A 576716-nucleotide genomic window follows, 5' to 3' on the forward strand; every position below is an offset into this window, starting at 1 on the left:
AAATGGACTTTTAGAAAAGTGCTGGTATCAAAATCAGAGGATTTGGCTTTGACCTCCAAGATTATAGAGAAGTCACTTTCTCCAAGCCTCAGTTTCTTCATCTATAAAATGGCGATAACACTTATATACATATACTTCAAGGGCATAAGATGTTATTGTTAGGAAAATGTGCTGCAAACTATAAATCACAATATAAATACTAATTGTTATCTTTAGTGGTACTTAATTAGAAAACTTCAAGTGAATCCATCACTAATTTTCATTAGCATCTCTGGCATGCAGCTAGATGCCAAAAAAAAAAAAAAAAAAAAAAAAAAAAAGAATCTTTGGCAAGAACCAAATTATATGTCCTGGGTCCTACAGTGTATTAAATGTTAGGAAAGGAATGAAGAAGGAAGTAGATTTCATGTGTCTTGATAGGATGTGGGTGGAGTTGCTAAGGACTATAGCAATCCTTAGATTTAAAGATACCTAACAAATACTTAATAATCTATTTTTATTTTATTTTATTTTGGTGAGATAATTGGGGTTAAGTGACCTGCACAGAGTCACACAGCCAGTAAGTATTAAATGTCTGAGATCAGGTTTAACTTGAGTCCTCCTACCTCTAGAGCCAATGCTCTATCCACTGCAACATCTAGCTGCCCCTTACCAATCTGGTTTTATACAGAATGAAGATGAATTCCACTGCATGGGTCCCATGTGTAAATGGCTTTGTCAGTGTGCGTTTTAGCCTGTTTTTAGCCAAAAGGATGTTCAGACTCTGCACTTTCAGAAGTTATAATGCAAGAGTAGAAAAAAAATCTCTGAATGTCATTGAGAGATTCATGGGTTCTAGACCAATGAGTCTGTAATCAGCTTGTATGTCAATAGAACTGACTTGTATAAGAAAAATCTCATGATATTAGTAATCCTAGGAATCCCAGGTTTTAAGAGGAACTTAAATCTTCGAGCTAAAATTGCATGAAATTCTCAAGCAAGCTAGTTTTAAGGAATATTAAAGATGTGACTTACTAACTGTATCCACTTTCTTTTTAGCTTGAGGTTCAGATAATTTTTCCTCAAAATGAATCAGAATGTGTTTGGGAATTCAATCATATCAAATGAATACAAAGAATAACTGACATCTATCTCATGCAATGTTTACAAAGAGTTTAGCTGGATAATCTCTTTTAATTCTCACAAAAACTATGTGAAGTAGGTGCAATAGACATTATGATCTTTATTTTACAGATGAAGAAACTGAGTCAAGTTGGGACTTATCTACAGTCACATAGCCAATAAATGTCTAAAGTAGAATTTCAACCTAGGCCTTTCTAATTCCAATGAATCAAGATAGCTAAGTGTCTCAGTGAATAGAGAATTGAGCCTGAAGCCAGTCATTTAATCTCAGTTTCCTCAATTATAAAACAGGGATAATAACATATAATAAAATGGGGATAATAACAGAACCCACCTTGCAGGATTATTTTGAAGAGTAGATGAAATAATGTTTGTAAAGAATTTAGTACAATACCTAGCACGTAATAGGCACTATATAAAAAGCTTATTCTCTTCTTTCCTCAATGTCTCTCAAGACTAGATAATAATTATCTAGCTCATAATAAATAATTTTTTATATTTTTCCAATTGAATGTAAAAACAATTTAAACATTTTTTAAAATTTCCAAATTATCTTTTTTCCTCCCATCCCCCTTCCTTCAGAAAGTAAGCAATTTAATATAAATTATACATGTGCAGTCATGCAAAACACATTTCCATATTAGCGATGCTACAAAAGAAAACAAACAAAAAAAGAAAAAGGTTTTTTAAAAGTATGTATCAAACTGCATTCAGAATCTGTCAATTCTTTTTCTGAAGGTGGATAGCATTTTTCCTTATAAGTCCTTTGGAATAGTCTTAGATTGTTGTATTGCTGAGAATAGCTGTCATTCATGGTTAACCATTGTACATATGGCCATTACTGTGTACAGTATTTTCCTGGTTCTGCTCATTTAATTTTCCATCAGTTCACATAAGCCTTTCTAGTTTTTTCTGAAACCATACTGCTTATCATTTTGCATAGGACAGTAATATTTCATCACAATCATATGAAACTCTGCAGTCATTCCCCAATTGATTGGCATCTCCTCACTTTCCAATTCTTTGCCACCACAAAAAAAGCTGCTGTTTTTGCACACGTAGGTTTCTCCTTTTTTTTTTAATTCTTTGGCATACAAACTTATTGGGTCAAAGGTATACACTATTTTATACCTTTATATATATTATATATATATATATATATATATATACTGGCATAGTTCCAAAAAGCTCTTCAAAATGGTTGAATCAATCATAGTTCCACCAACAGTGCATTAGTGTCTCAGTTTTCCTATATGCCTTAAAACTTTTGTCATTTTCCTTTTCTGACATATTAGCCAATCTGATGTATGGGATGTAAAACAAAGTTGTTTTAATTTGCTTTTCTCTAATTGATAGTGATTTAGAACATTACTTTTTTCATATGAATATAAATGACTTTGATGTCTTCTGAAAATTGCCTATTCATATCTTTTGATCTTTCACAGAAATTGAGGAATTACTTATATTCTTATAACTTTGATTCAATTCTTTATATATTTGAGAAATAAGGCCTTTATCAGAGATAGTCAATAATAAATAAAAGTGGGTATTTATATAGCTCTTTAAGGTCTGCAAAATGCCTTACAGTCATTATGAAATTCTCACAAAATAGCTCCTATTTTATAGATGAAAAAATGGAGAGTTAGAGCATTTAAGAGACTTGCCTATGCTCCCACAGAGGGTTTTCAGGCAAGATTGACCTTCACAACCTTCCTAAGTTCAATGCCTTATCCACTAGACTATACTATAAATCATTATATAAGATGCTACAAGAATCTCAGATACGGAGTACTGAAGTTTTATTTTTATTTTTTTTTAATAGCCTTTTATTTACAGGTTATATGCATGGGTAACTTTACAGCATTAACAGTTGCCAAATCTCTTGTTCCAATTTTTCACCTCTTACCCCCCACCCCCTCCCCCAGATGGCAGGATAACCAGTAGATGTTAAGTACATTAAAATATAAATTAGATACACAATAAGTATACATGACCAAAACATTATTTTGCTGTACAAAAAGAATCAGACTCTGAAATATTGCACAATTAGCTTGTGAAGGAAATAAAAAATGCAGGTGGGCATAAATATAGGGATTGGGAATTCAATGTAATGGTTTTTAGTCATCTCCCAGAGTTCTTTCTCTGGGCATAGCTGGTTCAGTTCATTACTGCTCCATTGGAAATGATTTGGTTGATCTCGTTGCTGAGGATGGCCAGGTCCATCAGAACTGGTCATCATATAGTATTGTTGTTGAAGTATATAATGATCTCCTGGTCCTGCTCATTTCACTCAGCATCAGTTCGTGTAAGTCTCTCCAGGACTTTCTGAAATCATCCTGTTGGTCATTTCTTACAGAACAGTAATATTCCATAATATTCATATACCACAATTTATTCAGCCATTCTCCAACTGATGGACATCATTCAGTTTCCAGTTTCTAGCTACTACAAAAAGGGCTGCCACAAACATTCGTGCACATACAGGTCCCTTTCCCTTCTTTATAATCTCTTTGGGATATAATCCCAGTACTGAAGTTTTATACAACTCAGCCCAAAAATCTGTTAACAGAAGCAAGCTGAAAGTATAAAGTCATTAATAATAATATAGCATTTGCCTTCTGGCCCTGACTAAAGCTGTTAGTTTTTCACTTTCATAAGCCTTCACTTCCTATGATTTTTTTAAGAATAGGTTATAATTATGAGAAACCTAGAAAAACTCACTCAAAGTTCAATGACCTCATTTTTTGTAGTTCCAAAATTTTAATGAACGTTTGTTTCTAATTGCTAAAGCTGTTTTTGATAAAATTTACTGTCTTGTGTAGTAGAATTGCAAGGATGGCAGATTCCTACCTATTAGTGTCAAATTATTTGAGGATCTATTTCAATGATAAAAACATGCATGCAATCTAAATCCTATAAGCAACCAGCAGAATCCCTGTAACAGAACCAATTTTTAACAAAAAAAAAAAAAAAAAAAAAAAAAAAAAAAAAAAAAAAAAAAAAAAAAAAAAAAAAAAAAGAAAGAAAGAAAGAAGAAAGAGACAGAGACAGAGTAACAGAGACAGAGAGAGACAGAGAATGGGATTAAGAAAAAAGAAAGGAAAGAAGGAAGTAAGAAAAACAAAAATATGTCATTACGGATCTTTTCAAAAATATAGAGCTGCTTTCTACCTGTCTCTAAAGTAAAAAAGCAGGTCATATGGAGGTGATAATCCTCTTCAGAAAGAAGGAAAAAAGATTTATTGACAACTTAATTTCTATGTCAAAGCACCTACTAAAATTACAAGTCAAAGGGTGTCTGATGATACTAACCTTGTCGCTAACAGAGAATCAGCCCAATCCATTCACATGTTTTTGCAGTCACAGCTCTTATGGGAATTGTATACCAACTGGGGTCTGGAGATCAACATTTAGTATATGAACAGTCTCCTGAAACTAGCTATCCATTCTGTAACCAGAAAAGGAGAAAAAAAGCAACTAGAAAAATTACCATCAGAAACATGCAAGCTTAAAGGGACAATTTCCACACTTCTTTCATCCAGACATTAAAAAATTAAAGTTTGAAAATGAGTTAAAACCTTTATAAATGTATGCTTTTTTGCTTTTAAGGAATTTAATGAAATAAAGCCTAAAAATCTCTCCCTCAACAAAGTATCTACCATGCACATGTTAAAATGATGTAAGATTCCCTGAAAGATGTTAACTACATAGATAATGTATTCTATGATCTTCTGGTTCTTAACACTAAGAGTAGCATAAAAAAGGAGATATAAGCCTGTCAAAGGTGTTTTCCACTGTTGTAAAGGAGGATGTACAGGACAGAGTCCAAATGGAAAAGATAAAGAAGTCTCTGGCTTGTGGATGACCTTTGTCTGATGCCAGTTAGTCTCAGATCATTGTGGAGTCTCTAAAATCTAAATTCACTCAAAAGAATTTGGTCTGATACATAGGAAAAACCAAGCAGATAAAGTAGGCCTATGGCTCAGATGATGATCTGCAGATGGATGGGCAGCCCATAAAGGTTAATACAATTCAATTTATTTCAAAATGCAATTATTAAGGACATTGCAAATAAATAATGAAGGGATTCCAGAAGTGCAGAGGAGAACATGCTGGTATTCCTTTAGGAAATTGCTCAGTACCTTTAAAGACCTTAAGCTTTTTCCTGAAACACTAGCTCATTTTTAACAACAATATTTTTGCTGCGAGCATTATGTTGTGTGGCTGGGAATCAGGGAATAATTCAGTCTCTGAAGAATTAAAGTCATGGGTCACACAAAGGGCAAATTTAGAGGCTGATGGCAATCATAAGTAGATAACAGCTTTTGCCAATGGATAATGATGTAAAAGAAGCCACACACATGATATCATTAGAGACACAAAGAATTGGAAGAGAAGATGAGCTGGTCATATAGCCATAATAAAATGTAATACCTTCTATCTTTTGTTGGTGTTTCTCATATGTTCAAAGCTCTAGAGGGAGACCTGCAGCATGGAGGGTGGGATCTCCTATAGAGGGTAAATGGGAGAACATGGACTACAGCCACTCATGGTGAAAAGATGTTAATGGGTTACCCAGTGGTTCCCAAATTTTGTTCTCAGTATCTTCATGTTGTTAAAAAAAACTATTGAAGATGTGTTCAAAAAGTTTTTGTTCACATGGGTTATATTTGTAGCTATTTACTATCTTAGAAATAAAAAATAATTTTGAATTTGTAGACCCTCTGAAAGGGTTTCAGAGACCCCAACAATTCTTTGGACTACACTTTGAGGACCACTGGGTTACACACTGCATCATTAGGGGGAATGCTCACATAAGTGAGATCATAGATAAAATAATAAGAGAAATAACTACAATTTGTAAAAGTATTACATTACATATATATATATATATACATATACATGCCTATGTGTGTAAGAAAGAAAGAAAAACAAGATTAGTTAGGTTTAGCAATTGATTTAAGGTATGTGCAATAGCCAGTGGAAAAGTTTTAAGATTGTAGAATGTTTCCCTGTGGTTGTTTATCCCCCAAAAGACTGAGCCAAAGTGAAATGTGAAACAAAACCTGGAGATTATGAAGTAGACAGGCATTAATACTCACAATATCAGCATTCTCTCCTTCACTGGACCCACAGAAATGCTTTGTGGAATGTTGGGGTTCAGGGTTGAGAATCATTCCCAGAGGATGACCTCAGCTATCAATGTGGAAGAAGATCCTAGGGATAGATCCATTCTAATTTGAACCTCCTGTTTTCAGTAATTATATCATAATAAACAAAGATCATGCTCAGATTAAATACTCCTTAAAGATTAACCTGGACCAGTTGGAACATGGGACATCTTAAGAGAACAGTATAAATATGGAGAAGAGATGAGTAGAATCCTTCATATACTAATCTCCCAATTATTCACTGTAATGACAAAATCAAGAACTGCAATTATTAGATGGAATAATTGCTATTTGTATAGTACTTTCTCTTTTGCAAAGCTATTTATAATCAGCATTTTATTCAATCTTTATTAACAACCTTGGGACATAGCTTCTATAGTTATGTATAATCTTCATATAGGTAGGAAAACTGAAACCCAGAAAGATTAAATGAACATCCTGCATCCTGCATCCCTTAAAAAAAATCTTGCATCTGAACAAGAATCTCCTTAGCTGAACAATATAATATACTCAAAAAGTGAGCATCTAGTATAGAGGGCTGAAACTCTGGAGAAGTATACCTGAAACAAAGATACTTACAAGAAGGTGTTAACTCAGTGGAATTGATGAGATAATGGTTCTCTAGTTCACACATACTTAGGGTGCTGTAATGATGTAATCATTCTGAGGCATTTAAGGGCTGAGAGGACTAGAAATGAGATATTCCATCTTTGGTGGCTCTCTTGCCTCCTGCATTCCTCCACTAAGATCAAGATTCCACTAAGATTCTCCAGAGAGATTCTCAATAAAGCTAGCCTGGACATTATAATCTAGCCTTCTTTTGAAGTAAGAAATTCAGTACCTCCCAAGGTTTCAAGACCAAAGACTTTATGACATAAAAGATTTCAACTTAAGTTAGACTTATCTTTTAAAGCGCTAAGTGAAGTTCTACCCTCAAATTTTCTATTCTTTCTCTAATTTTCCCTCCCCATATCTTTCAGGTAATAGATAATACAATGTTTTCTAGTCATTTTTTTTACCTAAATGTTTTTCATATCCTGATTTTGCTTCAAACATAAAGAGGGGAGTCAATAATTAGTGAGAGATAAGCAAACCTCTAAATTAGAACAGAAAGACAAGCTTTCTCTAAATGTAAGGAATTTTCCTAACTGAAGACTCAGCTCTTCTGCTTGGAATAAATATTAGCTTTTCAGTCTCTATAAACTACATAAAACAACATAAAAAGGATCCACATAAACCTGAATGTCACTCCTAGGTCAAAAGTGAGTTAGTTATTGTAATAGGATATGGTTAATTAAGTGTTATCTTCAATGAGAAAAGAGAACTGAAGAATAGTATTAACAGGTGACATCATAAATACCATAATTGGTAGTTGATTAGATTTGCATTATACCACTTTGAAATATAGGGTGTTCCAAGATTCTTAGTGAAGTTTTAAGCTTTAATAACTTAAACTATTATCTAAATTTCAATAACAATTTGCAAAATTTTTCTGTCATGTATTTGCATGCATTTAAGATTGTGTATGTGTGTGTATTTGTGTGTAAGTGTGTAGAGCAAGAGCAGAGAGAAGAAAGAGAGCTAGAAGACTTAGGGATTTATGTAGTATATGAAATGTATATAGAATGAGCATTTCAGACCCGGTTCTCAAAGTATTTTTATTTCTTTCATCTTTCTAATAAAGCAATGCCAATTTTATTAGTCTAATATAATTTTAGAGGCTTATGGTGATACAAAGGACACCGAGTCTGAAATTATTGGAGACCTGAAGTTATTGGAGTCACTAGCTATGTGACTCACTTTATCTTTCTGGACCTCAATTTTCCCATCTCTAAAATGAAGATAAAAAGATAAAAATATCTATAGAACTATAAGTTGCTAATAAGGATCATATGAGTTGTTGATTATAAATTGCTTTGTAAAAGAAAAAGTACCATACAAATTTTTAATAAATTACATCCAAAAAATGGGCAAGGAACACAGCTGTCCAAAAGGATGGAATATGTTGATATAGACATGATATTATTGGGCATCATATATTTACAGTTACTGGAAATTTGAATTCAAAATTTTAAAAAGAAGCTGAGGCAGAAGTTAATCACATCTTTAGTCTTGAGTGCTATCAGGTAGGGTTCCTTTGCTCATAGTTATTATCTGCATACATAAAAAGAGGAAAAAGAAGAGGCACATATTCAGGTAGGTTGGGAAAGGGGAAGTCAGTGAAGCTACAAGAGACCAAGAAATTTTTTAAAAAATTAAAGAATGAAAAACATAGAACAGAATGTGAAACATCTTTTTTTTTTAGATAATAAATTTTTATTTATCAAAATACATGTAAAACCTCGTGTTACAAATTTTTCTCCTTCCTCTTCCCTTTCCCCCAGAAAGCAAGCAATCCCAATATAGTAAACCTGTGCAATTCCTCTAAACATATTTCCAAATGTGAAACATCTTATATGAAAAACAATAGATCTGGAGAGTAAATCAAGAAGAGAAAATATATGAATAATTGGACAATGTGAAAGATATGCTCTTACTATAACAATACAAGAAAAGGAGAAATAAAAAAAAAAATCCACTGGGCACTACTTCAAAGTGATCCTATGTGGAAAACACATAGGAATATTATTGCTAAATTTTGAAAATCCCCAGACCAAAGAGAAAATTCTATAAGAAACAAACAAAAAAATCAAATATTCTGGAGCTGCAATTAGAATTATGTAGGATTTATCAGCAGCTACAAAAAAAAAAAAAAAACCATAGCTCCTGTAATAATATATCTTGACAATCAAAAGAATCAGGCCTGTAGCCAGAAAAATCATATCCAGCAAAACTAACCATAATATTTAGCCCTAAAAATGACAAACTTGAAGATTTTCAGGACTTTGTTTCGAATCTGAATGCAATAGAAAATTTAACATGTAAGAATCAATATCAAAGATTAATTTCAAGGGGCTCTACAAGGACAAATTGTTTATGTTTTTTAATTAAAATGTAAACCATATGTTTAAGGTCAACATCAGTAATTGGGTAGTTCAAAAGACAGACTGGGGCAGAACTGAATATGATCTGACTGTAAAAAGCAAAATTGTCTAGGAAAAGGTAAAAATAATAATTATGCTTTATAAATGAAATGCAGAGGAAGAACCAACAGAGGCAGTAAAGAGTGGAGGAGAGCTCATAATTCTGAAAAAAGTTCTTTAAACATTGTCTTAACATGTCAGCAGGTATCTATTATTTGTCAGTTTCACTCCTCAATTGAGTACGCAAAGTATTTTGTTTAGATGGTTCTGGTTACCTGTCCAACCTCATTCTCACTATTCCTCCAAAGAAAATCTTTGTAAACTTTCTTGACATCTTCCTTATTTCATCTTTGTCATCTTTATTTCCACATCTTTATTTGTGATGACCTGAAATATTCTCCTACCTCATTTTAACAAACTTAAAATTACAATCCTTTCAAATATAATCTTATGTTCAAATTCTGTTATGAAGCCTTATGTGACTCATATTTTCTCACTCCACAATAATAATTTCCCCTTATTCTAGATATTCTTTCCTATCTGGATTTTTGTGACACCATTCTCTTTTGCTTCTCCTTCCTATCTGACTATATCTTTTTCATCTCCTAAACTAGATTGCCATCCATGCCATATTCTTTAACTTTAGTTGTACCCTAAAGCTTAGCCCAAACTGTTTCCTCAATCTCTTTATACTCTGTCTTGGTGACCTGATCAGTTCCCATAGATTTAACTATCAGCTATAAGCGTTATTATACTTGTCATCTAGCTATAAGTATAATTCCCAAATCTACACATCCTTGTTTCTCTCCTTTGCTCCAGGAACGCATCATTAACTGGGCATTTCAAAGTCCCATGAACATCTCAAACTCAATGTGTCCAAAACAGAACTTGTCATCTTTCCCCTAAATCCACCTATCTTCTGAACTTCCTTGTTTCTGTCGAGGGCAGCTCAATACTTCTAGTCATTCAGATTCACTGCTTTGGTATTATCCTTAATTTCTCACTCTCCTTTACCCCACATTCACTTAGATGTTGACGTCCTCATTTCTCTCTACATGACATCTTTCTAATCTGTGTCCTTCTTGTCTTCATGAAGATATGATCTTTTAGGTTCAGACTTTTATCACTACTTCCTGACAAGAGCTTTCTAATTTATCTCCCCATAATAAATTTCAATATATCCTCCACTCTATTGCCAAAGTAATTTTTAAAATATGAGTTTTACTATGTTACTATAATGCTCAATAAACTCCAGTAGCTCCCTATTATTTAAGAATCAAATATAAAGTCCTTTGTTTGACATTTAAAACTTTGTGCAACCAGCTCAAAATCTACTTTTCCAGCCTTATTATATAGTAATCCCTTTTACAGTTATATTACACAGTAATATAAATATAAGGGAAAGTAATTACATTAAATTAACCAAACGGTCCTTTCTATTCATTATACATTCCATTCCATTTCCCATCCCTGTGTGTTTTTGTATTAGCTATTTCCCATTCCTGGAATGTACTCTCTCCACCTCTGCTTGTTGGAGAGCTTATTTTCTCGTAACACTTGACTCAAAGATCGCCTTCTATGTGAGACCTTTCTTGCTCTTATCAGCAGCTAATTCCCACAAAAACTACATGTAACCTATTTGGGGAACAAAAATACATTTCTCTGTGTGTATAAATATAGGATATATTTATGTATATACATACATATATATGCATATATATTATATATATACATATATGTGTGTATGTATGTTGTCCTAAAAGACTGTTTACTCCTTGAGGGCAGAGACTGTTTTGTTTTTGTCTGTGTCCCCAGGATCTAGTCCAATGTCTGATATATAGAATATGTTTAATATGTACCTATTAATTAGTCCCTTTCCCTGAATTCCTATTGTAGTATTTGGTTGTATGTTATTTTATTGCATGTTAATTACTTCATAGATTTTTGTTTTGTCTCCTTATCAAGCCTGTTATGTCTCCAAAAGAGGGATATCATACCTCCAAATGCTTTTGATTTTTTTTTCTGTTTTTTAGCATTGTTCTTCCTGTCTGGCATCCTGTTTCAAAGAGTCAAACAGAAGGAAATTGCTAAATTTTTTTGTTGATTAGTTGAGCCTTATATGATGACATGAAAAGTGGAATGTCATAGTGGATAAACAGCTGGTCTTGAAGGCAGGAAAACTTGGGTTCAAATGTGACCTCTGATACATACCAGCTGTGTGATTGTGGACTAGTTACTTAATCTTACAATATTCTGTGTCATTCTCTAAGACTACAAGTTGCACCAAAAAATGTTGATCTTAATATAGTGCATCTAGATGGTATAGTTAGATGGAGCACTGCTCTAAAATCAAGAAGAATTGAGATTCTGAGTTCAAAGCTGGTCTCAAACGTTTACTGTCTTATCCTGAGCAATTCCTAACCATGTTTACCTCAGTTTTTTCTTCTATAAAATGAGCTGGGAAAGAAAATGGCAAACCACTCCATTTTCTTTGCCAAGAAAACTCCAAATGGGTCATGAAGAATCAGACACAACTGGTGGGTATTTAGCCAATCAGAAAAGATAGGGAAACAAGACTTTGTCAAAAAGGTTGGGGGAAGATTATGATACCAGTAAAATTGGGTGAGTATGTATGTTAGGAAGGGGATTCTCACTGAGGCCTGATCTATTAGGTCCTTGAGTACTACCATTGTCATCTTTTGGATATCTTCCAGCTTATCAATGATTTTTCTAAATCGTGGTCCCCAGGACTGAAAACAATATTGCAGATGTGGTCTGACCAGGTCACACTACTAAGTAGGGCTATTAATTACTTCTATGCCTTTCAATATGTTGCCTGAGTCCCTCTGTCAAGAAAATCTAAGATCACATTAGCTTCTTTTGTCCACCAGACTTCACTATTTACTCAAATTGAGCTTTCAACTCACTAAAGCAGAGGTCCTCAAACTTTTAAAATAGGGGGCCAGTTCACTGTCCCTCAAACTATTAGAGGGCCGGACTATAGTAAAAACAAAACCTTTGTTTTGTGGACCTTTATTTATTTTTTTATTTTTATTTAATAGCCTTTTATTTACAGGATATATACATGGGTAACTTTACAACATTAACAATTGCCAAACCTCTTGTTCCAATTTTTCACCTCTTACCCCCCCCACCCCCTCCCCTAGATGGCAGGATGACCAGTAGATGTTAAATATATTAAAATATAAATTAGATACACAATAAGTATACCTGACCAAAACGTTATTTTGCTGTACAAAAAGAATCAGACTCTGAAATATTGTACAATTAGCTTGTGAAGGAAATCAAAAATGCAGGTGTGCATAAATATAGGGATTGGGAATTCAATGTAATGGTTTTTAGTCATCTCCCAGAGTTCTTTTTCTGGGCATAGCTGGTTCAGTTCATTACTGCTCCATTGGAAATGATTTGGTTGATCTCGTTGCTGAGGATGGCCAGGTCCATCAGAACTGGTCATCATATAGTATTGTTGTTGAAGTATATAATGATCTTCTGGTCCTGCTCATTTCACTCAGCATCAGTTCGTGTAAGTCTCTCCAGGCCTTTCTGAAATTATCCTGTTGGTCATTTCTTACAGAACAGTAATATTCCATAATATTCATATACCACAGTTTATTCAGCCATTCTCCAACTGATGGACATCCATTCAGTTTCCAGTTTTTAGCCACTACGAAAAGGGCTGTTGTGGACCTTTAAATAAAGAAACTTCATAGTCCTGGATGAGGGGGATAATCGTCCTCAGTTGCTGCATCTGACCCGCGGCGGTAGTTTGAGGATCCCTGCACTAAAATCTCAAGATCTTTTTCACACAAACCACTGTACAGCTAAGCCCACTCCATCCTATATATAAGAAGTTATTTTTTTAAACATAGGACTTTATATTGAACTGTATTAAATTTCATCCCATTAGTTTCTTGAAAGACAGTTTATCGTAGCAGATAGAGTACTAGATTTACAGCCAGAAGGACTTGGGTACAGATTACCCTAGAAACTTACTAGCTGAATGACACTGAGTAGGTCACTTAACATTTCTAAACCTGTTTTCTTGTCAGTAAAATGAAGGAGTTGCCCTGGATGATTTCTAAAATCCCTTTCAGCTCTAAGTCTGATTTAGCCCAATGTTCTAGCCTATAGAGAGTTTTTGATCTTGATTTCATTATCTAATGTGGTAGCTGTTCCCTTCTCTTGCCTTTGTATTACATTAAGATTTGATTATCTACTTTCTATGCCTCCATCTAAGTCAGTGACAAAAAATTTGAACATCACAGAACAGATTGCTGGAGCACCATCTCCACCAGTGATCTCCCTGAAACTTGCCAGGTTCATTAATTATTATTTGTGAGCCAGTGAAAACCAGTTTGACTGGTACATTCTCAACTCCCATGGTGCAAGTATACTAAGACTTAACTGGCCCAGAAGCTGGGCATTTTTGTCCTCTCCAGCTGCTTGCTTGCTGTGGTACAATTAGAGTTGTTTCCTTGGTTCCTGCATTCATCCCTCATTCCTTGCTAGGTAACTCAGAAATAATCCTGATTTCAATGGTTTTAGATTACTCCATTGCCTTGTCCTATGGGTCACGGGGAAGCCTTCTATTAGTGCTACATGAGTTCTTTCTCTAAAATTCTACCTAAGTCTGAACCCAGAAAGGCTTGCTTAGTATCTGAGTCATTAGCCTGACTATGCATCTAAGGGACTGTATGTGTTTACAGGGGTGTGGGGTGAAGAGGGTGGAAGGCATGGCAGAATTCCCCTTCGATGATCTCCAATGACATCTATCCCTTTAGCATGGCTGCCATCAACAGTCCCCTGTTTATACTACATCATTCTTTGGATACAATTATTGAACTGGCATCTAACCATTTGATTGTGTAACCCCTATCTTTCCATCTTGTGTTCAAAGGTATCATGGGAGATTTTGCCAGATGCTCAGCTAAAATGCCAGATTTTTATGCACATGGTATTTCCCTGATCTATTAGTCCAATAATACTTTCAAAGAATGAAATGAGGTTTGCCTGGAATAATCTGAAGTTATGCTGGGTTTTATTGCTTTCCCTTTCTAAATGATCACAAGCCATCCCTTTAATAATAAATTCGACTTTTGTTAGGAATAGTTGTCAAGCTCCACCCCACCACCACCACCCCTGTCTATAATTTATTTAATACCCTCTTTCTCTTTTTTGAAAATCTGAGTCTTTACCATCATTTAGTTCTGTGGCATCTCTCTTGTTCCATGTGGTTTTCCAAAGATTTCTGAAAATGGTTCAGTGAGCATTCTTAGCAATTCTTTGAGAATCCTAGGATGTCATTAAAATGGCCCTTGTGATTTAAATGTATGGAGAATAGCTAGGTGCTTTCTCTCTTACCATCTTATTTATTTCAGATTTCAATTTCCCATTAACTACTTTCATGCAATCCCTTCTTTCCACTTTAAAAAGTGTTCTTCTCAGTAGAGGAAACACAAGCAAAATAAGAGTTCATTTGTTCTTTTTTTTCCCACACTACCTTTTATTATTATTCAACTCACACATCCTGAAACTATGAGGGTTCTTTACTCTGGCCCTCAAAGTAGTTTTTAAGGTTTTGTGTTTTGTTGTTGTTTTTTGTCTTTATCCTTCCCAACCTCAACTGGACTGAGCTCTTAGCACTTCTGACACTTCTTACTGCATTGTCATCATCATCATCAATAACGATTGATTATTAAATGCCTATTATGTGCTAGGAATTATGCTAAGTGCTGTATTGCCCATCCATGTTAATCCTACATTATCTATCCTTGTTTTCCCTTTCTCAATACCTTTTTTGTATATTATTATTTTTTTTAATTTTCAAAACATATGCATAGATAATTTTTAACATTCGCCTTTGCAAAATCTTGTGTTCCAAATTTTTTCCCTCCTTCCCTTTCTCTCCACCCCCTCCTCTAAACAGCAAGTAATCCAATATATGTTAAACATGTATAATTCTTCTATACATATTTCCACAATTATCATGCTGCACAAGAAAAATCAGATCAGGTCCATATCCTTTGACCATTTATCAACTGGACAATGGCTTGAATTCTTAAAATTTTGAGTCAATTCTCTACATATTTTAGAAATGAGGTTTCCAAAATATATAAGAATTGAATCAAATTTATAAGAAATGAAACCATTCTCCAATTGAGGATGATGTTCATATCAAAGGATATGAACAGACAATTTTCAGAAGAAGAAATTGAAACTATTTCTAGCCACATGAAAAGATGCTCCAAGTCATTAGTAATCAGAGAAATGCAAATTAAGACAACTCTGAGATACCACTACACACCTGTCAGACTGGCTAGAATGACAGGGATAATGTGGAATATTGGAGGGGATGTGGGAAAACAGGGACACTAATACATTGTTGGTGGAATTGTGAATACATCCAACCATTCTGGAGAGCAATTTGGAACTATGCTAAAAAAGTTATCAAACTGTGCATACCCTTTGATCCAGCAGTGTTACTACTGGGCTTATATCCCAAAGAGATCATAAAGAAGGTAAAGGGACCTGTATGTGCACCAATGTTTGTGGCAGCCCTCTTTGCAGTGTTCAGAAACTGGAAACTGAATGGATGCCCATCAATTGGAGAATGGCTGAATAAATTGTGGTATATGAATGTTATGGAATATTATTGTTCTGTAAGAAATGACAAGCAGAATGATTTCAGAAAGGCCTGGAGAGACTTACATGAACTGATGCTGAGTGAAATGAGCAGAACCAGATCATTATATACTTCAACAATAATACTATATGATGATCAGTTCTGATGGATGTGTCTTTCTTAAACAATGAGATGAACCAAATCAGTTCCATTTGTTCAATAATGAATAGAACCAGCTATAACCAGTGAAAGAAGTCTGGGAAATGAGTGTGAACCGCTACATTACATTTCCAATCCCACTGTTTTTGTCCACTTGCATTTTTGACTTCCTTCATAGGTTAATTGTAAATTATTTCCAAGTCTGATTCTTCTTGTGCAGCAAAATAACTGTATGGACATGCATACTTATATTGTATTTAACATATACTTTAACATATTTAACATGTATTGGTCTACCTGCCATCTGGGGAGGGGGTTCAGGGAAGGAGGGGAAAAATTGGAACAAAAGGTTTTGCAATTGTCAATGCTGAAAAATTACCCATGCATATATATCTTGTAAATAAAAAGCTATACAAAAAAAAAAAAGAAAGAAAGAAATGAGGTTTTTATCAGACCCCTTGAATGTAAAATTTTTTCCCAGTTTATTGCTTCCCTTCTAATCTTGTCTTCATTGGTTTTGTTTGTACAAAACTTTTTAAATTAACATAATCAAAATTATCCATTTTGCTTTCAGTAATGTACTTCTTTGGCCACAAATTCCTTCCTTCTCCACAGACCTGAGAGGTAAACTATCCTTTGTTCTAATTTGCATATCACTCTTTATGTCTAAATCATGAATACATTTCTACCTTATCTTGGCATAGGGTGTTAGATGTGAGTGAATGTCTAGTTTCTGCCATAGTAACTTTCAATTTTCCCAACAATTTTTGTAAAATAGTGAGTTCTTATTCCAGAATCTGGGGTCTTTGGGTTTATCAAACACTAGATTACTATAGTCATTGGCGATTGTGTCTTGTCCTTAATACCTTTTTTAAAAAATTAGTTGATTGACATGTTTCTACATCATTTTCTTTAGACCTTCCATTTTTCTTCCTCACCTGAATCTTTGGGGATTTATTCAGTGCAGCTCAGCAAGAGAAGTCTCTCTTCCTGGTTATTATAGGAAAAACCTCCCTAGACTGGGAGATAGGAGGATTATGATCTTGCTCTAGCTCTGCCATGAATTGACAAAACTTACACATTCTAATTTCTCTTTCTGTAAGATCCCTTTCAGCTTCAAAACTCTATGATCTGATGAATAATGATTGACGATACAATGACTGAAAAATGATGAATAATGATTTTTACTATATAGGAGTTATTCTTAACCCCATCCTGTCTGGGAAGTAGGCTATTTCTGGAAGTAGATTCTCTGACATGGACATTATAGGTAAATTAGATTATAGGTTGATTTAAGGCTGGAAAGGACCATAGAGATCACCTAATACAACCTCTTCATTTTACATGTGAAGAAACTGAGGACCTGTAAGATAAAGTAATCTGTTCAAAGTTACATGGCTAGTAAATAGCAAAGTCAAGATTTGAACTTGTTCTTGTGATTCCATCATTGCATTTAAAGCTGGGAGGGACTAGAGAAATCTTTTATTGCCTTTTCTGCTCCTTTTAATTGTTTTCTTTCTTTCCATTTTAAATTCTATTTTATATGTGTTTTTCCTTTGTAAGTTGCTTCAGATCCTTTATGAAAATAGGGCAAAAAGAAAAAAAAAAAGAAAGAAATTTGCAATACAATATCACAGAAAGCATTTAGAACTGAAAGGGCCCTTACAGTTAATGTAGTCCAACCCCCATGTCAGAATTAATAGCACCTACTTGGTTCTCCCAGTTTTGCAAACTGAATGGCTTAAAGCTGTGGAGTAAAAACAGCTGTTTGCTACATTCATATGTAAATGACGACTTTTTAGTTTCTTACAGCTTTCTCATAAATTGTTAAAATCAACCAAAAGCTTTAAAGGGTTAATAATTACAATGAAATTCAAGGAAAAACGTGCTAACATCATCATTCTCCTCTTACCCTTCCCATAGCCTAAGTTTGGGTTTTAAATAAGTTGCTGGGGTTCATTTCCATTAAATAATATTTAGGACTCAAAGCACTGACTGACTTCCTTAACTGCTGCTTTTGAAACCCTACATTATAAATAATTGGGGATAATTATGAAAGCAGCTGAATAAACTGGAAAAAAAGGCTGGGCATAAAGAGAGAAGCATCAGAGCCCACACATAGATCTTTATGGAGTCACAGAAATGATCCTTGCCTTCTCTTTAAGCCAGAGACTTTGCTTAAAGTTAAATTAAAACAAAATTAAACATTCTCTACCAAATGACTTTTAGTTATGTGTTTTTTAGTTCTTAGGAAAACTCAGGGCCTTGTTACATCCCTAATCTGCAATTCAACTTGACTCCAGCCTGAGAACTACTTTATCAACAAGTTAAGGGCTTCTGGTAAGGTCAGGGTGGTCTCCTGATCATAAGGTTTTTGTGATTACCCTTTCTTCCCTTCACTTTTCCCCTGCTCCCCACCTCTCCTAGACCACTGGAAATATAATTGCCTTGGAAATTTAATTTGGTCCCTCAAGTGGACTTCAAGTAAACCTATTGCTGGAGAGGTCATTATGGAGAAAAGTAAGGCTTTTAGAAATTAAATAAATTGTTCAATTGCCAAATGGTGCATCTGGTATATTTTAATGAAAGGTCGCAGAACCCTTGGGGCTAGGAGGCTGGATAACTGGGAAGCCTTGCTGAGCTACTGTTATAGATGTCCAAATATACATTTCCTTTTTTTTTTTTTTTTTTTTTTTTTTTTTTTTTTTTTTTTTTTAATTTAATAGCCTTTAATTTACAGGATATATATACATGGGTAACTTTACAGCATTAACAATTGCCAAACCTCTTGTTCCAATTTTTCACCTCTTACCCCACCCCCCCACCCCCTCCCCTAAATGGCAGGATGACCAGTAGATGTTAAATATATTAAAATATAACTTAGATACACAATAAGTATACATGACCACAACATTCAAATATACATTTCCAATGACATCTGTCTTGACTAGTGCTGTGGAGTGTATGTTTCCGGCTCTTTTTGATCTGTCAATGGTTTTTGCAGAATCAGTTTTCTCCATTACTTCTGCTGACCATAAAAAGATCTTAAAAGATCTCCCTCACCACCACCACCCCTGCCAAGGAGACCCAGATCTGTGATATCCTTTGTGCAGGGAATTCTGAGAACAGAAACTCCTTCTATCAACAGAGATCTGCAACTTATCACTAATTTACAGTTTTAGAGAATTGCCTGGGAACCCTGAGGGTTTAAATGATTTGCTCATAAATCCTGGAAATAGAACATGAACCTTGGTCTTCCTGGTTCTATTTGGACCTCTATGTACCACACAATGCTGGCTTTCAAAAAAAAAATCATATTAGATAAATTTAGAAACATGGCATTTTTCACTAGGCAAAGACAAGAATCCATCTCTGCAAACAATGGAAGATGATAGTAAAATAGTCTAGGAAGATAGCCTAAGCTCAGTATAGAAGTAATGCAATAGCTAATTTGCTGAGGAAATTGGGAAGAGAAGTTTCAATACCTAAGTTGAAGAGAGAAATAAGCCTACTTGTTCTGTTTGTTTTTACCAGTTTTTAAAAGTGTTAGAAAGGAGATGCTTTTTAGGACAATGCTATGATTAAATGTCCTACACATAAGGGCATCAATATAAAGGTACCTGTGATTGATGATTAGGTATGTTACATTTTATCCCTTCTCCAGCGTTCTCTAGTATCCTTAATAGGGGTTGGTCACTTCTTGGTATAAAGAAGGGGATAGAAAAGTTGTCTAAAAATTGTCTGTTTACAGGAGCTTGCCTGTTTACTCTGGCATGTGGGGATTCCACCCTGTGATTGAAACATTAAAAATGTACAAAATCATCTGTAAAGATAATTCCACTTGTTATTGGTATACAGACTGTGCACATGTTTATAGACAAACAAAATCCAGTAGACCTGAAAGATGAACAGATCTTGCTAGAAGAGAATTTAACAGTTATCTCATACAAATAGCAGGCCTGATTGAAACAAGGCTGGCAAATGAAGGCCAGCTTACTGAAGTCAGAGCTGGATACATATTTTTCTTTTTTTTTTAATTAAAGCTTTTTATTTTCAAAACACATCCATGAATAATTTTCAACATTCATCCTTGCAAATCTTTGTGTTCCAAAATCTTCCTTCCCTTCCCCCCACTTCCTCTCTTATATGGCAAGTAAGCCAACATCTATTAAACATGTGCAATTCTGTACATATTTCCACAATTATCATGCTGCAGGAGAAAAATCAGATCAAAAAGGAAAAAAATGAGAAAGAAAACAAAATGCAAGCAAATAACAACAAAAAGAGTGAAAATGCTATGTTGTGATCTACACTCTGTCCCCACAGGCCTCTCTCTGGATAGAGATGGCTCTCTTCCTCACAAGACCATTGGAACTGGCTTGAATCACCTTGCTATTGAAGAGAGCTGTGGCCATCAGAATTCATCATCATATAATCCTGTTGTTGCTGTGGATAAATATTTTTCTGGAGTGGCCACAGTGAAGGTTTAAGCTAATGTTGGCTTTGAAATCAAGATTAATCTAGTCAACAAGTTTGTATACCTACCAAAAGGAATGAATCACAGGAGCATGACAATACAATTTCTTGCAGGAAAAAGTCATGCTACCATCATCAGTGCTTATGCTTCCACTATGATAAACTCTGATAAAGTTGAAGAAAAAGATCATGAGATGTTTATCATCAATGTGATGAAAGATGGTAGCTTTGTAATTCTGGATGACTTTACTGCCAGAGTAGACTCAGACTATCAGACGTCCTTGGGACGAATGGAGTTGGAAACAGCAACAGCAATAGTCACTTACTGCTGAAGACTTGTGCATCTCATGACCACATCAACCCACACTGTCTTCCATTTATCTAATGCAATAAAGCATCTTGGGATGCACCCTCATAGCAAACATTGACATTTAGTAGACAATGTTATTGTAAGCAGAAGAAGTCACTGGATGTGAGAGTGACAAAGCAATGTGTGGCACAGACTACTGCATGGATCCTAGATTTAGCCCTGCCAGCTAAATATTTGCATTCAACAAAAGCTACAATCCCGAGGCAAAATGACTACCAGAAGAATTAATGTCAATTGATTAGAGTGTTTCTTTTAGTGGGAACAGTTTGTTGCTAACTTGGAAGGAAAGTCAAGTCAACGTACACTTGGCAACAGTGGAGCAGAAAACGAATGGACAACTTTCAGAGATTTGGTATACAGCACTGCATTTGCTCATCTGAGTCAGAACACTAACAAACATCAAGATTGGAGAATGGGGACATTCAAAAGGTGACAAATGAAAAATGAGAATAGGGTGTATCAGCAGGATAGTTCATTTATCTCTAAGAAAGAGACTATTAATTCCATCAAGAGTAAAGTATAAGGGAAACTTAGGGAGATATAGGATTCTTGGTTCAGTAAGAAGGTCATTGAAATTCAGTTTTATGCTAAAAGCACTCATGATGCCAGGAAAGCTATTTATGGGCCAAAGACCTATGTAGTGAATCTCAACTCGCTGATGATGGAGTCACACTGATTAGTGTCAAGGACATGATCCTACAGAGATGGGCTAAACAATTCTATAATATTCTCAACAATTCATCATCAATCAATGTTGAAGCCATTGGCCATTTACCTCAGGTTGAAGTCAATTTCTTCTACCTGTAGTTCCAACAAAAGAAAAAGTTTTGAATGCCATTAGGCTCTTTTGTGTGGTTAAACACCTGAGATTTACAAGGTAGGGAGGTCCATTGCTCACAGAAAAGTTGACCGAAATTTCTCAGGTTATATGACAAGAGGAGGTTATCTCCCAGGAGTTCAAGCACACCTCCTTTGCTTCTATTAAAGTAAAGGAAATAGATTGAGCTGTGATGATTGGGGGGGTGGAGGAGGAGTTGTCTCTATCTTCTCTATTTTAAGTTATTACTGGCAAGATTCTTTTCAAAATCTTCTGTCATAGACTGATCCTTCACCTGGAATATGATCATCTACCTGACAACCAGTGTGACTTCAGAAAGGGCTAAGGAATGGTCAATATCATGTTTGCTGCCTGACAACTCCAGGAGAAACACCAAGAGAACTGAGAGTTGTACACGTTTGCAGATCTTACCAAAGCTTTTTGTACTGTTAGTCATGAGGGATTATGGAAAATTTTATCAAAATTTGGTTGCCTAGAAAAATTTATCAGTATTATAGGTCACTTTGATGATGTTATGCTTGCCCAGGTTCTAGATAATAGTTGATGCTCTTGAGCAGTGGTTCTCAAACTTTTGTTTTCAGTATCTTTATCCTATTAAAAATTATTGAGGTCTCTCCAAAGCGTTTTTGTTTATCTGGATTATATTTATAGACATTTACCATATTGGAAATAAAAACTATTTCTGAATTTGTAGACCCTTTAAAAGGGTTTCAGAGATCCCCAGGATTCTCTAGACCATACTTTGAGAACCACTGCATCTTGAGCTTTCCTAGTCACTAATGGAGTAAAACAAGGCAATGTGCTTGTTCCCATGATTTTTTGCATGCTATTTTCAACCATGTTGTCAAATGCCTTCAATGAGGATGAACACAGCCTCAACTCCATACTAATCTACCATACTAATGGTAAACTCTTCAACTGAAAAAGGTTACAAGCCAAAACTCAAGTGTGAGTGTATGTGAGCAATGTGTGTGTGTGTGCATATGTGTGTGTGTGTGTGTGTGTGTGTGTGTGTGTGTGATGTAAATGGGGACCTTTCCTGGGAATTTAGGCCATGAGGTGGGACAAATAAGAATGTGTTTTTTACTAGGACACATGCATGCCCCAGCTATGTAGTCTCATCTGGGCTGGGAAGAAGAGGAAGGTCTTCCCATTGTGTCTTAACACACATGCATGTGTTGTTCATTGGCTCTGTATCTTTACTTTTGGGTGTCTTGGTCTTGGCCAGTGGCTTTCTATGTCTGTATATGTGCCCCCATGTTCCCTCTCCCCCTCTCCCTACTTTTCCCCGTGGTGGGGCCAGTTATGGAGCTAATGTACCAGAGGCTCTAAGAATTGTTATTCTAGCTGCCACCAGGTGCCTTTTAACCCCTGCTCTGTTTCCATACTCTATCTTACGATTATCTGAGGCTTCAGCCTCTATTTGCCTTTAAGAGGAATTGTAAGGTCCTATTGGGGATGGTAGGAGACACTACTCATGTTCTAGTCCTGATTTTCCTTCCATCCCTGCAAGCCCAGGGCCCTCCCAGAAAGGAGAAAGCAGAAAGAAGAAATTCCTGGGGAACCTTCACCAGAGAAGTAGCTGGTGATGTAAACCAGACTTGGATTGGTGAGTCTGTCCCTTTGTTCCTTCCCTGCCCTAACCTTACCATCAGCTTCCATTTTTCCTCTTCCATTAGTAGCAAGTATAATGAAGTGACCCTAAGCCAGGAGGATTTTAAAAATTCTATCTTAGATCTCCCTAAAGTATAGCGGGTTGGAAGCATGTGTATGTGTGTGTGTGTGTGCTCACTCAAGAATTGAGAGAAGTGAGGAAAGGGAAGGCTTATGGAGAGAAAGCTTGGCCCTTTGGCCATGAGATGATCCAATAAACTAAAATTCAGTAAAAAGAGAACCCCCCCCTCAACATGCATGACTTTTTTATTTGCAGATGATTTGCACTCAATGCAGTCTCAAGCTGAGATGCAACAAAGTATGGATCTGTTTTTTGCTGCTTGTGCTATTTCTGGCCTAAAAATTAGCACCAAGAAAACACAGGTGCTCCATCAGCCAACATTACACCATCCATATGTGGAACTATCAATTGCAACAAATGGAGAAATTTTTGATGCTGTAGATAAGTTCATTTATCTTGGCAGCATATTTTCCAGGAGTGTACACATTGATGAGGTTGATATTCAATTGCCAGAACTACCTCAGTGTTTGGGAGTATGGAAGAGAAGAAGTATTAGATTGATTACCAAACTGACAGTCTACAGAGCTGTTGTGCTGACCTCATTGAATGCCTATGAAATCTGGACGATATACCAGCACCATGCCAGGAAACTGAATTGTTACCATTTGAATTACCTTAGGAAGATGCTGAAAAATCACCTGGCAAGATAAAATAGAAAGTTACTAAATTGCCAAGCATTCAAACTCTACTGCAGAGAACACAACTTCATTGGACTGCTCACATGCTTGAAAGTCAAATGTATACTTGCCAAAAAGATTATTTTATGGAGAACTTACATATAAACACTCATATGGTAGCCATAAAAAATGATACAAGAACACTCTCAAAGTCTCTCTTAAGAAATTTAGAACTGATTGTGTGACATGGGATAAGCTGGCACAGGATCACCCAGCATAGTGTGTCCTCATCAGAAAAGATGTTGTGCTCTATGAGCACAGTATTAAATGAAGAAATGCGAGATGCATTTGGAATCCTGCTTTTCAAGAAAAAAATTGGCTCCAAACTGTAGTATCTATTTCATTTGTACCTCTTAAGTCACTCAGATGCATTCTAAGACTTTAGCCTAACTAATTAATTTATTTTTGGAACATGGATTTAGAGCTAAAAGAGACTACAGGTCATCTAATCTAACTTCTTTGTTTTATAAAGGAAGGTTATAAGACAAAACAGGTTAAAAAAAACTTGCCTAAAGTTACAAAGACACTAAATAGCTAAGTCCAAATTTAAACCCAATTCTAAACTAACGTTCTAATATGCTATGCTACCTCTCATTCTGGGGTATTTGGTATGTGCCCAATACTTGATTAAGTGCTATGGGATTGATATAGAAACAATATAGAAATTGATATAGAAAGCCTTACTCTCATCAAATATGTAATCTAATCATATATATTTAGTGTAGATTTTGAAAAATTTTGACAGCATCAGATTACTGATGTTTGTATCTGTAAAATGGGCATAATAATAGCACCTACCTCTTCACCCCCTGTCCTACCATATGAGTGAAAATAAGCCTCCTTTGTTTGACTGTCTAAAGAGCTATTGTGCTGATCTCATTGTTGTCTGTCAGTGAAATCTGGAGAGAATATTAGCACCAACCATAAAACTGAATTGCTTCCATTTGAATTGTCTTAGGAGGATTCTGAAGATTCCCTGGCAAGATAAGGTACCAGAAACTGAGGTCCTTTCTCTAGCTGAACTGCCAAGTATTCAAACTCTGTTGTAGAAAGTGAAACTCCTAAAATTTGGAGTGCCTAAAATTCTATCTTAAGGAGAACTCACACAGGGCAATGCTCGAAGAGAGGTCAGAAGTAGGAATACAAGTACAATCTCACAGTCTCTTAGAAGAATTTTGAAATCGATTTTAAGACTTAGGAGATGTTAATACAGTGTGATGTGACTGCATCCAAAAAGGACACTCTGTTCTATAAGCAAAGCCAACTTGTAGTAGCTCAAAAAAAAAATGAGTTATGTAAATTTAAAGACATTTTAACTCTAAATGTTCACATAAACTATTTGTGCTTAGTCTTTGGTAAAGCCTTCTAAGCTCATATTGGTCTAATTAGCCATAGTCAGATACACTATATCTTGACCCCAAACATGTGCTGTCATTTTGGTCCTCTTTGAATAGAAAGGAAAATAACCAACCAATCACCTTGGTTCAGAGATTTGTGCTGAATAGTGTTTATGTTCTGTTTCATAAGTCTTTTTAAGTTCTAGGTGCTGGAGGTATCCTTACTAGATCAGAGAGTTATAGCCTTGGCAATGTTGGAGCCAGGATTGCCACTCTGTCTGACAGGAAAATCTTGGAAAGCCAGCATACTCAGGATCGAATCTTGAGGAGGAGTTTGGATTTGGAATGAGGATTGTGCTCTATAGCAACTGATCTCAGTTGTGAATCTTCCCTTTTCCAGAGGCTAGAATGGTACAAATTGGGAGGAGGACTAAAGCTCACATATTGGGGACATAAGCTGTTTAGTATTTAATATACCTGTGTGATAATTTTTTTCCCCCAAAATGCTGACTTATTAATGGTAAAATGGAACTGAGGTGGAGCAGATACCAAGGATACTGGCTGGAGGAATTTGCAGAAAACCTAGATATCCTCAAGGATATGAGAGGGAAGGGGTGAAATGTAACTAGTTGGCTTTTGAGCAGTGCAGATCAGGATAGTTAATACATAATACAGTTTATTGTTAGGCTCTTACTGTACAACTTTGTTGTTGAGTTGAGAAAAACCTTTCAGAGATTCTGTCCTGTAGGCATATTCCTAGAAGATCCCAAATATCTCCAAACTGCACTGAGGCTGTTTAGAGTAGAATTTTATTGAGCTATTTTGAATTAAAAAATACAAAGCACCCTCCCCTCTCTAAAAATCCATGAAAACAACTTTAAGAGTTATTTTAATGAGATATTAAATATGAATATATTTTAAGCTCTTTTCAATAGTTTTGTGAATACTATTTCAATACTTCAAGAATCTATGATTTTCTCTCTACCAACTTCAGTCTATTTATAATCTAGTAGCTAAGTCTTAGAGTGTTGCCCGAGGTTTGGAGAAGAGGCTACATGAATTGTTTTAGTCATGAAGCCAGAGATGGTACTCCTTTCACCAATAAAGATCAACACTCTTCTACAAATTTGTCTTTGATAGTCAAGGCCACGATTTTCATCACTCTTCAATCAGCTCCATGATGAATCTCTCTGAACTTTCTGAACTGACCAAGGCTGGTGGGAAGACTACTCAAAGCCATTCCACAGCTTGGTAGGATTTTCCAGAGCTTGTACTTTCCTGGCTTAGTCTTTGGAAATCCAGTATCATCTCTACCATGAATTGTGATGAATTACTAAAGCAATAAACTTTTAATTCAAACTCTAATGACTCAAACTTGTGAATATTAGGATAGTGTCTGTTCTAAAGTTTTCTTAAAGAAATTTTTACTCTCAAATACACTCAAGTGCATTGGCTAGTCAAGAAAGAAGGCAGAAAAGAAAGGGTCACATGTTTAATACATTAATGTGTCAAGAATCTGGGATGTAGGTATTCCCGTTATCAAATTCAATCTATGTATAATTTAGTAGAGTCTTAGAGAATTGTGTGAAGCTCAGAGAAGAGGTTAAATGACTTGCTATAGTCATATAGCTAGCTGAAGCAATACTTTACTTTTCTTCTCGATTTCAAATTTAATACAATATCCTATATTACATTATGAAACACAAATATTTTACATAACATTGTAAATGTATATATTGTTGCACCAATTATATTATATATGCACCAAATATATGTATATATTATAAAAATTGTACATAGTTGTTTGTATGTTTTTCTCCACCATTAAGATGGGTGCTCTGTGAGAGCAGGGATGGTCTTTATGTTTCTTTGTCTTGCCCATTCTTAGCACAATGCCTGGCATATAGTAGGTGCTTAATGTTTATGGACTAGCTGAAAATAATCATTGTTTTTGTTAGAATTATCCCATTTATCATCCACTATGATAAGGAGAGGCCATATAGTGATGGAATGTTATTTATGATAATAAACATGATAATAGTTTATATTATATATCATTTTCCAATTACAAACCATTTTACTTTCTCATATTGTGATGACGTCAGTAATAATAGCCAACATTAGTATAGTATTTTAAGGTCCACAAGACTTTTTACATTTATTATCTCATTTGATTCTCAGCAAGGTAGGTAGGATAAGTTTTGTACCTGTATTACAGATGAAGAAACTAAGGTTCTTGTCCAAGATTTCAGTGCTAATAAGAGACAAGAGTTGGAACTAGCACCTGCATCTTCTTATTTTCTAACATTTTTTCTATTGTAACAATACACATTTCAGATGTTTCTAAATCCCAACATTGTTTTAGGAATGGTCAGAATGACTTGACAGTTTGAGAAGAAAATCTATACCTAATTATTAGCCATTAGAATATTGGATTTGGAAGATATGGTAAAACCCAGATAGAACAAAGCCTAATTTGTGATACTGGCAGATAATGGATTATCCTCAAATTCTACAAATCCAAAAGATAGCAAGTGTGATCACTTTTTTCCCCCCAGATTTTCCATTGTAATTTAATTCAATAAACATGACTTTAGTGACTTCTTAATAAAGTTGATTTGGGCCCAGACTTGACTCCAAAAACACAATAAGACAAGACAATCTATGATATTGTCTGTATTTCCTTAATGATATAGATTTTAACCCATGTTGGCCTGTCCATTCTGTCTTTATTCTCTAATAAATTTCAGCATAGGAAGTCCATTAAATGTGCAGGGGACTTTCATTTGTACTATTGACATTGTATGGATATCAAGTAGATTGTGCATCAGTCAGTCAGTCAAGGAGCTTGATTGGCACATTTTTTTTTGGTTTTGTTTATAGCTTCTCTGATTATGAGTGTTTTGTTACTTTCCTTGCATCAATTTTTAAGTATATTGTTGCGGCCTCCTCATGCTCATTATACTTCATTGCCTAATTCTTTGGCTTTTGGAGCATTATATGACTTAAAGCCATACATCAAGAGGAATGTTGGTGTTAAAACATATAAGCCTCTGATTCAAGGAGGAATTTAGGTCAGTATAAGAATAGTGTGATTTCTGAAAGGCCATACAATTTATTCTTCTCTTCAGCTCTGAACCCAAAGCAATTGTTTATACAAGACACACACACACACACCTCTATCTTCTATTTATCTAGATATCTATCTAAATATATATCTATATTCTGTATTGTTATAACATATCAGTGTTATAGTATAAAATCTACATAATGTCATGACATAAGATATATATATATATATATAAATAAAAGTTCTATATGTTCTTGATTCAACTGCGTATCACAGTCTAATAACAGACACTCTTAATACACTTTTTTTTCTCATGGAGAGGTTATAAAACAGCAAAGCTCAGAAGTATTAATCTTATTGTACTCTGTGCTGGACAGACTACATCTAGAGTACCGTTTTGAATTCTGGATGACACTCTTTAAGAGGAACAAAGGAATCCAGAAAAAGGTAGCCTGGATGACAAGGACCTGGGAGACAAGCCAACAGAAAATAAATATTTGAAGCAACAAGACACAATTTTACTTGGATAATAATAATAATGATAATTTATATAGAGTTCAAAATTGTCTGATCTGGGGCAAATCTTTGCCTCAGTTTCTTTCTCTGTAATAATAAGCACCTCTCTTCCAGAGTTGTGAGGATGAAACTAATTATAAAGCGTTTAGTACTGGCACAAAGTGCCATACAAATGCTAGCTCTTGTTATTATTATTGCATATATTGCTATGTTTAATGTAAAGAGGAGAAAACGGAAGGAAATTAAGTCATTTTCAAGTTTTCCAAAGTTTTCTAAAGTGGAAGCTGCTTCATTTTGTGTTGCTTCAGACGCTTATGAAGGTTGCAATTGAAGTTCACAATTGAGCTACCCATCACTGGAAGCCGTTGCCTGACAAGTGAGCTTCTTCGTGCGGATGGAAGTGTTCCAGCTGAGACTGGATCTCCTTCAGCATCTGCCAAGGATGCTGGAGAAAGGAATCCTGGATGAGGCGGCCTCTCAGGCCCTTTTCAACTAACTTGAAACTTCCACAATTACAAAATTGCAAAAGACAATGAAAATGGGGTCGTGAACTTTAATCTCGCCAAAACAGCTGCAAACTTCACAGCCGAAAACCCAAGGTTTAAAAAAAAAAAAAAAAAAAGGAAAAAAGAAAAGCGGGATGGGGTATTTCCCAGAAGAAACCTTTACGCTTGGCCCCACCTCTCACGGGGTTAGTTCTCTCCCCAAAGTCTCATCCCTCAGTAACCTGAGAACACCTCTGAGGAGCTATCTCATTGGACCGCCCCGCGGTCATTGACAGCAGCAGCACCCAATCACAGACCGAGGAAGGAGGACTCCGCGCTAACCCCTAGGAGAGCTGGCGGAGTTCTTAGCCCGACTCCCCTCCCTCCTCTCCTCGTCCTCCTTCCCTCCCTCCCTCGTCTTCTCATGGCGCATGCGTTGGGGCGCTTTGCTTGTGTGCCAGAGCGCAGCAGCAGCGGCAGCAGCAGCGGGAGCCGGAGCCGGGGCCGGAGCCGGAGTAAGAGCAGGAGCAGAAGCTGCAGCCGCCGCCGCCGCCGCCGCTTGGGGTGAGCGCTTCGAGTTCCGGGGAGACGGACTTGTGGCCCAGCTCCTCGCCGCGGCAGCCGGGGAAGCAGCCGGACTATTGTCTTCCGCCGCCGGGAAAGTGGGGAGCAGCGCCGGCTCGGCCCGCGGGGTAGTCCCGGGCGCCGCACGGTGGGTGAGAGCGCAACTTCTTTGGAGAGTTCGGGAAGTTTGTGTGTGTGCGTGTGTATGTGTGTGTGTGTGTGTGTGTGAGAGAGAGAGAGAAGGCGAGAGGGAGGGAGGGAGAGAGCGAGAGCGCGGCGAGGGGCGCGCGACGGGGACTGGAGGAGGGGGAGCGCCCTGCCCCTCCCCCTCCCCCTCCCCCTCCGCCCCTCCTCTGGGTAGGGGGCGGGAGAGTTGGGGCTCCTGGGTGCGGAGAAGTCCCCGGGCTCCAGCCGCAGACTCTGGCTGGGCAGGGGAGGGGGTCGGAGGAGCTCCCTGGAGTAGCCGAGGGCGGCTGGCGCTCAGGGTTCACTGGCAAAGAGAGGGTTTGAACTGGAACGCGCGCGAGGGGAGCTCGAGAGAACGAGCCCTCCTCCCTGGTTCCCCCCAGCCCCAGGTTTCCCCCCCCGAAGCCGCGGTGCAGGCCATCCCCATCCCTTGCTTTGCAGGGTCTTGAGCACGGTTGCCACCCCCCTAAAGACGGAACCCAACTTTTGGTTTGGGCTTTGACCGGCCTCCGCCCCACTTCTCTTCCAGCTGGGACCTCTCTCTGGGACGGGGTGGGGAGCAATCCTGCCTCTTTGGCTCTGACCTGCAACCCCCAGCTCCCCGCTGCCCTTCGGTCCAAATTCCGAAGCCTGATCCCCCAGAACCTCTTTGGATTTTGAATCCTCTTTCCCCTTCTTTTGGCCCAGATCCCCTGATCCCCCAAGGGCTTTGGATCCTAATTCTCTCTCCCTTCCTTTGGTCCAGATCTCTGAGTGTGATTATCTCAGGACTCCCTTGGCTTCTGGATTTCATCTTCCCTTTATTCTTTTTTGGTCCAGGTCCTTGAGGCAGATCCCCCCAGGGCTTCTTCAAATCATGAATCCCATCTTCCTCTTTTCCTAATGTGGGGTGACCGCGGAGAGTTTGAACAACTTTTCTTTTTTTCTTTATCTTTTTTTTTTTTTTTTAAATAGGGAGTAGAAGAAGGATCAGACAAAATGACTTTTGTGGTTGCTTCTTGTATCAGAATTATTTTGCTTTAGATGCATTATGTGAATCTAGAGGATCAGATACAAATTTGATTGGAACAAGTGTTTTTACTCTATAAGGGTCAGGTCTTTCTGCTATTGATGCTAATTCCAAACATAATGCTTTCAGTCCTATCTCTCTCTCCCACCCCCACCCTCCATTACTCTCTTTTTCTTTTTCTCTCTTCTCTCTTATAGTAACCAGTAACATTTTAGATAACTAGGTGATTTTTCATTGTGGACTTTTTTAGACCTGAATTAAAATGGGGTGTGAGGAGTGGACTGGCCAAATGGAGAAAGCTCTCTCTTTACACCATGGATCTCTCCCACTTTATCTGGTATTCAAGTGCAGCCATATTTTAAAACAAAACAAGTTAGTTGTTTTTGTAAACCATGCATGACTTTATTGACAGATATTTTCCTTAAAGCTAAAAGACTAAGGGACTTTGAAAAATCAGTTTGGGGAGAACCATAAAAGATTATGAAAATGATGGTTAAGAATAACTTTTTTTTCAGCAAAGTTATCCTAGCATGTTAATGTTTTAGATTTTACATTGAATTGAGGGATCCAATAAAACAGTATTGTAATAACTTGGGTTTTTATACTTAACTTTTAAACTCCTTTTGTGACATTATTATATTAAGATTTTATTACTTTAGGCATAGATGACATATGTGCTAAATAAAAGCAGTGAAATGCTTTAAAAATTTCTGGGCAAATGCTATTATTTATATCTAGATAATAAAATGGTTAATTAAGCCACTTTCTGTGGTTGCACCATTCTGCAGATTATATAAGGAGTTAGGTAGTAGTAAGGAACTATTTCCTGTTCTCTTGTAATTAGTTTTTCTTTACTGTCAATGCATTGAGGCTCACAGTAGTTTCAGTGCTTCATGGGAAGTACACTACATTTGCGCTTTTAACTCTGTAATCATTTTCTCTAGCATAGTATCTCCTTTTAAGAATCCAGATGCAGATGGCCAAAAAAGCCTTTTGAATTTTATGCAGTACAGAGCTTCTTTAACCTGGGTCAATCAATTTAAATTTTTTCTGCATAACTATGTTTTGAGTATCATTGGTTAGTAGTTTGCAATTCTATGCATTTTATTTTATGCATTTAAAATATTATTTTGAGAAGAGATCCATAAGCTTCCCCAGACTGACAGTGGGGTCCACAACACAAAAAAGATTTAGAATCCCTGTTCTATGGATCAGAAATTCCAAGGTGCTGATTCACTTTGCTACCTTCAGAATTCAAAAAAAAACTTTAATTATGTCTGTATGTGTCATTGTGTTTTGATTTAGGAATTTCCTTGTGTAGAATCAGTAATGAGGGGACCTTTTTTTACCTTCAAAATTTAGCACTAATCTTGAAAAACTAACCTCAAGCTAAAATTATTGTAGCATTAGCGGCTCGGAATTTAGAATTTAGAGCCAAAAGGAACAATAGAGAACTAGTAAAATGACCCCTTCATTTTACAAGTAAATGTTCATTGAATGCTGCTTGAAAAAAAAGAATGACATTTTACTTTTTGGAAGCTGATGTTAAGAAGTTGAATTTGGCTTTTGTTTATCTATATTCTAAAAGTGGACATATTAGAAATTTTTTCGCTGTTGTTCTTGTGTGAACTTAGAGAAAATGGGCAAATTTAAAAATTTTTTCCAACTTTTCACTTTCTCTAGTTATAAATTGAGAACTTTTTGATTTGTTTAAATGTTTTAGGATTCTGACTGAAATATGCTAGGTTATTTTGAAGTACTCATTAGTGTGGTGTATATATCCTTACACAATTTAGACACTCAGAAGTAAAAGTTTGACAGTTCTGAATAGAGTAGATTAGTTGTTTCTTTGCTAAATTACATCCTTTTTCAGTGAGCAATGGAACAATTGTTATTGAGTGTCTTTGACCAAATAGAATGCAGCTTTATTTTAAACAAGTCCAGGCTAAATATCACAGTGAGCCTAGCCTCAGGAAGACTTGAATTCAAATATGTCTTCAGCCTCTTAATAGCTGTGTGGCCCTGGGCATTTCACTTAGTTCTGTTTTATCTCTGTGTCCTCATCAGTAAAGCATTCTGGAGAGGAGATGCCACATTATTCCACTATCTTTTTTCAAGAAAACCCCAAATGGGGGTCAGGGAGTGTCAGACACAACTGAACAACAATAAACAAGTCCAGCAGAAACTTAGTAAAAAAAAAAAACACACACACACACACACACAAAATAGAATTTTAAAAAAATGTAACATTTTTTATGAAGAAATCAAAGAAAGAATGAGTTATTGAACAGAGTACATAAAGATTTGTAATTCAATTTGTGTAAGTTATTTGGCATATATTATTTTTCCATTCCCCCTGTCCTCCATGTTACTTTGAATAATACTAGAGTATTTAGCCATTTTTGAGGAATAGTAAGAATGATTACTGTGATGATACATATTCAGAATAGCAAGGTACACAAACTCTGAAGGTTTTGAAGAGTATGGTTTTTTTAACCCCTCATTCTGACCCTCCACTTCTGAAAGAAGTAGGCACTTGCAATTGAATAAACACATGGTGTGTTCTTTGGGAATGTATTATTAAAGACAGTCATAGTCTTCCTTTATGCCCTCTAGGAAGTGGTTACAACTTAGTAAGTTGATTTCTTGTACCCCAAAGTGAGGAAGACCTTACTTCCTTAGGAGCTGTGAGAAAAAGACTACCTTGAATTATAAGTGGTCTGTAGTTAACAAGTAGGGAAGATTTATTTTAGTTTAGTGTTATCTAACATGAATAGGATGGTTTGTGAAGATGTGAATTCTCATTCTTTAGAAGAATTCAGGGAGAGTCTGCATGGATGCTTTAGAAAGGATTTTTAACTGGGTAATAAATGGGATCAGGAGCAGAATGATATACTCCAGAATTTTATGTCTAAAATCTGAGTTCAGGTTCTGGCTTCGATAATAGCTTTGTTGCTATGACTAATAGTTTTCTCCTGTCAAATAATACTTCACTCTCCTACCATGTGAAGTTCTTACGAGAAAAAGTATGGTTTTTTCTTTTACTTTAAGGTGCTACATTAATGAAATTATAATAATGGTAGTGGATTACTCAAGTCTCTTCCAAATCTAAGAGTAGAATGAGTCACAGAAGATCACAGGGGTGAATATTCACTCATATCTGTTCTGATCAAGAATAAAGCTTATATGTATAGAGTACTATGGAACTATTATATACTTACAATAGGCTTGTCTTTCTTTTTCCAATTCATTTTATAGAGAGGGAAACCGAGGGAAACAGGGTTAAGTGACTTGCCCAGAGTCACACAGCTTTTAAGTATCTGAAACTAGATTTGAACTCAGGAAGATGAGGCTTCCCTACTCCAGGCCCTGTAGTCTATCTACTTAGCCATCTAACTAGCCTCTACACTCCATGCTTTGATGCTTATATTATATTTGTCCCTATTGTTTTATCTTATTAGATTCAGTCCAATGTTTTAGCCCATTTCTTCTTTATTTATTTATTTATTTATTTTAGTTGCTATCATCTAGCCTAATGTTATCTATTTCCCCCCTGCAAATGTAGCTTTATATAAATTATTGCTGGCAATTTTAAATAGCCCAGGGTCAATCACCAATCTCTAGGATGGTCTTCTGGAGACTTCTAAGGTGACAATTTCTTTCAGTATGGCCATTCAGCCAGTTCTGAAATCCACTTAATTGTTATTATTTAGCCCACTTTTTTCCATCTTTTCCACAAGAATAGTATGAAAGACTGTTAAATGCTGCTATGCAGCATTACTACTATACACCTCTCTAGTAAACTGTTGGAAAACGAAATGAAGTTAGTCTGGCATGATTAATTTTTAATAAAGCCATTCTTTGTGATTATCACTTCCTTTTCTAGATGTTTGGTAATTATCCTTATTATTACGATGTTCTAGAATTTTGATAGGAATTGAACAAAAACTTAACCAGTTAGTTTGTAGACTTTGGTACTGCTCCTTGTTGTCTTTGCTTCCTTCCTTCCTTCCTTCCTTTCTTTTCTCCTCCTACTCCTTTCTTTCCTTTTTTCCCCTCCTCTCCTTCGTCCTCCTTTTCCTCCTCCTCTTCCTCCTCCTCCTCCTTCTTCCTTTCCCTTCATCTGCTTATGGGCCTAGTCACTTGAACATCACAGATTATTTAGGTGTTATTTTATTGTTTTCTTTTTTTCTTTTTTCTTTTCTTTTTTTTTGGGGGGGAGAGGAGGAGTATTAGTTCCATATTACCTACTTTTATTTTGGACTAGAAAGGCCAAAGATTATCCCTTTGACAGGAAAAGCTGAGACAACCTAAGAGTTGAATAGTCAAAAATACCCAATAACAGAAACCTGCAGTTTTTTTTTTTCTTTAATGTATGTTGTGAACCTTAAATCATTTTGAATTTCAGCATTTCTGACTCCCTATGGAAAATGAGACAAATTGTTAGACTTTGTTAGAATTTTTATACTTTCTGAAAGAGGAGGAGAAACTAACTTATATTTTCTCATCCAGAAGCCCTTCTTTTTATTAAGGAAAAAAAAAGCCAAAGCAATTAAGCAAAGCTAACCAACAAACTATTAGAATTTTGACAGCTGATTCAGTGTTTCAGATTCATATCTTCAGAGCAGTTTCTTCTTTTTTAGAAATAAGTTTGCAAGTTGGATCATTTTAATTATATAACATTCAGGTTAATCTTGCTTGTCGTTGAGTTTCATTCTTGTAGTCATTTTCTATATTGTTTTCCTAGTTCTTGCTTCTTTCTCCTGCAGTTCATATAAGTCATTCTGTGCTTTTGTAGATTTGCCATATATCTTGAGTCAGTAATATTCAGTATAATAATACTCCATTATATTTATATTTGTAGGTGATAATTTGTTTAGCCATTCTCCAATTTATAGAAACTGATTTATTTCTAGTTCTTTGCTAGCGCAAAAAAAAGTATTACTTTGAATATTTTGTTGAATATGGAACCTTCTTTTGTTTTGAATTCTTTAAATTTGTTCCTAGCTGTGTGATCTTTGGATCAAAAGAAATGGGCATTTTAATATTTTTCTTTAAATAATTTCAAATTACCTTTTGGCATTATTAGACTAATTCACAATCCCACCAACACTGTAATAGTTTGCCTTTCCATAGCCCCTCCAAATTGACTATTTCAAAATTTTTAATGGTATTTTAGAATGCCTTTCTATTTATCCTTTCCTTGCTTCCATTTTCTGTATGTTTCTTTTTAAAAAAAATAAGCCTTTTGAAGGGTAATTTCTTTTGCATCCAAATTGGTTTCTTTAGAGAAGTTCTTTTCTTTCTCGAAGTTGATCTTGGAATTTTATCCTTGAGAAATTCCTATTCCTGATGAGTGGATTTCAGTAGAATTTTAGCTATGGGATTATCCATATTCCTTTTCTGAATTAATCCAAGGTTCTGTGTTCTAGAAAAAAAAAAGGTTTGACAGTCAACTGTCTCACTTTTTTCTTTAAAAAAAAAATTCAGACCATCAAAAAAAGAGAAAGGAAATACTTACACGCAAAGTATTTTGTGATAATATGATAATATGAGAGTAATGATGATAATGTGCAAACCAGATAAATCACTTCCAATAATAAGAAATTAGCTTTTGTTTAATTGAGGGTCCCCCTTCAGCTCTAAATTTATGAACCTCCAAAATTCATTATTTATTGGCATATTTACTGAAGGACCCATGGTAGAAAATGACACATATTAGCTTGCAAGAAAATGACCATAACTTCAGAGAAACCTCTAAAGTCAGATTATTCATTTATTTGAAATTCATTTATTTTGATGAAATTTAAAATCTGAGACTATATAATGAAAACTTATAACTGGTCTCAGTGGTATTTTTTTCATACCAAATCAATATAAAATAATGTTTTTATATATGACATTTTATGTTTACTCTTTTCTTCTTTTTTTTTTTTTTGCAAAATTGATATCCTTTTTTTCATTTCTAGATATCATCATTAAAACTTTCTTGCAGGATAAGTTTTCTGAGGAATATTATTTATAAGTTCTGAAAACTTTTTTTAATACAATAACTCCTTAACCAGAGTTGCTGTGAAAGCAAACAAAGCAAAACAAAACAAAACACCACTAAACAAACAAAAAACTTCACTTCTTCAGGTCAGATAAAACAAAAATAAATATTGCACAAAAAAACCCTGACCACTCCAGGATATTTAAAAATATATATATGAAAGCATTCACATAATTAGCTTATGTTTTTCCAGTGATCCTCTTATTTTTATTGAGTTTTTCAAAACAAAAAAAGAATACATTTTGACAACTACTTTAGCTATAAAATTTCAATTCTGTTATTTACTTGGGGCACAAATACATTTCTAGTCAGCATGTACTATAGGGAATGAGGAGGAAGTAAATAAGATGGCTTAGTTGGTGGATAGGAGCATACAACAAAAAAGCAGCAATCACTGTGAAGTGTTTCATACAAAATTTTTTTTTATTTTTTTTTGGGGAAATTTATTGTTTCAAGCTATAAAACATTTTCTCAAATTGGGGGAAAAAAGATTGAAACAGATCCAAATAGCACCTTGAATTTTATATTTAAGTTAATGATGGTATGAAGTCATTGCAAACTGTGAGAACTTTGGAAATGATTTAGTAGATGTGGTTCTTCCCTCTCCCCATCCCCAAAGTGCTCAGATAATTTTTTTTATAAACAATTGCCATTGCACATGGCCAGTGTATAATGATATCTGTTCTAGTCAAGCATGAACAATATTTATTGAATGTCTACTTACCCTAGTTGATGAAAGAGGATTGTGAAGATGGAAGCATGGGTTTGCTCTTAATTGGCCAAGTACTGCCTTAGTCCTGGAGCTGTATCATATGTGTTGAAAATATGTGGTGTTGATCCCAAGGGACACTAAGAGAATATGAATATCCATATTGCTTCACATCCTTCACCATTTTAAAAAAAATTAATATTTATCTATCTCATTTCCTCATTCTGTAAAAAAAAGGAGGATAATAATAACTACTTTCAAGGTCACTGTGAGGATAAAATGATTTTATAAAATGTTTAAAAAGTACTTTATAAATGATAGCTATTATTATTATTATTACATAAGTGTTATAATAAATATAAAGCCTTAATCAAATATTAGCTATTATTATAAGAACTTCCCATCCTTAACTAGAGTTAATAAAGACATAAGCAAGCCAGATCCAATCAATTTACAATTAGCCTCATCAGATTTTAGTATTTAATATTTTAGTAATTTAGTACTTAGCTTAATAGCAACAAAGATGCTATCCCTTTAAAGAAGTTACTGTCAGATTTGTGGTCTACTCTACAGACCCCATCATCTAGAGAAATGGATATTATAGATAACAATTGTACATATGCACATATATTTAAATATCAACTATGATGGTACAAAATGAGAAATCATTTATGTTGTATTCTACATAATCTCATGTTATACACTTTTTACATGACCATGGCAAAACTCGGTCAATAAGGAATCGACCTAAAGAATTGTTTTTTTAAATGAGACAGATCAATATTAATTGACTTTTTAAAGTTTACATAGTTTATAAGTGTTTGAGACCGCATTTGCACCCAGGTCTTCGTGATTCTAAGTTTAGGTTGTCTTCACTATGCTAGCTAGCTACTTATTGGGATGTAGTAGAAAGAATCCTGGATATACAGACAAAGGACTTGATTTTGAACCCTTGTTCTGCAGCTTATCTTTGTGAATTCAGGCTAGTTACTTAATCTTTTTGTATTTCAGTTTCCTCACTGGTAAAACTTGGTCCTGAGCTCCAAGTATGATGATCTCTCCCTGAATCAAGTGCTTAGTGTAAACATTATAAGATGAAAGAAAATGGTCTTTAATCACATTTGCACCTATATGTAGAATAGTTGTATTCAATATATTGAAAAGCTTTTATGATATCTCAGCAGTTTGGCATTTAGAGGAGAGAGAGTTGGAAACTGATTGTAGATCTCCAGTTAGTTGAAAATCTGAAACCGAGGGATCTTGTTCACTGCCTGTTTTTAGTTTTCCTGAACCTAGTTGGTGAGATTATGTAAAGGAAGAATGAGAACTTTTGGAAGATTTGTACTTATCCCTGGCATAGGTATACCCTGCCAAGACTGGTGTGTTATACAGGTTGTTATGAATGCTTTTGTATAAAAAGAATTGTAATTTGTTAATGATTATAATGTAGTACTGAGGAAAATATTCTTTCCAGTAGAGAAATTCTTTGGAAGATGTTTTCTATTAAGATGGATACTGTTTTTGTCAGTGATTTACCTTGTGTTTTAAATTCATTTAACATTCTTAAAAGACAATTCTCTCCCTTCTTTACATCTTGGAAAGTTGTAGAAATGTGGCACTCTTGATTGGGTGTATTTAGGATTAGTATTCTCTTTTAGAATCAAGAGCTCTGTGTGTAGACATTGATGATTAACATTTTTTAACATCTTCAAAGTGTCTTTATAAATATCTAGTTAGTTCATATTTAACCTAAATTGGAAGTTGGAAAATCATTTTTTGAGATTGATTTCAAGATTACCAAGAATGTTTTTTGAGAGAAAGCAGTCTTCTTTATTAAGATGGAGGAATGTACCATCCAGTACTAAACATCTTTTCTTAATCTCTTGGATTTCTTCCCATCTTTTCTTGTCAGGTATGTGTTGGGTATGCATATTTTGCTTAATAGGAAAGGGAGTGGAATTATATGGACAAAATTAATGACTTAAAGTGGGTGAGTTGGGGAAAGACTTATGACGATTCAATGTATTGTAATATGACCTTCTCTTCTATCATCTTCTGTATATTAATTGCACCATAATAGCGACATTAGGAGAGAAATTAGGAGAGAGAATCTCTGCAGAGTAAACTCAGCAGTATCATGTGGTAGCTTTTGCATAATTTCATTAATATTGAGGGAAGATGCAACTTTTCTTTTTTTTAGCTTTAGCTTAAATTGTAAGAGTATTATACTTTGATGGAAAGTAACTGAATTTCCCAGTCAATTGTTATTAGATCTCACTTTAAAACAACAACCACAACAACTCCAAAGTGGCTTTTGAATAGTTTTCACTATTGTATTTAATTTCATAAAGTTTTATTAAACTGGAAAGAGACCTTATAGATCACCTATTTCAGTTTTCTGTTTTTCCAATTGAGACCAAGGCCCAGAAAGGTGAAAGTCAAAATCAAGACAATTAATAGCAAAGCAAGGACTTCTAGTAGTGTCCTTTCTTGTGAATTATTCTGCTCCTCCTTTTGAAGTTGAACAAAAAGGATGTTTTCTATTTCCTAGAATGTACTTCAAAGTAGCAATGACTTCTTCCTTCCTACTTTGGGTTCAGTGGTTAATTTATTTTAATAGAACTGTTGCCAACTACAGGTCTATATTTTAGTGCCTTTCTTGTTATATTATTAAGCAATAAATAAAATGATTAGTTAAATATTATGTCTGAGTGATTTCCTTATCACAATTCATCGATGTACCTTTTTGGGAAACCTATTTATAAATCTTTGCCTAAATGACCTTTGTCAGCGAATGAAACTTTAGTATTTGATAGTAGAAGAAAAGAGAATTCAAATATCTTGGCATATTGTTTAAATTCTAATCAGGACTGAGATCTCCTTTTAAAAAATAATACTAGATACTTTTGAAGTCTATTCTTCTAATTCTTTTGTAAGTATTTCCTTTCTCTTTTTTTGATGGTCTGAATTTTTTTTTTTTTAAAGAAAAAAGTGAGACAGTTGACTGTCAAACCTTTTTTTTTTTTCCAGAACACAGAACCTTGAATTAAGGTTCTGGTTTTTTTTTTTTCTTTCCAGTTTGTGAATTGAGGAAAAGATGTTGGATTTTAATTTACAATATATATGAATTTATCATAAATAATTTGCTCACTTAAAGTTTCAGACTGTCTTTTTATTTTTGAGGCACTCTTCAAGTAAACACCATATTCATTTGTGCGCTGCCTTTCATATGGAGATTCTGTACATGTATAGAATGAGTGAGAGAAAGGTTTGCTATAGAAAAACCTAGCCGTTTGTCTAGGTTACACGCTACAGAAATAAACAACTTTTCATAAGATTATAAGGGACATGTGCAATTAAACTTGTGCTTTGGATGATTAAGTTGATTTTTGAAAGGGAAAACAATTTATAAATGCAAAATTACATTTTTTTTTCCTTAGGGGGTCATAGGGCCTTTTTAGTTTGTGTCCTTAATATTTCTATACTATCTTTAATTGGTTTATTCATATTCCTATATCACAGGGATTCTTAACTTTTGTGTGTATTTGGCAATCTAGGGATGCCTAATATTCTGGTTCTTCCCTTCATTCATAATTGAAATGTAAATTTCATTTAGCTTCAATGAAAATAAAGATGTAATTTTTTTCCTGTTCAAGTACCTGGACCCCTACTCCCATTTTTGGCAATAGAGATTTATAATAAGTCTCAAATTATGCAGATTCAAATATATTAAAAATAAAGCTATATATATATATATGTGTATGTGTGTGTGTGTGTGTATGTGTGTATATATGCCATTAAACATGAATACACATAGGAAAAGTCTGCTATGATACTTATTTAATTTGACAAAAGATATAAAGTATTATTTCTTATCTAGAAAAAGTATTAAATTATTATAAAGGGATTTCACTCCAGGTTGATTCTGAAAGGAACTATCTCATGTAGAATGAAGAATGGAAATCTAATTAGAGGGTATGTTGTAGAGAACATTTGGCAGAATTTCTCAATCAGGATGAGACTTGCCCAGTGTTTAGTGTGCGTTGTCCCTAGATCAGTGTAATGACTAAAATCTGAGGACTTTGGTTCTTAATAGATAAGTATTTGATCTTTTCACTTGACTTTGAGAATTTGGATAGTCATGTCAAACATGCCTGGAGAATGGCCCTGACAGATTGAAATATAATTGATGATATTTAGCAAAATAAATAGAAATGTAATAGAGCAGAGATAATGTTAAAATGTGGTTTTCCAAGTTATTTAGGGTTTAATGGCTCCCATATCTATTTGAATTTGACACAGTTGAACTACACGATTTACTACTTCCCTGTCCCCATTTAGAGTAGTTCCTTTCCACTTGTCAATTTACAACAGCTAATAATAGTTGATCTATTTTATGGGGGTTCTCATTTCACCAAAAAGGAGACTGAACTTTATAGTATCTTTAAGACAGTACACCTATATAGGTGCAAATTATTGATTATGCAAATTTATTTTAGATTATGAAAATAATTTCCAGGTCTAACCCAAAGCAAAGGGGTGCTGAAAGGCTCAGTTTTTGATTTCTTCCTTTAGTAGATTAATTATAGAACTAGAAGTGTAAACCCATTAAAATACTTTTGTGTGAAACCTGAGGTTTTTGTTAAATTAGACATGGAAAATTAAAGCTGTACAATTATTCTTTTGTATGGTTCTGAGGTATAGTTCCTAAACTATGTATGTCTTTTATTTATTTATTTATTTATTTTTTTTGAGGTTGACTATTTTTCTTAAAAGACCAGCTCAAGTATATAAGATGATTTTTCTAGAGAAATTTCTGATTTGTAGACAGTTTCTTTTTCTTTTTTCAGTGAGATTTTGTGTGTGCATTTAATTTCTTCAAAGGTGTATTTATTGTTTGTTTTATTTATTTGGAGAAGTAATAGTTTCAATTCAGTTGGACGCCAGCATAAATTTTGTAATCTTTTAGAAATCAGTTTTATCCTGACTTTTTAAAAAAATGTTTTTTTTTCCTCCAACTCAGACTACCTGATTAATTTATTCTTCCAATTTGGTTAATTTTTATTTTGATTTCCACTGGAGCTTTTGATGTCATATCTTTTGTAAATATTATCCCCTTGTTTCTAGTCACTGTGTTGTGAGCTGGTGCATTTTCAGAAATGTTCTTTGTATTTGGAAGGTAAAGGTAAAGTAATTTCAGAGTTTTCATATTATTCTTGCCCAAAGTGGTCAAGATTACTTTAATAAGTAAATAATTGTCTCCTTCTGTATGTCACTAATTAAATATTATTTAATTTGGTATGCAATTTTTTGGTATACAAATAAAAGCAGTGTTTCCAGTCTGGAGTGAAGTTAGTCTGCTTCTGTTTTACCCAGCCTTAAAATCAGGTAATGAAAAATTTTAATGAAAAGTTGACTCTATAGTCACTCCTGCTTCACTTTAGTCTCCTCTGTCAATTTAAATCTTGTATGTACAAGGTCAGTGTTATGGGATATACTATCTTGACTAGTCAAAGCAAAAAAATCAATCATGAGGATTAAAGAGCATTTTATGTTAGAATTGAAAGAAATTAATTACATGAAGGGGATGGAAGAGAAGTTTAAGACCCATGCATGCTTCCATGGAATGATTAGCCATGATTTTGGATTTTGGCAGAACTTTATATAGCTTTGACTTTGCCAGTAGGGTTTTATGTTTTTTTTTTTTTTTTTTTTTTTTTTTTGGTGGCCAACATTAACTTACAAGTAAGAGATTATAATATTAGAAAGACCTATTAAAAGCTATATAAAAAGTAATGGCAGGAAGTTTCAAGTAAAAAAAATTTGTATTTATATACATATGTGTGTTTGTATGTCTATATACATACACATATTTATACATACATATGTATTATGTATTTGTGTGTGAGTGAATCTATGTAGAATATGTTGACAGGAGAAAGAAAAAGGCCACGTGAATAAGCATTTACTAACATTTGCTATGTTAAGCACTTTATAAATATTTCCGCATTTGATTTCTTACAACAATCTTGCAAGGTAGGTTCTAGTATTTCTGTTTCAGAATTGAGGAAATTGAGGCAAGCAGATTTTAAGTGATTTGCCAAGGGTCACACAGCTTCTAAGTGTCTGAGACCGTAGTTCAAATTAGGTGTTCCCGGCTTGCTCCAGGAACTCTATCTAATTTATTATTTAATATTTATTATTATTTATTTTATATTATTATAATATATAAATCATATTCATACATTTTATTTTATTATTATAATAATTATGACAATTATAATAATAAATTAATATATTAATTTATATAATATATAACAAAACATAAATATTACTAATTTATTGTTACTCTATTATTTAATATTTATTATTACTCTATCTAATGCATCACATAGTTGCCTATGAAGAAACTTAAAGAGGCAAAATCCCTATTCATCAATCTGGGACTAGATGGTGCTGAAGATTTATAAGGGCTCAAAAAATAATCTTCAATAACTTAAAAGAATTTTTTGATTAGAGAGGTGAAAATCATCTTTTGGATACTGAGAAGTGGTGTAGAAGTGGCTAGCTTGTGAATAGATAAAATGAATATTGTACTTGGCGTAAAGAAGACCTGACTTTTGAAGATTGTCTTAGACATTTAGTATTAAGCCAGCTATGTGATCCTGGTCAGGTCATTTCTCTCAGTTTGCTTATCTGTAAGATGAGTGTGTTGGACTTAATGACTTCTTAGGTTCCAGTTTTGAATCTGATCCTCATTCTTTTTTTTTAATTGAAAGTTATAGGTCTTCTTGAACAGTATAGGAATGAGACAGTAAAGTAGGGTAAGATTGGGGGGAAAATGGTACAGCAAGATGAAGATATCTGCATATCTAGCTTTCTTTCTAAGAGATGAAAAAAGTTGTAACATTTAACTAGAAATAAGTGTTTTGGCAAAATTAAAGCAATAATATTTTATTGTAATGAAATATATATATCAAAAACTTGTTTTCATTTCTGAGAATGTGGACATATTAGTGGAATTACCACTAAATTCACATTCACACTTAAATTGAATGTTGTATTCAAAAGTAGTTTGAATGACCAAAGCTTGCATTTTTAATTGAGGGGAGACCAAAATTAATATTTTAACTATATACTTAATATAACCTCAGAGAAAGGACAGACTAGTTCTCTTTTTATATGTTCTAAAGCTAGATATATGGCGTATAAAAGCAAAATAGGTGAATTAATATGATCACACTGGCATTATTCAGATTGCATCCCTGAAAATTTCCTGTATATTCTGCACAGTAAATAGTCTTGATAGCACTCAGGGAGTATGAAATAAGAATTTAGTTCTATCCTCCTACATTAATGTAGTTCAGTGGAGTTTCTAGATATTAAGTAGCCTTTATGAATGTTATCTTGTTGCAGAAGCTCTCAAGAAGTGTTTGAATCGATTGCCAGACAGTCTGTTTTAGTTGAAGGATAATTTTAAGTGACATGTACAGAGAGTTTTACATTCAGTATCTCTTTAAACTGCACAGAATTAGGTAAAGAATTGAATTAGAGTTGTAGCTCTCATTAGCTTCATTTCATAGAAGAGGAAGCTGAGATTCAGAGAGGTTAAGTGTTTTCTCCTTAGTCATAGTATAAGTCAGGTACAAGTTTTGAATCCGGACTTTGGCTTTGCAGCCTGTATGATGAAGGAACTTGGATCAGTCATATAACTATTGTTTGAAGGAGCTGGAAATGTTTAGCCTGAAGAAGAGAAGCCTGGGGCTAAAGAGGAGCTGTATGTCTTCAAGTATTTGAGGGCTCATCCTTGTTCTTTTTGGTTCCAAAGCATACAGCCAGGAGTGATGGGTGGAAATTTTAAGAAAGCACATAGAGACTTGCTGTTAGGAAAACCTTCCTAACCATTTACAACTCTCCAAAAGGGAAATGGGCTGCCTCTTCAATTGATGAGTTCCACATCATTGGAGGTCTTAAGGCAGAGGTTGGGTAAATACTCTAGATTTTATGGTACTTCTCTTTCTGGCATGAACTAGAATGAATGGTTTCTTTTGTATTTGTATTACCATTTGTAGGTATATAAATAAAATCAAAAGAAATCTAGGTATTGTCTTGTAGGTAATACTTTGATGTTAAAAAATAGTGTATATCCCCAATTATTTTGATGTGTTAATCTGGAGATTGTTGTATCACAGTTCTAAACTACACTAACCTTTTATTTTCATTAAGTGGCATCCTTTAGGCAAAAGTTGATTACAGTCTTTAAGTCATTTCTGTTCCTTGATATTTAATGGTTTTGGCATAGCCAAGATTAATTTGGAGTGCATAGCATGGCTCTTCCCACCAACCACCTCCTGTCTTAAAGGTTCAGAGGACGTTGGAATCAATCTAAACTTCTCAAATTCCTTTGATTAAAAATTGTATGAATTTTTGTTGTCAGATCTCTTGAGTTGTTACCTATAGGACTAGGTCATCTGAATTTACATTTCAAAAGTACTGCCAGAATTTTTTTGAACTTAAGACTTGTAGGATATAATATGGACCATAAAGTTTGGTCATTTTTATTCCAACATTAATTATGAGGAAAAAATTCACTCCTGGTGGGAAGAACATGGAAAACATAGCACAATACTTTTTAGAAATTTCAGGGAAGTAAATATAGACTTGATATTAGAAAAAACTTTCTAATCATTAGAACTCTCTAAAAGGTAATGCACTGCCTCTTAACACAGGATGCATCATTGGAGATCTTTAGGCAGAGGCTGGGTAGTTAGAAATAAACTAAATAGTTCTGGATTTGGAGGTGGAAGAAGAGAGTTTTTGATCTTAGTTCTTTAAACTATATGACCTTGAGTAAATCTCCTTGGGCCCCAGATTCCACATCTATTAAATGAAGAATTTTCACAACTCTGCCCTGTCTTCCCAACAAGATTGTTGTAAAGGTCAGATGAAATAATGTGAGTAAAAGGACTTTGAAAACTAGTATATAAATATAAGTTATTGTTTATCTAGCAAATCATTGTGGAGTTGGGAATTTACCTCCATAATTTTACAATTCAGGACACTGTCCCTTGTCCCTCACCCCCATTTTTCCCCTTTGTATTTGGAGTGTCTTCAGGTTTGAGCACAGACATAATAGGCTTGGTAAATCAATGCTAGAAGTTAAATGCTTCAGTGCAAATGTCTTGGAACCACATGACCAAATTAGTGGATAACGAAGTGGTTGAAGTAACCAGAAAGCAATAAAACTGGAGGATTGTGGCTTCTGCCTTTCCAATCTCTAACTCCCCTACCACCATCCAAGAAGGTGATTAGGGAAAATTCTCTTTCACAGAAAACATTTCTTATCTTGGGAGTATTGACTGTCTTGTTACAGTATGTGAAAAAATTACATTGGTTTAGATGGAAGGACTGTGAACCATATAAATAAATAAATAAAGTTAAAATGGGTACATGATTTGGGCATAAAGGATGATACCATAAACAAATTAGGAGAACAAGGATAATTTATTGCTCTCCTATCAGATCTTTGGAAAAGGAGAAATTTATGACCAAAGAAGAATTAAAGAACATTATGAAAGACAACACAGACAACTTTGATTACATGGAATTAAAAAGGTTTTGCACAAACAAAACCAGCAGAAACAAGATTAAAAGAGAAGTACAAAGCTGGGAAAAATCTTTTACAACCAGTGTTTTTGATAAAGGCCTCATTTCTAAAATTACAAATAAAGAACTGTGTCAAATTATAAGAATACAAGTCCTTCATTCCCTAACTGATGAATGGTCAAAGGATATGAATGAACAATTTTCAGATGACAAAATTAAAGCCATCTGTAATCATATGAAAAAGTGTTCTAAATCATTGTTGATTAGAGAAATGCAAATTAAAACAACTCTGAGATGCTACCTCGTACCTCTCAGATTGACTAAAATGACTAACAAGAAAAGAAAGATAATGATAAATGTTGGAGGGGATGTGGGAAAACTGGAACACTAATGCATCGTTGGTGGAGTTGTGAAATGATCCTACCATTCTGGAGAGCAATTTGGAATTATGCCCAAAGGCCTGTGCATACCCTTTGACCCAGCAGTGCCATTACTGGGTCTGCATCCCAAGGAAATCATACAGGAGGGAAAAACACCAATGTGTGCAAAAATTTTTGTAGTAGCAAAGAATTGGAAAATGAGTAGATTCCCATCAATTGGGGAATGACTGAACAAGTTGTGATATATGAAGGTAATGGAATATTATTGTTCTATAAAAAATGGTGGTGAACAAGCTGATTTTAGAAAGGCTTGGAAAGATTTGCATGAATTGATGCTGAATGAAACAAGCAGAACCAGAAATATATTGTACATAATAATAGCAAGAACTATGAAAGATTTGGTTTTTCTCAGTGGTTCAGTGATCCAAAGCAATCCCAATAGACAGAAAATCACATCCGCATCCAGAACAAAGACAATGGAGATTGAATGTAAATCAACACATGCTATGTTCACAATTTTCTGTTGTTTTTTTCCCTCTCCCATGGTTTTTCTTTTTTGTTCTGATTTTTCTTTCCCAATGTGATTCATAAAGAAGTATGTATTAAAATAAATAAATTTTAAAAAGAAGTGCTTCATGTACAATCTCAAAATAAATGTGTTTTTATTATTGGATAATACAGATAACAGTTACATAGTGCATTGATGTCCTTCCAGTTTTTGTTCTGAATTCTGTGGCATAATGTAAAGTTTTTGTAGGTACATGCTATCACATCAGCAGAAAAGATGTTTCGAAACCTCATCGTGTGCAAGAGCACAATGGTGTTAAATAGCAGGTTTTAAAGGAAATATGAGAAATATGATCAGTATCCTTGAAGTATTTATAGTCTAATTGAAGAGACATGAAACATTGCATAGAAAAAATAACAATATGGTACTATATTCCAGAGTGCTATACTGAGTACAGTATCCTGGGAGAAAGAATACATCACTGAGGTAAAAAGGTTTTATAGGATAGTTTTATTAAGAAAGTTGAATTTGAGTTGAGCTCTAAAGGAAAAAGGAGCACTTGGAGAAAAAAACAGAGAGATGATGGAAAGGGCATTTTAAGTGTATATAGGTGATAATGTTTACAGGGTAGTCAGAGAATAGTGAGTAGATCAATTTGGCCACAGAGTTCATCTAATTTTTTTTTGGACTTTATTTGGATTTTCTTGGCAAAGGTGTTAGGGTGGTTTACCATTTCCTTCTCCAGCTAATTTTAGATGAGGAAATAGAGGCATGCAAGATTAAATATTTAATATGGGCCCAGAGTCACATAGCAAGTCTTTCTGGGGCCAGAATTTGAACTCATAAGGATGAGTCTTCTTGTTTCCAAACCTTGCTTTTTGCTCTTTGCCTCTTAGCTGCTCTGTCTTCAAGCAATTTAGATTAGTGCAGGTTACACATTACATACCAAACCCTACCCTCCCACTATGATACAGAATAATTTATGAATGAGAATAAAGAAGAGGAGACAAATTTCTGTACGAAAATTTTTGGAGGTAGAGTATATTTTCAAATGAACAGGGAAGAGGAAATTTCTGAAATAGATGGCACCTGAACCAGACTTTGAAAGAAGAGAAAGATTTTGAAAGAAGGGAACCATGTTCCAGCTTTGGGGATAGCTTTGAGGGCATGCATATAGTATGTGATGTGATAATCAGTTACACTGTGCCCAGTGCTAGGGAATGTAATTCTTCTGTCTTTGATTTTGATCTGTAATTTTATTTGTGTGGGAAACTCTTAGTATGAAAAATCCTTCTTTTGATGCAGCATAGCTTGTAGGTAAAAAAAAATTAAGAGAACTGACTGAGATATAGAGATATTAATGGAATTGTATATGGTCACAGTGTTTGTATTTGATGCAGGGCTTGAACCCAAGTCTTCATTTCAAACTGGTATCCTCCATTTATTAAACACACTTCCTTTCAGTTGACCTATAAAAAGGCTTAATAATAGTAATTGACATTTGTTTAGTACTTTTAAGATAAAAACTTTGCATACATTATTTCTTTGGTTTACTCACACTGTATAGGTTCAACCTACCTCTGTTCTTAGAATATGGTGCAACAGAAAGAGTGGAGGATTCATTGTGTGTGACTTGGTCAATCTTTCTGGGTTTCTTTTCTCAAATGAACAGGGTTGAATTTATATGCCTTTGAGATCCCTTCCAGCTCTATGTCTATGATCTGATCCTTTCATTTTCTTGGGAGCCAGAACTTTAAGTTTCCTCAGATTATGAAAGAAAAGTCTTTCTCAAACAGAGACCCCCAAACCAATAACGATAGATTTTAGCCACATCTAACTTGGGAGAGATTTTGAAGTTATCTCTCATCTGTCTTGAACCACTTCTGTGCTTAGTCATTTATGATTTCTTTTGGAGGAATAAAGAACGGAGGATAGGGATAAGAACTAGACTTTTGATTTCATTAATAAGAGAAACTGTCAGCTGAAGAAACTCTCTACCAATGCAGGTTTTTACCTTTGCTTTTTCTTTGTTTTCCTCCCTCCATCTCTCCCTTTCTCCCTTCCTTCCTTCCTTCCCTCCCTCCCTTCCTTCTTCCCTTCCTTCCTTTCTTTCCTCCCTCCCTCCCTTCCTTTCTTTCCCTCCCTCCCTTCCTTCCTCCCTTCTTTCACTCCCTCCCTTCCCTCTCTCCTCTCCCTCTTTCTCTCCTTCCCTTCCTTCCTCCCTCCTTCCCTCTTTCCTTTTCTTCCCTCTTCCTTCCTTCCCCCATTCCCTCCCTCCCCCTTTTTCCCTTCCTTCCTTCCTCCATTCCCTCCCTCTCCCCTTCTTTCCTTCCTTCCTTCCTTTTCTTTTTTTCCTCTTTCTTTCTTTCTTTTTTTTTGTCTTAGTTAAAAATTAAATTGTTTACTCAGGATCACACAGGATGTGTCAGAAATAAGAATGAATCTCTGCTTCCTGATTGGCTCATGATCCACTGTGTTATGCTGCCTCTGTAGGATAAAGGGACTCCTCCAGTGTTTTAAAAATATTCTTTTGGATAAGAAAGAATTTTTTTTTCTTGGGACAAAAGGAAAAAGTGGGGAGAAAAGAGAAGAGTTTATGGCAACTTATATACCCAAGTCCTTTGGTTACTGAAGGTAGCGAGTAGAAAGAAAAGGATGTATGAAATCACTGATTTTAAAAAAGAGAGAGGAAGTGTCTAAGAATTAAATTCTAAAAGAAACAAAAATAAATCGATTTTTAGTTTACATATCATATTGAGAACAAAATCTCTACTTGTGCTTATTTTCAGAGCTTTGTTTTATACAGTCCTCTTATTTTGCAATCTGTATTGGTCACACACTTTGTTCTGGTCATCATTTGTACCCTCTTAGTACCTGAGAATGCATTTCTATTCATGTACCTACACGGTACTATGATAGACTAGATATGTTCTTTGGTTCTTTTTCGGGCTTCCACACTCACATCCTGAATATCTCCTGAAACACATACATGCCTACCACATGCATCCTTCCTCCCCCATTTCCTCAGTTCCTTTTAGTTGTTGGGCTTTTTCCAGTTGGCAGGGAGATTTTTACTTGCAAAAATTGATTTTTATTTGCATCCCCAGCACTTAGTATGGGTACCTGGCATGAGAAAGTACTTGATAACTTAATAAATGTTTTTATTCTTTCTACCTTTTTTTGTCATCATTCCTTCTTCCTTTCAGCCTTTTATCTATTCTCTTTTCCCAGTAGTTTTGTCCATATCCAAGTTTTTCTATTGCTAGGTGTCATAAAATAGGATTTTGATGTTTTTAGGAACCCTTGCAAGGTGGTTGCATATGGAGTCCCTCATGTTTAAATGACCCTAAAGTTTTCAAATAGAACAGCTAAGTGGCACAGTAGATGCAACATTGGTCATGGAGTCAGGCAGACCTTTTTTTATTGCACACACTTAATAGCTTTGTGACCCCAGTGGGCAAGTCATTTTACCCTGTTTGCCTCAGTTCCTCATCTATAGAGAGAAGGAAATGGCAAAGCAGTCCAGTGTCTGCTGAGAAAACCTCAGACGTGCTCATTAAGAGTCAAGACATGCATGCAATAATTGAACAACCAACAGCAAAATCTTTCTAGTTCTTGGAAAGTGAAAAAGTCTGAAAAAATGTGCAATTTGTAACACATTTCTGCACAACTGTTCTTATACTCTTCCTCTTCTCACTTATATAATCATAGTCTTAGTTATAGGTCTTTGATCCCTCTCACCTAGAATGGAACCACTTCTTTCTTTATTTAAAATTTTTTTATTATAGCTTTTTATTTACAAGATATATGCATATGTAATTTTTCAGCATTGACTCTTGGAAAACCTTCTGTTCCATCTTTCCCCCTCCTTCCATCCACCCCCTCCCCTATATGTCAGGTAGACCAGTATATGTTAAATATGCTAAAGTATATGTTAAACACAATATATGTGTACATATCCATACAGTTATTTTGCTGCACATGAAAAATCAGACTTAGAAATAAGATAAAAATAACCTGAGAAGGGAATCAAAAATGCTAGTGGATAAAAACAGAAGGAGTGGAAATGCTATGTTGTAATTCACACACATTTCCCATAGTTCTTTCACTGGGTATAGCTGTTTCTCTTCATTATTGAACAAATCGAACTGATTTGGTTCATCTCATTGTTGAAGAGAGCCATGTCCATCAGAATGAACCATTCTCCAGTTGATGAGCATCCATTCAACTTCCAGTTTCTAGATAGTACAAAAAGGGCTGCCACAAACATTTTTGCATATACAGGTCCCTTTCCCTTCTTTACGATCTCTTTGGGATATAAGCCCACTAGTAACACTGTTGGATCAAAGGGTATGTACTGTTTGATAACTTTTTGAGTATAGAGTGGAACCATCTTCTGACTGGATTCCCTGCTTTTAGCATTTCTCTTCAATTTGTTCTTGCAGCTGCCATGGTAATCTGCCTAAGGCACAAGTTTGATTATGTCAGTCCTATGCTCAAATCTTCAGGGATTCCCCTTGGCCTACATGATAAAATGCAAAACTCCTTTGGCAAGCTTTTCAGGTCCTCATTAGTCTGGTAGCCTCCTAATTTAATCACCTCTATTTTAAACATTTTATTCCCCTTCATAAGCATTGTGGTTCAGCCATATTGAACTGCTAGTTCTCTGAACTTTCATACTCCTTCTGACCTTTCACAGGCTTGGAATATGGTCTCTTTATTTATTTTCAATTCAAAGTGCTCAGGGACTATCATCTCAGTAAAGCCTTTCAGGATTCTTGTCCATTGTTGTCCTATCCTCTCTCTTCCAAGCCTCCCAACTTGCAGAATGTAGTCTTCTTTAGAACAAGTTTTATTTTTCTTCTTTATATCCCTGCCTCCTAGCATAGAACATGTATGGTATAGTTATTTAATAAGTGCTTGTTGGGTTAAATCTTTTCTAAAGTTGAATCTGGGTTTTTTATTGTGACTTTTTGGCATATTGGAAAGAACGGTTATTTTGAAGACAGAATGCTTATATTTGAATTACAGTCCTGCTTAACTGGCTAGCTGTGTAATGTCGAGCAAGTCAGAACTAATGTGAGCATGCATTCTTTCATCTGTAAAATGGGAGATAATATTTGTACCATCTACTTCCATGATTTTGTGAGTGTCATATGAGATAATATATATAAAGTGCTTTTTGGCAATTGTATGGTTTCAAAAAAAGTAGGCTACTGCTGTTGTTGCATATAATAGCTGATTTATCACTGGGGAGAAACATCAAGATTAACGACAGAGTGAGCAGGATGTTTGTTAACATTGGCAATGTTCTTCATTGGGTGTGTTCTCCAGTCTGGGGTTGGTTTGTTTCTTATTTTTCAGTTATAAATTTGGGGCAACAATAATAGTCAAGCTAAGCTCAGGGCAATTTAGTTGTTTTTAGTGAATTTGCTCCAGAATTGGAGCAAAGTAAATTAAATCTTTTAAGTGAGACTTAAAGGAAATATTGTTGAACATCCAGAACCTGAAAACTGCTTCAGAAACCAATGTATTGCTACTTTTCCTCTTCTATTTGGAATACTCCAGAGTTATTAACATAAATTATAATTCTTTCTCATTGTAACCTCACTCTTCTGTGAGTCCACAGAGAATGGACACCCACAGTCTCTTCAAATCTATTGATGTTATTATCCCATGGCCAGATAGAGGCAGGTACTTTAGAAGTGTGGTCCATCAGCAGGCATTGATAGAGTTCCTGTGAGATGTTAGATATGTGAAGAAATACAGAGAATGGTAAAATGTGCTTCTGAACCTGACCCTTACCGTGCTTTATCTTAGTAATTTATTTATGAGGGTGCTGACTAATCATTGTTTCAGTATCTAAGGTGTAGAGCAGGAAGGTGATTTATTGTTTTTAGGGATCCTACCACAGGTACCTCTTTTCTTCTTTTTCCCATCCCTTCATCTGTCCTCTCTTGAAAGATGGGAACACATAAATTTCTATTCACATAAGCCATGTAGGCAATCATTTTCTCTTATTACTTTATGAATACATCTTATACCTTTTCTTAATTACTTTATTTGTGCTTAAAAAGTCTTATCAATTTTACCTATGGGATTTATTTAATTCTACTGATGGGTAAGGGAGATGAGGAAATGAGCTGTTTTTACAGGCATTTATTTTATTTATTTAGAAAAGGAAGGAAATTCATAGTAGCTGGTAAGGCATCCTTTTATTAGACCTTTCATTGTGTTTTAGAGAGATGCTGTGTCAAGGATGGTTTGCTGAAAACGGATTCATCTGAAAGTAAATCCATCCTATTTTATAGGCTCTCTTTTTTTTTTTTTTAGGCCCTGTTTGGGTTATCATTATGGTTCATTTTAGCAAAATCCTTTTTAATTGAGAGAATGATTTCTAAACTTAATATGTGGGTATATGGCCTTGAAAATCATACAATGAGCATATTTTGGACAGATGCATTTTAAAGAATAGATGGCCACAAAGGGTTGTATACTTGGAAAATTCAGATTGTGATGGAACAATGAACTTTGATTTGATGCATATAAAAACAACCCCTATCTTTTGAATCCTCCCTCAACCCGATGGCAGGTTTGACTTGTAGCTTTAATGCTCGCTAATGTTTGACTTGTAGAAATCACTTGCCTTTCCTATGCCTCAGTTTCCTATAAAATAGAGTGGCTTGACTAGGTACTCCCCAGTCTTACTCTTTAGCTTCAGTATTCTAAGAATCTGTGACTATCCTGATATGGTTATTCCTTTTAGTCATATAGCTTTCAACTCTTCCATGTTTTCTCATCCTTTTCCTGCGTGTCTCCTGTCTATTTCTTCACAAAAGTTTATCACAGGGAGTTCACTTAACATGTGGTGAGTCCTCGATTTCTTCTGATATCAAGAGTATATAGGGGAGAAAATGGTCTGTCTGTGTCTTATTACTGGCTCTTACTGTGTGACCAGCTTGTCTTCTTTGATCATACATTTCTTTGATCATTTCCTTCCCTCTGGTTCTTCATAGTGCCTTATTTGTTACATGTTGCTGCCTGCTTACACACTCAGTGTGAACCTCTTCTTTGCCCTCTGAATGCAATTCATTTTTTACTCTTTAGAGACTGTAGTAATCTATATCTTGCAGATGTGCAACACTCGCTCGACATAAGCATAATAATAGGGATAAGAATAATGATAATAACTACTATTTATAAAGTGCTTGAAGGTTTTCAAAGCAGTTTAAAATAGATCTTTGTTTCTGGGAGAAGTTTGAGATTATTAAAAGAACTTTACAGTTACCCAAAGGCAAATACAGTTTATTCTTCTATGTTTGATTCTAGGTCCAGTTTGTTGTCCAATTGTACTGGCTGTCCATAAGTTGGTTTTTCATATTTAAATGTTTCTTTTGGTTCCCAAGAAATATGTATATACATGCATAGAGGTATATATATATATATATATTTCTATAGAAATATTTCTATTAAGTAGAAATGTTTAATGACTTTTTAAAAAACTAAGTTTCTCTAGTCTTAAAGTTCTAAACATACCTGGTTACAAAAACAAGTTGAGCAATGTAGAGCACATTAAAATTTATTTAGACTTGGATTACGATGCCTCTTGTCCAATTATGATATGTAGCTGTTAGCTGGACAACTTATAGAACCTGTCTATTTGTATGTTATACATATGTCTGTCTGTTCATGCATTTGTGTAAATCTATATGTAAATCTATATAAATCTACCCCCATATCTTTGTGGGAACTTTTGATGATAGATATTTTACTATGATATTAGATTTTACTACCTGGTTTAAATTTAAGATATTGTAGTGCACAATCCAGATGTTGATTTCCATTGATTCGTTAGTTTGAATGTGTGTATGTATGTGGGAGGTGGAGAGAGTGTGTGTAGAAGTGCAGCCTCAGGATTATCTGGAAATATTGTAGGATCTACAGAATTTCTGATGAATTGTCATTTTAGTCTTTCATCAGTCAGTGGATAGCAATAAAATAAGATAACTTGCCAGGATAGTTCATTGTTTGTGATTTTTAAAAAAATTCACAAGAACATTGATTTAGACCTAGAAATGACTTTAATTTGAGTTTGGAGCAGCCTAGTCTTTTGGAAATCATCTCTCATTTTCACTTAGAAAATTATTATCTATTAAGTAATTTTTGAAGGAAATAAAATGAATCCACCCTTATCAAGGGCAAGGGTTTTTAATTTAGAATCTTTAAGCTTTTAAAAAAATTTTCATAACTTTATTTTAGTATAATTGATTCCTTTGTAATCTTATGTATTTTATTTTTAGCATTTAAAAACATCATTTTGGGAAAGGGTCCATAAACTTCATCAGACTACCAGAGGGGTCTGTGACACACAAAAAAGGTTAATTTCTGATTTAGGGAAATTCTATTTACATGTAGAAATAAATATTGCAGTATTGCGGGTATATATATATATATATATATATATATATATACATATATATTTTTATGGGTGTATATATTATATGTGTATACTTTTATGTACGGACACACACACACACACAACTTCCAAAAATAAAATTTTAAGGCTTACACTAAATATAACTGGGACTTAATTCTAAGATGAAGTACTTACCACATGCCCAATTCAACAATACAATGACCCATTGAGAAGCTTGTAAAAGCCATTTAACATTATGTCTGGGAGTATCAGAACACATTAGCTAAGTGTTTAACCCTATGAATTTCTTTGAAATGTTCTCACAACTGAGACTTAACTATTAATTCAGGAAGCTTTAATATATTGTGTAGGGCTTTTGTTTCTCAGAGAACTTCGAATAAGGAACTAAGGGCAAGAAACAAGCTACCATCTGTTAAGATACATATTAACAAATGCAACTGAAATATACTAATGTGTCATTATTTAACATGCTCCTTTCTACCCCCATATCTTTGTGGGAACTTTTGATGATCGATATTTTACTATGAAATTAGATTTTACTACCTGGTTTAAATTTAAGATATTGTAGTGCACAATCCAGATGTTGATTTCCATTGATTCATTAGTTTGAATGTGTGTATGTATGTGGGAGGTGGAGAGAGTGTGTGTAGAAGTGCAGCCTCAAGATTATCTGGAAATATTGTAGGATCTACAGAATTTCTGATGAATTGTCATTTTAGTCTTTCATCAGTCAGTGGATAGTAATAAAATAAGATAACTTGCCAGGATAGTTCATTGTTTGTGATTTAAAAAAAAAAATTCACAAGAACATTGATTTAGACCTAGAAATGACTTTAATAAAGTCTTGTTTTACCATCGTCTTTTATCCTCATTTTATAGATGAAGAAACAGGCACAGAGATATAAAATATCTAAAGGGTGGACTGTGAACACAGGTTTTGAAAATTCTAAGACCATCATTTTAATCACTTTACAATGCTTAGTTTGAAGTTAGAGGCTCTTCGATATATTGAGTTATATTCTTTCAGACTACCATTGAATTATCTTCATGGTGAGATCTTCTCTTCTGTTTTGCTCCTGAATTATTTCCTTATATTGTATTCTGCATATCCATTTTCACCCGTTGTCTCTGTAATAGTAGGTAATGTTAACTATTTATTATCTAGTTATAGGAGGTATCTTTATTTTAGAAATAAAAAAACTTATCTGGGAGTGTTTTTCTGGTGTAACTTGATTGTCATTTGATAATTTCCCAAAAAAAGAAATGCTTAGCAAAAGTGATTTCAATCAAGAATTTTTTTTGAGTGGAATCAGAATAGGATTAGAATGTACTTATGATTAGAATGTTATTGCAAAAGTAAGGTAAGACTTGTTTAGGGTAAAATGCTCTTGACCTTATGCAGTAATTTTAAATTTTTGGTAATTAAGTGATATTGAACTTAAACATGATGAAGTTGAAAGTTCTTTTGCATTCAAATTCACTGCTGAAATCTGGGGGCCATGTGTAAAGTGACCTTGCTTTCCAAATTATCTTTCTGGAGCTATATTTGGAACTTGTGTGTTTGTGGTAACCAGAAATAATGTGAACTTTTAACAGCAATGAAAAAAAAATAAGATTAGAATATTTATATGTCAGTAGCAGAAAGTTTTAACTGAGGTATTAAATTAGCTGTTTCAAGCCGTGTTTAAATTTATGTAGTAATGTTGAATAGCATTCCACAGCTAATTACAGCTTTAGAGTAGATATTTTTTACTGGGGCCTAGCTATATTGCTATTAGTTCTTTTTGTTTGTTTGATTTTAATACGCTATTTCAAATACCAAATATTTGTATGTAGTTCTGTTTTATCTTTTTCTTTATCGAGTATTGATATGGATATCTTAGAACTTTTAATGAGTTATGGAGGCTGTAGTGATAATTTTTGCAGTAATAGGACCACTTGTGTGGATTTTGATGTGCGAAGTGTTTATGGACAAAGTAATTAATGTTTTCCTGCCTTCTCAAAACAGCAAGTGGTTAAAAAGGTACATAACCCCAAAACTTGGGAATAAAACCTATATTTACCAGTTGTGATAGTAGAGGCTGAAGAGATATTTCTAATCCAAAAAAAAGTATGAATGAAACATTTTTCTTTTTAGTGGATAACCCTTTATTGATTCAGAAATGTGAAAATGGTGATTATTTTTTCCTTTTAAATAGGAGTGATAAAAAAAATACTTCGTGGCATCTTCAAAGAGAATTTCAAGAGCGATTTTTTTTTCCAGAATGTATTTCCACATTCTCCTTTCTTACTTATGTGTGTTTTATATTGTGATAGCCCAGAACCAGTTTATAAAATGTTCTCACTTGTGAGGCTGTATCTTGATGTCATGTTGCAAAGTTTGTATTCATGACAACGGCCCATTAATGGTCAATTGGTGATGAACTTAACTCTATTGCTGTGACCAGATTGCTAATTAAGTAACATTATCTACTCATACCACTGTATATAGAATTGCTCTGTTGCTAGGCTACCAAGTTGATGGAGACTTATTTACTTAGTTAAGTGATGTGTGTTTTTTGTTATTGTTGGAATTCTAATTGGCCTGGCCTACCCTGGGTAGAACTTTCAAAGGTTTGGTGCCATTTTTTTCCCCTTGGCATTTTGAAATATAAAGGAGAAACATTCTTTATTTATGCATTTAAATAAGGAAATTAAAACTCTTTACAATGTTTTGTATGTTTTTAAATATTATAATACATGTGCATGGATATATTACATGTCATCTTTTAACATGTGTGGAATAGCTAGATGATATGATTAAGAACACCCATCCTGAAGTCAGGAAAAACCTGAATTCAAATTCAGCCTCAGACACTTCTATTTGTTTCAGTTTCCTCAACTCAAATGGGAATGATAACAACTCCTATCCCTCAGGGTTGTTGTGAGAATCATTTGAGGTTCTATGTGTGTACATATATAAAAACATCTATATCTACTTATAGATGTATGCAAAACTATATATGTATTCCGCCATACAATGTTAAAAATCTCTTTCTAAATATACCTTCCTTCTAAAGACAAGCAGGGTAGTGAGAAGTCAACAAGAATGTATTAAACTGTTTGTGCCAGGTACTGTGCTAAGTCAAGTAACATAGTAAAAGAAAAAGGAAATCTCTCTCGCCCTTGGGGAACTCACTAAGTCTTATGAGAAAGAGACAACATAGATAGCTGGGTGCCTTACAAGATGTCCTAAAAGTGTTGGTTCAGTTTTGAGTTGTTATTAAAGTTTTTATTGTTACTATTAAATTATTATTAAAAACAATACTAGATTGAGCTTTTTGGTACATCTTGTACATATAAAAGAAATTAAGGGAAATTTGGAGGGAAAATACTAACATTAATAGGGATCAAGAAAAGTCTTCTCCATAAAGTAGGATTTTAGTAAGGCTTAAAGGAAGTTGGAAAGTGGAGGAAAGGAAGAAGAGCATTCCAAGCATGGTGAAGTAGTCAGGGAAAAGTCATGGAGTCAGGAGATGGAGTGTACAAATTATATTTCAGTTTTGCTCTCAATGGGGTTTCAGAAGTGGAGAGGGTGAGGGAAAGTGTTTTCAACTTTTTATAGGATTTCTGGATGATTTTAGTTTCTTAAGACTATTAGAACAGTCAGTACCAGAAGAGTGGTAGCTTCAAAATGTATATAACATTATCATTTCATCTCCATGGAAATCTGCAAAGCAGCTGTTTAACATGATTATCCTGCATTCAGCCTGGGACTGAACATTAACTTCTTCCATTGTGCAGTTTTGGCCCAAGATAAGAACCTGCTTCCTCACAGTATTCATTTACCTGCACCAGGCTTGGAGCTTGACATTTGCAAAATACTACTTTTTAGCATCAGCAGAGGGTATTGGTGATGCTGCTGGCTTAGTCCCTTGGGCCACCCAGTCCATTGGCATGTGGGGAAGAATACATTCCCAGCTGGACTGTTGGGAGCATAGTGCCACCTTTCCAGAGAGTCTTCTGACTTCTTTCTTTGGAAACCTTCAAGGCCTGTGATTTCTTTAGTGCTAGCAGTCCAGAATGGGGAAAACTCTCTCCCAGTGTAGATTAACACTTTATCTGAAATTTACAACCTTATTGGGTAGTTTGGTGAACTGAGGAGTTGAGGGACTTGCCTAAGGTCACTCAGTATATGGCAGAGGTAGGATCCGAATCCAGGTCTTTCTAGCTTTGAAGCTGGCTCTTTGTAACTTCAAATATCATATCAGTACCATTAGATAAAACTATTTAAAGACAATATCAATGTAATAACATTTTGGGGTGTGTGTGTGTGTAGGTAGGAGAGAGAAAGACAGAGATAGAGACATACAGGGAAAGAGATAGAGAAGGAGAGAGAAAAGTAGTAAAATAGGAAGGAAATTTCTTTTCAACTTGCCAGTTGCCAAAAAATCCTTAGCACAGAAAATTGGGATGATTGAATGATGGTATTTGTCCTAAATGCATTGCTTTGGGCTGCACTTAAACTCTTTCCTACTGTACCACTAACCCTTTATGGGTGGGAATGAAGCTCCACATACAAATAGATCTGTTTTTTATCTGCATGGTTGAGTTTTTAGAGCAGCTGGTGTTGGTCTCTTAACTCCTCTGCTCCTCCGAACAGAATAATTTTCCTTTTCTGTTATCTGCTTTATCATGAAGTCTTTACTGACTCTAAGGGCATTTCTAAGAGAAGATATAAAAGGGGCTTTCACTAGAAAACAGGAAGTGGAATGAATAGCAGGGAACTTTTTGATAATTCTTGGCTCTGTTAGAATACCAGAGGGGTTGAGCTAGAGAGCTTGTACCAAAGAATCAAATGTGTTGAGGCTTCTTCAAGTTCATCTTTCTTTCCTGCTACCCTAATTCCCACTCCATAGATTTTGACAATTTAATTGCAACAATCAATGTCTCTTACTCATTTATTATATTATAACCTCCTTTCCAAACTGTTTTGGACCCATGAACCTTTAATTTGTATAATCCTTGGGAGGACAAATAAGGGATTCCTTCCCCCACCAATTTCACTGACCCCTTATTAGTCTGTTCATGACTAATACAGTTATAAACACTTTCTTTGTCTACCCACTCATTGTGCTTTTCCCGGCTTCAGATCTCTGTGACTCCATAATACATTGATGGGAGCATAGATTATAAGACTTCTTGCCCTAGAGATTGTTCTGCTACCTAGTGTTTGCAACCCAGGAGGATGCTACTCTTGGTAATGGGCATCAGTGAGACTTTACTTGTTGGTCAAGCAGTCCCTAAAGTTCGCTCCTTCCATTCTTAGCTTTTTTTCCTCTTTCTTAAGCATATCCTAATGATATACCTGTAATGGGTAGGTCAACAAACAAAATGCAGAATATAAATTATTGTTGGATGTTCAAGTTTTTTCAGTTCTGGTATCTTTATAATGAGATTCATTAAGAGAATAAAAATTCTCTAAGTTTTCTAATTTTATGTGGTAATATTCTAGTTATTTGGGTGCTTCCTTTGTGAAAAATGTCTGAAGTACCTGAAGAATTCCATTTCCTTAACTTTTTTGTTGTGTCTCTTAGCTTTTGGATTTACTGTCTGAAAATCCTTTCTTTTCCTTTTTGTTTTTCTTTAATAATGGAAGCACATTTCCCCTTTCCCCTCACCTTCAATTCTAGGACCTTTGGGATTTTCCTTTTGTATGATCAACTAGAATTTTAAACTGATAACTGATTTCTTATATTAACTTAATGAGAAGCATTTAATCTTAGAGGCAAAGACACAACCTGGCATGATCTCTTGTGCATTTTGGTGGTTAGTAAATGTATACAGTTTAGAGAGCAATGTATTAAAGGTTAGAAAGTCTGTGTCCTAGTCATAGATTTATCACTAAAGGAGCTTTGTGACCCTAGACAAATCATTCCATTTCTAGTTTCCTTATTTGTCTAAAAAAAATGATTAGAAGATTGGAGTAGTTGATTTCTGAGGTTTCCTCCAAATCTAAAAATTCTCTTCCATTTACTTACAATTCATATTCCAGGTCTTGCCTCTCCTTGAACCATTAACCTCTTTTAAACAAGTCAAAGAAAGTATGCTTTGCCATTTGGTGAATGGATTCTTTAATAGGGGTGATATGGAATGAGGGGAAATTGAAGGCCTCCAGACCTCATTCTTCTTTCCTCCTTGTAGCACTGTTTCATTAAAAACAATAATAACAACCACTACAACAATCAAAGATAGCAGTTGGACAAATTGCATTTCTCAGTTTGCCTCTTGTGTTTTCAAAAATGAAGAGCAATAGACTCTCTAATATCCAGAATTATTTTTATTAATTACATGGATTTTTGCTTTTTTCTCTGTAAGCCAAATATTGCTTTATTCATTCTCATCTTATGTTGAAGGCAAATTTGAAATTAGACTGTATTCATATGCATAAAGCATTTTGTGAACTTTAAAGCTTATGTAATGCCAGCTATTACCATATTTTTATTGAAGTTCATTTTTGTGGGGTATCCTCTTAGAGATGTTTCTGATGCAGTGGGAAGAATAATGCATTTGGAAGATCAAGAACTTTAAATCCAAGTTCTGCCATTTAACTACATGTTTAATTTGGGGCAAGTCATTGTAATGCTTCGGGCCAAAACATTCTTGTTTGTAAAATTAGGAGGTTGATCATCTTCAAGTTCTTTTCAGCTCTAGATCTATGATGCTGTCATTGTTATAAGACTTTTCCCTCTTGTTGCCCAAATTCAGTTTGTTGAATGATTTTGAAAATCAAAATAACTCATTCTGAACATGTGCTTTAGCCTTGCCTTTTTTTTTTTTTTTTTTTTTTTTTTTTTTTTTTAGTGACTTAATGTCCTCTCTTATTCATCAGTGAGCTGGTGAATAAATAGGACTAATGCCTTTTTGTCCTTCTACCTGCTCTTTAGTGCGGTTGCTTGGTAGAAATATCTTTTGCAATATTTGAGATCTTTATACATTTATACAAAGCACACTGAAGTTTACAAAACTTTCCCCTCACAATAGCTTTGTGAGATAGGAGGCATAGGCACAATTTCCACGCTCCTGGAAAAGGCATTGGATAAAAAAGTCAGGAAAAAATGGCTGGGTAAAGGTCACAATGATAATGGGGAATAGCCCAGATTTCCCGGGACTTCTCAAGACATTTGACAACAAGTGAAATCAGTGCACACAGGGACTTGGCCAATAAATAACTAAGACTATAGTAGTTAAAGAAAGAGAGAGAAAATAGAGAGACAGAGACATAATTAAGTCTGTTGTCTGCTGTGCTTTTAAGTGAGGCCCTGAGCAGTAATGCTTTACTGTATGAAGGTAAACACTGTCATTATTGAACAAAGAAATGCATACAAGGCTGACATTGTTTTCCCTTTTTGATTTAACCATTATTTGCAGCTAGCTTAATGGGCTATTAAATAGTCTGTTTTACACAATGAAGCACAGAGAAAGATCTTGGCTGTTCTAGGAGGTCTTTTCATTTAATTTACTTGAAGTATTTTATATGATTACTGCTATAATAAAATCAGACCTGACTAAATACTAAATTTTCTCTTCTTGTACATCTGATGCCATTTGGATTGGTGAGTTTAGTTGGTAGAACCCAGGTCTGTATTTACATTTTATGATTCTTTTGTCTTGAGAATTGTATTTACTCAGTTAATATATCTGTGTGGCTGAAGGGAATGAGGTCTGCAGGATCATATTGTCATACTTATAATGTATCCTATAGTTTGCTGCCAGGAATTGTCTTTGAGAATTTTAGCTTTCTTCAACTTTTGCCTACCCCCAGTTTCTGTAATACTCAGAAAGTCAACTGCTTCCCTGTTGTATGTTTACTGTGTTTACTAGTTTTCACAGGGCTGTTACAAAGTAACTGAAATTGATACTTGAATCTGTGATCTTAATAACTCAATTTACTTTGTACACCAAGATTTCCAAAGAGCTTTCCTCATTAATATTAAATATTAGCTTTAGTTTATCATCCATACAGCGGGGAAAAGAGGAGATAACATGATCACAGCTAGTTAAGTGTCAGAGCAAGGATTCAGACTCAGATTTTCTGTTGACTAAAAGGCTAGTACTGATCCACTGCATTGGACTACTTCTTCTTCTTTTTTTTTACCCCCAGCTGAGGCATTTGGGGTTAAATGACTTGCCTAGCATCACACAGCTAGAAAGTATTGTGTCTAAGGTCATATTTGAACTCAGGTCCTCCTGACTTCAGGGATGATGCTCTGTCCACTGCGCTACCTAGCTGCCCCAAGTCATGCTACTTCTTAAATAGTATCTTTAAATCTCTGATTAAACTTGTCCAATTGTAACTTAAAACATATATATTTTTTTAACATTGTATAAAGTTCTTTGCTTTTTACATGATTTCACATTTGGTAATATGTTACAGTCTATATATACTCATACATCTCTCCATTGTTGTTCGAGTGTCCAATAGTTTTAATGTCTTAGAGATTGTAATTTTTCTTAATTTACTGCATTATCCAGTATATATGTATATAGTTTGATATTTTAAAAAAGGGGTTTTTGTTTCAGGGAGGAAGCTTTAGTTAATAGAAAGCACTATATGAGTTTCCAAAGGATTTGACTTGTTTTCTTTCTCCTGTTTCAGACCCAGTTCATTTTTCATTGGACACACACACACACACACACACACACACAGAGTATATATTTACACACATGTAAAAACATACGTATATACACATGTATAAAACACATATATGTATAGGTGTATGCTATATTTATATGAGTATATATATATGTCTATTTAGATATATATCTCTTTATATTTCAGCTCCATAAATTGTCCATTCAGTTATTGATGATAGCTTGGATTATGTCTTTCTTTGTACGTTTTATTTACTCTATTATAGGGAAGCCAAATTCTTTTGTTATTTTAGACCTTATTTTGGAAACTTTGCAATATTTGGGGGATTGATACCATTACCATTAAATGCCAACTAGATTATCTGAAAAACTTTACCATCAGTTGGAATTCCTTTTTCCTTTGCACTAAATATATTCCATAGGAGTGTAAAACGTCTTTGACCTACATCTTTCTATGTTTTTTTGATTGATGAAATTAGATAGTCTCAAGTAGATATATAACTGCAAAAGGACAGGAGGCTGTCAAACAGCTTTTATGCTGCATTGGTACCTCTGTGGTAATATTAGATCCAGAGGAAGGCCTGAAGGATACTGGATGTATAGCTTGTGGAGTATTTATAGAAGGACTTGGAAGTTAGAAAGAAAAAGGTTGCTATTTGTATTATTGGAAGGAATACCCTTGTTGATGAACTCCATCTAATGCAGGTAAAGACCTCTATATCTGTTAAGATGTAAATGGTACCATGACAGAAAAGGAAAATGACAAATGCTGGAAAGGATGCAAAACAAAACAAAACAAAACAAAACTGGGACACTAATCCATTATTGATAGAGTTGTGAAGTAGTCTAGTTATTTTGGAGAAGAATAATTTGGAACTCTGGCCAAAGAGCTATAAAACTGTGCTTGCCCTTTGATCCAGCAGTATCACTCACTACTAGGTCCATATCCCAGAAAATGGAACAGGACCTTTTTGGATAATAATATTATCATAGCTCTTTTTATGGTGACAAAGAGGTGGAGATTGAGGGTATGCCCCTCCTTTGGAATGGCTGAACAAGCTGTGGTATATGATTGTGATGGAATATTTTTGTACTGTAAGATATGAGTGGAATGGTTTCAGAAAAATCTGAGAAGACTTAAATGAACTGATGCAGGGTGAAATGAACAGAATCAGAATGACATTGTATGAATGATCGACTGTGAAAGACTTAGCTACCCTGATCAAGATAATAATCTAAGATAATTCAAAAGAACCTATGATGGAAAAAAAAAAAAAACTGTCCAAATCCTCTAATAAATAAGATGTTATAATATTCTTCTTAAATCATCAGAAACAGCTAAAAATTGTTCAAAGTGGTGTTTGTCCTCATGTAAGTCTTACTACTTTCTCAAGGAATTTAGTACATACCTGATTATACCACAACTCTTGCCCTTACACTTGGGGAAATTCAACGTACAGGTGGATTTCCTTACACAAACATATTAAATTAAAATTTTTCTCAGCTTCAATGACTTGTACTTACATTCAGCCTCAGTTACACACATACTATTGAACTTATCATCAACCAATAGTGTCTTATCTCCATGATTTAAAGTCCTGAATTTCTTAAATCATTTCATCTCTCCTTGCGCTTCAACCTTTTTAAAGCTTCGTATTCTCTTCATTGCAACCTCTAATTATTCCATCCTTTGAAATCTGAGCATTTGATACCTTAACAACTTCAATTTTATATACTCCTCTACTTCATTATTTATTCCCATCATTCTTTTTTTGCCTGGTTTCTTATATTTTATGCTCTTTATTTGAACTTACATCTTATCTTTATCTTCACCCTTTCTCTTGTGACCCCCTTTCTCTTGTGATCTCAGCTTCAGTGGTTCATCTTCATGAGGACATCTCAGTTCTACACATTTAGCATTTATCTGTTTCCTAAGCTCCAATCTTGCACCATCAGCTTCCTGTTGCACATTTTTTATTTGCATGTCCTATAGACACTTCAAAATAACTATTTCTAAAACAGATTTCTGTATCTTTTCCCTGAAATTCAGTCTCCTCTCCCTTCTATTAACTTCCCTATTTCTGTTTTAGACATATCATCCTTTAAGTCACCCAGATTTGCAACTTCATTTCATCTTCTAGACTTCAATATTGCTCAACTTTCCTTTCCTACCAGTGTCCTATTATTTGTTAAGTCTCATCACTTCTGCTTTCACAATGTCTCTCACATATATTCTATTCTCTCCACTTAGCTATCAGCCTACATCTAACTCTCACTCTCTCGTGGACTTTTGCCGTGGCCTCCTAATCGGTCTTCCTATCTTAAGGCCATAGCCAATGAATCCTCCACACAGCTGCCGAATTGATATTACTAGGATGTATGGCTAATCATGTTACTCTCTTGCTCAAGAAACTTAAGTGGTTTGTTTGTTTGTTTCTTTTCTTTTCTTTTCTTTTTTTTTTTTTTTTTTTTTTTTTTAGCAGTAGGCTACTTTAGAAACTCCTGTATTTGGCATCTGAAACTCTTAAAAATCTGGCAGCTGTCCATTGATAGTGACTTCATCTTCCTTTCCTCACACATTTTAAGGGTCAGCTAGATCAGTGGTTCTCAAACTTTTGTTCTCAGTATCTTCATGTTGTTAAAAAAAACTATCGAGGATCTGTTCAAAGAGTTTTTATTCACATGGGTTATATTTATAGCTATTTACTATATTAGAAATAAAAAATGATTTTGAATTTGTAGCCCCTCTGAAAAGGTTTCAGAGACCCCAACAAATTTTTGGACTACACTTTGAGGACCACTGAGCTAGATTGTCTGACTTCGTGTTCTTCATCTTGTTCTTCATCTTGTTCTTGCCTTTACATAGGTATCATTCTGACCTGAAATGCTTGTTTTCTTTACCTCAGCTTCTTAGGATCTCCAGTTCACTTTTAAAATTCAAGTTGTATTTACTTATTTGTTTATATGTTGTTTTCCCCAGTAGAGTATTATTTCTTTAAAAGACAGAGGTTGCTTTGATTTTGTCTTTGTACCCACCATTGTATCATAATAGGTAATTTATTAATGCTTACCTGAATTAAATTGAATTAAAAAGGATAAAATTCAGTATTGATGGGGTTACAAGGAAATAGGCCCTGTGTAATACTTTGAAGGTGGTAGTTTGGTACCTTTTTTTTTTTTTTTTTTTTGAGAAGTCTGGTAATATGCAGTCAGTAACATACTATTAATTTTTGATCCATTGAAGCCTTTCCTAAGGATGCTATTAAAAGGAAAATGACCTGTTTGTATAAAAATATTCATATTGTTGCTTCTGATATTACAGAACTGTAAATAATCTTTATTCCTATAATGGAGAATGATCAAAGAAATTATATCAATGTAATATTATGCTATTTTGCCATGTAAAATAACAAGAAGAATATAGAGAAATATGAGTAAGACTGTCATGTTTGCTGGCCACAAATTTTTTTTTATTATAGTTTTTTATTTACAAGATATATGTATGGATAATTTTTCAGCATTGACCCTTGCAAAACCTTCTGTTCTAACTTTTCCCCTCCTTCCCTGAACCCCCTCCCCAGATGGCAGGTATACCAATATATGTTAAATATGTTAAAGTATATGTTAAATACAATATATATATATATATATATATATATGCATATCCATACAGTTATTTTGCTGCACAAGAAAAATTGGACTTAGAAATAAGGTAAAATTAACTTGAGGAAATAAAAAATGCAAGCCAACAAAAACAAAGGGAGTGGAAATACTATGTTGTGGTTCACACTCATTTCCCAGAGTTCTTTCGCTAGGTGTAGCTGGTTCTCTTCATTTGAACAAATGGAACTGATTTGGTTCATCTCATTGTTGACGAGAGCCATGTCCATCAGAATTGATCATCATGTAGTATTGTTGTTGAAGTATATAATGATCTGCTCATGCTCATTTCACTCAGCATCAGTTCATGTAAGTCTCTCCAGGCTTTTCTGAAATTATCCTGCTGGTCATTTCTTACAGAACAATAATATTCCATAACATTCATATATCACAATTTATTCAGCTATTCTCCAATTGATGGGCATCCATTCAATTTCCAGTTTCTAGCCACTACAAAAAGGGCTGCCACAAACATGTCCTTTCCTTTCTTTAAGATCTCTTTAGGATAAAAGCCCAGTAGTAACACTGCTGGATCAAAGGGTATGCAGTTTGATAACTTTTTCAGCATAGTTCCAAATCGCTTTCTAGAATGTCTGGATGCATTCACAATTTCACCAACAATGTATCAGTGTCCCAGTTTTCCCACATCCCCTCCAAAATTCGGCATTATCTTTTCCTGTCATCCTAGCCAATCTGAGAGGTGTATAGTGGTATCTCAGAGTTAATTGTCATTTCTCTGATTAATAATGACTTGGAGCATCTTTTCATATGGCTAGAAATAGTTTCCATTTCTTTATCTGAAAGTTGTTTGTTCATATCCTTTGACCAATTGGATCAATTTGATCAATTGGGAGAATGGCTTGATTTTTTATAAATTAGAGTCAATTCTAAAGATGTTTCAAAATTCAAAGAGATTTTAAAGAAAGGAAAGGGACTTATATATGCAAGAATGTTTGTGGCAGAAAAATGGAAACTGAGTGGATGCCCATCAATTAGAGAATGGCTGAATTAATTGGGGTATATGAATATTATGGAATATTACTGTTTTGTAAGAAATGATCAGCAGGATGATTTCAGAAAGGCCTGGAGAGACTTACATGAACTGATGCTGAGTGAAATGAGCAGGAGCAGGAGGTCATTATATACTCCAACAACAATACTACATGATGATCAATTCTGATGGACGTGGCTCTCGTCAACAATGAGATGAACCAAATCAGTTCCATTTGTTCAAATGAAGAGAACTAGCTACACCTAGCGAAAGAACTCTGGGAGATGACTATGAACCACTCTGTAGAATTTCCAATCCCTCTATTTTTGTCTGCCTGCATTTTTGATTTCCTTCACAGGCTAATTGTACACTATTTCAAAGTCTGACTCTTTTTGTACAGCAAAATAACTGTTTTGACATGTATACATATATTGTATTTAACATATACTTTAATATATTTAACATGTATTGGTCTACCTGCCATCTGGGTGGGGGGGAAGGAGGGGAAAAGTTGGTACAAAAGGTTTTGCAATTGTCAATGCTGAAAAATTACCCATGCATATATCTTGTAAATAAAAAGCTATAAAAAAAATTAGAGTCAATTCTTTATATATTTTGGAAATGAAGCCTTTATCAGAACCTTTGACTGTAAAAATGTTTTCCCAGTTTATTGCTTCCTTTCTAGTCTTGTCTGCATTAGTTTTGTTTGTACAAAAGTTTTTTAATTTGATATAATCAAAATTTTCTATTTTCATAAAAATATTTTTTATAAAACAAAGATAGCATTTTATTAAGTAAACAGCTAGAATCAGAAAAGGACATAGAACAAATTATTAATACTATGTGAAAACAGAAAAAGTTAAAATGTAGACAATATAGGTTTGTTAGTTCTATTTAGAGATTCGTGCTATTTTTGTTCTTTTTTTGTTAAAAGTGCAAATAGAATATTCTTTCAGGACACATTCTGACAATGAAAATTGTAAAAATATAGGTTCAAACTTGATAGCTTAGTTTTATATATATATATATATATATATATAGTTACATATAATTTAGTTTTGAAATTTTTGATAATTATAACAGATACCCCTTTACAAGATTATTTTGTGAATTACTTTGTAAAGATTTGCTAATCCAAGTCAGTAAACATAGAAAATACTATGTTAGTTATGAGAGATACAAAGACGTTTTAGAGAGATAAATTTAGGCTGGATATTAAGAAAACTTTTTTAAAAATTTAAGCTGTCCAAAAAGTAAAATGGCTTACTTGTGGATGAGTTTTTTGTTCTTCCTTCATTCAAGGTCAGATGAATAAATTTCTAGTTTAGGGAGAGCTTTTAGAAGGGATTCTTTTTAATTAGGAGTTTTGAATTCGTTGATCTTGGGTTTCTTTCAATTTTGAGTTCTAGCGATTTTCTTCTTATCCTCTTGCTCTTCTATATGATCCTGTACCCTAGGTATTTCAGACAACCTTTTGAGGGATTATATTTTAAAGTGGATGTGATTTAGTTGGGCTCACATGTAGGAGGATATTAATAATTTCTGTTTTATTGAGATTTTATAACAGTCTATAAATAGACATTAATTAATATATAAATCTTGGCCATTGCCATTTATAATGATGAATGTGCAAAGTAATCATTGGAATATGTTGGAAAAGACAGTGAACTTCGGTTTAGGAAATATTTCTGAAAAAGTAACTTTCTCTATTGACGTTTTCAGTTCCTTCCCTTTTTGCCTTGAGGCTTAATGTTGTCATTTTCTTTCTCAGTGTGTAGGTGTGTTTGTTTTTACAGTATTGCACAGATTAAGATTCTGGGATTCATGTTCCAAATCCTGTCCTATAGCTTTCCAGTAAAAATTTTTTTTCCAGTAAAATTTTTTTCCGGTAAATTTTTTCCAGTAAGTTTTTTTTCTTTCATATAACTTTTGTTGCAAAAACTTAATGCTGTATACTACAAACAAATTTGCTGAACAAATCCATGTATAGAGTATTCTGCAGGCTTGCCATAGCATTTAAATCAATTTATGAATGCTGTACTTCCTTAGCAAATTTTCTGGCTTAGGGGAGGAGTAGCTAAAATATTTTTTTCTATCCTACCTCTCCTTCCTTCTTTCCTTCCTTCCTTCCTTCCTTCCTTCCTTCCCTCCCTCCCTCCTTCCTTCCTTCCTTCTTTCCTTCCCTCCTTCCCTCTCTCCTTCCTTCCCTCCTTCCTTCCTTCCCTCTTTCCTTCCCTCCTTCCTTCCTTCCCTCTTTCCTTCCCTCCTTCCCTCCCTCCTTTCCCTTCCTTCTTTCCTTCCCTCCTTCCCTCTCCTTCCTTCCCTCCTTCCTTCCCTCCTTCCTTCCTTCCTTCTTTCCTTCCTTCCTTCCTTCCTTCCTTCCTTCCTTCCCTCCTTCCTTCCTTCCTTCCTTCTTTCCTTCCCTCCTTCCCTCTCTCCTTCCTCCCTCCTTCCTTCCTTCCTTCCTTCCCTCCTTCCTTCCTTCCCTCTTTCCTTCCCTCCTTCCCTCCCTCCTTCTCTACTCTTCTTCTCCCTCCTTTTTTTTGCACTGTTTTCTTTGGAGTAAGAAAGACTTCTTTCTCTGGTCTATTGTTTTGTGAAAGTTTTTTTTTTTTTCCTCCTCCTCCATGGATTTTAAGCAGATCACATTAGAAGTAAATAACATTTGACTATTTGATGGAATAATTTTTTATCTAGAATCTGAGAGCTATTTGAACATGATTTTTTATACAGAACTTTGTAGCCAGTTCTAGAAGTAGCATAGTTATGTAGGAATTAAATTAATTTGAAAATAAAACATAGTTTTTCAATAGAATTTGAACTAGGAGGGACAATAGTTGAAATTGACAAATAGCTGATCCTAACTCATTATCCATTGTTCTTTTACCAATTTGCTTCTCCATTAGAGTTTTCAATAAAAAAGAACACATTCTCAACACTTAAATAAGAGTTATGCCTCAGTTATTTATATTCCTTGATAAAGGAAATCAGTATCTTCTCTCTAGAACTATAGATGCTCAGAGAAGATAGGGTAGTGCAGGGGGTAGAGCACTCACCTCCTAGAGTCAGGAGGATTCATCTTCCTGAGTTCATACCCCAAATAGGGCCATAAAGAGTCAGACAAAATTGAAACAATTAAACAAGTACAAAGAATATTTTAGGTGGGCTGGAACCTTTAATGACAGTTTTAAATCTCAATATGCTAGAATATTATTCTGTACAGTTTGGAACATATTCCTCAATCTATTACATTTTTTTTTTCTTTTCTTGGTCTACTAGTTTTATACAATTTGGGATGATTAGAAAGGGAAAGTACTCTTTGTTCTTAATTAGGATTTTGTCCCAGACATTCTAGTGTGAGTTTAAAATTGTCTTGTTTTGATTGCTTTTCACTGTCTTCAGTGTGGGATCCTGATGGGGGGGACACTTCATTCCTATATGGAATAATGAATAATAATGAATATAAAATTCCATTTTAGAGGAGCCTTCATCACACAAAATTATGAAGTAGAATGTCTGTAGACACAGAATATTTCTTGTATTGTTGTTCATCGTTTCAGTCATGACCTTATCTAGGGGTTTCTGGGTTGAGATAACTGGAGCCGTTTGCCATTCCTTTTCCAGCTTATTTTACAGATGAGAAAGCTGAGGCAAATGGGATTAAGTGACTTGCTCAAGGTCACACAGCTATTAAGTGTCTGAGGCCAGATGTGACTTCAGGAAGAAGAGTCTTGATGGCTCCAGGCTTACACTCTGTTTGCTTTGTCATCTAGTTATTTCCCCAGCCCCTCATTTGTTTTAATGATATGCTTTACTTTGTAAGTCTTCAGATTTGTGTAATAAGTATAGCAGAAGGACAATCTTGGATTTTTATTATTAGACATAGCTAAAAACTAACCTATGAACACCTCATTTTTCAGTGTCCCATGCAGGTTAATGCTAGCTAGCTACTCAGTACTTGTCCTAAATTTGAGATGATGGCCAAGTTGTCTGGAACCATTGGTCTCAAATAATGCTAAAAATCATTTGATGTAGGATTTCTTTGTTTCCTTTTTTTCCTCTTCAAAAAACTTAAGACTATACCATGCTTCTAGTCATTTGTATTGCATAGTTTTGTTAATTACACCTCTGACAATCTCCCCACCCCCACCCCCCCTCCAGGTATCTATACTATTTTTTCATTTCCCTTCCAGTTATCTTAAGATACTTCTCTCATTCTTCTTCTCCTTTTCCCTTTACATTTGTTAGTTAAAAAAACAAAACAAAACAAAACATTAACCGTGGCAGATAAGTATAAGAATATTTGTTTCTAGGATATATGCAAGTTTGGAAAGCAAGTTTAACAGAAATATTCAGTATCTTTAACCTGAAGAAAGATTTCTTAAACCTTTTAGTATCAAGATTTAGCCAAATCAATTAGTAGGTATTAATTAAGCTGCCATGTGCTGGGCAATGTAAGACAATGCAATGTAGAAAAAGCAAGAAATAATTCTTGTTGATAATCATTTAGCATTTATGTGCCAAGTAGTATGCAGCTTGCTGGGGATACAAATCGCTGCTATGAGGGCATTTTGTAAAAATCCAGAGTGCAGTTGGGTAAAAAATGAAGAGAGAGCTGACCTGGGCACTTGCCTTAGAGGTTTTGGAAGAAGTTCATTATGCTCTGTTTTTAGGGGCAGTGAACTATTTTATGTTATTTACTGGTGATGTATGAGTTTCGAGGAAGTTTGGAGACTGATGAGGTTCCTAGGTAAGTTGAAAGAATATGGTTAAGAAATGAAGAGAATCTTACTTACTGACTAGAGAGACAACATGGAAAAGTAGTGATTTTTAAAATTAAATTTTATTTTTCTTAATCAGCAAAAATCTACCTCCTTTTCTCCCACCCCCACTTTCCTTAAAAGGAAAACAGAACTCCTGTTACCAATTCACATAATCACATAATACAGTTTTCTTCAGTGTCAATATCCAAGAAAAAATGTATCTCATTCTGTACTTTGAGTCTTTCACCTTTCTGTCAGGTGCTGGGAAGCATATTTTAGCATGGTCTTCCAGAATGTTGGATGCATTATCTTTACCTTTGTCACTGCAAAAATTTTTCTTCTAGTTTTGCTGACTACATTCTTTTTTCTTTAATAATAGCTTTTTATTTTTAAAATATATGCAAAGGTAGTTTTCAACATTCACCCTTGCAGAATCTTATGTTACAAATTTTTTCTCCCTCCCTTCTCCCCACCCTCTCCCTTAGACAGCAAGTAATTCAGTGTTAAACATGTACACTTCTTCTATACATATTTCCACATTTATCAGGCCGCACAAGAAAAATCAGATCAAAAAGGAACAAAATGAGAAAAAAAACAAAAAAGCAATGCTTACTACATTCTGCAGCAATTCATATAGATCTTCCCAAGTTTCTCCAGAAGTACTCCTGCTATAATTTTTTAAAGTATAATTGTATTCCATCACATTTGTATCCCATGACTTATTCAACTATTTCAAAAAATGATGGGCACTCTTATTTTTACATTTTTCTTTGCCACTGAAAAAGAGAAGCTATACATTTTTTGCTTAGAGTTTGTTTTGCTTAAACTTATCCCTCCTTCCCTTCCCTTTTATTCTCTTCTTTTCCTCCTGCTTTCCTTTTTTTGGTGAAATGTAATTTTTTTATAATTATAGCTTTTTCTTTACAAGATATATGCATAGGTAATTTTTCAGCATTGACAGTTGCAAATCCTTTTGTTCCAACTTTTCCCCTCCTTCCCCCCCCCCTACTCCTTCCCCCAAATGGCAGGTTGACCAATACATGTTAAATATGTTAAAGTATAAGTTAAATACATTATATGTATACATGTCCAAACAGTTATTTTGCTGTATAAAAAGAGTCGGACTTTGAAATAGTATACAATTAGCCTGTGAAGGAAATAAAAAATGCAGGCAGACAAAAATAGAGGGATTAGGAATTCTATGGAGTGGTTCATAGTCATCTCCCAGAGTTCTTTCCCTGAGTGAAGTTGGTACATTTGAACAAATGGAACTGATTTGGTTCATCTCATTGTTGAAGAGGGCCACGTCCATCAGAATTGATCATCATATAGTGAAATGTATTCTTTGTGTCCAATTTTACATGTGTGTACTCTCTTTCATTATGAGATTCATATGAAATTGAGATATAACTTGCCCACTTTCCCAAACTCATTCCTTTTTATTTGTATAAACTTCTGTGGTTTTGATTATATAATTATTCCTAACATTCCCTTTCCTTCTCTACCCTGCTCTCTGTCCCATATATTCTTTTCCTCTATTATGCTATTCTTCTTTCAAGATCATGAAGAAATAACAGAATTAGTCTCAGACTCCCCTTTTAATTACCTTTTGTGTGACCTATCTGATGGTGATAGAGTTTAGAGAGGAACCATTTCATCTCCCTATATTAGAATGTAAAAAGTTTATCCCTGTTTAGTATCTTATGATTGTTCACTTCAGTTTACATTTTTATGATTTTCTTGATTGCCATATTTGCATTTCTATACAGCTCTAGTCTTTTCATCAGGAATATTCATCAGGAATTTGATTTATTAAAGGTCTTTTGGATATTGGGGATTCATTGCTCTCAAAATGGTTTGGTCCAATTCAAAGGAGGATGGTTTGTCTAATGTCTGCAAATTCCTAATCTGGCTTTGGGTCAGTGTGTTAGTTTGTTTAGAGCTCAAGTAATCATCTGCTGAACTCAGATACTTATAGCCTTTTAGAAAGCTCTACTGGTTCAGTGGTAAAATGGAAAGCTTCCCTTTGGTCTAGGATTTCTGACTAGACTTCAGACTGTCTGAAAGTTGAAACTGAAGGTTCCTGGGGTGGTAATCCTAGGGCCCATTGACTACTATTTATTCTGCGTTTCTTTACTTATTTTCTAGTTGTGGGCTCGTCCTCATTCTGTCTTGGACCTGTTACCTAGAGCCTGGGTAGTGAGCAACAAAGGTTCCAGTTGGCACCTGTTCCTACATTCTCCTTATTTTTAGGTCCCTCTGGGCTAGATCTGGAATCTCTTCTTGCTTAGTGTAGTTCTGACCTTGCCTACAGATACCTCTTTCTATAATGTGTCTCTATGCTGACTTGGGCTGCTGTACCACCATCTTGAATTTCCATCATGATTTACATGGAAAAGCCTCACTGCTTTATGGTATCTTGTAATTTGATGGAATTTGGACATTTGTTTAAAGATACTATTATTGTCATTAATAATAGTGATGCAAGTCTTTTGGTGGTATGGGGGTGATCCTATATTCTCCAAAATTGCCATTGAAATGCAAGTTCTGGCAGGTTTTAGGTAACTGCAATTGGTTCATTTTGACCATGAGCAGTGGTCAAACCAAGTATGAGGGAGCTCATTACTAGTAAGTTGGCTACTACGTGATGAATTCTTTGGCTACAGAAATCACAAACCTTGTATGCTACAGTTTGGTATCAGCTTCTATTCTTCTAGGGAAGTTACTCTTGGATACTTGTATCACGATACACACATTTTTTTAGTTAATCATGGATTAGATATTCCAACTCATATGAAAGTGTTTATGATATCGTTGGAACATTCCAAGGCTTTTAAAGTTTACAAAAATTAAAATGAGATTTTTGACAGAGTGTTGAGCTGCTGTAGAAATCTGCTTTATACTCTGTCAAATAGAATGTCAGAAGAGTTGCCTTTTGAAGATTTTTTTTTCCAAGAGTGGGGTGCAGGATAAGGTCTATGAACATAATTTTCATAGCACTATTAAACTTTCCAAATTGAAACTTTTTAAAAATGAAATCACTTTCTTTTGGTGGCTATTATGTAACTCAATAGTTAGCCTTTTTAAATAAATATGTAGTTGTATGTTAATCTTTGGACTGTTATATATAACTAGTGTCTACCACATTGAAAACATTTAAAATGCTGATTGAATTGAATGATGTGGAAGGTACTTAGTGAAAAATGCACTGAGGAAATAACAGAATTCACCTGCTCTCTTATGCATGTAGAAAAGGGACACATTTGCTTCAAGCATATGTGCTTCTTAACCCTTGAGTATGCATATTTAAATAGTTTCATTATGCCTTGTTACTTGATTGAATCTTTTTTTTTTTTTTTTTTTGGTCAGTTTTTCTTTTATTATAGAATGACAAATTTATTTCTCCACCTTATTCCTTAGGCACAACCTAAATGATTGAGGGTGTCTCTAAAGTCTAATGGCCCCTAAAGTCGTAGTGCATTTTAAGGTTTAAGAACAAAGCTTAAAAATGCACTTAGACTTTAGGGACACCCTCTACTATAATAGGGTACTGGGTTAGGTAGTTGAGGGAGAATTTACTCCGGAACTAGGATACCTGAATTTCAAGTCTTGGTTGTGGGATCTATAATCCGTGGACCTTGGACAAACCATTTATAATCATTCTGGGTCTCTATATCCTCATGCATAAAATGGAAGTAATTCTTGTACTACCTGTGGCACAGGTAGCTATTTACATAGTTAGATGAAACTCTTATTAAGTGCTTTCCTTGCCCCATATACTGTGCTATATGCAATTGAAAAGCAATGAAAAATAAGTCTCTATCCTCAAGGAACTTATATTGTAATGTAAATAACTACCCTTAAAAGGAGGTCTGGAAAGTATTGATTGGTGGCAAGATATGAAAAGTCAGAAATAGAGTTGGTAAAGAAGTAAACAGGGATGTCTTGAGCATTTTCTTAAAAGGTGTCTCATACAGGAGTTCAAGCAGGAGGATGGGGAAGGGGGGGGGGGGTGCAGCCGTGCAGGGTTGTTGAGGATGAAATGAGATACAATACTTTGTAATCTTAGCATGCTATATAACTACAAGGAAAAGTGTTATATTATAGGAAAGTATTATAGCTTTATCCTATCTGACATTGCCCTGACTTGCATTATTTCACAATATTTCAGTTCTTTAATGGATCTATGTCTCACTGATGTTGATACTCTCTCCATAGTTATGGATTAACCCATCCACTCCTCATTTTCAGTGACTTGTTCTGCAGGTCCTTTTGAAACCTCGCTACCCCAAAGGAAACACCCAAAATGTTTGATAACCATTCTTTTAGATCTCTTAACCTTAATATAGATACCAGGGTGCAGCAGACAGTTGTTCATTTGTTATTCTTTACTCTTATTATATAACTATTTCACAATAGCAAACCTTATATGTTATAATCGTACCCCACCATGGTATAGCAAAATCCCACTATAATATTGTATGTTTAATGTTTAATGTAAGATGAGAATTTAAAGATTGATTATGGATATGCTGTTCCCTATAACACTCTTTCCACTATTGTCACAATTTTGTGGAATAAATTAATATCTTGAGTGAGGGTGTGTCTGTATATAATAATTATAATCATCATAATATCATTGTTTTCTTGGCACTCAAAAGAACCAGTGCTATGGCTTGTCATTGTTTGGTGACTTTCACAGCCAGGGCTTTGAGACTCAAGAAGCATCCTAAAATTCTTTCCTTTTGTTTCTTAGTGTGGCTGGTTTTAGATGATCATTTGTGGGTTTGTGTCTGTGCCATTTAGGTCTTGTAAAGAATGTTCTCTTTCCAAAAGGCCGTTTACAATCGTGGGTGTAACAAGGATTCTTGGCTTTTCTGTGATCTTTTGTGTGCAACATTGGAGCTGAGGGTAATGATGAGGGTTGGCATACACATAGGAAAACAAAACTTGGACAGGCACATTCGTTTCAAAGTCTGTTGCTCATGTATTAGAAGGCAGTCAGCCACTCACTAGAGAAAGAAATTACCTTCATCTTTTTTTTTCCTTAGCTTTTAACCTGAAGTTATCAATAGAGTGTAAACCAAAAGACGGAATCTTTGTTTTTTCTGTTTGAAGAGGCCTCAACTACTTTATTTGAATTTATTTCTTTTATGATCTAGACACATTCCTTATCAAAACCTCTTTGTTTGGCTCTAAAGAGATCAGGGTTGTACACTTAAATTTTGCATGGATAATAGTTTTGTGTGCCATTGTTATATGTGGCATGTAAAACTTGGACATACATTTTTGAAAAGCTATATTAACTAATTGGATAAAGGTTATATGATTAACCTAGCTTTGGCTTATTGGGAGGAAAGGACTCAAGTACATTTACCAAATGTGAGTCAAATGTAATTAATATATGAATGAGTATTATCTTAGACCCTTCTATCTCCTTCACTTTCAACAGTCAAGCAGTTTGCTGAAGCCTGCCTATTCTAATCTTACAAAATGTTTTTTGAACCTATTCTTTCTTTTCAATTCTTATTATTCTATATAGGCCCTCAATATCTGGGTAATTGAGGCTGCTGGGTAGATCAGGGGATAGAGTGCTGGGCCTGGAGCCAGAAAGGTTCATCTTCCTGAGTTCAAATCAGGCCTCAGGTGTTTAACTAGCTGTGTGCCTCTGAGCAGGTCCCTTAACTTTGTCTTAATTCTGTTTGCCTCAGTTTTCTCATCTGTAAAATGAGCTGGCGAAGGAAATGAAAAATTAATCCAGTATTTTTGCCAAGAAAATTATAAATGGGTTCATGAAAAATTGGACATATCTGAAAAACAACTGAAACAGCAGGAAATCCCTGGGTAATTGCAAGTTTTTTTTTAACTGGTTTCTTTTGTCTTTACACGCTCCTCTAATCTATGGTTATCTGGGAAATTGATCTTTTCTATTTACAAATATGATTACATTTTCCTTTTGTAAGAACCTTTGGATGGCTCTTTCTTCCCAAGCTAAATTCCATACTCTAGCTATACTTAACCCCCCCTCCTTTTTTTTTTTTTTTTAATCTTGATACCCTGTAACCTCTACATTGTATTAACATTGTCCCTTTCTCCACTCTAAGCAAGCTAAATGGGATAGTTAAACACTTTTTTCCCACATCTATTACTTTTCTACATTCACACTTTTGGTTCATATAATTGTTTACTTCTTTAATATGTATTTGCTTTCTTCCCCATCTCTCTCTTAAATTCCAGATTAGTGAAATTTTTTATTTGCAGTATTAACTATTAATTATATCTGCTGATACTGTTTGTATTCATGTGCCTACTTATGATCCAGTGTCTATTCTGTATGGCAACATGCATAAAATCTGTATGCTCTTTCAGCATAGCATTTTTGAATTGTCCAATATAGATACTCTCTACCTCAGTGTAAGGTGCATTATAAACCCAGTAGAAAGAAGTGAATTTATGAATCTTTTAATCTTATAATAAACATTTGTATTTCAAAACTTCCTTAAACATGTAAATCCTAGGACTTTGTAGCACCTAGTAGCTAAAAATTATTTTCATATGTACTGTTATATATATGTATATATATTTACAAGATGTTATTAAAAACAGCAGGCAGTCCTGAAATTTGCAGCTCTTTTTAGGATGGTAAGATTATAAGATTTAGCCCTCTGAGGGATGAACTTTAGATATCATCTAGTTCATCTTCACTTTACAAAACAGGAAACAGATTCTTAGTATTTGTTACTTTACTAAGTTCACATTCATGTCTAGGTCCATTGATTACAAATCATAGTTCTTTCTTTGTTATATGAGAAATAAAATGATTGAAAGTATTAACACCTTATTATATTTTGGGGATGGGAAAAGTTCTATAGAAGATATAGTAATCATTAATAATCTTTTAGTTCTTTAATCCTTTGACAGCTGTGGTACATGAAAGATATATGGCAAAGGTGTGTGTTTGAAGAGTTGAAGGGGGAAATATATACCACAGTGCTTACCCAAATGAGGTGTTGCTGGTATTACACAGAGTCCTGGGGAGGGGGGGCAGAGATTGGTGCATGGAAGAAATATCTGAACATTAAAATGTTCTTAAGAAATAATATTTATATAAACCAAACTTCATTTTGTTTAATCTTCCGCAATAATATTTAAACTCATGACTTTTCAGAGGTTATCGTTGAGTTTCTTTTAGAGAAGAAAAGATTTAAACAATTTTTTTTTCTTTTTTTTTAGGTTTAAACACCATACTTTCAATTGAGAAAATTTCGGGAACTCATTTTCTTTCAAGGACCTCTTACCTAAAGAGAGAGACATTTATTTTGAACTCATTTTAAGAGTTAAAAAATAATATATTCAAAAGAAAATTACAAAATAATACATTCTGCTTTAGAAATGAAAACAAGGAATATTAATTACATTCAAGAAATCATCATAATAATTTTATACACACACACAGTTTAGTCTTGTGGCCAGGTAAGGGAAATAAAATACTGAGAGCCAAAGAAAGACAAAGTGTAAGTGATAAACATATTGACACACCAGTGGAGGGAAAAAGAGTGAAGATATACACACATGGTAAGAGAGATAGGAAGTGATGCATATATGAAGAGACAGACTTCATAGAAGAATATACATACACCCAATCTTGTGAATTTTTGGAATGTTTTTTACAAAAGACTTATTTTTTTTTTTGCAACTATAAATATGAATGGATAAATCACTTGGCATTTGCTTTGTGGACTAGATGAAATTGAGATAAATTGTTTTCCTTACCCTGGGATAACAAAATGTGTGAATTTTTTTTTTTTTTTTTTTTTTTTTTTTTTTTTGCTATTTAATTAAAGATTCTCAATGAAATTTTTAGGTTAGAAATAATTTCCACTAAAATAAAGAGGAAAATGGCAGTCTTGCCTTCCTACTTCCTAGCATAAATATTTCCCTGGTACACACCAAGTTTTTGAGGTCAAGGGTTAGAGGAAGAGAAATGGAGGAAAACATTTAATCATAAGTTTTCATAGTGTAATAACTTAAAGTTATCTTGATATCACGTTTCTCTATACCTCCATACCTTATTTTATTTCATTATATCCTTTTTTATTTCTGAAAAGTCATTTTATTTCTAAAGTCATTTTCCTGATTTTTAAAATTTAACTAGTTCATTATACATATGATTGATTGCTTGCATGTGCCTCTGCTAAAGGATACTGGAGTTGTTTTTGTTTTTGTTATTTTGGTTTCTGTTCTTTATTTCCTCAACCAAGAGCCAAATCCAAGGGATTGCCTTGAAATAGAAGTTCATACTCCTTGGTTCCAGGCTAGACAACATTCTTTCCTTTTTTTTCTTTCAGATTCAATTTCATTTTTCCAAGCGTTTCACTCTGGTCTGTAGGCACCGGCAAATCATTTTGATGAGTCAGGAAAGTAAGAGCAGAAGCCTTTGGATAGGGGGATATTGTATAGAATTGTATAGAAATAGGGTGTTAGCACAGAGTAGGAGATCATTTCTTTCTTTCTGATCCTCATTTTCTGTATCTGTAATATCGTATAGTTAGATCATATAATTTCTAAGGTTTTGTCCAGCTCTGAAATTATTAAAGTGACTTCCTCTCCTCAGATAGTATGAAGTTTTGGAACTTCATACAAAAATAAGATCTGACATTTATATAGGTGTCTAGGGTTTGCAAAATGCTTTATATACATTGTTATGGGGATATTGTGTTCTGCAAGTTTGAAATTGAGATTGAGAAAGGTCACCTGAGTTGGCCTTGGTCCTGTATTCAGTAAGTATCCCAGGCTTTTCTGACTACAATTTGAACAGTGTTTTCACCATTCCAAGTTACTTCTGTGTATAAGAACATAAGAAAGAGAACTTTTACTCTCTTCTGCTGTCTCATCTCTTTCAAACCTCATACCTAATTTTCAGCATGTGTTCACACCATTGTTTGCTTTGGCGCTTAATACCGCCTAGATTTAGCCTTCACATGAAATATGTGATGTTAATAACTTATTTTTCCCTAGATGAGTTAAAAAAAAACCCTACAAGCTAGTACATGCTTAATTTTAATTATTTTTCCTAGTCTCCTGAGGTTTGGATGCATTATTTTTTGCTTTTCTAGATGGTTTGATGCCCTCCTCCCAGCAACAAAAAAGTTAGACTAAGAGAAATTGAGTTTGAATATGGCTAGGGCAATTTTTATTTAGGAGTGGTCTCTAAAATGTAGGAAAATTTAACTAAAGTTAAACTGAAAAATAGCTTACTATATAAAATTGCTATTTTGAGAAAGCTCTTAAGTTCAGAAGGCCATTAGTTTCCATTTCTTCATGACAGCTGAGGAAACATAACATTATATTTGTTGAAAAACAACGTGATAGATTAAATTAAAAGTAGTACCTTATAAGTAGTAATGATAGGTTCTGTTTTTTTAAGATTTACAAAGTGTTTTATTTATATTACTTGTTCTTTAGAAAAATCCTGAAAGATAAATTCTTTGGATATTATATTTTTCATTTTGTAAATGAGGAAACCATACATAATAGAGGCTAAATGGTCACACCTCAGAGAGAGGTTTGATTCAAACCCAATGTTTTCTTGAATTTAGGTTCATACTTCCCTAGACTGGGCTGCACTAGTTTGTTGTTTTCTTGTATTTTATCTTGCAAAACTGAGCTTCATTAATTGTAAATGAAAAATATGATCCTGGCAACATTGCTTAAACTTTACTGATATGCCCTACAGATTGGGAAGCAGTCTGGGGATTAGTGAAAAGAGTAATTTGAATTAGGTTAGTTAGTTCCTGTTCTGCTACTTGGTATGTGAATACAAACATTAGCTTTGGGATTAGAAGACCTGAGTTTATTCTTTATCATCTGGGGGAATTCCAGGGAAGAACTTTGACCTCCCAATTTCTTTACCTATAAAATAAGAACTAGTTGGATTTCTTGAGGGCCTTGCCAACTTTAATCATAAGAGTCTAAATTTTTTCCTTTCTGATGGTTTTAGTATAATTTACAAAATGAAGGTAATAATGTTTATTATAAGGAAGGCAATTTTTGAACTGCAAAAACATCTACAAATGGGATACTTTTATTACTCAACAAAATTAAATTTAGTTAAGTACTGAAAAAGATAAATTCCCAAGTATGTAGTTCCATATTCTAACATACTCTTCTACAGCCTGTTTTTGCAAAGATCATTTGTAAGTGGTGTGACCTACTAAAACATTGCCTGTGTTTCTCATTTTCACTAATTCCTCCTTCCCTTGTCTGTCTCTCCCACTACAGACTCCAAGCATTTTTAGTGGCTGCCCCTATTGCCTGCAATTCTTTTCTTTGTCATTTCACTGTCCTACCTTCCAGTAAGTTTCAGTTGAATTCTCACCTCCTTCCTACAAGAACTCTCTCCTTATCCCTTTTAATGCTGCTATTTTCCTTCTGGGATTACATTATAATTATTTTGTATAGATCTCTTTTGACCTTGTTTATGTGTTGTTTCCCCTGTTAGACTATGAGCTCCTTGAAAGCAGGGAGCTTTTGTTGTTGTTGCCTTTGTCACTATCCTCACAGTGCCTGATACATAGGAGACAACAATGCTGGTTGACTTGATTTGATTTGACTTGTAAAGACTCCAGCAATAGGACTAAGTCTCTGAACCATGTGAGTGATTGTATGCTAAGTCAGATGGCATATTAAGCCATGCAGAAGTGGTTAGAGTTTTCTTAAAACTACGTTTAGTTTGGAAATTCTTTCTGAAGATGGACTGACTTCTTAAAACTTTGCAGCCTTTAACCATTAAGTCCCATATCTATGTCTTAACATATTTAGCAGTTAACAGAATTATTTTGTCCATTTAGAAGAACCAACTTAAATGATCTTTCCTGTCATCAAACCATACTCAAAAGGATCCCTCTTTGGTCTTCTCTATCCCTTTACCTCTTTTTGACTAACTTGTGATTTCTTAGCTCTCATATTTTAGGTTTTTCATTAGCTCTAGGTTGTTCATAATTTTTATGCACATTTCTATTTAGAAAGAAAAAAGTTTCTGTTGCATTCCAACTTTTCTTTTCCTGGAAGTCATTATTATTATTATTATTATTATTTTGCTTACAACTTTTGGCAATTTCCTAATTTAAATGCTTAAGATCTTAACATAATTTAAACATGGAATTAGGTGACTTATTGATACTAAGAATTATGCTTTTTTCCATGCAAGTTTTATAGTAGTCACCATTCATTAGTGTGTCAATGTACAACTTTAAGCTTAATGAATTAGTACGTTATTATCTGCTTATATATATATATATATATTTTTGATCTAGGGCACAGACAAGAATCAGAAAGTAAATTTTTAAAAGTCTCTGAAAAACTGAAATAAATGTCTCAAAAAACCCATTTTACTTAATAGAGACCCTTATTCAGAATGTTTCTTTTTATTTTAGATATAACTAGGATATTTGGTAGTCTTGTTTCTGAGCTCAAAGCACTCAAGAGATATAGAATTAAAAGGAAGCAGTTCCTAGAGGCTATTATGCTGTCAGCAAGAAGTGACAACCTGATAGCTGTGGAGAAGACAGATAAATAATAAAAAGCAGACATAAGTCAAAAAACACAGCAGGCCAGAGCCATTTCATGTGGGGAAAACCCTAAGAATATCACGTCCTGCTTTTGTTCTTTCAGTGTTGTGGACAAACACTGTTCTTGGCTCTCAAGGTAGTTGACAAAGGCCCAGGAGAAAGAACAGTGGGTAAAGAGTATTTGGATACTTTCGTTCTGTTCTCAGCTCTCTTGATGTCCAGCTATAAATAACATAAAACTTTTGGGGTTCAATTCATAGGATCATATAGATTTAGAGCTGTAAGGAAACTTATAGATCATTTAGCACCATCCCCTTGTTTTACAGAAGTGGTACTTGAGGCTGACAGGTTAAATGAAGTACCCACGGGTAGGAAGTGGCAGAGCTGAGGTTTGAACTTGAATCCAATGATTTATAAATTCATTGCTCTCATGGTAAAAAGCAGCTTCTCATGTCTAATACAAAGAGGTAGAACTAAATGATTCTTAAGGTCCCTTCCTCCTTAATCTGCTTTATATATTTTGTTGTGCTTCATTAAGAAGAATGGAAAGAGCTGTATGTAGATTGGGAGTCAGAGAACCTGGTCATCTGTGTAACCGTGGGCAGGTCATTTCATTTCTGGACTACATTTTTCTCATCTGTACAATGAAGGAATTGGACCAATGATCACTAAGGTTTCTTACAAGTTTTAATTCTTCTATCCCAGGAGAATTTTCCTTTCCATGTGTCTAATCATTAGTTGCAGTTAAAAAGTTTGTGTTTGTATATGTATGTTATTTATATGTCTTAATCCCTCATTATTGTGTTTTTGGACTTTAGAGTGGTGATTTGTCATGGTCAAGAACAATTTCAACTTGTAGGTAATTGTAGCTTTACTATGTTTCCAGCTATATAAAAATTACATTTCATGGACTGCCTATAAATTATGAAGTAAAAACATGGTGGGATGATTTTAGAAGATCCCTTGCTGATAGATGGGGGAATGGCATTTTAGGAAATCAGATTTTAACACTAACTTATTTAACTATTTTTTTACATTGTTTAAAAATAATCATACCATATATTTCAGCTTTACTCATTTGCAGCCCTTCATGATTAACATCATGGAATCTTTAATCCAATGACACTGGTTTCTTTGGTATTCCATGAACAAGACCCTCCATCGCTTGGCTCTGGGTGTTTTCACTGGCTTCTCCCTCTTTTCCTCTCCATGTCTGCAATGTTCTTTTCCCTCTTTTCTCATTTTTGCCTCAGCACTTTCCTGGCTTCCTTCAAGTTTCATCATCTATAGGAAACCTTTCCCAAACCCTAGTGCCATTCTGCTGTTCATTGTTTTCTATTTATCCTGTGAACATAGTTGTTTGCATATTTTATCCCTTATTAGATTATAAATTTTTCAAGGACATGTACTGTCTTTTGCATCTTGTTTTATCCTGAGCACGTAGCACAGTGCCTGGAACATGATAGAAACATAATAATTGTTTATTGATTGAGATATCTGAGTAAGCACTCATTTCATTCTAGATGGTTGCAGTGTGAAGTCTGAAGAATAGAATGCTAAATATTGAAGGAGTCTAAGAGGGTTTTGAAAATGTCCATGGGAAAATCTTACACATTATTCTTTGGAATTGAGTTTTCAAATAAAAAGATTCTCTTTATGAGTTAAAATCTATTTCAAAATATTTGGGTTCTGTGACTTCATTTGATTCAGTTCAACAAATTTGTCATTTATTAAATATTTACTGCAATATTGGGAATGTAAAATAAAAAATGAAGTAGTCTTTCCCTTCAAGGAGATTGCATTCAGTTAGAGTAATACAACATAATATTGACAAAATAATTTCCAGTGGTTCAGACCACAATCCACTACCCTTTCTCTTCTTGTAGTTGCTTATTCATGCCTTCCTTAGGTACTTCCTAAAATGACCACTAATTGTGTTAGAGGTGTTCTTTTAGACCTGTTAATGTTACAATTGGGATACCATGGGGTGTGAGATGTGTTCATTGGTTATGTCTCAATCTTCATCATAATCTCTTTTTGTACTGTCCGTTCCATTCTGTTCAGTCTGAAGCTTTCCAGTTGTCAATCCACAAATTGTCTAAGGAAGCTAGCTTTGGGTAGAGTCAGTTTTGTGCCAGAATGAAACACTGGAATAGGGAAAAAAAGTAATGTGTTCATGATCTCCATCCTTTTCTTCTTCCTCTATTTCAGTACCTTTTCTTTATGCTCATGAAACAGATTTTCTGAATTTCTAGGTCTTTTTAGAACCTCTCTAAGTTCTACTTCTATTTTCTACAACCTACTTCTAATTCTGGAACTTGAATGAGGTTTTATAATTGAGGGGAAAGTTTAGAATGAAATCTAGTTTGCAAATTGGTTTTTGTTTAGTAATCATGAACAGATAGTGAATTATACTTATCAAGTACCTTATCTGATTGCATCTTAGTTTGCACCTTAGTTTCCTTTTCTATAAAAAGAAACAACTGAACAAACTGACTTTTATTTGATAAATCATGGTACCCTGTTTTAGGTGGTAGGAAGATAAAATATAAATTCCTTGAGGACAATTAGAAAGTAAGCTCTTTGAGGGCAGGAAATTTATAATTTTCTTTTTTTTCTTTTTATCCCCAGGGTTTAGCATAGTGCCTGATACAAAAAAAGAAAAAATTGTTAATGCATGTTCAATCTATGTGAGTTCTGTGTTGATTTCCAGTAAGTGGTGTGTCAGTGTGAAACTTTAAGGAAACTTAAAGCATTAATATATTATCTGACTATACATTTTTTGACCCAAAATATAGACAAAAATCACAAAGTAAAATTTTAAAAGCTTATGAGAAACTAAAATAGGTATTTCAAAAGCAATTTAATCAGATGGGAACAAATTTTACTATTCTGTTAGCTTTTGTTTGTTGATGTCCAATACTTTTCCTGACATTGGCAGATGTTCATATCTGAGTGTACTGAATTTCACAGGTAGAATCTATTCCTTATTTAAAACATGAGCTTAAAAGCTCATTTCCGACTTCAGTTTTGACTTCACCTTGATTTAGGAGTGTTTATGATGGCTAAGGTCTGTTTGAAGGTCAGAGTTAGAAATGGAGACCTCCTCATTTCAGAATGTTACTGTTGGTCCTAATCAGTTGCTTATTCTGTTGCCATAGGAGTCTCTGTGAAAACAAGAAATCGCTAGATATGGTTTCATAAGAATCGAGGCTTTCTAATAAACATTTTGCTGAGAAGTTTCTTTTTTCTGCTTAGTGATTCAGTTTAATGTTTGAGGGTATGTAAAGGGAAGTAGGATGTTTGGACTTTGGAAGATTGTAAAGCCAAATCCATTATATTAGCTCTTTTCTGTTAATCACTAAACTCTTCAGTTTAATCCTTTAGGGCTCTTCATTTTGACTAGCTTAAAATATATAAGAATATTTTATTGAACAGTTGAGTTGCACAGTGAATTGAATTCCTAACCTGGAGTCAGGCTCATCTTCCCAAGTTCAAATCTATCCTCAAGACACTTAGTAGATATGTCTTATCTACTGGGCAAGTCACTTAAATCCTGTTTGCCTCAGTTTCCTTATTTGTAGAATGACCTGGAGAAAGAATGGCAAACCATATCAGTATCTTTACCAAGGAAACTCCGAAAATGAGATCATAAACAATTGAACAACAACAGATATTTTATTCAGATGATCATTATGTTTATGTTAAGTATTATAATTTAAGCTGGGTAGCACATCTTGTTGTCCCAGATTTATAAAATCCCTGATTGAAGCTAGTGCAAAAAAAAAAAAAAAATTCTTTTACTGTTTTCATACTAATTAGTTTAGGTTGGGAGGTTGAGAAGAAACCTTAAACAAAATAAAAAAAATGAATCATTCATGTCTTAGGTCATTCAACTGGAGTAGCAGAATTCAGAAATGGATAGAAACCCATCACTTGTTTTTGCTCTCATGCTCCACAAAGATGCCAAGTTATCTTGTGGGCCATTGGTCATTCAGATTTTCCAAGTTTAATAAGAAACTAGCAGTATAAACAAAATAAATTTTTTTTTCAAAGTAAAAATTCAGTTAACTGGAACCTTCAGGAAGAGGAAAAAGTTGTCTTAAGTGTCTTTTTCTGATCTTTTGACTTAGTTGCTATTCACTAGCTGTCCAATACTTTCATTGCAGTACTTCCATCTGAATGAACTCTGTTCTCTTTGAAAATAATTAAACACTTCTCACCCTGCTTTTTCTTTTGCAAATAGAAAAATTCGCATAGCATGTTAGAGAGATATTAGAAGATTGTAAGACTAATGTAAGACTAAGTTTAAACCTTTTGGGACATATTTACATTTTTAAAATACTCATTTCTGGTGATATTACCAACATCCTTTCTGTCATCCATACTTGAAACTCATTACTTTCCTCTCATACATTTCAGTTCTTTAAAAAGTATATTTGAGACATCTATTTTTGATGGCTCTCTTCTTTCTACCATATCTTTAGTTATCCTAATTCAGTTTTTAGCTTCACCTCAAGTAGGATCTGATAGCTCCTTAATGACCTATCTCCAATCTGTTTACTCAGCAATCTATCTTTCACATTACTACCAAAACGGTTTCTTTCATTTATGGAACTGATAATGCACTCTAGAAGAATAAAGTGGATTAAGATCCTTAATTATATTATATGTTGTTTTGTGGTCAGCTCATTGAATTACTCATGGTGATGCAGGACTTAAAAAAAAATCTTTTCTCTAAAAGAATCCTTAAGATATTAATGCTAGTATCACTGTTCCCATTTACAGATAGGCTTGGGGAGAAAACTCAAGTTAAACAAGTTAGAAAGTCCTGGAGCTGAAGTGCTGCATTTGTATGCTGGAAAAAAACAAAAACAAAAACTGGCCTGTAGTGTTCTCTGCAACTTCCTGAGAATTTGTAGGAAGAAATGGAAAATAGTAAGTTAGGAAACAGTGAGACAAAGCATAGCAAAGTGCATTTACATCTAGATACATTGTAGAGAGAAGATTCTCACCACTGAAGTAGTTTGGGTCTACAGTCATTATGCCAATATTCTCATTATAGAAATAAGGAAACAGGCCTAGAAATGTGAAAGGATGTGGCCCAAAGTAGCCCAAGTGGTAGCAAATGGCCAAACTCTCTCACACAACGTGACTCCAAGTGCTGCTTTCTTCCTCCTGATATGGCTTACCCATCCATAACCCTGTAGACAACCTGGTGATATCATAGAAATAAGCCTGGTTCAAGGCAGCAGATTTAAAATGGTCCTTGATTAAGCCCATATTTGAAGTCTTTCTGACTTTGTAGAATAGTCCAGAACTTTCATTTGTCTAGCTTATTTTCCTTTGAGAATCCAGGGTTCTGAGGTAGAATATACATACTACAATATACATGCTTGGAATAAGGGCTGGGGACTGGGCCTTTGGTTTCATTGATATAAGGAATAGGAATAAAGAACTGACTTTTGAAAATGCAGTTTATCACCTTCTCTACAATTGAAGATTATTAGAGAATTGCCTGGAGCACTGAGTGTCTTGTCCAGGATCATATAGCCTTGATGTGTTAGAGACAGGTTTTGAATCCAGGTCGGTCTTGCTTCAAGTCCTCTGCCAGGCTGCCTCTACTTTTGTGATGTACACGGAGAATGAGACTATAGTAAGATGATAATTATTATTTATTTATTTTAAACTTACTTTTCTTTTTTAATTGAATTCCAGATTCTCTCCCTTCCCCCCATCCTTACTCCACCCATTGAGAAGACAATATGATATAAATTATACATGTGAAATCATGCAAGATGTTAAGGTTCCTATTATTGAATAACTATAGTAAAAAGAAAGGAAAGCTCGAGGTAGGTGAGTATCATCAGGAAAAAAAAAATTCTAGGTATCTTAAAAAGATAGTTCCATGGATAAACAGAAGAGGAAAAAGCTAATTTTTCTTTTCTAATTTCTCTTGAGAAGAGAGAGAGAGAGAAAGAGAGAGAGAGAGAGAGAGAGAGAGAGAGAGAGAGTGTGTGTGTGTGTGTGTGTGTGTGTGTGTGTGTGTGTGTTTCTGCCTGGAGATTGCCCAAATACCAGGAAATGCCAGGTAAATGTTCTCTCTTTGTTTTGGAGCAAAGCAAATGCCAAATAAAATAAGGTGTGGAAAGATTTGAGTCATAGCTTCCTTGATTTCATTGGGTTTGGGTGAGATACTTGACAGGTTTTAATATTCTTTATCCTACTTAATAAAACTGTAAAGGAGGACATAGTAAATGAATTTTTAAAATGTGTGTTCAGCATAGTCCAAAAAAGGAAAGAACTCTTGATTTGTTCTTTAGCGTAGGTAGGCCTGCCTGGGCAATGGATTATTTAAAGGTAATTTCCAAGGCATTGTCATAGCTATAGGAAGGTAGGGAATATGTCATTTTCCAGATTCTGTGTTCCATTTTGACTTTTATGTTGTAGATTACAGTTTTCCAGGGTGACCTTCCATTGTTGGCTGGACTCCCAGGCAAGTTGCTATTCCTCAGGGTGCTCTGATGTAGCCTGGTAGCAGCTGTGTTTGATTAGGATAGTTGAATAAAAAGTACATGATGAGGACCAAGCAAGAGCATAGGCAAGTTTTCTTAAAGAGTGTGTGTGTGTATGTGTGTGTGTGTGTGTGTGTGTGTGTGTCTAGGGGGGTGTTCTGGATGGATCTCTTTGGCTGTCTGATGAAGCCTATGTCAGAATATTGAAAAAACAAAACAAAAGAAAAAAAAACTCAAGTGAAGAACCCCTACAATAGAGACTTATCTTCTCACATTTCAGCTTCTGAAAGAGATGATAAATATGCTTGTTTTCTGTCATAAAATGAGGATCAAAGGCTCATGCATTTTGAGTTGGAATGTAACTTAGAGGCCAAACTAGTGCAACCCTGAGGCCTATGGAGAGTAGGTGAACTTCCCTGTAAAACAGAAGCAATATCTGAATGTAGTTCCTCTGCCTCTGGCTCAGGGGTGTGCTGGTAAAATGTTTTAACAAGTAAGGGGATGAAGTTTTTTTTTTTTTTTTTTTGGTTAAAGCTTTTTACTTTCAAAACATATGCATGGATAATTTTTCAACATTGACCCTTGTAAAACCTTGTGTTCCAAATTCTCCCCCTTCCTCCCACCCCCTTTTCCTAGAGGACAAATAATCCAGTATATGTTAAACATGTTAAAAATATATGTTAAATCCAATATATGCAAACATATTTATACAATGCACAAGAAAAATCAGATCAAATTTTCTTGTTGCACAAGAAAAATCAGATCAAAAAGGGAAAAAAAGCGAGAAAGAAAACAAAATACAAGCAAACAACAACAAAAAGTGAAAATGCTATGTTGTGATCCACACTCCTCTCTGGGTGTAGATGGCTCTCTTTATCACAGGATTATTGGAACTGGTCTTAATCATCTCACTGTTGAAAAAAACCACCTAAGGGGATGACTTTTAATTTAATCTGATTCATTAACATTTTCCTCCATCACTTTCTTAAGTCTAGATAGTTACTAAACAATAAATCAAGCCATAATACATAAATTTTTCCTATTTCTTTTTAAAAGTTTTTTATTCATTTTGAACTTTAATACAAAAAAAACAATAAAAAGGACATTGCCATGTATATAGCATTAACATAAAAGAGAATTCAATATAAAACTATGTTTTTCCATTTCACACTGTTTATTTTTATATGTAATAATTACTACACATAGTGTTCAAAGCTACTCTGCTTTTCTATGCTTTCTTCTAAGTTTTCTTTTGTTTTCTGCTGTGTACTTTTATTTTTTTCTCTCCTTCCCTCCCCACCCAGTTCAAGAGAAGACTAGACACTGTTAAGCCATATTATATATCTGTTTATCAATTCTTTCTCTAGATATGGATAGCATCTTCCTTCATAGGTTCTTCATAGTTGATTTTAGTATTTATAATTCTCAAAATGGTTTAGTCAAAGTTGTTGTTAGAACAATATTGCTGACCATGTACAATGTTCTTTTGGTTCTGTTTATTTCATTCTTCATTATTTTATGTAAATCTTTCCATATTGTTCTAATTGCCTACTTTGGAGATGTAAGCAGTCACACTAAAAATTTAACATTTGATTCACTGGCATAAAGTCACTCCAGTATACCACTGTATTTATTGTGATTCCTGGAGTACCCATCTGCTTTAAAGTTCAATAATTTGGCTTTTCTATTATTTTTTTTTACCCTTTCTGCTTCTTTAGATGCCCATCTCTAAAATAAAAGGGTTGTAGTAGATCTCTTAAGGTTCCTTGCACCTCTGAATCTCTTATCCTCTGTATTCTTTAAATGGTGGTGAAAAATTAGAGGACTAAGTCAAAGAGAAAGGACTAAGTTTTCCACAAATAAATTTTGTACATCTCTGTTGTTAGCCATCTCCTTAAATGTAACTAATGAATCTTTTCATTGTTATCCTTTTAGCTTTGGATTTTGAGATTTCTTTTCATAAAACTTACCGGGTACAGCCTAGTTATAACCATTCCTTTATAAGAAGTCAGGAAGGGTTTAAATGTTCTAACAGCTCTTCAGAAAGGAAGAATATTTCTCAGATCTGGTAAAATTGCCAGTTGTAAACATTGTGACTGAAATTTCCCTGGAGGTACCAAGAAGACTTGGTTCTGCCTCAAGTGTGCCTTGTTCCAGGTAACTTCCCTATGTTTTTGACTGTGCTGTCATGTTGTGGCTAATGAATGCAGAATTAGAACAACAGGTTGTGACTCTGATGAAGAAAATGCTTTGTAAACATTGGAGAGGTTTATAAATGTGACTAGTTGTTACAAAACAGGAACTTCAGGAAAAACAGGTTGAAGTCCTTTCCCTTAGAACTGTGGCAATTTTTAATTCTTTGAAATCATCTACTTGTGGCTTTTTGCTCACAGAGAACCTATTTCTCAGGTCTTGCCTACACAAACACCTGTTAGGTGGACCTCACAAGGTAATTGCCTTTATTTTAAGGGAGTGGTTCCTTCATATACCATGTTTCACGTACTGTAACCCTCCCCTTGGGTGTGGAGGTGATCCCGAGTTGTGACTTCATCCCTTAATTGTGATTGACATAGCACTTGACCTTCCTAGGTAAAGGTTCACAAAGGTAGGTTTGAAATTGTGCCAAACTAGTCTTGAGAAAGGACACATGTAAGGGCTGGGCCTGTTCCTTTTTGACAAAGGTCTAAAAGAAAATGGTGTGTGCATTGGAATCCTGAACTGTTAGACATGGATGGAGTTTTGAACACAATGATTTGTACTGCCTTTGAAAACTGACTGATGTAATTGAAATTCAAGTGAGTGAAGTAGTGCATATCTAATAGGAACATTATTTGAGCTTAAACTATGCAGTTGAATTAACTGATATTTTAATGGTACATTTTTATCTTTTCCCTCTTAAAGTAAAGAAAAAAAAACTGATCAATACAGAGAAAAAGTCTGTGCATAGTAGGTAGTACACTAGTGGAACATTCACCTCTGAAAAAGAGTTGAGGGTTGTTTTCTTATGTCTCTTTTTTTGTGGCAATACTTGTTCCTTGTGTGCTTGTTTTTTGATTTTTAAAGTAGCTTTTCTTTTCTTTTTAATTTAATTTTCTTTTAATTTTCAGTAGGTAGTTATTTACTTGTCCCTGCTTATTACTTTATTCTGCATCACTGATGTATAAATTTTAAGCAACATTTAATTGTAGAAAATGACAGAGTTAATTCTCTTTCATGCTTATTACTCTTGTATACAAATCTCTGGTATCCAAAGATCTGAAAATTTTTATTGCCTTTGGATTTTTTATTTGGGTGCTTCCAAAGGTATACTGACCCTTTATAACCAGTATCAGGTGATCAAGTTGCAAACAAGATTAAACATATACAACTCAGTGGATTCAGACGACTTTTCATAACCTGGCAAGATTGATTTCTCCTGGAGGTATGCAGTAAAAATTGTGCTTTTTTTTTGCCTCCTTTACTCAAATTATTCTTTTCCAATTTACAGGCTTTATATTTTCTGTGAAAGGGCAAAGAAGAAAATAATGGAGTTGGGCTAGACTTGCCATGTCAAAATCAATATGCCTACTGCTGGTGGAGTCTGTTTCAGGAGAGAAACCTCTGGGGAGGCTTTTGTTTGATAGTTGCTGTTCTCTCCTAGGTGATGCTTCTGTTGACAGTATTGCTAAGAATCCTGGGACGTTGGACAGTTTTGGCTTGCTTCATTGGAAGCATGAAAGCTGGATTGTCAGGATTTAAATGTATATAAATTCTAATGAGATTATTAAGGGAAAATGACAAGCCACACTTTTCTCTCTCCTTCCTCTCTTTCCCTCCACTGTAAAAGCCTTTTCTTACTTCTTTTATGGCAGGTAATTTACCCCATTCCACTTCTCCCTTTACCTTTCTCCCAGTACATTACATTCCTCTCTCACAAGTCATATTGTTAGAAAAATGAAATGTATCATTACTTCCTTCCCTCCTCCGAAAAAAATAAAACAACAAATTCCAAAGCAGAAACAAATAAAACCTCAACAAAATCCCTTGAAAACTTCTTAACATACTTTTACTTTGTTTTAGAAGATGTTTTAAGGTTAGGGTTATTGAGACACCGAACATGCAATAGAAAATCAATAGTTGCAGATTTATGTTGCATCATGGCCAGGCTCTAACTTATGGCCTGTTCTGGTTTTGAAAATACAAATTTATTGGTTTCTGTAATTATTTTAACTATGTGTAATAATGTCTTAACCTTCGTGTTTCTCTTTACTATTTTCAAAACACTTTTCTTACAGCAATTCTAAGAGGTAAATAACATTCTAAGTATTGCTATTACTATTATTATTATTTTGGACTAAACCTGTGATTTTATTGATTTGGGGAGCTCACAGGTATGCAAACTTTACCAATGCAGAGTAGCACCAATTTTGCAACTTAGTCTCTATAGAATTGACTAAGGTTCTGAGAGATTGTGATTTATGCAGGGACATAGACGTTATCATAGAGGTAAAGCAATCAATAGATAGCTGATCTCATAGCTACGAAGACCTGAGTTCAAGTCTTACTTTTGATGCATAGTACCTGTGTAATCCTGGGCAAGTTACTTATCCTTTTTATGCTGTAAAAATTGCAGAAAAATTGCTGTCATTCATTAGGGTCATTATTTTTAGAATTTTTATTTTTATTTTCCCATTACATATAAAAATTTTTTTTGTTATTTTGGTACATTAATTTTTTATATATTTTCATATGGATCAGGTTGGGAATGAAAAATAAGAACAAAAGGGAATAACCATGAGAAATTTAAAAAAATAAACAGAAGAAAAATAGGTGAAAATAATATATGTTGATCTATCTTCAGTCTCCATAGTTCTTTCTCTGGATTTGGATGGTGTTTTCCATCCAAAGTTTATTGAGATTGCCTTGAACCACTGAGAATTGCCAAGTCTATCCTAGTTGACTATTGCACAGTCCTGCTGTTATTGTTTTTGGGTCAGTATTGATGTTTGGTTTTGAATGTTGATTCAGTTCTCTGAAACTTTTCTTAAGTAAATCTATATTTGATATCAATTTGAGATGGAACCATTTACATTATAAACTCTTTAAAAACAGATGACTTCCAGTCCCTTCACAGTTGCATTGGAATATTATACCTTTTTTTTTTTGCTATTAGTAATTCTAGTAAATTTATTAAAAACTAATAGATAAGTTTTACAAATTATATTTTAATTGTTGAAAATTTTATTAGTGATATCATTAGTAGTGTCATTTGTAGAATTAAAGCTTACAATCAGAGCGGTCTATTCACTAAACTTTCAACTCTTAGCATGTAAAGAGAAAAAAAATTGTCTAAGGAATACAGTTTTTTGAACAAAATTTTGATCTGGATAGCCAACTATTCCTCCCTTTGTAAATGAATGCAAAGAATGTTCAGTATTTTTCCATTCTCAAAAGATTATATAGCTTAGGAAGTTACTGAAATCACATGTGCAATGCTTATTTCATTTTAAAGATGGCTAGTTTCCTCTCAGGAACAAACAGCATTAACAGCTTTTTTAAGACTGAGAAAGATAGTAAAAACAATAAAGGTTTAAAAAAAATTAGTTCACATTTAATAGTAGAAATGTTCAGTGGAAAGATTACCAGACTTGGGAGTTTTGTATTTATTTGACTTCTCTGGGAATCATCTGTAAAATAAAAGAAAGTTAGACTAGCTAATCTTTAAAGGTTCTTCTAGATGTGACACCACTGTATTTATAGGGGTCTGAGGTTGGGAATTTAGACCTCATACTTTCCTAGGTTTCTGGAACTTGGCAATAAAGATTTGTGAATCTGAAAATGTTCAGAGAATTGCCTATTGAAATGGCATTCTGAATTGTCTTATAAGAGTGCAGTCTATTTTAATTTAATATTGATTGAAGCCCCTGCCCGTTAGACCCATGAATCTTTATAAATAGTTCAGTGGCCCTTCTTTATCTTTGGGTTTGATGCCATTGATCTAGAAAACCTCTTTGATTTTACATTTGAAAAAATGGAGACCCAAACAACTAGTACAAGGTCCTTCCTAGGACATCTTTATTAACTTTTCACATTTCAGATGAACTTTTTTTACTCTTATAATTTTCAGTGCTAATAAAGCTAAGTGTGTCTCCTCTTTTTGATCTTGAGAGCAAGTGTAGATAGAGGAGCATGCAATTAGGCAAGATCCTGGGGCTTGTGCCTTGAAAATAAGGAAAGAAATTGAGAGGTTCTGGTCTCTGTGAACATGTGGGGAGCAACAGAGATGTGTTTTCCCAGGAGCATGTTTCTTTTGCTTCTTATGGAACTTTCACATCACTATTTTTGTCTTAAATTTCACTGTAACTCTACTCTTCTGTATTCTTTATTTGCTCTTTTTAAACTTGTTTAACAGAAGTATAACCAAATCTCAATTTTCCTCAGACATTATCCACTATGTATATTATGAATATCTCTCATTTTTACATCTCTTTTGGTGTTAGTATGATTGTTTATTTCATTAAAAACTGAAATGCTCCATTAATGGAAATGTTAGCACCTCTACATTATGGTGATATCATAATACTGGAGGTGTATTCACATCATAAATTATCTTTTGCTGCTTTTGAATCACAGGGAGAAGATACATTGTTTTAGTGTTTGTATTCTCTTGCATTAATTTGCCATTCTTTTCTCCAACCTTATATCTACAATCAGTGTAAACAAAGCTGTAACTAGGAACGTGTGATTGACTAGCCTTTTGTGTGCAGAAGTGATTTTCCTTTTCTAAATGTTTACTCCGATTTGCATGGAATCACTCTTATAAAGTTAACCAAAGCATATATAATTAACTCTAGATATTTATGGGATATTATATCAAAGTGCTGTTTGAATAAAATAGCTCATTGATGCCTCAAATCATTATGCCACATTAATTTGGCTGTAAATGATTATGCAGACAGATTACAAGTTGTAGTTTTTTAGTAATTCTTTTACCATGGATACATCAACCATATCTTCTTTCTTTCTTTTAGCAGATAACCCGAAGTTTTCTCTATTCATGGTGTTTAAACTGTTAAGTTAAAGACCAAGTTGTTACCAAGTCATAGAATTGAATGCTGTGTAGTATACTTAGCATTATAATTTAGATATATATAATAGTTCAAAAGAGAGAGTTCTCTCCATGAAAAACAGATATAGTTTTTAAAAAATCGTTTTATGTTTTATTGATATTTTTAGTGCTTAATAACCTTGGCCTTTCTAAATATTTCCTTTGTTCTCTTTCCTGTCCCCCTAGAACCCTTTCTTGTTATAAGAAAAACAGTTGAGTAAAATGAAATTGATATAAGTCTGCAACTTGACAGCGCGTCAGTAAGCCATACCGTATGTAGTGTAGCACTTCTCTCTCAAGAAGAGATGTGTTTCTTCATCAATTTGTGCAGACCCAGTTTAATAGGAAAAATAGGACTTTTTCTAGACTAGAGTTGGTCTGGATTGTACAAGATTCAATAGGTATATACAATGTCTTCTTTGGGTAATAAGACTTTTAAAACTTAATTATGTTATCCATACATTAATCCAACAGATATGTATTAATACCTACTGTGTGCTTGGGTGTTCTTTCCATAATCTACCCTCACATTCCCTAGGCTCCTCTTAAACAGAAAAATGTTCTTTCTTTTTACAATATATTTCTTCTCTAAGATTCTCTGAAACAAGTTTTTCCAAGATGATCTATCTGAGAGAAAGGCTTTTTAAGGTGGGAATCAATTCTAGAATTGAAAAGGGACATTAGATAAGATAAAGTTCATTCCCCCCTCTAACTCCCCTTCTTTCCATTTTATGGTTGAAGAACCTAAAGTCCCAGAAATTTAGGTTGAAAGAACATTGGCTATATTCTACTAGAACCTGGGTTCAAATCTTGAAATTTTGGTTCTGCCATTTGTAAGACTGGGGAGTTCATTTAACTTCTCTGGGCCTCAGTATTTTTATCTGTAAAACAGTGGTGTTGGAGTAGACCTTGAAGATTCCATTCACTTTAAATCTTTTGGACTGTGTGATATAAATAAAATGATTTATCCAATCCCAAGATCACACAGATCAAATAGTAAGTTTCAGAGTCAATATTTCAAAGTAAATCCTTTGGCTTCAAATTCTGGGCCCTTTCTCCTGTAACATTTGGTAAGTGGGAGCCAGATTTTATAGCACCCAGATAAAACAGTATTTCCTTCGTTAGGCAATGGGGAACCATGGAAGAATGTTAACAGAGAACTAAGGTGATTAGGGGTATGTTATTAGAGTAATACTCTGACCAGTCAGAGGCAGTTATGTGTAAAATGCTTTCCAAGTTTTAAAGCATGCTATCTGAATGTTAACTTGGTGTCATTATTGGCAGTGGCATGAAGGGAAATTGGAAATAAGTCATCTGGGAGAGTTCTAGGTTACAGCTTTTTAAATTGTAGTTGGTGACTCCATAAGGAGACTTCTAACTGAATGTGGAGGTTGTGAAATTATGAATTATTATCAGCAAATTTGATTTGTATACCTATTTTATATACCTATATATCCAGGATCCTATAAAAATTTCTTGGGTGAAAAGGGATGGTGAGTGGAAAAAGCTTAAGAAGCCTTGCTGTGAGATAATCAGGAAAATCAGGAGCTCTAGCTACTCCAGCTTTGTATCTTTCTGAAGAATTTCATTTTGGTTTGGTACTCCACCCTCCTATAATAAGTATAATAATCATAGAATGACAGGTCTAACACTAGGAAAGGACCCTAGAGATAGAGTCCCTTCTACCTAAGCATTTTTACAGCTATGCAAATTTGGCCTTTGCCAACCTTGTAAGGATGATAACTCTTGGATCACAGACTTAGCAGCACTTGGAAGCCTTTTAGGGATCATGTAGTCTTAATCTCATTTTTGCAATTGAAAAAATGAAAATCTAGAATAGTGAAGTCATTTGGTAGCAAGATAGTCAAGGTAGCAAGATCATACAATTAGTAAATTGTTTGGCAGAGATAGGATTTGAACCATAAGTTTTCTGATTACAAATTCAGCCTTTTAGTTGTGCAACAATGTGTTTTTTATGCTTATTGCCATTGTTTTTCCAATACATTTTGCTTGATGTTGTGTTCTAGGAAAAACAAATTACAAAAATCCTGGAAAAAGAAAATTCCTTTGGTTAATGTCACTAACTTAGTTATTTCCTATTCTTGATCATCTTATTTATGTCACCTTCAGAATGATTCAGTTGTAGTTATCATATCTGAGATTTCCTATCTTTTTTATTCTTCTGAATTAAGAGCAATTCTTGGGTTGATAATCCCTCAGTAACTTAGCAGTAGTTTAAATCTATTTGAGGATGCCAAGTATGTTTCATTCACAGTGAAGGTATAAGGTTTAATGAAACTTATTTTCAAGTGACTAATTTTCCTACTTAAATTTCTTGATCCTTTTAAAATTATCCTGTTTAACAAAATTAAAAAACAACACCCTGTTTTATTTGTTGAGTGGTAATGGTGTAGTTGCTTTTATGAAATATGAGATGCTAGAGTCTCTACTTTGAGAGCCTACAAACTATTAGACAAGCCTAAAAATATATTTTTCCTTTTTTTTGAGTCAATAAAAGCAAAACAAATGTTTTTAGGATAGAGGTAGAAAATATACTACATATTTCAAAGGCATTAAATGCAAAATAGCTGTCTTTCTCATCACTTAAATTCATAAATGGTTGGCAGATAGAAAAGTTTTTCATTTGTTTTGGCTATGTCTTTAACTGAGAAACTACTTTTTTAAAAATAAAAATTCCCCCATATGCATCAAATTTTCATCCAAATTTTCTGGCACTGTTGCATCCTAAAACAGCAGGATTGATTATGTGTGATATGCCTTAAGCTTATATATATATATATATATATATATATATATATATATATACACACACACACATATACACTAATTATTTTTATTTTATATATTTTGTCTATTTGAAATGCCAATGGTGGTGGGAGTATATAGTGGAAAAGAGAAAAAAATGAATAGGTGTTTGTAATGGAAAGTGAATCTTGAATGTAAGCCACTAGTGGTGCAGTTGCCTGAAGAATTATATCTAATTGTATATGGGGAATACACATATACTATTTGTCTATACCAGTTATTGAAAAAAAAAATCCCACTTTTTTCAAGTAAAGACTACTCAGAAAGCATAAACTCACAACTCCATTAAGCAATTACTAGGGCAACAAATAGACTGAAATTAGAATGAAACCCACTGTGTTGAGTGTGCCCCATTGCATAAGAATACTTGAGTATTTATTAAAAATCTGTTTCAGTTCAATAATAATAGTAGTGTGCATATAGAACTTTAAATTTTGCAATCTTCATTTGATTCTCACAGTGACCTTGAGAGTTAGCTACTACATTTTACATAAGAGAAAGTTGAGGCTGACTTAGTTTTAAGTTTAGCCACTCAGCTAGAAAGTGCCTGAGGACAGATTTGAATTCACTTTTTCCTGACTAGAGATCCAGTGTTCCATTTACTGGACTGTCTAGCTGCCTTTATGTTCTTAAACATATAAATTTAAGAGTGTAAATAGCTGATGAATGCATACTTTCCTTTATGATCCTATAAAATACTTTTCAGTGAATCTTAAGAGAAAAATACAACTTTTTCTTTTATCCACAAACTACTTTTCTTGCTCTCCTCTTACTTTTAAGTCCTAAAGTCAATAATATGGAGATGAAACTGTGAATGCATGCTATATGGCCTATATCAGGGATAGGGCAGAATAAGTTTTCTATTGCACAAAAATTTAACTGAGGACCAGATATAAGTAAAAGCATGTATACTTTGATAGAGTCTTGATCTGATCTGTCTGGGTCTTTCTTCCACTGGTACAGAGTTTTGTTTTGTTTTTTTTGAGATAAATATGTATTGATCTTATTTTTTAAAAATGCAGAATGAGCACTCTATGCTTAAAATATTCAAACAATGAAATATTAACTTTAGTTTTGTAGAGTGAGTTAAAATAGGGGAGAGAGATAATATCAAATAAGGAAAATGGGGGTGTGAGGATGAGGAGAGAAGGAAGAGGGTGTCCTCTTATGTGATAGCTCAAGAAAGGAGAGAGCATTTAGAGGGGGAGGGAAAAGAGATGCTAACAATGGCCATTTCTTATACAGCACTGCATCTTTCTGAGGACTGTCTTTGTTTACTTGGAATCTCACCTCACCTTAGTCACTTCAAGAAGCCAAAATAACTCTCTTATCTATGGCCTTTGTGTGTAATACGTGGTAGACTTAAAATCCCTTAAAGTCAGCCACAATCTCCCCAGGCCATGACTAGTCTCATGAGGTGAGATATTAAGAATGTATTTATGCAGGCTAGCTGACATTCCTCTTTATCCCCATTGCATTATACATCACATGATCCATTCTAGAATTCTCAATATGATATATACACACAGACCCAAACATACACCGCTTTTTCAAATACCTAATTATCTTCTTATTCACCATAATCATCCTTGTCTCTGCAAATAGCCTATTCCAGCTGTTCATTGGATGAGAAGGTGTAGGAATCATATCATTTATGCTCATCGGATGATGATTCGGAAGAACCCATGCAAACACTGCTGCCCTTCAAGCTTTCAGTCTCCAGTTCACTTGAATCCTAATTCTGCTACCTGTGTGACTTTAAGAAGGCACAATCTTAAAGGGGCTTACTTTTCTCATCTAAATGTAAAATGATTAGATTGGGTTAAATTATTTCTGAAGTACTTTTCAACTAATCCTTTGTTTCCAACTTCTGTGTAGTATGACTTCTCCATTTTTTCCACCACTTGTTACAAAAAACTATACTTAAAAAACATTGGTCAAGGCAGCTAGAAGCATCTTTATCAGATAGATATGATAAAATGTTTTGACAGTATTTCAGCTTTTTTCTGAAACAACCAACAATGAATAAAACTAAGAAAAATATTTACTTTTTATTTGGGATACAACTTTGACTCGAGAACTTTTTTGTCATAACTATAAGTCATTAAGTTTTGCTTATAGTTTTAATTTTCATAGCATTTCTTATAAAGATCTAGAAAAATTCAGTAAAGAACCATGGAAGCATAGACTAAAAATTAATAGTAAACTAAATAATATTAATGAATTAGTGGGTCAAAATCATAGAAACAATTATTTCATTTTGTTCCTTTTCTCATTTTTTTCCTTTTTGATCTGGTTTTTATTTTGCTACATGAAATTTTTGGAAATATGTATAGAAAAATTGAACATGTTTAACATATATTAGATTACTTGCCAACTGGGGGGGGGGGAGAGAGGGAGAAAAAAATTTGGAACACAAAAATTTGCAAGGGTGAATGTTGAAAATTATCTATGCATATGTTTTGAAAATAAAAAGCTTTTTAAAAAATGATGAGCAGAATGATTTCAGAAAAACTGGATAGATTTACATGAACTGATGCATAGTGGAAAGAACAAGAATGTTGTATATAGTAGCAGCAATATTGCTAATTTACTATGAAAGACTTGAGTTATTCTCTTTAAGACAGTGACCATTCTAAAGGACTCATAATTAAAAATGGTATTCATTCCCAGAAAGAGAGAGGAAGACAGAGAGAGAGAGAGATCTGATGAAGTATAAATACAGATTGAGGTTTTTTAAAAAAAAAAATTCTTGATTTTCATTGTTTAAATTTTTGTGTTTTCTTTTGTAACCTGGCTAATATGTAAATATGTTTTGAATGACTTCATCAGTCCTACTGAGATATTCTCCAAGTATCAGCTAAAGGGAGTGCCTGATCTGAGGCATCTCGGAACTAAGTTCTTTTGGACTTGATGATTGTGTGGTATTTCCCTCTTGGTTTGGGTGGGAAAACACAGGGTGGCAACATTCCAAGCCTGGTCCTTGTTCCAGCCCATCAGTGTGGTTGGAAGAATGATTGGGTGTGTCAGGTAAGATGGGAAGGGCCTGATTTTCTCTTATTTTGACATTTCAGTTTATGACTTTCGTTTATTATTTATTACTACATCTTAATTAAAATGATATATAAGTAAAAATTGGTATCATTTTTGGCATGTACTTGATAAATCAATAAGATCCTAGACACTCCTCTAGGGACTAGAGTTCATAGATTCTGACAGGAACATTAACAGTCATTCTTGATATGATTGATCCAGGAAAATGCCCTATTTTTTATGTTGGTGACATGTTATAAAACTAAATATTTTTTAAAAAAACCCTAAACTTTTTTTTATTTGAATGTCTCCAGGACAAATCAGCTTTTTAAGTCAATAGCAAAAATCTTTTAGTGAAGCAAATTTCAGTTGGTGAATATTGGCCTCTGAAAATGGAAGGCAGGCCATCTCAGCTGATTCTAAACCTTGTAAACATTTGAATGCGTGTATAGACCTGTTTGATTGCTTAACTTGTTAGGTAAACCTACCATGTGATTATCAAGTAGATTTTTTTTTTTCTTTAGGCCATTATTGTACTTCCTAGCATGTAGAAATAGGAAAGGGCTCTTCTGTAAACTGTCCTACATCATATTTGATGAGGGGGAAAAAAGTGAATTTGATAATGCTTAAAAGCACAAAGATTTGTTAATACACTATGCCTAGAAAGACTGACTCAGTCTCTCTTCTTCCTTTCCTCCCTCCCTTCTTCCTTCCCTACCTCCCTTCTTCCCTTCCTTCTTCCCTTCCACCCCCTTTCTTCCTTCCTTCATTTTTTTTCTACCATTCACAACTCAGGCAAGCTTCCCTCCTTCCCCCCTTGCTTGCTTTCTTCCCTCCCTTTCTAATTTCCTTTTCTTTCTCCCACCTCCATCCCCTTTTCTCCCTTCTTTTCTTCTCTTTTTTGATTTTTTTGGACTATTCAATTATCTAATAAAATTACCTTCTACACATACCTTTCCCATCTAAGTGGATGAGAAATGGTTTCCCTTCCCTCCCACTCAATTTTGTCTAAACATGCAATTTCCTTAATTCTCCTCACTCACCACCTCACAAAATCTTTTTTCTTTGTTTGCTTATTCACAAAGTAGGTAATGAATGTACTATATGTCTTGTGTATATGTGTGCTTCTGTGATCCTGTCGATCCACCTCAACATTGATTATTCCCAAAATTCCAGTTAGCGGACTGTCATCTTTGTCAGTTTCCTGTGGGAGGTGAAAACTCAGTTGTTTTCATTTGCATTTATCTGCCATTATAGATTTATAACAGTTTTGCATTTAGTTTTTCAATAGTTTCAATTCTTTTAAGAAGTCTTGGTATCACTGATGTTCTGGGAATTGTTTTTGGTTTTATCTCTCTGAGCAGAGCCTTTTTAAAGTATTGGTCAGCATAATTTTCGAAAGGTTTTTGTGAGAATAAAAAAAGAAAATCTTTCTAGAGAGAGATCACTAAGCCATATTCAAGAATTGCTTATGAGGCAAATAATTTTATAGAAAACATTTGATCTTTATAAATTCTTAAAGTGAATGAATACATTCACAACTTCCTGTAGGTGTGTGTGTGTGTGTGTGTGTGTGTGTGTGTGTGTGTGTATGTGTATTTAAAGAGAGAAAATAACTCATGAGTTACACAAATAGATTTCAGGCGCCAGGAAGAGGCTTATGACAAGAGAATGAGATCAGTTGGTATAATTGGAGCCAGTTGATAATCCCTTCATTCTGTCTTTTGAACATTTACCATGTGCCTATTTCCACCCAAACATGTAAGCTAGAAAATGAGTTCTACATCTAGACTTAGCACATGTACTTTTAATGAGGGAAAAGTGTGGGTGAGGAAACAAATGAAGAAAAAAAATTTAAAGCCAGTTTATTTTTATGATTTTTGGTTAGTTTCTGAGTTTTAGTTGGATATGCATGTACACTAAAATTATTTTTTTCATTTTAAAATCTGCTTTATTCCTTTCAGAGATTCTGGTAGAAAGTCAGTGCTGCTGCTTACTTTTTAAAGTATTTTAACAACTTTTTTTCTGGAAAAATCAATTCTTAATAAACATTGTTTTTTATTTATAGAGCAGAAAGCAGGAATATTGCATCATAGATTTAGAGTTAGAGGAGCTGAAATTTTGTGACTTTTGCAAAAGTATCTTAACTTGTCTTTATGTCCATTTTCACATTCATAAATTGAGGGTGTTGGTTGGGCTCAGTGACTTCTAAAGTTCTCCATAGCTTTAGACATGTGGTCTTATTCCATTTTTTTCCTTCTCCACTTGAAAATGAGCTATTCCTAGAATTTTCTATTTAATACTTGTTTACCTGGCTCTTTTCCTTTTATATATTAGGAGCTCTTTGTGACTTAACATTTGTGCTGCTCTTCATGTTTGGATCCTCAGCTACAACAGTGTTCCTGCAACTAATAGGTGCTTAGAGACTGTTTTCTAAATTCAGTTGTTCTAAGTGGTCCCAGTTGCTCTGTTTTGGTTTGTGGTTTTTACAGGTGCTACATACTGAAAATACACATCCTGTTCTTTTTAAAAATCTTATTTTAGTAACCAACAATATCTTTTACTTGATATTCTGACAAGAAAATGGTGAAAATAATTCAGAAGCATGTTAGACTTCATTAATTGCTACAGATTCCATTAATTGTTTCAGCCTCCATTATATTTGATGACAAAGGGATGTAACAATTTCCAAATTATTTTGGATATATGGCATCTGAAAAATTGTGTTTTAATGGAAATAAGAAGGAATTGGAATTCTTAAGACTTAGATTCTAGTTTTGACTGTGCTACTAACTTAATGTGGATTTTGATTGTCATTTGCCTTTCTCATCGGTAAAATGAGGGAGTTAGATTAAATGTCTTTAAGGGCCCTTCTTTTCATATTTTGTAGGTATTGTCCAAAGCTTGTGTAAATTGTCAAAATTATTGTAAACGTGGAAATACTGAGTTTATTTTATTTTATTTTATTGCTATTTATTTTACAAGGCAGAAGAAGTCTGTTATCTGTTTTTTTTTCTCTTTTGTGAGGTCTTTCCTGATTTCCTATTAGAGCCCCTCCTTCCTTAACTTACTTTATGGGTGGTTTGTTTCTTGTTTTTGTTTTTTTGCATGTATTTTGTATCTTTTGTATTGAATATTTTGGAATATATTTTGTCTGTTTTATAGAGTGTGATGAAATGGACAAAGATCTGCCTTGGAGTCAGGAAGGAGGTATGTGAGTTTAAGTACTGTCTCTGCTATCTCCTGGTTATGTGACCCTACAGGACCAGTTTATAGGACTGTAAGATCACAGCTTTGAAGCTGGACCATTTGAGGCAGAACCCATTACTGTTAAGAAACTAAAGCCAAGAGAAGTTATGTGACTTTTTCAAAGTTAAACAGGTAGAAATTGTAGGGTCAAGGTTTGAATTCAGTTTTTATTCTCACAAAAACCTTTTGAAAATTATGCTGACCAATACTTTAAAAAGGCTCTGCTCAGAGAGATAAAACCAAGGTTGAATGAAGAAGTCTCATGCTTTCAACGTAATGTGTTTTAAAAAGATGTGAATTTGAAAACAAATACTGACTTCTTTCTCTCTCTTTAAGAGACTTCTTTCTTCTCTCTTTATATCTTCAGAGCTCACCTGTAACATATTGTGTATATTTAATAAATGCTTGCTTGTTTGATTGAAATTATTGTATACCAGAGCCTCTGTAAAGTGAGAGAGCTCTCAAGAGTTCAGCAGGATTTGAACAGTCTTTAATTCAAAGAAACAAATACTTAAATAACATTTTCTATATATAAAGTTTTGCAAGAAATAGACAAAAATGAAACAGTCCCTACCCTTAGGGAACTTACATTTCATCAGGAAGTTATATTTATAATAAGATTGGGTTTCCTAATTGGAAAAGTGATGCAGTCATTCAATAAAGAATTTATTATATGCTCACCATGTTATTATCTCTTAAACATTGAGACAAAAAACAAGCAGTCTTGTGCCTTCAAGGAACTTACATTCTCTTGGAAATAGATGTATAAGATATCCCCATTACATAAATACAGACAAGTATAGTATAATGAATAAGAGATTTTTTGGGGGGAGGAGGAAGAAGGTACTTGCTGGGACTGAGGATGGTGAGGCACTGTCTCAGATTCTGAAGATAGAAGGCTTTTTATTTTATTTATTTTTATTTTTGAGAGCCACCTGTATTTGTTCAGCACTGGTACTGATTCTCACTAATCGATCAACTGTTTTTAATCAACAGCTGTCTCCTAGACAGTCTGACTCAAGACTGATTCTCATTAATGTAAGAGAAGTAGTAAGGGTCGTTGAGACCAAGGTAGTAAGGTTGTTTCAGTATCAGAATCCTTCTTTCACTTACTGCTGTGTTCTATGTTTTCTCCTGCCTGTACAGTTTTCCTACTATCTCATTTTATGCTGATCTCCTGGATACTGTTCTCTTGGCTTCTTGAAAACAAGCCTTAATGTCCTACATCAACTATTGCTGTTTTTGCTGCTATCATATCAACCATTGTGTTATTTGAATGTTGACTGGAGAGTAATGAAATTGATTCCACAAACCATATTATATATTCGTCTCATTTCGTAGCTGCTTTTTCTCATTTATGCTCTTGCACATTCTTGCAAACATCCAGTAAAACTCCTCCTTCCCCCTTCAGGTCCCATTCAGGTCCCATTCATTCTTTTTTCCTCCTTATTCCTACTCTATATGTACTCATTCATCTTTTCCCCTTTGTTAGAAAGCAATATGCTTAAAGGCAAGGATTGTTTTGCTTTTTATTTCCTTAGGGGTTAGGGTAACTTCTGGTGCATTTTATGCTTGTTAAATCATTTGTAGTATCATGAACAGTGGTGACTTTGAGATATCTCTAGAAAGGTTGGAAACAATTATGCTCAGTATTTGTATTTTTTGCATGAGAGGCTTCATTCTCTTGGTCATTATTTTTGCATGAAATAATTTTGTTTTCACTCTGTCAAATTTTTTATTCTTCTTTCATGCTTCCCTGATAATGGGAGTGTGATCTGTTCAAGATTCATAGTGTCTTGTTCCTTCTGGGAGCCACTTTATTTACTTTGAGGAGAATGACCATGGAATCCTCATAAGCATTCTTGAAGAACTTGGATTGGTGTCAGGAACTGGCTGAAGTACTAGATAAGAGAATATTCTCTTGTGTTGAGATCATGGGCATTCTGTACCCCTAAAACCGCTAGGTTCTCCAGTGTTTTTTAGGATGTTTTGAATTCTGGTTTCTCCAACCTTTTTCTTCCCTGTCCATAGCTTACCCAGCATTGAAATGACTTTCAGAGAAAGGATTGGGCTCACTAATTCACTTCTGCCTGCTTTTGCTATAGTGCATCACTGTATGCCAAGTCTATTTCAAGCCATGTGGTATGGTGAAGAATAGAAGATACTGCAGTGGGCAGTACAACCTCCAGGTAAAAGGATTGACTTTTGAATAAAACTTCTCATCCCCTCTGTATTAAGCTCTTATTTAGTTACTTTTCCATCTATATATTCTTCTCATCTTGTAATGGACTGTGGCTTGAGTTGATGCACTGAGGTCCCAAGCATGTGAGGCTAAATAGTAATTGGACTATACTCTATTAATATATATGCTTGGAGAAAGAATGGCCCCGCCCACTCTCTGTGCAAGTCCTGTTGTGTTGTATAGGAAATGACGATTTTTGGTGGTGGAGGCAGAGGGGCAGGAAGAGAGGCTGGGAGAGGTTCTGGTGGCTGCTGGTCTCATGGCTTCTGGTCTGGCTAGCTTCTTGACTCAGCTGCATACATTGCTATTGCCGATTCCCTTCTACCTCCAATCTTTCTTCATCTCTACTGAGAATAAAGATTGAAGATTTTCCCCTAACCTGAATTCCTGACTCCGGCTGATTTTAAAATATGTGGTCATCACATCATCTCTTTAATTTTTCTCCTCACTTACCACCATCCAAATTCAATGATTTCCCTTTCTTCTGGGACTTTTTGTATAATATGGCTTTAATTAGAGCATGGAAATAGTTACATTAATATAACTTCCTTAATCTGTTAAAAAAAAAAAAAACAAATTTAGCTTTTGTATGGGAGGCTGTCATAACTGCTCATTTAAATAACAATCAGACAATAAGCCTTCTTAATTTTACAATCATTGAGACTATATCTAATAGCCCATTAAGCCATATGCTGTTTTTAAAAAATGATGTCTTTGAACTGCCTTTAATTCCCGCAGTCCACAACATAGACACTTAGTGGTTTTTTTTTTTTTGTTTTGTTTTGTTTTTAATATTTTAAACCAACACCAGCCATATTTGTTTTGAGAAGTGGTCAATCTCAATTAAAAGCATGGGCTTTATTGTCAGTGCTATCAGCAGTCTTAGAAGCATATACTGTTATTAATTGTTAATAATTTTCAGAATGGATCAGGTGGGTGTTTGTTTCATTATATAACATTTAGTTATTAAAGTATATGTTATATACTTTAGTATTTTAATGTTTGTAAGACCTTTTCTTTATTTCATTTGATCATCACCATAACTGATAACCCCTGACAAGTAATTGATGTGTCCAAGTTTTCTGTTTCCCAAGTTTAGTAACCTAGCCAACATATCATGCTACCTATGTATATGATAAAATTGATAGACAGCTTCCCCCAAATAAGTACAAGTTTGAGAAATGCTCTTTAATTATTCAAATAAGCTGCTCATTGTTCTGTCTGTAATGATGGATTCCTAAAACTATAAACCTTGATTATATTAACCAATTCTAAAACCATATGGCATCCAGTTCATTGGAAGTAATGATTGCATTTTCAGGTTTTTTTGTATGGATGATTCTAGTAGTTTCAGCTTGAAGTAAATTTGTCTATGGTCTGAAAATTCATTACAATAAACCCCATATTTTCATCATACAGCAAGGATGTTCATTGAATCCAGATTTCCCATTAAAAGGGAAATCCTTGATTTCAGAAGAATATAATGGGTTATTTAGTAGTTAACATTAGAAAACTAAAAAATGAAAGTATTTTCATTTAATTAAAAAATGGATCTTTATCTTAAAATTTTGTTTTTCATTGTTTTGTTTTGAGATAATAAAATATTGACAGCTATATGCCACTTTAGAAAACCAATGTGATTTAGGAATGGTGGAGCAAAATAAGTATTTATTAAGGCCCTGCTATATGCCAAGCACTGTGCTGAGTACTGTACAGATATCTTTTTTGGTTCCTCCAAACAGCTTTGAGAAATAGGTGCTACTATTGTTCACACATTGTTATCTTGTTAATCTTTTAAAAATGTTACCTGTAAATCATGGCACAGAAAGCAGTACTTACAGATAAGCCCGTTTGAAATATAGCATTCAGTAAGAGCCAGAGGCATGGCAACAGGAGGACAAAAAGGATATGTTCAGAAGATAGCAGGACCACAGAATGAGCATCAGTAGGTAAATCATGGTAGACAAGGTCAGAAAGCAGGTTGGATCAAGAATATGAAGACTTAAATGGTGGATGGAGGAGTTGAAACTTTCTTCTTTAGACAGTGGAGAGTCAATGAATGTTTCCCAGTAGAATAGCATGGTTAGAACTTAGTAACTGTGGAGGAGCAGAGACAAATCAGTATGGGGGCAGTCTGAATGAGTAGAAAAAGACAGTGGAGAGGTAAAAATAACAGAACCGGTTTGATTCCTGCGCCTCTAAATTTGTTCATCTCCTTTTCTTCCTGCCTCTTCGTGAATATAGCTTTGTACTGTCCATGTCAGATGGAGCCCATTTTCCACTAACTAATCTACTTTTGGACTTCTTTGGATCTCTCCATCATTCCTTCCTTTCTGAAGGAACTTATTATTAAGGAAGATTGATTCTTACTAGTCCTAAGAGCTATTCAGTGTCTTTTGCTCCTCTCTGCACTCTGCCCAGAGGGCAGGGATATGGGCGCCAAGGTCTGTAGAGGCTCAGCACAGTCTTATCCCTTTTCCTCTCAGTCACTCTGCTTTTGGATTTCTCCACTATGCCTTTCCCCTAACCTTTCAGCTTCCTTTTGTGTCTTATTTTCATTCTATTAGATTGTAAGTTTCTTGAGGGCAGGACTGATCTCTTCCCCTCCCTCCAGTACTTTTATTCACAGTGGTTGGCACATAGTAGGTATTTTAAAAATATTTACTGTCTGACAAAATCTATTTGTTCTTTTCAAACCATGTTTTACCATTTCTGACCTCTTTATCTTTGTACAGTTTGTTTCCTATGCCAGGAATATGCTTCCTCTTCACTTTTTTTTTTAAAATCCTTATTTCCATATTTGCTAGTGTTCATTTTTTTTCTCTCAAATGATTTATCTATTTGAATCTATCATTATACTCTATTATCTATTTGCATGTTTTATCCCTTGGTTTAATGAAGCTCATACTGTTTATATGTTTGTAAGACTTTTAAATCTCTAATTATGTACCTAGTCTAATGGCAGGTATTCCATATACAATATGCAACTTAATCCAGTTTTTGTGCACTCCATTAAGGTTTTTTTTTTTCAAAGTTATTTATTACTATTTTACCTCATAAATTCCTTTTACTTTCCCCTTTCTCTTTTCTTCCCTCCCCTCTCCATCCCTTCTCGCCTTCTCTCTCTTTTTTTCCCCCTTCTCTCCCTCTCTTTTTTTCCCCTTTCTCTCTTCCTGTTCTCCCTCTCTTCCTCTTCTACCTTGCCTCGATCCTAATCTGGGCAGTCCATTTACCAGATGTCTATTTTAACCCCTTGCAAAAGTAATTTATGTGTAATGCAGCTGTGCAAAAAATTGTCTAAATTTAAAGTTTATTCTTACTATCACAGGGATTACAGTGTTTGCTCTTAATGAATTTATATTCTTCTCCTGTATCTGAGCTTCCACTGGCAGCATGTAGTTCCGTTTCCCTTGGAGAACAGGATACAGCTTGGCAGCAGGATCTTCACCTGTAGAATTGCTCTATATAGATCTAGCTCCCACAAAGATCTTTACAAAGCAGCAATATTTTCCCCCTTACCCCGACGTTTTACAGGAAACCATACGCATCTGTTGGTCACTGAAAAATAATTTAAATAACATATGCATATATCTTCCTTTTACTAAGTTATGAGAGCTGCCTGATTGCATACTTAACAGCATTGCTTAGAAGGGGAGTGACTTCAAAAAAGAAATTGCTCCCCTTCCTTTTTTGAGGGTGTCATGTTGGTTGGGTGTAATTTCCTACAGCAGTCCTCATTGCTTTGCTGCCAGATTAGGTGATTTGCTATATTTTCATCCCCTTAACATTTCTCAAGATTGCCTTATTGCCTTTAATGCGACTTTTAGAAGAATTCCTCAGTGAATAACTGGTCTTTGAAAAGATTTTTGTTGTTTTGGTTGTAGCACTTGCATTTTTTTACTGTGGATGTGAAGAATGCAATTCCCCTTCATTAGGTTTTGGACAAGAAAAATTACAGATTGATTTCTGACTCTCATGTTGCTTTATTAAGATGAGTCGGATATTACAAGAATATCCTATGTGGTTAGCCCTATGTTGGAAGACTTAATGGGGAAAATGTAAATAATACAATAAGGTCATAGATTCATGAAAGTGTAGATAGAGTTGGAGGGGAAATCTTCAAGTCTTTCTTAACAACTTCCTACTATGTGTTAGGTATTGGGAATACAAAAATAAAAATATAATATCAACCCCCATTATGTTATAACAGAAGAAGCAATGCAAATAAACATACATATGAATATACACTGATGCACAGACACACGACAGATTCTTGTGTTCTTCCACAATTCTTTCAATTCACATTTATTAATCATACATCATGTGTAAAGGTACTGAGGATATTAAGATAAATCTTAACTCTTTAGAATTAATATTTAGTTAGTGGGGTAATAGTAAATAGATTTATGATCTCATCAATTTGGATGTTGCCTAATATATAATAAATCATCATTGAAATACACATATCAAAAGCAGAATTTATTTTCTTCCCTTCCCTATTAACCTGTTTTCTGAAATTCCCATTTTCTATGATAGGAATTGCTTTTTCTAGTCTTCTAGAATCATAAATTCAGATAATCACAACTCTTTACTCTTATTTCACATATCCATTCAGTTGCCAAATCTTGCCTTTTCTATCCCACAATATCTCTCACATCCAGGCCCTTCTCTTTACTCATTCATCTGTCACCTTAAGACCCTTATTATTGAGCTATTGCAGTAGCTTTTTAATTGGTCTACCTCCTTTAAGTCTTCCATATTCTAATTCATTCTCTACTTAGCTGCTGAAATGATTTTCCTCAAGGATAGATTTGATCATGTTAATTCTCTAAGACTGATGGCTCTCTGTTGCCTTGAATATTAAAAAAAATCTTTCACAACCTGACTCTAACCTTTCTTTCTAATCTCATTGTATATTTCTTCCCTTTCCTCATCCTGTTATCTGCTCACTCTAGTGTTCATCTTTGTGCCTTTTTACAGGCTCCTCCCACCCTTCCCCCCAATACAGATTCTACTCACCCTTGCTTCTTAAAATCCCTTTATTTTTTCAAGCCAGCTTAAACACCACATTCTACTGAAGTCTTTCTTGATTCTCTGAACTGATCAGTGCCTTCTCCCTGACTACCTTTTATTTTGATGTATGTGTATGTAAAGTTGTCTTCTCTAGTCAAATATAAGCTACTTTCAAGAAGAGTTATTTTTACTGGTATATTGATGCATTGTTGGTGGAGTTGTGAACGAATCCAACCATTTTGGAGAGTAGTTTGGAACTATGCTCAAAAAGTTATCAAACTGTGCATACCCTTTGATCCAGCAGTGTTACTATTGGGCTTATATCCCAAAGAGATTAATAAAGAAGGGAAAGGGACTTGTATGTGCACGAATGTTTGTGGCAGCCCTTTTTGTAGTGGCTAGAAACTGGAAACTGAATGGATGTCCATCAATTGGAGAATGGCTGAATAAATTGTGGTATATGAATATTATGGAATATTACTGTTCTGTAAGAAATGACCAACAGGATGATTTCAAAAAGAGACTTACACGAACTGATGCTGAGTGAAATGAGCAGGACCAGGAGATCATTATATACTTCAACAACAATATTATATGATGACCAGTTCTGATGGACCTGGCCATCCTCAGCAACGAGATCAACCAAATCATTTCCAATGGAGCAGTAATGAACTGAACCAGCTACGCCCAGAGAAAGAACTCTGGGAGATGACTAAAAACCATTACATTGAATTGCCAATCCCTATATTTATGCCCAACTGCATTTTTGATTTCCTTCACAAGCTAATTGTACAATATTTCAAAGTCTGATTCTTTTTGTACAGCAAAATAACGTTTTGGTCATGTATACTTATTGTGTATCTAATTTATATTTTAATATATTTAACATCTACTGGTCATCCTGCCATCTAGGGGAGGGGGTGGGAGGGTAAGAGGTGAAAAATTGGAACAAGAGATTTGGCAATTGTTAATGCTGTACAGTTACCCATGCATATAACCTGTAAATAAAAGGCTATTAAAAAAAAAAAGAAGTTATTTTTTTCATTATTTATCTGTAGAGGGCTGGAACTCTGGAGAAGTATACTTGAAACAAGGTGTTAACACAGTGGAATTGATGAGAGACTTAAATGCTTGTTTTTGACTATAGTCTTCTCTGCTCGAAAGTTTGCCTCCATGACATTTCCCAAGATTCTACACCTGCTATAGTGCTATTTGCACTCTCTAGTATGTGGAAACTTACCGACCATGCTGTGGAGGAAAAATAATCGCACTTAAAACAAAAAACTGGGAATTGTTAAGGACCATGCCTGGGTGAAAGGGCAGGTCAGTTCTCTGAGAGCCTCTGCAACTGTGGATTGTGACAACTTTAGGGAGTTGCAAGGCAACCTTTGCTGATACAGGTGTTACTTGTGAACTGGGAATGAAATAAATTGGAGGCAGAGGGAAGAAGAAAGAGGTCAGAGAACACAATTGCTTCTCAGTCTCCTTGTATCATCATCATCCACTTACAAGAAGAGAGAACAATTCCAGGTACTGTATCTGGATTCTGGAAACCACAAGAGCAGCAAATATATGGTGCCCAATGTGGGCCAAGAACCAGGAGCGTTTGAGAGCTTTTTGTGCTTAGGATCCTCCCAGAGTTCCTTTGGTAACTCGTGGGGAAGAAAGGGAGAAGAGACCTGGTAAGAGTTGGGGTAATTAAATGGGCCAACACATCAAAGGGCTGAGCCAGGAGACTGATGATCTCTACTATTGCCTGTCCTTGAGGATTAAAAGGTATGCTAGTGGTGTGTAAAATCTGATACTGCACAAAAGTGTGCAAAATGTTTAGAAGTACATGCAGGTCCATTATCTATTTTTATTGCTTGTCCATTGCCCAAGTGAAGACTAGCCAGATGATGGAGAACAGCACCCTAGAGCCACCACTAGTGATCCCCACCACATTCACCTGTATACCCACCCAACTACCTCATTGGAGTACTCCTCAGGGTCCACAGCCGGAGATTCCATGGATCTCAGAGCCTCTCATCTCTGTTGACAATAGCTTCCCTCAGGAGCACATGCTTGCCCACATGACACATATTCCATTTGAAGAAATACCATTTGCCTATTCCTATCTTCTATGGACTACGGAGAACAACCTCAGCTGTCAGCCCCAGGACAGCCCTTCAAGTTGGGATGTTGACAAGAAAGGTGAAGGGACAGGTCAGAATGTCTCTGAGAATAGATCACAGGACATCTCTTTCATGGATTACCCTTTGATAAACTTGCAGCATGAAGATCCCTTTAAAAACTGTCTCCCAACGTCACAGACTGTGCAAGCCCTTAATTCATTGCCCAGTGAGAAGAACGTGAACATAGAGGATCATATTCCACAGGATCTCTCTGACACCTGAACATCTATTACCCAGAATCCATGGACTTGTGAATTCTGCCCCGCAAATCCAGGCTTTATGTGTCCATCCCCACTTCCCTTCCCATATGGATACTCACTATTCTTCTCCCCACCTATGTTTTTCCTCAGGAAATTCAGACAATGCCTTCCAATGATGGCTGTTCTCCAAGGCTTGGTCCTGGGCTTGCTTCTGTTTTCTTGTTACATTTTGACTCACTGGTCACTTAGATCTCATCAGCTTCTGTGGATTCTGTTACTTTCCTTGTTTGGTGATTCCTAGATAGAAATGCCAATTCTGTTCTTTTTGTTGTCAATTTTGCATCAGTTTTGATATTTACAGCTGTGTGTCCCAACAGAATTTTTAGCTCAACTTGTTCAAAAAAAAGCTTATCTTTTCCTTCTTTTTTCCCATGCCAAAAATTCCCTAATTTTGTCAGAGGCTCTGGTATCACAGAGTTATTACTGGTAGCTTTTTACTCACTTGCTGCACATAACCAAGTACTCGCCAATCTTTTTTTTTTTTTTTTTTTTTTTTTTTGACCTGTGCAACATGTCTCTTTATTTCTGTCTTTCATTCCCACCACCACCATCCTAGTTCAGGCTCTCATTATTTCTTATCACCTCTCATCTGAAATTTTATAATCTTTTCTTAATTGGTCTCTCAGTTTCACGTTTCTCCCAAAGTCAAATACATCTTCTACTCAGCCATTGAAGTATTTTCCAAAAGCTTAAGTCTGAACATTTCATGTTCCTGATGAATAAACTCTAATGGCTCTTATGTTACTATAAGGTCAGATGCTTTTTTGGCATTTAAAACTTCTTTCTACCTGTCCTAGCCTACCTTTTCAACTTTTGTTACACATTCCTCTGCTCTCTATATTCTAAGTTCAGAACTTATTGGCTACTTGTTATATTCACATGAAATAATAGCATTTATCTTCATTACTTGTTGTGGTAGGTGGAATGAGTCTCATACTCTTACTGTACTGCTTCATTTGTGAATTCCTTCTTTCCTTCAGATCTAAACTTGAGGCCACTTTCTTCATGATGCCTTTTCCTAGTCATCTATGATTCTAGAGAATCTTTCCATCAACCATGAATACTCTGAATCTGTTGTGTATGCACATCAGTATGAATGTTCACATGCATGTTTATATGTACTGTTTCTTCTGTTATAATTTTTAAGTTTTTGATGGTAGTGATATTATATTTTTGTTTTCGTATTTCTAACACCTAACACATAGTAGAAAGTTTGTTGAGTTTAAGTGACTTTTATAAGTATATCTATATTATAAGTATATATATATTAAGTATAAGGATGTAATTGCTAAATTGTATAGACTTTACAAATGCTATAGAGACTTAGAAAAGAAACATCAGTGGGGGATGGAAGAATAAGGGAAGTTTTTATGGAAAAAATAAGATTAATCTTCTGCTGAGTGTGAAGGATGATTTGGATACATAGGTGAATGTGTTGGAGTGAACATTATAATTTGATAGGGGCAGAGTGTAGTGAAGACATACTCCTGAGCAGAGTGGAATGATGGGGAATAGTCGGGTATAAGGTTGTATGGATAGGATAGACCAAATAGAAGAGTTTAGATTTGATTTGACGGGAAAAGAGGATTCATTGAAGGTTTTCGTGTAGGAGATTTACATGATGAAAGCCATATTTAAACATTGGATAGAGGGAAAAGATTAGAGTCAGTGAGGCTTCTAAAGGAGCCTCATGTGGCACTATATCTGTGAGGTTAGGAGAGGCTTAGACTCACTAATAGCATTTAGAATGCAGTGGAAGAAATTGTTGCAAGAAGCTCTTAGAAACATAAGATTTTGAATGGCTAGAAATTATTCCCTCTCCTGAATATCCTTATTCCCATGTCCAGATTTTCAGTCCGAGCAAGTGGGCCTTAATATTAATGATTTTTCACAGAAACTAGGTAAATGGGGCTAAGAAAGAAATATTGATAGGAGGAAGGCAAGGAGTTCGAAACACTTTGAAATACTGAGATTGGAGAGGGACACAAGGCGAATACACAGTATCAGGAAGGACATGGCACAGCTAAAGACAGATGGGATGGACTAGATAATCTCTATCTTGTCCAATTTTAAATCTGATGATTTTATAAAGAGATGACTTCATGAAGAATGAGAAATATACCATTAGACTGAAGAAGGTTAAAAGTATTGATTTTCAAAAAAAGAAGAATAGTATGTAAAGATCAGTGAATTTGACTTCATTTTTCTGGGAAAATCCCAAAAAGGATCATTACAGAGATTTAGACAACTGTCTAGGAACTGAAGTGGTGATTATAAAAAGACAACATGGCTTCATCAACAACTAGATTAATCTCATTTCCTATCTTGATATGACTGCTAAACTCCCAAGATTTTAGCAAAGCTTTTGTTAAAATATCTCATCATATTCTTGTTTAGAAGATGGAGACAGTTATTAAGCAATAAATCTTGTTTTGGAAGACATCTGATAGTAGATAGTTAGCAGACCATGAGTATTTAGGTTGAGAACAATATCAAATATCAATATTGATATTTCAGTATCGAATATGTCAAAATAATTAACTGTGGAGTTCAGACAGAGTATAATTAGGAGCACTTTTGGGTTTTAAGAAATCTTGCCAGAGAAATTAGGCATTGACCCACACTTAACACTGGACACCAAGATAAGGTCAAAATGGGTTCGTGACCTAGGCATAAAGAATGAGATTATAAATAAACTGGAAGAGTATAGGATAGTTTACCTCTCAGATCTGTGGAAGAGGAAGGAATTTATGACCAAAGAAGAACTAGAGATCATTATTGATCACAAAATAGAAAATTTTGATTATATCAAATTGAAAAGTTTGGTACAAACAAAACTAATGCAGACAAGATTAGAAGGGAAGTAATAAACTGGGAAAACATTTTTCCAGTCAAAGGTTCTGATAAAGGCCTCATTTCCAAAATATATAGAGAATTGACTCTAATCTATAAGAAATCAAATCATTTTCCAATTGATAAATGGTCAAAGGATGTGAACAGACAGTTCTCAGACGAAGAAATTGAAACAATTTTAGCCATATGAAAAGATGCTCCAAGTCATCATTAATCAGAGAAATGCAAATTAAGACAACTCTGAGATACCACTACACACCTGTCAGATTGGTTAGAATGACAGGGAAAGATAATGCAGAATGTTGGAGGGGATGTGGGAAAACTGGGACACTAATACATTGTTGGTGGAATTGTGAATACATCCAGCCATTCTGGAGAGCAATTTGGAACTATGCTCAAAAAGCTATCAAACTGTGCAAACCCTTTGACCTAGCAGTGTTACTACTGGACTTATATCCCAAAGAGATTTTTAAAAAAAGGGAAAGGGACCTGTATGTGCAATATCCCAAAGAGATTTTTAAAAAAAGGGAAAGGGACCTGTATGTGCAAGAATATTTGTGGCAGCCTTCTTTGTAATGGCCAGAAACTGGAAACTGAGTGGATGCCCATCAATTGGAGAATGGCGGAATAAATTGTGGTATATGAATATTATGGAATATTATTGCTCTGTAAGAAATGACCAGCAGGATGATTTCAGAAAGGCCTGGAGAGACTTACATGAACTGATGCTGAGTGAAATGAGCAGGACCAGAAGATAATTATATACTTCAAGAACAGTACTATATTATGATCAATTCTGATAGACGTGGTCCTCTTCAACAATGAGATGAACTAAATCAGTTCCAATAGAGCAGTAATGAACTGAACTATATATATATATATAGTATTTAACTTATGCTTTAACATATTTAACATGTATTGATCATCCTGCCATCTGAGGGCAGGGGTAGAGGGAAAAAGGGGAAAAAAGTTGGAACAAAAGGATTTGCAACTGTCAATGCTGAAAAATTACCTATGCATATATCTTGTAAATAAAAAGCTATAATTTAAAAGTGTTTAAAAAAATAAAAAATCTTGCCAGTTCCTGTTGAGTACCCTAGATAGGGTTGCTAATAGGGCAATATTTGGAAAGACTAATTTATATTTTATCATAGAAATGAGTATATTTTTATATTGCATCATGATATGTCCTTTAAAAAATTAATTTTTGTTAACCCTAGATCTGAAATGGTACCTCCTGTAAAGTACCATTTCAGTGTAAAAGTAAGTAGCTTGCATATAGCAGACTTAATAACTATTTCTTAATTAATAGAGGAAGAGAAATATGTTAGGTTAAATTTTCCTGAACCCTCTTTTCGCCAAAACATTTGAATGCAAGGTGTGGGAGCCTTATTTCTGATTAGAATTTAGAAAGTTAGGAATCTCAGAAAAGTTTAGAAAAGGTGTTTGATTGTAAAAAAATAAAAAAGGCAACAAAACTTTCATTCTCAGCAAGAAGGAAGGGAAATAGGAAAATTTTATTAGCTACTCCTTAAATTTAGTAAATTGCTTCTGTTTATTTGACACTATAAAAATTTGATTTAAATTTTGAACTTACCTTGACAAACAGTCTAAAGGTACCACCTTAAGAGCATTCACCATCAGTCTGTGTTGAATGCTCTGATTGACTTTTATAGTCAGTCAAGACTTTGAGAAGTCTTTCTCTATGGTAATTCAAATATGAAAGACAGACAATGGCAGTAATCATAATAGTTACATGTTTTAAGTCAAGGATCCTTATTCTAAGATGCTATCGTATGCATTATTCTCTTCTATAAAAGTGTTCATTTCTAGGTGACCAAGGATTAAATTGGGCTGGAGAGTTTATCTTTTTAAAATTTTCTGTATGGCACATTTGGAGAAAACAACTTTTAATTTGTCATAATACAATATTTTTTATGATTTCTTTTTTATTTTCAAAATATATGCATATAAAGTTTTCAACATTCATCCTTGCAAAACCTTTGTGTTCCAGTGTTTTTCTTCCTCTCATCTCCCTAGACAGCAAGTAATCCAATCAATATATATTTGACATGTGCAAGTCTTCTATAAATAATTTCATACTTATGCTGCACAAGAAAAATCAGATCAAAAAGAAAAAAAAACGAGAGAGAAAACAAAAAGCAAGCAAACAATAAAAAATGAAAATACTGTGTTGTAATCCACACTCAGTTCCCACAGTTCTCTATGTATAGATGGTATCTCTGGGTATAGATGACTCTCTCCATCACAAGACCATTGGAACTGATCTGAGTCATCTTGATGATGAAAAGAGCCACATCCATCAAAATTGATCATTGTATGATCTTCTTGTTGCTATGTATAATGTTCTCTTGGTTCTGCTTATTACACTAGCATCAGTTCATATAAGTCTCTCCGGGCCTCTCTGAAATCATCCTGCTGATCGTTTCTTATAGAACAATATTCCATAATATCCTTATACCATAACTTATTCAGCCATTCCCCAATTGATGGGCATCCACTCACTTTCTAGTTCCTTGCTACTACAAAAAGTGCTGCTACAAACTTTTTTGCACATGGGTCATTTCCCCTTTTTTTATGATCTTTTTTGGGATATAGACCCACTAGAGACACTTGCTAGATCAAAGGATATGTACAATTTAATAGTTTTTTGGACATAATTCCATATTACTTTCCACAGTGATTGGATCAGTTCATAATTTCAGCAACACAATAATGTATTAGTGTCCCAGTTTTCCCACATTCCCTCCAACCTTCACCATTATCTTGTCATCTTAGCAGCCAGAAGTCCTCACACTTTTTAAATAGGGGGCCAGTTCACTGTCCCTCAGACTGTTGGAGGGCCGGACTATAGTAGAAACAAAAACTTTGTTTTGTGGGCCTTTAAATAAAGAAACTTCATAGCCCTGGGTGAGGGGGATAATTGTTCTAAGCTGCCCCATCTGACCCGCAGGCCGTAGTTTGAGGACCCCTAACTTAACCTATCAGAAAGATGTGTAGTGGTACCTCAAAGTGATCTTAATTTGCATTTCCCTGATCAGTAGTGATTTGGAGTTTTTTTTTCATATGACTAGAAATGGTTTTAATTCCTTCATCTGAAAATTATCTGTTAATGTCCTTTGACCATTTATCAATTGGAGAATGGTTAGTCTTACAAATTTGAATCAGTTCTCTCTATATTTTATACATGAGGCCTTTATCAGAACCCTTGGATATATAAATATCCTCTGCCCCTCCCTAGTTTACTGCTTCCCTTCTAATGTTGTTATTTTGGTTTTGTTTGCACAAAAACTTTTTAACTTAATATAATCAAAATTATCCATTTTGCTTTCCACAATATACTCTAATTTCTTTGGCCACAAATTCCTTCCTTCTCCACAGATCTGAGAGATAGAAAGAAAAAAAAAAAGGAACTTTGTTCTTCTAATTTACTTATAATATTACTCTTTATACCTAAATCATGAACCCATTTCGACCTTATCTTGGTATAGGATTTTAGATCCTATGGGTTAATGCCTAGTTTTTGCCATACTAATTTCCATTTTTTTCAATTACAAACATATACCCTTAATATTCTATACAATGTTCCCCCTCTGAGGATCCTGACTTCTATAGGAGCAGCTGAAAGTGGGAACGAGGGAATGAGCAATTTGTCAGAATTCAGTTTCCATTGAGTTGTAGTTGTGGTTGTTAACATTTACATTGTTGTGATTGGTATGTATGATTTTTTTCCTGGCTCCCATTACTTCATTTTTCCATCATTTTATTTGTCTTTCTATTCTTATCTCTGTATTCATCTTACTCATTTTTTTCTTTTTTTCTTTTCCTTTTTTTTTTTTTAATAACTTAGTAATGTTTCATCACATCTTTGTTCCACAGACTGTTTGGCCATTTCCTAGTCACTGGACAACTATTTTTGTTTGAAGTTCTTTGTTATCACATATATGGTGCTACTATAAATATTTTCCAGTTTGCTGGGTGTGAGCTGAAACTCCATTAGTTGTTTTGTTTTATTTTTCTCTTATTATTAATGATTTGGAACATTTTTTCATATGGTTGTTTAATAATTTACAATTTTTCTTTTGTTTGACTACTCTTTAGGAATTTGACTTTTGGCCTCCTGCTTAATTTTTAAGCGTGTCAGATGGTCAGAATTTGGTCAAGATTTGGTACATAATTTGATTCAACATTATTAACCTTCTCCCATAATGCTAACAAGTAGTGTCATGTGTTTGAGGCATATTACAAGTCAACTATTCTTAAAACACTTTTATGTATCTGATAAACATGAGAGGTCATCATCTCTACTTAAAAGGCAGCTGTTTCTGGAATGTACAACATCTCTTTATTCTGTAGTAGCATTTGGAGTGGGGTGGGGGTAAGGCTCATATTACTTTTTGTAGAAACCAAAGGATTACTTAGGTGGCCCAGATTTGTCTCTTCTTTGTTTTGTATTTTTTTTTGTCTCTACATCTTGTTTTTAATCTTTTGTGTGTGTGTCATGGACCTAGACTTTTTTTGGCCGTCAATAGGATTATTACAAAGAAGATCCAATTATGTTGAAAAAATTATTCAAAAAAAAAAAAAAACACAACAAGATTATTGGACCACAAGTTAAGAAACCCTGTACCAAATAGTAGATTCTTTAGCCATACCTTCTTGTTCATCTCGTTATCTCATTTAATTCCATTCAGTTGGACAGACATTTATTAAATATCTCCACTATGTGCCAAGAACTCTTTGAGGGGCACTGAAGACAGAGAAAAATTAAATCGTCTGGGTTCTCTAAGAACTTAAATTCTACCTTGGGAAGAAAGGATACAACATAGACATAAAAAAGCATAGGGAATTGATGATGTCGGCTACCTCACTTTCGGGTCAACTGATGAGTTTACAGGGTGTGAGGCTTAGTTTAGGATGTGGACTGCATTTCCCTGAAAAGGGAACAGATAATCATTTAGTCCATTTGTGGTTTTGGGGGACAGATTGGCTGGGAATTCTATGTGATGAACTTCTAAGAAGGGAATTTTTTACAGAATTAGTTCTCATGTATTAGTTTCTGAGCATCCAGATAGTGCAAATAGTAAAATCTCCGTTTTATAGATAAAACGAATTCAGAGATAAATGATGTCTAAAGCTCCACAACTTCCAAGTAACAGCCATAATTAGAATCCTTACTTTTTAATTATATATGCAAGGGAAAGCAACAAGTATTTCTTAAACTCTTGTTCTGTGCCAGGCACTATGTTACTAAGTGATCTGGGGATAAAAACATACCTAAAGTAAAGAATAATACTTGCCTTCAAGGAACTTATATTCTCTTGGAGGAAAACAACATGCCGAAGAGAGCTGAAAAGGGGTGGGAGGCTTGGGGCATGGTGTTGCAATTAGAAAAGGCAGAAACACAGAATTGGAAGGGAGTGAACCCTTCCTGGTCCTGGTGGTTCCCCAAAGTGGAGACCGAGGGAGAAACTGACCTTGTGGCAGAGGGATGTTCATTCCAGAGTGAGATAGCTTTAGAGGAGAATTGGATGATCCAGGATGAGGAGGGCTCAGACACTGAAGGAGGTTCCAGGATGAGATTGCAGCTGAAACATGGAGGGAAATATGTACTTCTTTCCACTACTAAGGAAAAATTGAAAGAGGAAAATAACAATGATAACATTAATGAGGAAAAGAAGGTGGGAAAAGAAGCGGCAGCAGTGTTTTAGAATAAAGTGCTGAATTGTTCCTGTGAAGAAATCATGCAACTATCTTGAACCTTATTTTCTAAAATAGCAATTCATCTTAATTATATTGCTTAATTATGATTGTTACTGCTTAATTTTATTATTTGCATTGGTATTCAACTTAAATCAGTTAACAACTTAATTGAGAAATGTTGATTCCTACTATACTCCATTTAGACTCACCACTTTTCCTCCCAGCTCTCATTGCCTTTTATCTCTTAACCAACGCATTTTTAAAAAGTTGGGATGGCCGGAGTGAATAGTGACCATGGAGCACCATGAAGTGAGTTGGTCCATCTCAGAAGCCATTCTTTGGTTTGGATTCCTTGGCACTATTCACCATGTTGAATCATCAAAGCAATGAGCTGTCTAAACCCTGAGCTGGTTTAATTTTTTTTTTTTTAAACTTTACATTGCTTTACTAATAGTAGGTATTTAATAAATGTTTTATGGAATCGGATTTTTAAAGAGCCTTGAGGCAGTATAGCGGCAAGAAAAATAAAAGATAGCATAGTGGAAAGAATGCTGGGCCTAAAATTAGGAAGACTTCTCCTGGAGTTCAAATCCAGCTTCAGATACTTATTGGTGTGTGACCCTGGGCAAGATACTTCCCAATTTCCTAATATGTAAAAGAAGCTTGACCTGGAAGTGGCAAAGCACTCCAGTATCTTTGCCAAAAAAATTTCAAATGGGGTCCTGAAGTTGTATACAACTGAAAAATGACTAAATAACAACAAAATAGTAAAATCGGAACATTGTTTTCTGGATTCTTACTCTTTAGAGAAAAAAAAATTGAAGGGGAGTGATTTTTATGACTGGATCCTAGTGTGATTCTGGGACTTTGAAATGGATCTTTGGATCAGAGATTTAGTTAGCAGGGAGTTCAGAAACCATCTCCTTCAACTTCCTAACTTAATAAATGAGGAAACTGAAGTCCAGGGAGGTTCACTGACTACCAAAGTCACATAGATGAAGGATAAGGGAAGGGTAATAAGCATTTATTAAGTGCCTGCTATGTGTCAAACATTGTGCTAAGCACCTTAACAATTATGACTTTAATTGAGCCTTATAAGTATTCTTGTGAGAGAGATAACTATTATTCCTACTTCACAGTTGAGGAAATTTAAGGCAGACAGGTTAAGTCACACTGCTAGAAAGTTTCTGAGGCTGGGTTTGAACTCGACTCTTCCTAACTAACTCCAGGCCCATCTCCCTTTTTATTATGCTACCTGGCTGCTTATAATAAAACATAGATATGTGTCAGAAGTGAGATTTGAGTTCGGGTCCATAGACTCCTGAGATAGAACTTATTCTACTGTACCAAATGTAGAATCTACTGTATTCAACCAATTCAGTGTGAATGATTTTTAAGATGTGGGATTTACTGGGTACTTCTTGGGAGGAAACAGAAGTTGTATTTAGCTCTTTTTGTGGCTCACAAGATGACTAACGTTCTCTGGGTTTTCAGATCCTATTACATTCAGCTCTGTAGACCTTTTTCATTTTAATTTGGTGCTGCCACACTCCTGCAGAACTTGGATGACTGTTCCCAAACCTTTCGCAAGGGCTGTTTGATTTGGCAGTCGCACTGACTTTAATTAATGTTTCTCACATATGACACTTTCTGTTTCTGCATAGACTATTGGTCTTCCCCTCCTCTTAGAGCCTTAAATGTCTTTTAGAGGTTCAGGTCAAGCTTTGTTTTCTGTGTGAAACCTTTCCAGATGTCTTCCCTCCCTCCTACCAGTGTTTCCTTCCATACTTTGGATCTATTTTGTACTTGCACATAGACATACACGTGTGTCGATCTTTTCCCTCCCAATGAAATGAGCACTTCTTCGAAGTGTTTATTTTCTGTTTTTGAATTCTCAGCACCTAACATAAAACTCGACTCATAGTAGGCCCAAAATACTTAGACTTATTTTAAAAGAACTCAAATAATCAATAATCTTTTTGATATATTTTAATGTGATATATCTGCAGAATGTCTTTTCTGTAGATGGTTGCTTAAGAAACTTTTCTAACTCATATCATTTGTTTTTCTCCCTATGTACAGATAGTTGTAGACAAGAGGTAGTGTGGGGATAACAAACACCCAGGCTCTTCATGAGATGTAATTGCTTAGACTGTACATTTTCCTTAAGAGATCCTGACTCCTTAATGCTTGCATCAAACCCAACAATAGTTTGATCATTACAAATTTTTGCCCTATTCCTGGCAAATAAGATATTTGTTGTTTAAAAGCTTGGTTTAGACTGACTTCCTCTCTTCTTTGCTGTAAAAGTACCCCAAAGGCTGCTCCCTTAAATAGGGAATAAATTTCTTAATAGAAATGGGAACAGCTGTCCCTTTTTCTTAATACTTTGTTTTTCTCACCTGATCAGCATTCTGGATCTTCTTCTAACAGCTGGGTAGCTAACAATTTTTTCTCCAGGTCTGTTTAGTCATGGGTCTTCCTGCTGTGAATGACAAAAACATATCAATGGAGGTGGTAGTTTGTAATATGGAGACACCTGTTCCCTAGCAATTGGTCTCGAGTCATTAAGTTAATATTTTCAGGAAAGCTTATAGCACAGTCATTCAATATTGGATTGGACCATCTCAGCCTCTTCCCTTGAGAGATTTCATTCACAAAGGAGCACCTGTGAAAAAAAGACTTCTGTGGGTTATGGGCTCAAGTTGACTAAAGTAATGAGACTTTATTGCTACATCTCTCCCCTTACTTCCTATATCTAAAATTTGTGCAATAGCCTTTTTTATAATTATAAGCAGTTATTCCTGAATAATAGCCTCTGTATTCTCCAAAACCCGAGTACTAAAATGCTTAGATTACTTTCACAAATCTCTACCCAAATTACTAAAATTTTTCTATTCTCCTAGTCATGATGATTCTGATAGTAAATTCAGATTATATCAGATATCTATATCTTTTCAGATCCTTAAAATTATAATTTGCTCATTAAAAAAAAAATACTCTTAGCTCATTGTTAGCAAAGAGTGCCTTAGGAGTGATAGGTCCAGTCTGCTTGGTTTTTTTTTTTTTCCCCCCCAGATAAAAATTAAAACATGAGGGAGCTGAGTGATTTGCCACAATCACATAGAGAGTAACAGAGAGATTATAGAGGCCAGCTACTTTATTCACTCTTACTTGAATAATAATCTCCTCTGTCTCCTACCCAGCAAACCTTTTTTTCTTGAAGACCAGTAATGAGAGGGAAACCTATCTCTACCATGAAGGCAGCCAAGTTTACTTTGGATCACTCTAATTTTATAAGAAGATTGTCTTTACATTAAATCTAAATTTGCATAATTTTAGCTTTTATTTATTGTGCCTATCTAAATGCTGTGGTCTTTGGGCTCTGCAGGACATGTCTACTCATTGTTCTACTTGAGAGACTTTCAAATAACTTATATCTCTTCCCTCATATCTTCTTCTCAGTTTTAGGAATTTAAATGCTTCTGACTTTTAGACTGCTTGCACACACATTTGCTAGATAGTGAAGACTTTGTATTGTGGAAAGCTGTGGTGCAGTGCAAAGCTAAAAGCAAAACCAGGATGCTAGAGATACCTCGGCCTTCTGTGGTCATCTTTCCACTCCCCAACTTCTCAAGTTTCTTTCTTACTTTCTTTTAGGTGAAAAATTTAAAAAATTTTACTTAAAATTTAAATTTAAAAACAAATTAAATTTAAAAACAAATAAAAAAATTAAATTTAAAAACAAATTAAAATTACTTAATTAAAAAAAAAAACAGTCATACTTTTAAATCAATCATGAAGCTTGGTTTTCATTTGCCTGAAATAATTGCTGCAAAACTCTTTGCTTTTGAGCTTTGAAAAACAAATTTAAATGTACTATCATTATAAAAAAGTACATTCATTAATGTGGGTTTTCCTTATCAGAAGAGCAGATTAAATAAAATTGAACCCTTGGGCAAAATAATCGTATTTAATTTATTATAACTCATGTGATCACTCCTTAAGGTTTTTATATGAACTTTTAGAACTTAAGTACCATGTGAATGAGCAATAGATTTTAGTGATGTTTTAAAAATATCTTAGTTTTAATGGCTTTGTTTTTTTTTTTCTTCATAGATTCTAAAGTCTTTGCAGTGCCTTTGTATCATATGTTACTGTATCTTTATTTTATGAAGGGAAAAACACAGGAACTTTATTTGTGTATATGTGTGTGTGTGTGTGAATGTGAATATATATATACATATACACACACACACACACACACACACACATATATATATATATATATATATATATATATATATATATATATATATGCATGTATATAATTTATTATTTTATACCCAGCGGAAAAATAGTTCCAGAGTGATAATGACTTAATTAAAAATAATTCAGTAATAAGAAGTACTGCATATACTGTAGGACTTTGGCAGGGCTTAAGACACAATTCCTAAACTGAGGGTTTTAGCATCCTTAATGAGATTAGACAATAACTTGAAAATAAGTAAATTTCCTGGTGTTAAGCCTTATTTGTATCTGTCAGTAATTAGTAATTTCTGAATTATCTAGGCTTTATTGGTTCTGACTTCTATTGCTTATTAGCACAATACAGATATTGCCAGAGCACCTTGAATTCTGAAATGCCTAATGGCATTTGTAATCTTCCTATAGTGCTGAAGCAAATTTAGCACCTGGTTAGCAAAATGAATCAGTTAAAACCTGATGCAGTTTGTAACTCTTGATGGAGACTCTTTAGTTAATACTATTTAAATGATTGATACAATTGTTTATATGTGCAACAGGATTTCTAGTAGCATATCAGTGGTGTGTGATATTACCCTAGGCCTTCAATTCTTTTTAGGTTTAAGGGGCTATTTTAGGAAGACTTCTAAATACCTGTGATGTGGCATATTGTTTAGGTGGAGAACAGGCAGGTTTTTGGCCTTTTATTATAGAACCAGAATGAAGAAAAGGAAAAAAAAATTACAGATTTGGAAGTTTTGTGTGACCATTACTTTAGACCATTTTACTCATCTTCATTGTCAGAAAACTACTTTAAGATTGTCCTTCCCTTTTGACCAAAGTGAAAGAGTAAGTAGGTTGACACTTGAATCCAGGTCTTCCTGTCTTCTGTGTGAGTTCTCCATCAATTATTTGGAGCTGCTTCTCTTTTAATACCTTAAATTAGGCAAATGATACAAATTTGTTTTTATTACTAATATTCAGATCCTTTCTTTGAAAGATTTCATATTCAGGTGGGATTATGACTCTAATACTTAAGATATTTTTCAGGAATTTCTAGTGAAAAATCTGAACCCTACTCTTAGTAGGTAGTATGGAAAAGGGAACACAGTCTTTCCCTCTACTTTTGGAGTCCCTTTGGATTCCTTTAGAGAAAAACATTTAGAACCTCAAAAGAAATTACCATCTAAAATGCAAGCATTTTGAAAGTTGGAGACATAGCCCGATTAATATTGTTGAAAACTCAGGCATTTTGCAGTTATGTTCTTTTAACCTAATCACTCAAGTTCTGTTTCAATTTGTTTAATTTTTACTTCTCTTAATTGAGCATTAATCCCACTGACCTAAGTCTTTTCCAGCAAATAGAATCTTGACATCCTTGGATTTAAACCAGACAGGATCATCATTTATCCCAATTACTTTCTTTTTACAAATGTGTTTTCCTGTAGCATTTACTTAGTATTATACTTGGTTAACCTGTGTACTGGTTGTTTTATATTTTATCTTCCCAGTAGAATGTAGGCTTCTTGCAGACAAGAGTTTTGTTCTTTTGTCATTGTTTCTCCTTTTCCCCTCATTATACTCATCTTTCTTTAAATTTTATAAGAAAAAAGTGTTACCGTCGTCCCCTGAGATTTATTGTTTTAAAATTGACTTCATTCATTTGTATTTATTTTTAGAATTCTTTGTCAATAAACATTCCTTTTATTCTAATTTACCTTTTTTGTTATCTGTTTCAGTGTTCTAGGTCATGAAACTTAATCCACAACAAGCTCCGTTATATGTAAGTAAAACAACCATTTTCTTTTAATTTTGTATTATCTATAGAAGTATTATGAGTGCTTTTAATTTAATGCAGAGAAATGTTTCAACTAATGATTGATCTTTTAAAATAATTTTATACTGTATAAAATTCTTATTGATCATTATATGTTTAAATTTCTATTTTTTTACCATCTACACAAATATGATTCAAAATTAACTAAATTGAATTCAATAGGAACAAAAGGAGAACTCCATAAATAGGACTGTCTTAATATATCTAGAACCTACCCGAATTTTTATCTGCTCTGGTATTAATATATGTTAAACAGTTAAATAACATTGTGAAGTTAATGTGAGTCAGGTAGTCAGTTCCTGTTCTTTTGCTGCCATTTTTCTGAAAAAAAGTTGAATTCCTCCTACCTCTATTCCCCCACTTATCTATGTATGATTATTGCCAAAGTAAAATCTTTCAACACTAAATGATGTGACAGTATTGCTAAGACTATAATGCTAACTGAATATACTTGAAGAGTTGGGCAGAAACTAACAAAGTTAAGGCAGAGAATGATAAAATATATATTTGTCTTTTCTATTATATTAGTGAAATTCAGGTTGGTTAGAGTGAGTACTCTCACTGATGAAATATAAGATTGAGCCATATAAACACTCTCCATTAAAGGTGAGGCTAAAGCCAGGGTCCTCAAACTACGGCCTGTGGGCCAGATGTGGTAGCTGAGGACGATTATCCCCCTCACCCAGGGTTATGAAGTTTCTTTATTTAAAGGTCTACAAAATAAAGTTTTTGTTTTTACTATAGTCTGGCCCTCCAACAGTCTGAGGGACATGAACTGGCCCCCTATTTAAAAAGTTTGAGGACCCCTGGGTAATTTGAAGTGAGCCAGAAATGCTTTTGGGTAGGATTTAGATGAGAAGAGGAAGAAGAATATTCTAGACAAAAGGAGCAACATAGGAAAGTGAATAAACATTGTAGGAGTATGGAACACTGCAAGGATTTAATTTGGCTGGAATGAGGGATTTGTGGTAAGAAAGCATAGATGATAAGAATGGATAAAGATAAGCTGGATTGGAAAGCATTTTAAATTCAAGGAATGTGGGCTAATTATATAGGCAGTGGAAAGTTATTCAAAGTTTTCACTTGATGAAAATGGTGAAATGTAAAGAGTGTCATTTAGAGAGTAACTAGAACCAGGAACTAGTTAGGAAACTACTATGAAATTACCGGATTATATAAGGAGTGGCAGAGAAGGTCATGTCAAACATAATCATATCCCAGCCACCTCTGAACCTTCCCTGATCTCTCATAGGTCAGGCTCCATGATACTTCCTTATCATCTACACACTTTACTCTCTCCTCTGCTCTCTCTTTTCCTGTTTTTTTCTTATCTGTTGTCTTCCCTCTTAGAATGTAAGCTCCTCAGAGTTAGGGACTGTTTTGCTTGCTTATATTTATATCCTTCCTGCCTGGAGCATACTAAATGCCTAATAAATTATTTATCAGTCTATCTGTCAGTCTATCTATCCATCTCTCCAAGAGATGGGAAACATCTGAGGCTTGGAGCATGGAATAGAAAACAAAGGAAAATAAAAGAGGCCAATATTTGCTCTTCAAATAGAAGGGCAGCTAAGGCTTGGCTTGTGAAATATCAGAAGAGATGTGTGATGTCAGATCACCTTGAGCCCATGTCCAGAAGAGGATTTCCAGGATGGTCTTGCCAGGGGCTCCGATTGTACACATCAGTCAGGCTTCTGGGTTAGTGGTCACTTCATCACTGAAGTGAATCTGGGCCATTGGGGGTATTGAAGAGCTCTGAGTGTCTTAGCAGGGAGAGCCACAATCCCCCTTATCTGGCATTGGTTGGTTTTTGCAGTGCCACAAGAGAGTGGGTGCCAATCAAAGAGGCAGAATTGGAGATGAAGTTTCTAATCTGCTAGGTTTTAGGAATGAAGGAAGGGATGGTGCCAGGCAAGAGAAAGTTCAGCTCAGTGACACAATGAGAAGAATTAGGCAAGGAAAAGCTCTTTCCCCAGACTGTAACAGTAGCAGAAACAGAATAGTTAGGATGGGTAATTAAGAGGGATTTCAGGAAGTCCTTCCTGAATATGGTTTTGGAAAGGTTAACTAGATGATGTAATATTTTTTAAAAAATTATTTTTACTGTTGCATTTTATTTTCCTATCTCCTTCTTTCCAAGTATATCCCTCTATCCAGAGACCCATTTGTTATAATTGAATAAAAAAGAAGCAAAAAAAAAAAAAAATCATGTTAGTGAATGTGTGATAGTATTTGAAGTATTTTACTGATGATTTTAAATTCTTTTTTTTTTTTAACATTAACAAAGATTCTCATTAAATTTTATTTCAATTTCAAGCATTCAGACAAGAAGCAAGTTTCACAGTTATACATAGTAATAGGCATCAGTATAGTTATTGGTTGGATGGCTGTAGTTAGGTTGTGGACATGTTTTAGAGTGCCAAGAGCTAGCTAAATTGCTAATATTTTCTGCTCACCATTCAAATGTTCTTAGATGATTTTAAGTTCAAAGGAAAATGTTTGATATATATTTGGGTGAAGAGGCCTTGGACTTGGGGGAAAAGGTCTGAACTGTGGGCATAAAAAAACTTTGAGAATCATCTGCATTTGAAGCTGTTAGCATGGATGAGTTCTCTGAGAGGGAAGTTTAGAAAGAAAAGAACAAAGGAAAAACCACAAAAGATATTGGAAGAGAAATAGAGAAAGATCCTGGTATTTGCTATATGTTGTGTATGTGCTTTCCTGAGATACTTTTTTGTTTTTTGATTTTCTTTTCTTTGTGATGAACTCGTATTTTCTTTGAAATAAAAGTAGTAGTTATTTTTTTTAATAGTAATATAATTTGCCATGTTTGTTGGAAATGGCTACTAGAGAAAAAAAGGGTAGTTATCATCACTGAGACCTTTCTGCTCCTTAATTTGCTTAGAGAAGATCTGATTCCTTACTTCATTAATAAGTCTTCCCTATGATCCTTTGAAATCATCTGGATCCAGAGGGTGAGAACCAGAATTGGTTTTTTTATGATAGATACAGGTATGTTGGATTATCACATGGGAGAAAAAAGAATCCTTTTCAGTCATCATCTCTTCCTCACCCACATAACTTCCTTAATTTAGGACTTTGTCATAGGATTAAAAAAATAACCAAAAAAATTCATGGACCATAGTTACATGTATGCTTCCAGCTGGGTATGTAAATGTTACCAGTGACTTAAGAATGTTAAGTAGAATGATTATTATAACAATTATTATAATATTGTATTATTATTATTATATTATAAATAATAGTTATAATATATAACATAATATATTATCATATATATATTAATAATGGGAACTTTCACCACATTTTCCAAATATTATTTATTATATTAAATATTTATTATTATATATTAAATTTTTTTTATGAAGCTCAGTAATATCCTGTTGAATTAGGTGAAGTTATGAGTATAATTCTTCTTCTGGAGATATTTCCAGAGAGATAAATAACTTAGTCATTAAGCCAGTGTGAAGGTGAGCTAGAAATAGAGGCTTGCATCTCTTATGTTCAGTATTGTTAGCTCTTATCCCAGTGGCACACAGTCTGCACCATCAGTAAATCACATGACTCCCAATATTTTTATTTACATAGTAGTTACTTCCTTTGACTTTCAAGCTTCATACAATTCAAATGGCTACCTTAAAATAAAAGAGACCTGCCTGATAGGTTAAAGAGCTAGACCAGGAAAGAGAAAGGATATTTAAAAAACAAATTTCCACCCACAAGCCTAGCAACCTGACATTTAGCAACAGTAAATAGATCCTCCTACAGACTGACAGCTGAAAAGGAAATTAATTTTTCAGGCTTCCTCCTAGAAGGAAGATGGTGTAAAGGTACAAGCAACTTCTCCAGCTTTTGGAATTGTATCAGGCAACAGCTGTCAATCTAAACAGTGGGAATTGCTGTGGGAGGCCGGATGTTAATTGGAGAGATTGCTTGATTAAGCATCCAGAGACCCTATGAAATGTGTAAACTTAGATGAATCACTTCTACTTATCCTTGCATTTGTCTCTTCTTTTGTAAAACTGTAGCATTCATATCATTTCACATAAGTGCTGAAACAGATAAGGTAACAAAGATAAGAAACAGAATATTCATAGAAGTGTCTTGGAGAAAAGACTGGGTTACTATTTAAGGTTCCACATAAGTGAGAAATGAGGAAAAATAAAAAAAAAACTTGGCAGTGTTTTCTGTTGCAAATCTGATAATAGTTTTACTAACCAAATTCATCCCTTTTGTTGTATGTTCCTCATCTTTGCACTCATATTTTATTATGTATATGCCAATGGTCTAAAGACTATCAGACCATTTATTTGACCTAGATTAACAACACTTAGAGTGTATCTTCTTTTACTGACCTCACCTCTTGAACTCTGGGACTCCTTGATTCATTGAAATTATCCTCCCTGCTATTACTCAATAAGACACATATACACATATAAAATCTTATATATTGTTCACTTGTTGTCTCCTCCATTAGTCCTTGAAACCAAGGACTCTTTTGCCTCTCTTTGTATCCTTAATATCTGATACGTGATAGGTGATCAGTAAGTATTTATTTATAATTGTGAATCTAATAGGATCAAAGGAGTCTAGATTTTGAAGAGAACTTGATGTCTGATTTCTTAATTTTTATAGCAGAGAAATTAAGTTCCACAGAGGTTATAAGATGTTCAGAGTTATTATAGGTAGTAACAGATCTGGAAGTTGGTACTGAAGTCAGAGGACCTATGTTCATATCCCAATTTTGACATTTATTACCCATGTAACTGGGTCTGGTGGCCCATCACTTAATTTCCCTCGGCCTCAGTTTCCTTTATGAAATGAGAAAATTGTGTTAGAAGGCCTCTGAGATCACTTCTAACTCCAAGTATGTGACCTTAAGGTCATTTCTCTTTCTGTAGGTCATTTGATCATTAATAAACAGTATTCAAAGTGTTCTTATATAGCTCTTGGTTAACAATGAGTGTAAACTCTAGTCATATTTACTACAAATAATACAAACCTAGTTAATTTGGATTGGAGTGTCTCCAAAATAACGTGGAAGAATATTACTGTAATAGACAATAAGAAGGGAAAGGTATCTCTTAGATTATTTTTTGTAATAGCAAAACTGTATCAGATAATCTTCCCAAATTAAAATTTCTTCAAATCTAGTGATAGTCAGATATGAGCCAAAATTCTTCTCAACACCAAGGCAAGTGTTTTTTTTTTTTTTTTTTTTTCTAAATTTTTTTTAATGTTGTGTAGGTACAGATAAAGCATTTTAACTATCCATCTTTCCCCTCTTTTTTAGAACATGACTGACTCCATTTTTTGATCGTACATTTTCTTTTTTAAAAAAATTACTTTGAGGTAGCTAGGTGGAGAGCACCAGCCCTGAAGTCAGGAGGATCCAAGTTCAAATTTGGCCTCAGACACTTAACACTTCCTAGCTGTGTGACCCTGGGCATTTCACTTAACCCAATTGCCTCAGCACAAAACAAAACAAAACAAAACCAAAAAAACAAAAGAACTCATTTTCAACTTTTTTTTTTTTGAATTCCAAAGCCTTCCAGTATCCTTAATTAAGCTTTCCTACATTACCACCTACCCTTCAGTTATACCAGTGTTATGAACTGGTTTCTTCAGACTATTCTTCCTCTAAAAAGTTACTCCATTTCCTGACTCAGGGCATTTTCATTGGTGGTGCTCCATGGCTGGAATATTTTGCCTTTCTTAACTGCTTCCTGTCTTCCTTCAAGTCTCAGTTAAAATTCTACATTCTACAGAAAGTCTTTCCTGCTCCCTTTTAATTCTAGTAACCGTCTGTGAATTATTTCTAATTTATCCTGTATGCAACTTGTTTGTCTATAACTGTTTGCATGCTGTTTTCCTCATTAGTCTGATTCATTTTCTCACTACTACATTAGGCAATCAGTCAACAAGCATATATTAAGCATTTTATATGCGCTTCACAGAGTGCCAGCTTTTGAGAATGGAGGCACAAAAAAATGGATCACTTGTATTCCAATTGGTACAACAGTAGTTACAGAACAAATATACACATGTAGTAAATATAAAGTTAATCAATACAAGTTGCATCCTAAGTAGTTAAATACAAAGCAGTGTAGAAGGGAGGATAGTAAAATTAAGTGTACAGCAACTCTTAGTTCATTAATTCAGTATTGATTCAAAATTTTTAACCTTGATGAATATTTAAATAGTATAGGTAATGTCCTATGAATGTTCCCACTGGCCTTGAGCCAACTTTACAGAGTATTGAAAAGAAGTCAGTCTGGTCTTTAGATGTAATTCTGAACTTGTTGCAAGAGAAGGAGTAAGAAAGAAAAATGGTCAACAGTTATGGATATTTTATTTTTATCCACAAATGAGCATTTCATCTCAGTTCTAATTTCTGGGGGATCATTCATCTTGATGGAAGCTAAAAACCCAGAAATGTATGCCAAGATCAAAGTTTGGCACCCTCCCTCACTGCAGAAAAAGCATGCATTCAATACAAAAAGCATCAGTATATCCTTATTCTGTGCTTTAGTATGAGATTACACAGAGAAGCTGAAACTGATGGTTTTGTGCATGTATTTCAGTAGTTAGCTTGCTCCCCGGAGACAACTTTATCTTTTCTTTGATCTTTTAAGTGAATCACCTGTCCTCTTGTAAACAATAAACCCTAATGGATTCTTTTCTAATGTTTTCAAATTTGGTAGTTTCTTCCAGTCCCCTTGCACAGCTGCAGTCATGGGACTGGTTAACTTTTATGCCAGAGAAGATAAGGAAGTCAAGTGTTCCTCAATATAGCTTGATAGAACTTAAACATGGTGTGACATAATTAAAGCCAATATTTGAACAGCTTCTGGGTTAAGTAGCAATCAGATCAGAGTGACTGTCAGCACTTAGTTATGAAAGAAAGACAGGGTGTTCCATTTCAGAATATGTCAGTAGCATGCTGGAGAGATGAAGAAGTTTCAGATAACTGATCCTCAATCTCTTTCCGCTTCAATACAGTGGGAGAAATCTATCACTGCCTCTTGGAAGAAAATTGGTGAATTGAGCTGTGTTTCAAGAGAAATTGGAAATCTCAACCATTAGGTTTATTACATGCTGGTGTCTATCCTTTATCATGGAACTAAGGATTATTACTGCTGTAACTTAGTATACTCAGAAAGTCAGGGTAACTTTAGAATTTTAGAATGGAAAGGGACCTTACACAGCAAGCATTTAAGATAAAGGGACTGATTTGCTGAAGTTCAGAGTGAACCAGAATTAGAACCTGGTCTGATGGCTACTGAACCAAAGTTCTTCTCACTCCCCAGCCCTGCACATGCTGTAGGCAATTTACCCACTTTTTTCATTTGTTAGCCATTTAATTTTAAAATGCGCAATTTAAATCCATATTTTAAAAATATAGATATATATTGTTTTCTACTTCTATTTGATTTTAGATATATGTTTATTGTGTATCATAATCTATGATATACTTTTAAAACAACTGAAATGGCAAAATAGCAAAGGGTAGAGAAAGCAAAGCATCAGGGAGTATGGTATATTAGATTTGAAGTGCATGTTTAAATGGTCTAGTTTCAGTGGAAATCAAGTTTCTGTTCCTTTAAATTAAGGATTGAATTTCTACTCCTTGTTTTGGTAGTTTCTTAGAAAGGCTTTCTTTGTTCTGTGTGCCAGCATGCTGAAGATTTTTTTGGTTCTTGATTTCTTAATAAACTGACTCAAACTAAATATCAGCTCTTAATTTCATCTTTACTTGTAAAAAGACAACATAGTTATCCCTCAATTAATTATATACTTTTGTTTTCTATATGAAAGAAAAATTTTAGTAATTTCTTTTTAAACTGCTTGCAAAAATTTAAATATTTAGTAATTATTTTATGGTTACCCCCCCTTTCATCAAATAGGCATTTTTGGAGGGAAAAAATTAATTTAATGCGTCACTTTATCATTAAATAATATTGTTCATTTTTATATTGATCCCAGATCTAAATGAAAATAGTTTTTAATTCTTTTAAAATTTTAATTAGGAGTTTTTGTGATTATGGATTTGGGGAGGATGCCTCGCATTAGTTTGTAGATTTTGTATAATTTTGGATTGAAGTGAGTTTTAAAAAACCAGGTGATTTTTATAGCTAGTATTGCTCTTAATAGAGTATATTTGCATGAACTCTCACTCTTACCTATCCTTTGAAAAGTAGGTGCCACAATGGATAGATTTCCTGGAGTTCAAATCTAGCCTCAGAAACTTTCTAGCTGGCTGACTTTGGGCAAATCACTTAACCTTGTTTGCCTGAGTTTCTTTTGTATGTAAAATGAGATGGAGAAGGAAATAGCAAACAATTCTGATATCTTTCCCAAGAAAACCCCAAATAGGGGGCTACAAAGAATAAGACATGACAGTAGGCCACTGGACAGCACAACATCCTTTAGCTTCCTTTTCTCTTGGTAGCATGTTGAGAAGTTTCCTGTTATACATCTAGGATTTCATAGTTTTACAGACTAAAAATTAGTCTCCTGTTTTTCTTTTTTCATCATTGGCTTCCAGAAACTTGCTTTGAAGTTAATGTATTTTGCTTTGGCATTACATTGTTCATCCTAAGCATTTTCTGAACAACTAAGGATATAGGTCAGACTCTGCTTAATGCTTGTCTGCCGGATGTTTAACAAAAACACCACCCATGTTTTTTTGTACAATTGAGTAATTAAAGCTTCAGATTTAATCAGCATTTAGTTCATGTTGATAGAAGTAGATACACAAGCCTTAGAGTCTCAGGAAGAGTAACATTGACTCCTTTCTTCTTTCCTTCCTTTATTTAGTAAATTCTTACCATGATTTTGGCTATTTGTTTAAGTGTGCTGGGAAAGAAAAGGAAGTGAAATATGACTGTTCCTGCTCTAGAGAAGTTAATAGTACTGTAAAGTAGGACAATAAGTATACGTGTAAAAAGTTAATACAACACATTGTTTTGAGTTGTATAGTTATTCACAGGAGGGAAGGAACTATGTGTTCTCTGTTGGCTGCAAAATGGTAAAATCTTATCCAACACATTAAGAATTCCTTCTGAAACCAAGGTTCTTAATCTATAGTTTGTGAACTTAAAAAAAAAAAAAAAGTAATTATATGTCAATATAATTTGTTTCCTTTGTATGCATTTAAAAACATGATTTTGAGGAGAGGTCCATAGATTACCAGAGGGGGAGCTCTACATGAAAAAAGATTTAAGAAGCCTTTATCTAGGGCATCTCTTAAGAAGGGCTACCATATACTATAAGAGAATAAAAGATGGTATTGGGGAGCAGAAGACCTGCTTCATGGACTCAGTTTCTGGCTCTGCCAATTATAATCTGCATAACCTTGGATGAAGAATTAACTTTTATGGACCTCAATTTCTTTATCCATGAAGGAGGGATTTGATGTTAACTTTAGCAATAAAAGAAGAAAAAAAAATTGAAGGATTTAGAATAAGGAGGAAACAAACTTATCACTCTTTGCATTTGATATGATAGTATACTTGAAGAATCAACTAAAAAACTACTAAAAAATTAACAATTTTAGCAAAGTTGCAGGATACATAATAAATGCATGTAAATCATCGGCATTTCTATGTTACCAACAAAATGCAGTAGCAAGAGATAGAGAAATTCCATTTAAAGTAACTGTAGATAATATATCTGGGAATCTACCTGCTAAGACAAAGAGAGGAACTATATGAGCACAATTACAAAACACTTTCCAAACAAATAAAGTTAGATCCAAACAATTTGAAGAATATCAAGTGCTCATGGGTAGGTCAAGCTAATATAATAAAAATGACAATTTAAATTAGTGCTTAAATTAATCTACTTATTCACTGCCATACCAGTCAAACTACCAAGAAATTACAGAGCTGGAAAAAAATAACAAAGTTCATCTGGAAGAACGAAAGGACAAGAACTTCAAGGGAACTAATGAAAAAAAATTGCAAAGATGGACTAGCTGTACCAAATCTAAAACTATATTATAAAGCAGCGCTCATCAAAACCATTTAGTACTGGTTAAGAAATAGAGTAATTGATCAGTGGAATAGGTAAGGATCACAGGACAAAATAGGCAATAACTAGCAATCTAGTATTTGACAACCCCAAAGACCCCAGCTTTAGTAAGAACTCACTATTTGACAAAAATTGCTGGGAAAATTGGAAAATAATATGACAGAAACTAAGCATTGACCAACACCTAACATCCAATATCAAGATAAGATTGGAATGGATTCATGATTTAGACATAAAGTATGATACTATAAGCAAATTAAGAGAACAAGTGATAGCCTACCTCTCAGATCTGTGGAAAAGAAAGGAATTTATGGTCAAAGAAGAACTAGAGAACATTCTGAAATGCTAAATGGACAATTTTGAATATATTAAAATAAGAAATTTTTGTACAAACAAAACCAATGCAGCCAAGATTAGAAAGGAAGCAGAAAACAGGAAAATTTTTTATATCCAAGAGTTCTGATAAAGACTTCATTTCTAAAATACATAAGAATTGACTCATATTTATAGAAATACAAACCATTCTCTAATTGATTCAAAGGATATGAACAGACAATTTTTAGTTGAAGAAATTAAAATGATTTCTAGTCATAGGAAAAATTCTAAAGTGTCACTATTGATCAGAGAAATACAAATTAAGACAAATCTGAGATACCATTTCATACCTCTCAGATTAGCTAAGATGATAGGAAAAGATAATGATAAATGTTGGAAGGAATGTGGAAAAACTGGGACACTAATGAATTGTTGGTGGAGTTGTGAACTGATCCAACCATTCTGGAGAGCAATATGGAACTATACCCAAAGGGTTATCAAACTGAGTATACTATTTGATCCACTTGTATTTCTACTGGGCCTGTGTCCTAAAAAGGTCATTAAGGAGGGAAAAGGACCCAATGTGCAAAATTGTGTGTAGCAACTCGTTTTGTGGTGGCAAGAACTGGAAATTTAGGGAATGCCCATCAGTTGGGGAACAGCTGAGTAAGTTATGATATATGAATATTATGGAACATTATTGCTCCATAAGAAACAACCAGCAGGATGATTTCAGAGAGGTTTGGAGAGACTTGCATGAACTGACGCTAAGTGAAATGAGTAGAACTAAGAGAACATTGTACATAGCAATAAGATTATATGATGGTCACCTGTGGTGGATTTTATTCTTTTCAACAATGAGGTGTGATGCAAGGCATTTCTAATTATGATGGAGCCATCTCCATCCAGAAAGAGTACTATGGGGAATGAATGAGGATCACTTTTTACCCCCCTCATTTTCCCCCCCTTTTTGATCTGATTTTTCTTGTGCAGCATGATAAATGTGGAAATATGTATAGAAAAATTATACATGTTCAATATATATTGATACCACTTTGGATCATACCTTAGGACTTCCTTGGAGGACCTATTGAAATAGAAAGACTTCATAGTTCCCTTTCTTACTCCTCTCCTCCTCATGTTTGCTTAAATGAAATTTTAATCTGCATTTCAGTTTTATCCCTGATTTCCCTTCCTGGTTGGGCACTTCTGCAGCTTCTGCCACACCTTGACTGAGTCATTGAGTTCCTTTTTTATTCCTTAGGACTAATCTTCCTTATCTCACTTTGCATCCTCTTATAGTTGTTTCCTCTTGAGTACAATAGACTGGCCTGTGGTGGGTGTGAACTAGAAAAGATTACCAATTGGATCTGGTAATAGATAGTAAAAGATTGGACTCTGGCTCTCTACTGGTTCACATTTTTATGTTACTAGTTGGCAGGATCCTGCAGGAAAACTTACTACATCATAAGAGCAGTTATTGCAGAATATGGTTGGTAGAGGTAAACAAGGAAGAAATTTCATAAATTTAGGCCTATAGTTTCTCTGAGTTTAGATTAGTGAAGTGTGGAGCATTATTACTTGCTAAAGGCAAAATATAATTGAAGTCTAGGAGAGTCTGAGCCTTTGGCAGCCTATATCTGCAGCTGCAGGAGAGTGATTGTGGAACAAAGAGCCCTCCATAATCTTAATTTTTTTGTGCAAGTTAGAATGTTTTATAGATCTTTCTCATGTGATTTAGTGGAATGATTACACTAGATACCTTTGTAGTTAGAAGTAGAACTTGTCATGATTCTAGTGATTCATATAGATCGGGCTTGGGATATGATTGTGGACAAACTGCTGAAACTGCTGCTGGGATACTTGTATAATTAAATGCAGAACTTGACTGAGACGGAATTGGGCCTGTTAAAAAGCAAATATGGATACACTGGTTGCTCAATGTCAGGTGTACTTTGAGGAAACTAAGTTGCTTGGTTTAAAATTACAAAGTTCAACCCTGCTTGTGGAGTGAAGTGAGTTTCAAGTACCAATCTGTCTAGGAAGAAGTCTGAACTATTGTTCAGAAGTTTCTTTTTCCAACTATCCTAGGAAAGCAGAAAGGGATTTTCCAAATTGAAAACCTTTAGCAAAGACCCAAAAGGAAAGACCACTAAAGTTCACAGGTCAAAGGACAAAGAACTGGAGTGCTCTAGCTAGGGTACAGATCACTTTATGTCTCATGCTATTGTGTTTTGGTTTTATTTTTATTTTTTCCCCTGCCTGGAATTTGCAAGGCAAGATAGCATAGTGGAAAGATCAATAAATTTGATATAATATTTACATTTGAATCCTGGGTTGGCCACTGTACAATTCTCAATAAGTCATTTGAGCCTTTACTCCCTTATCTGTAAAATGAGGGGCTTGGATTAGGGCACAAATATCCAGCATTTCAAAGTGCCACCTCAACCAGATTATAATGTAAATGAGAAGCATTTAATAGAATAAAAGTACCATAAAACATCAGTAATGTTACATTTTAACACTTGTCATCACATGGTCTGTAGGGTACAGTTTAGTTCTGCTTGGTGGCCCATTCCCCCAATCTCCCAAGCTATTTGAGTTTGCTACCCCTGGATTGTGAGTTGTCTTCTATTTTTCTGATATTCTGTGATAAGGTCAACTACTGAATCTTCTCATGTCCATGTATAGTAAAGGGAATATTTAACTTTTGCTTTCTCTTCTACTCTACTAGAGTCAGTGACCCCTACAAGATGGGAAAGCATTAATTTGAAAATACTAATCCCTGGGTCTCCACTACTCTTCTTAATCAAGAAATGAAGGTTGACTTATAAGAGTCATAGAACTCTTTTTGAAAGCAGCATGTTTGGGTTAACTGCTGACCCTGACTGAGATATTGCATCTGGTGATTGGGATAGAATTCACAGCTCTGCTTCTCTTTTTGTTATATCCACAGAAGGAAATGTGAGTTCTATCTTGCCATTTAAAATTATTTAAATGGTGGGACATTCCTTTTTTAGTTCAAGCAGTCCATTAAATAATTTTTTTTTTCTTTTTGCCTTTGCTGTAGTCTTATTAAACTGCCTTAAGTTAAGGTTATCCCTGCTCTGACTTAGTTAATATTAATTTCTTCTGTACCTCCCCCTCTTTTCAGAATTTTTACTGGTAGTGTAGCTTACGTTGAGATGAATTTATAGATCCAACAGACATTATATTTAGTTTATCTTTCTTGTTGGCCCTGATGCTCATAGAGTACCTATATAAACAGATGATAAGTTCTCCTTTGGGGCCCCAGATAAGACCTGAAAATCCTGAGAAGCTGTGATATCAGTAGTTCTCAGTGTCACTTACTCCATTTCTAAAATTCCCATGAAAGTCATTATTTTATGTTCCCTCTATAGTCATGTTCCTCTCTTCTCTTCTTCCCTCTGCGCTTCCCCCCTCCCACCTCCCACACACACCAACACCTGAATGGTTGGTTGAGTAGGCTTCTCTCTCTTGACCAGGTATATGCCTTCTTTTACCCTTTCTTTTCTGGCATGTGAAAAATGATGTGGCCCAAAACACAGGGTGACCTCTCACTTTGGAACATGTATATCATATGAGGGGAGCATGTGGTTCTCCTTAGTAGGTTAGTGATGGAGGAAAGAGTGCTAAAATATTTTTGTGGCTCCTTTCCATGACAATGAATAAATCATACCTAATATAATGGGAGAAAAAAAATTGCCCCTAATATAAATTAGCATGTCATAATTTGTAGCTATAACTTCTTTGTCTTATGTAATAACATTATTTCAGGTGCTGTGAGGATAATAGGTGTCATAATGGCTAGAGTACTGGCCTTGGATTCAACATGATTTGAGTTCATATATGACCTCAGACACTAGCTGTGTGTGACTGACCCTTTAAAGCAAGTTATTTAACCTTTCTTAGCCTCAGTTTCTTCAGCTGCAGAAGAATAAACTTATCTCACAATAAAAATAATACCTATCAAGAATAAACTCAAACAAGATTACATAAAATTCTTTGCAAACCTTAAAACACTTTATAAAGCTATTATTAGTAGTAGTATTGAATTGTAATATATATATATATATATATAACATAACGGTAATTAGGTTGCATTCACACAGCAGTATGAGGTCAAACTTTTGGCACTTATCTAAATAGTTAAAACATAGTTCTAACTCTCCCAAAAGAATAAGGGTTCCATGGAAAATCATTGCCATTGTAGATTTTATTTTATTGGAGTACTCTGCTATTCTCATGACTTAAAATTATGTATAAAATTAAGACTAATTATATTTAAATTTGGTTATCTGTTTTTTCCTTGGTATACTAGGTGGTAAACTAGAAGTAGCTAGTAATTACTTTATTTAGAATTGGCAAAAACTTGGTTCAACATTCAGTCTAAAATGAGTATTTTTACAGATGGATAGAAAGATAAAACATTTTAAAAGCACTTATTCTGTTGTAGGCACTGTGCACTTAGAAACTGGGATTGTTTCTGAGGTGCTGAGAGGTAAAATAAGGTGCCAGGTAGTAAGCCCTTGATATTAGATAAAAATTCAGGTGTTCAGATTCCAAATTGATTGTACTTTTTACTCCACTCTCATATTGCAAAAGGTGTAATATAAGATCATAAATAAAAGAACCAGGATTAGAAACCTGACCTGTAGATTCCAAAATCTGGTGCATTGTTCAATACCTGTATTAAATGGAGTAAGGCTACCAAATGCTCAATAAGCCTCAGGACAGTTAATAGGGCACCTTATGTTTATTATAACACATTTAAATAATTTATGAAACCGATTATCCTGAGCTATCAAGAAAAGCTTATATTATGTCTGGTACCTGGTATTCTTATTTAGGAGGTAGGCAATATATATTACATTCTGGATATTAATCAGAAAAAGCATGAATAGTTTTAAAGTATTGATGTCTTATTAATAATAGTAACTTACATTCATATTATCTCTATTTTTAGAGAAAAAAGAAAACTAAGATTCAAAGTAGTGATAAAGCTAAGAAACTGAATGGGCTTATCCACTATTTTCATTATACCAGGCTGCTTTCAGTCGTCCGAAAAATTCATTTATATGGAATGTATCATCAGTAAAATGTTTCAATAATAAACTGTGATGTAATATTATTCATGTATATTAGATCTTTGTGTATTTATGTATCTGTTTTATAATTTTGTAGATATAAATTTTAACTTTGATACTTAAACAGCATGAAACAACCTATAACACTGATATGTTAATTTTATTTTTCCAATAAGTTTTTGGAACCGTCTTCTTTATATATTATAGTGTATTGGTAACCCTAAGTTCATGAAGCTTATGTAGGGAACCTCTGATGGTCTACTATATTGGACAGAACTTCTGAGTACAGTCCTAGTGATAGACCTTGTTCCTGAGGATGAGGGTAGCTTGAGTATAGACAACTTCATCAGAAGTGGGTAGGACAATAGGTGATGAATTTTTAGACAAGAGTCCATGATACAAAAGAATATATAAACTGGATCAAAGTTCTGTAGGGCACTTTTCTATTTCTGCTATGATGATTGCAAAGTTGTTTAAAAAAAGGAAGAAAGTCATTGAGTTTTCAGATCATCTATTAAGATGAACTATGCTAATCTAAATGTGAGAGATCCTTTTTTAGTGATTATTACTATTTTCCTCCTCCTCCTACAACCACTACTATTACTAATTGACTTACTACTAGAGTAGTACCAACTCTATACCAACTCTAACATTCTCTCCTGTATATATATATATATATATATATAGGACTGTCCTATATATAAGGACAAAAAGAAATTTAGTCGAAAAGGAATGCTTGTACACAGGTCCTTCTTAGGCAGGCAAATGCAAGAGTTAGCACAAACTAGAGGCATCTTTTGATGGTACATTTAGTTATCTCATAATACAGTGTTTATGGCGAGCATTTAGAAAAGGACCACTTTGAAGCTAATCAGAGCTAATGTGCCACATATATGGCAGAGGAGGATATAGAGAAATCATTTGAGGAACTTGATAAAACCTTCCAATTAAATAATATATAATTTAATGCTTTATGATTTCAATGCAAAGATGACTATTAGAGAAAAATATCTTAAAAGATATTACCCAGAATTGAAAATAACAGTACAAAAGTTTAAAGAATGCACTGAAACCATATCTCTATATGTTTTGAATATTGTCTTTTTAAAATATTTTTATTGATTTCTTTTTATATCAACTAAATTCCTCGTTTATCTTTTTTTGTTAGATTTGTTTGAGTCAGAAAATATTTGAGACCTCTACAATTATAAATTTTCTATTTCTTCCTGTAATTTGATTAAGCTTCTCCTTTTAAGTATTCTGGCCATTTAGTGCATTTTTGGTGTGTGTATATGTATATATATATATATATGTATATATCTTATTATCTATGGGGCTTTTAAGTGTATATTAGTTTCTTTAGGTATTTCATTTAAACTTTTTTTTTCTTTTATTGTTGATTTTTCTAATATGGATTACCTTTCCTGCTTATTTGAATTCTCTGAGGCATAATTTCTGTTTTGATTCTTCATTAACCCTGTAAGAATCTTTATTTTAAGTGTTTCCTATAAATATATTGTTGGATTTTGTTATCTTCTATTTTATGAAGCAGTTTATCCTTTTCTCATTTATGATTATGATAATTGTATTTTTTCTCCACATTCTTTTATATTTCCTCCTCGCCGCTCCCCCCCCCCCCACACTGTTTCTATTTACAAAGAAAAAAAAGGTACAGAAAGAAAAAGAATGAATGATTCAATGATCCATAATTGAAATCTGGTCCTAGTCTTTTGCTCTTCCTCTTTACACAGCTCAGCATTTGTTCTTATACTTTTTCTCCTTTTAATCCTTGCTTTCCAATTAAAGTTAAAAATGATGAAGTTAAAATTTTTATTGCTTGTGACTGTTTCCTTTAAAATGCTTTCTGAAACTCCCATCTTTCTCAGTTCCTCCCCCTTTACATTTGATGTGTTTTTACACTGACTTCTAGGTTTTCACCTCTTTTCTTAGATCAGCTAGATGAAATACATGGTATGTTTGTCCCTCACCCACTCTGTCATGGTACACCACCAATTATGGGAGACTAACTTCTTTCTTGTGCCTCATATCTTTCCTAGTTTATTCTTTTTGTGTCTTGTTTCCCTTTCTTTTTAAATTTTTATATTTTATTTTTTATTATTGCTTTTTATTTACAAGATATTGATAATTGCCAAACCTTTTGTTCCAACTTTTTCCCTCCTTCCCCCCTCCCCCCACTCCTTTCCCCAGATGGCAGGTTGATCAATACATGTTAAATACGTTAAAGTATAACTTAAATACAGTATATGTGTACATGTCCAAACAGTTATTTTGCTGTGCAAAAAGAGTCGGACTTTGAAATAGTGTATAATTAACCTGTGAAGGAAATCAAAAATGCAGGCAGACAAAAATAGAGGGATTGGGAATTCTATGTAGTGGTTCATAGTCATCTCCCAGAATTCTTTTCCTGGGTGTAGTTGGTTCAGTTCATTACTGCTCTATTGGAACTGATCTGGTTCATCTCATTGTTGAAGAGGGCCACGTCCATCAGAATTGATCATCATATAGTATTGCTATTGAAGTATATAATGATCTCCTGGTCCTGCTCATTTCACTCAGCATCAGTTCATGTAAGTCTCTCCAGGCCTTTCTGAAATCATCCTGCTGGTCATTTCTTACAGAGCAATAATATTCCATAATATTCATATACCACAATTTATTCTGCCATTCTCCAATTGATGGGCATCCACTCAGTTTCCAGTTTCTGGCCACTACAAAGAGGGCTGCCACAAACAATCTTGCACATACAGGTCCCTTTCCCTTCTTAAATATCTCTTTGGGATATAAGCCCAGTCGTAACGCTGCTGGGTAAAGGGCCTACACAGTTTGATAGCTTTTTGAGTATAGTTCCAAATCGCTCTCCAGAATGGTTGTGGATGTATTAACAATTCCACCAACAGTGTATCAGTGTCCCAGTTTTCCCACATCCCCTCCAACATTCCGCATTTACCTTTCCCTGTCATTCTAGCCAATCTGACAGGTGTGTAGTGCTATCTCAGAGTTGTCTTAATTTGTATTTCTCTGATTAATAATGACTTGGAGAATCTTTTCATGTGCTAGAAATAGTTTCAGTTTCTTCAAGTGAGAATTGTCTGTTCATATCTTTTGACTATTTATCAATTGGAGAATAGCTTTATGTCTTATAAATTAGAGACAATTCTCTATATATTTTGGAAATGAGGCCTTTATCAAAACCTTTGACTGTAAAAATATTTTCCCAGTTTATTGCTTCCCTTCTAATCTTGTCTGCATTAGTTTTGTTTGTACAAAAACTTTTCAATTTGATATAATCAAAATTTTCTATTTTGTGATCAATAATGATCTCTAGTTCTGCTTTGGTCATAAATTCCTTCCTCTTTCATAGGTCTGAGAGGTAAACTATCCTATGCTCTTCCAATATATTTATAATTTCATTCTTATGCCTAAGTCATGAACCCATTTTGACCTTGGTGTCCAGTGTGAAGTGTGGGTCAATGCCTAGTTTCTGCCATACTAATTTCCAATTTTCCCAGCAATTTTTGTCAATTAGTGAGTTCTTATCCCAAAAGCTGGTGTCTTCGGGTTTGTCAAACACTAGATTATTAAAGTTATTGGCTGTTTTGTCTTTTGAACCTAACCTATTCCACTGATCAACTAGTCTATTTCTTAACACAAATGGTTTTGGTAACCACTGCTTTATAATATAATTTTAGATCTTGTACAGCTAGGCCACCTTCATTTGACTTTTTTTTTTTTGTTAATTCCCTTGAGATTCTTGACTTTTTGTTTTTCCATATGAACTTTGTTGTTATTTTTTCTAGGTCATTAAAATAGTTTTTTTGGGAGTCTGATTGGTATAGCACTAAATAAATAGATTAGTTTAGGTAGTATTGGCATCTTTATTATATTTGCTCACTCAATCCAAGAGCATTTAATATTTTTCCAATTGGTTAGATATTACTTTATTTGTGTGGAAAGTGTTTTGTAGTTTTGCTCATATAGTTTCTGATTTTCCTTTGGCAAATAGATTCTTAAATATTTTATACTATCAGTAGTTACTTTAAATGGAATTTCTCTTTGTAACTCTAACTGTTGGATTTTGTTAGTGATATATAAGAATGCTGATGACTTATGTGGGTTTATTTTGTATCCTGCAACTTTGCTAAAGGTGTGGATTATTTCTAATAGCTTTTTAGTAGAATCTCTGGGGGTTTCTAAGTATACCATCATATCATCAGCACAGAGTGACAATTTGGTTTCCTCATTACTTACTCCAATTCCTTTAATTACTTTCTCAGCTCTTATTGCCAAAGTTAGCATTTCTAATACAATATTGAATAGTAATGGTGATAATGGGCAACCTTGTTTCACTCTTGATCTTATTGGGAACGCTTCTAGTTTATCCCCATTACATATGATGCTTACTGATGGTTTTAAATAGATGCTACTGATTATTTTAAGGAAAAGTCCATTTATTCTTATACTCAAGTATTTTTAATAGGAATGGATGCTCCTGCTTCTATTGAGATGATCATATGGTTTTTGTTAATTTGGTTATTAATATGCTCAATTATACTAATAGTTTTCCTAATATTGAACCAGTCCCGCATTCCTGGTATAAATCGTACTTGATCATGGTGTATTATCTGGGAATGATTTTCTGTAGTCTTTTTGCTAATATTTTATTTAAGATTTTAGCATCAGTATTCATTAAAGAGATTGGTTTATAATTTTCTTTCTCTGTTTTCAATTCCCTTTCTTTTAAAAATCATTAAAACTTCCTCTAGGTGCTAAATTTGTTGTATTTTTGTTTTTGTTTTTTTCCCAATTGGAGTTTTATTAACAAGTCCAGTTAGCCTTTTCAATTACCTTTCTAGGCATTTCTCTTTTCATTGTTTGCATTTCAAAGATTCCATCTCTGATCTTCTCTAGAAATGCTTGAAAGTCCTCTATTCTTTTAATTCCCTTCTCCTTTCTATAGAATTATACTCCTTTCCTCCCAACAAGTTATTTTGCTTTTTGAAATATTCCATTCTTAGATTTTCACTTTCTTATATTGAGTCACGTTCTAGTTTGTTATTCGAACTGTCTCTTTCCAGCTACTTTCAGTACTTTTTCTTTGATCTATAAGCTCTTGATTTTGGCAGTGACATTTCTGGATATTTTCAGTGTGAGACATCTTTCAGAAGGTGCCTGGTAGAATCTTTCTATTTTCACTTTGCCTTCAGCTCTTTGGCTGATGTTATTCAGGAATCCAGTGACTTACATTTTCATTCTTCAGCCTGTTACAGAAAATTGGAGATAAGCTAGTTCCAGACTTCTGGGAAGGGATCCCCAGGGTAGTCTCCTGGTTCCTACCCCAGGTAGAGCCATATTGATTTCCTTGTGTAGTGAGTACTTGGAAATTGACTTCCTACCTTGTTGTGGCTCTGATGCACTAATGCTGAGATTCCACTGGCTTCAAATCACATATATTACAGATTGGGCTAGCTTCAGTAAATCCTTCTCCTTCTTCTGTGTCCTCTATCCTTACTCAGAGGACCTACATACTTTTGGCCATCATCAGTTCTGGGCTAATTGGAAGAGATTTCTGGTATTTTTCATTTATCATTGCTTTATCTGATGCCATTTTAGGTCAATCTCTCCCTTCCTCCCTCTCCGTCTCTCTCTAAAAGTTAATAAGGCTGATAATAAAATTTACTCTTCTCTTGTACCACTCTATAGATGTATTTCTAACACTATGCTTTTCAACCATCACTGTGCTGTGTTTTGACTGAAAAATGGAATGTAGTTTTCATTTAAAAGGCAACAAAATTTCCATTTTCTAAACTTAAAAAATCAGTTCTTTTTTTGGATTTTTTTTTTTGTCTCCTATTATCTCAGTTGGGTTGTTTTATTTCATTCTTTTCTCTTTTCCCTAACTCATTCCCCTTCCTTCCTCCATCCCCTCCACATCTCCCACCATGTGTGAGCATGATGAAGTTAGGAATTAATTTACACATCTGCAAATATGATAGGAATTGGGTTTTAAGTTTGGTCCACATTCCTTCCTTTCTTCTCTATTCCTCCCAAACAAAACAGAACACCTGAAGAAAATACCTTCCTGACAAGGAAGACATCTGGGTCCTTACCTGATTGACTCAACCAACATTTTCTTTATTTTTTTTTCTTTATTTATTTATTTTTATTTTTATTTTTTTATTTAATAGCCTTTTATTTACAGGATATATACATGGGTAACTTTACAGCATTAACAATTGCCAAACCTCTTGTTCCAATTTTTCACCTCTTACCCTCCCACCCCCCCCCCCCGATGGCAGGATGACCCGTAGATGTTAAATATATTAAAATATAAATTAGATACACAATAAGTATACATGACCAAACCGTTATTTTGCTGTACAAAAAGAATCAGACTCTGAAATATTGTACAATTAGACTGTGAAGGAAATCAAAAATGCAGGTGGGCATAAATATAGGGATTGGGAGTTCAATGTAATAGTTTTTAGTCATCACCCAGAGTTCTTTCTCTGGGCGTAGCTGGTTCAATTCATTACTGCTCCATTGGAAATGATTTGTCAACCAACATTTTCAATGAACTCTAAATCTACATTGGGCTGGAAGGTGGGAAGTGGGAATAGGAATGTTATTTACCTTAACTCCAAAAGGAAATTACTTATTATCCTTGGCAGAGGAAGCTGATTAGGTCTTACTGATCTCTTGAGAACTGAGATTATGCTTTCCCCTCAGATAGAATGGGGAAGGCCATTATGCTTTTGAGTCTGGGGCTAAAGTAAGCTTTAGTAGGCACCCAGTCAGGTCACCTGCATTATAGCTAACCAGAGAGGTAAGAGTTGAGAGGGGAAAGTGAGGAGAAAAGACATCTCCATGGCTGGTGCTAATGTTCTGGGCCTTCTTCTTCTAGGTCAAAACTGATTCCTTATATGTGACACAAACATTAATGACACTCAACTATTTACATTAGAGCAGAGTCTGCTTTGCTTCTCTTTTTTTGTATTTTCTCTTGGATCTGGAACATACTTGGTCCTGAATAAATGCTCAATTGACTGGTGTATATTTTATGTGAGCCTGAGTACTCATTGATGACATTCTAGTAACTGGATGGCCATTCCTGTAGAAAGTCTTTGTAACTTCAGTAACTTTGTAACTTGTAAATTCAGCTTTCTGCTGAATATTTGCTATTCTAGATGGAAAAAAAAAAAGAATATTTCTTTAAATGGACTGAAGTTGTTACAGTATTTTGTGAAATTGTAAGTGGGAGAGGTTGTTTTGCAGTTAATAGTAAAGACAACACATGCTGACAAATTTAGCAGCCTTTTTCTTTTACAAGCAATACCTTGGGGCTGGGTTGTCCATTTAGATGGAAGAAAAGCTTTAAATTATGGATTTTGTTTATTTCTCTAGTATAGAAAGCACCTGTGTTTGAGGGGAAATGTACCCTTTAATGAGCCCATGCTTTGTATGGTTACCAGACTTTGGAAATTTGATCTCTTATCCCATTCTAAAATCACCTACAACAATTCCTTATTAGAGAGAAATGCTCTTTAAAAAGAAAAAAACAAAACACTGTTGACAAATTCTAACACAACGTTTTGAGCTCCCTCTGCTGGTAATAAGGCAGTAAGCCTGAAAGAATACTCAAATGATTTTCTTGCAAAACAGGAAAGCGTAAGACCGAAAAAATAGACACTGTATTTCTTTTGTGCGTAAAACAGATGTCTTAGGTATTAAAATTGGAGGGATTTTAGGGCTAGAATGCTTTAAATTTTTCAGTGCCCCGAATTATTGTGGACAAAAATAATTTTAAATTTAATTTAAAAATTTTAGTTAGAAAAATTTACTAAGTACAAACCATAAAATAGTCTTAATTTGAGATAAATTAAACCATTTATGATTGGTAAATCCTAATCATATACTGAAGCTATGTATTGAATGTATATATGTGTATATGTCTGTGTGTATGTAACTTTATAGGGAAAAAAAAAACCCATATCAAGAGGGTCTTAAAGCCAGTCTAAAGAGTGCGGACCTTTGCTGAAGGTAATGGGGGGGGAAGTCATTGGAGAATTTTGAGCCAGGAAGTAGCATGTTAGAAGTATTTTCAGAAAAAAAGAAATGTTATTAAAGTGACTTTAATTTCAAACTACTTTTAGACATTATTGCAATACAGTTTTATATGCAAAGAAACTGAAGATTTTACAATTGTAACTGGTCCAAGGACAAAGCTGCAAATGGCAAAGGTGGTAGGGTTTTTTGACTCATATAGATCAATGTTCTTGATTATTATGGTCTCCGGAGCAAAATGAATTGGAGACATGGGGATCTGAGGCTGAAAGACCAGATTGAGGCAGTTTAAGGCATTCTAGGTTTTAAACACCTAGACTAATCTGGGTATGGTATGATACCAATTAAGGACTGATCCTAGTGCCCAGCAATTAAAAAAAAACAAAAAACAAACAAACAAACAAAAAACTTGGTTCTTTTGAAAATATGATAATTAAGGAAGATCTAATACTTAGAAATCTGAACTTTTTGGTATAAGACATTAGTAGACTTGAAGAACTACATTAGTCCTTCTTGATTTCTACCAAAGTCTTAAATGATTGTCTAGTGAACATCATTGAAAAGAGTTCAGGAAGGAAAGGAAACTGTTGAAGTCTCACCTAGAGGAAAGCCCTAGATGCTGCTGGTAGTGAGGTAAGGTGTGGTCCCTGGGGCAGCTAATTTGTGGAATACTCAGGTGAGACTTTACTTTCTCCCAGCAGCTGTTGGAGAGCCCTGCTCCAAGGAAACAAGATTGTTTGCCTATCCATAAGGAAATAGCACTGATTATGTACCTGAAAGAATTAAAGGCCTTAGATTTTTTATTAAAACATGTTGGCTTTGGTTGTGTCCATATTTGCTTTCTTTATCTGCTTTCTTATCTTCACAGATGACTATCTGAAGTTTATGCTTTAAGCACCTTAAGCACTAGGGCTACAGTCCTTTGAGTATAATGTTAGATAAATATTAAATAATTGCTTTAATGAAGTTTCAGAATTCTGGAGCATTCATTGTGTACCCCTTCCTGCTTTGATTAGATTTGGGGTTCTTATTATGTTTTATGTTGTGTATCCCTTTTGTTAGTTTTCTGAAACTTATTGACCTCTTCTCAAAATAATAATAATATTATTTTTTGCATGCCCAACATTTATTACCTGACACATAGAGGATACTTAATAACATTTGTTAACTTACCAAGTTGCATAGTATAGAGAGCTGATCTTAGAATAAACCCATACTTGAAGTATGACTCTGGGCAAGTAGTTAATTTCTAATTATGTGCCTTGGTTAAATCCCTTACTAGGAAAAGTTTATACCAATGAAAGCATAATTCTAGGGGGGAAAAAGTGTATTTGGGATAATACTAATAACTGATTGTTTTGGTAACAAATTAAGCTTTTCAAAGCACATCTTATACATGAGAAGGACTCAGAAATATTAAATGACTTGTCCTTTGTGGCACAGCTAGCTAGTATGTGTCACAAAAAAGATTTTTTAATCTAGGTATTACTCAGGGCCAAAGCTAGTTCTCAATCTCCTTTGTTATGTTGCCTTCCACAAATAATATTAACAAGGATTTTTTTCAAGGTACAAAAAGTTATATAATCTAGATCCTATTTATAAGAATCTTTACAATCCACTTGGGGAATTAAGATATGAAAAGGGCTAAATTTAGAAGAAAGGGAGATCATTCTACATGGATAGTTTGGAGAAGACGTAATTTGATTCTCATCTTTGAAGGAGGAACAAGAGAGAGGTGAATTCCATGAGGAAAGGGTGTCATGTGTGGTAGATTTTTGAATAGAACATGAACACATTAGCAGGTTCCTTGGGGGATATGGAGTTGAGGAAAAGAATAGATTGGGACATGATTGTAGAGGACTTTACTAACAATCTAAGGAGTTGAGATGTTTGTGTGTGTGTATGTATTTTACTAGGAACACAGGAATGATGTGACTGTAGGATCATAGGCATCAGATCTATCCAATCCAGTCTCCTCATTGTACATATATGAAAATTGAGTCCCAGGGAAATTGTGATTTTTCTCAAGGTTACACTTTGAGTAGGCATGACTTCAAAGCCCAGTGCTGTTTCTGTTGTTCTGCCTTACCTCCATTTGATGATGAAACTGATTATTTTCAGAAAAATAATTGGTAGCAGTATGAACGATGGGCTAGAGCAAGAAGAGACAGACTGAAGACTGATGACACTGTTATCAATAATTTAAACATGATAAGGATTTAAATTAGAATATTAGAGTGGAAAGGAAAGGAACCATTTTAGTGTTATTTATCCAGAGTTTCAAAGTTTTGATGCTTTGTTAATGTACAATTGGTGAAAAATAATATAAAGAAACTAATATTGGTGAAAAAAATTAATAGAATCTTTTAAATTTTTAAAGATTTATTTACTTGTCATTTTTATTCATATATAAATTGGATTTAAGTGAAATAGTTGTCAGCTTTACTTTCTTTCAGAGTCATTGATATTTAGTGGCAAGAAAAAAGTCAAGATGACTTTCAGTGATTCAGGATGCAGGGGATGACCTTGGCGTCTCTCACCAAGTTTAAAGTGCTGCACTGGGCCTGCTGCAGCTGCCTTCATGGCTGTTGGATTAAATTGTTCTAATCAATTCATTCCGTTGGGAAAATCTTCAAATGCTTCAATAGATATTCTTTCTCCTCTCCCCTGATTCACTGATGGGTTTGATAGCTTTCTGTTAACCTTAGCCTGGTTTAATCCATTTGCCTGAATGGTTTACTGGGTGTGTGGCCCTGTGTATGTTGCAGCTACAGGTGAGATTTGTGTGAAGCAGTTGTATACTAAAAGTTGAAAGCATCTCTGAGAAAGGCTTAACAATTCTCATAGCTGAGGTAATTTCCCCTGAACCTTCTATATCCATTCATTTACTTATTAATTGGTAGATTTATTGCCATTTTTATATTTTCACTAAAAGGTCATCTTTAAGCACTATAAGTTAAAGTAAGAAACAGCAAATCTTTAAGAGAAATTTAGCTCAGAGTTTATGCTAATTGAGTCTGTTGTCTAGTTAATACAAATTGTGAAAAGTTAGTGATATTATTATTTTGGTCTTTTCTTTTTGAAAAGACAAATGAAAAATATAAATATTATTCATTCCTATTTGGCAGTACATGATATTTGTGGTATCTTTACTAGGGGTGGTAGTGCCTGAGGGAAGGAAGCTCTTATTCAGACATATGAGCACCTGCTTGTGTGCATGCCTAAAATAGAGAGACAATTCAGAATTGCCACTGGTTAAATCAAGCCAAGAAAGAGAAAGGGGGAGTATTTAACTCGTGCTGTTGTTTTTCTGTCCATCCTTTCCTTCCTTCCTTCCTTCCTTCCTTCCCTCCCTCCCTCCCTCCCTCCCTCCCTTCCTTCCTTCCTTCCTTCCTTCCTTCCTTCCTTCCTTCCTTCCTTCCTTCCTTCCCTCCCTCCCTCCCTCCCTCCCTCCTTCCTTCCCTCCCTCCTTCCTTCCCTCCACCCTTCCCTCCCTCCTTCCCTCCACCCTTCCCTCCCTCCTTCCTTCCCTCCTTCCCTCCACCCTTCCTTCCCTCCACCCTTCCCTTCCCTCCTTCCTTCCCTCCATTTTCGTGGCTTAATATACTTAAGGGTACTCTTAATATACTTAAGGGTAGGTTCACTAAAGGGTTATTTTATTTTTTCTTCCTGACCTTTCCATAGCATTTAACATTGCTGATCTGTTCTTAACTCACTGAATAGTTCTTATTCCTTGACTTCCACTTCCCTGGGAATCCTGATTCTCTTTTCTCTGACTCCTTTGTCTTTGTCTATTTGGAGAGTTTTGTTTGCTTCTAAATGTGGGCATTAGCCCTTGCCTTTAAACCTTTTCTCCCCTTGGAAATCTCATTTTTGTTCATAGTTTCACACTTTAGCTACATTTGGATATGACTGCACATTTCTGTATCCTATTCTTATTTTTTTCCTTAGCTTCATCACTGAACCTCACCTTCTGAATGGCTTGCCATCACTTGAAACTCAATATGGATGAAACAATTCTATTTTTACCCTAGAAACAGTCTCTTCCCATCCTTCCATGTTAACAATCCCTAAAACATAGCTTTTCACATACCATACCTCTTTCAAAAACTTCCAGTGACTTCTTTGGTAGCAGGATAAGATCACACATTTCTCTTTTATCTTCTCTGAATAATCTATTCTGCAATTTTCCCTGCCCCTCCATACAGCCAAATTGGTTTCTTTATAAAGTAGATTTATTTTATTCACACAATTCTTATCAAATTTTTATTTTTTTTTAAATTCATACTGTTTCTTTACAGTTCGTTTGGAGCTCCTGTACCTTCTAAAATCACTAACCATCAATGATCATTACTTCTGGTGAATTTTGGTTACACTTTTTGTCATGCCATGTATTCATTTTTAAAAAACATTGGATGACCCAAAAGTTAAGTATAACCTAAAACTTCCTAAGACTTTTGGGACATCCTGCATGCATGTCTTCCTTTCCAGCTAAGCTTTTTGAACCACTTAATGATAAGTGTTCTCTCTCCCCTTTCAAAGTAGGTTTGTATACATAATACATACATACACACATGTATATATACAGACACACATATATGTGTGTATTTACCCTTTCCCCTCTCAGGGTTTATAGGCACATGAAAACTTACTGGATTTGTTTGGCTTGTTTTAAGAATAAGGATCTTGACTTACATTGCTTTATATGCTCAGTCTCTTGAACAGTATAGGCAATATATACACACACACACACACACACACACACACATATAGTAAGTTCTCAAGTTGGTTCATTTATTTTAAAACAATCAATTATTAATTATCTTCTGTGTTCAAGGCATGGCATTAGTTTTTGAACATATAGAAAGCTGTTATCACAGAAATTACAATGGTCTAAAGAGTGGGAAGAAATATAGATAAACACATATATTAATATATATAATTATATAGTTGATTACCTTTTTGGAGAAAATAAGATAAATGCAAAGAGGATTAAGTGCCATGAAGTTTGAGGATAAAGAGGCTAATTTCACCTGAAGTTGGAGATACAGATTTAGGAAGTATCTGTACAGATGAAGTTGGAGATACAGATCTAGAAAGTATCTGTACAGATGAAGTTGGAGATACAGATCCAGGAAGTTATCTGTATAGAAGTGATAACTGGGAGATGGAGGTGAGGAGTGAGAGGGAAAAGAGCCTGGGAAATGAGACAGGGAATAAGCCAGCCAAAGAGGTAAGAGGAATCTGAAAGGTGTAAGGACCATAGGAGGGGAGTATTGAGGAATTCTAGAGAGAGAAGGACAGGTCTTAAATAATCTGGAATGAGGGGAGGAAGCCATTGAATTTAGTGATGAGGAGTTTATTATTAAAAGAGGTTTTTCAATGGAGTAGTGAGGAAGTCAGAATTGAATGAATTTTAAGAGTGAGTGAATAATGAGTTTGTTAGTTTAAATGACTTTTTAGAAATTTGGTCATGACATTAATAAAGCTTTAAAATAAAATACACCTAAGGGCAGCAGAATGTTTATACTACTTAGGGCATCAGAATGATATACTATAAAGAGCATTTTATTTAGAATTTATTTAGAATTCAAATTCAAATTAGAATTATTTAGAATTTAGAATTTATTTAGAATTAAAATTTTATTATTACTTAGTCTCTTTCTCTTTAGTTACCTTATGGATAATGTAAAGATGTTGGGCTAAAAGATTACTGAGTCCAGCTCTTAAATCTTTGATCTTATGATTCTTTTCTCTGGTCTATTTCTCTATCTGGGGCTGCACTTGGTGATTTCTAAAGCCCCTTCAGCTATAAAGTCTATGTTTGTCCCTGGGTACCTAATATTCAAATATGAGCCATTGCTGAGTGTGATAAAGCTCACCTTTCTTTTTAGGCTTGTGAAACCCAGCTATCTCCCTTTTCTTAGTTGTTTCAGGAAGGGACAGGTAGATTAGACAGTTCAGTGGCCTCTGCTTGTGTTTAGGATTAAAAAAAGAACATAAAGCAAATTAGCATAATGGAATAGTATCAGGATTTGAAATGAGATTGGTAAATCCATTTGAAGACCTAATAACTTAATTATTACTACTTATTTGAGTTCATGGAAAGGTACGTTGCTATCAAGAGTTTAATTGTGTGATGTTTGACAGCTGATTCTTTGTCCCTCTGTTTCCCCATTATATACATTGAAGATTAATTTGCTACCATTTTGATAGGGAAATTTTATTAGCTGAAAGGACTGGGAAAACTTCTGTGCTAATTTTATGAAAGGGGAGGAATGTAGTTATTTTATCTTAATCCTAGGAATTGTTTTCCAAATATATATGTTGAAGGACCGACTGTGGATGGTTATCCAAGAAATTTGCAATTTTTAATCAGTTGAATGTGTAATAACTATATAAACTGATTACAAAATTTTCAGATCAAGAATCCAGACGTAATTCACTAATGGGAGTTTAAATGTTGAACTCCAAGGTAGAAGGTCATATTTCTGAATGAAGAAAGTTTAAATAGGCTTTTGTAAATCTTTGGAAAACTTGAGCTTTAGCTACAGTTACTTTGAAGAGCAGATTTAGACTGAATTAGAGTATAAAATATGTTTTAAATTGATCTAGTTAACAAGCCATTCTGTTGTTGCAGTTAGAAACATGATAGATTTGTTAAGTTATCCAATGACTCATCCATTCCATGGGTCTGTTCTTTCATAAAACAGGAAACTTAAACCCAATATCTCTCAAGGATTTGTGATATAAAATAAGTAAGACAAAACAGTACAAAAAAGTAAAAACATCTGAGTTTATTTTTACACCCCATTTGCTAAATCTTTTTATGGCCATCTCCTAAAAGTTTCTGCGTTTGACACTATTGCAGGGAGGTAGGTGTCATATCATTAAAATGCAGAGTAAGATTTTTTTTGTTGTTGCTTAGTACCAGTGATTTTAAAATGTGGTCTGCTTCAAGAGAAACATATTTTAATTCTCATAGTTTTTGAATGTGGTTTCAGTGATACCCATTGTTTAATAATTCAGGCATAATATAATGTGTTTTGCATTTAAACCCCCCTACTCCCAATTCTATGAAAAGTATTTATGATTTGTTCTACTTTTCCTTGTGGGTAAGAGAGATGTTGAGGCTGGCCACTTTTAAGAATTTCCTTTGAAGGCCGTTCTGAAAATTGGCATGAGTTTTCGAACCTAACTAAAATTAAGAAATTGTGCAGAAAGGGACTTTAGAGATAGAGCATCTAATTTAATTCCTTCAGTCCATAGATGAGGAAACTAAGTCCTGGAAAAAGGAAGCGATTTGCTTAAGACCATAGACTATTAAGTGGTAATGGTGGGGTTTGAATCCATCTTTAAACTCCATCTTTAGGCCTTTGGGTGGATACTCAAAGCCCTCACAAGTTTAGTAGAATCTTGTCTACAGGCAGAAACTGACACTGCTTGTTTGACACTTTGAGGAGTAAATTTGTTCAGGGATACCTCAGTAGCATTGTGCATGTACGATACTTTCATAATTACTACTAGCATAGAATAGAATGGTGATTAAGTTAAATCCCAAGATCAGATTCAGATCCAAACAGAATTCAGTTCAGGAAGACATGGAACATACTTTTGAAAATTGTCACCTTTTACTGTGATTTTTATTTTGTGCTTGATTTGCGTCTTAACAGAAAACATAAATGTTGAAGAAGTAAGCAATTTCACAATAGCAGAATGTTACTTGTTTGTTTTGAGAATACTAAGTCCATGTTCATGTATATGTCACAGCCTAAGGTTAATTTATTGTTGCCAAACCCAAGTAGTGCTTTTTTCTTTGTTGTTCTACCAAATAGCCATTAGTTCTCTTCCAATTTTAAATGAAAGCTATGATTAAACCCATTCTATCAAATAAATGTCATTTATGAATTTTATTTTCAAAAATAAACAGTTCAATTTGTTTAAAATATTTTTTTACAACTTTTTTTTTTTCAATATGAATTAGGTTTCAGAAGTACCTCTTTTTCTCCTTTTCTCCTTGAAAAATTGAAAGATTTGGGGCGCTGTAGCATTTCCCCCCCATGTCTCCTATGAGAAAGGATCAGAAAGAAACAGAGCAAAGACAGAGAAGAAAAGAAAAGAAAAAAAGAAAGACACTCTGGAAATGGCAGGTGGAATAACCGGTTTTGCATTATCCTGAGCTATAGGAAAACTTTTTACTTTTACTGGATCTCAGCTGAGATCTGGGCTTCCTTTGTTAAGAAAAATAGATAAAATATAAAACTTCTGTGACCATCTAGTTAATCAATTGAGTTGTCAGTAGTTCTGTTAAAACTCTTAATTAAATGTCATTATTAAGGCAGAAGGAAGTCAATTCACTTATTTGCACTGACTCTTTTTATGTTAAGTTATGGGCAAATGGCACAGAATTAGAATTTTGGAGTTGTGAGATCTGGAAGGAGCCAAAGAATTCCTGTAGGTAGGATTCCCCCTATTTTATGTAAGAGAAAAATGAGTTCTAGAGAGATGTGAAGTGACTGATTCAAAGTAATTCAATCAACAAACTTTTTTTTTTAAAACTTAGTTAACAAATTCCTGAGCTGAGAGAGGAGCCAGTGTTCTTTCTGGTACACATAGGTATAAGGTATTGGGCTTTCATACCTCTTTTTGAAAGAGAATCCAGTTTAAATTAAATGGTAGTCTTTTTAAAAGTTTAAATAAAGGTCGTCTTAAAACAAAGCTGAACTTTGAAATCATGAATTTTTTGAAGAACAGATGGAAAATAAAAGAAACAGAATTATAGCAAAGAAGAAGAGGTAGGAAGATTAAAAATTAATTACTTCAAAATTTGACCTAGTTTGATGGAATAGAACATTTGGTTCCTAAATCAAGAAAGCATGCAGCCATACTTTAAATTCCAATCTAGCTCTTTCCCCGATTTAAAAAAAATTATACACATAAAATGTACTTAAGTTTTAAAAATTTCACCCTTTTGCATAATTCATATTGTTACTTCAGAATTATCTCAAAAATCTAGCAAAGTACTTTTTTGGTAATGAATCTGACATACAGTGAGTTAGAATAATTAGTCACAGATATCATATTAGTTAGATTTTCTTTGTGGTAAGAGTGAAAAGCATTTTAAACTAACAAAGTATAAATTTTAAAATAATGACTTTGTTCATATATTTTTATATTATCTTTATTTCTGAATATATCCCTCTCCCTTTCCCTACTCAAAAAAGCTATCCCTTGTAACAAATAAAAAAAGAAAAAAAAAGCCCTGCAAATCTAACCAACACATTAGCTGAGATTGACAGTAAATGCCCCTTTCCATAGAAATAATTACTCATCTTTGCAAAGGAAGGGAAATATATTTTCTCAACTGAAACCTCTCTTCACCAGGATTAAGTAGCATTGCATTTTATTTTTACTATTTAAAAATTTCTGTTATTGTAATTATTATACATTTTGTTTTCTTGATTCTACCTTGCATTAGTAAATTTAAATCTGAAAAGGCTTTTCAGAACTCATGCTAAAATCATTTCCTACTATGTTTAAGTAGTATTCTATTATATGCATTACCAGTTTGATTATCTCTTTATATTGATGAGCATCTCCTCTTTTCCCCCTTTGCTGGTATAAAAAGCAGCATCATGTAAATTAATGTATCTTTCTATATAGAACAAATCTCATTCTAACAGTGTCTTAAAGTGACACCTAGATTTATGTATTCAGTTTTTATTTTCTAAATTTTTCTTGGCTCCCTATGATTAGATTACCTTATTATACTTTTTCTTTCATTCCTTGTCTTATCCCATTCTAAATGCTTCTTTTTCTTTACTATAATGTTGTGCAGCAAATACTTGAAGTAAGTAACATTTAAAAATTGACCAGCCTACCTGGAGGGCAACTATGGGGATGGAGCACCAGGTCTGAAATCAGAAGAGCTGAATTCAAATGTGGCTGTACATATTTACTAGCTTTGTGACATTGGGCAAATCATTTAACTTCTGTTGGCCTAAGTTCCCCCTTATCTATAAAATGGTAATAATAACTTCTACCTTATAAGGCTTGTTGTGATGATTAAATGAGATAATAATTGTGAAACACTTAACCCAGTGCCTGCCACATAGTAAGCAATATATAAAATGTTTTTGACTTTTCAGTATAAATTATTCCCCACCTGCTGGAGTGGCTGTTTGCAAGACCAATTAAAATATAAAATTAAAGTGAATAGTTACTTAAGGCACCTGAAATTCTGTTTGAGAAAGGGTATTTCCCCTTTGCTCAAGGGCTTTTGAAACTGGCAGTTCAAAGTCCTAAATTAATCACCTAGTGTTTAAAGAAAATATGAGGAACTTTCTTGGGTTCTGTTTTGCTGTTATCTCTCTGACATTATATCAATAAACTCTGACTTCAGTATTGTAAAATATGCTGACTGGATCATTTCTGGATTCTAGGTCAGAATGTAGAATAGAGCTTTGGTATTCTGCACAGTACTATTTTTTTGTTATCTGATAAGTGGTCTTCTAATATAATGCCATGACTTGATGCTCAGAAAAATTAAGAAAATGAATTACATCCCCTTTCCCTATAGTCTAATCCTGAACATGTCTCCAGTAACTATATATCTTCCTTATTCCACTCCTGGACAATAACCAGTTCTCCCCCTTGCCCTCACACATACCCTTTAAAATATATATACATATATATACATATACATATATATATATACATATACATATACATATATATATATGGAAAGAGCTGCATAAGTTGAACCGGGGTGAATGATGATTTGGGAGTTAAATTTTTCCCTCCAAACTCAACCTTCATATGAATTTCTCCATTTCCACTAAAGGTACCACCATTCTTTCAGTTCTTCTTCTTCTCCTTCTACTTATCATTGACAACTCATTCAAAATGCTTGCTATATACAATATTACCTTTCATTTCTTAACTGTCAAATCTGATGGTCTCTTCTCATTTTGATCTCTTTCAACATTGTTGATCCCCAGTTTCCTCTTAGATACTTACTCTTTGTGTTCTTGTAGTTGTCTTACCACTTCTAAGTCTTATTTTCTGGATTATCTTTTATATTATACCTTCTAACCATGAGAATTTGCTCAGGATCTTCTCTTCTGTCTCTCTCCTCTTCCATTTGTGACTATATTACCTTAAATGGCTTTAATTATTGGTCCCCTTCCCTAATCTCTACATCCATTCCTGATCTCTTGCCTAAACTCCACTCTGACATCACAAGCAGTATATAGGACATTTTAAGCTGTATGATCTGTAGTTATCTCAAATCTAACACGTTCAAAACAAAATTCATTACCTTTCTCCCCAAACTCACTCCTCTTACTAACTTCCTCCCCCCCCCCCCCCAGGGCACCGTGCTTCCCCCTTACTCAGGTTCTCAGCATTTGCATTATAACTTTTCTTCACTCCACATATACAGTGAGGTGACAGATCTTGTTATTTTTACCTCTATAACTTGCCATATTTATCCATTAATCTTTATGCCTTACAGCTATTGCAGTTTAGGAATTTCATCCTTAGGCATCTGGAGAACTGCAATAGTGCACTAATTGGTATTCCTTCCTAAAACACTCCTCTATCTAGCACAACTTTCACAGAGCTGTCGAACTTACTGTCTTAAAGTGCAGGTCTGATTACAAAACTACAGCACCTTCTTATTTATTCTATGGTCAAATATGATTTCATCTTTATCTCATCCATTTTTGTGTAATGTTTATAATATACATATTATAAAGATAATGGTACACAGATAACATTTGTAATTGTTGTTCAATGGCTTATCTTATCCAACTCTTTGTTATCATGTAAACCATATTGTCCATGGTTTTTTTTCTGATCTTTACCATCATTCCTTGGGAAACATGAATTAATGGAGGAATAAGCATCCTCTTATATACTCCTTTCCCCACTATACAAACTTAAAAAATCCATGCCATGCCAACTGCATGGCCAACTATTAGTGGTATCCCTCTTAATTCTTTGCTTTTGAGAATATGATCAGTGCTTCAGCAGGATTTAACAAATCACAGAATAAGTTGAAATGAAAAAAAAAGGAGAAAAGCACATTATGTTTAAACCATAGCTCCTTGGGAACCTTTTATATATATGCTTTATTTTCAAATCTCCCCCTTCTTTTGTCTCTCATTCCCATTCACCAAGTACATACAAGAATCTTGAAGGAGCAAGCAAACAATGTGAAACAGGCAACTGGGTTCACATAATCTTTGGTCTCCTCAAACTCTGATTCTTTATAAAGCAAGGGACTAATGTTTAGAACCTTGTAAAGTGAATTTTTCATGCTGTTTGTCTTATTTTCCTGTAGGGTGACTGTGTTGTCACAGTGCTGCTTGCTGAAGAGGATAAAGTCGAAGATGATGTAGTTTTTTACTTGGTGTTCTCTGGCTCCACTCTCCACCACTATACAAGTACCAGGAAAGTGAATCCTGATACCTTGGAGACAATTGCTCCTGGTAAGTACTTTAAAAGGAACCTTTAAGAAATTCTTTTCAATAAAAAATATTTGAAAGCAAATGATGTGGATCACTTTTATTTTATTCTTTAGAATACAGAAGTGGAGAGAGTGAATTGAGGAGTCAATTAAGATTTTCCTTTCTTTCTTTCTTTCTTTTTTTTAATGAGTCAATTGGCATTAAATGACTTGCCCAGGGTCACACAGCTAGGAAGTGTTAAGTGTCTGAGGACAGATTTGAACTCAGGTCCACCTGATTTCAGGGCTGGTGCTCTATCCACTATGCCACCTAGGTGCCCCAGAAGTTTTGTTTTTAAAAAGCATAATTAATTTTAATAATTCATGGTAGAGTAAGAATTCAATGATAATACAGATATTTCACTTGTAACTTTTAGGCCTACCTAATGAGTGAATATTTACCATTTAAAAGAGTTTAGAAAATGACAGGTGAAATAGGGACCTTTCCCAAACATTTCTTAAATAATATTGCTATAGCAGGTTGGTTCAGAAAACAATATTGGCTATTATTGGAGTTTGGGGTTTATCTTTTTTGTGTGTGTGTGATTGCAATTTCAGCTTAGAATTGTCTGATTGCCATTATATTGCAAAAAATGTTTACTAATTGTTGAATTATTTTCTATTGAGGAAGAGAAGAAAGGTTTGATTTGATTTATTATTTCTTTTTTTATTATAGCTTTTTATTTACAAGATCTTTTATTTACAAGATGCTTGGGGGTAATTTTTCAGCATTGACAATTGCAAAACCTTTTGTTCCAATTTTTCCTCCTCCCTCCCACCCAGATGGCAGGTAGACCAATACATGTTAAATATGTTAAATACAATATATGTATACATGTCCATACAGTTATTTTGCTGCACAAAAAGAATCGGACTTTGAAATAGTGTACAATTAACTTGTGAAGGAAATAAAAAATGCAGGCAGACAAAAATAGAGGGATTGGGAATTCTATGGAGTGGTTCATAGTCATCTCCTAGAGTTCTCTGGGTGTAGCTGGTTCAATTTATTGCTGTTCTATTGGAGCTGATTTGTTTCATCTCATTGTTGAAGAAGGCCATGTCCATCTGAATTGATCATCTTAGAGTGTTGTTGTTGAAGTATATAATGATGTCCTGGTCCTACTCATTTCACTTAGCATCAGTTCATGTAAGTCTCTCCAGGCCTTTCTGAAATCCTCCTGCTGGTCATTTCTTACAGAAAAATAATGTTCCATAATATTCATATACCACAATTTATTCAGCCATTATCCAATTGAGGGGCATCCACTTAGTTTCCAGTTTCTGGCCACTACAAACGGGGCTGCCACAAACATTCATGCACATACAGGTCCCTTTCCCTTCTTTAAAATCTCTCTGGGATATAAGTCCAGTAGTAACACTGCTAGGTCAAAGGGTTTGCACACTTTGATAGCTTTTTGAGCATAGTTCCAAATTGCTCTCCAGAATGGCTGGATGTATTCACAATTCCACCAACAATGTATTAGTGTCCCAGTTTTCCCACATCCCCTCCAACATTCCGCATTATCTTTCCCTGTCATTCTAACCAATCTGACAGGTGTGTAGTGGTATCTCAGAGTTGTCTTAATTTGCATTTCTCTGATCAGTAATAACTTGGAGCATCTTTTCATATGGGTAGAAATAGTTTCAATTTCTTCGTCTGAGAATTGTCTGTTCATATCCTTTGACCATTTTTAATTGGAGAATGGCTTTATGTCTTATAAATAAGAGTCAATTCTCTATATATTTTGGAAATGAGGCCTTTATCAGAACCTTTGACTGTAAAAATGTTTTCCCAGTTTATTGCTTCTCTTCTCATCTTGTCTGCATTAGTTTTGTTTGTACAAAACTTTTCAATTTGATATAATCAAAATTTTCTATTTTGTAGTCAATAGTGTTCTCTAGTTTTTTGGTCATAAATTCCTTCCTCTTCCACAGGTCTGAGAGGTAAACTATCCTATGCTCTTCTAATTTATTTATAATCTCATTCTTTATGCCCAGATCATGAACCCATTTTGATCTTATCTTGGTGTATGGTGTTAAGTGTGGATCAATGCCTAGTTTCTGACATTGATTTATTATTTCTTACCATTTTCATATAGTTCCTTTTCTGTCATGGTAATATCTACTTAGCTGTGTGAATTGGGATAAATTCTTTATTTGTTTGAGTGTGAGCTAACAGCAGTATCAACTTTCATGCATATTGATGGGGAAAAGAGTTGGATTAAGTGGCCGGCATAAGATAATTCTAAATATCTGAAAAGTTGATTTAATATTTATTATCTGTGAGTGCAGCAAAGCCAAAATATGGAGTAATATCAGAGCAATGTTCTCATTCTGCTTGGCAAAAATGACTTCAGTGAATATAGGAAGTAAATAGAACCTAAAATTAGGGTGAATGTTTAGGAATTTTACCTAAACATGAAGTAAACAGTTTAGAATGGGTACTGATTACTTTTCAGAAGGTGATTGCCTAAATTCCTTTGTAATTTAAAGCTTTGGTTAAGCCACTTTTCCTTTGATATATACAATATCATGCATATCATGACTGAACTAAAACTGTGTTTTCTAAGAGGTGTTAAGAAGTATCAGTATTACTAAACATTTATTGTTAGTGATTGGGATAGTTTACTTTACCTTATCCAGAATTAGTTATTACCCTTTATAAAAAACATACAGGAGAAGAAATGAATCTTCATTTTGAGGTGATTGAATAGGAGTTGTATTTTGTGAGATGAAGACGAGAGAGAATGTGTTATAGGAAATGTCTAGTAGTGGTAATACTGCATGATGCCGACCTGTTAGAGACCAGACTTCTAACTTAAGCCTTCTTACATAGTTCATCAGGAGGAGCAAGAAGATGGAAGATGTAAATGCTTAGAATCAGTATCTAAGTATCTAAAATGTTCCCCTATTAACTGATCCTCCTTTCTTCCACTCACTGGACTTACAACTCACAATCCCTTAGGGCTTAGTCTTAGACACTATGAGCCACTTTATATTAAATTAATAATAAAGAATTGTTGTGTAAAGTTGTAGAAGGAACAGTAGATCTTGAGTAAAGGGCACTGGATTCTAATCCCTCACTGGTACTCTCTGGGATTTTGATCTGGTCTTTTCATCTCACTTTTTTCAATTGCAAAATAAAGAATTGGACTATATGCCTTTAAGGTCCCATTTATTTCTAAATCCTGTGAATCATTCAGAGGGTGGGTATTTGTTAATGCAATATCTAAATTTAGCCACAGGGTTGCTGTAAGTGGAGAGAAGGGGACCTGTGTGAGATATGTTGTAAAAGGCAGGAATAAATGAAAAGATTTGGCAAGGGATTGGGTAGGTGAGGTAAGAGTTATCAGCCTGAATTATTGAGAAGCGTGGCATATTCAATAGAAATAGGAAAGTTGGGAAGAGAAGATTAAAAAAATTTTTTTTTGAAATGTAACTATGTTTTGGATATGTTATGTTTGATATATCTAAGTGACATCTAATTCAAAATATGCCTAAAAAGCAGTTAGTGATGTGGAAAGATAATGTTAGGAGAAAGTATAGGAGGGCTGATGATACTTATTCTTGCCCCTATATGTTAAAAATGTGTGTATGTATATACATATACATATGTGTGTATAAATGTATGCATGCATGTATTTTCTTACCTAAATAGGTGTTTATATTGTTTTTATGTACAAAAATTAAAATCATTACTCCAACAATCACACAAACTTGTGAGCCATCCATCCCCAAATACTATATATAGTGTTTATGCTCAGAAATCAGTCTTGATTTTTAGCTTTTTCAAAAAAGACGTGTAGGTGAAAATGAGGTTTTTCAAAATATAGAGAAAGAACTGGACAGCAGGCATCTTTGAGAAACAGTTTATCATGTATGTGTGTGTGTCTGTGTACACATATTTTTACATACGTATGCATATGTGCATAAAAGTCTTATTACATATATATATATATATATATATATATATATATATATGCATTTGTGTATATATCTGGAAATCTTCTGGATAGAAATAATTGAAGGTATAAGACTTGATGAGATCACCAAGATAAAGGGGAGAGGGAGCCAGTCTAGAACCTGAACCCTGGGGGCACTTGGAGAGTATGGCATAGATGAAGATTTAGCAAAATAGACTGAGCAGAATCAGACAGATAGAGTATATCCGAAAGGAGTGGCTGAAGAAAGACAGACAGCATTACATGGTAGAATTGTGAATGTAGTTCAGTTCAGCCTTTTTAGAAAGCAATCTAGAATTGTGCAGAGAAAGTGACTTATACATCATTATGCACTCAGACCATTAATTCCCTCTATGGAGATGGATAGTATTTTTTCATCATGAGTCATTTGGAATTGACTTAGATCATTATATTGATTAAAGTAGCCAAATTTTTTGTAGTTGATCATCTTTACATCATTGTGATTACTGTACAGAATGATCTCCCAGTTTTTGTCATTTTACTTTGCATCAATTCATATGAAGTATTGCCGTGTTGTTTTTTTCTGAAACCACCCCCTCATCATTTCTTGCGGGAAAATAGTTCGCCATCATAATCGTACTCCATGATTTGTTCAATCATTCCCCAATTGATAAACATACTCTCAATTTCCACTTTTTTGCCTAGACAAATAGAGTTGCTATAAATAGTTTTGGACAAATAGGTCCTTTTGTTTTCTTTCATCTCTAAAGGATACAGACCTAGTAGTGGTTTTTCTGGGTATGGGTGGTTATATTCAGTTTTGCTGAGTAGGTGATTCTTGAATATAATCTAGTTCCTTTGCTTTTGGAATATCATATTCCAAGCCTTTTTGGTCTTCGAACATGGAAGCTGCTAAATCTTATATGATCCTGATTTTGGTTGCATGATATTTGAATGGTTTCTTTCTGGCTGCTGGCAATATTTTTCCTTGACATAAAAATCTGGAATTTGGCTATAATATTCCTGGGAGTTTTCATTTTGGGAAATTTTTCAAGAGGCGATTGAATTCTTTGAATTTCTGTTTTACTCTCTAGATCGAAGACATTGGGGCAGTTTTCCTTGATAATTTCTTGAAACAGGATGTTGTCTCTTTTTTTGGATCATCATTTTCAACTAGTCCAATAATTCTTGAGTTACCTCTCCTCAATTTTTTTTGCAGGCCAATTGTTTTTCTGATGAAGCATTTTGCATTTTCTTCTGCTTTTTCATTCTTTTGACTTTATTTTGTGGTTTTTTGATGTTTTATAGAGTCACTGGCTCTCACTTGACTAATTCTCATTTTTAAGGAATTATTTTCTTTTTTTTTTAATTGTCACAAAATTATTATTTTTATTGTTTATTGTCTCTGTAATTTATTATTTGTATTATATAAATCCTTTCTTTTTTTTTTATTTAATAGCCTTTTATTTACAGGATATATGCATGGGTAACTTTATAGCATTAACAATTGCCAAACCTCTTGTTCCAATTTTTCACCTCTTACCCCCCACCCCCTCCCCCAGATGGCAGGATGACCAGTAGATGTTAAGTACATTAAAATATAAATTAGATACACAATAAGTATACATGACCAAAGCGTTATTTTGCTGTACAAAAGAATCAGACTCTGAAATATTGTACAATTAGCTTGTGAAGGAAATCAAAAATGCAGGTGGGCATAAATATAGGGATTGGAATTCAATGTAATGGTTTTAGTCATCTCCCAGAGTTCTTTCTCTGGGCATAGCTAGTTCAGTTCATTACTGCTCCATTGGAAATGATTTGGTTGATCTCCTTGCTGAGGATGGCCAGGTCCATCAGAACTGGTCATCATATAGTATTTTGTTGAAGTATATAATGATCTCCTGGTCCTGCTCATTTCACTCAGCATCAGTTCGATGTAAGTCTCTCCAGGCCTTTCTGAAATCATCCTGTTGGTCATTTCTTACAGAACAGTAATATTCCATAATATTCATATACCACAATTTATTCAGCCATTCTCCAACTGATGGACATCATTCAGTTTCCAGTTTCTAGCTACTACAAAAAGGGCTGCCACAAACATTCGTGCACATACAGGTCCCTTTCCCTTCTTTATAATCTCTTTGGGATATAATCCCAGTAGTAACACTGGTGGATCAAAGGGTATGCACAGTTTGATAACTTTTTGAGCATAGTTCCGAACTACTCTCCAAAATGGTTGTTTAAGGAATTATTTTCAAGGAGCTTTTGTATTCCCTCCTCTTTCTTTTTTTTTTCCCCTCCCATTTGGCTCATTCTGCCTTTTAAGAATTTCTTTTCTTCAATGAATTTTTGTGCCTCTTTAATATTAGGGTTAGTATTTTGATTTATTATTGGTATTTGGGGTAACTTGGAGTTAATGAGTATGGAAATTACTCATTAAATCATAAATCTCCATCTATGAAGATTTAGCAAAATAGACTGAGCAGCATCAGACAAGATAGAGTATATCAGAAAGGAGTGGCTGAAGAAAGACAACATTACATGGTAGAATTGTGAATGTAGTTCAGCCTTTTTAGAAAGAAATCTAGAATTGTGCAGAGAAAGTGACTTATACATCATTTTGCACTCAGTCCATTAATTCCCTCTATGGAGATAGAGGGAAATACAACCAAGTTGGTTGTATTTTGAGGTATTATTTTCTAAGGTGTTTTTTTTTTTTGGGGGGGGGTGTCTCTTACCAAGCTTTTAATTCTTTTTTTTTTTTAAATACTTTTCTTGCAGCACTCTCATTTCTTATTTTTTCTTCTACCACTCTTAATCTAGTCCCTTAACTCTTCCAGGAATTTTTGTTAGGCTTGGGTTCACTCAGCATTTTCTTCTCTTTCTCTCTCTCTCTCTCTCTCTCTCTCTCTCTCTCTCTCTCTCTCTCTCTCTCGGAGTTAAGTGACTTGCTCAAGGTCACATAGCTAGGAAGTGTTAAGTGTCTGAGGCTAGATTTGAATTCAGGTCCTGCTGACTTCAGGGCTGGTGCTCTATCCACTGAGCCACCTAGCTGCCCCTAACTTAGCATTTTCTTTGAGATTTTTTGAGAGGTTCTCCCAACGCGCCCCCCTCCTTCTTCTCCTCCCCGCCTAACTTTGTCTTCTGACTTTAGATTTTAATCTTTTTTGCTACATGGTCAAGTTCTCTTTCTGTCTCTATCTCAATTTCTGTGGTGTTTGTGTGTGTGTGTGGGGGGTGTTTTTCTGTGTGTGTCTGTCTCTGTCTCAACCTCTCTCTGTATCTTTGTCTCTGTCCTTCCTTCCCTTCCCTTCCTTCCCTTCCTTCCCTTCCCTTCCCTTCCCTTCCCTTCCCCTTCCCTTCCCTTCCCCTTCCCCTTCCCTTCCCTTCCTTCCTTCCCTTCCTTCCTTCCCTTCCTTCCTTCCCTTCCCTTCCCTTCCCCTTCCTTCCTTCCCTTCCTCTCCCCTCGGATGTGTGTGTCTGTCTCTACCTCTCTCTGTATCTTTGTCTCTTTCTTCCTCTCTCTCTCTCTCTCTCTCTCTCTCTCTCTCTCTCTCTTCTCTCTCTCTCTCTCTCTCTCTTTCTTTTTCTCTCTCTCTCTCTCTTTCTTGATTTCTTGATTTCTTTCTTAATTGGAGTTAAGTGACTTGCCCAAGATCACACAGCTAGGAAGTGTTAAGTGTCTAAGGCTAGATTTGAATTCAGGTCCTGCTGACTTCAGGGCTGGTGCTCTATCCACTGAGCCACCTAGCTGCCCCTCACTTAGTATTTTCTTTGAGGTTTTTTAAGAGGTTCTCCCAACCCGTCCCCCTCCTTCTTCTCCTCCCCGCCTAAATTTGTCTTCTGAGTTTAGATCTTAATCTTTTCTGCTACATGGTCAAATTCTCTCTGTGTCTTTATCTCAATTTCTGTGGTGTTTTCTGTGTGTGTTTCTCTGTGTGTGTCTGCCTCTGTCTCTATCTCTTTGTCTGTCTGTCTGTCTCTGTCTCTGTCTTTCTCCCTTTTCCTTCCTCTCCCTCTCCCTGCCTCTTTCTCTTTGTTTCTCTGTATGTGTATATTTCTCTTTTCTGTCTGTCTGTCTCTCTCGCTCTCCCTCTCTCTTCCCCTTTTTTCCTCTCTCTCCTTTTCTCCCTTCCTCCTCTTTCCTTTCCTTCTCCCTCTCCCTTCTCTCTTTTCCCTCATGTATTATTTTTTACTTTGAACTTTGTTAAAGTTGGGCCCTGCTCCCATATTGTGTAGGAAGGCACTTTCCCAAGCTTCATGCTTCTTTGTCCTGCTGTTTTTGGAGGTGGTTCTAGGGGTCTTAATGTTTGGGGGCTTCCACGGTGTATGATCATAAAGGGAAAGAAAGGTTTGGTCATTGTTCTCCTGGTCTGTGCTCCAGTGTTACCCGGAAAAGGCCCCACTTTCCCTGCAGCCACAAACACTAGTGCTCTTCTTGCCTTTGGAACTGTGACCATCAGGTCCAGGTCCCCTGTCTCTTGTGACTGACCAGAAGCATTTGTCTCTTGAACTGTGACCCAGAATGTCTCTGGGTGGTGAACTTCCAAAGCTGTTACCACTACTGTTGTATTTACCTCCAAGGACTATTGCTGGTGCTACTCTGTGTACATTCTGGGCTTGCCCCAGCCCCAGCCCCAGTGTTACACAATCTCCTAAGTTGTCCTAGGCTGGAAAAATGCCTCACACTGACCTTTTGTTGTCTCTGCTACTTCAAAATTTGATTGAGGAATTATTTTAAATTTTTTGAAGGGGAATGTTGGGAGAGTTCAACTGAATTGTTGCTTTTATTTCAATGTGGCTTCACTTTCAGTAAACTCTATTGTATTATTGAAAAAGAATCTCTTCAATTTGGAATTAAGCCCAAAGGACTATAAAACTTGGTATAGCCTTGGATCCAACAGTGTCTTTATTAGGTCTGTATCTCAAAGAGATCTTAAAAGAGGAGGAAGGACCCACATGTGCAAAAATGTTTGTGACAGCCCTTTTTGTAGTGGCTAGAAACTGGCAACTGAATGGATGCCCATCAGTTGGAGGATAGCTGAATAAATTATGGTATATGAATGTTATAGAATACTATTGTTCTATAAGAAATGACCAGCAGGATGATTTTAGAGAAGCCTGGAGAGATTTTTTGTGAATTGATGTTAAGGGAAGTGAGCAGCACTAAGACAACATTGTACAGAGTAACGGCAAGATTATTCGATGGTCAACTGTGATGGTCTTGGCAGTTTTCAGCAATTTTTAATGATTCAACACAATTTGAATAGAATTGTGATAGAAAGAGCCATCCTCTTGCAGAGAGAGAACTATGAAGACTGAATGTGGATCAAAGCATAATATTTTACCTTTTTGTTGTTGTTGTCACTGTTTGATTCGTTTCTTTTTTTTTTCTTGCTTGTATTTTTTCCCTTTTGATCTGATTTCTTGTGCAGGATGGCAAATATTGGAAATATGTTTAGAAAAATTGCTTGTTTAATCTATATAATCTATATTAGATTGCTTGCTGTCTTGAAGAGGAAGGAAAGGGGAGAGGAGGGAGAAACATTTGGAACACAAGGTTTTGGAAAGGAGAATATTGAAAATGTCTGCATGTATTTGAAAAAATAAAATACTATTAGAATTTTTAAAAAAGAAACTCTTCTATCCTGTTCCCACCAAAAGATCAGCCTTACAGCTTTTTCTTTAAAACATTCTAGCTTTGAATAATTCTAAATATTAGGAAGTTTTTCCTTTCATCCATCCATCCTAAATTATTTATAGCTTCTCCCTTTTATTCTTAGTTCTGGCCTTTGTGGCCAAGAAGAACAAATACAATTTCTATATGGCAGGACTTAGAATACTTGAATATAACTATTATCCACTGTCCTGTATTTCTTTTTTCCACAGTAGATTTCCTTCATCCCACCTACTCTTAACCTCAGGTTCCTTCAATTGAACATCATATGGCATTATTTCAAAATCCTTCATCTTCCTGGTTCCCCTTTTTATGGATTTTTTTCCAGCTTTTTAGTGCTTTCCTTATAAAAAAGTTGCACCTAAAAAAGAACACATTGCAAGTATGATCTAACAAGGTGATAAGAGCAGAACTTTTGCCATTCTAGTCTTGAGCACTATTTATTTCTTTATGTAGTTTAATATTACATTAGCTTTCCTGGCCTATGAGATATATTTTTACCTTAACATTTTGAGCTTTCAGTTCATTAAAACACTTCCTAACTGTTTCAGGTGAATGGTCTAGCTGTATATTCTTTTCTATCTTATAAAGGTGATTATTTTTTAGTCTCAAGTAAAGACTTCAATTATTATTAAGTTCTATCTTAATAAATTCAGCCCGTTCTTCTAGCCTTTTTAGATTTGGATACTATTTTCCATCTTGTTATCTATCTTTCTAGCATTGTGTCATCTTCTGATTTGATAAGCTTGGCATTTATAATTTATAATCTTATCCAATGCTTATTTCTGGGCTATAGAATTAAGTTCCACTTAGGAGGAAAAAATGAAAGTCAGATTCCAGAATTTATTAGATACAATGAAATTCTATATAGAAAGAAGCACTTTAATAAATGCCATTGAAATGAAAGAGGGCAACATGTAATAGTGATATTACTTTTTAATCTTAACATTTTGAAGTGTACAAAATACAATAGTCTCCTCTACTCCCTACATCCCTTGAGTACTTTTACTTTGAGATTGCCTCCCTTTTACATTCCATTTGTCTTGTATGTAAATGCATGTCTGCTTGTTGTTTTCTCACTAAAATGTGATCTCCTTCGTGGAAGAGACCATGTTTGCATTTCTTTGTATCTCTAGAGCTTAGCAGTGTCAGGAACATTGTGGGCACTTAATAAATGCTTGTTAATTACTTACACTAGTCTTTAATAACTGCCTATTGTCGTCATTGTTATTTTTGGTGTAAAAGATTATATGTGTTTGCTTTGGAAAGGATCCTGAAAAAGCTGGGATATGACATGCTTTCAAAACCTCTTAGACATCAGCCTCTTGATGTTGTTAGAATTGAGACACCAAGACTTAACCTGGACTCAGCCAGTGCCAATGTATCCACAGTCTTGGGTATGGAACATAGGAGTTGGGGGGATGGGGAAGTTCCTTTGAATTGGAGATTGCAGATGTTCACACTGCTTAAGGAATAGACTTGGATCTCAGCTATATACTATACTATACTATTTCAGCAGTTCTGAATATTATCAGTAAAATATTAGCAAAACCATGAGGGCACAAAAGCGGGAGGACTCCTAATATGCACTTCCTGTATTCAGGAAGTGAATGTAGAGGAAAGGAGATAATGTGTCTTGATCACCTTGATTAAAGCAAGTAAGTATTCCACAATTGATCAGTCATCAGACTTGGGTATACTTACTTAATGTTAGACCCATTGCTAGATGTGATAGATATTGAAATGAATATTAAGAAATTGCAGAGGCAAGGAGTGAGTGTGTGAGTGTGTGTGTGTGTGTGTGTGTGTGTAAATAAATGGCAGAGAGATCCATGGACATTTGGGCAACTGAAGTCTGTTTTTATAAATATTTACATAAGTGGTATGTGTATACATTTGTGTGTGTGTGTGTGTGTGTGTGTGCATATGTTATAAATAGATCTCTGGTTTATTCCTTTTATTCCATTTAGAAGGCACTTTAGTAACTCTCCTTCATCTGAGTGTCATTTGCCATGTAGTAATCCTTGTCTTATTTTCCTCATAGGGCTTTTGTGAATTGTAAATCTTAAAGCTATGTGTAAATAGAAACTACTTTTATTATCCAGGCTACCATTTAAATCATAATATCTGTTCTTCCTAAGCTAGTATTTTGCTTTGAAATGCCACACTGGGATTTTAAATGGAAAGAGCACCTGTTCTCAGATGAGAACTTGGGTTCAAATCATATCTCTAATGGGCATATTACTTAACTTCCATGGGTCTTAATTTTCTTATGTATAAGTTTGGAATGGATGGCCCCTGGGGTCCTTCCCAGCACTACATTTGTCAATCAATCAATAAGTTTTTATTAAATTTTTGTTACATAATAGGCTCTATTTTAAGTGCTGGCTATAAAAATATACCTTGTCATCAAGGAGTTCATATTCCAATACAATCTGCAAATCACTGTATATACAAAACTGTATATATATACAACTTCACTATGAGTACGAGCCTCATTCAACATTTAATTATTAATATTAATAGAATAAATCATCATTATAAACGATACAAATTTAATATGGAAATGAGGCCATATTTAACAACCGTAATGTTTCTTTCATTGGGGAAATGGGGTCAGGTTAAGTTGTTCACAATTTAGTTTTGAGCTATGTAGTAGAATAGATATAGATGGTGCTATATGGATGCCTATAAGATTATTCATTCACTATTACATTTCTCAAATTTGTATGCTAAGAATGATAGAGGAAGTTTGAGAAGCACATCACAGTGAACATTCTTTCCTAGGTCAGTGATTTCCTTCATGTATTATTTCAGGGATCTCTTCAGCTTCAAAGTTATAAACTCCATATGGGTATGTATAATCTATTCCATTAGGTTAGAGAAATTCCATTTTATTTTTTGAGTTAAACATTTATGAAATACATAATTATTAATCAGAGTAAAGAATCTCCAACTTAAGTATGAACATCCCTCTATCAAAGCTAATGACTAAATTTTCTGAAACGAGAAACAAAATACAAAATTTTCTTTTTGAGAGATTAGGGAGTAGTTGGGTAAATCCAGCAAATACCACCTTTTCTACATGCCTTTGATCTTAATACAATCAACATCCCAAACAGCCCTTCTTAAGAAGGTCTTTTTTGAATTTTATATACTCTTGCTCATCTTCACATCTGTGGCCTGTAGATATGAAAATTGTATCTAAAATATAATTCATTATCTTCCCCTTCAAACTATACCTGACTTTTTGACTTCCATCTTTTTTGTTGAGGTTACATGCAATTCTTCCAGTCTCTTTGGTTTTCAACTTTCAATTTTCTTCATAAAGTCCTTCACCGATCAAAGTAATGGATCATTGATGATTCCATAAGGGCATTGATGAAGAATGCTATGCACTTTCTGGCAGAAAGATGATGGAGTACTATGTTGAATTAGATATATGTTATGGCCAATATGGGGATTTGTTATGTTTAGCCATTTGTTTCAGTTCCCCCACCCTACCCTTTCAGGCTCCCAGGAAAGAAAAGAGATAAATGCTTAATAAAGGAATGAAAAAATAAAAATAAAAACCTGACCTGTTAAATCAAAAATTTGGTATTCATATCTTTATTCTTACCTTTCCATTCTATTTTGTTTTTGATGAATGAAGTTGATGTTTAATTTATAAAGAAATAAAATTGGCTTTTATTTTTTTTAAATAAAACTATTGTTTTCATTACATTTAAGAGTTATAGTGGGAAAACTCAGCCATTTTTCCTTTATAAAATATATTTGGCTAACCTTAGGAACTGGACTGAGTGATTGAATTGTGAAATAAGTTATATAATAAATGATGACACTGGAAATAACGTTGTGTGTTTGATTAAATGCAAGTTGTAATGAGAACACATTTCTTCTACCCAAATGAATTCACTACTGTTACTGCTTCATTGACATTATAATTAGAGGTGAAATATCCTGATCATTTCCTTTTTCTTTTAGTAAATTTATTTATTGTTAATACACGTTATTTTATGAATCATGTTCATAAAAATCAGAGCAAAAGGAAAAAACCATGGGAGAGATGAAAAACAACAAAAAAAAGTGAATTTAGCATGTGTTGATTTACATTCAGTCTCCTTAGTTCTTTTTCTGGTTATAAATGGCATTTTCTATCCAAAATCTATTGGGATTACCTAAGATCACTGAACCCCTCTGAGAAGAATTAAGTCCTTCATAGTTGATCATCACCTATTCTTGCTGTTACTGTGTACTATGTATTCGTGATTCTGCTTGTTTCACTCAGCATTAGTTCATGTACATTTTTCCAGGCCTTTCTAAAATCAGCTTGTTCATCAGTTTTTATGGAACAATAATATTTCATTACTTCATATACCACAACTTGTTCAAGTGGTCTCCAGTTGGTGGGTATCCACTCCTTCTTTGCTACTGCAAAAAGAACTGCTACAAACATTTTTGCACATGTGGGTCCTTTCCCCTCCTTCAAGATTTCCTTGGAATATAGATTCAGTGATGGATGGCATTGCTAGGTCGAAGGGTATGCACAGTTTTATAGCCCTTTGGACATGATTCAACCTTTCTGGAGAGCAACTTGAACTATTTCACAACTCCACCAACAATGCGTTAGTGTACCAGTTTTCCCAAGTTTCCTCCAATATTTATCATTATCTTTTCCTGTCATTTTAGCCAGTCTCAGAGGGGTGAGGTGGTAAGTACCTCAGAATTATTTTAATTTGAATTTCTTTAATCAGTAGTAATTTAGAACATTTTTTCATATAACAGTAAAATGATTTTAATTACATCATCTGAAAATTCTATTATATATTTTAGAAATGAGGCCTTTATCAGACATGCTGTAAAGATTTTCCCCCAGCTTTGTACTTCTCTTTTAATCTTGTTTCTGTTGGTTTTGTTTGTGCAAAAGTTTTTTTTTTAATTTAATGTAATCAAAATTGCCCAGTCCCCCATTTCCTTTTATTTCAAATAAAAATCTTAAATCCTCGAATGTAAATCCCCAAACCCAGTTTCCTCCTTTCCTTTTTTATGTTGATAAACTTTTAGGTTTCTTAAAAATATGGATTTATTGCAAAAAAATCTCCATGAAAAAATAGTGTATAGAATGTGTTTAGGTAAGTAACCAAGGAACTTAGTATATTCAATGTTAAATATCTTTGGCTGAAAAATACAGTTCTGTGATAAATAATTTTTTGGTTTTAAATAATTAAAAAATATTGCTGGTTAGGTCTTGATAAGCCAATCTACAAAAAAAGACTAGGTGTATTAGTATCAGCTCCGTTTTTTTGAAACATATGCAAGGATGACATATGAATATTACATTTTGAAAGAAGCCTTAGGTATCTAACCAGGCTTAATCAGAAATAACTTTTATTTCCACTTATTATCTAGTTATCTATTCCTTCCACAGTAATACCTGTGCTTTTGTAATGGTTATTTTCTTCTTTCTTAACTATTTTTTTAAAAGTAATATTGAATTCGTAGAAAAGTAGTTTAATTGCCTTGGGAGTGGGTGTGGAAGGAAGCTGAATTATAACCTTGAAACTAGACAATAAGCCCATTTTATGGGGAAAAAAGCAAACTTTGAACTACAGTATTCCAAAAATATTTGGAGTCTTGGATTTCTAAATTTGCTTTTGCCATATAATCATTAATCTATTATTCATTGGGCTCTTTGCAGTATTTACATGGAAATGCCCATGAATTTTATCACTCTGGAAACCTGAATAGAACATGGAGTCCTTCATGCACTAATATGAAGGGCCATGCTGTGTCAATATTTTTAACTTTAGTTTGCCAACAAAAACTGGCTCTGGAGAACACCTCAAACATGCTTTTCAGCCACGATGTGCCAAAGAAATGTGAGTTATTGTAAGACTGTTATTGTTGCCTTTCTTTCATTTATTTTCTTACTCTCCCCTCTTTCACTCTCCCCTGCTATTACTTTACCTCTGGAAATGAGGATTTATGCATGTCTCATATATTGGGCAACTTCTCAAAATACATGACAAATTATGTATGTAGAATTTATGAGGAAATAATATTAAGGAAGAAGCATTACTATATACTTTGCCATTAGACCTTAAAGATCTTGAAATCTTATAGACTTAACTATTCAACTTTCAGTTGAATTCTTTCATGTGTTATCTCTCTAATTATAAGGTAAGCTCCTTGAACACAAGGACTATATTGTCTTTCTCTCCTCAGAGCTCAGTACAGGGAAGAATTCTTAGCACATTGTAAGCACTGTTAATAAGTGCTTTTTAAAAGATACATTCTATAATATATAGTTTGATTTTGTGGATCTGAAAATTTAGATTTTCCCATTCTCTCCTAAAGTCATTTCAGAACCAAGATTCATATCCAAATTTTCCTTTTTTTTGGGGGGGGGGGGGTTGTAGGGTAGGATGAGATGGGATAAGGATCCATTAGTAATTTTGAGGGAATAAAAGATATCATTTCTTTCACCTTGTTTGCATAGTCTACTGAATACAAATTTTCTGAAGATAATGTTAGTATAGGATTTTCCTTGGAATTAATCGAATATATGATCCAAGGATCCTTTCCTTTTTTTTTTTTTTTTTTTTTTCATTTTTTAAAAAGAGCTTTTTATTTTTCCAAATATATGCAAATATAGTTTTCAACATTCACCTTTGCAAAACCTCCAGGTTCTTTTTTAAAACTCCCTTCCTAGACAGAAGGCAATCCAATATAGATTAAACATGTGTACCTCTTACAAAAATATTTCCATATTCATCATGCTGCTCAAGGGAAATCAGATCAAATGGGAGGGAAAACAGGAGAGAAAAACAAACAACAGCAACAAAAGTGGTGAAAATATTAAGTTTTGCTCCTTATTCAGTCTCCCTCTCTCTCTTTGTGAATGGCTCTTTCTATCACAAGTCTATTCGAATTCCATAGCTGCTAAAACTGAATGCAGATTGGTTTTTCTGAATTGATTTTGAATTCTTATTGTAAGAAACTCAAATGGTATGTGTTCCACTTATAGTTCATTTATAGGAAATGAAGTAATTGATGTCTCATGTGTCCAGTGCCTTTGTTTATCTATCATAATATTTTGTCTCCATGGGTTCTTTGCTTAGTGATAAGAGGCCTGTAGGAAATTCCTACTGTTCTGCTGAATGTGTCCAGTGATAGACAGCCATTAGATTTGGATAAATGTGTTTATTCAACTAACTTAGGTCTTTGGGGGAAATCATACCCAGTAACTTTTTTAATTTACCCTTCATCTACCCCTTTTTTTTTTCCCATCTAAGAAACTCTCAAGTAAACAAATAAAAGCAGCATTAACTTAGTAATATAGTGAGCCATCTACAGAAACTTTAAGACCATTTTTCCAAAATATGAGAATTGCTATTCCCTTTTGCTAATAGAGGCAAGTTTGTCATGGATTTTAACATCCCATTTTAGTATTGACCAGGTTTGTTTTCATTCCTTTTCAAAAGGCTGACTATTTGTAGAGAAACTAGAACATATTCTTGCATAGGTTCAAAGGAGAGCAAAGGCATTAACTGTTGTTCCTTTAATATACCTTTTCAGTATTTCAGTTTTAATTTTTTTATCTCTAGTTTAAACATTCCTTTTAACAGAGAGGCAAATTAAGTATATATTTCCCATATTCTCTTTCTTTGATTTCCTTTTCTTATTCCCATTTGAGAGATTTCCCTTTGCTGTTAATACAAAATGGAGTTCATTTCCCAATCTCAAAATCCTCTTTATCCTGGAAGACCCTCTTTATCCTGGAAGATCTGGAATTTAAACCTCCTTCTTGGGGACACTTTTACTCTTCTCTTAATTTCTTACAATCTGGTTTCCAACTCTGTCATTCCACTGAAACTTCTCTCTCTAAAGTTACTTATTATTTTATCTGCCAAATCTAGTGGTGTTTTCTTTATTCTCCTTTTCCTTAACTTCCTTTCAGCTTTTGACACTGTTGACCATTCTTTCTCTATACTCTCTTTTTTCTAGGATTTCAAGATATCAATCTCCTAGTTTTCCTCCTACCTATACGACCACACACTCTTATTCTTCTTTGCTAAATCCTTCTCCAGATCATGCTCTCTTAAGTTTAGGTGTCCCTCAGTGCTCTGTCCTGGATCCTTGCTTTTTTCCTGCTTTACTACTTTATTTGGTTATCTCTTCTGCTCCTATAGATTTAATTATCAGTTTTATACCATATTCTCAAACCTATCTCTCCTGCCCCTGAGTCTCATTATCTTTTCATAATCTATAGAACTTTATCTTTAGATATATTTATAGAATTCATTATTTTCCTCCTTCCCTCATCCCTCCCCTTCCTATATCCCAACTTCCCTATTAGCATCGAGGACACCATTCTCCTAGTACCTCAGGCTCACAACTTGAGTCATCCTGTATTCTCAGCGTCTTTTACCCCTTCATCCAAACTGTTGTCAAGACCTGCTGATTTCACTTATCTCTTCCTCTGACACTACTCTTCTGTAGGCCCATAGTTCTAATCAATCAATCTCTCTCTCTCTCTCTCTCTCTCTCTCTCTCTCTCTCTCTCTCTTTCTCTCTCCCCACCCCCCATAAATTATAGAAAATTACTAAGGCACAATTGCTGAAGTGATTCTTTTCAAATTGCTTATATTATTATTTTTTGTGATGGTTCCTGCTGTCATTGTGTTCTGTTCCTCTGCATCTCTTTAAACCTGAATTATATACTGTTAAGGCATAACTATACTTGATAGTTCCTCCAGAGAGATTAATATTTTTAAAATAAATTGAAAAGTGTAAAAGTGCACAATCAAGATATTTTTACTCTTATTAGAGGACTGACTATAAAGTAATGATGCTGGTTTTCATGTGTTGTTTCTGGAAATTAATTCCCATCCTTCATAGGTGTAGTTATTACTCACAACAAGGAGTTTATTTCTTAACAAGCAAAAGCTCAGTAGCAATTCTTTGCTATTTTTATAGGTCTCACAATATATGATTATTGCTTAATAAACTCAGAATTATTCTAAATTATTCTGCTGTAGGAATGAAGGGGTCATGGAAACCATGGCAAAAAAAAAAATTCAGATGGAAAAAAAACCCAACTTTCTTTATTTGCTCCTTTGTTTGCACTGAAAGACATAGTATTTTAATTTGTTTCCTTGTTATATTTCTTTACAATGTAAAATTTATTTTGTATAACCAGAATTTCCTGGTCTGGACCAACTTTTCTATTATTTGGATAATCTTTTTTGTGATCCACAAAAAGGGATAGGCCTCACTTTCTGCAGATTGAGTAGTGATGATCAGGTGCATTAGAAACTTGAGTTGAACAGATTTAGTCCACAATGGGTTAGTTTTAATTTTTCTGAACTTTTATAGTCTAATCATTTTTAGAACGAATTTATTTTAGAGATAATAGTGAAAGAGCTTGGGGTAAATTGAAATCAATCACTGAAAATTTTAGAATTTTCTCTTGACAGGGAAGAAATCCTGAAATTGAGGAGCATTTTAACTTGATTCTGAGGTTGAAAGTCTAGAAGTATTCTCCTATTGCTTAAGGTACTTAAGACCTGATATGAGAGCTGTTATCAGCTTTTCTGGTTATCCTAAATGTTGATATCACAGAGTTTTTGAACTGTACTTTGGCATATGATTCCATTATTCATTGTGCTATAAAATTATTTCCTAGGGATCCAGATATTTACATTGGTAAGAAAAAAGAAATGCTATTTGAAACAAATAATTTATAAACAAAGCCATTTTCAAAGCTGATCCTGATAATTTATTCAGTGGCTTTAATGATGATAATGATAATGACAATACTTGACAGTATTATTAGAATGTTACTGTGCACTTTTCCATGTCTTTCTACAACCTTATCTAATGAAGGGCAGTATTGCATGATGGATAGAATTTTGGATTTGGAATCAAGAGAACTTCAAGGTCTCAAAGACTATAGATTAGCTGTGTGACCTGGGTGAATTGTTTAAACTATCTCAGCATCGATTTCATGATCTGTAAGATAGAGGTGAAAATGTCATCTACCTCACAGAAGTGCTATGAGGTTGACATCAAATGTGATAATGTATTCAAAATACTTTACAAATCTTAAATTTCTATACAAATGTTACATGCTGTTATTATTATGTATCTCTAACCCACAGTTGTATTTTCAATACAACTGCAAAAGAATTGGTCCTAGGACAATATACTCTTGTGCTATTTTTAATATTTAATGTAAATTGAACTGTTAGATCTTTATTTATGTAGAGGAATAACCTTATTAGAATGCAAAATTGTACGTTCATTGAAAACATTCATAAGCCTGGTAGCACATAGGATGATGGAGATGTGCCTCATCCTTTTTCCATGTGATTTTTTTTTTCAGGGAAAAGGCAGTTAAGGTTAAATGACTTGCCTGGGGTCACTCAGTACATGAAGTGTCTGAGGCCAGATTTGAACTCAGGCCCTCCTAACTCCAGGACTAGCAGGCATTGCATCCCCTGCACCATCTAACTACTTCTCCATGTGATTTCGATATTTTCTTACTTAGACTTTGAAAGACTTTCATTTTTTTTTTCCTGCTTGAAGATGGTATTTTTTTTGGCAAACATCTCTTAGAAATATTGTTCTTAAATGTTTATGGATTAATGTTGTTATCCATTTCATTCTCATTTTGAATATTTTAATGATTTATTTTTATTCCTATTGAAATTAGGTGCTATTGAGTAGTCTTGAAAACTCATTCTTAATAATGAATTATTTGTCTGTAGCTTTTGAAAACCTCACAGGTATTTAAATGCCTCTGTGTTCATGCTTTGTTTTCTCAGTTAGATTTTATAGGGGGGAAAAAAGAATATGATAGTATAACCTGTTTGTCATGTGGTAGGAATTTTGACCTTCTAATGCTGATTGATCTTCTAATGCTGATTTGGGGTGTGGTGTGTTTTTGGTAGGTCATGATTGCTGTGAGACTGTGAAGGTCCTGCTCTGTGCTTCCAAGGAGGGACTCCCTGTTTTTGTGGTGGCTGAGGAAGATTTTCGCTTCATTCAGGATGAAGTATATGATGCAGCCCAGTTCCTGGCAACCAGTGCTGGAAACCAACAGGCACTGAATTTCACCAGGTTTCTAGATCGATCGGGACCACCCTCCAGGGATGTAAACACTCTAGATGAGAAGGTAGCGCTTGCATTTCGACACCTCAAACTGCCAGAAGAATGGAACGTGCTGGGAACAGACCCATCTTTGAATGGTGAGGACTTAATAAGATCAAGCAGGGAATGTGGTTATGTCTGGAAGTCTACCTCAAAATTTATCTTTATGGTGGGTGTACTGCTTTTAAATTTGGGATAATTTGTCTAATAACCTATCTGTCTAAGGCATTACCTTAATATCTTGGTTTAATTTTTTTATTAACATTAATGTTTCTTATTAACAATCAATTAAACTTGTTTAATAACTGTTTGCATTTAAATTAATTAATTTCCATGGATATTGATTTTCTAGTCACTCTCAAGTTTTCATTAGAATCTTTTTTTATTTTTCCTTTTTTATTCACTTTTGCTTTTAGAATGAGCATTGTTTGCACTTTGTGATTTGACTTTAACGTTTTTTAAATTGTTTTTTCATTGTTTTATGATTCTTTTCACATTTAGTGATATACTGTATATCTGTTGGTCTTTATTGCAAGAAAATATTACATTACTTAGCACAATTTATTTAATTATTCCCTTTTTGTTGGACATTTAGAGTGTATGAAAGAGAAATGTTTAATCATCCTGGACAAATAGGCTGGGGCGAGATTGTGAAGGAGTTTAAACACCAAATGGAAGGCTTTAGATTTCATCCAGTGGTCATTAGGGAGCACTTCTTGGGTTAGAAAATGCTTTCCCTACAGCAACCCTGCAAGGTATATAGTATAAATATTATCACTGTCATTTTAGGGATGAACAAACTGAGACAGAGAGATATTAAGTAACTTGTCTACGAGCACAGTTCAACCTGTGAACTTTTATGGATGGATGGATGGAGAGATAGGGAGACAGATATAGACAGACTGAGTTTGAGATACCTAGTAGGGATATAGAGAAAAAGGATTTTTGATTAACAAATAATCTTTAGATATTGAACTGAAGTTCAAAACAGAAGTCAGGATTGAAGACAGGGAGATTTTCAAATCACCTACTTATAAGAGATACTTGAAGATATGAAAGATAAAATTTACAAGAGATATAATATATGGTGACAAAAACAAAGGGCCAAGCACTGTACACTCCTATTTAAAGAGTGGGAAGCTAAAATAGAGCTATCAACGAAGATAAAAGGACCTTGCAGATGGGTAGGAGAAAAGATAATGTCATAAAACTAAAAGTTAGGGAGTGTTTCCAGAAGAAAGGGATGGTCAGCAGTTTTAGACTCTACAAAAAGTTCAAGTAGCATAAGGATTAAAAGAAGGTTTTTAGGTTTGACATTGATAACTTCTTTTAAAGGTCATTATAACTTTTTGCATGAGTAAATCAACATATAATTTACCTATTAAAATTATTAATCATCGTTTAGTTTGTAAATGTTTCTGTGTTGAAATAAAACAATAGTAAATAGTAAATAAAAATAGTAAATTTATACATTAATACATATTCAGGGTTTCTATATGTTGCTATGACTTAAAGATTGCTCAGTCCAGTATAGTGCATACAGGTCTGGATTAGGAGGCAAATGCCTTGAGGTAGTCTTCACTCTGCTGCTAAATGGATATGGTTCTGTCATTCTAAGGAGGTCATTTCATCCTACTGAGCCTGTTTCTCATAAGTTGAATAAAGGGGTTGAACTAGATGAGATGAGCTGTGAAATTATTTCATAGTGTGTATATAATCATAACTTCTATTTCATTATAAAAGTGAAGAAAGCTGGGCAAGATCTGACATGCATTCGACGTTTTCAGAATTCAAAGAAAGGATAGGAAGAATCCTTTGGCCTAAGAATTGTACTGAGCAAGTCCAACCAGTTGGAGTGGGAATTTCTTAAGAATGAAATTCTGAAATTACAAATTGAAACAATAATGTTGAAAGAAAAAGGAGAACTCTCTAAAGGGATGGATGTGGATGCACAAGAAACTCATTGCCCAAGTTTGATTTTTCAAAGGACTTGCTGTGTAATAAAGCATAGAAACAAAGACATACAACTGGAAAGATGAAAAGAAAAAAAATTTTGGATAGCCTTGCAAAAATAGTGTCAAGAACACTAATGTTCAGAATATATTGAGGCTGTTTATGCATGTTCAAGACCACAAAATATACATTTAAAAACATCTATATTAAGGATAAATCAAGTTTAACAAAGAAGGGTTAAGTATGGATGAGATGATGAAAACATACTGCAAAAAGCAGAACTACTCAGTTCTTTAGAGACTTCTTTTTTTCCTAAGACAAGGACATTAATTTTTGGAGTGAGAAATAAATGGCAAAAATGATTAATAAGAATTTGAAACAACACAAAAGAGAAAATAGTACAAGAGCATTGAACTGTCTTAAATGAGTTTAAGCCATCAGGTCAAAAAGAACTTCCTCCCAGGTTACTGAAAAAATTAAAAGTGATTGCTAAGCCACTTTCAGTGATCCCTAAAAGAGTATAAAGAGAGAGGTGTCACAGGCTTGGAAATGGTCAACTGTCTTTTTTTTTTAATAGCTTTTTATTTACAAGATATATGCATGGGTAATTTTTTAGCATTGACTATTGCAAAACCTTTTGTTCCAATTTTCCCCCACCTTCCCAGGTAATGGTCAACTGTCTTAATTCCTTCTTTCTCCCAAATAGGGTAATAGAGTCTGCAAATTTAGAAGTTTTGAGATAAATAACTTTCTGGCTCAGTTCTATAATGCTATTTGTTAAAAGGATGACTTAATAAGTCTTAAAAAAGGGAAGCAGTGATCTTGATGCTATATTGGACCTCATTGACACCTTACCAATTATACTAACCTAGTCTTTATTTTTTGACAAGGTTATAGAATTAATTGTGTAGGGAAATACTACAAACACAGACTTTAGATTTTACCAAAGTATTCGATGAACTCATATGTGCTCTTGTGAATAAGAGGGAGAGATGTGGACTAGATGGGTGCATTTGTGACAGGTTGATTGACTGGATTCTGAATAATTATGGGGTTATTGTTGGATAGTAGAATGGCCCATGGATTTGTAGTTGGCCCTAAACTAGGATGGAGAGTCAGCATAAGTAGATCAAATAATAAAACTCCATCTTGACCTTCACATTGATACATTGGATTTTCCCTTACAAGATATTTTCAAGCAAAGTTCGATGACTACTTGTTAGGGACATTGTAGAAGGGATCAAATTCTTGTTCAGTTATGGATTAGACTAGATAGTGTAAGTCTCTCCTAAATTTGACATTCTGTGATTTTTCTTTTTCTCATTGCTGATGTACATCAAATCTATTTTTATATATGCACTCCAGGTCCAACATTGTATCCACTGTGTCATCTAGTTGTCTCTAGATAATTTTCAAAGTCAACTAGACCTTGCACTTTGTATTAGTTTTATGGTTAACTAGCTTTGTAATCATAGTCACTGAATGTGACCCCCAGAAAAACCTGTTTTTCTCCTCTATAAAAGATGCATAGTTTTATTATTCTACTATTCTAGTTAGATTCGTTAAGATTTTTGACTCAGCTTGTCTGAGTTATATGCAAGGACAGAAAAACAAATGATTTAGAAGTGTCTTTTGGAATGGAGTGTCTCAGAAGACTTGGGAATTGTCTTGCTTATGAAGTAACAGGATTGTTGTTTTAGAGTACCTTTCTTTAGATTGAGAACCAAGTGAAAAACCTTGAAAAACTTCAAAAGGATAGTTATATACATTTTTTAAAAATGTAAGTTCCCTGAAGCAGCTCCTATTTTATTTTTAAAATTGCGTACATTGCTGTGAGTAGGACTAGGTGATGAAATTGAATTCTTGCATGAATTCATGTACACTAGCCTTGTAGAGGTCAATTTAATGTAGCCCTTATGTGGAAATCACACATAGCTCTTAACATTAATTTGTGCTTAATTGATGTCAAATGTCACTTCAAACGTCCATATGGGTAACATATAACAAGGACATCCTTTCAGAGAAGGACCTTTACATTAATTATGTGTTAAAATAAGATGATCTATATTATTTATATCACCTGAAATTTGTCTCTAGCCTTAGGTTATGTAAATTCCACCCTTCCCCCCATCCTCCATCCATCATCTTGGAAAGAAATATTTATTGTAATCTATAAACTTGTTTCCTTTAGTCCTACAAAGAAATTTCCATTAATATCTATAAAACTAATAATGATGATAGCTAAAATTTACATGGTACTTTAAGATTTATAAAGTGCTTTACATTTAATACTTATAATATTCTCTGAGGAAGTGATAGTATAATCTGCATTTTGATAATAATAATAGTTAACAATAAATAGTGCCTATGTGCCATGCATTTTGCAAAATGCTTTACAAATATTATCTCATTTGATCCCCAAAACAATTCTGGAAGGTAGGTGCTGTTATCATTTGCATTTTACCAAGAAGAAATTGAGGAAAACTTGTTATTTGACTTGCCCAGGAAAATACTGCTGTTAAGTGCCTGAAACTGAATTTGAACTTGTCTTGACTCCATGTTTATTGTTCTAGATACTGCACAAGTGGAAACTGAAATTGAGAGAGTTTGTGACACATCCAGGGTCATCAGCTAGTAACGTTGGGGCAAGATTTGAATTCATTTTTTTGTGACTTCAAGTCATCATTTAACCTCTTTTGACTTCACTTTCCTCATTTGTAAATGAAGAATTTGGACTGTGTGACTTCTGAGACTTCTAGTTTTAAGTGGATGACTCCAGGATCCTAGCTTGTAACCTCTGAACTTTTCAGAACCTTATTTTCATAACTGGTGAAATTATTAGATGAAATAATACCTTCTCTGAGTAGTTCTATGAGGATTACTCAGGATACTTTTCAGGATTGGTATAAGGATTAAATATAAAATACATATAAAAATGCTTTTAAAATGATGAAACACAGTAATGGTAATACTGGTGCTTCATGTTTTTGCATTTTCTTAATCTGCTGTGAATTTTCTTTCGTGGTGAAAGGGGTTGAATTTCGGTTTGTCTAAAGTGACAGTTGATGGTCCCATCTATACTGTCAGCCCAAGAAATATCAGAGAAGTACAGCAGAGTGGTCACTAAAGATTGAAAATATCCTGTTTCACAAACATCACTATTCTCTCTGTAGCAAATCAGGAGCTATGTGAATAATGGAAATCGTGGCCTATCCAGGGATAGAATAACCTGGTATGCAAAGAAAAGAATAGCTGCTTATGTTGAAGTAGCAGAGATAGACAAATGAAATGGGATTTTTCCTCTTGTTCTTAAATATTTTTAAAAGCTGTTTCTTAAAATAATGCAATTAAAAGTTTTATTAAATATTTCTTAATCTCTAGATGTATTTTAAAAAAAAAAGAAAGTTCTATTGTAGCTTGCTCTGCATTTCTAGCAAGAACTACACTAATGACAAAGATTCAAACCAGAAATAAATGGTAGAGCAAGAAAACCTACACTGACAGGATCTGTTCATGATATATCTTTATTAGTTCACCAATGCCTTAGTGACAGTAGTGACAAATTGAATTGGGCCAGTACTTTCTCGGGAAAAGGAATATCTAAAGCAGTGGTCAGCTTTATATAATGCTATAGAATGCTCCCATTCAAGACTTATATAGGAAGATCAGAGACTGCTCAGTCCCAGAAACATGTTGTGGGAAATGTTTCATTTTCATTTGGCCCTGGTACTGTTTAATCCTAGAAGATGACCTGATTCTTCAGGAGGTAATGCTGACCATAAAGAGAAAAGGAAAAGAAAAGACAGTCTCCAAGATCAAACAGACCAAATAAAGTACAAAGAACAGCATGTGCATTCTCTATATCTTGGCTTTAAGAATTTATCTTTTGAGTCATTGCTGATTATTTGTTTCTGGTTAATAGCATCCCAAACTTTAATCCTTGTGAGGAGAGAGTAATTTTATGTGTGTGTGTGTGTGTGTGTGTGTGTGTGTGGAGGGGGGTAAGTGAGGATGGTAAATTTTAAGTGTTTGGCAGTTTTTTGTGAAAAGTCTGCTAGCTTCAGATACCTTGGTGGTCAGCTTATATCTTCATATGTCATACTTTTGCAAAATGGAGGGTGGTAAGAACAATAACCCAAAATGTTAAAACATTAAAAAAAAATGAACCCTGCCAGCTGGCTCATACACCATTAACAAATAACTATATATTTCTTCTTGACCTGAAATAAAGTATCTAAACTCCAAAACTAACTGAAAAATCATTCTAATGCTTGAGCTATAAAAGGCCCTTTTATATAAGAGCCTTTTATATTAGAGCTTTCATTTGAGTTATGCTTGGCTGATGTGCCACATCTCACGTTAAATGTAGGTATGGCTTTCTCACATTTGAAATGAGAATTTCTCTTTCAAGAAGTATAAGTTGCTGATAAAGTGTTCATTTTTAGCCTTATTTAATTAGATTATCTCCTTATCTGATTTCTCTTCCTTGCCAATCCTTGCTTAATTCATATTAACCTTTGCCTAACGTAGCTATTAAAATGTTTGCTTTTATATTTCATGGTTATTCAGCTTTATGATGACACCTCTGCTGAATCCTGTTCATTTAAATCACATTGGTTGCTTTAGTGTGTTCGCTGTGCCAACTGAACTAAAATAGTTATCACGATAGTTATTAATCACAGTATTTTTTGTGTTCTTTTGTAATCTCTGCAGTCTCTTCCAGATCTTAGTCCCACATTACTCTTTCTGTGTATGATGTCTGATTAAGTACTATAAACAATAATAAAAAGAAAATTATGATTTTTACTTTTACATAAAAGTAGTATTAATAATAACTGACTTAGAGCTATATCTTATGTACCTTCTTTTAATTGATCCTCATAACAGTACTATGAGATAATTACTAGATATTGTTATCTCCATTTTAAAAGTAAGGGGGAAAAACAGTTCTGGTTAAGTGACTTGCTTGCTTAGGGTCACTTAGTATCTAAATCAGGATTTGAACTGAAATCATCTTGATTCCAAATTCAGTATTCTGTCTGCTTTGTAACTGCCTTTGTAGCATATACTTTAAGGTAGCATGAATTTATAAAACATTTATATTGTTTACAGCTTTGTAGAGTGCTAAAAGAGTGGGTAGAAGATACTTGTGACGTAAGAAATTTAAAATTTAATAAACATGTATTAAGCAACTCTTGTATAGTAGGCACTATGCTAAGTTCTGGGAATACAGATCAGTCAAAGAAAAGCCAAGTCCCTGCACTCATAGGTATTGCAGTCTAATAAGAAAATCAAAAGGAAACTGAAGGGATGGAGGACAATTTTAAGGATATCCAGTGTGGGGGCATCATGTTCTGTGGAGTACAAATCAAACAAAACTGCAAACAGAAAGTAGAGAGTGAGCTGGGAAGTTCAGGTCCTTGCCCTCTCTAAAGGAAAACTTTAGAAGAGCACTGCAGTCCTCCAGAAAGAGGGAAGACTAAGAGAGATCAGAAGGAACCGACTTTGATGTCAAGTGGTCACCTTATCTGGGAGGAGCATCTTGTTCCCTGGATCTCAAATCAAACAGAGCTGCAGATGTAAAGTTCCATCCTGCCCATAAAATGGTGTTGGGGACACACCGTGGATAATTTTAAACAACTGGAGAACAAAAGCATGGCAGCATTTAAATAAATACACACACACACACACACACACACGGTAGTGTTGGACTGAATGTGGATGTATGGGGTAACAAAGAAGTGCCGAAACTCCACCATGGCATCAAAGAAAAAGCTTTGGGCTTGGCATCTGGACGCCAGGTTAAAATTCTGTCTCAGATACTTAGTCACTTGGTGAGCATTAGAAAAATCATTTAACATTTTGGAGCCTCAGTTTCCTCATTTCTAATATAGAGGTGGAAGTACTTGAACTACTTATTTTATGGCTTTGTTGTAAAGGAAAGGATTTTAATAACCTTAAAGGTTATGTGTCATTCAGTAAGAAAAAGGTTCAACCACATTGAATGGTATTTAATTAGCTGTTAAATTACCATTATACATTTTCCTCCCAATTTTAGGGAGTATTATTTAGGTAACATCTTAATAGTCAACTAATGATCCAGAATATTTATTGAGAACAATAGTCATAGACTAATTTATTTTTGTCACATTTGTGCTTTTTAGTATTAAAGCTGTTACTTCTTACATCCTGTTTTTTTCTTCTTCTTAAAGGCCCATGGTTTTAGAGGTTTTGTGTCTTTGAATTTACTGAGTACTTACTAGGTGCCCAGCAGCATGGTAAGCTGTGTAAAGAAACAGGGCTTCTGCTCTCAAGGATATAGTAATCATTTGTTTTTATATAGAAAGGCTTTATATGTTGTAAAAATGTGTGTGTGTGTGTGTGTGTGTGTGTGTGTGTGTGTGTACACATATACTATTTTTATTTCAGGTTTGCAAAGTGCTTTAAAATATTATTTTATCCTCCAACACTTATCACACCCCTGTATATAGTAGTATATGGTAGACTCATAATTATCGATAATTGACTAACCCATAACCACTCTGGAGATAGGTGCTGTTATTTCCCCTACTTAAGGACTGAGGAGACTCAGGCAGAAAGAGGTTAATTAACTTACCAAGGATTGAGTAAATAATTTGCTAGTAAGTGCCTGAGACATGATTTGGGTAAGATAAGATCTGGTAGATATCAAGCAATTTTAGGAATATATGTTTATCTAATTTCAAAGATTAGATGGTCTCCTTGGTCTCAGCTTTTTCATTTGTTAACTATATGCATATAAATTGTTATTAACATCATCATGTTAATGTATTAATACTTTGTTAAAATTGTTTAACAGGGATTTGACTAGAGCCCATCAGAGCATCAGTTCTGTCTTCAATGATAAGAATGTCATAATTCTGAACTCTTTGAAGAGCTTGTTTCCCCATTTTCTCAGTTCAGTTAGACTTTGGGGTGGCATGTATCTAGTCTTAGTAAACACAATAATGGGAACCACCCTCTGTCATTACTTTCATATGAAAGATAGGGTTGAAAGCAGGTGCTGTGTCATAATTTTTCCTTTATTTATTTTGATCAGAGTCCTAATTATCAGTTAAAAAAAAACTTGAAGAAGATTTTATAGTGGTATAGTAGACACATGAGTAAGAACCTAAATAAATGCTTTAAAATCCCATTTCATTTTAGATAAGATGTTTAAAAAGATTTTTTTAAAATTTCAATTCCAAATTCCTTCACTCCACCTACCATCCATTGAGAAAGCAAAAAATTTTGTACCAGTTTAAAAAAGTCTTCCCAGTTTTTTCTGAAACCATACTCTTCATTTCTTATAGCACAAGAATAGTTTATCACATTCATATATTCATATATTTCAACTTACTCAGCCATTCATCAGCTGATGTGCATTTCCTCAGTTTCTAATTCTCTGCTATTACAAAAGAAGCTGGAATAAACATTTTTATACATAGATAATCTTTTTTCCTTTTTCTTTGATCTCTTTGAATTAATAGTATTGCTTGATCTAAGGATATGCACAGTTTTGAATCCCTTTGGACATAATTCTAAATTATTCTCCAGAATGTCAGACCAGAATGTTACAACTCCACTAAAATGCATCAATGTCCCTGTTTTTCCTCCAGCCTTTGTCATTTTCCTTTTCTGTCATAATAAGTGATCTGAAAGGTACGTAGTAGTATCTCAAATTTTTTTTATTTTTACTTCTCTAATTATTGGTGATTTAAAGCATTTTTCATGTTATTTGGATTGTTTTGATTTCTTCTAAGAACTGCCTGTTTATGTTGGACACTAATTAGATGCCTACTATGTACCAGGTACTGTGAATTTACTTTATAATTTCATTTGATCCATTCAGCAACTCTAAGGTAGATATTGTTATTATCCCCATTCTACTGTTGAAATTGAATCAGAGGTTCAGTAACTTATCCAAGTGTTTACATTAAGTGTAGCACTAATATGTTACCTCTTGGGAGTGGAGGAATAGAAGGGGGAGAGGACCAGGATGCCTAAAGAAGGGCAAATAGGTCTAGGGTGAAAACAGAACAAAGTCAGTAGTAGGATTTAGTTTGTAAGTAGCTACTAGAAAAGAGGAAGAAAGAAAGAGAAGAAGGAAGGGAAGAAAAATGTTTCAGGAAAAGTCTATGACAGAAATTTCAGTGGTAATTTTCATTGTCTCCTCTTTGAATTTATTCTTTGGAGAAATTTCCTTCAATTCAATAAGGCTCAAAACATTGCCTTTTAAATCTATATGGATTTTTGTTGCTTACAGTATTAATAAAAACCATTTTAAAAATCATTATCATCAGAGGTACAAATAATTTTATTTCCTTTTGAATGATTTTTTTTTTCCTCCTTCAAATTATAAAGTGCTTCACACTCCAAAAGATCTTATGGAATATTTTGTTTAAACAAATTATTCCATTGCAATTCTGAAATTCTGTGATTTTTCTTTCTAATTTTAGCTAATCTTATTTAAGTCACCTGTAATTCGAATAGACACTCCATTTTCTATCAGGGTCTATTGCTAGAACTTTGCAAAACAATAAAATAAACCAGACAGTGCTGAAAGCATTAGGCCTTTTTGTTGGAGATGTTTATGGGGAACTCAAAAAGAGAATGCAAGAGCATGACTGGAGAAATTCAAAGAAATGGGTGACAGATACAGGAAAGGAAGCAGCCTACCCACTCTCTCACTGGGGAACAAGCAACTCTGAAACAGGAATGGGAAAGAGCAGGAAAGGGTTATAACCAAGCATATAGCCAGTGAGCCTCAGGCACACTGTTTTTCAGGTTATGACAGGAAAAGCAACTCTTTGATGGTCTTACAAGAGGTAGTTCCTAGCACTTGGTACACACTGGGACTCTTTGGTTCATACTTCACAGTAATTCCAGGAACTCCACAGACAGAACATCTCCAATATCAGGGCTACTCAGAGGTTTTATGGAGACTGGGCAGGGAAAGTTTTGCTTAAGCAGCCCTGATTTTAATAACTGTATCTCAGTATAATTAGGTTTACTTTGTAATCTTATACATTTAAACATGAATCTGAAAAGTGGCATCTAGGTTTCACTTGGTTGTCAGTGGAGATTCATGACAAAAAACAGTGCTTAGAGGCCCCTGATCTAGTAAGTCATTATTGTCCTTGTAGTAACTCGAAATTTTGAGTGTTTCTGTCAGACGCTTGAATAATGTCTTAATGCCTAAAACATAAAAAACAAAACAAACAAACAAAAAACCTCATTTCACATTGCCAATAAAAATTTTATCTGTTGGTTGAACTTACAAACCAGGTTAAAAGATGATATTCCATAAAAGCAGAGGGACTTAGGAGGACCTATAATGATGAAAAAGAGCAAGTTTTATTTCCTTTGTTCAGTTCTAAATTTGTTATGCCTTAAAGTTAGCCTGTCTTGTTAGGCTCAGAGAAGCATTTCTTCCTCTCATTAAACACAAAAGCTGGCAGTACCAGCAATTTGATTCACACTCAATGTGGGAAGAAAATATCTGTTTGTACTTTTAACAAGTAGAACCTGTTTTTAATATATAACTTGCCAACTCCTGACTGGGTGTTCTTTTTAAGTGTAATTACACCCCCAAGAATATACCTCTCTAAGCCTTAAATCCTTTTTTCTCTTGGCTTCTCATTTTGTTGGGTTGCAGCCACACTATTTAGTAATTTATCCTTTAAGTAAATTGGGGAGCAGGGGGTAGGAGGTGGGAGTCTTCCCTAAAACTGAGACCAGTTGCACCAAATGATTAAAGAATTGATTGGGAGTTAGGTCTGAATTGAAATGATATCCTTCTTGATGGGCAGCTAAATATTTCAGGAGAATTTTTCCTCCTTCTGGTCACTTCATATCCTAACTTTGCAAAGTTTTGTATAGGAACCCATTTCATGTCAACCATGAGAAAATTATGTGTGAGGAACCCAAGCTGAATATCAGGCTTTTTATTCATGAATTTGGGAAGGAGTATTTATTTAATCCACTGCTACCATAGATAATTCATTTCTTGTTCTCTTTCATTTCTTTGTAGATGGTGGCCCACGGGAAACATTAATGCATTTTGCAGTGAGACTGGGACTGCTGAGGTTAACTTGGTTTCTGTTACAGAAGCCAGGTGGAAGAGGAGCTCTCAGCATACACAACAATGAAGGAGAGACTCCAGCAAGCCTGGCTTTAGAGCGGGGCTATCAGAAGCTTCATCAACTTTTAACTGAGTAAGCTTTTTTCTCCCTATTCTCTTCCCCTCAAACATTACCTCATATCTTCACATTCCCATTCATACTAACATGCTGATTGGGATTCTTCCTGTTCTTTATACTTTCCCATTAATTGAGACCAAAACCTACATTTTCTGCTGGATTATCACAAATTTGTCCTTACTATCTTATCTATAAGAGTATCAAGACTTATGGGAAATGTAGATTTTTTTTTCCACCCTAATTCTCACCTTCTCTTTCTTTTTCTTTACTCTGAACTCTTGTTTTATTAGTTGGGAGGTGGGGTATGCTCTCTTGCATAGCTTTTTGTTCTTTGATTAGTTTACTGAAAATGTATAATGAGTCAGGGATTTTTGGTACCATTAGGCAATTTGTAAAGATTCTAAGACTTGAAACTTGTTTTTTCAAGATGTTATTTCTTTAAATTACAATACTTTAATACCATAATCATGTATGGAAAATATGCATTAACTAAAAGGGTTTGCTTTGAATTGTGACTTATATGGTTAACATAGAGAACATAGAGATTCATCTCCTATGAATACAGTAAAAGTCAACAGATTTGTCCTGGAAACTTCAGTAAGTAATGCTTTCTGTGTACATGTTTGTCTTCTGTTTTTCTCCAGTCTTTTTAAAGAGTACTTTTTTTTTTTGGGGGGGGGGGTCATTTTAACAGTTAATGGCTTTAGGAAGTTTTTTTTGAATTAAAAAAAATTTAACATAAGTTGAATTAGTAGTAAATTAGTTTTTCAGTGGAATATTAGTAAAAGCAGAAATTACAGGTACAATTTCTTAAGTAATGTATTCTTTTAGTTTTGTATCCTGCCATAGTAATCGGAAGATGATTTTCTTTACATAGAGCTAATTAAAACCAATTAGACTCATTCTTCTATGGTTGTCTCTTGACAGAAGTTCTTTAGATTAGTGTTCCCCAATTCTTAGGCCTTGGTGTCTTGTTGACTATAACTTGTTGATCTTTTACTTGGGAGTGTGGAGAGGGATGGGAATAGGAAAAGTAGAAAGACTATTCAAAATCAAATTGTCTAGGTACTTGTGCTAATGACTAACTATTTTATAAGTTTTCTAGTAGAACACCCCAAAATTGTTAATGTAAAAAAATGCCTGGTGTTGCATGGATGGTGGGAGGTTGCTATGTTAGTCTTGTAGATGTATGTATGTGTGTATGTGGATACCTTAGTTCTGTTGACACATTGTTCTAGTGTGATATGCCGGTAGCCATATAGTTTCCATCTGGCCAATGTTGTTAATACTATTCATTTAGAAGAATTGAAATTGGACTCATGGCTGCACTAAGGGAAAAAACCAAAATTCTAGAAATTTAAATAATTAGCATTGTGGGAAAAAGGGGAATGAATTTCAAATGGAATTCCTTTAAATTTGGTTGTGTGGTTTAGGAAATCTGTTATATAATATCAATACCAACAAAGACTGGCTGATACTTAATCCAAATGGGGAAATAAAGTTGTTACAACAGCTTCTTTTTGTGCTTCAAAAATATGTCACAAGACTGATATTGCAACACAACTTTTAAGGAAATGAAAGGTTGCATGGAGCTTTTCTTTAAAGTGTTGTTGCATTGGATTCCCTATTCATATATTTATGTTTTTGATAGGGGATGGGAATGGGTGCCAAAGGGTATAAAAGATCCCATGTTGTTCTCTGCCAACCACAGAGACTTCCCAGGGACTCTGCTCCTTTTCAAGCCTACTTTCTAGCAGTTTTGCCATTGACCTTATAGCTTTTATTCTGAATTTCATCGGATTGTAAGCTCCAACTCAAATCACTGATCTAATTAGAACCTGGGTACAGAGTATGCTCTGCCTGATCCTCCTTTCTCATACACACTTCTGCCATTGCTACCACTATTTGCTTCTTTGTTCTAGTATCTCTTTCTCTTCTCTTCTTACTCTATACCTTTCTTAGGTTGGTCTTCACAAGGAAAAAATGGTAATATTCAAAAATATTAAGAATAGAATTGGAGTTTATGGGAATCTCTCACCCACCCTCATCCATCCCTTCAAAAAGAGAGAGAAGCAAGCAGGGAATGCTGCTTAGTGCAGCTTGATCAATGTGTGATTTTTTTCAAGCTACTCTGCAACTGAAGTTTATGTTTAACTTAAATCCTGTGATAGTAATAGATCTCGACACTTGCCCCATGCTTTGTTATATTCCTCTTTGTTCTGATGAGTGACATCATTACAGTCAGTGCATATCCATGCTCATTTGAGATTCACTCCTCCCTAAGTTTTAAACAGAGCTAATTTGTCTATTCTATAATTAGACTCCCTCTTAACCAGTTAGGATACTTCATTATTATAGGTGGGAATTATGGTTCTAAATATTCTTTCTAATAACTGCTATCTCTTAATGCAGAATTTTAGTTGTGTCTCATAGCACAGAAGACAGAATAATTCAATCCAGTACTCAAGTAGTTTCTTCCCAAAGTTCATTAAAGATGTTCCATTTTTCCCTTGTAGTTAGTGGAAATAGCATTTGGATTTGGAATCTGATGACTTGGTTTAAATCCTAACTCTACTGTTCAAAATGTCCATGATTTTGTAAAGGTTCTAAGTAATTGCACAAAGTCAGATTATCTTGTTCATTTTTTAATCGTATCTAAGTCTTCACAGCCCCATTTAGGGTTTTCTTGGCAAAGATACTAGAATTGTTTGCTGTTTTCTTTTCTAGTGCATTTTACAGATGAGAAAACTGAGATTAACAGCATTAAAGTGACTTGTCTGGGATCACAGAACTAGTGTCTGAGGTTAAATTTGAACTCAAAATTTCATGACTCCAATTGGGTAGTACAGTGGACTGAGCTTGGGAGTCAGCTATGTGATCCTGGGCAAATCACTGTCAACTTCTGTTATGTACTAGTTGATTTAAAGAAAATATAAATTAAACTTAACATGGTAGTAACAAAATTACAGTTTGTATCCATTTTTAATTCTTTTTTTCTTTCTGTGTAGTTTTAAATTTCTTTTTTAATGCTTTCTCTTTTTTCTCATCTCTATTGTTTCTAAGTTCTATAAGATTCTCGAATATAGTTTAATTTTGGTTTTCTTTATTTTTAAAAATGTTTTATTTTTCTCGATTACATTGAAAAAAAATTAACATTCATTTTTTAAAATTTTGACTTCAAAGATCTTTCCCTTTCCCTGTACTCTCATTCCTCTCTCAGGTGCCAAGCAACTTGATATAGGTTGTACTTGTGTAAACATGCAAAAAACATGTTTCCATATTAATTATATTGTATAAGAAAACAGACTCCCCTCAAAAAAAGCCTCACAAACAATAAAGTGAAAAAATAATCTGCATTTTTTTCTCCAGTAATCAGTTTTTCTCTGATAGTGAGAATCATATCCAGTGTAGAATTTACCTTTGTTGACCCCTTCAGTTTGCATTCAGACTTCATCACTTGTTTCTCTGGAGGTGAATCACATTTTTTCATTGTGACTTCTTTGTATTATCTTAGATCATTATATTTCTGAGAATAGCTCAATCATTCACAGTTGATCATCATACTATATTACTGTTACTGTTTACAATGTTCTATTGGTTCTGCTCAGTTCACTTTTCATTATTTCATGTAACTCTAGGTTTTTCTGAGATCTGTCTGTTCATCATTTCCAAAATAGTATTCTCTTATAATTATATATCACAATTGGTTCAGCCATTCTCCAGTTGGTGAGCATCTCCTCAGTTTCCAGTGTTTGTTTCCCTTAGTTCATTCTGAGCTTTACCATTCTAGTTTTATAGGCACGCATAACACATGTTTTCTTCTATATAGTTTAAAAGGCTAATTTGGTGAGTTTCCTTTATATCCATATGGTCTTCAGAAAAATTTTAAAGGTTTTTAAAAAATTGTTTTCATTTTCTACCTTTAGAATTCTCATAAGCTTTTCATTTTTCCTGAGTAGACTTCCTCTACAGATGTTTTTAGTCCCTCCAGTTCTAATGTAGTCTTCCTTTAGAACCCTTTGAAATCTCCTCTTCAGAATTTAAGATACATATCCCTTTCTTATTCCAGAAGAACTCTAATCATATATGATCCCTTCCTGATGTTTTTTTTTCTTCAGTAATTAGTGTTTCTCTGATAGTGAGAATCATATCCAGTGTAGAATTTACTTTTGTTGATCCCTTCACTTTTTGAAGAATGAAGTCATCCTTAAGTCAGGATTAACACTTCTACTTTTGAGAGAGAGAGAGAGAGAGAGAGAGAGAGAGAGAGAGAGAGAGAGAGAGAGAGAGGAGGGGAGGGAGGAGGGAGGAGGAGGGAGGGAGGGAGGGAGGGAGGGAGGGAGGGAGGGAGGGAGGGAGGAGGGAGGGAGAGGAGGGAGGGAGGGAGGGAGAGAAAGAGAATCAATGAGAATTCGAATGCCTGCAGGTATTTGGTTAATTGATGCTTCCTGTCACTACTATTATTGTCTTTGTTTCAGGATTGATTGTGACCTTTTTTCAGACTTTATTTATATCTGTTGCTTCTTTTTGTCGAGGCTTCTTGCCTATGAAACAAATAAAAATTCTGAAATTACATTCCTGATAGATTTACCATAAGGAGAATATGTTATAAACTTGAATACTCCATATAAATGAGCTGCTGTTGTGATCATTATTGCTAAAAGAGATCTTGATCTTATGTGGTCCATTACTTTGTCATTATCTGATTCTCCAAGTATAATAAAAGCAGAATTGCAGAATTATATATTTTAGAGCAGAAAGGTTCAGGTGAAACCCAGGATTAAGTGGCTCTTTTATGTGTAGGAATGTGGAGGTGGAGTTAAAGGCCAGTTTTTTTGTTTTCTGGAACTGTGAATGTTCTTATCAATCCTCAAACCTTCCTCTCACCCCTCATCTTTTCAGATCTTCTCTATAATTCACTCCATCCTGGGAATAGTTACTTATAAAGTAACTGACTTTATCCTCTTCCTTGGAATAGAGGATGTGATTGAGTATTTAGATTTCAAAGGGATTCTCAATAGGCAAAGTAAATAGATGGTGAAGCAAAGTCAAAGAGTATTAACTGTGTCAATAAATTGAAAAAGCAAGATTTTCCTTATATTAAGTGTTATATAATCACATTTAATAGGAATTGGCTTTTATGTTATGTGTGTTGAATATTTACAAGGAGTGCTAGTTGATGATATATGTTTTTTGGATAACTTCCTTGGCTTTGGAGGAGACCCCCAGGATAAAGAAAGGGTGGAAAACTTGTAGCCAGCAGACATCTTGAGTTCCTTAGCCATTTGACTATAAGTTTGTGGGAGTTTTATTGTATCTTGCCAAAAGTTCACTTTATGATTCTTGGATTGCATTTCCATTAAGTTATTAAAACAGTATTTCAGAGGCACTGGTTTCTCTTTTTATCCATTTTACATTTCTTCTTTTGAAAACAATATCAGATTATGATGGAGGAATTTTTCCTTTTTCAAGCATATTGCTTCTAGAGAGCATGGAAAACGTATACTTGAAAAATTTTCTTTTTTATGAGATTATGTTTATAAGTATACATTTCAATCTGACCAAAACTATTAAGCACCTTATGAAAGTCATCGTTTAGACACTAGGAATTAGATGAAAAATAAATGATATGTCCCTGCTTTTAAGTGTTCTGAAGTCCCCTAGACAAGGGATATTAACATAAATGCAACTACTGACAAAATATAGAATGTAATATAAACAAAGGAGAGATGCTCACAAAGAACTCTAAGAAAAAATTGATGAAGAAAAATTCACTTTTAGGTAGCATTTTAATTGTTTTTTTTCAGGTGATTAGAAGGATTTTAAAAAGTGGAAATATGAAAGAACTATTTATGCAAGTATCCTCCCCTCAACTTTTTTTCTTTCTTTTATTCTTCCCTCTTATCTTTCTTTTCTCTTCTCTTCTTTTTCCCCACCCTCAGTATTTCAAAAAATTTGTCTCAGAGGAACTTTCCGGTTTCTCTAAGGCCTTGATCTCTAGGGCGACACATTTAATTGGACAATTTTTTCCTCCAGTGTCATTATATCTTTCTGCTTTTTGCATCTCTGGTTACTGTATTAATTCTCTTATTTTGTAAAGCTCTAGATAATTAAAATTAAATTTGAGGTAGCATCTTAGCATCTCCTTTTGATAATGGCAATTGCTTTGGGAAATGAAGTATGACTGACATATTATAGCATTTTCTATGTGTCAATGATGCATACTATGTGTAATATGGTGTGTATAATTTGTGACCAAAAAGTGATATTCACATTGTACTTTCAGTCATACAGCAGAAATTATTTTAAGAGTTTTAACTCTTTAATGTTGCTACAGCTGTTATTTAGCATTTCTCTACTCTAGGGGGCACTAGCATTGCACATCTGAACTCACAAATCTCATTTTATAAGTATGGAAAGCTGCCTAGAGTATAAGATTGATTGGAAAAGATAATGGTTTTAGAGTATGGCATTGTAGAAGACTATGTTTGGGATAGATTTTAAACTTATATAATTAGGTAGCCCTATCCCAGGAAAAATGTATCCTTTCCATAGAAGTAGCTATTAGAGTTTCTGTGGAATTTGATGTGAGAGGTCTTCCTTATAATAAAATGTTCTTATTGAAACTGTTAACCCTCTTGAAAATACTGAAGAACTCATAAGATTGTTGTACTCATAGCTTGTGATCTTCAGCTTCACTCATGTGTATCTAGATCAGTTTATTTATTGCACAAGTATAACAAATTTTTACACTAGGTGTTCTGGATAGAAAGATGTTTCTGGATAGAAAGCTTGCACTTCCTGAATTCTCTGAATTTCTTCTAGTCAGTTTGAGATTGCTACTTTTTATGATATTAAAAAAGAGCATTTAACACCTACAAAGCATGTGCTTGAATACATATACATATATATGAAGTATTGATTTCTGACATTGCAGTATTGTGTTTCGCAGCAACTTGACATAACTGTAATATCTGTGTGATGCAGTGCACACAAACATATACATGTTTGACTATCTAGAAATACATATATGTGAGTTTATATATATGTATGTATTTTCTACATGCTCACCCCTATCCTTCAAATAGAAGATATTTCAGGGTAGAAACAGGACTTTTTGTCTTTGGATCTCCCTAGCATTTAGTATAACTCTTGGTACATTTTTGCTACTTAATAAATGCTTGGTTGGTTGATTGATTTACTGTGTTGTAAATGGGATCATTATAGTATCTCCATCAGGTGATTGGAAATCTTTCAAGCTCATGGACATTCTATCACTTAGATCTCAGTTTTGCTTCAGAGAGTTGTGATGCTACATGGCTTAATTTGTTAGGTTGTTTCCTATGGCAACAGTATGTAATGTTAGAAATATACATTTGAGGGATTTTCCTTCAGTGCAGATTTAGGACAAAGTAAATGTGAGGAGTGAATATCTAGAAAGAACCTTTTTTCCCTTTTAAATTTGTTTTTAGATTGTTTCAGTCCTTGCTCATTTTTTTGTGACCTCATTTTGGGGTTTTCTTGACAAAAATATTGGAGTGGTTTGCCATTTCCTTTTGCAGCACATTTTTACAAATGAACATCTGAGGCAGTAAGAGTTAAATGACTTGACTTAGGGTCACACAGCTTATAAGCAGGATTTGAACTCATAAAGGTTAGTCTTCTTGATTCCAAGCCCAGTACTCTATCCACTGTGCCACCTAGCTGCCCCTTTGTTTTAGATTCATAAATAACTAATATGTGTGTGTGTGTGTGTGTGTGTGTAAAATTTGCACTAGAAAGTACTAATAGCTTTTTTTTTTTAACTGCAGCTTGGTCTGGTGAATAGAGTGTTGGATTTGGAGTCAGAAAGATCTGAATTTAAACCTTGCTCTTAGATACTTAGTAGCTGGAAGTTATTTAACCTGTGCCTTTCCTCCTTTATAAAATGGGAGTTATAATAGGACACATCTCTGAGGATTGTTGGAAAGACAATGAGATAATATGTTTAAAGCACTTTGCAAACCTTAAAGTACTATGTACATGTAGTAGTAGTTGTTATTATTAACCTTCTCTGTTACTTAAGTGTGAGAAAGGAATACATGGTATAGTATTGTCAAAGAGTGGAGGTGTTAAGCACTTGACGGGCAGGTTGTATGTAGCCCACAATTCTCTCAAATGCAATCTGAACCAGAATGAAATGGAATTGGGAAACATATAACAAAAATAAAAAGGCAATAAAACATAATATTAGATTTTTAAATTGTCAATATCTGAACCACAGTGAACCTTTTGTATAGTAACCTCTGTGTTTTTGTTTTATTTTGGCCATTAGTCAACATAGTTTATAGAGTTCTCATTGTGATGCCAAGAAGACTAGATTCAAGTACCCTCTCTGATATATACTAGCTCTCTTACTTTGATAAAGTCACTTAACTCATTGCTCAGTGATAGTTCTTTAGGATACTGGGTTATAGAAAAGGTACTAACCTGTATTGAAAAAGGACGTTTACTTACCAGGGAGTTCTCTTTACTAATAAAATTGGCTGATTGCTATCCTTCAATGCATTCCTACTGAGATAAGAAACTAAGATGTTTCAATCAAAATTATTATTAGAAGTTACAATTCAAAATCAAGTTGAAAAAAGAAATTGCAAAAAAAAGAAATTAAGGAGAATTTAGGCTTATTGTTTCAAAGAGTTAGTGCTTATGAGATTATTTATCTAACATGAGTCTACTGTATAAAAATATTGAATTTGTGTTACTATGGTGAAGTTTATCTTAAATAAATCATGTATTCCATAGAGTGGGTGTTGGGACTATAAAAGGATTAGAAGAGGGAAGCTTTCAGGAATGTGTTGGTGATATGCCTCTTACGTATGCCTTATAATCTCAATTTTATTTCAGTTCTCTATTAATAGCCAAATTCAGACACTATTGATTTGACTCCGTTTAATTTAGAAAAATAGATAAAATGATGCACTTTCAAGTGTTTATACCTTAGGAATCCTATTGCATTTGCTGTTCAATAAAGAGACAAGGGGGGAGGGATAAAGAAATAATGAGGTAAAATGTAGCATTATTTAAATGATTTTCTTTCCCACTATCCAGACACTAATTTTTTATGCTCAGGTTACCTAATTTCATACCCAGAGTTTAAGATACTGAATTTGATCAGAAGACTCTACCTAGTAGAGGGTCCAAACTCAATCAGACCTTCCCTTTTATTTTAGAATCATTTCTTCCCTTGGACATATAACTTTTCCACTCCTAAGGTTTCTATTGAGTATATTGCTCTGACTGACAAGTATTGATGCTTCCTAAAAGTCAAAATCCTTAATTTCCTGCTACTGAGCAGTGTATTTTTTTCTTATATTTTATTGTTAGATGCGTTTTCAGTTATTTATAAAAGCAACCCTAAATCAAAAACCCCAAAACATTTTTTTTGGCCAGCATTTCAACTTCCATTTCTTTTTGCTTATAACCACTTGCCTCCACATTCTAAACCCCTGTTATTAGATAAAGAGTAGCTCTTCCAGAAAAAATGCCACATTAAGGAGAGCAGAAAACAATGAATAAACCAGTGCCTAATGAATCTTTTTTTAATACAAATATGTCTGTGATTATTTTGAACTGGCAATATATTACCTCATAGTCAATAACTGAGAGGCAAATGTGTAATTGCTGGATTCTTTCTTTTATTTATTCCTTTCTACCTCTTGACATTCTTTCCCCTTCATCTTCATCAGAATTATGTCTGCTTTTTTAGCACTCATTGAAATATGGCCTGTTGGTGCAATTGTAGTTTCTTTGAAGATATTGCAAAATTCATGAAATAAGGAACTGGTTTTAGTAGGACCTTGTCAGAAATAGAATTGGGGCAAAGTGTTTACTCTTTGGACTGTGCTTCTTTTCTCTTGCTTTAATGTAACAGCTTGATGCAGAATGGGTGTCCGGTATTCTTGGTGCTTTGGAAGCCACGTGTGAGTATTTTTTCCTCCAGATTTCCATTAACTATCCATCATTTTATTCTTTATTCCATCTATACACAAGAAAGAGATTGAACTTCCTCTCTGCCATCTAGTGTTAGGAAGGCTAGAAAAATGTAGTTTTGTTCATTTAAAAAATTTTCCCTCTCTACTGTTAAGACACCCTCACAGATGTGAGCATTTCAAAAAATACTGAAAATTTACAGTTATAATTAAGGCCTTCTCCATACAGCAAGAAAATTCTTTTGGTTGTTCTGAATCTTCAGTGTTGTTGTTTTAAAGGTAGAATGTATTTCCTGCACATCAGCAACTAATTTGAATTTATTTTCTATGACTTAGTTACAGTGTTATAGAGATAATGTATGACTGAAAATTTCTGCATTACATTAGAGATCATTATTCACACAGAAGAGTGATAATGATAATTAAATGGCCACAATGTATGTAGTGCTAGGGGGTCCAAAACCCTTACTTCCTACCAACCTTGTGAAGAAAATAAAGCAAGTGATGTTATTTCCTATTTTAAAGCAGAAGAAGCAGAGTTAAGTTATTTGACAGTGGTTACACAGCTAAGAGCCCTAAGCTAGAATGTGAACTCAAGATTCTTGACCCCCAAGTTCAGCACTTTTGCAGTATGCAGTAGAATGGGCTGAGTCCTTGATTTATCTCCTAGCTCTGATCATTACTAGCTAGGTAACCAATGACAAAGCACTATACCTTTGTGAGCCTCAGTCTTATCTTTAGCATTAGGATAATTAGCATTTGTATTACTTTTCTTGTGAGATTAGTGAGAAGACAGGGGTTTTTGTAGGCCTAAAAAAGATAATATAACTTTGACTTGCTATTTCTGTGTATCTATCTCTAAATATGCTGAGAAATGTATATTTTTTGTGGTTTGCACAGTTGTAATAGAATCTCATTTAAGCTTATGATTGTGATCTTTATACAATGTGAGCCAAAGTTCCCTGTGTATCTTTGCCATAAAGGATTCTGTGGTCTTTAACATAGTGATGTAGTGACTAGTGGACTTGGTTATATGGAATGTTGTCACTGTGAAAGTGGTTTTGGTTTTTAATCTTTCAGTGCTTAATTGTAGGTGCCCTTAACTTTATATACTTTAGATGACTGGATTTTAGCTAATGACAAGTCATTAATCCACTCAAGTGACTGCAAGGTTCTTTGTGAATTATCAATAATTTCATAAATTATTATGCAGAATTATTTTTGTTTGGAAGGACCCAGAAGTTCTCATTTCTAATCCCAGAACTACTACTTACTTAGTTTGTGACCTTAGGTAAATCATGGAGTTTTTCTGAGCCCCATTTTCATGCTCTACAAAATAAATATTATCTGTCTCATCTATCACCCTAGCTATTGCAAGGATTAAAAATAATATAATGTAGGGAAAAGTGCTTTGTATATTATAACATGCTTAACAAAATGTAAAATGATTATATTATTGTTATAGCTTTTGTCCCAAGAGTTTCATTTGTGTGCTTGGGACTCACACTGTGCCTTTACTAATATTTTTGACATAAAGATAGATTAAAGGCATATGTCACAATTCTACTGTGAGTCATATTTTATAATTGTTTCTGAATATAGCTTGGGTTACTTATTTCATTTTAAAATGTTACATAGACGAAATCTTCAACAAAGATCCTCACTGAGCAGATAAATTTAGAGGCAGCTAGGTGGCACATTAAATAAAGTGGTAGTCTTAACTCCTTTTGGTCTCGGTTTTCTCAACTGTAAAATATGAATAATAATAGCAACTACTTTTCAGGATTGTTGTGAGGATCAAAAGGAGGTATTATTGTAGAGCACTTGGAACAGTTCCTGGCACATTGTAGGTGCTATGTGAATGCTTATTCCCTCTCCCTCTTCCCTGATCTACTTTGAACTTCTCAGATTATAGAATTGTGGAGTTAAAATGAATCTGAGAATTCAACTGGTCCGACTCTCAGTTTTTAAGATAACAAACTTCTGGGTGTCAAGATGTTAAGTTACTGGCTCTAAATCACACAGCTAACTAATATCAGAGTGGGGACTAGAACTGACTTGTGCCTGCTGTCCAGTTCTTCAGCTGTGCACTGGCTGATTATTTGTGACATTAGGCAAGCTATTTTATAATTCTGTTTTCCTATCTCACAACTGGGACTATCTCCAAAGTCTGAACTAGGCCATTTAATTATCATTATCATTCTTCTGTGTGAATATTGATCTCTAATGTAATGCAAAAATTTTCAGTCATACATTATCTCTATGATACTGTAACTAAGACATAGAAAATAAATTCATATTAGTTGTTGATGTGCAGGAAATACATTCTACCTTTAAAACAACAACACTGAAGATTCAGAACAACCAAAAGGATTTTCTTGCTGTATGGAGAAGGCCTTAAAAATCCTCTCCTGCTGCCAAATCCTATAGTTCTATGATTTCAAAGTCATACCTTTATTTTTTCAAGCCAGTTGCTGTTGCCAGCACTATTCCTTCCAATCCCTGGTTTGCCTGATTTTTAATAAGGAAGAAGAGTTAGGAACTTCATTCTCCATGGCAGTGAACACATCCCTCACTTCATTTAGGCCCTTGAGTATAAGTAGTTCATTATATACCTTCTTCAAGTGTGCTCATCACCTCTATTAGGAAATGTACTGTATTTCTTCATAGATCCTCCAGAAACATGATTGGTCATGTTACTGATCTTAAGTCTTTCAGAGTTGTTCTTTACATTGTTTCTGTCCTTGTAGAAATTCTTCTCCTAGTTCTCCTTACTTAAAATTAAATTGGTTAATACTATTCAGGATTCTCTGAAATTGTTTCTTTCATTTCAGGTGATATCATTTTATATGGTGCAATAATAATCCATTTCCCATTCCTATAGCACAATTTGCCTAGCTATTCCCCAGGTGGCTAAGAGGGGATCTAAAACACCTTCTTAAAGTCTAATATTGTTCTTGGTTCTTCTTTCCGCCTCTTAATCTTTCCTTCAGAATCAGGAAGTCCATGTGGTTTATTTAAGGTGGATCTTTAACTCCATCTCATTCCCTATCCCCACTTGTTTTCTTGTTGAAGTTGAAGTGTTTCTACACTACTCTGTGTGTATTTATTTGTATTGAAATCTCCTTAGGCTGCTCAAGTTTAAGAGTAGTATATTCATCTGATGCAAATCCTTGCCCCACCCCTTCTTCCATGTTTTGTATGCTCTTTTCAAGCACCTCTGTTATGAAAAACAGGAAGTTTCATCCTCTTCTTCCCATTCCCTTCTTTTAATTAATTCTTCCTTCTTTTACACTTTCTTCTTTTTTTCTTCTAAAGACCTCCAGAACAAAACCCTAGGACCTTTGTTTTTCTTAATTAACTACTTTACCCTGTATATTTTGAAAGAACATAAATTTCACCCTCTGTGAGACTATTAGCACTAAATCATCACATAGCTCCTTCTGTTTTTTTTTTTTTTGGATTTTGTTTGTTTGTTTGTTTGTTTTGCTTTTCTAGGTTCTTTGGACTCCTGACACTGTATTTCAAATTCCTACTCAACATTAATCTTTTCTTCAGAAAAGTTTCCAAGTTTGCTGCCATTCCATTAAAGTACCATTTCTTCTGTGCTTCTCCACCTGCTCAAACCCTCTCAACCCTCTATCTTCCCCTCTCCTGCTCCCCCTAGTTCCTTTAGGATTATATTCAGCTTTGCTTTTTGTCTTTTTGAAATTTTTGTTTTTGTTTTTATTTTTTACAATATTTTATTTTTTCAAATACATGCAAAGATATTTTTCAATATTTACCTTTGCAAAATCTTGTGTTCCAGCTTTTTTTTCCCTTTCTCCCTGCTCTCCCCTCTTTGGAAATTTTTTATTCGAGATCTGTCATTGAAAGTTGCAACTGTTTTTCTTGTACAGCATGATAATTATATAAATATGTATACATATATTGGACTTAACATACATTTTTTAACATGAACATATATTAGATTACTTGACATTTAGGGAAGGAGGGGAATTTAGAACACAAGATTGCAGGGGCCAATGTTGAAAAATTATCCATGCATATGTTTTGAAAGTAAAAGCCTTGAATTTTTTTTTTTTAAGTTGCAACTGGGATCCTGACTATTTCCATGGAACTCAAACTGCTTCTATCAGTTTGATGTATTTTTTTTTTCTCTTAGTAAGTGATCAGTGAATTCTTTTTATTTTTATTTGGATCTCTGCTTCTCATAATCTTTGACAAGAGTTTCTTTATAATTTCTTCAATATTATGATTTCTAGACTTTTATATCATGAATGTCAGGGAGTCTAAATTTTCTTAAACTATTTCTCCTTGACTTGTTTTCTAGTTCAGTTATTTCTGATATTACATGTGTTGTGTTTTCAGTTTTTTGATTTTATTATGTTTCTTGCTGTCTCCTGGAATTATTGATTTTTGTTTGGTCTATACAGGTTTTTAGGAAGGTCATTTTTTAAGGAAAAGTTTATCACTTTGTTTTCTGAGCTACTTATTCTCCTTCCATTTCTTTTCTCCAGACATTCTATTTTTTTTTTTTTTTTACCTCTTGAATTCATCTCTTCCATGTATTCATGTAATCCTTGTTTTATTTTTCCCTTTGAGTCTGCTTTTAGCTATTATGGAGTTACTTGTTCCTCCTTTTGGGGGAATCTCTAGAATTTAAGATTTTTTTTTCATACTGGATGGTGTTTTTGCTTTTGTTAAAAAAAAATTACTTTTTTATCTTTAGTACCCCAAGTGGGGTTTTGTGTCAAGGCTATGCTCCACCTCTGCCTTACTTTCAGATTTGGTGGTGCTGGGCTTTGCCTTGAGACACTTGGGCTCCTGAGTTGACTTACTCCCTCTTGGATTAGACTTCTTCCCCAATCTAGACTTTGAGATTCTGAGCACTGTCTCCTTGAGATTCTCAAATTCTTGGGCCTGGGTTCTCCTTGTCTGAGGACTCCTACACTCTGTTGGATATCTCTGGGGCTTTCTCAGGGATGCATTCTGCTCTTTCTGCATTTGTTCTCAGAGCCTTAAAGTTTAATTGTGTCCTATTTCTGTAATAATGTTTGCTTTGTTGAAGGGTCCACTTTTCCTATTGCCTTTAGGTTTCTGTGTGTGCTCGCGGGCAAGTGTGCATTCTTCTAAGCTGGTTGGTATACATCACTATATTTTTTTCATTAGATTTTTTGATCATAATTGGCTTGGTGTAAACTTTTTTTTTTGATGGGAGGGGGTAAGTATGTAGGAGCTGTCCAGTCTTTCTGAAACAACCATCTTGGGCAAGATTCTTTCCTCCTCATTTCAAAATCTCAAAGAGTTGAGAAATAGAAAGTAGCTTCTTTCTTTTCCTTTTATTTCATTTCTCTCATTTACCTATGTGTTTGTATGTATGAGAGTCCTCATCTACATGCTTAAAGTGAAAATAGATATTTTCATTGAGTAGTGTCTTATCAGAAAAACTGCTAAATGTCGATTATTTATTCCAAATGTCGATTTGGAGTCCTGATACTACAAAGGAAAGCATTTGTGTTATTTTTCCATATGACATTTAATATTTCTCCAATTGCAGCATGACGCTGTTTCACCAGAACATAATCAATTTAAGTTTATTTGTTGAATTGAACAGTGTTTGATGAGTATGCTTGAAGAGTAATCAACTAAAGTTTTTTCCTTATCACTAGATTCATTCCATGAATTACAGTAATTACTTTCCAAAATAATATCTTTATTGTGATTTGATTTTTCCTATTATGATAGCCAGTGAGTAAAACAGTTATGACATTGCTGTCTATAAATAGAACAACTTGTTTATCTTATTCATATTTTCCCTTTTAGCCAACTGATTTTAACTCTAGAAATTTAACTATAGTTTGTTTTGTGTTATTTTCCATAATTCTGATTAGTAGTAAGAATGTCATGAAATCATTCTAGTATCCTCCTTTTATTATCAGGTCTAAATCTAGTTGTGAGATGAAATTTTGGGGGGAGAATGACAGGAAGGGGTAAATTTGATTTCATTCAGGCTAAATCATTGCGATTTTTAGTTCAATGAAAAAGTCAAAGAAAGTGGCTAAAAGAAATGTGATATATAGAAATTAACATTAAAGGAAACATCCATTTTCCTTTGAATCAGTGTCCCATTATTATCCTTATAATACCTCCTCCTGCCTTTATGTTGCATTATTCTGCATTACTTTATTTTTTAATTTTGTTTCAGCTTCAACAAAATGAGGATTTGATTTTAGTTAAGTATTGATCACATTTTCTAATTAACAGAATTTCATTATGAGATGTGTGAACTCTAACTCTATAAAACATCATAGAGAGTTACTAAACCAATAAACCATAGTCCTTAGCTTTGACCTTAAAATCATATAGTTTCCCCCTATAAGGGGAAACCTTGGAAAACCTTAGAAACCAGTATCTTGTAGAGGGCTGAAACTATTGAATTCAATGCACTGAGGTCAGGACTGCTGAGCTCTTGAGGCTAACTTCTGATTGGATAATACTCTAAGGGCATATGCTTGGAAAATGGTCCTTTCCACTATCCATACTGGCTCAATGATTAGTGTATAGAGGATTGTAGGAGGAACTAGGGTGTGGAGTAAAGCTAGCCAGGGGCACACAAGTTGGGTGGTAGGGGGGGGGGCAGAGAATCTGTTTCCATCCTATTCAATCCTGAGTCTAAAACCAAGAATAAAGATTAAGGACTTTTGCTTATCCTGACTCCAGCTGATTCTGGGGTGTCCTGGGTGCTAGCGTGGTCGTTACAGTATCTTAATTATTTTTTGTTAAATATGTAATAATTTTTATAAGATTTTGAGTTGCAAAATTTTTCTCCTTGCCTCTCATGCTCCTAGCAAGCAATCTAATATAATCATACATGTTCAATAATGTTAGACATATTTCAACATTAATCATGTTATAAAAGAAGCAACAATGAAAAGAAAACGCCACAAGAAACAAAAAAGATATGAAGATATCATACTTCAATCTGCATTCAGACTCCACAATTCTTTCTCTGAATGAATTTTCCATCATGAATATTTTGAAATTGTCTTGGATCATTGTATTGCTGAGATAAGCTAAGTCAGTCATAGTTGCAGTATCCTCATTTTATAGATGAAGAAACTATAACTCAAGAGAAATTGTGATGTGTCCAAAGTTATAGAGGTAGTAAGTAAGCTTCAAGCCTAGTTCTTGAATTTAAATACATTCTTCTTTCCATTATATCCTGCATTCTATTATATCCTATCAACTATACAGATTTTCGGGTTTAAATATGCCATAATTAAGATGGATAAAACAGAGGAGAGTGATAATTAATGCCAGGTTTCAAAGATTGGTAATCTAACTAATACATTGTTGGTGGAGTTGTGAACTGATCCTTCCATTCTGGACAGCAATTTGGAACTATTCCCAAAGGATTATAAAACTGTGTGTTGTATCCTTTGATCCAGCAGTGTCTCTCCTGGGTTTGTATCCCAAAGAGATCATAAAAAAGGGAAAAGGACCCAAATGTGCAAAAAATGTTTGTGGCAGCCCTCTTTGTAGTGGTAGAAGTAGAAACTGAGTAGATGCCCATCAGTTGGAGAATGGCTGAATAAGTTATGGTACATGAATGTTATGGAATATTATTGTTCTATAAGAAAAAATCAGCAGTATGATTTCAGAGAGGCCTGGAGAGACTTACATGAACTGATGCTAAGTGAACAGAACCAAGAGAACATTGTACACGGCAATGAGATGATTATGTGATGACCACCTGTTATAGATTTATCTCTTTAACAGTGAGGCTATTCAGGGCAATTTCAATTGTAACGGAGCCACATACATACATAAGTATGTATGTTCCCATACATACTTAATCCTTATCTTCCAAGATTGAGTTTTGCCTTGTCAGCTGGTTAGTTTACTGTATACATTGTTCAGTTTTTATTTTGTGACTAAGTGAAGGAAGTGAAGGCTAAAGAGAGAGATGAGGGAACTCTCAGATTAGAATTGTTCTTTTATATAGTCTTTTTTTTTATCTCTAGCTTATCTAGTCTGGTTCATTATATTAACCAATATTCAGTTGTGTTTTATTGAGTTGGAGTAGTATATAATCATTTGCCCTAAACAAGAAATCTGTCCTCAAGTTGAAAACTGAATTTTGTACGCTGATTAAAAAACAAACAAACAAACCTGGTAGATAGAACATTAAAAAGAAATACAAAAGAACAAGACAAAAACCTCCTCCAAAACCTCCTCCCAATTAAGTGTGGGATAAACATTTCTTTAAATTATTTAGTGTTTCAGAAATTTTAATATGATTTTAAGCTGTTAAAGCTTTTTAAGTTTAAACTTTAACAGCTACAGACTGCACCAATTCTTTTGGGACACAATATAGAGAAGTGAGTTAAAGGAATAAGCATGCACATAGTGTCTATTCTTTTTTAAGAAGTATGCTAAGCACTTCTTAATGCTTATTATCTGATTTAGTTGTCACAATAACCTTGGGAGGTAGATGCTTTTTTTTTTTTTTTTTTTTTAAGTCGAGGCAGAGATTAAGTGACTTGCTCAAAGGCACACAACTAATTTGTGTCTTGAGAACAAATCTGAACTCTGTTTTTTTCCGATTCCAGATCCAGAGCTCTATGCTTTGTGGCCCTCTCAGCCACCTTTAATGTTCAGCATGCCCCTGGACATGTGGACATCATGCTTTTTTAAAATAGCTTTTTCTATTTTATCCAATTGGTAGCCTGAGTTATGGTATTCTTGTCCTGTAAAATCAATAGGCAGCGGGATGGTGAGCAGAGAAAAGGTTTTGTCCTTCATGGTCTGTGAGGTCATCTGATAATCACTGGGTGCTTCTCTGAACATTATTGTCTTGACTAATTCAGGCATGGAGTAGACTTTGGAACTTTTCATCAAAGGATGTTTGTTTTAGATTATTTCTCTTGGAGCATTCCATTCCTTCTATTGGTAGAAGAATGTTGGGCATCCTTCTTCCTTTTCCCCTAAGCCTTCCTGTTCTATACTGTCATCAAGGGACAGTAACCCCTTAATGCTTTGGGATGTCTATATCTGTGAAGATTGTGTATTTTTAAATCAGCTGGAGTCAGGAATTCAGGTTAGGGGAAAATCGTCAGTCTTTATTCTCAGTGAAGAAAGATCGGAGGTGGAAGAGAATGGGCAATAGCAATGTGTGCAGCTGAATCAAGAAGCTAGCTAGACCAGCAGCTAGGAGTATGGAACCCAGGCTCAATCTCTCCCAGCTTCTCTTCCTCTCTCTCTCTGTCTCCACCCACCCAAATCGTCATTTCCTATACAACACATCAGGACTTGCACGGAGAGTGGGCAGGGACCATTCTTTATCCAATCATGTATATTAATAGAGTATAGCCCAATTACTATTGAGCCTCACGTACTTGGGACCTCAGTGCATCAACTCAAACCTCAGCCCATAACATATGTCAAAGCTTGAGTCTCACTGAGACATCCTTTAAGTTAAAAGCCAAGAAGAATTATATTTTATTTTCTTTATCTTTGTTCTTTTGTTGTATGACACCTATGCATAAACTAAACTATCAAAATTGTCTGGGAGTTTATTTCTTAGGATCCTAAAAATACTTTAAACATACAAGCAAGGGGACTTATGGAAGAGATGCTTAATAGTTCTAAAGGGTCAAAATAGGATGTCAGGCTTTTATAACACAAGAGAATTCTTTAAATTATAGCTAAGTAAATGCCTCAAAGGGCCTCAGTACGACAAAAACAAAGCAACCCTGCTTAAATATATGTTTGTATACAGAATTGTTTATAAAGTGAATAAATGTATGTAAATACCTGTGTGTGTGAAAGTGTCTATATTGAATAAATTATCATTGCATATATGCATTGCAGTTTGTGCCTATTTTATTGGCCCCATTTTTGGAAGCAAGGTTGAAAAAGGCCACTGAAATTTGTCCTGTCCTATTCCTAAGATAGATCGACTTTAAATGCCCTTTTGCTTTAAGGTTGTTTAATTATGTGAAATTACACCCAAATTTATTGTTGGCTCCATAAATCCTCCAAAGGGTGTGATTATGCGTATTGATACTCTGTTTTGCCAGGATGTGTGATCTCTGTCTGTCTTGTATATAAACTTAGTTCAGCTGCAGTTTAATATATATGCATGTTAGGAAAAGGATAGGGTCTAGACTTGTGATTTCATTTGAATAAGGAACTGTCAGGTGAAACAGTTCTGCTAAAGTAGCTTGGGTTTTTTGCAGTTTAGGGAGTTGGAGAATTGCCTCAGGCACTGAAGAGTTAAGAAGCTTGTCTGGTTTCACTCAGCTTGTATGTGACAGCCAGAGGCAGGAATGAATATACTTATTCTGGAGTCAAAGCTGATTCTTTATCCAATACATTGAACTACTCTCTTTCCAGGAGTAAATTTAAAGAACTCATATTTGCACCATGCTTTAAATGCTCATATGACTTATCAGAGCTATAAGGCACATGGTTTTTCTTTCTTTTTTTTTTTTTTTTTAAAGTAAGAATACTGCTGAATAGGTGTTTCTGTGTCTGCCAGTGAGTTTAAACTTTAACAGGAATGACTGTGAATAGATGTCTTAGAAACAATTTCTTTTCTCTCGGGATAATAAAACATATAATAAACATTTTATTTTTAGAGACAGTGTAGTGTACAGGCTAGGCATCAGACTTCAAGCCAGGAAGATATGAGTACAGATCTCTCCTAAGACACTTAGAAAACGCTTCAACCTTCTGCCATTAGTTTTCTTCTCTGTAAAATCATGGAAGCTGGACTCTGACCTTTGATGATCCTTCTAGCTTGAAATCTACAATCCTATGATCCTGTATAGTACTTTCAGGTTTGTGACATGTCTTCCTTACAACTCTGTCAGTCATTCCACAAGCACTGATTAAACTCTTGCTGTGGTCAGCTTTGGCAATCTCTACTTTCAAGCAGTTTACATTCTTTTGGCAGAGAGTGTAAAAAACATGTAGGTAGAGCTTCATTGATAATAAATACAAAAGTAAAATAAAGTACTTAAACATGAGTTGATTAATAGAAGAGGGAGAGCAAGAAAACACTTTGTAGAAAGTAGTATTTGAATTTTTCTGTGACTATCCTGTGAAACAAAGAAAGCAGGTGATGTTCTAATTATTATCTTCTTTGGTAAGATAAGGAAATAGAGACTAAGGGAACTAGTTATTTCCCCATAAGTGTCAGAGGCAAAATTTCACAGGATTACTGAATTAGAGCTGCAAGGGACCTAAGAGACTTTCTTGTCCAAATTCTTCATTTTGAATATGAGGTTGCTATTTCTAGAGATGTTCAGAAAGTGAATAAGCAGTGCTTCCTGTTATTCTAGTCATCTCTGAATTTTCATGACCTCATTTGGGATTTTCTTGGCAGCCTTACTGAAGTGATTTGCCATTGCTTTCTCCAGCTCCTAAAATTGAGGTAAACAGGGTTAAGTGACTTGCCCAGATTCACACAGTTAATGTCTGAGACAGAATTTGAACTCAGGACTTCATGTCTCTAAGCTTGGTGCTCTGTTCATTGCACTACCAAGCTGTCTTTCTTAAGCAATCACCAGTCTTAAAATAGAGAGCCTAGTCACAAAAGTTCCAAAGCTCTCTTCTTTCCCATTTCTTTCCTAACTAGTTTTTCTCATATGCAAAGGTAATACAAAGAATTCTTCCTATTTGTTTAAGAATAGTATAATTATTTTTGGTTTATCCATATTACTGCCCCCTTTTATGAGTTCAGATAACAAGAGAATTTAACATTCTAGACAAAAACCATAATCAGCTTAATTTTTTCCCTATAAGTTGACTCCCTTGCATGCCTTTCTGATAGAGGGCAGGGACATCAGTGAACCAAAGAAATGGAAATCCCAAAATTACTTCACTCACAAGGAACTGGAAAGTTGTTTATGTTCCTCATCTTGCCCCTCTGCCCAGTATCCCTCCTCTTCCCCAGTTATTGGTTTACTTAGAAATATATATGTGTTCACTATAGGTCAAGATGCTGTATGGTAGGGAGTGGGAGGTACTGGCTCTTAAAGAGTTTGGACTCTGTAGTGAGTGTCTAGTTTCTAGGCTAGTAAGTGATAGCTTCTCAGCTTGTGATTGTGAAAAGGTTAGTTCTATGCCAGACGTTTTTAGGAAGAAATTGAAGGGGATAAGACTAGAACTGAGAGACCATTTAGGAAGTTTTTGCAATAGCCCAAACTCACATTAACAACCAAATGGCGTTGATGTCAATAAAATGGTAATGAAAGTGGTAATGAAATGAATTACCAATGAAGTGGTCCTAAAAAAGAGGAAAGAGATGCAAAGGGTCTGTAATTATGAAATTAATAACTGTTGAGTGTAGAGGCAGTTAGGAGGCACAATGAATAGAGTGTTAGACTGAGTTTTAATCTGATTTCAGACACTACCTGTGTAACCCTGAGCAAGTCACTTCATCCGGTTTGCCTCCATTTTCTGAACTGTAGAATGATCTGGAGAAGGAACTGACAACTCATTCTAGTGTCTTAGCTAAGAAAAGCCCAGATTGAGACATAAAGAAACATGATTGAAGCAACTCAAGAACAATTAGATGTAGAGGGGAAAGGAGGAATCACAGATTCAAAGTTTCAAACCTGGGCAACAGAGAAAATATAGTGATATTTGTCTGTCTGTCTATCTGGATATATCACTACATTTTCTATACATATATGTATAAAGTGAAGCTGGACTAAGGAGTTGGCTTGAATTGGAGGAGATAGAATGGCAAGAGAAGATGTCTTCCATGTTAACTTTTTAAAACTTTCAAGTCCTTTTTGGACACTTAGATTTTTAAGTAATCATTAGACAGCTAAAATAGGTTACAGAACCTTGAGAGACCAGCTTCACTTAGAGACTGAGTTAATTATTATTTGCACAAAAAGATGGGGATCCATGTATTGTCAGTGTTTTTCAGTTATATTGATCAGCTTGATCAATATTGATCAACTGGTCAGTATGGATCCCCATCTCATCTTTTTTATTTTTTTCTTTAAAATTTTATTGTTTTTGTTTTGAGAGAGAGCTGTATGGGAGAAGGATTCAGAGTTACATTTGGGTGATGTTAGAATAAAAGATCAATAAATTTATTTTTAAAACATTAAAAAAATCTTCACAGTCTTAATAATTGTAACAGTGGGATGGATTAATCAATTGGTGGTAAGGTTAGGATCTATACCAAAAAAGGATCCCGCTTTCCATAAGGATCTGGGTCAGTGAAAAAAGAGAAATCATTTTGGGGGTGAATTGGTGTGAACAAGCAGGCAGGCACTGGTCTCAAAGATTGGAGTTAAGTGAGGAGGTACTAGAAAATTAATCAAAACAAAACAAAAAGCCTGAAATGTAGGTTGTTTTAATACCTTAAACCTGACAAGCCAATTGATATGCTTATAACTTTCCTTATTTTTTCTTTTCTTTCTTTTTTTTTTTTTTGTTGATTCATTTGTTTATTTTTAATACACATTACTTTATGAATCATATTGGGAGAAAAAAATCAGAAAAAAAGGGGAAAACTATGGGAAAAGGGAAAAAAAAAACACAGGAAAGAGAAGTGAACATAGCATGTGGTTGATTTACATTCAATCTCTATAGTTCTTTTTCTGAATGCAGATAGCATTTTCTATCCATAGTGTATTGGAATCGCCTTGTATCACTGAACCACTGAGAAGAACCAAGTCTTTCATAATTGATCATCACACATTGTTGTTGTTATTGTGTATAAGGTACTCCTGGTGCTCAGCAGCAGTTCATGTAAATCTTTCCAGGCTTTTCTAAAATCAGCTTGTTCATCATTTTTTATACAGCAATAATATTTCATTACCTGCATATACCACAACTTATTCAGACATTTCCTAATTGATGGGCATCTACTCATTTTCGAATTCTTTACTACCACAAAAAGAGCTGCTACATTTTTGCACATGTGGGTTCCTTTCCTTTCTTTATGATTTCCTTGGGATACAGATCCATTGATGGCACTGCTGGGTCAAAGGGTATGCACAGTATGATAGCCCTTTGGACATAGTTCCTGATTGCTCTTCAGAATGGTTGGATTATCTCAAAACTCCACCAATATTTCAGTTTTCCCATATCCCCTCCAACATTTATCATTTTTTTCCTGTCATCTTGGCAAATCTGAGAAGTGTGAGGTAGTACTTTAAAGTTGTTTTAATTTGCATTTCTCTAATCAGTAGTGATTTAGAACATTTTTTCATTGGACTATAGATGGCTTTAAGTTCATCATCTGAAAATTGTTCATATCCTTTGACCATTTATAAAATTTGTTTTCTTGTAAATTTGGCACAGTTCTTTATGTATTTTAGAAATGAGACCTTTATCAGAAACACAGGCTGTAAAGATTTTTTCCCCACACCTTTGTACTTACCTTTTAATCTTGTTTCTGTTGGTTTTGTATGTGCAAATACTTTTTAATTTAATGTAATGTGATGAAAGTTGTCTGTATTACCTTTTATAATGTTATTTAGTTTTTTGTTGGTCATAAATTCCTCTTTTTTCTAAAGATCTGATAGGTAAATTATCCCTTGCTCTCCTAATTTGCTTATACTTTCATGTTTTATGCCCAAATTATGTACCCATTTTGACCTTATTTTGGTATGGGGTGTGCGATGTAGTCTATACTAAGTTTCTGACATGTTATTTTCAAGTTTTCCCAGCAATTTTTGTCAAATAGTGAATTTTTATCCCAGAAGCTGGAGTTTTGGGGTTTATCAAATACAAGATTACTATAGACATTGATTATTGTGTCATTTGTATCTATTTTTATTTATTTATTTATTTATGTTTATTATAGTAACTTTTTATTGACAGAACCCATGCCAGGGTAATTTTTTACAACATATTATCCCTTGCACTCACTTCTGTTCCGATTTTTCCCCTCCCTCCCTCCACCCTCTCCCCGAGATGGCAAGCAGTTCTATATATGTTGAATATGTCGTAGTATATCCTAGGTAGAATATATGTGTGCAGAACCAAACAGTTTTCTTGTTGCACAGGGAGAATTGAATTCAGAAGGTAAAAATAACCCGGGAAGAAAAACAAAAATGCAAACAGTTTACATTCATTTCCCAGTGTTCTTTCTTTGGGTGTAGCTGCTTCTGTCCATCATTGATCAATTGAAACTGAATTAGGTTTCTTTGTCAAAGAAATCCACTTCCATCAGAATACATCTTCACACAGTATCGTTGTTGATGTATATAATGATCTCCTGGTTCTGCTCATTTCACTTAGTATCAGTTCACGTAAGTCTCTCCAAGCTTCTCTGTATTCATCCTGCTGGTCATTTCTTACAGAACAATAATAGTCCATAACATTCATATACCACAGTTTACCCAACCATTCTCCAATTGATGACTGCTGCTAAGCCATTATCCTTTATATATTTTTTTCATTAATTCCCTTGATATTCTTGACCTTTTGTTCTTTCACATGAATTTTATTGTTATTTTTTTCTGGTTGGATAAAATAATATTTTGGCAGTTTGATTGGTATAATACTGAACATGTAAACCAATTTAGGCAGAATTGTCATTTTTATTATATTAGCTTGGCCAACCTATGAACAATTGACATTTTTCCAATTGTTTAGATGTGACTTTATTTGTATGAGAAGTGTTTTGTAATTGTGTTCATATAGTTCCTGGGTTTTTCTTGGCAGGTAGACAGTATTAATATATAGAAATTATTACTTGCTTGCTTCTTCTATTAAAAATAATATTTGCTGTTGGTTTTAGATAGGTACTGCTTATTATTTTAAGGAAAGCTCCTTCCATCTCTATCATCTCTAGTATTTTTAATAAGAATGGATGCTGTATTTTTTTCAAAAGCTTTTTCTGCATCAATTGAGATTATTATATGATTTCTATTGGTTATGTTGTTGTATCTGATCAATTATGGTAATAGTTTTTCTCATATCTTTCCTTATTTTTTTCAGTTTTATGTCTCATGTTTTTATTACTCTACCACATGCCCCATGCACTGTGTTAAGTACTGGCTATTCTAAGAAAAGCAAAATATAGTAATTTCTCTAGAATTCCTGATCTAATTCTGAAGACAGCCTGCAAACAACGGGGTACAAAGAAGAGGTATACAAGATAAAATGGAGATAATCTCAAAGGCCCTAGGATTAAGGGGAAATTGCAAAGGTATCTTGCAGAACATCAAATTTTGGCTGAGACTCGGAAGAAAGGAAAACTAGGGGGGTGAAGAGATGAGATTGGAGAGCGCTCCAGTCATAGGGAATAGCCACTGAGAATGCTCCAAATCTGGAGGATATTCTGGAATATGGAAGACTTGAGGCAGAGGACCAACTAATAGTATATTGATAATAATCTAAATATAAAGTTAAGAGAGTCCATACCAAGCTGGTTGTATTGTTAGAGAAATTACAAAAGAAGAAATTACAGGACTTGGTAATTTACTGCATATGAAGTGGTGATAATGGACTGATTGCACATAGGGAGTTTAAAGATGACACATAAGTTGAGAACCTAGTTGACTGAAAGGGTGGTTTCCCCCAGTTGGAATGTACTGTGAGCTTCTTGTTTTCAGAGACTGTTGTATTTTCACCTGTACATTCTTAGCACTTAGCTCAATGACTCTCACTAAATAAATGTTTGTTCATTGATTACGTGATTATTAATTTTGGGAAAAGCAGACTATTAACCCCAGAGAGCACTATGATATAAGGTTTTTCACTTTGTATGACCTTGTGGACTTTTATATACCATTTTGTCTTTGCTATATCACAAAGATGGTTCTCTATGATCTATTCATTTATAACTATGTTATAATATTAGAATATTTTAAGATATAATTGAAAGCATATTGAGTTGCTTAGAAACAGTTTCTATGTATTAAACAATTCATGTTGAAGAAAACAGAATAGTCGACAATATTTCTCTAGTTAGTTGACATTGGAATTTGTGTGTGAGAGGAGAGAAGAGGAAGAGAAGGAATTGCAGAGTGCTTCCTACTTCTCAAATATCCCCTACATGCACTGGGGCGGCCCCTGCCTCCTCTGTCAATTTGAAATCAGCCTAAGGTATCAAATAATACACAGAAGAGTCATTCTTGTAAGCCATGTTTCTATGGGTAACCACACTAAAAGTAACCTCCTTGTACTTCCTCATTACTCATTAGCAGAATATTAACCATTTCAAGAACCCCAAACTGCTTCTGTTTTTGTTCTTTCCTGGGAGTGGTTCATGATTTTCCCCTTAGCCCCAAGTAAACCTGTTTGTGGGTTCTTGCTACAGTCAGTGAAGGGTAGGATGGCGGTGGGGATGGATATATATGTTTTCGTGTAAGATCAGGTCCCTACGGAGCTGCTTCTGCAAAAAGTAATCTGTTAGATCAGTAATTTAAGCCAAGATCTGCAGATGTAGCTCTAAACCTACTGCCTGTCAGCTATAATTTATGTATAAACCTAAGATTGTTTGCTTTCAGGGAGAATGCCGGAGAACCTGACTCCTGGAGCAGTTTGTCCTATGAAATTCCTTATGGGGACTGCTCTGTGAGACATCACCGAGAGTTGGACATTTACACCCTGACATCTGAATCAGATGAAGAATCCCTTCACCACCGAGACAGTCGGACAGGACATATTTTTAAACTCATGAACATCCAGCAGCAGCTCATGGTGAGGAGAAACAACCCATATTTCAAGCCTTTGACCTGCATTCAGTCAGTTAGCAAGCATTTATTAAGTACTTAGTAAGTGCCAGTCACTGTATTAAATAGTAATGATACAAAGAAAGGCAAAAGCATTTCCTTACCTTCAAGGAATTTTGGTTCCACCTGGGGAAATAACATGTAAATAATGGCATATACCAGAGATAAAATAATAGCTAGCATTTATATAATGCTTTAAGGGTTTACAAAACACTTTATATATATTCTCTCATCACAGTCCTGTGAAATCAGTGTTATTATTATCCCATTTTACAGATGAGGAATAGAGACAGAAGTAGATCTAGGGATTTTTCCCGGATCATAGTAAGTGTCAGAGGCATGATTTCAATCCAAAGATGGAAATTACTCTTAAGAAAGAAAGGCATTATCAGGTGGAGGAACTAGGACTAGCCTCCTGAAAAAGGTGGGATTTGAGTTAAGTCTTGAAGGAAGCCAGGAAAACTAAGAGATGTAAGTGAAGGGGAAGAGAATCCCAGCTATTCAGAACAGCCAGTGCAAAGGCAAGTCTAGTTACAAAAATGGAGTGTCATGTTTGAAGAACTTTTGCTACTTGAGTATTGCTGGATTTTTAGAGTTTGTATAGGAGAATAAATTTTAAAAAGATAGGTAAGAAGAGGCCAGGTTGTTTAGAATTTTAAATGCCAAATATGGGGAGTTTAAATTAGATACTGAAGTTTTTGAAACTGGAAACATTGGCAAGTAATCAGTGCTTACAAATGACTCATGTTTATTTATGTGATAAGTTTCTGGACCTTGTCTTTTGTCCCAGATAAAATAAAGTTTGGTTCTGATTGACCCTTTGCCAGGCAACTTAAGTAATGACTAGATAGATTGTATTTACTTATAGTAGAGCTCACATGAAATATATTGGTTTGACTTTGAAATAAAATTATATACTATATTTTCCGAAATAGTTGATAAAAAAATTTTAAAATTACATTAAATTAGGCCATTTTGAATATTTTTTGTTATGGCTATATTATGTTTATAAAACTGAAAAATCACTTAAAACCAAATACTCTATCATATGAGTCTTCTCAATGAAAATTGCTGTTAGAAAACCAAATAAAACAAACTCATTATATATATATATATATATATATATATATATATTTTAATGTCCTGAAAAGCTAAATTTAGGTTCCTTTTCCATCCAGATTTTATTCAGCATTGATTTGATTTGATTGTGGAAAACATTTTTGTGATTATTTAATTTAGGTTTATTCAGGACCATTAAAATACCAAAGGACATTTGGAACATCATTGTTCAGCCCATTAGGCCTGATGACGTCATTCTCTGGATGTATGGTGTCTGTCTCTGCCCTTTCAGTATCAAGTTTATCCCAGAACAAGAACCACTTTTGTTTTAGCTTATATATGCTCCCCCAGAAACCAGACTTCTTTTTTTAGTCCACAAGATAATTGACAGTCCTGTTGAAGCTGTGCTCTTGAAAGTGCCAGAGGGATCTCTACAGTGGCTAAAAGAGACCAAAAGAGTGTTGAAAGGAGTGAACCAGATGTTGAGTCAAGAGCAAAACATAAAGATTCTGATTTTTAGTTCAGTCCATTGTGACACATTCATATTACTTTCATTTGAGAATGGGCAAGGCTCAAGAGTTAAACAGGAAATATGTTAATTTTTATATTTGGAACTTAACATATTGGCTAACAGAGAAATACTTTTCCCCTACCAAAAAGGTAAAAGAGATTTGGGATCTACTGCCAAGGCTAAAATTATTAGCCTACAGTTAAAAGTTATTTAATGAATAGGAATTTTTAAAGATTTCAAGCTTTTAAGAAAGACTCAGGTCAGTCCACTCCTGCTGGAAGGTGGATAGGGTGGAGTTTATTTTTAGGATTAAAGAATGATATATAATACTTCAGTAAATAATTGGGGCATCTGGGAATTTGGCTGCACCTTCGGACTAGGGGAATTTGGCAAACAGTTGTGAATTTGTTTGTGTTGGGAATGGATAAAGGAAGTTGGAAGTAATGTGTATTCCTTGGAAAGGAGGCCTACAGGAGCATTTTACCCAAGCTGCTCATCTGAACCAAAATTTAGATACACATTTATCTACAACTTTGGGGTTAAAATTTAATTGTCATTTTTAAAATGAAGTTATAGTTAATTCCTGGAAATAGTATCTTGATTATTATGAGTAACTTTTAAGATCCTGGCAACCATGCTGGTGTGGGAGAGAAAAATAAGAATAAGCCTGAGTTTTAGATAGACTTCAGTCACCTTACAAAGTAGTGGGTTGTGTCATTTGTGACTGTTACTTGCATTTCCCTATAATATCTATAGTTATGTGCTGAAGTTTATATTACTGACATTTTCTTTTGCCATTGCAGAAAACTAACCTCAGACAGACAGAAGATTGCATCCCCTTAATGATAACGTCACAGGACTCTTCAACCACTCACAGTGTTCTGGATGTGGATGGTCAACATCTTTCCTGCACTGAGGTTCCCTTAGGAGATCAGCACCAGTCTTCTCTACTTGGAGGCATGGACAACCCTAACCACAAAGGGGACTCAGTTAGATTGGATGAAAAGTCAAGTGATTTATCAAGCTTGATGAGCAAAGGGAACACAGATTGTTCCTGTAGGAGAAAAGATAAAGGCTTGGAGAGAAAAGGAGAAGAGGTGGAACCTGGACAATTTGCAGTCTCTGAGATTGTGTCAGAGAAAGACAGATGTCCACAGAGTATACCTGCTAGTATGAATAACACAGAAGACCTTCCATCCTGTGGATATATAAATGAGGAAAGTGGAATGACATCTCCTGGCACTGTTTTGGCCCATGAACATATGAACAGTGGAGATGTTACCATAGGAGAAGTACATATCAGTGAGCTTAGCCAAGACCAAAATGTCCCTGAGGTTGAAGGGGTAACCAATTCAGAAACAGAGAGTACAACTCCAAACGCAACAGAAAAAGTGAAATGTGATCTCCCAAGTCCTGAGGTCACTTTCCAGAGGTGTGTGCATGAAATGCAGGAAAGTAAAACTGATAGACTTAATAAGAGTCACAGTCTCAGCAAAACTGGAACTGTTGATGTAGAAGAAAGCAGTGATCCTGTAGAGGTACCCAGTGTTCCAAATGGCATTAATTCTCCAAGTTCCTTAGACAGCAGTGAACATCTTCAGACTTCATTTACATTTGGTAAAGGAGAAGCCATTACTAAAGACACTGTGACAGGAACTGAAACTTCAAGCAGAAGTAGCAAAGAAAATTTTGATCTTGTAGTAGAAAACCAGGGGGTTGGGGATCAACACCTCCTGATCATTTCATCTTTAGTAAAAGAAGTTACTGATCAAGAGGAGATGTTAGAAATGGATTCTTTTTTAATCAGTATGTGTGAGGATTCAACTTTGATCAGCCTAGAAGAAGAGCCAGTTTTGAGCCAGACATCAAAAGGCAGCTCAACTCAAGACCAAGATCAGGAAATTGAATCAACCATCTGCTGCACAGCGGAAGAGGACAAATTTAGTTTTGATTTTGTACGTCAACAGAATTCAGTGACTCCTTGTGAAGACATGGAAGCAGAAAGCAAATGTGGTGAAGCCATACTATCTAAGGACATGAAGCAGAATTTACCAAATACACCTGCTGAGGTTCTGATGAAAGAATCATGTTTGAATGAGGAAGACTCTGATCCTAGAGGAGATAACCAGAAGCCTGAAGTCCTGTGTTCTATAGCAATTTTAAATAAAGATAACCTAGCACAAGATTTAAAACTGGACACTCCTTCATCACCTCATTCAATCTTGATTGAAGCAAAAGACAGTTTTATATCGAATCAGGCCATGACATCTGAAAATAATTTTGCTCAGCCAGACAGGCCATCGGTTGAATCAGTAACCGAAGATAATGTGATCTCTTTTGTTCCCTCCCAGAAAGAAAAGGGAACAGCAACTCCTGAAAAAAAGGCAGAACATAGCTGTGGCTCAGCACTCGATCTCTGTGTGCCCATCAAACTGCCGACATCAGACAGCTTGGTGAACCTGCTGCCTTTTGTTCCTGCTCCTGCTCCTCAGCTAAGTATGGGCAATTCCAGTTCTGGAGAAGGGGAAAGCGGAGTTGAAGGATTTAATGACCAGACCGGGGATGTGTCAGAATCTGATTCTTCTGTCCTCAGTAAAAGGACAACCACTTTGTCTGCTGATGCAGTTTTGTCCGGGGCAGACGAGGAGCCAGGGAGGCCAGAAAGCACTCTAGCTCAGGAACGAGATAAGGGAAATGAAGCAGCCACTTGTTCTCCAGCTAAAGACGACAATGCACTTTGTTCAGTTTCTTTGCCTCAAGAGGAGACGCCACCTTCTGGAGAAGATACATTAGAGCTTGGTGATCAACCTGTCTCTTGTGCTGAAGGCAAAATACTTAAACACAATAATACTTCAGCGGGCACACCCTCTGCCATTCTCAGTACAGAACTTGAACAAAACAAGGAAGTGGCTGCAAAAGTTTCTCTGCGAGCGGAGCAAAGCCCAGCTGTACAGTGCCAGGTGCCATCAGAAGCTGATTTATCTGCAGGCAGGCAGGGAGAGTGCAGCTTGCCTTTGCTGGCAGTGACAAACAAAACCGAAGCTGGCCCAGAACAAGATGGTTCTGAGGCTTGTGGCAGAGAAAAGACAGTGGCCATAAAATCTGAAGCAAAGGAGACCGAGTCTACAAAGGACTCCTCTGGGGAAGAGAGTCAAAATGTAACTCTGGGCTCCAAAGAAGAGGCTACCCAGGATCCCTCAGGGTTGGGGACAAAGGAGATACTTAGTGGCCACCAGGATGTTCTGGTGCAGAAAAACATGGCAGGCCAAGGGAATGATGTACTTTTGGACCTACCAGGAGCTCCACCTGAAAATGAGATCCTGAAGGAGGAAACTGTAATCACTGAAATGCTGCCTGGTAGTAAAGAGAAAGGGGAGGCTGATGAATGCGTCCCCTTAGCAAGACATCTAAAGGAAACAGAGGCAGACAGTGTGATACCAAGGCTGTTACTGCAGCCCATTGCTGAAGAGTTGTTGCCCTGTGAGAGTGAGGTCATTGGGGACATAGGGCCTCTGACAAGTGAGAGCGGCACCATGCCTTGTGTGGACAAAACCAAGGAAACTTTGCCTGATGGGGATGGGGATAAACAAAAGAGAAGCTCCCAAGATGTTTCCTCTCAGAGTCCATCTATTCAAGCTGATGCTTTGAATTCACTGGACAGAGAAAACCTGATAGAGGAGGCTGCCAGCCACTTGGTGGATACTATTCTTGAGAAAGTGAGGGCTACAAGAGGGGTGGTTTCCTTGGGAGAGAGCAGTAGCCCTCCACAGTATGGTGTTCCTGAATCAAATCCTGTTGCTGAGGAGCTAGAGAAAGCTGATGTGAAAGGGCCTGAGATGGCTTCAGGAGATGGACCTACTAAAGAAGAAGTAATTATAAACTCAAAAGTGTGCACAATCAAAGGCGAAGAGCAGGAAAAGATACCTGGACAGTCCCAAGGACCTGAACCTGTGGCAGGTAAGCAAGCTGAAAATGGGCAGTCCAGGTAAAATTTGAGGAGCAATTCTCTCCAAATGTGTCTCAGGTGTGACAGTCAAGTACCATGTAATTTATGTGTCTATTTTTTTTTCTATTCATTATGTAAAATTAGTCCTTAGGATTTAATAATCAGCATCCATATAGGCATATTTGTTGTGTAAGAAATTTTGCTTTAGCTTAGTTCTTATCTGGATTCCTTTGAATATTGATTGGTTGGTTTGCTTTCTATCGCCTATTAGTCCATATGCCTAGTATGCATGTAAGCTCTGCAGTTTTTGAAAACTGGAAAAAGTGCTTGGATGACAAATGACTTGAGCCTATATTGGAGTACAGAAGTTTTATTCATATGATTTGATCTTGTCAAAGCAGATATTAGACTGGTTTGGAGGTGTTACAGTATTTCAAGCTGTGTGAAGAGTGTTGGGAAAAAGTGTTCTTAGATATGAAGTTGACTTGTTCCTTTCTCTCATTCTTTGTTAGATTAGGTTCAGAGAAAATAGCTGGTATTGTGGAACCAATTTCTTTGTAGTAGTAAGCCACAGCTGTTAAGTGTACTTCCAAGCTAGCAGTCCAGCTTTCTAAATGTTGGTATTAGGTCATTGTAGGAAAGCACAGAGAAAAACAAGGCTTTTCCTGCCTGTGAAGAAAGTCTCTAGTCACATTGTCTATTGACTTAATGCCACAGTCCTGGATTTTAAAGCCTTGTACAGTGTGTGGGGCTAGGGGCTGGGCCAAGGGGGGTTCCCCACACAGGATTTCCTCTAAGCCTCATCCTGAGTGTGCTGTCATAGGGCAAACCTTGTGTCCACTTATCTCGGCGAAACAGCTGCAGCGAGGAGATTGCTCACACAGCGACCTCTTCAATCGATGGGTAACCATGTTCAGAAATGGTAAATAGAAACCACCATTCAGTGGAAAGGGGCCATTCCAGCATAACCTCATGTATTTGCGAGTTGGGACGAAAGTGGAATCAGAGGACAATTTGGGGATCATAAGGCCACTTGGGTCCAGACTTTGCCTGATCACCTATTGCTGGGGCACAGAAGAGAAGAGCGACCATTGTCCTGGCTAGACATTATTTATTTTTGCACTTAAGAATTAGGTAAGAAATGTTCTATTTCTCCCTCGGGATCCTGGGAAATGGCACACACAAAAACGGAGTGGGTTAGAGGTAGAAGAGTTGAAAGAACCAGTGTCATGTCAGGCATTAACTGTGTTCATTACTATAGTAATATTTTACAGCTCCTTTTCCTCAAGGGAAGGTTTTCTCCTTTCTGGTTTTCAGTTTTGTAACTGAATATGTATGCTCCAGACGTTTTAGAAGTTTCAGGTTTTGAAAGTTTTGGGGAGTGTTTCAGATATTTAGAGATAGAAAGTTGTTGGCTGTTATTTCAGGACTTCTAATAGGAATCAGAATCTGTCTTTAAAAAAAATAGAGAAGTCTATTTTGGGGGCTTTAGCTGGTTGACATTTCATCAGAACAGGAGGGGCTGTAAGCTGATGCCTGAGTGTTCATTTCTTTTGAATGCTCCTTCTTGGGACACATGAGTTGGAATTACTGCTTTTTCTAGCTCAGTGGCTGAGATTTAAAATGAAGGGTGGGTAAGCTGCTTTGTTTTTTCACATGTTAAACTGTATGTAGAAATCATAGAGCAAAAATCTGGAAGGTTTAGGCAAGAATTAAGGACAAGCAGAAAATTTAAAGTCGTGTTGTTAACAACTCAGAAATAGAAAGAAGAGCCCAAGCAGCTATCTTGAGAGGAGCCTTTAAGTAGCAAAAGTAGATATATATGTATGTATATTGCTCAGCCAATAGAGAAAGTGTATGTAGCCTTAGTTCTGTCCCAGCCTCAGCTGTAGAAAGAAATATCCAATAATAAGGGAATTACCACTTCCTTCTTGGAATAAGGAACTGTCAACTGTCACATGTTAATTCTGAAGTCAGGCAGCTAAATGTGATCTAAGAGTAAAGGGGGTTGTTGGACATTTATTAAAAGGTCATCGAGTTTAGTTATCTTGTGGGGATTAAAAAGTTCATGTTCTTTTTAGCTGCTGTAATGTATTGGTTTGTGTTGTCATGTTATTCTTTAACAAACCAAATAGAAACTTACTCAAATGGGGAAAAAACAAGAAGGAAAAAACCCACAAAATTTCCAGCTTAAAAAAGAGGTATAAACATTCACCTAGATTGTGCTTTGGGAAATTAAGTAGTTTATGGCTGACCCAGATCTGTCATATAGTTTAGGTCTCAGTATATACTCATTATCTGTTTATAGTCATGGCTGGTGGCTATTTGCCAAGATATATATATATATATACATGTTTTTAGTTGATGGGTGTAGCTAAGTGAAGTTGTTTTAAATTAACCAAAAAAGTCCTTTATTCTCTAAACCCTGGTCCCCATAGACACCTCTATATACAACAAACCACCTATCATTTTATTAGGGTAGAACATGTTCAGTGGTTACTTATGATTGGGATATGTTCAAGGAGTGTATATATTTTCATTTTATTTGATCTGTGATATTTAAACTCCAAAACTTATCATCCCTAGATGAAGAGTATATTATATATATTATCTATCTATCTATATTGTATACATATACATACATATATATGTATTTATACATATATGTATCTATCTATATATATATATAATCTATACACATATGTATAATACTTTAATGGAATTTTGTCATGTATATATGAGTATATAATGTGTGTATTATGTTGCTTTATACACTAACATCATTTGCCTTCATTTCAATGTGGTACTTTTATAAATTGTTATAGTAGATTGACAGAATGAAATCTTAAAAATGTTCAGCTAAAAGTAGTCTATGCCCTTCGTATAAGGAGTCCTATTTTCTTTAGATAGTGACTTATGTAAGGTTTTAATGTTGAATTAAAAAACAAGAATTTTCCTCAAATAAGATTTTATGCCTCTACCATGTCATCTATTCATGTATGGAATATCAGGTTCAGTTCTGTTCATTTACCAGTTCCTCTAAGAAAATGTCAGGATCCTAAATTTTCCTATGGTATCATTTGATCATTTCCTTCCTGTATTTGTCTGACCCAAATAGCAATAAATGGTAATGGTAACCACCACTATTTGTGAACTATAACACTGTACACTGTTGAGCATGGTCTCTAGTCTCTGAAATGATACTGTTAGGTTTTTTTTTTTCAATAAATATAGCATTCTTATAACTTGACTGTGAACTTGAAGACAACTGATTGATTCTTTTAGTGATCAAGAGAAAATAATCAATTGGATCTATCTTTAAAAGAAAGCATGCTATATGTTCCCCTTCAGACTAACTATATTAAGCAATGAAATTATGAACATTTTGTCTTTTGTCTTTGTGAAATTAGGACATGAAACATGTTCACTTGCTATGACTTATATATTTCATATATATAAACAAATACTAGTAATGAACTGATCTGTGTTTATTGTGAGTTACAAAGCCGTTAGAGAGTAGAAAAGTTTTAGTCCATCCCAGCCAGTTCATCTTGAGAACATTATGATGGAGCCTTTGCTCTTGTGTAAAGGCTCGTTGCCATTCCAAATGGTGGTAGGCATAGTTACCCCACTTATGGAATTTATCAGTTTGCATCCCTAGCACTTAGCGCAGTGCCTGGCAGATAGCGTGAGGCTTAGTAAATACTTGATGATCAAATGATTGATTTATCTGTTTCTTTTTTTTAGCCAAATGAAAGGAACTTTATTTTCCATGAAAAGTCAATGGTAAAAATGGAAGTTTGACCATTATTCAGCAAATATTTTAAGTGCCTACTATATGTTCAGTGCTTGATTGGACATGTGTCTATACCTTCAGCTAATGCTGTCTGCATAATCTTAATTTCATAATTTCTCCATGAGCAGGCTGCATTACCAAGGTTTGTTTTGGTCAGGAACAACTCCATAACTGTTTGGAAAATGAGCAGCCTAGTAGTGTCAGAAACAAAACCAGTATTTGTTTATATATATGAAATATATAAATCATAGCAAGTGATGTTTCATGTCCTAGTTTCACAAAGACAAAAGACAAAAGTAAAAACAAATCAAACCAATGGAAGCAACAGCCTGTTGTGTAAACAGAAAGGCAAAGAAATCAGATTTTCAAATGCACTTTGCAAACCCCTTGTGTCTTTTCAGAAATGCCAGACATGAAAGCAGAAGATGAAGTGGATTTTCTGGATAATTCCAGAGAGGACTCAATTTCAGAAGAAATGGATGTAGCTAAGCACAAAACAAAGCACGGGATAAAGACCCAGATGGTAAGTGACTTTGATAAGACTCCATGGGAACAGAATATTAGTTTGGCTAATTATTAGCCTGGTTTGCTGATTCATAGCCTTGTTAGATCTATTTTTCCTGCGGACAGTGTTTTCTTTTTTGTGTTTCTCTTACTCCATTATTAATATGAACACAGTAATTAAAGAATTAAGATTTTTGACCCATATTCTCTACAATATAGTTTCATCTTGTAACAAGAATTCTTTAGAAATTTTATAAGAAAGAACTTTTACCCTGTATACATTTCTCAAATGTGTCATAGTTCTGGGATTGACCTGGGCAGGACATACAAAATCTAATTGGGTTAACTCATTTTAACTTCTAACTCCTCTGTGCCTAGGTAGAAAATTTTGGCAACAATAAAAATGATTTATTTAAGAGTTGAAAAATAATGTCAAGTCTGAAACAAAGAAGGGCCTATTTTCAGTGACAGCAAATTGAAAGACTTAGTATATGGTAGTAGTGGTGATTTGTTTATTTTTCAGCTCATTGATATTATTCTTATTCTTAAGGCTCTGGGATTTTGGAGAAAAAAAACTTTTATAAAGCTATTTCATTTTTGAAAGACAGGAAATTTTGAGTTAGGAACACAAGTTGTGTGCTCCAAGGCTGAGACGTTGCTGGTCAGACAGAAATCATTAGGAAGGTTGAAATCTTGATACTAATCTAAATAGAGCCACCCTAAAAGCATCATCATCTTTAGCTAGAGATGCTTCTCAATTATGTGTTTGAGGGGGTTTGAGTGAATTTCATTGCTCAAATTACAGAGAGAGAAACTATACTTTTTAAAATCTGTTTCCGGTATATGTACTCTGGTAGACAAGCTTTACTTTATTGTTATATTGTAGTATAAAGGGTACTGACTCTTCTAACCCACCCTTTATTATAAATAATACTCATGACTAATCCATGTGTGTCTACTTGTACAGAGGGAATTATTTCAGACAAAAATGGCTTTTATCCTAGAAAAGAAAGCATATATCCTGTGCATATGTTTATGTGTACATACATACACACATCTGTGTGTATTTTCACAAGTATCTTCAGGTTGAGGTTGGGAGGGAACCTTAACATTCTTGAATTCTGTGCCTCTCTTATACATCTCACCCAGACATTTTGCCCTGGGCACTTTGCTTTCTGACAAAGACAGTCATCTAATTGTTTCTTGGCTCACTAAAAAAAAAAAAAAAAAAAGCCCCAACTTTTTGCTACAAGTTTTTGGTGTTGGCAGAGGCAGCTTTTTTTTTCCATGGTGGTTCAAAAGAAAGAATGGGATATGGGAGGTCGCATGATTCTCAGGATCAAGCACATGAGATTGAAAACTTGGAAGGTTGACTGGCTTCCTAGGGATCATACAAACTGATCCACCTTTCCTTGAATTTTCATCTTGCCCCCTTGACATGTTGTCTACATGCTGAGCTTTGTACCATACTTTAGCTTATACTCTAAGCATCTGCTTTGTGTCTCTGTGCATATTATGTTGATTGAGACAGCAAATGTTAGGGAGACTTGAAGAAGGAAGATTCTAAATAGTTGAGGCTTTCTGCATTCACCAGGCTGCTGCAGTAAGATAAAATCTCACAGGCTTCTTTTCTTCCTTATTGCTCTGCCAGACCACAACCCACTAATCCTCATTTCTGTACATTGAAAGGGTACTGTGCTGCTTATGTGCATGCAGCCTTAACATTTTTCCCCCAGTGCAGATTTTTTTTTTTTTTTTTTTTAGCTTTTCATACTGCCATATTTTCAGGAAATTAGCAGAGTGGAATATAAAGATGTCTGTTTCGGATGTAGGTATTAAAGAGCATGAAAACTGTACAGAAGTTGTAAGATGGAGGGGTGGTCATAGAGGGGTATATTTTTAAATTTGGTTAGAGATATTTAGAAGAGAAAAGTAATGTTTATGGTATTAACTAGCTTTGTGATCTTGTTCTAGTAGGATATCTAGCGTCAACTTCCATATCCATAAAATGAAGGAACTGATAGATTAACTAAAAGATTTACTTCCACTTTAAGGAATTCTTTCCTTATACTGTGAAGAGTTAGCTGAACTTGTGGGTGGAGTAACCATTGGGTTAATAGAATATAATCCACTGTTTCTGACACATGCTTTCGTGATTTGCTGGCCTTAGAAATAAGAGACTGCTCATTACTTCACTGAATCACCCTTGTCCAAATGTGATGCAGAGAAAGAAGCAGAATTTCTTGGACTGTTGTAGTAAGAAACCATGGTAGTGGCTGATGTACAGTAGCTAGCTATAGGAAAAGAAGCAAAGGGCTTCCCACTTCATTTTGTTTCTTCAAGGCAGTCTCCTTGTTGTGTGTCGTCCTTTGGGGAAACAAGGATAAGTATCAAAGAGAGATATTTGTTTATTGTTGAAATTGACTTTTTAGAATTTAAAATGAACTTTAGAATTTAAAATTTTGGGGTTAAATGATTTGCTCAGGGTCACACAGCTAGGAAGCATCAAGTGTCTGAGGCTGAATTGAAATGCAGGTCCTTCTGATTCCAGAATTGGTGCTCTATCCATTTTGCCATCTTAGCTGCCCTAAAATGAACTAAATTTGTTATGTTGAAATTTATTTTTTTATCTGTTTTCTTAAACTATTTGATATATGAAACTGGAAATTAGTTCTTTAGAGGTTATTAGTGGTATAAATTAAAGTTCATGAGAAAATTACAAAGGTAATACCAAAGTTAATGTTTACGTGTCTACTTATGGAAAGGATGTGTAAATATTAAATCCTTTAGGTTTCTAACTAGAGATTCTTGAGCTAAATTTCTTTGCTTGAGTTAAATTTTGCAAATTTTGAGAGAAAAAAATGCATTAAGATGATAATAAATGAACTGTCACATTACTGTTGAAACTTTAGTCAGTTTTACCATGATGAGACTAATACTATTATTTGATATTATTCAGTGATTGATAATGTTGTAAATAATCAGCATACTTAAATCATCAACATTTCTTCCTCTTACCTAAGTCAAGTTTTGATATTAGGGTGCTTATCTTTCTGCTTGCTCTGGTGTCCCCCCCCCCCCCCCCCCCCAGGCAGTTGGGGTTAAGTGACTTGCCCAGGGTCACACAGCCAGGAAGTGTTAAGTGTCTGAGGCCAAATTTGAATTCAGGTCCTCCTGACTTAAGGGCTGGTACTCTATCTACTGCATCAACTAGCTGTTCCTGTTTGCTCTGTATTTTCTTCAACCAGTTATGTATGCCTAATTCTGTCACCATAATTAAGATCCTACATCATCATTTCTGTTGTTGCTACATATTTTTGGATCTGCTGTGTATATAGTATGTGTGCATAAAATATAATAATGATGCAGTTGTTGATCTTTGAACTAATGTTCTAAGAATATAAGACATATAACCAACCACACATGGTTCTTTTGGAGACAAATGTAGGTTGTATTACTTAAGTGGTGTTTCAGTATTATTAGAATGATAATATTTATTTAAAGCTGAGAGTGACCTTGGAGATTACCTTGTCCCTTAGTTGTACAGATGTGGAAACTTGAATACAGAGAGTGATTTGCACAATGTCACACAGCTAATTGAATGACTAAGCTAATAATCCAAGTTTTAGTATTCATATTCGCCAGCTCTTTTTAACTACCTGGGATCACAATTTGAGAGCTGTGAAATTTTGCAAATATATATTTTGGCAACTATATTTAGATATATTTGATTTCCTTACTAATCATTTGAATCTTATTTTTTTATATGAAAAACAATATTCTATGAAGGGCTACCATAGGTTTCATCAGGCTGCCAAAAGAATCCTTGTCAAAAAAAAAAAAGATGAAGCATCTCTATTAGACTGCATATCTTGCTTGCCAAATGTCAAGGATAACAGAGAAAAGAAAAAGATCCCTTTATAATTATTTAGATTAAATTAAAATTTATTTTAAAGTAATGCTCTTAAAGTTTTTAGAATATGCTAAACTATAATTCCATTTTGCTAAGTTGATATCTTTTCTGAGGATCTAGTTTTGCAAATTCCTTTGTTTCCCAAGGAATGATAATAAGAAGAAATTAGAAGATAAATGTTGCGTTTGGAATCAGGAGATAACATTAAAAGTGTGAATCCAGGGGAAAAAAATCATTTGGAATCTATTCTTACTTTGATCAGTTTTACTTGTTGAAGTAGCAGGGAGCCTTGTTACTATATACTTTATTAGAATAGGGCTGTAGAATCAGCTGATGAAAGCTAACATTGCTATATTTGATTTATAGAAATTCAAGTTTTCTTTTTAAATTGATTTTTAAATTTTGATTATATCAAATTAAAAAGGCTTTTGTACAAACAAAACTAATGCAAACAAGACTAGAAGGGAAGCAACAAACTGGGAAAACATTTTCACAGTTAAAGGATCTGATAAAGGCCTTGTTTCCAAAATCGATTGTATTTTCAAAAAATCAAGCCACTCTCCAATTGATAAATGGTCAAAGGATATGAACAGACAATTTTCAGATGAAGAAATTGAAACTATTTCCACTCATATGAAAGTGTTCCAAATCACTATTGATCAGAGAAATGCAAATTAAGACAGCTCTGAGATACCACTGCACACCTGTCAGATTGGCTAAGATGGCAGAAAAAAATAATGATGAATGTTTGAGGGGATGTGGGAAAACTGGGACTCTGATGCATTGTTGGTGGAGTTGTGAACGAATCCAACCATTCTGGAGAGCAGTCTGGAATTATGCCCAAAAAGTTATCAAACTGTGCATACCCTTTGACGCAGCAGTGGTACCACTGGGCTTATACCCCAAGGAGATACTAAAGAAGGGAAAGAGACCTGTATGTGCCAAAATGTTTGTGGTAGCCCTCTTTGTAGTGGCTAGAAACTGGAAAATGAATGGATGCCCATCAGTTGGAGAATGGTTGGATAAATTGTGATATATGAATGTTATGGAATATTATTGTTCTGTAAGAAATGACCAGCAGGATGAATACAGAGAGGCTTGGAGAGACTTACATGAACTGAGGCTGAGTGAAATGAGCAGAACCAGGAGATCATTATATACTTCAGCAATGATACTGTATGAGGATGTATTCTGATGGAAGTGGATTTCTTCGACAAACAGAAGATGTAACTCAGTTTCAATTGATCAATGATGGACAGAAGCAGCTACACCCAAGGAAAGAACACTGGGAAATGAACGTAAACTGCTTGGATTTTTGTTTTTCTTCCCAGGTTATTTCTACCTTTTGAATCCAATTCTTCCTGTGCAACAAGAGAACTGTTCAGTTCTGCACACATATATTGTATCTAGGATATACTGTGACATATTTAACATGTATAGGACTGCTTGCCATCTGGGGGAGGGGGTGGAGGGAGGGACGGGAAAAATCAGAACAGAAGTGACTGCAAGGGATAATGTTGTAAAGAAATTTATTTTTTCAAAATTAAAAAAAAAAAAAAAGAAAACTAAGGCATCCTAATAACAAAAAGCTAAGCCTTTAAATCCACTAGAGATACATTTATTCTTGAATAGGTAGCCCTTTTACAATTAAAACAAAAGATGATTAACTGTATGCTTTAAAGACGTATTCTCAGACTGTATCTCAAAAGACCTTGAAACAGTTCATATTTTTTCTTTTTTTAAAAAAATTCAAACGTATGATGCTTAATTGTAAAAATTAACATAAATTGGTTTATGTTATGTATGTTATATTAAGTACTACAAGGTACAGCCAAACTTCTGTTTAAAATAAAGGGTTCTACCATTATAAAGAAAAATTGAGAACCATTGCTTTAAAGTAAATATACATTATAAAACAATTTTAAGACTTTTCTTGCATACAATCCAAGACCTGCATTCAAAGAAAGACAGATATCAGAACAACATAATTAGTTGTTTTTTTTTTGGGGGGGGGATTTTGTTTTTGCATCTAATTATCACACTAGAAAATTGGCAACAACAATGTAAAACTGGCACATTTGTTTAAAATTCCCTTGGATGAAGAAAATAAAAATTTGGAACTATTTCCCCTTTGTACATTAAAGTTAGTTTTGCTTTTAATTTATTTCAGTTCTGTCATTTTATAAATTAACTCTAGCAGTAATCAAGCAAGGTGGGGGAGGCCAATGCCCTCATGTATTTTTTGTGTTTATTTTCCTCTCAAAGAATAAGACATTTACATGTCCTTCTTACTTAAAATTTCAGGATCTGTTTATGTATGTTTATGTATATACATATGGGTTCTCCCCCCCATCCATACAAACAATAGACCTTCTTTGCTTTAATAAATGATGTTCTTATAAAAAAAATTGATTTTTAAAAATTTAAGGTCAACTTTATAATAAAAGAATTTCTTCCTTTTCAAATCTTGCATTAGTTTGAGGCATCACTAATACATTTTTGCAAATATTTTGTTCATAAACTTATTTGCTACATGAAATAGATACTTGGATGATTCTTGGCATATTAACCATATTATCAATGCTAGCAAGCAACCACAAAGGAACAAATGTTAAAGAATTAAAAACATAAAATATTAAATATGTAAAAAAACGTAAAATTCTACATGTTGAGTATTAGGTTAGTGAGAAGGTCATCCTTTATTTTTCAAAAGCCCATTAGGAAAGCATCTCTAATCAGTTACATGCCTAATGATTGAAATTCCATAGCTAAATACAAAGTGATTGGGTTGCTTTAATCACTTTAATACCTTACTAATAAATGGTTCTTGAGAACTATAGTAAATATAATGTAGGCCTTGGAATATTTCTTATTAATACTTCCCTAAGTCTGTCCCTTCAGGTTTGTGAGTTAAAATTGTTTCCAAGTACTTGTTTATTTTTTTTTTTTTTATGCGAGTGAGAATATGTGAAGAAGTAGAATTTATTTCCTATCTACCCCAATAACCCTGTAAGATTTTTGTGTCATAGATATCTCCATAGAAAAGGAAATGTTGGGTTATTTTGTCACTATGTCTTTCCAAATATTTATTTGGCTCTCAAAAAAGGAAAGCCTCTAACCAACCCAGTCTGTTATTTTGTCCTTTGTTCTTTTAGAGGACCATTACATCAGGGAGGTGAGGCCATGACAAAATGAACTAGATTTAAGTGAGGGAAGCTGTGCAAGATCATCTGCCTCACTTTCCCTTCCAAAGCCATCTGCTCCAGGGGCAAGATATAGATCAAAAGATGACTGCAGATGGCTCTGGGTTGGGTTTATTTCTCCCCTAGTGCACACAGTGCGTTCCAAGTCACAAAGAAATTTAGTTTTTGTTTGTTTTTCCTAATGTATGTCTTCCTGCATTTCAAGTCCCCCAAGAAGTAGGAAAGCTCCCAGGAAATTACATGATAGCTTTCTTCTATAACTTTTGTTGCCAATTTCTTTTGGACTCTGTTAAGATTTTGCTGATACAGGAAACTCCTCCTACCAGTGCAGATTGGCACTTGCTCTTCAATATAAAACCTGAGTGTCTTCTGGAGAACTGAAACATCCTGTTTATACCAGATATGGAGCTTAAATTTGTATCTTCCTGACTCCAAATCCAACTGTCTCTCACCATACCATGTTGCTGCTGTTCTTAAATTCCTAGAATATAAAGATCCAGGAAAGAAGTTTCTCCAAGAACACCAGATAAATAGAACTACCATTTGTAAAACCACAACACTAGTATGAGGAAATCAGATTACAGTATATTTCCTTACATATTTTTAGATTTTATTATTTGAAGCCTATATTTCTACATGTAATGGAAGGAAACTGAGGATTTGTTAGAATGTTTAATACCACCTAGAAAATTTAGAATAATTAAGAAAAACACCGTTTTAAAGGATGATATTTTAATTTTTTAAAAAATTTGTCAACAAGTTATTTTGCTATACGTTCTCAATCTTTGCACATATATTTCATTTTTCTAGAGATATTTTTTATTTTATAGAACTACTGAAATACACTTAGAATCATAAATCTTTGGGTATATATCCATTCAAAGTTTCTTTTTCTTGGGGCTAAGAACCAAATTTTCATATGTGTGTCAAGTCCATTTTTTGTAATTTTCTGCCATTCTTTTCTCCCTTTTGTTCTTTGTTATCTCGGTATACAGAGTGAAATTCTTGCCTAAATTAGAAAAGATCAACATTTAATGCTTTAGATTAACGTAATCACTTTCAATAGATGTTTCATGGTTAAAATTTGAAAGAAACTGATAAACCAGTATACTGAGCCAGGTTTCTCTCCTTCCCTCTCAGGTCCCATTTGTCTTATTCTCCCCATCTTCCTTTTCTTACTGTCACTTACTCTTCCTCTATACCATATTGCAGGAGGTTGTGTTAACTCTCTATTCTGTAGCATGGGATTCCACTGTTCTTGAAATATCAGTACCAAATATTCTAGAAGAATAAATGCCAACTAAGTATGAAATTGTTGATGTAGTTACTCCTGTGTAGCCTACCCACGTGCTTCTCTAATGCATGCCTATTTTTTTTGCTTTTGGAAAGAGGAAGTCTCCTTCATGGAAGGGAAGCTCAAGTAAAGTACTTATTCCATTTCAAGGAAAAGCCTAGGCCATAGGGCCTAGAGGTCTTTGATAGTCAAGGATACATAATTTGTGGGGCCTCTTAGTACATCTCCCAAGAAGATCCTCCTTTATGTCTAGACTGATGTGTGAGAGTGTGGAATCATGGGCTACACTTTATTTGGAGAACTATATGCACTTTTGTCCATTTATCCATTTCAGGAAGCAGAGAAGGAAGAGGTGGTGGGTAGAGAACATGGGTTCCTAGGATAATAAATTTAGAACTGGAAGTGATCTCAGAAGCCTCAAATCCAATCCCTCATTTTATTGATGGGGGGAAAGGGAGGAAAACAAGCAAACTGAGACAAAGAATTTATATGATTTACCCAGGATTATGTTAGCATTTGGGACAGGATTTGAATCTGGGTTTTCCTGTCTTCTTCATTTTGTCTAAATGGCCCTTACTCTCTTTCTGTTCATCTCTTCTGGTAATTTTCTTAACTAGTAATTTTCATTTCATTTGATCATTCATGAATTTATTGATTTGTTGATTCAGTTACTCAGCATTTTAAGTACCTACTGTGTGCCCAATACTTTGCTAGATACTGTGAATATTTCCTGTCTTCTCTGCTAACATTCTAATAAGTGGGCTTTAAAAACTCAGCATAGCTGGAAAGAACTCTTGAAAAGAGGTTTTCTTGAAAAGATCTAAACCTTTAAAAAAGGAGGTAAGGGTTTCAAGAGATAAAGAAGATTGTATGAAGAGAGAATAGAAGAAGCATTTATTTAAGCACCTACAATGGCGTAGTTAAATAATAAATTATCAAAGCACTGTACTAAGTGTTTTATAAATATTACTAATTTGATACTCACAACAATTCTGTGAATAGGTGCTTTTGTTAAGAAAAGTAAATCAGAAAATGGGTTACATAGCTTATAAATGTCTGAAACTGTATTTGAACTCAGGTCTTCCTGACTCTTAAGCCCCAAATTCTTCTTTGTTTTTTTTTGATAGTAGCTAAAAGTGAGAGGGACATCATCCCAGGAATTAGACAAAGATATGAAAAATCATGTGTTACCTTTTTATTGACTATTTAGCAAATATTTTTGAATTTTAGTTATATGACTCTTACAGTGTAATCTTCTCAAGAACTTCACATAGTTTTACATCTCTCTGTTGCAATATACCATTGTGTTTCAAGCTTAGTAATTTGTTGGTGTTTCATCCCCTGCCAGACTTTACTTTTTTTTCTTAAAACTTTTTATTTTCAAAATATATACATAATTTTTCAACATTGACCCTTACAAAATCTTGTGCTTCAAATTCTCCTTTTCCCACCCTAGATGGCAAATAATCCAATATATGTTAAACATGGCATGTTAAATCCAATATATTTATACACATTTATACAATTATCTTGCCATACAAGAAAAAAATCAGAGCAGAAAGGAAAAATATGAGAAAGGAAACAAAATGCAACAAACAACAAAAAGTGAAAATGCTATGTTGTGATCCACATTCAGTTCCTCCAGTCCTCTCTGGGTGTAGATGGTTTTCTTCATCACAAGATCATTGGAATCATCAGAGTTTACTTTATTAAGTAGAGACCATATCTTATCCAAACTTTGTATTTTCCTTACTCTTTGGCACACAATTGTTGTTTAATTAATGTTTTTGAATAATGTGTGTGCATGTGTATGTATATATGTTTGTATAGGTATATTTATTTATGTGGGTATGGAGAAGAGGAGGAGAGTAGAAAGGGATAAACATATTTGTAAAATACAATTCCCTTCATTCAAGTAACTCACTGTTATATGAATAACCATAAGATAAAGCAGCATGATAGGGTTTATAAAGTGAGCCAACTTTTTCATTGTTCTTTCAAATATAACCCTTATAAGAATCCATATATAATGAATAAAGAGGGGGAACCATGTGACTACTAGATTCAGTGACCTTTCTGAGGACCTTTTAAACCCTGTGTGTCACATTAATAATTCAGTAGTTTAAGATGTTCAGAGACCTTCACATTTATAGAGGTGTTGAGATATTGTGGTGTTGTCTGAGGTCAGAAAAGTAGAATGCATCTTAGAGTTGGCTTTGAGGCCTACGTAGCTGCAGTAAAGGTGCCGTGTTTAGAATTATAGATACAGAGCTGAAAGGAACTTTAGAGCCATCTAGATCTCCTCTTTGAGGACATTGAGGTTCAGGGAGACTGAGGGACTTGTCCACTCACATAGGTCATCAGTACCAAAATAAAGGATTTAAACCTAGTTAAATCCAGCACTTACCCACTGTACCACAGCTGCTTTCAAATCTTCCTCTGTCACTGGAAGCAGAAGAGAAAGTAACATTATCAAGACAAATAAGTAGGGAATTATTTGAGAGTGAATGAAATGTGCTTCTTTATTTAAATCTGGAATTAAGGATAAAAAAGAGCAGTCCCTCTGTTTCGGTATTTCCATTCCCGTGGTACGAGTTGGTCCAAAATATATTTGGCTCTTTATCCAGTATCATTAAAACTCTCTTCATGGAAGTATGGAGTTCAAAACAAAACAAAGCTTTCCCCACCAGATTTCCCCAGAGAAATGTCTTTTTTTCTCCCATTCTTTTTTTCTCTGTCCTGAAACAGTACTTGTTTTTCTTCTTAACCTGTTTTTATTCAGAGATATATAAACTCTATTCTAGTCCCAAAGTTCTCTGAGTGTTTATAGAAAAAATTAATATGATAGTCTTAAAACTTAGCAGAATGCTGTCTACAAAGGATGTTTGTAATGGTAACTATTTAGTGATGATGCTGTCTTGAATATGAGAAAGAAAAGAAGTCAGAAAACATAGCAATTACTCAATTATTAGGAGTGTGTGTATGCTTCATAATTTCCTACTTGGTTAAACTTGAGTCAGGGGAAAATAAAGGGATAGGAAGGGCATCTCCAGAATAATCATGGCATTGAACCTGTATATCTGTATCTGGAATGATCCTCTGAATGAGTCAGAAGGATTGGTCTTTTGAAAGTTTAATCACTCTTATAGGATATTGATCAAGGAGGGGAGAATCTGTGAATTTATTTGGTTCAAAAGCAAACAGAGTATCACTGCAAAATAATGATTCAAATTTTCTTCCTCAGTTCCCTTCAACAAGCATTTACTGGATAGTTTTTTTTTTAAGCTTTTTGTTTTCTGGGTATTCTTGATATGCAAGATTGTGTTTTGAGCAATGATGATAGCATTAAAATCACTAGTAACCTCCAAACAAAAATGCTGTTAGGTATAAACTCATTTGATTGTAAAAGCATATTTTTTGTTATGAGTTTTGAGTTAAAAATTTTAATTTTTATAATATTTTATTTTTCCAAATACATTTATAGTTTTCAATGTTGATTTTTGTAAAACTTTGTTCAAAATTTTTCTTTCTTTCTCTTTCATCTCTCCCCTCCCCAAGATAGCAAACAATCTGAAATAAGTTAAATATGTCCAATTTTATAAACTTATTTTCATATTTGTCTTGTTATGCCAAAAAAATCACAACAAAAGGGGGAAAAAACAAGCAAACAAAAAATAACAAAGTGAATATATTATGCTTCAGTCCACATTCAGTCTTTGTATTTCTCTCTCTGCATATGGATGGTATTTTCCATCCCAAGTAAAGTCACAAAATTTAATAGATTGTAGAGTCCTTAGAGACAATTTAATATAATAACCTTTTCTTCATATCATGAAAGTAACAATAATAATACTTAGCATCTTTCAGGTTTGCAAAGCTCTTTTAATGTTATCACATTTGATCCTAAACAACAACCTTGGAGAAAGCAGGTGCTTTTTATTATATAGAGGAGAAAACTGAGACTAAGATTAAGTTATTTGCCCAGGGCACACAGGTTATAAGCAACCAAGGTAAGATTCAAACTCTAATCTTTTGAATCCAAATCCTGCTCGCAATACACAGCACCTCCTAACTGCCTATAAAAAATGAGACTCAGAGACATGACAGATTGTGTACTTGAATTATGGTCTTGATTTTAGACTGATTGGTCCAGTATTCTTTCCATTACACATGAAGTTCCTTATCAATATTACTTTTCGTTTTTGTGCATGTTTTATGGCACTGAAAAGATGGGATAAACAGGGAACGAAAACAATGAAATGGAAAGAGCACCAATTCTGGAACCTAAAGTGCAATTCTCATATCCCGAGTCTTAGACCACTGTCAGTGCATCTACATGAAACCCAGCTTCTTCATCATTTATGCAAAGAGATTTCATGTCTTCAGAAGTTCCCTCTCTCTGGATCTATAAGTCTCTGAATTTTATTTAAAGTTTAGAAATAATACAGTTTTAGTAGGGTGCTTCCCCCTTAGCAGTTTGCCATATGGTTACAACTACTTTTGCTGAAGGCAATTACTATTTTAGTTAAATTTGCATAATTGGAGAAGCTAGAGTTCTCTCCATATGCTGAATCCTCTTTTCTGACTTCTTTTCTTTCTCACATGTACTTGCCCTGTATTTCACAGCATTCAATTTCATGAAAATTATCACCTCCTGGGAAGGTCTTTGGTTTATAACTGGGCATGGTTTGAAGTGTATATGAGTCATTCAGGATTCTTAAGGCTCCTCTGAGGTTGTTTTTCTGACAACATTACAATGGAAGGCTGATTTCTTAAAGAGAAATAGCTTCCTAGTATCAACTACTTTACCCAGCTAGGACCTGGCTCTCCAATGATACCCTCTGCTTCAAAAGCAAAAAACCATATGAGCCTCTTAAAAATAAACATGTAATTTATTATGTCTGTTATTTGTGGAACAATTTTGACATTTCACCAAAAACACTTTTCAGTGGTTATCTTCTTCCTGGCAGGTTTTAATTTTTAATAAATGATCATTAGAAATAATGTCAAATGATTCCATATTATATTCTTGGGGATATGAATTAATCATAGACATTTTCTTCTCCAGGTCTTGTGGACTACTCATGTTTTCCTCCTTGTGTATACCCAGGAAACATAAGTAATTATAATGTTATCTTGTGTACATGCAGGGAATAAAATAAATGTTATAGTTAACATAAGCAAAAGTGTTTATAACCCCCCACAAGAAATCTTCTTCATCAAGGAAATCACAGATCTCTAACTTCTCCCCAAACCACTTAATAGCCTTGTGTTCATCCTCTGTCTCTGCATAAAAAAAGTCATATACAGCTGCATTTTAAATTGACAAATCTTCTAGGAGTAAAGTTCCTTTTTATCAAATTAACATAGAAGCAAAAGGTTGGAAAAGGTTCAATTCTTTTCAGTGTTGCGACCACTTGATTTAACTTAGCAAAAATGTATTCATTGGGTTCATTAGAGGAAGAAGCCTTAGTGCTTTTACAAGAGTGGTCAGCATTTTGGACCCATTGAAGAAAGGGCTTATCCAGCCCACTAAACTGGGAATAGAGAAGGCATTATCTTTACTGTCTACTACCAAACAGTGACTAACACTGATACAGTGCTGTTAAGGTTTACAAAGCACTTTACATATATTACTTCATTTGATCATCAAAATACCACTGTGAAATAGATGCTGTTATCTGCATCTACAGATGAGGCAACTGAGACAGAGAAGTTAATTGACTTGCCTGGGGTCACAAATAAATGTCTGAGGCAGGACAGTATTTGAACTGGCAATATCTTAAAAGAAAGAAATCTTGTTAGCTAAGTAGGCTTGGTAGCTTTAGTCCATCTTTCTTTGTAGGAAACTGTGGAGAAAGTGCCTGTACCATATTTGGAATAAAAATACTACACAGAGTATGATGGAAGAAGAAAATCCATCTATTGTAATGACTTCTGCTTCCTGTAGTATTTCTTCCTGTTTGGAAATGAAGTGTGCCATTGGAATACTCTTCATTAATAAAGAGGCCACTGTGGTATGTTTTAAAGCCAAGTTTCTGTGACTTTTAAATTATCCTTAGCATGATTTCTCTTTAATTGGCTTGGCTTAGAGAGTCCAGCATTGCCTGTATTGATGTCTCTTGATGTTGTAATGGAACTCTGCATAGATATCTTCTCCTATTTGTTAAATGCTTTCGTTTTCACTACATTGGATAGTCAGGTTCTGCAGTTCTTCACTCCTGCTCCAGAAAAGAGATATCATGACTTCATTATGAAGCACTTCCTGGATCAGCCAATGTCATGTAGTATGATGGATAGTGTCTCCTTTCTGGGAGAAGTGTGATATGCTTCATAGAATTATTTCAAGGAAGAAAATAGAAATTGTGTTCCTCTTGTTCCCTTAGTACTGAAACTTGGTGCAAGGTCTGCTTCTCATCAAGCTCAGTGAATTGTTTTTCTTCTGTCTGGATGGTTCTTGCCTCCTTAAGTCAGGAAGAGACTTAAATACTAGTGTATTGGACACTGAACTGTAATGCAGTTGGTATCACAGTTGAAACTATTAAAAGTAATAACTGAAAGAAGAATATTATTGTTTCAGATAGGCCTATATTACCATATAGTCAATGTCAAATTCAGATTGTTTGTTTTGCTTTGTTTTGTTTTTAAACTTTAAAGCTAAGGCCCAGTCTGCACTTAAGAAATCCCTGCCCCCAGCTTGCAATTGGGAGGGCTCTGAGCCTTTTATAAAGCATTAGAGATACTTATCACACAACACTACTAGTAAATGCAGATGGCTGACATCTGTTGCTTCAAATCATGGTCACTGTATGTTGCTGTCTCTCTTTCCTGCTACCCACTTTTTTGATTTGGCTTCAGATTATGAGTATCTGTGCTTTTAGCTATCCCTAGAGGGGGAGGAGAAGGGGAAAGGACCAACCCGAACCATTATTCTTGTGGTTTTTAATGACCCGCAATATGGAAGGTTTAAAAAAAAAAAAACAAAAAAACAATTTCTTTATTAGGATGAGATTATCCCATTGTCTGTTTCCCAGTATGTCACCCTGGGGTATTTTTTATAAAATGAAGTAATTCTGTACTTTTAGGTCAATAGTTTTATCTTGGCCAGTTCTTCCTTCCGTTTTTCCATGTGGACTGTCCCCACTGGGTTTCCAATTACTAGTCATATTGTACCTAGAAGGGCAGAATCTAAAGGTGGCCAGCTGAAGCATTCTTGTGTAAACTGCCTGGCTCCTGGCTCTTTCATGTTGGCGGAAGGGAGCCTGCAGGAGGAAGAAAGAAGGAGTAGCGAAGGAAGAGTGCAGGAACAATTGCTTTAATGTCGGGGGTGGGGTGGGCTAAGAGAGGATTACCAAGCCTGAAATGTGCTGTATATTTTTTTCTGCCCACTGTAACTGGCAGGACAGCAAAGGCATGACATGGCAACAGCTGTGAAAGTACCCAAGTTGATGGACTTGCCCTGCAGTTGTTCTCATAAGACATGGGTATTTATTTCTATTCTCAACTTAGATCTGCAAAGGAAGATATGGCAAAGGATGGGGGAAGGGTGGTGAAACATAATAAAGAGGAAATGAGAATCCTTTTTTTTTTCCTTTTTGAAAAGTAATGCTTCATATTTCCCAATCTAAATAAGAGCAAGACCAATCCAATTAAGGAGGTGATATGAATATGGTGTTTTAAAAGAATTTCAGGATTACAAATTTAGAGCTGGAAAGAGCCTTGGATTCCAACTAGTTCAACCCCCCAAAATTAGTATACTACCTGGCACATAGTGAATTGAATTCACAACCCTTCCTCACTAAAATCCAGTCCACTTGCATATCATAGCATCACCTCCCAGATGTTGCTGTTATCTGAGAAAGAAGCACAAAAAACAACCACTTCTGACATATTGTATACACTTAATAAATGCTTTTTTGACTTGACTTGTCCTGGTTTCACAGACAAAGAAACCAATGTACTGAGAGTTTAAGTGACTTGCCTAAAATATTGCATTCTATTTATGTATCATCAGTAAGAAAATCATGCTAACAAATCTTTCCACGTGGGAGCATTGCAGTAATGAATATAGGAAGAGTGTTTGATTTGAAAGGCCTAAGGACCTGGGGTTTACATTCCACATTTGTTGCTAACTTGGGTGACTTTAAGCAGGTTTTTTTGAACAGCTTTGGAACTGACTTTTCTTTTTTTCTCTAAAACGAGGGGATGTTTGGATAAGATGACCTCTAAAGAGCATTCTAGCTCTGATCATTTTCTGTCATGATCTGTTCACATTGCTGCAAACAGTATGTTCTCGTTGTCAAACTGTTTCTTATTAGAAGGTATAATAAAGTTAGATTTTCTGCCCATCTCATTTTGAATTATCACTACTGTTGAATTATTGAGGTAAGAATTAATGAAATTTTGTCACATGCAGAGACATATACAAAGAAAGAGAGAATATACATATATACGATATATATAAATATATATCTATATCTATAACATGGAAATACTATTAACTCCATTCTTAATCCTTTTCACCTAGTTTATCTGGATCCTCCCCTTCCTGAACTTTCTTCTTTTTCCATATTCTATAACATATAATTTACTAAAGCCAGTTTATTAAATTATATGTATAAAGTATATCTTTGGAAATTGAGTCAGGTCACTGTAGTATTGACAAGAGTTGCTGTCCTACTAATTTTCACCCCTCTAGATCCAATTCTTTTCCATAGAGAACCAAGGAGATATGTACTGTATAGTTTCTAAAAGTTCAGTGATCTGCTCCCAAATTATAATCAAACTTTGGCTTTTCATAAGTCTGACTATGCTCTCTACACATTTTCCTTGAACTGGAAAAGAAGGCTGTTTTCTAAACATCTGTCCCATTTTAGATGAAGTACTACTTTAGCCCTTTAACAAAGTTTCCTTGTCTATTTTTGTATTCATCCTAATTTCTGGGTCGAGGAGACTTTTCCACTGAAATCAGGATCGTGTCTGTCCCATGTTCAGATGCCAAAATGTAATATTCTCTCTAAAATATAATATTCTCTTGTTGAGGTTTTCTTGGGGTCTCTGGAGGCAGCCTTCGTTTCAGTTCAGTAATCACCACACAAGTAGCCAGGGGTTAAAGTCCAAATCCTTTTTTATCTCCTTCAAAGTCTTGTCTCCTTCACTTGGGGCTCAGCTAGTTTTTTCTGGAGGTCTAACTTTCTCCTTGGTTCCTAGAGCTTAAGCTCCTGCTGCCAGTCCTTTTGTTTTTTCTGCTTCTGCCAGCTTCTTGAGATCCTCCTGAATGTGTCTTGGTTTCTGTGGGGGAGGCAGGAGGACCGCTACCATAGTGTCTGTCTTCCAGCTCTGATTCTGGCTGAGTTTAGCTGAGCTTATATGGTCTCTTATCAGAGGTATGAATCTTGTAGAACTATAGTAAGTACTAAGTACTTGTACTGAACTAGAGAACTATTAAGCACCAGGCTAACTAACCATTGTCTCTTATCAATTCCACTGATTTAGCACCTTGTTTCAGGTTCTGGCCTATAACATTGTTTCAGAAATAGGATTACCTTCAGATCTTTTCATTCAGCCATTCAATCAGAATGTAATGGAGGAATTCTTAATTTAAGCCAGTATGTCAAAGTGTTCACAACTTGAAATGAGTTTTCCTTTCTGAGTCCTTATATTACTGCACATATGAATCAATATCATCCTGAGCTGTTTCTCTTCAGCTTGCATATAGATAACTTATGTCTCTTATATTAAATGTTATTTTTTTCCTTACTCTTACCTTTTTCCTTTGGGAATTATAACCTCAATTTTTTGTCCTGTTCCTGTACATGTTGTTTTAATGTTACATGATATTCTGTGATATTTATCTTCTGGTTTGCTTAGTATTATGTTTATAGTGAATGCCCTCCAGACTTCTGAACTTTAATTCTTAAGACCCTTTTTGACTGGTGAGTACATTGTTTATTTAGGTGCATTACTGGCTGTCCTTCTGTCTGTATGTCTCTCAGACACACAGACATACACACATACCTAACCAAACCACAAGATGACTGTTGCCTTCTGGGTCTATAATTTTGATGTGCATATAGCCATTCCCTTTCCTTCCCCTCACTCCTATAATCTCATCACAGTAGCAATACACTGTAACTTTCAGAACTGGTATTGAAATACTGGTGATTGATTGACAGTTCCCCTAACTATAGAGCTATTTGTTTGTCTCCTTCATTGTTGATTATTCTCTTGTTTTATCAAAATGCCAGCTATTTGTTATTCTGTCGTTGCTGCCAGTCTGTTTTTTATTCTATTTTCTCCTTTCCACTTTTCTTAGTTCTCACCTCTTATTTGTTGTTACTTCTCCCTTAAAAAAAAATGGTCTTTCCCTAGAAATCACATTATTTTGTTTTGTTTTGTTTTGTTTTTAATTTCTTTTCCTACAGCCACGTAATCATTGTTGTAGATTAGTGGGTCGTTTACATTTAGAGCTGTAAGGGTCCTCAGAGGCCTCTACCTATTTTATAGGTGAGAAAACTGAGGTTTACAAAGGTTAAATGATAGTAACAGAGTCAGGATCTCAATCTTAAATTCTCTGATTTCAGATGGAATACTCTTCATTGCTGTGATGTTGTCATGAGGGAAGGATAATATTGGTTTTGATTTTTCTTGATTGGCTTCTTTTGTGAAAGAATCTTCAAGAGCTACTACTTTGCCACTGAATACTTTGGGTTATTTTAGTTTTCTTTTGTTTTCTGGCTATTTCTATTTCTCTCCTGTTCTGAGATAGTAGATAATACATTAAGCCTAGAGTCAGAAAGACTTACCTATCTATCTGAATTCAAATCTGTCCTGAGATACTTACTAGTTGTGTGATCTTGGGCAAGTCACTTAATCTTGTTTACCTCATTTTTCCCATCCTAAAATGAGTTAGAGAAGGAAATGGTGAACCAGTCCATTATATTTGCCAAGAAAATCCTAAATAGGGTCATGAAGTTAGATACAAGTGAAATTATCTGAACAAAAGTAATTTTTCTAAGAATATAAAATAATTGCTTAGTGTTGAGATAGAAAATAGGTTCAACCTGAACTGAAATTATTTTGTGAGAAATGGGAGGCTAAAATCATAACCTTGTAGACATAGCACAAAATCAAGTATGTGCAAGGGGAAAAAAAAGAGATTCCATGAAATGTAGTTGTTTCCTTTTTCCGCAAAGCTCCAGTCCTTAATATTATTTCATTTTCTAGTGCATCATTCTTCTAAGGGAGGTGAAAGTAGGGATTCTGGTGTTTTTTAATGATAGGGAAGTTAGGGGCAGCTAGGTGCTGCAAAGGATAGAGCACCAGCCCTGAAGTCAGGAGGACCCGAGTTCAAATGTGGCCTCAGACACTTAATACTTCCTAGCTGTGTGACCCTGCAAGTCACTTAATCCCAATTGATTCAGCAAAAAAGATAGGGGAGTTAAAATACAGAAATGGAGATTTATTCCAGATAGCATATATAGTCTAGCTTAGAACCCACATCTCAAGGCTTTCCCTCTTAGCATTCTGTATTCATGAGTGTGCTACTTAAAACGTTCCCATGAGCTATCTGATAATGCTAGAAGTGGTGTCCTTCACATACCATACTGAGAGCTAATATCATGTGTAATTTTTTAAATAAATAAATTTATCTTTGGTGAAATTGTTAAAATCCTACCATGCAGATTATTCTTTAATAATTAACCATTCTCATGTTTTCAGGTAGCAGTAGGAATGTCTGTTCATAGTTTTTAGTTTTGAAGTGAAAAGGATGATTTTTTTTTTTTTTTTTGCAAAAAATCATATAATCTTCATATTCACAAAGCCTTTATTAGGACATCAAATTGTGGATAAATATGAACATTTAAAATAAGTATCACTTCTCTACACATATGTAATTTATACAAATTCAAACTTCTATTAAGCCAAAAATCAAATTTATAGTGGGAACATAACAGAATTTCCCATCCTGGTTTAAGCAACTTGTGAAAATTAGTGCTTATTGGGTAGTAAGACTTTATACTGCCTATCAGACATTGAACAGACCCCTGTGTTTGAAACTTTGTAAAGTAGGAAGCATGCTATTATTAATCTCATCCCAATTTACAGATAAATAAACTCAGATTCAGACAAAGTGGAACTTGAACCATGATCTTTTTTCTCTAAATCTGCTTCCTTAAATGTACTATCTTTCCTTTCTTTTTGTATATACTAACCCCTAATTCAGCATTTCATCATGTACTGCTTTGTGGTTTTTTGGTTTTTTTTTTGTAAGATTTAACATTTTGGCATCCTGAATTATTCTTAGTATTGATTTCTGGAGTTATCTTAATGTTCTGGTCTTTGAGCTCTGCCCAGTAACTGATTGCCCTTTGGGCAACAGTGCCCAAGAAGTAGCTCTTTATTTGAAACTGAATATAAAAGAATTCTGCAATTAGTTATAGTTCTCTATCTTCTGAGGATAACTATCCACTCTTGAGGAAACCAAAATTATCTTTAGCCAATTTTTAACCCTAAAGTTCAGCATTATATATAACATGGTCCTGCTACTTAGTATAGAACTCTTACCTATTTTAACTTGTCTAAAATCAAAGATGACCCTAGTTAAACTGGGGAGTGTTACTGGGTGAACATTTATTTTGGTTATAATTCATTTTAATACTTCAAGAATCTGTAATTTAATTTGTGTGTGTACTCATTTCACAGTAACAGATCTTTTACCTCTTTAGAAATTACATAATTTATCACTAAGTTCAAATTGGTGAAAAGATGAGTCTCGGAAATTATCAAAGATGGTCCTCAATCAATGTATATTCTTTTACTTAGGACGTGGTAAAACTCTTACCATCTTGGTGTATGGTCTTCTATAGCTTTTGATAAATAAGCTTTGAGGTCTTAAGGCCATCTCTGTACTCATCTGAAACTACTTTAGTAGAGATCCAGTTATAATATTAAAGATGACCAATTAAATTGTGTCGTTCCTTTAATTTTTAACATTATACAATTTGAGTGTTTTGTTTTGTTTTTACAGACATCTTTTCCTTTGAAGATTATTTTTAATGGGACAAATCCCTTACCTACTGAACCTATAAAATATACTTTTAAACATAACAGAATAATTCCTTCATATATCAACTTACGATAAATTGAAGAGAAACATATATATATAGCTTCCTGGAAGGGATTAAGAATTATCTATTTTAGCTGATTCCAGTTACTATTTGACATAGGGGATAAAGTATTTTTTGGATGTACAGAACAAACCAGGCAATATCTTTAATAACAATATAATAAAATGTATTAACTGCTTTCTTTGTGCCAGGAATTGTGCTAAATGCAGGGATACAAGTAAGAGAAAGAGAGTTCTTTTTCTTAGTGAACAATGAACCATAAATCTGACCTGACCCTAAGATCTGAGGGTTGGTGTTTTTTTGCAGAAGCTGTTTTGCAATTGTGTTGTCTTTTGAGTTGTAAGTTTTATTTGAGCAAAACATGTTTTAACATTATTTAGTAGACATGCCTAGCCAGGGTGGGAATAAGGATATGGGTGTGTTTGTTGGGAGGGAGGGGGGAAAAGGGGAATTGGGGTTGTATTTTCATAGGGTGGAAAAGAAGAACCTTCCATAGGAAACTGAATCATATTTTGGCTTGGTCTCTCTGAATGACTTTTTTTAGTGCTATTCTTTTCACATGTGTAGTTGGTAAAGAATTTTTTTTAAAAAAAGAGTAAATTGACTAATTTCCTAATTGAATAAATCATTTCATTCCATATGGGATTCAGAGTTCACCGAAGGTTATTTTTGCACAAGCATTTTTAGTCAGGATCTTGATCCTTCTGGCTTTGACATTTTCTTTGGTGACTCAAACTTTACATAGAGTTGAATTAAGCCTCACTTAGTTATTAGTTTTCTCATTCTTACTCTCTCTCTCCCCTTCTTTCCCTCTTTCTTTTCTCTCCTCTCTCTCCCCCACCTCTCTTTTTTTTTTACTTTTTCAAATACATGCAAAGATTATTTTCAACATTCCCCCTTGCAAAACCTGGTGTTCCAGATTTTTTTCTCTCCCTCCCCTCCACCCTCTCCCATACACAAGCAGTCCAATAAAGGTTAAACTTGTGCAATTCTTCTAAATATATTTCCATATTTGTCATGCTACACAAGAAAAGTCAGATAAAAAGGGGGAAAAAAAGAGAAACCCAAGCAAACAGTACCAAAAAGTGAAAATACTATGTTTTGATCCACACTCAGTCTTTATAATTCTCTCTCTGGATGCAGCTAGCTCTTTCCATCATAAGTCCATTAGAATTACGAGCATCACTCTTTTAGTGAGATAATGAAGAGATCAGCTTGATTAGCATAGCAGGAGTATATTAGGTGCTCAAATAGAAAGGGTAATTCTAGATTTTGGAGGACTTTTAACTTATGTGATGATTACTCACGTGTATCTCCCAGAAGGGTACAGGAACTTTTAGGATAGAGACTTTTAAATTTGAGTACCCCAAACTTGACACAAAACTTTGCACATACTTAACAAACCCTCCATGTGGAGTTCTTGTTCAGTCATTTTTAGTTGTGTCCAACTCTCTGTGATCCCATTTAGGCAAAGATACTGGAGTGATTTGCCACTTCCTATTCCAGTTAATTTCACAAATGAGAAAACTGAAGCAAACACAGTTAAATGTCTTGTCCAAGATTCGCCAGCTAGTAAGTGTGTGAGGCCAGATCTGAACTCTCATGATGAGTATCTGAATTCTCATGATGAACTCCATCCAGTTGGCCACCTAACTGCCCTTTCTGCATCTCATGAATCAAAATCTTACTGTATCCTACAAGATTTAGTTCAAGTATTACTTCTTCCATGAAGCCCTTTTTTCTTAATAGTCAGCCAGAAATGTTCTCTTACTACTCTAAATTTCCATATCACTATTTTTGTGTACTTGAATGCTGCCCATTACATATTTTCAATGTCATAAGATAGTTATTTGTACACATCATATCACGTTCCTTACCAAATTACAATCTCCTCGATGCAGAGACATCTCATGTATCTTTGCATTCACATATTGTCCAGTCTGTTATCAAGTACATAACATGTCCCATATCCATATTTGTGAATTAATTTGGCTAATACTCTTTTAGTTTGTACAAATTTGCTTTGACTGCCCTACCCACCTGGGCAACAAATTTCACTATTAAATTATGTAGATTATAAATGAATTTTCTTTAGTTTGTTCTGTAGTTGTCTTTGTTTTATTAAAACTGTTTTTTACTTTTATAGAGATGATATGGAAGAAGGAGTTCCTTATGTGCCTTGGTTACTATTCTCTTTTTTTCAATTCCTTGCAAAAATATTCTTTGTCCAGCCCGTTTCCTTCAGTTATCTATAAAACCTTTGTCCATTGTGCCTGCCAGGTTGAGTGTTTCATAAATACCTTGCTGCTTTAGACCAGATGAGACTCTTTCCAAGAGATATTGAGGAAAAATAATTAAAAATAAAAAACACAATTCCTGTGTACTACTTGCTCTGGATTTATATTCTGTTCTGATTAGTAAAGCCATAACAAAACCTAGCTTTTAAAACTATTTTTATATTCTGTGATGTTCTTTTGTGATTTTCCCGTTATTCCCTCAGCTGTGGATAGTTAGCATATCAATCATTCATTAAAAACTCTGGAGGCATACAAGAAAAATCTATTAAGATATTTTCAGAGGACCAAGTTTTATTTTACTCTCCAATGAACACAGTTAACTCAAGTAAGATTTATAAGCTTTTTGGTGGTGGGTTTTTGTTGTTGTTGTTGTTGTTGTTGTTGTTGTTGTTGTTGTTGTTGTTGTTCAAAGAGCCTTACAGATCAACAGAGTGAAAAACTACATAATGGAAGCAGAATGAACTTTGATAAAATCATAGTAGTTCATTGGAAGCACCCTCAAAGATCATTTAGCCTTTGTTTAAAGATTGATGAGAAGAATTGCCTCCTGAGGAAGCCCATTCCTCCCTTGGATAACAATTATAAGTTTTCTGCTGGGTTTTCCTGTTCAAGTTTCTCTCACTGAGTTGTCAGATTGACATTCCTAAAGTGCAGGCCTGACCATGTCTTTCCTCAGTTTAGTATACTTCAGTGGTCCCTTTCTATTCCCCAGGAGATCCTTGACTCATATTTTACTGGAGAAAAAAAAGAGACACTTTTCTTCCCTCCTCCTTATCTCATATCACTCAGATGCCTTCTGCCGCTTGTCTCACTTGCAAAGATGGCTCTACTCCTTACTCGTCAAGCCATTTCATTCCATCCCAATTCCTTTAGCAGAATGGCCCCTTTCTCATTCCCTCTCTCTGACTTATTTCCGGTCTCTCCTTATCTATTGTCCATTTGTTCCTACTGTCTACAAACATACCCGTGTCTTCTTCATCCTCAAAAAAATCCTTCTTGTGCCATTCCTTCTGCCCTTTATGTCTAAGCACCTTGAAAAAGCAATCTCTTAACACATGTCTTCTCTTTCTCTCCTTTGTACTCTCTTCAATCTGGCTTCTGACCTCATCATTCCCCTAAACTACTTTGGAGAAAGTGACTAGTGATCTCTTCATTTCCCCACCCAGCAGCTTTTCTCCTTGACCTCTCTACAGAATCTGACATTGAAAATCCCCTTCTTCTCCATAAGTTTCTTCTCTTTGTTTTCAGGATAGCAGTCCCCAACTTCTCCCCAGACCTCTCTCTGTCTTCATTGCTCAATCTTTATGATTCACCTAACTATAGGTGTCCCCCAGGATGCTCTTCTGGGCCCTCTTTTCTTCTTCTTCTCTGCTACTTAGTGATCTAATCAGTTCCTGTAGATTTAATTATCATTTCTATGCTAACATTTCCCAAATCAAGTTATCCAACCTTAACCTCTCTGCAACCTCCACCCTCATATCTCTAATTGCCTATCAGACATCTTGAGCTAAATGTTTAGCAGACATCGGAACTCCTTATGCTGTCTGCATCCAGAAAAAGAACAGATAAATAGAAGAGTATATAAAATGATTTTACATACGCACACATGCACACACATATGTTTGTATCTAATGGCAGTCATCTCTAAGGTGTGGGGAGAAAAAAAGGAAAAAATTTACATGATAATTATTATATATTTAAAAGAAATAGCAAGTTGTACATAATAGATATGTAGATTCATGTGCATTTATCTTTTAAAAATTATACTCTTATTAAAATGCTTGTTTATTTCATAAATTAAGAAAAAAATTAAAATTAAAAAAAAAATTCACAACTCTAAAACCGAACTCATTATCTTTCCCCAAATACTTCCCCCTGCCTTCCAAATTTCTCTGTCACTGTCAAGGGAACCAGCATCCTACCAGTCCCCCAGCTGACAACATAGATGTCTTTTTCCACTCCTTACTATCTCATTTTCTTATCCAAAATATTGCCATGATCTGTCACGTTTACCTTTGTTACCTAGAACACAACCCTTTTCTTCTGATAGTGCCATCACCCCATTACAGACCCTTTGTCTTTATGATTCATTAACACTTGCCTCTTTCTTGTACCATATAGAAGATACTCCATCTTCCCACGGAAGGCAGTCTCTCCCTTCTCATCTGCCTCTTGGTTTCCCTGGCCTTCTCCAGGTCCCCATTTCCCAATCTACCTCAGTTCTAGTGTCTTCTTTCTGTGGATTATCTTCAATTTACTCTGGATATATTTGTTTATACATAATTGTTTGCATGTTTCCTTTCCCATTAGCCTGTGAGTTCCTTGAGAGCAATCACTTGGGTTTTTTTTTTTTTGAAGGGGCGGGGGGGGAGACCATATCTTAATCACTTAAACAGTGCCTGGCAATTAATATTTGGTTATTTAATAAGTGCTTATTGATTGTTGACAAATTGTCTAAAAGTCACTGTGTGGGAATTTTCCAAATCTATACTTACCTAAACACATTGAGATGTTTTTGTACAGTGTATAAAAAAAAAGAATAGAAATTAATAACTGGAGAAGAGCGAAGATAAGTTTTGGAATCCTAGACAGAAAGAACTATGTTTTGATCCTCTTTCCAACACTTAACAGTTGTGTGACCATGGACAATTCTCAGTTTCCTCTTCTGTAAAATGGGTTTAAAAATACCTACAAGTACCTAAGAGGATTGAGAATTGCTGTTTTTCTATTGCCAAAGATTGTGGGAATGGAGGATAACAGACTACATAAATCTCTATTCCTTCCATTTTCAAAAGACCTTTGAAGTAGTTATGTTCTTAGGTAGATGAAGATAGTTGCATAAGAAAATACTGTACACTTCTTAGGGTTGAAGTTATCAAGATGGGTCTTAAATTCTCCCCTACCACCTTTACTTGGATATAGAAGGTACTAAGATGGAAGGTTTCCTTCCTTTTGAAACTGTTGATATATTTTTTTTAAAGGATAAGATTGTCATGGAATCCAAAAGTATTCTAATTGAAAGGGCTTAGAAATCTTCAGATCAACCTTTTCCTTTTTCAGGGTACCCTCTGGGTAGATGAGTGAATTAGACTTCTCCAAGGTCCCAGGTGTCTAAAAGGGGACCTGCTGTAGAATAGGGGTTTCATTTCCCAACCCACTGCTTTTATACTACACTATATTAACTAAGTTTATAATTTGAGAATTTAAAGGATAAAGTGATAATTTTTTATTTTCTAAATTCAACAGACAACTCTCACATATGTTTCTGTTTTTACTTTTTGCAACTCTGGAATAAAATGCAACAGCAGTAGATTATTTCTAAATACTTCCTTCTTGTAGGTTTTTGTTTCACTCTGGCAGAAACGCTAGGTGGCGACCTAATTCAGGTTGTGTGACTGACAAAGGTACTCTGTATATAGATTTCATATATGAGGCTAAATGGGCCTCAGAGATGACCTAGATGAGCTTCTAAACAAGTTAAACAAGGTACTTGATCTTTTAAATGAGCAATTAATTAAAAATTTGGTTTGTGAGGTTTTTTTGAAGCTGGTACTATATTTTCTATATCTCAATCTGTAGTAAATGAGATGTTTAAGCATTTTCACAACTTTTTATCATTGTTCTTTAACTATGTTTGGTGATGTCATTTGAAAGTGAGATTGAGATTAATTATTTCCAGCCAGTAGTCATACTGAGGAAGGGAGATGAGAGAGGGAGAGGAAGAAGGAGATTGTATAAAATAAATGAATAAATGTAGCATAAAGTCTGTATAATTAGGACTAAACTAGGACAATCCCTCTCCCCCCCCCAAAAAAAAAAAAAAAAACAACCTAACAACTCTGAAATTTCTTATTCTTAGCTTTGGTTTTGGATGTGAAATGATTGGTTGGGATGTTTCAAAATCTTAACCAAATAACTACTTAGCAGTACCAGATGTTTTCAGTAAAGTTCTGGAACTGTCACATCAGCAGCAAATGGATGGAACTGCTAAATTCTATCTTCTGGAATCATATGTAGGGAAGAAATAAAAGCAAACTTTCCTACCAGCTTGGCAGTGGGATAAAACCAAAAGAGATCTAGATTTGCATAATCTGCCTGTATTTGAATCATGGCTGGCACCTCTGGTTCCATAGATAGGAGCATACTGTCTGGCTCTGCCACTTAGCTATATATATGTGGTCTTTAGCAAGTCACTTAACTTCTTTGAGACTCTGTCTTCATCTCTAAAATAAGAATAATACTTATTGCTTATGTATTACTTATATTGTGATATTTAAATGAGAGAGAATATACACAAAGTACTTTATAAACCATGAAACATATAAAGTGTGAATTATTGGTACATTATAACCAAGGAGGACAGTTGTACACCGTAACTGTCATGCACACATGTGCATTTTAAAAATATGGAAAAGTAGATTTTTTAGTCTATAGTATAGCCACCAAACCATCAGATATGTAAAACTGACAGTTTTTGATCAACTATACTACCTATTTTATCAGGAGTGATAGATAACTCCAATTAATATGTAAGTTTCTTGCGTGCAGGAATCATATAATTTTTAAAAATTATATATCATTTGTGATCCGTAGTACATTGCTAGAGTAAGTGTTGAATAAGTACTTGTTGATTGGAATTACACCTTTGGTTAAATTGTGGTCAGCAAAGTCAGTGGTCAGAGAAGTAGGAATGGGAAGAAATTGTTAGTGATTATAGCATCTACTGATCCCAGGATACATGCCTGGGAACATAGGAAGGAAACATTTGATTCTAATTAAAGATAAGGGGAGGAGCATGGAAGAAGAGGGTGGAATCAGCTTTGCATGGATTTGGACTAGAGGGAATGATAAGATTCTATTCAAGACTAATGACTTCTAATACTCTCTAGGAGAAACTTTATCTACTAAAAGTTCCCATCCCTATGTCCCTGCCCTCCCAAAAATCTTTCCATGTACTGAGGTCCAGGTGATAATTAGACCTTAAATTTAGGTTTAGAAGAGGCCTTAGAAGACAACTTATCCAACCCTCTCATTTTACAGATGAGGAAACTGAGATTCCAATATGGGAAGTAGCTAGCCCTAGCTCACAAAGGTAATGAATGGCAGAGGTGGAATTTGAATTCAGATCATTTGACTCCAAGTCCAGTTTTCTATCAACCACACCATATTGCTTTGTCCTAGCCAATTCTTAAACTCACTGTCCCTGTTCCTACTATTTGGAAATAAAAGTTTAATTTTAATTTCCATTTAAATTTCTCATAGCTTCTACCTGCTGCCACCCATATTTCTGTCCTTTTGAGAAGACATCTATTTAATTGGGCCTTGAGTGGTGACTATTTTGATAGCATAAAATCTAAACAGTCTTGTATTTCAGTGTCAGAAATTTAGACATTAAATTTGTTCCTTGCTTTCTTTTTTTAGACATTAAATTTGTTCTTTGCTTTCCTTTAAAATGTAAAACCAGACTTATTTCTGAAATCTTGATTTTATGTTGTCTTAGCCACAGAGAAAATATACTTGCGGCCATTCTAAATAAAAGGGGGGGGGGGATTGTTTTTTTCCTTTTCTCTGAGCTCTTGGTCATCCTCCCCCACACTCTGATTCTGTTTCCAGATCCATTTTAAGTTGTTAGAGAAGGGGATTCTGGAATCATTTTATCCCTTGAGAAGGCTGGATTGGGTGGGGGCTAGTAGAGGTTGGAACAGTGTGGAAACAGGAAAACCATGTGGCAGAGAGCATCAGGGCTGAGCTCATGTGAATGAAAGCATTGACTAGAGTGAAAAGCTTATCCAGCTGCAAGACCCCTCTTATTCATCATGTGTACTCAGAATATACATCCCAACTTCACTGTTTCTCAGTTTCTGTTCTTTAAAGACACCTCACAAAACCCATCTGTGCAGCTTTGAAAATTTAATCAGGTAGCATTATGTCATCTTATGTATTTAGTAGATCCCCACACTAAAATACTTAGCTGACATTTTTCTCATGTTAAATCATACACTTTCATTCCTAGAGTGGGTGACTCTTGCATTACTTGCAATTATGTTTTTCTTTGCTTGGTGGGTTGGATGAGTGCTTCATGGTAGTTTGTAAGTATATGAAATAAGGAAGGATCCCCCTCGTCATCCTATTTCAAAAGAGTCAAAGCATTCCCATCCCTTCTTACCATTTCAGACAGAGCTGTGTGCAAAGGATATTGCCTGAGGAGAAGGAAGCTACTTGGAGAAGGGAACCTTGTTTTTCTCTTCTCTGTCTAAAGATGAATCATGTTCCCACAACTGCAATTAAGTTCTCAAACCTCCAGCATTGCCAGTGCAGAGCTGAAAAGGGCAAGTAGTGACGTCCTCTGGAGAAGGGAGTGGGAGGAGAGCAGGAGAAGGAGTGGTCTTTTTTTTTTTTTTTTTTCTTTTTCCTTTTAGACTGTGCTGTCATTAGAAATTTTAAACTTAAATCAAAACCAATCCCTCCAGCCTGGTGAGCAAGCAAGAGACAGACTTGAAAAGAATCTTTACTAGAAGAAGAGTCTCCTGGTTCCTTTCGTAATTTAGTTCAAAAGTGAATGACTTTCGTTTTAAAAGACTACAACTGGATTTAATAAGACAATCATTTCAGAACTTTTTTTTTTCATTTTGTATTGGACATTTTAGGATTTTTAAAAAACAATCCTGGCAAGTGTTTACATTTTTATTGCTAGCATTGGGTTTTTCTGTTTTCCTTTCTTAGTGTGTATATTATATATAGTTTTTTATTTTTTATTTTTTAAGCAAATTGATCACTTGAAATGGAAACTGTGGAAACTTTTTTCTTAACCAGGATTTTTCTCAACATATATCCTTACAAGGTATTTATATGTTTTCTATGAAGTAAAAATAGAGTTGCCTTGTGATTTGTTACAGGCAGAAAGATAGTAGCCAGCCAATGCTGTTTGATTTTTTTTCCCTCTATTTATTTTGTTTGATGTATAAGATTTTTATTTTTGCTTGTTTGTTTTTGGGCTTGAAGTGTTTTTTTGGTGTATTTTATTTCATTTTTTCCTGATGAAACCTGGAGTCTACTTTGGAACAGATTTTCTCCATCATTTTTGTAAGAAATCTGGAGCTTCTCCCACAGGGGTAGTGTCTGTTCCTCTGGAATTAATGGTGGGGTGTATTGCTTGCATTTTGCCTTGTCTTTCCTCCATTTGGAAAAAATGTATGAACGACATAAGAGACGCTACAGTTTATGTGACATCTCCAAGGTGGACAGGACAGTGGATGTGGTATTGTTGAAGGTAAGGTGTATGCAATGCTCAAAGCTTCAATAGCAAGTTATCCCTTCTCTAAGTTAATTCTCTTCCCTTTTACCTTCTTTCTATAGAAAAATCTAAGATACTACATAAAAGTGAAGGATTTCCAAGGCCAGGTTCAGTAGTGTGATAAGATTGGATTATTTGATTAGAAACTCTAGTAGTTTGAGAAATAACAATAAACTATTTCTTTGGGTTTTTTTTTTTTAATTAAAGCTTCTTCTTGCATACATAAGATTCATATACTTCAAACAAGTTTCCCACTCCTACAAAAAGATTTCCATTTTCAGCATGATGTATGTTTAAAGTGTGTTTCTCTTTAACCTTCTTCTCCCTTACTGTTTTTTTCCCTAAAGCAATTCTTTGCTAGCTGGAAAAAAAAAAAAAAAAGAATATCCCCTACATCAGACTATCTTCAGTTTTTTTTTTTTTTTTTTCCTTTTTGTGGAGGGGTGGTAGTAAAACAGCCTTTCTGCTTGGTTTGGCAGGCTTTCAGGTCAAGCTTCAGACTCATCGATAGCTTTGTTTGTTTGCTCTGTGTGTGTTGTGCTTGATGCTTCAGAGTTTGGGTAGGGATGAGCTTCAGGAAGGCTAATTGTTCAGGGAGGCATCCATAAATCTAAAATTAGTAAGGACTCCACCAACCGGTAAGATGGCAGCCTGGGAATGCTGCTCCACCAAAAGAACTCTGTTTGGAAGTTAAACAGTTTCTTGGCAAAATAGCAGAAAGACCTTGGAAACCAGCCAAGTGACTTCACAAAATCCAGAAGTTACTTTGATACCTTAACTTAAAAAGTTGTATCTGCATTGAGGGGAAGAAAAGCCAAAGATGTTGATTGACTATCTGGACCTGAACAGGAAGGTTGTAAGAGTATTTGTTCCAGTCTAGTTGCCCTGCTCTATTTTTGTTCTTTATTTGCTTATTATTTGAAGGAAACAAATTAAGAAATACTTGAGGTAAAGGCTTAAGCCTGAGAGAGTCAGAAATTTGTGAAATATCCAATCCATTAGAGAGGAGGGATAGAATTATATGGGCATAAGAGAATAGTTATCATACAGTAATATATTTTCCCATAAACTTTGCCAAATTATTTTTTGACTTACCAGACCTGTGCTGAGATCAGCCTATGTCTAGCCAATTGTACTCATTCCCAGAGCCTTATTCACTTTAGTTCCTGTGAAATGTGATTTCCTCTCTGAAACCTCAGCTGATACTTTTACATCTGCCTGAATATTGCTTTTGATGAAACCTCATTTTTATTACTTTAGTTACTTCCCTAAGTTATTTTCTTTTTAGATGTGAAGCCAAAGAACCTCAGTCTAGACATACACTGAGGAACACTGCATGTGAAATATTGTGAAAAAGATATATAGTGCCAGCTCATTTTGGCCAAGCACTAAAGTCTTAAGAGAAGAATTTATGATCTATGTCCTGGCTTAAAATTAGTCACATACAAACTAAGAATTTATTCAGTAAAGGGTGCTTCCCTTCTCTGGAAGCAATTTTACTAATTATAATTGAACAGAATTGTAACTGTGCTGAAATATATACTTACACAGTTACATCTAGTCTTCACATATCTTTGGAATGGATTGGGTATAAACCTATTGCTTTCAGAGACAGAACTCTTGATTGTCCCTTTCCTTCTATCATTTACCTTTGTGTATCACATAAAGATAATTGTGATGGCAAAACTTCTAGTATCATCTTTTGTATTGTAAATTATTTTATTTTTGGTAGTAATCCAATGAAGTCTAATCTAGAACTTTATCCTTTTACTCTTTTTCTCACCTTCTCCCCCCCTCCTCCAGTTATCCTCCCAATTCCCCAAGTTTCAGTATCCTGAATTTAAAAACAAAAAAACAAAGCAGTGTATGTTCAGCCTTCCTTTGGTCCCTGCTCCCACTTCTAGTTCATACTTATTCTGTTAAATGTCACCATTGTAATAATAGTTTTGTGTTCTTCATCCTAAAATATGTTAATATGATAAATACAGATTCACAAACAGAAACACAAACAGGTTTTATCTAGCTTGTGACTGGATGTATATAAGAAATGAGAAGTTGAATGAAGATTTAGCCATAATATTTAGTTTGTTCTCAGACTGTCTCTTTGGTCATACCATATCCTTACTCTTTTCCTAATAATACCATAAAAGAATTAGGATCAAAACCTTCCTTAATCTGTGCTTCAAAATCTCCACTGGGATATCTTAAGCTGTACAGTTTCTTTGGCCTGTCTTGCACCCCTTGTCTTGCTTATACCCCTAAATCATGCCTACTCATTTCTAGGTGACATGGTTACTTTCTGTTTGTCCAGTGATTTCACTTGTAGAGTTGGGCCTTTTCTGAAACAGTGAAATCTGGAATCATGGTTCTCCTTCTCTTGTCAAGCTGTTTCTTTCCTGTCCTTTATGAAATTTCCCAGATCGGAAAGAACAAAGTTGATGATTTTCCTTTAATCCAGCCTCTTTCTCTAATCCTAAAGTATTTACTTCTGCCTTTCTTCTTTGGCCTTACTTTTTCTAAAATGAAACTTTTCCTGCTTGAAAAAGCTTAAAATCGTCTTGGGGAGAGGAACTATAACATACACCAAGGAATGTTGTAAAGGAAAATTTAGGAGGAAGAACACAGACATTGAATGCTTTACTGGAGGAGCTGGCTGTAAGTAGAGCCTTGTGAAGGAAGATGACAATTTTAAGAGGAGATGAGAACTGAGACTCATTCAAGTCATGGGGAATGGTGCTAATAAATGGAGGGGAGGGAAATAGAACATTGAGTTAGAAGAATGTCTGCTAGTAATTGTTTCTTTTGTGTTGATAAAGGGGAATATTATGAAATAAGAGTAAAAAGAATGGTAGAGACCAAATTGTGGAGGACCTTAGATAGGAAGCTAAAGAGTTAGCATGTTTTCTTATAGGCAGTAGGAAACAACTAGAAGTATTTGTGAGATCTGTGCTTTAGGAATATCAGTTTGGTAGCTCTTTAAAGATAGATTGGAAAGAGGAGAATTTGAAATCAGGAAGACCATTAAGAGGAAATTACAATAGCCTAAATAAGAAGTGATGAGTGTAGTGCTTGTGTAGATGGAGAAAAAAGGATGTTACCATATATTGTGAAAGTAGATTCAACCAGATTTAGCAATTGATTGGATATAGGAAATGGGAAAGAGAGAAAAGGTAGAAATGACTTTATAGTTAAGAACTTGAATGAGTTGGAAGATGGTGGTTGATTCAACAGAAATAAGCATGTTTGTTGGAGTGACAAGTGTAGGAGGGACTAAAATGAACTCCATTTTCGCCATTTGAATTTGAGGTGTCTGCAGAACATCCAGGAGGAGGAATCTAGCAGGCACTGATAATATCATTTGTTGAGTTAGATATATAGATTGGAGTTATTTTTATCATAATGTGTGACCTTTTGGAATCTTATGAGATTTATTTTTTTTTAAAATTATTAAAGCTTTTTATTTACAAAATATATGCCTGGGTAATTTTTCAACATTGATCTTTGCAAAACTTTGTTCCAAATTTTTCCCTCCTTCTCCCCACCCCCTTCCCTAGATGATAGGTAATCCAATACATGTTAAATTTATTAAATATATGTTAAATCCAATATATGTATACATATTTATACAGTTAACTTGCTGCACAAGAAACATTGGGTCAATAAGGAAAAAAAACTTGGAAAGAAAACAGATTGCAAGCAAACAACAGAAAGAATGAGAATGCTATGTTGTGGTCCACACTCAGCTCCCATGGTCCTCTCTTGGGTGTAGATGGCTCTCTCATCACTGAACAATTGGAACTGTTTTAAATTATCTCATTGTTGAAGAGAATCACATCCAATCTGATGAGATTTCTAAGGAAGTACAGGTAGAGAGAAAAGAGATGAAAGTTCAGTATTGAGACTGAGAAACCATCCACACCAAGGAGGTAAGAGATAGATGATGATCTTCAAAGAAAATATAGCCTTCCTAGTAACTAGAAAATGAGGATTCTTGTTGACAAAAAAGTGAATTGAAGAGGCATAAGATTTTGAGGGGAGGGGGGATGCAATTTTGATAGCCACCAAGAGGAATTGAATAGAGTCAATCAAGATCTGAAGATGTTGCAGTGCAATAGGAGGAGCTGATTTGAGCCTAGCTAATAGGAATTTGTGGTGAACTGAGTGGCATGACATCAGCAATTTATTACATGAGCAAAGAAGGTAGATAGTGGAAACAATTCAGGGTAGGTTGAAGATTGGCGCTGCAGTCAATAGCTTCGATCAGAGATTACCAACTGGAAGTTCATGGACCAGGGGGATGGTATTTCAACTGGTTTTAATTGGCTGATGAGCTCGTTTATCATTCTCCTTTCCCTCCCTTCTCTCAAACCCTTGCAGAACTAACTTTGAAAACTAGCTTTCAATGGTCATTCTTCTTCTACTTGTCTTTAGATTAAGGGAAAAAAAGTTCACTCCTGATAGTCAACCATTGCTTTAAAAGTTTGTGGCCAGAAGGCAGTTACTCTCTCTTCCCCCATTCTTCTTTTTAAAAAAATAAAGCCAAAAGAAAAACATTAGTCTCCTTGATCACTTATTTTAATATTGTAAACATCTTTATTGCCAGGACCTTGCCTGTTTGAATGATGATGTAAAATTTATAGTAAAGGACTATCTATATATAGTCATTTAGTTGAAAAGCCTTTTCTTAGTGTTGAGGATAATCTATTTATCTATTATATATAATGTAGATAGTAATTTGTATTACTTATAAGCATTGGATCTATTTGGTTTAAGTTGTTAGAAAACTTTTCAAAAAAAGAAGAATCTACCTATTCATTTTTGTAGTTTGTGTGAGTTATACTTTCTATATTGATAATTCTAATGACATTTTTAAGGTTTTCATAATGTTCTACATATAACATCTCATTTGACAGAATGACCCAGTAATGCTGATTATATTTTTTATTCTCATTTTGCAGATGAGAAAACTGAGACTCAGCTTAAATGACCTAATTAGAGTCATACAGATAGTGTTTGTGTTGAAGATAAACCTCAAATCTTCCTGGGTTTTATGTCTAAGATTTTATTTCTATGCCAAGCTGCCCATATCATGTTTAAAAAGCATTTTTTTTTTCCAAAGGTATATTATATGACTGCTTGAAAGCTTGTCAGGTGAAAAAGTAAGGAACCCAAGCATATTGCCACTCCTTGGGACATTTAAGATCATATTCACTTAAGAATCTTTGACTCCAGTATTGGCACTCTTGTCTGCATGAAAAGCTCTTTTGCCTTTTTTGTATTCAGCCCTGTGACTCTTGTCTGTATCACTGGAGGCAGTCACAGAGGAAGTAAAGATGGCCTGCTGTTGGAAAGACTGGGTGTAACCATGAATGTTGTTATTTGGATATTCAGATATAAACAGTAGCTGAAATTGTCCGAATGCCAAAAATGAAATGGAAATGCAGTTCTCTCTCCATATACATGCAAATAATTCTACTTTTAAAGTGATAGTAACATGGATATTGATGAGATAGTTAGGGCCCCTGAATTTTCATAGCTGGACTTAAAGTATGTCTGTGTTGGCCTAATTATGGGAATTGGAACCTAAAAAGAACCCCATTTCCATGTTTTATATACTGATTTTCCATTAGCCTTTTATAATAATAAGAATAACAGTGCATATATATTGGCCCTATTATATTTGTAAAACACTTAGTTCATGTTAGGACTATGAAGAAGGTAGTACAAATTTTATTACTACCATTTTAGAGATAAGATCAGATCCTATAGCATTGGAAGGAACCTCAAGTCATCCAGTCCAAACCACATATGAACAAGAATCCTTTCTATAATATCTGATATGCAATCTTCCTGCCTTTGAAGACTTCTGTGCTGCATTTTAACCTTATTTCTGCCCCCATGATCCAAACCTGGGGTAAGGGGAAAAATTAATCCTACTTCCAGTTGGTAACCCTTCACATACTCAAAGCCAGTTTAACCTGCTTATTACCTATATCAACATCCTCAGTTACTTCAATTGATAAACACCTGGAATGCTCCCAAGGCATCTTACCATGAGACAGTGTATAGAGCCCCAGATTTTCAGTCAGGAAGACACAGCTTTCTGAATTTGAATTTGGCCTCAGACATTTGGGCAAGTGACTTAGCCCTGTTTGCCTCATTTTCCTTAGTTGTAAAATAGGGGTTATCATAGCACCTACTTTAAGAGAGGCTAAGGCACAGGGCCTGGTAAATAATAGGCACCATATGTACACTTAATCCTTTCCTTTCCCCTTTTTGTTGCCTTCCCCTGGTTGCTATCTAATTTATCAATGTATTTCTTGAAATGTAGTGATTAACTAGGACAACAGTAATGTGGTCTGACCCAAGCAGATTATATAATAGGACTCTGAGCTCTTTAGTATATTATTCTTCTGGTAATGCAGTTTGAATCAACAGTAGCTTTTTTAGCTGCTGTATTAATTATGTAATTAATTCTTACTGAACTTCTATCAAATGCTTATAAAAACTGAATTATCATTTAGTCAAAATTATTCTGCCTTGTATATGTGAAATTGAATTTTTTGAACCCAATGTAAAGATTTGCATTTATTTCACTATTTTCAGTTTAGCTCCAGTATTGGATACTGGATACAACAAATTCACTTTGGTCAGAATTACAGTATGTGTATGGGAGTAACAAATAAATAAATAAATAAATCTAGAAAGGGATGTGAGCTAGAAAGTGTAGTCTTAAGTGTTAGATTTAGATGTTTGTATCTTATTCCTATAGCAGGAATTTTTAACCAAGAACTAATGAATTTGGTTTTTTACACTATTTTGATAACTGAGTTTCAGCATAATTATTTTTAATTCTATGTGTTTTATTATGTATTGAAAAATTCTGATAATGAATACATAGACTTTTAAAGGACTACTAAAGGAGTCTCTTAAACCAAAAAAAGAAAAAAAAAAGAAATTAAGAATACTTGAGCCCTTTTGAATGTATTAGAGAACCACTAAAGGTTTTAGACAAATACTGATTGCATGAGCTTGGACCATACCAACATAATAAAACTGGAAATCTAAATTTTAACTTCAGATAGATTATCATGCTAACCTGGCTACCAAGGGACTTTGTTTTAGATCTGGACAAAATAATAAAGGTGAACATCTGAAGGAGAAAATTGAAAATAAAAAGGAATGAAGGGTGTCTAGTAATACCAGACATCAAACTCTAATATATAGCAATAATAATCAAAACAATGTGTACTTATTAAAAAACAGAAAAGTTAATTAATTGAACACATAGGTGAACTAGACCCAGAATACATAGGACATAGTAGAATAGTAACTTCTAGGAAAACTTAATAAGCAATCTGGCAGAAGTCAGGCTTAGATCTATAGATCAGTTTAGATCTATACCATATATTATGGTAAACTTCAAATGGATTAATTGACCTGAATATAAGAAGTCATTAAAAAAATAAAAGTCAAAGGAGAAATAACTTTAATAATTAGACTGCAGGGGAAATATAGTCAGATTTGCCCTTTAAGTATATTATCAGCCAAACTAATGGTATTTAGGATCAGAATCTTTATTTTTAAAGTTTTAATTGTTAGCAGTGATAGGGTCAGCACAGCTTTTTATTCCATTCATAGATCTGTAGAATGATTCCTTAAAATTACCAATAGTCTCCTGGTAGGAAAAATTAGGGGAATTATCATTTTGCAACCCATATTGATAAATTATAAGGGTAGATCTCCATTTGGATGCTAGGATCATGAATTTAAAGCGAGAAAAGCCCTTGTAGGGCAGCTAATCCAGCATGCTTATTTCTGAGAGTCAGAATTTGAATTTAGATTTTCCTGGCTCCAGGTCTATTCATTGTGTTATGTTAATTCTGTAGATGAAAGAGAACAAATGAACATTAGTACAGGCTATAATTGGAGTCCAGTAGTATGTTTCCTGGCTTTTAAACTGTCTTGGTGTCAGAATTAAAATAGTGTAGTATTTTAGCTTTTTAGAAGTTAAATTTACCAACTTAAATGCAAAGGCAGAACTAAGTGAGTGAGGAGAATCTGAGAAGTTTAAAGTAAACAAACACTAGAGATAGAATGTTGTTGAGAAAACTGGAAGTTGGAGCAAATTTATCTACCACATCAGCAATTCTGAAATAGGGCAGAGGAGGATTGGTGTTTTTAGTGTGTGCAATTTTCATCTCCAAAACATCTTAGTTTACTTATCAGCATGAACAATGTCTGCTTATTCTTCACATTAAAATATGATGCCCTTGATTTTGCCATGCATACATACAGGATGTGGCTGAAAATGCTGATGCTTGCCTTGACATTCTTTCCAGCCAAAGTACACGCAGAATCTGCCCTCTGGTTGGAGGCTTGGCCACCATTTGCACTTCTGTATTGTTTCTTGGCAGTCAGTAGTCCTATACCAGAGTTGTGCTTCTCCCCACTCCCACCTTTTTTCTGCCACCTGAGAGTTACTTATTGTAGTGAGAAATTGCATTTTACTTAACTGATGTTTTATTATTTAGGTTCTTTAAAGAAAATCCATGAGAAACTATTAGTAAGGGTCCTGGCCTGTAGTTGGTGAAATAAAGCAGGTGAGCATTCATTAAGCCAGTATTATGGGTCAAGCACTATATAAAATACAAGGCATACAGACAGAAAAGAGGCAGCTTTTGTCTTTAAAGAGCTTTCATTCTACTGAGTGGAAACAGTGGGTTCATCAATAAGGAATGGCCTTTTAAGAGAATAAAGAGAGGAAGAGAAAACATTTGAGATTTGGGGGATGGCTTTTTCAACTCCATAGCCACAGGAAATGGAATAATGTGTAGAAGAAACTTCAAGCACACCAGTTTGACTGGAATATTCAGTGTATGAGGGGGAGTAGTATGCAATAAGTATGGAAAGAAAGTTCCTAGAGCAAAATCGTGAAATGGTTTAAATACCAGAACATTTTGTATTTAAGCCTAGAGGCTAATAGGGAGCTATTGAAGTTTCTTCAATTAAGAGAGTGCTGTGGTCAGACTTGTGATTTTTGAATATCACTTGAGTACTTGGCATGGAGAATGGATTGAAGATAGAAGAGACTAAATGCAGGATAAAAAATTAGGAAGTCATCGGAATAGAATTGGTGAGAGGTGATAAGGACCCAAAGGAGAGTGTGGTAATGTGAGTAGATAGAGATGAATTCAGAATATAATGCCACTATTTAGGGAACAGCAGTCATTTTGGGATCTATATTTTAATTTAAAATGTTTTAATACTTAAAAGTTTTGACCTGCAAAATTGTAAGTGGGAACTAAATTTGCTTTCATACACAGTGAAACTTTACTTCATGATTAGTACTCCAATTTTTTTTTTCCTTAACAGCTCTGAATTTTGGGTAGATGCCTTTTGAATGGCAAAATCCAACTACTAAAGAGTCCACATTGACCCTATATTCTATTGGATCTTTCTCCTGACCTTGTCTAAATTATAATTACATGTGTCTGTTATGTCAGGGAATATGAAGGACAAAGAGCAAGATCAAATCTAGTAAAGCATCTACTATTGTGTTATGCATCAAAATATGTGGAGAATTATTCAATGGATTATACTGGAACAGACCAGGAAGGTTTTGACTTAATATTAGAATTCACTTCCTATTTTCTGTACATTTTTTCTATGTGTCTCAAACTTTAGTTCTTAAACAAATGTGAGAAATTTCAAATTAAAGCAGAAATTTGTGAGATAGTTGCTTTGGAAATTCCTTGGGTATTGGAGACATTGCAAATGAAGATAAGTAACTACTTCTTTAGAGGCAGCATGCTAGACTTGGTGTCAGTTAGACTGGACTCCAAACCCTGCCTAGATGCTTATTAGCAGAGTGTTCTCAGGTGATTCCCTTGATTCTTTCTCAGGATCTCTTCCTTTATCTGTAAAATAAGGAGAATATTATTTATAACATATATTGTGAAACTCCATAAAATAAGGTATTTAAAATTACTTAAAGATCTGGTGTATATATTCCAGTTATTACTGTTAATATTATTGTTTCTCTTTCAGCTAAAAAGGCTATTGATTTCCACTGTTGCCAAGAATAGGAATCCTTAACCTTTTTTTGCGTTCTGGACCTCTTTGGCAGTCTGGTGAAGCGTATGGAGTCCCTCTTAGAATGTTTTTAAATGTCTAGGGTAAATAAGTAGGATTGCCAAGGAAACAAATTAGATTAAAATTCAGTTATCAGAATATTGAAAAACAAGTTTAGGGACTCCAGGTTGAGAATCCCATCCTAGAGGGGAAGAAATAGGTAAAATGGGAATTGTGGTTTGTGTCAGTAATTTTGTAGTGAAGTAGCCTCAATTTCTGTGCTGTTAAGACAGTGTTAAATCTTGACCCTTTGGGGATACAGGTCCCTCTAATTATATAGGCATCTATGAAGCACCTACCATATATTAGAAGTGCTATTGCATAGTGGATAGAGATACAACCTCTTACCTGTGACATATGCAGTCTCTATTCCCTAGATCAGTCAAAATGTCAATGAACACTTTTCAATGTCCTATGCAGATCTTAAAGACTATAAGATAAAGTATTAATCTTCAGCGATAAAGGAAGTTTTCTTGTCTCAGAGTTCCCCAAAACAGTGAACAGTGAAATCAAAGATCAGGTTCCTGGAATATCAAGTCAAAATGAAAACCAGTCTCCATCCTTAAGAAGCTCACATTCTTCTAAGGGAATGCAGCATGTATATACACAATAATATGTTGGAGAGAGCAGGAATAACTTAAGTATGCAAAGAATTGTTTGTCATATGGCACATTAACCAAGCTTAGATATCACTAATAGAGATTTGATCGTGCCTTCTTCAGCTTGTACAAAGGTGTGGAAGTAAAAAATTGAAGGCTTTGTTCAAGAAATACCAAGGCTGGAATGTAGAATGTGTAAAGTAAGTGAATTGAGCCAGGAAACGTAGGCTTTAATCAGATTGTGCAAGAGATTTTTTGCCAAGTTGGGGGTGGGGGTGTTTTTTTTTTTTAATCTTGAACCTAGTAAGTAGCAATTGAAGGTTTTTGAAGGAAGTATAATATGGTCACAATAATGCTTTAGAAGTATGACTTGGGCAGGTGAGGGAAGAATGAAATACAAAGGGGGAAGAACTTGAAACCAGAAGTCTAATGAAAAGGTTATTGCAATGTTCTAGGCAAGAGATGTTGAAGGCCTAAACCAGGATGGTGGTAATGTGAATGCAGAGAAGGGGATAGATGGGGGTTGTATGTTGTAGAAGTAGAATCACCCAGACTTGGTGACTGATTAGAAACAGGAAATAGAGGGGAAGCAAGAATTACTTTAAGGTTATGGACCTACGTGACCAGAATGATAGTGCTAAATTTCAAAAGAAACAGAAATACAGAAAAAGGACAAATTAGAAGGGACAGTGAGATCTGTTTAAGAGATACCAAGTTTGAGATTCCTGTGCAATGTCTAATTGAAGATGTCCAAATAGGTGTAGCTTGTGATGTAAGAGTGAAACTCGGAAGAGAGATTAGACTCAAATAGGTAGATTTGAAAGTCAGCTTTATTAAGATAATAATCTTAATTCTTGGAAGCTGAGAATAGGAAGAAAGAGAGTAGATGAGGGTGGAACCAGAGGGGGTCACTCTGGGGTTCTGGAGATGGAACAGAGCAGCATTAGCAAAGCAAAGTATTCTGTTCTTAGACGTGCAGGAAGACTGGAATAACACCATTTATCTACCTAAAACATTTTGTTTTCACAAATTCTGTATTTCTAGGAGGGCCAAAGGAAAAATTGGAACAAAAAAGATGCAGTGGTGTATATGCTTGTGGTGGGGGTGGGAGAAAACGGAGGGCCATTAACTTGTTGAGTGGAAGTGGTCAGCTTGGGATAGTGAAGAAGAATTCTGAATTTTAAGACAGGAGATCTGAGCTTGAATCCTAGTTCTCCTTTTTACTACCTATGTGACCTTGGGCTTTTTACTGATGATTTCTAAGATGAAGGGTCAGAGTAGATTAGGTTTAAGGTCCATTCTGGGTCTAATTTGGTGATCCTATGGTACTGCTACTGGTACAAATAAATTAATTTCTTCCTTATCTATTTACCACAAGTCATCCACATCCATGCAGAAGATCTGCTTATGATACTGGAGGCCTATTTTATGCATGCCAGTGTTAGTGTGGAGGCTATCCATCTGGTAATACTATTTCTATATGAGCAACATACTTATTTTCTAATCATGTTTATCCTTTCATAAGAGTCAGAACTAAAGGATTTCGTATTTTAACCTATGTTGGATTGCTTACTGTTTTTGAGAGAGAGGTTGTAAGGGAGGAAAGGGGAAAAAATTTGGAACATTCATTTTAGAAAAATGAATGTTGGAAACTATCTTTACATGTATTTGGAAAAATAAAATACTATTGAAGAAAAAAGGGAACTCAAGCTCCTCACATAATATAGACTTTCATAAAGAAACTAATAGTTAAACTTAACAGTTAACTAGATTCATCTTGCATCTGCTGTATCCTTGCTTTTCCCACTTAAATCTTTCTGGTTTTTTTGTTTGTTTGTTTTTGGTAACATGAAGAGCCATCTTTGTGTGTGAGTAACTAAAGGACTTTACAAAACTCTTAAGGGAAGATATACTTGTAGTGATAGACTAGCCTCCACAGTTTCTTTGAAGTATAAATATAAAACTTTTCTTCATGTGAAACTATTATGGGGAACATAGCTGTGTATCCTCTTGTGCCGGATGCTATCAGAATTCACAACAGATAAATAAACAATGAAACTACTCAACAAATAAATAGAAGTGTTTATTTTTTAACAAGTATAAAGAAAAATGATCACCATTAAATTATTTGCTGAAGTAAGTTGTTCTTGGCTTTTTTTTTTTTTTTTGGCTATTTCTTTCTTTCTTTTTTTTTTTTCTGCCACTACCTTCAATTGCCTAAAAACTGTACTATAATTAATAAAGTGTTAACAACAAAAATCTAGGCCATGGTTTTTGTGTCAGAGGGCCTGGGACCTTATCTAAATATAGTATGTCTTGAAGTGTTGAGGGGGATTTAAAAGACCCAACATATAAGTAATATTACTTAAAGTGAAAATTTTAACCTGGGAATTGTAATGAAGATCTATTCTCCTATCTGTTATCAGTTGTGTGACTTTGAGCAAGTTGGTGAACTTTGTGGTAATAGCAGAATTAGAGCCAATGATCAACAAGGCTCTTTCCAGATTATTCATTTCAGGGTTATCAGTAGCAGAAGGATAAGAATAGAGACTACACAGTTTTGTCTTTTTTTTTTTTTTTTAAACCCTTGTATCCATAGTACCTTAGCATAGTGCCTTTCCTTAGTGGGAAATAAATTCTTGTTGAATTGAAATGAATTATCTATTATGAACCCAGGAATGAGGTTTAGGAAGCTACATTATGTTTCATATCTATTACACCCAACCCCAAGAGAAAGTTTCCAAGGAAAATGTGTGGAATGACAGAAGCTGATTCCCTCTAGGTCGAGTCATGAGTTGACCTCCTGCTGCTTAGCAAGTTTTCTCTTAGAAATTCCCATTTTCTCCAGCAAGCGTTTACTTTCTTAGAATTAAGAATAATATTCCTTTTTTCACTAACTAAGCTCAGTCCAACAAGGTATACCATGTGCAATTCACCTTGCTTGTTGCTAAAGATAAAAAGAGGAATGAAAGAAAGGCAGTTCAAACATTCAAGTTTATAAAATTTTACTGGGGGATACAATTTATAAAACTACAAGAGTATATGCATAAGTATTGGGGGTGGGAATGATTCAGTGCAAGAGAGTATTTTATAATTAGAGATCACCACCATGTACTTTTTTGAGGCAAAAGAAAGGAAAACAAGATTAAAAACCTGGGAACGTAAAATAATGTTGTTTAGCCATTCCCAAAGAAGAAAAGAGTGGTTTAAAGGTGGAAGTCAATGGGCTTCTTGTGGTTCCTCTTACAAATCCTGCTGAGCCATGGGAAAGAGTGGAAGAAGCCATCAAAGATGAGTTCTTTGCATTTGATAGAGGGAAATGAGAGCTGGTCGCCAGTAATGATTCCCATGTGGCCTACAATGCACCTGAGCAGCCCTCCTCTTGTCTCCTGGACTGCCTTGCACATTTTCTCCTTTGTTGTGCTGTGCCATATTAAACTAGTCTAGCATTTTGCAGTTAAAATCCTTGAACTAGTTAGCTTGGGATATAGAAAGTGCCCCCAAAGGCATAGCTCTGGATTCTAGAACATTACAACTTTTTGTGGGGGTTATGGCTCATCAGTGTTTATGCAGTACTTCTCCCTACAACACTGTTCTAAAAACTGCTAGGATTGATGGGTAAACAAACAAACAAAAATGATTTGTGACCATTGGGGGAAGAGACTGCCACTTTTCCCATGTTTATGTGTATAGGTGGTGCTATAGAAATAGTCTTAAGAGAGGTACATTTTGACTTTCATGCCAGAGACTCTGGTACTTCAGCCTAATGTTTTAGCGCCTAAACTCATGTTTCTATGACAGACTGCCTTAATGCCTCAAGTGCATGGGAAGAACAAAATTGCTTGGGATGCAAACCTGAAATAGTTATTTTATTCCAGGCTTCCTGGTATGGTGAAAACAGTAGTAGATTTTAAATAAGAGGACCACAGTTCAACTCACAGTTGGACATCTTATTACCTAGGTGTTCCAGGGCATGTCAATTCTCATTGACTTCTCAGAAATTCAGTTTCCTAATTCCCAGAATGATAGGATTGGACTTGAATGGGACTGTGTCTATTTCATTCTAGCTGTAGAACTAATGAATGGAGACCAACAGTATAAGGTATGTTCCTTCTCCATTGGCTGAGGAGCATAGCTTGGGTTCTCTCTCTCTTTTTTTTTTTTTTATTGGTTCATTGACCTGGTCTCTGTGATAATACAAAACTCCCACCTTCCCTTTCAGCAGGGGAGTATCAGTTGGCTGAATGTCTCCAGTTATCTTCTTCAGTCTCATCAGAATTTTGAAAAAAGTCAAAATGATGAATTATATTTATCTTTATTTTTCCCCCATTTTATTTATTTTTGCTAGGCATTTGGGGTTAAGTAACTTGCCTAGGGTCAGATGGCTAATAAGTGTTAAGTGTCTGAGACCAAATTTGAACTTAGATCTTCTCAATTCCAGGGCGGGTGCTCTATCCACTGCACCATCCAGTTTATATATATATATATTTTTAATGTATTGTATAAATACTTTTATGAAGTAAAGCAAAATGAAGAATTCCAATAATAAAATGCTGGACATTTTTCTTCTTATAATACTACCACCTGCTTGTGAAGAGCTTTGTAGTAGACATAGTTCTTTCCTCATCAGTGTTCTATGACATATATAGACTTGACTCTGAAAATTTAGAGTTATGCCTCAAAAAGAATTGGTATCCCAAGTCTTTACATTTTATACTGTCCAACTGGGAGAGTATGGGTCTTGGAATCAGGAAGATCTGAGTTCAAATTCTGCTTTAAATACTTATTAGCTCTGTTGTTATGGGCCACAACTTGAAACGAGGTGCTAAGTCACTGGAATTGATAGAAGCAATGCTTATGTACTTGGTTCACACCTTTGAAGTTCACACATTAGAGTTCACACCTTTAAGAGAGAATATATATAAGGAGGAGCTCCCACAAGCCCACTAGAGACTTTTGGGAGATTCACAAGTCAGGATTCAGTCCAGAAGATTCACAATCCCAATCTCGGAGGAGGAGACAGATTCATTCCAACTTCTACCTTTCTGCTGGCTGGAGGCTTTGGATTCGGAGAGGGCTAGAGGCTGAAGCTGGTGGAGGGAAAAGATTAGCGGCAAGAGCTCTTGGAACCAAGGAGAGAGATAAACTAACTGGGCTATTTTGAAGGAGACAATAAAGGACTAGACTTTAAAAGCTGCCTGCATTGGAGGTGATTATTACTCTGAGCTGAAACTAAGACTGCTCCCAAGAAGCCCCCCAAGAAATCTGCTCCCAGAGAACATTATATTTTAGAGAAGAGAACATTACATTTTGGCATCTGAATGTGAGACAGACGCTATCCCGATTTCATTGGAAAAGCCTCTGATCCTGATTCCAGTGGAAAAGTGTCCTCAACCCAGAAATTAGGCTGAGTAAAATAAGGAAACTTTGTTAAAGAACTAAAGTAGAATTTCAGCTAAAATGGGGCAGATGTTTAGAAAACAGCTTTCTCTTCAAGGAAAATGTGTAGAGAGCATTGTCAGGGTTATGAAAAGCCAAGGTTTGATTTAAATTTGGGAGCAGATCACTGAACTTTTAGAAACTGTACAGTACACATCTCCTTGGTTGTTTATGGGAAAAGAATTGGATCTAGAGGAGTGGAAATTAGTAGGAGAGCAACTTTGTCAATCCTATAATGATAATGGACCTGTTATGGGCCAGAACTTGAAACAAGGTGCTAAGTCACTGTAATTGATAGAAACAATGCTTATGTATTTGGTTCACACCTTTGGAGTTCACATCTTTTAAAAAGGATATATCAGGAGGAGCTCCCACAAGCCCACTAGATACTTTTGGGAGATTCACAAAGTCAGAAATCCGCAATCCCACTCTTGGAGGAGGAGACAGATTCTTTCCAACTTCTACCTTTCTGCTGGCTGGAGGCTTTGGATTTGGAAAGAGCTAGAGGCTGAAGCTGGCAGAGCAAAAGACTAGCGGTAAGAGCTCTTGGAACCAAGGAGAGATAGGCCTCTTAAGAAAACTAACCAGGCTATTTTGAAGGAGACAATAATGGATTTGGACTTTAACAGCTGCCTGCATTGGAGGTGATTATTACTCTGAGCTGAAACTAAGGCTGCTCCCAGAAGCCCCCCCCAAAAATATTATATTTTAGAGAAGAGAACATTACACTCTGTTGTAATGGGCTGAGGTTTGAGTTGATGCACTGAGGTCCCAAGTACATGAGGCTAAATAATAATTGGACTATACTCTATTAATATACATGATTGGATAAAGAATGGCCCCCGCCCACTCTCTGTGCAAGTCCTGATGTGTTGTATAGGAAATGACGATTTTGGTGGGTGGAGGCAGAGAGAGAGAGACAGGAAGAGAAGCTGGAAGAGATTGAACCTGGGTTCCATGCTTGTAGCTGCTTGTCGTGTGGCTGTTGGTCTAGCTAGCTTCTTGACTCAGCTGTAAACATTGCTATCGCCGATTCCCTTCCACCTCCGATCTTTCTTCACGATAATAAAGATTGACGATTTTCCCCTAACCTGAATTCCTGACTTCGGCTGATTTTAAAATATGCAGTCTTCACACTATGTGACCCTGGAAAGTCACTTAGATTTTATCAGTTTAAGTTTCCTCACTTGTAAAATGGGGGATACAAGGTTGTTGTGAGATTCAAATGGGAAAACAGGTAAATGCTTTGCAAACCTTAAAATACTATATAAATATCACCTAGATTAACTATTGTTCAAATTGAGGCCTCCTAACTTAACAAGGAAGCCTCTTTGATATTTCAGTTGGGAAGCCTTTTGATCTCCCGCCCCAGATACAGATTGGTTTCATCTGGCCTTTCATATCAGCAGTTTTGAGCTATTCACGTCTTACCTTCAGAGTGGAGCTTCTGCATGTCCCCATCTGTGTTCCATAAGAAGTATGAAATAAAGTTCTGTGAGGAGATTTCAATGCTTGTTCTATTTCTTCTTGAAATACTAAATAGGAAATTTTTCTTTTTTTGGTGTAAACTTTTGTGGTTTCATAGTGACGTGATGAGAAAACCCCCTATATCAATTATAATCTTATTTTTTGTATTTTACCCAGGGTCATTCAGCCACTATGTTAGAGATGGCTCACTTTAATATAAATATGAAGTTATATATCAATAATATTTTCATGGTATATATTTTTATTATGGAAATAGACTTAATTTCCATAATTTTTTATTCCATGTTCCCTGAATGCTCTAAACCAATATTTATGGCTTGCATTTATGAATTTCAAACCTGCCAAACGTTCTGCAACAAAGATTTGAGAAGATGATAGCCTAAAAGTTTTAAAAGTCTTATTTAAGAATCGTGTGGCTAATATCACTAATTTTAAAAGATATTTAGATATTTTATTTATTTTTTTTTATTTAATAGCCTTTTATTTACAGGATATATACATGGGTAACTTTACAGCATTAACAATTCCCAAACCTCTTGTTCCAATTTTTCACCTCTTACCCCCCCCCCCACCTCCTCCCCTAGATGGCAGGATGACCAGTAGATGTTAAATATATTAAAATATAAATTAGATACACAATAAGTATACATGACCAAACGTTATTTTGCTGTACAAAAAGAATCAGACTCTGAAATATTGTACAATTAGCTTGTGAAGGAAATCAAAAATGCAGGTGTGCATAAATATAGGGATTGGGAATTCAATGTAATGGTTTTTAGTCATCTCCTACCTAGAGTTCTTTTTCTGGGCATAGCTAGTTCAGTTCATTACTGCTCCATTAAAAATGATTTGGTTAATCTCGTTGCTGAGGATGGCCTGGTCCATCAGAACTGGTCATCATATAGTATTGTTGTTGAAGTATATAATGATCTCCTGGTCCTGCTCATTTCACTCAGCATCAGTTCGTGTAAGTCTCTCCAGGCCTTTCTGAAATCATCCTGTTGGTCATTTCTTACAGAACAGTAATATTCCATAATATTCATATACCACAATTTATTCAGCCATTCTCCAACTGATGGACATCCATTCAGTTTCCAGTTTTTAGCCACTACGAAAAGGGCTGCCACAAACATTCGTGCACAAAAAGGTCCCTTTCCCTTCTTTATAATCTCTTTGGGATATAAGCCCAGTAGTAACACTGCTGGATCAAAGGGTATGCACAGTTTGATAACTTTTTGAGCATAGTTCCAAACTACTCTCCAAAATGGTTGGAAGATATTTAGATATTAAAGATGCTTTGAAGTCTTTTGTACTAATGAATAAAAAAGAGTAAAAAAAAAAAATCCCCTTGTCCTTTCTGTGTTCTCATTCTCCTTTCCTCTCTTTTTTTTGGGGGGGTGGGGAATCTCTTTTCTTTCTGTACCTTCTCACTCTTCCCTTTTCTAATACTCTTTGTTTATTCTCACCCCATTTCCAGTATCTTCACCCTTTTCTTTTCTATCATTGCCCTTTTTTCCCTTTTCTTTGCTCATTCCTTCTTCAACTGGCTATCAGAGAGAATTGAAACACACAGAAAAACATACATAATATATATGTGATATACATTGTGTGTGTGTGTATGTGTGTGTGTGTGTGCATGATATTTATTGAATAAAGTTTTGGGATACCTATTCTTTTATTAGTTTTTTTTTTTTAATAATTCTCACCTGTAAATAACTTTTAAAATGTGACTTCTAATGAATATTCTCCCCTTTGGACTAGATAAATTAAGAGTAATTTTAAACATTGGATTTCCCCAGAACTATAGTCTTAAAACCCCTTTCTTCAAATTTGACTCATTCTGGGGAGGAGGGGAAGAGGGGAATTGTGATTCACGTCTTGAAATAAACCAAATATCTAAATCTGAACAGTTGATTATTTCTTTGGATAACAAGGATCCAGAGTGACACCTTTAATAATTGGGGCTTTTTTCCTCCTCAGAATTCAACAAGATCTCTGATTTCTTTCTGGTGTGATTTAAGTGATTGAAGATTCTACTTTAGAAATCATGTTGTACATGATGTATTATTTTGAATCCTGTGGAGTAGTTTGCATGTCAGTAGATGCTCTCCTGTGACTTCTTTCCCTCTTACTAACATTATATTCTTCTTTAGAGCAATGACTATGTGTTTCTTACCTATATATTTCCTCTACTTCCTCTGATAAATATACTTAACAAAGTGGTAGGTTTGGATTTAACAAATTTAACAAATGTTTGGATGGATGGAAAAATGGACAATAAATGAATTTTAAATATTGGTTGTATGCTAGCATAATTCCAATTCCTAGATTAAGTCTTTGGAAGAAAAGTAGTGGCTCTCCTCCTTTTCTAGAGTACAGGTTTTTTTAAAAATTAATATTGCTGGAAAAAATGTTATTTCCTTATTACAATTGCATTATTAGTATTGCCAAGTTTATTGGTATACAAGTGTCCTAGAAAATTTGATATTGAAGCGCTTTATAATTAGAATATGATTATTAAAAGCATTATCCACTTTACAGTAGTGTTTGTATAAACGCTCTGTTACAGCATGTACAGAAAGGCTTCCTCAATGCGTATAAAATAGGATTTTATTCTTTAAAAAATTTATTTTCTGTTAATTCATTCATTGTCTTGAGTCCCCTATTTTGTGCAAGACATTGTGCGGACTGCTATGCTATTGTTCACAAAATTTGAGAAATACATTATTAAATTGAAATAAATAAATTTGGTGTCATCCAGACAACGGTTTATGAAGCATTGCATGCCAGTTGCATAACAAACAGGAACCAAAGCTTTCAGGAGCCAAGGACCCAGAACTTTGGATTGTAACCCAATTAATATACAGTTTGGAAAGAATGAACAACAACAACAAAAACCAAGATGAAAGGGTTAAGACATCTGGATTCTTATTAGAGGAGATTAGAAGACAATGAGGTGAGGGTGAGTTTTGGCTGGAAGGGATTGGGAGACAACCAGGAGGCACTAAGGAGATAAGGAAAAAGGGGTTGTTTTGTGGTGTTCTTTAAACTGGATGACTCTTGGCAGGGGGGAGTAATCTTATGATTTCTTCAAACTCTAGTGAGTTTGCAATTTAACTTCACAATGTGTGAGAGCTGGACCTAGGGCAAAGAAAACCTGAGTTCAAATCTGGCTTTAGATACTTACTAGCTGTGTGACCCTGGGAAAATCACTTAAACCCCTATTTGCCTCCGTTTTTTTTCAGTTGCAAAAAAGATGATGATGATAATAACACCTACTTCTCAAGGTTATTGTGTGGCTCAAATGAGAAATTTATATTCATCTAAAGTCTTCATCTAAAACATCTCTTCTGAGAAGAAAGTTTACTCTAATATGACCATATTTCATGATAAATATTTTTGTAGAAACATATAATAATTGTTTTTTTGTAATTCTAAATATTTTTATATTTTTAAAAACAGTCTGCTAAAAGATTCATAGAACTTAATAGACATCCAATGAGGGCAATATGGTGATGTTAGCTAGCATTTATCTACAAGACTCTATGATTAACATTTTCAAACAGTATCTCATTTGATCTCACAATAACCCTGAGAGGTCAGTGGTATTATCTTTATTTTGTAGTTGAGAAAAATGGTAAACAGGTTAAATGTCTGGCCAAGTGTCACACAGCTAGTCTCAGTGTCTGAATCCACATTTGAACTAAAGTCTTCTTGACTCCAGACCCTACACACTTAGATAACAACCATGGGAAGTTTTAAATTTTTTTTGAAAAGATTTTAAAGGCAGGACATTGGAGAATAGTTAGTTTTGTACATTTCTCTTTGTACTTTGTCAGCAATTTCTATCTAGGGACAAAACAGTCCTTTTGATGTAGTGGAGAGAGTAGTAGCTTTGATATCAGTCCATGGGATGAAATCCCAGCTTGGCCTTGTACTGAGTGTCTCTCTAAGATTGTATGCAAGTGTAAGTATATCCATATTGTACTTGCATATAGCTTTGTTGGTGGATAAACTCATCCCACAAGAACCAACATAACTTTTGGCTCCTAGCTTAATCATTTCTGCTTTTGAGCTAAGAAATTCCCCTTTGATAAAATGTCCTATAATGTATGTAAAGCAAATTTTATAGAGCTGTTTGATGATTTAAGAATTAAAGAAAAAAATGTTTGGGATTCCTTTCATGTACTTGTATATTTTTCAGCTAATAATTACTTTTTGATACACATTGCTTTATGAATCAGTTTGGAGAAAAAAAAAATCAGGAGAGAGGAAAAAAATGCAGAAAAAAGAAGTGAACATAGCATGTGTTGGTTTACATTCACTATCATTAATTCTTTTTCTGGATGCAGATGGCATTTTCTGTCCAAAGTCTATTGAGATTGCCTTGGATCACTGAACCACTGAGAAGAACCAAGCCTTTCACAATTGATCATTTCATATTCTTGTTGTTATCGTATATAATGTATTCCTGGTTCTGCTTGTTTTGTCAGCATCAGTTCATGTAAATCTTTCCAGGCCTTTCTAAAATTAGTTTGTTCATCATTTTTTCATAGAATAGTAGTATTCCATTACCTTCATAAACCACAACTTGTTTAGCGATTCCCCAATTGATGGGTATCTTCTCCCATTCTTTGCTACCATAAAAAGAGCTGCTATAAACATTTTTGTACATATGGGTCCTTTTCCTTCTTTTATGATTTCCTTGGAATACAGACTTAGTAATGGCACTGCTGGATCAAAGGATATGCAGTTTTATAGTTCTTTGGGCATAGTTCCATGTTGCTCTCCAGAATGGTTGGATCAGTTACAACTCCACCAACAATGTATTAGTGTCCCATTTTTCCCACATCCCCTCCATTTATCATTATCTTTTCCTGTCATCTTAACCATTCTGAGAGGTGTGAAGTGGTACCTCAGAGTTGTTTTAATTTACATTTCTCTAATCAATAGTGATTAAAGCACTTTTTTCATATGACTACAGAAAGCTTTAATTTCATCATCTGAAAATCATCTGTTTCATATCCTTTGACCGTTTATCAATTGAGGAATGACTTGTAGTCTTATAAATTTGACACAGTTCTTCATATATTTTAGAAATGAGATCTTTATCAGAAATACTGGTTATGAAGATTTTTTTTCTGGCTTTGTATTTCCTTTTTAATCTTGTTTCTATTGCTTTTGTTTGTGCAAATACTTTTTAATTTAATGTAATCAAAGTTGCCAATTTTGCATTTCATAATGTTCTCTAGTTTTTCTTTGGTTACAAATTCCTCCCTTCTCCAAAGATTTATCTGATAGGTAAATTCACCCTTTATGCCCAAATCATGTACTTATTTTGGTATGGAGTATGAGATAGAGGTCTATGCCAAATTTCTAATATATAATTTTCCAGTTTTCTCATCAATTTTTGTCAAATAGTGAGTTCTTATCCTAGAAGTTTGAGTTTTGGGGGTTTATCAAATACTAGATTGCTGTTGGCCTTGCTTATTGTGTTGTATATATCTAATTTATTCCACTGATTCACAACTCTATTTCTTAATCAGTACCAAATGGTTTTGATGACTGCTGTTTTAGAATATAGTTTTAGGTCTGTACTGATAAGCTATCATCCTTTGTATTTTTTTTAATTAATTTTCTTGATATTCTTGACCTTTTGTTCTTCCAGATGAATTTTGTTGTTATTTTCCAAGTTCTATAAAATAATTTTTTGACAGGTTGATTGGTATAGCACTGACCAAGTAGATAAATTTAGGCAGAATTGTCATTTTTATTATATTAGCTCAGCCTACCCATGAGCAATTGATATTTTTCCAGTTATTTAGATCTGACTTTATTTGTGTGAGAGGTTTTGGTAGTAAATGTGTTCATATACTTTTTGGGTTTGTCCCCATACATGCATATTTTGTGTGTCTATGTGCTTTCAGTTTTGCTGAATACTACTTCCTGTCTACATACCCAGGAGACTAGTTTATTATTTTGAATCATTTACATTTGCAACATACTCGAAGTAAAAGGGATATCGCTAAACTCTCTACTAGTGCCTTCATTTTGTTATTATTGTAGGCTATTGTAAACAGTTTAATTACATGTTTTGAATTGGCATTTTCCCATTGTGATTCATCACTGGGTTGGCAACAGTGCTATCCCCAAGGCCTCTGTATGTCTTCTTCTGTTTTAGCATGTGTAGGGCAGTGCCACAAATTGGGATGAGTAGTACAAAAATGCTCTCTCCCCTTAATTAGTACAATAGTTGCTTAAGAGTAACCCAAACCAAATCACTGTTGATCAGAGAATTGCAAATTAAGACAACTCTGAGATACCATTGCACACCTGTCAGATTGGCTAAGAGGACAGGAAAAGACAATGATGAATTTTGGAGAGGATGTGGGAAAACTGGAATACTGATACATTGTTGGTGGAGTTGTAAACTGATCCAAGCATTCTAGAGAGCAATTTGGAACTATGCCCAAAGGGCTATCAAACAGTGCATGCCCTTTGATCCAGCAGTCTCTCTCCTTGGCCTGTATCCCAAAGAGATCTTAAAGGAGCGAAAAAATGTTTGTGGCAGCCTTTTTTGTAATGGCAAGAAATGGAAACTGAGCAGATGCCCATCAGTTGGAGAATGGCTGAATAAGTTGTGGTATATGAATATTATGGAATATTATTGTTCTGTAAGAAATGATCAGGGGGATGATTTCAGAGAGGCCTGGGTAGACTTACAGTGAAGTGAGCAGAATCAGGAGGTCATTATACACGGCAACAATAAGACTATATGATGATCACTTCTGATGGACATGGCTCTCTTCAACAGTTAGATGATTCAAACCACTTCCACTTGTGCAGTGATGAAGAGAGCCATCTATATCCAGAGAGATAACTATAGGAACAGTGTGGAACGCAACATAGCATTCTCATTTTGCTGTTATTTGCTTGCATTTTGTTTTCTTTCTCAGTTTTTCTTTTTCTTCCTTCTTGATTTGATTTTTCCTGTGTTCAGCAAGATAACTGTATAAATATGTGTGTGTATGTGTATGTGAATACTGGATTTAACATGTATTTTAACATATTTAACATGTATTGGACTATCTGCCATCTAGGGGAGGGAGTGGAGGGAAGGAGGGGAAGATTTGGAACAAAAGGTTACGCAAGGGTCAGTGCTGGAAAAATTATCCATGCATATGTTTTGTAAATAAAAAGCTTTAATTAAAAAGAAAAAAGAATAACCTCAAAGTCATTATTCCCCAACTGCTAAGTGGTCAAAGGATATGAACAAACAATTTTCAGATGATGAAATTAAATCCATCTATAGTTATATGAAAAAATGCTCTATATTACGATTTATTAGAGAAATTCAAATTAAAACAACTCTGAGGTACCACCTCACACCTCTTAGATTGATTAAGATGATAGGAAAAAGTAATGATAAATGTTGGATGGGATGTGGGAAAACTGGGACACTAATATATTGCTTTTGGAGTTGTGAACTGATCCAACCATTTAGCAGAACAATCTGGAACTGTGCCCAAAAGGAGGTCACATTGTACATATCTTTTGACCCAACAGTGACATTACTGTGTCTATATCCCAAGGAAATAATAAAGTAGGGAGAAGGACCTGTATGTGCAGAAATGTTTGTAGTAGCTCTTGTAGCAAAGAATTGGAAAAGGAAGATGCCCATCAACAGTATATGAAGATAATGTAATATTACCGTTCTATTAAAAATAATGAACAAACTAATTTTAGAAAGGCCTGGAAAGGTTTACATGAAATGATGCTGAGCAAAACAAGCAAATATGGAGGTGATTTTCCTTAGAAATGGCTCATTTGGATGACACCGTGTCTGGGGAGATATGGTTCCCAAGAGGGCCTGAGATTCAAATCTCACTTCTTTGCAGATCAAAAGGTACACAACTTTAGAGTGTTAATTTTACAGATCAAAAAGGAACACGGTTTCACACCCCCATCAAGAATAGGTGATGATCAGCTAGGAAAGCCTTGGCTCTTCTCAGTGGTTCAGTAAGCCAAAGCAATTCCAATAAACTTTGGACAGAAAATGCCATCTACACCTAGAAAAACAACTAAGGAGAATGAATATAAATCAATACATGTTATGTAATGTGATGACCGCACTAGCACCCAGGATACCTTAGAATCAACCGGAATCAGGATAAGCAAAAGTCCTTAGTCTTTATTCTTGGTCTTTAGGGGTAGAAGTGAAGGGGATGGAAGTAGGATCCCCCCAACACTTTCTTCCTCATCCACGTCCAAAATGACCCTAGCTAGTCTTACTTCACCCCTTAATCCCTCCTACAATCCTCTGTATAGACCACTCATCGAGCCAGCACAGGATAGTGGGAAGGACCATTTTCCAAGCATATGCCTATAGAGTATTGTCCAATCGGTAGTTAGCCTCAAGTGCTCAGCTGTCCTGACCTCAATGAATGGACTCGAGAGTTTCAGCCCTCTACAATGTTCACTTTTTTCCTGGTTTTTTTTTTTTTTTTAATCTTTCCCATGATTTTTCCCTTTGGCTTTGATTTTTCTTTCCCAATATGATTCACAAAGTAATATGTATTTTAAAAAATTAAAAAAAGAATAACCCAAAAATCTTCTGAGTTTTCTTCCAGTTTACATAAGTACTCTTAATTATTAAATAATTGTGGAATAAAAAATATATCAAGTGTGTTTATTCAGTTTGAAAATCTGATTCAGAGCAGATGAAAAGTGTTGATTTTTTTTTTTTGCATTATTCAGTAACTATGCTTTTTTATCTTTTAGAGGTAAGAGCTTGAGTTGCAGCAAAATTAGAACAGTATGATAACAAAATGCAGGGGGTTTTATTTGGGAGTAGATGACTCAGTCGCTCGTTAGCTGTTTTTTTTTCTTTATGTTTTATTAATAATCTTTGAGATTTAGGTCATCAAATTGGAGTTTGACTATTGTAGTCTGTGGTTTAGTTCATTTCCATTTTGACTCTTCCTCAGTGTCACTTTCATCCTGTTGCTCACACATACTTGGTGGTTTTTTTTTTTTTTTTTTTTTTTACTGAGGCTCAGTATTCATATCCGCCTTTCTTGAATATAATACCTATTTGACATGCAATGTCATTTTAAGGAGTTCTTTTTCTTGAGATCATTTCACTCTATATTGTAGCAAGAGGAATGGTGTTAGAGGTCAAGTTAAATTTTAAGCAACTGAGTTAGCCATGTCATTGTCTGGAAATTAATTTCTCTCTTTCTCTTCCCTCAGATAAACCGGGAAAGCTGGTGTACAATAGAGCCATGCCCAGATCCATCACTGTTGGCTTCCAAACATAATCCAGGTAAGCAATAGCTCTTCAGTTGGTGAATTTATTTGAATTACCTATTTTTTTGATTCGATTCAATTCAATTTGTTGGAATCCTTAAAAAGTGAATCGAATCAAATCAAAGAAATAGATAACTTGATAACCAAATCTCTCTATAAATACAAAATCTCTTTATAAATACAAAAAAAAATACAAAATTTTATTTTGAATCTTATTCTCCTTCTACATATCCCTAGCACAAAAAAGAGTTAAGACTTATGTAATTTGGGATGTTTTGTTTGCATTCACCACTTGAGGAATTGAGGATGAGCACATGTAATTACTCAGCTTGACTTGCAGAGTAATAAACTTCACACATATCTTTTATGAGTCATTAAGATGCTATTGAAGCCAACTGCATAATACAAATACAAGGTGTGGACTGTTTTAGTGGAGGGGGGGTATACAGAAAGAAAGGTAAATCCATGTAGTCATTTAAAAACCATGCTGGCACTGTCTAACCTTAAGCCTTTTCCTGATAATTTGAAATATTCTCCTGACTAGTGACTTAAAAGAGTATACTTTTATATAAGACACAAGATGTTCGTGTATTAAGCTTATGACTTATGGTTAGGAAAACCAGCTTCTAATCTAGATTCAACCACTGACTCATTCCATGACGTAGATCATAGCCCTCAAACTCAATGCTCCCCAACTATAAGAGGTCACTATCTTACTTCATTAGGGTTGGTGGCAGAATGAATTAATATATGATTACAAGAGAGTCTTATTATAAATGTCAGGTGAAGTATGATAAACTGCACTCTGGGCTGAATTTAGTTTGAGTACTCTTAAATTATTGTGACCTTCATTCATTTCTCCTCTTATGCATGATATGTTTTAAGAATGACTGAATGCATCCCTACCAGGACTCCTTCTATATTGATGGGTTAGCCAGATAAATTCTATTTGTAGGGTCATACATACTTAAGACTAAGTAAGTTAAATAATTTCTTGAAATACTCTACCCTCCAGAGACTTTGTGAATATCTTCCACTTAGTTATATTATTATCCCCAAAATACTTAAAAACAACATAGCATCAGGAAATAGAAAGAGCTGGGGTCTGGAATCAGATAGACCTAAGTTCAAATTCACCCACAAACTCTTAATAGCTATACAACTCTAAATTGTACAGCATTAATTTCTGTTTACTTCAGTTTCCTCAACTGTGTAAAGTCAGTATAATAGCAACTACCTATTAGGGTTGTATGAGGATTAAATGAGATAATATTGTAAAGCACTTAGCACAATGCCTGGCACACAGTAGGTGCTATACAAATGCTTTTTCCCTTCCCTTCCAGTTCCCCAACCTTGAATTTGTCTCCTTCAGTTTCAAAACAGCAAAATCTGCCCCGATGCAAGGGATAAAGTACATTGCTTTCATACATTCATGCCTTCAGCAAATATTGATTAATCAGATCAGCTGCTGTGTAAAAGACATTATACTAGGTCTTGAGGGTATATGCATAAAGCATAAAATAGTAGAATGAGGTTTTGTGAATTATCTGAACATATGTTTAATTCATGTATTTAAGGAAGCTGATCATCATCCTTCATAAGATCAAATCTTGAATTTCCCATATTCACCTTCCAGATTAGCAAAATTTTATGTATGAATTTTTTTCTGAATTTCATTGCTTGGCCTTAGTCACTTTTCTTATCCTGCTGTTCTGCTTTGAACACTATCTATTTATTACTGTGTTATTCCTAAAATGAGCTACCTAGAACCAAATGTGTACTTTAAGAGTGTCCTGAACTAAGTCCCACTAAGACTGAACAGATGTCTCACTGGTAATTCTAAGTGTATATTGGACTACAGTAATTGGAAAACTTCTAAATTCCATGTGTCGGATGTAAAAGAGTGTTCATTTAGAAGAAGGGAAGATTAGTAAACATTCTTTCATTTTTGGAACCTTTTACTGTGTGATTTTAGGATGTGGGTGGATTTTCCTTTTGCCTCTTTCCAACTCTCCAGATTTGGTTTGATACTATTGTGTTATCCTACTCACTGTGCCCCCTTTGATCCATTCTTGACTTCAGGTCCATTTTAATACCTACTTGAATTTTTTTTCTGGGGGATGATCTTCCACCAGCCTTGAATCTGGAGTTTCCTTATGAGTTTTCCATTGGAACGTCACTAAACTGGTTTCTGTTTCAGTCTGGAATTTGGACATGGTTTGGTAGGCAGCCAGCAAGATTGTGAGCAGAGGCACAGTTGCTGTTACAGCTTTTTCCTTTTTCTTGGCCTTTCTATCCTTTCCCTACTCCTCATTTTCCCTCCGCTGCAGACTGAAGGTTCAGATTTTCCAAGTGAGAAAGAGTGGAAAGACCACACCCATCCAGTACACTGTCTGGAGTCTATGAGGCATGAATGATCTGTTGAATATGAATGTTTCCAATCAACCTTCTGCCAGCAGAAGGCAACGCTGTTCCTTTTGGGGTATCATATGCAGAAATAATTTGCCCATCCAATTTGTGGAGTTCAATTCTTTACTGAAATTTTAACAAATTTGAAGTAATCTCTTTCAGATTTCATTCTCCTTTTCCATTTTGCCTTTTTTCATGCTTCCTTTAGCTCTTCTCAAGCTCTCAGTATTTTCCATACATTAACAGAATTATAAGAAACTGGTTTGGAAAGGAAGGAAAAAGAAGAGCAGGGCAGCACACAGATTCTAAGCCCAGGATTGATATATAACCATTTATCCCGTCTCTGTGACACATCACAGAAAGGGAATAGAAAATGAACATCCCTTTTTCTTTAGTTATATAGTTTTATTTGTGTTTATATTTATATATATATATATATATATATATAATATATTTATATTATTTATATATTATATTTATATATTTATATAATAATATATAATATATAAAAATATAATATTATATATATATATATATATATATATATATATATATATATATATATATATATAATTTTCCTTCTCCTAGACTGTAAGATCCATCTTACTTAAGGAGACATTTAGTAAGCACTTAGTTTGTGCTAGGGATGCAAAACCAAAAATAAATCTTTGCCTTCATGGAGCTTACATTCTTCAGGAAGGTATATAACTCATACACAAGATAAAATAAATTCAAGTGATAAGAAGAGAAATCTTATATATGGAGGAAACTTTTACTTAAATTTGTACCTCACATATCTTAATATACTATACACAATGAAGCGTAGTAAAAGTTTGTTGAATTGAAATGCAGAAGGAACTTATTTCAGTGTCTGGTCCTAATTCCAACACTATGTAGGCATCCCTTCAGCAACTTTCTTCACAGATCAAAGTTTTTTGTGAACACTAGGAATGACAAGTTAACTATTGAGAAAAATTGGAGATAGGTAAACATTTTTAAATTTCCAGTATGTGCCAGGCATTTATTCCCCGTTGTTGATTATATAAATACAAAATAAGAAATCTCTTGCCTTCTAGGACCTTTTAAGAAATTAGAGTGAGAAAAGCATGAAGGATAACTTGCATAAAAATACAAACAAATGTTTTATGCAAACAATAGTTGTTAGAATAGATTTAAATGTATATGTATAATATGTATGAATATGTAGAATAATATGTAGGAAGCATGAGGAGGTAGGCTAGGGTCAGGTTGTGAAGAGTTTTAAAATGCCAGAGGAAGTAATATTATCCCAAGGCATCTGGGTGCCATTGAATCTTCTTGAGCAGAGAATTAATAGCCTGGCAAGGGAGTGCCTTAAGGAAAGGTTAAGTGTGATGTGGAGAGACCCAGTTAGAAGATAATGGTGGTAGTGTATTTGTAGTTACTCATTCTATGATTGAACAGCTCTCTCTGTTTTCCATGATAACGATCTTATCATCTGGAGCACCACAAAATGAGATTACTCTGTCTTTTGCAAGATAATATATGATGTATTTCCTGGTTACTCACTTCTAGATAGTCTATAGGCATTTCCCCTATTTAGAAAATTGACTACTAGTTCTCAATATGGCATTCCATATATGGTCTGACTAGTCTGTAAAACACTACAAGATCTATTGTCTCTATTCAGATAACATAGTTATTTATGGTGTAACACCAACATTCAAACCTATCAGTATAATTCCAAATATTTTTTAACCATCTGTCATATTAACTTACTCTCTTTTGTCACCCAAATTGGATTGGAATTTTTATATATCCTCTCCTAGGCTACTGATTTAAAAACAAAGAAACAAACACTAATATATATTTAATAGTACAGAGACTACAACAGGAGCCTAGGACAAGCTCCAAACTTCAAGTTGACAACAATCCATTAATTAACATTCTTTGTGTTCAGTTGTACAGGCAAGTCTAAAAACATCTAAAAACTTATTATCATTCAACCAACATTTTTCTGTCTTGTCCAGAGAAGTATCAGGAAAGATTGTGAAATAGATTGTTAAAATTTGGTTATATTACTGTGACATTATTTTTTTGGGGGGAGAAGGAGAGTCAATCTAATAATTACCCCAAATCAAAAACTAACAGATCATTTATCAAAATTCTTTGACCTGTCATAGTAGTTGACAACCATTTTAAAGAGACAAATAGATTCTCCATATTTACTTTTTTTTTTTTTTTTTTGGTATAAGCATCATTTCTATGGACCATAGGAAAAATGAAATATTCACTGTGTTTCTGTCAGCCCACAAAGACTAGTAACCATATTTTGAAATTAATTTTTCCCCTTTTTGAAAAAAATACTTTTAGTCTTCCTTTTTAATATTTTAGTTAACCAGAAAATCCTAACAAGGGACCAGTTTATAATTGTCTTTGTAATTCTTAAAGTACTATATAAATGCAAATTACTAGAATTAGTTCATGACTTCTTACTAAACTCTGTGATACTGGTATTTTTATCATTGGTTGCAAGGGGATTACTCTGTTGCAGAGTGTTCCCAAAGGTGGAAGGCACTGATGTATAGGCAGTTTTTAAAAAATTGAATAGGTCTTCTAGGTCACATTTGTCTCTCTTGCATATAGACAAAGTTTTCTGCAGCCTCTTAAATGCCTTAGAATGACTCTGGTGGTATAAACAGGGAGAATTAATAGAGAAACGGCTGTAATTTCTGTCCAGATTCCTAGAATTGAGGTTATCAAGCAGAAAGTTTCAGCTCTGCCTATATTTCCTTTTTAGCTTTTCTGGAAGTCGTCTAACATTTGCAGGCAGACGGTTGGAATACAAAGAAAAGCCTGATTTTTTTTTTTTACCCTTCAAAAAAGTATTGAATTAATTATACATGATATTTATTTTGCAGGATGCGAGAACTTCTTGGAAGTTGGACTGGGTGGAGAGTGTGCCTCATCCCAGGGTGTGCTTAAAAGACAATCTGGCAGTGATTCCGACCTCTTCCCTTCACCCAATGATGAAATGGACAACAGCATTATTTTTACAAAGGTATATTTGTATAGCCTCTCTTTGCGAAGATGGCTTATATTTTGGCCTTATGGCTCAGCTGTAACTAGTCTTCTTTTGCCCTTTCTTTGACTCCCAACCTGAATCTAAGAACTCCTTAAAGAGGAAAAAAACTGAAGCCAAGAGAGCTTACAAGGGTATCTTGCTCCCTTCTGTTGCACACAAAATCAGGTTTTGAAATACAATGTTGAACCTTCAGCAAATGAAGCTACCTTCCTTAAATCACATCTGATGACAATGAACTCTTTCCAGCGGGTAAGAAGAGACCACAGCCTAGACTAAATGAAGTCATGTTCTATAAATTGGTCCCAGTGTCATTTCTGATGAATGTGGTTGGACCCAGGGCTCCCTCTGGCCTTAGTGATGTCATCCCTGCTCACCCAGCTTGCTTAATGGGAGCTTTCAGAATCACCACTCAGGAGCTTCTCCCAGCTGCCTGGTGCAGAAGCAGGAGATAGTGCTACTCTTCAGAGCATGTGCAGTATTAACAGCAATCCTGTAACCAGTGTTTACATGTAATTTGAGGCTTCATCTAATGAAAGGGGTGGTTTGCTTGTGTTTGCCTGAGTGTAGCTGAAAAGAGTTCTATTTTATTTCATTAGAAGAGAATCTTAGGCAAAGGCTTCCCCCACACTAAGCAAAGCAAATCCAGCCTTGAGAGGAAAAAAGCAGTAGTTTTTGGTTTTGTGCCAATCTAGTGAGGGGGGGAAAGGAGGGAGGGAGAGATAGTAAAAGAAGAAAAAAAATTGACTGTTCTATGTATAATATGTTTAAAATTGTGCCTCCCTCTTTTATGATGCCCAATATAACTGCTTGATAAGGGCTATTAAGTTAATCCTTATTCTGGGCAATGTGTCAAGATGACTGGAGTAAGGCAAGCTTTCACAAGTACCATAGATTCTATTGTAGAATTTATTTGGACCTTTGGGAAACTTTATTTTCCCCATCAATTTATTTTGCTTCTGGTTTTGTTCAGCTCCCACATTTATGGCCTGTTTCCTATACCCTACTCCCTACTTTGTTCCTTTGATTCAGCCCAATATTTCCAAAGAGTTCTGGAGAAGATTTAAAGTGGAAACTTCAGATTTACTATTAATATTTTCTGGAATAACTTTCCTCTTATGGAACAAAAATCCTTATGTCAGGAAATTTTTTCTCCCTTAATTTTTGAGCAGAGGAAAATTAACAAAATCCAAAGAACTGGTGTTTTTTGAGTATGGCTTTGAGTTTCCTAAATACTAGAACTTTGTAAGGTCTTTATTAATTCCCAAAAGAACTCATTCCTAAGGGAATCCCTAAGTGAATACCTTTTTGACTGAAATACAAATCTCTGAAATGATATTGATTTTGACTAATCTTTATTATTTTAATGAATTTTTAACTAGCTTCATCTTGTCTCTAATCCCTCAAATGATGTATAGGGCACCAAAATATTATATAGGACTTTCTTTATAGTAGCCTGATAAAAGAAGTAACACAAGTGTTACTTTATGGTCAGAAACTAAAATTCAAAGATCAATATTAAGTGATTTGCTCATGGCTATATAATGAATAAGTTGAGACTTAAACTCTAGTCTTCTGACTTTAAACCCAGTGCTCTTTCCACCACAGCAGTCTGATTTTTTAAAATTGTCTTTTTGTTTCTGTAGAGTCCCATATCTGTAAATTGACAGTGAAGTCTGGGTATTGAACTGTACATTTGGCCTGGGTAAAGATACATATGTGATTTTCATTAACCTTTATATCAGCTGCCAAAGTTATGGCCTTTGCTGGTATTGGCAAGCTTATTGGGATAAATAAACTGATGCAATTTTTAAAATGTGAAAATAAGTGAACTTTCTACATAGGTCAAATCAGATGACATAGGAAAAAAATTAAAACTTTGGGGGAACTTCTCCCTTTTTTTGGCATTATATTCCAAATGATCTGAAGAGGTTCAAAAACAAATGAACAATTCCCCTGCCACCCAGGTCATTCCAAAATTGGATAGGATGAGAACCACAAAGGAAGCATTCTGGTGATAGGTTTTTTATCTATCATTCAGACTTTAAAAGTTTACATAGAAATGTTAGTGTTCTGTGCTTCTGGCTTCTTCGGTCTTCATAACTTATTTTTTTCCTCCCGAATGATTTGTAAAGGCACTACACTTAGTACACAAATCACCAGCTATTTTATTCAGAGGCCCTCTTCAGAGATGAAATCATTTTAAATTCGTCTAAACAATGAGCACTAAGATTCTGGCAGGATCTATTCCCATGATCCAGTCATCTTCCTTCTCGCTTCAAGAACAGACTCTAGACTAGGCATTGCAAAATCCTTTTCTGTGAACTATGAAAGGCACATTAGGTCACTTCCTACAGACATTTGTATGAGTCTCATCTTAAAGGTTGGGGGCGGGGGATGGGGCTGTTATTAGTTTTGTTTTTTGTTTTACTATAATCTCCAAGTATTCCAGGTGTTTTTTTTTTTTTTTCACTTTACTCATTTATTTCTAATCAATCTGACTAGTAAACAATTCTTTAGGGATTGAAATTTTTTCTTTAATTTAGGTCAGAAAGAGATTTAATTTTTCACAGAATTATTTTATCATATATTTAAAGGTAGAAAAGGGAATTCACGGGTCACCTAGTCCAAAATCCTTCATTTTAGAAATGAGGAAACTAAGGTTCTCAGAGTTAAGCATTGTGGCCAAAGACACACAGAATATAACAGAGCTAGGACTTAGGTCCTCTTTCTGCAAATGCAATATTCTTTTCATTATGATGATGGAAGATTCCTTAGAGGCTACCTACTCTAAACCATATTGGAAAAAGAATTAATAGAATCTGCTCTGTGGTCACACCAAAAGCAAAGGCTAGATGAAAAGGTAGAAACATGTATTTTGCTTGAAGGCCTATAAAAAAGAACAGGGTACTATATTCTGAAGCAGCTCATTGCATTTTTTGATAACTATTTTTTTCCTTGCTTCAAATTTCTTTCAGTTTCTTTACATCATCTAGTTTTCATTATTTTTAGCCATACTCTGTAGGGCCAAACAGAGTAACTCTGTTCCCTACAGCCCTTAATTATTCTGAATTTACCTCCTTTAGATGCTTGACAATTTATCAATGCTTTTACTAAAATATTATATCCAGAAGTTATCTGGATGTTCTATATTAGGTGGTTAGGTGAGGTACAGTGAAGAGAATACTAGACCTGGAATCAGGAAGACTTGAGAGGTTGTGATTGAAGAAAGTTATTTTATAAATACAAGGCATTGTTATTATGTTAAATTAATTCATATATCTCTAGGGAGATGGTAAGGGGTAGGAGAACAGCACCTCTAAGGTCAGTCTTGGGAGTTTGGGATTTGAATTTGATTTTTGGTATCAGGAACCAGAGTAAAGAGGTATTTTAGCATGCCTTGTTATTAAACTGGGTACAGGAGAACATTGAATCCAATTTAAAATATGGGGAAAAGATATGTGTGTGTAACATCATACCTAGAATCATACTGAAATTAACCCTTAGTAATTGTCAGTTGTTTAATATTCACCTGCTCCATTATCATTCTCTCTTCTTATCTTTTTTTCCTTTTTCTTTTATAAGAGTTATCAATGAATATTTTCATAAAAGTGGTTGAGAGGACTAATTTAAGGAAATTTGGTAAATATACTTTTCTTAGTTCTCAGATTTTCTGAGAGGGAGAAATCGTGTGAATTAATGAAACTGCCATTTTTTTAGAAGGTGGGGCATTTAAAATAACAATTTTTGAAAGATAATCTACCTAGTAATTCTGTTTGTTCACAATCCAAATCATAGATTTAGTGTTGAAAGAAGGGAACCCACAGGCTATCTAGTACTATTGACTTAAGTGATGTTAGGTTGACATTTATATCAAACTATTTTGAAAATGGGTATTAGCTAGCATTCTCCCAGTTCATTTTACTTTCAAGAAGAGACTAGTATACTCTAGACAGCATCCATATTTATAATTGTCTATGTGGTCACAATATTAGCATTTATCTTCATTATCTTCTTGAATTCACCCACTCATCAAATTATGGGTTCTGGTAGCTTTCACTTGGCTCAGCATGTCAGATCATAGTTCTCAAAGTGTGTGTCCTATTTGGCATTAGATAGATGGCTTGCCAGAAAAAGATTCATTAACTCGTGGTTCTGGGTAATGGTTTTATTTAATAAAATGCCTTAGAGAAGAGAGGATAAGGACTAGTTATTCCTACTCCCTTTTGGTACAAGGACCGTTTCTGTCTGTAACATAAACTGCAAGTGCTATTATAAACTGTTTTGCTTTTTTTTTTTTAAATAATAGCCATTGGGAACAGAACCCCAGAATTAATCTCTTTGGTGATATTAACATTTGTACATATTTTTTAGCCAAGGATCATCATAAATTGTAATTATAGCTTTTGAAGAAAATTAGGATTAAATTACAGCATACATCAAGAGTACATGTACAATGTAAACTCCATAGAGCTTTATTAGATTTTATTTGCTGAAAAATATTTAACTAAAATTTTATTAAAAATATTTAACTAAAATTTTATTTATGGCTGGAGGGTTTTTCCCCCTTTTATAGGATCAAGAGAAGAAAAACAATTTTAATCTCTTATTTTTAGCATTTGCTTTTGCCTATGAATCCTTGGATTTCAGGGATAAACTAACAGTATAGAAGATCACATATAATCTAGTGAGAAAGATTTTTTAAAATATGCATAGAAATTGGATTGAGGATGTGTGAATCTGATTGTTACTAAGCCAAAAATTCTTAACTGTTTGGAAGACTGTAAAGATGAACTCATGCCTCTGGCCCATTATAAGGCTTTTGAATGAAGCCTTTCTCAGAAACATTCAATAACTTCCTTATTTACAGAATTAATTCTAAAAAATTATTAACAAAGCATTCAAGGGCCTCCGTGCTTTGGCTTCAATTCACTCAGCCTTACTAGCCATTACTTTCCTTCATGCATTCATCATTTCAACCAAACTGGATTCCCTCCTCCTTCCCATACATGTTTTTATTTTTCCAGTCTTCAGACCTTTGACAAGCTGTTTTTTTCTTGCAATGCACCCCCTGACCAATCTTTATCAAAACTGTCAGTATTCTTTACCCAGTTCAAATACTGCTTCTTTAATGAAGCCTTTTCTTATCCTTTGTAGTCAAAAGTAACCTCTCCCTCCTCAATATTTCTGTATCATAATGCATAGACACTAATCCTGTAGTGTTACTCATTTTTAGTTTTATATGTATGCTTGACTCCTCTCTCCAACTAGATTTTCAGCTCTTTAAGGAAACTTGAGCGTCCTACTGGTCTTTTTGGCATTTGGTACAGTTTTGTTGACTCAGTCAATAAATTTTTTAGCTAGGGTTGAGTTATCTAAGCTGTCAAATAGAAGATCATGAATTCTTTTGGAAAGGCTACTAGAGTTTTATATTGAACTATTTTTTTCTTTCTTCTTTTTAAGAGAGTCACCCAGTATGTGGTCTACATGTTTTTGCTCTTATTTACTTGACTCTGCTACGTTTTTAATCATTATATCTTCCTTTCTGTTACAGCCTGAAGAGGAGCAATCAGTCTGTGATATCACTGGGTCCAGCTCTTCCACAGATGACACAGCCTCCCTGGACAGGCATTCTTCCCATGGCAGTGATATCTCTCTCCCCCAAATTCGGAACCTAAACAGAACCAAGGATCGACAGAATCTTGATGGGTTCTATAGCCACACGGTAGGAGTTGAGAGCCGGGAAAGTGAGAGTGAACCTGCTGGCTCAGGTGAAATGGAAGAAGAGGAAATGGACAGTATCACTGAAGTGCCCACAAATTGCTCTGTTCTGAGAAACTCTATACGTTCTCTGTCCCCTTTCCGGAGACATAGCTGGGGACCAGGGAAAAATGCTGCCAATGATGCTGAGATGAATCACCGAAGGTGAGATAACAGTATTCCTCTTATTCTTCACATTGTCAACTAGTTTAGAACATTTTTGACTTGGGCATCTGGTTGATAAGATGTTTTGAACTTTTTTGATGAGTTTCTTTCAAGAACTTGAAATAGATGATAAAATGTATTAAAAGAAAGAAAAAAAATATGTAGACTTGAAATTTAAACATATATGTACTCACACACTCACACACACATGCACACATACATACACAAACTCATACGTACTTAGAATCCTGAAAGACTTTTCAGAGTACCTAATAGAAGTTGTGACCATCTATTTATGTTTTTATAAGGGCTAATTTGTCACTGTTGATACCATTTGCCCCAAAAGAGAGTATATTTATCATAGCTGATTAGTATTTATCATTAAAATGTCAGATAATCACAGAGTCTTCGCACGTGCTGTTTTCAAGTATAGAGTAGATTATAACAAGTCAGATTTGACTTATCTATACTATCTTGCCAAATGATTTTTGATAATTTTTTTTAAATTAGAAATTCTGGTAGACTGTAATATATGTTGAATTTACATGTGTGCTATATCCCTACTTACCAGTGGAAGTGGATGTTCACATCTAACTGTGTAGATTAGTTAAAGTAAATCATGTCCCTGACTCTTTGTCAGATCCAAATCAGTTCACCTCTCAAGGTGCAGTTTTTTCTTTTGTAATGTGCGGTTTGATTAGGTGGGCTTTTAGGGCCATGCCAGCTCTAAATCTGTGATCCTTTGCTTCTCTGATAGCTTGGGATTGCCTGCTCCTATACATACTGGTATGTGACAATTATAAAGAATTTTTGTTTCCTGAAAACTGAATTGTTTAAATTCAATATTCTTCTTGATACCTTAATCTATCTCAGTTTATATATCTAATCTATTTATCTAAGAGCAGTGGCTTATATCTATGATGACACTGGCTTGTTTTCAAGTTGTTCCCTTGTAGCATCTTCATTTGATCTATTTTAACATTCGTATGAGAGATATACAAAAGGCCACAGAATTTTAGAAGTGGAAGGGACCTTAATGGCCACCTAATCCATTTTATATCCCATGCTACAAATAAGGATACTGACACCTTGGCAAGTGAAGTAACTGTCCAGGTTACACAGTTGTAGACAGTGGAGGAAGCAGGACCCTTACATTGAGACTCTCTTTTCTCCTCTGTTATATGATACTGGCATTTTTAGCATTTTATATTTAACAGGCCTTGAATGTTTCACATGGTAAAGCAATGTTTGTGTTCATTTGAAATCGATTCTAAGTTTTACAAAAAATAAGTAAAATCTCAAAATCTTACTTATGTGAAACTTGCTTATGCCAGAATTGCATGATTTATACACACACTTACTTACAAACTCATACGCACATAGACACACACACACACACACACACACAGAGTTATAAAGAATCTTTTTTCAAGTCTCAATGACTTTTTTCCAAATCTGTATGACCTTATGTTTCTAATATAAGAAATTACTTATCAAGATCAGTGTACTTTTTTTTTCTCTTAGAGGTCATTCTATAGGAGGACATAGTTTTGGGGATTTTATCTCCTACATCCATTGTTTGCTTTGATATTTTAATATGAATGAATTATCTACAAACTTAGAAAAAATTTTCTGAATCTATTAATTTATATACATATCAGAATCCATCTTGAACTATTTGTTATTTTAGCCATTATCAACTCTTGGAAGTGGTATGTTTTGTGAAATGTATTACGTGATGTCACCTTTTTTCCTTAAAATGCTCTAACCTCTCTTAAACTTTGGGGAGTTCCATTGTTGCATTACTCTAAACTTGGACAAAGCCATTGTTACCTAATCAGAACCTTTCTCATAATCATTCTCTCTCCTTCCTCCTCCAAATCTTTGCCTTTGAAGACTGAAAATTTTGTCTTATTGAGACAAGGGGGGCAGGTGTTTCACACACGGAAGTCCTTCAGTTCTCGTGGCCATTTTATTTGCTCATCTCTAAAGTTTTTATGTCCTTCTTACATTGCAACAACCTGAAATAATTTTAGTGTTATAATTCTAGATTTTTTATTATATAAATTATTTTTCCATGCTTAGACATGAGGAATCTCACTTTCATATGTTCGATTCTGAGAGCTAAATATTATGGAAAATAAATCATTTAATTTTTCTTTAAAAGCATTATACTAACACAGTATCTCTCAACAATCAAATGAATTTAAGATTTCTGAATGTTAGTGTCCTTACTAGCTTTTGATTATTCAGTAGGAATTTCTTATACTCAGGTTGTTGTGTTTATGTGTGTTATGTGTAAACATATATATAAGTACACATATTTCTATACTCATATACATATTCATGTGTGTATATAATCATATCTATTTGATAAACAACAAAAACCATAGTGATAAAAGTAAATTTACATGTAACTGACAATAAATCCATAACTCATTTACTGAGAAATTTTTTTTAAATGAACCTGTTAAAGAAGAAATTCTAAGTACAATATATTCTTAAAATAAGGGAGTTATAGGTAATGAGATTTTTAAGACTTCTGTACCACTTGATTTGGTAGAAACTGATGGCTGAATTTGTAAGATGATAAAATACTTCTAAATGATTGGATTATGTGTTCATTTTATTTTTTTTTTAAATATAGCCTCCATCAGAGGAATTAAGTCTTAACTATCAGTAGAGCATGAACTTGGCTTTATGATTGATATAAATTTACATGTACATCCTATAGTCTGAAAGCTCAGTGGAATCCATTTTTTTTCATTCTTACCCTTGAATTTTAATATTTCTTATTGATTGTTATCTACTTAATATCTTGGAGTGTTACAATGATTTACCTTTTAGAGGTACATCCTGAGGAGAGAGTGAAATAGTTATCAAAAAAAAAGAAGTTAAGCTTTTTGGGTCTAGATATTTTAGTCAATCCCTACTCTTTTCCTTTGAGGTTTCACATTCTCTTTTGGAGGTGTTTCTCTTCCCAGTTTGTGTTTTGTATGTTTCATGCATTTTCATTCATTTTGTCTCACTTCAGTCTCTGACTTCTATACCTGATTCATTTTCAGTTCATTGCGAGTTCTTGGGGATGTTGTAAGGAGGCCTCCCATTCATAGGAGAAGGTACAGAGTCCACTAACAACTAATCATTTTGTATTTGAGTGTGTACTAACAAGCATCTCTACTTACTTCACCTCTGAAGGAAATCAGTTTAAAAGTCAAATTTTCTTTTAGAAGAACCATTTTCCTTTATTAACACTGAAGATCATTCAGTGTGAAATAGCTTTTTAAATGTAAAAAGGAAGTCTTTTTCATTCTGATTTTGTCTTTTCCAATTGAAAAGTGTTTCTCTTACGAGTTATTAATCTAAAAAATAATCTAGAGTCCTTGCTTCCCTTGTAGAATCCAAAGACCATACAGAGAAGATTGGAGTTAAACTTGTACCTACTCTGTGAGAATAGACAACTTGGTGTATGTTCCTGTTAACCCACCAGGCCAATTTTTTATTTAATCCCCTGCCAGGAAATCACTAAGTCTAATATTGATTAGTTTTTATTTCATTGTAGTTTCTCATGTCCATTTTTCTTCTCTTGTTCTTTCTTCTTCATCTGTCTTCTTTACCTAATCCCAAAGCCCAGGACAAAAAAAAGAAGCAAAATAAAAATACTGTCAGGTTCTTGTATTTTTACAGCCTCCTGACATTTCTAGCTTTAGGAATTGAGGAGTAGCTTATGGTTTGATTTTCTTGGGGTTTATTTTGCTTTTGCAGAATTAAAAGGGAGGTGTAATAACATTTCCTCGTCATTTTTTAATCATGACATTTTCTATTAGTAAATGTAAGACTCCCTAAAAGGGATGATTTATCTTGATCTCAGTATATAAGCTTGATTGCCAGCATTTTTAAGGGAATGTTCTGAAATTCAGCTGAAATAATCTTTAGAGATTGACACTCATGATTTCCCATGCTTTTCAAATGAAAGTTTCTTTTAATTCCAGGTTTTTTATATGAGATTTGTTTCTAAATGTAAAGCTTAAGTTTTCCTAGTAAGCTGTCTTTGGGTTATAGTAATTTCTTTTTTAGTTTTATCTTAGACTAGTAAGTGTACCCCTTCTTTTATCTTTTTTCCCTTGGGGCATTTGTTTTTTTGTTTATTTTTTGAGAGACCTTTGTGCTATTTCAAATATTTTCAAGTGTTTCAAATACTTTTGGTTTTATCTGATACTCATAAGTCAGGGAAGCTTTGTAGGTTTAAATTTATTTGTTTAATATGCTTATTTTTCCTCAGTTACATTTAAAACAATTTTTTACATTTATTTTTAAAACTTTCAGATTCTTCAGAATAGCAAAGACATTCATAGATCATTCCAGAACATTACTATTACTTTGTACACTGTACATTTCACTTTGCTTGCGTTCATGAAGAACTTTCCAGGTTTTTCTGAGAGCATCCTGCTCAAAATTTCCCATAGAATAATAATATTCTACTATCTTGATAAACCACAGTTTATTTAGCTATTCACCAATTGACGGCATCGCCTCAGTTTCCAATTTTTTGCCCTGAGAAGAGAACCTGCTATAAATGCTTTTATACATATGGGTCCTTTTCCTTTTTTTAAAAATCTCTTTTGGGATTCATGCCTAGTAGTGATGTTGCTAGTTCAAAGTTTATGCATAATTTTATAACACTTTGGACATAGTTCGTATCTTTTGATTATTTATCAATTGGAGCATGCCTCTTATTTTTTTATAAATTTAATTCACTTCTCAGTTTGAGAAATGAGGCCTTATCAGAGAAACTTCTTCAAAATTGGAAGCTTTCTGTAAATGTTATGTCATAGGAGAAAGGTCCCTGGATATATTCTGTTTGTAGATGTGGTGGCTTCAGCTTTCAAATGTAGACATAAAAATGAAGAATAATTTGGTATATAGTAAAAAGTCAAACAGATGAAATCATAGTATATAAGTTCAGCTTTTAATCTATGACAATGTTAGCCACATGCATTATATATTTCTTGAAGTTTAAAATAGTTGGTGCTTCCTGAAATTCATATAGCTAGTACCTTTGATATTACTGAGTATTATTACTGTTAAGTGAGGTATACCTGAAAGGATTAAGCCAATCCCAGAATAACATGTTTTGATTATGAAATTAAACTTTGTAATATCAGATTGAGTTATCATGTATATAGAGGAAAAATTAAATCCTACTTATTCTTCTGTAGTCCATATCTATGATCTAACTTAACTTGTATCTTGATCTAACGTAACTTGTGTCTGGCTAATTTTTAAAAATCCCTTTTTAATAACCTCAAGCTTTTTATTACAAATTTAATCTGACTTAAAAGATTTTATTTCAGTTCTTTAGAGTTGTGAGGAAGGTGATTATTCTTTTCTTCCTTTCAATATTGTCTTTTTCTGCCTCTATTCCTTTCCCATCTTCAATATTACTCTCCAAGACAAATTTATTATCCTTCATTTTTGGTCAGAAATTTATTCAGTAGCTCCTAGTGTATTCTAGTTCTCTCACTTGCTTTTGTAAGATTCAGATGAGAAATTTGAGAATATATGATATTCATGTTCCTGTTTTCTCTTTAAATGAACTTCAAGAACAATTATTTGGGAGCTAGTTATACCCATCTACCTTCTGAAACAGAAAAGACACTGAGAGAACTTTTGAAAGCTCAGGCAGCTGCAGTTTATTTTTTGAAAAATAACAGCTTCTTGAATGACTCTTAGAGATATCAAGGAAAAAATATTGTTGAGGTTTATTATTTTAAAAAATTAGGTCTTAATAAATAGATTGTGAATTAACTTGCTCTTTCAATGAATACTCATTTGTCGAGTCGGTCATTCACTCTTGTTACCATTTTGCTTTGAATTCTGACCTCCATGTTTCTTTCCCTGATCTTTTTTTGGTGAATTGGAAACTTACTAAGTTATCAAAATTTCTTTTACCTTTGTGAAAGAAAAAGTAACTTAAGGGGAAGGTTGCATGGAGGATATAGAAGCATACTTAAGCCTTAACAAGACATATTTTTCTTTTTTAAAAAGGTAGTCAAAAATAAAAAATTTTTAAAAGTCTTATACATATTATATGAAATTTCTGTATCAGGTTAGTCTGATGAGAATGAATGTTGCCATGATCAGTTATTACTGAGTAATAATATCTTAATAATATCTTAGATTTATAAAACAAGATTACTGCCTAGTGCGATGCAGTATACCAAGTGCTAACTAAGCTTATGCTTTGTCTCATTGGGCTCCTTCTTAACTATAAGAGATGGATATGGAACTAAAATCTCTTCCTCCATAGTTCAGACTGATATACTTCTTTGTAAGGTTCTTAGATACTTGTTTCCAACACTATCTCTTTAGGCAACCAATAAAAGAACAAGTCTCAAACTTTCTCAGTCTGTTCCATTTCTAAATCTTTTTAAAAATGTAACTTTCCCCAAACTTTTTTGAAAATTAAATATTAGGCTGTCTCTAACTATTCTCCTTTCTTTTGCAATTTATTAATGTCTATACATCCTTGGTCTTTCCCTACTTCTCTTTTTCTGCCTTTGATATCCCTAGTATGAGCTGGTGTCCCTCTGGCGTACAATACTCTGCTGCCCTGAGTGCTGACTTTAATTGTAGAAGGTATGGTATATTATATGTCCAGCAGTCAAATGGGGGCACTGTCAAGTGTGGCAAAGTCTTGGCTTTTGGCTTGGAGTTCTGCAATGGCTGGAATGTGTATAAGCAAGCCTGCTTTTTCTATGAACACTTGCATTCATTTGCGGGGGGGGAGGGGGGTTCCTCTATTCCTGGCATCGCTGACCTAGTTATAGGTTTGAGACTACGGAGTTAAACATTAATCAAATGCAATATGTGGGTCATTTGTGGCTTTAGAATTGGTGTTATCTAAGAAAAATGGATCTATGTGGCCGTGGTAGATTGCTTTTTAAATTTTTTTTTTGTTCTTTTCTTTATTCTAATATCAAGATCCTTAGGAGTTTGAAAGATTAACAATGAGAGGAGCCAAGAAAAGAAATGAAATGTGGTTCTATTTTGTTCCCCAATTCACTGATTTCTTTTATGGATATTTAATTTCTCATAATCTTACCTTTAGTCCATTAGCCCATGTCCCTCCCTCATAAGTAGCCAACAGTTTTTCAGAATAATCTCAAAATTAAGCTTTCTGATGATTACGGATTCCTAAGCTTTTAAAATCCTCATGCATTGAAAAACCAGAATTATTCTTTAGTATTTCCACTTTTATCCTCAGCCAATTTCCATTTCCCAGAAATTTCTGAGAATGCCATTTGAAATAATTACATTGGAATTTAGGGAAATTAATTGATTTGTGTTCTAGACAATTTAAACTATATGACAAATAAATGGTTTATTTTAAAATACTTTTTCAGTTAATAAAGCCATCCATATATACATACACATACATATAAACACACACAAAATGTGGTTTAAATATAGTGATTTCTGAGTAGAAGTACTTTAATACTTCCTGAACAAAATCAAGCCTAGATCTAATGAGTTCTACCCTAGGACTTTTTGGTCAGTTACTAATTAGAAAATCTGACACAATGATTTATCTTAATGAAGTTTCCATTGTACTTTTTGTAGATCTCCATTGTTTTTCTGGCTTAGTCATTTCCCAGGGGAAAACTTTTTTTCTTCCTATTATTAAGAAATTTGGAATAAGATAATTGTGAGACACTTTATAGATATGAAAAATTATCCTGGACTCCTGAAAATAAAATATTTGGCTCCTAACTTCTATTTAGAATGTCAAAACTCCTAAGTATATCTTTCTTTTCCTTTGCTATTGGTAAAATGTAAAATTTAAGCCCCAGTATAACTTTCTATCAAAGGTGATTAGCAGCTTTTTGCTTTCAAGGTGATGTGTCTGTCTGCAACTAACAGTTCCCAGGAGGCCTACAGCATTGGTATTGGCTGGCCAGATCTGTGATTTTAAAAATATTCCTCATCAATACTTATTTTGGAAGAAAACACAAAAATGAATGTATTATATTCAACTGTTTTTTCAACTAGACTGTAAATTACCTATGTTGGTTTCCAGCATATCTTTTTTTCAATTTATTTTTTGGTGTGTATGTTCTCCATTGATACTAATTGTAGTCCCTCAATGATGAATAGTGACTGTGAAATTAATAATTTATTTCTAGATTTTAAATGATACCACTTAAAATACAAAGCCAGATTGCCATGTTTGGCTACTGAGGGTTACAGACATAAGTGTCTGCATTTTTGTAACATCTCCTACCAGGGCAATAGATCCAAGAAAAAGGTGTTGTTATACACCGAATCACGCAGAACTTATACATTGCTTATTATTTAGCCAAAAGCTAAATTCTTTGGCAGAATAAAATTTTTAGTGAATTCGGTTTCCTTCATTTAGCCATTCCTTCCTAAGTGTTTAGAATGGCTTAGAAATGAAAAAACAAATTGGGAGATTTGAGTGCAGCAGTATTCTGCACCTATCCAGTGCTTTGGAGAAGTACTCTCTGAAGTCTAGCTACATGCTTAACATACCAGCAAACAACAAAAAATGATAGAGTGATTGTCAGTGGTGATTTGAAATAACTCTTTAATTTTACATGTCTTCTTTTTTAAAGTTCAGAGATTAATTTTTATGACTCTCATTTAGTTTCAGTTTAGAAGGCCTATCTGGAGATAGTGGGGACAGTAGTAAGCCATCCTCAGTTTTGAATGTCAATTCTGCAAGCTCAAAAGAACTGAGTCGAAATCCCTTCAGTGGTGAGGAACGTGGTGATTCTTTAGTGTCACTTACCGAAGAGGACCTGGAGTCAGACCAGAGAGAGCATAGCATGTTTGACCATAAGGTAAGTTTATTTCTAGCTTCACAATAATTTAGAAATTTTTTTTATTACTCTAAAGCTATATTGATAATGGGGATCAAAATAGAAGGCTTGCTATCTTAGGTTCAGATTCTTTTCTGTTCTACTTGATATAGAGCCCAGTACATTAAATTTTACTGATATGGTAACTTTAGGTTGTAATTTATATATAGTTGAGTGGCCTGTCAAATTCTCCTTTAATTAGGAAAGTGACTATGATTTTAAAGCTATTTCTCTTTGCTCTGGGAGATCTTCCCTCTCCACCAGATATGGTAGTAATTCTTCACACCTCAGAGGCTCATTTCTTTTGCCTTTAGAAAGTTATTAGTTTCTCATCATCCTAAAATACTTTCCCTACAAGAAGCAGGTAAAAAATATAGTTACTATAACATTAAGTCATTTGTTCAAAGCCACACTTTGTGATTCCATATCTTGACTCTACTTTTTTGATTGGCTGGGGCTGCCCTCTGGGTCTAAAGTCTCTCTAGCTTCTTCTCCATCTCCTGGCTTCTCTGGTATCCTTAAAGTTCTGGCTAAAATCTCATCTTCTGTAAGAAGCCTTTTCTTTTTCCCCTGAATATTTAGATTACCTCCAGTTCTCCCTCTATGTATCTTATTTGTACATAGCTTTTTAGATATTATTATGTCCCCTGTTATATAGTAAATGCTCAATAAATGCTTGTTGACTGTTTCTGACTTGGGAGCTTCAAGTCAATATTATATTTTTTAAATATTTTCCCAATTATGTGTAAAGACAATTATTAACGTGAATTTTTTAGTCCATGCTTTTGATCTTCTTGGCTTGTAGTTATGTCACTATATTTTCCATAGCTTAAAAAGCTACGGTTTTAGTTTTACTGTCAAACTCATGAAGACTGTCTGTACCATTCATCCTACCAATAAAACATTGCTAATTTAAATAAGAAACTCAGAGAGAAGTATCATTTATCACCTGCTAGGTGCCAAGTAATAAAAAATACAGAGACAAAAGGGAAATAGTACCTTCTCAAGAAATTTATGTCAGATGAAGCAACATATGCATATAAAAGTATATACAAATACATAGGAAGGGACACCAGAAGGAATTGAAAAAAACTTCACTTAGTTTTGAAGGAAGGAAGGAATTGTGCTAGCTGGAGATGTGAAAAGAGTTCATTCCAATTACAGGAAATAGTTTGTGTAAAGGGACAGAGATAGAGATTGTAATGTCATCTATGAGGAACAGGATGGAGGGCAATTTGGCTTGAATATGCAATGTGAGAAAAGAAGTGATGAGTTGAGTCTAGAAAGGTAGGTTAAGACCAGTCAATGAAGTCATAAAAAAGCCAACCAGAACAATTTATTTTGTTCTGGGTAAGAAGATTGTACTTTGAGTAAGACCTCTTTTGGAAAATCACTTTGGCAGCTGTATAGAAAATGAATTGGAATAGAGAGAATCTTGAGTTAGGGAAAAACAATTTGAAGTCCTTTTCAATAACAGAAACAGAAGATGATGAACCTTTGAACTTTGGTAATTTTTTGAACAGTGAAAAGAGGACAAATGCAAGAGATCCTCTGAAGGTTGATATGGCAAGATTTGGCTGATGATTGCTTATGTTGTGAGTGTAGGGGAAAGGAAGAGTGAAGAGACAAGAAAAATGCTAAAGTTGCCTTGACAAGTAGGAAGGAAATTGAAAATAGTCTTTTCAATAGAAATAAGGAAATTTGGAAAAGGTGTGAGCTAGAGGAGGGAGAGTAGTTTGGGATGTAATGATTTCTGCTTTAGTCATGCTGAGTTTTAAGATCTGATAATTGATTGAATATGTGGAATGAAAATTTGAAAATGAAGAGTTCAGAGAAATACCCAGATTATGCAGTTGAGAAATTGGAAGGATATTGGTACCTTCAGCAGAAATAGAGGAAATTGAAAGAGGGTAAAGATAATGAGTTCAGTTTTAGACTTGAGTTTGAAATGTTCAGTAGGTAGTTGGTGATGTGAGACTGGACCTCAGGATAATTATTTGCAAAGAGAAGATAATTAAGCCCATGGGAACTGATAAGGTCACCCACATAGAAAGTGAGAAAAGATTCAGGACAGACCTTTAAGTAGTGATATAAGAAAAGTAGAGAGAAACCCCAGAGAAGAGAGAGAAGGGAATCAGCAGTACCAACTGGTGTTGGGAGGTCGAGGGAGGACTGAGGAATTACTATCAGATTCAATATTATAGGTTATCAGCAAATTTGCAGAGAAAATTTTCACTTGACTAGTAAGAACAATAGCGCGAATTTTTATGCATGGCATTTTTTTTAACTTTTTAAGGCCCAGTATCAAAGGTCTTGTATAATTCTTTGGTACTATATTTAAATTTCATAAATGAAGCCTTCACCGTAAAAATAGACAATTATAGGCAGAGCTGTAGATAGAGAAATTGGAGTGTATCTAATCTGTAGCCTTAAAATAAATGTAAGATTCTGCTTATTGTTTTACCTGTCCTAGTCTTAATTATTTTTTTTTTGAAAGCTGTATTTGTAAAGCTATGTTCTGAGTATATTCCCTTGAAACACTTTATTATAATTACTTGACATAATGATAATGAGAAATAGAAAAATGAAAGAAAAGACAATACTTAATTGGGTTGGGAAATTATAAAATTTCAATTTCCTAAATAATACTTTTTAAAAATCCCTTTTCTAAAACATATTTCTATGAATCTGAGGAATGACTGTCTTTCAATAAGGACTATATTAGTCCTGGATATCGGTCTATTTTCCTTAAAAATATAACTCTTTCTGATTTGGTCTCCTAATTGAAATTACGTTGAATAATAATTCAATCAATAGATCTTGCTTTGCATGGCCTTCTCTACTAATCTCTTGGCAAATAGGAACAGCCTTTTCTTGTGTAACTATCAAAGGATGTGTATGCTATTTAAACTCTCTCCTTGTACATTTGGTTAAGTCATTACTAATAAAAGTTCAGAATTGATAATCCCTTTGTTTCACTTTCATAAAAATCACCTCTCAAATTTCAGAGCATTATTTAAACTATAGTTTTAGTTTGTCCTAGGTTTCATAACATAAATAAGGTGAGCTGTATTCTGTTTTAGGAGAAATGAAAGGAGTGGGTTTCTTTTATTTCTGTTGCACTGAGTAGATGGCTAATAGGAGGAAGTTGCAAGGAGACAGATTTTGGTTCAGTGTGAGTGAGAATCTTATTTTAATTAGAAATGTTCAACAATATATTGGATTATCTTAAAAAGCAGTGCGTTTTCCATTACTAAAAGTATATAAGCAGAGACTGAATGACTATTTGTCAGGGATGTCATACTACGGAATTTTACATTAGTAAATGTAAGAATTTGAACTAGACAATTTCAAGGTACTTTCCAGTTCCAATGTTCGTTGATTCTATTAGAGAATTGGAGATTCCACCATAGAATTAAAATCAATTAACTTTATTTCATGATGGGACAACCTAATTTTCAAATGGAATTAAGATCTTTAGATTTTATTTCTAGATTCAACTTACTTTGTGATATTGGCAAAGTTATTTTAAACTTCAGTGTACTTCAGTTTTAATTTCTATGAAATGAAGATATTGCTTTTAACTTATTTCAAATAAATGGCATAAAGAATTTTACTTCTGTAAGGTTTTGCCAGGTCTCAGATAAAATCCTCCTTTAAAAGAGAAGTCTTTACTCCTTAATTTTAGTACCTTCCCTCTGATAATATCTTCAGTTTATCCCTTAGATATATTGTACATAGATGTTTGTTATCTTCCCACCCTCACTCTACCACCACCAACACATTTGATTATTAGTTCTTTGAGGGCAGGGATTGTTTTTGACCTTCTCCTTTCCCCCTTTTTTGACCCCAGTAATTGACCCTAGTAATGATTCCTGACAGTGCTTAATAAAATCTTGTTAATTTTACTTTTTAATCTATCAAAGCATATCAATAAATATATTAGGTTTTTTAAAAATAAGTCATGTTATTACATTTTACTGGAGAACAGTGTTTTCCTTGGTTATTTGTTATTTATCAACTCCTACTACACAATTTACTGCTTCAAAACATTTTTTAGATATTGGAAAGGAAAAAGTTAAGGGAGAAATAAGATTTCTCCTAAGAGAATTTTTCCTAAGAAAAACTCTCTCTTAAGAAATGAGAAATAATTCCTTATAGAACTTATAGGCTAGTAGAAGGTGAAGCAAATAAAGGAGAGAGATAAAAAAGTGGACGTTTCTAAATGTCTTTTTAAATTTTTCATATTGTATAAATAAAATTTTGCTTTTAAGAATTGTTTCCTTCCAAACATTTTCATTTTTTATTTGTAGTATAATCTAACTACAGTAATTTCAAGTGGCCCCATTCCACAACCTTGTGTTTGAATCATAAATTGTTGAATGAAGTAACAGTATCATTACTCAGAACATACCTGTTGTATTCTGCTTCACAGCCACGCCAAAGATCCAAGCAGCTGGGGTTTAATTATTGTACATCGGCCATTTCTTCTCCATTGACAAAATCCATTTCATTAATGACAATTAGCCAACCTGGATTGGACAGTAAGTATATAGTTTTTCAACTACTTTTTTTTTTTTTAATTTAAAAGTGTGATGAATAACCTTTTGAACCTTGTTGTTTTTATCTTTTCTCTGCCTGATACTCCATCATTAAACAGAGCTGACCTTTGTAAGTGTCACTTATTTTATAAACAAATACCCAAACCTGAGAATTTCATAGTTTAAGCTTTGAGATTCTCCACTGAGTTTTTATCCCACTTTTTTGAAGAGAGGAAGCATGAAATAGCAGATAGAAAACTGGCCAGTCCCACCTCTGACAGATGCTGGCTTTGTGACTGGGCGCAAGTCATTTTACTTTTTGGTGCTGTAGGTCTCTTTCCCAGATTCTAAGTTCCAGAGAAGTGCTTAGCCTGCATTGCTAGTAGATCTTTGTTTATCCCCATACCAGTTAAATAAATGCACAAATCCCTAACCCTTGTCCCTTTCTGAGGTCATTTTCAATGAAAAATCTTTTTGTGCATATATAATACTTTTAGTAAAAACTGGTATATTCCAGCATTCTTTCAGTGAGAACAAAACAGTTATAACCCCAATTTTTTAGTAATACACAGATTCAGAAGAGGAATTTTAAAAATCTAGAATGCAAACTGCAGTCTTCTTGTTCCATGGAAGGTGGAAAGTGCCAGGTAAATAAAATTTTAAGTATCTGAAGGGAATTCTCCAAGTTGAGCCAAAAGAATTAAGTAGCACCAAGACTGGTGAAGGATTAAAATTTCTTTACTATTCTGTAACAGAACTAGTCTCTTTATGTTAGCTGAGTTGCTTTGAAGTTATTTCTCTTCTTGTCTTAACCCTTGATTAGATGGTAAATTCTTGGAGAACAAGACCTGTCATATCTGTCCCCTGAAGCATTTTTAGCACATTGCCTTTCCTGTAGCAGGCACTCAAACAAATACCTGAAACTTTATTTGAATTAGAATGAGTCAATTGGAGAGTTATTCCTTCTTTCCACAGTACATTTCATACTTAACATGAGATTACATTTTGTTCATTTTCAAGTAGATAACAACTCAGACATTAATTTTGCTCCTTTGCCCTACTATTTCTGGTGGTAAATCCAAGAAACCCAGATAATATCCATTCAAAGGTATAGATATAATATCACAAGTTAATCTTAGAGGGATCATTTCTTGGGGGTGTGAGGGAGGTCATCTTTACTTTGGCATTTCCATAGCTAATTGCTATAAACAAATAATTTTTACAGCAGATTTGGACTTGAATAGCTAAAACTTAACAAAGAGAAACTTATTGTCAGAACCCTATAAGTCAGATTTTTTTTAGCACTTTGCTGTCGCTGTGACTAACAAGCATGTGGTCTTAATGGATAGAGTCCCTTAGCAACAGAAACAACACTGGGACATGTCCAGTAAGAGGAAGGTCTTTTATCCTATATTATGTGACACTCTCTTCCCTTCATAGCTGAAGCACTTCATTATTTTTCTTCCAGAAAAAAAAGGAAAACAATTTTTTTTGGCCAGGTCTTACAGTTGCTAATGAAATGCTATAAATAACACAATTAACTCCCAGAAAACAGACTCACTCAGAGTGCCACAATTCCCGGCAACATATAGGTTTTCTTCCTGTTGCTGGGAAATTTTTTGCTTGGGCTCACCAGGGGAAATTGAAAGAGTAGCTCAATAGCTGAGCCTCCAAGTAAGATTTTAATTGTTTTATCAAAAGATGTTTCCCTCTATACGGCCCATACTACTCATTTTACCCAGGTTTGAATGATTAAATCATAAATGTCTTGACCAGCCCCTTTTTTTATTCCTGTACTGGCTACTACAATTAAATGATGGGTCATCCCCTCCTATACTCTTCCTCTATTCCTGGGATGGACACACACACACACACACACACACACACACACACACTCTACTTTTTAAGTTTATTTTCTTGATTGATCATAATATTTTGTGCTTTGATCTGGAAAAATGATAAACCCTTCTGGAGACAGAATTCTGACTTTTAAGTAGAATTAATTCTAAGTAGAAAAACAAAACTCATTAAAGAATAATGTGCCTTAGCATCACAATACTAGACCAAAGAATTAATTTTTTACTTGTTTTTTAATTTGTCCCTGGTTCTTAAGGTTCACAATTCCCAAGCACTTAAAACACACTGGACTTCCATCTCTTGGCATATGATAATAGTTTAGGATGATGTTTGTGACATAATTTTGTTGTTGTTCAGTCGTGTCCAGCTCTTAGTGACTTCATTTGGGGGTTTTCTTGGCAAAGATAGTAGAGTGGTTTGCTGTTTGCTTCTCCAGCTCATTTTTAAATGAGATAACTCAGACAAACAGGGTTAAATGACTTGCCCAGAATCACACACCGAGGACATGTCTAAAGTTGGATTTAATTCAGATCTTCCTGACTGTAGGCCTGGTATTCTGTTTTTTGTGCCACCTAGCTACTTATAACATAATTAGCTTTAGAGAAAATTGGGTTCTTGAGAAGATCAAATGTTAAAGATACTTCAGATGTTGTGGAAGATGGATTATTGCAAGTAAATTCAATATGAAAGATTTGGGTTTGTGATTCCCAGTGAAAAATAATTTCTTTAATTGCTGCAGTGCCTATATGATTCATTTTTCTCTGACCACACATTAAACAAATATAAAGAAATGAGAATGTTGGCCAGAGGCATTTTCCCAGTGACTGTGTCTCATTATGAGCACTATTGTTTAGGAACAGAATTCTTTGAACAGTAACTCTTGTATCAGTGACTTCAGATTTATTATCCTTTACCATGTCTAATTCCTTTTGAAGAAAATAGCTGAAACTCACCCTGCTCTTTGAGAATTTTTAACACTTGAGCCCTTCTGAAAAGTTAGTGTGTCTCAGCTAAACTGTTGTCTGGAATATCTTGTTAGGGAGTCAGCCAGATTGGAAAGCATAGATTTGTAGCATTATTTCAAGCTCAGGATCTCTTTCAAAAAGCTTTTGATGTAGAGGAAAATACTGCAAATGGGGTGAAATATTTCTATACAATTTGTAATGGGGAAAAAAAAACCAGCCTAATTACCGAGGAACCATAAAAGGCAGGCAAAGAGTGATGGCTCATAATTAGACTTTTAATCTGCTGTTCTGTGGAGAGCGGGATGATTACATTTTTTTTTTTAATCTAGAGACAAATTTCCTAGGAAATCATACTAGAACTGAAGCTGCCTAAATTGTGTCTGATAATGTCCAGAGAACTTCCACTTAGAAACTGCTTCAGGAAATATGTTCACCATTTCATTTTCTTTCATTAGACTATACTTTTGTCTTTCATCATTCAAAGAAATTCCTGAACTGGCAGATACCAAATGAGATAGTAGTGTATATAAAATGTTTTGCAAATCTTAAAGCACTATATAAATATTAGCTATCATTATTATTACAAAGTTTCACCTTGGGTATTCGAAGAATAATAAAGTAACAATTCACATTTATATAATACTTCAATATTTGAAAAGCAGTCAAGTACTATTAACCCCACTTTTCAGATAAGGAAACAGACTGAGAAGTTAATCAACAAGGATTTATTAAGTACTTCTAAGTGTTAGACATTGTACCTTAAGCCTCAAAAATGCAAAAACCAAAAAAAAAAAAAAAAAACTTTCTGGAACTTAACAAATGTTGGGGCTAAGGTAGGATAGGGGGATGGACATAAGAAAACTGAATGAAAGACTAATAGGGTAAAGGGGACAGGTAATACTGAATATAGTGTCTTCCTACATATTTCTAGAGCAGGATATAGAAGTCCAGAGTGAGAATAGCTTGGTGAAAAAAACAGTGAGGTGACTGACCTGGGCATCCTTTTCATATTGATTTCCAGAAGGAGTCATTAAGTCAGAGGAGAGACCCCAGGGACATAAGGGGTACATAAGAGGTATGAATTTTAAGGCTGAAATGATCTTCTATTTTTGGGCACGATGGAGATGTCTGTAGTGAATGTAGCTTAGTTAAAAATGAAGATGTTCCCTGACTTGGTTGACCAAGGTAACAGTATTCATACCTGCCAGTTAAGAATTTAGCTGTGGTCTCTTCTGACCCCAAGCCTAGCTGTCTTGTTTACACTCTACCTTCCATTTGTGTTTTTTAGCTGATGCCTGTAATAATAAAACTTCCCAGTGTTTAGTCCTCGAGCACAGTGTATGCATTCCAAGTATAGATATGCTGGTAATTTTGTGTAGACCAGCACCTTGCTTTGAGACAGAACCCACACAGACCTGGATTCAAATCCTGCCTTTGATACTTAGAACCTCTGTGATTTTGGGGAAGTTATATAAGTTCCTGTGGCCCCCAATCTGTGATCTTACATTCATGATTAGCATTAGGAAGAGAATAGTGTTAGTCATAGTTAGCTCTCCATTCTGAGTAGGCAGCAAAGTGGTGGATAAGGAAGTGGCCTTGGGTTTAAATCATGCCTAGAGTACACTAAATCAGGCCTCAGTCCTTACACCTCTTACCCTCAAGTTCTTTATCTGTCATATGAAAAATACAACAATGTCTATTTCATAAGGTTGTTGTGAGGACCTCGTGAGAAAACAAAGCATTTGTCAAACATTCCACAGGTTATCCTAAAAGTCTTAATCTTGGCATACCCCGTGTGAATGTCAGTTTTTATAAACATCCAAGTGTGATAACATGTAAGGTGCTTTAGAGGTCTCTATAAATGTTAATGGTGGTGATAATTATTATTGCCACCACCACCACTACTACTACAATAGATTTTTCCAATTTGTTTCCTAACTAGATTATCTCCTTCATTATGTTCCTTTTTTTGGATAATACTTGGTTTATCCTTATATGAAGGACAGTTTTCAAAAAGTACTTGCATTGATGTATTTTTTACATATAGTTCATTGTAGGGGGGGCTTATAAAGTTCCTCACATGTGTTTTGATGGATAGATACATTAGTTGATAGATATACTGTGAACCACAGTTATCAAGTTATGAAAACTTATTTATTCACTTAAATATGTCTCAAAAACAGAACTATCTTATTTATATGAATATATGCCACATACACATGCATACACATAACACACACAAACACACAGAGGCTTTTGTGAGAAGAAATCAGGCCTTTTTAAAAAGAAACCAAATTTTATGAGAAATTTAAGGTGATTTTTTTTTCTTTCTGCTTTTTTATCCATAAATGCCTGTATGTGCAATGATCAGATCATTTCATTGTAACCTAGTTACTTAAAGAATTGGAAGTTAGAAGCATTGATAACTGTAGATACAAGCACTAAAAAACAAATGTGTTCACTCTTGAAAAATCTTTAAGGCAATATGAATATGCGTGTCTATATGAACATATATATACCTGCATTTTAAAAACATTTTATTTATATATATATATATATATGTACACACGCATACACACACATACATGCATATATTTTTAAATGTTTCTTTATATCCATACATGTGTATATATGTAACTATAATTTTATGTGTGTGTGTGTGTGTGTGTGTGTATATATATATATATATATATATATATATATATATATATATAGTGTGTATGCACTTGTGCATATATGACATATATATAGATATATGTATATATCTATATCTATATACACACGTGTATGTGAGTGTATGTGTAAAATAGATATTTATGCCTAACTGCATAGGAGTGGACCATATATAAATGCACATAGACTTTTTAAATTTTCAAAGGAAAGGGGTAAGTCCAATCTGGAGAGTGCTAACCTCTTTAAGTTAATATTATTTAAAATATTTTTTTAATTTCTCCATGTGACCTCCAGATGAGCCCACTGATCTTACCTGCTTAGTGTTCCATGAAGTGAGATTTCCTATTTAATTCTAATATAACCTATGTATGATTTACATTTTGAGTCATATTTTTTTAACATCACTTGGCCCCAAAGAGTTTTAGAATCTTTCTATCTTAACTTCTTCTTCCCTCTCCTTCAAATGCCTATTGGATAACAGAGCAGCACACTGCAGGGCAGAATTTTAAATGGAAGAATGGAGAAATGTCCCCATGTTTAATGAAACATGAATTTTAGAGATTCTTAATCTTTTAGTATCATGAACCCAAAATGGATTTGTTTAAGCATTGTAGTGAAGTCTGTAGCCTCCATCTTAGAATAATATTTTTAACTGCAAAGAGTGCATAGAACTACAAAGGAAACTTATCATTTTGAAATATAATTAATTTTTTTAAAGTCATGAACCCCCAGGTTATGAGTTGCCATTCTAAAAAACTCAGGCAAATCTGAGTTTGTTCCTTCATAATGTTACCTAAGAAAGGGTTGATCTTGGATTTCAGAAAAAAGAAAAAAAAAGAACACACAAACACTGTCATTTTTTAAATGACTTGGACTTCAGATTTTGTGTGCTTTTTTTTTGGTTTGTTTTTTGATGTACATTTTGGCTACCTTTTTTTTTGCTAGCATGTTTTTACACATGCTCTAATATCTTCTGTTAACCTACTCCTCAGAGGTCCAGGAGCAGATACAGCTCACAAAGTGGATTTCCTTCTCCATCAGCATCTCTCCACTTCTTAAGTCTAAAACTGTCTTTTATCTTGGCTCTTCTTCCAGTGATGAAGAGGAGAAGTTGCATAGTAAGTAAGCAACTTTAATGTTCAACAGCTCTTTTGTAGGGACTGGCCATCTCTGTCAATGCTGTGGATGTTGTAACTTAGAATAGGAGCTCTCTTAACTTTTCTGTCCTTTGCATGTCATCTGGGAAGTTTACAGCCTAAGCCACTTGTTTTCATGCTTTATTTTGAAAATTAGATGAAACAGTTATCATCTTTGTGCTCATCCTATAGCTCACTGATTTCATGACATTTTTGTGTAAATTCAGGTTCTGGAAAATAAGATCCTCCTTAACTCCAGATACTTCCAAAGATACTGAGGAATAAATAACCTTTAAGTGTCATTTTTTTTTATTTCTAATCATAAGTACTAACCCACAAAGTTGTTGGTTTGTTTTTTGTTTTAAATTCGACCATATATAATAATAAAATATCCTACTTTCACTTATGTTTTTTCCATAATGAGAGAAGAGGTTTTTTTTTCTTTCCCTTCATGAGACTATTTCAAGTAAAGTACTTTACTTTGGGGTCAAACTATTGATTTGTTTGATGTACATTTTTATTTTCCTCATTTGTCTCTCAAAACTTGGAGTTAGTTTTTTTTTTTTCTTTTTCCTCCCACAGGTAAGCTATAATTTACAGATAAATAAATCTTTACCAGATAGTACCTAGTTGATAGGTTTCACAAGGCCTGATATTAGCATACTTGTTAATTAGGAGGAAGACAGCTTTACCCTTATGAGTCTTATTACAGATTGTTAAAGAGAGGACTAAATGATTAGGCCCTTTTTTTGCAAAAATTCTGTTTGTAATATAACAAAATTACCTCTCATTGGGAGCACTCATTTATATCTTGAAGTGATTTAATAAAATACTTTCAGTTTCTCATAACTGATGTTCTTGAGTTAAGTGATCTGTTTGCTCTTCATTCTAAATTTCAACCTTATTAAAATATCATCCAAATTTTTAAGTTTAATACTTTTTGGTCCAATTTTCTCTGTCAACACAGTTTTCTTATATGATAGCTTGTTTTTCTCTTTGGTAGTCACTGACTCACTCTTTCTCATAGTTGGGGAGTTTTGTGATTTAGAGTTTGTAGTTTGAAAAAAGTGTTTGTGGAAGTATCTACATGGAACGATCTGGTAATAGTGATTATTCATAAGTCTTCTCTACTAAAGATGGCAGCTTATTATAGCAGAAAGACTTGAGGCCATTACAGACCCCATTTGGCATCTTAGCTTTCACACTTAATAACAACTGTGTAGTTTGGGGCAAATTGCTTACATTTTCTGTAAATCTCAGTTGCCTAATTTACAAATAGTGATAATAACATTGATAACTTGTGAGGTTTGCCTGAGAAAATGTTTGTAAAGGCCTTTGTAAAGATAAAAGTGCTATATATCTCCTATTAGCATTTTATTCTACCTTTCTCTACTACCTCTTTGGAATTCTAGCTTTCACACACTTCTGTAATTTTAGGCAAATCCCATTTCCAAGGTCTTTGATGGAGACGGGGGGGGGGGGGGGCGCAAAAATCTCTTGGGTGTCTAGAAATTGTTTAAAAGTTCTTTGTACAGGGTCTCCTATTTTTATATCCAGTTTCTAAAATGTGTTAGACACTAGAGCTGTGACTAGCAAAAATATGGTGTGATTTTTTCCCCCAAGTAATCTTTGAAAATTTTAAATTTCATTCACAGTGAGGTAAGATTCAATTGGCAAATTGTTACTCAGAATCTAATTTAAGAGGTGTATTTGCCTATGTTATTGCAAAAAATGAACTGAGCATATTATCTCTACTTGTGTGTATTATAGAAAAGAAATTTATAAAAAATGTACATTTAAACATTGAAATTATACATTATGTTGTATGATTGTAACCTTTTTACCATATTATCCCTGAAAATGTAATAATAAGAAATAATACTTATGTTCAATTTAACTGCTCTGATTTCTGAATATCACTAAAAACAGACAAGTAAATCCTTCCTGTTACAGAAAATAAAAGGTACAGTTTTTGGATCTTCTGAAGATTTTTTAAACATCTGTATTGTAAAATTTTCACAATATCCTTGATTAGGTATTTTTTGTGCTACTTTGTCACAGATGACAATGCACAGCTGTCACTCTTCATCATTGCCATCACTTAAATTTTTTTGGTTAATTCCTTCCCCTTGCATGTTGAGACAAAAAGGCATCAGATACTGAATTTCAACATACTAATTCCTAATGCTGCCTTGATTCTGTCTTTGTCATATTAATTGTAGGATATCTTGTTTTCTAACTTCTTTTTTCCTGTGTCTTTTTCAGATTCACGAGCCTTCCTCAATACCAGTGCTAATTTAACTGAAAGGTATTATATATTTCTTTTTGTTATTCTTTTTCCTGAAATGACTTTCCAGAAATTCTGATATTGTTAGGTTAGTTTGGGGCATACCATGAAGAATTGGCACCTCAAAGCAATTGTCTCTCTCTAATCAGGTATATATATTATAAGATGCTAATTCACAATAGTAGAATTTAGTAAATCTTTATATCATCAATATTTCCTTGTTTTCTTAAATCTTTTTTTTATTTAAAAAAATTTGCTCTGAGCCATTTGAACCCACAAATGTCATCAAAATTTATTTTTTTTTTGTTTTATGAAGATCTGTAGAATCATACACACAGAGAATAGTCTGATAGGTTTTTATTCTGTAATTATTGTATATAAATACATGTAGTCCTACCACCTTGTAAAGTGTATATTTCTCAGTTCTAATTACTCGGCTTCCATACACCTGCAAATGTGACATATCACTGCATCCTACTCAGTAGACAGGAAATAACTGTTCTTTCTGCTTACTTTTTAATCCTTATTTTCAAATTACTGAAGTTAGTTTTGAATACAAAAAATTTAAGAATACATCTTAACTATAACTATTTTACAAAAATTTTCCTTTTACAGAGAATTCTATAATGCCTTACTGTAATCTTTGTATTTTTATTTTTCTTCTCTTTGATATCTTTTATTTTTGAGTCCTAGGACATCTAGGGAAATGGTCATACTTTTTTTTTCTCTCCTTTGAAATAAAATAGTTGTTACTTTGGATTGTTTTTTTTTTTTTTTTTTCCCCATGTTCTCTACTGGGGAAGGGGAGGGAGTAAGCAGGATTCTTTGGGATGTAAAAAAAATCATTTATTAATAGAAATGGATATGATATGATGATGCCAAAGATAAAGATTTCAGCTACACATAAAAACTACCTTTGAATTCCTTATTTTCCTTTTCAAATCTGGCCTATTATGTTGTCTCACACTAAGAGGGGGAAAAAAAACAAACTTTCATTTAATCTCAGTCAACAGTACCACCCATTGTAAACAAAACAGTGATAGAGATTTCAATTCCTCTCTCAGGAAGTTTACTGTACAATCTGTCTTACAGTTAGCTCAGCATTTATCATCAAGTCTTAATTCATTAACTATAGATTTTGGATTCACTTCTGACTGACAGTTGATCAAAATTAAGTCCTTATAAAATATCCAGTAGAGGAAGCCATATTTGTCAGTATTTTATATGTAATTATACTTGTGGATAAACAAGAAAAATCTAACAAAAACTATCATTTGGTCATTTGAAAGATAATATTTTGAATTAGTACATCATTAGAATCTGATCAAATTAAAATCTAGGATACCCAATAACATGGTTTGTTTTATGACTTTTTTTGACTAGAACTATGATTGCTAGATTTAGAAGAAAACCAAAAAATATATATTTATACCACATAAATGCAATCATTATTTCATTGTAGTAAAGTAGTACTGAAATATTCATTACTTATTAAGAATAGGAATTCATTTTTCAGCAGCAGAGGGCACTATAGCATATATTCTATCCTAATTTTCAAACATTTTATGCAAATATCTCTAGCTTCTCTCTACTAGCTGATTTTGCATCTTTTTAATATAAAATTATGAATCATTTGAGCTGTGATTAAAATAATAAGTGGCAGAATAGGATCATATGGGAAAAATTTAGATGAGAAAAGGCTCACATATTATTTCCTTTTTTAAGATGATTTTTTTTTTCCTTTTAGTGTAACTGAACAGGCCTTTAGCTTTGCTCCACAAAGCCCTTCCAAGAAAGATTTTGAAGGAAAAAGTGGAACAAAAGTCAGTCGCACCTTCAGCTATATCAAGAACAAAATGTCCAGCAGTAAGAAGAGCAAAGTAAGTGACTCCCTGGTACCCACTTGTTCTTGTATTCTGCATAGAATTCCTTAGGGACAGTCATATGTGACCTGATCACTTAAATCAGACATCAGGAGATTGTAGTTATAATATGCAGATTAAAGATTGCATAACATTAGGATGAGGATGGGGGAAAAAATTCAGAGATACCATCTGAAAGCTCTTTTTCCAAAATGGATAATATAATAGGCTTGTGTATAAGTTGAGTCAGAAGAATTGTAATGAAGTCAGTGGCACTGGATTAAAAGACACTTGAGGATTTCCTGTAGTTTGATAGCATTGGGATGTATTTAATATTTTAATTGAACATCTGCAACTATGAAATAAGATTTCTCAGGACATCACAAGGACTTAGAAAATTGGCTGGTGTAATGTGATTTATTTTATTTTTACTCTTGGGCCCCAAGGAAATAGTGCCAGTTTCAGTAACTTAGTGTTTTCAAAATACTGAAAGCCAAAAATAAAGAGTAATTTAATTTATTTGCAATTTTCCCTGGTTATCCATAGGTAGAAATCATGTGGGGAAAAATACCTTACTAATGGAATTTCTGCTCTATTTCTATTACCCTACTCACAAATTCCTCCAGAAATCTAGTTAGGAGATTTATTTGCAAAATCCTTAAGTTGGTTCAATTATCAATCTTAGTTTGTCTGAGGAGAGAAGTGACCTCCAAAACAAATGGGTCTCCCACTTAGATGGAACTCTGTAGTCAAAAGGCAAGAACTTACGTATCTGTACATTAAATCTCTGCTGAATGGTTCCTAGTCTTGAATTTGTAGATTTGTGGAGATGCAGCCACCAAATCTGCCTCTTTTTCATAGTTTTTAATAAAAGATACAGAACTCCAAGAATAGCTTTACTTTTTGTTCATAAAAAGCAAAAGAAAATGATTCAAATTACATCCTCATGCTTCTTTTGTAACCACATGAATAATAATGATGATGATGATAGCTAACAGTTAAATAGTGCTTATTATGTTCTAGGTATTGTATTCTCTTCATTGATCCTCAAGGGAAGTTGGTGCTGTTAACCCCATTTTTCAAATGGGAAAACTGATACAAATAGATTAAGTGACTTACCCAGGGTAATACAACTAATCAGTGCCTGAGTCTACCTGACTTCAGGCTCAACACCTTCAGGCTCAGCACTATCTACTGAGCCGCCTAGAAAAGCAGAAAACCGGTGAAATGGGGGCAAAGAACTGTCCTAGATAATAAAAATTATCAAATGTTGTCTACATACTTGGCTATAATTTTCATTTAAAAAAGTAAGACTTAAAGAGGGGACTATATCTTCATAAGAATATTGATAGTAGACTAGAGAACAGGGCCTGTTATTCAGCCCAGTAGCCAAATGACTGGAAAACGTAACCTGAAAATGCCCTTCCAACAGGTCTAGATGTGAAGAGAGATCTCTTATTTTATGTTACCTGTTGAGTGCCTTGTCATTACTGTGCCCTTCTCCTTGCAATTGGTAAGAAAAGTTTAAAGTTTGAAACAATAGCAGATAATACAAGGCAGATTCTAGAGCCAGAAAACTTGAGTTTCTTTTACTCCAATGACTTATTTTTCAAGTGAGGAAACAGTTCCAGAGAGTTGGAGGGATTAGCCTGGCCTTCTATAGCTAATTTAGTAGCAGAACCACGACTAGAACCAATTCTCTCTGAATTTTATCCTAATTTCTTTAAGATAAAAATCTCATTCCTCTTTACCATTGTTTTATACATAAAAGAATTGTAGTTAGGTGATTGAGAATAGGGGTTAGAGTAGTGGGGAGCATGAGGAGTTACACTAGAATGAAGTATGTGTCATCTCTGATGGAAACCATTTAAGTAAATAAGACTTTAGTTGACCTATTGACTTGCTGGAAGTTACTCCATTATTGTGCAATTGACTTAAGTTCCTCTTAGAGGTGTTGTCTCTCTTCACTGTGTGATCATCTGAGAGGCCAGGCTGCCTCAAGCAATGCAGCCTTAAACACAGTTGTAAAGAAAATACTTAGCTCAGGGTTTTAAACCCTTTCAGAATATTTTCAGACTCCTATATAGTCCTCTGTACACCAAGTGAATTCAAAAATTTGCAAAACATTGTTTTATAATTTACTTACTGACAAGCTCAGAGGTTGCCAGAAGTACTGCTACCTGTGAAATTCATTGTTGCCTTTTTTTTTTTTCACCCCAAGGAGTAGTTGATGATGGTAAGGATATGATTAGTAGATAATAGGACATTCTATAACTACCTGGGTGCTTTGCCATTTTGAGATCCCCCCCCTTCAGGAATTAAGAAATGAAAATAGGTTTGTCCAGAAGCAGAGACTTAATTTCCAACATAATAAAAAAGGAGCATTCCTTTTTCCAATCCAAGCAATGTAGTGGAAAATCGTGATCTAAATATCCCATGTTTGAGCCTGCTACTGATTTTCTGAATTGTAAGGAAGGTCACATCATTTGAATCACTTTTTAAATGGTTTTGTGTGGTTTTCCTTTTCTTTAGTCTATTTGAGATTTCTTTAATCACCTGTAAAATCAGTTTAAAAATAGCATGTTTTAACACTCTTTTGCAATGAGTAAAAATATTTAGTTTCAAAATTTTTCTTATCAACATATATAGTATTCATTAAGATTGTTTAAGATCACTAAGGGTGATTTGAAAATTTCTACTTAAAAGAGTCTTCATTTGATTTTCTTAAACAAATAATAAACAAAACTATGTTAATATGTAATCACATTTTTATTATCCTAATTTGATTTGCCGAATTTCAGAATCCTTAATATATTTCTTTGTGAATTGACAAAAACTGACAGTCATTAGAAAAAGCTTGAGATCTCAAAAAGGCAAGTAGCACTCTCAACAGGAAGTAGAACAGGAAGAAGACCCAATTACAGCTTCTGTTTTCTGTGATCTTTGAGAAAGAGTGCTACATACAGTTTCCTCCTGACTAATTTTACTTGAGTCAAAGTACTGAAAAACCTGTAACATCTGTTGGCAGTTTTTTAGACTTAAAAAAAAATCTGCATCCATCATAGTTCACTTTGGGTGAATCAGTTTTCTTCTCTACACTTAGAAGAGAAATCTCTACACTGACAGTAGAAAGATGAAAATTATGAAAAGACATTTTTAGTTAAAGTTAAAGTAAGATATTTGTGAGTAGAAGGTTGTAATACCAGCTCTCTCTCTCACTGAAACACTGGGAAATTTTAAGTCACTCTCACATGTTTTCCTAAAGAGGAATGAATGCCAGTAAGACTTGTAGGTACCTGGTTGTCACCCTAATGGATGAGTGAAATGATGCAGTAAAATCAGGCTGTCAGTATTAGAAGTAACCTTAGATATGATTCAGTTCAACCTCTTTATCTTACAAAGGAGGAAATTAAATCTGAGAAATCTAAAAAGACCAAGATTGCCCAGTGAGTCAATATAGAACCGAATTTCCTTTCTCCTAGTCCAGTTCTGTGCCCAAAGTAACACATTATCACTTTCTAAACCAGTGTTTAAATGTAGTAATAAATTCACTCATTCTTTCTCTCCTTTATTATGTTTACTGTGTGATAAAATTGCTCATCACAATCAAATGGGAGAGGTTTTCAGTTTTCCTGAATTGTGATCATTTGTGTTTTTTTAAAAAGGAAAAAAAATTACCTTTCTCCAATGGAATTTTGTTCTTCTCTTTTTAAATACTGTTAACTGTTTCTTAGGGAAGAAGTATTTTTTTTAAATTTCAAAATGTGGAAATTTGGCAGACAAAAAAGTTAAGTAATCATATGAAAAGTCAGACTTAAAAAAAAAAAGATTATTCCTTTTCCAAAGCCAGATGATTCATCAAGAGGATTCCTAAGGGAATTATTGGTTTTATAAAATGAAGCATTTGGTTCAGAGATTTTTTAAAAAGTGATCATTAGCACAGTAGTGTTTTAAAAAAAACATGGGAATCTTTCCTTGCTTGAGAGATATTAGGGAAAATTTGTTTTGTTTCATTTCTCATATCACTTTTAAATATTGTTACTAGCAGCATCCAAATAGTTAAGATTGTCTTCAAGGAAACAGGCTGTTATCAACCCTCCCTCTGTCTCTTTCTCAACCAGTCTCTGGCTTCCTCTTATACTTTCACTAATGGCAGCTTGAAGTCGTTCTGCTCCGTCCTGTAGACATGAGCGCCTCCTCCTTAGGGATCAAATTTCCTATCCTTAGGGGAGAATTATGTCGGTAAAGTGGGGTCGGTTTCATGAAGTCCCTCTCATAACAGTGAGATTTATAGGACCAAAACATGGGGAGGTAAGAGCCTGACTTTTTTTTTTTAACACAAAAATCTAATAAGCAAACACAGAAAGGGAAGACATGAAGCTTGGGTTTTCCGAATCTTGGAAGAAAACTAATCTTTGGGGGAGTATCAGAAAAAATAGAGGGTGAAGAAACTAATTTTTAAAGTTTGAATACTACTGCAGCATTACAAAAATGTAAATAGCTAGCTGCCATCTCAAATAAGAATGTCTTATCATTCTTGGAGAATGCTTTTTTTTGTTGTTGTTTCGACATTGGCATGTGGCATAACCCTAAAAAAGTAAAATTGTGGGGAAAGAGGAAAATTCTATAAAGTGATACCATTTTAAAAGTTGATTTTCATGATGTTTATGTGTATAGTAGAAATTGCTTTTTTTTTTCCACACCAGAGCAGTTTCCTGTTTTGTAACTGAAGTAATTTATCTTTTTCTTTTTTTTTTTTTAAATTCACATTGCATTCTTATTCATAGTTTGTTCCATGGTACCACTAGACCCTCTAAAGTTCTGCTAAATGAACTCTAATAATTGGGAAAGAAATTTATCTAGATCATATGCCTTAAGTTTTGTAGTGTTTTTAACTTACACTTTTGGTAAAATATCCACTTAGATGTTTTAGCAAAACAATTTCAGTATTGGAGGGGGGTGTAATTAAAATAAAAACTATAATACATCTATTTGGAGTTCTGTTGTGGCACATAACAGATTATCTTTAAACTCATTAATTCCCATATAACTGCCATCGAAGCTCATTCGTATTATTCAAATTCGATTGTAATCTAAGAAATATTATATATATTAGATAATCATTAGTTTGTCTAGTTGAGTGTTCTCTTTCTGACAATAACATCATATAAAATTTCCTAGCAATAGTATGGATGCCTTCATTGTGTCAACCTCAGAAAGTCATAATTCTATGTTATAAGTTATTGTTGTCCTAGAATAACCTGTTAGAAAAGTTAATTTCTCTTTTCAAATTTCCTCCTCATTTTGGTGGTGAGCATTATGAAAAAAACTTCTTTGGTCACATTCTTCCATTATTTTGAATTTTGGGTGAAATATATAATCTTATAGTTCAAGGTCTTTTAAAGGTACCATCAATTCTAAAAATCATTTAATTGCCTTTCTCTTGACCTTTCCCAAGAAAGTTTTTAAGGTGGAAAAAGCAGAACACTATTCAGAAATAGTCCAAGTGTAAATTTGTTTTGTGTTTTAAGCCAAAGGGAGAGGATATTGCTTTGTTATTAAAACTTTCTTGATGATGTTTGGCGTTTTGTTCTGTCTTTATATCAGTAAAGTAAGATCTAAAGAAGAAAAGAAGGGAAGGATAAAGGAGGTTACAAGTGAAAAAAATTTAAAGGATAATAATTTGCTACAACTAAAATTAAAAGACATCAACATAGACCTTAGGTGTTTTTCATAGTAATAGTTTTTCTTATAATGAAAATGTCCTTATTAGTATAATTGTAATAAAAGCCATTTTTCAATGCAAATTTGGGTCTGGCATCCAGTAGATTTCTTTTCAGTCCATTGCATCAGTGCCAAAGAAGATATATGCACAGAACAGATCCTTGTTATATTATCATTGTGTCTTTATATTGAAAGGAATTGTGTCTTTATTCTGAACTATAGTTGAAACTCAAAGAATTTTTCAAGTCTTAACTTTTCCAAGTCTAATACACATAACACCTTATGTGAAAGATTCAAGTGCAACAATTCCTTATATAACTTCATTTTGCTATGTGCACCTTATTCACTTTTGCCATCAAGGACTCAAGAATAGGAACCATCTCAAGTGCAGTCAGGCAGCAAATTTGGGAAATAACCCAAAATATCCTAAGACTTTATTAGTAAATTTGGTCTCCTTGTCCCTTCTCCATTTCTTCCTACCACTACAGTTGAATGCTAAAAACAAAAAAAAGTCTGCCTTCCCTATTTGGACATTATTTTCCAAAGGAAGGGACCAACTCCCAGTTGAAAGGAAAATTAAAAGGGAAAGTTTGGCCAATATAAAATCACTAGGTAGGTGATATCACCTTTGTACGTATTCTTTGTTGTTATTCAGTCATGTCTGACTCCTCATGAGCCCATTAGAGGTTTTAAAAATAATAGAGTGGTTTATCATTGCCTTTTCCAGCTTGTTTCACAGAGGCAAATAGGGTTAAATTAAATGATTTTATCCAGGATCATACATCTAGTAAGTATCTGAGACCAGATTTGAACTCAAGAAGATCAATAAAATCTCACTCCAAGCCCAGTGCTTTTTAAAAAATTTTTCTATAAAATATTTTCCAGACTTCTGCTGGCCTATTATCTTAAGGTATAAGTTGGTGAAAAAAAGCCATGTAATGTATAACTAACAACTCTTTGCTTTGGCAGGAGAAAGAGAAGGACAAAGACAAGATTAAGGAGAAAGATAAAGATTCCAGAGAGAAAGAAAAGGACAAGAAGATGTTGAATGGACATACATTTACTTCCATCCCTATTGTGGGACCAATCAATTGCAGCCAGTGTTTGAAAGCTTTCACTAACAAAGATGCTTACACATGTGCAAGTAAGCAGTTTGTCTTCTTTCTGAAATGACCTAGTATAAGGGAGATTGCTTGGGGAAGGAGGCTTCTTAGAGATTTTGTTTTGTTTTCTTACTTATTCGGTAATTACATAATTGAAGACTTTTTATACTTTATTTTTCTTCAAAAAGTTGTGCATTCTAATTGTTCCTTCATAACTTTAAAGAAAAACTGAAAATTTTACTAATTTACCATTTGCAAATGGTAACTACCAGTCTTCTCTGATTTGTTAATTTTAACATCTTCCCTAGTGTATGTATACCACAATGGCCTCCTGTTGTGTATTAAAATCTACCTTTAAGCTAAGATTAACTGCTGAGGGATTTCGGGTGTTTAGATATTACACTAACATATTAAGTCAAATTTTTATCCAGAGGAAAGAAAGAGACTTCACTTGCTAGTTGGGGAAAAAAAAACACATAGATTTTACTTTAGAGATTGTATTCCAGTAGAACTTACAACTAAGAAATATCTATTATTTACTTTTTGTTATCTGTTAATATGGTTACCAGCTAATACTTGACATGAAAACCAAGTTGGTTGTGTGTGGGAGCAATGGAAGAAGATATTCATGCTTGGGTAAGGAGATGCAGTGGTATGAGATTGATAATATAACTACAGCTTCTATGCAGAGTTGAAGTTTTCTAGTAACATCTGATCTTTGGAAACTTATGTTTAAGTCATTTCTCTTTATGTGTCCCTTTTTTGGCCTTGTAAAAAGACAAGTAAGTTGGCCTCAATTTTTTTGTTTTTGTAGATTAAATAATAATAATGTAAATAATAAGAGTTAAAATTGTAGCCCTTGTAAAATTTATGCTTAAAGGGCTTTGAATGGCTGCAAGCAAATTAAATTTACCTTTAAACTTAATCACAGTGAAGACTTAAGTGGTTGAAGTGAGAGTCTATTAAAAGATGCATATTAAGGAGTGATCTACTATTGCTGGGAACTATAAGAGATCCAAAGAAGCATTTTCCAGACACAGTTAGTCCTTGTGCACTTTACCCAGCAACTTGAAACTGGTGGGTGATTTTGATAGAATGGGGTCTTAATTCATTTGCCCAATCATAAGGTGCTGAATTAAAAGTTCCATTTAGGATTGGAATAAAATAGAAAACAAGTAGTCATTTTTTTTCTAAGTGATGTTAGCGTTAGAGGCTCAGCAGCCAACTTGAAAGCAGCACAAGGTAGATTCACTCTCAGAGAGGTTTTGTGACTGAGCAAGGATAAATACTAATATGTAGTAGAATCAGAACTTAAAGTCTTTTGATACCAAGGCTTATGTTCTTTCCTCTGTGTTTGACTTTCTGTCTTCAGTTTCTTAAGGATTATTTCTAGGTTTGAATCCTAAAATCATATACTAAGAAAAAACTAGGTAAATTATATTTTAAGGCTTTAATTGTTTTTGGGGGGAGCAGAAAAGAGAGGGGAGTAGGGAGGTGAGGTTAGAGACATTAGTATTTAAGTGCCTTGTCTAGGATCTTACAGCTACTAAGTGTCTGAGGGTAGATTTGAACTCAAGTCCTTCTGACCCCTCTGCCTCCTAGCTGACCTTAAAGCTTTAGTCTTAAAAAGATGATTTTGCAATGTTTTCTTTTTGTGACAACTCTAATGACATAATGGTATTGATTGTGTTTCTTCTAATAAATGTTTTCTAGTAACTATTTTTATATCACTTTAGCAGTCTCAAATGTATAAACATTCAACTTTCATAATAAATGATGTAAGCACTAACCCTGGAATCAAGAGGACCTAAATTCAAATTTGGCCTCAGACTAGCTATTTGATACTGGGCAAGTTACTTAACCCCAATTGCCTCCCCCACAAAAAATGACCTAAAAGAATTCTGAGATTCATTCATTCCCCTGGAAGCCCATAGTTTCATGAATTAAAAATAGTGGTTTATTACCAGACTTATCTGTTTATTTTGGATTAGCATGTGCATCCTTACCCAGTTTTTTTCTGATTTATAGTTTGTTAAGGTAAACAGTTCAATAGAGATTTAAAAACATTAGTTCATCTCATTTACCCTGGTTTACCAGAGAAAGGAAATGGAGTGCAGGATGTTGAAACAGAAACTAAAAAGCATCAGACAAATCAAAATGTGACAGTTTAATTGGCCCTATAAATCTCTATGTTCATTTACCTGTAGTTCAGAAAATAGAACATAGCTATCCATTGGAGTGCGATCATTGGCAGCTCATTCAAAGTCGCAAAACTCCCTAGAGACAGTGGTGAGAGTATCACAGCATTTGGTGCTGCAAAGTCATTGAATGACAATGTCTAATGTGACTTATAAAAATGAAAAGAGAAAAAAAAAGGGGGGGAAGTAGGGGGATCCAATCATGAGAAAAAAGGAAGAATAAATAGTAATCTTCCCAAAGAGACAGAAGTAATTGGCCTGATGCTCTTTAGCTTTCTAAAGAACAGAGCCAGTAATGAGGTTGTGTGTATGGAGCATAGTTTGTGTTATCCACGTAGCAAGTGGAAAATTATAATTATAAATAAATATTATATATATATATATATATATATATATATATGATATGTAATATAAGTAATTTTAGGCTACTCACTCTATCTTACCTCTTCTCATTCCTTTCATTGTGCTCAAAATCTTCCTGAGATTTTCAAGAAACTAATTCTTACTTCAATTACCCATTAACCTCCTGGGGAAATAATTTGTGCTGAAATAAAAAGAAAAAGAGGCAGCCACATGGAGCAGTGGAAAGAGCATCAGCCTTGAAATTAAGAGGACCTGAAATAAAAAGAAAAATAAGTTTCCCTTTTGAATTAGCATAACCATTTTGTTAATTCTAGGATTTAATGCCAAATTCATGCATTTAACTCATTTGCCTAATCCTCATGACAGTATTATAATGCTGCATATGGCATCTCTCTTTCTGAAGATTTCAGTTATTTAGATGAGTATAACTTCTTAGAAAAGGGTTTTTTTTGGTTTTGTCTTTTTAAATGAAAAATATTTTCTTGTTCCCTTTTAATGTTTACTGGACCAGATTGCTGGGCCTTTATCTTAGCTTGTGTGAGAATGATCCTAGGGACTAGAAATAAATAAGAACCAAGTACAACCAGAATGTATTAATTAAAAGGATAGCTAATGAACATCATTAAAGGAATCTTTATCAAAGACAGTAAGCATGACTTTTCAAAAACATCTTAAGAAAGACTTACTTTATTTCCTTTGTGGATAGAGTTGCCTAACCAGCAGATCACATATTTCTTGTACATAAAGTTACCTATATTTTAGCTACACATCAGATAAAACTTGATGGTCTAGTATGACACGGGAAAGAATATTTGGCTTAGAGTCAGCTAACCTGGGTTTTAAATGCCAGGACTGCCATTCATCCTTAGGCAAATCACTTAACCTCTGAGCCTCAGTTTAGTCATCTGTAAAATGAAGATTTTAAAATAGAAAGCATTCAGTGTCAACTTGAAAGAAAATTGGAAAGGCCTAGGGTCCTATGCATAACTCTGTGCTGTCACATTTTATCAGTGATTTGGAGGAAGACAAAGAGGATATGTTTATCAGTTTTGTGAGTAACACAAATAAGGATTAGGTAACACTGGATGATAGAATCAGAATTTTGCTGATAGAAAGGTAGGTTAATACTAAAAAGAAACTTAATACGTATCAAGATGATCTTATACATGAGTCTAAAAAAAATAGCTGAACAAGTAAAATACGAGGGAAACAGTTTTAAAAGATGTTCATCTGAAAAAGATTTTGGAATTTTGGTTTACTGCAAGTCAGTCTGAGTCAATAGTGTGAAAAATGTCAGCCAGAAAAACTAATGCTTCCTTAGACTGCACTAAGCACCTCATAGTTTATAGGAAGAAAGAAGTGAAAGTCCTATTGTACTTTCCCTGGTCAATCCACATTTGGGGTATCATATTTTAGGAATGGCATTAAAAAACTGATATGTCCAGAGGAAGATAGGCAGGAGATCAAAAGGTCTTGAGGCCAAGACAAATGAGGATTAGTTGAAGTAACTGGGGGTTTTAAGCCCAAAGAAGAGAAGGTTTAGGAAAAGCAAATAATAGCTGTTTTTAGCTATCTGAAGAACCACCAATAAGAAAAAAATCAGATATTTTGTTTGGTTTCAAGATGAAGAATACAAAGGAGAACTTCTAACACTTAGAACTATCTATTCCTGGAATAGACAGCTTTGAACAAGGATGGTTGGTCCTTCTCTTTCATTATAGTTCTTAAATAAAAATAAAAGAATCACCTGTTGGTGTATCACTAAGGAGATTCTTGTTTGCATGGCGATTGGACTAAGTGATCAACAAGGTCCTTCTAACACTGAAACTCTGTGATTGTGTGAATCGAAAGAAGAAACTAATGTTATTTTAGGCATCATTAAGAGAGGAACAGCATCCCGGACTTAGGACCTTCTATTATCTTACCTAATCAAGTCACACCTGGAACATTGTGGTCAGTTTTGGGGGCCTGTGACATATCAAGATGGTTATATCCAACAGGTATTAGGTGTTGCAAGACTGGGCCTTGGGAAAGATTTGGGGACTATATAAGTAAAACTGTTAATTTTCTTTTTAAAGATAATAATTAATACCATGAGAGCTGATGAGATGACTGTGAAAGAGAGAGAGTATCTAGAGAAAGAAAAACAAAGTCCTGGGTTACACACACCTAACAAAAGGGAACGTGATTGTTTGAACTAAGAAATTAGAATCCAGTGATGAAGTTCTCTATGAAGAACAAAGTAGGCAAAAATATAATGCAGATTGAAAAACAGGTCCATAACATTTTAATCTGGCAAAAGACCTAGAGAACAGACTTGAAGGAAGAAGCTTTGCTTGGGTCAGGATTAATCTTCCTTTAAAATTTGGTGACCTAAGAAAATCCATCCATTTAAAAAATTCTACACTGCTTAACACTTATCTTGAGTCACATCAACTGTTCTTTCTCACTGCCCTGAAGCATTCTGCTTTTGAAAAACATTATGTGGACTACAGACCAATCAATGGATCAGCTACATTCTGTTTTTTTGGCTCTTACCAGTAGTTCCTTTCTGGTTTGTTTTAGTTAGAAGCAAAATGATTCTCTAGTTACAGTAGATTTATTATATGTTGTATGGACAGCTTCTGAGTACTTTTGTGATACATTGGTTCTCTAGATTAAAAATTGACTGGTTGTAATCCAGAAAATTTGAGGGATTTATGCTTTGGTTGGGTTTTGCTTTATTTTTTTTTTTTCTAGTAAAGGAAAACAACTCTGGAAAGGAAATTCTTGGCAATGAGAATTTATTACTTATGCATCAGAATCAGAATAACTGATTCCAAAGAGATGAAGCTTGTTATTTAGGAAATTGGGGCTTAGAAGAAGAAAGAACTCTCAAATTCTGATGCAAGCATTAAAATAAAATTTTTTAAAGGAGAGTTGTTTGAATTCTATTTTATTCCCATATACTTAGAAGAAAACTGTTATTCTAGGCTTTTGGATCTTTTTTCCTCTTGTTTTGTATATCAGTTGTGTGTGCGGCTGATACACTTACTACCAGGAACTTCTTTCATAACTCTGCATCTACTTTATATCAGATCAAACCTGGACAGTCTTGCTCACTTCCCATAATATTAAAACAATGAATTGCAGGAAGCCTTTTAGAAAATATACTTCTATTGTCTTTATACTATTTATCCCGGATTGGATTCATGTTGTTTATTTATATTTCTTTGAGTATGACAGGAAAGAAAGGAGCAATTGCATTTTTCCCATCCTTGCATACTATCCATGTCCTCCAGAAACAAGGGAAACTATATTACATGTAGACTCTCATGCCCAAATTGGTTAGAAGGAATAACAGAGACAAAAACTTTTTACCACACCTGTTGTAGAGAACTATGATCTAAACTGATTTCAATCAGAAATTGACTCCTGAAGGAATAGGAGAACACTTATCACCTTAGGGTTCTAGTTGAATCTGAGAGGAGAACCATCATAGTCATTAGCATTGATTCCATTGTAGAATTTATGCATGTCTTAACCCAAGTCTTGTATTTTTTCTACGGAGTTGATTATTTCCTAAAAAGATCTAAGTTGATTTTAGCTGTTTTTTTTCTTTCTTTCCTGGAGGACAACAGTAATACATGATCTATAATATTCACTAAAGTTTTTTGTGACAGAAGATTAAAAATTCGTTGTCAAAAGTACCATATGTCCTCCCTTATATTTTTTCATGGAGAAATGGAAGAAAGGGAATAGAAGCCTGGTCTCCTTTCTTTGAAGCCTATAGAAATCCAGGGGGGAGCTAGCTCTATTCCCATTAACTATCTTTTTGAGGCAAAAACATGTTGCTCACTTCTTTTAGGAAATTTGAAATAGTTAGCCAGTCAACTTTCCTTTGATCTCTTTTGAAAACTTAATGTGGTGGTGGCAGTGGACATTAAAATGGTTTAGATTTATCTCTAATTCTTTTGTTTTTGCCTGTTGTCTCCCTCCTCACTCCCCTCCCGCCCCGGGAAAAAAAAAAAGATGAAGTATGGCATTTCAAAACACATGACCCTGACAAATTTCAATGAGGTTGATATTTTTACATCATCCACACAGAGCAATAAAAGTGTCCATCATAGTTGGGCTCAAGACTGTTTGTTTGGTAATAAGCTGAGTGCTTTTCAAGTAGGTGCTTGAGTGTCTTTGAGCAAACTCCATTTCCACTATTTATTTAAATGAGGTTTGTGATCACAGTTTAGCAATATATCTTTAAATTGCAGCTTTGTAGGAGAGTCTTAGTTTAGTTAGAAAAATAAATGTAGAGGAAATTTCCATTTTGTTTAAAATATCTTAACTTCCTTTTGGTTTTTATGTTCAGTCAGTTAGTGTCACAGTTTGGACTCATCAGGCTACTTTATATCCCTAATGTAGGATTTTGAATGTTGCCAAACTGTTTGTTAAAATGATAATTTTCCACCTCACAAAGCAGCTTTGCCAGATGGATTGCTGCAGAGCATTGGAAGTAGCCCTGAAAGAAAGTACATGCAGTCCCCAGCCTAGAAACTGGTTGTGTTTTAACTGTCCTTTTGTAGATTAGTTGTTTGAAACTTAGAACCAATTTTCCCACAGAAACAATCCTAAATAGTAGTTACATTCCCAAACTATCCCACAAAAGTCACTGTAGTTCATAATGTAGTTGAAATATTACATACATGTAGTATGAAATAATAGAGAAGAATGCATATTGCAACATCAGAAATTTAAAAAGTAGAAGCACAACAAAATTTATCAGTCACTTGTTTAAATATTAGAATTTGAGGAAGAGATGATTTACTTAAAAGGTTTAAGAAGCTTTTGAAAAGGGAGACTCTTAGAGTAGGTCATTTCAAGAATTTTAGAAATTGATGGCACTCGGTTTTTATATTGTATTTCTTTAAAGCTTGTAATTTTTCCCTAAATAATTATAAACACAAATTTTCCTAAATTATTAATAGTAATCTTATATTTGCTAGCCTTGATTAAGATTTTTTGTGGAATTAATGTGAGGTAACAGGAATTAATCTCAGGTAACTAAGAGAGGGTTGAAAAGTGGAGCCAAAAAAAAGGGTTAATGGGATTTGTACTAGACAGGACTTAAAGGATGAAGAAAACTGAGTTGTAGAAGACAGAAAAGAGGGGAAGCAGTATCACTGTAAGAGGCCCATTGGAAAGAAGAAATTGCATTATAGGACAAAAATATTGCATCATAAAAGTTCCACACATCAGGCATCTACATGCTATTCATCTAACCACTGTGCTACAGGACTAAGAGGACCTAAAGAGTGGGAGGAAAGTGGCACACAGAGAATTTTGGAGAGTGGAAGGAGGGGTAGTGTGCAATGAACTATCAAATGAAAAATTACTTTTAAAGCACTTAACAAAGTGTCTCACATGGAATAGGCAATATAGAAATGCAAACAAGATAATCACAACATAATTGGTTATAACTTAGAGCAGGGGTCCTCAAATTATGTGGCCAGATGTGGCAGCTGAGGACGTTTATCCCCCTCACTCAGGGCTATGAAGTTTCTTTATTTAAAGGCCCACAAAACAAAGTTTTTGTTTTTACTATAGTCCGGCTCTCCAACAGTCTGAGAGACAGTGAACTGGCCCCCTATTCAAAAAGTTTGAGGACCCCTGGTAGAGAATGAGTACCTGTATCTACTCCATCTTTCACCCAGAAGGTTGTCAAAGAGTCATATTGGAGTGCATTATGTTTGTTAATTAGCAGAGTCCATTATATATCTCCTGGGTTCCAGTCAGCATATTAGGTTTCTGAAGGAGAAGACAGCAAAGAAAAATATGCATACCCATTTGATTGATTTTGCTTTTGAACCACTAAAGAAGACCACAGACAAAAAAGTTTGGGGTCTGTTTTTGACTTAACTTAGCCTATAGAGGTAGAAGCCCAAACCACCAAGCTGCATGTCCTGTTACTGTGTGTAGGTTTTTCCCCACCCACCCCACCTCCTCTGTAGAAGTCATAACTCTTTTGTCTCTTCAGTATATTCAAGAAGTAAATATAAATAAAGGAACAAGCATTTCCTGTGGAAAACCTCTTTAGTTTGTGTGTATTTCCTTCAGTTGAAAAGTAGGAGAAATCTTTTAAGTTCAGACAACTTTCCCTTTAATGTAGTTTATTAACTGTTTTCAGTTATCTTTAAATTATCAGACTATATATACAAGTTACTTCACTGATTAGTCAAAGTGTTTTATATCCTTAATGCCTTTAATCAACTGAGGAAGGACCCCTGAAATATTTCTTACTAGAAAACCTCAAATTAGTATTCACTTGATCAGGTTGGTTTAATTTGAGGTCTTGAAATTATGATTTGTTATCAGTAAATGTTTGGTTTGTATGCCTATTTTATATACCTATATACCTGGGGTCATAGAAAAACAAATTTGTTCACAAAATTGTTGCAAGTGGAAAAAGTTTATGAAGTTCTGGAACCAAAACAAATTACAGTAGAACTAATACTGGAATACTATCTTACGGCAGTCTAAAATCTTATTAGGCTTCTTGGTTAACATGCCACATTGCTATTTGATGCCTGTAGTTCATTAAAACCTCCCAAAACATATCCCAGCACTCCTCACCCCCAATTCAAAAGAAACAACTACTGTATTAGTACATAAGTATCTTTACATGAAGTTTGCTGTTGCTAAAGGGTAACCTAGGGTCATTTTGTTCATATTTGTTCATACCAACACATCTCCCCCCCAAAAATCCATCAAGACAAAGGACTAAAGCTGAAACTGAAGAGGGACATGATAAGCATTTTCTGGGGCTGTTACATGGAAGAGGGATTAGTTAAATCCCACATGACTACAAAGGGCAGAACTAGAAGCAATGTGTAGCAGTTGGCAAGATAGCAAATTTGAATATTATCTAAGGAGAAATTTCTAAACAACATTATCCAGAAGTGAAACTCAGGAAAAAAGATGAAATCCCCCTCAATATAGATTTTCAAAGAAGACCAAATAACTGTATATGGGGTATGTGTGCCCCAGTTTCTCATCTATAAAATAAAGATGTTTGTCTAAATTACCTCTTATATCCCTTCTATTTTTAATGTGATCCTGTACTTAAAAAAAAAAATCTTTGCTCAGATTTTGAGTGGTCTATGAGGTAGTGATTCTGTGTCTGAGGAGACCCTGACAGATGTGGAAGAAACAAGATGCCCTCCAAAAACATCTTTTCCCCTCAGCCTATCTGTTATAGCCCCACCTAATAGTTATAGTAATACTGAAAAGTGTGGAGGTTTATGATGCCTTATGGCTGCCTACCAATAGATAGGCAGTCTTAGCCCAAAGTTTCCTCTGTGAGTGTACTTAATGACTACTGAGTCTACTGCATTCCTTGAAGAACAATTTCAAAAAGAAATGGGGACCACTAATGCATACAACAGAGTATGCCTGTGACCTGCATATTGATTTAGTTTTAAAATGTAATATCTATGGTTTATTGTATTTTTTATGATGTTAACTATATTCCAATTACAGTTTAATCTTCTTTGGGCTACATTTGAGGGTGTAGGGCCATGTACTTGACACCTCTGCTTTACAGTACCAATTTATGTAGTGTTTATCCAGAGAATATAAAAGGAAGTTAAAAATTCATTTTAAATATATGTTTCCCAAATTAGTGAAAGTGGTTGAGAATTTTACTGTCTTGACATAATTGTCTTAGTGTAAACCCAGCAAAAAAAAATAAGACTTGTAGATAGAATCATAGAATTTTAAAGGAAAAAGGGATCTCTGAGAGAATCTAATCAAACATCTTATTTTATAAATGAGAAAAATGAAGTGTGGAGAGGATGATATGCCTATTATCACATAATTAATGAAAGAACCAAGTCTAAAATTCAGTTTGCCTGACCTGTAATCCCATACCTGTATACTACATGAAACTGATATTACAAATTTATTTTTATAAATTTGCTTGTTGAAGCAAGCAACTAAAAATAGCTTGTTGAAGTTATTTAACATGTTGAACTTGTTTCTCTGAGAGATCACTGCTTATTAATTACTGTTTGTGAATATGTTTCTCTTTTGTGAGGGATAAGTAAGATGTCCTCAGAGATGAAGTTTTATCTGTGAGTGCTGTATCTACCTATCCTTCTGCCCTTTTGTAACATCCCTACCTAATGATTCTTCTAGGGAACAGAAATGAAGTCTTCATTTATAAGGAAAACCTAAGAAATAAAATGAAAAATCAAAATTCTTTCCATTGTAAATGGCAGACTACTCCTCTTTGCTAATTAAGAAGCTCTCACTTTTATGAGTCATACTTCCTTGAAGTAAATTAAGGGCTGCTCTTTGGATTTTTGTCTTCCTGGAAGCCAAGTCATAAGAATATCTGAAAGTAAATCGTCAGTCAGGCCTCTGCCACAGTCATGCAAATTACAACGTGTTTTATTTTGGTTCCTTCTTTGTATCTACTTTATTTGGGACTGTTCATTTGATGCTCTAGACATCTGAACTGAGCACAGAATCTTTAGTCTTTGGAAATTGGACCCTAGTCAACTTCTTGCCTATAATGTTCCAGACTTGTAACCTTCTTGCTCTGGTTTCTCACAGTTTTGTGACATCATATGACTAGTTCCTGGAAGAGATAGTGTATCCAAAGGATACAGTCTGTAACTACAGTTTGAAGATTGCTGAAATGGGACTCTAAACTGTGGGAGACTTCAGTTAGGGGGAGATATATACATACACATACACACACACATACATATATACATACATACAGAGAGAGAGAGAGAGAGTGCTTTTTTTTTTTTTTTTTAATTCTTTGTGACCTTGGATTCTGTTTACTTTTCAGATTGCGGTGCTTTTGTCCACAAAGGCTGTAGAGAAAGTTTGGCTTCTTGTGCAAAGGTCAAAATGAAGGTAAGACATTTCTGCCTTAAAGATGGGACTTAAATCAGTCAAATCACCTTAAATAGTTGTGAGAAAAGCTATTTTTTCTTTGGGGACAAATGGGTGGGGAATATGATGAGGCATATTGTTTTTATTTAATTGTTTTTAAATTAGGTTAAATCAGTTCTTTTACTTGTCTGATATAAAAAAGAATTGTTTTAGCTTTTGAAAAAGAAAAAATGCTCTTAGAACCTTTAAACTTTAAATATATGTGTTTTTTGGTTCAAAGAAATTTGTTATTAGTTTATATTCTCAGGTTCTCTGCTCTTGGTACATTTTATATACTGGCCACTGTCAGAAAAGATCCAATAGAAATCAGGTGTTTCGTAATTTCTTAAGAGTGGTTTAGGATTTCTTCTTTATAATGATATCTCTTCTCTTTAGAGTACAAAATGTTTAGGTCATGTCAACAAGAGGAAAAAAATACCAATTGCCTGGTGGTGCCTCAAACTACTAGCACTATGTATGATCTATAAATAGTTGACTAAGGCCAACAGAGGAGATAAGGCATAGGGACTAGATCTGGAATTTTATTGACATAGGGAACTTCTCTGCAATTTATAGTCTTAGAGAGTTGCCTAGTTCATTGGGAAGTTAAGGATATTTGTCTAGTGTCACGTAGCCCATATATCAGATACAAATCTTGAAATCAGACTTCCTGGTTCCAACCCTGGCTCTCTATCAACTGTGTATACTGCCTCTCACAGTTAACACCTACCAAGAGTGGTATATTTTGGTGTTGTTTGTGAGTTAATGTTTGTGTTTTTATCCATGTTATATTTCCTTATATCATTATCCCCTTGAGGGAAAGCAGCACTATACAGTTACTTCTATACTTCTCTCCGTCTTCTACCCCTATCACCAACAGCACCAGAACTGTATGATGACGCATATGTTGTACAGTTACTATTAAATTTCCTAGAAAATGATCACATAGATGATCACACCTAAAAAAAGACTCATAAAAGCCTAACTGTAGTGTCAGAAAGAATCTTAGAAGTTAGTTAGTCCAAGGAACTGGGTTCTAAATAGTTTAAGTCATTTGCCCAAAGCCATTTCCTTCTCTGGTTCATTTTATGGATGAGGAAACTGAGGCAGAGTTAAATGACATACCGAGGATCGCACATACTTAGTGAGGATTTGAGGCTAGATTTGAATTGGGGTCTCCTGACTTCAGGCCTGACACTTTATGCACTGCACCATCTAGCTGTCATGGATACTCAAGGATAGAAAAAGCATTCTCTCTTCGGTTATTTGCCCAGAAATTTGTGTCAGGTGTGTCATTTTCATCAGTGGCTGCTTATGCTCTTTTTGTTGTATTATACAACAATGTGTGAATTCCTTAAAATATGATTCTTAAGGATAGTCATCCTTTATCGTGCTTGATAGGCACTGTGAAACTTTAACAAAGTCCAGGTGAACAGTTTTCTTTCTCTCTCTCTCTCTCTCTCTCTCTCTCTCTCTCTCTCTCTCTCTCTCTCTCTCTTTTTTGTTAGTCAAAACTGAATTCCATTATTTCTTCTTTTAGCAACCCAAGGGAAGCCTTCAAGCCCATGACACTTCTTCACTTCCCACAGTTATTATGAGGAATAAACGTAAGTAATAACTAGCCTGTCTCTCTCCTACTTCATCTTCCCTTGTCTTTTTAATCAGCTGTTCCCAAGTTGCCACTTTTATGAATAACAGTCATTCAGTATAGCATTAAAGTTTTGGAAGATTTGTTTTTGCATTCCCACTATGCTAATCCTATGCTCCGGATTTCCAGAATGATGTGTCATGCATTAGCTAATTGTTTCTTTAACTTTCCAGTGGATACTACTTCCCATGGATTTTTAACTCTGATCCAGCTTTAGTAATGCAGGTACCCATGAAACATGTCTAGTTATTGAAGTTATTTCAGGAATTATTTTTAGACATTTTGTGCATTTATCATAACACCATTAAAGTTTTGAATATTAGCAAGACGTTGAAAATCATCACTTATGTATATCAGAATCCAGAAGAAACTTTGACCTCTAGAAAAAAAAAAAACTCCTATAGTTTGATTGAATTGTTAAAGAAATACATTGGCAATCACTGATTTCTCATAACAAAGGATATTTTCCTAGTTTCAGACAGAATTTTCTTCTGGTTGGCTTATTGTGTTCATCATTTTCAGTCATCTCTGACTCTTCATATTCCCATTTGGGGTTTTCTTGACAGAGATACTGGAGTGGTTTTGCCAATTCTATCTCCAGCTTACTTTACAGATAAGAAAACTGAGGTAAATAGGATTAATTGACTTCCTTACGATCATATGTGAGGTCAGATTTGAACTCACATCTTCCTGACTCCAGGCCTGGCACTTTATCAACTATGCCACCTATCTGCCCTAGCATGTGGTATATAAATGTTTATTGCCTTTCCATCCCCCAGTGTTTTCATTTTACAAATAAGTAAATGGGAATCAATAGAAATTAATTGACTTCCTTTAAGTCACAAAACTCTCATTAAGCAAGGGTCAGGATTAAATATAGATCCATATTATGCCCATAAAGCTTGTGTCATTTAAAAAGGTTTGAGAGACATAGTTTCTGGGTAATTTAATCATTTTATTAATAAAGTCAGCAGATTATTAATAAAAGGATAGTCATTTGGCCATCTCTCTTAGACCAAAGACAATCATGGAGATGATGGAGATGGCTCACAGTTTATATATGCATTTAGTAGGGGTTGATGTCATCCCATCATTGTCTCCTCCAGATAGAGAAATTATCTTTATACCAGACCATTTCTAACCTTGGTCTGTCTAGAGACAAAAGAATCTATCTCCATTCAAGTTTGCGTAGAACACAGTGGGCTTCCTCATCTTAGATTAAATTCCATGCGTTGGCTAGGGTGTGACCAAGATGAGGAGAAATCAGTACAGTATCATTATCCATAGTAATATTTTTCTAAAGAAAAACTGAACTTAAAATCAGAACTTTGAAAGAAAGCCAATCTTCTCCCCAATCTCCTCAACCTATCTCCCCAAAATAATGGGTTACTAATAATCATTTCTTACAAAATATATCAAATGCCCAGACTTAAGCATAATGTCATGATGGAATAGAAAGACTCCAGGACGAATTGCCTTCATCCTCTTCTGATGCCCTCCTTTAGAGACCAGTTAATTTCAACAGTTTTGAATTAGAGATCTGAAGAATGCAGAAGACCTGAGGAAGATCAGCTCTTATACAGGTTGCAAATATTGTAGGAAAACTATGTGGAAACTTCATATTTACAAAATAAGTAAATCCAGGAATGACTTTATAGTCATCTTTATAAATTTTTCACTTTCACAGTTTTAAAGACAACAAACTGACCTAATTCATCTAGAATATTTTATTGGCATAAAACTGTCCAGGTACCATTGCTGTTACTTAAAATAAAGCCCATGATGTGTAATGTTCATCTCAGCACTTGCTTATTCAGTAGATAATTAGTTGACTTACTAGAAAGACCTTGAAAATTCAGATAAACCTTGGAATTACTTTTCATTTATCATCATGTTCATTCCCTACCCATATTGTCATTGTAATGTTAGATCTTCTTCCAAGATGTCCTGTACCTTTTAAGTCTGCTCCATCCTTACTGCCACCACCCTAAACTAGACCCTCATTTAATGCATGGTTATTGATACACCATCCTTACTATCCTCTGTTGCTTACATTTATTTCTCTAATCCATAAAGACTCAGTTTGATGCATCTATGATCTCACTGATATGTGCTCATTCCCTGGCAGAATAAAAAGTAGCTCATCTGTGCTTTCTTATTCTGTGTGGTTTTTGTCCATGTCCTTCTATAAATCCTCTATAAAGAATCTATTTATCTTGCTGGAGGCCAAAGTAATCTTTATCATGTTACTCCTTTGCTTAAATATCTTCAGTAACCTTGTTAGTACACAAGTGGCCTTGTGTACTAACATATCAAGTCCAAATACTTCCCTCTGGCTTTTAAAATCTTCTATAATCAGAATTCTTATAAGAAATTTTTAACTCCAGCCCTATGTAAGACCATGGGGAAACAAAGATGAAATAAGACAAAGACGCATCTCTCAAGGAATGTGCATTCTAATGGTAGAATAAGCCATATTTACAGATAACTGTTATATACAGCAGAATATGTTAATTAAAGAAGAGAGATACAAAAAAGCTGCGTGAGAAATGAAGCTATCAAATCATTTCCAGTTGAGGAAGGAGGAGGGAGCATAGACGGATTCATAAGGGAGTTGGAATCTGAATTGTTAAAAAAAAAAAAAAAAAAGGGAGAAATGTCAACAAATGGAAGCTGGGGGAGAGAGAGAGTATTGGGGAATGGGGAAAAAATGATTAGTGATTTGGTTTGTCTATAGTGAAGGTTTATGTTTGTGAAAGGTGTAGCAGTATGCATTAAGGTCAAAATAGGTAGACTACAAACTACACATGTAGTAAGGAGACTGTTATACTTTATTTCTTAAATGATGGAGTGCCACTGAAGATTTTTAATGAGGGTTTTATTAGGAAGATTATTCAGGCAGCATTATGAAGGATAGATTGGAAAAAGAAATATGACAGACATGGTGGAGACAGATCAAGATTTTGCAGCTAATTGTATATGAGAGGTAAGGAAGAAATATAGTCAAAGATGACTCCCACATTTCAAGACTGGATGGTTTGGAAGATATGACTCTGGCATATAAATGCTCATTGAGTAATCTATAAAGTGATGTTGTACTTGGTAAGTTCAGTCCAGCTTCAAGAGTACTTGAATTTAGGAAATATTTGAAAAAAATGCTTGAGACTTATTACTGTTGACTTGGGATGAGTTTAACAATCTTCTATACAGCTAGCTAATCTTTTATGTTTGATATGGGTTATGATTATTTGAAAAACAAAAGTGTTTTATAATACAGCTTCATTATGTGCAAGACATTGTTAGACATTGAAAATTCTGGTCAGCAACTGAAAGATTGATATGACAATCCATGATAATTCCAAGTAGACTCATGATAAAAAAAAAATACTATTTACCTCAAGAAAACTGAAAAACTTTTAAAGTTCAGATTGAAGCATGTATCTTTATTTTTCTTGCTTTTTTTTCCAACATGGCTAATTTGGAAATGTTTTGCTAATTTGACTTTACATGTATAATGGGTATCATTGTTGTTTGCTTTCTCAATGGGTAAGAGCAGGGCTAAAAGAAGGGAGAAAATTTGGAACTCAAAATTTTAGAATGAATGTTTAGAAAATAAAAGAAAGTTCTGATCAGTTGAGTATAGAGGTTAGATGATGCTTCTGATAGTGTTCCATTCTCCTTTCAGCCTCACAACCCAAAGAGCGCCCGCGATCTGCAATCCTTGTGCCTGATGAGACCTCAGTAGCCCCATTGTTCCCTAACAGACGGTCACAGCAGTGTACCTCACTTTCAAAAAGTGTCTCTATACAGAATATTGCTGGGTAAGTTCAGATTTATTTATTTATTTATTTATTTATTTGTTTATTTATTTATTTATTTATTTTGGCTGAGGCAATTGGAGTTGTGTCTTGCCCAGGGTCACACAGCTAGGAAGTGTTAAGTCTCTGAGATCAAATTTGAACTCAGATCCTCCTGACTTAAGGTCTAGTGCTCTATCCACTGCGCCATCTAGCTGCCCCAGCTCAGATTTCTTAATGGAGCATTTAGCACCTGGATATAATCACTAATATCCTGATGGACATAGCCTGTTTTTACCATGAATTTTGTGATCAAAATTGTATATTCTTGGTATACTTATTGAGTGGTAATAATGAGGAAAATAAAAATTATGCTAGGTTATTGGTCCTATTTAATCTTTCAAAGGCTAGTTTTGCTTATAGTTTTTTGTTTTTTTTTAAAGAAGCCTTTGTTTAAAATTAAAAAATTGTGTACTAGGATAGTCACTTCCTTTGATAAGCTTGAGTTCTAAAAAAATACAATGAATAAAATACAGGCAATTAGGCCTAGTGAAAAACCAAGAGCTTTTTATTCTACAGTCCAGTAATATTCTGAAATGTCATTTTCATATTTCTTTTGAAAATAATTTACTTTAATAGCTGGCAGTTTTCTTCAAAGTTGTGTCCATAGAAAGATTAATTTCATTTTGTTAATGAAAATGGGTGTAGTGCCTGTCAGAATGGCTAAGATGACAGGAAAAAATGATGATGAATGTTGGAGGGAATGCGGGAAAACTGGAACACTGATGCATTATTGGTGGAGTTGTAAACGAATCCAACCATTCTGGAGAGCAAACTGTAATTATGCCCAAAAAGTTATCAAACTGTGTATACCCTTTGCTCCAGCAGTGCTACTACTGGGCTTATGTCCCAAAGAAATACTAAAGAAGGGAAAGGGACTTGTATGTGACAAAATGTTTATGGCAGCCCCGTTTGTAGTTGCTAGAAGCTGGAAAATGAATGGATGCCCATCAATTGGAGAATGGTTGGGTAAATTGTGCTTTATGAATGTTATGGAATATTATTGTTCTGTAAGAAGTGACCAGCAGAATGAATACAGAGAGGCTTGGAAAGAATTACATGAACTGATGCTGCGAGTGAAATGAGCAGAACCAGATCATTATACACTTCAACAGCAATACTGTGTGAGGATGTATTCTGATGGAAGTGGTTATCTTTGACAAAGAGAAGATCTAACTCAGTTCCAATTGATCAATGATGGACAGAATCAGCTACACCCAGAGAAGGAACACTGGGAAATAAGTGTGAATTGTTTGCATTTTTGTTTCTCTTCCCAAGTTATTTTTTCCTTCTGAATCCATTTCTTCTTGTGCAACAAGAGAACTGTTAGGTTCTGCACACATATATTGTATCTAGGATATACTGTAATACATTTAACATGTATAAGACTGCCTGCCATCTAGGGGAGGGGGGGGGGTGGAGGGAGGGAAGGGAAAAGTTGGAACAGAAGTGAGTGCAAGGGACAATGTTGTAAAAACTTACTCATGCATATGTTCTGTCAATAAAAAGTTATAATAATAATAAAAAGAAAATGGATGTTGTGAGGAGAGGAAAAGAGGAGTAATTCCAAGTTAATAACCATCAAATCCCAAAACTTAACTGTTGCCAGATTCAGTTGATCCTTTACAAAGTTCTGCACTCACTCCTCTACAGAGGCAACAGGCCTTGGCTGCATGGTAATTAGCACAGGGTTGATTATGATGGTGGTGGTTGTGATGTGTAGGGTTTACCTGTCTGTCCACCAAGAAAACAAGCCACTTCATACTCAGGGCTCAAACATCCATCACAGGGTAATGATTTTGGCTAACCTAGGCTTGGATCAGTTCCTTGACTTGAGCATTAAAAACTTTTTTTTTAAGTCTCTACTTTCTTTGTCAATCATGTATCCAAGATTTGAAGTCTTCTCAGCTTTTTCCAAGAGGAGTGATAGAGAAGCAACCAGTTAGTCTTTATTGTCTCAGCTGTGTGGAGTAGCACCATAAGGCTTTCTTTTTGAAGTTCTAATCTTAAGATTTATTTGTTCTATTGAGCAGGCATTTTTAAATGTCTTTAGATAGAGCTTATTTCCAAACGACCATTTTTGGTTTGGGTAGGAAATAATACAGGACAAACATATTTTATAGTACATATTTCAGAATAATTACTTGTCAGAAAGTAGGAAGCAAAGATGAAATGGATTCACAGTGAGTTCTAAATAGAGATTATTTCTAAATATAGTATAGGGAATTAAATTATTTCATATTACTGTGGAGAGAAATATTTAAACCTTTTCTAAAAGTTGTGGGTGGAGCATAGTTGAAAGGCTGAAATTTCTGTCTTGTCACTTTTTTTTTAATTCTGGTTTTATAGCTAACTTTGTATATTGCTGTGAATTTCATTGTGGATTGTTATCTCTTCAGTAACAGTTCTCTTCAATCAGGTTTTTTTGACCAATTGAAATTTATTTTGCAGTTAATTTTTCAGTTACTCACTTTTGAACACAAATTATAGTTTTTCCAAGAATATATGATATCATGTCCTTCCTTTTGTCCTCAGAGTTGGCAATGATGAGAACATGGCAAACACCTGGAAATTCCTGTCCCATTCAACAGACTCTTTAAATAAAATCAGCAAGGTCAATGAGTCCACAGAATCGCTCACTGATGAGGGTAAGAAAATATGGCTTACATTTGTTCATCTGTAGAGACATAGTATGTTTCATTAGATGTCAGTTAAGACAAGTGTTGATGAGGAGGAAACCTGTCTTCTCACTCTGAGGATGCCTGTAAGTCCATGTCCATTTAATATTAAGCTGTCTATATTACCTTGGTGATAAGAATCTTCCCAGTTATTGCAGTGTTTTCTACTATACTTAAGTTATTGATTAAGTCTTTTGATACCACAAAATTCAGTTGTTTTTCTTCCCTCAGAGAGTTTTAGTTATTTGGGAATGGTTACCAGGGACATGTGAAATACCTAGGACTTTTTCCTTTATTATTTTTAATTTTATAAAGTTAAAAATAAGCAAAATGAAATTATGGATTGATTACTGTTCACTTCAATGGTGCTGCCTCCCTTGAATCAAGTTCTGATTACACCATGACTATAATTATACCAAGGGAGGCATTAATGCATTTTTAGTTCCAGGGAACTATTTTAAAATCTTCCCCTTCCTTATTTTCCCCCTGTATTATTTCATGTCAATGATGAAAAAAGCCCAGTGTTAGGGACCTCAGAAAAGAAGTCCTAACAATAGGAGAAAACAGGCATAGACTTCTTAAGCATTCCTAACCTATTAATTCTAGTCATTGAATTCTACTGTTTTGGGGGTAGGTACTGATATGAATGAAGGACAACTCATGGGAGATTTTGAAATGGATTCCAAACAGCTGGAGGCAGAATCCTGGAGCCGAATAGTAGATAGCAAGTTTTTAAAACAACAAAAGAAAGATATAGTCAAGCGGCAAGAGGTGATTTATGGTGAGACCCTTCATTATGCTATTCAGTTGTTATTTTATCCAAGAGACTCTTGTGGTGTTTCTATGACTTGGCAGTACTTTATTTGTTCTCATGTAAGAAACTGAGGAATAGAACTGCTTTGAAAGTAGGATTTCTGTTTTTCAGCTATTTTAGTTAACACTGAAACTAGAGAAATTCTGTAATCCACAATGAAAGAGATTGCAGAATGGCCAAGGTGACTAGGATTGCTTAACACTAAGAACCAGCAATAGAGAGAACATCGGATAACTTCTAATTCAGTATAAATTTATCATTTGAAATTACTGGCAGTCAAAAAAGGGAGACCAGAGCACACAAAGGTGAGGAAGATGGGACTCCATATAGTTTAAGTCAAAAATATTGGAGTTCAAATAGTAATAAAAGAAAAAAAAACTATTCTCTTCCTTCCACCTCTACCCAATTCCTTATCCCCCCCCCAAAAAAAAAATATTTCCAGCACTTAGCATAGTTTGCCTGGCACATAGTTGGTGATTACTAAATGTTTGTTGATTGACTAATAGATTGATTTCCCCTGCCTAGAGTTAATGCAGACAGAATTACATCATATCCGCACTTTGAAGATCATGAGTGATGTGTATAGCCGAGGAATGATGACAGACCTACTCTTTGAGCAGCAAATGGTAGAAAAGCTGTTTCCTTGTTTGGATGAGCTCCTCAGTATTCATAGCCAGTTCTTTCAGAGAATTTTGGAAAGAAAGAAGGAATCCCTGGTAGAAAAAAGTGAAAAGAATTTTCTCATCAAAAGGATAGGAGATGTCCTTGTTAATCAGGTGAGTAGTAGGAAGTATACAAGTAAGTATACAAAGTTCTTCTTCAGGATCCATACCTTTCTCATAGACTAGTTGTAGTTTGGACTAGGAAAGAAAAATAGAAATTGGGGGAAAATTAGATAGTGTTTGCATTCTCCAATCTCCCCCATCACAAAAATTTTATTTGTCTATAAAACTTATATGACTATAAGGCTAACTGAGAAAATATCTATAAAGTGTCTCAAAAGGCATATAGTATTGCTGCTATATTTTAAAAATGTATTGATTGAGTACTATCTTTCCTTATGGAACACGCCTGAAAAACATTTGATGCTTTCAAGTTATTTGCATTCATTGGCTTATTTCAGACATGTACTTTTCCACAAACAAATATTTGTACAGCTTGAGCAAGGACATGTTTTATCACCTGACAGAGATGCCTAAAACTTAGTCAGCTATATTCCTTGTTCTATATGTTCTATCATGGAAAAGGCTAATTTCGTCGATGTCTGAACAGGAATTAAAAGTTTAACTTTCACTCCTGGGCCTCTGCTTTCCATCTTGTTGTCACCTTTCTCTTCTAGGATCTTTCCCATCTTTGGCTCTTATTCTATCATTTTGTAGACATTTCTTGAATACCAACTGTGTAAAGGGAATTGTACTCACATGTCATCAATATCTATCTCTTCCCTGGCTGTTTCCTTCCTTTCTAGACACAGGTTTCCCCATATTGGGAAAAAAACAAACAAACAACTTTCATTTGACCTGACCCATATCTTCCTGTTTCTACCTCTTTTGCAGTGAGATCCCTTCTAGAAAGAGCTTATACCTAACTGCTCTTTTTCTTGCTTACTCCTTGTTCTCTAACCTCCAACTTTGCAAATCCAGGAGCCTCATTTATAAAGATCATAAACAGACTAGTGATCACCAAATCCAGTGATAGCTTCTCACTCGTTGCCCTCCTTTAACTCCTTCTTGAAACTCTAATCCTGTTTGCCTCAGTTTCCTCATCTGTAAAACATGCTGGAAAAGGAAATGGCAAACCACTCCAGTTATTTGCCAAGAAAACCCCAAATTGGAATCATGGAGAGTTAAATATGATTGAACAACTACATGAATATCATATGCATATATGATATTGAATTCTTACTCATTCTTCAAAGTTTCCTTGGTTTTTATTCATAATGCTGTCTTGGTTTTCTTCTTGCCACTTGTTTTGCTCTCATTTTGCTGATTCTTAATCTTTTTCTCTTAGCCTCTTAACTTAATCAGGATGTTCCCCAAGATTCAGTCTTTGATTCATCCTTAACATATCCTTCCTCTTTGAACTTTCATTTACCCTTATATTAGCTCTTATATCTCTGTAAAGTAGCCTACATTTATATCTTTAGCATCCCAATCTTTCACCTTATCTTCAAATCTTCTTTTGTCATTGTCAAACATTTCCAGTTGATAACAAATGATTATTTCAAACTCAACACAACTGAAAAAGCAAAGCCCATTTTCTTCTCCTCTCTCTGTAAGAAATTGATTCACTCTTACTCAACTCCCTATTTTTTTTTTTTATTGGTGTCCAGGTAAGTTTGGAAATTTTGCATTATCTTTGACTCTTCCTTTTTCCTAAGCTTCCCATAGACAAGAAGTTTCTCTTTTCCAGTTATCTGCCCAATCTGTCCTCCATACACACCTTATGCTTTTGCTTTTCAACCTGTGCTTTTGCATATTTTATCTCCTTGGAGTGCACTCTTTCCTAATTGCTTTCCACCCATCCAAATACAAGGCTTCTCTTCTATGAAGCCTTTTCTGATTACCCTAGCATATGAGGATCTCTTTAACTTCCCTCTCTCCCTCTTAAACTTATATTATCATTTAATTCTACATAAACCTTTGGTGCTAAGTTCAATCTGTAATTTTATCTGTCATCTAACTGGAGCCTCAGTCTTCTCATCTATAAAATGGCAAGATTGGACAAAATACATTGTCTTCAATGCTCTCTCTATCTCTATGGTTGTTATCTGTTAGTTTCTCTTTCCTATTGCCTAATAATCTTCTGGAGGACAGGATTGTTAATCAGTTTTGTCTCTCTTCATGACTCCATGGACCAACTCCTTTGAGATTTTTTTTGACAAAGATATTAAAGTGGTTTGCCATTTCCTTCTCCAGTTTTATGTAGGCAGGAGATAAGTGACTTGCCCAGAATCACACAGCTAGTATGAACTCTGCTCTTTCTGACTCCAGATCCATTACTCTTAACTACCATAGCTGCCCCTGAGGACAGTGACCGTGTCTTAGGTTTCTATTTTATCTAGCATCTCACAGAGTAGCTACTATGCAGGAGACAGTTAATAACCTTTGTGACTTTAATATCAGCCAGAGGTGATTTCTTTAGATGGCTGAGTAAAATAATTAAATTCTTTTTGCCTCTATTTACCCATTTGTAAAATGGAGATTGCAAAACATACCTTATTCCTCAATGAAAAGTTTATTGTAAGAGTCAGTTATATGATATCTGTACAGTGTTCTGAAAACCGTGGAAACAATATGACTACTATGAGTGATAATAATAACTTATGTTCATTTATGGTATGAATAACTCATTTACAGATTTAAAGATTTATCATATTCTTTCCTTATGATAACCTTTATGAAGCAAATATCACTTTCATTTTACAGATAAGAAAACTCAGGTTCAGAGAAGGGAGATGATTTGCCTGTAGTTTCATGTACATATCCAAATTTAGAGCTCCTATCTCCAAGAAACTAGCCTCACAGATGCTTCTGTCTTCAAATGGGGAATCTGATTCTATCTAAATTCAGAAAAACATTTGGGACAGTCATTAAATGTGTCGACTTCAGATAGACAGGATAAACAAATCTTTTGTCAGTGGATAGTAATTCTGTTAGCTTTAATTGCCTTTTGTCTACACTTAATGGTTAAATGCTTAATCTGAGTATCTCTACAGTACTTTCTAGTGATTGTCATAGTTTCCCAAGTAACTGAAGTGTTTACTGCTAATGTATATTGACTTTTCATGACCCTTGATAGTTTGCCATATTTGAGCAGAGCTAATGAGCTTTTTCTCAGATTGCCTATCAATAAGCAGATGGGAAGGTTTTTACTTAAGGAATATATCTATTTATGAGGTAGGGTCATTGTCATTCTCTGTTCTGGTATCTATTATTGAAACATCTGTTGTGAACTACAGTGCCTCACTTGGTGTTATGTTCATTCTCTCCCCTTTGTAGTTTTCAGGTGAGAATGCAGAGCGCTTAAAGAAAACATATGGCAAATTCTGCGGTCAGCACAACCAGTCTGTGAACTATTTCAAAGACCTTCACACTAAGGATAAGCGCTTTCAGGCCTTTGTAAAGGTGTGTACTTTCCCTTCCTTCACATGAGCATGAAAGCATAAAATGCAATAGATCGAAATCATGGAAAAAAATCTATCTTTGATTATTATTTTAATGATAGCCTTCTTTCCTTTTTCAGAAGAAGATGAGTAGTGCAGTTGTTAGGAGATTGGGCATCCCAGAATGCATTTTACTTGTAACCCAGCGCATTACCAAATATCCAGTTTTGTTACAAAGAATATTACAATGTACCAAAGGTAACTTTCTCCTTTGTCTTTTATTCTTGCGGATTGTGTTCACTGTTAGAGTGTGCTCAGTAAGAGTCATGAGAGACTGAAATTGCGACAGCTCTCTGATTGATAGAAGAGAAATTTATGTCTTGTCAGTTCATATTCTCTAGTTAACTAAATGCTAGGTATGTTTGAAAATTTTTGCTTAGAGTATAAAGATGGGTGGTAAAAAGTAATTGATAAACTTCTGTCTAATGCAGAGTTTCTTTTGGTAGCTAAAGAACTTCTTTCTATATGATTAACCTGTGGGATCTATTCTATTATTGGTCTCCACTAATTTTTCCAATAGAGTTAGAGTTCACACCCTAAGCTTAGAGGTGCTGTCACATTCATATTGTCATCAATTCCATGCTTACTGTTAATTAACTCAATTATTAAAATTCTTACTTTTAAGGAGGTTATTTTTCTAAGATTTGGTAAAAGATTAGTTTAAAAATATGACCATGAAATCTGACCTTTTTTACTACCTAAAATTATTTGTTGTATATTGTCCATTTTGGAATTCACTGTGTTTTCAGTGTAATATATAAAGTTTTTAATTATTTTGTGACTCATCAAAGTGTAAGAACAGAGCCTTGGATTGTCTCAGGTGAAATAATTATATTTGTATCATTCCACATAAATGTGAAAAGAGAAAATAGTATGATAAAAAGAAAGTATAATCATCCTCCACCTTTTTCTCTAAGAAAATGATTTAGAACAGGAAGATCTGGCCCAGTCTCTGAGCCTGGTGAAAGATGTGATTGGAGCAGTGGACTGTAAAGTTGCAAATTATGAAAAGAAAGTCCGCCTCAATGAGATTTACACCAAGACGGACAGCAAGTCAATTATGAGGATGAAGAGTGGACAAATGTTTGCCAAGGAAGATTTGAAACGAAAAAAGCTTGTTCGAGATGGGAGTCTCTTCCTGAGAAATTCAGCAGGGAGACTGAAAGGTGAGACATTCAAAAAGCTTGTATGTTTGATGAAACTAGTTTTATGTTGAGAAGAAAGAGAAGTCCCAAACCCACCTTTCTAGGGACCTGTGCTGTCTTTACAAACCATATTTGGTAGACATGTATGGACACCAATGCATTAAGCTAAAAACAAGACAGCAAATTTAATAATTCACTTGTAACTATTAAACATTATACTGTTTTGCCTCCTCCAAAGGTCTCTGGTTTTCTCAGCTATATCAAGTCACTGTTATGAAATGCCTATTTTTTTTTTCTTTAGTTGTTTCACGTGTGTGTGTGTGTGTGTGTGTGTGTATGTGTGTATGAGTGAGAGATTATATTCAAAGACTAAATAATGTATATGTGATAATTTTACACATAAAATGTACATATTTACAAATGTACATGATTTTGTTTTATTTTTGTTTTGTTTTTGTTTTTTCATTTTTGTTTTGCTGAGGCAATTAAGGTTGTGATTTGCCCAGGGTCACTCAGCTAGGAAGTATTAAGATTTGAAATCAGGTCCTCCTGACTTCAGGGCTGATACTCTACCCACTGTGCCATCTAACTGTCCCAATGTACATGATTTTAATAATCGTTGAAATGTAGACCTCTTAGTTCAGACGACTTATACACCTAATATTTAGTATATCCCATTTTTTAGTCATCGTATCAGAGAACAGCTAAGGCAAATTAAATACAATTTTTACATATTTTCTTTAAAATAAAACAAATATAAAATAGCTTGGCTGAAGCTATAAACCTGTTGACTTCAAATATAAAAAAAGGATTTTTGAAACTCCTTATCCTTGAAACTCCAGGGAATGTAATTGGTGAGAAATAACTAAAAATAGATGAATAGTGCAGACCACTTTAAAGTTCCCAAGTACTTTACTCACATCCTATTTTAGATTAGAAGTTGCACTTCATAAAGTTACAGTCAAGAAGACTTGGGTTTAAATCCTGTCTCTGATATGTATTAGTCATGCCTGACCCCTGGATGGTGACGTATCTCTGAGCCTCTCATAAATGAGAATGATGATAGCTTTATAGTACCTATCTTGAATGACTATTGTGAAGTTTAAATGAATTAATGTCTGTAAAGTATTTGTCTCTTAAAGTGTTTTGTAAATGCCAGATGTTGCCATTGCTTCTATTATGTGCAGCCTTAAAGGAAATCGGTATTTCTTTGTGGGGAGGTATACACACAGAGAATGTCATCAAGCTGGTTATAGATTCCCTGATCGCATTTTGATTCATTAGGACACTCTGCTGACAGAATCTTAAGAAAAAACTCTAATCTGACAAGTCTAGAATTAGAAAATAGCTATGTTTTAGAGCTGGAAGGGACTGTCTTCTCCAACTATTCATTTTGGTTGTCTCACTGAGGCACAGAAAGATTAAGAGATTTGTCAAGTCATCCAGCAAGTTGTTCCTAGAGTCAAAACTAGAAATCAGGTTTCCTGACTTGTGGTTCCCTGTCCTTTCCAGTGTGTTACAGGGTGGCTTTGTGTACTTCAAGACCAAGTGGGGGAGACTGCTTTGTCATCTAATAAATACCTAGCCTACTATTAAAATCCCATAGTTTCCTAGAATTGCCATTTGGAACTAAGAATTCATTCTCCCCCATTTAAAACAAGCTATTTCTTTGCTAAAGAGGTAAAAATAATAATAATGGAATCCAGCTGCTGCAGTTCCCAATTATGTCCAGGCCAATCTACCAAATGATGGTAGAGTTTCAAGTCTGAAACCTTCCAGTGGAGAGAGCCATGTGTCGTCATTCTCCTTCCCATGCCAACTTATGCCAAGAACAGCCAGTACTGTGTACTCTAGAATAAAGGGTGGATTTGTTTTTCTCTAGACCATTGACATTGATGATATAAATCTCAGGACACAGTGGAATTGAGGCCTGCATTTCAGAATTTTTGGCATCTTAAGTTTTTAAAAAACAAAACCAGAAAAAGACCAATTTATGTTGTAACTAATATTGTGCGTGGAAAATTAATGTGGTCTGAGTTAAAGATTTAGAGCCCTCTAGGAGCTTAGAATCCAGCGATCCTGACTCCACTTTTTTCATGGAATTTCATTTAAAGTTCATGGAAAGGAAAAAAAATTCTAGACATTTGGGAGAATTGTGACATGGAATCCTACTCTCTCTTAAGATAGGATTGTTTTATGTTTTGAGAGGATGGTAGTATATATTGATTTAAGTTTCATTCCAACAAAAAAACAGGTCTGTACCTTTATCAGAAGCAATGATATGTAGTGAGCCAACCCACTTAGGCCATATTAGATAGCAATCTCTAAAAATTTTGGCCCTGCCATTGTACATGGATTTGTGGAATTACTCTAGAAACCAACTGTACCCAAAAAATCCAGCTCCAGTTAGAGAGATTGAGATGCACTTTTTTTAAAACTAAAAAGTGAAATCTATGCTCATTCCATGAAAGAATAGAGCATGAGAAAGAAAGAAATTATCCATGAAAGGATAATTTAATCAGTATTGGAGTAGAGGTAAGAGACATAATGGATGTTAATTCTTGTTAAATTTGAGAAAATCTTGGGAAGAACTTTTGTTCATTCTTACTAATTGCATATTGAGGGGTGAAATCTGAGAATAATATCTTCCTTTTATTGGACTTGGCTAATTCACACACATCACCTTTTGGCAGCATTCCCTTTTTCTGCCCCATGCCTTTCTCTATCTGCCAGTCTAGACCTTGGTTAGAAATTATCTTTGTGCAACATTATGAACAACATGTAGATACTTAGTAGATTATCACTGATGTTTCAAATGTGTTGAAAGCCATCACAATGCAGTTTGGAATGTTACTGCCAATGTCTCTTTCAAGAATTGCTCTAATACCAGAGCCTTTCTAACCAAGGAAATCTTTTAAATAAGTCCTTTGGAAGCAAGTATTAAATCTGCTTCTTGAGAGAAATTTAGATCTAGAATACTCAATTATATTAATGATTTCATATAGTCCTGGGATATGTTGCTAAATGAACCTTCCTAGACTTATATAATCATGCTCAGCTCTTAAATGGCTATTTTCTTTTTCTCTTCCCCTCATCTGCACTTTAGAAGTCCAGGCAGTTTTGCTCACTGACATTTTGGTTTTCCTTCAAGAAAAAGACCAGAAATATGTTTTTGCATCACTGGTAAGCTGAAAATACTTTTTTTACACGTGTTTTTTTTCCTTCTAATGTGCTGTTTCAACTTTATTAGGTATTGACTATTCACACTGTATTGCTTCCCTCCCTTTCATATTCATTCATCCAGGACATAGGTTTTTGGATCTTTTTATTTTTCTTTTTAAACATTCATCATATTTTCTAATGAAAATGATATATTTGAAACTTTTTTAAAACAAATCCATGACTTTAGTGTTATGTCTTGTATACTTGGTAATTTCATCTTGGGGATTGGGGCTTTATCACTGAAATATTTATTCTACACCTCTCCGTACAAATCAAATTCATTTATGAAACTGCTGGCCAAAGTCAACAGAATGTTCGGTATGTCTTCTTGGAAAGATTTGTCATATAAAAAGTTACTGAAAATTTTCTAATCTTATTTTATTTGACTGTTGATTATATTTTCTTCTTTTGAGTCAACTGTAATTGACTTCAATAAGAGACTTTTCCCTTGAATATGCTAGTTTTTTTTGCATGCGTGAAACAAAAAATTACATTAAGGATAACAGTCAGGTTTTACTTTAGATTGCAGCTGTCCCTAAAAATCATACTTTGAATATCTTTTCTTACGCCTTTTTTTTCTCTCCTTTTCAAGGACCAGAAATCAACAGTGATCTCATTAAAGAAGTTAATAGTACGGGAAGTGGCCCATGAAGAGAAGGGCTTATTCCTAATCAGTATGGGAATGAAGGATCCAGAGATGGTTGAAGTCCATGCCAGCTCTAAAGAGGAACGAAACAGTTGGATTCAAATTATTCAAGATACTATCAATGCCCTGTAAGTTAGAGATCAGATAGTACCATTCCTGTCCTTCATAATGCTTCTTTATGGTCTTTTATGATCAGCTTGGCAGTGACCAGGGTAACTGATGCAATATGATCCTGTTGTTGTTTTTAAAGCAATAGAGATGAAGATGAAGGAATCCCCAGTGAAAATGAAGAAGAAAAGAAATTGTTGGATGCGAAAGCCCGAGAATTAAAAGGTAAAGCTGTTGAGAAAGATCAAAACCACTGTTAGCCCTATGTGGCTTCTGAAGGCATGAAGGAATGCACTGGATGCCTGAAGTTGTTCGTTGTTCAGTCACTGACCTCTAATGTCCCAGCCAGCAGTTAAATGTATATTTAGTTGGTAAATGAGGAAATCAAGATAAAGATAACATGATCTTTCAACATTAAAAAAAAAACTTCTAAAGAACTGTGCTGACAGTGGGCTGATATCCTCTGTCTAATAGAATCACTACATTGTTTTTCTTTTTTGTTATTAGAGGTGGTGATGGAAAGGGTCAGTGGACTAGAAATACCCTGAAGAAGATTAAAGAAATGAAAGCAAGGGAATACTGTTAATTCAGAAATACCACGATCCATGTTGTACCATTTGTAGTATTTGTGCAGTAGTCAGTGTTTTAGGTCGTGGAGAACTTAACCAAGATTTATTGCTTACAAGAGACTCAGAATGAGTGAACTTTGGAAGAAATAAGAGTGTCCTAATAGATAAAATTACTCTGTTTTACTGCCAGTTCTAGTTCTAGATTTTGAAAGATGCTTCAAATGAAAATTGGGTCCAAAGTCAAACAGATCAAAGCACTATATTTGACAGTCTCAAGTTTTAGACAAAATTAACCTATTTTAATCAGAAAATAAGAAATGTACAAAAAGCAATAAGCAAATAATAAAATCCTGTAAAATATATCCATTTTTGCCTAAGGCCATAGTTACAGACTTGCCCTTATGAAAGAAAAAACTAGAGAGGCTTATGGTACCTGCCTGGATGGACTTTCAACTTTGACAAGTTCATGTAACTGAAGATATCCAAGCTGCTCAGGAATAGATTAAGGTTATGGACTAGTTGATTCCTTTTGCATAAAGTGCCACTAGGTGGCACTCATGTCTCAACTAAACTTCAATTTGCAGAGTATGGCTTTTACTCAAAATTTGTGTTTTTGTCTTTCTTGCAGAGCAACTCCAGCAGAAAGATCAGCAGATCTTAACTCTGTTGGAGGAAAAGGAGATGATTTTCCGAGACATGACAGACTGCAGTACGCCCTTATCAGAAGATAGTTCACCAATTCATGGCTCCAGGGTACTATTCAGATCCAATACTGAAGAGGTTCCCAAAGGAGGGCCTATCATGAAAAGTGCAATAAATGAGGGTAGGTGACAGATACTCATCATTCTCCCTCCCTGCATTCTCTCATAAGTAAATGCTATGGCTTATGCTGTGTTCTATACTTCATTACAGATTTCTTAGGTTGTATATAAATTAGGTAGAGGGTCTAAAATACATGGCCCAAGATCAGTCTACTAGTATTGTAGAGGGCTGAAACTCTTGAGTCATTGCACTGAGGTCAGTGCAAGCACTTAGGGTTAACTACCTATTGGACAATACCTTATGGGCATATGCTTGGAAAATGGTCCTTCCCACTATCCTGTGCTGGCTCAATGATTGGTGTATACAAAGGATTGTGGAAGGGACTAGGGGGTGGAGTAAGACTAGCCAGGGTCACTTTTTGTGGTGGACGAGGAAGAAGGAGGTTGCGCAGATCCTACTTCCATCCCCTTCACTGCTACCCCTAAACACCAAGAATAAAGACTAAGGACTTTTGCTTATCTTGACTCCAGCTGATTCTAAGGTATCCTGGGTGCTAGCATGGTCGTCACAAAGTATTTGTTAGGTACCCATTCTGTGCCAAATATTTCATTCATTTATATATACATACACCTACACATATATACACATATACATGTGTATTATATATGTGATTTTGGTGGGGAGGATGCTTTAGCAGGCTTCGGATAGAGCAAGGATTCTTAACCTTGTGTCATGGACCGGACCACCTTGTCACTCTGGGAAAGTCCAATACTTCAATGGTTTATTACCTGAATTCATCATTGAAGGAAAATGCTAAGTTTCAGTTAGACATCATTAAAAATGAAAATGTTTTTCTTTCTTATCCAAGTTTATACACCTCAGAAATCTCCCCAGAAAAATCTATCTGTGGATCCCAGGTTTAGAGTTATGTTACAAATAGCTTTTGAGCTGAGTCTGGAAGGAAGCAAGGATTTCTAAAAAGCAGAATTATAAAGGGAATGCATTCAGGTATGGGAATGGCCAGTGCATAGTCAAGAAGATAGGGAATGGCATGACTGATAGTTTCTTTGAGTATGACAAGAAGAATAGTCTGCTTACCCCTCTGAGACTTTTCTTTATGCCCCATCTCCATTTGTTACTTTGGTTTTATTCTCTATCAGGGATGAAATTTATAGTGTCCTTTTTCATATTTTTTAGTGGAGATGCTCCAGGGCTTGGTGAGTGGCAGCCTCGGGGGCACACTTGGACAGCCTATCAGCAGTACCACGGAGCAAGAAGGAGGAATTGTTGGCCCAGTGTCTTTACCTAGGAGAGCAGAAACCTTTGGAGGGTTTGACAGCCACCAAATGAATGCCTCAAAAGGTAGGTGTGTTTGGATTTGTATTCCTATACAGGCAGTCCCCCACCTAGTACACAATTAATTGACATATCATACCAGCTGGAATGGACCCTGTTCTGCATCCATAGCTCCCTTCCCATGGCTGGATCCACCGTTATTAATGACATGGGAACAAAAGGCATGGTAAAGATCATACACTATTCAGAACTCAGAATGAGAAAAAGGTGAAAAACTGATTTAGTATTGTCTCCTAGGTAGAATGGGTGACTCTTATACCTCAAAGTATCTTGTATATTCTTTCATTTTACTTTATTACAAGAAGTGGAAATTCTGCCAATTAAAGATACTTATTAGATGAACAGATTTCTAAGAAGGGTGGGGCAGGGTGGTAGTTTTTGTGCCATTCATACACATATTAACATATGAACCAGCTGTTATCTTTTCAGCTCCTATGAAGTTACACTGAAGAGTAGAAGTTAGAGTTTGGGGAAGAAGAAAGGTAGGAAGTTTTGAGTAATGGAATGCTTTGTGAGGCAGGCCTGGGGAGGTGGGAAGTTCCAAAATTGGAGCCTTAAGGCAGTATTTGAACACTGGGAGCCTGAGGAGAGAGGGACATTTGAGAGAGGGGTATAGAAAGGGAGATGGAGGGTGCCAAAAACCAAACTCTGCCTATTTCAAAATTTTGCCTAGGGCCAGCCCTACACCCAAGAAAGGGGGAGGAAACACTTCTCCTAACGCACTGTCATGGCCCCCTGCTCTCAGGACCCAGAATTCAGGCTAGTACTATATTAGCACTATAGTTTAGCTACCTTATGGGTTATATAGGATTTTGGGGGCTAGCCTGGGAATCTGACTACAGTCATCAACATTGTTTCTGTGGGGGGGGGAATGTGTTCTGAGTCCTAAACAGCTGAATTACAAATGAGATTTTTGGAACACAATTTGGTCATAAGTTGGGGACTGCCTGTACATATATGTGTGTGTGTGTGTGTATGTATATATGTACATATGTATTCTGAAGAGAGCCACAGAGTACACCTGTATGTCTGTGCATATGCACTTATCCCCATATGTGCCTTTTGGATTTAAGTGGGTTTTCGTTCCTGTGTTGTGTCTTCCCCTGCCATTTTTTTTTTATCTTATTATGAATTAATATCTCTGGCCTCTGAATTTTAGGCAAATTAGATGACAGAGATTAGTATATGAATCCTGTTCCCTTATTTTATCCTGACCCCTCCCCCGCTTCTCTCTTGGGTTCTTCTCCCTTTTCTCCCTTTCCCCCTTCTCTTTAACATCCACCAATCACATTACTGTCTTGACCTCAAATAGATACATGCTTTCCAATCAATATATTTACCCCATCCTTATCATCTGTGGCTTTGGGAAAAAGATTTACCCAGAGAAAATGACAACCATTGATTAGACATTCTGCAAAAATGGATGATGAAAGTACTTTGCCAACTCCTAGATATTGTTGGACTCCCATCTTTTTTCTTCCCATGAACAAATACTCACACACACATGCACACATCCCACATATATATGGGGTGTGTGTTATATGTGTGTGTGTGTGTGTGTAGAGAGAGAGAGAGAGAGAGACAACATTGGTTTGATTCAAACCATAAACCTATCAAAGAGGAAGTATTTTACGTTAGTACTTTATATCATTGTGATTGCAAAATATCCTCAAGCCAACATAATTTGACCCCTTAGGGGAAATTGTAGCTTCTCGTAATTTCTAAGTAAAAGGGCACACTTAATTGTGAAAAAGATGATTCATTTAAAAGTATTAAATTAAAAAGTAGCAGGAAGGGAGACCAAGGCTCAGATTCAAGCTGGTGAGAAAACCGTGAATATTTGGGAATTATATTTATATCTAGGAAGATACCTAGGTTTGACAAAACAAAAATAACCCCACTTTTCTTTCCCTTGCCCTCTCTCCATTCCTAACCATAGTTAGTAACCTCTTGTCAGGGTCCTATTGGCTCAAGATAAAAGGGATTTTCTTGAAGGTCTCCTGTCTTGCAGAGGCTAGAGGGAAAGGGCTAATGTCTTCATATATTCCTCAATTTCACTCCTCCTTCCAATTTATTTGTTTTAGGAAGAATAATGTTAAAATTGACCGACTTCCATTAAATAATGTCCCTTATATGTTATTGATAAAATTCTATTATGATATGTTCTACATCCTATTGTTGATTGGCAAGTTCCATTTCCTTGTCAGTAATTTCACTTTATTTATTAAGGGGGTGGTGAGAAGGAAGACGGAGATGATGGCCAAGATCTTCGGAGGACAGAATCAGACAGTGGCTTGAAAAAGGTATTCCCATGTAATGAAACTATATTTCTTCCTTGAATTTTAAAATTATGGTTTTTGGAACCTATGGTTATTTCTTATTACCATAATAATAGTCCTCCTTTTTGAAAAATAAAATACTTAGAATATAAACATTCTCACTATTCCCAACTTTTAAAGAATTTGACTGCTCACCTCATTTTTCTGGTTCGGCACAAATGATAATATGATAGTTATGCATACCAGCCCCTGTGTTTTTCCTGAGAACCTGTGTGTAAGGAAAAGACATATTTAAAATCTCTGTAGCAATCTTCAACATTGCAGATCAGTTTTGATTCAACCTCAGTGTGATAACAAGATTCTCTTCTGAGTAAAAAACATTTTCCACATAGAGACAATAGTAGTTCTCACTTTGCCAAAAGGAAAATAGAAAGCTGTCATTTGATTAGCCATAGAATATGTTGAATTGTGATTTTTTAAATCTAGCACTTCATTGAAAAAAATACATTTTGTTCTCTTTTCTTATATTTTTATAGGGTGGAAATGCTAATGTGGTATTTGTGTTGAAAAGGAATAGTGAGGTAAGAATATCCTGCATTATTTTTTTAGAAACAGGATGCATTTTTGTTTTTTGATATGTTTAAGATATTCTCTTTTTTATTTGTTTATTTGCCATGTATAAATACACATTCCTAGCTATATTTGTAGCATGTAAATAGTCATTCTATAAATTAATTTTATTTTACCTTTTTTGTGCCAACTCCTTCCCTATCTTCAGCTTAGCCCCAGCAATATCCCATTGACATCTAGTAAGGTGATAAATGGTAGCTCTGTTCTAGAAAGACCACTTACTTCTTATAGGTTAGGCTCTGTTGGGCTAGGCAAATTATTATTCAAATGCCAAAAAATTAGTTTATAGAGAACTCATACAAGGTAAGCCCTCATAAGGTGGTCAGAAAAAAGTAATAAAAGGACACTCTCAAGATCTCTCTTAAGATCTTTAGAATTGATTGTATGACCTGGAAGACACTACCAGAGAAGGATCTGTGTTTTCTGGGCAAAGCAGAATTGAATTAGATCAATGTGAGATGCGCAAAATTAGAGAATTCATCCCAAATGTTCATATGGACTATCTGTGTCTGAATTGTGGCAGGTCTGATCAGCCACAGTCAGACACTCCATAACTAGGTTCTCAGATAGATATGTCACAACAAAGGACAACAACACGTTTGTTATAGGATCTTTTTAAGTGACAGTTATATGAAGTTTACTTAATGGTTAGACCAAAGACTAGATCACAGACTTGCTATTTGAAATGAAAATATGAGTGTTTGAATTAAATTAAACTTTTTATGTTACAAAAAGCCCAAGTTTAAGGTTTGTTGTGTATAAGAGGATAAGAGGAGGGAGGAGTAAAGAAGAGTTATTTTAGGGCTCCTTTTATCATTAATCATATATTTTAAAAGATGAAGCAGCCCTACTTTCTCTCAGATTAGGATTATTATTTGGAAAATTAATATATTCCTTTTCATCATGGTTAATCAAAATCTCTTAAAATCCAAGTTATCTTGATACTTTAAGACAGTGGTAGTCTTTATAGGTGTTCTTACTCTACAGACATGATTTTTCCATGTAAATATTTGACTCTTCAAGAGAAGAAGCATATTATTAGGATATATTTTATTAAGATTTAGAGCTGGGAATTCAGGGAAGAGGCACTGGGGAGAACTTTGGAGAATACTCAATTCAACCCTTTCATGTGTACAGATGAAGAAGCTAAAATTTAGGGAGATGTCAAATACTATATTGTCCAAAGTCACAACCTAAAAAGTGGCAGAGCTGGGATTCAAATTCAGATCTACTCCCTACAAATCCAGTGTTCTTCCTATTATATCACATGACTGTGCTTTCTTTTGTAGAGTATTTTAGTCTGTTTCAAGTTCTCATCAAATGTCATACTAGAAATCCTTAAAATCAGTTTTCCATTTTGTGAACTACATTTAAAGAAATAGGCTGTTCCTCAGTGAAGAATACTGTGATTGCAGTTAACATGTCTCTACAAAATGGTGCAAAAAAATCCACCGAGTTTATGAGGAAAAGGAAATTAAGGGAACAGCTTTCAAAAACTTAAGTGCCATATTGCCATACTTTAAATATATATGTGTATATGTGTGTGTGTGTATAAGCATCTAATAGAAACAGCATAGTTTTATACATGTTAAAAGATTTATAAAAATAATACAAAATAATAAAATAAAATGTAAAGATAATAAAAAAGATTTCTAAAAATAATACAAAAATACTACAATAAATAGTGGCCAAGAAAGTTGGGCAATTCCTTGGCACCATGGAAAGAGTAAGAGAGTATTGATCTGCCCATCTCTATTTAGCCTTTAACTGCATAAGATATAGCTACCTACCTACCTGCAGTAGGACCTAAAATTTGCTTTTGTAGATAGTGTCAGAAAAGATACATCTTGTTATTTATTATGATGTTTCTCAGGGAAGAAATTGAACAGAAGCAACCTCAGAATCATGTTATACTCAAAAATGTATCCTAATATATTGACTTTGTTGGAACAAATTCACATTTTTGGAAATACACATAGTAGAAGAACTATTATAAAATAGGATAAAGAATGAGGAAAAATTAGTCACCTTAGGTAACCATTGTAAAGTCAAATAAAAGATGGAAAGTCTGTATTAGGAGTCATGTTTGAGATCTGAGGAAACTTCACAAAATATAGAGGCACTATATGATATTTTTAAGACATGGTTTTCTCATTAACCACACTATTATGCTGAGCTCTGAAATCCAAGAAACTCCTAAAGTCAGTGTTTCTGTTTTTTGGTTGTTTGTCTTCCCCACAGCAAGTTATCCAGAGTATTGTTCATCTACATGAACTGCTGAGTACTCTACAGGTAGGAACCTTACTTAAAGTTTATTCCATCCATTATTTAGTTGCTTTGCAGTCTTGATTTAGAATTGGGTTTATTGCTTGTTTGCTACTTAATTTGGTTTAGCAGCTTTGAGAAAGGTAAAGTAGTGTTAATTATCTGGAAAATGGCACTGAGGACTGAACATCATCAGCTTTAAATGACAAAAAGGAGCAGAAGAAAGTAAATCAACTGTGATGAAAATTAATTGCATCATTGTGGGGAGGCTTTAGATTCTCTGGGATGACATTCCCAAAAGTCTAATGTGATAGAAACCTACATTTAATGATGGAAATTAAATATTAATTTCAGCTTGTTGATTGCTTGAAATTATTTTAAAATTAATATATGCTATATTATGTATGCCTTATATCTAGTTTTAAACTTTTAACATTCCAGAGGTGGGATATTCTTCTAAAATAGACATGATTAAATGCTCCTCTAAGAATATGCACATAGAGAGAAAAAAAATCTAGGGTAACAAAAGATTCTGGTCTTCTGTTACTACTCCTACTCACAATTAATGCCTGTGACTTGAAACCAGTTCATTACAAATTTGATAAGATAACAGACGAATTTCATACAAGTCTATTTCTTAGCATGCTTTAGTGCTCCCTATGAATTTGTTGTCTCAACAAGGCTTTACATATACTTATGTGACTATTGCCAAAGATGATGCCATTACAAATTCTATAGTCCAACTTAATACCAATTTGGGGATTTACAATATATAGTCTTTAACAGGCAGCCACTAAAAGGAATGGATGTAATGAATGGGTAGATAACAAATAAACCACAACATGATACATTGCATCAGAATAATTTTGTTTTTCTCCTTTCCCTTCCAGGGTGTGGTGTTACAGCAGGATAGCTACATTGAAGACCAAAAGTTAATGCTCAGTGAGAGGGCAATAACCCGGAGCTCCTCCAGACCCAATTCTCTGATTGAGCAAGAAAAGCAGAGGAGCCTAGAAAAGCAGCGACAGGATCTGGCCAATCTACAGAAGCAGCAGGCCCAGCACCTGGAAGAGAAACGCAGACGAGAGAAAGAATGGGAGGCCCGCGAGAAAGAACTATTGGAACGGGAATCACAACTAGTCCAATGGGAGGAGAAAGTACATAGGGGGCAGCAAGACTTGGACAAGGATCGAGAAGAGCTTCAGCAGAGAAAAGCAGCGTATCAGTCTGACCTAGAGCGTCTCCGAGCTGCCCAGAAGCAGCTTGAGAAGGAACAAGAGCAAGTGAAAAGAGAGATGGAGAGGTTAACCCAAAGGCAGGCAGAGCATGATGCTAATCAGGTAATCTGGGTCCTCTTAGGAGTCCTAAAAGCAAAGCACCAGAAATATCCAGTTACTATTCTCTTCCTGCCTAGGTGCTACATGAAATCTAGAGTCTTGATTTTTAAAAGCATATGTGCAATGCACAGAAAGACATGATCAATGAAAATGAAGAGTTTTCTTTTCCTTTTTCTTGAAAAATCATGACATCGTGGACCTTTTTTGTTGTTATTAGAAATGATTGGGAATCAGATAAGTTTTATTTCCTGAATAAAATATTTCCTTCCATTTTGCTTTATGCCTGCTTATCAGCCAATCATCTCAGTCTTAAGTAGGAGCAACAAATATATTTCCAGAGACCAGGTGATAAAACAACCTCTTCTTCTCTCACTAGAGAGAAGTATGGATGGGGAATGCTGTATAAGCTATTGTGTGATCACTCTCTTAGTTGGTTTTGCTTAACTGTTTTTTCTTGATTATAAGAGGAAAGTTGGAGGAGGCAATTTATTGGAAAGTGACTATAAAAAAATTTTTTTAATGAGATCAAACAGTATTGCTAGATCAATCTCATTGTGGAGGGAAGACAAGCTTCTTATCCTTTTTATAGCATATCACCTTATGGGAAAAAGAAAACAATTGGAGAAAATACACAAAAACACATAAATTATAGTCGTATGATGTGAATGTTAGAAAATTGTTAAAGTGGCTAGGTAAATGAGAAATAAGGTAAGTTTTATTTCAGGAAGGAAAGGCTTCAGCAGAAGTAGGCAAGAATATGCATATCTATATTTTAGGAAGGTATAGTAGGGGGAAAAAAAAGCATTTCCCAGATTCTCATCTTTGTTTTGCTGCTAGTTGGCCATTAACCAATTAGTTCAATCCTCTTTTCAGTCTGTTGTATTGGTAGGAAAGTTTCTCTAATCATTTAAAAAGGTTTGTTCTTCTGAAGTTGTCCCTAAATTGTCATAGAACCTTCTCTCTGTAATCCATGTAGAGATTGAGGAGAGCACATTCATTTGTAGTTTTAGAGGTTTGTTAAAGGCAGTTTCCTGTGGCTATTTGTTTTGTTTAGTGATTATGGTCTCCAAATACTTTAGAAAAGGCAAACCAGTTAAATGGCTCCTTAAAAAAGGGAAAAAAAAAAGGCTATCATAACAAATTACAGTAGTTTTGGGATCAGGAGACACTTCCACATTGCTTCCTTTGCTGTTTTGCAATTCTACCTTAACCCTAATACCATCATTAGTATTATTACCCATTAGTATTATATCAGAGAAAATTATAATAGCAACAGAGAATTACAAATTGTGTTTTATGTTTTGGCATGTTTTTACCACCATAAGTTAAAATAAATTCCTATAAAACCTGGCATTATCCCTATTACTGAGAAAACTACAGGCATGAAATGAAATTCTGGGCCATAATCTGGGTACTTTTGACTGATTCCACTATTCAGACTATGCTCCTTCCTATTCTCTTTATTCATCTAGAGCCTTGTCTGTAACTCATTTTTTCAGATTGACAACCTACCCCCTTTCACCATGAAATTAAATTGTTTAACTTGCCTGAGGATAAATTAGTGCTTTGCCTAAACAAGTGAGCCAAACTGTTTGTTCAGCTAGCCATAAATGTACGTCATTGTTAAAAATAATTACAATAATGCACTGCTTCTAACCTTTTCACCAAGAATGATGGAGCAGATGGGAGTAGATAAGTGGCCTATATTAGCTCTCTCTTGTGATTTTTTTTTTAAGTATATACCATAGCTCACAAGCACTTGATAGTTGGTGATACAAGCAACTCAGATCAGCTAAATTTACTGATGAGTGGTCCTCAGCTCCAAAGGAGGTCTGTTAATAACTCCTGGGTTTAGATTTATCTCACTTTGTAATGGGAGAAATCAGAAGCAGTTATGGTCTCTTCACCATAGCTTGGGACATCCAACTCCCTTTTCTGATTTCCGTCTATTCAGCTCTTAAATTTGTGGTCCACAGTCCACAGTCACCAAGCTTTTTGCCTGGGAATTAGTAATGCATATGGGGATGTATGGATTACTTTAACCTTTTTATATGAGAAAGTGTGACAGAAAACTATCTTGGATAGTCAGGAAGCCTTGGGTTCAAATGATAACTCTGAAACATAATTATCTCTATGCTCTTGGACAAATCACATAACCTCCACCAAACTCTTTAAGTCTTTAAGTTGCAAAACGATGAATAAAAATAATTACTAACATTATATAGCTCTTACCATTATGACCTAGACCTTTGGTCCTCACGACCACCATAGGAGTTAGGGGCTATATTGTCTCCATTTTACAGATGAGGAAGCGAGGCAAACAGCAATTAAGTGATGAGGTCAGATTGGAATTCAATGCCTGATATTCTGTCCACTAATGCCATCAGCTGTTTCATTGGTAGGTGGAGTTTTCTTATTATGTAAGGAAACTTCCTTATATTATACATGACTTCAGTATAGCAATATACTACCAATAAACTCTGTTTTTAGGTCAACTTAATTGCAAGACTTTATTTTTCTTGAAATTCTTGTACTGTGATTATCTTAGAATATTAATTTAAAAATATTTTGTCTTGTGCAGGTCTCACATCAACACAGTAAATTGATGCGGATCCCAGCCTTTTTCCCCAATCCCGAGGAACCCCCCCAGCTACCAGCACCTTCCATATCACAATCAGGGTCTTTGGACTCAGAACTTTCAATATCCCCCAAAAGGAACAGCATCTCTCGGACTCACAAAGACAAAGGTCCATTCCACTTACTCAGTTCTACCAGCCAAGCAAGTAAAGTGTCAGAGGGGCAGAGCCAGATCCCGGTCTCCACCTCTACCTCCACACGCCTCTTTGGTCTAGCAAAGCCAAAGGAAAAGAAGGAGAAGAAGAAGAAGAGCAAGGGAGGCCGTTCTCAGCCGGGTGGTAAGTCAAAAAAGAACCAAAACTCCAATTCTTTTTACTAGTAAAAGTCTGTACTTTCCTTGACTTTTTTTGGACTGGTTAAACTAGAAGAAAACAGCAGAGGGGGCAGAGTTTGCTTTCTAATGTACTCAACTCCCAGTCCATAACCTGATCTCTTAAACTCAGAAGTCAGTGGAGAGCTAAACTAGGTGTTATTCTACAAGTGTTTCTTAGCAACTAGTGTGGTATCCCAAAGTGAGCCTAAATACTATAGGAGATGCAGAAGTAGAGGGCCTTAGAGTCTAGTTGGAGAGAGAAGACTTTGTATCCATGCAAAGAGATAAACAGTTTAGCAGACTGCATATTTTATGTAATAAATTTCCAGAATGTATGGTGTCTATATAATAAACGTTGGTGGGTATCAAAAGAAGAGAGGCAATTCTGCTTCAGAGCATGCTATTACAATAATGCACTGCTTCTAACCTTTTCACCAAGAATGATGGAGCAGATGGGAGTAGATAAGTGGCCTATATTAGCTCTTGCTTGTGATTTTTTTTTAAAAGTATATACCATGGCTCACAAGCACTTGATAGTTGGTGATACAGGCAACTCAGATCAGTTCCTTCACCCAAAAAAGGAGGTATAGAGACATACATTTTAAGACACCTCAGCTCCAAAGGGGGTCTGTTAATAACTCCTGAAGAATTCTCCTCTGAGGAAGGAAGGCAAGTGAGGCAAGAAGGGGAATGAATGCCCAGGTAATTTGGAAAGGAATGGGGTGGGAGAACTGTATACTTCTCATTTTTTAAATAACACAAAATTAACTATATATTTAGATACTGGTATTAATAAGAGATTTTAGTGTAGTGGTAGTGAATAGAGACAATTTCAGGGTGCTTTTTTTCTCCTTTCTTTTCAATTGATTTTCCTTTTCTGGGTATCCTTTTTCCAGATGGTCATTCACCTGAAACACAGGCAGAAGGTGAAGAGATCTTCTGCTGATGGTTGGATTTTTTGTTCTACCAAGATAGAAATTATTGGAATCTGACACATCATCATCACCAGCTTTGCCTTCTCCACTGCTAGCACATGGCTTTACATGATGAGAACTTTCCTTATCTTTGTTGTTAAGAAACACATTGCAGTGCTCTCCTGGATCCTGGATTTGATGGAAATAAATGAGTATTGGGGCAGGGAAGAACCCAGTCTGCTTTGGCCATGACAAGTGAATACCAAGGACTTGAGGGTGGAGAGGGGGTAAGGGTATTTGGCACAGGATGTAAACAGCCAGCATCAGCATCTTGGAGTGCAGGAGGGTTTACCAGGTCACAAAACCCTTCCTTGGATGTTAAAGGTATGAAAGCATACTTGCCTCGAAAATGTTTTTTATTTGGGGAAGATAGCAAAAACAAAGTGTGCCATCCAATCCTTGCAGTGTGACAAGCATGTATGTACACATGTATGGATTTCATATGTATGTGCATATATCTGTGAGATGTGCATAGCATGTAGAGACAGTTGGGTTAGCTTAGCTCAACCCAAAAGGAAGATACCTGATGATTACCAGGTAGCATGTAGATATTAAATATCTCACCCTTTGGTTGCCCTTTCTCCCTGCACGATTCCTTCCTGTTTTGCATGTATTTCTTTATTTTAGGAGGGAGGTCTAATGATGGTTTGAAAAGAGAGCAGGGGAAAAGGCCTTCTGTTTGTAATTGAGTATCTTGTGCAGCACCTGGATGTTGACTGTTTGTTGGGATCCCAAAAGGATGATGTTCACCTCCATCCTTTATTCCAGAGAGGCTTAAAAAAGTGAAAACTCATCAGTTGACTTTCCAAAGTATTTGTCTGCACAGATGGCACATAGAATTCTCACCTGTCAAGGGAACACATCCTGTGTCAGACGTTTGTTTGTCACTGATTATTCAAATCTGGTTGACATCTCCTGGGCCTATTCCTGAGAACCTTCTGTGTGAAGCAACTCATGTTTCCTGTCCTAATAAGTGTAAGTGGGCTGGACAACAGTGCTCTTCTCCAAAAAAGTATGAGGAAGGTCTTGTCAGCATTCAAACTCAGCAGCCACTCCCTTGCTCTCTAAGCCTGGCTTTTCTAATGAGGTGTATTAGCATCAACTGTGGGCATCACCTGTCCTTTGGTCCAGCTGTATGTATTCATCTCCCAGCCCCTCGCCTATCCGTTGGCTAGCAGAAGGCCCTGGGTTCAGGGATGAGGACAGACACAGTGGCATTTGTGGGTCCATGTATTGGTATTTCATGAATAAAAATAAGAAAAAGGCTGACAGGAAAAAAAGGAAAAAACGGTTTCTGAACTCGGTGTTTCATGGGATTCTGCAGGAGAGATCTCAGCAGATTTTTAATTGTTGAGAACAAAAAAGAAGGAAGGAAAAAGCTAGAGGACAACTGAATCCCTGTTGTCTCCTTACTACTTTGGAGCAAGTAATCATACCTGCTGCTTTATTTTTTCATTATGTTTTGATTTGTATTTGCTTGAAGCTTTCCCACCAAGCTGTTCCATTGAGGGCAGTTCACTGGCTATGTTTTTTTCTTTCTTTTTACCCTCTAAATCAACCACAGCCGTAGCCTGTGAGACTCCACATATAGTATGTGGCACCTCCCCTCTCCCAGTAGAGGAGGACTGCAAAATATTCTGTTCTTCAAATTGAGGTCCTTGACACCCATTTCCCCTCAGGAGCATGGGAACTTTGAAAGTACTTTTTTTTTCTTTTTTCTTTTTTTTTTTAAACAAAACTTTTATTTGGTGCTTGTTAATGAATTGCAAGCTGGCCTTGCAGATTGGAGATATTTATCTTTCTGTTTTTTTGAAAGAGGTCTGGTTTAAAGTTTTTTTTTTAGTTTAGTTTTGTTTATTTATTTTATTTTTTAAGGATATGCATAATATCCCAATGGTTAAAAATCTGTCTCACTAATGCAAAAAGTGAGGTGATACCACTTCTCACTCCTCAGTGTGCTACTTAAAATGAATAAATCTTTCACCTGGGGCTGCCTTTAAGGCCAAGTAACTTTGTAGATGAAAATGAAGAGGGAAAAGGAAAGATTCATACACCTTCCTTTCTCCCTTCCCTTCTCTCCTTTCTCCATTTCTAGATGAAGAGAAAAGGGACTATCTTGTTTCTTGGGTTAAGAATTCAAGAAACTTGGCACCTCTTAACTCTATTCACTTTGATTTGTGCTTTCCTACTCTTCTGACACAGAGATATAAAAGCAGATCTGTCCTGTGATCTTTTCAATGAGAAATTCACCCCTCCGAAAAATACAAAAAACCAAAGTACTTCATTCTCCATGTACCCTTAGGTTGCACAATAATTGTTAAGGGGAGATTTTGAGCCCCAGAAAAAGGGAAACAAAGTAACCCTTTTCAATCCACTTACAGGACTTCTCTTTAAAAAAAAAATTTTTTTTTATTCCTACTTTATTGCTAGTTTTATTGGGTCCAGCAGTTTACCTAGCATCCCATCCCCCCCACAGTGTCTTGATCTTCCATAAATAGAATAGGATAGATGGTCTTAGAAGGACAGACGAGTTGAAAGGACTCAGTTCTCAGCTGGGCGGCTTCAGCCCCAATGTAAATACAACTACAGTATGTGCAATATTGAAATGAAATTGACATTTCTTTAGCTCCTGTATATCAAGATGTGTATAGTAAGCTGTCTTTCCTCCTCTTCTCTCTCCCCCAATACTCTTCTAGGTAGAACTGGGTTTAAAATTAAAAAATATATAAGTACTGATCAAATTTGTCTTCTCAAATGGACTGTTCTAAACAGAAACACATTTAAATAATTATACATTGCTGTACAATTGGATCTAGTTTGATTTGAAAGTCTCCACCTAGTTGTAATGTTTTGTTTATTTTATCTTTAGGAAATGGGATTTTTTTTTTTTTTTTACATAAAACCACTGATTTGGTTCTTGTTAAACAGGTTTAGGACCAGGACACAAGTTAGGTAGTCTCCCTGCACTTTATTCAGAGCTACCCAATTTCATGCATGATTCCAATTGCTGTATTAAGGGAAGTCCACTTATCCAGATCATCATCTTCTATGTGCCTTGGTCATCTTCCAGCCTCTTTGAAATGAAACTCTTAGTGGTTTCACTCTGAGTTTAGGGAATCAACTTACTGCTAATGCTCTTTTTCACTTGGTGTGAAATTCACCTTGAGATCTGATCTGGTTACTGAAAAAATGGAAGGAAGTTTAACTGACCCCCCCCCCCCCATCTTGCTTCCTATACTGTGACAAAAGGGTTAGCTTTCATGGTGACTTGGTTTTGGGGTTCTACAATTTTCCTTGCCCCTAATATAGGATATATAGGAAAGTACAAAAATGCCAAAGGGGGATTGGCTATCAGATTATTGAAATATTTGGAGTAGTGACCTCTTACAGATAATAGTACCCAGTTTTCCAGAATCAAGTACGTTTCATGGAATCAGGTTTCACCTTCAGTTAAACATTAAATTATCATCTCAGAAATTTTTTATCATAGCTTAATGCCATATGCACTTTAAAATCTCTTGTCAGTAGCTTGATTATGAGACAATCAAATTTATAATCTTTTTGTTTCTTTGAAATTAAAGTTAGAAACTGCCAAAGCCAGAAATGCTGCAGACAATTCAACTTTTGCCAACACATTACCCCTCTTTTCCCCCTCAGTGAGCTTATAGGGACAATCTCAATCTCAAAAAACCATCCACTATTTGAGTCTAAAGGAAAGAAAAGGTAAATTTATATACCTTTTGTCTTGCATGTTTTGGGATAATACCACTGACAAGTTATCCCTTTGATAACTGTCTTTCTTCCCCCTCCCAATCCATGATCCTTTTCCAAAGTTCAGTATAGTATTAAAGAGAGGTATAAATATCTAGTCTTTTTTGTTTGTTACTAAAATTAAATCAGTGCCCCATCAAACGAGTTAATTCTGATCATCTTAGGAGCACAGTCTCCAGGTATTATTACCTATAAAAATATTTTGTAATCTATCTTCTTTTGGATGGTGGCCTTTCTAACTCTTACTCTTGCCTCTCAAGGATTCTTAATGTGTGTTAGAGTTAGAAACACTATCAAACAAGTTAATGGGAGAGGCAGTTATATTGAGGAAAAAGGTACTTCTGCCCCCCAAAAGCTTTCTTTAATCACCCAAACACTTGCATTTCATAGTAGTTGAAGACTGCAAGACAAGACCTAGCCATAGTATTATGCAGAGCACATTGTGGAAAGATGACAGGGAGGGGACCAAATAGAGGAAGGAGAGACTATAAGAATTGTATTATATTCTCTAGGAAGCTTCAGTAACCTTTCTGCATTCCTGTATAGCAAAAAACCACCTTCCAAAAGGGATTTCAGCTAGATACAATTCTGTATACTGTGCTAGTGTGAAACAGTTTATAATCTGTATAATCTGACCTCCTGAATCTTAAGAGTCCTTGAAATCTGGAAACAGAAACAATTGTTCAGAATAGATTGTTTTGGCATAAAGGAAGATGTTGGGTGATAGTAACTGAGGGAGCTATTAAGTTTCTTTAATTAGCAGGGCCATTTTGGAAGCTGTTGTAGAATTTGATAAAATATACCATTTTTCAGTGAGTTATTTCAAAGGCTGTACATTTACTCTGATTAGTGTTCATAGGTGGAAAGGAGGATAAGGTATTTCAGGTTTTTTGTTTTTGTTTTTTAATGTAGCATAACATTCCTAGTTAACCAGAGCTCTGGAATCTGCCACCTGCTGGCCAGGTATATAAAATTTTTTAAAAATCTAGTCACCTTTAAATTAAACAACACAAAAGCACTTTTCCAAGTGCTAATCTTAATTTCACTTTCCATAAGAACAGGCCGTGATTCCTTCTTTTCCTCATAAATGTAGCTAAATTTAAGGACAAGCAAACTGAACAGTCTGATAATCTTTCCAGCTGTGGAAAAATCCAAAGCCTTTTCTAGAAAAGGTATGCAAACTATCCCATAAAATGCATTTTTCATCATCTTTCATTTATGACTCTTTAGAGGCCAGCATCTACATCAACTTAAGGTCCCAGATGCATTCAATTCTTTTATTCCCAGCTCTTGGGCCCAATTGTAATCTTCTCTTTGAAATAGGTAGTCACTATGTGGTAATACGTGGGGGTACCAAACTAAGATGCTATGTGGTAGGGACTACCACTATTTTCTATGTTTAAAAAAAAAAAAAAAAACATGCAGTGGTCATTATAAAGCACTGACAGAGAGATATGTCCAGTTCAGTTTGTCTGTGGTTTAAGTTTAGCTTTGTAGTTTCCTATGGTTTTTGGTTTGTTTGTTTTTTTTTTTTAACTGATATGGAGTGCACTAGCATATGCCACCGAATGTTCAAGAGGGTAGCTGTAATACACCTCATACCTCTGCTTTCAGTTTATTTTTTGTAATGCTTTGTATAAGCATTTACCTTGCTAGATTCTATTAAAAAAAAAAAAAAAAGAAAGAGGGGGTTAAAACCCACTTGCTGTATGTTAATTTGTAATTATTGTAAAGTAAAGCAGTAAAAACTGTAAAGTCTTTTTCCCCCAGTGTGTCTTCTGGGGTTTTGCCACAGCACACTGACTTTGTAACAAGCTTTTATTTATCTTCCTTTCTAGTTATCAGCTTAAAAACTGTTGTAAAGTTTCCCCTCTCCTACCCCAAAAATAAATAAATAAAAAATTTCTTTTGAGTCTGCTTCTTGGTGAATTATTCTTTCTCATTGGGAAGAAGAGAAGAGAAAATGTATGTGTGAAGGGAAAAGAGGAGATCTCTTGCATTTCAGAACCCTAGGATTTCCTAAGGTATGTCAAGTCCCCATAAAACCCCAGGAACCAGAGATTCTTAAAACTATTTTGTGTCATTGGACTCCTCCCTATCCTGTAGAGTGAAATTTATGCCCTCCTTCTTGGAATAATATTTTTAATGCATAAAATGAAATGAAATGCTTAGTATTGTTACAAAGGAAATCAGTGATATCTTTTTTTTTTTAAGTTCACAGATCCTAGATTAAGAAACCTCCTATGCTAGGAGATGGATGAGGGACAGCAAATCAAGATCTGATCTGATGACTTTTCTCCTAAGTCAGGATAGAGTGTGCCTCCATTCTGCAAAATTTGGATCATCTATGGAATAGAGAAAAAGAGAAAAGAAAGCACTCTGGCCACTGAGCACACTGAGCTTACAAAGGAGATTTGTCTCCAGATCTCTGTAGCCAGAACTGCATATCCTGGTTGCAGGATCCCAAAGTACTATAGTCATGCTCACATTTCACAGACACTTAAGAGATTTAATTTTTTAAAACTTTTAGCCAATCTTTTATGAGACCTAAGTTTTTTACTTTAGAAAAGATAGGGTTTTGTCACATTTCAAGAATAAGAACTGACAGGTAGATAGCCAGAGCTTCACTGGTAACTGGGTAATATCAGGTTAAATAAAAGGCTTTTAGCAAACTCCTGTGGCAAACATATGGGAAGTCAAGCACAAGAGGTCCAAAGAAGGAACAAAGGTAGATCACGTGGGCCTTTGGCATTATTAGAGAGAGTTCCTGAATCAAGAACAGATCTGTTTTGATTTTTGAATAAAATATTAAGCATTTACATATGAAGTAGAACCATAATTGCAAGTCTTTTAAGTCAAGCCATTTTTAACACTCTCCTAGCCCATGGTAAAACTTTGTTTGCAGGACTGTCCTGCAAAATAAAAGTATCTTTATAAAATCTCTTACATTTAGGAAGAAAAAGATTGAGCGGGGGCAATTGTCATCTGCCTTGGGAAATAAGAAAATGGCCTTGGGAGAAAGGACATGGCACTATTCACCAGAATTGCAGCTAATCCCTTTTGCTCCTATACCCTCTGTCCCAGTTTGGTCTCCCGCTGCCAGGCTCCATTCTCCAATCTCCACATGTGGCTGCTGCTTTGTGTCTGAGTTACTGGCTTGTCTTGTTTTTTTTTTTTTTTGGCCCAAGTGCTGGCCTCTCTCCACCTTTCACATGGTATTTCCATGCTCCACACAGCTATAAATAGATGCTAGCCAGAGTTTGGACTGTTGCTGCTGCTCCTGGCACCTGGGTGAGACATCTTCCCAAGGAAACATCTGAACTTGCCCTGGGTAAGGCACTTGGGAAAGCTCTTTGGGAGGCTGCAAGGGTATTATGTCTCAACATCACAAGGTTGTTCTTCCTGATGCATTAGTTTAATTCCAGGTCTGCCTTTTTTCCTTCCACAGGCTGCAAGGGTATATGCCTCAACATCACAAGGTTGTTCTTCCTGATGCATTAGTTTAATTCCAGGTCTGCCTTTTTTCCTTCCACATTCCCTCCCCAACTTTTTCTAGAGCAATTATCTCCCCTGCTAAGCTTCTGAATCCTGTGTCTCTCTACGATAGATTGGCCTCTCAACTCTGAGTCTGGAGACACAGGCTACTCTTTCTAAATGGTAATCTGAAAACTGATCATCTCAACACAGTCTGAACTACTGTCAGATACCTTAGAGAGTATGAAGCTTCACAAAAATACCTATACTGGTTCCCACTTTGCACAGAAGATCTTTGGGAAGAATGGAATAAGACTCAGTAATTTTTCCTTAAAAGACAGCAAGGACTACAGATACCATGGACTTCTTCCCCAGAGGGAAGCAAGGTGTACAAAATGGAACTCATTCCCTTTCTGCTGAAACCTGCCATTTTCCTAACTTTCCTATTTCTGTCAGCTACCACCATCCTTCCAATCATGCAGGTTGACCACCTTGGAACTGTCTTCTACTCTTCACTTTTGCTCACACCCTACTTTATATCAATTGGCTAGCCTTGCCAATTCTACCTTTATAACATCCCTTGGCTATCAACCTAGAACAAAGTGCAAATATCTGTCACCTTTCCCTTGAACTATTATTGCAATAACTTCCTAACTGATCTCTTATCTATATAGTTGTCTCTTCCCTTCCAGTTCATTCTCCATATAGATGCCAAATTGAGATTCCTAGAATACAGTAGGATTCCTGCTGCAGTAAGTAGGTTACTTGCACTGTCAGGAAGCTTCTTTGGCTCTCTGTTGCCCTTATGATTTAAAAAAACACCACCACAAAATTCCTAGATTTGGCATTTAAAAGAAATTTATGATATGGTTCTAGCTTAACTTTGTAGCTTGATTTCAATTTATCCTTTGTTCCAGCTAATTTGAGCTACTTACTTGCTGTTGCTCACACATATGGCATTCAAATTTCTCCCTCCACACCTTTATACAGACTGACCCTTATGCTTCCTTTTCTCACTGTTGACCTCTTGAAATCCATATTTCCTTTCACAGCTCAAAACTCAAAAGTTGTACCCTCTATATTAGGCCTTTCTAGATACCCCTAATCTTAAGTGTTCCAACTCCCCCAAACAAAAACTATCCTGTATGTATTTTGCCTTGTTTGTTTACAAGCTTCTCCCCAAAAACATAAATTTTTTTTATTAAAGCTTTATCTCTGAAACACATGCATATATAATTTTCAAAATTCGCCCTTGCAAAATCTTGTGCTCCAAATTTTTTTTCCCCCGCTTCCTCTGTAGAAGGCTGGAACTCTGAAAAGGTGTACTTGAATCCAGAACAGCAGAGTAGTTAAGGCTAAATACTTACTCCATGTGAGATAATGGTTCTGTAAACATATACTTAGATGATATGGTGATGTGATGGGTTCTCCTCATGATTAGTGCCTGCTGAATGTGATGTGGTGAGGTAATTGTAGGGAAGGATTGGAGGGCTGAGGGAGAGAGTCAGAGTCTTTCTGCTGCAACATGCTCAGCAGGGAAGACTTCAGGCTTCAGACTCCAGAATCCAGGATCCATCTTTGATGAACCACATGGCAGCTTGCCTGCCTCCTTCATTTCTCCTCCTAAAAACCAAGGACTTTGACTGATCCTGAGAACCTCCAGAGAGTTAGCCCAGACATTATACCCTTCCATTCCCTCCCCTAGATGGCAAGTAATTCAACATATGTTTTTTTTTTAAAAAAAAGTACAATTCTTCTACACATATTTCCACAAATATTCTGCACAGGAAAAGTCAGATCAAAAGGAAAAAAAAAATAAGAAAACAAAAAGCAAGCAGACAACAACCAAAGAGTGAAAAATACTATGTTGTGAAACACACTCCTCTCTGGGAGCAGATGGCTCTCTTCATCACGAGATCATTGGAACCGGCCTCAACCATCTCATTGTTAGAAAAAGTCACATCCATCAGAATTGATCATTGTTTAATCTTGCTTTTATGTCTATAATGATTTCTTGGTTCTGTTCATTTCACTTAGCATCAGTTCATATAAGTCTCTCCAGCCCTTTCTGAAATCATCCTGTTGGTCGTTTCTTACAGAATAATAATAATACATAACATTCATATACTATAACTTATTCAGCCATTCTCCAAGTGATGGGCATCCACCCAGTTTCCAGTTCCTTGCCACTACAAAAAGGGCTGCTACAAATATTTTTGCACATGTGGGTCCTTTTCCCTTTTTATGATCTCTGGGGCACAGGGTAGCCCTTTGGGGGACTACCAAATCGCTCTCCAGAATGGTGATGAATTAGTTCACAGATCCACGTGCAATGTATCAGTGTCCCAGTTTTCTCACATCCCCTCCAATGTTCCTCATCTTTTCCTGTCATTTTAGCCAATTTGAGAGGTGTGTAGTGGTACTTCAGAGTTGTCTTAATTTGCGTTTCTCTGATCAATGGTGATTTGGAGCACCTTTTCATATAACTAGAAATGACTTTAATTTCTTCATCTGAAAATTGTTCATATTCTTTGACCATTTATCAATTGGAGAATGGCTTGAATTCTTATAAATTTGAGTCAATTCTCTATATATTTTAGAAAACATAATTTTTTAAAATTGTAGCAAGTTTATTTTTAATACACATTGCTTTATGAATCATGTTGGGATAGAAAAATCAGAGCAAAAGGGAAAAACCATAGGAGAAGAAAAAAAAACAGAAAAAAAAGTGAACCTAACATGTATTGATTTACATTCAGTTTCCTTATTTCTTTTTCTGAATGCAGATGGCATTTTCTGTCCAAAGTCTATTGAGATTGCTTTGGAGATATCTCTAAAGTAGATCTGATTTTGAACAGTTACTCTTCAACCAACACTTTTTAAGTCAGACTTCCCATCCTTTAATTCCAGATTCAGAATCCAGCCTATATCAGACATCCCTTTCTATAATCTGCCTTCCAATTTATCCACCAAATTTTCAAGCTTTCTGAGTTTACAACTGACTTTCACCCATGAAGTCTAGCTGCTTTTCTTAACAATAAGTTTCAAGGACTTAGGCCTGTCTTTTCTGACAGAATGATAAGATCGCTTCTCTGGTTTTTTGGCTTCAGACTTTCTTGAATATATTACTATTTTTGTTGTTGTTCAGTCTTGTTTGACTTTAACTCCATTTAGGTTTTTTGTTGTTGTTGTTGTTGTTGTTGTTGTTTCTTGTTTTTTGTTTTTTCCCACAGACATACTGGAGTGATTTGCTATTTACTTCTCCAGCTCAGTTTGCAGATAAGGAAAAAACTGTGGCAAACAGGTGCCCAGAGTCACACAACTAGTGAATGTCTAAGGCCAGATTTGAACTCAGGAAGATGAATCTTCTGACTCCATTGCCTAGCACTCTATCCATTATCTGGCTGCCATGTATTATTGTGTCATCTACAAAATGAGGGATTCCCTTTTTCCTCCCCAGGAGCAGAAATAAGACTATTTGAATTGTTGGTCAGTATTTGGGAAGGGGGGAAGATTATATAGGCCCAGGCAAAGGAGATGCTAAATGTGGGCTCCACCTTTGCTTGGTTGCATGGGGGACTAGGTGATACAGGTTTAAGTAGAGTTGCAGAAAGCTAGATTTGCATATCAATCCTTGGACCAAATCATATTAGCCTTCACTTTAGGATGAACTTTAGGAAGACTGAAATAAAAATGGAAGAAAGGCCATTTTCTCACCGCTCTCCCAGCCCAAATGTTCAGCCAACCCTCAACTATCCTTCCTACAGTCTGAAGTTCACTGCTTGGGGTAGCAGCATTCTCTTGCAGCAAGGGCTGCTGACAGCCACCCCCAGAGGGGTAATGGGTAATATAAAGGCTGCCTGCCTAGGCTTTGTCATCAGTGGGTAAGACTTAAATTACTGTTGTTTCCTATGAGGGCCCAGCCCTGGGATTAGTAGAACTCCTGGGTTGCTCAGGTGTCTCCAAGTTTAGTTGTTGCCGCCCTATCCTCAAGGCTTTGTGGAAAATTATTCTCCATACTAAAGATTGATTGAAGATTTTTTTTTTAAGTAGACCACTGATTTGGGGTCACCCTTCTGACCTTGCTAAAAATGGACAGAGCCAGCTTGGCCTAGAAATGAACTAGAAACCAAATGGAGATAACTGCAAGATCAACAACCTAAGGAACACAGGGGCTATTCTTCTCCCCATTTCCTAAAGACTAATAGACAAGAAGGTAAATTTAGAGTCAAAGACCCCTCACTATTCTCTTTCCTTTCCTCCCCTAAAATACCATTTCCAGGAGCTGAATTTAAATTGTTGACATGTGGAGGGAAAAAAAAAGAAAAGTTGCCAAAGCCTGTACTTGAGAGAGTCTCCAACAATGGCCCTATCTCTCAGGTAAGAACCTCCTGGTGGTTTGGAAAACTTTTTTTATTTTATAATTATGAGTTTAAAATGTTTGTAGAAGTAGAGTAGAGTAGAGTTTACCTCTACTTCTGAATGTAATTTTTGAAAGTTGAACCACTTTGATAGAGAATTACTACAAAAACTACCCTAATGCAATACTAGGCATATTGTGAATTTTTGATAAACCCTAAAAATGAGAGGCAATCTGGCAAAACAGATAGAGGACTAGCCTTGGCATTAGGAAGACCTGGTTAATAATGTCTCTGACACCTATCAGCTGGGAGACCCTAAGTGACCAACTTAACTTCTTAGCGCTGCAGAACAACTTTTAGATTATAATTAGATAACAAATACATCTGGAGGCAGTTTTCATAGGATCATGTAGCTAAAATTGGAAGGGATTTTTCAAGCTCTCTAGTCCAACCCCTCATTTATCAGAAGAGGAAACTGAGAACTAAGAAGTTCAAGTGAGGTTGGATCATAAGTGAAATATGAACCCAGGTGCACTGGCATTGGAAGAAATACTCTTTCTGCTATACCATGCTGCTTCCCAATTGTCCCAGTCCTCCCCATACACTTTTCCTAAACCCATAAAATCAAAGATTAGGAACCTAAGAAAGTTCTAAAAGATCAGTAAAAGGAAAAAAGAACTCTCTTGTTGTTCAATCATGTCCAAATGTGATCCCCGTTGGGATTTTCTTAGCAAAGATACTGGAATGCTTTGCCGTCTCCTTCCCTTGCTTATTTTATAACTCAATTACAGTAAATTAAAGCAAAAAGGATTTGCCCAGCTATGTATCTATGAAGATGAACTCATGAAAAAGAGTTTTCCTGACTTGAAGCCCAGCACTCTATTCACTTTACTGCTTCTATCTAAAAGATACCATTTCTCCGTCTAGGTGCTAACTATTATCTTTAGGGAGATTGCCTTTACATAGTCTTTTATTCAGTTTGGGTTTTAAAATGGCTATGCTAATTACTTCCAAACACAATATTGCTAATTCCACAGAGAATGTCTGTTCCATCAGGTGTGCTCCATCCTATCTTCTGTCCTATTTCTCATCCAGATTAAAACTGAAAAGTTCTCCTAGCTAGTTCTATATCCTATGAAAGTTAAAAGCTAAGAGAGTGGGCCTTCAGAGACCAATGGATGATATCACACTCTGTTCTGGGCTCTAAGTCCCAACTGGAGGCCTACAAATCTCAGAGGTAAACAGCAAGTCTCAACCTCATTAAAGAGACTGATGCAGAATCAAAGTTGAACAAGTTTCATTACATAGACTAGGGGCAAATAATCTTGACAGCCAATCAGACCCTGTTGTGCTCCTACTACTTTGGACTGAGCTACAGGAAAAGTCTCCTTTTTTTCATTTGCAAAGCAGAGATGGACTAAGGGATTTCAGTTCAGGAGCACCAGAGGATCTAGAAGTCACTAATACTTCTCCCTACTTCTAGATGCTATTGCTTTTATTGGGGGGGGGGGGGAGAGAATATTCAACTCAGGATAAGACCTGCTGGCACCATTTATTGGATTCATCTGCCATTATCTTTCCTTTATTAATTGGGTTTCCTCATTCCCAAATGATCAGTGTAAGAACATGAGAAGCAATATGACTAAGCACAGTATGTGTCAGAGGTGGTACTTGAATCTGTATATTCCCAGCCCATTGCTCATACATGCCACCCAATTCTACATAGCTCTAAGGAAGTAATCCCTGAAAAAAGGGACACCTCAGTTTTCTGTGTCCAAATTTAATCCATTCTAATCTAATAATCAAGCACCCATAAACTCCTCTAATTTGCTACATATTCTGCGGGCAGAATGCCCACTCATTTTCTATTCACAGACCACAGTACTCACCCAGCCCTGTCTATTATCACTCAAACTGCCACAACAGTGGTTCAGCACTTCTTCCCCTACTTTTGACTCTTATCACTGCTTAATGGTCTGTGCTTTTGCCTAGCCATCTCACTGTCATACTCCTTTGGCAGTGAGAGGGAGCCTTTGGAAATGTTGGGCCATCAGCCAGTGGAAGAAACTAGTCAAAGCATAGTGCCCCGGGGGCCAACTAACTCATTCTTAACATATTTGTCCTCTTACCTCCTGGCTTGACTTGCAGTGCGAGTGTCTCTCCTGTCACCTACTTCAAGAAGAAGCCCTTCCCCAGAGGCCTGATCCCACCTGATCCCAGGTCAGTGTAAGCTACTAGAAGTCAGACACTGTTTGCTTTTTGACTGTATCCCCAAGACAAGCACAATCAGAGACTAGCTCCTAATAGGACATTCAATAAATTCTTTTTATAAAATGAATTCAATATCAATTGCTACTTCCTCAAAATCAAAATACTGATTTTTGAAATGCTTTTCCCAGGGATTACTTATTTCAGTAATAGCAAGTAGAAAGAGCACTGACTTTAAGATCAGAAGGTCAAATCCTGCCTCCGACTCTTACTGCCTGGATGGCTTTAAGGATATCACTTAACTTCTCTGGACCTCAGTTTCATCATCTATGAAATCAAAGGACTGGACTAAATAAGCTCTTTAGTCTCCTATAGCTTTAGATCTATGATCCTATAAATTTAATGGATCCATAATTTCATTGATGTGGGTACTTCCAGTTAAGATCTACTCATAGCTCTCAACCTATGCCCTTCTAGGAATTTTCCAAAGAGGGTTCACTCAATGGCCTAGGAGAAGAGTCTTCCTTTAGGATGTTTAACATTAAGTGACTGCCAATGAAGCATATAGGGTGGACATCAGCCATTTTCCATTCTTACTATATGACCAGTCATTTTGTTTTCTTAACATTGATCTCCCCTTGATATCTTTTACAATGCAAGCCCTTGTGATGATATATTGCAGCATATTTACATCATCCTCCATTCATCCTTTGAGTGATCCACACTTTTGATTCTTAGGAGACCATTCACAATAAATCATAATTCATGATTCACAACCCTGTAGCTTCATTAGAGGAATATTGGTATAAAAAATGAGTTTTTACCCTCAGGGAAAATATTAGAATTGATAGATAGATAGATGAAACATTTATTAAGTACTTACTATTTGGCAAAACACTATAAGCATTGGGGGTATGGTATTGTCATTGTTAAAAGTGGTCAACAACTCCAATGGGATAAATACAAGTAGAGCTATAACTAGGAAGTTTTACTCTGGGGCAAGAGTCTTAGGGAAAGATACCTTCAGGTGTAGGGAGAAGCAAAGGAAGACACAGATTCTAGAAAACCAATATCTAGTGGGAAAAATCTGTGTCTATGGATCATCTAGCAGCTTGCAATCCAATTCAACAAACAGTTATTAATAGAATAGAATGGAAAATTATGTTTAAGTAGTTAATTTATGATAAGTTCTATGTTAAGCACTGGTGACAAAAATTTAAAAAGCAAGACATTCCGTGCTCTCTAGAAGCAATGTCCATAAGGAAGTGACTGAGTGAGTGAGTTCTTAGGCCAGAGTACTTAGGGTGCAGTGGCAGGTCACATGGCAATGTCTATGGGTCCAGAGGGCATAGCAAAAGGTCAGATGTAAGGCCCAGTGATCCACCATCTTGCCAGAACTGTAGTTGGTGATTCCCTGTTTATCCACATGTTATGAAAAGCAATGTTCCTAACCAAGGATCATTAGAAGAGGGTCAGAGAGTATATCAGGGTTCTGGGATACTCTGGTAGGAGTTGGGGAAGTGTCAACATCCAGTGGGGTGGAAGCATCCAGTTCTTGGAATAGGGAAGGCAATGGTAGCTGGGGTAGGGAAGGGGAAAGTACCAGGAATTGGAGATACCTATTTTAACTAGCTCTCAGATTGTGCTTTATTAAGTGCTTACTAGGCACTGAGAATACAAAGAAAAAATTTATAAGTCTGGGATAGAGAATAATGAGTTTTGTTTAGGACACATGAGGAGCCTTGAACTCTGGAGAGAAATGAAGACTGAATCTATTGATCTATGAATCATCTGAGAGATTGTAATTGAATCCATGGAAGCTAAGGAGATCACCAAGAAACAAAGCTTATTTTGGCCCAGTCCAAGACAGAACTTCAGGGGATACCCAGTTGTGGTGTGGAATATGGATGATAAAGCAATGATCAGATAGATAGGAGGAAGATCAGGGGAGGACAGTGCCCCCAAAGCTGATAACATGGAAGAAGGGATAGTAAAGTGTCCCAAACTACAGAGAGGTCATGCAGGATGAGGATTGAAAAAGGGCTGATAAATTTTGTCGTAATGAGATCCTTGGCAAATTGCTAATTAATTTCTGGAATTTTGAAATGGTTCTTTGGGTATTTGCTGGGAAAGATCACAGTGGCTGTGTGAAATGGGCTTTCAGTCACACTTTAGTGAGACATGTGGAGTACAGTGGTAAATGGGCACATAAAATGCACACACTCTGGGGTATGGGGACACAAATGTGGGGTGGTGTAAGAAGGTGAGCAGCATGGGGAAGGGAATGGCAAGGAGAAGAATCGCAGACAGTAACTCACATAACCATGGATAAGAGTTGGGAGCACTTGAAGCACGGACTCAATGGAGGTACAGGGTGCTCAGGAAGCATGAGTTTGAGGTCTCATTTTTATAGTTTTTGCAGGGGACAGACTCATAGAATTTGTGCCATGTGCCATGTTAAAGTTGTTAGGAAAACTTTCAGGTTAACAAATCCATGTTATCTCTGTTATATTACAATTGGTGTTCTGCTGGCCTTTTCCTTAGGATGTCTGGAGCTTCTCTGAGGTATATTAGGACCAAAAAGCCTTGGTCCTGACAGCAAGGTCTTAATGATTTCTCCTGATTAAGGACATAGTTTCAGGGTGTAAATTGTGGTTAATACATGATACAGTTTTCAGTTATGCTCCTTTGATCTTTGGGATGGTTTGTACATGACTTCTAAGTTCCTCCTTGCAATGCTACTCCCTCCTGTTGTTACTTTATACTGGCTACTTATAACTTTGGTAACTAGAACAGTCAGGGATGGTCAAGGGGACCAAAACAAGATACAAACTTAACATACTCGGTAACCTTGAAGAGGTTAGTGGTGAGGTCTAAAGGCAAATTTCAAAGAGCGGAGGGTAAATCAGAAAGATATGATGCAGATAATATTGTATATGTTTTCCCCCTAGCAGTTGGAATGTAAGAGAGAGGAGAGAGAAACTTTGTTTTTAAATTATTTACTATGTGTAAGCAGCTACTATTTAGGTGCTGTTTGAAAGGGGCTAGATGGCAGATAGACAAGTCAGGGAAGAGAACCAGCACCCTTACCATCTACCCACTTATGTGCAAGTAATCTATATATTCTCATTTCCCCTTTTTTTTCCCCTTTCTCCCCAACTCATCATAGATGGGATTATATCCCAGGAAAACCAGTAGTGAAGAACTGGGATCCTTAAGGTCGTCAAGATGCTAGAAACAGAAACTTACCAGCTCATTAGATCTACTAAGGTAGATAAACACGTTAGTGTTTTCATGGGCACCATGTATACCTGAGCATGGGGCCATATATGCCAGGAGTATCCTATATGAGCCACATAGGATTCTTCCTGTGTTGGGACTTGATCCAGTTTCAGAGGGAAAGGAGGCTGAAAGTGGTGAGAGCTTACTGTTTTAGGTACCCTTGAGAGGTACGTAATACCTGTCCCAGTTCCATCCCTAATCAGCTTGTGAAATATTTCAGATCCCTACTCCTGCTGATCTGGAGATCCTCCAGGTTCTGCCTGGTGGTTCTAGGTTTGCGCTCCTGAAGGCCCCACATTGGAGGCTGTCTTGAAGCCTACCCACATTGTCTCCCTTGTTCCCATTTCCCTGTGACGGCCATACAATTGTGCTTGTGGCAGAGCTTTCAAGACTGGCGATATCCCTCATTCCTCTTCCTGTCAACATGCTTTCCTCCTGCTGTTGGCTTGGATAGGTGCCTCCCAGGAAGATGGAGCTGATAAGAACCTATGGCAAGAGGAGATATTTTCTCCAGCTTCTTTAGGCCCTAATAGTGAGACAGCAACGTTTGCCTGAGGAAGCCAGTCCTCTCCTTCTGGAGCTTCCTTCATTTCTTTCTCTCCAGTGACAAAAGTGGGGAGTGGAGATAGAAAGGCACCACTGTGAGAGTTTAGAAGGTGCTGGCAGGTGGGCTGCCTCAGATTTTTTGAAAATATGCAGGGATACTGTGCATACCCTTTGATCCAGTAGTGTTACTACTGGGATTATATCCCAAAGAGATTATAAAGAAGGGAAAGGGACCTGTATGTGCACGAATGTTTGTGGCAGCCCTTTTTGTAGTGGCTAGAAACTGGAAACTGAATGGATGCCCATCAGTTGGAGAATGGCTGAATAAATTGTGGTATATGAATATTATGGAATATTATTGTTCTGTAAGAAATGACCAACAGGATGATTTCAGAAATGTCTGGAGAGACTTACATGAACCGATGCTGAGTGAAATGAGCAGGACCAGGAGATCATTATATACTTCAACAACAATACTATATGATGACCAGTTCTGGTGGACCTGGCCATCCTCAGCAACGAGATCAACCAAATCATTTCCAATGGAGCAGTAATGAACTGAACCAGCCTATACCCAGAAAAAGAACTCTGGGAGATGACTAAAAACCATTACATTGAACTCCCAATCCCTATATTTATGCCCACCTGCATTTTTGATTTCCTTCACAAACTAATTGTACAATATTTCAGAGTCTGATTCTTTTTGTACAGCAAAATAACGGTTTGGTCATGTATACTTATTGTGTATCTAATTTATATTTTAATATATTTACCATCTACTGGTCATCCTGCCATCTGAGGGAGGGGGTGGGGGACAAGAGGTGAAAAATTGGAACAAGAGGTTTGGCAATTGTTAATGCTGTAAAGTTACCCATACATATAACCTGTAAATAAAAGGCTATTAAATAAATAAATAAATAATAAAAGAAAAGAAAAGAAAAGAAAATATGCAGGGATCCAGTAAGATAAGTAAAGAAGGAAGAAAGATAAAATTGGGTTAATATTTAGGAAATAAGTAGCAGGACTTCTGCCTTCCAATTTTGATGTTGGTCACCTGAAGATGTAACTCATAGCAGGTTGATGAAGCTCCCTGTGTGCCTTCATTTCCTGATCTTTAAGCTGAGAATAAGGACTTTGTGGATAAACACTGATTCTAAAATTTGGATTATAAAAATCTATCCCCATGTACACACTTGAGGTATCACAAAGGCACACAACTAAGGTAGAACAGCTCCACTCCTCCAAGACATATTGCCATCATCTTCTCCTTAGGAGAGGATATTTAAAGTGAAATCGGGAAGAGACTGTGGGTAGGAATCTCTGCTTGGTCATGTCTCAGGTAACCACCAGCAAAAGCTGGTTTGACCTGGATGGGGGCATATTCAGCCAATGCATCTGAATGAAACTGTACTGGCCAGATAAGTAGCACAGATAAGGTTGGAGGTCAGGACACCCAGAAGTGCTCTTTCTTTTCTCCTGGGTGCTATTCATCATTCAGTTGCTTCAAATTTCTTCCAGAGCTGGAAGAAATCATTGAGTCCATCTAGACCAAATCCTTTATTTTATAGATGAGGAAACTGAGACCCTTAGTAGAGAACAGATTTGACTTGCTCTTTATCTTAGAGGTAGTGAGAGAGCCTGGTTCTGAATTCAGGTTCTCCAAATCTGAAAATATACACATACATACATATATATGTGTATATATATATATATATATATATATATATGTGTGTGTGTGTTTTTCTTTTCCATATAAAACATATGCATTAGCACATATATATATATATATATATACATACATACATTTATACACCTACATAAACAATTCATACATATGCATGCACATAATTGTACACACATAAACATATAAACACATGCAGTATACATACACATACATATTTGCATGTATAGACACATATATGCATGTGCATATTTATTTATTCACTACACCTATACCTCCATACTATGGATGGAACCCAATACCTCAAAGACAAAGAGTTTGACTTCATATGTACTTGACCTTGACTTTAGGGGCAGCTAGATGGCACAATGGATAGAGCACCAGCCCTGAAGTCGTCAGGAGCACCTGAATTGAAATCTGGCCTCAGACACTTAACACTTCCTAGCTGGGTGACCCTGGGCAAGTCACTTACCCCCAATTGCCTCAGCAAAAAGAAAGAAACTTGACCTTAACCTTGAGCAAATTCCATGTAACTTTTTTCTAGGCTTCTGTTTGTTGTAAAAAGTGAGTGATAATCTCTTAAAACCCAAGGTTGTTATGAGGCATTAGATAAAACTAGGAATTAAGGAGCAGTTTAAATGAAACATCATTATAAACTCCCTTCTTTTGGCAGGATGAGGCCTAGAGCTTTTTACCATATGCTGAAGAATTCAGGGAGTTAGTAGGGAGAATTTGCAAGAATATCGAGAATAATGCTGTGTCCAAAAGCTTTCCAAAAGAAGCCAGAAGGTCTAACTGGGAGAGAGCTGTCATTTGATACCCTCCTAGGAAAACCAGCCACACTCATACAAATACAAATATTTTTTCTCCCTAAAATTAATGTTGGATAATATAGAACAACTCAGGAATTTAAAATTAATAACAATAACAATAATAATAGCACTCATTTAAAAGTATAAAGTGTATAAACCTTTTATTTCATTTGATTCTTACAATAACACTAGGAGAGAGGTGTTATTATATATCTTATCTATAGGGATATAGGGATCTGGTAAAATATATATATATTTTATACATTAGGCATAGTGAGGGTAAATGGCTTACTCAGGCTCATATAGTGTTTGAGACTGGACTTGAACTCATCATCCTGTCTCCAGATTCCGCATTCTTGTCTACTATACCAGGGAGTGATCACCACCTACACCTTTACTGCCTCACCCCATCCCGTCTAACTCCTAGCAAAACTTGGAATTTCCATTACCATCAAGATAACTTTTTTAAGCTTCACTTATTAAAGAAAATTACTTTTTTAAAAGGCTTTTCTTTTTCACATTATATTGTATAGTTTTAAGTGTTGAGCAATTGCTCTTAAGGGAAAGATCAGCCCAGGCTTGTCATCTTAGTCTTTCCCACAGGTACAGGATCTAAGTCATTTGAACAACAAGAAAACTCTACTGAGAAGCAATCTGGAAGTTGGCAGTTTCTCTGCTTATTGCTCCCCGACCCCCAACTGGAAGAGACTGCTGTTATATTAAGTTCGTGCTCACTGGATCATTATATAGACACCATGCAAGAGACTAGAAAAATAAAATAGAAAAAAAAAAAGTCACAACCTCTACCTTCAGTGACTTTGTAGTCTAGTGGAGAATGGGAATTCATGAAATAAGATGTGTATAGAAACAAATATGTTACAAGGTATAATAGAATAGGGATAAAGGAGAACCTAGCAAAAGATTTGACAGAGAAATCCATTTCAGCTGGGGATGGTAGAATCTGGGAAGGCTTTAAGGAAGAGAGAGCATCCATGCTAGACAGAGAAAAATTAAAAGAGAAATGTATGGTTCTATGTTGGGAGAGGGTTGAGAAAGATTGGGAAAAACTTGGCGGCCCAATCTGACTAAAACAAAAGAGTATGTGATGGGAAATAGTGTGAAATAAGATTGAATGGTAGATGACTAGCAGATTATGGATAGACAGGCTGAAAAGCTTATATATATTTTACAATAGATAACAGAAAAAGTTTTGAGTAGGGGAGGGGCATGGTCAGACTTGTGCTTTAGGAAATTCATTTTGGCAACTGTTAGAATGGATTGCAGAGGGGAAAGACTAGGGGTGGGGAAACCAGTTAGACAGCTATTACAATAGTCCTGAGAAAGGAGGGTATCAGCACCTGAAATAGACTGGTGACTATGGCAGCAAAGAGAGAGGATACATCAAATATGGTAGAGGAAGACTAGGCAGGACTTGGCAATGGATAGAATGCTAGTGATGAAATAAACTGAAGTCAAAAATGATTCGTAGATTTTCTATCCAGATGGATAGTGGTGCTACCAATAGAAATAAATACATTGGAAAGGGGGAATGTTTAATTAGCAGCCAGTAAGAAATGTAGGTGTGGTGTCCAGGATGATGATGGATAAGAGGTCATTGACAGCTTAGATGAAAATAATAGTAGAATAATGGATTATGGTAGCCTGGTTGCAAAGAGGTTAAAGAGTGAATGGGTTAATGAGGCAGTAAGCATAAACTATTCTTTCAGGAAAGGTAGCAGTGAAGAAGAGGAAAGCTTGAAGAGGGAATACTATGTTATGGAAATGCTTGCTTTATTCCATAAAAATTTAAAAAAAATAAATTTAGAAACATTTTTAAGAGATGATCAATTTAGAGGTTTTGTTTTTTTTTTTTAGAATAGAGCAGATGGACATTTGTGTGGGCAGTGAGGGAGGAACTATTGATTGGGGGAAAGGATTGAAAATGAGAAAGGTAGAGGGGATGATGGATGGAGCAAGGTTCCTGAGAAATTGGGAGGAAATGAGATCAAAATACAAATAGAGGGATTAGCTTTGGCAAGAAAGACCACTTCATCTTTTTAACCAAGAGGGAAGTGAAAACCTGGGGAGATTTTGCATCATGAAGAAATGAGGAAGCTCACCGTCAGAAATTTCAATCTTCTCGATAAGGTAAATCAAGTCATTTGCAGAGAGCAAAATGGGATAGATACAGAATCTTGAGGATCAAAGTGGCTTGAAAGTATGGGGAATATGGTAGGAAATCAGGTAGAGATTAGCAAAAAGATCACCACATAACATGTATGTCCCCAGTTGATATTAGCACAAATTTAGAGTGAACCCAGGCATTAGGCATGTGTGCTTTCATCTTAAGTGCATGGAAGCCAAGGAAGACAAACAGAGAAGCTCATGTTTGCACACAGCAGGCTAGGAAAGTAGGAAGACAAGGACATAGCACTTATAGAAAGTCAGTCCTTCATTGAAATGTTTGATTATAAGTTAAAGTAGAAGCCCTACTATCTGGTGTATCTCTTCCCAATTTCCAACCCCATGCTCTTTCCCCTAACCACACTGACCCATTTGGACCCTATGTGGGGTCTAATTCTCCCTGATTTTGACTTTATTTTATTTTTTATTGTGAGTTTATTTTTAATACACAATACTTTATGAATCATGTTGGGAGGGAAAAATCAGAGCAAAAGGGAAAAACCGTGGGAGAGAGTAAAAATCAGAAAAAAGAAGTGAATATAGTATGTTGATTACATTACAAGTCTAATGGGACTGCTTTAGATCACTGAATTACTGAGAATCAAGCCTTTTATAGCTGATCATTATACATTCTTGCTGTTACTATGTACAATGTATTCCTGATTCTGCTTGTTTCATTCAACATTAGTTCATGTAAATCTTTCCAGGTCTTTCTATAATCAGCTTGTTCATCATATTTTTATAGAACAATAATATTCCATTACCTTCATATAGCACAACTTGTTCAGTTATTCCCCAATTAATGGGCATCCACTCTTTATCCAGTTCTTTGCTACCATAAAAAGAGTTGCTATAAACATTTTTGCACATGTGGGTTTTTTCCTTTTATTTCTTTGGGATACAGGCCAGTAATGGCACTGCTGGGTCAAAGGGTATGCAAAGTTTCATAGCCCTTTAGACATAGTTCCATATTGCTCTCCAGAATGGTTGGATCATTTCACAACTCTACCAACAATGAATTAGTGTCCCAGTTTTCCCACATCCCCTCCAACATTTATCATTTTCTTTTCCTAGCATCTTAGTCAATGTGAGAGGTGTGAGGTGGTGCCTTAGAGTTGTTTTAATTTGCATTTCTCTAATAGGGATTAAGAGCATTTTTTCATATAACTATAAATGGCTTTAATTTTGTCATCTGAAAATTGTTCATATCCTTGACCATTTATCAATTGGGGAATAACTTGTATTCTTATAAATTTGACTGAGTTCTTTATATATTTTAGAAATGAGACCTTTATCAGAAATACTGGCTGTAAAGATTGTCCCCCCAGCTTTATACTTTCCTTTTAATCTTGTTTCTGTTGGTTTTGTTTGTGCAAAACCTTTTTAATTTAATGGAATCAAAGTTGTCCATTTTGTCTTTCATAATGTCTTTCAGTTCTTTGATTGTGAATTTCTCCTTTCTCCAAAGATCTAATAGGTAAATTATCCCTTGTTTTCCTAATTTATGAAATCACTCTTTATGCATTAAATCATATATCCACTTTGACCTTGTTTTGGTATGGGCTGTGAAATGTAGGTCTATGCTGAATTTCTGACATATTTGCAAGTTTTCCCAGCAATTTTTGTCGTTACTACTTGATAGTTTTTATTCCAGTAGCTAGAGTTTGAAGGTTTATCAAATACTAGATTGCTCTAGGCCTTGATTATTGTGTTGTGTGTATCTACTCTATTCCACTGATCTACCACTTTATTTTGTAGCCAACACCAAATGGTTTTGATTACTGCTGCCTTATAATATAGTTTTAGGTTTGGTACTGCTAAGTCTCCATCCTTTGTAATTTTTTTTTCATTAATTCCCTTGATATTCTTGACCTTTTGTTCCTGCAGATGAATTTCGTTATTTCTAGTTCTATAAAATAATGTTTTGGCAGTTTGACTGGTATGGCACTGAACAAGTGGACCAATTTAGTCAGAATTATCATTTTTATTATATTAGCTTGGCCTAGCCATAATCAAATGATATTCTTCCAATTGTTCAGATCTGATTTTATTTGTGAGAAGTGTTTTACAATTGTGTTCATATAGTTCTTGGGTTTGTTTTGGCAGGTAGACGCCCAAGTATTTTATTTTGTTGATAGCATTTTTAATGGGCTTTGTTAGTAATATATAGAAATGCTGATGATTTGCATGAGTTTTTTTTATATCCTGCAACTTTGCTAAAGCTGTCAATTGTTTTCAGTAGGTTTTTGGATGATTTTCTAAGATTTTCTAAGTATATCATCATATCATCTGCAGAGTGTGATAGTTTTATTTCTTCATTGCCTATTCTAAAGCGTTTAATTTTTTTTCTTATTGCTAAAGCCAATATTTCTAGTACAAAGTTGAATTGTGGTGATAATAGCATCCTTGTTTCACCCTTGATCTTACTGGGAATGCGTCCTACTTCTCTCCATTACAAATAATACTTGCTGTGGGTTTTAGACAGATACTGCTTATTTTAGGAATAGGTGCTGTATTTTGTCAAAAGCTTTTTCGGAATCTATTGAGATTATGATTTTTATTGGTTTTGTTAATGATGTGGCCAATTATGGTAAGTTTTCCTGATATTGAACCAGTCCTGCATTCCTGGTATAAATCCCACTTGGTCATCTATCTGCTTTTGAGTTCTTAGACTCCCATGAAACTCTTATCAAGAAAGGTAACAGAAGATGTTTTTGTTCACACCCTCCAGAGAAAGGACAAATTGTTATAGAGGAAACCACCAGGGAATGTAGGAACTGCTGGAGAGGAAACCTCAAGGTGAGGTTGTTGTGGCTTACAAGAAGATACCCCTGGGGAAGATAGAAGAGTTTTAGTCCGGCTTGCAGATTTGATTTCTGATTTTCTTTTTTCTGTTGGTTCCAGAATTTTAGTGTTAGCAAACAAATAGGGGTCTGGTGACTTGGCTTCTCTGTTTGGCAGAATGCTACAGATGGTCCTGAAAGCAAGGGAATATTGCTCATAGTGGGAATGTCAGGGTGCTGCAGTCCTTTGGAGCAGATGGATCTGCTCCCTTATTCTCAATATCCCCTCTCCCAATACACATGCACATTCCCAGTACAGTAAACAAAATTTATTGCCACACACTCATTTCCCCTCATCACCCCCCCCAAAAAACTATATCATTTCCTAATATTTTTTATTGTTAGAAAACTGGATAAAAACTACGCAATTTTCAGTAAACCAACAGAATTGTCTTTTGTGCATACAAAGGCTGTGTATGAGGAGTCTGTGTGCTCTTGTCAGCTAACCAGCAATAAGGAAGTCAAAAGGAACTGTGGAGGCAGATTCAAACCAACCCATCCTTGTCAAAAGTCATGGGCAGGAAGTCATCTTGCAATGTTCGTCCAGGTCACTTTCTTACCCCTGGGCCAGAATAAAATCTGACCACCCACTCGGGATATTAGCTAGATGCTTCTCAGTTATGTAATCAATAGTATAGGTTCCACTGTTTCCTGTGGGACTGTGGAGAGGTCTGCTGGATCTCTGGCAATACAATTCCTCGAACTCTAAGTTGACTCATAGAGGTGATGGGCTCACCCCTTCTACAGAGCTAATTAGGGGATGGAAAACATTTTGCAACCCAGGAAAGTTCTGTAGCAAAAGGAACCCATGATTCACCTAACCTGCTGTTTACCCAGTAAGGGGCAAAAACGCAAACTCAATGGCTAAGCGATCCTGACTAGCAATCCTACTTTGCAAAGAGAGAAACTACCAGATGAGGCTGGCAGGAGGGCTGGGGGAATAAAGGCAATGTTCTCTAAAGTTACTGCATTGTCATTTGGGCCAGACTAATAGAGTCAGCATCACACTGGCAGATGGTTAACAAGCCAGGCACAGTTCCCTCAATGGTCTCACTACATAGCTACAATTTGGGGATGCAATAGGGTTCAGTGTGCTCCTGAGTCCCTTGTAAAAATGAAGAATTCTTCTCCCTTAAATCAGTGCCACTGGGTCTGGAAAAGCTTCAACATCATTAAAAGCAGATTTGTTAAACAGTGACATGAGCTGGAACTGACTTCTAAGGAAGTATCAGATGGTGGCTCCTGCCAGAAGTGAGGGCCTGGAGTGAGGACATCAATGACTTAGGAGGCCTGGCAATTCTCTCTATAACCCTTTTATTTGCTGCTTCTGCGGGTGTGTAGGAGGGAATCAGGCAGCAAAGAGCACAGGGAGGCTCGTTTTCACGTTAGCATGAAGGCTCTACGTCTGTCTCGGAGCTACCCAGTTCTGGGAGATTTGGGGGAGAAGGTAGGAGGTGGCTTGGATGCAGTCTTGGGAGGTCTTTCCTTTGGGGCTTGGGATGATGCCATCCTAAGGCTGACACATTCAACAAGCTTAGTTGCCTCCTTGGCCACAGCCCTTCCCCTTTAGGTTCCTATCTTCTATCAGTCCTGAAAGTCCTTTGCCCTCCTCAGCTCTCGGGAGCCTGACAGAGCCAGAAGTCCAAGAACACCAAGACTTCAGAAGCTCCCTCCCCATCCCCACCCCCATCCTGGGTGACCCGGTGTGTGTCGCATCTGAAACACTTGATCCAAGTTACAAGCTTTGAAATGAGGTTTATAACATTCCTGATTTAGCAGGTTCTAGGCCCAGTATTAGGCTGTGCTGGCAATTCCAGCTCAGAAGGAAATGGCAAACCTTAGTGCACAGTGTTGGAGGCCATGTACCCTCCAGAGGTCCCCACCCTCTTCTGCTCAAGTGGCTCACTCCTGTCCCTCTACCAAGGATGCTGCTACCTCTTTCCCCACCATCCTCAAAGGGTTAGTGGGGCAGGCGTGTTGTGTGAAACAGACAAGCAAATACTTAGTTCTTTGCCATATGTGAAATACTACCCTCCCCCTAGCACTCTCCCTTGGCCTCCATCTCCCCTCACCAAACTCAAACTGTAGCTGAAAGGGTCTTTGGTCCCAAGAGTTCTCTGTGGAAGCAGCTTCTCTTTTCTTGTTCAAAACTCCAGAGGCTTTAATTATCCGGTGGGCTGAAGGGCAGCAGGCTGCTATTTCTTCCCCATCTTGGGTGCTGCTCTTGAGGATTCCACTTCAGTCTTCTGTGTGCTGGAGGGTTCAGATGAGGAAAGCGTGAGTAGTTGTACTAAGGCTCCCCGAGAGAACAGGGCCGGGTACCTCCATCATGGTGCAGGCTGCAGCCACGAGATGAGACTAAGCATGATGGCAGCATCTAGGAAGGAAAGTCAGAGAAACCTCGTTAAATCTCACATCGCAAAGACACTTTTCGGTCCACTCCCCAGAGAAACTAAGCCCAGCTTTAGCCAAATGATCCCTGTTAAAAGTTCTACAGGGAAAAGGTGCAAGATGATAGAGTTAATCAGGAGAGAAGTAAAGAGAGTTCTGGCTTGGTTGCTCGAGTTTGCTGTTGTATTCCACAACACTTTCACAACCAACTGCTTCTTTCTGCTTATGAGCTCTAGTTCAGGCGCTCATCATAAACCCCAGAACTATTACCAGTCTTCCAGCTTCACATTTCTCTCTGCACTCCAATCGGTTCTATACAAAGCTATCAAAATATCTTCCAAAAGTGAAAGTTGAGCCATGCTACTCCCCTGTTCATACTGTTGTGGCTCCCTATTGCCTCTAGAATAAAATGTAAACTTCTCTAGTTGGCTTTTAAAGTTCTTCACCTTATGGTCCCAATTTATCTTTCCAACCTCATAAGCCATTATTTCTATCCCTGTACTGCTGAGTCCAACCACAATGGCCTTTTTGCTATTACACACACACACACACACACACACACACACACACACGCATCACTCCATCTCCCATCACCATGCCTTTGTACTTGCAGTTTCCCCATGTCTAAAATACATTTCCTCACCTCCACCTCTCATAATCATGTTTCCTTCATGACTCAGCTCAAAAGTCTTCTCTGATAAGCAGCTTTATCTCTCATCTTTTAACATGTCTCCAATCCTTCCAGGCCTGGATCTCTCCTCTCCTTCATGAGGCTGAAAGTCATTCCTTCCTTTCTCCTTGATCTCTCATACTTTTTTTAGGATTGTAGATTTAGGAATGAAAGGAATTTTAGAAGCCGCCCAATTTAACCACCTCATTTTACAGACATGGGAATTAGGGAACTTAAGTGATTTGCCCCTGGTCACATGGCTATTAAGTATCTAATGTAGGATTTGAACTCAAGTCTTACTGGCTGCCCATTGCTCTATCCATAGTTCCACATAGCTGTCCATTTATTTTCTAAACTATTGGGGTTATCTAAGTGATTGCCTTATCTTTCAATTATACAGTAAGTCTTTCAAAAGCAGGAACCAATTCTTTTTTTCCCCCCACCTTTGTATTTCTATTGTCTCAAGCCAGATGCTTAATATCTAATTTAAAAGTTTGAATCCCACCCTTTCTTACCACATCAGGACCTTTAAGTAGGCTCTTGGAAAGTTTTTCTTTCCCAAATGAAAGTCAGTAGAATGCATTGCCATAAAAATTTTCAGGTCCCTACTGTAAGCTAGCCCAATCCACATTGGTAAAAGGAGTTCCTCACAAGGATGAAATCAGAAATTGAAACCAAATAAACAAACAAAATTCACTGGGGATATAAAGACAACAACAGAAAAAGAAGGTCATGCTCAAAGAGACCACTGGCTATTTTCTCTCAAATCGGAGGTTAAGTGATACATTTCACTTTGATAGTCTCTTTGAAAGTGGGATAAAATTTGCTAACCATTCATTAGGAGGTAGCAACCGAATGCCTTGTGGGAGAACCCTATAAACAACTAATTCAGTCCATCTGAAGGTTAAGTTGGAATCTTAGCCATCAGGAGCCTCTAGTGACCATGCATGTAGTGAATATTCTAGCTAGGAAAACTTCGTAAATACTAACATATGATCTCACTCTCCCAGGGCAAAAAAAAGTGCTTGAGAAAACAGAGGAGCTGTGACTTCTTTTCAAGACAAGGTGAGAAAGAGAGCAGATGAAGGCAAGCAATGAGAGAATGAGAAGGAATGTTTTTAGTTGCAATTACTTTTTGAGTAACCCCAGAAGAAGAAACCTAGACCTATATACCAGCCAAGAGGGCCAGTCACCATTCCTTTATCACTTTGGGGTTAGGAGCTCCTACTCAAGCACACTAGCCAATCCTGAGGAGACTGTGAGGAGATCCATTTCAGTCTTTAGTAGTCAAAGGCTAAGGGTTCCTGCCCAACTTAGGGGTACTAAATTTTCCTCCCTACTATGACAAATTCTGTTCTGAAAAGGAATTGCTGCCTGGAAAGAAAGGAACAAGTGCATCATGTAAAGAGATATGAATTATTGGGAAGGGGACTGGAAACAACTAATCAAAAGTGTATCTTGAATTTTCATCAAAGTGTCTGAGAAGCACAATTTACTCAGATTTTCTTTCATTGCCTACTTATTACCTCCTTGCCACCTTTCTTCCTTTTCACAAGACATTCCTGATCTGCATTCCTTTGAACTTTTCCAAATACTATGCTTCATTATTTTTTTTTCTTCTAGAAATTTTCTTCCATTCACTTATCCATCTCTTCCTATATGAAGCCCCTAAGCCCTAGCATCAGAATCTTTTTGGTCTCTTTCTCAAAAGGGTCCTTCCTACAGTTTTGACATTGATTCATAGATTATCCAAATTAGGAGTGATTTCTGGAGGTTATCAAATGCAACACCTCCCTACATAACATTCAGTCACAAAGAGTCATCCTTTAATCATCTCTAGTAATGGGGAACTCTATTCCTGTAGGTAGCCCACTTCCCTTTTAGACAACTATAAGCATTAGGGAGGTTTTCCTATCATGTCTTCCTTTGCAGTTTCCAGGCCTGCTCTCTGGAGCCAAACCAAGCAACTCTGATCCCTCTTCCACGTGACAGACCCTTATATACTTGAAAGCAGTTATCTTTCATGTCCCCCTTAAATAGTGTTCTACAGGCAAAGTATTCCCAGGTCCTTCTGTTGATCCCAATATTACATGGTTTCTAATTCCCTTATTCTGCTCATCATCCTCTAGATACTTTCCAATATGTCAATAGTCTTTCTAAAATAAAACTCCCCAAAATTCAATACATTATTCCAGATTATCTAGTTGCTGCCTTTGTGTTGGAAGTAATATTTCTGTTCAACAGCCTCAGATAGGATCATTTTTTTGTTCTTCTATGTCACAATATTGACACATCGAGAATCCTCTACAAGCCATGGTTTTCTAAAACCCTTGTCCCCATTATCCTGTAACTCTGCAGTTGATTCCTTGAAACCAAGTTCAAGATTTAAATTTACTTACCCAAGTAGAGACGATCCATCACCTAGCCCACTGGGGTCAAACTCAAATAGAAATGGATCCCTGTGTGGCCACACATTGATTTAGAAAACCAAAAATTAACTTTATATTGTTTCTCCTAAAATTTACAGTTTAGTCTGGTTTGACTTCACTTGGGAGTTTTGAAAGTAACACAAATTTCACACTTCTCATGTGGCCTGTAATAATCATTTCGAACCCCAAATCTAATATCTACCATGTTGAATGTTTTTCTCAGCTTTGTGCTTTGAGAAGTATATCATCTATGTGTTATTAAAGTCACATTTAACAGAATGAGGCCAAGGATGCATTCCCTTGTGGCAACCCAGTACAGACATTCCTCCAGCTTGATAATATTTAATCACTAATTAGCACTTTTGTGGGTCCAACTATTACCATCTAATTGTAATTCAGTCATTTTATCCACATGGCTGTTATGACAGATCTGCTTACATGCCCTCTTGAACAATTCATGGATACAGAATTCCTTTGATCTATGACTCCAATAACTGTCAAAAAATGCAAAGAAAGCTAGCCTGGGGTGACTTGTTTCTGATGACCCCTTGCTGGCCTTAGTAATTGTTGCTTCATTTTCAAAATGCTTACAAACCATGTCATTTAATAAAAATTCTAAAGTTTTGCCAGGAATTGAAGCCAAGCTCAGCAGCATGTATTTGAAGAATTCACTTTCTGTCTGTCCCACTTTGAAAATCAAGACAAAAATTGCTCATCTACCATTCTATGACAGTTTGTCCATTCTCCATAATTGCTCAAAAATTAGTCTTATGACTGGGGACTGCTCGTATGCCAGCAATTTCAATATCCTGCAGTTTGCTCAGACTAAGTAACTTGAACTCATTAAGTATTTCTGTTCCATACTTTCCAGTTTTTAATCCATCCTTCATTAGGGAAAGATTAGAGTAGCTCATGTTTGGGAAACTGTATGATTACAAACTCAGGAGATCCTGCAGCAGTCCATAAAAATATTCTTCTAGTGATGACATGGGGGTTTTCTTCTAAGGCACAGCTTGGACTAGATGACTTCTAAAATCATTTCCAATTCTGCTATTCTGGAATTCTTTGACAGAACCATAGGAAGAAGCCCCTGAGAAAGAAATTGTTGTCGATACAAATCATCAGAAACCAGCCCCTTGGAAGAATCAGAATTATATGAATCTAAATGGCCACCATTGGGGAGAAAGTGTAGGCTGCAGCACATTACTAATGATCACCTGGGGTGTAAGGGAACAGAAGAGAAGGCAGATTGATAATGTAAGGAGAAGAATGGGGATAAAAGATGGACAACCCAAATTTGAGTCTCTGCAGGATGAGAAGAGACAAAAATACTGGAAAGGGTCAAAAGCAGATGATCTATGCTTGGAGATTAAAGTAGTATTGCCATTCAATGAGACAGACAGACAGCCATACACAAACACAAAGACAGACAGAAGAGGGGGGTAAGGGAGGGAGGGAAGGAGGGAAAGGAGGAGAAGAGGGAGAGGAAGAGGGAGGAAAAGGGAAAGAAGAAGAGGGGAGGAGAGGGGGAAAAGGGGAGAAAGAAAATTGAGTTTGTGTCTGTGCCTTCTCAGCTCAAGGATTCTATGGATTTTTCAGAACCTGTGCTCCACTTCCCTTTTGTACAAAGCAGAATAAATCATCCTAAATAAGGTCACTTCTCTTCGATCTCCTACTTTCTTCAGTCTAAAGCCAGAGTAGGCCAAAAGATGAATAGTAAAGGCATATTTTTCAAACTGAGCAAAGGGTCCCCTCAGCTCTTTTACTAACCTTCACAACTGTGGGGTCTCTGAGGAGTGGAGGAGGGGGAGACAGACAGGAAAGAGAAAGAAGGCGACACACACACACACACACACACACACACACCCCACTGCCATCACAAGAAAGAAACTGGTCAGAGCCACACTAGCCCAGTAGTCAAGGTAGCTCCTATGTACAGTTATGTTCAGACATGGCTTTGCCAATCACTTTTATTCCAGCAGTTTGGAGGCTCCATTTTGCTGCCAAAAAAGCCTTCAAACACAATTAGCAAATAGTTCTTCCCTTGCCCCACTTCCCTCCAAGGTTTCTAAGTAACCCTCAGAGTATTACCTTTGAAAAAATGTTAAGGGAAGTCAATATCTTTTTTTGTAGCTCAGTCCCTAGGGAACCAAGAAATGAGGCTGGTCATTTTATCTGCAGGCTTTATACCAAAGAGCAAAAGAAAGGAGGAAAAACTCAAAATAACTAGGGAAAAATGAAGAAAAAAAAATTAAACTGTTACTACTTGGCTCAAGTTTTATGAAATGAACTTCCCCATATTTAACAAGGTCAATCTTATATTTGGGGTCCTGGTCCATCTCTTCCCCAAACTATGTGTGTATCCCTTTAAGAGACTCAAAAGCTTTGTTGGGTTTGATTTAATAGTTGAAACATCAGCTTCCATTTAGAAGCAATCCCAGCATAAGTGAGATTGCTTTTGCTGGCACAAAGCTTTCAGCATTCTGAGATGGCAGCAGCCACCAGCTCATTGAGAAAATTAATTTTTCAGCTCAGGATGGCTCCTGAGGCATGGCCTCGTGACCCAAGCTGAGAATGATGGAGTCTTCACACTGTTAGTTGCAATATTTAATAGCTGAGTGCCAGTTAATTAGATTAGTTGAGCAACTGTGACAGATGCTAGGCAACAGCAGAGTGGAGGGGTGGGTGAGAGGAATAAAGTAAAGAGGAGAGGGGGAGAAAGAAAAGCCATTATCATTCAGAGCATGGAGAACTCGAGTGTAAATCCAAGTCAGCCCCTGCAATTTAGAGATGGTCAGGAGCGAAGTCCTAGACATTCAAAACTAGGTTTTTTCCTAGAAATTCTTGGCTCCTTGGCTGAAAGCAGTGATTTAAAGAAAAGAAGGAAGGAAAAGGAAAGAGGGAGAAGAGAAAGAAAAAAAGAAAGAAGAGAGAGAGAGAGAAAGAGAGAGAGAGAGAGAGAGAGAAAGAGACCGAGAACAATAGTGGGCAGAGTAGAGGAATGTTCCTGTACTCTAGGCTAACAGTATTTCATCTGCTGCCAAATGGACATAAATATATGGCATCTTGGGTTTTAAGACTGCTTTGAAATCACTCTTTAGGTTTGGGCCCCCTCTACATCTTGCCACTCTGTGGAGTAAAAAAATCATAAGAGAGAGAAACCTTCATAGAGGCTGGGGTTTCAACCTTAAGTTGATAACACTGAGACTCAAAGTATATATGCACATAAACACAAACACAAGGAACTGTTCTAAGATGGCCCATCCATCTCATTTCCTTGAGTGCTGGTAGGGGTATCTCTATAGTCTCCCATATAAACACTCTATTACCTTTTCTTCCATAATATCCTACAATATTTCACAACCCTAAAATAAAGTTTTTTTGTGTCATGGATTTCTTTGAAAGTCTAGTGAAGTTTCTGGACTGCTTAGCTAAATAATGTTTTAGATGCAGAAAATACAAAGGATTGCAAAGGAAACTAACCATATTAGTATATAGTTATCAAAATATTTAAAAAAATTTCAACCCTAGGTTAAGAATGCCTACCCTAGAGTTGGGATTTTTTTTGCTGGAGCATACTTCTGAGACCCCACATTACCATATCTTGCCTTCCCATTTACACCTAGAACATGTGCTCCTTTTATTTCTCACATACTCTTTTTGTGAATATTAAGAATATTCTACTTCTCATATGAAGGAATCCATGTAGGTTCATGCCCCTGATAAATGAAGAGAGATAAAGAATTAGTTTCTGGAGCCATACCTCGAATTTGTCAATCCTATCCACCAAGGTGATAAAGGTTGAACATCCTATGAACATAAGGGAAAACATGTTTGAAACATGTTTTCAGATTCCTGGCAATTTATTTAACATCTATTTAACATCCCAAAGCCTAAGCATCAGATTTTATTTATTATCTTTTATTCTCCTGAGCTTCCCCAAAGCAACTCAGAAATCAAAGGCACACAATCTATTCAACCACAGAATTAAGAATTCATCTTTCTCTAAGTCCATCTTTCTAAAATTAGCTCCATCTACTTCCCTAGATGAACCATAAATATCAGTTTAATGGGTCTACTACCTGTCTCTCAAGCAAGGTTTTTTGTGTTTCCCCTGCATACCTTTGTTCACATCATAACTGCCTCAGAACGTTCCTCCGCTCTTTTCTCTTCTTTAATCCTATTTGGAGGGTTGGTTTGAGTCTCCCTTCCCCCATGATGACCTCCCTTACTACTTTAGTTCATAGTGTTCTTATCCTTCTCTGTATTTCTAAAGCACCTCATTTAACTCTAATTAAAGGATTGCCCTAGTTATGTTTTTATACAATAATATGTGACAATAGCAATGACAGAGAAGCACAACATATTGAAAGAAAGAGTACTAATTTTCTGCTGCTTACATCATCTCTTGATGACTCAGTTTTCTTAGTCTGTGAAATGGGGATGAGAATTTAAGCTTTGCTTACTACAAGGGATTTCTATTGAGATCAAAAGGGCTCCTAGGGAGGGATGGAGTACTTTTCATAGGAACTGGAAAGAAGCTGTCAATCTAGACTTTTGCTGACCTGTTGAAAAAAGACTTAAAACTGAACTGGAGGGAAAAAAGTAAGAATGCCTTAGGTAAAACTGGAGGACTGAGAGAGAAAGAACAACACTGTAAAAAATACCCAGTAATTCAGATAGGAAAATAACTCAGAAGAGCAAAAAGAACAATTTTTATGGTGTCAGATGCTCATATACCAATGTAGATTATGATTAACAAAGCGAATTTGAAATATCAATATAATTTGACAGATATTACATTTATTTACACTCCCAAACTCATTTCTACTAAAGGAACACAAGCTGCATAAAATAATGATATAGTATATCTTCATATTTCCAGAGTCTAGGTGCTTAACAAATGCCTGTTTAATTGGATTGAGAAGCACCTAAAGAATAATGCGACCTATAAAATGAGGAGGTAGGGCTAAATGGTGCCTAAGCTTCCTTTCCAGATCTAAGAGCCTATGAACTTTCTTTACAAGAAGCTCAAAAGAATTAGAGATTAAAAAACAAAGAAAACAGTCCAGTTTGTCTTAATGAAAGTCTTCTGACTCATATGAACTATGACCAGAGACTACCAAAAGAACTAGCAAATGTGAATACTAGCTTCCAAGACTAGTAGCTGAAGAATTGTGGAAAGTATGTTAGCAAAGTGTGAGGAAAATGGGCTAATATTCAGGAGGAGGAAGAACATGTACTCTAGAAACTGTCTACCACGAAGCAGCAATTCCAGCTCCAAAGGAATTCTAAAATGGATTGTTATAAATCAGAGTTCTCTGAGCCAATTATGAAGTTAAGATTTCTTTCCCAAATAATCTAATAACTAATAATAACTAATAACAAATAATCTAATAATTTCAATATAATTAGTTTCCTTTTATATTCAATATATTTTGTTTGTATGCTTTTAAAAACATTCTGAGAAAGGGTCACAGCCTTCACTAGATTGTCCAAGTAGATCATGATACCAATAATATCTAAGAACCCCTGTTATAACCAGATGTTTTCAGCTCCCAGGGACAAATCAATTACTAGAGGCTAGCACAAGTTCACTAAATTACTTGCATAATGAAATAACTGTATGACTGATTTTTTGTTTTTAAACAACAATGCTATATATGTATTTTTCCTGTGTCTTAGGGCACTTAACAAAGTCTCAGTATCCCAAGGCCAAGATAGAGGATTGCAGACTAGGTGATAATTCAGTAAATTGGATTCAGAATGGCTGAATGGCAGTTCCCAAGGAATGCTGATAGATAAATTGTCAGCCTGAAATAAAATGATGTGGTGAAATGCCTTCAGAAATCAAAGGATCAGAGATTAAAAGCTGGAAGAATTTTAAAGGTCATCTAGTCCCACCCCTACCCCTTAGTTTATAAAAGAGGAGAGAGATCTGAAGAGTTTAAGTGGCCTATCTAAGGTCACACTATAAGTGAAGGTCAAAATGGCAAACCAGTTCTCCTGACTCCAAATCCAGTATCACATGATGTGACCTCCTTTCTCTTCTGTCCTCTACCCTAGTCTAATCAACTTTTTTAAGCTTTGGGTAACAATAATAATAGCTGGAATTTATATTGCATTTAATATACATTCTAGTTTTATTCTAGGATCTTTAAAAACATTAGTTTATTTGATTATTCACAATAAACCTGTGAGATATGTGCTATTATTATAATACTCATTTTATAGTTAAGGAAACTGAGGCAGACAGCAGTTGCTCAAAGCCAAGTAAATAAATATCTGAGGCTGGATTTGAACTCTGATCTTGTTAGTTTCAGGCCCAGCATTCTAGCTGGATAAAGAGAGAAAGCATAATTTTCACACCTGTGGAAGACATGAAAAGTTATGATGAAGAGCTAATTTGTTAGATGATAGGACAGAAAAGGATTTCAAAAGAGATTATAATGACTGGACAAATTTAACTATTAAATTAGCAAAGAATGAATACATGTAAATCCACAGCCCAGTATGGGGTAAAAGTAAAATGCCTAAAAAGCTGGTCATGTATCAAAGATTTAAGAATTTTAGTAGAAAAAAGTTTCACAAGTCAGAAGTAGAGTACAACTGCAAAAAATAAAAATAAAAATGTAATACAAGCGTCAATAACAAGAGAAGTTCCAGAACCTCCTCTGCTCTGTGCTAATCAGGCAACACCTGGAAAATTCATGTTTAATTAAAAAGAAGATATTCAGAGGTTTGCCTTTAATAACTGGAGCATTTCTAAAGAAACTAAGCCAAGCCACTCAATGGGAGAACATGGAGATTATTATTGGACAAAACCAAGACTTTGTCATGTGTACTCTAGGAAACGTTTGAAGAGGGAGTCCTTGGCATTTGCAAATCATGTCCTTTCTGTGTCACCTTCTATCAGAGGCTCTGAAGCTTCACTGAAAGGCACAGAACTTCAATTATTACAAAACAAATATCTTGGTGACAAAAATTTTTAGGCACTAAAAATAAGGTATAGTTGTAAAAAACAAATTATGTCTTCTCTTTGTCTGTCACCTCCTCTTTACTGTCCGCTGTGTTCACAGGCATAATGCAGTCTAGCAAGGGAAACTTTCAACTTTCTGTGACTATCAATAGGGCAGGAATGTTCAGATAGAATATAAACTTTAGACAAAAAGCAGTCAGTTCAACAACCTGGTGTGAAGTCCCCAGTGCACTCCCCAAAGCCTAGGCTTACTTTGTTTATCTCCAGTGCTGAGAAAGGGACAGCATAGAGTGTTCAACCTGAAATCAGAAAGATCTGGATTTAAATCACGACTCTTCCAAGTTATTAGTATGTGACCATGGGCCAGTGATGTGCCTAAATAGTAGCAGTTCAGGCTATATTTGGCATAAGTGTTAGGAATATAACTCCCTGAGCCTTTAAGGGAGTGTTATTAAATATTTGCTTTCTTTCTTTTTTGGGGGTGAGGGGGGTAGCTTACAGATGTTAATTGATTTAGTTGCTGATGTTCTCTCATAGAATTGAGGAGATGTGGGAATTGAGTGAACCAGAGTAATTCCATTTTGTGACTCAATTCTGAGAGCTACTCAATTCTCTTTCATTATGGGTCTAGTCCAATTTCTGTATTATAAGAAAATTTTATTTAGTTGTGGGAATTGGGAGAAAACCTTACTGCATGATTTCCTTGCATGGCTGGGATGTTGGATTACCCATTTAGAGATCTTTAACTAAAGACCTCAGTTATGCTGACCAGAAATCTGGTGCATGATGCAATGATTTTTCTAATCATTGTGCACCTCAAGTGACGTATGATGTTTTACTTGAAAACTGGCCTCATACTGACCAATCAATTATTGTTTCAATATTTCTTTGCAAATATTTGGGGGGAGTGGGATACCTTCTTTTCTAATTTCAGGGAATTGTATGTGTTTAATTTCCTCCACCAAACTTGGAAAATTCTTAATCTTTCCTCCAATAAGAAATCATATTACCTAATGTTACATTGTTTCTTTTTGATTATTTGGCCTTGTTTGACTAATTGTTTTTAATGTATAAAAGTCTGTGTTCCTTTGTATTTGAGGTCCAGGTCTAAGCTGAGGACACCTGGTCTTAGTTTGTTGAGTAATCGCCATGCATTGCTTAATAAATGGTTATATTTCTGTAACATCCAATTAATGGGAAATCAGGGGAGTGACTTGTCCTTCAGGATAGGAAATAAAATGCTGCCTTTGGAATTTCAAAGGTGTGTCTACTAACCCAAAGCCCCCATTTTTGCAAGAATGTAAAATAAAATCTTTTCTACCAAAAAACAAAACAAAACAAAACAAAACCAAAAACAAAACCCAAATGAAATAAATGTTACATTCAGGATCTTGAAACTTTGTTTCTTCAGTCATATTTCATCTATCACCACACCTCTCCAAAGGCTTCTGGGATCACCCATGGAACAGAAAGCAGGGAGAGAGCTTAGAATAGAGATTTATCAGTGAGAAAAAAAACTTGTAGACTAAAGAAAGTCTGAGCTGAGAGAGAACAAGATATTTTTCTAAGGTCTCTGCAACCTCTGAATGATCCTATGACCCCGTGACTCTGCCAAGATTTACAGTAGACAAGAAGAGCTTGTCTTCAAAGAGTGAGTGTCCTGATGGGGAAATGTTCGTGAGCTTTGTGCCCCAGCATGGAGAGCGGGGCATCAAAAAGGACAAAGCCTTCCTTACCTGTCTGAGTTCCTGGGGTTGAAGTCACTGTCCTAAGGGCTTCTCATGCAGGCAAATGTTTCCAAGTGCTGACAAAGGCTGTGGGGATGAGTGAGTAAGGCACTGTTGTGATGCAGGTCCACGTGTCTGAGGTAGGGTCATAGCAGTCTAATGTCTTACACCGCTGGGTCCCAAAGTATCCACCCACCACATAGAGCTTGTTCCCCGAGGCCAGAGCATGGCATGACATGCGCTTGGCTGTCATGTCCCCAATCCGTGTCCACTGGTTGGTTTCGCAATCAAAGCGGTAGGCAGAAGCTGCCGTGAATTCTGTGTCACCCCCCATGATAAAAATCTGGCTGCCCAGGACAGCAGCCGCTGTATAGCGCCAAGGCTGAGGACATTCCGCTTTGATCATCCATCGGTTGTCTGATGGATCATAGCACTGAACTTTGGACACCATGTCCCGGTGAATGCTCGTGCCGCCAAAGACAAAGAGCTTAAGCTTAGCACTCACCACTGCAGCATTGCTGACTCCGTCCCTTAAAGGAGCCACCATCGTCCACTTGTTGGCTCCGGGGTCGTACTTCTCTACTTGCTTCAAAGAAACAGAGGGGGAGGCTGGGAAGACCCCAGCCACTGCAGTGTGACCCCCTACTACATAAAGACAATTCTCCAGCTCAGCTGAGCCATGACCAAAACGGGCAATCAGCATAGGAGCAGCCTTGGACCATTCTTCATGGACAGTGTCATACACCCAGACATCTTTGGAGACCCCATTCTCAGAGCCCCTCCCCCCTGTCACATAGACCTTACAGCCTAGGGCACAGGCACTGAACTCCTTCCGTGGACTGGGCAAGTCTGCCTTGGGGATGATTTCCTTTGCTTTGTGGTCCACCTGGTAGATCTTGTCACACATGAAGGTCTGGCCTCCAAGGATCAGAAGAGTGTGGCCTGCCTTTCGGGGTCGGGCACAGGGGCTAGTGACCACCCCGTCATTCTGTAGAATCTTCTTCTTACAGTGGAGAGCTTCGTCCATGATAAGCTTGTTACGCTCATCTGCCATAATAAGGTCCTCACAGGTGATGGCCTCCTTTAGGATTTCAGAGGGCAGCAGGGCCAGCCGTACACTGCGTAGAAGCTCTGGGAGGTACACTTTTCTCTCATCCAAATCATGTTTCACCCACTGAATAATGGCTTCAAAGACTACTCGTTCATCCTCTGTCTCAAGCTCATCACTGGAGATCAAGTCCAACAGGGTGTCCTTGGAGAGGTTTTTGAAGTCTTCACTCTGCTGCACCGTCTCAAAATGTACCAGGCACATGCGCCAAGAGAGCTCGTAAAGGCGGCGGCACTGGTGGGCATCTGAGAGGAGCATCATACCCAGACAGTTGGAGGGGAAGAGATTCTTCTCTAAGAACTCAGCGGCAGCATCTCGCACATCATGGAACTGGAGCATGTCCCCCGCTTCCAGCAGGGATTCAGCATTTTCCTCATTGATGATGATCCGGGACGAGTAGGCAAAGTCCAGCAGGAGCTCAAGCACTTCTGGATGGAGACTATCATGAAAGTTGACTGCGTCATCCAGACTTTCTCGTAGGCCATGGCTGAACATGGCTTCGAAATAGCAACTAGAGGCGGCCAACACAGCCCGGTGGCAGGGAAATGAGCGGTCCCCAGCCCAGAGAGTGACATCTGTGAACATACAGTGCTTCCTCAGGGTGTTGAGGTGGGACAAGACACAGTCTGGGTGGGAAGGTTTGTGGAAAAGGGTGATGTTCATAGAGCCTGTGCTTGTCCTGGACTTGCGGTTCTCATGGACGCTGACAGACATTTTGATTAAGTCAGCTAAGGAAAGAAAAGCAAACATTTCAGTAAAGTCACCACTTATCCTTTACAAAGTCATACTCCTACCTCTTCATCTTTATTGCATTTGATGGCTCTTCCTGGCTATCACCCCTGCTATACTTCAACCCCTATAGACCTCAAGGTTGCCACCTCTTGCCTCATTCTTCCTTGCTGCTTGGTTCTGCCAAAGCCCCGGGGCACAGGATCACATACAACAGAACTGAGCAAATTCTACTCCTTGGGTTTCAATCCCAGATGCTCAGAAGTTAATCTCGTTTCAGTCAATGTTGGTTCAGTTCTAGAATCAAATTAAGACCCATTCTTTGGATTGCAGCTGCCACAGGGTTGGTGCAGTCCCAGACTCATAACAGGCCAAGATCTGGGAAAGTTACCTAGGGTTATCAGATAAATGAGTATAAGAAATAGGGAGAATATGGTATTGATTTGCTTTGGTAAAAGGAGGCTTTTTCTTTTAAAACAATGAAGAGAAACTGACAATTTAGATTTTGCAGTTTCCTTTTTAAGAAAGGCTAATGTATGAAAGAAAGGTATTTTTGTACCTAAAAAAGAAAATGGCTAACATTTATATAAAATTTTAGGGTTTGCAAAATGCTCTATTTCTCTCTCTCTCCCCTTCCCCCCCCACAACAACCTTAGGATGTAAGTGCTATTATTATCCTCCTTTTAGAGCTGAGAAAACTGAGGCAAGCAGAGGGTAAGTGACTTGATCATGGTTATATAACCCGGAGGTATCTGAGGATGGATTTGAACTCAGGTTTTCTGACTCCAAGTCCAACACTTCACATAACACAACACCTAACTCCTTCCATACCCAAAGCAAAAGATATAAAAGTGATTATTGAAGATCTTGTATACTTGGCAGTTTAAGTCCTGACTGCTACCAGTCACAAATAGTACCATCTTTAAATATATTATTGTGCAGTTGTGCCTGACACTGATACTGTCCATGGGTTTTCTTGGCAAAGATACTGGAATGGTTTGCCATTTCCTTCTCCAGTGGGTTGAGCCAAAGAAACATTAGATGACTTGCCTAAGACACAGCTATTAAGCACCTGACACCACATTGGAAGTTGGGTCTTCCTCATTCTGAGCCTAGAGCACTATCCACTAAGTCATCTAGCTGCTACCTTTAAATATGGATATAGATATATTTTTATTGTTGTTTTCTATTGATAAGTAAGCATTTTCATGTAAAGATGAATGTAAACCAAACTGATGAGCAGGATTGCACAGGAAAACATTATGTAGAACTTGCATTTTTTAAACGAACATAATTTTCTACATGTTAGTTTCAAAGCTGTTATGCTTGTCTTCCTTTTGTTCTCTTCTGTACAATTAGTACTAACTTTTTGAGAAAGCATGTGTTCAGAAAATTTAGAAAAGAAATGGGATGGTTCCTAGGAATACTACATTTTTCTACTGTTTAATACCATTCAATATTCTTTCAACCCAGAGGCATCTAGGTTTCCTGGACATATGCTATGGACCAGTGGGTTTGGTAAGAAACAACTGATTTTAGCTTTGGTCCAAGCTGTCATCTTTTCAGATGTTTAATCGAACAGACGGGCCACTTTTGCCACAATGTGTCAAAAGAGAATATACCCAGGATTCTCAGTCTATATTGTGTTGTAAAATCGGAAAGGAAGCAGAGCTAAGGACTCTGAAATAACCTGAGCTGAAGTCACCTAAACTGAATAGCAGTCTAATGGTCTTAAATTATGAGTTCTACTTCTCAAGCTGTTTCCACTAACTACCAGACTTCTACCTCTTTGTCTCCTCCCTAAGTCCTCCCAGTCACTGCCGTGAAGTACCAAGAAGCCTAGGTCTATGCTACAGCAAACATTAATAATGATAACTATAATTGTTATTTTTATCATTTGGAAGAATCCTAATGTATTTTAAAGACAAGCCAGCCTTCAGGGATATACCCTGCATTTTACAGCTTTGGAAAATAAGAGAGACAAGTGGTCTGGTGGAGGTCTAAGATAGGCAAAGATTAAGTAGTTAGGATAAATGGTGGCACAGGGAATCCAGCTGGGGATTTCAGACCCCACAGCGAATCTTACTAGCCTACCTCCTGGTATTTACAATTTAAAAATAAGTCAAATCCACTCAAAGAAAGAAAAGTAATGAAATGCCTCTAGTAAAAATAATTTAAAAAAAGTAAATTGTTTGACCAATATGTGTGTAATTCTAGGTCATTAATCAAACTCAATCAGAAATAAATTTAAAAACCCAACTAAAAGCGCTTCTCATAATCTTATTTTATCAAAACTCCACATTTCAGTGAGCAACTGCACAGACATTGTGGTCCCAAATTATATTTTAATTTAGCTCCTAATTTCTCTGTGTCTGTGTCTGGATGGCTCTACATCTGTCTGTTGCTCTCTATTTCTATCTCTATGACTGTCTCTCTATGATAGTGTGTCTCTGTGTGTTTCCATGTCTGTTTCTTTGTCCCTCTTTGTCCTCTTCCTTTTCTCCTTTTTCAAAAAAAAAAACAAAAACAAAAACAAAAAACCCAAAAAGAAAACACCCACAAATGAAATCTGCTGTAGCTGTTTGCAAAATACAGACAAGTTGCTGGGTTAGTGCCAGAGAGATTTCTGAGGCTGCCTTAACTTTTGAGTCTGAGGTCTTCTTCCATGGCCTATTCCCACTATATTTCCCAGTGGCCTATCTCATGCTCTAATGCTTCACAATTTATATAAGGTCTCAGTCTTTCAGGGAGTTAATCTTTCTGGGTTATCTTGATAAGGGGAATACTGATCTTAGCTCTAAAATTTACAGATGAGGAAACAGAGGCCCAAAGAACAAGGTGGTTTTTGGTCAAGGTTTCTTATCTTGCTAATGACGGAGTTGAGATTCACAACTCAGATCTCCTGATACCACCTGTTTCTTGTATATGACCTCATCTAAAATTGGAAAATTGGCAAGTTTTGCAGTGTGGCCTCTGTGTACCAACTATTTAATCATTGTGAACATACTTTCCTGATTAATTTTAGTGGCCTCTAATTTAGTAGTATTGGGAAAGAGCTAAGGTCCAGTCTTCTCCTGAGCAAGATCATTTTAGCCCTGGATATTATATTCAGATAGCAAAGGGCATGCATGAGTATTAAAACTCCTTGCAGGCTGGGTCTTTTGTTACACTGTATCCCTAATATCATTCATACAGCAAGTACTTAACATGCATACATAGAATTTAATTGAATTTGACAAATATCTTGTTACAGTTACTCTAATGGGATCACCCTACAAATGTTTCTAGAGACAACTACCTATGATGGAGAGCAAATTGTACCTAACAATCTTCAGACTATGTATTCAAAGTCCCTGCAAAAGAAGGTTAAGAATGGTGCAATTCAAACAAATGGGGACTTGGAAATCTTTGGATGTACCGACATAATCCCTGGAGGTGAGTGAAGAGAATGAGGGACCTTGGAACAAGGTCCACATAGGCAACTCCATAGCCAGTTAAGTGAACATCCAAAGCAACTAAGAATGCTTATCCCAACCAAATCTTAAACTTCACCTCTCTACCAACAAAGGGGAAGTGGATGGAAGAACATAGTATAGTTTTGTGTGCTGAGATATTTAAGTTGTTTCTTCAGTTTCTTAAGTCAGACTATACTAGATGCTACTATGAAAGAATTGAATAGCTCTACTGAGTCATATCTCCTGCCTTATTCATAAAGAAATAAGTTGTTCCTAAGACACAGCTCAGCACATCTCTCTAGAGCAAAATACAGAGTTTGGCAGCTGACCCACCTGAGGCTGTCAACATTAAGAATTCAGGCATTGCTGATTGTACTTTCCCTAAGGCTAAACTGTTCAGAGGAAGCCGTGAACTTGCAGATTGTGAGGCTAAGATAGAGGACTAGTAATTAGGAGAGTCAAGTCGCAGTCATGATGACCTTTGATCATTGTATCCAATCAGGAGAATTAGATCGCAAAATGGAGACAGACACACACACACACACACACACACACACACACACACACACACGAATCCATGGAGTAGTAGGCAAGGGCATTAAGCAAGGGCTAGGGTCAGTTCCAATCTCAGCTCTATAAATGATTTGGGGGAACTCACTATGCTACCTCTCTGGTTCTCATTTTTCTTACTTCAACAATGACTTCCAGCTCTAAATCTTCTGGACCAGTATCTGCCTCTTTCCTTAACTATAGATAAGTTATCAGAAGTAATAAAAATAACAATGACATGTCTTGACTCACATAATTTGGGATACCAAAAAGAATACCAACCTGATCACTAATTAGAATCATCAGAAAGGAAGCCAGATTATGTACCATACTGCTAAAACAGGAATTGGGACTACCCAAGATATCTTGGGTCTAAGAACTTCTTCCTTTATAACAGAGCACATCTCTGGGAGGTGGGAGGGAGGGAAAGACCTTCACACTACCTATCTGATAGAGACAAAAGCCCTCTGGATAGCTCATGACAACTTAAAAAAATCTGAAAATATTTAAGCTTCTACTATTTTCCCCAGCACTGTGCTAGGGGTGATGGGAAGATTAAAAAAAAAAAAAAAAAAAAAAAAAAAGCAGTTTAAAATAGAATGTTCTTGAGTAATGAAGATTTCCTCCAGTTTCTTAGCAGAAGAATTAAGAATCAAGATGGGGACAGAACACAGGGATATATACATTCAAGTTCTAGGCAGCCAGTGGGAGGCCTAACTCTTCCCTACTGTTAGCATTCATGGTTCATCTACCATTCCATACCACAATTAATTAGTCTTGCCTCAGAATAGCCCTCTTTCTCTCATTGCTGCTCAGAGGTTTGATGGATTTAAGGGACATAACTTAACTGCAGGGCATCACAACAAATTTAAAATTTATCATTCTGCTAAAAGCTATTGATCCAGCTTCACAATATATCTACTTACTTCTGCTTGGCTCTCAAACACCAGGTTCCAGCTGATGTGTTAATCTTTCAAAGTCAATTATCCCTGGAAATTAAGAAATGTACTCAGGGCTAGTTTCTAACAGATCAACTAAGTAGCCAGGGTGATGCTAGGAGAATCAATGGAAAAATACCTCACTTTCATTGCAGAAGACTCTATGAAGCCTTCTCACTCTGGAGCATCTTTTTGCTCCTGGTAGGCCCTTCTCCTATTATTATGTTCTTCATGGAACCTCCATGAGGAAGGGCCCAGTGGCCAGCAAACCTTAATTCCTCCTGCCCTAGTTCTGCTTATGACTTTCTGCATTTTACCACCATACATACCTCACTTCCATTTCCCTTTTTATATGTTGTCTTCCCCAATAGAGTATAACCTATTTAAGGGAGGGGCCTATATTTCCTTTGGTTTGTATCCTCAGAATTTAGCACAGTGCTTAAGATAAATGCATAAGTGATTTGACTTGAAAAAGAAGAGTTGTGTTCATTGAACAAAATAAATCAGACTATCAAGGCAGTAGCTATTTCTCTGCTTTTCATTTTTCTAACTTAACAATGACTGGGTTGGATTAGATAAGTCTTTGAACACTCTTCCAGCTTTCTAAAGCTTTTTTAACTAGTGATAAGTTATCAGAAATAATAAAAATAACAATGATATGTTTTTATATATGTGAAAACTAAGTCTCAGCACCATCCTAAAGTTTAGTTGACTCTCACTAGAGACCCTGTCGGCCCACCTCCCTTCAATGGATATCGAGGCATAAAAATGTCAACACTTGTTCAAGGTCATAAAAGAATAAATCTTGGACTGTAAAACAGAGTTGGGACCTTAATTGTCAATGGAATTATTCAGGATATTTATTGCCTGGCCAATTTCCAGTTTTGACCAAGTATCACTCTGGTCTGTGCTCATTAGTGAGAGCCTGGATGAACTTCCCTGTATCCCAACCACATATCCTTCGGATTGAACCTGGAGTTGTACTCCCCTGGCAGAATAAAGTTCCTTTCATCTCTGGGAAATCCTTTGCATCCTGTCAGATCAGGCCATTCTTCTAGGAGAGGAAAAAGGTGGGTTGACAAGGACTTCAGAAAGAGCATTTTCCCCTCTCCTTTGAACTGGAAGCCAATAACCACATATCTTAAGCCTTAGACAACAAAGCAGTACATAAGGATGGAGTCTAAGAATTAATTCCCATTTAGCCTTGGAAGCTTTTTCCTACCCACAGGCTTTTGGAGGTTTATGCCAATGAGCAAACATATACCATAGTTCCAAGAACTGTTTCAGGAAACAGCAGATGAGGCTTATTTGAGGTCTTTTGTATAATCTCATGGAGCCAGAAGTCACTTCTACCTCCCTAGGCCAGGTTCCATCTTAGGGGAATTGTCAGCTAGAGTATTTTTCACATATTCTTCTTTTACAATTTTGTTTCAGTTTAGTAATTTTGTAATATTGCTCTCCTTGTGATTATGAGTAAGGAACATTCAAACCTGTGCTGAGCTGGTCCATTGTTCTAGCCAAGGAAGCTCTAATGTCAAAGCATGTCAAAATGAATGGGAGCTATTCTATTTTTGTGGTTCTTGATGGCAACTGACTTTTATGCTGAGAAAAAAACAGAAATAAAACTTGATATCAACATTTGACAGTGTGCCTTTTCTTTTAACATATCCTTGGAAAACAATCAGAGAGTAAAGTTAGAGCTGCAACCCAGAGATGAACACCAAAGGGTTTCATCAAAGCTGGGTCAGAGAAACAAAGGACTTAGTCGGAGTCAGTGTTAGAGGATGACAACAGTGTCCAGATGTCAAATCTGTCGACCTTTGGTGATATGCATTACATGGTGGGTGGGAAATGATGGGAACAAAAGACCAAGCTTTATGGATCAGAGGAGTTGTTCAGGAATTCAACCACAGTGGTCTAATATTCTTTCTTAGTTTTCTTTGTCATGTGAAATGGTGTCTGCCTGCTGCTCCTTGGGAAAACTGGTTAAGAGTCCATATGGATAGATTGTATTATGGATAGAATATTGGACTTAAAACCAGTAGCCCTGAAATTAAATTTTGTCTCAGACACTTAGTTGAGTTAAGTCTGAGTAAATCACTTATATCTCTCAATCTAGGTTTCTTCATCTATAAAATTGGGATAACAATGGCACTCACCTAAAGAGTTCTGAGGAAACTCAAATGAGATTTTAAGCGCTTTGCAAACCGTACAACATTATATAACTACCAACTACTATGAGGAATGTCTGTGTCCCCAGGATATCTGGGTGTGGAGTTTGTGTGTGAATTCTAGGCTGTTTTCAAGTATATTTTTTAGGATGTAAACAAGAAGTCATCACAGGTTGAATCTATCTATCTATCTATCTATCTATCTATATTTGAACTTCAGTGGTTGAGATGGGTACTGGACAATGACACCCTTGTGGCATTTAACCAAATTCAGGTCAAATATCTAAGAATATGAAGATAGTCTCATGAGTTTGTAATGGTAAACATGCACAGTAACAGTAACACTAAGTGTCACTGGTCAACAAATTCTAAGTATCTACTTTGTGCAAAGTAACATAGTAGACACTGAAGGATATACAAAGAAGACATGGACAAAGACAAAGACATGGCCTGTGCCCCCAAGAACCTTACATTTTATACTTGGAGAAACAGTATATTTCCACAAAAAGTTTACATGTGCCAGTGACATAGGCCAATGACTGCTATAGGAGATCAGAGAAGAAAGAGACAACTTTGATCTGGTGAATATAATATATACCTTAAATACCAGTGTCTGGGAAATGAATGTAAACTGTTTGCATTTTTGTTTTTCTTCCCGGGTTATTTATACCTTCTGAATCCAATTCTCCCTGAGCAATAAGAGAACTGTTCACTTCTGCACACATATATTGGATCTAGGATACACTGCGACATATTTAACATGTATAGGACTGCTTGCCATCTGGGGGAAGGGGAGAGGGAGGGAGGGAAAAATTGGAACAGAAGTGAGTGCAAGGGATAATGTTGTAAAAAAATTACCCAGGCATGGGTTCTGTCAATAAAAAAGTTATTAAAAAAAAAAAAAAACACCGGTGTCTTTAGTCTGGCTATCTAACCTATCGTGAAATCTCCAGACCTAGAAGGGAATCATCTATTCCAACACTTTCATTTTACAGATGAGGAAGCCGAGACTCAAAATGGCATGCCCAATAATAAGAAGCACATCTAGAATTTGAACCCAGATCTTCTGAAGCTTAATCTAGATTATGTCTCACTGTACCATAAGGCTTTAATCTATCACTATTCCATTCTTATTCCAAGATTTAATCAATAAAACTACAAAGTCACTGGTACAGAGACATGTTAAAATTTACAACCTGGTCAGTACCTCCTGCTGCTTCTGATTTTTAAATTACCATTTAAAATAATCTTTTCATTTCTCTACAATTCTCTTTTCCTTTAAGCCAGGAAGCTGTTCACAGCAAGGCAGCACAGAACAGCCTTCTTTATAACCCTTGCCTGACTGGATGGTGCCTTTTTTCCTTCAGTCATGTGTAACCTAACAGCCCTCCTGGGGCCCATCAGAGCTTCTCCATAAAGATGTTAGAGCTGGAGTACAGTTAGCAAATGAAAAAGCATGTTTAAAAGAACCCTTGATTGTATTGACTTTCCATAACATGGCATTATTCATCTTTCCTCACCTGATCCTCTGCTGGGGCTCTGCTTTCTGATTCCAGAGACTGGAAGGGGGAGAAAAGTCAAAACACCCAAATATAACAGGTAAGCTTGTCTATCATCTGTAATCTGCCTTCTCTCTCTACCCTCTGACTCTCCTTCCCCACCTTTTTACTTAATGCACTGAAACATTAAATACATTTGAATCAACAGTATCCTCTTTAAGCCCGGTGTGATCGATAAGATCCAGGATGGTTAACATCTCTCTCTTACCCAAGGTACAAGAGCTATTATTACAGTTGAAAGAAGCTATTGAGATTGATGCCCACCTTCAATGAAATGGAAACAACCTTACTGTTTAGAGCAACGGGCCAGAACTTAAGGATGTGGCCAACACAGGAGGCTGACAGCTGACTCCCTGTGGAGAAATCTGCTCTGCATCACCAACAAAGCAAGAAAACAAAGGCAGAGATATACAGTGATACATGAAATCCTTGTTAGGTTATGAAACAATACTCTGCAGACAGACGGATAGGAATTCTATTTATACACTTCTTTAGCCCCCTATATTAGGGGGTCAGAGCTTTATCCCTGGGGATTTCTGGCCTAAAGAGAAGACTTTGAGGAGATGGTAGAGTTCAAACATTTAATGGATTGTCCTGTGGACAAAGACTTAGACTGGGAGATGGAAGGTGGTAGAGGTGATACAAAATTAAGCACAATGGGTTTAAGTTGTCAAGTTTAGATTTGACATAAGAAAAAACTTTCTAGCAATAAGAGTATCCCCAAAGTAGAAAAACCTGGAAAGATTTACATGAACTAATACAAAGGGAACAGAACCAGAATATTGTACACAGTAATAGCAATATTATATGATGAAGAACTGTGAGTGACTTAGTTATTCTCAGCAATACCAAGATCTAAGACAATTCTGAAGAGCCTAGGATGAAAAACCTTATCTACCTTCAAAGAAAAAATTGGCATTTTTTGAATATAAACTGAAGCATATTTATTTCCTTCCTTCCTTCCATTGTACACAGTAATAGCAATATTGCATGACTAAGAATTGTGAGTGATTTAGCTATTCTCAACAATTCCAAGATCTAAGACAATTCTGAAGGACCTAGGATGAAAAACCTTATCCATCTTCAGAAAAAAGCTGACATTTTCTGAATATAGACTGAAACATATTTCTTTCCTCCCTCTCTTCTTTCCTTCCTTCTCTCCCTCTTTCCTCCCTTTCTTCCAAGTCTTCGTGTATAAAATATCTAATACAGAAATATTTTCGTGACATGTTGAATTCATATCAGATTGCTTATGTTTCAGAGAGGGGAGGGAAGAGGAGAAGGAGGGATAGAATTTGGGACTCAAAACTTAAAAACCAAAACCAAACCAATAAATGTTTAAAAAATTTTTTTTTTTACATATATTTGGGTAAAAAGAAAGTGTTATTTTAAAAAAGAAGGGGATACCTTTTCTCAGGTTGCATCTTCTCTAGCAGAGACCAAAACAACCTTGGCAGCTGGAATATTTCTTCCAGAGAACTCATATCTATTTCTCCTAAATTCAGCCCTTTAGCCCTTTCTATCTTCCAACTAATCAAGCATATTTTTCATAAGCACAGATGTTTTTGAAGACGGGGACAGTTAGTGAAATGGATACCATTACTCTAACAGCAGAGGGGTTGGGTAACTCAAGGCTCAGATTCATCCATCTGTTAAAATTACTTGGTTCCCTCTTACTGGGAAAAGGATGAAAAATGCAACATATGCAAATAAAGTAACTCCCATTTCTTATTGCATTCTCTTTGTAGACTAATAGTGCTCTTTTAAAAACAGGTGAATTTCAGAACAGTGGTGGAAGAGAAGCAGGATTACATAGGGAGGCTGAATTCCCCCATCAGATCCTCTAGGACACAAATATTAGTCTTGCTAAAAGAAACTGTAAACTTAAAGTTGCTTTTATTGAGTCATCTAGAGGGACAGAGGAGGAAGTAAAACATGTAGATTTCTTATAAGATAAAGAGCAAAGTAATATAAAAAGAAATTTTAGGATATTTGTTGTTGTCTGTGTCTCTGCTTCATTCCACAAGGGTTGTGATTCAGATCTTTTTGTGATGTCCCCAGCACTAAGCACAGTGTCTGGAACACAGTAAGTATTTAATAAAAACTTGTTGATACAAGTTAGCTTTTAGCTGTTCAGAGTTCTTCTCCTAGCTGTTGCTGCTGCTTCTTCTCCCAAAGACTAGACAATTTTTTGGATGAGGCAATTGAGATTAACTGACTTACCCAGGGTCACACAGGCTGGACAATTTGTGAATTAGTGCCTGGAATTTGGGACAGTTCTTCTCTTCCTAGTTTTTCCCTCAATCTTTCATCCCAGAGAATCCTGATCTGCCTCTTCATACCTGTTACAAGTTTTAGTATGAAAAGAAGTAGAAGTCAGCAAAGATTCTTAACCTCTCCCATGGGATAAACTCTTGACAAAGGAATAAGATTATGTAAGTCATATAAAAATAGGTAAGAGCTAAAGGAAAAGGAAACTACCATGTATGAAGAGATATGTGGAAAATAATTTTCCCCTCTCAGAATACTTCAAAAGGTGGATGATTTGGGGCAGCTAGGTGACACAGTGGATAGAGCACCAGCCCAGCCCTGAAGTCAGGAGGACCAGAGTTCAAATCTGACCTCAGACATGTAACACTTCCTAGCTGTGTGACCCTGGCCAAGTCACTTAATTCCAATTGCCTCAGCAAAAAAAATATATATATATAATTAAATTAAAAAAGGATGATTTCTTCCACAGCTTAATAAACTCTTTTATAGGTGACAATGGCCAAAAATATTTATGATCCAGTAGCTAACCTTCTTTTAAAAGTGAAATGTAGGGATAGCTAGATGGCACAGTGGATAGAGCACCAGCTCTGAAGTCAGGAGGATCTGAGTTCCTATCTGGTCTCAGACACTTAACACTTGTGACCCTGGGCAAGTCATTTAACCCCAATTGCCTCAGAAGAAAAAAAAAAAGCTAAGAAAAAGAAGAAAGAAAAAAAAAAAGTAAAATGCATTGAATCTTTCCAAACAAAATTATTTTCAGAACCCGGTTGTTCTTTAAGGCTACAGACTAGTGGTCAAGTTTGATAAAATTCACTAAAGCTAATCTTCTGCTCTTGTGGTCTTCAAGATGCCAGAATCACCTCTCCATCACAAGGAGGAAATTTTTGTTGTGATACTTCCACCAATGTTTAAATTAGTAGCAAGGACACATGTTACCCAGGACCATTTAGTCATTTACCAAAAGACTACTAGGAGGCTATGACAACTTTAACACTGTTTAGTCATTTCAATCTCCACAACCCCATTTTGGGGAGGGTTTTTTTGTTTGTTTGTTTGTTTGTTTGTTTGTTTTTTGGCACACTTATTGGAGTGGTTTGCCGTTTCTCTCTCCAGCTCATTTTACAGATGAGGAAGTATAGCACTTTTCACACAGGAAAAGTCTAAAGCTGGATTTGAACTCAGGTCCTCTTGACTCTAGGACTAGAACTCTATCCACTGAGCTCCTACTTGCCTTTTAACATTATAATGTGACCAATCACTGTCCTCCAAACAAGAGAATGACAGAGACATTGCAGCTGACAAATTAAACATGAAAATATGACTACTGAGATGGTAACTAACTGAGGCTTTCTTGGGCTGAAGACAGAGTAGAACAGGTTTTCATTTTAGAGTCAGAAAAGGCCTAAATTCAGCTCCCCTTCCTCTAGCACAACATATAAGCATTGACAAGTCAGCTAATCTTTCTGAATTTCAGTTTCCTCACTGAGAAACTAATGAGAATAATACCCCTAATCTCTATTTTACAAGGGGCTATGAGGATTATAGATTTGAAGTAGGAAAGAACCTTCTAGGCCATCAAATCTAATCCCTTCATTTTACAAATGAGGATACTGAGGTCTAGAATACAACATCCTTGAGGACAGAAATCCTGGTTTTGCTCTTTTGCTTTCTTTTTTTTTTTAAATCTCCAGAGCTTAACTCAGTACCTAGTAATTAAAGCTTATTGACAAACTAAGTGATGGAGGTGGGATCAAGTAAGATAATATATGAAAAATTCTTTGTAAACTACCCAGTGCCATCCGAACATCAGGGATGATAAAAATAGCTAGCATTTACATAGCACTTTTACTATGTTTGCAAAGGTTTGCAAAATGCTCCTTTTAGGTTATGATAACAATGACCAATGGTATGAACAGGGTGGAATGAATCCCAAAGTGGTTATTTTCTAAAGTCTTGGGACTTTGACATTGAACCCAGAAGCATCTTACAGATAAGGAGAGTCTTTTTTTTTTTTTTTCTTCTATTCCTGCTGGGAATCGAAACTACATGTCTGCATACTCTAGACAAGGTTTGCTTACATGTATTTAATATCCACCACATTTTCTGACTGCCACCGTGGCACGTGTAACTTGACTTATAATACCTTTATGCAGTATGGTAGAGTTTTCTGGTGTTAAAAATGTGCAATTATAAAAACGAATAGAAGCTACTCTTCATGGCACTCCACCCTAAGTGTTGTGCCCAGAAAACTGTTTACCCAGTCCAAGTCCCTATCTTGGCTCTGCTCCTAATTTCTCCTTTGCCCACCCACCCTCAGGGAGATCTGGGCTATTCCATATACCATATTTGTTATAGCAAGCAGAATTTCATATTAAATACTTCTGATAAAGTAATGAGCATAAGACAAATTTACCTTTCTATTAAAACTGTCACAAAGATTCAATGTTAGGGTCTGTGATCTGTAGTCTGTGAAATTTTTAAAAGAATATTTTAATAAATGTGTTTCAATATAATTGGTTTCCTTTTTAACAGCATGTATTTTGTCTTTGCATTTTAAACTTTATTCTGAGAAAAGTTTCATGAAGGCACCAGACTGCCAAAGGGATCTATATGTGAGATTAGAATTCTATTCTAGGAAAGGGACCGACATGTGCAAAAATGTTTGTGACATTTTTTTTTGTAGTGGCAAGGAACTGCAAACTGAGTGGATGCCCATCAATTGGAGAATGGTTGTATAAGTTATGGTATATGAATATTATGGAATACTATTGTTCTATAAGAAACAATCAGCAGGATGATTTCAGAGAGGCCTGGAGAGACTTACATGAACTGATGCTAAGTAAAATGAGCAGAACCAGGAGATCACTATACACAACAGCAAGATCAATTCTGATGGGCATGGCTCTCGTCAACCATGAGGTGACTGAGACCAGTTCCATTGGTCTTGTGATGAAGAGAGCCATCTATACCCAGCAAAAGGACTGTGGGAATTGGGTGTAGACCATAACATAGTATTTTCATTCTTTTTGTTGTTGCTTGCTGACATTTTGTTTTCTCTTTTTTTCTCCTTTTTGATCTGATTTTTCTTGTGCAGCATGATATTTGTAGAAATATGTATAGAGGAATTGTATATGTTTTAATGTATATTGAATCACTTGCCAACAGGGGAGGAGCTGGGAGAAAGGGAGGGAAACTTTGTAGAGGTTTTGTAGAGATGAATGTCGAAAATTATCCATGTATATATTTTGAAAATACAAAGCTATAATTAATAAAAAAAAATCCTGCTCTAATAGCAGATATCAGAAATGTGATTTATTTTCTAAGCAATTTGACATTCCCCCCAAATTTATGTTTTCCTAAACATATATTAAAATGTAGACATCATGCTCAACTTGGAATCAGGAAAACCTGACTTCAAATCTTGGTTCATATATTTATTAGCTATGTCATTTTACCCGTCTGCCCTAGTTTCCTCATCTGTAAAATGGGTGTTAATAAAAGCACCAGAGTTGTTGTATGGCTGTATGGGTGAGATATTTGTGAGCCACTATATAAATGCCAGGTATTATTTTATTCCAAACTCAGTAACAATGAAAAAACCTCACACAAATATGATAAACTTTTTGTCTTTTTTTTTCAAACAAAGCAGAATTTTATTATGACCCAGATAATAGAGATTACAGCTGGATGATGCAGTAGATAAGAGTGCCTGGCCTACAGTCAGGATTTCATATCTTTTTGAGTTCAAATATGGCTTCAGACACCAACTGTGACCCTAGGCAAGGCCCTTAACCTTATCTGCCTTGGTTCCTCATGTGTAAAACAAGCTGGAGAAGGAAATGGCAAACCACTCCAGTATCTTTGCCAAGAAAACAACAAATGGAATCACAAAGAGCTGGATGCAACTGAAAATGACTGAACCATAAAAATGGTGATAATGAAGACTAACAGCCTGTCCTTTGGCTTCTATGTCATGGTAAAAGAGCCTATAGCACTTGTGTATATCACATACATGGGACAGGATGAAAGGATTGGCCAGAGATTAGATAACAGGAATTTATAAACTCCAAGAATAATTCATGGATAACACCAAAGCTATAAACCTTAGAGTCTAGAAAAATAACTGTCTTTGACAGAAAAAGGGAAGGTTGGACAGAAAGAGAGGAGTTTGGAAGAGAAGCATGTTTAATGGGGAATATGAGTTCTATTTTAGACAAGCTGAGTTTGAGATGTTTCTGGACATCTAGTTTGAAATGTCCAAGAGGCAATTGATAATGCAGGATTAAAGCTTAGGGTAGACACAGAGGCTGGATATTTGGATCTAAGTACCAGTTCAGAGCTTGGATTACACAAACCCAACTGATGAGATCACTGAGACAGAAAGCTGTGGAGTGTGTTAGGACAGAGCCTCATACCATTAAGATGAATGAAAGAAAAGACCCAAGGCTAAGGTGGGGGGAGGAAAGCAAGAAGACAACATCAACAGGTAATTCAGTGATTGAGAAAAGTACTTTATTGCACTGATTATATAGAGAAAGATTTAACTTTTTGTGTCCTATTTGCAGGATATTGGTTTTAAATGCATAAAATAAGATAGACCAGATTATAAAGGAAAATAATTATGTTAAAACAGTTACTGAAATTTTAAAAATCTCATAGACCTAGGTTATAAACCTATGATAGAGAGTCAAGGAATATAAAGGAAGGATCAGAATAATGGATAGTAGTGAAAAACAGACAGAGCTGAAAGTCTAGAGATCATGTTGAGAAGGGAAGTGCAGGTTCAGAAGGAATGAGGCAGTGGGAGAGCTGACTGACATTCCTTTCAGTCCCGAGATTCTGTATCCATAATATAGAGATCCCGTGTATGATTCCAGAAGAGGGAAGATGGATATAGAAAGATAGATAGATAGATCTCCCTAGGTACACACAAGGTCTCTTGCTATCTCTGTCTCCCTCCTGCTCTCCCCCTATCTCTCTCCTACCTTTCCCATCCTTCCTCCTCTTATTTTCTTCAAACATACTGTTTCCCCTATCTTTGAAAAAAAAACTTGTATAAGGCTTTGCCATCTTCTCAAGCTATGTGTGTGTGTGTGTGTATATATATATATATATATATATGCATATATATATACATACATATATATGTATGAGTGGATTGCTTTGTTCATTATATTTATATGTATGTATAGATAGATACAGATATATAGTTCTCTAATGCTCATAATTTCTGAGTCAAACTCCTAGCAAAAAGTTATTTACCCTTGTAACTCCATGCTTTCTTCATTCATTCTTCAACCTGGTTTCAATCTGACCTTATTCAACTGAAACTGCTCTCTAGAAAGTTATCAATGAACTCTCAATTGTTCAATCTGATGGTCTTTTTCAAACTCTATCCTTTTGAGACTATGTGCTGCATCTGACACTATTGATTATCTTGTCTTTTCTCCTTTCTGGGTTTTTAAGACATTACTCTTTACTGATTTGCCTTTTACCTCTCTGACCACTCCTCAGTTTTCTTTGCTGCTCAGTTTTTTTTATTTTGTTTTCTAACTAGGCATTTTCTCAAAGTTCTGTCCCTAGCACGTCCCTCTTGAACCTGACCACTCAGTAACTTCATCAGCTCCCATGGGTTTAATCATAATCTCTATACTGGTGACTCAGATCTATATAGCCGGCTGCAGTGTCTCCCATAAGTTTTAATTTTGCATCATCAATTCCCTATTGGACATTTCAAACTAGATGTCCAGGACTCAGTTTGTCTAAAATAGAATTTGCATTCTCCTCTCAACATGTTTCTCTTCCAAATGTTCCTATTTCTGTCAAAGACAATACTATTATTCTAGACTCCCAGGTTTGTAACCTTGGTATTATCCCTTAACTTCTCACTTTCTCATCCCATATGTGCAGTCACTCACTAAATCTTGCTGTCTCTACCCCCAATAGCTCTTGTATCTGACTGCTCTTTCCTTACATGGACATAATCAGGTGCTCAGTACTTGGATTATAGCACCCAGTTGGTTTCTCTGCCTCAAGTTTCTCTCCACTTCATTAAGAGTACACTTGACTATATAAGTCCTTTCCCCAATAAACTTCACTGGCTCCTTATTGACTGTAACATCAAATATAAATTCCTCCCTTTCACAACTCTGGCCCAACTCATCTTACCAGCTTTGTTGCAGATATTATTATCCATCTTATAGGCTGCAGTCCATTCCCACTGTCATCCTCTGCTCCTCACACACAACACTCCATTTCCCATCTCTGCACATTTTCATTATCTTCCAGGCCTGGAATATACATTCTTCTCACCTTTGCCTCACAGAATCCTCTTCTCCCTTCAAGACTCAGTTCAAGTACAACCATGAAACCATTACTGATTCTCTAAACTGCAAAAATTTTCCCTCTCAAACTACTTTAAATTTTAACTTATTTATTCATACTTAGTTTCTTTATGTTAATTCCATGTACATATATAATGCCTATAGCTATGTTTGCTGTCTTCTCTGAAAGAATGCAAGCTCTTTGGAAATAAGGATTGCTTTATTCATTATATTTGTATCATCAGCATGGGGAATAATATTTGGCACATAGTATGTGTCTAATATTTGCAGATAATTATTTCCTCTGCAATTTTAGAGAATTGTCTACAATACTGAGAAGTGGCCTGCCCAATGTCACATGACCTGATTTATATTGTCAGGGGTAGGACTTGAATGTACTTATATATCATAGTTTCCTTGAATAGGCAAAATCTCCACATGTACTAACTTACACACACACACACACACACACACACACACACACACACACACAATTACTGCCTTCAGAATTGAGAAGCAATCCTATGATATAAAGAATTTTGGACTTAGATTTTGGAAATCTGGGTTCAAATCCCAAATAAAATGTCAATTATCTAGGCTAATCACTTCTCTGTGAAACTTGAGTTTCCTCATTAACAAAATTGAAATGATGATAGAAAGATGGTAAGGTACAGTAAAAAGAATGCTATATTTGGAGTTATACCTAGTTCTATTTACTATCTGTGTGACACTGGGCAAATGACAAACTATCTGGGCTTCAGTTTCCTCATGTTTATGGGTCTAAATCCTATTACCCTATTTTCACTACTTACCTCATAGGACTGAGTTCTTTGCATTTAAGGTGCCATATGAAAGCAAGGTATTATCAACATTATTATTCAAGCTCAACTTAAGAAAATGCTATCTTCATATCAATATTTATCCTGCTGCTAATGATTCTTTAAAAAAAAAAAACTCTTTGGAATATAGACTTAGTAGTGGTATTGCTGAAAAAATACAGTTTTATAGCCTTTTGGACATGCTCTACAAAATGGTTATATCAGTTTACAATGTGTTAGTGTCCTAATTTTCCATGTCCCCACCAATATTTATTTTCCTTTTCTGTCATTTTAGCAAATCTTATTGGTGTGAGATGGTATCTAAGAATTATTTTAAATGCATATCTCTAATCAATAGTGATTTGGAGCATTTTTTTTCAAATGACTAAAGATAGCTTTGCTTTCTTCATCTTTCTTTTGCCTTCAGCAAAAGACGCCTGCAAAGATCCTTGAAATAACTTCCTAATTGGTCTTCAAGCTTTCAAGTTCTCATGATGCTAATATTGCACCCCACCATACATTAATTTTCCTCAAATACTTCTGTGCTTTATGGTACTTCCATACAACCTCCACCCCTCCCCTTCAACCCCCAACCTTACAAAAAAAGAAAAATCCTTTAATGTCCCTCCATTGACTACAGATAAATGCCTTATCTTGACATTCAGGGGCTTAATACAATCTGATTTCACCCACCTCCCTCTAGCTGTATCTCCTATTACAACCAGTATCCTTTCAGCTTAACAAGGCTTTCTTTTTATCCTCTCAGACATATCATGTGTTTTCCTGCCATCACGTACTATTCACATTATTTCCTCTTGGAATATCCTTTCTACTTCTCTTTCTGCTCAACTAAATTTTACTTATTCTTCCCAGCTCAGTCTATATCTTCATGAGACCTTCTCTGACCATTGCAATATGAAATTCATATGAAAACAGGAAGGGATGTTAATATCTCAGGGGCAGTGTGGTATAATAGAAAGAATGCTATAGTTGGAGTCAGAAGACCTAAATTTAAATCCCATTTCCAAAGCCCATTAGTTGCATCTCTATGGGCAAGTCACTTAACTTTTCTAAGCTTCAGTTTCCTCATCTGTAAAACAATAATATTGATATGCATTTCTGACAGGGTTATAAGAATGAATTAGTTATTATGTAGTTCAATCTCTTCATTTCACAGATGAAGAAAGTGAGAGCCAAAAAGCCAGAATGAAGTGACTTATTCAAGGTCAGAAAGTTAGGGGCCAGGCAGTTGGAATTCAAGCCCACATTCTCTTATTACAAATTAAGCCTCTATTTTGCTAAATCACATAGTTTTCTTTCTTCCCTGATATTAATTTCTAAATCATCTTGCTACTTAATTGTATTGATTATCACATTCACACACCTATTTAATCAATAATCACTTATTAAATATTTACTACATGCAAAGCACTATGTTAAGTCTTACTGGAGATAGACACACATGATTTTTGACTTCACAGATAAAATTTTTCAGAGGGACTACACACATGTAAATGCATAATGCTACACTGGTTTAGTGCCAAACAGAAGATAACTTAAAAGCATAAGAAAGGTACAAAATGCTATATGTGACTTAAGAGTATAGAAAAGCTAATATCCACCAGAGGAGAGGCAGGGGAAATGGTGTTGGTACTTCACAGAGGTCACAGTATTTGAGATTGGCCTTGTGAGATGAGTAAGATTTCAAAGTTCAGGGATGGGGGTGGAATGCACTCCAAACACAGGGAATAGAACAACAACAAAAAAAAGATATGTACAAAAGACAGTAAATAGTTCAGATTATCTTTAACAACAGAACATGTGTAGGAGTGGAATGGGAGATAAGGTGGAAAGATAGAGAGATCTCAGAGGCTAGGTGCCCTTTAAAATCTGGCTGGGCAGTCGGACTTTACTCAGCATACAAAAGAGAGAGCTTGAAATGATTTTTAGTTGAAGAATGACATGATCACATTTGCCTTTTAGGAAAATTAATGTCGTAGTGGTAGGAAGGATAGATTAAAGACAGGAAAAAATGGAGTAGGTAGCTACATTGGGAAGATTTTACAGTTGTCCAGGTATGTGATAATCAAGGTCTGTATTAGGAATAGAAAAGAAAGGACAGATTTGAATTCTACTTAAGAGGTAGAGTTGAAAGGACTTGTTAAGTACTTGGATGATAAGGTAAGGTAGAGGAGAAGGAAAATGTCTAAAACAACTTGAAGATTTTGAACACAGGTAACTGGGTGAAAGATGATACCATACAGCAATGGGAAAGATAGAAGGATGAGTCAGTTTTTTGAGGGAAAGATATTAAGCTTGGTTTTTGGAAACATGAATTTAAAGCACAAATTCTTAATCTGAGTTCTACAGAATCTTGATTTTAGAGGATCTACAAATTTGGATGGGGAAAATATATATTTTTATTTTCACTAACATCTAACTGAAATTTAGCATTTCTTTAATTTATCTAAAAACATTATTCTGAGAAGGGGTCTATAACCTACTCCAGACTTCCAAAAGATCCCATAGAAAAAAAAAGACTTAGAACCTGATTTAAAGTTTTACTAGGACATCTGGACAGAGCAATCCATGAGGCAGTTGGAAACACATAACAAATATAGTGTTCTAAAACCTTAGTGCAGCACTAAGACTTTTGGAACATCCTATATAACACTCCAAAACAAGAGATCTTTGTGTCATATGACACAATTTTATCACATACTAAATTTTTAATAAATATTTGTTGATTTGATACTGTGTTAAAGTTTGGTATTTTATAAGTACCTGTAATATAAGAATATTGCAGGTTTTCATCAACAATCTATAATTTTTAATTGATTAATTTTTTAAAAATTTTATCTATAACTCGATTTTAAGCTTTTTTACAGGCAGAGATAATGTTTATTACAGATCTAGAGCCGGAAAGAATCTTAGAGGTCTTCTAATCCAGTGCTTCTCGAATTTTTGTTCTCAGTATCTTTATTCTGTTAAAAATGATTGAGCATTTGTCCAAAGAGTTTTTGTTTATGTGGATTATGCTTACAAATATTTACCATAATAGAAATTAAAAACTAATGTTGAATTTGTAGACCCTCCAAGTTTCAGAGATTCCCCAGGATTCTCTGGACCATACTTGGAGAACCACTAATATAGTCTAACTCCCTGGGTAGAGTATTTTTTAAATAGCCCATGCTCCACTACTTTATACCTTGTTTTCTCCCTGCCTGAAGCAACATACATGGCTTAGTTGACCAGCCAACATTAGACATTTTTTGTACTAATTATACCTTTTCAGTAAACAGTATTGGTTGGAATGATAAAAATAGCAACTGTAACATCCTGTAAGAGGGAGTCTCTAGATTCAGGGAATCCAGAAAGGCACTTTTGAGTGATGAAAGAGATGCCATTCAAAGAGTCAACTTCCTTTCACTCTTTAAAGGAAATGATTCTTCAGATAGTCATAGAATAATCAATGGAGTACACCTGGGAAAGCCAAGTAATTTATATTTTCTGCCACAAGGCATAATAATTCCCAAATCAATTTGGATCAACTGTTTTAAGCAAGACTTAAAGACACAGAAGCAGAAGTCTGTTAGTAGAATTCAGTATGCAGAGGGATGGGAGAGATCAAAGATACCTAGGGCCCACAGAGAAAGGGCAAATGATTAGGGAGGACCACAGAACTAATATAGGAAGAAATATAGATGAATGAAGTATAAGAGATTATAAAAGCATGTAATAAGGATCAAAACAAGAAGTAAATGGGTAGAAGGGTGGAGCTATTCTAGAACAGTGCTTCTTAAAATTTTTTCCACTTGAAATCCCTTTTTGCCCAGCCCAAATTTTTGTGCTACTCCACATAAATAAAAGTATACAAATCAAACATTTACTAATAATAAAAAATCATAATTTCATGACCATGACATTCAGTCATAAGATCCTTATGTGATCATGAGACACAATTTAAGAAGCTGAGCCCTAGAAGATGGGAAAAATGGTAGGCTGATAACACACTAGGCAAGAGATTCATTTAGGTAGTAGACAGGAATGTAAAGGGGAATCCAGTTGCCATAGAGATTATAGTCCAGAAGCAAGACTCTAGTCCCCAGAAAAACAGTAACTAGATGGTGGCAAAGTAGGAGGAAGAAGGTAGAATGTGGGGAAAGAGGAGAGAATATTACAGTGGATGAAGCATACTCAGTCAGCAGAGTTGGGATGCAAGATCAATTTAACACTTGTAACAAGGTCTCTAGAATCTGGGTCAGAACTAGGCCTGTGGGAACCAGGAAGCAAGGAGGGGTGAATAAGAGTAGGGAGAGCTTCATTTTTAAACTCTAAACTTTCAGTGCATTTCAAAGCCACACAATCCTTTGGGATAGGAAACTTTTTCAAATGTCAAATGTTTACGTTCCCTAAGCAGTGTTGCTTTCTACTTGTTCTGTCTGTTACAGTAACACAAACAATAAGTATAACGGATAAGGATTGTGAACAAAACTTGACACATCTTTATGTCTCTAGTCCTATATTCCTTTGAAAGCTTCTATTTCTCTATCTTTGTGGCTTCCTGCTTCCTGCCAGGGGCTATTGAACTGGGTATTGCCCAGTAAAGCTGCTAAGGATAGCTAAGAGCTTTTCATATTTCAGAAGCATGAGTCACATCAAGACCAACTGGGGAATCAGCATCCCAAGACAGCCAGGCCACCAAACCTTTCTAAAGTCATTTCCCAAAGGCTATTCTTCTAATACACAATATGCCTGTGGCATGGAAAGTATGTCTAGCTGTAGTTCCCTAAAGACCCTGAATCTCACCTGTAATGAGCTACTCCAGTGGGAACTTATTGTCATGCGAAATTTCTTGTTTATCCCTCCAGAAGTTGGCCTTTCAGTGCCAATCTTCCATCGCTGAGAAAGAGACTCTGACCTAGCAACTCCACACTAACCATTCTGGTACTAGGGCCAAGCAGCACAAACCACACTTTAGGCACCTCCACAATTTTTCCTACCTTTTTCTCCTCTACATTTATATCAGTGGAGTGGAGTTCAGACTCTGGTCACCTCTTGCTTGGACTTTATACAGGAGCCTTCTAGCTTGATTTTCTTTCTTCTGGTCTCTTTCCTTTCCAGTCCATCTGCCACACAGCCTCCAAAGTGATAGTAAAGCATAGGTTTCATCTCATTACCCCCCTTGCTCAAGGAGATCAAGTGGCTTCTTGCCCTTGGATAAAATACAAAGCCTGCTGATTGGCTTTCGAAGTTTCTCACAGTCTGACTTTAGCTTTCCAGGCATACTGAACACTTCAGTCCAGCCAAACTTGGCATATTTGCTATTAATTGCTCAAAGTTTTCCATCTCCCACCTTTGTGACTTTGCTCAGGGTGATTTTTCTCTCACCCCATTCCTGAGACATATGTATTTCTTCATACCACTGCAAGAATCCCTGTTTTCCCTCAAAGGGCTCCTCCCTCCTATAGGAAAGCCATTTTGATCCTTCTGGTTACTAGAATCATCTCCAATCCCTGGAAATTTTTTGTGTCTACTTTGCATATATTTTGTATTTACTTTTCTGTGTACTGATTTTCCAATCCCACTGCCTTCCTAATCTCCCATTAAAGTGTAAACTTCTTGAAGGTAAGAACAGTTTCTTTGTATCTCAAGTGTCTAGCATGTCAAAAGTGTTTAAAAAATGCTGTTAAAAGAGGGCAGCTAAGTGGCGCAGTGGATAGAGCACCAGCCCTGAAATCAGGAGGACCTGACTTCAAATCTGGTCTCAGACACTTAATACTTCCTATTTGTGTGACTCTGGGCAAGTCACTTACCCCTAATTGCCTCAGCAAAAAAAAAAAAAAAAAAAAAAAAAGCTGTTAAAGGAATGCACTAAGTTTTAAGGACAAATTCAGTTGAGACTCAGGAGACCCCGAGCAGAGAATTCAGACCTTAGAATACATGGTTTCACAAAGACAGACTCCAACATCTTCTCCCACATGGGGCAACTAAGACCTGGAGAGGCAGATAACAGGGAATTGAGATGCAACCATCAACTTTAGTTGTCAAGAATAGTTGGTTAAAATAGGGAACTAAGTGAGAGGTTCAATATCATATCCTTCTGAAGGACAAGAGCTGCCAGGACCCATTAATTTAGGTATTCTTGACCCAAGATTCATGAACTTGTCTTTGAAAATATTTTGACAATTTGTGAAATCTATAAAAATTGTAATCATTCCCAAATAAATAGTTATAAAGAATATAAACAGATGGTTTTCCATGAAGAAATAGAAACAATGTATAGTTATTTGAAATAATTTTCTAAATCACTATTGATTAGAAAAATGAAAATTAAAACACCTACCAGATTGGCTAAAATGACAGGAGAGAGTGACAAATGTTGGAGGTGATGTAGAAAAATTGGGACACTAATGTATTGTTAGTGGAATTGTGAACTGATCCAACCATTTTAGAAAGCAATCTGGAAATATGCCCAGAATTATTAAGCTGCCTATCCTAGCAATGCCACTACTTGCTCTACGTCTGAAGATAATTAGGGAAAGAACCTATATGTTACAAAATATTTATAGCAACTCTCTTTGTAGTGGCAAAGAACTCGAATTGCAAGAATTTCCACCAGTTGGGGAATAGTTGAGCAAGTTGTGGTATATGATTGTAGTGGATACTGCTGTGCTGAAATAAGTGATGACCTCAAAGACCTTAGAAAAATATGGAAAGACTTGCAGAAAATAATGAAGAATGAAATAAGAAGGACCAAGAAAACATTATATACAATAACAATATTATTTTAAGAATGACTTTGAGCAAATAGATTATTTTGGCTGTTATAAATATTCCAAGTAACTATAAAGGACACATGAAAAAAGGTGCTACCTACATCCAAAGAACTGATAAATAAAAGCATGTGTAAGATAATTTTACAAATACACACACACAAATCTATCTATCTAACTATCTATCTAATGGTACCCATTAGTAGGGCAGAGGGAGGAGAAAAAAAAGAAATTTACATGGTAATTTGTTGTTGTATGTTTGAAAGGATTTGGAAATTGTATATAGCAGATCGGCAGTTTCATGTGCAATCATGTTTTTTATTGTACTATGTTACAGAAATGTTTCTTTTATTCTATATTTCAATATAGAATATTATAATATTTGTTTAATATAGTTATACATATATTTTATTTTAAGCACCTAAAAATATTATTATGGGAAAGGGGTCCATTGGCTTCAGACTTTCCGTGTCACAAAAAAAAAACCAAAACCAAAAACAAACCTCCTCAATAATCCCTGCTTTGAGAGCAAAGCTCCACCCTAGTTAGGCCATGATATGAAGAGCTTAATAACACATTGGCTGTCACAGGGACACAGACTTCAGATTGGTTTTCCTGGTGAAAATAGGTCTTCAACTCTTCTGTTTCCCCAGAAATTAGAATGATTTTGCAACAGCAACAAAGCTATGAAACCATAAAGTTTTTTAAAGCCAGCTTGAGTTTCTCAGAGAATCCTAACCCTGAGTGGACAGTGTTATTTCCTAAATGAAGAAACTGAGGTAATGGTAAACTTACACCACAGTGCCTGGCACACAGTATACACTTAATAAATGTTTATTGAATAATTGATATTGATTGATAGATAGCACAAAACTGTGTCTAGAAGCCAGTTCTCTCAGTTCCCCCCATTGACTCTTATGAAATTATCCTGACTTTAGAGATCAGAGTATTCTTACCTCCTTTTTCTCTTCTCACAACCTCCACTACAAAAAGGTACAATTTGCCAGCAGTCAACACATAAGTAATAGTTTGGGTAAGGCAGTGTAGTGGACCTTTAACAAGAAAGGTTTCTCTTATCCTAATTAGGTAATTGTTTAACTTCCCGATTTATCACAATTAGTTTTCGGTGATGAGCAGAGAGGAGCCATGCAGAGCAAGAACTACCTCATTCTCCTCTCAGAAGAAAGATCTTTTTTTTTTTCCATCCCTACATTTTCTGATTTATTGGCAACATGTCTCACAATCTAATGCTTATTCTTGGAATTGGTGGGTGGGGGAAGGCACAGTTTTAGTTCCTCAGACAGATTTCTGCAGAAGATGTGGCCCCTGAACAACAGACAGTTCATCCCACACAAAGTAAGCAGGCTATAGTCAAAAGAGATAAACGTGGACACAGAAGAGAAATGATTCTAATCATTTCCTCTTTAAAACTTTTCTCATCTGTAAAATGGGAATAACAGTGCCTTTCTCACAATATTGTGAGGATCACTTAAGTGAGATAATAGAATACTTTGAAAAGTTTGATGTACTATGTAAATGTTAGCTTTCTGTCTATCTCTGTTTATTCTCTTCCTCCTAGAAAAATCAATCTATCTAGGTTTGTTAATCTCATAGGAATCCCTATGGGAAATTGAGGAAGAGAAAGGAATCAAGACGAGACTACACTTACTTTGTCTTCCTGGGTTTTAGCTGAGCCATTCACCTCCAAGATGTTTTTCTAACTAATCTGGGCCAACACCCTACCCTGTTATTCAATCACAGAAGCCAGTGGTTCCAGTTTGGGACAGTATTCTCTAGTCAGTTTAAGATGGGTGACATATGACAGCTTTGAACATCTGCTTCCAAGTTTCTCTGCCCCTGGCAAATCAGCACCACCTGTACTGAAATTCATCCTTCACCTGCTGTCTCCTCTTTGTGCCCACACCTGTTTCTCTCTGTGTCCCACCTGGCTCCATTTTGCCATTATCCTTTGGCTCAGAGAGGCCTGGACAGGTGAAAGGGCCCATTCATGGCTTGTGTATACTTCATCTGCTCACTCATCCCATTGGTCACACCCTGGGCAAGCAATGCCAAAGAATTGGGGAGCCGGGGAACCAAGCTTATACGTCAGTCTAATAAGGAGTTCACCAAAACAAGATTCAACGTTCTTAAATCAATGGAAGTGAGGGGGTGGAGGTGGAGTCAGGTGAGGGAACAAGTAGCTACAGTTGAGAAAGGTTTGTTTCAGAAAAGTTATTGAGAAAGCTTACATCTGTCTTAATGGAACCCACAGTCCTTCTCCCAATGGCTTATCCTATTTGGTCTGAATGAAATAATTCAGGGGCTAATAGAAGAATATAATTATCCTCATCAAAGTGACTGGGGACCAGAAAAGGGTAAGAATTTTGTAGTCCAAAGTTTATAGTTATTAAGTGGTAGAAGACATATTTAAATACTGGGCCCATTTCTCCAAATTCAGCTTGCTTTTTCGGTCAGAAAACAATGGAGATGAATGTAAAGGGGGAAGGAAGTAGGTGATATGTATAACTAGGGAAATAGAGTCAGGAAACAGTTGGGGAATTCCGAGAGACTCAAGAACCAGAAATTGCTTCAAGTACCCCAAATCACAAGAATAAGGATCAAAATATACTGCCTATTACTGCAAACTAGTACCATAACATAGCAGTTCCACTTTCCAAGTTGCCTGAACTTTCCTTGAGTCCTGAGATGAAGAGTGAACAGGAAATGGTATGGCCCTAAACTAAATGCCCCTTGAGTTGTTATATGGCCAGCCTTCTGCCCTTGATGTTGGGATGGCACTGATGGCACTCGGATCAAGAAAGACAGTTTGATTACTGAGTAGGGCTAACAGCCACAGTGGGGGAGAGGGGGGGGAAGAACATGGTGGGAGGGAACGTAAAGTTCATAAGCAAAGACCCACTGAAGTAATACTGGTTAAAGGTTAAGTGGGGAAAGGTAGTAGATGTAGATTATAGTTGCTCAATGCTTCCTAGCAGGCATTCATTCCAAGAGGAAGAGATTTAAGCAACACTGACTGTGACTGAGATAAGTCAATTATTGAATTTATCAAACTACTTGAAATTCAGAATCTCAATTAACCAATTTATTTAAGCTTGCATTTTCTTAGGACAACTAAAGCCTTCTCACATTAGCCAGGGAAGTCTTCCAACAAAGATTTTTGAACTGACATACACAGACTGATAAAGAGCTAAGGGCAATAGATCGATAGACAGCATTTGCCTCTTTCTCTTCCTAACAAAAATGAGGGGCGGGGGGGGCAGTTTGTTTCCTATATGGTCCCAGGAAAGATGGACAGTGATAATAATATAATGCAATTGAAATACCATTTTAAGATCAGCCAGTAGTGTTAAATTTAGAGAAAAAGAAACTGAATGTCTAGTTAAGTAATGGGCCTAGTGAAGAGTGTTAAATATCCACTGAAAAATTTCTATCTAGGTCTTCAATTCCAGATCTAGTTCATTCCATCATGCAATTTATCTGTTTGGTCTATGACCTTTAAAACCAACATTGGCAAAAGCAAAAAGCAATCCAGGCTCAATCAGAAGGAAAAGGGGAGGAAACCTTTAACAGGGACAATTAAGAACAAGCTATAATTCTTGACCCTCCTCTTTCTCTCACCTATCTATCCTCCAACTCCTAACCTGGACCCAAATGTGACTTTGGAAAAAGTGAGGAGTAGAAGGGAGGGATGGAAGTTAGAGGTCTAAGTATTCACAAGAACTACTGTGGAACTTCTCTCTCTCATTCTCTTTCTTCCCAGATACTTGCTGAGAGATCTGAAACAATTTAAGTATATATTCAATGAGTTCTAGAATCTATAGGTAATTAGCCCCTTTTCTCTTATTCTCTTCCATCTATGAGAAGATCTACAAGAAAGGATGCAAAATGTACAGGTAGGTTTGATTGTGAAGATGCCATTCCTCTGTCATCAGATTTGCTGGAGTGACCTCTAACTCCCCTGCTTCTCTCTGTATCACAAAAGAACTGAAGGTTTCTTACATTTCTATCTCCTTTTCCACTATTCTCTTTAAAGTCATTTGAACTCAATATGATAACTGGATAAATTCAATCATCTTCATAAGGTGTCCAAAACCTCTCATGGCAGCACTGGACTTTTTAGAAACATACAAAGTAGCTTTCAGTCTGTCAGTGAAATCTCTTTAAATTGCAGATATGTATTTCTGAAGTCATCTTCTTCTCAGCAATTCGATGAAATCCTTTCCAATATCCTCCCATGAATTCTAACATCCCACTCCTGTAGTGGTATACTCTAGCTAGCAAACATCACTCTCAATTTACAAACTGGAAAACTGAAGCTGAAAGAAGCAAAGGAATATATACCAGGAAAAGAGTAGATGAAAAGCTAAGGATTAGATAGCTTCCAATTCTATGAACTTTATTCACTAAAGGGGATGATCACACTCAAATATATGGGTAAAGACTAACATCCCCAGAAACCTGAACATTTCTTTTTATTCACCAAAGGAACTATAAACAGTTAATAGATCTTTTCCTATGCCAATTATTCCCATAAACCTCATTTAGGTTTTGAAACATTCTAAGTAATGCTTACAGTGTTTTGATCTGCCTTTTTTCCTTACAAAGGAGGCTGTGTGATACATAGTAGAGAGAATGCCAGCTTCATAGAAGATCTGAGTTCAAATGCTATCACTGATAATTCCTACCTGTGTGATCTAGGGCAAGTCCTTTAAATCTCTCTGAGATTGGTTTCCTCATCTGTAAAAGGATGGTTTGTCTCAAATGATCTGTAGAATCCATGCTAGCTAGATATCTATAATCCTGAATATTCCCTTGAAGACTTCTTCGACACAACAGACTTTTCATCAATTTATGCTTCCATGCTACCTTATATTGTTCATATTAAGATCATTTTCATACACACCCATTATTTCATTTGAGCCTTAAAACCACTCTGAGAGGGAGAGAGAGTAAGTCATCTTCAAAGACTCAATAAGTAGGGCTGGGATCTAAGTCCTCTTTGACTTATTTCAAATTCTCTGATCTTTCCACTACCCAATTGTAGCTCTCTAAAGTCACCCAGGCAAGACATTTTCTTTTGCTGCAGTCTACCAACAGGATGCTTAAGAAGCCTTGGTCTCAGGGAACTACCATTGCCTTAGGACCTCATTTCCGTTAAATTGCATATTTATATTCATGGGACCATGTGGGTAGACACTGCTATCAGAAATTACCATTTCTTCCTTCAAGGATCATGGAACTTTGTCATTATCCTATATTCTGCACAAGTTATATAGTATTTTACATGGGTGCGTATCTTTGTATCTTCCCCAGCACATAGCAGATGCTTAATAAATGAAAGGTGAATGATTAAATGAATGTAAGAATGCATGTGGGTTATCCTTTTACAGAAAACCAAAAAAAAAAAAAAAAACTTTTCTTGAGAGCCAGTCAACAAGCACTTCACTAGAGTAAGATTCTGAAGCAGAATGAATGGGACCCAGAATCATCCAGTCATCCCACTTCCTTTGGATTGTGGATGCTTAAACTGCTCACAACTGCAGCTCACAGCTGGGAAACAGATCATAGCCGAGCGCTGGACTTTCCCCTTACTCCCACAGTGAGCAATTCCTATGCTCTGTCCCTGGAAGGGACTGATGCTATATAGCTGTTGGATACAACATTTTCATTTTTTTTTTAAATGAAAGATCAGAGGCTACGGAAAGAAGACCATCTGGCCTTCAGAGCAAAGCACCACAGGATTTTAGCTTGGGGTAAAAAGCTGGGATACAGCATTATCAAAAGCAAACATCTTCCTTTTCCCAGGATTAATAATAATAATAATAATAATAAAGACTGTAGACTTAATGAAGAAACAGCTCCCAGGGGAAGAGTTCAGGCTCTCAGAGCCAAACACCCATTTGCAAAACAATTCATTCCCTCACCCGGGGCTCAGCAAATGTTCTCCCAGAAGCTAAAGGTGGGGGGGGGGGGGGGGGGGGGGGGGGGGGGGGGGGGGGGGGGTGGCGGGAGGGGGAGGCGGGGAAGGAGGCTTCGGAAGCTAATCCACCCTAGACTCAAAGCCGAGGAAAGCCCCTCCGGGGTCTCTTGCCTGAGGTGAATCTGTCTCGGTGTTTCCTCTTTCCCAGGAATCGCTGGCTCCCGTACATGGAACTCACTTCCAGCGGATCGTCCCGCAGTCAAGTCCAGACCGCAGGGCTGCCTGTCAAGGAGGGAGGGTTGACAGCTCTCACAGACCCGCCGCCGGAGCCTGGCCGCCCGCCGCCGGCGCCCACCCCGCCGCTGCCCGGTGCCCGGCACTTGCAAAGGGCCTGAGCGTGGGCACAGCGGCTTCAGCGACGCGCCCCGCGCCCAGGGCAGCGCGCCCTCCCTCTGCGCTCCCCGAGCGCGGACGCGGGCACTTACTCCGGGGGGCACTTCTTGGTCCGCTGATCCCACTTCCAGGTCCCCGCGGCGGCTCTTTCCAGTCAGTGACCTCCCATCGCCCGAACGATGCTCATGTTGCCTCCTCCTTCAGTTTCTCCCCGGCCTCTCCTGCCCCTCCCCCTCGCCCACCCCTAGAACGCGCTCTCTGGATACAATGTAGCGAGGGCGCTGCAAACAAACTAGTTTCCCCGGCCCTCTCTCCCCCCTCCCCCTTTGAGGGCAACGAACCAATCAGAAGAGTCTCCACTGTGACGGACGGGAAGCTGAACCCATAGTTCGCTGTCCCGGAAGAAAAAGGGGTGGGAGCCTAGGCTAAATTGCCTAATTGGAGGGGGGCGAAGGGGAGAAGGAAAATGGGGGCGGGAGGGCAGGGAAGAGCTTCGACCCGGATTCTTAAAGGGACAGGCGCTTTTGTTCGCTACGGACTCAAGTTGGGAAACAAAACGCTACACAACCTGGGTGAGGGAGTTGCGAGGTTTCGAAGCAGCCGCTCACTTCTCTGTGGTCTCCGGTGTGTCTCAGGCTTAGTCTTTGCTGAGCGTTGCCTGCGGCCACTGCTCCCTCCCATCCCCTTCCCAGATAGCTCCACAAAGCCCTAGGAAACTCACTTACACATAACTGGGAGTATTTTAACTCACCTTCCCAGCTCCTCAGTCCCTCGCCCTCCCTTTGCCCAGGAGCTTCCGTGAGCCTGGAAGAAATGCGAGGGATGAACCAGACCAGGTGTCTTAGAGATCTGGAAATCTAGCGTGGGGAGGTGAGACGTTCACATAAAAATGGTCAACCTTTAAATAATACATACAATGTGCTGGGCTCCGTCACACATCATTGTCTCCCTTGATAAGAAAGATAGCTAGCATTTATCTAGCGCTTACACAGTGCCAGGGACTTTGCAAAAATTATTCCATGTGATCCAACAAGGGGGTCGGCGGCGATGGTAGGGGCTATTATTATCATTCCCATTTTACAGATAGGAAAACCGAGGCAATAGGTCAAGTGACTTGTCCAGGGTCACACAGGAGCTCTCAGAGGCCTGATCTGACTCCAGATCAGTTGCTCCACCAACTTCTAGTACCTAGCTTTTTCTAAAAAGGACTAATTATACAAGGCAATATGTTGTAAACGATCTGAAAAAAAGTAAGGAAGATTTTGTGAATTGAGAGAAAAGCGACCCAAAACTTATTTCCAGCTAGGAACATCAGGGAATAAAAGCTTCTCCATAAAGGTGGCATTTGAATTGGGCTTTCATTTTCAATATGGCAGTCCAGGGGTCAGGTGCTTTTTTCTGCAAATGTACTTAAGTTGGGAAAGTGCAAGGAATTGTGACAATTTCTCATTTGTCTTGATTATAATATTTATGTAGAATATTATAAAGGGGTGTGGAAATATATAGATGATTGGGTCGATTGTAATAACTCTAACATAATCCTTGAAAACTAGTCCCAAGTACAAAATCCAGTTCATCTCTGAAAAGTATCCATTATCATGAAACTGTCCACAGGATCAGTGTTGTCCAGACATTCACTTCTCTTTTCCAAAGTTCAGTCCTCAGTTGCACCAGGAAGTCCTAATTACCAAAAGTCAGCTTTACGTTCCAAGCTCCTTTCCAGTGAAGAGGGGGACAACAAGTTTTCCCTACAAAAAATATATTGTCATAAAACTGCCTCTTTTTTCCTCATTAAAAACTCGATGTAGGATAACTGAGGTTACAATTAGTCTAATTCTTGTTAGTTGTGGTATATATATATATATATATATATATATATATATATATATATATTCCATTGTCTAATTAGGCAGTGTTAGGGATCACTTTTCTCTTTTTCCACAATAACTCCTCGCACTACAGTGCTTGCACACAGCACTCAATATGATGTGAATGATGTAGAGACCAGAAGATGGTGGGCACCAGAAGTGGGGGGGCTGGTCATGTGAAGAATTCACCATGGCTATTTTCTTTGGCAAAAGGTAGATATATTTAGGGGAATAGCTTACAGAAAAAATAAAAGATACAGTAGATAAAGGAGCAGTAAATATGAAATAGACAAGTTTTTCAGTGGAACTCACAATTGGAAAGGGAGCATCCCATGAGGTTGGGGCATGTCCTTAGCTGGCAGGTCAAATCCTGAAAAGGACTTAGTACCTAAAAAAGTTTGCTATAAAAAGGAAAAGTGGTCTTGAGAAGCATAGTGGATTTAGGAAAGATACCACAGACCATAGGAGAGGGGAAAGGAGAAAAACACCAGGAGGCAAAATCCAGTGGTAGATTGACCCAAAGGAGGGCAGCAGTAAAGCCATGGCCCATAAGGAGATTTTATAGGGAAAATTTATGACTAGGATTTCTGACAGGACAAGGCAAGGTGAGGCTGCCTAAGACCCTACAGAAGATGGACTTCAAGGGTTTGACATAACTTGGAATTCTGATTGTACAACCTCCCCAGAGGATTTCTCCCTCCCAAGAAATAAACTGATCTCTATCACTGCCTTCTCTCTGCCTGCCTCAAAGATTGATATAAATTCTTCATTTTCTTTCTGTTAACCACATCCAACATTGAAGACCTCATCAAATAGACATTGAAGATGGACAGAAGACCATCCATGTTTGACTATTCTTTCTGCACAAAACAAATTAATTTTAAAATACCAGATGATGAGGTATAAGAGTTGTTAGACATCAAAATGTATCCTCAGTTAATCTAAGGACTTCAAAGCCTAAAAGACCACTCAGGATTGTTTGAGCACATTCCTCTCCAGAGGCAAAAACAATTCTCTTGAGATCCTTTTAAGCTAGTGGTTTTAAGTCTGGGGTTGAGGTGATAAGGAACTGCCCTCAAAAATTCTCTCTCCATTTTGTCTATTTGAAGAAGCACATTTCCCGTTTTAATATTTTATCAGTTTGAAAGGCAAGTTTACTTATATAAGTGCTGCTAAAACCCACAAGCAAATTCATATCAAACAGACTTCATTCACTTATTTTTTTCCATATAAGATAATGTGTGAAATTTTAAATATTAGCCACTCAAAATCTGGTCCCTGTTATACTTCAAGTTAAATTTGGAGCTTGAATATATTAAAATATAGGAAATGAAATTAAGCCAAAGAACAGCTGCACTGCGTTGATGCACTCTAAGTAAAGGGGGAGAAATGGAATTTTCTTCCCCTTTCCTCCCTGCTTCTTTGTCTCAGTGACAAATAATAAATATTTATTAAGCACCTCTCAAGTGCCAGATACTATTCTAAGCACTAGGAATACAAAAAGCAAAAAAATAGCCCCCTGCTTTTAAAGAGTTTACAATCTATTGGGAAAAGAAAGAATGCAAACTGATGCAGAAACAAGCAATATATTAGGATTGATAGGAATATTAGGATAATAGAAAATAAATAGGATAAATAGGAAATAATTTACTTGGAAGGCATTGGAATTAAATGAGATAAAGAAAGACTTTTTTATAGAAGGTAGGATTTCAACTGGGACTTGAAGGAAGCTAATGAATTCAGAGATGGAGATAAGGAAGGAAAGCATTCTAGGGATGGGGCACAGCCAAAGAAAAGACCCAGAGGAGAGTTTCTTTTTTAGTGAACTGCAAGGAGCAACTATCACGAAGTCACAGAGTGGGTTGGATTGAGAGGAGGTATAAGAAGAGTGGAAAGGTGGATGGGTTGGGAATATTATGAAGAACTTTGCACATCAAAAAGAGAGTTTTACATTTGATCCTGGAGTTGTTAGAGACCTTTTTAATTTAATGAGTAGGATAAGGCACTTGGTCATTATTCAGTCTTTAAGATAATCACATTGTTAGTAGAATGAAGGATGGATTAGAGTGTGGAGAGATTTATGGCAGCAGACCAATCAGCAGGTTATTGCATCAGTCCAGATAAAAGGAGATAAGGGCCTTTACTAAGATTATAAAAGTATGAGGGGAGAGAAGGGGATGTATGCAAGTTATTATAGAGGTAAAATCTACAATCCTTGGTAACAAATTGGATATGTTGGGAAGGTGAGAAAGAGTGAAGAATCTAGGATGACTGTACCCTCAACAGTATCAGGGAAGTTAGGAAAGAGAAAGTGTTTTGGGGGAAAGTGTCAAATTTGGACATGTTGAGTTTAAGTTGCCTATGGAACATCCAGTTTGAGATTTCTACTAGATAGTTGAAGATGTCGGACCATTCATCAACAGAGAGGTCAAGATATGGAAAAATAGATTTTTAGAATCATCAACAAAAAGATGATAATTGAATCCATGAGAGCTGATAAGATCACCAAGTGAAAAATATGTAATAGAGAAGAGAGTGCAGGTCAAGAAAATAAAGATGGAATGGTTAGATGGGTGAGAGGAGATTCAGGAGAGAGTGGTAGGAAAGAGTAATTGAGTAAAGGTCATTTGATTTGACAATTAGATCAATTAATCAAAAATTATTAATTAAGTACCTACTGTGTACCAGTATCATGTTAAATGTTGGGAATACAACAAGATAAGACAGTTCTTGCTCTCAAGGAGCTTACAATGTAATGGATTGTAAGATTGCTAGTAATTTTGGAGGGAAAAGTTTTGGTTGGATACTCGATTGTAAACAGCTAAGAACAAGGTGAGTGAGAAACAAGTGGAGGCACCTAGCATAGACCAGTGATTTTCAAAATGCAGTACAAAAAGTCTCTGAAACCTTTTCAGAGGGCTTACAAATTCCAAATTAGTTTTTATTTCTAATATGATAAATACACATATATTTATATATCCCACATAAATAAAACTCTTTGGGTAGGTCCTGAATAATTTTTAATAATATAAAGATATTGAGAACAAAAGTTTGAGAACCACTGGTGTAGATTGCCTTCTCAGAGAGTGTAGTTTAAAAAAAAAAGAAGAAGAAGGTAAGCTTTTAGTGTTCTCACCTATCTAATATTGCCCTTAGTCACAAATCTGAACTCTGATGATTGATTAGAGAATTTTGATAAGGATAGATTGTGCCATGGTTTCTTGCATATAGTACTTGCTGAATAAATAGGTAGCACCTTGTTTGAATCTTAGGCAAAACAATTTTAGTCACTAGAAGCTCAGAATTTGTAGGCTTTGTGTGATACATTTTGAATCCTCTTGATAAGGAAGCTCCTCTGATCCTACCCAAGCTCCCAAGAGGTAAAAGGCTTGTTCTAGAGGGGTCTGCCACTGAGAAAGGACTGATCCTAGATCTATCCTTTTCAAAATTACATGCCAAAGGAAGGTCTTTGCCACCCTGGCTATTGACCTAAGAAAGAAGACTGAGTAAAATTTATCTAGGAAGAAAAAGCTCAGGTCTCAGGAGAACAAAAGAAAAAAAAAAAAAAGATAGATCTGAGAGTTGAGCACTGATAGTGAGATCTAATGCGTGGAATACATTTCTGGGATCTCTTGGTAGAGAAAGTAGAAATGCTAAGAACAAACTCCTAAAATTCCTTTTCCATAACCAAGAGTAATCCAAATTGTCAAGAGTTTTTAGGTTTTCAGAGCCTTGGAATATTACTCTATCCAAACATATTTGCCCTCTTAGTAGTTGAAATTCTACCAATTAGATATTTATTTGTTAGAAAACATCACATATCATGCATGAATGTTTGTGGCAGCCCTTTTTGTAGTGGCTAAAAACTGGAAACTGAATGGATGCCCATCAGTTGGAGAATGGCTGAATAAATTGTGGTATATGAATATTATGGAATATTACTGTTCTGTAAGAAATGACCAACAGGATAATTTCAGAAAGGCCTGGAGAGACTTATACGAACTGATGCTGAGTGAAATGAGCAGGACCAGGAGATCATTATATACTTCAACAACAATACTATATGATGACCAGTTCTGATGGACCAGGCCATCCTCAGCAACGAGATCAACCAAATCATTTCCAATGGAGCAGTAATGAACTGAACCAGCTATGCCCAGAAAAAGAACTCTGGGAGATGACTAAAAACCATTACATTGAATTCCCAATCCCTATATTTATGCACACCTGCATTTTTGATTTCCTTCACAAGCTAATTGTACAATATTTCAGAGTCTGATTCTTTTTGTACAGCAAAATAAAGTTTTGGTCATGTATACTTATTGTGTATCTAATTTATATTTTAATATATTTAACATCTACTGGTCATCCTGCCATCTAGGGGAGGGGGTGGGGGGGTAAGAGGTGAAAAATTGGAACAAGAGGTTTGGCAATTGTTAATGCTGTAAAGTTACCCATGCATATATCCTGTAAATAAAAGGCTATTAAATAAAAAAAAAAAAAAAGAAAACATCACATATCTTGAAGATTTAAGTTGTGAAGTCATCAATAATTTATACCTTAATGTAAATGACTTCAGACTTTGTTTGCCCTGACATTTAATTGAGATTAGTAACTTATGAGATAGGACAGGGAAATTTTGGCAAGGGAAAACTGAGGAAAGAAACAATTTTAGAATACACTGAATTTTAATGGGAATGAATCTGAGTTAAATGCTATATTTGGGTTTTGAGATAGTATAAAGGAGCAGAAAGATAAGCACCAACAAGTGGAAGAGGATTGCTAAAAGTCAAATAGGAAGGTTAGGAAATAAACTTTCCATTCTCAGAGATGCTAAGGGACTTAAGGGAATCCTTAGCCTTGCTTAGTTCTTTTCTTCAGAAGATGTGGACCAAAAGGACGTGGAATCTGCAAGGATTCTATTCTCCCAATGGTTCTAAAACTTTTTGGTTACAGGACTCCTTTAGTTTTTTAAAAATTAGAAATAGAAACCAGTACATTTAAAAATATTTATTAATCCATTTAAAATGATAACAAGCCAATAAATGTTAACATAAATCAAATTCTTATGAAAAATGATTTTCCAAAACCAAAAAAGTAGTAAGAGTGGCATTGTTTTAAATAGTTTAGCAAATTTCTCTTAGTGTATGGTTTAATAGAGTCTTATAACTGCTTCTATATTCAATCTATTGTGATATATTGTTTTGGCTGAAGTATATGAAGAAAATCTGACCTTATAGACATGTAGTTAGAAAAGGAAGAAGTATTCTAAATGTTTTAGCATTACCATTAAAATAGTTTTGACTTCACAACCTCCTGAAAGTTCTTAGGGATCCTCGAGAGTCTGCAGACCAGATTTTGAGATAATCCTATTGTATCTCATGAGTCTTTTCTAAGAAAACTTGGGCACAGGGATGGAGGAAAGTGGAAAGCTTCTTTATAGGATAATGAGCCTCTTTATCAGCATTTTCTGAGCAGTGAATGTTATTTTTTTGTCTCTAGGGAAATTTTCTCAGTTTCCTGGATCTGGAGTTATTAAGAGAGGTGAGATTCTTAGAAGACTTGCTAAGATAGGCATATAGTAACTCAGAAATGAATCTGTTATGATTCTTCTCTTCTGTAGACCAATAAAGGAACACACACTGACAAATCATACCAGTCTATCATCACACTGAAACAGATGAGAGAGAAAACAGTTCAGAGAAAGGTTGGGGTGCTGTCTGACTTTCAACATTAGACTATATTTTCTAACCATCATCAAGTGATGAGGGATTAATTTAGCCACAAGGGACGTTGCTCTTAGGCCAAACCCCTGACATCACAAATGAATCTCTGCAAACTACCAGGGTGCCTCATGAGCCTGAAACTTTGTACTTGTCTCCTTGGGGAAAAGAATTGATTGATGAATTGGTAGCCTGAGAAGAGAAGGAAGCTGTGGAAATTGGTACCTGGGCCAGAAAAGGACATTGCTGCACAGTAGGAAAAGCAATGGTCATTGAAATGGAAAAAAACATGGGTCCAGTCCCAGTCCCTTTGACTGCAGTTCTCATGGTCTGCTCTAAGTGGTGAGTAGTCCTGTCCCTTCAATCCTTCCTCATTTATCTTATTACTTACCAGCCATATAATTGTAGACAAGTTATCCACCTCTCTGAGCCTTAGATTTCTTATACAATCTGTAAAATGGGGATAATAATACTTGTACTATTCCAGATCAAATTCAATGATATATATATATATATATATGTATATATATGTATGTATATATATATATATAAGCTTTATAAACTTTAAGACCACTTTGAAAGTGCAAATTTAAAAATAGATATTTATTGGTTTCTGAATGTTTTTATTATCTCAGTTTTTCCAATGTGTAGTCTGGAACCGTACAAGAAACACTTGTCAATGAGAAAGCTTGAAGGGTGAGGGAGAAGAAAGAGAAAGCTTAGTGAACCTAAGCCTTTGGATTTGCTTGTGGAAGAAAATTGGAGTATAATAGAGTATGGGATTTTTCCCTCTGGAAATAATTGTCTGTTTAAGACATCCCATTGATCTTCCCAAGGCCAAAATCCTTTAGTGAAAATCTTTTGTTTACTAAAGTAAATAAAAGTAAAGTGTACCTTGCATGATCAAAGTCTTTGCTAATAAGGAATCGTTATCTCAACTTCTTTGTGAAGGTGCAGATCAATACTATTGATGGACATTATGGCTGCTGAAGTCTTAAGTGGCTATTGAACATGTTACCAGGATTGTCAGAGGGAAAAGCCTTAGATGTACAGACATTATCTCTGCTTCTCTTTTTTCAATTTAGTCCGGTTCTGTTGTTACCTTCCATAATCCAGAAATTTGGATAAAAGAGGCCCAAGTCGCTTCCATTTTTTTTTTATTTTATGCTGAATTAAATTTGTTGTCTTTGGTTTTTAACAAATACCAAGCGCCGGTTCACTAGCAAACCTATTGACTAAATGTCAAGGGCATTTGGAGTTTTAAGTGTGACCACATGAATGAAATGTTTCTAAGAACTGAGCACTTCTACTTACTTATCTACAGAAAATAATTTAGTTGACCTTTGACTGATAATAGCGGTGGTAGATGCATCAGTGGGAGCTCAAGCCAACAGCTTTAGAGAACCACTTTTAACCATTCCTGACCAGGAAGGATGACCATCTTTTGAAAGAGAGATGTAGCCAAGTTTTGGGGACTGGATTTAGCCGTGGTAGTAGGAATTAGGATTCGAATCCTCAGAGTTTATATGGCCTATAATATGATCATAATACTCTAGTAGAGCTATCATTTTATTCAAGTAGTTATTCCCTCAAATGACACAGATTGCAACTCAGCCATATTTGTCCATCCTGTATGACTCTAGTCCAGGGGTCCTCAAACTATGGCCCACGGGCCAGATGCAGCAGCTGAAGACAATTATCCCTCTCACCCAAGACTATGAAGTTTCTTTATATAAAACAAAGTTTTTGTTTTTACTATAGTCCGGTCCTCCAACAATCTGAGGGACAGTGAACTGGGACCTTATTTAAAAAGTTTGAGGACCCCTGCCTAGTCTATGTTTCTCTAGAACTTGGCCACAAAGATCCAGTAAACACACTGGGGGTCTGCCTCATAAGAACAAAGTGGAATAGTAGATACAGTGCTTGGCCTTGAATTGAGAAGACCTGAATTCAAATCCAGTCTAAGACACTTAATGAGCTGTATGATTCTGGAGAAGTTATTTCTATCTGCCTCAGCTTCCTTAATTATAAAAGCTAGATAATAACATAAACTACTTCTCAGAGTATTGTGAGTATTAAATGATTATTTATAAATTCCTTAGAACAATGTCTAGTATATTGTAATTGCTTAATAAATGTTTATTGCCTTTCTTCCTTCCTATGTTCTTTTGAAACGAGAAAGATAGCAATGGAGCACAAAGACTATTGGTTTTCCTTTTCTTTCTCTATGGCTAATCCATTTTTTCAATCATACATTTCTTTTGTTATATCCTTTACACTATTATTTCTGCATAATTCCTTGTTTACATATATTGTAGCCTTTTCAAGACCATCATGTGCCTCATCATTGCCTTTTGTGTGATGCTCAACAAAAATCTTTCAGAGACTATAGTATTTTGTGATAAGAAACTGAATTTACTAAAATTTAGTAATATAGTAAATTTAGTAAATTGAGTTTAGTAAATTGAGTAACTAGTAAATTGAGTAACTGAATTTACTAAAATATAGTAAATAGTTCCTTTCTCCCTCCAATGTAGATTAGGTTAATTCTTATCCTAAGAAATAGAGAAATTATCTCTAAGAGTTGATTGACCTAGGAGGTTAGGATTCTGGTCCCTACCTGTTGATAGTTTCCTGGTATCCTCAAGTCATATTTCTTTCCAATCACCTAAAGGCATAAGAAGGGTCTACCTATATGGACACTTGCATCTTTTTTATTTGGTTGATGCCCTGAGATCTAGAAAATGACCATATCCTAAGAAGAGGGACCATTTCTGGCCATGTACTGAATAGTTGTTGATTAACCTTTCTATTTTATAACTAAGCAAACCTCTTTTTGTTAACTATTGAATGATCTGCAGGTGTCTCATTTCAATCTAATATGGAATTTAAACTACCAAAAGGGAGGCCACTATAGAAATCATATAATACCTTTGAAAGCATATTGGTATTAAAGAGGTAAGCCCTTCATTCTATATATCACAAAATATTTTACCAGCACTTTTTGTGGTAACAAAGAATTGGAAACAAAGTAGATGTTCACATACTGAGGAATGGTTAAACAAATTTTGGTATGTGCATACACACAATTCATTCCTTGTAAAAAACAATGAATATGGTGAATCATGGGAAAACATTATTTAATGAAATGTGAAGTAAACAGAATTTAGGAAAACAATATATTTAACAATTACAACAGTGTAAATAGAAAGAACAATAGAGAAAGAAAGAAAAAGAAAGGAAGGAAGGAAGGAAGGAAAAAAAGAAAGAAAGGAAGGAAGGAAAGAAGAAAAAAGAATGAAAGAAAGGAAGGAAGAAAAAAGAAAAGAAAAACAAAATACTGAATGCTTGAAATTATAATGCTCAAATTTCACTCTAGACTGCAGTTTATTTATGAACTTTCTTTTTACTCACTTCACAGCCTAAGGCCTGTGACCATTCCTCAACACTAATCTACACATCAGCAAAGTCACTCATATCTGAAAAGAAGTGGTCTCTTAGCTTTGTTCCAGTGTTATTCCTCCTTTTCAAATTGTTATAAAGATTATATAAAAATATATGGGGAAACATAGGTTATAAAAGAAATTTGAGGAAATGGAGATTTTGTAAATACAAAAGATATCATAATTTCCTTCCTCCTCCTTTCCCTTTCCCCTTCCCCTGCTCCTTCCCTTTCCCTTTATCTTTCCCTTTCCCTTTTCCCTTCCCCTTCCCCAACACTTAGCACAGGAACTTATCAACTAATTTAGGAGGGATTTGCTCATTGTGCTGCAGGCTCTCTTTAGGTTTTTATACATATTGAGCTTAACAGTATTGCACTTTCATGGTTAATCTGTTATCACTCATCCTTGCTACAGGATCATACATTTCCTGATATTTCCATATGAGATTGATTTCACATAAATCATCCTTTGTACTCACCATATGTTTTTTTTTTTAAATATTTTTTTTAGTCCATCGACAACTTTGATTCTTCAGAGAGTATGGTATTGGAAGATTCACAAAAATATAGCATAGTCAGGAAAACATTTGTTCCAAAGAGATTCTTTTTGGTGTGTATTGAGAAAACTTGAAATCATCAAAAACAATGTACAATTTTCTCAGATTAATTCAGCATGTTCTCTTCCTTTTTTAAAAAATTTTGGAACTTCTTTATTGTCCATGTGCAGTGCTTATCCCAGATACATACACTGAGAAACTAACTTGAAGGACTGACCATCCAAATCACATCATTTGACAATAGGCATTTTTCATCTATTATTTTTTCTGGTATTGATTTTTAAGTTAATCCTTTATACTTTTAAAGTAATAATGGTTATCTTTGAAAATTATGATAATTTAATGGATAGAGTGCTGAACTTAGAAATAGGAAGCCTTTGATTTGCATACCGTTTCAGATAACTTTTATGTATGATCCTAGGCAAGTTATTTTACTTCTCAGCTTCACTTCCCTTGTTTAGAAAATGGACATAACAATATAACCAGTATTGTCTCACAGGGTTGTTGTGAAGATCAATTGAGATAATATATATGTAAAGCTTTGTGAGAACTTTATACCACTAAATAGGTCCTATAGGTCCTAAATAGGTAGATACAGAGGATAGAATGCTAATCTTGGAACCAAGAAGATCTGAAATCAAATTTGACTTCAGAGTCTTACTAGCTTGAGACCCTAGGCAAGCCACTTAATTACTATTGGCCTCAGTCTCTTCATCTGTAAAAAGAAGAGATAATAATACTGCTTATTCCCCTTTGTTGGGAAGACAAAATGAGATCATATTTGTAAAGTACTTTGTCAACCTTAAAGCACTATAGAAATGTTAACTTCTATGACAATTCTTGTTATTATTATATTAATGTCAGTTAATATTATTGAGCAGGTCCTGTAATGTCTTATGGCTTAATGTAATAGTAGCCTCTGCAGGACTACACCATCTATTCTGCCAAAAGTCACTTTTGTTTAATCATGGCAAGCTTCATGGAAGAGGCAGAATGATAGATGAACTTTGAAAAATAGAGGGAAAAGAAGCTGGCAAGCAGAACATTTTTGATGTATAGTTACCCATATGGTTGAATTTAAAATGATGGAAGGTTGCCTGCTTAAAAGATCTACTCCATCATGGCAGAATTCACACTAAGAATAATAAAAATTGTGTTCAAGTCCTTAACATTAATTATCTGTGTGACTTTGGGCAAATTACTTAATGAATTTCTCTGAATCAATTTGCTCACCTATAAAGCAAGTTTTAACTACATTATCTCTCAGATTGCCTTTACGTTTGACATTTTATGGTCCTTAATTTTGTTCCTAAAGTCTAGAAGTTGAGAAGACTTCTAAATCTTTAAGAGTTACCTAACATAATGTAGATTCCTTGGAAGAAGTAAGGAGTTTAATGTCAACACCTCTTATCACTTAACCACTTAGGTTGGGAGCTGGTCCAGCAGAGCAAGAAAGACTGTGCTAAAGGGAAAAAATATTCCCTGACTTCCACTTTTGAGGAAGATAGGACTTGATGGTATATGTGAATTGGGAGATATTTGGTGTATATAGAAAAAAGGAACTGGTAATTGAAGTTAATGTCAGTAATTAGACTGGACTGGAAATTCAAGAAACCTGGGTTCAACTCTTGACTGAGTCATGAACTCCTTGTATAATCTTGGGTAAACCTGAGCCTCAGTTTCCTAATCTGCAAAGTTAGAAAGTTGACCTAGGTGATCTCTCAGGTCCTTTCCTGCTCTGATAACCCATATTTGTAATTTCATTTTCCCCTTCTCCCACAATTGTGTATAATAGATCAATTCAACAAACATATATTAAGCACTTACTATATGTCAGGAATGAGTACTGGGAATGCAAAGAAAAGCAAAAAAGACTGTCTCTCTTCTTAAGGAGCATATATTCTCTTGAGGAAGACAATACATAAAGAACTAAGTATGTACATAGTATACAGAGGAGATGGAAGGGAAGGAAGGTAGACATGAGCTTATCCATTTTATAGATCAGGGAAATTAAACATTGAACCATAGTTGTCTATTGGTATCCTGGTTTTGAATCTTAAAAATATTCATTGTGGTACCAAAAATATTTTAATTAAAAGTAACAAGGGGAAAAAGATTAAATGGGAAAGCTCAAACTTATAGCAGTAGCAGAAAAATACCAGACAGAGAACTCTGTAAAGCATATAATAATTAGAATAGAGGCAGAGTTATACGTGTGTGTGTGTGTGTGTGTGTGTGTGTGTGTTAAGGAGACTATATATATATATATATATATATATACTTTACATTATTGACATTTTCCTCACTTTCTTAAATCACAACAATCAAATAAACAATAAATCAAGCCCTTACATGTAGCTTGCTGATTTCTAAGATGTAAATACTCATACTGAAAATTTAACATTTGGTTCTTCCAACTGGCTCCAGCACATTCCTGGTTAGAGACTTGAATGAACTCATAAGGTCTTTTATTCAGACTATTTCTATTTTGGCAACCTAGGGAGTCCTGTGAATCCAAAGACATTCATTATAAACAACAAACTTCTACTGACCATTCCAGTTCAAACAGAGGTAACTTCTTGGCTAAACATATTTTGAATTTAAAGAATTCTATTAGACAGGTTTAAATAGCAATTATTACTACAGCTGAAATCAAGAGAGACCATTTGTTCATTCTGTCTTTCTATATAAAATCTTTCATAAATTTTGTCTCCTCCAATAATAAGCTTAATATGCACACTGTGTTAATTACTTGATAGAGCCAATGTTATTAGAATTCATCTCTGAATTTCCTAGTCTAGAGTTCTTCCCATTGGATCACATTATTTCCAGCTTCTGATGTTGGAGAGTGAGAATGAATTTGCCAAAGCATCATTCAAGAAGCTTGTTTTTAGCTGCTACAAGCTGCCACATCTTTCCATTTAATTAGGGATAAAGTAAGGTGCAGAGAAAGGATGTCATATGCATGAAATTGTGGCAGTTCTGTTCATCATCAGACTTTCATTAAATTCATACTATGTATAAGGCACTGAGGATACAAAGTTGCACCATCTTCAAAGAACTTAAATTTTACTAGGGGGATACAACATATACACAGATCATTAAATATAAAGTTATACAAGGTATTCATAAAGTATGAGAGCCCCAGTAACTGGGAAGATCAGAAAAGATCTCATACAAGAAGTAACCTCTTGTCTGAGTTTTGAAGGAAGCTAGGGATTCTAAATGATGGAGAAGGAATGTATTCCAGGCACCAGAAACCATCAAAGGTATAGAACAGGAGATTTTTTTTAAAGCTAAAATAGATTTAATTGAAAGAGATAAAAAGAAAAACTACATTATGGTAAGAGATGCTTTACTGTTCTCTGTTGAAGTTTTCTTGGGGTCTCTGGGGCAGCCTTCGGTTCATCCAAGTAATCACCACAGGAATAGCCAGAGGTTAAAGTCCAAATCTTTTGTTATATCCTTGCCTGGGGCCCGGGTCAGCTTTCTTGAGGTCGTCCTGAATGTATCTTGATTTTTGTGGGGGAGGCAGGAGGACCACCACGATGAACTCTGTCTTCCCTAGTTCTGATTCTTACTGAGTTTGTCCGAGCTTATATGCTCTATTGTCATAGGTGGGAATCTTGTGGAACTATATTAAGTACTAAGTACACATAATGAACTAGACAATTGTTAAGCACTATGCTAAATAACCATTGTCTCTATCAATTCCACTGACTTAGCACCTTGTAAGAATCGCTGTTTCAGAGTTCTGGCCCATAAGAAACAAGGTATTATAGATTTAAAGTAATATTAATACTAACTAATCTATATTCACAAAATACTATGGCATCCAAATTTTAAAAAATGCTAGTATTTTATTTCCCCCCAATTACATGTAAAAGCAATTTTAACATTTGTTTTTCTAAATTTTTCTTTGCATTCCCAGTTTCTAAGTTTTGTCTTATTTATACTGAAACATCCCTGTGATCCTTCTTCTCCCCCTCCCACCACAGAGAAGACAAGCAACTTAACATAGATTATACATATGTAGTCATGCAAAACACATTTCCATGTAAAGTCATGCTGTGAAAGAAAATATAGACAAAAAACCCCCCAACAAAAATAAATAAAAAGTATGCATCAGTCTGCATTCAGAGAATCTCTTAATCATATTCTGTGGATTCTCTTGGCAAGCTAGTGGAGGCTATGAGCCTCAGAATAATGTTTTTAAATGTGTAAAATACATACAATTACAAAGAAAAGCAATTATATTGAAATAAAAATGCAATTTCCCGCCTATCCAAGTTTGCACACTTCTTGCAACCCATCCAGAAACTTCAAACAGAACTCCTGATATAGAGGGAAGACATGGCATGTCATGTTCAGGGAGCAACTGAATGTCCAGATGGAGTGCTACAGAGAGTGTGAGGAGGAGTAATATGAAACAACTGCAATGGTGAGTGGGAGCCATATTGTGAGGGCTTTAAATGCCAGATGGAGGATTTTGGGTTTTTTTTTTTTTGATCCTTAATGCAATTCTGAGCCAATGGAAGTTTTTGATCAGAAGAGTGAAGGGATTAGACTTACAATTGAGGAATATTGATTTCAAGATTGGGGTGTTCTCTGAGGATAGTGGAGAATCTAGGAAACTCCTGGAAATCATAGACTCTTTTGGTTTAATTTTCTGCATAGAAAATCCCCCACACAAAAGGCAGGTGTTGGGGATGAATAATAAAATATTAAAGTTGAAAGTTGCTTTAGGAGTCACTTAGTTTAATCATTTCAGACATCTTTATGGCTCAAATTGAATGGCAGGATGGGGACTAGTACCCAAGTCTCCTGACTTCCAAAGTGACCTTTCTGATTTACTATGGTAATCATCAGTCAAACAATATAGGAATCTATCATTTTTACCAACAAGAATATATAAAGTGTCCATAATTTGAATGTCACAACACCAAGTCCTGGAGATACTATGTCAAAAAATGAAATGATGCCTGCCTACAGAGAACTTATAATTAAACACAAAATATATACAAAATAAATAGAAAACGATTTGGTGTATACCAGATGGAGGGATCCTGAAAGACTTCCCATAGGATATGACACTTGAGCTGAGATTGGGAAGAAGACAGGGAAGAGGCAGAGCGGAGTTAGCACTATATTTTAAGTATAGGAGACAGCAAGTACAAAAGTAGGGAGATGGGAGAAGGGATGTCATATATAGCGAATAGCAAATAGCAAAAAGGCTACTTTGACTGGAGTACAGAGCATATGAAAGTCAACAGTCTACAAGCCTGAAAATGTAAACTGAGCCAGATTGTGAATGGCAGTATGTATGTGTTTGTGTGAAGGGAAATCTGGGAATAGGAGGGAAGAAAGAGGCATTTATTAAATGTCTACTATGTGCCAAGCACTCTGCTAAGTGCTTCATAAATACTTCATTTAATTCTCTCAATAACCTTGTAAGGTAGGTACTATTATTGTCACCATTTTACAGATGAGAAAACAGAGGCAGATAGAGATAACCTTCCAATATAATTTTACAGTGTACAATTCCAAGAAAAAATAGTATGCATTTTATCTTAGAGACAACAAGGAGTTAACTAGAGTTTTCTGAGAAGGAAAATGACACATTGGACTTTGGGTATGTTACTTTGGTAGCTGTGTAAAGGATCATTTGAAAGAGGGATTGGAAGCAGGGAGGCTAACCAGGAGACTATATTGCAATAGTCAAAGCAAGTGATGATGAAGGTCTAAGGTGTTTTGGTGGGAGTGGAAACAAGAGCTGCTGTGAAGGAAGAATATATAAAACATGGCTAACTGATGATATATGATTGGGACAGAGATGTAGTAAAAGAGAGGGGAAAGAGTCAATGATGACTCAGAAATGGTGAATTTAGAAGTGCCAAAGTTAGGAAAAGAGAGTTAGGGACTTCCCCTTTAGCCAACGCTTATTGCAATTATTTTATTTTTTCAAATAAAAAGTTAAATTGATATCTTTTTTTTTTTTGCATCACACTCATTTGCATATATCTGCTCCTTTCTATCCAATAATCTGTTTGTTACAACAAAGAAAAACAATTTCAGACCTGGTGAGGATCACAGAAGTCTTTTTATCTAGCTTCCTCATATTATAGAAGAGTCAACTGGGACCAGAATGATCAAGTGACTTACTTAAGGCCACACAGTTAAATAAGTGGCAGACCTGGGTTATAATTCATGCCCTGGAACCAGATATCAGTGCTTTTTCCATTGTACCGTCCTCAGCATGTCTTCTGTAATTATAATTACTTAGTGCTTAGCTTCATTTATGTCCTTTTCATTTAGATTATTGTAATTATTGTGTATATTGTTTTTCTGGTTCTGTTTACTCTTAATCAGTTCACACAAGCCTTCCCATATGGAGCTGAATTCTTTAAGCTCATTATTTCTTCTGGTACAAGAACATTTCATTACATTTATATTTTAGTTTGTTCAACTATTCTCCAAGTGATGAACACACTTTGTTCCCAGAGACTTGGTGCATTAAAGAGGGTCTGTTTCCTACAGAAATTTGAAAACACTTGGAAATCTTTTGTTTTATTTATACTAAAATATCCCTGTGGTCAAAAGCAGCAATTTGGTATAATGAGCAGAAAAGTAGAAAGAGCAATTACCTGGCTGGATTTCAGGAAGACTTGGGTTGATTTTGGCCATGATTTACTAGTTTTGAGACCTTAAACCAGTCATCTTATTTTTTCTAACTTTATTTTTCTCATCTATAAAATGAGGATTCTTTCCCTTCTCCTTTCCTCTCTCCCTCCCTCCCTCCTTCCCTCTTTTCCTTCTTTCTTTCCTTCCTTCCTTTCTTCCTCTCTCCCTCCTTCCTTCCCTCTCTTTCTTCCTTCTTTCCTTCCTTCCTTCCTTCCTCTCTCCCTCTCTTCCTTCCTTTTTTCTTTCTTTTTTCCTTCCCTTTTTCCTTTTTTCCCTTCCTTCTCCCATCCTTTCTTCCTCCCTTCTTTCTCTCCTTCTTCCCTTCCTTTTTCCTTTTAATGTACAAAATATTATGTTGAGTATGGATAGAAGATATAGATGTAATAAAGAAATGATCTGTCTGCCCTCATAGTATAATAATACTTGTATTAGTTAACATGTAAGATTATTGTGAAGATTAAATAAAATATTTCAAAATACTATGTAACTCTAAATAATTACAGAAATATAAGGTATATTCCTGAAGTTATAAGCCTTTTTTTTTGAAGTCCTGACTGATGAAACCTGTGGGATTTTTTTTCAGAGTATTGTTTTGAAATGCATAAAATAAAGCAATAGGATTCCAAAGGAAACTAATCATATTGAATTATAGTTATCAAGATGTTTCTAAAAATAAGTTTATGTACTCCCAGGTTAAGAATCCTTTTCACTATATGATGGCAAGGTGATTTGTCACTTTCCTGCCCTGCTTTTTTCCTTTCTTCTTCCTCCTTAGAAACTGAGGCAACAGAGATTAAGAGCATCTATGTTCAAGGTCACTTTTCAAAGTCAGCCTCAGAACCAGAATTATAATCAGAAGGTTTCTAGTTTTTGTTTTGTTTTGTTTTATTTATTTATTACTAGATTTGGATTACACAGAAGCTACTAGTAATGGGCTTTGCTATAGACTTGGAGTGAGAACTAGAACATTCTACTCTACTGACATTTTAACTTGTTGTACCACCAACGTTTAGCTGTGCATATGGCAAAAAAAAAATCAATGTACTCTTTTTTTGGAGATTGTGTGATACTATGGATAGCTATTTAGAAGGTTCTCTTACAAGTATATGCATACATTTCTAGGGACATTGTCAGTGTTAGAATTGATGCCATTAGGAGACTTAAAGAAAACCAAGGAGTGACTCCCACACTCTTCTTTTCCAATGGCTCATAGCTGGCTTCCGTGCAGGCTCTGAATGATGACCAATTTCATTCATTAACTCAAGGCAGTTGTGGAAGGAGGAAAGAGAGTAGCCAGCAGCAAACCAGCTGCTTTGGTCTCCAGAAATCATCTGTTAAACAACTGTTAAATTTAAAGACAAACCACATTGATTTATTCTTTGTGGTCAGTTTCCATCCAGCTGCTCCAGCATATAAAAAAAATCCATCAAGGATTGTAATTCACAGTTAGCTAAATTAAAAAAACATTTCCAACCTGGAAAAAGGGGGCGTGTCTATTCATTCAACCTAGTGTTTATGGAGAGCAGCCTGAGCCCAGCTGTCTTCAAACCCATTGAGTACCCTATCCGGGAGTACCCTATCCAGGGTTAAGGTTTTTAATCACTGTTTTCTTAGAGCACTTCCAAAGGAACACTCAGTTTTTCTCACATCTGTGGAATTTGGTTAAATTGGATTTTCTGATCCCATTTTCTGCATCTGAAAAAACAGGAAGCTAGACTAGATGGTCTCTGAGATGCCTTCCAACTATAAATCTTATAAGCTTATCAATAACTTATAGTTTCCACTTAGTATTGTGTTATATTGGATTGAAATGGGGGGGTAGAGAGTGGGAATAGGGATATGAAATAATCATTCCTTCTATAGTTCTTCTTTGCTCTCACCACTGTAACCACTCATCCTTCATTTCCCAGCATGGGTACTATTCTCTACTATACCTTGACAGGATATGAGAAGAGAGCAGCAGAGGTAACCCCTCTTGGATATTTAGGCAGTGGGATTTATTTAACTCTCAAAACAAATGATAGTTTTTGTACTTAGCCCTAATCCAGATAATATACTGAAGCCATTGTGAGTAAATGTGGCAGATTTTTCTCAAAGGCCCACATCTACTGAAGCCAGTGGATATACTTTTTTAACACTTTACAGAATTCATTAATACACACATACAGACATATCATCTCATTTGATCCTTATAAAAACCCTGAGAGATGAGAAAAACAATTTTTTTTCACTGTTTACTAGTGAGGGAACCAGTGGTCAGAAAGTTTGTGATTTATCCAAGATTACATAGTGAATTAATATCAGAATTAGGATTAGAACCCAGATCTTTAGATCATAATCAAAGAGTTAATCAACAAGCATGTGTTAAGTACCTATTGTGTGCCAGGTACTATGTTAGGTCCTGGGAACACAGAATACTTTTTTTTTTTTTTTAACACACCAGCATACAAGGATATTCAAGATAGCATCATCATAAACTGTGGCAGTGTGAAAGAGAGATTTTTGTCAAATCTTTATTTCAGTACACTTAGATCAGCTACACTACTGATCAATCCAATCCAACAAAGCATAAATTAAGTGCCTATTATTTGTAATACACTATGCTAGTGCTGGGGATATAAAGACAAGAAAAAAATAATACCTTTCTCTGAAAAGCTTATATCTCACATCTTTGAAAAGAGAAAGTATCATAGACAGTGATAGGCACAGCCAAAGTTCTCAGAATGGGGGCAGAGAACTTTTATCAACATGAGCAACAAAGTCAAGGAAACATATACCTATAATGCCTATAGGTTTCTTTAGATATAATTGGGGTTATGTTAGCTCTCAAAATTATTGTTTTATCTACATTGTTAACATTTTTTCTGTTACTTTCTCAAGTCTAGGCATTCAACAAAATAATAGATTATTTGTAATTTGTAATATGTGCCAATTTCCAAGTTGTAAATATTCACTCTGAACATTTGATAACTGGCTCTGAGGCTAGTCATAGATGGCTCTAAGACACCCCTGGCATAGCATTCTGTCTTTAGAATGTCAGAGATCACACTGATGTTCTAATTTGATCAACTTGCAAGAATATATCCTTCAAACTCCATTAGAATAATGCTTATATAATGTTATGGATATTCACATTCATATCAGTATATGTCAGGTCATCTTGATAATTCATATGATAATAAAACTTCAAATTATAGCATTCTATTGCTTTTTGGCCTTTTGGCTAAGATCAAGTGTAGTAAATTGTAATATTCTTAGATTTATATCACATTCAAAGGGTCCATAGCAAGACATCTTAGGTTACTGTAGTATTTATTCTGCTAACCATAAATGGTCATGAATGCAGAATGGAAAGGGTCCCTCTTCTCTTTCCTTACCCATAGTTCAATCATAGATTTCTGTTCTTTCTTTTCCTTTAAACTCCTCTCCACAATCCAACTCCTTAATTAGGGATTGTTTCTTAATATAATCTCACTCATATTCCCTTCTTTTTCCTTTCCCTCTAATAAGCCTGTTGAGTGAAATATATAGTAGTACCTAAGCCCCAATCCCCCATCCCCCATCCTTTTCTCCTTTGATCAGTTCAGCTGAAAGTAAAATTCAAGTGTTACCTGCTTCCCCAACCTCTTCCTCCTTGTTTGTATAGTCTTCTATTATAAACCTCAAATATTCAAGTTGATTTTCCCTACTCAGCTGCTTGCATATCTTAAATGATTAGTAAATTTTTTTTGGATTAGTAGGTTTAAAATTCTTGATTTATGTAGGTGCTCATGTTCTGCATTTATTTTTCTTCAAAGAAAAAAAATGTTATTTATTTATAGTATAACAGTCTGCCCAGGGAGGTAGGAGGAGCCAAGATGGTAGAGTAACAGAAGTACGGCCAAGCTCTCCCCCACAACTCCTTCACAAAGATCTAGAAAATGCACCAGATCATGTCCTGACTGGAAGGTCAAGAACAAGTTACAATGAGTAATTTTTTCAGGTCAGGTCATCATGGGAGACAGAAAGAGATATCTGAGGTCACTGGAAATAGGGTCCAACTAGGAATATGTCATGTCCAAATACAGTAGCTGAAAGAGGATTGAAGGAATGCACTAGGTTAAGAGGAGGGTCCAATGCCATAGAGAGAGACTTGATGTGAAAGATACGGGAACAGATGCTAACTGGCAGCTAGCTGCCATTTATTGCCCAGATAGAGAGCAAGGAAGAGACATCAACTAAGGGATGATATTCCAAGTTGAGGAATGGTCACAGGCCTTAGGCTGTGAAGTGAGTAAAGAGACAGTTCCTTAAAAAGCAACAGTTGTAATCTCTGACCCTGGAAGTAAAGTAGACTTGGAGATATCAGTTCTAGACTCCAGTTCAGCCTGAAGTCTTCTGCAAAATAAGCAAATCAGTAAACCCCAACCAAAGGGAAGCCTGCAGTTTGGTCTTTCTGAACCAGCAGGATTTTTCAGCTGATTGATAGTGGCTGAATTCAGTAACACTTTAATCCAGGCCAAATCCAGGTCAGAAAGTCATAGAGCTCAGACCAGGAGGGGAGTAGCCAGATTTTGCCCTGAAGCAAAAATCTTTGGAAGCATTGATAGAATGCAAGTAGCCTGAGATGTATGTGAAATTCTGGAATAACACTCAGTACTACAAGAAGACATAAACTTGAGCCAGAAATTCCTTCCAAAACTGTAAAGTCCAGCTCTAACATAAAATCTAAAGTTAGGAAATAGGCTGAATAAATGCTCAAACAAACAAGCAAACAAACAAATTCCACAATAATGAATAATTTTGCTGACAGGGATGCTTCTAGAATAAATCCAGAAGAGAAAAACTCCAAAACAATTGTAATTATAAAGATAAACACAGCTTGAGCACATGTACAACTAGAATGTCTAGAAAAGATCAAGCAAGAACGTTAAAAAGAGTTTTAAATGTTTTCATAAGTGAAATGAATGCTAGAAAAAAATCAGAAAAGAAATGAGAGCTATGAAGAAAAGAATTGGAAAGGGAATTGACAACTTGTCACAAGAATAGAACATTATCCAAGCAAAAAGCTTTCAAAATTTGAACCGACCAAATAGAAATTAATGATTCCATCAGACAACAGAAATATTTTTAAAGTCAAAAGACTGAAAAAAATAAAAGGTATCTCATAGCAAACTCAACTGACCTGGAAAACAGATTGAACAGAGGAGAAGGGAGCCTATGCCAGTTATGGGTTCTCAGAGAATGTTCTGGGATAGAGGATATTCCATACTTGGAATATGCTCCCTTCTCAAGTAAATTATAATTAAAGAATAGAAAATTATAATGAAATGAGCTGAAAAAAGCAGATGGATATAATATTAGAGCACTGGTTTTAAATCTCACATGATCTGAATTGGAGTCCCTTTCTGTGAAACATACTGACTTCCCTGGGCAAGCCATTAACCTCAAGATGCTCCTGGAAGCTCTGTAATATGCTAACTTGTGGAGAATGTATCAGTCTGCATTAGCAGGGAGAATTTTCTCACATAAGCTAATGAAATCACAGGTCCCAGTCCCCTGCCTTTATAATGAAATGATATATAATGATTTAATGACTACATAATTTATGTTGTTTAAGAATCCTGGTACATATCATGATTGTGCTTGGTTAATATATTGTTCATAGGATAAAGAGTACTCTGCCTCTTGTGAGAACATTTTCTAAGAAAAAGCCTCTACTCTTAATTATGTCACCACATCACACAATGCTGTGACCTTCTGTACTTTTGTACAAGGCTGAGAAAGCCATATTGAACACTGATTCCCCTCAACCATCTGCCGCTATTGATTCCAAGTGGATTATGTTGTGCTGCCTCCCAGGAAAAATCTGAAGTCAAAAGACTTTCCTAACTGACCCCTTTTCAGTTGAAAGAAATGCAGGATTAATTGCATAGAATTCCACTTGGGCTTGTCTTGTACTGTGTGTGTAAAGAGTAGCCAAAAGAGTAACTGCCTGAGCAATTCAAACCCCTTATAAGCCATTATCAGCATGAGATGTCTGCCCATACAGGATGCTGCTTTTTTATAGGGAAATACATTGTTATTTCAGAAAGCAGTCATCATGTTATCTTGACCACAGTAAATGCATTGCATTCAAGATTTGTTCACATGAAAGCTTTCACAAGAAGCTATGTCTTGGTGGTTTGGAATTCATTTTTATTGATGAAAACCTTGTAGGGTAATGTAGTATATATCAAGCTACTGAGCAGAACCTACTGGAATTATCTTATTTTTGTGTAAGTGATCTAGAAATTTTGGTTAAGAATCTGTATTAATTTTGCAGGACTTCTTGATTACGCTAGACTCCTCAAAATGACTTGAAGTGTTAATTCACTTTAAAATCTCTTCTGCTACACAATACTGACTTAGAGGAATAGCAAACTATATTGGAATGAGCTAAGAGGCAAAGTAATTTAGTGGATAAAGTGCTGGATTTGAAGCCTTCAGTTTGTACAGTCCTCTCTCACAATTATTTTCAGAGCCAGTGAGGTGGTACAATGCAGAGTGATGGACTTGGAGTCAGAAGGATCAGAGTTCAAATCATGTATGAGATACTTATTATTTGTCTTAACCTAGGCATCTGAGCTAACCATTCTGAATCTTAGTCTCCTTATCTGTAAGTTGGGAATAATATAAACATCTGCCTTGCAGAATTGTTGTGAAGACCAAGAAAAATAATACATTTAATGCATGTTGCAAACTTCAAAGCACCATATAAATGCTGGGATCATTATTGTCATTAATAGTCTTAATGTTGTTGTTTAGTAGTTTTTCAGTTGCATATGATACTGTGTGACCCTTTTTCAGGTTTTCTTGGCAAAGATATTAGAGTGGTTTGTCATTTTCTTCTCTAGCTCATGTGACAGATGAAACTGAAGTAAATAGGATTAAGTGACTTGCATAGGGTCACACAGTTGGTAAGTTCTTAGACCAGATTTTGAACTCAGGAAAAGGAGTCTTCCTGACTCTAGGCCTGTTGTTCTATCTACTGTATTACCTGGCTATCCACCGCTTTTAAAATTATTAATTTATTTATTTTTAATACAAATTTCTTTATGACAATTTGGGAGAGAAAAATCAGAAAAAAAGAAAAAATCATGGGAGAGGGAAAAAAAACAGAAAAAAGAAGTGAACATAGCATGTGTTGATTAGCATTCAATCTCCATAGTTCTTTTTCTGGATGCAAATGGCATTTTCTATCCAAAATTTGAGGTTATCTTGGATCACTGAACCACTGAAAAGAACCAAGCCTTTCATAGTTGATCATCACACATTCTTGCTGTTATTGTGTACTGTGAGGACCGAGTTAGCACCCTGGATACCTTAGAATCAGCCAGAGTTGGGATAAGCAAAAGCCCTTGATCTTTATTCTTGGTCTTCTGGGGAATCTCCACACCTTCTTTCTCTCTTTCCACAGCCAAAAGTAACTCTTGCTTGTCTTACTCCACCCTCTAATCCCTCTTATAATTCTCTGTATACACCAACAGATCAACCCAGCACAGAATAGTGGGGGGGAGGGCATTTTCCAAGCATATGCTAATAGATTATTGTCCAATAAGTAATTAGCCTTAAGTGCTCGATTGTCCAAGTGCATCTGCTCAGTTTCAGCCCTTTACACCTCCCACTTAATTTTATTTTAGAACAAAGGTGGTCACACCATCCCTGACTTCTCAAGGAGGTGAGAACCTGAAAAAGGAGGTGATCATCCCCCTCACTCCCCCCCCCCACTTCTCAGGGAGGGAGATGAAAAGCACCAAAGGGAAGTGGGGATTGCTAGCGAGTTTCTGGGCTGAAGGGTCTTATTAGAAACAGGTATGCACAAACCCCTAAGCATGGGAGGTATTACACAAGCATATAGCAGTAACACACAGGCTATTAGTGATGACTCTCCCCACAGCCAGTGCAGGCTCAATGTGGTGTAACAAACATGAATTGTACATGCAAGCAGTGGTATAAGAAACAATATGAATCAACATGGTGTATTCATTGCTGTAAAAGATTTCCAGAAGTCCTAGAAGGAGGGTATGTAAACAACAGTCACACATACACCTTCTTCAGCAGCCAAGAGATAGTCCAAAACCAATCTATTGTCCATTGCTTCACATGTCAGGGAAGCTAATGATCCCTGCAAGTTTTTGAAGTCCTGCAACAGTCTTATTATTTCTCAGAAAATCCATTGATCCTTGAGGGCTTTCAAGTCCTACAACAGTCTTATCATATCTCAGAGAATCCAATGATTCCTCAGGGTTTTGAAGTCCTACAACAATATTTTCATATCTCAGGGATTCCAGTGATTCCTGGGGGTTTTGAAGTCCTACAACAGTCTTATCATTTCTCAGAAAATCCAATGATTCCTGGGGATTTTGAAGTTCTGCAACAGTCTTATCATTTTCAGAAAATCCAATGATTCCTGAGGGTTTTCAAGTCCAATAATTTTTGATGTCCATGAGTCAAACGCCATAACTGCCATGCTCTTTCAGTGGTGGGCACAGTCAGCAATGGAACCATCCAATGTTTCTTGGATCTTCTTTTTTTCAAGGGTCTGCAACATCTCTCTCCCATGGACAAGGCGAATATAGCTTGTTGGCACCTATTGATTCCTTCTCCATCTGTAGAGATACAAACAAACCCTCTCCCCCAAGCAGTTAACCTATCTGGTCCCTTCCATTCACCACTTTCTGGGTCTCTCCACATCACCTGGCGATTATCTAAAGATAGTGGAGCTGCTTGCACTGGACACTGTTCTTCTGGTGGGTTATAAAAACCTGTCTGTGCTGAGTGAAATGAGCAGAACCAGGAGATCATTACATATCTCAACAACGATACCGTATGAGGATGTATTCTGTTGGAAGTGGATTCCTTCGACAAAGAGAAGATCTAGCTCAGTTTCAATTGATCAAGGATGGACAGAAGCAGCTACACCCAAAGAAAGAACATTAGGAAATGAATGTAAACTGGTTGCATTTTTGTTCCCCTTCCAGGGTTATTTATACCTTCTAAATCCAATTCTCCCTGAACAACAAGAGAACTGTTCGGTTCTGCACATATATATTGTATCTAAGATCTACTGTAACCTATTTAACATGTATAGGACTATTTGCCATCTGGAGGGGGGAGTGGAGGGAGGGAGGGGAAAAATCAGAACAGAAGTGAGTGCAAGGGATAATGTTGTAAAAAAACCTGTCTGCCCAAGCCAATGCATCTTTGTCAAAAATCAAGAAGTTAATAGTATAAAGAGCTAGATTTAGAAGTTCTCTAGAGTTATCTGTGGCTCCCCCTTTCTTTTGTTTTTGGAGGAGCGTCTTAATGTCTCTGTTTCTTTTCTCTGCTATTGCCTCTCCTTGAGGATTAAAGGGTATGTCAATGGTGTGTAAAATTTTATACTGTACACAAAAGTGTGCAAAATATTTAGAAGTATATCCAGGTCCATTATCAGTTTTTATTGCTTATGGCACACCCATAATTGCAAATGCTTGGATAAGGAATTCAGTGACCACTCAGGCTGTCTCTTTTGCTGCTGGTATTGCAAAAGTGAATCCTGAAAAGATGTTTACCACAATATGGATAAAAGAGAGACGACCAAAAGATTTATAATGGGTCACAAACATCTGCCAAATTTCACTGGGTCTCAAACCACGAAGGTTCTTCCCTGGAGGTAGTGTAGGACTGTGGAAAGGAAGGCAAGCTGTACAGGCTTTTACTATGCTCCTAGCTTCCTCTCTTATTATTCCAAATTGTAAACGTAAAGCTTGAGCAGCCTGATGATATTTAAAATGAGATTCTTAACCCAAAGACCCCCGTTTTTGGGATAAGAATGCATTATTTGACAAAAGTTGCTGGGAAAATTGGAAATTAATATGGCAGAAGCTAGGCATTGACCCACACTTAACACCGTACACCAAGATGAGGTCAAAATGGGTTCATGACCTAGGCATAAAGAATGAGATTATAAATAAATTGGAAGAGCATAGGATAGTATACCTCTCAGACCTGTGGAAGAGGAAGAAATTTATGACCAAGGAAGAACTAGAGATCACTATTGACTACAAAATAGAAAATTTTGATTATATCAAATTGAAAAGTTTTTGTACAAACAAAACTAATGCAGACAAGATTAGAAGGGAAATAATAGACTGGGAAAACATTTTTACAGTCAAAGGTTCTGATAAAGGCCTCATTTCCAAAGTATATAGAGAATTGACTCTAATTTATAAGAAATCAAGCCATTCTCCAATTGATAAATGGTCAAAAGATATGAGAAGACAATTCTCAGACGAAGAAATTGAAACTATTTCTAGCCATATGAAAATATGCTCCAAATCATTATTAATCAGAGAAATGCAAATTAAGACAACTCTGAGATACCACTACACACCTGTCAGATTGACTAGAATGGCAGGGAAAGATAATGTGGAATGTTGGAGGGGATGTGGGAAAACAGGGACACTGATACATTGTTGGTGGAATTGTGAATACTTTAGCCATTCTGGAGAGCAATTTGGAACTATGCTCAAAAAGTTATCAAACTGTGCATACCTTTTGATCCAGCAGTGTTTCTACTGGGCTTATACCCCAAAGAGATACTAAAGAAGGGAAAGGGACCTGTGAGTGCCAAAATGTTTGTGGCAGCCTTATTTGTAGTGGCTAGAAGCTGGAAAATGAATGGATGCCCATCAATTGGAGAATGGTTGAGTAAATTGTGGTATATGAATGTTATGGAATATTATTGTTCTGTAAGAAATGATCAGCAGGATGAATACAGAGAGGATTGGAGAGACTTACATGAACTAATGGTAAGTGAAATGAGCAGAACCAGGAATCATTATATACCTCAACAATGATACTGTATGAGGATATATTCTGATGGAAGTGGATTTCTTCGACAAAGAGATCTAATTTAGTTTCAATTGATCAAGGATGGACAGAAGCAGCTACACCCAAAGAAAGAACACTGAGAAATGACTGTAAACTGCTTGCATTTTTGTTTTTCTTCCCAGGTTATTTTTACCTTCTAAATCCAATTCTTCCTGTGCAACAAGAGAACTGTTTGGTTCTGCACACATATATTGTATCTAGGATACAATGTAACCTATTTAAATTGTATAGGACTGCTTGCCATCTGGGGGAGGGGGTGGAGGGAGGGAGGGGAAAAATTGGAGCAGAAGTGAGTGCAAGGGATAATGTAAAAAATTACCCTGGCATGGGTTCTGTCAATAAAAAGTTATTAAAAAATAAATTAAATGAGATTCTTGGGCTTCTTGAAATAAAGGAGTATTGGCCAATAGAGTTAGAAGGCTATCTGCCTTTGAATTACCATCAAAAATAGGACCTGGAAGTCCACTATGAGAGTGGACATGCAAGATATAAATCTTACCTGGATCCTTTCTCACTTGCTTTTGAAGTTCCTTAAAGAGCTGATATATATTAAAGGCTACAAATTTTATATGGGCTGTGGCAATTCTTTGCACCACACCTACTGAATAGACTGAATCAGATATTATATTTATATTGATAATAAGTAAGAGCTAGAATGATTGCATACAATTCATTCTGCCGAGTGGACTGAAAAGGAATTCTGACTACACTCTTTATTATGTTTGGATGCATCTGTAAAGATAGTTGGTCCTTTAAGAGGAACTTTAGAAACCTTTTCTTTAAGAATCCATCACCAATTATGTAATAGTCTGGTTATCTTTAATGGAAACCCATGTGTAAAATTTGGAGCTATGGCTAATAAAATTTGCCACTCGGGTATGGTTTCACAGCAACAACTATGTGTGATAGAAGGTCTACTTGTAGTTCCAATGAAGGTATTGTGATTTGGAGAAGAGAATGCTGAGTTTGGTTGAGAAGACCTGAATTTGGGCACAACTCTGCCATTTACAATTATAATCTCTCTGGTGCTTAGTTTCTTCCTTTGTGAATTGAGAAGGATATATCTCAAGTTCTTTCTAGTTCTAACATTCTGTCCTCATGTAATCAAGTTGTCTTCTTGCCTCTTGCCAAGCACTTGGAACAATTCTAGGTATGTAGTAGGAAGCCAATATCTTTCTTACTTATTGGACCTGTACTACACTGACATAGATTTTGAAAACCCAAAGTAAAATGTTATTTTGGTGAATGGTGTGGTCATGTAGGTCCAGTTCTGTTGTAATAAGAGGCTGGATATTTTTTCTCTGAGACTCAGTTTCCTCAATTATTTAAAAAAGGAGGATTGACCTAAAGATCTCTAAGTTCTCTTATAGTTCAAGTGGTCAATAACTTTATGTTGGATTTATATTTAAAAAATGACTTTTTGGACATTGGAATATATGCTGTAAGAATCACTGGATTCAGATTCAGAGAATGTGGGTTTGAATCTTGATTCTCACATTTATTCCCTTTGTTTCCCTCCAGTTACTTACTTTGCATAACATAAGTAGTTGGATTCAGGGACCTTTGTAGTAGCACCCTCTAGGATCCTATGACATTATTTGGGTGGTTGTATGAGTCTGAGACCTAAGTGAGGTGAGGAGAGAAGAGAAAGTGTAAAGAATTGAATGAGAAGGAACAGCTAGATGGCCCAGGGGATATAGCACCAGCCCTGGAATCAGGAGGTTCTGAATTCAAATCTGACTTCAGACACTTAACACTACTGTGTGATCCTGGGCAAGTCACTACCTCAATTGCCTCAAAAAACTAAATTCAAACTTTAAAAATTGGATGAGAAGCTAGTGAGAATTCTGAGAGAATAATGATGGAGGGGAAAAGAAGGTTTGGAAATTAATTTAAGGGCCATTCTTTTAAATGGAAAAATAGAGCAATTTTTAATACTTACTATGTGGCAAACACTGTGGTAAGTGCTGGAGTTACAGTCACATGCAATAAAAACAGTCTCTGTTCTTAAGGAACAAGACTTGAATGGAGTAAGACATGGCATAAAGGAGAGCTTAAAGTGGGTGGAGGAAGAGGAAGGGATGGGATGCTGACTGTGACAAGAAGCCTATAGAGCAGCCATGAGTAAAGTGAGTATAGCCTGGAATGGTAGACTGGTCCATAGCCTCACCAATTGGAAGAGATGGCACAGAATATTTGAATTCCTATCTAGTTTCATTTCAGGCAGCCACTGAATGGTCTTGTTTTCAGGATGCTTACCCTAGGTCTCCATTACTATAACTATTTCTTAGCAGTCATTCAGATTGCTTGTCTGGATCACACATGTTGACACCAGATGAAGAAACTGGACCCCATGTTCTCTGGTACAAAGTACTGACCCCATTACTTCCCACTTGTGAGGTAGACTGGGAAATTAGCTGGAAAATTGCTTTGAGCAAGAGCAGTAGGACATTCCTTCTTTTTCCAGGAGCAAAACAAAATCTTCAGTGCCAAATTGAAAATTTAAAAAGGGGTTTCCTTTTCTAGTGATCACCAGTGGACAGTTTTAAATATAGATTCCAGCACTGACTTTCAGATGGAAATTGTAGCAATAGGAGGGCAGATGGTAATACTTCTCAGGGTACATCTGCTCTTGATCAGAAATGCAAATATGCATTCACTGAAACATTGAGAAGGAGCCATTCCTTGTCTTGAGCACATTATACATGTGCACACCATCTAAACTGAAGCTTTGGGAAGGATAGACATTGCTATCAAAGGCTGTCTCTCCTTTTTAGTTTTTGCAGTAAGTGTTGGGGAAAGTAACAGTCATTGTTCTTTTAACTGGGAAATTCTCCACCATTTGAGGCAGAGCTACCATATTTCTCTATCATTCTTTAATCCCTTTTTCTAAATCATTGCAATGCTTATATTTAATCTTTTAAAATTTAGGTTTTGGGTTTTTTTGTGAGAACTTGGTTGGCCAATTTCAAGACCTTTCAAAGAGGTGTTAAAAAAATGGGGTTTTGGGAATTGTTGCTTGACTTAGAAATTATCCCAGTTCCAAATGATGTTTGGTGAAGTATAATTTGTTCTAGGGAAGAATGGTTCATTCAGTAATGTTAAATGAATTCTGGTTTTCCAATGAAAAGTACACTTTGTCTTTCTCTTATTTAGAGGGAAGTTTGTTCTTTCTCTGTGTCTGTCTTCTTTGTCTTTCTGTCTCTGTCTCTTTGCAGAGGGAAGACTTAGCTTCAAGCTGAGGCATGACTTCTATGAAAGAATGGAATTGCTATAATGAGAGTTTGCCATTAGTGGAAGTAGTCTTTAGAATCTTTCTGAGTTCAAATCCACCCTCATCACTCACTAAACATGTCATTCTGGGGAAGTCATTAAACTCTATTTGCCTCAGTTTCTTCATCTGTAAAATGACTTAGAGAAAGAACTAGCAAATTACTCTGGTGTTTTTGCCAAGAAAACCCCAAATGAGATTGTGAAAAGTTGGACATAACTGAATAAATAAACAACATCATCAACATCAAAGTCTTTAGAAATGGAAAGAGTGTTGAATTGGAAGTCTGGAAAACTGAGTTTGAGTCTGGTGTCCTCTATTTATTAGGCATTACTTTGGACAAATCACCCAATCTCTCTGAGTTTTAGTTTCTTCATTTGCTAAGTTAAAATTGCTTATTTGTGCTACCTCAAAGTATTATCATTAAAGAACTCTATAAATATATATATATAGGTTTTTATTCATAATGGCATGCATTAGTATACGCGAATATATATCTGTAATTTAATGTGAAGGACTCCCATGATACAGTAGAAAGAGTAATTAACATAGTCATTACTAAAAAAAAATCCCAATTTTTTTATAAAAAGCCTTTCCCAAATCCTCATAATTCTAATGCCTTTGCTGTTAATTATTTCCTATTTATCCTATATGTAGCTTGTTTGTGTGTTGTTGTTTATATGTTCTCTCCCCTAATAGATTGTAATGTCTAGGGCAGGAACTGTCTTTTGCCTCTTTTTGTATCCTCAAAACTTAGCATAATGCCTGACATGTCATAGGGACTTAATAAATGTTTATTTTTTGATTGAGTCATAAAAATCTGAATTGTAATTCTGACTGTGCCACCTATGTGCCCTTGGGTAAGTGATTTTTAATTTGTCTTAGCTTCATTATTCTCATTTATAAAAGGAAGGATTAGACTAGATGAAACTTGAAGGTCCCTTCCAGCTCTGTGTCAATGATCCAATGAACTGCCCATTGATACAGTTTATAAGCCTTCTACTATTTAATAGATAAGTCCTAGGAAGTTCTGTCTGATACATTGAGTTATGTACCTTACCCAGTGTCACACAGCTAATAATTATAAAAGGTAGGGTTTTAACTCAGGTCTTTCTTACTCCAAGCCAATATCAAGTTTTCTCCAGAATGTAAAATATAATTATTATTGTAATAAAAAGTGAAGTTTGAGTGACTACTTTTCTGAAATAGTGTAGAGAGTTTATAACCAAGTGAGAAGTCTGACTGACTCCTGGCACTATGATTCAAAGACAGAAGGAATAGAAATGGGAAACAGCAACAGCATGTGTATGCATGTGTGTACAAGCAAACATGTGTACACACTCTCCTCCATTCTCAATTCTATGCTTCTACTCATTATTTCATTCATCTCATTTCAGTCATCTCCAATTCTACATGACCCCATTTGTGTTTGTTTATTTTCATTTTTGGCATAGATACTGGAGTGCTTTGCCATTTCCTTTTCCAACTCATTTAGAGATAAGGAAACTGAAGTAAACAGGGTAAAATGACTTGTCCAGGAATATATAGCTAGTAAGTATCTGAGACCAGATTTGAACTCAGGTCCTCCTGATGCTAGGACCAGTGCATGACCTAGTTGCCAGTTGTATTTATACCTTTCCCCATACCTAGACTTCATTCCTTACCCCACTTTCTTCCAATGTCCTCCTTTTGGGGTTTTCTTTCACCATTCAACTCAGTTTCTACCCTTTCTGTGTAACCCCTCTTCACTACTCCTGTACCTCATATGAAATGTGTCCTTTCTTAAATGACTTATAATGTTGTGCCACAGTTCCTTAATTGTCCTGCCTAAGTTTCCCTAAATTGTTCTGCCTCAGTTTCCCTGGTTGCAACTCCCATTTTCTGCCCATTAGAACTGAGATAATTAGGGCTGTGAAGATCTGATATTCCAGAAGATAAGACTCCAGATAAGATACCTAATTGCCATTGTTTATACCTTTAAGTCCAGACTTCCTGGCTCTAAGCTGGACACCTCCTTAACTCCCAGTTTGAAAGAATTTATGGTACTACTCCTCAACCTGACAGAACCAGATTGATGGTCCCTGCCTGGAGATTCCCGCTTACCAGAGTTTGGACTTCACTCCCTGCCTTTGTTTAGCTACATGAGGCAAGAGTTATAAATATGCCATTTGAGAACTCATATCCACTGCTGAATGATTTGGACATCAGCACTCAGAAATCCAAATAAAATATTAAAAACTCTCTAATTCTATCTTGCCTCAGTTTCTCCAGCATTACAATAGGACTCTAAATAGACCTCTTCTCCATGGCATTTATCATATTCTCTTTGTTCTCTTAGTATTTGGCTATAGTTAGCATAGTCTTGTCCCTATTTGATTATAAGCTCCTTGGGAGTAGGTCTGAGTTATATCTATCTTTGTGTTCTCCTTTGTACAGTAGACCTTAAAGCATATAAAAATGTTAGCTGTTATCATCATGGGCTTGCTTAGTACTTAGCAAGTATCTTGCACATAGTAAGTACTTAAGAAATTTAAACTGAGTTTAATCAAATTATTCCCCTCTCTCCATTTAAGAACACACCAAGTAAGTCAGACAGTACAATCTGAGCAGGTTTAGAGAGAAATGTAGTTTGTGCTGTTCTCAGCACAGCTTCTATTTATGCAGACACTTTACCTCTGGGCTTTCTGTCATGGGAAATATGCCCCTCTTGCTAGGTGGATTGCTAATGGAAAGGTTAGACCCTTTAATCATTGCTTTCAGTCTCTTGGGGACTTTCCTCTTGGCAAGGTGTGAGCTGTGCTGCTCCTTCTGCAGGGCCTTCAGGGGAAGGGATTTGCCAGCAGAGAAATGTGGAGCAGACAGGAAATGCAGCATTAGCAGAAAATTTCCTCCTTTCCAGCCCACCCAAAAGTTTCCACATCAGAGAAGAGTGATCACAGTGATTTTACCCCCTGTTATGATTATGCACCATCTTTCTCCTACATGACAAAAGGAGGTCTTTGAAAGCAGCATTTCATTCCAGAAAGGTCAGGGCTACTTGAAATCAGGATTCTTTTTCACTCTGGAAAGTTAAAGAGTCAGAGAGTCTTCCCAAAATCATATAGAATGTCAATGAAGGATGCTGGGAAGGGAAAGCAGGCTGCTTCAGGAGGCTTTAAGGTCACTACTACTGACCAACTGGGGGAAGGAAAAGATATTCTTTTGTATTCACTAAGAGATAAAACTCTGAGGTTGAATTCTGACCTAAATTGAACATTTTCTTTATGTATTCTTGACTTGCCCCAGACAGATGAAAATATCTCCAGTTGCAGAAAACACTTTACTGAATTTCTAAGGGCTTTGGGATGTGGGGGAGAAACAATTAAAAAAAACAGTGAAAATAATTAAACATTTATCAACATACTCCTATGTACCAGGCACTGGATGGTACTCTCTCCATTTCTCTGTTTCCTCACATCTCTTACCAATGTCCAAACCACTGTTGAGCAAATTAGGTAAAAATAAAATAAAATTAGAGGAGGAGCTATGTTTCCCTCAGTACTGAATTAAGTATCCCAAGTTGCAGAAAACATTTTATTGAATTTCTAAGGGCTTTGGCATATGGGGAGATACAACTAATAATAAAAATAATAGTGAAAATAATTAAGCATTTATCCTCCTTTATATCAACTCTTTTTACTCCTTTTATACTCCTATTGTACCAGGCACTGGATTGTTCTCTCTCCATTTCTCTGTCTCCTCACACCTCTTATCAAAGTCCTAACCACTGTCTAAGGAAATCAGTTAAAAATAAAATAAAATTAGAGGAGGAGCTGTGTACTCCCTCAGTAATGAATTTAGGTAGTCATGAGACAAAGAATAGATTGATTGATTTTCTTTTGTTAAGCAAAATATCATCATTCTTTATGCCTTGACCAAATCTGACTAATGATCAGAAGGAAGAAGTCTTTGATTACTTCAATTAATAAAAATATCTTCTCACTTTTGACCAGGCAGAAGGGAGAATCTCTGGACAATGGTTCAAGTACAACTGATAGATTTTAAGAAATTTTGTAGGGTGCTCTGACATTTTAAGTTATTTATAGATTGTTATCTTAACTCTTAACTCTTGATAAATATTGACTCTAGGATTTTGTCTTAGGATGAGTTTAATTTAATTAAAAAAATTATTTTTTATTTCCTTCAACATCTGTCAGTTCCCAAGATTCACTTTCTTCCAACCCAAAGTTCTCTCTTGAAACAAGTATAATCAGATAAAACAAATCAATATGATACCACATTAGACAAAGATGTCTAATTAAGCATCTCTCAACAAAGAAGTTGAAACAAATTTCATCATCGGTTCTCTAAATTAACAATTGTTCACTGAAATTGATCAAACTTCTTAGGTTATTATTGAGTGAAAAAGAAATGAGTACTCTACAAACCATTGAAGACACATAAAAATATTGATTTTATAAAGATCAGTCTTAGAGCTAGAAGGCGTGATGGAATGATAGACTTAGAATTTGGAAAGAATTAATAGGGTATCCTTGTCCAATTCCTAGCTACACCAGAGATCTAATCCACAATGACTTCAAGTGATCATTCAGCCTTGTTTGAAGACTCACCTCCCATCCTTGTGATGGTACCTTTTTATTTTCTGAAAATCTTAGGGATCTTCTAAGTATATAAAGTAGTTATGATTACATAAAGTAGTCTGCATTTCTCTAGGCTGTGAGGAAGTTTTTACTTAATTTTTTTGATCCATATCCTACCCATTTTTAGCCTCTTCTCAGATAAGAATTTATTTTCTTTTTTAATACAAGCTAAGCTCACTTTTCTTTAGTTACGTGAAAACCATGTTTTATTGTAAGGTATAATCTTCTGAACTAGAGCTGTTGTCTTTAACCACAATCTCCTCTTCCCATCCTCTCTCCCTCCTTTAGCCCAGACATGTGGATTCTCTTTTAATCTTATTTTTTTCCTCAACCAAGGACTATTTAGTTTCTTAGGGAAATTCTGAGGCTCCCCTTGTTTGCTTATTAGAAACTGCTAGTCATTTAACATGGATACTCAGAAAGATATATCCACAACAAAGTAAAAGATACCGCATTCTGGAAAAGTATGATACAGTACAGAAAAAAGAATGATGGACATGCAGTAAGCAGACCTGAATTTGAATTTTAGGACGAATATTTAAATTGCTATGTGGCCTTGAGTTTGTTTCCTCATCTGCAATACAGGCTTAATAATGTTTTTATTACTTTCCTTAGAGGGTGATTGTGAGGAATGCAGATGTAAAGGGCTGAAACTCTTGAGTCTATGCACTGAGGTCAGACAACCTAGCACTTAAGGCTAATTACCGATTGGGCAATACTCTATAAGCATATGCTTGGAAAATGGCCCTTCCCACTATCTTGTGCTGGCTCGATAATTGGTATATACAGAGAATTGTAGGAGGGACTAGGGGGTGGAGTAAGACTAGCCAGGGTCACTTCTGGGCTGGAGACAAAGAAGGAAGGTCATGAAGATTCTGCATCCATCCAATTCACTCCCACCTCTAAAGACCAAGGATAAAGACGAAGGATTTTTGCTTATCCTGACTCCAGCTGATTTTAAGGTATCCAGGATGCTAATGTGTCTTCACATTTGGCTCCCAATGTGTGGACCAAGGACCCTACTTTCACTGAAAAAGTCTCTGGTGACCAGGAAATAGGGTGAGTATTTTAATAGACAAACAGGGAACTTACTTTGTTAAGAGCTAAACTAGTAACCTTTTCTATCTGAAATGGGGCAGATATTGGGAAAAGATTCTCGCTTAGCCCCAGATCCATCTCCACCCCTGCCCCTGTCCTGATGGGATGCTATAGAAAGCATGCTTAAGTTGATCAAGGGACAAGGCTTAATTCTAACTTGGTTGCAGATCGCTAGACTCTTTGGTACATTAGAACGCATGTCCCCTTGGTTCTTAAAGGAAGAAGAAATAGGGCTAGATAATTGGAAGCTGGTAGGAGATTGACTATGTGAATACTATAATGATAAAGATCCTCATTCAATTTCCAAGGAAACATTTTATATATACCACATAATACAATTGGCCTTAAAGAATCCTACAAGTTATAGAAAAAAGATAAATTCTAAGCACAACTAGATGAGGAAGTGTGAGGAAAAAGAGGAAGACAATGAACAGACTAATGGCTATATCACCAGAGGGCATGGGGAGTTAAGTGAGGGTGAAGGGCATGGTGATTTTCCCTCTCACAAGGCAGCTTCAACCCGGCCTGAACTGGAACTGGCTCTTGACATGCCCCCATCAACTTCACCTTCTGGGATGGAGGGAGGAGGAGTAGTGGGAGGAGCAGTGATATCATCAGCACCTCCCCCCCCAGCAATCACGCCCTCCTATGACTAGATTGCAAAAGGCACTACTTAAAGCCACAGAAGAAGGGCAGGATTTAGCCGATTTGAAAATAGGAATGTATCCTGTGATTCAACAGTTTAACTCTTCAGGTCAAGAAAGGAGAAGATTCACTCCTTTTGATGTAGAAATCCTCAAAGAACTGAAAAAGACTTGTACTCTTTATGGAGCTACATCAGCTTATGTTAAGATGTTATTACAGAATTTGACTTATGAAGTCTTAACCCTTAGGGACTGGAAATCTATAGCAAGGGCATGCTTAGAACCTGGACAAAACTTGTTGTGGCTTTCTGAATAGAGTGAGCTCCGTAGGATACAAGCCCAACAAATAGTCACAGTAGAGTTGGTCCTCCAATCACCTATGACCAACTAAAAGGTATAGGTTCTCATGCAGAAATTTCAGTACAGATTAATTACTTTATAGCAGCATATGAGCAAATTGCTGCTTCTGCTATCAAAGCTTGGGCTTTTCTCCCCAATAAAAATGACAAGCGTGAAGCCTTCACAAAAATAGCACAAAGGTCAAATGAACCCTTTGCTGATTTTATGGGACATTTGCAGACAGCTGTCATAGAAACTAATGGTGAAAATGCAGTAACAGACATTATGATAAGGGAACTTGCTAAGGAAAATGCTAATGAGGTTTGTAGAACAATTATACTTAGGACTACACAAGGATGCTTCTTTAGAGGAGATCATAAAACTCTGTGCCATAGTGGGCACAAATGCCTTTTATAGCCAGGCCATGATGCAGACTTCCCAAGATTCAGACATGGGAAGACAGGGTCCCTTTTGGCAAGGGACTTCCAGAGAGACTTGTCAATGCTTTCAATGTGGTAAAATAGTGCATCTGAAAGCTCAATATTGGCATAGAGACAGAGTGAGAAAACTGAGTGGGAGAACAAGACCCAAAACCCTATGTCCAAAATGCAACAGAAGCTTCCATTGGGTATCAGAATGTAGACTGATTCAGGGAAACGGGATGAGGGGCCCAAAGCAAAAAATACTTGGGGGCATGTTGGCAGCTAATGCTACACCCAGAGAGTGCCTAGAAGTCCAGTATTCAGCCAGACATGACCAATCAGCCAGGAAGCCATATGATGGGAGAAGGGGATTACACAATCAATCAGCCAGGAAACAATCTGCTGGGAGAAAGGGATTACACAACCAGCCAGGAAGCCATCTGATGGGAGAAGGGGGTTACACAATCAATCAGCCAAGAATCAACCTGATGGGATAAAGGGATTACAATGGGGGAGAACAGAGTTGTATGCAGCTGGGACAACTGAGATACCCCCTAGAGAGATGAAATCTGTTCCTCTCCTGCTTATGGATCCCTTGCCTCCAGGCACAGTAGGCTTGACCATTTCACCTCCTGAGAGCACTTATAAAACAGTGTCCATCCATACACTGATGTGGGAAACTGGGGAATGTGTAGATAATATCCTAGTCACTAATACAGGTAGACAATGTGTGACTTATCAACCAGGAGAAGTAGTAGAATCAGGTTTACTGATACAGAATCTTAATAAGCAACCTGGTGATAGTTGCCCAGATTCTGACTCCGGGCCACAAAACCCAGGAATATTCTGCACAAAAGCTGTGACAGCTGACTGACCTATGCTTACTATCTATATAAATGGAATAGCATTAGAAGGATTGGTAGACACAGGTGCAGATCATACAGTCATTAGAGGTGCCAACTGGCCCAAGTCACTGGCTAAAGATTAAGGCAGACACCTACATATCTGACATAGGAGGATTAATAGCAGCTGAAGTTAGTGCTACCCCTTTGAGATGGATATTTGAAGGTGAAACAGGAGTTTTTACTCTTTTTATAGGTGAAAAAATCCCCATCAATCTGTGAGGAAGAGACATTTTACAACAATTAGGATTAAAAATGAGTACTTCAGTTTTTTAGGCAGGGCTGCTGTTGAAGATCTGCCAACACTTTCACCTGTTCCTATCCAGTGGAAAAGTGATACACCAGTGTGGATAAAACAGTGACCCTTAGGTAGTGATAAAATCCAGACCTTATTAGATATAATACAGGAGCAACTTGACCAAGGACACTTACAACTTTCTCTAAGTCCTTGGAATTCCCCAGTATTTGTTGTAAGAAAGAAATCTGGAAAATGGAGGATGTTGACTGATTTAAGAAAGGTGAATGAACAGATGGAAACTATGGGAACTCTTCAGCCTGGACTTCCATCTCCTCCTCAATTGCCTAGAGAATGGCCTCTTTGGGTTATAGACTTAAGGATTGTTTCTATTCTATTCCTCTAGATAAGAAGGATCTGAAAAGATTTGCCTTTTCAGTGCCCAGGTTAATTTAGCTGAGCCTTATAAAAGATATGAATGGACAGTTTTGCCACAGGGAATGAAAAACAGACCTACTATGTGTCAAATGTATGTTGCTGCTGCTCTTACTCCAGTAAGAAAAGCATTTCCAAAAGTTATGTTATTACATTATATGGATGATATATTGGGATGTGCACCTGAGGAACAAATGTTAGCAGCATATCTACAAAAGACCATGGAAACACTAAGGAACTACAAATTGCACATAGCTTCAGAAAAAATCAAAGACATGCTCCTTTTCAATATTTAGGATATGAAGTATATCCTAAGGTGCTTACAGTACAAAAACTGTCCTTAAGAACAGAGAAGCTAAACACCTTAAATGACTTTCAGAAATTGATAGGAGATATGCAATGGATGCATCCAGTGTTAGGCTTAACTACCTATCAATTGCAACCATTATATGCCATTTTAAGGGGAGACAGTGCTTCAAATTTACCACACCAGCTTACAAAAGAAGCACAAGCGGTTTTGAGAGAAACTGAACTGGCCTTATCCAATGTGATTGAAAGAGTCACAAACTCTTGGAAATATCAGTTTTTGCTACACAAGAGGCACCCATAACAGTCTTTCATCAAGGAGATAGTGTGATATAGTGAGTGAACCTCCCAGAACAACCAGAACAAAGCCTTACTCCTTATCCTGTGCTTGTGGCTAGAATTTTATTAAAGACCATTAAGCAAATAGTACAATTATCTGGGATAAGACCTGACAATATATATACCTTTTATACTAATGCACAAATTAAAGTATGCTATGAAACCATCCCAGAGTGGCAAATTTTATTATCCATGGCTCCAAATTGTATACATGAGTCTCCATTAAAGATAATCAGACTATTACAAAATTGGCGATGGATTCTTGAAAAAAAGGTTTCTAAAGTTCCTCTTAAAGGACCAACTATTTGTGCTGTATATTCTCATGACTTAACTATAAAGAGAGTAGTCAGAACTCCTTTTCAGTCCACTCAGCAGAATGAATTATATGCAATCATTTTAGCTCCTACTTATTATCAATATAAATATAATATCTGATTCAGCCTTTTCAGTAGGTGTGGTACAAAGAATTGCCACAGCCCAAATAAAATTTGTAGCCTCTAATATATATCATCTCTTTAAGGATCTTCAAGAGCAAGTGAGAAAGCACCCAGATAAGATTTATATCTTGCATGTCCACTCTCATAGTGGACTTCCAGGTCCTATTTTTGATGGCAATTCAAAGGCAGATAGCCTTCTAACCATGTTGGCCAATACCCCTTTATTCCAAGAAGCCCAGGCATCTCATTCTAAATATCATCAGGCTGCTCGAGCTTTACGTTTACAATTTGGAATACCAAGAGAGGAAGCTAGGAACATAGTAAAAGTCTGTACAACTTGCCTTCCTTTCCATGCTCCCTATACTGCCTCCAGGGAAGAACCATCATGGTTTGAGACCCAGTGAAATTTGGTAAATGGATGTGACCCCTTATAAATCTTTTGGTCGTCTAAATTTTATCCATGTTGTGGTAGACACTTTTTCAGGATTTACTTTTGCAATACCAGCAGCAAAAGAGACAGCTCGAATGGTCACTGAATTCCTTATACAAGCATTTGCAATTATGAGTGTTCCACGAGCAATAAAAACAGATAATGGACCTGCATATATTTCTAAACATTTTGTACGCTTTTGTGCACAGTATAAGATTTTACACACCACTGGCATACCCTTTAATCCTCAAGGACAGGCAATAGCAGAGAGGAGAAACAGAGAAATTAAGATGCTCCTCTAAAAACAAAAGAAAGGGGGAGCCACAGGTAACCCTAGAGAACTTCTAAATCTAGCTCTTTATACTATTAACTTCTTGATTTTTGACAAAGATGCACTGGCTCTGGCAGACAGGTTTTATAAACCCACCAGAAGGGCAGTGTCCAGTGCGAGCAGCTCCACTATCTTTAGATAATCGCCAGGTGATGTGGAGAGACCCAAAAAGTGGTGAATGGAAAGGACCAGATAGGTTGACTGCTTGGGGGAAAGGATTTGCTTGTATCTTTACAGATGGACAAAGAATCAGATGGGTGTTAATGAGCCATATTTGCCTTGCCCATGGGAGAGAGATGTTACAGACCCTTGAAACAAAGGAGAAGACCCAAGAAACATTGGTGGTTCCATTGCTGACTGTGCCCACCACTGAAAGAGCCTGGCAGTTAATGGTGTTTGACTCATGGACATCAAAAATTGTTGGACTTGAAAACCCTAAGGAATCATTGGATTTTCTGAAAATGATAAGACTATTGCAGGACTTCAAAACCCCTAGGAATCGTTGGATTCTCTGAGACATGATAAGATTGTTGAAGGAGTTGAAAGCCCTCAGGAATCATTGGATTTTCTGAGCAATGATAAGACTGTTGCAGGACTTCAAAAACTTGCAGGGATCATTAGATTTCCTGATATGTGAAGCAATGGACAATAGATTGGTTTTGGACTATCTCTTGGCTGCTGAAGAAGGCATATGTGTGACTATTGTTTACATACCCTCCTTCTAGGACTTCTGGAAATCTTTTACAATACCATGTTGATTCATATTGTTTGTTGTACCACTACTTGCATGTACCATTCATGTTTGTTACACCACACTGAGCCTGCACTGACTCTGGGGAGAGTCATCACTAATAGCCCGTGTGTTATTGCTATGTGCTTGTGTAATACCTCCCATGTTGATGGGTTTGTGCATAACTGTTTCTAATAAGACCCTTCAGCCCAGAAACCTGCTAGCAATCCCCACTTCCCTTTGGTGCTTTTCATTTTCCTTCCTGGGATGTCAGGGAGGGCATGATTATCTCCTTTTTAGTGCTTTCACCTCCCTTCCTGAGAAGTCAGGGATGGTGTGACCACCTTTGTTATAAAACAAAAGAAAGCGGGAGATGTAAAGGCCTGAAACTCTTGAGTTGATGCACTGAGGTTGGACAACCGAGCACTTAAGGCTAATTACCAATTGGACAATACTCTGTAAGCATATGCTTGGAAAATGGCCCTTCCTACTATTCTGTGCTGGCTCGATAATTGGTGTATATAGAGAATTGTAGGAGGGACTAGGGGTTGAAGTAAGACTATCCAAGGTCACTTCTGGTCAGGAGACGAAGAATGAAGGTTGTGGAGATTCTGCATCCATCCAATTCACTCCTGCCTCTAAAGACCAAGGATAAAGACCAAGGACTTTTGCTTATCCTGACACCAACTGATGCTAAGGTATCCAGGGTGCTAATGCGCTTGTCACATGCAGATATTATAGAATACTTAGTTACCTTAATGGTCCACAAAGTATTGCTTGAGTTAAAAGTTATTAAGCAGGAACATCTTTATTAATCCTGCAGAAATTGTCAAGTTGATTTGGGATCACTGTAGTTCCAACAAGTCTAATATTTTCTTCAATATAAAGTGTGGTTTCCTTCTGTTGTGAAACATATGGTCATACTTCTTGCATTTTGAAGCATCATAGATCATTCCATCTACATGATATCCTCAAATGTGTGACTATTTTAAGTTTGATGACAGTGAAAATGTAACCATAGAAGGTAACTATATTAGGCTCATCACTTAATGAAGCATTTTTTTCTTTATTAAAGCTTTTTATTTTTCAAAACATATGCATGGACAATTCTTCAACATTAGCTCTTGCAAAACCTTGTCTTCCAATATCTCCCTTCCCCCAAACCCTCCCCTAGATAGCAAGTAGTCCAATACATGTTAAACATGCTAGAAATATATGCTAAATCCAACATATGCATACATATTTATACAATTATCATGTCATACAATAAAAATCAAATCAAACCAGTAAAAAAAAGAGAAGCAAAATAAAATGCAAGCAAAAAACAACAAAAAGAGTGAAAGTGCTATGTTTTGAACCACACTCAATTCCCACAGTCCTCTCTCTGGGTGTATATGGCTCTCTTTATCACTGAACAATTGGAACTGGTTTGAATTATCTCATTGTTGAAGAGAGCAACATCCATCAAATTGATTATTGTATAATCTTGTTATTGCCATGTATAATGATCTCCTGGTTCTGATCATTTCACTTAGCATCAGTTCATATAAGTCTTTACAGGCCTCTCTGAAATCATCCTGGTGGTCGTTTCTTACAGAACACTAATATTCCATAATATTCATATGCCATAATTTATTCAGCCATTCTCCAATTGATGGGCAACCATTCAGTTTCCAGTTTCTTGCTACTACAAAAAGGATTGCCACAAACATTTTTGCACATTCAGGTCACTTTCCCTCCTTTAAGATCTCTTTGGGATATAAGCCAAGCAGAAACACTGCTGGATCAAAAGGTATGCACAATTTGATAACTTTTTGAGCATAGTTTTAAATTGCTCTTCGGAATGGTTGGATCCGTTCATAGTTCCACCAATAATGTATAAGTGTCCCAATCTTCCCACATCCCCTCTAATATTTGTCATCATCTTTTCCTGTCATCTTAGTCAATCTGGGAGGTATGTAGTGGTATCTCAGAGTTGTCTTAATTTGCATTACTCTGATCATTAGTGATTTAGAGAACCTTTTCACATGACTAGAGATAATTTCAATTTCTTCATCTGAAAATTGTCTGTTCATATCTTTTGACCATTTATCAATTGGAGAATGGCTTGAATTCTTACAAATTTGAGTCAATTCTCGATATATTTTGGAAATGAGGCCTTTATCAGAACCTTTGAATGTAAAAATGTTTTCCCAGTTTATTGCTTCCCTTTTAGTCTTGTCTGCATTTGTTTTGTTTGTTCAAAAATTTTTTAACTTAATATAATTAAAATTATCTATTTTGTGATCAATAATGATCTCCAGTTCTTCTTTGGTCACAAATTCTTTCCTCTTCCACAGATCTGAGAGGTAAATTATCCTATGTTCTTCTAATTTGTTTATAATATCATTCTTTATGTCTAGATCATGAACCCATTTCCACTTTTTCTTATATATGGTGTTAGGTGTGTGTCAATGCCTAATTTCTGCCACACTAGTTTTCAATTTTCCCAGCAGTTTTTGTCAAATAGTGAATTCTTGTCACCAAAGCTGGGATCTTTGGGTTTGTCAAACATTAGATTACTATAGTCATTGAATATTTTGTCCTGTGAACCTAACCTATTCCACTAATCAGTAACTATTCTACTTCTTAGCCAGTACCAAATGCTTTTCATGACTGCTGCTTTATAATATAGTTTTAGACATGGTACAGGTAGGCCACATTTATTTGCAATTTTTTTCATTAATTCCCTTGAAATTCTTGACCTTTTGTTCTTCTAGATGAATTTTGTTGTTAGTTTTTATAAGTCATTAAAATAGTTTTTTTTAGTTTAGGTAGTATTGTCATCTTTATTATATTCACTTGGCCTATTCAAGAGTATTTGATATGTTTCCAATTGTTTAGCTCTAACTTTATTTGCATGGAAAATGTTTTGTAGTTTTGCCCATATAGTTCCTGACTTTCCCTTGGCAGATAGGTTCCCAAATATTTTATATTATTGACAGTTATTTTAAATGTAATTTCTCTTTGTTATCTCTTGCTGTTGGATTTTGTTAGAGATGTATAAAAATGCTGATGATTTATGTGGATTTATTTTGTATCCTGCAACTTTGCTAAAACTGTGGATTATTTCTGATAGTTTTTTAGATGATTCTCTAGGGTTTTCTAAGTATACCATCATATTGTCTGCAAAGAGTAATAATTTGGTTTCCTCATTAATTACTCTAATTCTTTTAATCTCTTTTTCTTCTCTTATTGGCAAAGCTAGCATTTCTAATACAATACTGAATAGTAATAGTATAATGGGCAACCTTGTTTCACCCCTGATTTTATGGGGAATGGTTCCAGTTTATCCCCATTACATATGATGCTTGCTAATGGTTTTAAATAGATGCTACTGACTATTTTAAGGAAAAGTCCATTTATTCCTATATTCTTTAATTTTTTTTTTAACAGGAATGAGGGTTGGATTTTTATCAAATGCTTTTTCTGTATTTATTGAAATGATCATATGGTTTTTGTTAATTTGGCTATTGATATAGTCAATTATGCTAATAGTTTTCCTAATATTGAACCAGCCCTGCATTCCTGGAGACCAATCTTACTTGGTCATGTTATCTTGGCGATGACTTTCTGTAATCTCTTTGCTAACATTTTATTTAAGATTTTTGCATCAATATTCATTAGGGAAATTAGTCTATAATTTTCTTTCTCTATTTTCATCCTCTCTGGTTTAGGTATCAGTACCATGTCTGTGTCATAAAAGGAATTTTGTAGTTCTTCTTTCCGTATTTTTTTCAAATAGTTTCTATTGTATTGAAGTTAATTGTTCTTTAAATGTTTGGTAGAATTCACATGTAACTCCATATGGCCCTGGAGATTTTTTCTTAGGGAGTTGATTAATAGCTTGTTCTATTTCTTTTTTTAATATGGGACTATTTATGTAATTTATTTCTTCTTCTGTTAATCTGGGCAATCTATATTTTTGTAGTTTTTTCTCCATTTCACTTAGGTTATCAAATATAGTGGCATAAAGTTGGGCAAAATAACTCCTAATTATTGCTCTAATTTCCTGTTCATTGGTGGAATATTCTCCCTTTTCATTTTTTGAGACTAGCAATTTGATTTTCCTTTTTCCTTTTTCTAATCAAATTAGCTAAAAGTTTATCTAATCTTATTGGTTTTTTTTCATAAAACCAACTCTTAGTTTTATTTATTAATTCAATAGATTTTTTTTTTTTACTTTCAATTTTACTAATCTCTCCTTTTATTTTTAGAATTTTAAGTTTGGTATTTAATTGGGGGGATTCTAATTTATTCTTTTTCTGGCTTTTTTAGTTTTAAGCCCAATTCATTGATCTCTTTCTCTATTTTATGCAAATAAGCATCTAAAAATATAAAATTTCCCCTTATTACCACTTTAGCTGCATCCCACAAATTTTGTTATGTTGTCTCATTATTTTCATTTTCTTGGATAAAATTATTAATTGTGTCTATAATATGCTGTTTCACCCATTCATTCTTTGTCATGAGATTATTTTGTTTCCAATTACTTTTTGGTCTATTTTCTCCTGGCCTTTTATTGAATGTAATTTTTATTGCATTGTGATCTGAAAACATTTACTATTTCTGCCTTTTGACATTTGATTTTGAGGTCTTTATGTCCTAATATATGGTCAATTTTTGTGTCGGTTCCATGAATTGCTGAGAAGAAAGTGTACTCCTTTCTGTCTCCATTCAATTTTCTCCAAAGATCTATCATACCTAACTTTTCTAGCATTCTATTTACCTCCTTTAACTTCTTTCTTATTTATTTTGTGGTTCAATTTATATAGTTCTGAGAGAACAAAGTTGAGATCTCCCACTATTATAGTCTTGCTGTCTATTTCTTCTTTCAGTTCTCAATTTCTCCTTAAGGAATTTAGATTCTATAACACTTGATGCATATATGTTTAGTATTGATATTGCTTAATTATCTATGTTATCTTTTAGTAAGATATAATTTCCTTCCTTATCTCTTTTAATTAGATCAGTTTTTGCTTTTGCTTGATCTGAGATCAGGATGGCTAGCCCTGCTTTTTTTTTTTTTTTTTTTTTTTTTTACTTCACTTGAAGCATAATAGATTCTGCTCCAGCTTTTTACCTTTACTATGTATGTATCACACTGTTTTAAATGTGTTTCTTGTAAACAACATATTGTAGGGCTCTGGCTTTTAATCCAGTCTGCTATCTACTTACATTTTATGGGAGAATTTACCCCATTCACATTTATGGTTAAAATCCCTAATTCTGTATTTTCCACCAAATTATTTACCCCACATTATACTTTGATCTTTCCTTTTCCCCTTTCCCTCCTCCCCAGGATTTTACTTATGACCAACACTTGCCTTTCCCCTTTATAGCCCCTCTTCCTTTCTTATACCTTTCCCCTATTGCTGTTTTCCCTTCTATTAGCCTACTCCTTCCCTTCCCCCCCCCCCATTTTCTTAGAAGGTGAGAGAAGCTTCTCTGTGAAACAAAATACATCTAATATTCTCTCTATGAGCCAAATCTGATCAGAGTAAAATTCACACAATGTTCATCCCCCTCCTTTCTTTCCCTCAATTATAATAGGTTTTCTTTGTCTCTTCGTGAAATATAATTTCCTTAATGAGGCATATTTAAAACACTCCGAATTCATGGTAATTCTGTCCTAGGAACGATAATTATAAAATATAGGAATAGCTTAAGATCACATTCCCAGGGAATGAGAGAAAATTCTCTAACAAAGAAAAGTCAGTTTCATTTGTATAACATCCAGAGCATCCCTCATGTTATGGACAAAGGGACACAAAGGGCAACAACAAATACTTATGAGGAATAATATTAGATCCATCAGAAATAGTCTTTAACAATAAAAGAACATGCCTAGAAACAGGTGTACAAGTAAAAGAAGTGCTCATTGCACTCATTTTAAGTAAGACTGAGAAAAGAAACAAGGACTTGTGTGTCTTTTTTTTCCTTCTCTCAGTATTCCTTGAGAGTGCCATAGATGAAAACCAAACTAACCCCAAAGATAGATTATAGTTTCCCTGTCCAGTATCATAGGAAGAGGTTGTGTGTGTGTGTGTGTGTGTGTGTGTGTGTGTGTGTGTGATGTTTCCAGGGCCATTACTATAGTCACTGTAATGCTTCAATGGTCAGAAAAGTTTAACACTTCCCTCTTCTCCATGAGGTTCTCTTTCCTTTCTCTAAAGCTCCTTCAGTAGGGAGGAAACACCTGACCTCCAATCCAGATTTCCTTTGAATACTGAGAAGATAATAATAATGATAATAGCTGATAACATTTACAAAATTTTCTATACTCCACCATATTTGTTCCTCACAATGACCTATGAGATAGATAATTTCCTAGAAAGAATACTGGTCTTTGAGTGAGAACTTAAATTTTGTCTTATATAACAATAAAGCCATCACTTAAACTCTCTATTCAGTCAATAAACATTTTTAAGGATCCCCTATATGCTGAGTACTCTATTGAGTTTATAGAGAAAGGTAATTTGTAGTTCCTATTCTTGAGGAGGTTCAGTCTAATGGGAGAGAGACAAAATACAAATAACTATGTATCAGGTAACAATATATAAGAAAAATTACAAATAATCAGTAGAATATAACATTAAAATTATGGAAGATCAGGAAAAGATTCCTATAGAATATATTTTACTTAGAAATCACTTTCTTCTATAAAATTGGTAGAATACCAGTAAAATTATTATTTAATTTTATTATAAGACTCCAGTGAAATAAAGTATATATAAAGTCAGTAGATAAGCATTTTGATATTATATGAGATATGCTGATCGCTGTTCTAAGTGTTGGGGATATAAAGGCAAAAAAAAATTTTCTTTCCTTCAAGAAATTCAAATTCTAATAGGGGAAGACAGCATGTAAATAACTAGGTCCACACAAGATTCATAAAGAATAGAAGGAAAGTAATCTCAGAGGGGAAGGCAGTAATAGCTGGGGAACCAGGAAAGGCATCCTGCAGAAAATGAGATTAAAACAGAGTCTGGAAGGAAGCCAGGGGAACGAACAGGAGAACATTCCACATATGGGGGATAACTAGTACAAAAGCACAGTGTTATATGCAAGAGGGTAGTAGAGTGTGTGGGGAGGTGAGTCAAATATAACAAGATTAAAATGTTGGAAAGCACTTATGGAAAGGTAGAGAAGAACTGTCCTAAGTGTCAAACAGAGGACATTACATTTTGATTCTGGAGTTAATAGGAAACCACTTCTGTTCTCTCTCTCTCTCTCTCTCTCTCTCTCTCTCTCTCTCTCTCTCTCTCTTTCTCTCTCTCTCTCTCTTTGTGTGTGTGTGTGTGTGTGTGTGTGTGTGTGTGTGTGATGAACCAACTATCTAGGATGGATTGGAATGAGGATAGACTGAAGATAGATGAAGCTTAATTAGAAGGCTTTTGAGAATCCAAATGATGAGGGTGGTGGTTGTGTGAGTGGAGAGAAGGAGGTATATGGGAGATATATCATGAAGGTAGAAAAAGACAAAATTTGGCAAATGATTGGATATATGGGAAAAGTTAAAATTAGTAATTGAGGCTGATACTGATATTCTGAGCTTGGATTACTGGAAGGCGTATGGTTCTCTTGACAGTAATAGAATTGCTAGAAAGAGAGGGGGATTTGAGATATTTAAAAGAATTTGCAAAAAGACCCTGAAAAACTTACAGCACCATATAGCTGTCAGCTATTATTCCCATTTTACACTTATGGAAATTGAGGCTTACAGGTTTTATGTCACTTACCCAAGGGCAATTCACAAATAAACAAGAGTTTTATTCCATCTGAAATGAAATTTTCTGAGTCCAAATGTAGGGCTTTCCCCCATTATACCACAGCAGCATAACAATAGAACTATTAATAATCATTGAAATGTTTACCATTTTATTGAACAAATTCTCTTAGGAGCAAGTAAAGATTTTCCTCTCTCCCCCACTCTATGTGGATGAAAAGCAATGTGGCTTTGTAAATAAGCATTTCTCATTTGCAACCCACCCACCAAACCTGGTTTTTTAATATGGGAGGATTGGACTGGCAGTTTTTCCCAGGGAACTGTGGATTGATCCTGGGTTTGTCTCTCACCCCTAGCTATTTTACAGTCATGCCTGACCACACAAAATACTCTAGCTGGACCACAGCCCAGCTGAAACAGACAAGGTTAGACAATGGGCACTAAGTTGTATGCATCTAGGACTTCCCTCCACCCATGGCCTTTTGCCCACTTTCTCTGAAAAACTTTCTCAAGGCTAATCTGGTGGCCAAATCCCAGACACTCCTTCAACCCCAAACTTCCAAATTAAGATTCAGTCAAAGCCAGGGCCTTTCTTAATCTTCAATCTGGAAAAGGATTTTCACATTGCCAACTGGGAGTTGAGGTCAGGGTGGACAGGAATGAGGCAATATTTGTTAGGCAGCAAAGGTTATTAAATTGAGAAACTTAGTCTGTATCTACACAAAAGTGACAAATATGAGAAACTGTCATTTTGTCTACAGAATTGGCTTGGCTGATTTGTTTCCTGGGTTGACTGATTGCCTAAATGAAGTGGAATCTCTTGGTGCTATGTAGATGCAATGGGTGGAAGAATTTTCTGTAGATGGGAGAATTGTTTAAAAGTTTGTTCTGACATATGACTCCCAAACCCTCCACTTTTTGGTCCATTCATCACACTTGTCTCCTCACTGATGTTTTGATACTAATTCTAAATTAACAAATAAAGAAATAGGAATATCACTTTATATTTAGATAGTTGGAGAATTTGCTGTCTCATTTGATTTTTACAACAGTCTCTTGAGGGCAGATTCTGTCTTTGTATTCAAACACATAAATGCACATGATACACACGGATATATACACAAATGATGTACACATGTGTATACATATATTTATTTGAATTATATACTCTCTATATATACATAAACACCAAAATGCATAAATATGATGTTTCTGTTAGATATAAATATGATATACATGAGGCACAATGGATAGGAAACCAAGCTTCAGAGATAGAAAGCCCTGAATTTATTTTCCTGCTGTGACACTTGTTGGCTATGTGACTCTGGCCAAGTCATTTGACCTCTCATTGTCTCTGGGCAATAAATACCACAAAGTGGAAAGCAGGGGCTTATTTGCCTTGTTGATAAAGAAAATTTCTTTCATTTTCTTATACCAAAGAAATCATAAGTCCAAGTCAATATGTATATGTATGTATACTATACCTGTTTTACATATGTGTATAACACATACATACATGTGCACACATAAAATAAAATTGTATGTGTAATGTTCTTAGTTCAGTTTTCCTGGAGGTCTTTGGGAGCAGCCTTTTTTCCAGCAGATTAATCACCACAAGTATAGCCAGGTGTTAAAGTCCAAATTCTTTATTATCTCCTTCAAAGTCTTTTCTCCTTGCCTAGGGCTTCAGTTAGCTTTCTTGGAGGCCTTCCAGAGTCTTGGTTTCAGTGGAGAAGCAAAAGAGGAGAGCCTGCCACCAGGGTGTGAGATGGGATGAATGAATCTGAGTCTAAGGGCTTGTGCTTCAGCCTCCAGTCGGCTTGTCTTCTCTAGCTCTGTCTCCAAGTCTCTCAGTTCCCCAGAAGAGCTACCAGGAGCCTGACCGAAGGTGGAAATAAATCTCATCCAGTCCTCGCTGGCTGTTATATACTCCATTATCATAGATGTGAATCTTGTGGAACTATATTAAGTACTAAGTACATGTACTGAACTAGAGAACTATTAAATTAAACTTGATAACCATTGTCTTTATCATTTCCACTGACTTAACACCTTGTAAGAATCCTTGTTTCAAAGTTCAGAGTTTTGACCCATAACATGTATGTATACATGTATGCATACACATACTAGCATTGTGAGGAGCTTTGGATATGAACTAACCCATCTCCTTCCCAGAGGATAAATCTTAACATTCTCTTCTAAACAATTTAAATATAATGAATCAATTGGATTCTACAGCAGCATAACCAACAAAAGATTGGCTTGAGACATTTTTCCAGCCCCAGATAATTTAGGAAGTCAAAAGGAGGAGTCTGTGGCACTGGGAGACTAGCCAGGCGCTTAGTTCTTTGGGCCTTGGAGGTGTTATGGTAATAGGTAGTAACAGTTGTATCGAGACACCTTCCATTCAGACACTAGGGGCATTGAACATTTGGTCAGAAAAATAATGCACAGAACCTCTATGCTAGCGCTAGAAACTGGACTAGGAAGTATTTGTCAACTTCCTTGCCTATTTATCTAGTTCTAGGTGAACAGGATCATATGAAGATTTCTCAAAAAGTCTATGAGATGGATTAGATCAAATTCTAGGTCTGCAAGAAGTCACTGTAAGAAGTGATCCCTATTCCCAGAGGTCTGTAGGGCAGGAAAATCAGACCCTAGACCTAAGTTTCAGGACATGATCTCTATTTCTAGAGGGCTATAGGGCAGGAAAGGTCAGACCTTAGGTCTAAGCTCCAGGAAATGACCTACAGGAAGTAGATGGCATTGACCATTGTCAGAAACTTTTCAGTCAATCCAATGAAAAGATTTGGGTCTTTTGCTATTTAACCAAATTCACTATTTCCAGGTGCAGCCCTAAGAGATGGGAGCTGAGAAGCTCTATATCTGATCAGCTGGAGTGCTTGGGCCTCTCCTTGCAAGGACCGAATAAATGTTTCTTTTTTGTATTGAAGATGCCTCTGAGTAGTCATTTTGGGTAAGGGGATCTAGTCCCACATATAAGTCTCAGTTCCAGAGCTGAAAAGACTACTTGTGATTACAAAGGAGCGAATCCCTTCCTGGATATTAACCAGAGCACAGAGTAGGAGAATAGTGAACATAGCTGTCCTCTCTAGATTCCCACAATTATCTATGAAAAGAGCAGGCTGAAAAAAGCCTGAAACTTCCTGCCCCACAGAAGAACAAAACCCAACTCTAACATGAAATCCAAGTCAAGAAATTATTTAGAAAAATGAGCAATCAATGAAAAGAGAATCTGATCATTAAAAAGCTACTTTGTTGACAGGGAAACTCAAGATACACATTTAGAAGACAACTATGTGAAAACATCTATGAATAAATGCTCAAAGAAATATGGAGAGGGGACATAAGTTCAACAAGAATTCCTAGAAGAGATAAAGAATTTTTTTTAAGCAAAAAAGAGTAATATAAAAAATCAAATTGAGGTGGTAGAAGAAAAATTGGGGAAAGAAATGAGAATAATATAAGAAAATTGTGAAGAAAATTTGTAGCTTGGTAAAAGACATATAAAATTCAGGGAAAACAAGCAGAATTGTTCAAATGGAAAATAAGGTACAAAATCTCAGTTAAGAAAATAATTCACTAAAAACTAGAATTAGGTAAATGGAAGCTAATGATTCCATGGGACTTTAAGAAACAATAAAACAGAATCAAAAATTGTAAAAAAAAAAAATTAGAAGAAAATCTGAAATATCTTATCGGAATAACAACTGATGTGGAAAATAGATCAAAGAAAGATAATTTAAGAATGATTGGATTGTCAGAAAATCATAATAAGAAAAGAGCCTTTACATCATATTTCAAGAAATTATAGAGGAAAATTGCCCAAAAAGAACAACTTTCTGAAAAAGTTCCCAAAATGAAACTCCCAGGAATACTATAGCCAGATTCTGAATAACCTAGGACAAGGAAAAAATATTAAAAACAGTTGGAAAGAAATGATTCGAATATCCTGCGAGGAATCAAGATCAGACAAGATTTACTAGTTATCTCTTTAAAGGAGTAGAAAGTTTGGAATATATTTTGAAAAGCAAAGCAGCTAAAATTACAACCAAGAATAACCTACCCAGAAAAACTGAATATGAGGGGGAAAGGGAATGGATATTTAACATTCAACACAAGATTCAATATGCCCATCAGTTAGGGGATGGCTGAACTAATGTGAACTAATAAATGCTGAGAGTAGATTGAAACATATATTTTCAATTTCTTAATTTTTCTTAATGTTCTTCAATCTCCTCTCAAGGTTTATCAGTTCTCTCTTTGGAGGAGGATAGCATTTTTCATCATAAATCCTTTGGAACTGTTATGGATCATTTGTATTTATCAGTGTAGCTAGTCTTTCACATTTGATCATTGTGACAATATTGCTATTATAGTGTACAATGTTATCCTGGTTCTGTTCATTTCACTTTTCTTAGTTCAGATTAGTTTGCTCAGTTCAATCTTCCCAGGATTTAAAAAAAAAAAAACATTCCTTTCATTATTTCTTATGGCACAATAGTATTCCATCACAATCATACCATAACTTGTTCAGCCATCCCCCAACTTGCATTCTCAATGTCTAATTCTTTAATATCATTAATTTTTTATATGACTTCATATATATAATGGGTATCATATTGCTTGCCTTCTCAATGAAAAAGGGAGAGGCTGTTAGGAGGGAGAGAAAAAAAGTAAATGTGGTGTTCCACAACCATAGTCAGAATCTGTAGAAGCTCTCTGAAGAGGCAGAATTACTCATCTTTGAATTTTGATTTAGTTGTTGTTCTTTCTAGTACATTGCTATAGTAATTGTATATATATTTTCTCCTTTACATCAGCTCAGATAACTTTTCTTTGTATCAAAAAAATGGTCTTGCTTGTCAAACCTGTGCTTGAGTTAATCAAATGTTCCAGAGGCAACCCATTCCACTTTGACCAATCCCGTTTTTCCAGGAAGCCTTTCCTTGTGGTGGACTGAAATTTGTATGTGACCTCTGTCCAGTGTTCCTAGTTCTTTCTTTGGGACCAGACTGAACAAGTCAGAAACCATAATGTCTCTCTGTTTTCCCCTGACATCAAATAGAAAGAGATAGTACTGCAATATTTACTTACTTTATCTCAATGTTTGACTGTCATGAACATGGTAAACCTCTCTCTTAGGCAATAGTTCTTACCTTTGTAAGTCATCTGCCATTCATTTTTAGAGGAAATTTACTTAAGATAAAGGTCAAATGTATCTCATGAAGTGCTGATGATAGATATTCCAGGCTGTGCAAAAATCTCCAAGCTATGAAAAATCCCATTCTCTGATTCTAGCTAATCATACCCACATTGCTAAAAATAGAATTGTGTCACTTTACTATAAAAATACTGCCTTGACTGTCAGGCAGGAATCTTAGTTACTGAGGAGCCTTGAATCCTATTTATTAGCTAGTCTGAACTTTGTTACCTCCATTTCTTTTATTTGCAGATTTCCATTGCGAGACACTTATATATGACAATGTTCTATATATTGGAAGTGGCAATCATGCTAACTCTATCTAAGTCTTTTCATCTGCAGGAAAATATATCCAATTCTTGCAACTGACCCCTTATGGATCATTTTCTAGGCCCCTCTCCATAAAGTTTACTCAGTGCTGAAAACATTGTAGTATCATTGTAAACATGTTGCCAGACATGGATACAGATCTGTATATTCTCTGAGCAGGACAAAGGACGGGGAAAATATCTTGTTGATTTTTTGCCTTATGCCTGTATTAACGTCATCAAAAATCACTTTAGCTTTTTGGATTCCACTTTTATTCTGTTGACTTATATTGAGTTTACAATCCATAAATCCAAGTTCTTTCCAGGGTCTGGAGACTCTTTGTAAAGGAGATTAGGTGAAATCCCATGAAACCAGATCACCAGGGAGCAATGGAACACTGTTACTTTCTTTCCCTTCAACTATCCCAGAAAAAGTACAAACACTCTTTCCTCTTAGATTAAAGGAACACTTGTTTGGTAATCTCCTCAAAGGAGATAATCTGTATTTATCATCATTTCCATTCTATCTTTAGGTTTACTTTTTCAATAAAATGTTTCTTTTTTTTTTTTCAATGAATCATCTATTTGTAGTCAAGGCATTTTTCTCTGCTTTTTTTTCAGACTCCAGTCTTCTGAGAGAGTTTCAATTGATAAATGATCCATCCAGTCTGCCTGGGCAAAGCTGACTAGTTTGAGGTCCATTGTATATTACTAACAAGTAATTCTTTTTATATACTGGATAAGATAGCCTACTGCTGGATTGCCCTCTAGTGGTCAAATATATTTATTTGATCAAAAGTCAAGTAGATATGAGTCAAATTTTGGCAATTACTTAAAAATGAAATGAAATTTTTAAAAAATAACTTTATAACATTAATAAAATAATTTCATTTTGGCTAATAGGGCAATAAATTTATTAACAAGAATCATATTCCTTCTTCATAGATGTCACTCCTGCTTAGATTACAGAGAGGTGCCATCAGTCAAACCATAGTTTTTGATTAAACTGATAGATGTTGACTATCTCTGTGGCAGTCTGTGGCAGATGATGAGAATATAAAGTTAATTCAAGTTCATTTAACAAACTTTATGTACCTACTATGGTTAGAATACTGTGCTAGATTCCAAAATGAATCAGATATGGTCTTTGCTCTTGAGGGGACTTTATAGGTACACAAATAACTATTGTACAATAGAACATAATAAGTGGAAATGAGAGGGACAAACAAAAATAATAATATCATCATCAATTAGACATATAAATATCTCTGAGAGTCATGAAGAAAATTCTCTAAAATGGGTAGATAATTTGCCAGCATCACATACATGGTAAAATGTCAAATTTAGTATTTGAACTCAAGTTCTCTGAGAATTTAGCTCTCTTTCCACTGAACCACACTGTCTCCTCAATTGTGCTTTAGCAAATAAATTCCTTACCATAATCTTGTGAGGTAGACAGTATAAGTTTTTTTTTTTTAATCTTTGAGATTCATAAAGGAAATGAATTCCACTGCAGGAATTGGGGAAGATTTCACATAAAGAATTTTTTTTGAGCTGATTATAGAAAGAGAATAAGATACAACAAATATTAAATGCTTGCTGTATGCAAGGCACAATGCTACATACTGGTATTACCATGATAAAAACAGAACATTGCCTATTCTTGAAGAGTTTGATTTTGATGGACAGAGATGGGGTTGAGGCCATCCCAGACACACAGAATGGCTGACCAAAAGCACAGTTGCCAGGAGAATGTAAAATGGATTTAAGTTTTGGAAAGTCTTCAGAGTTAACTGGAGAATGTTTTATGTGAAGGAGAATGGTATGAAGTAGATTGGAAAGGTAGAGTGGCTTCAAATTGTACTAGGACTTGAATGTTAGGTTAAGAAGTATAGATTTTATTCAATAGTCAAGATGAAGCCACAGATGATTTTGAATAGGGAAATGACCCAATCATATCTATGAAGAAGGAAGGTAAATATGAGGTGGCATGAAGGACAGAGTACAGTGGAGAGAGATGAGGCAGAAAAAACCCATTAAAAGACAATTGTACTAGTCTAGGAAGGAGATAATAAAGACTTGTAATAGAATGGTGATGGTATTGAAAGTTAGAGAGAATGGTGATAGATGCTAGAATTAGTTGAAGACCTTTAAGTGTTAATGGTTAGGATTTTCCTTGTATAAGTATAATCTTTTGTTGTTGTTGTTGAGGCAAATGGGGTTAAGTGACTTGCCCAAGGTCACACAGCTAGGAAGTGTTAAGTGTCTGAGGTCAGATTTGAGCTCATGTGGTCCTGACTTCAGGGCTGGTGCTCTATCCACTGTGCCACTTAGCTGTCCCTTTAAGTATAATCTTTATGGTTTAAAGACTGGTTCTAAGTATATATCACAAGAAAGTGTGGTGAGTTTTTTTTCTCTCTCAAAGGATATATGTGAATTGATTTTTTAAAACTCAAAATAAATGGTAAAAGTTCCCATTGTGATACCACACTAGTAACATATTTTGAATACCTCATCATGGATTACAGATGACTTTGGGTTTTTGAAGGTTATGCCATTGGAGTACCAGCTCAGGAGTTCTAACAAACCAAGGAAAGATTTCAGTGTGAAAGGAAAGAGTATGGATTAAAGGACCTAAATTTTAATACCTTCTCTATCGTGTATTATATGTGATCTTTAGGCAAGTTACATGCTCTCTATAGGTTCTAGCCTCCTCATCCATAAAAAGAAGGAGCCCATGGAGCTGGCAACATTCTTAATTGCTGCCCTAATACAGGTTAAGTATAATTGGGAATACTTACCAAAATAAATTTTAAAATGAAATAAAACATGGATAATTTTATAGTTTCAAACTAACTCAATATGTAACCTGCAGGGATATGGATTAGTGGCTCAGGCTTCTGTTTTCATTTGACACCACTGGATTGAATGACCGGGAAGGTCCTTTCTAGTTCAAAATCTGTGATCCTTTGAATATGATCTCAGTGAGAGACTGAATATGCCATTTTTATGAGAACTAACCTAGCTTAGCTCAGATGTTTGTTATCAGGTGGCTGTGGCAAGAGTAATTTTTGCTTTTGACATAGCAATTTTAGGACTATTGACCATGCCATAGAGAGGTTGCAGTATACATTAATAAAGGGAACTTGCACATCTTTGAAATTCCACATCCTTTCAGTATTGAAGTAAGAAACCAAGACAATGCATTATAGAGTCTGGCAAAAGCTCCATAATTGTGTGTGTGTGTGTGTGTGTGTGTGTGTGTGTGTGTGTGTATTTATGAGATGGAGGAAAGCAGTTTCATAGTAGATAGGTGAGATTTGTATCCTCATGAAGAGTCACAGACAGAACTGCTTGTGGAGAGAACATTTTATAGCAGAATGCTTAATGGACTTGGCCTCAATTCAGTCTTGGACTTGAATCCTGCTTCTGACATTTACTAGTTATTTGATCCCATGGGTAGTTTTCTTTTAATCCCCCTGAGCCTCTGTTTCTTCTTGTGTAAAATGGATAATAACAGAATATCTTTACCATAGGGTTTTTGTAAGGATCAAACACGATGATTTATGGAAAGCTTAAAGAACTGTATAAATGTCACCTTTTAAAAAAGAATTATATCTGAGAATAGATAATTGCACAAGACCACAGCATCTCCTCAGTTACTGAAATATACTAAACACATTTAACTCCACATGAATTTCAAACAAAATGAAACATAAGGAGAGATTCTCAAAGTTCCCCCAAGTCATCTTATGTAATTGTACTTCCTCTATTTCTGTAGTCAGAGATGACAGGGTTTGGGGAGATTTTAGGGGAAAACCCAAAATTTGCTTCACTAGGCAAAGTGAAAGCATTTGACTTTTAAAATTTTCATTTATTTTTATTTTTGGGGGGAGTATTTATACTCTTCATTTTTTCCTTTTTAAAGAAAATAATAGTTCTCTATTTTCAAAATATATGCAAAGATAATTTTCAACATCCATCCCTTTAAAACCTTGCATTCCAAATTTTTCTCTCTCTCTTCCTTAGCAAGTGATCCAATTTATGTTAAACATGTGCATTTCTTCTATGCATATTTCCACATTTATTATGCTGCACACACACACAAAAAAAATCAGATCAAAAAGGAAAAAAATAAGAAAGAAACCAAAAAGCAAGCAAACAACAATAAATAAGGTGAAAGTACTATGTTGTGATCCACACTTAGTCCCCTCAGTGCTCTTTATGGATGTAGATGGCTCTCTCCCTCACAAATCTATTAAAATTGGCCTGAATAACCTCATTCTTGAAAAGAGCCACTTCCATTAGAATTGATCATCACAAAATTTTCTTATTGCTATGTACAGTGATCTCCTGGGTCTGCTCATTTCACTTAGCATCAGTTCATGTAAGTCTCTCCAGGACTTTCTGAAATCATTCAAGCATTTGATTTTTAGGGCAAGAAAGAAGATACAAGTTTCTAAAAGCTGAACTACCTTAGAGAAAATTTTAAGGACATTAAAATAAATCCCATTAGAACATTTCTTTTAGGAACTTGAATTCAGTTGTTTCCTTGAGGATCTTTGTTTTTAGTTTCTGATTTTCCCTTGGGCTATTCCCAAGCGTTTAAATCACCTCTGCTTTCCCCTGTCTACACCAGGAATTCTTAACTTGTAGTACATGAACTTTAAGATAAAAATAAAATATTTTGATAACTATATTTCAATAACATTGGTTTCCTTTGCCATTCTATGCATTTTATTTTATGCACTTAAAAACATTATTGTGAAAAGGAGTCCATGAAACAAAAAAAGTTAAGAACTCCTGCTCTTTATATTGGTGATCCTATCAGTTCCCATGAATTCAATAATCATTTCTATGCATATAAGTCCCAGACCCACCCATTAGCCCTCAGAATTTTATCAACTCTGCTAGCTAGACATCTTCAACTAGATGTTCTCTAGGTACCTTAAACACAACAAATCCAAAATTGAACTCATTATCTCTATTACCTTCTGCCTCCCCTTAGTCTCCCCTCCCACTAATTTCCTTGTTCTTTTCAGAGTACCATTACTTTCTTTTTTTTTTTTTTTTTAATTTAATAGCCTTTTATTTACAGGTTATATGTATGGGTAACTTTACAGCATTAACAATTGCCAAACTTCTTGTTCCAATTTTTCACCTCTTACCCCTCGTCCCCACCCCCAGATGGCAGGATGACCAGTAGATGTTAAATATATTAAAATATAAATTAGATACACAATAAATATACATGACCAAACTGTTATTTTGCTGTACAAAAAGAATCAGACTCTGAAATATTGTACAATTAGCTTGTGAAGGAAATCAAAAATGCAGGTGGGCATAAATATAGGGATTGGGAATTCAATGTAATGGTTTTTTAGTCATCTCCCAGAGTTCTTTTTCTGGGCATAGCTAGTTCAGTTCATTACTGCTCCATAAGAAATGATTTGGTTGATCTCGTTGCTGAGGATGGCCTGATCCATCAGAACTGGTCATCATCTAGTATTGTTGTTGAAGTATATAATGATCTCCTGGTCCTGCTCATTTCACTCAGCATCAGTTCGTGTAAGTCTCTCCAGGCCTTTCTGAAATCATCCTGTTGGTCATTTCTTACAGAACAATAATATTCCATAATATTCATATACCACAATTTATTCAGCCATTCTCCAACTGATGGGCATCCATTCAGTTTCCAGGTTCTAGCCACTACAAAAAGGGCTGCCACAAACATTTGTGCACATACAGGTCCCTTTCCCTTCTTTATAATCTCTTTGGGATATAATCCCAGTAGTAACACTGCTGGATCAAAGGGTATGCACAGTTTGATAACTTTTTGAGCATAGTTCCAAACTACTCTCCAGAATGGTTGGATTCGTTCACAACTCCACCAACAATGCATCAATGTCCCAGTTTTCCCGCATCCCCTCCAACAATCATCATTATTTTTTCCTGTCATCTTAGCCAATCTGACAGGAGTGAGTGGTATCTTAGAGTTGTCTTAATTTGCATTTCTCTGATTAATAATGACTTAGAATATCTTTTCATATGACTAGAAATAGTTTCAATTTCTTCATCTGAGAATTGTCTGTTCATATCCTTTGACCAATTTTTAATTGGAGAATGGCTTGATTTTTTATAAATTAGAGTTAATTCTCTATATATTTTGGAAATGAGGCCTTTATCAGAACCTTTGACTGTAAAAATATTTTCCCAGTTTATTGCTTCCCTTCTAATCTTGTCTGCATTAGTTTTGTTTGTACAAAAACGTTTCAGTTTGGTATAATCGAAATTTTCAATTTTGTGATCAGTAATGATCTCTAGTTCTTCTTTGTACCATTACTTTCTAATTAGATTTGCTGCCTTGGGCTCATTCTAGATTCTTCCCTTGCCCTTCCTCTCATCTATCTGCTTTTTTCTACTCATGTGTGGTCCTCATCACATCTTGCCTAAATTATTACATCCATAGGACTATAAAAATAATCTTTATAAAGCATAAGTATGACCATGTCATCTCCCTGCTCAAGAAGTTTTTATGGCTTCCTAGTGACACGAATGAAATTTAAACTTTTCCATTTGGCAGTCTGGCTCTGTTCATAGAGTTTCAGACTTAAATGTGCATCTCTCCTCTTTGGAAACCCATGTTCCAGATAAGATGCTCTACTTGCTGTTTACTAATGAATAGGATAAATGAAGATTTCTCAGAGATTGTAGGCTAAAGCACATCAGACTCTAGGCCTAAATTTCAGGTTGCTCATGCCAAAAAAGGAGACATTGTTGTATATTGGCCAACAGCCCCCTTTCATGTTCCTGAAGAATTAAATTTAATCAATGAATTTAAAAGTCAGCAGGATAAGGGAGGACTTGAGGTTTTCAGCTATATATATAATCCAGCTTCTGCCTCTGTACTGGGCCACACTTTACTTGACTGCTTAGTCAGTTTGCTGGCCCACTTCTGGCAAGAACCAAATAAAATGTTTTCTATTTGTATCTGGAGATGCCTTCCAGTAGTCAATTTGGGTAAAGGGGATGGGGGTGCTAGTATCTGGTCCCACGCACTAGGCTCAACATTCTATAATCCTTTTCCATGCCTTTTCACTGGCTACCTTCCATACCTATGTAGCACATATATAGTCTTTAGGGCCTTCTACTGCCCCCTTCTTCCCACTAGAAGTTGACTCTAGAAAAGAAGTCCATTTTGGCAAATGCTTTTCTTCAGGGGATGGGAAAAGGAAGAGGATAATGAAACATGAAAGATGTAGAGTCAGAATGAAATTCAGAAATAAATGATTTTACTTCATTATATAAACATCTTTCTTTGGTATTTTCCCATGGCCTTAGAAGACTCAAATAGTCTTTTCTCCAGAGGAAGCTGAGGTTTAGAGAGATTAAGCTCAAGGCTATAAAGGTATTTGGGTAGCTAAGGAAGACTCCTTTTCCTGAGTTCACATTTGGTCTCAAACACTTACTAGCTACATGATCCTGGGCAAATCACTTAACCCTGTTTGCCTCAATTTCCTCATATGTAAAATGAGCTAGAGAAGAAAATGGCAAACCACTTCAGTATCTTTGCCAAGAAAATCCCAAATGAGATCACGAAGAGTCAGGCATGAGTAAAGCAGTTCAACATCACAATATAAAATCATAAAACTAGGTTTTTAGCTTAATTCTGACTCCACATCTGATGCTCTTTCAATTACATTAACAATGGCTTAACTAAAAAGGATTAGTGAGAAAAGTAGTCAATACTAAATCAGCAAGTATTTATGAAACATTTATTATATTCTCAACTCTGGGAACACAAATAGATGTAAAAGTAAAAATAGTCCCTGCCCTTGAGAAGCTCATATGCCAATGGGGAAATGTAAAGGGCTGAAACTCTTAAAAGGTGTGCTTGAATCAGACAACCGAGCACTTAAAGCTAATTACCTATTGGACAATGATTCTATGAGCATATGTTTGGAAAAATGTCCCTTCTTACTGTTCTATGCTGACTTGATGTTGGTGTATACAGATAATGGTAGGAAGGATTAGATGGTGGTGTGACACAAGCCAGACTCACTTTTCGGCAGGAGGAGGAGGAGAAAGGTTGGTGGCCAGCTTGTGGCAGTTCATTTGTCTCCTTCACTTCTCCCTCTAAAGACCAAGGACTTTTACTTATCTTGACTCCTGCTGTTCTTGAGGTCTCCAGGGAGCTAGTCCAGACTTTACAGGGAAAGACACCATATACAAAGATGCTGAAAAGGAGAGGAGGAAGAAGATACTGGGCAAGGTTGGGGGGTGGTGGGGAGGAGGTTGCTGGTAGAGAAAGTTTGGTGAGTCATTAGCACATCTTGGAGACTAATGAAAACATTTTGCTCTCCTCCTTGAATTGGAAGTTCTGGGAGGAATTAACAAATCAGTACTTTCAAAGGAGACTGCTTTCAATATGAGAAATAATCCAGGAATAAAAGTGATCTTTCAAAGGAAGAGATTTCTATGATTTGGTAGAGAAAGTCCTGTGGAAATGAGTCAGCAGTACAGCTTGAAAAGAGATGATGTAGGAGGATAGTCAGGATGCTAAAACCAATGAAGCAAGATTATCAGAATCTACTACTCTCGCTTCTGGGTTACCCTTAGCCTGCTATTTGAGTTGTTTCATTTTTAATCCTATCATCCCAAACTTTAGCATAATCCATGCGGTCTGTTTACCTATTTCCTCATTAATTAACACTATTTCAACATATCTCTCAATTAATTAACTAAGCTCAGAATCAAATATTATTTGGTTAATAAACTAGAGACATTTCTTTTTCCCAATAGTAGTCATTCATATCTCTTCATAAAATCCCTTAATCTTCCAGTTATATAAATATTAATGTTACTTAAATGCCATTTGTTAAAATGATATATAATAGAATAAAGACATAGATAGTTATTTACAGTACTTGTGAGAAAGAATATCAGTGACCTGAAACTTCTACTGTAGTCACAGATGACTTCTCTTAATGAAGTATTTTTTTTAATTATAGCTTTTTATTTACAAGTTATATGCATGGGTAATTTTACAGCATCAACAATTGCCAAACCATTTGCTCCAATTTTTCTCCTCCTTCCCCCATCCCCTCCCCCAATGGCAGGTTGACCAATACATGTTAAGTATGCTAAAGCATATATGTCCTAACAGTTATTTTGCTGTACTAAAAGAATCAGTTTGAAATAGTGTACTATTAGCTTGTGAAGGAAATTAAAAATGCAGGCGGACAAAAATAGAGGGATTGGGAATTCTATGTAGTGGTTCATAGTCATCTCCCAGAGTTCTTTCGCTGGGTGTAGCTGGTTCAGTTCATTACTGCTCTATTGGAACTGATTTGGTTCATCTCATTACTGAAGATGGCCATGTCCATCAAAATTGATCATCATAAATAGTATTGTTGAAGTGTATAATGTCTTCTGGTCCTGCTCATTTCACTCAGCAATGAAGTATTTTCTTAAGAATTTTGTTCATCCTATTTGCAAGAGAAAGGTTGCAGTGTTTCATAAAGAAAATTCCCTCATCTTTTTTTTCTGTCTTTCCTAGTTTCTCTCCAATCACGTCAGAAAAGTGATATTTAGCTTATCTCAAGCCCTTATTTTTAAGATTCTTTCTTTCTTAGTTGACAGTTCTACCAAGAAAGTTAAGTTCTACCAAGAAAGAAGTTTTTATTTACTTATCCTACACAGGCTTTTTATAGATCAGTTAAACTCATAAAATAGCTGATTCCATAAGGAGAAGCATCTCATAGCATGACAATTAGAACTGTAACTTGTAGCTTCTTTCTTTCCTAAATGATAGTGCTTTTGAAATAGTGATCATAGAATCATCATGGAAGTCAAAGAAAAACATTTTTAAAAGGAAAGGAATGGTCAATAATGTTAAGTATTCTGGAGAGTTAGCAAAGCTGAAAACAGAAAAAGATGATGAATTAGTCAATTGGATGGTAGGTCTACTCTCCTCCTACTTATAACTATTATGGAGAAAGTTACCCCCTAGAATATGTGGCAAATATCCTATTGGATGAAGATATAATTGAACCTTGTTTTGGGGCTTCGTAGGTCAGTTATGTGTCCATTTATACTGGAATCTCAAAAGGGTTTTGAGTATGTTGCTTAAGAGACTGTTCTAAACTGTTTTTTTCCTCCATGACCCTCGCTGGGTTTTTTTTGGCAGAGACAAAGGAGTGGTTTGCTATTTTCTTCTCCAGATCATTTTATAGACAAGGAAACTGAGGCAAACAAGATTAAATGATTTGAGAAATCACATAGCTAGTAAGTGTCTGAAGCCAGATTGAACTCAGGAAGAAGAGTTTTCCTGATTCTCAGCCCTGTGCTCTGTCCACCGAGCAATCTAGCTATCCTTTCTAAACTTTAACCTTGTAGTCATGGGAAAGGAAAAATTTCTTCATGATACTGAGTCCATTTTTCTCATTTTAGAGCTTAGTTATGTATTTCCATCATCTTTATGGAGAAAAAGGAATTTGAACTAGTCAGAACTTTCTACTTTTTAGTTTCAAACTAATCTGGTTCTTCAGTGCCTTGTAAGAATGCTAAGCATATGTAACACAATCAATCATACCTACATGTGATATTAAATAAGAAATGTTTCATTAAAGAAGTATAATGGATTATAAAATGTGACATTCCCATAACTCTTTTTAGCATTGTAAAAGCTGTCCAGGTGAACATAGTTAATCAATTGATTCCATTTCCTCTCAAATGATACTTGTCTTCCCCCAATTTTTTCTCTCTTGTTATCAGAGTGATCATCTCTATGCATACTGAATATTTTAGTAACCAAATTAGTCAACCTGATTGTAAAGAAATGGATTTGGATTTGGAAGGCTTCTATTCAATCCTGGCTCTATTACTTATTACGTGTTCCTTTTGATAAGATCTTTCTGGGTCTCAGTTTCCTTATATGTAAAATGAAAGACTTGAATTGAATAATTCCTAAAGTCTCTTCCAGTTCTAAATGGACACATCTACAATCCTTTGTTTTTATTAAAACATTTTTATTGTGAATTTAAACTACTAAAAAGATCATTTCTACACAGCAGAACACAAAATGGATTCTGTATGAAATTGTGTATCTCCTCATATAATTTATCTTTTTAAAAGTTTGTACAATAAATTCTATAATGATCAAATTGTCCTGCTTGTCTTTGCTTCCTTCTGTTATCTATGTAGTTTAAAATATTATAGTTGCTCTCTTTTTTTGACATTATTATTGATAATTTTCCTCCTCCCTAATCCCTTGCTTTCTAATTAACCAAGAGAAAGAGAAGGAAAACTCTCTTGGGACAATATGAATAATCAAGCAACATGGATCTTCACATTGGTCTTGTGTCCCAAAATCTTTTTATCAGGAATAGTTAATATGCTTTACTATAGTTCCTCTATAGATATAGTCATTACTTTAATCAGAATTCTCTCATTTTTCAAATTTGTTTTTCTTTAGTGTTGTTAAATTTGTTCTTCTATTTACTTCATGCTGCTATAGTGAATACTATCCAGGATTCTCTGAAATCATCTTCTTTGTCACTGCTTGTGACATTCATATGCCATGGTTTATTTAGCCATTCTTTAATTGTATGCAGCAAATTATGGCAGCCTCTCTAGAGTCTATCTTTTCTTCTCTCCAACCATTTTTTACTACCCTTTCTCTTCAGAGTCAGGATGTTTGTTTTGCTAGTTTAATCCTCCATTTTTAACCTTACTTCCTTCCTATCTGTTCATCAACCAATTGAATTTAATGTAATTTTGTGACAAATTCTTTGTATCTATATGTATATGTAGATTTCTGTTTCAATTAACAGTGAAGTTATTCCCTTTAAACTCCAATATATTTTTAAACATTAAGGATCTAGGGAGACACTAATTTCTTCTTCATTTATTAGAATAGTAGCACAACATCATCATGCAGACTTTTCTATTTGGTCAAATGACTTTACCTTTCTGTTTTTTTTTTTCTGGACTTTTGTGTTTGTATTTCAAATTTTTTTATTTAACTCTGATATTTTCATGAGAAATTTTGAAAAGTCCTCTATTCCATTAAAAATCCATCTTTTCTCTTGAAGAATTATGTTTAGTTGTGCAGGATATTATTCTTAATTGTAAACCTTTAATTTTGGCTTTTTGAAATATTGTATTCAGGGGTGTTTGAACTAGTTTGAGCCAGGTTGAAGAAATTCTTGAGAATCAATTCTTAAATTTTCAATATGAGCATTTAGATTCCAGAAATGAACAAATGTTAAAAAAAACCAGGCATTTATTTATTGTTGTGGTGATTTTCTAGACTTAAGAAAATGATGAAGAAAATGTTAATAATGCAGATTAAATTCAAAAGTTTGTCATGTATAAATTTCCCCTGAGGAAATCTGTTGTTAAACATGTACCAACACATATTTGATTGTATTCCAAAATCTCTTCTCTGATGTTTAGTTGAAGTTTTCAGGTCATGGAATGTAAACTTCTTTCTAGATGTTTTATTTAACAAGATCGTTTTTGATTTTCACTATGACATACTGGAGATTTTTCATTTTGGGGTTCTTTTCAGGAGGTAATTGGTGAACTCTTTCTATACTGTTTGTTCTCTTTTAGAAGATCTATGATCCTTAAATTGTGCTTTTTTGTATTTGAGGTCAATTGTTTCTGCTTGTATAGTGTCTCTCCTTCCCTCCCTTTCTTCCTCTCTCCTCCCCTTTCTCTCTATTTGTTTATCTGTCTCTGTTTCTCTCTGTTTTAACAATATTGCTTTTTGCTTCTCTTCTTTCTGATTTTCCTTCATTTCAGAATATTTGTATTCCAAATCTGTTGTTTTCTCTATCATCACAATTGAACAATTTAGAATTGAATGTCTTACTATCCCACTCCTACTTCATAAGTATTAGCATTTTTCTTCTTTAAATTACATTGAAACACTTAATAAATGACTTTTAAAATTGCTTATGTACATGTTATTCACAAATACAAATATAAAATAGTTATATAAACTGTAAGCTCCTCCAAGGGAGGTACTCTTGTTTTTTCCTCAAAACCCTTCTAACAATTAGTATCTTATTTAATAACTGTTTAAAAGTTGTATATGAGGTTCTGCTCATATCACCATCAAGATCAAGGACTAGACATTTAACCCTGTCCCTACTAATTCCAAACAATATATCAGAGAAAAGAAGTACATACAAAAAATGGAATAACAAACAAATCCATGATTAAGAAAACCAACAAATTGATAGCTTTGTCAACACTGGAAAACACTAATTCTGAAAGTGTTTGCTCAGTGTCCTCCATAGCCAGTATCCACACTTATGAAGGATGCACAGATATGTTTTCTTCTGCCTACCATCCGCCAGGGATTCCCTTCTTATATAGACTATGCTGGATACCTTACTTGCAGCCCATCCTCTACCCCATTGCCAAATGCAACCTACAATAACTGTCCAATCATATATTTATTGGGAGATAAAAGAAGGGAAGTTCCTAGGGGTCAAGTCCCTCTAAATGGGAAGCTCAAGGAAGAAGAGATTATATGAAGAATGTTCACCTCATTCTCCCCTAAACCTGCAAAAGGTAGTATAAGCTGATTCAACCAATCAAGAGATACAGGGAAGCAACTAGGGCAGGAAGCCCAGTATGCATTGTGAGAGGTTGCACCAGACCTAAAGGGAAAAAGACTGAAACTAATTGGAAGCCAGTCTTGTGTCCAATCCCTTCTGAATGTAGTTAGGGCAGAAACTCAGTGAATAGTAAAGTCCTCCAATGAGTAAAGTCCATAGCTTTGCAATAGCTCCAGAAGTGTACCTACCATTAAAGTGGAAGAATCAGAAAATGATGATGGAGGCTAAAATCACCAAAAATTTCAAGACAAAGAAAACTCAATTAAAAATCTAAATTGCAAGCTTAAATCAACAAATTAGATGTTATAATAAGAAGAAAGGATAAATACTAAAATCTCAAAATTTTTACAAAATTCTTTTAAAATATATTACAAGGAAAAGGAAATTGAACCAATACTTAAAGGAAACAGAACCCTGTAGAATCACAAAAGAATGTGTTGTGTGTGTGTGTGTGTGTGTGTGTGTGTGTGTGTGAAGATAGTCAAGACTGGCTCCAGAAAGAAATGAAAACTATAAAAGAAGTTAGACAAAAACAAATGTAAGATTTTATTACCTGCAAAGAAAAAATAATTAATCAAGTAGAATTCATTGTACCAAGTATCAAAGACATAGCTTGCATCTCTTTTACCTTTTTCAGTAAATGCCATGGTTTCTCAAACCCTTTCTTGATTTAAAGCAATGACAACTAGATCTGCATTATCTGTGGTATTATGGGAAAGCAATAACTCTATTGATGAATATTGAAAAATAATCCCTAAATGGGAAGATTGCCTAATACTTAAGAGCTATTCAAGTATGTACATATGTGGGCAAGGTGGGGGAATGGTGAGGAAGGAAGGACATAAGGGAGATAAGGAGAAAGGAGCCTGATTGTCTAATAATTCTTTATATAATGCTTTGAGATTTTCCGGTGGTAGGAGCAAACTGTCTTTCTGACCATTTATTAAGCTGTTTAATCTTGGATCTGTTCACTTAAAAGTGCATTACCTGTAAAGTGACTCCACAGACAGTACAGGTTTTATTAATCATTTTATGTCTATTGATGTCCTATGGGCAATTGTCCTTTCTGTGTTTTCTTGAAAGTCATATTCAGTAGCTATGTATACTTCTCTAAAAAATCTGGCTGTTCTTTATATGTGAATATTTGGGACTCTGTAGAACCTCTGAATGACAGTCCAAATTAGTGAATTAGTCACGTAACATCTTGCCTCCTCCTCCTGGTCTACTATATTCAGTATTTTAACATGGTGTACAATATGACATTGAATGGATAGCCATGCTTTTCTATCAGTTATACTCTCTCTATATATACACATATACATGTTTATACATGTGTATGTATATACACACATGTATATATGTATTTTATCCTAGAAACAACAGGAACTAGAATTTGGATTTCATTTGTCATGGGAATGCCTCATGAGGAAACCCATGTAGATAGGTGCATGCTTTTCAACTTCAATATTAAAGAATTGCTTAGGTATATTGAGAAGTTAAAAGACTTGCACAGAAGGTCGCTTACATTGAGGTCAGCTCTTTACTCATTATATATGCTGTTGAGCTTTCCTTTTATCTCCTCCCTTTTCGCCTGTCTTTTTCTCCCCATCTTTGTACTCTCATCTCCTTCCTTCTTTCTCCTTCCAGATCTGCTTCCCATCTCCTCTTCTCTTTTTCTCTCTCCTTCCCATCCATTCTCCCTCTATTTCTGTGTGTTCTGTCTATATTTATCACTCTTATTTATCTATCTTATTATTTTAGATCCATATTTGCATCTCTTGGACAGTTAAAAGATCATAGGATTCTAGAACTGGAAAAGGCCCTAGTGAATATCTATTATAGTTTGACTCTTAATTTTATATCCAAGGAAACTGAAATCCAGCAGTATTAAGTAAGCTGCTTGAGGACAGAGAACTGGGATCATAATTCATATCTTCAGACTCCAAATCTCTTGTGTTTCTATACCATGTAGCATCTTGGGTACTTCAGATGAATAATGAAAGTTCAGAACTGAATAGGGGGAAAAGCTTAGGGGCATAACACATTTGGCAACTCTTTTATTGCTCTAAGGTGGCTTGCTGCCCCCCTCATTTTAAAGCACCAATATAGTTGCAGCAGTGCTATATTGGCTGTGAATCACAGAGTACCATGATTTTAGAAAAATTACTATATTAGATGGCCTAGAGGGTAAAGGGCAGAAGTTTATGTCCAACAAGAGCTTGTATCCTCCAGGATAGGCCATACCAGCAAAGGTTAAGAAATGAGAGTGAGATAGGACAGCTGCAGTTTGTGGTTTTACTGGTACCCTTGAAACAATAAAAGGGCCAGAGGGAGATGTCTAGCAGGCATAGTCTTTATGGAGGATTTATGGAAAGAAATTAAAAAAATGCAAAAAGATGTTATAGGGAAAGGCTGAGATCTGCACCTTCAGAGAAAGTGCCAGAATTAGGGAGATCTTACATCAAGAGTCCATTCATCTTTTGAAATATGGAAACTGCTGTTTTTCTCATGTAAACATGAAGTGTCAAAGTTATGGGAAAGCCTAATGTGGAAAACATTCCTATTATAGTTATATTGATATATAATATATTAATTATAAACTTGGAAAAGTTCAGAAGCAACAAAATAAATTTGCTGGGTTCTTAGTTTTAGATATTTTGCACTTGCTTTTGATGTGGATTGAACAACACCCTCTAATCTTCTGGTTTCTTCCTGTTGTTATCAACTACAATAAACTCCATTCAGTTCATGAGGTTGGCACGAATGCTTGTGTCTGATTATTATCAGCAATTCCTGTTTCTGCGTTGCCAACAACACTGAACACCACAAATGGATGCATTCCAGACCACTTGTAATCTTTATAGCCACAAGCATATTGAGGATAGCATAAGTAGAGTCTGAGAATGTATACAGGATCATGCCAGGTACAATATGACTTTTTTGATCAAAAAGCATATATTAAATACCTATTGTGTAGAGTTCATCATATATTGGCTTATCTGATAGCTCCATGAAAAAGCTCCATCAGTTCAAGAATGTGTGTAAGTTGATAGGTATTGATTTTAGTTTTTTTTTTTTTTCCTGAGGCAATTGGGATTAAGTGACTTGCCTAGGGTCACACAGCTAGGAAGTGTTAAGTGATTTTAATTTTTATGAAAGAAAAAAGTTAAGTGGATCTAAAATGAGCACTATTGGCCAATTGTATACAAAACTGACTCAGAATGAGAAGATGGTGAAGTGCTGTGGTTACAACCACTAACAAGAAAAATGAATAGGAGAAAGGGCCAGAATAAACAAAACAAAACAAAAATAAAAATAAAATTGTTACAGCCACAATGGCACAACGTGGACCAATTAAACATTGTTTAATTTCTCAGTAGAACCACCTATCAGGTTGACAACAAGATGGAAAACAGAAGTTGTTGGGCACTCAGAATGCCATGGAAAAAACAGTGTGTTCAGCCTCTCTAAAAGATCCCATGATAAAAAGTTCATAGGGTTTTGGAGGTAAATTTTATTGGAAAAAGTATTTCATGTGAAAATCAACTGGGTGGGTCATGTAGCAAAAACAATAGACAATAGACAAACTGCCTAATTAAAAGGTTAAATTCCAGAAGACCCATAAATAGTTAGTGGGAGGCCAAAAACTTACTGTGATGAGCCAATGGTCTGACTTTTTGAGCAATCATGGCAAAAGTGAGTGCAAGAGATCATTTATTAAATCTGGCATTTAAGGTAATATGAATATTGTGTGCAAAACACTCTACTAGGGATTGTGTAGAAAGAGCTATCATGAAGATGTGATAAATCAAGGCATTTGTCACAGATTAACCTTTTGGAAAGCCTTTTAGAAGGCTTTTTTTATTCTGTCCACTCCTCTAGCCTCTTAATCTACTAGTATAAAGGTAATAACTCAGGCTGGCATCTGGTGGGGGAAAAAGAAGCTTTACTTAGTATCATAGATTGATAGCGCTAGAATGAGCTGTCTTAGAAAAGCTCTATACTTAGCATTTTAAGCCAAAATTGGCCAGAGATAATTTATTATTATATAAATATTTCTACTTGGAGAGAAGTCCAGAAATCCAGACCTGTGTAGTTACTTCTGCTGATCATGAAGTCCCAAACAATTTCTATTTTCACTTCTTAGTAATCATGAAATAAAACAAAATAGTTTATTTTTTTCCCCCATTTATCAAGCAGAACAATAAGAATGTTTGTGTTGGAGGTGGAGCTGTAGGAGAAAACTCTTCCTGAAGCTAATTACTCCCTCTCTAACTACTTCCTCTAAAGATTCCCTTTCAACCTGGTTAACTGTAAACAAAGAAATACCTCTCTTAATTAGATTCAGCAAAAAGAAATTCCCACTTTTAGTTTGGTCACTATAAATAAGACAAACTCTCTAATGATTTTAGCCTCAGGGAATTAAAATTCCTCCTTAAAATTGATTAAGCCTTCTGTTCAATGAAGACTGATTAGGTCTTTGACGCAAGTGAAACTTTAGATTATGACAGTTATATTATTTCTTAATATTTTATAAGATAGATGAGGCCTTAGTGTGCTTGCTTGGTGTGCTTCCACAGGAATTAAAGCTTATTTAGTTTAATACTATAATTTTACAGAGAATGAAACTGAGATGGGGAAACAAATTATTTGGAATCATCTAGTGACTGGAGGTTCAAGAGCTGGATTTCCTGATTCCAAGGTCAGTGTCTTTTGACTACATCCATCAGCTGCCTAGCAACTGATGCTACAAAAGAACTCAAGTTCACATGCCTAGAATCAGTCTAAAGTACTTCTGTGTATTTCATGAGTAAAAATTTTTTATTACTGAATTAGCTTTCAATCAAGTTTAAAACATTGATTAGTCTTATGAAAGCCCACCCTCTCATTACCCATCTTTCAATCCATATTCCCTTCTTCTAGGCTATTACCTAAAGGATTACATACTTCTCCCTATCTCCATTACTTTTGCCGCCAGGCCTAGACTGAGCCTACAATTTTTTTCTCCTCAATCCCTAAAACTGAAAAGGAAGCCCACAATGAAGGCAACTCAATTTTAAACATTTTAAGGGATCAATTTTCAATATATCTGAAAGAATAAAGGAAACCTAACACTTTGAAAATTATCTTAAAAAAATATCTCCACTATAATGGTGGAGAAAAAGCAGGAACTTGCCTGAGAGCTTCCAAATTCCCCTCCAAACAACTTTAAATAATGCCTCAAAACAAATTCTGGAGTGAGAGAACCAGTAAAAGGACAGGGTTAAAAATTTTCCAGCCCAATAAACCCCTCATGTTACCTTGGGGTCAGAGTGGAGTGCAGTCCAGCATACACTGTGCCTGCATGGGCCATGCCTCAGTAAAAAAATCGAGGGTGATCAAATTATCAGAGGCAGAAGCAGCTACTAGAGCTCTTACCTTGCAGACTTAAAGGGGCTAGACAACTGGTCAGAAAGACATTATAAGGGACCATTTATTGGTACTGGATGCAGGAATCTGTTGTATTGCTCATATGTAAATCCGAGTTGAAGTTCTGGGTCTCAGTCCCAGGGTGACATTAGCACACAAACATTTGTGGTTACAGAGGAGTAGGGATGATGATCAGAGCTGAAAAGAGTGTTTGTGGTCATGCACAGATCAAAGTACAGGCCAGGACAGTAGTAAACAATAAAACAATTAAAACTAAATACTATGAAACTATAATGTTCACAAAAGAAAATTTAAAAAAATTAGAAATTGAAAAAAGTTATTATGGCCCCTAAGAAGACAAATGAAAATTTACCTCTTTCCCTCCTTTGCAGAGGTGTATAAGAACAGATGTAGAACACTGCATGTAATGTTGGATTTGGATGATGTGTTGGCTAGTTTTCCCTTTTAAAATTCTTTATTAATTACAAAGGATGGCTCTCTGGTAGGGGTAGAAGAAATATTGGGAAATCTATTTGGCAACCTCATCAGCTCCCATGGATTTAGCTATCATATCTATGCATGTGACCCCCCACAACTATATAATATATTGGATATCTCTTAGGAATCTGAAATTGAACATATTATCAATCAAACTCATAATCCTTCCCCTCAAAACCAACCATTTCCCAAACTTTACTATTTCTCTTCAGGGAATTACCATTCTTCCATTCACATAGGTTTATAGCTTTCTGGTTGTTTAGTAGTTTGGCTGTATTCAAGTCTTGATGACACTGTGATCCATTGCATACCAGTTATTGTCCATGAGTTTTCTTGGCAAAGATCTTGAAGTGTTTTGTCATTTATTTCTTCAGTGGATCACCTTTTCTCCCCTATGACCTCTTCAACTTTGCTAACCTTGCACAGCATAACCTATGGTTTCATTGAGTGGTGCAAGTCTTTCCACCATGACAAGTCAGTGAGTAATGTAGGAAAGGGATTTGCAACTTAGGTCCTTTCTCTGATTGCTTGTTCTCCTTCATTTTACAAATTAGTATTATCAATTGTCAAGTCTTTTCTATATCTACAGCCTCTATTTTATCTTCCCTCTTCTCTTTACCACAAGACCTTAATGAATCTTGTCATGTTTTGTCTGGTCCATTGATATAAGCAAATAATTCCTCTACTGGTCTCAAGCTTCTCCCCTCTTAAATTTATTCTTCAAATAGTTGCCTAAGTGATTTTTTCTCTAAATCTCAAGTTTGACCATTGCCTCCTCTGCCCAATAAAATCAGTTTCTCTTTTACCTTGAGGATCAAATATATACTCTTCTTGTTGACTTAAAGCTATTTACAACTTGGCCCCAACTTTATTCCTTCAGAACTTCATACCACCCCCTGCTCCCCAAATTATCTTGACTATTTTTTTTTTATAGCATTAACTATGTTTTCCTCTATGACAGAAGTCAGGGGCTGCTTCTTTTTTTGTTTGTTTTCATATCCATAGCACCTAGTTCAATAAACCCCTCATGACTATTTGCTGATTCACTGAAACAATAGTTAAAGTAAAAACAAAAGCTCTCAATACAATTAAAAAACGATTTTATTTACTGAAACAAAAACAACATATTAAATGCTCTCCTCCATAAGATGTCTGTGTTGTTAATGTTAGATTCATACAAAAATCCTTGAAAGATGTAACAGCAGAGAATATTTTATTTGATGAGTTATTATGAATACCAAATAAGGTGATTAATAGAGTGATATATTTCAAAGGTACTTGCCACTGTCAGAGAAGATATCCAATGTGGAATAAAAATGGAAGTAAAAGTTTATATATATGGTGTAAAGTCCGGACTAGATCCCTGGAGGCCTCAGGAACAGCCGGATTAGGATAAGTAAAAGTCCTTTGTCTTTAGGGGGAGAAGTGAAGGAGACAGACAAAACTGCCACAAGACTCCTGGATTCTAGAGATGTCCTGCTGGCCAAGTGAAGTCCTCTCACTCTCTCACCCCACCCCTTAATCCTTACCTACAATTCTCTTAACCCCAAACATTGAACTAGCATTAACTGTGAGAAGAACAATTCCAAACATATGCTAATAGAGTCATTGTCCAATTGGTAATTAGCCTTAAGTGCTCAGTGATTGGTTGTCTGATTCAAGTGAACCTATTCAAAGTTTCAGCCCTTTACAATATGATGATGTACTCCATATACTTCCCTTTGTAGGTGACATTTTGCTGAACATATCAAGCCTCAGAACACTGAAAAACCTTCTCAGAAAGTCCACAATCAGTCTGAAAAGCTTGGCTTAATTAATTGCATAGGAAATAAACAAGTAGAATTCTTGTCTAGATATGGTTGGGAGAACAACTTAAAGAGCTGATCAATTAGTACATAGGTCTTAGGCAGGCACTATCTTTAAACGATGAACTGGGCCCAGAATTGAAATTACCTTTGGGAAACTGAAGTTCTTTAGTTGATCTTAAGTTTTCCCCTGAAACAGATCAATTCTTAAAAGGTCAATATTTCTTCAATGTTGATATATGGCTATTAGTCATAAAATCATACAGTCTCTAAAGAATTAAAATTTGTGTTATCCAAAATGCAATGGAAAGATCACAGAAAGCACAGATCAATTGAATAGTTAAAGTATGATATCTTTAGAAAACAAGGGCTTTTCCTGCCAGAAATTTAGGTCCATTCTTTTAGAGTCTAAACTGCTGTCCCATATAACATTTAGGGCCTCTTTCTTAGCACTCATTACATCCTAACTTGGTCAATAGTTGTATGTGACCAATAGTATGTATGTCTTATCCTTCTTATTATACAGGAAGCTTCTTGAAGGCAAGGCCTTAGTCCTATCAATTTTTATATTCCCTGAAGCCTAGCAGAGTAATTCATGCATAACAGGTTCTGAATAAATGTCAGAATTGAATTAAACCTCCATCTGTTCCATCCTATTGGATCACCCTTAGGAAATATCTAATTAGCCTTTCTCCTGGATATAAGGAATCCATATTTATTCAGTTTTCCTGAACAAAATCATGTAGTTCAACATGAATTTGAACAATAATTTCTATTAAAATATTACTAGCATATTGAACTCTGAAATACTCAAGAGACTAGAAATTCTCTACCTCTTAGGGAAATGCATCCTATTTTTGGGCAACACTGATTCTTTAAGTTTCACCAGTTTTTAAAATAGCAATTATTAAATTTTTTTTTCTTGGTTTCTTTGTCTTTGATCTCTCTCATACACACAAAGATACCCTTCCCATGATATTCCAGGGAAAAGCCCCAAGTAATTTGAATAACATCCCTAGTGCCCCAAGGGGAAGATAGGGAATGGAGGAATAATTGACTGAGGCAAGGGAATTTTGCCCATGTCAAAATTTCTACTTTTAGCTATTTAAGGAGAATGGCATTTGGGAGAGGGAACAAGAGAAACAAGACTCAAACTGAAGAAGAACTAGAGATAAAAGAGAAGGACATAATCTGAAAGTAAAAAATAATTGAGCTTAAGGAGAAAAGTTAAGGAGAAAGTTTAAATGGGTGGATTATAAGAGAATGAAAAAAATTAAGGAATTGAGAAGAGGAGGAAGGAACATAGAGAGCAAAGTGAGTTTTACAGTGATCAAGTATGTAATGTTTAGTCAAGAAAAAGTGGATAAAGGCACTCTGGCGCAATTCCTGGCACATAATAGGCATTTAACTAATGTTTATGAACTGACTAACCTTGAGAATCTCTCCACTTCCCAGTATACTAGAGCCAACAACATTGAAACAAAACACAAAAAATATGAAAGAGAAATTTCTTGTGAAGACTGAGAAGAGAGTAGGTTTTAAAAGAGCAGAGGTAAAACCTAATCTATCAGGAAGAGGAAGGAGAGAGTTTTTACTCAAAGGAGAAAGGAAAAAGACTTCTGAATAACTGATGCTAAGAAACAGATGTGAGACTTTCTCCCAAAAGCAGGGAAGTAGACACTCTGTGTTTGATTTTTGTCTTCAAAGGAATATTGATCATTGATGCTATTAGATGAAGGCTCATTCAGTAAAGTTTTTTTGCGGGGGAGAGGAAGAAACAAGTAATGGTGGCTGATAACTTCCTGCTGAGGGCTACTGAGAAGTAGGTGAACCAATGGATAGAGTACTGAGCTTGAAGTCAAGAAATCTCATCTTTCTGAGTTCAAATATGGCCATACTGTGTGATCCTGGGGAAGTTACTTAACCCTATTTGCCTCAGTTTCCTCAAATATAAAATGAGATGGAGAAGGAAATGGCAAACTACTCCAGTATCTTTGCCAAGAAAACTCCTAATAGGATCATAAAGGGCTAAACATGACTGAAATAACTGGACATCAAAAAGTAACAAAGATAGAGAGGTGCACTGGCTTTCCAGGGCAAGTATTTAAGACATGACAGAGTACGGCACAAGATGTGTGAATAGATGACTACTAACCAGTGATTTTGGGCGCTTTAAAGAGGCACAAAAGATAAGTTTTGTACAAGAATGTGAAGATCTTAGAAGGACAATTTATTTTCATCACTGCTGCATACAAAGGATTCAGAAAACAAAAGGGGTTTTGAAAAGTAATTACCTGATTAAGAAGATGATGTATGTGAATGAAATTAGGATTTTATGATTGATCATGGGTTAAATTAAAATATAACAATTACTGGCTCTTGTTCAGGGATGTTGTGAACTAAACAAGGACCACTAGGAATATATTTTCCTGAAGTCTTGAAAATGTAATCAAAAAAGCTTTAAATGAAAAGGAAGCAGGTGAGACAAAAGCTAGCAAATGGATATGATGTAGAATACAATACAATGAAGATGCCCAGAAATTCAAAGGAGACAAAATTAAGCAAAATTCATGGCTTTCAGGTGGCTATGTAAAAACACAAAGGATGAATATCAAACTAAATGAAATACAGATTCTAATGTATGAACAAAATTTGACCTTATAGGTGTCATTAAAACTTGGTTGGATTAGATCCATGACTAGAACTTGGCTGTAGGTAGTTATATCAGCATAATATATGGGAAAAGGGCAACATTGTATATTAAGAAGATACACTCATGTGAAGAAATTCAGGAACTTGGGGCAGACAGTAAGAACTTTTGAAGAAAGTTTAATGGATTCAGACACAGAAGTTATTTTTATAAAAATTTTATCATTTAATCAAGTATGCTAAAGACCACTTGGAAGAATGAGGAGTTCATGAAAGAGATCATAAGCTTAGTAGGAGAGACATGATATAGTTGTGAAGGTGTGAATGTGCATGTACTTTAATTATTTGGATATCTCCTGAAATATTTTATCTGACTTCTATCTGGCCAAAGTAGGATAATTAATAAATTTTTGCTTTGCCTTAATGATTATTTCATTTTTCAAAAAGTGGAGGAACCAAAATGGTAAATCATTTTTCTGGATCTGATTCCCACTATTAGGGAAGAGATGATTATTAGGATGGGGATGATGGATATGTCAGCTGGGAAGTGGTCTTTCCAGCTTAGAGTTTGTGATAGAGGAGAAAGCCTAGAATCATTTATTTTGATTTTTGGGGGGAGGCAGATAGCAAAGAGTCCAGAAAAAACAAAGATAGGCTACCACAGACTAAAATTCTACAGGGTAAGACATTCCAGGAAGGATAACGTGCTTTCAAGAATGAAATTATGAAGACAGAAAGAGGTAAAAAAAAATGCCAGTTAAGAAAAGAGGAGGGATGTTGACATAGACTGATGTGAATTAAGCAGGACATTTGAGAGCCAAATTAGGTTTTCTTTTTAAAAGACACAACTAGAAAATAAAGGCAATAAGAAATGCTACTAGATGAAGAAAAAAGCCTGTTATAATCCTGTGATAAAAGTCTCATGGATCCCAGCACTTAGAATAAGCAAAGATTATTAAGGAAAACTAAAGAAGAAAAAAGACTTCTTTTTAAAAAAAATTTATTGAAAAAAGTGAAGGATCAAAGAAGGAAGAGGAGCCACTTCGGGAGGAGAGAAAGAAAAGGAATAGATACTCAATTCTTATGTCACTTCTGCTTTCTCTGACATAAAGAGTGATAATTAGACTGGAAAAGAAACAACAAAAAAGTTTTCAGGGAATTGATAATCAAGGTTAGTAAGGAAGTAGGAAGAGAACACCTTGCTTCCTTTGATGTTTGCCTTATACTTCAGATTAGTTACATTCTCAGGTATTTATATCCAGGTAATCCATCCACATTACAATTTTTCCCATTATGGTTTAAATATATCCTGGGTCTGCATAAGAAATGCAATGGGTGGAGCAGGTAGCTGGTGCAGTGGATAGAGCACCAGCCCTGGAGTCAGGAGGACCTGAGTTGAAATCTGGTCCCAGACACTAAACATTTACTAGTTGTGTGATCCTGGAAAAAGTAATTTAACTGCAGTTGCCTTGCCAAAAGAAAAAAAAAAATGGGAATTTTTTGTGAGTTTTGTGGAAGCTGCAGATGATGCATTATGACCAGCAGAAGATGCAGAAAAGGTTTAGAAGTACAAAAATACATTTTATATATATATATATATATATATATATATATATATATATATATAGTATGATATGCTATCAATGCATTTTATCTTTTAATATATATTAATTCAGACTTCTCTGAAATGGAGGGTCAAAATTTTTTACATGAGTTTTTCAAATTTTTGGGGCACCACAGCCTAACCCCTGTGATGTTGAAGGGATAACTTTAACTGGGAAATATTATTAGCCTTTTAAATAATGATGGACCAGAGGAACAAAAATGCAATATTAGAGAATTCTCCCTCTTTCTTCCTCTCCCCCACAAAGACAGAATAATAGAGTCTGCAAAATATACACAAGCTTCACCAGAAAATTTGGAAAATTTCTAGAACATATTAAAAAGATGCTTAATGAATAATCACAGAGATAGCATGGCTTCCTCATACAGATGTCAAGCTCAATGTAGAAAGCCAATACAACCTTATGTTTCATGAAAAAAATGTATCATATAATTTATTAATCACTTATTAGGTTGCTGTGCACCAGGCACCATACTAAAACCTGTGGATAAAAATATAAAGCATGAAAAATCCCTACTTTTAAGGAGTTTACATTCTTTAAAATTTTTTTTTATTAAAGCTTTTTATTTACAAACCATATGCATGAGTAATTTTTCTAACATTGACCCTTACATGCCCCTTTGTTGCAAATTTTCCCCTTCTTCCCCCCATCCCCTCCCCTATCTGACAGGTAGTCCAATACATGTTAAATATGTTGAAATACATGTTAGATCCAATATGTGTATACATATTTATACAGTTATCTTGTTATGCAAGAAAAATCAGATCAAGAAGGAAGAAAAAGAAAAACTGAGGAAAAAAAATGCAAGCAAATCAAATAACAACAGAGAGAGAGTGAGAATACTATGTTGTGTTTCACACTCTCTTTCCATGGTTTCTCTCTGGATGTATATGATTGTCTTTATCACTGCACAAGTGGAACTGCTTTGAATCATCTCAGCGTTGAAGAGAGCCACGTCCGTCAGAACTGATCGTCATATAGTCTTGTTGTTGCCGTGAATAATGATCTCCTGGTTCTGCTCATTTCACTCAGCATCAGTTCATGTAAGTCTCTCCAGGCCTCTCTGAAATCATCCTGCTGATTGTTTCTTAAAGAACAATAATATTCCACAACATTTATATACCATAACTTATTCAGCCATTCTCCAATTGATGGGCATTAATTCAGTTTCCAGTTTCTTTCCACTACAGAGGGCTGTCACAAACATTTTTGCACAGACCCTTTCCCAAGGAGTTTAAATTCTATCCAGAAAGACAACATTAATAAGTGTAAGGTGGTGACCTTTTCAAATACGACTATTTTGGTGGCTAAAAAGACAGAAGAACATTTACATAAAGAACACTGATAGAATCAGATTTAGAAGACATATAACTTCTCAGATGCTGCATGGCATCCCTCAATAGGTAAATGAAATCTTTAATTTTTGTACCAATGGGAAAGAATATACTTGTACTTCAGGTGTATAGATTTAAAGAAAGAGGCAGTTCTGACTACATAGTCAATGGACATGGTAGGTTGTTGCAGAATATCCATGCATGTTCCAATCTTCCCCAAAGGAGGTCCCTGAGATATCCCACTCAGGAACTTCACTTTAGGTCATCTGAGAATGCATCAAAGCATTATACATAGTTGTTTGTATGTTGCCTTTGAGGACAGGGACTCTTTTGTCTTTCTTTGTGTTCTTAGTGCTAACTACAGTGTCCAGCATGTAGGAAGTACATAATAAATATCTGTTGGCTTGACTTAACTTAGGGAGGAGTCTAAGATAATGCTAAAGTTATGAATAGAAGAATGGTGATGACTTTGGCAGAAATAAGAAACTTAGAAATAAAAATTTTGGGGAAAGATATCACATTTTATTATGATCATGTTGAATTTGGAATTTCTGAAGAGTATCCACTTTGAACTGCCCCATAGGAAGTTGATGATATAAATCTGAAGTTTGGAGAAAAGATCAGATTTAGAGAGTTATGAATCAACTGCATGATTAAAACTGTGAGAAATGATGAGATCATCAAGAGAATATAGAGAAAAAAGTAAAGAGGGTCTAGGACAGAGTCCTTACAAACTCTCATAATCAAGATGTGAGATATGGGTGATGCAAAGTACATTGGTGAGCCAACAGTTCGGTGGAGAAACAGGAGAGAACAGTATTATAAAAGCCTAGAGAGAAAAGAGCATCCTGGAGGAAGAGGTAGTCAACAGCATTAAAATGCCACAAAAGGTTGATAAGGATAAGGACTTGGGGAAAACATCATTAGATTCCACAATTAGGAGGATAGAGATTAAGAGATTCTTGCTGGAGAGCATCATGAAGAAGGCAACCAGGTTAAGAGCCTTAAGCTCATGCTCTCTGGGGATCATTTGAAGTGACTTCTCATCTTTAGTTTGGAGAAGGGAATGTTTAGTAGATGAGGAAATTAAAATTATACAAAGGTGGGTTGGGGTTATTCTTGGGTAGTAGGTTCTTTCTCCTTTTAGGAAGGTATGTGAGAGAAGAGGATTTTTTTTTCAGGACTGATTAGTCTAGAATTCAGAGGTCCTCAAACTACGGCCCATGGGCCAGATGTGGCAGTTGAGGATGTTTAATCCCCTCACTCAGGGCTATGAAGTTTCTTTATTTAAAGGCCCACAAAACAAAGTTTTTGTTTTTTACTATAGTCTGGCCCTCCAACAGTCTGAGGGACAGTGAACTGGCCCCCTATTTAAAAAGTTTGAGGACCCCTGGTCTAGATGTTCATTGAGCCCCTTTCCAACTTTTAAAGTCAGTAATACTATGTGAGTGATATGCTACCTCCAGTTCCTGGATCTAGTGGATAGACATAAGTGGGAGACACCTTGCCTTTCTTTATATCACTAGCACTTCACATAATTCCTGGCACATAATAAATTCTTAAATGCTTATTGACTGACACTGGGAGAGAGAGAAAGCAAATAAAGAGCCATCATGAGTACACTTGGAACTTGAGAAAAAGACTTACTTTTTAGGTTCGAGTAGAGACTTTCTACAGCTTTTGGATAGAAGTCGGTGTGTGAGGCCTGGGGATTGTGAACATCATTTGCAAAAGAAGACTTAACTAGGATGGAAATAGGTTTATTTGAGATGTAGACACACTTAGAGTTTGTTCACACTTTGGCCAAGTAGTAGAGAGGTCTCTCTTGGGAAGGTAAGGAATGCCATCTGCTGTATGCTGAGAGGTGTGACAGAATTTGGAAAACAACATGAGGAAATTATTGAATAAATACTGAGAACTGAGGGCACTGGATAGAATAGGGCCTGGGTAGCTAGAAAACTGCAGGAATCAGGGTTGTATAAGAAAGGGGATTGGATGAGAGATAAAATGTGAGATGGTTACCACCTTCCAGAGAGCTGAGGTCCAGCTGTGGAGATGAAGGATGGGGAAGAGCAACAGGGAGCACAGCTGGCTAACATGCTGGCCAAGGCAGGATTTGGTGAGTATTTTCTATTTTTTTATTGAGTGGGGAGCTCTTGGTGAGGATATTCATTTTGCCAATTCAGATAAGCACAATTTTTTTTTTCAATTTCTATTCTTATAGAGTTGCTTGGGATAATGAGAACTTATGTGACTTGCCTAAAGTCAAACAGAATCTATGTATTGGGGCAGGACCTGAGCTAAGATAGTAAGCTATCAACATACCAAGACTGATGTTTGATTGCTGACACCATCTCTCCCCGTTTCTGTCTTTCTCTTTTCATTGATGTATATGTATATATATACACACATCTATGCTTACATACCAGGGCTTTTTTTTTCCCAAGCTGTAGACATGAATGCTGTCATTTCTTTTTCTACAGAACTCTCGCTCTATTATTGTGGGGTGGGTGTGGAGAGAGTTATGGGAAAATAATGTGGATGTAAAAGATACTGACCTTACATTCTGGGGGTTGCTTTCCTGCATTTAATCACTTTTATTAAAATCCATCTCACATCGCAAGCACATTAAAAATATATTTAGTTTCACACCGTTCATGTCTTTAGAAACTAGCCATCTGCCCACTTCCCCCACCCCCTGCAATCTTGGGATAGTTTTGAGGATATTAGGCTGACTTTTCCAAACAGCAGAGAAGAGACACATCTCAGAAATATGCCCACTGTGCTAGACTTGTTCTTGCCTCTCAGAATAGCTTCAGCATTTATACACAGAAGCAGGAGACAGCTTTGCTGATTGCTCACAGAAAAGAATAGGAAGCCAGGAGCAGGGGGCTCTAATGCCAATTGGGATGGGGACTCTATAGGACAGGCAAAGCTCTCCACCAGCTTCTTTTCCCCTATTGGGTCTGTGCTCCACTACTAAATGATAAAGAAAGATACTGAGATTCCAGCTTTGGAGCCTGGGGATGCTTATAGAAATGTTTGTGTGCAATGACAAATTAATGGTTTTTAAAGAATTATGTATGTGTTAAATATTGTGACAGGGAAGCTAAAATAACTGTGAAGACCATTCCATATGGCTTCTCTTGTTTATAGCCTGGATATTTACACTGTTTGCATCTGAATTTGAAATGATTTAGTATTTCAATGTACAGAATGCAGTCTGTCTTCTGACCAGGCAGCTTTTGGTTCTGGTAGCAAGCAAAGCTGCTTCCCTCTTCTGTAAATAGATGCTGGCAAGGAAGAAGTTGCCATGGTGGATAGGTTTCTGAGGATGACTCCCTATTTTGCTGTTATTTAAGCTTGATATTCTCAGAATTTCATTCACCAAGCATTATATGCATTTGAAACCATATGTTGGTCCAGTGTTATTGAGTATGGGTGAGGGATTGTTTTTAAAAGATAGGTACAGAATGCCTTTTGGTAACATAAATTGGAGAGAGATAAGATAAGAAAACAAATAACCTCTGAGACTTAATGGATCCCTTGCCTTCTTTTTCTTCCTGACTTCTCTCCATCTTCTTTAATTTACAAGTTTTTGAAGAAGATTAGTATCTGCCCCACTCCTTTCTTTCTTTTCCTAGTCTCCCCACCCCCAATAGGCTGTAAGGCAATTTTATTTGTATTAATATTAATGTACATTCTGTGAGTATCTACTGTCTACCTTAGTGTCTAATAGCAAGCACAAAAGAAAGAGGAGATAGGACCTCTGCTTAAGGAATGTTTAATTTACAACAATGTGGTAATAACACACACACACACACACACACACACACACATGCAACACTTGGGAACAATGACACTGAAGCACGTGGGCCAAATACACAAGTGGAGAGAAGCAAAATGTATGATTAATTAGAAGAAGGAAGGGCATGGTCTCATGAATATTAAGAACAAATTTGATCTAGATGCCTCTCAGCTTCAACAAAGGCCCCTAACCCATGTGGGTTCTTGTACTTTTCTCCCCCACAGCAAATGGTCAAATTCTATTCAGTTCTATACCTATTAATTCCTGATCCATATCTTACAAAGGAACTTTGGGTACCCATTAGGATGCTCTCACACAGACAACGCTAACAGCAGCATCAATGCTGAAGACGGGGGTATTGCTGTGCTTGGATAGTGTGTCCTCAGAAAACTATCCAGGACCACTTCTTACTTAAGGGATGAGCTTTAGATACTGACAAAGGTTATATTTTTTCCTACCTCCCTTTTGATTCTCCTGTATCTGTGGATATGTTTTCAATGTATCACTCTAGTGAAAAAAAATGTACCACTCCCTGAAAAAAATGATTTTCAGTGTACCACTAGGTGGTATTGCTGATCCACATTTGGATAGTAAGGATGCCTGTTACTATAGTAACAAGTTTATAAGTTTACTGGGGATGAATACTCTTCCCCCTTTTCCCCCAAATCTTTTTTGAAGGAGAAAGATGGAAGTATTTGTGAAAGTCTGTTTTCTGCAGCAGGGGCTATTATTGTGAAAAGAGGGGGAGAATCAGCTGGGCATTAGCCCACTGTCCAAGAAAATGGGAAACCAGAGTGGAGAGATCGCTTTTCCTAGCATAGTCAGTCACAAAGCTTGCATTTGTACAGTTTAGTGGAGCTCTAGTATATTTGCTGCATACATGTGAACATGCTACAAGAACTCCAGTCTAACATAGCCATACCTTGTAGTGTGGGAGGCAGGTTACATCTGTCTGTTTAAATTGTAGATGTTCTACTTGGTGGGGGAATGCAATGGACACTTCACCATGCATAAAACATGTGTTCAAGTACATGCACTCAAGTACATGCACTCCTGGAGACTGTTATTTGTATATGCATATTCACATTCATACCTACATACACATACATACTCAGGGACTCTCATTCCTCTTTGAAAAGCAAATCTCTGAAGGCCTAAATGCTTCCATGCAAGATCAAAAGACCATAGCTTTGATCTGCTCAGTACCCCTATGCACTCCTTTTTATTCTCTTCCCTCTGAGGGGGGGTGCTGCTCTCTCAGTATTTAGGATTTGGATGCCCACTATTGTGGAGCCAGTTCCAGACAGGTGGGAGGGAGTGCTCCCAAGCCTGCTGTGAGCCAGATGTGCCTCACTGTGTGAGTGAATGCTTGTGTGGGAGAAAATTGCTCACCAGATTTTACCTTCTCAGGCACTAGGGGACCAACCAATAAATTACCTTTTCCTGTGCAATAACTAATTTCCTGGTGTCCTAGGGCAAAGTTAATCCATTATCCCCAAGTGAACAGTTTAATGCAATAATAGATTCATTATGTATTTAACATAAATACTTGCCCTCAAGAAGCTTACTGTATGTGATGTGTGTTTGTGAGAACTAGGAGAGAACAAGCACACACACACACACACACACACACACACACACACACACAAACAAACCATCATAAAAGGTAAATTGAGGAGGTTCACTGATAATTGGATGTATGGGGAAAGGTTTCACTCAGCTAATCCTTGAAGGAAGATGAAGATTTTGTAAAAGATGGATGTGGATGGAGGGGCAACGTTCAAAGCATGGTGGTGGTAGAGACAAATACACAGAGCTAGGAGATGGACTGTCAAATTTGAAAAAAAGCTAGCTGTCCAGTTTGGCTGCCATATAAAGTTTTGGAAGGAGAGTAGTATCTGAAGGAAAATAGGTACAAATCAAGTGGTAGAGAGAGAATTTATTTTATTCTAGTGATCACTGAAAGTGTTTTTGAGCTAGGGGATGACATGGCTAGGACTGTCTTAGCAGGATTGTTTTCCGCATCCCAACCCTATTTGAATGGGAATAGATTTTGAATTGGAAGTCACCTCAGAATGCATCTACTCTACTCCCCACTCCCATTTGATAGATGAGGAAATTGAGTCCCAGAGAGGAAAAATGACTAGGATGGAATCCCACAGGTAACCAGCAAAACAAGCATTTGAATCCAGTTTCACTTATTCAAAATCTAGCACTCTTTCTTATGCTCCACATTAGTATGGAGAATAGATTAGAGATAGGAAAGGATGGAATCAGGGAGACCAATTAAGTAGCTATTAAAGACGTCCAGGTGACAGGTGTTGAGGATCTCAAACTAGCTAGGAAGTTAGTTGAGAAAGCCTCCTCCCTTGCACTCATTTTCTCAGTTTGAAATAATAATAAAAAAATCATATCACACAGTGCTTTAAGATTGACAGACTACTTTCTCTATAAAACTCTTTTGAGGGTGATAGTTTAAGGAGTGTCATCACCATTTTATAAAAAAGGGAACAGGCTTTGGGAGTTTGAGTAATTATATGGGGGTCACATAGCTAGTAAGGGTCAAAGTTGGCCCTTAGATTCTAGGTGTAGAGCCCTTCTCTCCTAACACTGCTACTTCATGAGCATTACATTCAGGATAGGAGGAGTGCTTATCTGTTCTGAGCTTTGGTACCATTACTTGTGAGGAAGGGAGGAAAACAAGGAAGTCAAGAGTCTAAGAAGGATAACATCATTGTTTTGAAAGCAGAGACTGGACAAAAGAAGAGGCAGAGGGATTGCCCAATAGTGATCCAGGATATTTTTTGGAATGTTTTCTACTTCTAGTTTAAACCCCTCTTCCTCTATCTCAGTAAATTAAATTGCTTTTTATTTGTAATAGCCTTTGATTGATTTTGTTGAAGCTTTTGTTTTGTAGTAAGGTGATCTGGGGTCAGATTCTGATGATGATACTTCCTAAGTAGACCTGGACAAGTCACTTAACATTTCTAAGCTATTTCCTTATCTGTCAAATAGAAATACAAAAACTTTATGCTACCCAACTCATAGAATTTATTTTAATAGTGTTTATTTTTTCCAATTATATGTAAAGGTAATTTTTAACATTCTTTTTAGGGAAAGATTTTGAGTTCCAATTTTTTCTCCCTCCTTCCATCACCTTTCTCTCTCCCCAAGATGATAAGCAATCTGATATAGGTTGTACATCTCACAGGATTGTTGTGAAGAAAGCGATCTGTATATCTTAAAGTCCAGGTTAATTCAGTTATTTTTATTATTCCTTTGCTCAAGTTTCAATCTGATATTTTACTCAGGTGTGGAGATAACCTTGGTTTTCAAAGCCAGTATCAGTAGAGCATGAATTCTGTCAGTTCTTCCAAGATGGAACACATTTCCATAGATGGGAAAAAAGCCTTGTTTGGAGCCTAAATTTGAAGAGGTTCATAATATTTGCCAATTATTATTTAGCATCTTAGTCTTATTTTTCCTTATCTCTAAAAATTGGAATAATAATGCTTTTCTCACAGGAATTGTTTTAAGACTCTAATGAGATGATATAAGTAAAACACTCTGCAAACCTCATTGTACTATAAAAATACTACTTATTATTGTTTGTAAATCATATATACAAATCTATATTTTGTGTATTTATGTATGCTTATACACATAAGTAAGTAGGTGGATAAATAGATATGTTTGTCACACTCCTTCAGAAGTAAGAGACTTAAAAGCAATTAACAGAGCAATATAGAAGCTGTTGATCCAGGAGACATCCTTATAGACATTTTGAAATCCTTCTGTTCCAGAGGATAAGTTCCAGGCATTGAACAAAGTTCAGAGATAAATCAGTTGGTCCAGGGATAAACCTTTTGGAAACTTAGTGAAGCCTCTAGTCACGTTATACTATCCTCTGGAGAACCATTCACTATAGATCTTTCCAATCACCTATGAACGTGGAGGTTGTTGAGACTGTTGAATGATAAGAAAGGAGGAATAAGTTCCTAAGACTAATACACTATTTATATAATGCTTTATACCTTTAAAAGTTTTAATATTTGTTATTTCATTGGAAGGCATTGGGTATAGTGGACAGAAAACTGACTTTTGAGTGAAAAAGACCTGAATTCAAGTCTGACCTCTGACACATTATATGACCCTGATGAAATTATACAACCTTTCAGACCTGTAGGCAGCTCTTTAGAACTATAGTTTGCAGAAAAAGGTTTTATTTTGCATTTTTGTTGTTGTTTTTGTCGTTCAGTAGTATCTGACTTTTCTAAACCCTATTTTGGGGGTTCTTGACAAAGATACTGGAATGGTTTGCCATTTTTTTCCAGTTGATTTTACAAATGAGGAGCTGAAGTAAACATGGTTAAGTGACTTGCTTGAGATCACACAACTAGTAAATATCTAAGGCTAAGTAATTTGAACTCACGAAAATGAGTCTTATTCTAAATCTTGCACTTATTCCACTTCATGATCTAACTGCCTTATGTTATCCTGCATTAGTTAATTCCCAAATCACAGATCCAGTCCTATACCTATTTTATTAGATTTTTACAACAATCCTACATGGTAAATAAAATTATGGCTAACATGTACGTAATGCTTTGTTATGGTAAAGTGCTTTATAGTAACTGAGGCTCAGAGAGGTTAAACAACTTATTTAGATACTCATGTATTGGCAGAAGGAAGATTAGAAACCTTTTGCAGTGGGCAGCTAGGTGGTGCAGTGGTTCTAGGCTTAGAGTCAGGAAGACTCATTTTCTTGAGTTCAAATCTTGCTTCACGACTTATTGACTGTGTGACCCTGAGCAAGTGATGTACCTCTGCCTCAGTTTCCTCATCTGTAAAATGACCCAGAGAAGAAAATGGCAAGCCACTCTAGTATCTTTGCAAAGAAAACTTCAAATGGGATTGCAAGGAGTTTAGGATGATTGAAAAATGATTTAACAACAACCACCTTCTCCAATGATCTTTCCATTTCATAAATACTGGCTGCTTGGAAATAGAAGAATAAAGAGAGTGGAAATGAATGCCTTGGATAGACTAGCCCTGTCATGACATTCCCCAGCTCTTGGACCATGAATACAGCCCATAGGCATGTCCTCTTAGCCATGTTTCTCCATACTGGCTTTGGTTCAGCACCTCTGCTGCATTTTGTCATTGCCATACTCACTGAGTAATTTCCATTCCATTGGAAAGTGCTTCTCCAGGAGGGAACTGCCATTATGAAGCTCCTCACTCGAGAACTGCCATTATTAAACTGTCGTTAGCAGCAGCATGCATGTCAATTAACTGAGTGTGCTGCTCCTTTCATCTGTCGCTCATCAGTGAAGGCAATGACTCCCTCAGGTGAACTGTCACTGAGCTTGCAGTTCAGGGGAGTAGGATTCACGGTCTGATAAACTCATCACGCACCTCCTCCAGTTCTAATTGGGCAAAGTTGATCCCTGTGAAGGGCATCAATAACTCCAGCGAATTCATAGGCACCGGTGCTATCATGCTTTGCCCTCTCTCCTTCTCTTCTCCCACTCAGATCTATACCTCTGTCTTCCTCACTTTTCTTCTGTTTCCTTCATCCACGGTTAGGAAAATGTTCATGTCACTGAATCAAGCCTGAACCCATGCAAAGCATCTTGAAGTTGCCATCAATATTTAAAAAAGAAAAGAAAAGCTTGTTTTCTTTTAGGGTAAAACCAAATAGTGGTTTCATCTTTCAACTTAATTCCACAGCACTAAAGGACTGGTTGCTTATAAAAACCCTTTCTCAAGATGTGCCAGGAGCCTCTCAAACACTGTGAAGCCATCCCCTGTGTAAACACACACAGACAATTGAAAAGACTTCTCACAAGGAATGGTATCAGTTTGAACTTAACTGAATTGGGCCTAATGTAAAATTCATGCTGAGGTGTCACAAATGAAAGGCAGTTTATTAATCCAACTTATCTAAGGCAGGTAGAAGATACTCTTGCTTACATTACCAGCGGGCAAATATTCTCTATTCTAATTTGGACTAGGTTTCAGACTCCTTTTTGCCAGGCTGGGTTATAAGAAAGCAGCAGGGCCCAATTACCTCTGGAGGCATCGGAGCCTCCACCTGCAAGCTTGTGCTCATATTCTCCTCCCCACTGAATGCAGTACAGCTGAATGAGGCGTGATTTCTCTTCTGTTTGGACAATCTCAGTGTGTCCCTCAAGGATGGCTGTATGTGGTTCCCTTTCTATTTCTGATTTCTTTAGCTGGGTCTTGATAAGTATTATGTTTATGTTTCATGGGAAATTAGGATGAAGTGGTATGGAGTGAGGGATATGGAAAAACCTTTCCTTAAGGAATGATAATACATTATACATGTGCATATGCTATGGATAAAAGGCACACCATAACTAATCTTCATGGTGTGTGTGTGTGTGTGTGTGTGTGTGTCTAGTGATAAACCTCCTAAGAGAAAAAGGATTGTGTCATTCAAGCAACAACTATTATTACATATTGTCTCCCCAACTGGTAAATATGATTACTGAGGCATTGTCAGGGATACTTAAAAGAGCATGACGAACGGGAGAATTCTACAATATTGCAAAAACTTAAATATTGTTCTAATTTAAAAAAAATAAAAAGGAAGAGATGGTTTGGGTCATTATAGCCCAGTCAACTTGACTAAATTCTTAGCAAATTTTTAGTACATATTATTAAATCTATAGTTAGTGAAACTCTAAAAAAGGAAGTGGTGAGCTCAAAGAGTCAGAATGGCTTTATCAAGAGCAAGTTGCATCAGTCTAACTTGATTTTTGTTTTTGACAGTTTCTGGGCTTATGGGGAAAATGCTATAGATATAGTCAGTTTAAATATGTTTTATGAAAGCATTCTGACAAAATCTTTTCATGCTGTTCTTGTGAAAATGATGGAGAGATGTAGGCTGGATAATGATGCAATCAGGTGGATTCAGAATTGGTTGAACAGCTGGACCCAAAGAGTAATCATTTGTGGTATAATGACAAGTTGGAAGGAAGTCTGTAGGAGAGTGCCCTATGGATCTGCACTAGGCTTGTTTACTATGATCAACAATCACTTGGATAAAGACATGGATGGTGTGCTTATCATCACAGCCAGTGGCATTCGTGTCTAGAGTTGAAGCAGTGGCATTTTGGCAGACCCCCCCTGGCCACTCCACAGCTGGCATCTCTACTGAGAAAGGCTCTACATAGCAGAACCAGTGGGGGAGCCTGATACAAGGGGGAAAATTTCAGTTTCTTGAGAAGTTATTGTTATTATGGAGAGCAGCCTCTTTACAGTAGCAGTGACTGGGTCCAGGCTCTGCCAATTGTCCACACTCTGACATATGGTAACAAAAAAACAAGGAACTTTGTTTCTGAGATCTGAGTATTGCTTACCTTTGGGCTTGGAGATTTGGGCTAATCCACTCTTGGGCTTCAAACCTCCTTACTTCAAGGGTCCTAGGAAGTATTACATTTCTCCTTGGGAAGTGGGCTATGGCAATGGTGGCTGACTTTGGGCTGACTGACATCCCAAAGGCAAGAATTTTCCCTTCCTTGAGTGGCAATTGTCTTTTTCCTTTGGCAAAACAGTGCTGAATCCAGTGTGTTTTTCAATACACAAAAGATTTTCATAACAAAACAAACTTTTAATATAAAGTTTAAAAAGTACCAGCCCCAGTGTGGTGCAGAGGGCAGGCACTAGCTCCTTTTCTGGTCTCAGCATCTCATTATCCCTGCACTGTCACCGGCACCACCATGGGCGCCAAACCCAGGTGGTCTTTGATGTCTACTCAAAAACCCCTTCCTATGTACTTTTGAGGGTATTATCTTCTACATATATCTACTAGGTCTTGCTCTACTTCTGCCAGTAAGGATAATCTTCCTGATTAAAGGTTGAAGAATAAAAGAAACCATTATCATGGTATCAGTTTTTTTCTCTATTTTTTTCTTGTTTTGTTTTTAAGAATTAAATGGATGATCTACTGTCTGAGACAGATGAATGGCTCTGACATTCTATAATTCAGTGACAGGTTTTCTATACTCTGATACCAACATTTTTCTGCTGAGCTTTGTCTAGAATTAAGATTCAAAATGGATATCCTTTGGAATATCAGCTACTGCTCACAGGATCCTAGATTGAGAGATGGGGGCACCTTAGAGCAGGAGAGTCAACTTGGTGGCAGCAATCCCCATTTAGCTGTATACTTCCTGAGTGCAACTTGAACCATATTGCCTGGCACATATTAGGCACTTCATGAAAGTCTTCAAAGCATCTCACTTGGTGATCACAACAACCTTATTAGAGGTAGATGCTGCTATTATTATTCCCATTTTACAGATGAGGAAACTGAGGCTGAAAGTGTTTAAGTTACTTCCCCAATATCAAACAGCCAGTAAGTGTCTAAGGCAGATGGGAACTCAGATCTTCCTGTCTCCAACTTCCCTAGTCCATCCACTATGATAAAAAATTTGTAAACACAAAGTAAGGAGGGAGGTGAAGCCCTGTATTTGGTGGGGAGGGGGAGAGTCAGGAAAGACTTCATGTAGATAATTGGATTTAAGTTATTTAACTTCTCTGATACTTTGTTACTTCATTTGTAAAATGGAGGAGTTGGGGAGGTTGGTCTAGGTTAATGAAGTCAAACTCAGTTAGAAATAGATTCCTGTAGATTTTATATTTAGAAAACTACAACTTAACATTATCTATGTTCTATTGTATTTTAATTTAATTTGTTAAATATTTTCTATTTGCATTTTAATCTGATAAGGGGTCTCACTGGGACCCCATTCCTCTTGTTGACTCTAAAATCTCTCCCAGATCTAGATCGGTAATCTATGCTCCCAAGTGCTATTGCTTATTGGTCTTTAGTAGTGCAAATTTATGGATAAAGAAGTTGAAAGTTTCTGATTGTCTTATATGATTTAGTATTAACCAAATTCTCTTCAAGCTACTCTGAAGAGTATCTGATAAATGAAACAATATTGTTCATTACTTTGGGAAGATCCTAAAGCACACATATATAGGAAGACTGAAAAATGATCACAGAATTTTAGCTTTGGAAGAGTCCCTAGAGATCATCTACTAATTATTAAGTCAATGCATAGTCTAAATTATCAACATTCTTGACATGTGGTCACCAAGCCTCTGATCAAGCAGTAGTACATTTCATTGTTGAGTAAGTTTAAACTTAGTACTTCTTATCTGTCTTAAAGTTGAATATTTGTATTAGTTGAACCTGTCTGTGAATGTCCATCTATCTTTCAATTGTAATTCTATCCACTATAACAATACTTAACAAACCAACTCTTTTTTAAAGAAAAAATTCAATAGTATTTTATTTTTCCTATTGTATATAAAGGCAGTTTTCAATGTTCATTTTTGTAGGATTTGAAGTTCCATTTTTTTCCTTCTTTCTTTCCTCCCCCACTCCGTCCTCAAGACAACAAGCAATCTGACATAGGTTATGCATGCATAATCATTTAAAACATATTTCTATGTTAGAAATGGAAAAGTCCCAAGAAAAAAAGCAAACAAAAAAATTGAAAATAGTATCTTCCATCCACATTCAGTCTCCATAGTTTTTTATCCGGATGCAGATGGCGTTTCCTATTACAAGTCTCTTAGAATTGTCTTGGATCACGGTATTGCTGAGAAAAGATAAGTCTATCATAGTTGATCATCATACAATCTTGCTGTTACTGTGTACAATGTTCTTTTGCAAACCAACTCTTTCTTTTACATGAACTTTTTCAGATATTTGAAGGGAGAGATTTTGTGCCTTTCTGTCTACCTATAATTAGGAATGCTCAGTTTCTACTGTTGCTCACTTGATATTGCTTTTAAGATTTACAATAAACTCACAAATGAAAGGCAATTTCTAAGTCCAACTTATTTATCATTTGAACCAACAAGAAATCTAAGTATATGTCTGGGCTCATTACCATCCTGTTGACTTTCTCTTTATGCAATTTGAAAATGAAATTCTGCTTTTAAAATTCTATTCTCCAGAACTAAATACAATATTTATTACAAATGTAATACATCTCAGAGTACAGTAAGATCATTACTTTCCCTGTTAGAATCAGCAACTTGATTTAAGAGTTTCATGTCTAGACCTACTACTTAAGCTTTATTTATTTTCTTGGCCATCTTCCACCAGAGGAAAGATTACTGTGCATGTTTTTCTGAATCCCCCAAACCCTAACACCTTTCTTCAATTATGGAAGCAAAAACAACAGTCAAATAAAATCTCTAATTGCTCCTGGAAAAAGGTGTATCATTCTACAGATCTTTATCACGAACTACTGTCAAGCCAGGTCCCCCCAGTTATAAAACTGGTCAGTTTTGATCACTTATTTGATCTTACATGAAGGATAAATAGAAGGATCTATTAATATTAATGTTTGTCCTCCCTTCACTAGGAGGCCCAGAATATTTCTTCTCATGTAGTTGGATTGTGGTCTTAAATTCTTCATCCTTCTTTTCCATGGTACCTTAGTTTTGAGCACAAAACAAGAAATTTTCAAAGTAGAATGAGGTCATTGTATAGATTGCCTAGATTCAAATCCCACCTTGGATATTTATTACCTATGTAACCTTGAACAAATCATTTAAGTTCTTCTAGGCCCTAGTTTCTTTATCTATAAAATGAGCAGCATACTAGAAGATCTTTAAGAAAGTGGAGTCAAATTTAAATAGATCTCTGTCCCCACACATTGATTGAGAAAAGTCACAGGTTAATGTTATTGATACGGTATTCGATTCACTGTATTTATTTTTGTTAAAAATTCCCTATTTGTATTTCAATCTGATTGAGGCTGTACTGAGGAGTTTTGCATCCAAATGGGGCTAGCTGCCATGAGTCTGTCATCTCTGCTCTGAGGTATTTTCTATCTCTCAATCTATGATCCTGTGTTGTGAGCTGAATTCTAGACAAAGCCCAGCAGAGAAATGTTGGGATCATAGTGCAGGAAACCCATCACAGAATGTCAGAGCTGTTAATTTATCCCAGACAGTTGACAATCCATTCAATTCTTAAAAACAAAATACACAAGAAAGAAATAGGAAAAAACCCAACCTTGCTATCTTGGTAATAGCTTCTAGTGTCCTTCAACCTTTAATCAGGAAGGTTATTCTCACTGGCAGGGGTGCAGTGAAGCCTAGTAGATAGATGTGGTCAGAGCCCAGCTGGCTTTGGCTTCAGGAAAAACTGGGTTTAAATCCCTCCTCTGACACTGGCAGTGTCACCACAAGAAAATAGTTTAAACTTCTAGAGCCCAAGTTTCTTTATCCGTAAGCAGGAAATAATACCTTTGCCGCATAATTCCTAGGGTTATGGAGATTGAATTAAAAAATACATATATAGAACTTTGCAAAGTTTTCACGTCATGGAAAAGTCAGCTAAAGGTATTGATAGGTCATTTGGCAAAGGGTCAGCACCTAGGGTTGGTTTTTGTTGAAAAAATGAATTGATTTGACAAATGTTGAGTTTTAGATAGGGTAACTGACTTGCCTGTAAATAAATGGCTGATTAGTGTTAGGAACAGGATCTGAACCAAATTTTTCTTGAACTGAGGAGGAGCATTCTCTACCTATTGTGTCACACTGTTTCTAGAACTCCCATAGTTCTTCATTTACTATAACAAAAGTTTATTTTATTGTGAAAATCTAATGTACGTAGAAAAACCCATTGGACTCAATACTGTTTTGCCAAAAGTCAAAGACAATTGCCATTTAGAGAAGGAAAAATGCCTGCCTCTGGGGACAGTGGTCAGCTATTTGTCTGTATTCTTTATAGCAGCCCTGTATCCAGGAGAAGTATAACCCTCCAGTGTCCTCTGAGGAAGGAGGCTGGAGACTCAGAGCTGGGTCAGCCAATATTCCCAAACCCAGGGGTAGCAGTGCTCATGACCCTCAGGAACAGTCCAGGTGCCCTAGTTCTTGGTGCGATATATCAGAGCAGTAGACAGTTGGCAGATCTGGAGACCAGGCATTGATACTGTGGAGAGGCTGCTGCCATTCCACTGGGGCCAAGTTCTGGATAATTCACATCCTGCTACTCAGCAAGGGATTAATAACACAAACAAAGACTATGTTTTGGCTTCCTTGTCTACTTTACCTCCAGGCCGCTGAGACTTTTGGAATGGGAATAATGGGATATATTGTGACAGGGAAGTAGGGAGGAAATAAAATTATGTCGAATGTAACCAAAGCTAAAGGGCTGTCCAGTGGTTCATACTCGAGTGTGGAGATAGGGAGGGTAGAAACAGGTAAGGGTGGCTGCTGGAACTGACTCCTGAGGGATTCTAAGAGGCAAAAATGAGGAAGGGGGACATGGAGCCTCACATGTGAAGAACAGCACGTAAGCCTGCACCCCAAAGTGCCAGGAGATGAGTAATTTATAAGAAAATGAAAATTTTGATGGAGGATTCTGGGAAAATGGCAGAATAGGTTGGTGAATTTCAGATGTCCCATTTATGGCACAAATAGAACAGATTTATGCTTCAGGGAAAACATACTCAGCAGGAACCATAGAGACTTTCACCTCTGGGAGTTTGTGGGGCCAGGGTTTGAGTCCTAGAAGACTGAGTGAATGATTGATTGGGAACACCAGGCCTGCTTTGTGACATTGAGACACAGCTCTGGGTAAAAGAAACCAGCATCCTGTGAGTGCAGAAACAATAGGGCAAGACATGCTGGCTGTGGGCACTTGAATCTTGGTTTGAGGTTTCTGGTCCGAGTGGAGAGGTGAAGGGAAGCTTGAGGCAACATCCCCCAACTTAATCATTAGAGGTGTTTACATTGATACTTCTTATTTAAAAAATGAACCCACAAAGAAAAAAAGAACCCCACCATTGAAATATATTATGGGAACTGGGAAAACCAGGATTCATCTTCAGAAAAGACACTTCAGTATATAAAAAAAGTTTCTATTCCAAAGAGTAACAGTAAAATGGCTCCCTGCCGAGATAAAATTTATAGAACTCAAAAAAGAATTAAAAAAATCAAACAATAATCATTGAGGAAAAATTAAAGAAAAAATTAAAACCATCCAAGAAAAACAAGAAGCTTCTGAAAAAAAAAGTTAACCAACTAGAAAAAGAGGCAAAGAGGCACAGAGTCTTAAAGATGAAAATAATGCTTTGAAAATTAGAATTGGATGAGGAGAAGCCAGTGAAGCTATGAGAGACCAAGAAATAACAAAACAGATTCTAAAGAATGAGAAACATCTTATAAGAAAAATGACAGATCTGGAGAACAAATGGAGAAGAAAAAATATAAGAATAATGGGACTGGCAGAAAGTTCTGACCAAAAAGAGAACCTTGACTCAATAATGCAGGAAATAATCCAAGAAAATTGTCCTGGAGTGATAGAACATGAGAGGAGAGTAAAAAAATAGAAAAAAATCACCAATCAACACCTCAAAGAAATCGTGTGTGAAAACATACAGGATTATGGTTGCCAAATTTTGAAACCCCACATTAAAGAGAAAAATTTGCAAGAAACAAGAAAAAAAAACATTCAAATATGCTAGAACTACAATTAGAATTGTACAAGACTTATCAGCAACTACAATAAAAGACTGCAGGTCCTGGAATCATGTCTACTGACAATAAAAAGAACTAGGCCTGTGACCAAAAATATTATATCCAGAAAAATTGTCTATAACCCTGAATGAGAAAAAGTGGACATTCAATGAACTTGCATATTTTTAGGACTTTCTATCAACCAAACCTAAACTTAACAGAAAATTTAACATATAAGAGCTATTATGAAAGATCAGTTTTAAGCAATTTAACATGGATAAATTGTTTAAATATGGACAAATTATTTATGTTTATATATATATAAATAAGATTCACATCAACAATAGGGTAGCTCAAAAGAAAGATCGGCAGAGTTAAGGTAAAATAGCAATCATGTTATACAAATGATGTGCAGAGAGAACATACACATTCAATAGATAACACTATATATATGTATGTACGGTTATATATATCTATATATCTATATATCATGAAGGGTATAGCACCCTCCAAAATCTATAAAGAAATAAGAAGGATGGGCAGGTGGGGAAGCAAAGGGTGAGGGAAGAAGACAGGGGAGGGATCCTTGGGTGGAGAGAGGTTCGGTAATAGCAAGATAAATTTTGGAGCAGAATTTAATTAAAAAGGCAACAATGATGGGAAAAACAGGTGCTCATATGTGGGGTGGGTCTGGAAGTATATGTATGTATCTATATATCTATGTATATATACATAAATATATCTTTTCTTAAATGTATATATATATATGAATGTGTATATCTATCTATGTATGTATATATGTGTGTGGTGTGTGTGTGTGTGTGTGTGTGTGTGTGTGTATACTTTTTTGATCTGGTAATTTGTTGTTATATATTTTGAATCCTCCCTGATATTTGTTTTATTTTGTTTTGTATTTCTTTAATGTTTTCCTTTTTTCTTACTGTTTTTTCAAATAAAAAATGATTAAAAATAAAAGAAAAAAAAAGAAAATGAAAAATTTCCTTCTAATAACATTAGCACTCCCTCTGTATGCTACAGCTATGCAGTGTCCAGGGGGCCTGCCCAATGTGCTACCTGATGTGCATACCACTTGATGTGATATACACACTGTCCATACCTCTATCCAAGTTACTGTTGATCACCATTAATAGTACAGGGCCTACCACAGATTCCTGGGGTACTCTCCTACAGACTTCTTTCCAAGTGTCACTTTACCTTTCATGATTGGTCATCTCTTCCATCATTTTCCAAGAACATGAAGAAGATTTTGTCAAAATGTTTTCATAAAAAAGGCGACATGGCATGTGGACTTGTAGTTGAGAAGTTTGAATTCCAACTCGGGCAATTATTACTTGCAGGAGTATGAGCAAATCAATCTCTCTCAGACTCAGTTTTCTAACCTGTAAAATGGAAATAATAATGACATCTACCTCAAAGAGCAATAATAACAATCAAATGATACAACATAAGTAAAGCACTTTAGGAGAAAATAAAACTGCATTTTATTCTTCCAGTTCTTAACTTCTTCCCTTTCTCCCTATTCACCAGGCTCCCCTTATGGTTTATGCATGCAGAAAAAAAAAATCAATGGCTTCAGACATAGCTGGCATCTTACCTTACCAGAGCTACAGTCTCATGAATGTAAGAACTCTCACACAGGTGTGGAACACAATCCCTCCCATGCCATTTGTGCTGCATGATCCCTGACCACATCTTCTTGTAAATGCAATAGAGAGGAGCTACCCAATGTGCAGGAGGCTTTCCTCCTATTCTTTTAATATTAAACATTCAGCACGTTATGCATTATGGAAATAGTGACTGAACACTGGGTTTCTGGAGAATCATTTCTGCCGCCGTCCTTTCCCACCTGCTTTACTTCTATTTCCCGAGCTTGTTTGTTTGTTTTTATGCTCCTGCTTCTTGCTGTGTTAAGTCTCTCATGTACCTTCTTCCACTTCTCCATGAAAAGTACTTTATTAGGGAAGCAAGTACTTTGCAATTACTATTAGTTGTAAACATGCTGGAGAGGCAGCATGCAAACTGGCCTCTGAGTGACGAAAACCTGATGGCTCCTCTGACACATACTAGCTGTGTTACAAGTCAGTTCTCTAGGGAACTCTATACTGCAGAAAATACCTTGATTTTCACTAGTGGATACAGTGTCCTCATCTGGGAGTTCCCTATGTTAGTGAAATCCCAGGTTTAGTCTCTCTAGTCAACCATGTTTCTTCAAACTGGCATTTTCTCTTCTAGACATAAATAAGTTAATATGATCTTCAAACTTCCTGTGGAAGCTTAGATTTTTGATAAAAAAATTAAACTGGGTACAATTTATGCAATTCACAAAATGAAATCCTGTCTTCTATTATACTATTATAATGCTGATTCTCCACTTTTTGTATGAAATTAATAAAGAATTTGACAAACAAGTATCAAAAATATCCTTGAAAATTGCTTGAGAAAATATTTGTGCCTTTGAAATATTTCTGGCTGAGCTATTTTTCCCTAAGATTCTCTTTCACTACTCTTTGACTTATCTTTCTCTTTTTGCTAAGATATTCTACCTCCTTCCATTCTGTCAAATCAAGAATTATCACACTCACCTATTTTCCAGGTCTTGTTATGAAGACTAATTAGCATTTGTAAGGGGCTTGGAAAGCTTGTATTTACATCATAGAACATTATTTTTATTAACCTTTGTGAACAAGAAAACAAAGCCAACAAGTCAATATGTGCAAATGGCTTGTAAAATACCAGTAAATGGTTTCCCAGCTATAATTTCATTGAGTGAAATCAATGAAACCTTTGGTAGTTCTGGCAATTTTAAAAGAAAAAAAAATTACTCAGCAACACAAAAACCTCATGTGAACCTAGGAAGCTGCTGCAAAAATGTTAGCTGTGTTTTATTGTTACTTACTTTTGAATGCATTTAATAAGTGTACTTAAACTTTTAACCTACAGTGTGTTAGATATAATAGCAAAATGGTGTGGCTCATTACAATACAACTTTGGCTTGGTATCCAACGTAGGGAATGATGTTTTGACTTAGACCCTGGGATCCACAAGATGGCAGTACCTGCTAAAGCATTGGGTACAATACTGGGGCAAATTACAGAATAGCCAACCTAGACAATTCTGTGGCTTGTTGGGACTCTTCAAGGTCATGGAATTCAATCCCATGTTTCCATGTTTATATCTAAATAATATGACTAAGTAGATTATTTCTAAAACTCTAAGGAAAGGACATTCCATTACAGTCTTGAAAATATCTATGCAATTAAATTCTTTCTGTCTAATTTGTCTCAGCAGTCATAATTTGAGCCCTATGGCTCTAGAGCTATTTAAAAGAAAGAATATATTTATTTGCCATCTTCCCCTCTTTTATGTGTGAATGTTCCTGGATAGATGACAAGAGCACAAGATGTTCACAGTTTTGTTCTCAGATGTGAAGCCAGTTCACCACAGTTTGGGATAGGAATCTCAATCTTACCATCATTATTCATTTTGCATGGCTGCTCTAGGATTCCCATCATGCCATGCTTGTGGTCCTGAACTGCTGCAGTAAATACTGCCATATTCCTCTGTTCCAATAGCCCGGTATTGGATATGTAAAATCCTGTGAAGAGACTCAGAGTTCTTTCTTTTTTCCCTTATGTACCAAAGAGGTTTTTTAGACTTTTACTGTGTGTTGGAAATTGGAAGTCAAGACTTCCTAGATATATAATTTTCATAATAATACACAATGGGGGGTTTTGAGCACTAATCTACTCCTATCTTTGCTGTTTGGACAATGGGTGGGTATATGATCTTTACCTGGTAATTTTCCAGAAATTGGAATTTAGCTCTATCTTTATCATGTACTTAGAAAATCCACCTAGCTATTAGGGTTGTCTTTCAGCATACATTCACGTAGGAATGCAAACAGGTTGCTTACTAATTATGTGACAGAAAGAGCACACTGACATAATGAAATGAAAAGAACCAGGAGAATAATTTATTTTATAGCAGCATTGTAAAAATGAACAACTTTTATGCACTTAAGAACTTTGATTAACACAATGACCAACCATGATGGCAGAGCACTGATGATAAAGAATGCTACCCATCTCCTAACAGAGAGGATGATCTTGAGATGTAGAATGTGATACAGATATTTAGATATAGCCAAAGTAGGAATTTGTTTTGCTTCATTATGCATATTTGTTATAATGCTTTTGTTTTCCTTTTGGAGGGAGTTGGGGAAAGACAAGAAGAAGAGAAAATAAATGGTTGTTAGTTTTAAAAAACAATTTAAATAGAAAAAGAAAAATATGCCCTGGAGATCACTGGATCTGTGGTTGGATGTGACTCTCAATCCTGCTTCTGCCATGAATTAATTGTATGATTTGTGATACTGGGGAGTCACTTAATGTCTTTGAATATAAGTTTTTTCAACTGTAAAACTGACCTAATAAAACAAAGCTATTTACTTCACAGTACCCTTGTGAGGATCCAATTAGTTAACAAACATTTTGTAGCGATAAATCTTGATATTTTTGCTGCCCTCAAATGGTCCCACATTGCTACTTAGTCATGTGTTCAGGCTCATTTTGAATGAACAGCTCTGAGATCAAAAATCATTTGAAATCTAAGGTATCTTAGTTCTTTTTTAATGTGAAATTGATTATTGGTTGAACAATGATAAGAGCTCTTGTATATCAAAGTCCTTGCCCAGTTTTTTCTTAGGTTGCTTAGACTACAATGCTCTAAGAATGAAAATACATTTCTTCAGTGGACTCATGTATCAGGAAATTTTTTTTGCAATATCTACAGAATGTTTTAGAAGACTTTTTTTAGATGGCTGTCCACATTGGGACTCTGAAAACCTTATCTCATTGAGGTGAAGTGTAATTGAAAGCCCATATGCCAAGCAAACTTTTTACTTTCTCTGCCAGCATCTTTGGGGCTTAGTTTAAACCTAGATTAATTATCACAGTCCTACTGAAATTAAGACCAATAACCTTGGACCCAATCATTGTTTCCTTCATATTATTTCAGTCACCCTACTCTTATCCTGGCATGGCTTCCCCCTTGCTGCTCACAGAAAAGAAGAAAGGGAATAAGAAACACTGAGTGCTTGGAAACATAAAACCAAAGATGTACAAATTTCCATTTTTCGTGTCTGAAGACATAGAAAGTATAGCTCTAAGTATCTCAGGACTGAGTGACAAAAGTAGATATCAGGGAGGACTGAGATCTGGATAGATATTGATAGGAGCATAGGGTTTGGGGAGTCGCATATGGAATAGAAAGCAGCTCTGTCCTTTGTCTGAGACCCCTGATCTCTGATCTAAACATGCTCTAACAGATATGAGATGACTTCATAAGTAATAAGGCTGAGTCAGTGACATTTGTCAAATGCCAATTTATTGATATTATATATAGCATTCTGGGACAAATGTTACTTTGCAAATACAGCTGCAGAAGAATCAGAAGGGAAACAACCAGGACATTCTGATGATTTCTCTTTCCTAAAGGGAAAATGTCCAGTAGAGCACAAGAGCACCAGAATACTGTAATTTTATTGGCATGGTAGCTCTTTCTATCACTGTTTTATAGATTGTATAGACTTATGCTATCTACAATATAGGCTTAGAGAATGTTGTGCATCTTAGGGAATTAAGTAACTTCCCAATGGTCACTTAGTTAGGGAGTGGTAGTGGTGGGATTTAGATCTTCAAGTTATCTATTCTTTCCACAACATCATACTACCTTCCAGTCCTAAGAGAAGCTTCTCTATAAGGCTACCATACTATCCATGTCTAGTATAGTGTCAAGCAATATCAACTGCATGGTTATTATAATTCTCATAAACATATGGTAATAACAACTTTTGGGATAGATGTGATGTGAAATTCTTATTATCCTTCAAGCTGAGGCTCAAGTACTACCTTGATTTCCTTAGATCATAAAGGCAAAGGAGGAAATGTCCCTGCTGTGGTAGCTCTTACTCTTTTTGTTCTCCATTATGTTGGATTTCAAGATCATAGAGTTGGTCTCATGAACAATGCTAACACTACTTTTTGTTCTTGTTCAATCATTCAGTCATATTTGACTTTTCACTACCCTGTTATGTATTGCATTCTAGGCTCTTCTATCTTTCGCTATCTCCTAAAGTCTGTCCAAGCTCATATTTATTGCTTCATGACATTATCAGTCCATTTCATTCTCTGTCATACCCTTTTCCATTTGCCTTCAATTTTTCCCAACATTAGGGTCTTTTCTAATGAGTCCTTTCTTCTTATGTGGGCAAAGTTTAAGTTCCAGCTTCAGTATTTGACCTTTTAGGGAACAGTCTGAATCAATTTGTTTAAAAATTAACTGATTTGGTAGCTAGGTGGTGTAGTGGATAGGGCACTGAACTTGAACCCAGAAAAACTCATCTTTTGGAGTTCAAATTCAGCCTCAGACATTTGGTAGCTGTGTGACCCTGGGTAAGTCCCTTAGCCACATATGCCTTAGTTCCTTCTCTGTAAAAAAATGAACGGAAGAAGGAAACGGCAAACCACTCTAGTATCTCTGCCAAAAAAAAACCCCTGAGATCACAGAGAGTTATATTCAACTGAAAAATGACTAAACAATAAGTGATTGGTTTGATCCCCTTATTATCAAAGAGAATCTCAAAAGTCTTCCCCAGCACAATCTGAAAGCACTACTTAAATGAGTAATGACTTAAATAACTACTATTCTTATCTCTTAAATATACTTGATACATCCAAATCTAATGTAAATGCTACTAACATAGTACACCCCTAGGACAATAGAGATATATACTCCCTGCCTAACCTTATTGTAATGGTATTGCCTCCCCTGTGGTGCTAATGACATCCTTTTAACATAAGTTTTTTCTCCCTTCTCATGGAGACCTCCCACTATAACAAAGTTATAAGATGGAAGGCAAATGAAACTTCATACCTTGTGCTATTAGGTATAAGACCACATTAATTAGAAGACTCACAAAAGTCATTCATTTTGTAAGTATATGATTCAAATTATTCAAGATTGCAAGACTGATTTTTGTATGGATCAGTTTGTTTTGCTCCATTCTATAGCCATAGAATAACTCTCTAAATTCAGATGGCCATGTCCCAAAACTCATGACATAGATTAAAAAGAGACTCACCAAAGACAATGTGAATGGGAAGCATAAATACATCATCACTGCCAAAAACTAACTCAAAACCCTATTGATAAATTGATAATTCACTTTAACATAAATTTAATAAGAGCCTACTAAATTCAAAATACTATGCCATGTGCTGGGAATACAGATCCCAAACTGAAACTGTTCCTGACTTCAAAGAGCTTACAGCCAATTGGGGAGAAAGAGCATATATACAGAAAAAGGAACACAAAATAATTCAACAGAGGGAATCAGTGCCAACAAACTGGGGGAGGGGAGAAGGTTTCAAAAGAGGAGGTGACACCTAAGGTAAGCCTTGAAGAAAGGTGAAAATTTTCAGAGTTTGGTTTAAGAAAAAGGAGTATAGAAGCTTATACCCTGGGAATAGCTTGTGCATATGCACTGAGTTGAGAGGGTATATGGATTTAAGGCAATGGGTAGTAGTCTAGATGTGTTGGAAATAGAGTGTGTAAAAAGAAAATAATTTGAAATAAGACCTGGAAGGTTAAAGGCAGATTGGAGAGCCGTAAATGCCAGGATGGAGTTTTTTTTCCTTAGAGGCAGTGGAAAGCCTCTGATAGTTTTTGAGTATGGGACATGATTAGATCTTTTTCTTGGGAAGATTCTATTGGTAAATGTGTAGAGGATACATCTGTGGAGGATGGATTAAAGAGTATAAAGCACTTCTCACCAGTATGTACTCTGGATTTCTCTACCATGCCCCAGAAATTTCTCTGTCTTAAAAGATTACTTTAGTCTTGGAATTCATACCTTCAAAGTCCCCTTAACCCCTGTGATGTCTCCCTATGATTGGATGGTTCTTCCCTGCCCATTTATCATTTCATTTCTTACCAAGTTGCAGTCCACATTTTTCATCATAAGCTAACATAAAGCATCTTCCTCCTTCTTTATCGTTAGCTTACTTTTAGTTGTTGTCTTTGCTCAGTTGAATGTAAATTCCTTGAGGACAAAGTCTGCCTTTCTTTTTGCCTATTTTCCCAATGCTTAGCACAATGTCTGGCACATGGTCATGCTTAATAAATGCACATTGACTGACTGACTGATACAGAACAGAAACAGAGAGATCAATCAAAAGATTTATAGTAGTCTAGGGCAGTAGAGATGAGTACATAAACTAGGGGGTTATGTATGCAAATGGAGTAAAGGGAATATATCTATTAGATGATTATAGCCATTGGAATCACAAGAGCTGGCAACTGACTAGAATAATTTAATATGAAGGAGAAGGAAAAGTATAAAACAATTTTAAGATTAAAGGTGGTGGTCACCTTAAAAGAGAAAGGAAAGTTTGGAGAAAAGACTATTATAGAGAAGAGAGTGAGTTCATGCTGATTTGGAGATGCTAATAATACATCCAGGTAGAGATGGGATATAGGTAGGTGATGATACATATCTGGAATCAATAGTATCATTTTTGAGAGGCAGAGATTATTTCAGTCTTTTGTGCACTAAATAAGGGAATTCTAGACATATTGTTTTAAAGGTCTCTAGGGATTAAAACAAGTAATCTGACGGGTCACTCATTATCTTTCAATCAGGGGTATAGCTATCTCTGGAGACTCAGTAAATAAGCTTTTCCTCACTACTGTTGATCTTTTTCTCTGGATGATGAAAAACATTGATTTTTTTCAAGTAAGTGATCAAATATATAGAGGGAGTACAAGGATCTGGTATGTGTTATCCAGTATATCACTCAGCATGCAGAACTTGCATAATATGTTGCTTCTCAATCTATTATTATGGTTATTGTTTATTCTTATCCAACTTTTTGTGGAGTTTTCTTGGCAAAGATACTTGAGGGGTTTATCTTTTCCTTCTCCAATAGATTTAGGCAAATAGAGGTGAAATAACTTGCAAAGAGCCATACAGCTGGTAAATGTCTAAGGCTGATTTTAAACAAGCATTCTTGACTTCAGACCCAGTGCTCTATCCATGGTGTCATCTAGCTGCTCTCTTGGCAAACAGGGTTTAAGAGGTTTTCTCAAGGTCACACAACTAGTAATTGTCTGAGGTCCAACTTGAACTCAGGTATTGATCACTCTAGTTCCAGCACTGTATCCACTGAGCCATCTAGCCCTTCCATCTCTATGTATGAATTATTATTATTATCAGTTTTTTCACTATATCCCCAGTGTCTCACATAGTACATTATACAGAGTGGTAAAGAATATCTCATTGATGGAATATAATATTTGAATTAAAAGACTCTGAATTGAAGGTACCCTGTAGATACTTATTTATATTTATATTATACTTTCATATATGTCATATTATATGTATGTATGTATGTATATATATATACATATATATGTTTATTAATTTATATGCATATTGTCCCTCTAGGTTAAATATAAGGAAAAATGGGTTTCATTTTTATCTTTGAAACCTCAGCACTTTATATACTGCCCGGAACTTAGTAGTAACAAGCACTTAATACATTGTAGGCTTGTTGATGATTGATCTAGACCTCCCTACTCTTGAACAAGAATTTCCTCTATATTATTGCCACTAAATGATAATCCCATTTAGACTTCATAGGATCATAGATTTAGAGCTGCAAAGGAACTTTGAAGTCATTGAGTCCAACTTTTTCATTTTATAGATGAGGAAACTAAGGTGGACTGGGTTGCAAACATAAGTCCTTTGACTTCAAATCCATCCTTTTCATTCTGCAGTCAGCCTCTTGATGCGTTTTAGTGATGAGGACACACTAAAATGCCCAGGTAGCTTATTTCATTTTTGGATAGCCATGTGATATAAGGAGAAAAATTGGCTCTGAAATAAGAAGACCTGGGTTCAAATCCCAATAGGACATCACCTGTGTTTAAATCCCATTCTCTTCAACTGTGAAGTCAGAGAGGTGAACTAGATGACCTCTGATTTTCCTTCCCCTCTGTATTCCAATTGTGGTCTCATATCAAACTGAAATCTACTTCTTGGTACCTTTTGTTATTTTTACTAGTTTCTTTCTCTAGGGCCAAGTTATACAGATCTAATTCTTCTTCCATAAAATGCTCTTCTAAATACTTAAAGATGACCTTCACAGTTGGATACCCTTCTCTTCTCCATGCTAAATATTCCCGGTTATTTCAACTAATTCTATTCCCAGATAAAAGTAACCTTTTCTCTGCCTTAGGTAAACTAAATTTAACTACTAAACTACTGAACAGTTAAAATTAAGTTTGTGACTTCTGAGATGAAGTTATTGTTCTCATTGAATTGCTGCCACGCAGAAAATTGTTTGAATCTTTCCCATGGACTTTTTAATCTCCTAACTTGATTATTTACTGGATATATATATATATATATATATATATATATATATATTCTATTTTTTGTACCTCAAATCAGTGCTTCATCTAGTGAATAGATGATTAATAAATGTCCAAATATTTTTAAGAACCAGATGATTCACAAGAAAATAATTCCTCAGTCTTGGTGCTTTCTCTTCTAAGTTTAAGTTAAGAGACACTTTGGGTACTATTCAGGTAAAGCTGGTTTCTGTTCTCCCAGCAATAAGAAACAATTTTATCAGTAGTCCTTTTATTTCATCAGGACTAAACTCAATTAGGAAAGCACAGCATCCAATTCTTCCTCCTAAAGTAGGTGACCTTATTGTGTTGGTGACTGGCCCCCATTTCAGTTGAGATGAGAGAATTCTATAACAAGACCTTTCTCACATGTCCCCAAGTACCAGATTTCATTGTTTTTTCCCGTCTGCCACCCTCACTGTCACTGGCATCTCATGGACGTTTTCTCTGAGCTGACAAGTAAAAAGCCAATAATTCTCTGTCAGGCTGTAGTCAGTCACACAGAAAACCATTGAGTGGTCATTTCAAAGAAGCAAAGAATAGAGAATATACTTAAAGTTCTCTGACAGAAGAGATTTAAGAACACGAAAGGGCATTAGTGCTTACATACCATTACTGGATGAACATTCAATGACATACATTTTATAGTTGGTGATAAAATCCCTAATATCGTCCTACTTTACCTCCTAGAGGATTTGATTCTTCCTTTACAGACAAAGTCCCTATCAGAACAGATCCTTTTTATGAGAAGAGGCTGCTGAGAAAGAGCATTCTTTTGTCTTCAGAAAAATGGGTCCACTTTTGAACTACTTTCTTCGACACTGATAAAAAAGCCCTTTCATCTCCCTTTAAGTCCTTCCATTTCAGTCTCAAGTCAGACTGATTTACAACATTATCCAACTCTGTCCGAACCAAGCCAGCCTTCAAAACTGTTTCTGTGTAAGATGATGGAAGGCAAAGAACAAACAGCACTAGGAAAGTTCTCCTGCTGTTTAAAGACTTCTTACTTCCAGGACCAAGAAAGTAAGTAGGAGATAAGTTCTAATCTCAACTGCCTTCCAGAAGACCTATCTTGACTTCTAGATTTTTGTTTTGGAAAATCCTCAGTTGTTCTGAACTATCAGCACCTATGAGTTGATATACAACTCATAAGGACCATATTCAGTGATCAGTGTCTCCGTAGTTCAAAAGGTGAATACCAGAAGGATTTCCAATGTTGTTATTATGGGGGACTCAAAGTATAAGAACTCTTTCCACTAAGATAGATCCAGTGCATCTCTGATATAGTAGATAAGAATAAGGAACTGAAGCACTAGGAGATTAAGTGATTTAGCCAAAGTCACACAGCTAATAAGAGTCATAAACAGGACTTGATACTAAGTCTTCCTAACTTGTCTAAGCTCATCCCATCTACTTCTTAAATCCAGATGTCTCTCTAGTTTAAAACAAGCAATTGAAAATAAAAAAAAATAAATCAAATTAATTGGTTTATTTCTGTGAGATTAATTTCTGTTCTAATTGATTTTTCCCTACTGAAATGACAGAATTGACTAATTATTCTGGCCCAAAATCTATTCCTTGAAGTGCTTCTGCATATGAATTCCCAATTAAACTTCCTAGAGTTCCACTTTAGCAGATCATTTCCCTGCACAATACTTTATAATACCTCCCAGATTCTTATTGTGTAAGTTCTTGCACTTCATTTGACTAGTTTTTAAGTTCCTCTGATATACAAAGGAAGCAACTCTAGTATCACAAAACCTGCCCTCATTGGCTCTTAGCATTGTAAATGCAACAATAAGGACATTTCTTGCATCTGGTACTTTGTTTCTACTTATATACTTCTAGCCTTAGTTCAGGCCCTCACCACTTCTTGGCCTGCTTAGGGTAATTCCTCTCTACTTCAATTTATTCACATGATGCCAAGGTAATTTTCCATAAGCACAGGTCTGATCATGTTTTTCTCCTACTCAATAAACTCTAGTGGCTCCTTATTGTTTCCAGGGTAAAATACAAAGGTTTTTGTTTATTTTTTAAGGCCTTTCATAGCCTGATCTCAACATATATTTCAAATCTCATTATAAAATATTTTCCCTGCTGCAATGATCCAGCCAAAATAGCCTTCCCTTTGTTTGCCAGATGTCACGCCTTCACCTGCTTAGCTTTTCTCCAGGTCCAGAATATACTCCTCTTCTGGAAACCTTCTTTTACTTTTAGATCTATCCCTTGACCACCTTCTACCTTAAGCCTTCCCTTGTACTAGTGTTCTATCTCCCTGTCTTTTAATTAACCACGTGGTGTTTATTTTTATATTTTTCTATATTGATGCTTTATATTTATTTCTATGGGTATTTGGTGTTTTCACTCTACTCCTTGAGAGGAAAGATTATTTTATCCTGTCTCTTTGTATTCCCAGTATCTTGTATAGTGCTTAGCATATACTATGTGCTTAATAAATGCTTGTTGATTGATCGACCAATAAAGCAATACAGTTAAGAAGTATATTCATTAATATTAATTCACCTATTCCTCACAGTAGGCATTACTGCTTAGCAGTCACAAGCTGCTAATGTCAGTGAAGAATTAAGAATCCTGAAGCTCACTAGAATTTTTAGAGGAAGTTAGGAAGGCAGCCTATTATTTTTCATTTTAAAGGTGGGGAAACTGAGGCTAGGATCTGTGAGTGACTTGCCTGAAGATACAGTGCTGGTAATCACCTGAAGTATGACTCAAACTTAGTTCTCTTTCTTTCTAAAGCTAATGCTTTCTACTACCAAAGACTGTCTCTCACAAATTATTTTTAATTGTTTTTTTCTAAACCAATCTTTAATTATCACTAAGCCAATCAACCAGTATTTATTAAGCAGCTACTATGTGCTCAGACACTGATGTGGATGCTAGAGAATACAGGTAAAAAGAACAAAACGTCTCCTTACTCACAAGACACGTAAGGTCAAACTGTGAAAGGCAGTGTAGTATAATAGAAAAGGTAATAAACTTGGATTTAGGAGACAGCTGAGATGGAGTTCTTCCTTGGACACTTATTAGCTGTGATTGTGGGCAAGGCCTCTCAGTGCTTCACTTCTAGAACACAACGGCAGTAGTTACACTGCCTACCTTCCAGGGTTGTCATGAGCCTCCAATGGGATGTAAGGTAGGTTGCAAGCTTTGATGTATGTCTGTTGTGATTGCTCTGTGTAGATATAAGTTTATTTTGTGGTCGGGGATTAAAGGGGAACTTGAGGCAGTTTACAGTTTATAGGCTTTGAGTTGTAGGATCTCCTCAGGTACTCTAACATGGCCTGTGATAATGCCTAAATTCGTGATTTCTGTGGGAAGGATAGTGGGCTGGATTGATGAATTAGGAGATGACATTGTTCCTCTCTGAGTCAGCAAAGGACATCAAGCAGCACTCTGTGGGTGTCTGTGTTTTGCCAGATGTAGGCATCATGTTTAGTCTCTCAGTTCTTTCTCCGCCTACCTCAGGTCACCATTAAAGTCTGCCTCAGTGTAGGTGTCCATTAATAGCAGAAACTGAAAATGTTTCATTGTTTTTTAAAGGACCAAATTATGGGCACGGGCTGTAGGACAAGAAGCTCCTGGAAATTTCAAATATTAGCTGACTAGTGGGTGGTGACCTTGTGGCCTGGGGCTTTTTGGCATAAGCAGTTAAGCCCTTGCCAGAATGCCCTGTTGCCAATAGCATCCTGGCTGAATCCCAAACAATTCATTATATTCTGCCTTTCTAACTTCCTCCAAAAATTCTAGTGGGCTTCAGGATTCTTAATTCTTCACTGACATTAGCAGCTAGTGACTGCTAAGCAGATGCCACATTTCAACCTTTGGAGGAGGGGAGGCAGTGACATTTCAGGGAAAGGTGAGATGGTTTTTGAGAACGTGATATAATTTACAAAAATTTTGGAAGGGTTGGCATATGAAAGGGGCTATTGAAATGTCAGTCATCTTTATATACTTATTCCTCACTTTATTTGTAATAATCCCTCAGAAGTCAGGAGCTGAAATTGGTTTCTTAGTGATCTCTCTTTTCACCCTGGATAGTGCCTAAAGGATTATTCTCAAGTACTCAAATCCATGTCAGAGTTCATTGGTGACATCCTTCTGGTAGAAGACAAAGGCACTTTTATTTTAAGTGAGGAGGCTTGCTAGGCTTGGTTGATGGGCAGTGGGGTTGCAAGTATACTATATATATTTCTGATTTACTGCACCTGTATCTGAGACTTCTCTATGGATAATTCCTACTTCTAAACTATCCTTCCATGATTGTTGATAATACTCAGCTTAAAAAGTCCTCTTCCTTTCTTCCTCCATCATCATCCCCTGAAATCCTATCTCCTCTAAAAGATCTTGCTCAAGTACTTGGCGAAGAAGAACCTATTTCTTCCTGATCCTTTCTTTTCTAAATATAAATTCTGTCTCTTCTGGGGCTAGAGTTGGCCTTAGAATAGAATATCATTTAGCAACATCTTTGATGAAGCGATCTAACTGGCTAATATCTATTAACTTTGCATACTTTTCTTTGGATATATATATATATATATATATATATATATATATGACTTATATATAGCCACAACCATGATCATTGTTTAAAACGTGCTTATTAGGTGGGTATAACAGTAACAGGAGCCATGCAAAATAATTTAATTAGCAAAGAACCTTTGGGAATTTATTCTGAGAGCAATATTGATGCAGACTTACACATAACAGATGCTCAAAGATATCTAAACTAATATTTCACAAGTGTGGGAATTAAATAAAACGTTTACACTGTAAGCAAATGGGTAAATATTTTACAGGTATGTGTTTGTGTTCTTTAGTAACCATAGTATCAAATTCACTTTGATATTAAGTCTACTTTTTCACACTAATAGAATGAAAATACAAATATCAGACCCTCACCTCTGACACAAAGAATGGAGTCAAATGTTAGGTTCTCTCCCTAATAATTTCTTCAACTAATGCTTTTGTCCAGAAATATTATAACCTGGCTTACTTTTCTTAATGGCCTCCTAGCTCCCTTGCAAAAATCCAGATTAACAAAAGTATATGACAGACTTATAGAAAAGAACAGTGAAATAACTTGTACTTAAAAGCCATATTTTCCTTCCCAGATGATATCATAACCTCTCCTTTCTTCTCCAAATTCCCTAAACCACTGTTAGTGAAGTGGTTGCCTCTTGAGGGAAATTACAGCTTTTTTATAAGTACAGATTCTGCATCTCCAGAGCAAGCACAATTTCAAAGTTTCTTTCAACATCTGCTGGGTCTATGAGGCTCCAGTGGTCTTTGGTGCTTTCTTTTATTTATATGCACAGCCTCATTTTCATGTTAGTGCTTTATCTTAGTACTTTATGCATCTTTAGGAGTTCCTTTCATCTCTTGCATGAAGGGAAAGAGGAGAGAGAAGAGGGTTGACTTAACTTTGTTCCACATAAACTCATTGTGTTAGCACAAGCCTATAAGTGGAAAAGAGCCATTTACTTCTCCCTCCAATGTGTTCTTTCATTTCATTCCAAGTCCTATGACTAGTTTCCCTCCTTACACAATTTTCTTTTTATAGCTGTCCCTTACCTTTACACAATTACTCAGCTCTTTCAAGAGGGACAAAGGGATCATATTGCATGTTCTGATTATCTTGTGCATATACTGATCTGTGTACTACCACCTTTCCATTACACTTATTAGCTTTCATCTGTGCCATACTTATTCTCTATTCTTTTTAAAAATGTTATCTTATTTTTAATTATGTGATAAGCATTTTCATAACAGTGTAATGAAAAAGAATATTTCACTTGAAACAACAAATCTATTCTGTACAACTTGTTATTCCTTTTAAATATATAACAAATTTATCATGTAAATTTCTTTTTTTTTCTTTCCCTCCTCTTCCTTCCCTCCCACTCTGCCTTAGAGATGCCAACCATTAGACATAAATATGTATATATATATATATGTATACATGCATACATATATAAGTAGAATTGCTTTATGCATACTTCTATTTATCAATTATTTCTTTGGATGCAAATAACATCTTTTTTCATTTGTCCTTTATATTCACCTATCTCAACTCATGACCTTTTCTTTTACTAGAGATCAAATATGAGAAAAGGTTGAAGTCAATGAAAAGGTTATAGTCATTGGTAAATCAGAGGTTCCCTTTGTTAACTCTTCTTTTTAGGCTTCCTTTAGTGTGAACTCCAATGTCAGAAATTGCTACGCTATGCAAATATAGTCAATGAAAATACAATCAGAGTCCTGATGGCAAAGATTTCCTTTGATGTAGTGAAGATTGAGATTTGACTCTCAGATCATCTTCCTAATTGGTGACATGAACAGCTATACTTACTTGAATCACAATGGTTTATTCTTGAGAACCAACCTATCAGTGGCTTTGGCCTTACTTATTTCAGTAGTTGAAACTGGCAGCCCAAAGCCCAGAGCTGATGAGGGACTACTGTTTTTTGATAGCTAAACCTGCTCAGAAGTTTAATTTCTTTTGACTAATTTCCATAAAATAACCAGATTTGCTCTTTGTCTTGGAAGTGGAGGAAGTGAGGAGTTTTATTATAGAAATTTCTTTTGTCTGTGGATGGGTTGTATAGATGCCTGCTAAGGATCCTTTCAACTTTCAAATTCTTCAGTTCTGTGGATTCATATTGACACTTTCCCTTGGCACAAGCCTGGGGCCTTCTTTGTATTTTGGTCCTGTCTTCTTGAAGTTTTAGCTGTTTTCTCCCTGAAACTATCTGGGTCCTGTTTTCTCTTATAATCTCTGTCCTCTCTCCACCAAATTTATTCAGCAGATCCGATTCCACAAATATTTATTAAGTGCTTATTATGTGCAAGGAACTGAGCGAGGCAATAGGGTTCTAAATATAAACTCTGACAAATTTTTGACATATTCCTTACCCTTGATGAACATTTTGTTAGGGACATTCAACTTGTACATGGCTAAGCATAATTTAGGGTGGGGCCTCATGCCAAAACATGAGAAATCTAGGCAATGGTCTTTAGGGTAACTTGGGGAATGGGAGAATACATTTAGTTAAGGGTCTCATGGGAAGACTTCATAGAGGAAGAAAGAGCTGACCTGATCATCAAAGGGAAAAAATGATTCTGAAAGGGAAAAGTGAAGAAAAGATGTATTTCAGGTAGATAGTAAACATACAGCTACAAAGGACCCAAGAAGGTCCAATAGTCTTATTTGATGATGAAGAAACAGGACAAGGGAGTTGAAAGAAATTGTGTAAGATTTCAAGGTTATAATTATCAAAGAGAGGATCTGAATTCAGATCCTAGGCCTCTGAAGTCAGTATTCTTTCTGCTGCATATCCCTAACGGGGATATTAACGGGATGACCTTGGATTTCATTTCTCTCTGGTTTCCTAATAAATCATTAATTAATCAAAAAAAATCTTCTGCAACCCAGAAATGCAGTTTGCTTAGAAAGTAACATGACCCTCTAGGCATGGTTCAAAAAATAGTAGTCCAAATGAAACAAGGATTAAATGTTGAGTGGAAAGTTAGGGGAAAATGAAATCAAGGAATCTGAAGAGGAGATGGTGATTTCATAGTAGTATTCAGATATGGGAAAGACTTATGAATTCATTAAACATTCTGACTATTAAAATTTATTTTTAAAATTAAATTTTCTTTTTTTTTGAAAAAATTTTAAAAATATTTATTTCTATTTATTATTTTTCAAAAAATTTTATTATTTATTTTAATACACATTGCTTTATGTATCATGTTGGGAGAGAAAAATCAGAACAAAAGGGAAAAACCATGGGAGAGATAAAAAAATAGAAAAAAGAAGTGAACATTGCTTTGTTGATTTACACTTAATCTCTATAGTCCTTTTTCTGAATATGGATGCATTTTCTGCCCTTACTCTTTTGAGCTCATTTTAGATTACTGAACCACTAAGAAGAACTAAATCTTTCATAGTTGATCATAACAATTCTTGCTGTTATTATGTAAAATGTATTCCTTGTTCTGCTTGTTTCGCTCAGCATCAGTTAGTATAAATCTTTTCAGGCCTTTGTAAAATCAGTTTGTTCATCATTTTTTATAGAACAATAACATTCCATTACCTTCATATAAGACAGCTTATGTAGCCATTCCCCAATTGAGGGGCATCTACTCATTTTCTAATTCTTTGTTACTACAAAAAGAGCTGTCATAAACAATTTTGTACATGTGGATCCTTTTCCATCCTTAATGATTTCCGTGGGATACAGACTCAGTAGCGGCACCGCTGGGTCAAATGGTATGTTTAGTTTGATAGCCCTTTGGGCATAGCTCCAGATTGCTCTCCAGAATGCTTGGATCATTTCACAACTCCACCAACAATGCAGTAGTGTTCTAGTTTTCCCATAACCCCTCCAACATTTATCTTTTCCTGACATCTTAGCCAATCTGAGAGGTATGAGGTAGTATCTCAAGAGTTGTTTTAATTTGCCTTTCTCTAATCATGAGATTTTTTCATATGACTATAGATGGCTTTAATTTTGTTATTTGAAAATTATCTGTTCATATCCTTTGACTATTTATTAATTGGGTAATGACTTGTATTATACATTTGACACAGTTTTTTATATATTTTATATATATGAGACCTTTATCAGAAATTCTGACTTTAAAGATTTTTTTCCCTGCTTTATACTTCCCTTTTAATCTTATTTCTGTTGCTTTTGTTTGTGCAAAACTTTTTTAATTTAATGTAACCAAAGTTGTGCATTTTGCCTTTCATAATGTTCTCTAGTTCTTCTTTGATCATAAATTCTTCCCTTTCCCTACATTTTCACTCAACAATTAATCTTTACT

General features: G+C 35.5%; 2 protein-coding genes and 1 long non-coding RNA gene across 19 annotated transcripts; 1 reads left to right on the forward strand and 2 right to left on the reverse strand.

Moving 5' to 3' along the window:
* The first annotated feature begins 30264 nt into the window (after positions 1–30264).
* Positions 30265–389362, forward strand: AKAP13 (A-kinase anchoring protein 13). Of its 14 annotated transcripts, XM_031955550.1 has the most exons (39): positions 30265–30337; positions 133655–133698; positions 169660–169807; positions 190383–190679; positions 202586–202769; positions 230221–230413; positions 232819–235972; positions 240159–240280; positions 298305–298377; positions 303671–303810; positions 309386–309756; positions 312822–312875; positions 316330–316395; positions 318425–318620; positions 323074–323182; positions 329667–329792; positions 332076–332118; positions 333845–333977; positions 340653–340827; positions 352184–352251; positions 353810–353876; positions 357603–357738; positions 360310–360422; positions 361087–361233; positions 361792–362042; positions 365268–365393; positions 365512–365629; positions 366349–366597; positions 369683–369759; positions 370391–370572; positions 370695–370777; positions 371750–371944; positions 373081–373245; positions 375469–375542; positions 376055–376099; positions 378390–378440; positions 379304–379753; positions 382332–382665; positions 383597–389362. In XM_031955550.1, the coding sequence occupies exons 2-39, from the start codon at positions 133666–133668 to the stop codon at positions 383644–383646; spliced, it is 8598 nt and encodes a 2865-aa protein (XP_031811410.1). In that variant the 5' UTR covers positions 30265–30337; positions 133655–133665; the 3' UTR covers positions 383647–389362. The 14 variants fall into 14 exon arrangements, 13 of the variants coding, with proteins under 13 accessions (XP_031811410.1, XP_031811414.1, XP_031811412.1 ...); XM_031955554.1 differs by lacking the exon at positions 329667–329792 and having other exon boundaries at positions 383597–383646; XM_031955552.1 differs by lacking the exon at positions 316330–316395 and having other exon boundaries at positions 383597–383646.
* LOC116421861 lies at positions 343432–359457 on the reverse strand. The gene is made up of 3 exons (XR_004232436.1): positions 359375–359457; positions 349012–349131; positions 343432–343599 (listed from the first exon to the last, which is right to left on the reverse strand). It is a non-coding gene; the product is annotated as an uncharacterized LOC116421861 (long non-coding RNA).
* Positions 389363–409090: 19728 nt separating the features above from the next.
* Positions 409091–456334, reverse strand: KLHL25 (kelch like family member 25). Of its 4 annotated transcripts, XR_004232437.1 has the most exons (5): positions 456156–456324; positions 455842–455952; positions 423042–424868; positions 421558–421604; positions 409091–411213 (listed from the first exon to the last, which is right to left on the reverse strand). XR_004232437.1 is itself a non-coding variant. In XM_023497136.2 (4 exons), the coding sequence occupies exons 2-3, from the start codon at positions 455897–455899 to the stop codon at positions 423085–423087; spliced, it is 1842 nt and encodes a 613-aa protein (XP_023352904.1). In that variant the 5' UTR covers positions 455900–455952; positions 456156–456323; the 3' UTR covers positions 409091–411213; positions 423042–423084. The 4 variants fall into 4 exon arrangements, 3 of the variants coding, with proteins under 3 accessions (XP_023352904.1, XP_023352920.1, XP_003755605.1); XM_023497136.2 differs by lacking the exon at positions 421558–421604 and having other exon boundaries at positions 456156–456323; XM_023497152.2 differs by lacking the exons at positions 421558–421604; positions 455842–455952 and having other exon boundaries at positions 456156–456334.
* Positions 456335–576716: the final 120382 nt, after the last annotated feature.

Source organism: Sarcophilus harrisii, chromosome 2 (assembly GCF_902635505.1).
Source record: "Sarcophilus harrisii chromosome 2, mSarHar1.11, whole genome shotgun sequence".
Taxonomy (NCBI): Eukaryota; Metazoa; Chordata; class Mammalia; order Dasyuromorphia; family Dasyuridae; genus Sarcophilus; species Sarcophilus harrisii.

What these genes read in the sequence shown, in the direction of transcription:
- AKAP13 (XM_031955550.1), top strand. Translation starts at nt 133,666, where the DNA reads ATGAAACTTAATCCACAACAAGCTCCGTTATAT. An exon ending in CTTGGAGACAATTGCTCCTG is followed by an intron (nt 169,808 to 190,382) that starts GTAAGTACTTTA and finishes TGTTTTTGGTAG; the next exon opens with GTCATGATTGCTGTGAGACT. An exon ending in ACATCCAGCAGCAGCTCATG is followed by an intron (nt 230,414 to 232,818) that starts GTGAGGAGAAAC and finishes TTGCCATTGCAG; the next exon opens with AAAACTAACCTCAGACAGAC.
- KLHL25 (XM_023497136.2), bottom strand. Translation starts at nt 455,899, where the DNA reads ATGTACGGGAGCCAGCGATTCCTGGGAAAGAGGAAACACCGAGACAGA. An exon ending in CCGAGACAGATTCACCTCAG is followed by an intron (nt 424,869 to 455,841) that starts GCAAGAGACCCC and finishes TTCTTTCCTTAG; the next exon opens with CTGACTTAATCAAAATGTCT.